Source organism: Falco biarmicus, chromosome Z, assembly GCF_023638135.1.
Source record: "Falco biarmicus isolate bFalBia1 chromosome Z, bFalBia1.pri, whole genome shotgun sequence".
Classification (NCBI taxonomy): Eukaryota; Metazoa; Chordata; class Aves; order Falconiformes; family Falconidae; genus Falco; species Falco biarmicus.
In genome coordinates this window covers 38,993,375-39,570,090 of record NC_079311.1, presented here as the reverse complement: position 1 = coordinate 39,570,090, position 576,716 = coordinate 38,993,375, and the positions used below count along the sequence as shown (strand labels likewise).

Genomic DNA, 576,716 nt, shown 5'->3' with positions numbered 1-576,716 from the left:
GATCTCATCCAAGTGTGTCAGGGAAAATTTAAGTTAATTGTGTCTTCTGCTTTTTCTGTACAGCCATTTTTCTAGATTATATTTTAAACACTGTGGCCATATATTTTCCTTGCATTTCAAAATCATCGTGGAATACATAACAAGGTGCTTTTCTTCTGCTTTATCCTATTGCTTTTTCATCGTTTCCCCTTTTTTCTGTGATAAAGCTTAATAGTCACCCAGTTTTTATACAGTCAGTTAAGTAGGCAGTTAGCGTTAGGGTCAAATGTTTAAGAGCTTCTGTGTGTGTGTGTGCTTGTCATAAAGTATGTTTCCTCAGGAAGCTAGAATATTTATGCATATGTTCACTACCTATGCACAAGTGGGTTATTACTTGTGTAACACATGGCTCCTCACACTGCATGCTTTGTGTTTAATTCTGCACTGCTAGACACACAGGTGCCTCAAAGCTGTACAAAAATTGTGCTGGTGTTCCCATCTGAATATGTTTCCCAGAGATTTGGAGCCACCTGGAATGAAAATGTTACATTTACAAAATCTGGAGAGTCTATTTCTCTAAGCACTTGGCACTTTAGATTCCAGAAAAAAATTAATATGAGATGTAAAATTCTAATGATCTTGTGATCCTGTTGCATAAACGTTATGAGTACAATGAACTCTGTATTAAGAAGCATGGAGTGTTTGTTTGAAATAAATGTAAGAACCTTTTCATGCTGAAATACAATATTTTGCTTTTGTAAAACTTTTACCAATGAATTTTCAGAGCAAAAGAGTCACTTCCTCTGTTTAAAAATCAGCCTTAAAGGTGTCTTCTTAGCTAAAAACACTTAAACTCTCTTTTTTCTCCACAGAGAAAAATTACAAAGAGTAACTTTTGTATTTCCTATGTGATTGTTATTATTTGTTTGTATAAAACTGGGATGAGAGCTGAATTCTAGCAGTTTTTCTTTCTTTAGACTCTGTCTTGGTGGCCAGTTTAGACATCCCTTCTCAGAAAATTGGTGTCTACTTCTCTTATTGCAGAGCTTACAACATGCATAATGTATATGTGTAATAGCGTCATCATCCCATTTAACAAGCTTTAATGAGAAAGGCAGGCTTTATTGTATGAGCCTCAAAGCCATTCTAATATAATGCAGCCAAGACACTGTTGCTTATGCAGTATTACTTTCGACAGCCAAGAAGTAACTTTTAAGTGCTAGGTGGCGCACAACTGTTCAGTCTGCTCAGCTTGTTCACACTTAAGACGTGGCTGTGATGCCAGGAGAAGAAAAATTTACATTTCGTTTTGCTTGGATTATAAACAATAATACAAAATAAATTAAAAATAATACAAAAGTGAATCAAGTTTCACTGTGAAACACCTATACTTAATTCTTATTGGATATTCTCTGTTGTATATACAACAGAAGAGCAATTGTATTCTGGTCCTTTGTGCACAGTGTAAGGATCCTATTTTATGGAGCTCAGCACTTTTCCTTACTGTCTATGAACATATGTTTTCTTCCACAAAAAGATGTGGACATTTTCTCTTTCTCCGCTTGTGCAGAGCACTCTAAGCACAGTGACCTGAATCAGCTGGAATTTATCTGAAAAAGCAGAGAATGATACACTTTTTAGGTATCTAAAATCACACTTTTTAAGTTTCTAAAATCTGTTTTTATAAAAAAAAATCATTCAAGAGTGATTTTGAGGGTGAAATTTTAGTCAGAAGTTTGAAATTTATGACAAAGTCAAGTTATTGGCATGCTTTGTGTCCAGTTCCATCACACTCAATATACCTTGCTTTCTGCCATGTTTACAGTTCTGCCTTGAATTATAAGTCTGTATTGTTCTGATTTAACTTTGAAATTTCTGCTTCTGCCTCAAGGAAAAACTAATCTACTCACATTTAATATTGTTTTTTAATGAACCAAAACTAGCCATTAAATTTATTTTCTGGTTTTATTTTTACAATATTAATTGGTAACTGTTGGTTATAAAAGTTGTGGAGAGATTATTTTGAAAGATCTTGAAAAGTGTAATAATGTTTAAGGTTTTATTGAAATTCAAAATTAAGTTTTGCCAATGGAATTTCCGCATAAATTATTCATAGAAAACCATAATGTATGAATAATTCAAACAGCATCTTTAATTAGATGCTAAAAAAAATTCTGCAGCAGCCTATCATTACTTTAATGACCTAGAAACCAATCCAGTTTGAAAAACAAAGAACTTCTGCTCAAAGTCAAATTAGCAGGCAATTATTAAACTGCTTATTGTAATTGAACTGCTATCAATACTGTTTATATCCACAAACATACAGTGCATTATGATGTATAATGCTTATGAAATGCCAATAAAATGGAGTCCAAACAATGAGATTTTTAATGAAAATACAGTGCCATTTATAAGCTGTTAATAGCAGTGGAAAAAATGGGCCATGAATAATAAGTTTTTGAGGTCTAACATTAAAGGATAACAAAGCACTGTATATTAGAACAGAATAGCCATTGCTTTTTTTCCATTAATAAACACCTTTAAGTTCTTATAAGAGAAAAAAATTCCACTTTCTTTGTGTCTTGGTCCTCACCTTAGTTATTATAATTAGTTTAATATCACTATTAAATGTTTCATAAACAGGTAGGTACAGAAGAGTCCTTGAAAATTCTTCTTTAAAATCACCCTGCTCATGGAACAGTCCGTCAAGCTTGGTAGACACTTGCTGAATCTTTCCTACTCCCTTTAATATTAAGTATTGTATCCTTTTAAGAGGGTATCTCCAAGATGTAATAATTGTACTGCAAAGATCTACCTAACGTCTAGGCTGTTTCCCCTTAACTAAACTAAAACATATTATCTCTTGCTAGTATGGAAAGAAAAATGTTTCCTTCCTCTGTGCTGGGGGTTTTGTTTATTTGTTTGGGGGTTGGGTTTTTTTTTTGTTTGGTTGGTTTTTGTTTTGGAAGGGTTTTTTTTCTTACTTTTTGTTGTTGTTGCTTAATAAAGAGTGCTGTGTTTCAGTATCTTTTTATTTTAAACTGAAATTTTAAAGTTTTTATTTTCTTTACCTGATGTTATTTTTCTTCCTTTTATCAGTTTAAGTCCTGTAGTCATGTGCAAGAAAGGGTAGTTGTCTGCTGAGGCTGCAGTTACCTCATCAGCCTTGTCAAAATGCGAATATCTGAGATGCACCTGGGTTGTTTTCCCATTTTGGCTATTCTGAAGGAACTAATGTTCCTATCTAGTTTCATTTTCTACTTAGTGCATGCTCCAGATATTGTCTGGTTTACCTTTTTTTTTGGGTGGGGGTGGTGGTGGGTTTTTTTTGGTTTTGTTTTAAATAATAGCAGGTAACTCAACTGCACAAAGTAATACACAGATCTTTTCTTATGAATGGTCATACAGTTATGGTCTGTTTGTTGAGGGAACAATCAAATCATGCAATGAAAATGTTTACTTTTTAGTTCTGTATAAATAACTCAATATGAACAAAGTGTGGAAATTCCAGAAAAACCAGTTCTCCAGAGATGAAGTGCTCAAATTCCTTTCACTGGTTGAGAACTATTCTTCAGATAAATGTTATGGTTGTTATTTCAAGATATTGTTGAAAGGATGGATACCAGAAGAAAAACTTACAAAGTTTTATGGAATTTTTTACTGCACACCTCTGGGACCATTTTCAATTTACCACCTGTCACTGAACAGAAGCCTTACACTGTTAACATCAAGGCCTTGAATCTTCTTTCTGCCAGGACAGAGACATTTTAACCTGTGCAGTTTGTTTTATGAAGTGTTCCAGCAGTTCTTTAGAGCATAGTGCAATCGTAAGTAAAAAATTTCATAAAAAATGATGCAGAAGATTTCTCTAATATCTGTCCTCCTCCATAAAGAAGAAATAATTTGGATTACAGGTCACAGTCTGTGCTGTCCTCTAATCACTGGCTGTTGGTTTTTGGGGGGGGTTTATTTTTTGGTTAGTGGTGGGGTTTTTTTTCTTTCTTTATGAGCCTTAGAAAACTATGTACTTTATTTCAAAAGTGAAATTAAATCTAATGATAGTACTACTAATTAAGTAATACTACACTTCATAAAATCAAGGGAAGAAGTCTGAAGAAAGCTTAAAAAAAAGGAATAAAATTGTGCTAGGGACATGGAAGGAGAGACATTATTACTTAATGGTCTAAGCTGTGGTAATGAGTTTCCTAAATAGGGTTTGGTAGGTACAAGCAGACATTTGGCAAAGTGAACTTCAGTTGCAAGGTGTAAAATATACACAGAGCTGCTGTTCAGTTCTCATTTTTAAGATTCCTGTGGCTGCCAGGCTACTGGGAAATAAGTGAAAAAAAGGCAGTGTAGGGTGCAAAGTTGCGAACCCTACTTTTAAAAAGTAGAAGGAAGAAAAGAGAAAGTAAAAATTGGTAATTGAGAAATTTACCAAACCTTTCTTGCTCTGTATGTTCTATCAAAAAGAAATAACCCCTACACACACAACTCTGCAGAAAATCAGTAACTTCTCACAGCCAACTTCTTTTCATAGATGGCTCAGGGAAAACACGAAAACTAACTTTTGTCTTGGTTCTCACTCAAGTGCTTTTTGGGAATCCTGACTTCTTAACTCTCATTGGCAAATAGCTATTTTCATTGGAATCTTTCAGTATGGATTATTACAATAGAGCATCTTTCCCTAACACAGATTTATTTTGTTTCTTCTCTGCTTCAACCACTTAATCAGAGCAAATTTGGTAATAATTTTACATATTAAATACATGTTCTTTCTTTTCCTGCTACCAGCCTTTCTTCAGAAGAAAATGAGAACCAAAAAAACCTTATAAATTATTAAAAGAAAAATAAATACTTATGCTGGTATGAATTTTCAGAAAATGATCAGCATTTAATTTCTTAAATTGAAGCCCCAAAAGATATAACATGGAGTCTGCAGCTCTTTGTCTTTTGATCATATTTATTTTGTGCCTTGCTGAAGTCCAGTTTAACAGTGGTAGGTTTTCCAGGTCTTCTGAAAAGGTTTATTCCAAGCCAAAATCCAGCTCTTTTGTATTTCTAGTATTCAGACTATTCTAGCCTCAGGTGAAAAATATTACAAGGCTCTTCATAAATATTAAGAAAAGTAGCACCCCAACTGTCTAACTAGCCATTTTATAGGAAAAGTCTTTTATTCAAAACAGCTGTTGAAATGTTTTCAGTAAAGGTATCTCTGTAAAGCACATGCACACACAGCACATACATGTATACATACATATATTTCAATAAAATAAAGACAAAAAAATCTTATATTCATGATACTATATAAAAAAAAAAAAGTGGTTTTCTACATATTCATTATATTGTATACAGTCCATCCTCAACTGCCTAAGAGAAATTTAGAAACTGATCCAAGAGGAGGGGTACAAACAGACTTGTCATACTGCTCAAGCTATTCAACATGAGACCGGAGCTAATTCTTTTGATCTAAATTCTACCATGCCAGTCAGTATGTTAAAAAAATATAAATACCCTTAATAACATGCTTTAACTTATTGGTCAGTGTGGAACTGGTCAGGCAGCTGGACCAAATAATCACTGTAGGTCCCTTCCAGCTGAACTATAGAAGGTTTTACTGTTTTCCCATTTGTCAACTTGATCATCAAATATTAATATAAGTTGTAGCTCTAAATACAAGCAAAGTTAAAAAAGTAAGTATTTCCTCATAGGTTCAGAAGGCTTAGAAATTTTATTATATTTATGCAAAGACTGACATCCCAGGGAAAAGTATGGTGTATGTAGTAGTAAGGTGAAAAATGACATATTTTAAACCAGATATTTTATGATGTAAACCAGATGAATTTTTTGAGAATATACAAAAAATCCAGGTTGTGAAGACCATATGAACTGGAGAACTCCTTCTGGCTTAAATGTATCTTTTTTAGTTCCAGGACTATACGCAAATTGGAACTTCAAAAGAAAAGGAAAAAAAAAGGAAAAACATCATCAACTAAAATTATGTGCTGTTTACAATCCCCTTAACTGATTTCTAAATGGTTGATAATTTTCTAGATAGTGCTAACAGTTAAGTAAGATGCTGCATATCTGACAGTTTTAAAACGATTGTTATTTACATAGGTTGAAAAGTAACACTTTTTCTTACAAAGCTGGGTATAAGAATGACCTTGTCCATAAAATTTCTTGCGCCATTGTTTTAAGTTTTATTCATTGCTATGATTCTACTTTACTAATAGCAATATTTTATAATAATGACATGCTGTATTTAATTGCATCAGCTGTAATTTTGGCTTTTACATATTATTTGCATCATGCCCATATGATCCTATTATGCATCTTCTGTATAGTGTTTGGCAAAAATAGATGCAAAGCAATCATAAAGTTGGGATAGTCATTCCATTTTATAAACCCACTGCTAGGACAGAACTAGGAAAAGATCTTGTAACATTTCAGTGGTATCTGCCTAAAACCACCTCATCAGCACAGGAAAGTCTTGCTTTTGTGTAGTGTTCATTTCAGATTAGCTTTGATGTGCTGTGATTTTACTAAAGCCTTAATCTTATGACAGCTTTCACTCCATCCCTTCTCAAAATGGTTACTCTGGCTCATAATGACTGGCAATTTTACACAGACTTTGCAGATGAAAGTAAATATCTCTGCTTTGGAAGTAGCTGAAACAGTCTTTCAAATATTGCCCTGAACTTTTGATGTATACAGTATCATTATTTTCTGTTAGTGTAGTGTAAGAGTTAGTAAAGCTGAAAGAAGACCTAAGGAAAATGCAGAAGCATCTAAAAGGTCAAGGGAAGGAGAAGGTGTGTGGCTAGAAAATCACTGGTAGAGGAGATTGCACATAATAAACCTAGAGCAATAGGATAACTAAAAAAAGATAGTGGATGCTGAGGGAGAAAATTAAGCCTTCATGAACAAGTGTAAAAAGGAGTTGGTTAAATGAACCCAGGTATATCCTTAAGACTTTATTTTTACTGAGATACTGGCAAATGGCTAGCTGTGAGTTTAGGAAGTTTGGTCCTTAAATAGAAAATTAGGTAGGGGTTCACATTATGCTCCTCTCTGGGGACATAACTGAAAATGAGAACCTGTCTATGGATGTAGACTTAACATACTTTATCAGCTCAAATGCTGCTTCTGGCTTGCGTCCCGTTTGTTCTTTGGAATTCAGATCAGTCTGTTTGGACTGGCTGAAGTCACAGAATAATTTACTACTCACACAGTAACATGACCACTTTTAAATAAATTAAGCATTCTTCACTGTGGATCACATTACCCTAGCTAGCTAGACTTGTTGAACAGTATAATTGCTCTCCTGACATTTAAGGTGGTAAGGTTATCCCTTCTCAACTTTTTCTATGCATTCTGTTTCTTGATTTTTTCCTTCTGTGCAGATATCTGTTTCTTTCCTACACAGTCTTCTAGGGCTCCCACTAGTGCTGATGGCACATAACTTGAATTAGCTGTGCAGGGAAGCCACAGTGGGCACTGAGTATGGAAATGCAGGAATAAACCAACCTACAGGATTGCTGCTACCTTGGAGGGTGTAGATGAAATAGGACGGAGAAGTTTGTAGAAACTTGATGGAACGACTGTTTCTGAGTCACTGAGGAATTAAGATATATCACTGATAGGATCAGCAGTAAATTACTGCTAAGATGAAGCAGAAGAAATGTGCCACTGAGTGAACTCATAGAAGTTCAAGGTTAAAAAAAAACACCGACTGATCTTATCTGGTAACTTAGCAAATGTGAAATGGGATGGATGTTTGCATGAAGTACCATTTAAGGGATTGTGTTACAGAGAAACCAGGAATGCTTCCAATAAGGAATAAAATCTGCAGGTTCATGGTAATAGAGTCAGTGCACAGGCAACAGTAACTGAAAGGAACGGTGAGGGAAAAGAAAGTGTACCAAGGCTTAAACTCTTGCCTTCAGGCTGTCAAATGAACTATATAACCTAATGGTATTTTGAGACTTTAAAAATTGCAGAAAACAAAACTGAAAGATGTGATTTTGTTTAAATAGTGAGTAAATACTGGAAAGGTTAGATGACTGGGGGAACTACTGACTTCTGAATTTTGAGCTTGTCAAATTTATTTATTTTCATTATTTCAATCTACATGGAAGTTTTTTCTGGAGAATTGGTGCTGGTGTCTTAGTTCTTTCTTTGTCTCCATGGTGTTTTGTAATGCATAATAAAATCATGATAAAAAAAAACCAAAAAACTTTTCTGAGGTCATCTTAAAAAATCACATACAAGTTATAAAAATGCATAAACCTTTGTAATTATTTGGCAGGCAGCAGTGTTTGATTTCCACCACTTCAACACAACAAAAAAAAATGTGCCGAAAATTTGCTCCACAATAAGCCACTCTGCTAGAAAGCTACAGGAGTATTCATTCTTTTTGTGTTCTCTTCCCCGCAGGGGTGGAATGCAACTAAAGTACAAGATATTCATGAAATTATTTTCTTATGGCAGTTAGTGTGTCTTTCAGCCTCTATAATTTCTATCACTCCTTCAATATGGGCAATGAGTAGAATGTGTAAAGGCATTTGAAATATCTTTATTTACTGTATGTGCTAATTGCAGTCACTTTATGTCATACAGTATATCTTCTGTCATAAATTTAACATTGCTTCCTGGCAGAGAAGTAACTGGGAGGTTATGTTACCATTCTTTTATTCTGATTTTCCCTGCTGCTGCTTCTTCTGTAATCAGAAAGGGTTCAAGCTTATAGAGGAAGAGCAAAATGTGGCACCCATGTGGGTTTTATACTCTCTTGATGAATAAAAGTCATTGGCAGAATGCAGAAGTGTGAAAATTATTTCTGCAGGAAAAAAATAATTGGCTTAATTTTCCCTTTGTTTCTGTTTTGCTCAAAGAAACCGTTTATTAATAAGGTCCCATTTATTACACAATAGGCATCTCACAGTGGACAAATTTCAGGCTGTGATTTACTCTCACTGTTCATTGGAATTTGAATGTTTCATTCTGTCTTCAAATGCACCATGAGACTTTTAACTCTTCCCGCCCCCCCCCAACTCCTCCCCACCCACACCCACCACCACCCCTGATATTGCCCTGTTTCTCTTTATGGAAGCAAATACGCAGAAATCCTTAAATTTCAGACTGTGGCCTTGTGACAGTGAGGACTGGCACTATTTGAATGATTTCAGCCATTTTATGGAAACCACAAATATTCTTTGATGTTTAGCTCTCTAGTTGTGACCAAAATTTCAGACTCTGTGGCCTTGTGACAGTGAGGACCGGCACTGTTTGAATGTTTTCAGCCATTTTATGGAAACCACAAATATTCTTTGATGCTTAGCTCTCTATTCGCTCTCTAGTTCATTGTGATCAAAAGGGTAACTGCCCTGATGATGAATAACAAGTCATGACTGCCTGATAAAATCACAGACATAGGGACCCTGAATGTTAATTTCAGAAAGAAGACTACAGGTGCAAAAGACCATTTTCTTTCTTAAGTACATTTGTAAATTTTCAAAATTATTTATTTTTTACAGGATTTCCAGTTTGAATCAATAATTATTTTTTTTTTTCCTGTAATTTACTTTGGAGTTGAAATCAGCTAAGAAAATATTACACAAAAGCTAACCCTTCTTTTGGCTAGCCCTAGGGATGACCACTGCCATCTTCATCATTTGAGAATTCTGCAACAGGAGTGCACAGGACATCATGGCATGTTAGGACAGTTGTTCCCAAAAAAGGTCCAAAGAACTTGTGGGGTTTTTTTAGGGCCTGTGTACCTTGAAGACACATTTTGTACAACTGTAGTAAGGCTGCCTTGGTAGAATCCCTCTATTTTATCTTGGTTTTACTTTCACTAGTGACCATTCATAATAGAATGTCACAATTATTTTGCCTTGTAAATGGTTTTACATCTTCTTTCCTTCTACCTTCCCACTACAAAAAAGGTTATTAATTTTATAAATGTTTATTTATTAGTGCAAAATAATGATTTTTGGACAGTTGAATCTAAAATGGGATTTTACTGTATCTCAGTAAATAGAAGAGGATTTTCTTCAAAAATGATCTCGCAGAGGCATTTCTTTTGATTAACTTATTCTTCATATAGATAATCTAGACATGAATACCTTACTGTTTCTCTGAGGACATTGCTAACACCTGTTACTGTTTTAAAGCAGCAATAAGTATCAACACATCTAATGTGTGTCTACTGTTATCAATAGTATTGCACTGATATTTCACTTCTAAATAGTTCCAATAACTCAAATGCTCTATTATTCTGACTACTAATGAAGAAATAAACCCATGGAACACAAATAAGAAGAAAGTGCTTATCTCCCTTCAGAGGAAAAATAGTGCTAGATAAAAGGAGCTATGTAAAATGACCTATGTATTGAGAATGGAAAGAAATAAAAAACAAGCAAGCTGATGCTTAAATAAAAATAGGGAAATCATTCGGTAATCATGGCATGTAATATCTGAGATGAACAGCTCCACAAGGCATAACTCAGAGCACAGATGCTATAGCAAGCCTCAAGGATAAAATTTAAATATATTCAGGGTGAACCATGAGGAAGATATGATTTTGTCTTTGCCTATAAGGAATTTTAAAGGGGAAGTTTTCTGTTTTTCCTTGGGATTTTTATGTTGTTTCCTCAAACCATAAACTCTCTGAGAAGCAAGAAGCAGAAAGATGGTTCAAGCAGTGTTTACCCCATCCCAAAACGTCAGATTCTTGGCCCAGCTTGGTATTCTTCCATCTATACAGCAGAACTTAACAGTTTATTTAAAAGTGACTGTTCCTAATCTTTTTATCATCTCCAAGTTTGATCTAATTAAAAATTGATATAATGTCACCTTTATCAGTCTTTAGGTACCCAGAGTTAACGACTCTGAAACAGACACAAACTTCTTTTCTGTCCATAAATTAATTTGAATTTCTAATGCTGAAATGTAATGGTAGTAGTTAATTGTCAGTGTAAACCATATAAATGATAATTATTCTGAAATGCTTCAGCCTAAACAACTAGGAATGGGTAGTTCTTGCTAAACTGATATACAAAATACGTTTTCAATAGAAATAAAAATATCTTGCTGGTCAGATCTGAACAGTAATGTTGCAGCTTTATAAAAGAAAGGAAGGGAGAACAGAACTTACTCTATCTGAATGGGAAATTTGAACTATGTGATTCTTTGATCTAAATTTTTATGTTCCTCACCTGAAAGCCTCTTCTGCCCCCATAAGCTTCCTAAGAAGACAGTAAACATATATTATTATGAATGATGATCACCTATGATAATCTTGATGAAACATATAATATTATGAGTGATGATCACCTTGTATTATTACCACTGAAAAACTCCTGGAAAACTTAAAATACAAACTTTAAGTTACAGTTTGCAGTTATGTACTGTCTCCTAAAGCACAAAGGCAAACAATAATCAGTGAGATAAAATCAGGTACTAAATATGTGCTTATGAGTACATATTAACCCAATGAACAAAGAAGCAGAGAGAAAAAAGAATAGGTGATCATGAAATTTATATTTTATATGTTAAGGGCTATACACTAGGTCACCAAATTAAAAAAAAAAAAAAAGTCCTTGTATTTTCTAAATTTTCGGTCTTAATTACCAGTCTTTGCAATATAATTAAAATCATGGTCCATGGTAGTAATATTTCATGTGATTTATACATTTTGGGTTTATATTTTAATATACCTTACTGTTGGAAGTTTGTGATAATTATGTTAGGTTTGAAAGAGTTGTAACAGGCAACAATTTTTCCTCAGGTTCAAAAGGATTAAGAATTCTCTGTCCTGAAATTTGTTTTGGATGGTTCAACTCGTTTACAAAATTCATGCACAGCGTAGTAAAAGAAAAAATTGTATGTTTGCATAGTTTCCATCTGATTGGGTGCTCCAGGTGTTGTATCTAATAAGACTATAAATTAAAATAACAAATCAAAACATATTGACTGTAAGTATTACATCTTACAACTTCTCTGTCACATCCCTTGAACTGTTCTAAAGCAGTTTGGTTTAGCACTAACTTTTCATAATATCCCACAATAAAGCTGACTGACTGATAAAGAAGAAAAAAAATTAGGTCACATCAAACCAGCATTGGAGTATTAAGTAATAATACAAGTTATATCAGTTTGGGACATTAATTTAATTCTTATTAATTCTAATGAGAAATAATTCCAATTATTCAGAATTCTTCCCTCTCAGAAATTTTGAGGTTTGTATTTTCAAACATGTTGTTATTTGCCTGACTAAATTAACTGTTGACATGCTGCAGATATCATACTCTTGCATTCCTTGTTATTATAAGTGATTATTCACAGGTAAAAATGTGGAAAACATCTGTATATAAAACATACATAGAGCCATATTTTTTTCCTATCCTAAAAAACCCCTTAAGTCAGAAAAATTCTGCCCTAAATGAAGCTCCCATCTTCGGGAATCCTCACCTTTTCAAACACTGATCTAGACATACACCATGCTCCTCTAGTGTATAACTTCCTGTCACAGCAAAGACAGTGATACAGTGAAATCGTATTTTATATTTTTAAGTAGTCTTTTGTCTAATACAGGTTCATCATACCAGCTAAGTGTCTCACAAAACTTTATCAGTGGTGTCTTCTGTGAGAAGATACGGGAAACTTCCTCCATGTCCAACAGAGACAATGCCAGCTGGCTCCAAGATGGACCTGTCACTGGCCAAAGCTGAGCCCATCACTGATATTGGCAATGCCCCTGTAATAACACATTTTAAAAGTGGTAGAAACACATGCTGCACAACAGCAGCTGAAAGAGGAGGGGAAATATGTGAGAGAAGCAACTGTGTGACACCAAGGTCTGTGAAGAAGGAGGGGCAGGAGGTGCTTCAGGTGCTGAAGGAGAGATTCCCCTGCAGCCTGTGGTGAAGACTGTGGTGACACAGGTTGTCTCCCTGCAGCCTGTGGAGGTCCATGGCGGAGCAGATATGCACACTGTTGAGGACTTTGCACCAAAGCAGGTGGATAGGTCCTGAAGGAAGCAGTGACCCCGTGGAGAGCCCATGCTGGAGCAGGTTGTCTGGCAGGACTTGTGACCCCGTGGGGGACCTATGCTGGAGCAGTCCATTCATGAATGTCCGTACCCTATGGAAAGGTGGAGCAGCTTGTCACGAACTGCAGCCTATGGGAAGGACCCACTTTTTTTTTAATTTTTTGAAGGACCATCTCCCATGGGTGGGTCCTCACACTGGAGCAGGGGAAGAGCCTGAGGAGGAAGGAATGACAGAGACAAAGTCTATGGCGTGACTGCAACCCCCATTTACCATCCCCCTACACTGCTTGAGTGGAGGAGGTAGAAAAGTCAAGAGCCAAGTAGAACCTGGGAAGAAGGGAGGAAGCAGGTTTTAGTTTTTTTCTTTGCCCTACTCTTTATTAATTTGCAGTTACTTAATTTAATTTCTCTGTGTCAAGTCAGTTTTGTCTGTGATGGTAATTGGTGAATGATCACCTTGTTCTTTTCTCGACCCATGAGCCTTTCATTATGCTTTCTCCCCACCCTCCAGATGATGAGGGGAAGTGACAGAGCAGTTTGGTGGGTATCTGGCATGCAGCCAATGTCAACCCAAAGGGAAGGTCATTCAGGCTGCAAATTCAAATGCTCAAGGGATAGATAATGTAAACTTTTTAGATTGTCCTGTAGTTATATTTCCTCTCATCCTGTGATGATGTTTGAAGATCAAAATGTACATCAAAGTCCTTTACAGCTATCAGAGACACTACCTCAGCTTCAGTAACAGATGTGTGATTCTGGAAACAAATAATGTCATAGACCAGAAAGAAATTCATAATGGTGCAGTGTACATTGCACTAACATTTAGAAACAGAGGCCTTGATGTAGTATACGTAGATTATAAAATTATTTCTGGGAATCTTGAATTGCTTGCTAATAATAAGTTTTCCTCTGAAAACTACCACAGGAACAGGGCTACAAGTCATTTTAAGGCCTGACAGGACAAGGGTTATTATTTTAATCTTAGATGCCTTTCTTCTGTCATGGAGGAATTTGTCTGCCTGTTGTTTACTATCTGTATAAGGTTCAACAAAGCAAATAAACTCTACTCACAGTAAATGAAGCAAATGTGGATTTTCAAATAAATAGTGGTTTTCTTAATCATAAAATACCATTAACTGTCGTTGCACTGACCCAGAAGGGAAAGAAATTGAAAATTTATGGTCATAAAGTCAATGGGAATTGTAAGGATGTGTCATAGTTTTAACTCCAGCCAGCAACTAAATACCACACAGTTGCTCTCACTCCCCACCTCCCTCAGTAGGATGGAAAGGAGAATGAGAAATAAAAGGTAAAACGTGTGGGTTGATATAAGAACAATTTAACAATTCGAATAAAGTAAAATATAATGCTAATGCTAATGCTAATGTTAATGCTAATGCTAACGCTGATGCTAACACTAATACATACTAATACTAACAGTAATACTAATAAATACTAATACTAATAAATACTAATACTAATACTAATACTGGTAATGGAAAGAGAGAGATGAAAAAGTGGGAAAAAAAAAAATTCGGGGGGGGGGGGGGGGGGGGAGGGCGGAGAGGGGGTAGGGGGAATAGTCCAAAACCCAAGAAAACCCCAAAACAATTGCTTCAGAATACAATTGCTTACCATCCATTGACTGATGCCCAGACAGTCCGCCAGCAGTGCGCCTTCTAACTCCCCACAGTTTATATATTGAGCATGACATCATATGATACAGAATATCCCTTTGACTGGTTTGGGTGACCTGCCCTGACTGTGTTCCCTGCCAATGTCCCATGCTCCTCCAGCCCTCTCGCTGGGGCCTGATAAACTGAAAATTCTTTGACTTAGTATAAACACTATTTAGCAACAACTAAAAATATTAGTGTGTTACCAACATTATTCTCATACTAAATCCAAGACACAGTACTGTACCAATTACTAGGAAGAAATTCACACTTTGTCCCAGTCAAAACCAGGACACAGTGTGAATCTAGAGCTACACTTTATTTTCCTGATAGCAAAGCTTATACTTAATGTTACATAAAACTGCTGCTTCAATATTTAGAAATCTTTCTATGTTGACTAAAAATATATATACGTAGGATTTTTATTACTCTTTTCAATCAGAAATTATGTTTAAAGCTGTCAATTTCCACTGAACTAACCCGGTTCTTCCAAGAAACTTTCAACCAACACAGTGTAGGGGTAAAACCTTTTCACTACAGCTGCAGTACAATTGTTTATACTTGTACACGAATGTAAAGTAGTGCTTAAGAATATTCTTTGATGTGTTACTGCTCTCTGCACACTCACTGCTATGATGCCAGGCATCTGTGGGCAATGGGAATGAGCATATGGATGCAGGCCAGCTCAGATCTGTCACGGCCTTCAGCTCTTTGAGGTGAATTTTGATCTTTGAATACCAAAATGTTGGGCTGTGCACATATACATCTCCCAGCTAGTCTCAGTCGGGCATTGCAGAGCTACTACTTTTCAGCTAACAGAACTGCTTGTGATACAACACTTTCAGGATTGCTGACTTGCACATGGGATTAGTTTATCCAGCAGACATAGGGAGGCTCTCTGTCTCCCTGAACCTAATGGAATAAAAGAGATTTGTGGCTTTTCATACAACTGCTGGTATTCAAGAGAAGAGCATAACTCCCTCCTTGTGGGCTCAGTGCATGGGAGATCACAGAGCAGTTGCAAACCCCTGATCAGCTTGTTTTTACAAAAGGATATTCATGCTGCAGTCAGAACCCTGAAACTATTTCTACTGTTGATTTAGAAAGCTCTTTGGTTTTTTTACATGGTAGAAGTCACCCCATCAGAAATTTCAAGTCACTGGTTCCTTTTGGCTTATAGGAGAGCAAACAAGCATTTTTATCTAAAAGCGAACCACAAGAAGCCTTATCCAGTATGTTCCTCACAAACACCTCAGGGAAGACTTATACGAGCAAGGGTTGCCTTTTCTCTTTCTGCTGTGGAGGTGGGAGGGAAAAAATTATATTTATAAATGTGATGTTATACAATTGAGGAACGTACTTTTTTAAAAAACATAAATAATTGATTATGAAGATGAGCTCAATAGCTCCAGAACAGTCAAGTCTGAAAGCATATAACATATAATACAACATGATAACCTCTGAGTGGTTAACTTAGAGTATAAAGTGAGTTAGTTAGAATATATTGGTTGTTCAGTAGTAATTTTTGTAAGCATTATAATATAATGCAAAGTAAGTTTTAACTCAGAACAGATAAAGTAATAATTTTTATTTTGTCTAAGATGTATCTGTCTCCTGCTCTGAAATAAAAAAAAACAACCAACCAACCAACCAAACAAACAAACAAGTGCTGTTGCAACATAATACAGTTGCCAGTGCTTGCTTCTTTAGTGTGGAGTAGAGAATCTTGGTCTGTCCTGAAAACAGCTTTTTCTTTAGTGACACAACCAAGAATGAAGAAATTTTACAATTAAGCCCATGGAGGAAATAATTCCAACAGCTCCGTAATTGCAGGCAATAAGAAGCTATAAAATAATTTCTATAATTTCTTTAAGGATGTCCTATTTCCCATTTTTCTTTCTTGTTTTTTTCCTGTAAAATTGGACCTAAGGTTTAAAAATACATATACAATCAAGAAAAAAAAAGTTGATGAGACCAGAATGTCTTTTCTCCAAATCTGTCCCTTTCTTTCTTATTATTATACATTCTGCTTTTTGTTACTTCCATAACACATTTTGTGATGGGAGTGTCAGTGAAACATAAGTGTCTGGAAGTGGCATCAATGCACCTTGAAAAGGACAACATGAACCTGAATGCTGTCAATTATTTGTCCAGCCTTTCTTTCCCCTATGATTTTATGACTCATTGGTTTTGGATGCCTCTACAGCTTTAATTAAGTCTCTAAGGGTTTCGATGTTTGAATGGTCTCTCTCATTAAATATTTAACACAACAATGCTTCTCTTTTTTCACTTTGTTTCATTATTTTATTGTCTTAATTAGTTTAACTGGGAGGTTAAAATAAAGCTAAAATAACTACATAGTTACAAAATTTAGATTTCTAGGAATGCTTTTAGTTTTGGAGATATTCTTAGTGGATTTTGAAGGATATCTGTCTCATACCTTAATATTTTTAGTACTTGCTGCCCATGGAGTAGCTACAAAATTACAGAATTATAAGCTAAAGCAGAACAGAGTTTTTAGACAAACATCTTCACATATGTCTTATTAAAACTGATAGGCCTATAAGTTCCATTGAGACAGAGATAAATCAAAAGTAGTGAACATTCAAATGAAAATACAATTTCCAAGCTATTTAACTAATGTAGCTGATAACAAGCAAATTCTTTGCTCATAAGCACTTCATACAGAGGCAGATTACAGTTCAATTATATGAAATATGAAATAGTTGTGGATAGTGCTTCAAATCCAAATTATTTGTCCACATTAAAAGGGGTAGTTTTAATAAGAAAATTGAATCAATGGCTTTGGTAATCTAGTGCACACAGAACTATCTATGGAACAGGAAATGTAATGAGGAACATCTTGCATTCTCAGCCAAGAGAACCAAAGACCAGAATGCAAACTCCTTGTCCCTAAAGACAGTGATTGCTCAGACCCAGTGTCGGATACAACAATGTTAGGAAGCTTGCATAGCCTCTGGCTGTGCTGTATCAATTCTCTGAATATAGTACTTCAATATCTAGAGCTGTCAATCTCACTTATTTTATTCTCAAGCACTAAAATGAAGAGAAAATGCCATTTTCCTAAAGCAGCTGCATACAATATTGTTCTCAATGACATTGTGAAGTAGCTGAAGATATAATAAACCTTTTGTGCTCCTGTCAAGAGTTTCCTTTTGAGGAAAGTGCATTCACACAAGATAGAAAGTCAGAACTGGGGGTGAGGGGGGAACCACAAAGGTAAAACAAGTAAAATATGCAAATCAGAAAGAGATAATTTACTTCAATAACTACAGTTACCTTCAAAAGGAAATACTCTCAGGCTGAAAGCTACAGTTAGGAATTTGTTAAAATTCTTTCTCCTCTTCTATTGAGCTGGTAATTTCAGTGTCAGTTACGGTTTTCCAAAACTCTTCTAACTACTCAAACTGTATCCAGAAGTCAGCAAGAGATACAACTGATTTGTGTGGTGATCCTGAGCAGAAGACTGTTGTACATGGAGAAATTAGGAATCCACAATACCTTTATTCTGAGCACACCCAGGCCAGCGCTGTGCTGCATGGGGCTACACATCTGGGGAGGCCTTCAGGCTGTGGTGTGCTGCACCAGTCCCTTGGCTGCAGAATAATCCCAGCCACTTTACAGTGACAGAGGAGCATGCAGGCAGCTCTCACTTGGTGCCAGTGATAATGCCACTGGTGTGGCTTTGCCTTTAAAAGCACAGCAAAAAGTTCTTGTAAGAACATAATTTCTCTTTAATTCATAGAAATTATGAATAGAGTTGTTCCCTTGTAAAGAAAAGAAAACCTTGTCTTAGCTTAAGTGACTGAAAGAGGAAAATTGCTGCTATGGAAAGGGTCTGCATGCCATGCCATATTTAGGTTGGAGTCTGTCTGATGTTACGCTGCTCAGGGCTCCCAGCATCTAAAGGTATGTAAAATTATCTATGCTATTCTCTTACATTGTCAACAGTAATAAAAAGCATTCTAAATGATAATTGACTTAGTCCAAGTGCCTTTCTTACTGGCATCATTATATATCAGGTACTCCTACTGCAAAATGACTCACTAGATCAAAGAATATACTACTTGTCAATATATATAGTTTTTAATCCTGTGTCCTGTGTTTACAAGTTTTACCAATTAATATCTAAAAATCCACTCAGTTTCAGCTGCCTCTACAGATATCATTTTCATCTTCCAGTGAACATATTTGCCCTACTTATTGTTCTCTTTCTACTGAGGTGTCAGTTAAGGTATGTCATTCTTTCTCCTTTCTTCTGTGAATGTTCAGGGCAGAAAATTACAAGAAACGTACCATGTGGGATTACTTCATAAGTGCATGGAGAATTAAAAGCCTATAAACCTTATTTTTGCTTAGCAACTGGAATTGCATGAACTTTTTGTTCCAACTTCCATCTGGTTCATGAACCTCTTATTGTTAAGGTCAGTCTATGAAAGTCTTCAGCAGAACCTATCAATGGGAGTATGTGTTCTAGGTCAACTAAAGAATTTTTTTCTTCCGTTGGTAACAATGACATTTGATCTTTCATGTATCTGCTATTCCGCTCATCTGTACTGTCTAAACTCTTGAAAAGAGGAGACAATGTCTGTCTTGTGTCTCTAACATACACATTTTCAGTCTTCTGCTGATCTTTCTTCTGCCTAGCAATGATCAATCATCAAGTCTATGCACTTTTTTTCCCAGAATAAAAATCAGTTATTTATTGATTTTATTGTTAAAGTGCACATAACTGTTCGATGCTGGCAGGTTAGGGTTCATGTAGTTTGTGGCTTAGTGCAGGATGTAACAGACACTTATCAAGAGTAAAGAAGGAAATGGACTAATCATAAATTGTTAAGACATAAGGCAGCAACGTACCCAACATTTTGAATATTGCTTGACTTTAGTTGGGTTATGTGTTGTCTTGTGTCTTGCTAGAGATAAGCTCTCCTACATACTTTAAGTCAGAAGTGTATTAACATAATGAAGATTAGTATTAGTATAAAAAGAGATGTGTCACTGGCACATGCTGTTTGAACTGTTTTACTCAAAAAATTTAGTAAAATAAATTTATGATCTCAAACTGGTCATCATAATTCACATTCAAAGAGTAGGGATGCTTTTAGCCTTTCTGGTCTGCACACACTTTCTGAAATTCCTGAACAGATTATTAGAGCAGCTTCTGTGTACTATGACTGCATCCAGATAAGATTTTTAGCTGATGACACATTGATTTTCTGGTTTTGAAATCAGTTTTGTTTTAAAGAATGATTTTTTTTTTAAAAAATGATGTTGCATATGAACCCTTCTAAAGAGGTATAGTCTTCATTCTATACATACTAGTGAAACTGAAACTTCAGATCACTTGTGAGTTTACTTCTTGGAATGATCATGATTATATTTATAAAGGGTTTTTTTGGTGGGTTTTTTTGGGGTGTTTTTTTGTTTGTTTTTTTTTTTTTTGTATCCAGAAAATAATTGGTGTTTGTGGGAAGACTTAATCAAGTATGCTGGAATCAAGTTCTCCACTATACAAAAGACATGCTAACATTATCATACCGTGCTATTATTTGAATGTTAGAACAGGAAATATTCACTTCTTGGAAGAGAACTACACTTGGAAGAGCTTGTTTGGTCTGTTCCAGCTGAAATGAATGTGATAAGATGATCAGGAATAGGGTCTTGCAGCCTGCCAGTGTTCTGCAGATTGAGAATGCAGAACAAGTGTGCTGACACACTGCCAGTGAAGGTCCAGCTGCTGCAGGCTGCGTACAGAAATTGAACAGATACTACCAGTTCACAAGCAGCTACTCTGTTGTGGGTTGAAGGAAGCAGAGTTGCCTTAGAAAGTGGCCAAAACTTCCCCAAAGTTGGCTTTAACTAAGTCTAAAATACTCCTTTGAACTGTTAGCCACAAATAGGCAGCAACTGAGCATCAAAGTGAGTAATAACATAGGCCTGTTTGAAGCGTATTAGGAAAATCACATAATACTTATTTTCATCAATATTTCAAGTGCTGGTGAGGTCTTTTACGTTCATAGGCCAATGAGATTACACAAACACATGCTGAACTTCAGACACTGCCACCACAGCAGAGTCATCATTAACTTCTTATGGAAGTTGCAGTAATTCTGATTGTGGTAGGCTGACTTCACGCAGCAGCTAAGCAGCCATCCTGTGCTCCCCTCTTCTCCCAGAAGGATGGGCAAGAGAATTGGAAAGATAAACATGAAAAAACTCATGTGTTGAGGCAAATACAGTTTAGAAAGTGAAGAAAAAAGAGGAAAATACCCTCAAAAAAAGTGAGTGATGCAAAGGCAATCACTCTCCACATTGCACCAGCAGACTGATGCCCATCCAGTCTGTGTGCCAAAGCTACTTTGGAAAAACTTCCCTCAGTTTTCATTGTTGAGCGTGATATTATGGCATGGAATATGCCTTTGGTCAAGCTGTCCCAGCTCTGCCTCTCACAGCTTTTGCCCACACCTCATCTGCTCACTGGGAGGCAGGGTGAAAAACTGAGAAGGAATCAGTGCTGTAGAAACCCTGTTCAGCAATAGCTGAAATACTGGTGGTTATCAATACTGGTGTAGTCACAAATCCAAGACACAGCACTGTATGGGCTAATATAAAGAAAATTAACTCTGCCCCATCCAGACAGTATACTGATTTAAGTTCTCATTTGTAATGTGCTGCATTTAAACTATTTTTGCACAAGGCCAAGATGTATGTGAGAGAGAGTGTTTTTAAAAAGATTTAAATGTTTTAACAGTCCTGACTAAAAATGGCCGTTGTGTTGCTCTCCTATATTTGGATTTTTATAAGTACTTCTTCAGAAGACACAGAATTAACAGGACACATGTTATAAAGATAACGTTGATATGAAACAGCGATAAATTAGGAGATATAAAAATTTAGGCTTTTATTACTTGTACAGTCCATGTTCCAAATGTGTTCAGAGCAAAATAAATCAATATTTTATTTACAGTGAAATTCTGTTTGTCTCTTTTAAATTCCATTCACATGAATTTTTTTCTCTTTCTGATTCTTTTCTATACACAGGCTATGGACCTTGGTTTTGTTTGTTAGTGAGTTAGGGAATTTCTTAAAAAAGATGGAATATTAATAAATGTGAATAGAAATTTGCTAGATTCATTCACTTACCTATTATGCCTATTTATTAGCATTACTAATAATACTTGGAAAATTATTAAACAAACAGTCTATATTTTCTGGGTCACAATAAAGGACATAAATATTTATATAATTACTCATTTTTCTTATGCTTCCAGTAAAGCCTATAGTTTCAGAAAACTGACAAAGCACCTAGCTATGACAAATTTATCTGAAATTGCAGGTAGTTAAGATTGCTGTTATACAGACGTGTTTGTTTGTCTTCTTAGATACGTCAGCAGCGACCTTTTCAACATTCCTATTGCATGTTTTATCAGAGAACACTGTCTCAACTCCTATGAAAGCTTGCTCATAAGCACAGGTTATGAACTCAAAGCTTTCCACAGCCTGTGAAACTCAAAATCTGAGCGTTATCCAGCACAGTCCAATGCAGCTTTCAGCATGCCAAAGAGAACTGGTGACATTTAGTTTCTCAAGACCCCAAAATCTGGCGGTCTATCATTATGTGAACCTGAAGAACTAAGAATACACAAAATAAATGTTGTGAGGTTGAAGAATGCTCATAAGGACATTTATCATCTTTTGAAGCAAGCTTTTGCTAAAATTTGTAAATCTTTGAGAACAGAAGCTTCTGAGACTTTTAATTTAGGACTTTTTTTTTTTTTTTTCCCAGTCAACACAAGAAATACAAATATTTTTGAAGACTAAAATGAAACCCCTGTATTTTTTTCAACCTTTCTCAATAGATAATAACTGTTTTGTACTCGTATGTATGTAATTCTGCCAATACTGAGCTGCTTCACTGAGCTAATTCATTCTTGCTCCAAAGCAAAGAAGTGTTAGTATTCTTCAGAGAGTGAGTTGGAGGAGGTTTTAGTGTGACTTTTTTTTTTCTTTTCTTTTGATTTGTTTTTGGTTTTTTTTTTCTTTTTTATCTTTTGCTGCTGTCTTCTGTCTTAAGTTTTTTAGATAGTCTTTCCCTGCCCCCCCCCCCCCCAAAAAAAAAAAAGTTCATTTAGAGCTGATCACTTAGTACAAAAACATTTGGAGGAGAGATAAGAACCTGATACAGTTATAGAAAACAGAAAGCCCACAACAATAACGACAAATTCTCATCAACAATGGTTTCTTTTGGTTTTGTTTTTGGTTGGTTGGTTGGGGTTTTTTCAGGCTTTTTCCCTTTTTTCTTTTTTCTTTTTTTTTCCTGACCTGATCAGAATTGCCTGTATTATTATCTGTCTCTTTTTTTCTTAAGTAAGAAATTGGTACCAGTAGGGTTCAAAGAATTAAACTTCAAAATAATAAAAAAAAAAAGCTAGCAGACAAATAAATAAACTCTATGACACATAAAAAAATGCACACAAGGAAATTCCATTCATGTAAGTTAAATCTTTAGCTTATTGTTTCTTTCCACAGTAGATTATGCCTGCTGCTCTGTGACTTGAATGACAACTTTTTGTACTGCTATGGCCCTCCATTTGTAATAGGTTATATTGAATACTTGTTATGTCACTGACAGAGACTTTTCTTTGCATACTTCTCTACTAATGGAGCCCTTTTCAGGGGCTGTGCCTGCAATCACCTTAAACATAGAGTTCCCTATAGCTTGAATGAGCCAGCATGGATAAGAATGGAGGTATTCATTTTAACCCAAGAATGAGAAGTAATTGCAGTTACATAATTCTTGCATTTATTTACTACATCTGCTTTTGGAATTTATGGGACACCAGTTAGCTCAGTTTATTCAGAAGTTGTCATAAGGTCTGAAAGGAAACTCATATTGTGATCTTGGTGAACAATACTGCTCTTATGCTATTTGACTTTGAACCAATAGACTTTACATGTCCCCTTTTCTGCACCATTGCTCATTTACACATTTTAATTTCTATAGGGTCTCTTCAAAATTTATAAAATTAAATAGATGCATATCTCTCATCACCTTATTTCACTCCATTGCCTTCTTATTATCATACTAATCAATTACTTGTTGGGTGTGTAACTGAAGCAAAGCATGATAATAGTTAATCTTCTTTCATATAAGATGTAAATTAGGGCAATAAATTATATTTCACTATATCAGAATCAGTCTTAAAAGACATAGTGAAATGTGTCTTTTTGCCCTTCATGAAGACAGATTTTATCTACTGTTACACACTATAGAGAAAAAGGTATGCAGAGAGAACAGTAGTTCTCTCACCAAATAAATCTGTTCTTGTCATATTTTAAAAATATATATTAAAAAAAGCCCTTTGGTATTGTATGAAGAGTCAGTTTTCCTTATATGTTGCTCCCAGTGCATGCTGGTTTTCTCTCAGGGGAAAAATTATTTTTATGTCTTTTGCTAAGGCATCATCTGTATGCCAATTAGGATCAGTTTCATTACATTAGAAATTTCCCATATATGGGGTACCAGCACTGCAAATACACTCAGATCGTTCATTAGTTCCACAAAGGTCAAGAAATGTCATCCCTGAAGAGTCAGTAAGCAATGACAGGTTTGGTCAAACTCAGAGACGCCACACAGCATTGGATTCTATGTCTTAATAAAGAAAGTGTATGTGCACCTACTAGCAATGTACATTTGTTTGCATTTAATGACAACTCACTGAAAACCTGTCAGCCACCAGGTGAGTCAGCCCATTCTTTCAAAGAACATAGTTCTATGATTAACTGCTAAGAATGTAAAACTTTACTTTCAAAAAATGTAGTGGGTCAAAACATACTGATAAAGCTTCCCTGTCCACTAATTTCTTCAGCAACCTTTTTAAAATTACTTGACGTTTTAACTTGTGTTTTCAGAATGCATTCACAGACTCTTCTCCACCAGTTTTTGACAAAAGACTATGAGTGTAAGGGATTTTACTTTGTGTTACCAAAACTTGTGGTTCATTACTAGTACAACTAAACTGAAAGAATTAAATAGTAATTTAATTGTACTGTAAAGAATGGAAAGATAAGAAAACAGGAAATAATTATACAGGTACTACAATAAATGAAATATTTTATTAAAAGCAATACACTTGCAACATATGTCCACAAAATGAGAGTAAATATCAGATAAAGGTGTACACTAGCTCCCATATGAATTTCTTCTGGGCCCAGTTACAGAAAATCTATTCATTCTCTTGTAGTACATGTGTCTTGCAACCACCTGTCTGGATTTTTGTCTTTCATCTTTTATTATTACACAAAATTTTACAATTTCTTCTGGATCATGAGTGGTACATTTTGAGGTTTTCCAGGTTTGAAATCATGAGTTGGAATATGTACTTCAACCTAGATACTATCAAATGCCTTTCTTACAAATTTGTAATTTTTTAAGAATACAATTTAAAGATTGATAAAATGTGGACTTAACCATAAAAATATCAGGGAAGAATCTTACATTCCAGTATATATCCTCAACAGGTGGTGTTCAGTTTGATCATGAGTTCAAATTTTCAAAAAGATGAGAGCTTTCCAGCCCCATTTCTTCTGCTCAGTTTTGACTCCAACACTGGTCATTAAGATGTATGCAACCTGCATCAATCATAGGGTCAAAGGTAACACTCCCTCTCTATCCCAACACCAAATGTAGCGGCAGATTTGAAACCTTACCTGTTTTATGTATCTTATAGTTATGTCTTCTATCATTAATAATCACTTTGGTAATCAGCTGTGGCCACTGATCAGACTTCTGTGGTAGATTTCTGCCATTCCCAGTGCAACTACTGACAGTTACTGCAGTGGTGGAATGAAAAAAGATACATCTGATTCTTAATGCAGCAAGTTGGCACATGCAAGCCATTTCACTGATATGCCAAATTTATTTTCTTTTCAAATTGCTGAAAACACAGTGCTTTAGCCTGAAAACGTCTCCCAAATATACAGATTGAATACCAGATAAAACTTAATATTCATCCCCAAAAGAGAAATACAATACTTGTTTCTATGAAAACCACTAGCTTTATCTTTTTTAGCAGCTGTTAGCAGTCTAAATATAGGGCTCACTGCTAGATTTTTTTCTCTCTCAAAGCACATACATACATATTTTCAAGATTATATTTATAATTATCTCCCGCTTATGTCTGTTTCCCCAGTGTGTTCTCCTGCTTTTCACTGTAATGCCACCTAAAATTAATTGAGCACTTCTGCTGTCAGTTCCTGCAGAAGTACATGAGAGGATACATTTGGTTGCCTTTGATCTGCCTTTGTTATTCACTGTTTCACATATAGGACAAAACATGAAATTAAAATTAAAATTATGTGATTTAAGTTATTGTACAAGTGTTAAGGAGCTTATGATAACTTTCTACCCAAAACATATTTTTTTGGAAGATATAGACTAAAAGGAAGCCCTAAAAATATTGCTTTTTACTATATAAAGGAAGAAAATGGAAGAAGTAAACTATTATTTTTATTTTAGGTATAGTTGAAATATTAAATCAGATTTTATTTTAAGTCTAGTTGAAATACTAAATCAGGTACTGGTACCTCAAAAATTCATTGCATGTTTTTGTTCCTGTGAAATCTTTGCTATTTCAGGATTCATGTAGAGATTTATTCTCTAACCTTCACCATTCATGAAAAAATAAAAACTTGCACTATAATTTACTTCAGATAGTATCTTTATCAAAGGTGTTCAGTAATAGTGAGACCAAGGTATTAGAAATTTGTTAGAGATTCTGTTCTTTTTCATTGTCCCATAAATAGTTGCAACATGGTACAATAACTCAGAATATTTTATCTTCTTTAAAACTGTCGGTGTATTTTGTTATTTTTTCATCAACAAAAAACATTTTAGTACTTTTGGACAATCTTCATATATTTCTCCCAGCGTGTGCTGGTTTTCTTCCTTGGTTTCCTTATGTTACAACTTAAAATATTTTAATTACTGTTTTGTTTACTAATCTAATCTTCTTCATAAAAGAACAAAAATTGTCTGTACCTGTGAAAGTAGAGAGCTCTTGGGAAAAGTGGTGGTAATGGAGAGGCTCAACATCAGTACTGTGAAATGCCTGTCCTGCTTGTAACTTTCGAAGCAATTTGTGCAAGATGACCAGGAGTGGTCCAATGGGCTGAACAAGCTAGTTCCCACAATGAATCTTAAAAAGGCGAATTCATCCCATAAAGTGCTAATACAGAGCACAAGAAGAATTAAGCCAGCAAATGGAAACACTTCCTTTCTACATGAGATGAACTAGAAATTTTAAAAAGAATGTAAAAGTTCATAAACGAAAGTTTTACTTTCATGACAAAGCCAGAGCATGACTGTAGCCTCATTGGCTATGTCTAGCAGTAAAGGACAATAAAAGGCATTATATTATGTTCTGCTTTCTTTGGTCAAAAACATAGTAGGAACTATAAGAAGATACTGTATCTTTTTGTATACTGTGTTCATTCCTGATGTTGCTTTAAGCTTTACTATGACACTTTTTTGGCAAACCACTCAAGAACCATTTCATTCAAAGACATGTCAGAATATTTTAGAGGGCTGTACTGTACTGTACTGCACTGAGTCATGGTGCTGCTTTAAAGTGGCTGATGTTGTCAGTGTTTACTTCCCTTATGGGCTTTTTGGACATTAATGAATTTCCATGGAAGTACTGACAATTTTCAGGCATAGTTTTGGGCAGGTGATTTTATTCTTATTTAAGCAAGGAAACCTATAAAGACATCTCTAACTTTTCTTTTTAATTATATAATTTGATTCTGGTCTCATCTAAATTCCTGTCTGGTACATGTTCTATAAGTTTCAGATTCATGTAGATAGATAGATAGATAGATAGATAGATAGATAGATAGATAGATAGATAGATAGATGCATACATACATACATAGATACATAGATACATAGATAGATGCATAGATACATAGATAGATACATAGATACATAGATATGTAGGCTTCCTAATGCCCTGCTGGAGCTTCATTACTCACTCTTAATCTACATTTCTTCCCATCAGGAAGCTAGCCTGAGTCCTTCATACAGTGATTGAACTTCACTGAACTGCTATTTATGATCTGGTTAAACATTGTGCACCTTTTTCCTTATCAACGTAATTTCAACAGAGGACAAAACATTCAGGCTGAGACATTGACTAAAGGATTCTTTCCTTCAGTATATTTTGCTCCAGTGGTGAAAAGTGCAACACCCCCCCCCAACCCCCTAACCCCCTCCTCCCCCACCAGAAATTTACTTTCTTCTATTGTAGTTCCAAGAGCAATGGTGAATGAGATTTGTTTTGAAGAACAGCAAATCTTTACAGTGGGAAAAAACCCAATAACTAAACAATGAAATTTTGAAGGATGCAGATAAAACATTAGGAGCACAGAACATCAAAGTATGGCAGAAAAATCATGAAGGAACAAGAATCATAGGAAAGAGAAATTATAAACACACAAAGAAAACAGTAATAATTTCATATTTCCAGAAACTACAAATAAATGGAAAAATGTCAGGCCTGGGTTTCAGATCAGATTCTTGTAGCTTGGACCTATAAGAAAGAAGTGTGTGTTGGATTTATTGGCAGAGTCTTTTATGAACAGATAAGGTACTTTGTCTTCTAGAAAGCCAAATATGTAATTTTTTTCAAATTCTTCTTCAGGCCATGAGAGTAGAATCATCATATTTGGTCCCTTTAAGTGGAAATCATCACACATAAATAAATGGAAAGTTGTTTTGTTTAGAAGTTTTAGTTGGGATGTATGAGAAGCATAACTAGCTTATCAATATATATGTTGACCCATAAAAATGGAACTATTTGCATCTTACATACTTATTTTTCCACATTTTTATATTTGCTTTTGCCTTTTCAGACATTGACTCATTTCTGTTTTATATTCACTGGTGCATTGTCCAGGTATATAAAGAGGAAATAGAGGCTCAACCATTTCCATTCTGAAATTTCTGATAGGCAAACTATCCCAATATCCAGAAATTTTGATCATGTTATTGCTATCTGACCTTCAATTTTGTAACTTAATTAACTTCTGAGGATGAAAGGTATTAAAGAAAATGAAAAGGTGTAGCTGGGATAAAGTAATTAATAGTGGAAGATAAATATAAAACTTTCAGCCAAGGATCCACTGTTAAAATAATACTGGTCAATATTATTATCTTCCCCACCTTTTCCTCTCCCATTCTTCTTTCATTATCTCTTTACTTTCCAACTTCCATAGTTGCTCTTCCTTTTGAACCTATCCATCCTTCAAAGACTATATTATCATTTCCTCTTGTCTTAGCTAATTAGACTACCTGAAATTACTGTTTTGCCTTTCTTACCCAGCCCATGCCAGTCTTGGTACAATTTTATTCTGTCTTCTGTTCTAACAACGTGATGATGACCTTACTTGTACTTGAGTGAGATTTCAGTCCATTTTTTTCCTTGACATTCCACCTTACTTCTTGATTTTTAAACTATTCACTTTGTCTCTTTGTCTACTTCCCTTCATTGTCTTTGATTGTTCCTTCACTTGGTGTCTTTGTCTTTTAAGAGTGGTAAAGGATTTTGCTTTTCTCTGCTTCTTTGTTTTTTTTCTGAATACTTTTTATAACTTTATCAGTGTAGCATTTCCCCTCTCTCTGGAATGAACATTTGTTATTTAGTTTCTTACTTCTTTCTTGCACTCTTTTTCATTCTCTTGATAAGACCCTTGTATTTTTCTTACTTGATTTCTATTAGTTGTCCAAATGAGAGGATGAATGCACAGTGTAGTTTGTGGTATTCTTAAGAAATGTACTATACAACATTATTCTGTGTTGTGTTGCCTGCAACCCCAATTCCTAATTTTTACTAGAATAACACATGAAAAAAGCATATCAAAACTTAAACAGTTAATTACATGGATAATTAGATTGCAGAATATCTTTCAATTATAAGTTTTCCCACATAAAGTTCTAATCTTGATTTCATGTTTAGCCTAATATGTGTTTCAGATAAAGTAAAATGTGAATAAAGCTTGTTCAGTATAAGAGACAGAGTGAGTTCTAGTTGAGAAATTTAACAAGAATTTCACACTATCTGCACAGAAAGAGAAAAGAAGGGTTCCCACAGTCTAAAACTCCCTCAATATGTCCTAGCTGTATCTGTATGAGTATGTCAGGCAAAATGAAACTTGAGTTTAAATTGTTGTTTTGTAGCTTAAAAAACCCTATTTTAAACTGAAAAGATATTACTAATGCTCAATACGTACCTGCACACCAACAGTCCTTAGATCTTGGCTGAATCCAATGACAGATTGGTTAACTGATTATGTGAGATACTGAAAACTGTTTTGATAATTCTCATGGAGTTGGTTACAGGTGGGTTTGAGCTGAGCAGCAGGCAGTTCCCTCTTGCCATTGAATTTTATTTTTTAACTTGCTACATAGGCAAGGTGATATAATGGTCATGCCATAGCCACACTTGATGTTTGGCAAGTGTTGGTGAACTTGCTAACAGGTGACAGGTAGCTATGACTGAAATTTAATTGATTGCATAGACATAGCCTAAGAATTTTTTTCAGTAAATTGCTAAATTACTTTACTGTAAAACAGCCTTTCTTCCTTTTCTCTCTGTAAAGATTGATACCTCAACTTGCCTATCATCCCTGCTTGTCACTCAGATCACTGTAGGCTCTTCTTTTGGACTGACACTTGTTGAATTCTTTGTAAAAGTGATCATCTAACAGAAACTATACCTTTCACAAAATGAATTGTCCTGGTTCAAACTTTCAGCCATGATCAAGGATTCTCATTCTCAGCTGGAAAAATTGAAATGACAGAGCACCAGCTGCCAGCATGCTGTCACATGCTGACACTTCCATATTCTTTTATCTCTGAATATCACTGCTAGGTTAGAAGGTATGGGAGTATCAAGTACTTTCACTGTAAGGCCTGATACCACCTCACATTGTTTTTGTCTCAATTGTAGTAAAGATGCAGTGTCCATTAGCAATTACAGTTTTTCGTGTTATATTACATCATCAAATTGTTACAGGAATTTTGACTTTCCATGTTCTAGTAGAACTTTTCATAAATTTGGTAATATGTCACAGGCTACTAAAATGCAGTGTGGAAAATCAAGACACACTTCTGAAAGTGTTATTGTTTGAAAAGCTATAAAAGTCAATAAAATCTATTTTTGTGACTATCGGATTGGACACAATTAAAAATACTTATCCTTTTATATAGTAGGATAAATTTATTGATGCTATTTTTAATGTGTCACCTGACACAATACTTTTGGGATCAAAAAACTTGTTCATTTGCAAATAGTCATAATGCAGCCTGCTTTCCAAGGAAGTCTTTTTTTCATATTCCACTCAGTTCTCTGAAGGCTGAAGTAAATGGTGGTTTGTTATCACTAAAAAGGTCACAAGTAGCATGGAACTTGTCTGATGTAATAAAAACTGCATTGATTTTCGATAATTTGGAGGTATCACCTTACTCTGCCACATGTCAGAGTTTTCAAAATGGTAAAAGATTTGCTTTTCAACTTTATCTAATCAGTCTTTTATCACAGTCTCTGTTTTAGTCAACAGTTTTTCTTAAGATGATTGTGAAAATATTTAAAGTTCACTATAACTCTTTATGGTATGTGATCTACCTTTTGGTCTGAATTCTGAAATAAAAATATAACGTTAATGTTTACAGGCTGGGAGATGAGTTAGTGCATTATTGGAAATGCATCTTTGGACTACAGAAGATGGAGACATAGTGTTGTACCTTTCCCATATTGCAGAGTGACGAGTGGGCTTGTCCACCACTTCCACTGGAGAGGTATTCTTGTCAAGGAAGGACACTGGAGATGTAAAGGTGTAACAGCAAAAGACATAGCCTTTTAAAAAGGATGACTCCCAAAGAAGAAGCAGATATATGACAAAGGTAATTTCTCTCAGGTGAAACTAAGATTAAGACGAGAACCTAGGAACAACTAGGCTGCACAGAATGGATCTGCCTTGGTTTCTCTAGTCAACAGAACACCTGGCAGGTAAAAATCGGGCCTTTCCACATCAATTTATTCTCCTTGAAATGCATAATCAGTACTCTTCAGAACACAGTGATGCCACAGAAGCATGTAGATTGTGAGCTTTCAGGGTGGGAGGTGAATCACATGTATGGTGCATCCACATGTAGAATGCTATATCCACAGTAGAAGTCATTGGTCCATTGCCCATGTATTGAGCTTGAGAGTGGAAGAGACTCTTTCATACCAAACAAGAATAATCTCAGTTCCAGCAGAAATAAAAGATACAGAACACAATGACTGAAAAGAATTTCTGAGGAGATCCAAAAAGGAAGGAAAATGTAATCCTGAATGACTGTATTGGTGGCAGTAGTGAAATTGTGCTTGCTTTGACTTACAGGTGTAAAAGAATTTTGCCCTATTATTTTTTGTAATTCTGTAGTTATTTCCTTTTAAGTTTTATTCTTTGCTATTAGATAAAGTATTAACATTATGCAGTCAGATTAGGAAGCAGAAAACAAGATGAGACAGATGATAGATGTAGATTGGGGAAGAAAAGAAAAAAAAGGAAGAAACAGCTGAAGTCTTAAGACACATCATTACATAGCTAATGTGTGTGCTTTTTCCTACACATATTTCCTGTATTGGGGCAGGAAAAGAAAAGAAGAAGAAGAAGAAAATGTCCCAGAGACCATATTAGAAGAACACTAAGTTTTCTGGGTAAGGATGCTGGACATCAAGCAAACCTGTGCTTGCTTGTAAGGATGTGGTAGTACAGCACATATTAATCAAGGTAAAACAGTTCCAAGCTTGCACTGAAAGCCACATGCAGCTGTCAGTGCTAAAAATAAGTGATTATTGTTCATCCTAGGAAGAACAAGTTGGCAAAATGCCATAGTGGCTATGTGATTCCCTTGTGACTAATGACTGCAATGAGAGGTTTTGTATCTCTTAGACTCCTAACTGTGCTAAGGTTTGGGTAGACCTTCAGTCTGAGGTTATACTGCTCAAGCTTTATTATTTCGATTTAAATGTTTATTTTTTTTTTTTAACTATATAAATTTAGGCCATTCTAAACCATTTTTCAGACCAAGTAAACAGTATTGCCTTTCTGATATTTTGTAGTAAAAAAAAATAAATATGGAGAGTGTCTTATCTCGGCGGACTCATGCCAATGTCATACACATCATATTTCATATAGGAAGAAATAGTGGGCTGCTTCTTGTACTGAATGAGGGATCTGGGATGCCACAGACAGCAGGAAACATTCAGGGACACAACTTAAAGAGATGTAATTCATCACCTGGAAAACCCTTTGTACTGAACACTTTGCAATACTATCTAGAAATTATGATGTGCAGACAAAAGCAAAATGTAAATCTAGAGGAAAAGATCCCAGTCATATCAGCTGAATGCAGAAGATTATTTATTAACATTTCAGAGGAATAACATATGATGTAGGAAGAGAAATTATATACAAAATTTCTATTTTTAGGCTTGACCCTAATAAGACCACAAAATACTAATATACATTCTTCTGTAGCTTTATTTCCTTTTGCAGCTCTGAAGGACTGATCATAACCCACTCAACCCAGAGAGTATCACAAATATGGACAATAACATACAGAATGAAATTGTAGAATCATTTAATTTCCCTGGGAACAAATGGGAGGTAGTTCTTGAATCCAGTCGTCAGTGGACACACTTAAAAAGAAACTTTGCTGTTGCCACTTTATGTTGAAGATTAGCCTGACATAATGCTTAGGTTTGCCATGTGGTGCATGAGAAGAGAGGTGTACTTTACGTATCTTCTGGAATGCAAAGTAGAAAATGTTGAAAAAAGACCAGTTGAAAATTTGGTACTTTTCAAGATCTGACTGTTGAATGCTAACCCCAAGAAAATGAAAGTGTATTTTATGCCTGGGTTCAGGAAAGGAAAGACTGTGTACACAATAACCTACAGATTTTCACAGTCATTATGGAGCTTATTTTTCATGTGATTTGGGGATGAAGATTGAGCTACAACATTATGGGACCTGGTGACACAAACACTTTCAGAGCTACGAATACGTGATGATCATCCTACCAAACCACAGGGGCCACAGAAGGAGAAAGGGAAAAAGCTGGAGCAAGACTACAACTGGGACAGCAGAAATGTGGGACTGGGCAATGCAGTGAGAAAGCATGGAGGAGTGGACAGGTGCTGTCTGGAGGCATGAGGCACCACACCTCAGGCTCTCTGTAAGTCCAATTTCTTAACCAGTCTTGGCTGAGTTACTTCTGATGGCTCTGGGCTCCTTTTGTTCCTAATGTTGATGTTGTCAGGTTTGTTCAAGACTTGGTCTGTGCACAGGGAGGAAGAGTTCTCCATGCACTGAAAGGCAGGCTCTGGGACCAGTCCAAGCTGCTAGGATAAGGGACCACATCGTAAAATAAGGACCAGGAGGCAAAAAAAGAGTTGAAGACTCCCTTCTACCAATTTTCCAAGGGATGATAAATACTGTTCTCTCTAGTTCTTATCCTTAAATAAACATTAACCAAATACGGTTATTATCTAGTTCAAATCCCTGTTCTGAGAATTCAGAACTATCTTTTCCAGTAACAGAAAGTTTACTTTATGTTTACAGAGGATGCATTTTCATCCCCTGCAGAATCTGGCTAGACTGATGATTTTTCAACAGAACTAATCATCACAAAAGGTTTGAGAACAAAGTACTGCTTTTGTGGGTAGAGACCTTTACAAACTGCAATACCCTATGCGCATCTAGTATTAAATAAATTCCTTTCATGGACCAAATACAAGCTGTATTTGCTGTTATTTGACAAGCTTATTTGACCAGCTGTATGCTATACATCAGTCAATTAAAAAAATTAAAAAAAAAAAAAAAGCAAAAAAAAAAAAAAGTGCCCACTTACATTTAAGGGATTGTAATTTGGATCATTTTCAAAAAATTGGAAGATATCCTCCGTACAATCTACTCACATAATTTTAGGCCAAAGTGTGTTACCTAAACACCTCACTGTGAACTGCACTTTTGCATCAATAGAGGGAAATTCCTGGAAAACTAGGGGGAAGGGGTCAGAATTACAAGATAAATGGAGTGATGAATTGGTCTAAAGATAAAAGAAAAAGAAATCATGATAATTTGCTTGAACCATTTTACCTAGGAAGCTGGTATGCTGCCAGCTGAGACCCACAAGGGCTAGAACACATGGAGATTGTGAAAAACAGCTATGTTATCTCAAAAAAACCCTAGACCACTGTATCCTGTGGGAAGCTGGTCTACCTCTAAATTTAAATGTGCTTCTTTGGTTTTGAAAATGAAAGCTAATACAACCATGCAAACACTGTGTGTGACATGCCAAAGCTTATACATTATTCAGGTTAATTTCTTCTTATTAGGAGAGAGTGATTTTATTCATGACAAAAAAAAAATGCATATTATAACTACACTTCATGTTATTCTATGCTTCCAAGGCAATTAAAAGTTTTGTTTTCCTAAACACTCTTCATATCATTATCCATATGTGGAGAACATTATGGCCATGAATTAATTCTGTCAAAACCAATGATTTAACCCTGTTCCATTGATGGTGGTCCATACTAGACCAAACTTTCATTTGCACTAACAACTGTCATTTACTAAACAAATTCAGATATTCTGTAATTCATCTAGCTACAGGGAGCATCTAAAACTCTTTATGTCACATGACTGTCAGGAGCAGGAGCCCTCTCACTGCTACCCTTGTAGGTATAGCACTTCCAAATGAGTGAACCTGTAAGAGAAAATTGCTAAGAGAAATGCTACAAATCTCTGGTTTAGATCTAATATCATTTTACTTTCAACTGCTGCTAAACGTGCAGTTATGTGTAGATATTATTGTAGACATGTAACTATTATGCGTAGCCATTAGCAAAGCCTGTAACTGGTGCCCCCTAAAGTACTACCCAGAAAATTTAACAGGCTTATTATATTTTATATACATTCAATATCTGAATAAGACTTTAAATAGAGGGAGAGTTTTTCAAGGAAGTTTTGTTTTCCACATGAAAAAGTTGTGAACTGTGAGTTTTTATATCTGGAAATGGGATTGTTTATTATGCTATAAAATGTATGTATCTTTTAATTTCAAGGCCCATTACATTAGACAAGAGAATGCAACTAGCCTTGCAGTGTCTTCAGCTGTAGGCTGTAGAATTCGTTCATTTTTATTTTTTTTTTTAAATCTATAAATCTCAGGATATCACACCAATATGCTTCATAAAGGATCTGAAACAGAACTCTTGAAACACTGAACCTCAATATGGTGCACTGGATTTCTGTTATTCAGATTTCTAATGATGACCAATTAACCTTTTTATACTTACATGAAGTTTATATGAAATTATTCTTTAGTTGAGCTTCTTAGCTCAGCAAATCCTTATGAGTTTTTCCAAACTTCTTGTCGACCTTTATTTATATAATTATTTTTCCACTTTTTTCCTTTTCTTATTCATTAAAACAGAAGGAGATTCTCAGAGATTCTCCTGCAAGACAGATAGAAAAGCATAATGTTGTTACTTATAGCTAGTCAAAGATTAGAAGGGAATGTCTTTGGGAGTGTCTTTGTGTCTTTTATTTTCTTTGTGTGTTTTTGTCAGTACACAATTGAATAGGATGAAACTAACATGCCCTAAAATATATCCAAGTTTTTTTAAAAAATTATGATTAATCGTGATTAATGTTTAGTTGTTAGCTGCGTCAATACTCCTAAGTAAATGTATGGCAAATATATATAATTTCATAAATTTAATTTTACAGTGTCACAATGATGCAATCAAAATAATGACCTAAAGAAATTACTTTGGTTTTCCTTACACTTTTACTTCAGTATCTGAGTTTAAAGTTCTTGAGCCTTTGCAGAAAAAAAAAACCAAACAACAAAAAACCCCCAAACAAAACAACAACGAAAAAAAACCACCCAGAAAACTACCACCAGAAGCAACTGAGTATTTTACCTTTGTATTCTGCTTTAATGGGACACAAAACTGACAACAGGGAGTATGAAAAGTTACCTATAAATCTCTCATCATTCTCTTTTCTAGAAAATAAAGAGAAATAGAGAAAGGAAAAGAAGTAGGGGAGAACTCGGCTCTGGTTTTATCTGTCTCAAGAGTCTCATGTTCAGCTTGGTCTGAAACTTCTCTTACATTCAGAATTTAGAAACTAAAGGACCCAGAGACGTTCTGTATAAAGGAGTGGTAAAGCTCTGATAGCTTTCTTTCTATTACCAATGTCAAATCAAATAACCCACTGAGAGGTGGTAGTCAGCTTCATCAATTCTATTCTTTTTTCAAGCATCTAGTGCATTGATTGTAATTAATTTGCATTATTACAACATAAATAATATTTCAGGGCTGCAACTTTAGGAAGAGAACAGAACAGAGTCTGTGGAAAATCTTTTTAGCTATTGTATTTCAATCATTCTAAGTTGTAACTGACATTTCCTACACCGGCATGAGCACAGATACTTGAATGTATAATATTTATAAAAGTATACAGGAAGTACTTGACTTACAGGTAGAGTTCACAACCTCTCCATGCTAAGTTGACCTTATGTGTTTAACATTAGACTTTCACATCGTATGTTGATAGCATCACACATTTCTATCATTTCTGTCAGTGCTTTTGGTTTTATTCCTGCACAGGAAGAAAGGTATAAAAAAAGCGCCTTATTCTACAACTTCAATAGAAGATAGTGTTGGTATTAGCTATTATGTTGCTATAGGGGGCATTTCCATGTCCATTTTTAGAATTTCCAAGAATAATCACCAAAGAGTGAAGCAACCTGTAGAGAGCTCTGCATGTAAGAAGGCTGCCTAAAGATGAAAATTGTAATGCTACAGTGACTTGATGCCTTGCACAATTTCTGCAACAAGTCTATAGGTTCATAGCTGGGTTATCACTTGAATAATAGACTCATTTTTATGTTTCTTTGGCTTTGTAGATGTCTGCAGATGTGGAAATATCAGCCACATGGAATGTGTGATTTAAAAGGACCAAGAAGTTTGTAGGTATTATTTGTCTAAGGACAGCACTCCTTTTTCTCACAGTTATTACCGAGATAATGGAATCCTCTCACAGTTGCATGAAGTGTTCCTAAGCATATACCCAGGTAACACCATGGTTTCTTTTACATATCATTTTAAGAATGATGACTCTTTGTCACCGTGTTTCAATGTGCAGTTTATATTATCTTATTAGTCCCATCTTCAAACTTTTCTCTAATGGAGTTAGATAACAGCTCTTACTTTAATTAAGATTTCATTAGTCCAGGGTTTTTGAAGATCAAAATGTTGGGTGTCGTGGTTTAACCCTGGCTGGCAACCAAGCACCACTCAGCCACTTGCTCACTCCCCCTCACCCAGAGGGATGGGGAGGAGAATGGGAAAGGAATGTAAAACTTGAGTGTTGAGATAAGAACAATTTAATAATTTCAAAAGAATTAAAAGGAAAGAACAATAATAATAAAAACAATAGCAATAATAATAATAGTAATAATGATAACAGTTATAATGGAAAGGTGGAGAAAAGGATAAAATCCAAAGAAAAAGGGAGAAAGAAAACAAGTGATGCATGGTACAACTGCTCACCACTCACTGATGGATGCCCAGACCGTCCCTGAGGAATGGTCAGGAGGCCCTGGCTAGCTCACAGTTTATATACCAAGCATGACACCCCATGGTATGGAATGCCTGTTTGGCTGGTTCAGAGCAGCTGTCCTGGCTGTGTCCCCTCCCAATGTTCCATGCCCCTCCAGCCCTCTCCACGGCAGGGCCTGAGAAACTGAAAAGCCCTTGACTTAGTATAAACATTACCCAGCCACAACTATAAATGTCCATGTGCCATCAGCATTCCTCTCACACCAAATCCAAACCACAGCACTGCACCAGCTACTGAGAAGAAAGTTAGGTCCATCCCAGCCAAAACCAGGACATTGAGTCTATGTCTACACCTATATTCAGTAGAGTATGTGTAATGATTTAAACTATAACAGAACAAAAAAAAATGTTGGGGGAAGTATTTCTGTGTTAGAAAATATGTGTCAGGTCTAACTTTATCTCCCATAAAAACCTGCTGATAAGATAAAAGGAGAAAAAAACCCCCAACATTCTTGACTGAAGGAAGATGAAACATTAAAGAGGCCATTGGCATATAATTAGAGCATAATTGCAATTATCTAAATGTCACTTAACCTGAAAATTCACATTATGTGAAACAAATTTGTATTTTCCTCATATTTAGCAAAGAATCTGATAGTGCTTCATCTAAAGCCGCACTGAAGTACTAAATGGGCATGTATACCTGCACAAGAAGTGATGAGAAGAGATCAAAGTGGAGGGGGTCTTGGGAAGAAAACAAGAGGGTAGAGGTATGAAGAAGCTTCTAGCATTGTGTATAAACTGAAGTCTCTGTGTGGAGGTTTCAGCATCTAAAACCTGAAGTGCATAAAGATCACTGTAAACACTTTAAAATGTCAATATAGGAGTTCAACAGCTTCCTACTATGTTCACACCAGGCCGGCTAGGAGTGTGTTAGGTTTGTACTTACATAGATCCACTCAGTGGCAAACTTTGCAGCTTCTTAAGAATATTGAGTCTAAACTAGACATTATTTGTGTCTGGGTAGAGTATTGCACAATAAGCATTTAGACAGCTGACTCGGGACCGGCAGCAGTCTTGCAGCAGCATTACAGAATTTAGGTCAGGCCAGTTTTGCTTGAACTTTTTGCAGTCCACTGGTACACATCGGCTCATCTGTGGCCTTGAAATGGGTTCCATCTCTATCCAGCATTTCACTATCTGGCTGAAGCTGTGGCAGATATTCCAGCTGCGGCAGGCTCACAGTGGCATAGCAGTGCCAGTTCAACTATTTACCTTTCATGTCAAACTCTGCAAGGTTACCCCTGCTAGATATCTTAAATTACAATTATTAATTTCAATATTGAAACCAAACAGAACAATGCTGTATAAACTGAAGAAAAAATACCTCTGTAAGCATGTGACAGAATTTTGGCAGACCAAACTTTTCAATAAAACATACCAGTCTTACAGAATTTCTGAAATAGTAAGATTGAGAATGCCTTTCACTTAGTATTTGCTCAGGCCTAAATCTCATTTGCTCCTTCTACATACTATTCTAAAAGCTTGATTCATTAGGGTTATTTCAATGTTCAAATGTTTGATATCAAACTGCACCCAAGCTTTCTTGATTTCTTAGCTGTCACACTATGCAATAATAAAAACATAATTAGCATGTAGAAAACATCATTAAATTGATTACACAGACCCACTATGTTGAAAAGTACTTTGCAACTATAACTACTTGTGATTAACAGTGTTACTGTTAATCTGGGAAGAGCATTTATACCAAAAAGCATAACCAAAAGCCGCATTCTCTTTTGAAGAGCATTAAAGCTGATGAATATATCAACAAAATTAACTACTGAATTTAAAATCCCAGGTAAAATAATAAAGAAAAATGACAAAAGTGTCAAAGGCAGAAGAGGGAGAGAGTTGAAGTGTGAGAAAATGAAACAAGATAGTAATAGGATAGAGAACTGAGTGTAAAAATTACATAAAAATGTTAGACAATGAAAACTATAATTTCCTTGTGTTTTACAGTTTGGGTGACTAACGGTTAAGAGCTATAATCCAGCTGACATAAACATGTTTGGGCTTATCTGAACCTCATTTTTTTATGAAAGTATGTTGACTATATCAAACCCAAATATGTTTTATAACATTTTCAGTATTTCTTAGATTTTTTCCACTATTTTTTCCAACTGTTTCCTTAATAGAAAGACTTCAACATTTATGTCAGAATGTTACTTAATTTTCTTACTACTTAATAAAAGTCTTGTGTTTTGTTTTTGTTCTGAGCTTTGTTTTGGGTCAATTTTTATCTTTGGGTAACAGATCACATCACCACCACTGAAAAAAGGTAGAGGATACTTTTACATGTTCTGCTCCTCCCTGAAGGAACAGTGTGCCTAGTGTCAAGCAATGAAGCAATACATTTCCACCTCTGTTATGAATTCTCCTCTCTATTATTCATAGGAAAAAGAAATGTTTTACAACTTTTATTTCTACATTTGGTAGGTGCTAAAAATGCAGTTCTGTATTTCCTGAACCATTAATAAGTAAGGTTCTTCCCTCAATGATAATGAACTGTGATATCAGAGGGTGATTTATCTTCACTATCAGTAAAAAGATTTAAATGATTTCATCACATACTGTTACTCATGAATCATTTCCCAATTCAATGTGGAAACTACCTCTTAGAAGGCAGATTTCTTTTCTTTAGGTAGCTGAGCTCTGACAGCCACTGAAGGAAACTCACTGAAACACAGCTTTACAGATTATCAATGAATAGCAGTATTTTTCAATAGTTGTACAAATTATTAGGAATATGGTTCTGCACTGCACAGCTGTAGAGTTCAAAGAAATACTGATTGAGAATGCCTCAGCTCTCTCCTTCATTGTGCATCTGCTAAGAACCATAATGAGTAAGATCTAAAACAAACAAACAAACAAAAGTCTCTTTTCAGCTGCTATAAGATATTAAATTCACTGCATCTAAAAAAAAAAAAAAAAGATTTGAATCAGAAACTTCTAGCTTAGACTTTTATATCATTTGTAAATTATATGGTCTTCAGATTCACAAGGTTTACAAGATATTCAGAAACATCTGAATTACTTAGGTCTTCCTAGGAATTTGAAGCATTTGACCATCATTTAAATAATGTAAAGACATTCTAATCTGTAGCATTGCCTTTTTTTTCTCACTTCATGGCTGACAATATGTATTTACATGATTATATGCAAATAACCAGATTTCCTAACTCCCCACAGCAAGTATAACTTCAGGTTTGCTCATTCCAAAACCTTTGTAGAATTCCTTTAAACGTATTCAGTATGTACTTGAGTACAAAGAAAAAAAAAGAAAATTATGAGTGAAAACAAGAAGCATGTTAGCATACTGCTTAATAGCAGGAAAAGCTTAAGGAAGCTTGGTGGAAGATATTTAAAACTTCTTAAATTTTAGCTGATAATGCTCCTTTCTTACTTCTGTAATTACACTGAAGAAATATGATGAAATTTTGGTATAATTTTGTGCTTCTTTTTTAGTCTTACAGCTTTATTGGTAAATGAGGTAAGTGGCCTCACCTAGTAGAGGTTGGTTCAGTTTCACTCTAGTTGGTACAATGATGCCTACTGCATGAGAATCTAGCTCATTATGTTTTTAGAATTGTATTTTCTTTTACAGTTATGTTTTTTGCTTAGACATAGTCTAGGTAATGCTCTGTGGGCTGGTTATAAGCTGTAAAATTGTTATATCAGGTCCACCTGCATTTCTCTAGTAAAGTGAGTAGTCAGGGGTCACAGAGTGCAAATAAAATGTCTGTGCTGGTGGTGTACAGTTCAGTTAAGAATCAATCTGCTGGAGTACAAGGATTGGATAGCTCTGTAAGTGGTTGCAGTGATCTAATGACATAGTGCAGAAGCAGCCTGTTGTGTTACAATCTCAGATATGCTGTCTCCCCTGTCCTCTGCTGGCCCACTGGCAGACACTTTGCAGCATGAGAAGGCAAGCATCTGTGGCTTGCACACTGTGCAGAGAGTTGAGATCCAGGATCACACAGACCATGCCAAACCATTCTTACATGCAAGGTAAGAAGATGGGCTGGAAACACAGCTGTAAACAGAGCCGAGTGAAATAACGCACATCAAGATGAGGGAGATGAGTTTAACGGTTCTGTTAATGGTCTGGAAGAGGGAGGAGGCAGTGAAACTGTTCAATTTGTGAATGATACCAAATTTCAAGAAAGTACTAAGGACAAGAATATATAACAGAAAGATTGTGAAGTTATGGGCTAGCAAAAAAAAAAAAAAGGAAAAAAAGGAGATTTCTTTTAAAAACTGTGAAGTATTGTATAAGAAGACAAAACCCCAAGGAAGTACAGGGCCTCATGGTAAGAAACCTGGAAAAGAATGATATCCGAAGAGATGGGGGGGATGTGGGTAATGGTGAAATGGTTAGATTACTGACTTTATGAGTCTGAAAATTACAAATAAAGTTCTAATATTACTCTCCTAAATAAGCAACTGTAGATTTTTTTCCAGTTTAGACTCATCTGTCTTTCCATTTGTAAATAATCATTCAAATTAAACCCCAGATTTTTAACAGGAACAAAATTTAAGCCTTTCCTCTCTTGCATCTTGCAGGGAAACTATACCTAACCTTTGCTACTCCTCAGGACTTGCTGGAAAGAAAGATATCTGATTTCTTTTCACCATCATCCCCTGCTCCATCAGTTTCCTTTTTTGACATCTTCTTAGCCTGCCTGGATCAGTTCAGAGCATACTGTTTACATTTCATAATGTGAGAAGACTGGAAATTTTATCATCCAGGATGAAGGGGAAGAGAACACTCACAATCATGAAATTACCACAAGTAATTAAAAGAATTAAAAACAAGTGTTTTGAGCTTATGATACTGCAGTTGCCGGCAGTTCAGTAAGCATTACTTTATAAACATAGGAATAAAGTATTACTATTTCAGGTTGCCAAAAAAATGCATCTTACCACAGAGCTGGAACATGAAGCCTTAGATTATATGTGAGAGGAGTATGCAGTATCACTGAGTTGCTCAGGCCTTGCACCAGAAAATCAGAGATTGAAATCTGTTTAAAAAGTTTAACATGAAATATACAACCAAAAATGTGACAAAGCTTTTACTCAGTGACAGTGAAGAAGCACAATATTTTTCACAGGAATTAACGATTTACAGTATTTTATTTTATGTGTGAAATTTAATAGGTGCACATAATACAATAATCCATATTTTTTACCAAAAAAACTATTTACTGCAAAATCTTTTTTCATGCAAAATCTGCAATTTCCTGCATGAAGAATAATTACAGACTGTGATTTAAGAACATATACTATGCTATGATAAATAATCTTTACTTATTCAATGAGAAAATTTAAACAGTAATTTCTTTTAGTTTGCTATTTTATGTATACCTTAATTATATAAAGGAGGAGTTGTGGTGTCATTGAGTATTTTGTTACTGAAACAAATGCATTGCCACTTCTTTTTCTGAGAGAATTACAGTAAGTATCATTAGAAAAAATTGGAGACAGAAGGTAAACTTACATTTTTTACCGCATGGGTTTTCAATAGGCTTCTTCATGAAAGCAGGCTGATTTGTCAAATGGTGGAAATTTCCACTCAGCAGGTGGAAATTTCAGGAACTATCTATATATTCTATAGCCATATATGCAGTATAATTGGATGCTTTTTGAATTACTTTTGGATTATGTGAATCGTTATGCCTTACAAACAATTTATTCTTCAAGGGAGATTTGGCATGAACGAATTTGTACCTCTAATTGAGAGTTTGTATTTCAGCTGGATCATGCTATTAAAGAACCTGCATGACAAATTCAGGTTGTCCTTTTCTACCATCTTTCCTTAAAAAAAAAGAAAATCCATTAACTGGAAAACAAACTAGCAAACAAGCAAAAAACCCCCTTCCTATTCCCCAGAAACAATATTTCTATTTTATTGTGCAAACTGAGGCTTTCTTCTTCACCATATTATTTTTCAGAATTTTAAGAATAGCCTTAATCACCTAAATGCACTGATTTAATTTCTGTATGTACTGAAATGAAAGTACTGAATATCTGTAGTGCAATGATAACTGAGAGATCTCAAATAGTTCTTAAAATATAGCAATAAATTAGATTGCAACTTGCTTGCTTAAAAATCTTAGTAATATGAATTAATGTAATTTACTTTGCCTTTTCAATCTAAATGTTCAACATAGAAACTAGTCTCCCTCAGACTGTGAAAAATATTGTCAGTTGCATGCCCCCCCGTCCCCCCCTAATTTTTCACTGGTCTACAAATTAGAAGTTTTTTTCCCTTATTACCTCTTAATTAGAGTCCTTTTTTTTGTCCTTTCTCATGTCCCTGCAGCTGATGCCCTATAACACATCTGTCAAAGCAGGTGCTCTGCATTAATTTTCAACAAAATTTAAGTTTATTCTAGTGTAACTTCGTAGGTAGGAAATTGCTGTTTATTATTGGCACTTGTTATAAATCTGTTTCATTTCCTACTTAATGCTTTCCTGTGGTATTTATTAGCAAGACATTTAGAAAACTTTTTATAACTTTGGTAGGTTACCAGTTTCATATGCATATGTTAAGATGATAATAGCACCTCAAAAAAAAAAGACCAGTCTTGGCCTTTATATTTTAACGTTCATTAACTGACTTCATGCTGGAGAAAGCAACTCCTACATATCTATTAATTCTTTTTTTATATTCCCACTGGCTTGCATATTGCTGGCAGAATTGTGTAAATAGATTAAATTTATATAACCTTTTGCCATCTAAAAAACCCCTCACATTTGGAATTCCTGGGAGGTAGTTTTATATCTATTTTTTTCACAGTTGATTAGAAATCCATCAGCACTACGCAAGCATTTTGTGCTTGCACATTGTTTGAACCATTAGAACTACTTTGTCAGCAAAATTTCAAGTTAATTTCATTTTGGCCAACATCAATACTGTTCTCTTTGTGCCTATCCATTAATTCAGATATCTTCTTTTACTTTCACCACAATTGCTGAAGCTTAGAAGCTGTTTAGAAGATTAGAAGGCAAGACAGCCTGTGGCAGCACTATTTCCTGAGAAGTCCAAAAGCACTTTAGGTAGTGATCATTTAACAAGGGAAAAAAACCTCATAGTAAACCATCTCTAATTTACCTCTATCTGTTACTCATACACCACAGCTGTAGCTTCCTACCACATAAATGGAACCCAGTTCCAGTCCACAGATTGTCTTATAAGCACTAAGTCCCAGTAGAGTATCCACCGGACTAGTAAATCAGTTGGCAAGAAATGAAGAAAGAGACAAACAAAATAATGCCTCTGATGAGCATTTAGTATGGGAAAACGTAAGGGACTGGAAAGCACAAATATATCAGCAGCACCTTAGATAATATGGAGTATTTTATTATTCAGAAGCAAATGTGTACATTTGCCACACTTTGCCCAAAATCTAATTTTCTTTCTTCTTTGGTTTACCAATTAAAATGAGGAGCAAGGTAAGATTTTTTTTTTTAAGAAATTTACAACAAAAGTAATAAGCATACATGAAGGGGAAGAAAAATTATGTCTGCTTTGGGCCACTTTCGAAAGAGAAGGGAAAAAAGAAAATATCACTGTGGGTGCTTTCTGGAATAACTTAGGATACCTCTTACAGCTTCTAGACTGATTTTACTTATCACTGTCAATAAAAGCAAAATCTTAAAATGGTAGAATGTTATAATATTTATCAATTTATTTTGTGCATATAAACAAATACAAAAAAGCTGTGCCAAAACAATTTTTAAAATATTTATGAGGAGAAAAACTAAGAATCTAAGGCTGAAATTCTGTCAGATTGAACTTGGTGCAATGACTATCATGTATTTTAGTAAGCATACAACATAATGATTCTGTCAGTAATTTTGGCTGTATATACTTTAATATTTTCTTATCAATCTTTGACATGTACAAGCATTCAAACAGACATTGCACATGTTATTTGGGAATGTCACATGGAAGGCAGGTTCTCTTTTCTTTGTTGCTAGGCTTTGTCTTTTCAGGGTTGAAAGAAAAGTATGCCTTTGATCTCTTGGGAAGCAGAAATTTTCTCATATTATGATTTGGATGCAGCAGGAAAATGTAAGATACAAGTTTAAGGACAGAAACAGACCATCCCTATCTGGCTGCATGTCTAATGTGGAGATCATTATTCCTATATGTCATAGACATAACTCCTAAACCTTTATTATTTCTGCTTTCTTCTGAAAATGTCCTGATATTAGAAGAGTAAAATAATCTAAATACCTGTTTTCAGGGATATTTTGTTGATTAAACTTTCTGAGAATCACCTCCTGAAAGCTGGATGATACCCTGAACACTTTCACAAGTGCTAAATATCACAATCTGGGAAAGGCCCTTGCCTCAACTGAAAGGAAGCAAAGAGAAGCAGGAAAACTGTAGGAAACACTTTTAAAAAAACAAACCAAAAAACCCCATGCAAAGACTATTAATGAAACATATGGCTGTTAAAGTCTCTTTCCCTTACCAAATGAACATCTACCATTTTTTTTTTCCTGAGTAATTAATTCTGATTGGCAAACCACATCTGAAATAGAAGAACTAAGAAATTTGTGTGGAAGATGTGAGTTGTTATAGCAATATTTCCACTGTCCCAGATCAAACCTTTATTTTATGTTTGTAGACATACATTTTTCTCCTGCACTGTCAATTCTATGTACTTAGCCTGGTATCTTAAAGTTAAATTGGTTAGCTGAATGATACAGCAATGAGAGACAGTCCTTGTTCAAAATATTTGTAGTCTGCAAATCTGTCTCCAGAAAGAAGAGGAAGTCCATTCTCAAAACTATGGTTTATTGGCAATCCATTAACCTATAATTCCACAGTTGGTTTACTCAGGTAGCTTTTTTAAAAATGTGAGCTCTAAAACAAAGTATTTTTGTTCATACTCCAAATAGTCCTTCAACTTGAGAATAGTGAAATTACAAAGTACAAAGTTAAACTTGGAAAATCTTGCCTTTTGATAGTAGCCTTTGGTTTCTTCAAAGTAGTGAATAAATGTTTAAGGATTAGCAACAATGAAATACTTGCTGATACAGAAACCAAAAAAAAAAAAAAAATTCAAGCAGTTTACTTATGGAGTAACTTAAGATAATGAGGGGTTTGCACTTGATTAATATGAGTCATTATATGTTTTGAGTCAGAAGAGTGTATCAATCGTAACAGAGTGTTAGGCAAACTGAACCATCACAAATAACAGTACTCTTTTTTTTTTCCTTTTCTATTTTAAAATCAATGTTGAAAAGCATTTATATAATTATTTCAGACTTGTTTCCATAGCTTCAATATTTCTCAGATCACACTCTTAAAAAATAGGTTACAGAAGGCAAAGGAAAAGACCCAGTGTCGTCAATCCCTCCCCCCCCCCCCCCCCCCCCCCCCCCCCCGCCCCGCCCCTTAAAAAAACCCAACACCTTGCTTTCAGGACAGTCAGTGAAAGCTTAAGCCAGAATTTTTCAAAGATGGACACAGGAAAAGATTTTAATAGTAGGCCTGGACCAGTACTGGTTAGACTAAGTGCAGGCTTTACAGATGAGTTTGTAGATGTTGTACAGGTGGCTGTGCCTATGCTGGTCATCTTGACACTGTAATCAGTGAAGAGAAATGGGCACTTTGGGGGTTGGGAATATCTCGTTTTGAGTAACTATTTTAGGGCAAGATGAATAATCTTGTAGAAATATCAGTTTCTTTTATCTATAGGGTCTAGACAGCTAACTCACACAAAGTTGTCCATAATATAAGTTAACTGTTCGGTAGTTGGACCATACCATAACTTCACCACAACTGCAGGCAATTACAGTAACAGATATCCACTAAGGTGATGATGTTCTAGTTGATAATGTAACCAATTTTCTCAAAAGCAATAAAGAAATATAATTAAAGCAGTAGAAAAGGAAGACTTATTCACTCTAATTAATAGGAAAAGGAGGGAAATTTGCCATACTGGAAAACAAACAAAAATTTCTTTTCAGAGAGAAAAATGCAGAATGTGGAGAGTGAGACTCCAACACTAAAAAGAAAAAAAAACACAACAAAAAACCAAAAAAACTTAAGCCTTGTCTCATGCCAAATTGAGTGACTATATTATGACTGTGATTATTAGATATTACTAAGGAGTTATTAACAATTTGCAGTTTTGATTTTTTCAAGAAAGTACTTCATAAGTTGCTGCATACATTACAAAAGATGGGGCCTCAAGGAAGTTATTTAAGAAAATAGGTTATTTTAGAATGTTATTGCTTATTGTTTGAACTGGTAAATATCACAATATTTATTATTTCATTATTATATTTATTAATAATATATTTTTCATTTATTGTTTTATAAAATATTGCTTTATTTATCTGGACATATAAAAAGTGGTAGCTGTAAAGCACAACTTGAGGCCAACATTATGAAAGAAAACTTTTTATATTGTATGAAAAATTGCATGGTTACAGCTTTAGGATATGCAGAATAATTCTGTTCCAAGAATTATATTCTTTAGGCAAATTAATGAATCACAGTTTGATTGTAATTTGCTTAGATAAGGCCATTTAAAATTTTAAATATACAATTTATGATTTTTTAAATTTATTTTAAATGTGTAGCTTAAAGAGCTTATTGGGCATTTAATGATAGCCTCTAAAAATATCAGAGTAACAGTAGCTGCTATATATGAGTTTCAAACGTTTAAAAAGGCAATGTTTAACAGCACAGATGCCTACTGGCATCTCTCTTCCAACCTGCTCCCATGTTCAGATAAGACCACTGTTTAGGACAATACCCTTGATTTATTCACATATCTGTGTTTTTCAAACTTTGTTTCATGTAATTTTGGTACATAGTTGAAAAGGAATTTTAACACTGATTTCAGTGGGAGTGGAACTGAAACCTTCTGAAAAACATCTATAAAGACCTTATGAGTACACTTGGATGCTGTTTTGATGTGTTCAGATAGTGACACCGGGCAGTTATAATGCAAATGTTTGCTGATATATCTTATTTCTTGTACTTTTTATAGTTTCACAAGATAAATTAATTTTAGTAAATTAAGAACAGGTTCTTAACTATAAATATATAATGGAATTTTATTTTTACAATAATAATAACACTAAAAATAATAGCTGGAACACTAACACTAATAATAACACTAATAACACTAACAACACTAACAATAACAACGACAATAACAACAACAATAACAATAATAATAATAATGGATAATGAGTCTCAAAAATAATAATCTGATGTTGGATTTTTTACTACATGTGTCATTAGCTCATGTCCAAACCATCTCACCTGTGTTAGAATAGTCCATTATTTTTTTTTAAATATAGCTTGGCAAAATGAACTCCAATCTAACTGTGGGGATCATATATTTAGCCTTTTAACACAACAATCAGGTAAAAACATAGAATCATAGAATGATTTGGGATGGAAGGGACTTTAAAGAGCATCTGGTTCCAAGCCCCTTGCCATGGGCAGGGACATTTTCCACCAGACTACGCTGCTCAAAGCCCCATCCAGCCTGTCCTTGAACAGTTCCAAGGATGGGGCATCCACAGCTTCTCTGGGCAACCTATGCCAGTGTCTCATCACCCTAACAGTGAAGGATTTCTTCCTTATATTTAATCTAAACCTGCTCTCTTTCAGTTTAAAGCCATTACCCCTTGTCCTATCACTGCATGCCCTTCTAAAAATTCCACTCCAGCTTTCTTGCAAGCCCCCTTTAGGTACTGGAAGGCTGCAATAAGATCTCCCCAGAGCCGCCTTTTCGCTAAGCCAAACAACCCCAACTCTTTCAGCCTGTCTTCATAGGAAAGGTTTCTCAGCACTCTGATTGTCTTTATGACCTTCCTCTGGACTTGTTCCATCCAACTGGTCCATGTCTTTCTTATGTTGGAGGTCCCAGAGCTGAACACACTACTCCAGGTAGTGGAGTGCAGGTGAAGACCTGTTGGTCATGCTTTTTTTGATGCACCACAGGATTCAGTTGGCTTTCTGGGCTGCAAGCGCACACTGCCATGTCATGCTGAGCTCTTTGTCCACCAGTACACCAAGTCCTTCTCCTTAGGGGTGGTCTCAATCCATTCTCTTATCAGACTGTCTCTCCAGTTTAGAGACAAGAAGCTGTGCAAGACAGTGTCAAATGCTTTGCACAAGTCAAGGCAGATGATGTCAGTTGCTCTTCCCTGCTCCATCAACACTGTAACCACATCATAGAAGGCCTTCAGACTTGTCACGCATGATTTTCCCTTAATGAAGCCATGCTGGCTGTCACAAACCACTTCCTTATTTTCTATGTGCCTTACCATAATTTCCAGTAGGATTTGCTGTGTGATCTTGTTGGGCAGAGGTTAGACTGACTGGCCTGTAGTTCCCTAGGTCTTCCTTATTTTCCTTTTGAAAAATTCCCCTTTTTGAGTCCATGTGAATTTCACCAGACTGCTATGATTTCTCAAACATGATGGATAATGGCTTAGATGCTTTATCTGCCAGTTCCCTCATGACCTGCAGATGCACCTCATCAGGTCCCATGCACCTGTACACCTTCAGGTTCCTTAGATGGTCTTGAACCTGATCTTCTCCTACAGGGGCAGTCCTTCATTCTCTCAGTCTCTGCCTTTGCCATCTGTGACTGGGGCTGTGTGGCTGGAGAACTTGCAAGTGAAGATTGAGGCAAAAAAGTAATTTTCAGCGTTCTCCATATCCTGGGTAACCAGATCTCTCATTTCCTTCCAGAGAGGGCCCACATTTTCTTTAGTCTTCCTGTTATCACTGATTTACCTGTAGAAGGTTTTCTTGTTGCCTTTGAAATCCCTAGTCAGTTTTAATTCTGTCAGGTCTTTGGCTTTCCTAACCTGATCCTTGGCAGTTTGAACAATTTCTCTGTATTCCTCCCAGGCTACCTACCTGTCCTTGCTTCCACCCTCTGTAGGCTTCCTTTTTGGGTCTGAGTTTGTCCAGGAGCTCCTTATTCATCCATACAGGCCTGCTGGCATTTTTGACTGACTTCCTCTTTTTTAGGATGCATCAATTCTGAGCTTGGAGAGGTGATGCTTGAATATTAACAAATTTTCTTGGGCACCTCTTTTCTTGGTACTCTACCAAGCAGATCCCTGAAGAGGCCAAAGTCAGCTTTCCTGAAGTCCAGGGTGGTGAGCTTGCTGTGTGCCCTCCTCACTGCTCTAAGGATCTTGAACTCCACCATTTCATGGTCACTGCAGCCAAGGCTGCCCTTGAGCTTCACGTTCCCCAGCAGCTCTCCCTTGTTGGTGAAAACAAGGTCCAGCACGGCACCTTTCCTCATTGTCTCCTCTGCCACTTGGAGAAGGAAGTTATCAGCCACACATTCCAAGAACCTCCTGGGTTGCCTATGTCTTGCTATGTTGCCCTCCACCAAATATTGTGGTGGTTGAAGTCCCCCATGATGACTGGAGCTTGTGAACAGGCTTGTCAGGCACCTTCTATCTGCCTATAGAGGGCATCATCCTCTTGGTTACCCTGGTCAGGTGGCCTGTAGCAGACCTTCACTATAGTGTCAGCTGTCCCTGCCTGTGCCCTTCCTTTAGCCCTGGCACACATCAGGTCACAGTTGGCTCCTCATCCACGCCTAGGCTGAGCTCCATGTGCTCCAGCTGGTCATTGACACAGAGGGCAACACCCCCTCCTCTTCTCCCCTGCCTGACCTTCCTGAAGAGCTTGTATCCCTCCTTTTCAAAACTCCTGTCACAAAGGTCATCCCACCAAATACCTGAAGTGTGAATATCACCTCTGTAGCACAATACCAGAAGTGGTAGGCAGACTTTGTATGCTCTGGTACAAAGGAAGTTGTAAAGTTAAAAATACCATATGTTCTGTGCCCAGTGACTTTTGCAGGAAGAGCCGTAAGTGTGGTCTAGTCCTTATGAGGGTTTTTAAATATGTCTGAATTCAGTTCTAGCCAGCCAGCAGAGAAGGAAACATACGGAACAGTAACAAATGATGTTATCATGGGACAGTATGTTCAAAGCTGCAAGCTCAGGAATGGAAAATACAAAACATGCATGCATGTGTTATGTTTACATGACAAGGCTTTGGTGGTGGGAGGGCTACAGAGGTGACTTCTATGAGAAGCTGCTAGAAGCTTCCCCCATGTCAAACAGAGCGAATACCAGATGACTACAAGACAGACCTGCTGCTGGCCAAGGCTGAGCCCATCAGCAATGGTGGCAGTGCCTCTGTAATTACATGTTTAATACAAGAAAAAGCTGCTGCACAACACAGCAAGTGCAGCTGAAGAAAGGAATAAGAATATGTGAGAGCAAGAACTCTGCAGACACCAAGGTCAGTGAAGAAGGAGGGGAAGGAGATGCCTCAAATGCCAGAGCAAAGATTCCCCTGCAGCCCATGGTGAAGACCATTTGAGGCAGGCTGTCCTCCTGCAGCCCATGGAGGTCCATGGTGGAGCAGATACTCACCTGCAGCCAGTGGAGGACCCCATGCTGGAGAAAGTGCATGGACCTCAAGGAGGATGTGACCCCATGGAGAACCCACACCAGAGCAGGCTTCTGGCAGGACCTGTGACTGTGGAGAGGACCTCACACTGGAGCATGTTTGCTGGCAGGACTTGTGATCCTGTCAGGGACCCATGCTGGAGCAGTCGGTTCCTGAAGGACTGCACCCCTTGAAAGGGGCTCATGTTGGAGAAGTTCATGAAGAACTGTAGCCTGTGGGAGGGATTCATGTTGGAGAATTTCATGGAGCAATATCTCCTGTAGGAGGGACCCCATGCTGGAGCAAGACAAGAGTCTGAGGAGGGAGAGGCAAAGACAAAGTCTGATAAACTGACCTCAGCCCTCATTCCTCATCCCCCTGTGCTGCTCAGGAGGAGGAGGCAGAGATATTGGGAGTGAAGTGGAGCCTGGGAAGAAGCGGATTGTGGAGGGAAGTTTTTTTAAAATTTAGGGTTTATTTCTCATTACCCTACTCTGATTTGATTAGTAATAAATTAATTTCCTTGACTCAAGTTTGTTTTGCCTGTGCTGGTAATTTGTGAGTAGTCTGTCCCTGTTCTTGACCCATGAGGATTTTGTTACATTTTTTCTCCCCTGTCCAGCCGAGGAGGGGAAGTGATAGGCTGGATTGGCACTTGGTGTCCAGCCACTGCCAGCCCGTCACAGGACTACAGCCAAACTAACTGCAAAGGCTGTGTGGCTGGTTAGGCTGAAGTAAACGCATTGAGGTATGCATCACGTGCACACAAATCTGACACAGTATCCTCTTTTGCTTATTCTTTATACATGCTTCCTACACAATAATGGTTTTGGAGGGTCTTTTTTTGCTGGTTTTTTTTGTTTTTTTTTTTGTTTGTTTGTTTGGCCTGTTGTTTGTTTGTTTAATAAAGATTAACAAACACCACCACCACCACCCCCCAAACATTAGTCATCCTTACTTCCTGCAATCTCTTTGGTTTATTGTTTTCGTAACAGAACAACTTTAGAACACAGATCTGTACACATCTAAAAAGAGGATTTTACAAAAAAATATTGAGGGCATTAGGGAACTATTAGTTTCACATGTTAACTGTCCTGTTTTTCAGTGTTTCATAAAAAAATATTTTTAGTGTTTCAGGACAGGTTTTTTTGTCAGTATGCTTACTAGGAGCTGAATCTTTGCTCATGACAGTTCAGAAAATTCGTAACATTCATAATAGTTCAACCCCAGCTGGCAGCTAAGCACCAGGCAGATGCTTGCTTGCTTCCCCCCCAGTGGCATGGGGGAGAGGAACAGAAGAGTGGAAATGAGAAAACGCAGGGTCTGAGATAAAGACAGTTTAAAAGGTAAAGCAAAAGCCACGTATGCAAGCAAAGGAAAAAAAGGAATTAATTCATTGCTTTTCATTGGCAGGCAGGTGTTCAGCCATCTCCAGGAAAGCCGGGCTCCATCACGTAACCGTTACTTGGGAAGGCAAATGCCATAATGTTGAGTGTCCTACACCCTTCCTTCTTCCTTCCCCAGTTTATACACTCAGCATAACATCAAATGGTATGGAATATCCCTTTGGCCAGTTTGGGTCACCTGTCCTGGCTGTGTCCCCTCCCAATGTTCTGTGCCCCTCCAGCCATCTTGCTGGCAGGGCCTGAGAAACTGAAAAGTCCTTGACTTAATATAAACTTTATCCAGCCACAATCAAAACCATCCGTGTGCCATTAGCTTTGTTCTCACACCAAATCCAAACCACAGCACTGCACCAGCTACTCAGAAGAACTCTATCCCAGCTGAAACCAGGACAGTTGGAATGATCCAACAGCTCAGGTTTTGTACAGAACTAAGCTGTATTGAATTAAATTTATTTTCCAGTGAAGCTGAAATAGAGTAGTTGCTCCTTTTTATACATTGCAGAGTAAAATCCCAGCTTGAATGACCTTTGTAAATGTATATAATACATTTATTCCGTTAGAGTGAATAGGTGACAGACTACATTTTTTGAAGTTACTCCACAGGAAGAACTCTAAACAATTGTCTCACTATTGTTTCTTATTATTTCCTTCTTTCACGTTTTAGCTTTCCCCTTGTTTCCTTCAGGTTTTTTTTACTAAAAAATATTAAGATTTCTTAACTGAACACACATTTTTCCTTTCATTTCACTGCTAGTTGGTTGAGGCCATCAGTGATATTGAATTTAATATCTGTCCTCATCTGTTTATGCCCACAGCTGCATTCTAAATTTTTTTAGCTTTTAAATGAGAGTAAACTGAAGACTACTTTTAATCAATGTACAGGTACTCATAATACAGCTATTTGTACTTATTTGTGCTTTCATGGCACACTGAGAGGTATTATCGACTGGAGACCCTCATAGGTAGGGAGATGGGCAATGATCATTTTGTGACACGAAGCATAATGGACTTTTCACTAAAAATGAGTTGTAAGCTCTCCTGTACTTAAGCTTCCACATACAGCCAAATCATATGTGATCTCAAAGATTGCTATTAGATTTTCATTCAGAACACATAGGTGATCTCATTAGGTGCAGATCCATGGCTTTCACGGCTTGCAAATTAAACAATAGGGAACTGTCCTTCATATTGTCTAGCCTGTTATGACAAGCTCTATCATACCTTTGATTTACTTTTGTGATACAACTTTATTAGTTCTAGAAAAGTCTGGCATTTGTCCCTTTACTTTTGATATGTAGGTTTCTCACTAGTATAACAATTCTCTTTTCTCTCTCCTGACATCAGGTCCACAAATAGCTCATTGACAATTTGCAGAGATAATCACAGTGGTTCTCAACAATTCTTGCATTCAGAACTTGTTCTCCAAGAAATCTGCATTAAAATAAACACATTTGGAAGCATATGGAAATCTGAAAGCATAATTTCTTACTCAGTAGAGAATAATTGCGGACATGTTAATCAAAAGTCTGTAAGAAATGAAAATGACATAAACCAGGGTTACTGTCAATCCTATATTTATAATTATTGATTGTCTACCATGCTGACACTTGGAACTTAACCCAACAGTGAAGCTTAGTGCAATTAAAACCTCCTTTACTAGCTTGAAATCTTGACTACTTGAAATCTCCCCCTTGTGTTTGCCCTGTTCTGCAAAACCCACATCAGAAATCCATGCTCCCAGATAGGGCTACTTGGTCTTGCTCTAGTAGATCAGCTGAACATCTGATTCATTCTTCACAAAGATAGCCATGGCTTTTCATTCCAGTTCAGCCCTTTTCCACAATGATATTGACAGGTACACTTACAACTTATTCACAATAAGCTTTAGAGTCCTTGGATTGAAATAACTCCAAGATAGAAAGGTACCAGAACAGAGAACTTATTCTTTCAGAAAAGACATGTCATATTCACTCAGGAATTTCCAATTTTCCACCTCGTCTGTTACGTATTTGTTAGTAGTGAGTATTTTGCTAGCCTATGGTTACTGTAGTCTTATCTCACTTTTTTCTTTTTTTTTTTTTTTTGGGGGGGGGGAGTATTTGTATTTTAAAACCCCACAATAAACTGTGAAATATATAGAAAAAACACCTCTCTAGATATTCTTTACTCAAATTTATATTAGTTATGCCAACAAAACTGATGATGCTTTACAGATATTCTAGTGCTTCCCCTTCAGGGGAAAGAAGGGATTTATTTCTCTTTTAAACATTCAAATTCTGGAACTCTCACTTGTAATGTGACAAAACACACAAATGACTTTAGTAGGTTTGGTTTTCCATTGTTCTGTTCTGTTGTGTTTTTAAACTATGTGTTTTACTTGTGTTGCATAGGGGGAAAATAATCACAAGGAAGATGCTGAAAAATCTGTATTGGAATACTGGTTTTATTGGGCAATATGAAAACAGTGTGGAAACTGCAGTATGCAGGGCAGCCCCAGGCCTTGGTCTTACCTCAAAAGCATGATACAAGCTTATTTGCTATGTAAATCTCAGCATGACAAGACATCATTTTATTGATGGTGCCTGTGGATAATGCTTCAGCATGAGAAAACATCTATATGTCTTGATGCTCCTGTGCTTTCCTCACTAGCCATGCTTTGCAGGCTGCTGGAGATGACAAGTTGTACAGAAGTGTCACTTGTTGTAGTGGTATATGGTTAAATATCACTAAGAAAATGTCATCACTTAAAACATAGGTGATGATTTATTTTCCTTTACTAGACAAAGCATTATTTGTTTTTACTAATTGTTGAATGGGGAATGGGTGTGTAGGGTGTGTGTAGGGGGGTACCCATCGGTACACATGGTATAGAAGGTTCACTTGTCCAGTCTGAGTGGGGTCCAATTTTCCTTTTTGCCTGACTTAGGCAATTAACAAAGGATTTTTTTCAGAGAAAACAAGGGCACACCTAAGTTATTTGTCTGAACATGCTTGAGAATGTTGTGTGTCTGTACATAATTTTGCTTATAATTAATAATAATAAAAATGGACAAGACAGGAGGAAAGAGCAAAATAAGATAAACACAATTAAGGACGAGATAAGGCTTTGATAAGCCAAAGAGTACAATATTCAAACAAAAGAAAACCAGTAGAAATTATCACCAGGAAAGAAGTATAAGAAGAGACAATTCAGAATGAAAGAAAGTTTAAAGTTCTTAAATCTTCTTCATATAGACAACAGCTAGGCTTCTTGGGACAGAACATCTAGAAAAATAAGAGGCAGAACTCTATAAATTGAAAAATTGTAAAAGATATGAAGTATATTCTTTCCCTGTGGTACAAATCCTGCTTTTTTTGTCATCTTTTGTTTTGAGAAAATCCTCTGAAGCTCTTGTGTAAAAAGTTCTCAGAAGAGCAGTTCCTTTAATTCGTGACATAAGTTATTGTTCTTTCAGTTTGCTTGTTTGTTTGTTTGTTTTTTTGTTTTGTTTTTTCCCCCATGATGTGCTAGCATTCTTTTTCAGTGCATTTGTTTTAAGAAGTTTGGCCATGCAGTTGTTATGTTCCTCTGCTGCTTGGTATACAGCTGCCCTAAGACAACAGTTGTATACTATTAGAAATAGATACTAAGTAGTCACTCTGCAGCAACAATGGGTTTTAGGTAACTGAAAACAAACTTCTTCCCATTGGAACATAAGAGCCAGTTAAACCTATACTGTAAAGTTGGAAAGTATAAATTCAAGAAGCTGTGGTATTAAACTAATTTTTTCCAGGACAATTTTAATTTTCTACTGAACCTTTTAAACTCTCAGAATATATACCTTTCTCTGGAAGGGTATAATTTGTTTGCCTCTAAATGACTGAGGGATGGTCCCACCACAATAGAAACTGGTAAAAGATATAAATTTTTAAGTATTCATCCTTTACTGCTTCACAGAAGTTCTCACATTATGCATTTTTCTGTTTTTACAATGTCCTCTAAGATATCTCTTTAATATACTTCTTAAGCAAAGAAATAATACTATATATAATCTTAGGAATTCTTTCTTATTTACTTTACATTGCAAACATAGCTACAGGATTTTTTTTGGTGGTCATTTTTTTTCTCTGTTTTTTCTGCAATGGAGTTTAATTTGAAAGGGGCTTTTTTTTTCTTGCTTTTTTTTTATTTTTATTTTTATTGTTTGTTTCTTGCTGTTTTTTAAGGCCCAAAGCAGGGATTTTTTTATACTTTTGAAATGATTGCATTTTAAAAATCTAGTTAGAGATTTTTTTTTTATTGTAAATTTAATTCAATTTTTTGCAAATAATAACTTAGGCAGTCCCCTGATTTAAGTAAGTTAACTAAGCCACGTGCATCACTACTGATGTGCCCACCTCCCACCCTGTCCATATAATAATAAGTTTATTTGTCCACAAAGTATTTTAAATAATTGTAATGCAAGGTGTTGATTAATGAATGCATAAGCCATATGAAAATAAATCTGGAAAATGAGGATAAACTGCACATGGGAATGCTTCATATCTGTGAGGTCTATTATATCTCATGGCACAGACTATGTGAACTAGCTGATATGAGACAAGTACAGTTTGGTGTAAGAGCAAATCTGTCCAAATCAAGAGAACTGGAAAATTTCTTTAAAAGCAAATGCTCCTACACAACTTTAACTCTTGTACTGCTTAACTTTTGACTTGGCTTTATAATCTGAGCACTGTTTTGAATTAATAAAATGTGATAGATAGATAGATGCCTGTGTTTTCGATATCAATGTAATTTCCACGTAATATCCTAGGCTAAGATGACTGGAACTTAAAAAAAAAGAATAAGATTCACCACAGCAGTAAAATAGTAAAATCCCCTGATAAGATGTGTTTAATATCTCTATTTGATCTGAATTCGGGCTTCATCAGGAAATTATTTACTTGACCCATGTAGGTCTAATTTAAACACTCAAACTAAATTCAACTTTTTTAGCTCTTTGTATGTATCTTACTTTTCCTGTTGTCCTTCCCTATCTTTGTTTTCAGGTAAATGTATGTTCCAGGAATAAAGTATTGATATTCTGCATAACTCTAAGACCTGAATGAGTAAAAACTGAAGAAAAAAAAAAAAAAAAAAAAGAGAACAATATTTCATATTCTTTTTTTCCACCATTTATTCATATATCCTTTATATCCTTAAGAATTAGTAAAAGAGATAGAAGATCTTTGTATACTCAAGAGATAGATCTTTGTATACTCAAATCATAACCTCAGCAAAAATTGAATCAAGTTTTTGACTGGACATCTTTTGAAAGTACATAGCTTAAAAGGAGATATTGACTTGAATGGCAGTAGTAGAACCTATATACAATACTAGAGTATCTTGCCTTAATAACCTTTGCATTAACAGCTAAAGAGAAGAGAGAGTCTCCATAATGTAAGACATCTAAGATTCTTCATGGAATACCTCAACACTTCTTTTTTAGGTATAGCAAGAACAATAAATGTATAGAATATGTAAAAAAAAATATGTAAAAAAAATATAAAATAATAAAAAAGAAAGTTACATTTATGTTTACAGATAAAAAGATTATTTTAAAAGTTGGAAGAAAAATATTATTGAGACTTGCTTAACAAATGATTTCATATTGGCTGAACTGCAGTAACTGCAGTAACTGTACAATCTTACTCCACAGTAGGAAAAACGTATTTTACTTTGCTGTAGGTTACTGCTGGGTAAACTTGTATATATAGGTAATTACCAAGAACTAGCTGGGCTTCAGTAATTTGGTACGTAAAAGTGACATGTTCATATGTCAAAACAAGAAGTGTGAGGAAAACATTGGTTTGCTTATTAAACCCAAATGAATTGTCTGTCCTTGTGTGTAGAAATAATGTTCATTAGCCTTTAAAGGATTTTTGTGATTAGAATTCATCTTGGCGTAAAGCACACTTATGACTATGAAATTTTCTGAGGAGTTTTATACCCACTCAGCAGAGTGTTTCACTAGGCTTTTGATTTGAAGCAATTTGTTTAATGACAAATTAGAGGAGGGAAAGTAGTTTACTGTGACTTTTGAATGCATTGCAGCGGATCATAAATGCAGTATTATCAGTACCTTGTAATAAGGCAAATATGTGACTAAATCTAACTGTATGCTTTATCTTTCATACACTGCTTTCTGATTATGTACAAACTAAACTTGAAAAGAAAGGCTCACCTGGAAGTAACAAACCAATTCCAGTGTAAGGAGGTACAGCTTATGTAAATTTCACACAATAATGTACTTTATTATCTTTAATAGTAGTCAAAATAAATATGATAATTAGGCTTGCTACCTGAATGTGGAACCCAGAGGGATCATTAATAGATACAAATATTAATATTATAATCTATTTTTAAGAAGCTGTGTTTTTCTGAATTTACCTTGAACTAAAAAGGGGATGCCTTGGAATTTCTTAACAGTTCTGACCTGTCTGCATATTATACTAACTATATGCTAACTATAAATCAACACTGGTATTTTTTTTTTAGTTGATCTTTGGAGCATGTTACATACAAACATTTTGGCTGGAAAAAAGGAAACTTAATTGACTCAAAATACGGAAAACATCTCATCTGTTATTTTAATTGTCCACAATGGCTTGCCAACTTTCTTACCTATTCTGACTTTGACATGAGCATTAGAATCAGTAAGTACAACATAGAAAACAATATTCACCACACTTTTTATTGATGCACTCAGGTCAGATAAGTAATAGTACATAGATGTTTACAATTCAGAAAGGCCTTTATACATTACATTCCTTGAAAGACATATTCTAAAGAATTCCTGTCCATGTTCTATGGCTTAGAAATAGGGAAAAAGTTATGAAATCCACAACATTATTTTTTACTGAAGACTGTTACTTTAACTGGCTCATATTTATTTTTCCTGGTCCTATCACCTAGTTCTTTCTTCCTTTTAGATTCCTTTGTATAAAACAAAGTGAAAGTCTGCAGTGATATACAGAGAGAGATTAGAGTTATTACTAAAACATGGATTCACAGTCAAATGTTAGGTACTTTGTTTTGCAGAAAAGTGGAATAAATCAGCTCCTTATGACAAACATTTATTCAGTGAATAATTGTTTTTTAAGCACAACATTTTATTTTCCTATGTCCCTATTTTCACCACTGTCCAGATCTGTTGTTTCATGTTACAAGGCTTATTTTCCACAATAAAATATTATGTGCTAGCCTATAGACATATTTTAATAAATTTAAAAATAGATATGCCTCAGTTTCTCATATCAGTCAAAAAAAAAAATGCAAATCCAGCTCACATTTATTTCAGTGTCTTATAAATAGGACTCAATCATATTAGAATAAATTGCTATGGCTATGGAATTTTTAGAGTATTCTAACAGTTTTAGAAGAATATATACATGTGTTATTCAAGAACATAATGAAAACCATAAAACCACCACAGATGTACTATGTGAATAAACAATCAAGAATAAAACTAACAAAATGGGAGGAGAATATCCATTGCCAGAAACCAGCTTGGGTCTTTTGATATTTATACTGCTGTGCATCCTTATATTACATTGCTGTTGGATGATATTGAGACATCAGTAACACCATTTCCCCAGTTCTTTATATTAACAATGTACTTCTATCACCATTACACCTGTGATGATAACAGATTACTATTTTTTTTTAATTCTCTCATTCTAGGAAAGGATCTAAAGTGATTTTAGTGGAATCCAGCAATTTAGACAAAATCTTGTTTTGGATTATATGATAGTTAGATATATTTAAATATTCTATAATTTTTCAGAATAAAAAATGAAATATGATCCAAGAAATTAATTTTATTTCCAGCTGGAATTATTGTAATAAAGCAACTTAATAAACACATAAATAATCTAAAACATGGACTGTTACTAAAAAATATTTTGCCCTAACAATTTTGTTTGCAAAGTATTTATTTAAAATGTACGGATTAATTTGTTCCTGAATTTTGCAAATAGGTAAATATTCTGGAATTTCATTAAACTGATTTCTGGAGTATATTTAAGTTTCAAATAGATACAAATAGATATAATGTCTTGGACTTTCCCTTTCACTTGTAACTGGAAACATAACCCTATTGTCTATAGCAATCTTCAAGGACTGCAGTCTGGGCTAACAAAGCAGTCTGCACACAGACACACTAAAAGCTTCATTTCAGCCAAGTGTTTGTCTTCTGACTATTTAAAAATCATCCTCATTATGATTCCTTGAGCATGTTGACAGATGTCTACTTTGAAATACTTGCTGGATGGCCAATGCAGCAGTGAGATTTTAAATTATGTTGTCATCTGGAGAGAAGCACTAAGCTGCTAAACTAGCTGCAAACAATGGCTGCCTAGTGACCTTTGCATAGAAGTAGTGCTTCTTCCCATAACCATTTTAAGGTCATGGGTTTTATTCCAGCTCCTCAGAAAGGCTGACATTTTGCAAAAGCCAGGAGCAACTCTGTACTGATTTTTGTTACCTTGGAAATATCTCCCTTTGGTATCCATTAGTATGGGTCAAACTAATTCAGACTGTAAAGCCATTAGAACTGATAAAGTTCCAGAGCAAAATGATTTCTAGTGTTGTAGACGGTGAAGTCAAACCAAGAATATTTTCCCCCTCATTTTGTTTTATATAGCTGCTCATGAGAATTCATACCCTGATGCCTTGATAATCAAATTTCCTCAAAAATACGATGGCACACAGAAAACTACAGTTCATTCTCCACTCCCTGCCACTTCGGTGTTCTGCTGTTGTGGTAGTATCATGTTTGAGTTCCAAGAAAGATGATCAGAATCAAAACAGATGTTACAGCAGGACCTTTTTGTAGCCATTCCCCTACTGCTCAGCAGCAATCCTCCCACATCAAACTCTTCCCCACCAGCCGTTTGTGTAAATTCCCTCCAATTTGGGTATCAGCATTTATGGGAACACTGTGGTTTCTTGATATATTCAGATTTGCATCCTGATCCTTTAGAGTATTAAGACTTAACTTTTACTTTTTTATGACACAAATGGGACCTTTTTTTAGAGATCCCAAACACAGCTAAAAAACAGTGAGTTGCGCATGTACTAATCCAAAAGCAAATGTGACTGCAAACAAACATATAGAACTTTTTAAAGTGTGTAGAACTTAAACAGTTTTTATTATTTTTTCACATTTAATAAGTAATGTGGCAACTATTATTGGTGGAAGCTATACAACCCAAGAAACGTAGAGAAAAAAGCCAGTATTTCAATTTCTCAAAATCAAAATCAAGTTACAAACATAAACGCAAATACTGACAAATTACTTATTGACATATACAGATAAACAGAAACATAAACACATACACACTTGTATGCAAAGCTGTATACTTGAAACAAGTCTATGGCGAGCTACATGAGACAATATAACTTAAATCCTTGTTTTTGAAAAAAATTGCCTTTGGTATACATGAAATCCAAAGACAAAGTGTTCCTTTTTCTATTTTTTTCTCTTTTTCTTCCTTTTTTTTTCTTTCCCATTTCTCATCATTCTCCATTTTAGTTATTAGGCCAAATAATATTGTGAAGGGTATATAATTCAGTACAGTTAGAATGATTCTAAAGACTGTGACCCTGAGTTTTGTACTCTCTGAATTTTGTAATCTTATTAATGAATCAAACTGTGGATCATAAAATAAACTTGTACAAGTGTAAGATCATGTAGGGTGCTTTATAGCTCACTTTGTAAAGCTGAATGTGAAATGGGAGACTAATGACTTTGAATATCCTGGGATTAATACATCTAATATTCATAAAGATCTGATAAAAATGAATCTTGAACCCCATGTTACTCCAAGTGAAATGTGACACTGAATGCCAAGAAGATCTAGCCCTCTAGAGTACAACCAATATAATTAAAATTAATATGTTAGGACACCACATATCTTCACTGTTGTTGATACGTGGACTAAGATCACCTTTAAGGTTAATAAAAAAAGTATGAAGAGACTCTTTGGTGTAAAATTTAAAACTCTGTATAATAAATCTCAGCCCAGATTCCTGCTATGCACAAAATCCCTTCAAATCCTTTAATATTTGAACCTGGAGATTTATTTTAGATTTTACTGGTAACCTAGCTCTATTCCCTGTGAAATATAACCTTAAAAAATGGAATTGTGGCTATAAAATACCTTTGTGTTTGTCAGGTAAGCTGCCCAAAACTAACATTTGTTCTTAGTACAAAATATTTTCTGCATTTGATGGTAAATTCTGATGTGTAGGTTTGTGTCTATTAAAATCAAGTCTTCTTGAAAATAGTTATACGATATTAAGTCTTGGGATTGGTGTCTGTACAGTTAGCCTAAATCAAGTTAGCATTCAGACTCCATGGAAATAGAAGAGCTCTTAGTCTCACTTCATAAAATCTCTGCATTACAGAACTCACTTTGAAAGGTGTTTTTTCCTTCCCTATAAATTTATTTATACAATAAAGCTGTTTGACTTTTTGAATTTATGTATGGGGTAGACTCACATTTGATAATAATAAAACACTGTACACATATGTATATGCACATTATAGTGTTAAGTATAAACATGCATGTATGGAGTTGATGGAGACATGTTTAGGTTATGTGGTTTTACTTCTCTGCCAATAATCTACAAAATGTCAAACTGGGCAAAAAGAAGTTTTGTTAACTCTGGAACCATAAACACAAATTCTTATGTCTCTAATCTGTGAGAAGATTTAAGAAAAAATAGATGTTCAGCTCTGATGACCAGTTACAATTTCAGAAACTTAGTATACTTTGCAGTCACTCCCTCAAAAAATATTTATCCTAAAAAGCAATAGTCACAAGACAGGGTACGTTACCCATACACTCACAAAAAGAGAAAGCTGTACATGTGACAAATGAATTGAAAACTTAGTTTAAAATGTAATATCTTTGGGAATCATTGGTTGGCACTTTTAGGAATATTAAATGCTGTACACTGAAAAACAGAAGTAATGAGACTTAATGACTATTTTATGTTCCATCGTAAAACCAGTGGGTTTTAGACACCATTCTGCAAATTTCTTTATGCTAATGGTGGCTTCCTTTATGAAATTTCCTTGTATTTTTGTAGGCCTGACATGCATGAGTGTATGATATGCTTTTGTCATACATAAAAATGTGTTTACTGACCAACCATCATCTGATGTAGAAAATGAGATTCAAAACCTTGTAAAGCAACACAAAAAATACTTCTCATTTTAAACAATTTATCCAGAGTAGAACTTGAAATCTAACATGCATGAATTTTGGTAGAAGAGGAAGAAGATATTACTTCAGAAGCCTATAGCCTCCTCATATGCTTAAATTAAATTAAACCATTAGTATAAAATATTATAATATAGTACAATATAATATAAAATTGAAATATCTGAATGGAATAAGTCTGTTATGAATGGAATACAAGTGGGTTTGTTATGATATTTTTATTAAAAAAAAAAAAAAATTTCAACAAGTCCACATGTCATGAATACTATAAATACATTTGCCAAGATGTAATCTAACTAAAATGAGGATCGGAGTAATAATGACTCTGTCCTTTGTCATTCTACTTTGAATCAAATCAAGTGGTTTCTAAAGGCAATGCTCATTTTTGCTTCTTCCAGCTTAATTTACTTCTGGTAACGACATTTCCTGTTTACTTCAAGGAGGTAGACACATGCTTCATATCTCCTCTTATCACTCTGCACAAGTTCTATTTTGTTTCTAATGGTTTCCAATTTCTTTCTAAAAAGTGTGTTCTTGCTGGAAGTCATTCCTCTTGCTAAATCCTCATTAATTTCCTTCCTTTTAATCCAAAGCCAGTACTGGAAATGTGTAACTTTTCTCTAATACAGATTTATTCCTACAATTATTGCCAGACCTCTTTTGTCAGCTGTTCCCCATTCTTTGTTTTTGTCTTTTTCTCTCTGTCCTCTTCCTGCTCATTTATCGGACCTTTTATAACAATTAAATGTTAAAACTCTGAGGCTCAACTACTCCAATCCTTCAGGTATTCGAGAGAAATTAGACAGCAAGGGAAACCGATTTTACTATTAATCAGTTAAAGGAGCAATCATTATTCAGTTTAAGCTTAGTCTAACATCTGCCTTAGAAGTTAAACTCACAGTACAACACATACTAGTTTTGTGTCTTATTTCCCCTCATTTGTTCTCAAATTCATTGATACTGTTTTGAGAACCAATCTCAAACAACAGTTTCTACTTCCATCAATATTTATGCTTAAAAGAAAAGCTTTACAATTTCTTTACTGCAGACATCAAAAAAGATTTATAGTAACAGTTAAAGTGAAAGATAATAGAAGTGTCCTAAAGTGCTACAGGGTATGGCAGGCAGCTGGTATGTCTTCCTGAGTTCATAAGACCATGAGATAAGTGAATCATCAGGAACAGGAAGATCAATAATAACCCACTGGAAATATTATATGTGGAACTTTAGTCATTCATGGAATTCATATGTATATTTGGCTAAGAATAGGGAGATAGCAAAACTATTAAGGAAAAGAAATAAGATGCAGAAGCCAGCCGGTGTTTGTTGGTTTGTGGGGTTTTTTTTCTTTTCTTTTCTTTTCTTTTCTTTTCTTTTTTTTTTTTTTTTCTTTGTCCCCCTTCTGCTAAAAATGATCTAATTTTCTGGTAAATAGACTTGGAAACAGACTTCAGAAGCACCTGTTCCCCAAAAACCTAGGAAAAACTCCAGAAATCTTAATGCTTGACAGAATAAGGAGGCAGTTTCCCTTTCTCCTGTCTCTTATCTCATTTAAAGCACAATAGTGGGATGTTATTAGAAGATTGACATTAGAGAAAAAATGGGTGATGACTGAAGACTTTTATAGTTACTGCTGTAGAGTATTAAAAAAGAGAGAAGTTTTGACAACCCAAGTTAAAAGTCCATCTGTTTAAACCATTTTATCTTGTCTTCATTCCATTTTGTCCAGCGTGAAGGAAAGAGTAAAATTGGAGGTCCAACGGAGATCTATAAGCAAAGATGAACCTAAACTTAATGCAAAGATTCTTTAAATTGCCTTCCAGGTAGGTGGTATACAGGATAGAACAACAAATGAATAGAGCACTAATTTATCTGAGGTAATCTCAAGCAAATCAGCTGGTTCTGTATGTCGTCCTGTAAACTCAGACATCAGAGGCTCCAGACAACAACTGAAAATGACACACTAGACTTGCAATTATTTTCCAAGGAGTGGGTGTAACGCACAGAGGTACTGTGCACATGTTGCAGAAGTTCAGATGTTTCTGTGTCTCTGGGTATTATAGATGTATGCTGTAGTTCATATTACTTCAGATTTAAGCCAGTTGTTTTGTTCTTGGTGTAGTGAATACACGATACCTGAATGCTTCTCAGTGGGACAGAATTAGTAACATGACAGATTAAAATAATACAAGTACAAAAGCATTCTTGTTCAGTTGTCTTTCTTTTAATTGTATACTGAAACTGAACAACAGAAAATAACCTGTATAGTAGTTCATTTCACTTTATAAATAGCTTTCACTGTTTTTCTTCAGTGTAACAACCTAACATTTGAAAATTTGAAATATCCTGGCTTCTGCCCTACTTATGTTTTACTATCAGTTCTAGAAAGACAATGAAATGCTAGCAGTCACAGACAATTTTTGTGGTACATTATTAAAGAGTCACACATCTTAGAACTCCCCTGCAATGAATTTGTAATTTCAGGAATATTTTCACTTTTCAGTGAGACAGTGCCAACAATTGTTTGGTAGCTTCTTTTGAAATAAAGCCAAACCTAAAAAAAACCAGAAACTTTAAGCTGCTAAGTTTGTGGGGCTTTTTCAAAAATGTCTTTATCATTTTCTTTAGTATGATTGTATATATCCACATCTTTTCCAATTGCCTAGCTTCTTATTAATGACAGATGAAAATGTTTTCAGAAGTTACAGCAAAAAATGTATTTGCAATGTTGTAATAAAAAGGGTAAGTAGTGAAAAGATGTTTTAAAACATTAAACATTTTTGAAGCTTAATTATCAAAATACTTTTTTAGTGTAGGAAATGAAAAATACAGTAAGGAAGAAGATACAAGTAGATTTTAAGAATTGGGAAATTCCTAATATGTTGATTGATGTTTTAGTACTCCAGGAAACAGGGAAAATCTATTTTTAAACATTTTAATCTGTAGCCATATAATGCATTGAAACGCTACCTAAAATGTAGATAGCAAATAATATCTACAAAAAAAAGGTAATAAAGAAATAAATATATATAAATAAATAAATTAGTATTTATTGTAAAAAATGTTAATTAATACATATCTCTGAGTATTTAAGCTGCCTTTACCAGCTGCAAGTTATTTAGCATTTAGAAACCCGTACAGAATGATAGACTATCATGTAGAGATGAATACTTCTGATGAAGTGCCTGCATAGGCATAAGAGCACATAGTAAGGTTTTTGCTTTATATTTCCAAATAAGGATAGGAAAATTAACTTTAGTTTTAGTTTCTTCAACCAAAAGTGCAATGTTTTTCACTCACTTCTGAATAGAATTGTCTTACTTAAGATGGCACACTGTTGCCTGTAAAGTTTGAAAGGTTAAGACCATATGTACTCAGATAAAATGTATTCATCAAAAGCATTAAAGTATTTTCTGGAGAGATTGTTAAAATTATTATCAGCATACAATGCTTAAAGATAACATAGAAAGAAAAACTGGATAAAAATAAAAGTGATAATAAATGCAAAAATATGCAAATTAGCAGATTTTCCTTGTGTGGCTATTTCCAAATGGGATTTTTAAAATTAATTTTTAACTTCTGTTAAACTTCATTTATTTTCCCTGCACTGCTCTATAACAGTATTTCCCCTTGATCTTAATTAATTTTCCATTAGTCTCTTGGCTTCTAGAACTTTATTTTCTCCTTCTATCTTGCAATTTAGGAATATAATATGTATGTCTGAGGTTTTGTAACTAAACAATTCTGCACTTGGTCATCAGTCTTTTATTTCACTGGCTTTTAATTGGCCAGCCCAGTGGCATAGAATAAATGCACAGAATTACTAACTGACAATCCAAAATTTAGTATAGGTGGCAGAACCCCACATTGTGCAACTCTACTTACAAAGAATACATCATTGTTTTTTATGGGTAAATGAAGATTATAACACATGCAGAACAAGTTTTAATTACACATTGATGTTTTCTGGCTGTGTAGAAGTAAATTTTCTTGGAAGCAGGACTTGTTGGAGCTAGTTTTAAACCTTTGCTTTATTCTACTTGATTGTAATTAGTCTTTTCCTTGGAAATGAATACCCATATAGTATCTGTTTACAAAAGATTTAAAAACTCTGTATAGTATTCTTCTCTAATGGAGTTGAGAAAACTCTAATGGAGTTTAGCAAGTTTGACCTCAAAAGCTGTGATTGATTTATGTTGCAGTGAATTAAATCAGTCAGTTATTTTACTTGTGACTACAGTCCCAAAATGATTTTTTAGACTGCAGTTGCTTTATTTATTTTCTCTCCCTTGATTATGCTCAATATCTAAATGCATATAATAAAACCAGCAACTCTCATCTGCCTTAGTTCTAATGACACTTCAGAAAGGGCATCATCAACTAGTATGATGTTGACCTGTCCCAAAAGTTGGTCCCCTTGAAATCATTAGCACATTTTAAACATTCTCAGGCAAGATATTACCCACAGGAGAGTGTTAAAGCTGATTTAATGTTATTTCCTGTGCTGCCCAGAGCTCGCTCCATATACCTTTGTGACACTGGAACTTTGGATTGCAAGCTACATGTTGCAATAGTGCCTCTTAATGTATTTGCTTTCATATTCCACTTTCAATGTCTTTTCTTTTAAAGTGGCAAATGATTTTTATGATGGTTTATAACTCTTAGTTTTCTTTCTTTCATAACCTCAAAAGGACTTAATCCTTAAAGTCTTTCTTTTGGAATCTGTCAGCACTGGATTGATTTGTGTTACAGTTTATTAAAAAAAGAATAAAAATCTAAAAGTCTAAGGCAAAGATGAGTCTTTTTTGCACTTTATTGTCCTCTGAATTATTAATTTGCATCATGCTAAATGAAGGTAGTGGAGAAATTCGGTCCTTTCAAATGTTACATTTGAATATTGGAATAAGAGTCCCTCTGATTTTTGGTGTGTGTGTTGGTTTTGAGTTTTATTTGGTTGTTTGTTTTTTTTTTTTTTTGAGGGCATAAGTTGATTTTCAAAAAGCAACCACCATAACATTTATGAAACCTGAAAAAAACTTTGTAATTTATTAAAACATCATCTTTTTACTTCTGCTTTCAGCTTTGGATTATATTAATTCACATTTTGTCATTTATTTTAGCAACAGAAAGAGAAGGAGGCTTTATGCTGCACAAGGAGATGCTGAAGCAGTGAAGAAAACCTTCTCATTCCTAAGGAAAGAGAGCCAGGGAGAGCTTACTGTTGTGGGAAGGTTGAGAAAACGAAGAGCCAGACTCATCCTGAGGTACACAGAGGCAGAAAGTGAGGCTGGAGCTTGGCAAATTCCAGTTTGATATTAGAAATGTTTCACAGTGATGATACTCAAGCCACCAGAAAGGAATGCCTAGAGAGAGTGGGATTTCCACTCTTTGGAGATAATGAAACACTGGCCAGTTGAAGCCCCAAGCAACATGATACAAACTGGCCATGGTTTGCATAGGTAGGTGGATGGTGAGACCAGAGGTCCCTTCCTACCTAAATTTCTGTATGATTCTAGGAATTATATATATGCTTCATTTCCTGAAATCTGACTACTTGTTTTCAAGAGAGCACCATACAAATCTGACTCTATTCTCTCATAGTTTTAAGTTTAATAAAGTCAAGATGCAGACCTGCTTTCACATGAATAGGTACTTGTAGCTTTTCCTTTGATTTTGAGTACAGTACATGCCAAAGACATTTCCTCAAAGTAGGTGTTATTCTAGGGAATCCAGTTAAATCCCAAGTGAAGGTAAAAATAGAAACTAATTAGCATAAATATTTCTACTCAGCCAACTCCCCCAAATTATATTCTTCCCAAAAGAGCTGTAAACAATAATTAGCTATCTAGAATCTCATCAATTTGTGTGCTTGTGATTATAAAAAAGTTTACTTCTATTTTCACTTTAGATCATAAGTGGATATTTCATTTAGCACTGAATTCCTTTTCCATATAAACAACTGCAAAAGCTCTTCAATATTTACTCACAATTGCTCTACTTTGTGTATATACATATATATATGACTGCAGTTCAAATGCAACTATGTATCAAAAAATTAAAAGTTATAGGTCAGAAATCCCCAGAGATGGGTACTTTTTTAAAGGCATATGCATACTTTGTCATGATTTCCTATTAGGGGAGTACTTAGCTAGTTAAGCTATGATGATGACACAAGATAGTCTCTGGGTTAGAGGTGAGATGCTTAGAGAGAAGTTAATTTAGCACTAGTGAACCTGGTGAGCTTTGAATAAAAGAAAGACTTCATTCCTATTGCTTGCAATGATCTCAGCTTTTGTGGGGAAAACACGCATATGTAAAAATGGGTAAAGTTTTATTATAACATGTTGTATATGTTTTGTTAGTGTATAAATGTTATTGTAGAGGTTATGATGCTGTAGGCTGCATATTCTGTCTAAGCATCTTTAGCCAAGAAATATCCTTTAACAGAAAATCCATTAAAAATACTTTGTTGGGGGGTTACAGCCTTGCTATAAGGAGCCTTCTGCCCCTTTAGTGCTCATGGAATGGCAATGGATGGGGGCTAAAATACAGTGAGTATGAACAGTCTTGAACAAATATCACAGCTTAAAGTCTTTGAAAGCTTCTGTACTATGAGCAGTAGTTTACAAGCATGCACTGGATTAAAGTAGTATTTTTCAAAAATATCTCACCAGAGACTCAAGCTAGGAGGTAGACACAAAATTGCATGTGGTGCATTAATCATGTGCTAGAATAAACCTAGCACATATTTTTAGTCTTGCTTCTGAAAATCCTTCATTCCAAATTCAAATGCACATTTTGTAGCAAAGATCTTTTCCACAGTGTAAACTTCCATTCAGTACTGAAAATCTCCTATGAATTACCTCTCAATCATGGCTTTCTGCAAGAGTCATCACTGTAATCACATTGTCTCTAAGTCAGCTGGTATGCTGGATATCATCTCAAATACACCCAAATGTAGGTTAATCTTCAATGCCAGAGTACCGTAACTTCCTTTTGTCCTTTTTAAATATAACAGACTCCACTGTAGTATTCTGTGCTTTATTTCAGGAGGATGCTTCTTTCAGGTTCCAGTGTAGCAGGTTTTTTCTGCTTTCTCAGCCACTGAGAATTAATTAACTCCAAAGCCAGTCATCTGCTTTTAAACCCATGCAAATCAAGTTTATCCCTGAGAAAAAAAAAAAACAAAAAAAACCCCCAAAAAACCCCAACCAACAAACAACACCAAACAGTTAACTGCCTCTACTCAAAGCATTACCAATTCTCATCAATAATCACATGAAGATATGCACCTTACATTTTCATAACCACTTCCTAGCCCCTAACAAAGTCTGGTTTTGCCCTTATGTTCATGTTCCCTGCTGTGTAATAAATACTGTGTGATTAAAAAAAAAAACACCACCAAAAAATGCCACCAACTTACCTTCTCCCAAGAAAAATCATAACACATGAGGTTTCCAGAATCAAAATAACTTTCATCATACTGAACCTGGAGTCCTTTCCCCTGTACACTTAATGTGTGATTAACAATAATTTCACCAATCACATTAAACAGTTCAGAAAGATATGAATTACAAAATAATGGTGGTTTAGTTACTATCAGGGGAGGAAGTAGTTTGTTTACTGGAGGAAAGATTTTGGTGGGTTTTATTGTTTGGCTTTGGCAACTTTTGTTTTGCAACCAGGACAGCCAGTTGGGTGGCCTATAGTACAGCTGACTTCTCCTACCTTCAAAATCCTATATCTGATGCTGCTTGGATAGGAGAAAGACCACTTATACAAACTACAAGAATGTTGCTCCCAGTCCTTTTGCTCAAGTAGTAACTCCCCTTTCCTTGGAGAGTAAGGTCCAAGCTCAGATATATTAAATTATGCATTTATCCTTTAATCTTAAACCATATCTAGGTCTTTGGTCTGCTTTGCATATTATCATGATTGTACTGATGCTATTTATCACCATCATGCATGAGAGGTCTCCATCCCTAACAATTTTTTTCTCCTGTTACTGGCTGCCTTTTAGTCACCACTTAATTCACAGCTGTGCAGCTCTCCTTTGTTTTCTTTGATGCGTGTAAGTATGTTTCTGGCGTGATGGAGTTAGCATTTAATATTTGATCTCAAAATTCCTTCTGTAACAAATGATCATTTGAAACAGCAGTGAGAAAGACTGTACTACTTTACATGAGGTAAAGTATCACCCCAAGAACTCTCTCACACAGACACTCTTTAAACTCTCTGGTTTAAGCTGAATGTATTTGGAGACAGAGAATTCATCACATTTCTTTCTGGGTCTTCACATACCGCTAGTAGGTCAACAGAGCATGTTATGGAGCTTGGAAAATACGGCATGAAGTTTAATGGCAAAGATGACTTGATAAGATCAATTAATCTCTAATTGTTCAAGTGAAAACAAGCACATGCTTTTGAATGAGCCTCTTGTATGATACCTTTATTACTAGTATACATCCTACTGTCATGGCTTTCAATAAAAATAATGCCTTTCTCCAGCAAAGAAGAGATCTTCAAACACTAGTGTGATAAATCCTGTCACTAGAGTTGCCTACAGCTGTCTTCTGCTTCTGAAGTCTATTTTTGCAAATAATCCTTCCAAAATACTATTTTTCTTTCTTTCCAACTGCTTTATAATACTTTTACAGCTTTTCATGTTTCAATAAACAGTACATTTTAATGAACAGGATTTGAGAGGAAAGAGAAAATAAAATATTTTGAGTTACAGGACCTTAAGCTAAACAAATTTTCCCTGCCTGACCCTCCCCTGGCATCAGTGTAAAAACCAATGATATCTTTGCTTTAAAATATACCTTGGTTTTAGGAAAAGTCTTGAAATGGCATTTATATATCTGTTGTGTTATATGGAACTCACTTTGTTGATATCCTGAGGCTATTTTAGTAAGTATGACATGATAACAATCAGAATCTTCGTTTCACACCATACAAAGCAACAACTTCCTTGCATGTGTATGTATATAATTGCATCTATTCTCAGCTGAAGACACTGAAACACTGTCACAGTTCATAAGAGACTGCCAGGATTATTACTTTTTTTTTTTCTTCTTTTCAATGGGGAAGAGGAATACAGGGAAAAGAAAGGTGCATTGCAGGTTTGCAGGTGAGGTCTACAATGGTATAGAAGCTCTTCAAAAAGAACAATTTATTGGACTTGGTTTTAAGAAGACAAAGGAAGGAGTGAAGTTACAGTAGTAAAACAAACTGAAGAGCAATAACATTAGGAGGGAAGGATAAAAAATTGAAAATAATGTTGCAGGATTTACTGAAAAATACAGGGTAAAAGTCAGTCTCAAGTTAAGGATCTGTGCCAGACAGTAGTCTGAACAGAAGATAGATGTCTTCCCTTTCCATTGATTATCCTGTAAAGTCTGGAAAGGATAACCTCTGGAAGGTTAATCCTCCCAGGCTGAGAGATGAAAGAATAAATTGAAGATGGACTGAGATGAATAAACTGAAGTCTAAGGCAAAGCAACTGCAAGATCATACACGTATTTTAGGACTGCACCTTCTAACATACCTTCAGTAGGGTTTTGGACGTTGCTATCTTTGTATTCTTTCCTGACAGGGAAGATAAGTCTAGGTAAGGATTTGTGTGCATAGTAAGTAAAAGCAGTGCAGAGCAGCAGACGCAGGGGTGGGGGAGGGGGTAGGAATTGTGCTCTCCTCCCTGTCCCTGTAATGAAATATTTAGATAACAGAGGTAAGAAACAGCCTTCAGGGCTGCATGGTGTCTTTTGGTTGCTCTAACTTACCTCATAGCTTTTGGGTTCATATGGAAATTCATGGGTCTTTTAGTCCTATTATATTCTTTCCTTCGCACCCTTTACATTGCAATTATGCCTCCCACAGTAAAGTTTGCAATGCCAAAGAAACATCATGAAAACCGTCCAAAAGTGTCCAGATCTTCAACATAGTTGTCACCTACTGAACTCTGTAAGTAGACGTATTGTATCACTTCAAATTCATTAATGTACCAATATGCACAATGTCTTTAATCATCACTTTCTAAACCATATCACTCGTTATAATCAAGAAAAATATTTAAACTATAAATCTTTTATTAGAAAAGTTTATTTTCCAGCTCCCTTTCATATATAATGCCTACTTAATCACATAAACTGTCTAGATGAAGATATCATTTAGCAATAATTTAATCAATGCATAATGTGTGCCCATTTTTATGTTTACATCTTACAATACACTGGTTTTAATAATCAGTTTTCTCACATTCAAATTTGATTGGCTAGGAGTTATCTAGACATAACTATATACACTCTTTATATAAATTCTATTTCTGGATATTTAATGTCAACTTGAAACTGTTTCAGTAAACAGATTACCTTAAGTGATTCTTTGTTCACAAAAAAGCAAACTTCTGACATTTAGTTGGTTTTGTTCATAATAATAAACTCCCACCACACGCACATACATACACAGAACCAATAGGAAAAAAAAAAAAAAAAACCGCAACAAAAAAAAAACCAAAACCAAACCAAACCAAACCAAATCAAACAAAAAAACCCCAACAAAAAACAAACAAACAAACAAAAAAACCCCCACCCCTAACAGTCTCTGGCTGCCAAAATAGAATTTATGAAGTTAACAAGTTTACATGTCATCTTAGATTTTCAGTTACCAAAGGGAAGAAATACGTGCAAATTGTGTAACAGGAAGTGGATTCTTAAATGCCTTGGTTAGTCAAAAGACCTAGTAATCTGTGTCTCATAAAATGAAAATATCTGTCTCTGTGGGCATTTTCTTTGCCGTGTGGAGGGAGTGGGTGTCAGAATTCAGCATCCATTTTCAACCTGTACTGGGGAGCAATGTGAAAAGCAGAAATAGGATTTTGTTTTTAAAAGTAATTTATGTGTAGTAGCTTCCATTATACCTTTGAAGATATCCCCAAGGATAAAAGGTTATACATGTCCCTGTCAACAGAGATAATATTGCTAAGCTACACAAAAAAAATAAAAAAAAAAATAAAAAATTATATCATTACTTACAGGAAATGGTTATTCACTAACAAAACCAAAATGTTAGTTTTTTTGTGGGGTTTGTGTGGGGTTTTTTAAATTCAGCGTTATAATTGTTCACAAGGTAAATGTATTGTATGGTGTGTTTCTGAGAGTACCACCTCAGATTTCACGGGTCAGTTACTAGTAGAATAGTCAAAACTGCAATTAAGATGTATTGGCAGAATGAAGGTGGAGAACAGAAACGTCATAACTACTTTAGATTCTGTTTTTATTCTTAGGCTCATATACGTATAGTCTGTGGAGTTAAATTATATGCATACTTAAATTAGTGTAAATTGACAACAATTAAAATAAAACTATGTGATTTAGTGCTACACCAGTTAATTTGACATTAAATTAAGTTACAAGTATATTTTTGTAGGACTGTCTTCTAAGAACAGCTATATATGGCTTATAAATGATTAGTGACACAGAAACATAAGAAATAACTATGTTTTCCTTTTATCTTTGTACAATGAAGACAGATGCCAAAACAAAGACTGCAGATACTCAAATGTTATATACAATTACCTGCCTAGATGTCTTCTTTTCTGTCAAATGTATTTGCAATCAGTCAAAAAAGTTCAAAAACATGAATGTATGTATTGAAGACTGATACAAGAATAGGGTAATCACACAAGTCCTGTTTCCTTACAAAACCAAACTGAAATTTGTATCTTGGCTAGTGCTGACTTACATAAAAGTTATGACCTACACAAAATAGTGTGGATTACAGTAATACACAAATAAAGATTAAAAAAATCAGTAAGTTTAAAGTAGAATCCATAAAAAGGCATGAAAAATTAAATACGTAGAAGTGGTCGATGTGTCTAAGAATATTCAGATTATTTACCTTGTATAAAGCACTGTTCTTTATAATATATATGGAAGCCAAAAGTGCACGGAAACAGGGAAACAGCTAAACAAATTATGTGTAATTTATTAATGAATTTCACCTCAGCCTTTTTGCAAGATATTTACAATCATTACAATAATCAAAACCACTAATTATTTCAAGTAATCTGTGAATCTATCTATGCAGATATTTCTGATTGGGGTCAAGAGGTGCTGCTGTGTGAGTACCACTTTTGAAAATTATTTATATTGTTAAGCATGTATTAAGAACTGAGGCTTTTATAGCTTTGGTAACTTTAGAATACTCTGTTTTTAGGAAAAAAATCCCATGATAATCTGAAAAACACTAGGAGAAAAAAGAATGTTCTTTTATAAGAATATCAGTGTTACAGTCTTTGGAGAAACAACCTCTTTGATTTTCTTGTCTTGCAAACTTTTAAACTGCTATTTTGAAAACAACCACTGTCCTTGTGTCATCATCAGATTTCCTTCCTGTCTACTTTACAAAAAATTACATATTTGATAGTTTAGACAAGTAGCATATACTATGTTATATTTCACAAGACCCCATTTATTACTTAATTTTCAATCAGAAAGCTCTAAAAATCTTTCTTAGTCTTGATGGTTCAGTGTGTTATTCCATTTGCATTGATTAAATTGTTCACTATGTACTGAAGACCATGTAGAGAAGGAAGGAGGTAGGTTTAAAAGACATCTGAAAAAGAGTGACTTTACTTTTTGCAAATTGTAAAATATTTGTTCTAAAAGGTAATGCTAAACATTTTTTTCTGTACAATGATTTCAGTTTTAACTTTTCATGCTTTTTGAGTATTAGCTACATGTTATTTGTTTGATTCTTGTCCTGTAAGTTTGGTTTTATGTTTCTGGGTTTGTTACGGTTTTTGTGTGCTGTTGTTTAAAATCCTAGATGCCAGTTGTTAAGTTAAAAGAATAGAAGTAATTTACAGGTATACTGGATCTGAAATAGAGAATTCTAGATAACTAGCTTAAAAAAACCCCAACACCTGAAAAAGAAGGGATTAAATAAGAAATCGGGCAAAATGAAAAGGAAAGGGGACCCCTTGGGATTGCCTTAGGCAATGACTCAGCTCACACTGATTTTGCAAACCCTCTGCCACTGGTCGAAGGGACTGTACCACATACTTGCCCTCTGTGCCTTGGGGTCATTTTTCCACTATGCACCTTCCCTCCCTGCCTCTCCCAAACCCTCTCATCCCACCTTAAAACCAATGGATAAATCTGATTTATTCTTGTTCAGGCAAGGACAGGAGACAGAATTTCTAACTTTATAACTTTCTTATATACATAAGAGATGACAAAATACTCTCAAAGCACTTGGAAGGGCCATGTAGGTCACAACATTCCCATCTGATCCCAAAAGTTTGGCCTCATGAACCCCTTCCTCATGCAGGGTGGCTGTGGGCCTGCTAATGGGCACAGTGGCTGGACTCCAAGGGGATAGGGAACCCAGCCTCACCCATGGGGAAGTGACCACGATCAAGTTTAGAAGCAGGGTCCTACAGCCCAAGAAGTATGTGAGCCCCACAGTGCTGCAGGGGCAGGTGTGTGAGTAACCATGCCCTGAAGCAGGAGAAGAGGAACCTGAACTCTTCCCCATCTCAGCTTACAAGGATATGTGTCAGCACACAAAATTCTTCTTTGCACCTTGCATCATCTAATTTAGAAAGGCTACATTTGTTCAGAAACAGAACATAAAGACAGACCCAAGCACATGGACATAAAGGAGTATCTGGACCACAGCAATGCCTGCGAAAGTCAGATTAATACACCTTCCTAGGTACTGGTCTCACAGCACATTTGAGGCAACTTTTTGCTTGTCATTCCTCCTGGTAGTTTTCCTATTCTACAGGATTGCAAAGTGGCTGAGTTCTGACAGGCACCTCTAGAGAACCCCTAGTCCAGCACCCTACTCAGAGCAGGGTTGGCTAGATCAGGTTGCTCCAGATTGCATCCAGTCCAGTTTTGAGTACATCTCACGATGGAGACAGTACACTCTCCCTGGGCAACCTGGCTAATTTTCAATCACCTTCACAATAAAAGGATCTTCTCCACATTCTTATATAGTTCCCTGAATAATATTTATGTTGTTTGGTTGGTTTTACACTTTGAGGAAGACAGTTTGACCTTAGGAATGTAAAGAAGGAAGCATACAAAACTTATACTCCATTTACCTGGGTATATGATGTTACTAACAAAATTCAAAGCAGATATATGACAGCACAAAGTCAAGACAATCTAAAGCTTGGTTTTGAAAATGGAAGGAAGAGCACTTCCCAGCTTCCAGTGTCCTAGCATGTCTCAGCATCACTGAATGGTAAACAGCTGGGCTACTGCAAGTCATGTGTTCTACAGGAAGGAAATCCAGATGTTCTCCAGCCCTAATGTAAAGAAGGCAAAATCCTAGGACTCCCTGAGAGTACATCACCTGGCAATGTTAGGTAAGTTCTGCAAGTAAACAGAAAGAAGTATTTAGAGAATTATTATTTTACAAGGATCAAAGCACAAGGAACATAATTACCTGAAAAGAGAAAATAACATGAATTTTTTCTTAATCTTTCTCATTATTTATGAAAGTATTTTTTTGTAATCTTGTTCAGGTTCTAAGATTATATGAGTAACCTTGTAGACCTGGTTTATCATCTGCATTGACCTCGAGTAGTTACACCAATATGAAAACAGTATAAGGTCCTGAAAATAGATAAGATATAACCCTTTATTTGGCTTTGTTTACTCTGGACTCGATGTTAAACTTCCTCCCTGAAGCTGAAGTAAATCCAGATAGTATTTTAGGCAGATGCTGAGACTCACACACATAAAACTTACATGGACAGAATATTTTTTCCCCTTTAGCAATGTAAGATCATAGTGCTGTTCTTTCTTTCCTCTGCATAGAGCTGCCTACCAGCAATTATTTTATGGTTCTCCAAGTCACTATCTGAACAAAAGATGAAAGCAGAAGTGTCCTATTGACACACTACTGTAAAAAATTTACTTTAAAAGTTAATGTTCTGCAGACTGGCAACCTTTCTTCCTTTGAGATGTACTACTTTATTACTTGTGATAAGTTATTCTAAGAGTTTTGTTTTGTTTTGTAAATCAAAAGCACTAAAGCAAATTTTAAAAGAAAATTAGCAGCAGGGTGGCAGAACTACTTGCCTTGTTTCAGCTGAATAGTTTTTGCAAGGTTGTATTGGGTTGCTCCTTCCGCTCGTAATATTTTTTTTTAATGATACACAAAAAGTTAAAGAAACTTCTTTTAAAACTTTAACCAGGATCTGAAACCTGTTCATCCACCCCCAGACACATAATTATATGCATACACACACTTTTTGCAGGAACCTGACCTATTACTCCCATACACATGACAGATTGAAAGAAGGCATGCATTTTTGGTTTTGCTTGATTTTCTTAATTGACATCTCCACAATTTTTCTTGTTGTCACAAGCTTAGTCTCCGAAGAAATAGAAACCACATATAATTAAGAACATAATGACTGGTTAAAAAAAACAGAACATCATACACCTCCACCCCCCCACCCCCCAAAAAAAAACCCCAAACAATCAACCAACCAACCAACCAAACAAAATAACCACCAATTCAGAAAACTGTATTTATTTACCTTTCACTTGAGGTGGCTCAGGGAGAAAAGTACAAACTGAGATTATTTTGATCCTTCTCAACTGAGCTGTCCCTCCATTTATTTTTATTACCTTTTCCTCTTGTGTGTTTTCTTTGCATTTGATGTCTTCAAATAACCTCTGAAACATTCACATTCATAACAATTACAGAAGTATCTGGCCTCACTTTCTTTACTGTTTTATTCTTCAGTTATTCAGATAAGTGGGTTTTGCAAATAAGGTAACACTTTGAAAAATAAACTTGCCGCTTCCCTGAGTGTTTGCAAAGACAGGTACATTTTTCATCTGGAAGTGGGTGGTGAGAGTTGAACAATTTAATCTCAAATCAAAACAATAACAACTCAAACAGAATTTATCCATGTATTCAATCTATGGTAAAAATTGTTACAATTAAACCATTAATTTATAACAAAATTAAAAATACATGCAAAATTAAGAATTGTTTTTTGATGTGCTATCTCCTTGAGATTGATCTAAAAACCTTTTCATAACAGTCTTGAATCAAAAATTTATTGAAAGTACAAAGACAAGATGAGATTCTGATTATGCATCATGCTGATTAGAAAATAAAGCTATGCTGCCTGGAAAAAAAAGGTTAACTTCAATACTGTCTTTGTGCAGTCAAACTGGGACAGTACCTGACAGTAAGACTGACCAGCAGCTGGTTAATACACTTGTAAGGAGGACATCCATACTCAATAATAAGCTGAAAAGATTTACAGACACCTATATTATTATACAATAGCAATATGTAGACTAAAAAATGGACGTATGAACTGATCACAGATTGCTGTAAACACTGAACTTTGGATGCATGCTTAGTAAATAGGTAAAGTAAATCTACCAATTAAGACATGCTTGGTAAAAGATAAAAACAACTAGAAAACTAATAATATGTAAAGTGGACTTTCATTTTTTAGGCTTAGGCTCATGCACACTGGAAGCTGTCCTGGTTTCAGCTGGGATGCAGTTAATTTTCTCTGAGTAGCTGGTGCAGTGCTGTGGTTTGGATTTGGTGTGAGAACAAAGCTAATGGCACATGGATTGGTTTTGTTGTTGCTGGGTCATGTCTATACTGAGTCAAGGACTTTTCAGTTTCTCAGGTCCTGCCAGCAAGAGTGCTGGAGGGGCATGGGACATTGCGATGGGACACAACCAGGACAGGTGACTTGAGCTAGCCAAACGGACATACCATATGATGTCATGCTGAGTATATAAGCTGGAGGAAGAAGGAAGATCAGGACATCCAGCATTATGGCATTTGTCTTCCCAAGTTACCATTATGTGTGATGGAGCCCAGCTTCCTTGGGGGTCGCTGAACCCCTGCCTGCCCATGGGAAGTGGTGAAAGAATTCCATGTTTTGCTTTGCTGGCGTGTGTGGCTTTTGCTTTACATATTAAACTATCTTTATATCAGCCCCTGAGGTTTTTTTACTTTTGCTCTTTCAGTTCTCTCACCATCCCACTATGGGGGGAGAAAGCGAATGACTGCATGGCGCTTGGTTGCCAGCTGGGGTTAAACCATGACAGAAGCATGTTTTATTACATGGACACCTCTCACATGACACACTGCCTGACTAAAGAAAAGTGTGGTTAGTCTTTTTTCGTTTATCAAAGCTGACTTATTCCTCTGTCTGAAAAAGGTGGGGTTAGAAATATTTTGATGCAGCCAGCTGGGTTTGTACTGACAACTCTATTCTGAACTGAAATTGTACTTGAGGTTGCTGGGCAGGGAGGGGGACATGACCACCAGCAGCAAAGGCAGCCAACACTCAGAACACTTGTTATCACTGTATCTTACTTTTTATTATACTTATTCATCCAGCTCTCTTAAGACCTGCTTTGTCACTGGGATAGGAACTTATTTAGGGAGAAATAGCCACTTCTTTTTCCTGTAAACCCACTGTCTAAACTTTCTTATAAGACCTTCTGTTTTAAGCGTAACACAGACAAAACAGATTACAAGGTAGCAAAAATATTAATATTGTAAAGCATCACAGCAGTAGTAATTAATTTATTTAAAGGACTAGAGTATATTATCTTGCATTTGTCAGTCCTTTGCCTTATCATGGTTTAAGGCCTTCTCTGTTAAGAGCAAACCTCATGTTTCATGAGGAAATAAATGGCATTCCCTAATGTTTTGACCCAAGTTCTGTGAAAGTTAGAGTAGCCTGGGGATTTCTCTAACCTATGCCTACTGACTATGTTTTCTAAGGAGCGAACTGTTATCTGTAGACAGCTGGAGAAAAATACACATTTGTCTTTATTTTTGATGAACAGGGAACTGCAAATTATTGTGGAATATCATCCACCTACTCCTGTTCTATGGCTCTTTGCCTGCACAAGAGGTAGAAGTTGTTTTTCTTTCTTTTATAAAACATCCACGAACATACACACACATAAATACATACCATAACTATGTAAAAGAAATGGAAGTGTTCTGTAGATTGTCCATTATTCTTTGTACCCTTAATAACACTAACCAATACCAAACTCTAAAACCTGGTGGCTTTATATTAGCACCATATTACAACTGCAAACAGAAGTAGACTCTCTTCAGGCATCTGACACAAAATTCAAGACAGATGAATTATATTTGCAAGAACCATTACATGCAGAACAGCAATTATTAAAATCCTCAGTATTTATACAGTATAGCCAGTCAAATTATCTGACAAGCTGAAAAATTTCTGTCATATTCCTTTACATAAAATCTTCCAGAGTACTGAATTTTTTTTCAGAATATCTTGGCATGAATGAGTAATGGATTACAGTGGGCAAAATCTGATTTCCAATATCAACATGATAAAGTTAGGCTTTTCTTCATCAGTTGTAATAGGACGTTTTCAGTTTCAAAATTTGTTTTCAAAATAATAGAGGTCAATGAACTGATAATGAAAATGTGTAGTATTTAAAAGCTATAGCACTCATTTACATATATATTCAATTACAGGTTCAGAACTGCAGTGGGTTTGAAAATAATAAAAAAAAAACAAACCCAGATTGGTCCTCCAAACTCAATATAATAAACTAAATTCCAAATAATTCATACCAGAATGATTTATTACAATGGTAAGTAGTCTCAACTAAGAGTTACAGCCACTCACACCTCTTCAAATATTTGTATTGTATATTTTTCAGTACATTTATTGGTTTGGGAATATAAGGTTTTACATAAAAATAATTCTGTACTTGAAGATGGACTTGAAGATGACTCAAAGATGTTAGGAGTTGCTTAATAATCAGTCAACAAAAGCAGACCACTCCCTATCTAATAAATACTTGTATAAGTAAAGGAAAGAATCTTTATTAAAAAATAAAAGATGTTAAACCATGAGGTTCTTGGGAAGAGGAAGGATGAATAGAAGTATTAAACAGTGAAGGAGAAATCAGCCTGGATGGATTTCATGAACACACACTAGGTCAAATGAGTTCTAGGAAGGAAGTTTTGCCAGAACAGGGACCTGCCAGGCAGATTCTTTCAGCAGGTGTCCAAAGCTTGTCATGGAAAATTATCCCATTACCAGGCGAAAACAGAAACCTCTTCTGCAAGTTTCTAATTACACTCTTCTTAGTAAATTTAATCCATTTTGTATAATAAAAAAGTCTTTGTAATAAATATGAAGGAATACCTCAGTGGTAAAAAGGACAACTTAAAAAAAACCCACAAAACAATCAATAATAGCAAAATTCTGTTTGTATTCAAATAGTCTTCACTGATAACCTGACATTAACATCAAAGTATTATTTTAAGTCAATAAAAACATTAGTTAACAAAGAATTCTAAAACGTGGTTTTCATCTGAATTTATTCAAATGTCCAACTAAACTAAACTAACAAAAGCACCCTGGACAACAGCTGCTGATAAAAGCCAGCCACAGCCTGAGATTTCTAGCCTTCCAGTTTAATTAAAGAGACAGGTCTAAAGTTATTTTTCACGTGGCTTTTTAAAATTAAAAGAGGACTGCTGAATATTATGCCACCTCATGCAGGCTCCATATCTAGGACTGTACATGCCTGAGGATGTGAGGAACACTTACTGGGAATAAAGTGATTATGTTATATAAATTTAACCCTGAAACAACAAATAATGGCATGGTTCATTGAAGGAAAAGAGAATTTACTTGGTTAAATGGAAATTGTATGGTAAACTACACACTAGCAAATAATATATTTTCTATTTTTCTTTCCACTAGATAACTCACTGTCCTGGTTTCAGCTGGGATAGAGTTAGTTTTCTTCTTAGTATCTAGTACAGTGCTGTTTTGGCTCTGATGTGAGAACAACGTTGTTAGGACATTGATGTTTTTGGTTGTTGCTGAGTAATGTTTATACTAAATCAAGGACTTTTCAGTTTCTCAGGCAGTGAGAGGGCTGGAGGGACATGGGACATTGGGAGGGGACACAGCCAGGACAGGTGACCTGAGCTAGCCAAAGGGACATTCCATACAATATGATGTCATGTTGAGTGTATAAACTGGGGAAAGAAGGAGGATGGGGGGAACATTCAACACTATGGTGTTTGTCTTCCTGAATAACTGCTACGCATGATGGAGCCCGGTTTTCCTGGAGATATTTGAGCACCTGCCTGCCGATGGAAAGTAGTGAATAAATTCCTTGTTTTGCTTTGCTTGCATGCGAGCTTTTGCTTTACCTATCAAATTGTTCTTATCTCAGCCCTTGAGTTTTACATTCCTTCCAGATTTTCCTCCCCATCCCTCTGGGTGGGTGAGTGATCGGCTGCTTGGGGCTTGGTTACCAGCTGGGGTTAAACCACATCTGAAATTAATAGGGCCCCTGAGACTATTAGGGCAGTGTTTCTATCCTTTTATATAGTAGGTTTTCTGACTCTTTAGCTTTGTCAAAAACCAATGGTCAGCTGGGCTGACCACTGTCTTTGATGACAGGGTAACTGTGTTCCTGAGAGCATGTTATAAGGGTGACCATTTGGAGATGACTGCTGCTTCCAAACCTTTCACTCCAGCAACATGAACAGAAAACGTAGCTCTCAGATTTTCAAGATGATTCCCTGACAAAGCACTTTTGCCTCAGCTTTTATTTCTGAATCACAGACAACCATGCCCAGTTCTTCTGCCAGGTGATGATGACTTTTTCCTGTGTTGCTCCTGGGCTCTGAGGTGGCTGTACAGAAAATTTGGTCTTTTCGTAAGATATACGACATGTGTCCTGGCATGTTGGAGCCAACAGCATTTCAGGGTTCTGGAGCTGGCTCACTTTAAACCTTTAAAAGTTAATTTTATTGAATGAATGTATATTTCCATGATCACTAACAGTCTAGAAGGAATGGGTAGATATCACATGCATTCAGCACAATCACTTGATCAGAAGCATTACAAGTTACCAGGAGATCTTACAGTAAATAAACACCAACAAACTAGTACAAACAATCCAGAACAGTAACAAAGGACATACTTATTTTGAAAGCTATGGCTGTCAGTGATTATTTCGTAGGTGGGAAACAAGATAGCAATTTGCATGGGTACCATTAAAGTAAATATTCTCTCTTTAATTCAAATTTTTCTTTCACAAAACATCTGTCATTAGAGAAATAATATTAGTTACTTTACACAGTTGGGGTTCTTAATTTATTCTTACATTTTTCAAAGCATAGTTTGGTATAATATAGTGAGATATTACATGAAAAGAGCCATCTGTCACCCCATCAGTCCATCCAACCCTTGCTCCTTTTACCACACTTTGTTTTTTCAGATACACAATAGATTTCTTCTTTCCACCATAAAAATATATGTAAATATTTACCAAAAATATTTACTGTTTGGTTTTTTTTTGTTTTTTTTTAGTGTGGAAAAAGAATATTTTTATTTATATAATTGGAGAATCTTAGTGCATTGGTATGTAGATATATTACATTATAAAAAACAGGTATGCTGAAATTATTAATTAAGGAAATACCACGTTAAACTTCATGATAACTTTCTTTCTTAGGACTGAAATAGAAAATCATATGCTAATTTTCTTTCCAAGTTACTTCATTATGTTTCATGCAGAAGAGAAAAATTCTCTTTTCAAACCTGCACAGAGGAACTTGATTCCTGTATTATATTCATTTCTCTTCAATGGCACAGATGATCCTGATTCGTGTTATACACATTTCATCAGAAAATTGAAATTCAATACACATTTCCTTCAAACCATGCCCACCCATTGATAGAAACTATATTTTAAAGTTAAAGCATTCACCTGACCCAAAGCTTCATCCTCTCTAAGAAAGACATCACATGTGAAACCACAGAGACTAACTACTTTTCTGGGACTCAGTTCCTTATTAGTAAGAGTATTTCCCAGCTAGAGCTTGGTACAATGGACAAGCTATTACAGTCCTCTGTATTTGTGCATAACATTTTTTTGCACACAAATCTGTGGCCCAGTTATGAAGAGCATGCCAAATACCTAAAATCTCAAAACTTGTTTTACATTGTAAGATCATAGTGATCCTTGAGTCTTAGATGATAAAATCTTTCAAGTGTCTGAATATGTGCTGATGGGTATGCTGGGCAGATCTTCTGCACTAAGAACACATTTGTGCCTTCCTCAGGTCAGCATTCCAGGGGGGGTCACTGCCTGCCTTCAGATGTGCCTTACAGCCTACTTATTCCCACATCCAAGGAAAGAGCAGTCCCAGAAGAAATGAGGTTCACAGATGTGAGTATCAAACAAAGATTTAAGCCCAGATTTTCACTCAGCACTAATATCTGGGGCAACCTAAAGAGTTTTACTTTGTGCGGTGAGCTGGAAGAGTTCCTTCTGGCCAGTGAAAGTCCTCCCCAGCCCTGTTAGCCCCTCCAGCGAGCCCCAGCCTGCTCTCCAGCCACATGTGTTCAGTGCGTGACAAGGTTGGGAAAACATTACCATGACTTTGAACCTAGCCTCTCCACAACCTTGACCTTTATCTTTTTATTTGACTAAATAGAGTTGTCTTTGTTTACTTTGTGTGAAACTGCAAATATGTTGATTTTAAAATACAGAGGTCTGGGGAGGAGGAAGGAGGACTTCTGGGACATGTACCACCACCCTGTGGGACTTAATGCCCTAAGGGATCACAGGGATTGTGACTAAGGGCATTGAAAAAGGATTTGACATTCACATATAAATTGAGAACATAAATCAACGCTTTAGACAGGATAAAAATGTAAATCCTCATACTTCAGATCGTAAGCCGGTCATTGCCACTTCTGTCAGATGAAACTGCCTATGAAAGAAAATCCACCAACAGCGCGGCCAGCAGTCTGCTGTACCTTCCTCTGGAGAATCTGTCACTCTCAGGCTCACACCACTGTGCCAGATGTGGCACTGACCTGATCTAGAGAGGCAATTTCTTTGTTTTGATGTTCCCTCTATTTAGACATAGTAAGGTCTCTGATCCTGTTTGGTAAAATCACTTTCTTGTTACATTCAAGTAAGTGTTCATTACACTGTTACAGTATCACTCTAATGTTGCCTAAATCTGCTTGTACCTAAATTTATAGTTAGGCCCCTAGAGTTGCTCAGCTGATTACACATTCTGTTGAGACACAACCTTTGCTCTCTTTTTTCTGCATGACAGTGTTTCAGTACTACTGACAAGCCAAAAGCTCTGCCTCTTCAGTCCTTGCAGAAATTATGTCAAATCACTTCCAGTTCAGAGCGGGGGGACTGTACTGGCTCCAGAATCCCTGGCAGCAGTCACCTCTACCTCCTGGAATGGATGCACAAGTGTCTCCCAGATGCCTTGTCCTTGGTCTGAGAAGAACACAGGGCTTGGTAAACGTGCAAGCATGGAATCAGATTATTACAGAAATAATAAGGCTTCAGAAATCATAATGAACAAAATTCTCAGCAGCTATAAATTGATATCCATCTAACTACACAGCTTAAAGTAGCTGGGGATTGACTTTCACTCCTCTCTAACCCTTCTGAGTTTAAGTTGTGCATAAACCGGACTGTTGTGACTGTTCTTGAAGGAAGTTCAGTTCTTAGTGTCCAGCCACTAAAGCCTATAACATTTATTATTTTCTGTTTGTATTGCAATAAACTGTCAAAACTTCATTTAGGGATTAGAGTTCTGTTATGCTGTGCATTGGGCATACACGTGCACACAGGCTCACCCAAAATATGTGTGTATATATATACACAGCAAAAATTCTTTAATTATTTAAGAATTTCAAATAGGTACCAAAAAAACATTTGATAAACTGAATACTCATTTGTGACATACTTGCAAAAAAATTCCCTCAACTATTTCTGGAAAAACACATCCAGACAACCAATCAGATGAATACAAACATGTCACTGTCAAATGTTACAGCTGTATGTGGGTTATATAGTCTTATTTTCTATCTAGCTAGCAAAGTAGACCTTGAAAACTACTTCATACAGAATGCCCTCTTCACTGAAAGAGCTCATCAAAAATATCATTTATTCCTGTATTTGCTTCTAGTAGCTGTCACATTTTTGGTACCTGTTAGTAGTCTTAAAGTCCAAGAGCAAATATTTAAACATTCTTTTTTTCTTTTTAAAAGTAGTAGATGAAGATGAAATTGCTCTGCTTCATAATCATATAGGTTAAATATTTATTGGGTAAATATTTAAATATTTCCATCCCAAGAAAAGCAATCTAGGAGCATGCTATTTCAATCAACTAAAGCATTAAACTAATTCACAAATATCCTCATAAGAGATGACACTGGTATTCCAATATTAGGCTAATGAACTGCCAGTGAAACTCTCAACAAAGAGTTGTATTAATCTTTAAGGCTATGAATTTACCTGCTGTTTTTAGCTGTCCCACAAAGAGCAAACCAGCAGTATCAGCAGTTTCTAAAATATTTTTAAGTGAAAAAGGATAAAAGCAAACCTTATCTGGGTTAAACTATTGAAACAATGTAAGGAAATAGTAAAATCTTTGTTTTAAATATAATATAGAATAAACTCCTTGTTAGCAAACAGCATTAAAGTTTCATACAACAATGGTGCTTGGGTACTTGCAAAGTAAAAGTCGTTATAGCTAGGCATTAACGACTTCAAAAAAATCTCGGCAAGGAAGAGTTTTCATGTGAATTGAAACAGGTTGTCTTTAAGATCTGACAGCCATATTGGTATGCAAGTAAGAGGTGGTATTCAGGTACCTAAACACTGTGCGTTAAAGTTATTTGAGAAGTTCTAGTGCAATCAGCCTGGTCTTTAGACAACATTCCAGCGTGTGGGTCTCTCTTGGGCCATATTTTATTATACAGCCCCATGTGTCTGAGGCTTTGCTGGGTTGGCAGCTGAATTCCACCCAGGTCAATGTGGCAAAATCCTCATGGCTAACCATTCTAATTTGTGAGACTTTTTCATATTTTTGTAAATTACTATCATGTACATTTATGGTTTACAGGTCATTAAACAAGGACTAATAAATAAGTAAAAAGCATATGTAGTTACACAAATAAATCTGGTCCATCGTGATCAATCAAGTTGAACAAGGCTGATGTAGTTAGTCTGTATTTTATATCATGTGCAGAGTTCCCTTATACAAAGAGATGTTCAGCTGTTTAGCTGTTCTTCCACTGGGCCTCTTAGAGGGACCTGTTAGCACATTTAAATCAAGAGGTGATTAATCTGTTGCTTAGATGTATCCCAAGAAGATTTGTGGAGGTAATAAAAATGGAGGAAACTGCAATATTACTGGACATGGAAGCTGTTAGCAGAACTAACTATCCAGGGGCCAGAGGAACGTATTCAGACCAGATTCTTAACCACACAGCACAATTACTGTAGCTGTTAGGATGTGGAGAAATCAGCCACTAACAGCACTGTAATTTCTCTTTAAGGAAGAGAAGTTTCTCTGAAAATCCAGTGAACTGCGTGTTAAATATATGTCAGCTTTTCTGTTGAGAAGGCTTTAGTCAATTACACAACAATATTAAGCTGCGGTACAGCCATAAGGCTTTCTAAGACTTAGGCATTGCAGTTTTGTTAAATAGACTTTAAACTATAGAAGGACATAAGCTTATGAAACAAGTTTTCAAAGGGGTAAGTAAGAAGCAATGCTGATGTTCTTAGGTCACCCATTTCAGCTAAAAAAGCTCTAAGGCCATTTGAGAGTCATAAGAGTTATCACTGTGTTAACTGACTATTTATTTGCTGTTCCCATAAAGGAGACTATGCAGCACACTGTCTGCTTAGTGCTAGACAATCTGGGTAAATGGTATAGAGAGCGGGCTTGTCTCCTTGGTCTCCACTGGCCTCAGTTGTGTATATTGACATGTGGGAGGAAAAAGAACCCAACAATAACAACAAAAACAAACAAACAAACAAAAAAAACCCTAGTAACTGAGCCACGAGGTAATTCTGTTTGCCCTTTTATCCTATATATGTGTCCTCAGTATGATTCCTAAGATTGCACTGTATCTGGGGGGCAAGTAACATAAGGCTGTTTTTCTATTTCACATCAAGGATAAAAAGGCACACAACAATAATATTGGTGAAAATTGATATAATCCATTACTGAGCAGTAATGACACAGGACCAGAAATTGTGATAAGTTTATAATATTGTTTGTTTAAAAGATGTCTACAATGGTTTGGTTTTTTTAAGGAAGTTATTAAAACCTGATTTATTTTTTATACTCATTTTCTGCAGAAATATTGTTACCAAAATTCAGATCTCAGTTCTAAAGAATACACATGAGAATTCAAACCTTTCAAGCTACATTTGTTTCCTACTGCCTGCAGAACTCACCAGCACGTCTGCTTAAGCACAGTTTATACAGACACATTTTCAGATGCATAGTGTGTCTTCAGGTTTTTTTTGCTCATTTTTCAGACTTTCTTTTTCTACTATTATACTTGATAGATGAACTTTTGGACATCGTGTCAAATTGGAAAAAAATGCTTGTAGAAGACAAGCTAGTTAGAGGAGGGGTAATTTAGGAATTCTAATTAGTTACCTATGAAAGCCTTTATTACTGATGGCAACAAAACCAGATCTGGCATAAAGTCACTAAGTTTGGGAGACCTGGGTCACAATGCTGCTGATGGAGGGCCATGATCTTGGTGGACCCATCCCTCCCCCCTAATCTTGGCCCTCATTTCTGAATTACAAGAACTGTCGGCAGCAGTAGTACATTGGTCAAGGAGACAACAACCACATACCTGTATTCTCTGAACAGACTGCTGTCCTGGCTCTGGTGGCAGTCCTGATGGTCAGAGCTACTCTATGCCCAACACCATTGGATCCTCTTCTCTTCAGGATCCTCCTTTTCGGTTTGTTACTATCTTAGAATCCTTTACTTATGAGCAGACTGGTAAATCAACAACTAAATGAATGGTTGAAATGTCACTGAAAGGAGATATGTTTTTAAGATTCCAGAGGTATATTTTAAATTTTCTGGGGACACACTATATAACTCAGGTTGAAAAGCAGATGTGAATAGATAAGACCTCTGCATTTGCATTGAAGTAGGCTTGAATGATAAGAAAAAGGCTGTTCTCAAAACTTAGGTCCCCAGAATTAAGACACTTCTGGAAAAAATTGTAAGTAGTATGTTCTCATTATACATGTATTTAGGTCTGTGCTTAAGGCTACGGAACTCCTCAAAAGCTTTACCTCTCCATTATTTTCTGGGTGGTAGATAGTAAAAAAGTCTTGCAAGGTGTTTATTTGTAATTTTAGATAACTACCAAGTAAATCACAAGATTTTTGAATATATATATTTTTAAGGTTTAAGTACAGATGTTACTTTTCAGGCAGTAAAATGGTTTCATATCATTGTATGTAAAGTTCTTAACAAGAAACCGTTCAGCATTTGAATATGATATAGTGCACTACGTTGCACAAGTTACTTGTTTAAAGTCTTGTCAATGTTACAGGTATGGGTGTAGAATATTAGAACTAGAAAGCAGGAGTACATTGATAATAACAAAATCTGCAGGAATGATGAAATATGAACTTAGTAGAAAAATAAATCAGGAGAAACTGTATAACCTTGTAAAGAATATTCCTTTTTTTGTATATCTGTAGGGATAAAGCCTTGCATTATAATTTTAAGGAACATTTAGAATTAGCAGTGCATTTGCACATACTGAGGGTGAAATTTGAATCTAGACAGAGATGAACATTGAATACTCTTTTAAAATTGATTAGATCAACCTAAATCATAACCACTTTTGCAGCCAGGTACCTTAGTCGGACTTAATAATTTTTCATCTATTATAAAGGTAATGTAAGGTTTATCAAATGTTACATTAGTATCCTTTTAAACAACCCAAATGTTTCTGCAAATGTCTAAGAACACAGCCTGTATTTTTCAAGGGAAATCAAATGCTAACTCTTTGCATAAAGGAAATTAAAAGGATTCAAACAGGTTTCCATATTTGGCAGCATTTTGTAGCAGCTACTGAATAATATGACTATGATTTAAGCAAATAGTCTAGTCAATCCCAAGAGACAGGGCCTTAAAGCTTGGATGACATTTGCATACAGGGCTGCAGAAATCCATTTGACTACATATTTTTCTGCAGCATGAAATGTTAACTTTTTCTTTTGATAATGGCAATAGAAATAATTGCTTGGTACTTTAAGCAAAATAGTGTAATATTATCTACTACAATACTGTAATATATTATATTTACAATATACTATATAGCATTATAGCATCATACTATCTACTATATAATTTATAGTAGATAATAAAAAAAAAAACCACTATAAAGACATAGTCTTATGTTGCATACTAAAAACTACTGCCAGGTATCTGAGGAAGATTAGGGAAGAAGGAACAACAAGCTTCAGTAATGCTTACTGCACAATCTATCTTGAATTAGTTTCTGTTGCTGAGAGCTGATTTTGTCCTATGTATCTCTATTTACAAAATGATTGAATTAACTAACCTTGGCCACTGATAGGGTCTTCTTAGTTTGCCCCAGAAAACATCTCATTTCTGGGAATGGAAGAAGAAAAAATTGTCTATGGGAAGGACTGGGTGCCAAGATGCATTCATTCTTATCCTATTAAGTTTTATTTACCCCCTCAGACTCACATTTTATTCTCCATTTTGTTTTTCTATCTCCCTCCTCCCTGAGTGCATCATAAAGATGGTTTTGTAAATGGGCAGCAAATAATAATAATAGAAAAATAATATTCTTTCCAGTTCACATTTAAGTCACTAAATCCTCACTGGCAAGAAGAAAAATTGATTCATCTTTGGCTACTTGTTGTCACTTAATATTTCACAGTATCTCCTCTCCCAAGTTGTATAGAAGTAACAAAATGTTCCCTCTGTAGACAAATGTGGTTTATGTATTTTCAGATTCCCAGCTGCAAAATAAATAGGACTTAAAAATGTATTTTCTAGGGTGACTTTGAAGCCTTTTTTAAAATTAATTCTGGATTTCTTTCTGTTTTTGCACCAAAGACTGAGATGAGCCTGGTAATGTGGCTGGTGTGCAGAGCCAAGTAACATTGCTGCTGGAAAGTGCAATTTGTTTACTACTAAGGTTAGCTGAGAAAGAGATAACCAATATTAGTATGTCTCCTTAAGGTATACAGTATCATAATCTTTTTTTCTTTCTGACCCATTACAGAACAGAGAACAGCAGAGTATTTTTATTTTTTTTTCCCTACTGCCTGAGAGTTTGTAAACTATACACAACACAATGGGAAATACACTAGTGTCTGATTAATTTTCACTAAAATACTTACATACTTGTAGCTTCAACTGTGTATTTGTAATGTGAAATTTGACTCAGCATTAATATATAGTATCCCCACCACTGGTATCCTTTATTAATGACTCCCCCCGTCCCTCCCCCGTCCCTCCCCCCCCCCTCTCCCAGCCTCTAGGTAAATGTACAGTCTAGAAGCATGGACACGTTACTGACTTACAAACACATCTTCTCAGGTGCGTGCATTCTCTACCTGTTCTCTGTCACAGGTTTTATTCTGAAGCCCATTAGCCTTAGTGTGAGTGTAGGGTTGTTTATTTGTAGCATTGCGTAATGAATCCATTCTTGCTTGGCTGGACCAAAATCTCAGTGCTCCTTTCCAAAATTCACATCAGAGATGATGTTTGCACATCCTGCTTTATTTTTTAAATATTATCTTTCAACATAATGAAGGATGAGCTTTCAAAGTCCCCCAGATTTTTCAAACAGAACAAGAGAAAACTAGTAGAAAAGGAAATTTTTAGACATAGCTATATGGCATGTAAGATAAAAAGACAAGCTTCTATTAGGAAGCAGCAGTGTTTGAAATCCTAGCTTTATTTTTAGATTATTTTTTTGTCCCTGCAGGCAGCCCAGTGACCTCTGTTCGTACTTCCAAGATCTGCTCTGGGGCAGTGAACAACACTTCTGATAACAGGAAAAAGGCTCTGACTGCAAGCAAGTGAAGCAGTCAGCTGAACTGCTACCTTGATCATCTCCCTCTTGCCTTGTACCATGACATGCTACTTTGGCTTTTGCTCTTGTATATTTGAAAGCTGGGAAACAGTGCTAAGAAAAACAAGGTTTTGGTGCTGTTTTTTAGGAGAATTCCAGCAGCACATGCTGCACTGCAAATAGAATCTCTATGAGCCATGCTTCCATAGCTGCACCATGTCTGTTTTCTAGCTCTTAGTATAGTAACACAATGCTAAATGAAAGTATTATATTCATATCACTACAACATTTTTGGTTTTATGTTTTTGTACTACAATGACATTTGTTGGTACTACTTCACAAAACAATCCCTTTCCGTTTTTACATACAAGCTTTTTCTAACCTAACCTCACAAAGTGTTTTTCACAGTTTCATTCTGGATAAGAAGCAGTGAATACCTAATGATATTAAGAAACTTGAAATTCCATTAGAACTCACACTGAGTGCTGCAGGGAAAGAATGCATTTTTCAAAATACAGCTATTTTTTTTTTGAGGAGTGAGAGGCAAGGATGGATTTTTTCTTTTCCAGTGATAGAAAGTTAGAAAATCATCATGCCTTCTCTAACCACAAAATGCTTTTAAGTGAGGAAATAGAAAATAGTTTGCCTTTGAGGTAGTGAAAGTGAGGCAAAAGAAAAGCACAGCAGGGGCAAGAAAACACCATAGGATTCTGACTGTTTTGCATAATATATATGCTTACAATAGATTTAAAACATATATGAATGTGGTCCTGAAGAAACTTTGACAATTAAATCCAAAAAAGAGACAGTTTTATATTTTTTGTCATTTGCAAGTTTTTCTTAAAGTTGTGAACTTTTAACCTTCTTTAGATAGACCTAGGAGGCTGTTAAATTTTTATTCCACTCTGTCTCTGATGTTAGTACTGCTGATTCTTACAATCTCTTATACCAACTTTTCCTTAAAAATCCTCAAATCGGTTCTTTGTCTTCGAATTGAATCAGTTCTGACACAGGAACTAAGAAATTTGCTTTCACAATTTCTGGTGGAGCACTGATTATCCTGTGCATGTGTCTGGATGCCCACTAAAAACTGTTTCACCTTTTAAAGCCACAGCTGTAATGTGGGGAAGGGTGATACCCAGCTCCAAGGAGCCGCCACCTGAACACATCTTCCTCTTTCCTACCCATTGTATTAATCACTTGCTACTGCAGGAATCCATTTTCTTCAGCTGAGTACAGGCACTGAGAAAGGTCTCAAATCCCAGAAAAGAGGATTTTCCAGACTTCATCTTCCTACTTAGTGCTATAGTACTTGTGTAACTAAAATTGACTCAGTAATTTGATTCCAAGGAATTCTTTTAGCTGGTGGATGCATACATATCCTGACAACTTCATTTTCATGCATAAAGAAGATTCTAATGTTACAAAAATCTTAGTGTAAAACCTTTCATATGTGTAGTTCTTAGAGGCTGATAATTTTTAATTTTTAGTCAAACAAATGGTGTAACTTACTTTTTTGTAAAAGTATGAGGTTTTCTGTGTTCACATTCTAAAGACCACTTTATGAGTGCAGTTACCTCTTCATTTATACCATGAATGAAGCGTTATATACAGATGTAGAACATTAAACTAAAATAAATGTTTAAGCTAAAGACAAATAATTTAGAAAAGGGGAAGCAACAATTTATTAAGTCTCTTTGCTTATTAGCCAGACCATTAAAGTATTACAAGTTTAGGTATTGAAGTATGTAAAGTGACATTAAAATAAGCAAGTCGAGGCATTAGGTTATATATTTAGTTCTTATGCATTTCCTTTCTTTGTGTCATTATAATTTCTTATTCATTTAGTGATTCATTTAGCAAAGAATTTTGCTTTTTAAACTTTTTAATTTGCTTTTTAAACTATCAATGTCTATTTAATGAAATTTACAAGTTTAAATACACTCAGATAACATCTGTAGGTACTCTAAAGTAAACTTTATACTCCATGAAAATATGCTTCCCATTTTTCTGAAACTGAAGACACTTTTTAAACTCAATTATACTTGGGCTTGCTTGCTGTCAAGTAATTTCACTCAACACTATAAAAAGTTTACATAATTCATATAAAATTAAGAAAAAAAAGCAACGGTTATTTGACACTTCTCATTTAGCAACATGAGAAATAGCAATTTCTCATTACTAGCTTTGTGCATATGATAACCCTCTGAATGTCATCAGTTTATTTTATTTTTGTTGGTTTAGAACTGGATAACATTGTAGAGAACATAAAACAATAGAGAGGTGAAGAAAAGTTTATTAGCTCTGTCAAAAGAAACAAGGACAAGTACTTAAAAGTCTTTTTACCTTTTTTTATATTCTTCCTCATTGCAAGCTCTGTATTTCCTTTAAAACATTCATAGTTTACGGGAACAGAAACTTTACAGTCCATTTGAGGCACAATGTATAGACAGGAAGATGTACAGAGATGACAATAAATGACAGTCTCATGGACTGTAGTCATCTTATTGTAGTCATCAATATATGAACCATAAGCTAAGGTTTGTTTTTTTTTTTTTTTACAAGAGTATTAAAACAATGCCATCTAATATTGATTGAAATCTAGGTTAATGGAAACTTTACCGTTTTTGCCTACAAAAGAGAAATATGGTGATTTTATTATGCTTTCATACTTTTGGAAAGTAACATGGAGGAACATAATTTGTAGTGAAGATTTTGCATTTTTCTTTGGTGAATGAATTATTAATCTGACAGACACATGGGAGTCTTTTTCAAAGTTAAAGATACATTTGTGTAAACTCAGGGACTGAATGTGTAGAAATGCTCTATACAGTTCCCTGCAAAATGGGTTTATACTAGGGCTTAGCAATTCCACATGAGCAAAGAATTCTGAAATCACTAAGAATAGTTACACATTTCTTCAACAGAAATACTTGTCAACTTATTAAATATGTGTTACTTCTATCAGCCTTGCAGTAGTATAAAGAACTCTTCAATTTTCACTGTTCTTCCTGTTATAGTCACCACCCTGCTAGAAAAATATCCATCTTAGTCTGTTTCCACCTTGATTCTCTTGCCCTGAATGTGCAGATGGCCAGAATAACTTTTCAAATAAAAAGGCCAGGTGCTGACTGCTCGAGCACTGGAAACAGAGTTGAGCCTGAGCTGGCTGCTCTGTCTTGCTTTGCTAAGGGTGACAATGATTAAGACTTTAGTTGACCTTCATCAGTGCTCTTCATTGGGATGCACTTCTGAAGGGCATTGCCAGCAAGTCTCAGAATGTGCCCACAGGCAAGGTCAGCTCCCCAGTGCAACAACTGCATGTGAGCTATGTTAGGAAAACTATTATTATAGAATGTAGGAGAGCTAACCCACTCAGAACTGTTGTATTTGAAAATGTAAGCTTTTTACTCAAAAAATAAAATATCCAAACTAGTTTGGTTAACAGATCCCCTTTTATGTAACATGCAAACTCATATATACTTTAGGGATGATTGTTTTAACATTTTTCTTTTAAGCAATCACTTTAAAAAATGTATATGTACATATACATCCATAGAGCAAAACAACGTCTATGGTCTGCATTAAAACTGACATTAATGTGCTAGCAACAACAGTTTTGCCACTGACACCTTTTTGATAGTTTTAATCTCTCATTCAAATAGAAAACCAGACGTAAAAACATTATATTCCAGAAATATTATTCCATTACCTTACAGGGGAATAAATCCTGAATGATAAGGGAAAAACTGGGGTAATTTCTCAGGGTACATATTTGAGTTAGCCCTTGCCTCCTCAAATATTGAATGGCATAGATTTATGAAAGTGGGCAGAAGCTTATAATTATTCTGTATGAAGTTTTCTCATTACTACCCTCAGTTTTCATAAATGGCTTTCAATATTTCTTGGGTCTACACTGTCATCAAATAATCCAATTCACTGACAAGTCACTCCTAACATTCTGACAGAGTGAGAAATAGGGACAAATATACATGGACAGCACACATTAGTTATTATTTTTTTAATATTCTTTCATACTGTTTAAAAAACTTTGGCTAAGGAGCGCCTTTTAGTTTTACAATTCAAAAACCTTCTCCAGTATTTCCACCTGAACCAGATAAAAAATAAAGGTCAGTATTTTTAATTTTTATTTTCACTTTGTATTTGAAAATGCTACATTAAAAGAGATGCAATCTAGTTGAATCTCCTGTCCATGGCATTAGAGAAGATTATGCTTGTTTAAAACAAATTTAAAAGTGTTCTGGGTTAAGGCAAATTGAGGCAGTGGTTACAGAGAAGAAATGGAGTAATGGAATCAGCTTCCAGACCTGTCAGTTTTCCCTGAATTTTCCCAATTCACTTGCTTTGTCTGTGTCTGCCATTTAGTAGATAGGCTGTTCTAGAGAGTATCCATCTCATGCTGTATGTCTGCGTATGTGTGTATTTTCTCATTACTGCAACAGATTTGTTGTCTAACTTGGAATCTCTTGGCACCACTAAGACAAAAATAATAACGTAGACAAACAAACAAACAGTAAAAATCTGGAAAGAAGGATTTATTAAATAAGGAATACAAGATCCAGGGAAATGCACTGTTAAAATTGTTAAGCCATCAGATGTACTAATCTCCTTAATTCTCTACATATATCAGCTGTCCTGCAAACTATTTACATTGTACCAGGTAGTTTTTGCTTCTGTTGTGGCATTTTTTTAGAGAAATGATATGATTGACTGTTTAAAATAAATATTATTTTTAAAAAAATAGCATCTTGAGACTTGTTAAAGTACTGAATATCTATTTCAAAGTCTTTTGTTCTTTGACCTTATGTTAACTGAGTATATCCTAAAGATATGTAGATATTTTACAGCCTATTATTACACATTGTTCTGAATATTTTCAGTCAGTCTTTCTCTTAGATTTTAAGCTACTTTTCCTTTTATTGTGGCCTATATAATTTTATAGTATGTTGAAACAATGTCATAAAACTTGATATATGCAATATATTCATAAGCTAACTCAAGAATTTACAGCAAGAGAAACATTTTTACAAATTATACAAATTATACTGAAAAAAACCCACTACTGTGTGATATGCTTTGGTTTGTCATTGTCACAGCTCTATTTTAATAGCTACTGGTGAGGGAGAGCCTGACATCTAGAATTAACATAAACAAAAAGGCTACTGGCCATTTGACTAACAATGTTCTGTATATCTCATGCAGCCACATAATTTTCAATGCAGAGAAGCTCCCACTTTAAAGAAAATAAAAGTTAGATATTTGATCATTGTAAAAATGAAAAGCAGAACAATTATATTTGCCATTCAGTTTCACACAGATATATGGCAGATTTAGTAGGAGAACAATAGCAAAAATATCTCTGAAACCTAATGATTGCTAAATATCTTTTGACTTGCTGAAATGTTTTCTTTTTTTATAGCCTATTTAGGTATTTATACAGGGTCTGATTACAATAAACTACAATTTGCCATTTTAAGTAAAAAAAAATAATCAGTGCTAGAAAGTGCCTCAAACAGCAATAAGAAGTAGCAGCAAGTACATTTTAAGACTGCTGAAGAAATTTGGCTGATTAATGATGATTGTAATCTTAATGGTGAGATTTTCAAAATGTCAAATCAATTTACATGATCAGTTTACAGATGCAAACTCCATTCATGGGGAGAAATAAGACCATACAACAGTATAAGCCTGGGATCATCTGGCTGGAAAGCAGTCTTGCAGAAAATGACCTGGGGGTCCTGTTGGACACTAAGTTGAACATGAGCCATCATTGTGCCCTTGGTGCAGGGAAGGCAGCGTTATCCTGGCTGCATTAAGCAAAACTTTGCCAGCTGAGGGAGGTGATCCTTTTCCCTTTCCTCAGCACTAGAGAGTCCAGGGAAGAGCCATGAAGAGGACTGTGGGACTGGAGATTTCTCCCATGAGGAAAGACTGAGAGGTGGGACTGTTCAGGCTGGAGAAGAGAAGGCTTGGGACAAGTAACTCATCCATTTATATAAATGCCTAAAGGGAGAATGTAAAGGAGTCTTTTTCCACTGCTGCCCAGTGACAGGACAAGAGGTAACGGCACAAACTGATACATGGGACGCTCTTCCTGAATATCAGGAAACACTTTTACTGTGAGGGTGACTGAGCATTGACAGAGGTTACCAATTTTAGGTGGCCCCACTTGAGCAGGGGTGTTGGATCAGATGGCTTGCGGATGTCCCTTCAAATGTCAGCTATTCTGTGAGCTGAATGTTTAGGAATTTTGTTCAAAATGCTGAACGGGTACCTGCTTTCTGAATCGATGTAAGTGCTTTTGAAAATCTTGCTTACCCTGTCTGAGGGAGGATGGTTTGACTTCTGGAAGCATGTTCCTAAGGCAGTATGAAGTAGTATTTTCCTGCCTCATGTTGTTGTCTCTGGTGTAGAGGCAGGTACTGTCTGACAGTTTTCTCCTGGAGCAAGAACCAACAGTTTTGAGTGAAATGTCTGAGTGGTCAGCAGGGAGGAAAGTAGCGAGTGTGCTGTAAGGCTGCTGACCTAACCCAATGAATAGAGAGCATTACACACAGATTGCTTAAATACCTCCCCAGGCTGGAAATTTGAGGCTGGTAAGAGAACTATAACTTCCCACCAAATGTACTTTACTTGTTATGTCATATGCTCAGGGAAGTCTGCACGACATCATTGCTCTGTCTCTACTTGTCAGTCACAGGGACAGAGCTGTGCTCAGATGGGGTATGTAGTTCCAAACTTTTTCTATTCACCTTAGAAATGCCTTCAAAGAGTCTGCAAAAGGTCACATTGCTGTTTTTCTCTCCACTAACAGGAGGAGAAACCATCAGCTCCTGCTCCTCCTTTGCACCTTCCCGCTCAGCTTCCTGGGCAGAGCGGGTCACTGCCAGCCACAGCGCACTGCCGCCTCGCTACCGGAAGCCTGGCAGGTCACGTGCCTCCTCTCTGTGGCCTGAGCAGAAGCTGCCAGCCTTGACTTTCTTATTTTTTTTTAATTGTGCATGTAGTAAGAAAAAGTCTCCAGGATAGACACATCCAGATATGGCTGCTGTAGGTGGCTTTGCAGCATTATGTTCTGTCAAAAGAGCAGTATGCATGTTTCCTCAGAGTTTCCAGCTGGGACTGGAACTGCAGGGAAGCCTTACATGACTAGTGATGTTTGGTCAGCTAGAATGGATCATGTTGTGCTTGGGAGACCTGTGCACCAAAGACAGGTGATAGGATTTTTCCCCAGAAGCTCAGCCCTGGGACACTGAAATGCATGCAGATTGGCAGGAGACAGTTCAGCAAGAAGGGAACAGGACAGCTGTGCTGCCTGACAGTGCAGGGAAATACTCACAGACCTGACTACTTGCAAGCTATCTGATGGCACAACAGCCACCTAATGCGAAAGGATCCTCTATTGCAGCAACCTCACATGTAATTATAGATTCTACACTAATTAAATGATCATGAGCAGAACACTGGTGCAAAAAATAAGGAAATGTCAGGAACGAAGTAAAAAAGTCTAGTGTGAAGCAGTAAGACATGTTTGCTGCAAACATACCTAGTTTTTAAGGATATTACAGTATACTACAGAACCTTAAGATTAATTTGGTAATAGAGAAATGACTGTTAATCACTAGTAAGTGCCACAATGGGCAAGCAGGTACTGCACAAAGGCAGCATTACTGACATAATATGCATTATCTGACTGATTTTAAAAACATTTGATTTCTCAAATGTATCACTGAACCATTCTAGAGTACTGAATAACAAGTATTTACTAATGGTTTCCTAATTAGATTCTAACTAAGTAGGTTTACTTGTAATTATAAAAAAAGACTGTCAGGGCAACATGACACAAAGATTTCAGGGGACTGTCAATTATTGCTATTATTTTATAAAGAGAAGGTACATACTAGGTAGTTCATGTTGTGCTCCATTTACAGATTGGAATACTTTATTGAGGTAAAAAGACAGCTAGATAACAGTTGGAAACTAAAATTACTCTTAGCTTGTTTTTACAAAAGAAATAATTGAAAGATGTGCTTGATAATATGATCACAAATGAACACTTCATATGAATTGAAAAATAGCTGTACAAGAGTATCATAAAACAAATTTCCAAGCTTTCATAAAAACAGTTTTACCAAGACAGAAAATTCCTGTTTTATATTCCTTTCTTTTTCTATGAATTTTGTCATGTTATTCTTATTATGTGTTCTGAGAATAAACCATAAATCCATAAAATAAATGAACTTTACAAATGTGTAATGTGAAGTAATAATATATGACACATTTTAAAAATCACATTCTATACTTAACTGCTACTTTCTAGAAGGATTTATCTGTAAAACACCTGAAATATAGCTCTTTTATGTTTATGACATGAATTAATGAAAAATTACTTTGAATCAAACATGCACATATTATGAACTTGAACATTAAAGAGATAAAATCATAGCAATACAACACCAATAATTCAAATATGAGTTGCTGATTTACAGATCACAACACTAAACAATCCATTTAAATATTAATTTTACGGGGAGTTTTTGCTCTGTGACAATAAGGCCATGTATGTTTTGTAACTACTAAAGGACTTCCTTAACAATATTAATTTTACGGGGAGTTTTTGCTCTGTGACAATAAGGCCATGTATGTTTTGTAGCAAAACCACAGTAACTACTAAAGGACTTCCTTAACAATTATTACTTACCAAATTATTTTGCAGGTGAAATATTTTAATTTCCATGGCAAAGGGACCATGACTGAGTAGTTATCTTTTCTGAGATGGTGTAAACCTCTGTTTCTAGTGTCACTGAATGTAGTGGGGGAAAAAAGCGTATGCCATATACATAATGTTTACTAGTATTTTTAATACAGAAAAGAGAGAGACTGTACCTTGGGGCTGCAACTACTGAAAAATTTGGAATGTTTTGTTACTAAGAGTGTCTATAATTTTAAAAATTAATTATTAATATCATGTAGCATACTTTTAAAATAATTTGTTCACAAGCAGTATCTGATTAAGCTGTAAGTAACAGCTCCCTCTGTTTACCTGCTGGAGGAAATATCTGCCCAACCCCCCAAAAAGCCCAAACAAAAACCCAAACCATCCAACGAACCAAAAAAACCCAAACAAACCAGAAACAAAAAAAAGAACAACCCAAACCAGTATATGTCTAATTTTGGATTTGCTACTTCATGTAGAACATGCATGTTAATAAATACACAATATTATTTTGCCTAGATAAGGATATATATTTTTTCAATAGATTTAAATGTTTTAGAACACAGTAAAATTTTATCCTGTCATCTAAAAAATACAATACAGTATGCCTAGCAGTTTTTGGTGGTTAGAAGAGTAACTCCAGTTTTAACTAAAAGTAACAGCAAATAGAATTAATGATGCAGCCAAAGCTACTAAGATGGAACAAAGCATTGCATATAAAATATGTACATGTGACGTTCCCTTTGAGATAATCAATTTGCAGAAGACATTTTGAAGGAATGTAGATGTGTTGTTATAGTCTATGTTCTGCATTTATCTATATCACACCTATCTTTTTTACTTCAACCATTACCCACCTAGTTAGACAAAATGTTCTGGACTCTAATTTGCTGATAAAAGAAGACATGCAATCAAATCTGTACTACACCAAAAACTCCAAGGTCTGTTTTTCTCCTCTTTATTCATGTATCACTTTTTCTGTACAAGAACAGGAAAATGCTACTATTTCTGACTGAAAGGAAAAGGACCATCTCCTGAAGTAAATGTATTAATATAAATACAGGTAATTAATGTTACTTACCATAACATTATTTGCTAAACGAAAGATAGAATCTTATTTCTGTTATGGTGCTGTCCATTTATATTATGGCTTCCATCTTCAAAGATCTTCACAAATATTAATAAGGCAAGCCAGTAAAAAACAGTATTTTCTCTCTATTGTAAAAATGGAGCATAAAGGATAAGGGATCTTTTTAAACCCACACACTTAAGGATGGGATAGATATTCTTGGGAACCTCAGGGTTCAATTCACACACTTTTGTTATTGGACAAGTGTAATCAAAGTCAGTTAATTATTTAAATAATTTACAAACATGTGCCCATCAATGAATTTATATTATGCACTGAGGAATTTTTTTACAACCTTTACTTTTGTAATTCAGAAGATTTTTTGATGTCTGCTTTCAGTTAAATTAGTGCTGGCCTTATAAATTGTTTGCAAGGCACTTCTGCATTTTGAAACAAAAAAATCATCATTCAGAGACTCCAAAAAAGATTGCATTGTATTTGAAACAATAATTTCTTGCATATATAAGCTAGAAGACACAAAGAGTATGTTGTATTAAAATGTAAAACATACAAAGGTTTCCAAGACCTATCTGGTAAATGTTGGTTTACTGAATAATATGAGTCTTATTTTAATAGTTCTTTTTATGGTGTTATCACTAGGTTTTTGATGTCAAATGCATATTTGTGAAATCTGTTGTAACTCCTTTTTAATTTTCTTGGACTTCAGAATGATTTTGAGTAGCTATTTCTCTTCTGCAGGCTTACATGTCTCTCGTTGATGCCCACTGCCTCACCTAATTTGAAGGTATGAGTCCTGATGCTTCCTAGAAGCCAGGTGACTGAATCAGAGTACACTTCAACTGGTAAAGGACATGTTAGCTGGTTAGAATTTGATTAATTGATTCGTGGTTTTCCAAGACAGGTATTAGACTGTAGATAAAATATGCTGTTCAATGTAGTAATTGTGTGTGTGTATATCTGTATGTGTATGAAACAGCGCTTCATTTTGTTATCAGTCAAATAATTTCTCAAGTCCTGGATGTAACTAGGGGGTGGAGGGGTGGGAGGGTGTGGGGTGGGGAGAAAGAAAAAATAAAGAAAGAGGAAAAAAAAAGAGGAACCTACTACAGCACTGTTTCTTTGTGAGAGATGCTATAATCTTTCTCTTCCCATCAGCTGTCCGTTTGTTTGCCTGTTATTGTTTTGGTAGAAACTTGAAGCTCTAATTATTTTTATTTTTTTTTCTTAAAAAGAATTCTGTGAAATCTTAAATATTTTGTGAAATGGGTTGGATATTTTCCCAACATAAGGGAGGGTAGTATTTCTGAACTCTGGACTGTTTTTCAGTATTTGACATAATACAAAGAAAATGGTAAAGTCTAAAACATCTGACCTTTGACTACATAGCTCGTTTACATTTATGTTTGTATGTATGTATGCATTTGCTCACACGCTTATGGAGAATTTTACTGTGGATTTACCATGCTATATAATAAGGACTTAGGCATGATCTATTCAGTGTTATTTACATAAAATGTTAGCAACACCAGAATTTCATCATAGATGGAAGTTAGAAATTCATGTGAAATTAAATGAGATTTTATGTCAGTTTTTGAAGCAAAGGCATCAGTCTTTGTGCAATGCAGTTGTGATGTTTGATACCTTTCTGTACAATAGTAAGATCAAAGATAAAAGATTTGGACAACATATCCAGAGGATAGTGCCAGTTCTTGTCAAAAATTACTTTTCAAACTGATCTTCAAGAATGAGGATAAACATGGCTTTTTAGCAAAGCACAGTCTATCAGCACTTCTAGCTTTTTGTTTCTGTTTCTTGTATTAGAAGCTTTAAGCACTTTCTGTACACCCCATTAAGCCCTTCCTTCCCACCACCACCAAAAAGGCCCAAGACAATGTTCTGGGGGAAAAAAAAAAAAAAAAAAAAAAAAAAGTTAATTTCTTTGTTTCTTTTCCTTATTCCTTTAAGCATGTTCTTGTGAGTACTTTTAAAAACCACGGAAATTACTCCAGTATCCTCATACCTGTACCTTTTTATTTAGCTCTGATTTCTGTAGGACTTTTCAGTTTTATTCCCTCTTGATAATGCACAATCTCATTAAATGATCAGACAGACTATGGATTTGTTATACTTTTGGCTGCAGAATTAGGAGCTCAGTGTGATGATCAGACAGACTATGGATTTGTTATACTTTTGGCTGCAGAATTAGGAGCTCAGTGTGATAAAATTATGTAGCATTTCTGCATGCTTACACAAGAGAATGTGCATTGCACCCCAGAGACTAGGGCATGTGCTTTTTCAGCATAAAGTTTTCAGCATTAAGATTTCTGATTTACCAAATATTTTTTCTGTTACAAAGAACATTCTTCCCCTGTGACATCACATGGCTCCTACAGCTATAACTCTGCATTGACTGTAGACTGTTACAATTACTTCTCAAGGTAACTAATTTTATTTCAAAACAATATTTTCCTATCAATCCTCTACTGACCTGCAATAGCTGCATCTTCAGATTTTATCTCATACTGGTCCTGCAGGCTACCTAGCATTTAAATTTAAATTTATGTACTTTTATCTACACAGCTGATTCCTCCTAAATCCTGTCTGTTTTGTCATTCACGTTTTGTCCTTATATGTCACTGCCATGAATAATGGTGCTATAATTTTATTTTGACTGTTAGCACCTTTCATGTTAAGTTGTGCATTTAGCTTATGACATATTCTTCACCTACACAACTTTCCAAAACCTAACTAAATAATATTTATGTGCTAAATGTTGAGTACATAAATAATTATGAGCCCTTTGTAATGAGCACCCACATGGAGTTTTAAAAATGTACCAGCATACATGCTGTTATTTATTTTTTAATGTACTTAAGAAAAAAAAAAATAATATTTGCCATGGAAAATGTGTCAACAAGTAGTAAATTTGCTACATTAGCATTCAGTAATATCTATAAATAACCACACTCACCAATATATTATGTGCACTTCTACATATTTTTACTGTTAAAAAAAATCAGTATATTGTTGTTAGTTTTAAACTTTTTAATACAAATTTTTTTAAAAAATATTTTCCTCACTTTATTTTAAAAAGTGTTTATTAACAGAGAGGTGAAAGGTCACACATTGAAATAGAGAATAAAAAAGGGACAGCACAATGTTAGATGATGTCTCAGTGCACTTCAGTGCCACCATTTTTTGTACTCATAGAAATGCAGCAAGTAATGGAAAATGCTGCTTCACTGACTATGAACCTGTATATTTCAGATTGAGGTGACAAATGTATGATCACTCTTCCTATGGATAAAAATAAGCATTTGTTTTCTTCAGAAAAACGTGATTATCGTATGCTACAAATCTGCAGATAGGTGTGCATTCAACAAAATCCATTTCTCTTTTTGCACTTCACATAATAAGATACTTTTAAAAGGTCTTTGAATGAAATAATATGCCATTCACACCCTCCCCCTCTTTTAATTAATTAATCCATGAAATAGGGGGTTTAGTCAGCTTTTCCCTTCCTGTTGCTTTTAAAAATTCTCATAGGGAAATAACATAATTATTCATGAAAGAAAATAAAGTAAGCGAAGAAACCTTTCTCTTCATCAAGACACACAACAAAAATTAACAAGGAAATAGAAGTAAAAGCAAATGATTGAAAAGTTAGGTTTGCATACTTCCAACTTGTCCTGGTGTGGATATCTTCTGGGTTCGGTTAGGTTAGTATATGGTTAACTCTCATGTGAATAGTCTGTCTTGTTCAATCAACATGTCCATTTTGGTGATCTAATGTATTCTAATCAACAGTGTCATGTAAGTTTTGTCCCACATGGTTCCTACATCCCATACTGATAAAAAGGGAGTCACCTAGGACCCATCACTGCTGACCAATTTGCTGATATGACGCAGAAAGATGGACACTGACATATCTGTCATGAGAAGGGAAAACCTGTAGAGGCACAGAAGATTAAAATTACAGAAAAGTCCATGGAAGGACTCCACCTGAATTCAGTATCGTTTAGGTCAGATCCTTGAAAAGGAAGAGTCATAATTTTCACTTCAAAATAACTAGCTAGACTGAGAAGTTCTAAAGTAGCAAACAACAATTCAAGGTCTTCTTCTCATGACCCATGTGAGGTTTTCATCTCTTTCACTCATCCACCAAACAGGGTATTCTCATACATACCACTTCATGGGAACAGTCCAGTATCATCCCCTCACCTTCTTCTGTCCTTTCTGTAAGTGACCTAGTGCCACGGACCAAACTGTAACAGCAAATATGCCAACATATACGGGACATGGATACCTAGTTCTTGATCCTGCATCCTCAGACTGCTTCATCTACCAGAGATGCATGCAGAATAACGATGAGAATAACAAGAAAGCAATGCATCTTAATCTGAACAATTCTGATGGCAGAGCCTCCAAGTACCAATAAAAGGAAATAATTTGTTCCTAAAAATTAAGTAAAGCTATATAGGAGAAAGCAGAAAAGGAACTGTAGAATTCTAAAAATAGACTGATGGAAAAAAATAAGCTTTAGAAGACAGTAACAGCTAGACATGTATATTTACAACTACTGTTTATGTAAAGAAATTTACATATCAAACATGTTGGCACACCATGTCAGGTTTTTATGTCTTTACAATGTTGTTGAGCATTCATGATAAACATTTTCTAAACCTCACAGTCTAAGGTCTAGCTTTCTTTTTCCTTACTGAAAGAGGAGAAAAGCAATGACTATTATCATTGCTTTCAGTGGGAGCAGATATAAATAAATTCTGAAAGTTGTTTAAATTTTTGAAGTCAAGTCTACAAGGGCACAGAATTCCTGATTCTTTTCTCTGATCCAAGCTCTAGGCACACAGCCTTCTGTCTGGGGAAAAACAAAAAATCCTTTGTGTGGGAGTCAGGTACTTAAATATTGACATTTAGTGCCATTTTCAATTCCGTGGGGTATTCCACCAAATTCCCATATGTCTCTTCCAAAAGATACACACCTTCTGTAGAACTGTGATATTCCCACCAGGCCACATGGGTATTTCAGACACCCTATGGTGTCTAATGTGACCTTATAATCTTCTGTTTAGACAACTTAAACCTACACTTCATATCTGATAATCTGTACAGCATCATAGCCAGCTCTTATTTACTCTCTTAAGATAGTAAGCAACTCTTTAATTTTGAGTGGTATAATCAGACCTTATCTCACAGTGGTATAGTGGGTACTATTAAGGGTGAAGAACAAAAGTATTCAAGTAGCTGCTACTGTACTGGACTCTAAATGCCCTACTTTTACTGTCATAAGAATCACAAATAATTTCTATAATTTAGAACAACTTAATCTTGAGGGCTGGAATGGATCATAGATACAATGTTTTCAGAGAATATGTCTCAGATAGTGCACAGAGCATTACTTCTTGACTGAAGAAGCATTACTAATTTCCAGGCACAATAATCTTGATCATATTTTGGTGTTTTCATTCATGATAATTTAACTACTGTTAATATATATTTCTTGATATTTCCAAGCAGACGTCTTGCCTTTTGTGATCTCAATTTTATTTAAAATGCCTAGAACGTGTATATGTCTCTTGGTGCCATTACTTGACCATAAGTGAAAACCTATTGCAAAGGAGATTTTGCAGCATTTCAACACATTGTACACCCTTCAGTTTTAAGTCCTGCTAGGCTTGCCAAAAGAAGGCATACTAATGACATCAGTTACGCCTCAGGGGAACAAAGTTTGTTTTGGACACCAGACTCCATGGCTCACAAGCAGATGCTGACACCAGCCAACAGCTGTTCAAAAGGCATTTTCAGCTTAAGGAAGTAAGAGGGATCACTATAATGCAACACAGCAGAATTTCATTAGTAACACAAAGTATTAGAATTCACCTTTCACCTTGAACAAAATTCCAGAATCAAATTTTAAAGAAAAGCGTTAGAATAAGTTCATAACAATTTTCCCATTCAAAAATCATAATTAGTGTGTACATTAAACTTCAGTCATAGGTCACATCAGAACAGTCGGAAACTACCAACAATGAAATTGGTTACAATATCTAATTCACTGTTACATAAAATGTATTTACGGTATAATAGCTAAGGAATGCATGTAATTTAAAGAATCCCCCTACAGCAATCAATGAGACTGAACATATGCAGTATAGTAAGTCTCAAATTCATTGCAGTTACTGTAGAGTGCAAGAGCTTTTTCTGTCCATTGGGAGCCCCTGGCTTAGCAAGAAAGCCAGACTGTCACATTATTATATTAAATTAAATCATGAATGTCAATCAGAAGAAGTATTCCTTTTGATTTTCATTGGCTGTGTTTTGCATGCTGAGCTCACTTTTCAGTGCAGATTCAGCACTGTCTTCATTTTCAGATCCTTTTGCCTCATTTTTTGAGTATATGCCTTTTTTTTTATAAATGCGTACGGCTATAACAGTGATGCAAAGTAGGATGAATATCACAACTGCTATCACACCTAGGAGAAGACAAGAGAAAAAAGTCAAGAGAAAGGATAGACAAATAATAACTCACGGGCCAGAACACAGCACAAAGAAATGACTGTATCACACAATGGAGGGGGTTACAGTGAAGCTCAAGAAATAAGAAGCCATAATTGTTTTCAAACCAGAAACAGCACTGTAGTATAAAATTCATGGTGATCTGAAATCTTGCACAATACTGCTAAACAAAAAAATAATAATCCACACAATACTAAAATTTTTGAAACTTTTGAATAGAAGACTACTAGGGACCCTTGGGCACTGCAGATAAGAGGGTGTCTTTTCCTACTTCACTATCAGCTTATACCTCTCTGCCAGGCTGGAAACTCAAGCCACTGCAGATTTGAGGAGGTGTTTTTCACAGTCTTTCCTGCCAGACAATGGGATGGCACAAAGGGGACTACTATGACTTTCTCTTTTCCCCCAAATCCTGAGTATTGGACAAAGTACTCCCTTTTCCCTCAGTCAGTCTTGTTGCTCAGAACCCTTTCTCATGCCACATGTTATCAGAAGGAAGGGGACATGTGTCTTGTCATCAGCTTTCACCTGCCAATCAGCCTCCTATCACTACTCCAGGTTGGGGGAAGGAATCTGGAGAGCAGAGACAGAGCAGAAGAGGGTGAAGGCAAAGGTACCAATCTGGAATTCTGAATCAGGTCCTCTATCAGCTCTGACTGTGTACACTAAAAGGTCCAATCTTTAGACCCTTTGCAGTAAAAATTGTTGCACAGAATTAGTCCCATCCATATCCAATACTCCACACAAATTAGTTCAGCCTGCAGGTGACTGGTTGTGGCTAAATTACACAGTTAATGAGGAGAATATGTAAAAGATAATGTAGAACAGTTCAGCCTAGGGACTACAGTGGAAATTGTCCAATTTATAGCCACCTATTGTCAGGTCAAACGGGACAGAAATTCCCATGTTTATTCTGCCTCATGGAAGAAAATCCTGACTCTGACTGCCTTTGGCACATCTTAATGGGATTAAGAGTATTTAACAATCTACATTAGCTAGGGCTCACATTTCTGTAACTGCATCACTGTAATGAATAGACACTGGTTAAAACACTAAAATCAAGGCTCACTTCATGTCCAGGGTGAAATAACAAAGATTTGACTCCCCTTCCCTTCCCTTCAGGTTTGTGGCACTTGTTCTGAGATCTTCGGTGTGGTTTTCTTTTGCATGGCTATGTGACCCTGGTTTCATAAGTAAACAAGGTCCCTGGCTATACAGATGACAGTGAGCAAGCTTCCTTTTCTAACAGCTTTAACAGCCCCATCTGGTAGGGTAAAATCATCATCAGTATGGCTATCTGCATTATGGTGTTCTAGCTGATCAGTTAGAAAGCAAAGGGGCAGGGGCATAAGCTTTATATAGGACACTGATCGGCTACAATATGTGCCACATACCTAACACATAGGAGACTAAATGGAATAGGCACTTAGTTTTAAAGGAGACTATTTAGGATTTATTGAACTATTACCAGGACAGGCTGCTCCTAGGGCAGCAGATTAGGAACAGTAAGGAAAGAGATAGTTTCCACCCACAGAGATAAGCATGATCTTACAGACTTCCAGTCTCTTCCTCAATCATCCTCTCACGATGGTCTCAGGCTCTCAAGTTAATGAGTCAGAAGTTGGGCAGAAGAGGAATTTGAAGGGAAATGGAACAGAAGGGAAGCAGAAAGTGCTTGTCAGAAAGGCAGAAAGCAAGACTAGGCTGCAGGGAGGAAAAAAACCTCACTAAACAGTCCGGGAAACAGCTGTAATGGAGTGGCTTAGCCGTACTAGATGAAGGAACAATCTGCTGCATAACTTAGCCATTAGTGCAAGAAAAATGAAAATACATAGCCCCTTAGTGCTATCAAGCACTTTTTTTTTTTTTTTTTTAGTTAAGGTGAGCAGCCATCCTTCATGTAGGAATATAAACGTTTTAAATTTTCCTAGAGTGTGGTATCTTCTTCTCTGGAAAAAGCTCTATCATCTGAGTGAATTTTATTCTTATTTGGATTAAATAGAACAGTCCTTCATTTGTTTCACAGGAACTATACTTGCCTCCTGTAAATGCATATCTATAAACTTGTTTTGTCTCAGGTAGCTGAATTGGTACAATTCTCAGTGATAGTCACCTAAGGGTATCTACATCAAACTTCCACTGTGTTGTACAACTTGCTTTGACTTCTAAACAACCATAGTTAAGCAGTAGAAAAAATGTGACTGCATATTCCCAAATGTGTTTAATAATAAAATTGTGAGGTTATTATTATGATACTCATCTTTTGAAACAACAAAGTAATTTCTTTCAAAGTTAGACATATATAAGAACTCTGAAAACTTGTTTTTTAAATTCTGCTCTCACTGAACTCAGTGGTAAAATTCCCAAAGATTGTGTATATGAAAATATACAGACATAAGTATAATTTCACAAGCAAGGAAGCTTCTAGGTTTTATCACCTCTTATTTTAGTATCTTTAGCACTGCCATGCTAAGGACCACTGACCATGCAGTGTGCTGTTGGCAGACACTGACTGTAGCAGGTACCATTATTTAAATGGCAGACACACAGCTGACTGCAGGTTCTTAACTCCACCTTCTGTAGACCTACATTCTTTTATCCTCAGTGAGAAGCCTTGGCAGCTTTATTCTGCTAAATCCCACTATGTCATTTGTCTGCTGAGGCTTTTAAAAACCTTTAGAAAGGAAACCTATTCAGAATTTAAATGATGGATGGGATGACCTTTCCCTCCTCCTGCCCTCTTTCTGTTGAAGTAACTAATGGAAATTGAAACAGTGAATTCACTGCAAAAATATCATCTTCGTGAGTGAAAACAAGTTTCAGTGAAAACAAGTTTCCTTCCCTCACTTCCTCCTAAGAGAAGAAATTCCACCAGAAATTTTCACAGGGGAAGATTGTCAGAAGAGACAATACTGTTCCTTGAAAGAAAAATACTGAACTGACATAGCCATACACTTGCTCCAATACCAGCAACAGAATTTAAATTCTCCTGAAGGTCCCCAGTCCAAGACTCCCCCTATTAAGGCTCACTTACGTACTTTCCATTCCTGCTAAAGAGACAGAACTGTTAGCTTTCCCTACTACAGCAGAGATGGATCTCAGCTTAAGGACAGTCAGTCACAGAGACACAGCAATGGAACCTGCATATCCTAATTATCAGTCCTGTACTTTAAGTGCAAGTTGTCTGTCTTAAGCTTTATACCATATTTGTTCTGATAGGCATAGAAGGTAGAAGGATTGTCAACATATGGACTTCAGAGTCAACTGAACCATACATGGTATTTCTTATATTCCTTTGTTAAAAATAAGTGTATCAAAAAAAGTTTGTGGATGATTATTTGTAGTTCTATTTGAACTGATAAAAATGTCCAAAAGAAATAGTAAGAAAATGGAGGAAAAATGGTATTTCAAACCAAAAGAAATTATTTTTTACTCTTTTTATTTTAACATGCATTTTATTTTTGAACTGTTATTCAATACAAGTTGTAGCCCACCTAAGAGTACGTTGCTTTTCAAATGTAGGAACAGAATGAACCTTGCTCAGTCTGTCAAAGGATTGATTCAAGCAGTGCTAGACCTAATTTTCTCAAAAAAAAAAAAGTGTTGTTTAGATCTAATAGAGAATATTTTGAACTTGACTGTGTAGCAAGATATAATTTTTTGACATAGTCAAGAAGCAAAGATTGCTCTTTCTTAAACATGCTGTTTGCCACAACGTATCGAAGTACATTTTAAATTCATAGACACTAGCATTAGACAGGTTGGAAACTTGTTCTTAATATGTTGTGTTTCTGCAGAATGTTACAGTGTATAGAAGCACTAATGGCATAAATTTACGTATTAAAGCGATATAAGAACTACTGATTGCATTTTAAAAAAAAGTTTGATTTTTGCCTATCACTTGTAATAAAATGAAACCCTTTTACTAGTTTTTTTAAACACACAAAACTAAACTGACTTCACTGAAACACTGACCCACAGTTACTAAAAAAAAAAAAAAAAGGTTCCTGTGAAGTTGTTAATAGTCTCTATTACCTCCAATAATTGCAGAATCACTTCGGATTGCATTAGCTAGTGGTTCTCCCTCATCTATTGGTCCAGAGTGATCTGTGGGGGAAAAGAAAGGAAACTGACAGACAAATAAAAGAAGGGTTTTCAACAAATTCTTACATGGTTACAGCTTATATCTAGTATGGTACAGTGACTATAGTGTGTGTCAGTAAGAATGCAAAAAAGTGGTGTAGATGATACTTCACAGAGATAAAGAGGAAAATGTAAACATTCAGAGGAAGGCTAGAGAAAAGGAAGTAAGTATATATAAAAGGAATTCTTTTTCAAACTACTTCTGAGATGTGAAACAAACAAACAAAAAAAAGACAGACAGTTATGACTCAGGTCACAAGCACTCTATTTAGATTTTGCTTTATAGATCAGAACATGTGATAACCATATGCTACCTGCAAATGAATGGGTGGTTTCACTTGATGTTGAGTCAGCTCCAGTTAAACTACCACAGTTGGATTCAGTGAAGCGTCCCTTTACAATGACAGGGGCTGAGCTGGTGTGGTGCAGTGCAGCCTTCAAAGGAGCAATGTGGTTGAACTGCACTGAAGAGAGACATCCAATAAACCCCTGAGAGTTTGCCTTCATAGTCTCCTCATCTACATCACTGTTTTCTGTTAATCAAAAGGAACAGAACACCATTAATCATAGTGCAAATATACAAAATAAAGTGACAGAAGAATAAATGAATAATTAACCTGTGTTCCTCTGAGTGTATTTGAGTTACAGCAACATATGTAGATCCACTGAATCCCTTTCTTGGCTGTCTTTAATGAAAAGACAGTCAAATACATTCACCCCCCTTTTCTTAAGAGTTGACAGCTCCTGTCTGCTGAGGCAAATGCTTTTAAGTTACTATAGCAAGTTCCAAAGCAAAAAAATTCAAATGTAACTAAAATATTTAAATTAAAATGCAACACTTCTTCATTCTGCAAAAAGATAAGGATGAAGCATACATTCATGAAAAATACATACTTTATTAGATTTCTTCTCATAAATATGCACATTATTGGATCATATTCTTTTCTCAAATACATATATCTACCCCATTCCATCACCATCAAATCTGTCAAAACAAGAACTTTCTGAAGGGCTCAGATCCTGGAAATCTAGCAAGACATTTTCTGTGAAATTCTAAAAAATAAATGTTGCTCCAATTTACTATATATTTTAAACATGATATCATTATCTTTCTCACTAAAGGAATAAGAACAACAATCAACTCTCCCAACCACTCTTATTCTCTTGACCTTTCTTTCTGAATGTATATACCCTGTCAGAGTCCTCTATTTATTAAGTAGGTAATGCTCACTAATGCACTACTTTGGAAATGGAAAACAGTTTATTTACTCTGACAGTTCTAATTTAAATTAAGCAAAAACTCTGGAAGTAATAATTATTCAAAGACAACACTTAAGGGAAGCAAATTTTTAAGTTTTTTGCAAATAAAATGGGAATTTAACCTTGTTCATTTCCATCCTAGAACCCATGAATGAGCTTGTGATCTTCACACTGGCTACCATAACAATTTTAAATACCAGTATACAACTGACTCCTTGATACAATTAGGTATAGTGAAAATCAGGCTAATGTGTTTTGGTACAATGTTGTAAAATAGCACAGCAGTATTTTCCCCAGCTACTCTTTGCTTATTGCAATGATGATGTGTTATTAGATAGATGGATGTCAGCCCAGAGTCTGCTCACCTACATTGATAGATCACATAAAATGTTCAATGTCTCTTTTCTCTCTGTAGCCTACACTGCTTCTGACATTGGCCTCACTGCACCAAAGGATCTGTTAGATCTCCATATCTTAAAAACAGAAGCTATCCTAAGGTGGCAAGAAAGAAATGTCCAAAACACCTTGTAATAAAAAGATGTACCTCTAACTAAGTGGGATTGAAAACCGCAAAAGTGAGGCATCTTCTATTATTTTCTAGTTTCTTATATAATTTCATAAATATTGTATGTGTATAATATGAAAGGAAATCCCATGTTTTAAATCCTTAGAGTTTACTTGACTCATTAATTAGAAAATACTGCTCGGATAAAGTAAAACTTTTAACTAGATCAAGCAATCTTTCTGGTAAAAGTGATAAGGCTTAGGAAAGACAAACCCTCCTCTGCTTTAGTGCTCATCAAAGTTGGGTGACTGAAAATGACACACACACATACAAGTTGTTTATTGGAGACTGCATTTTATAGTAAACTCCAGTCACACATCCTCAAACATCTTTATAGCATTCATTTGCTAAATGCACTCAATTTCTTTTCAGCAAAGGCAAAATTACTCTACCTACATTGCCTTCTTAAAAACAAACAAAACAAAAATCAGAAGCTCAGTAACCCATTTTCTTCTATTCTTCAACGACCTTTCCTTTGTAAAGCAACACCAAAAGTCAGCAGACATGTAGCCCTAACAACATTTTAAGATAAGAACTGTGCAGTCAAAGGACTAGATTTAACCTTTCTGCTTTTGTGATATTGAAGATTTCAAAATTTTTCATGTACCTGTACAATCTTCTTTTGTCTCAGGATTAAACAAGTCCATATGTTGGGTGAACAATTGGCTGATGAGTTGGGCTCAAAAAGTTATAGTAAAAGGGGTGGGAGATCTGAGTTTTAGGGCCAGTACTCTTTATAATGTTTTTATAAATGATCTGAATGCAAAAGTCAAATGCACATTAAGTAAGTTTGCTGATGATACTAAATGAAGAAGAGCTGTGAACTCTCTCAGGGGTAGAGAGACCATACAGAGAAGTCTAAATAGATTAGAGAGCTGGGCAATCACTAACTGTATGAAATTTAACAAGAGCAAGTGCTGGACAGTCCACCTGGGACGGGGTAACCCTAGTTATGTATGTAAACTGGAGGACAAAGGGCTAGAAAGCAACCCTGCAGGAAAAAATCTGAAGGTCTGGGCTGATGACAAGTCAACAGTGTGCCCTGACAGACAAAAAAGACAACCGTGTCCTGGGGTGCAGCAAGAACAGCACAGATAGTTGGCTGACAGAAGTGGTTGTCCCACTTTATGTTGCACTGGTGTGGCCCCACCTCAAGTACTCCGTGCAGTTTTGAACACCTCAATATTAAAAACACATCAAACTATTAGACTATGTCCAGAGGAGGGCAATGAAGATGGTGAGAGGTCTCGAGGGCAAGACTTAGGGGGAGCAGCTGAGGTCATTTGGTTTGTTCAGCTTAAAGAAGGCTGAGAGGTAACTGCACTGCAGGCTACATACACCTTCCTCAAGAGGGGCAGCAGAGGAGACAGTGCTAATCTTTCTCTGGTGACCAGCAATTGGAAACAAGAAAATGGTTGGAAGCTGCAGCAGGGGAGGTTCACACTGGACACTAGGAAAAGGTTCTTCACTAAGAGGGTAGCTGGTCACTGGAACAGGCTTCTCAGGGAAGTGGTTAGCACCAAGCCTGTCAGAGTTCAAGGAGCATCTGAACAGAACTTCTAGTCATATGGTTCAGTGTTAGGTAGTTGGAGGAAGGTGGAGATGATGATCCTCATGGGTCCCTTCCAACTTGAGAAATTCTATGATTCTGTCTTCAGTAGAAAAAATTAATGCACATTTGATTTTCACAGTTAAATTGTCAACTGGATGTACTAACAATGTACTTGGGATGGACTGCCACAAAACCTGACATTTGTGCAAAACCCCATGTCGTTATGAAAATTCTATTACTTTATGTTATTATTAAAATTTTACTATTTTGCTATTTGCATTACAATTGCTTATTACAGTTAAACGTAATTATACAGCTATACATCCACTGATTTCAGCTGAATTTTATATGGTTAGTTGTTTAGGTGTTTTTCCCCTTGTGGTTAATGTGTGACCACATAAATGCTGCTACACTACTTTTTTGCTATTTTTAAATATGCAGAAAGACATTATTTTGCTGAAGTTTACTTATGATTACTTTTGATTCAGATTGAAGTGACCAGGAAGAGATAAATTACTGAAAAATAAGTCAATAAACAATTACTTTTGTGAATTTTGTGATTTTGAAACACTCCAAAATGGTTTAAGCCTCTTTTCCTTAATTTGTTATTTGTTTGAGCAGATTACTGCTGAAAAAATTTCAGTAAAGATAGTAATTTGATTAACAGGAAGTAATAGATAGTACTGTCATTGAGACTTTTTGCTGCTTTTCAACAATACAAATCCAGCAATCTGGAATCATTAATGGATGTTATTTTTGGAACTGTCATTTGTCAGACCGATGAGATTAAGGAGAAAAGTCTTTAAAATAAAACATTAGAAAGCAAATATTTTGCCAACAGAATTATTTCATCAAACTAAAGTATATCCATTAAATCCCTGAATTTTGATTTTTTTCTAAAATACTGGTATTTTGTTCAAGTTTGAAAGACTGGAAACTTTATTTTCCCCCAAATAATTATCCTGAAAGGCTTCTGTCTGGAAAGTAAGCCTTGACAAGTTTGGTTGACTAAATTAAAAATCTGATGAAATAAAAAATAATAAAAGTTTCATATAACTTTTCTGGAGTACAATTATATGTAGTTTAAATTTTGGAGTTGCATAAAAATGAATATTTTACACCCACAGACTTATACTAAAGTATTTTCTAAACCAACTTTAAAAGATTTAATTTTACTATTTTATTACTGTATGAATTCCCAAATACATATAGTGGAAAAAAACTGCATAAAGAGAAATGGACATTTTTAAACCAGCTATTACTTTGCATGTGCTTCTCTGCAGCACTTTTTGGGGATTGGCCAGAAATTATTGTTTTAAAATGCTAACTTTCAGATTAAAACTTTGAAATATCACTGCATTTTTCTGTATCAGTGGAGCACAATGACAGTTTTGCAATTCCATAGTTCCTTTATCAATAAATATATAATAATCAGACCTTTTAAGCAATCTGTACAATTATTATTTATTCTCAAAGATATTCCCATAAAGACAGAATTAAATCATAAAATCTAATAATTTCAGATACAAATAAATCAGTATAATAAAAAGTAATTTCACTACAAATAGAATGGAGTAGTTTGAATATACAGAAATTCCATTTCAAATGTGGGTACAAAATATTTTATTAGTATAATTTAGGCCCTTTTATTAAGTGTCCAGTGAAAATTTGTTTTTATTTGTTACTGAAATAACTAATTTTTACATTTTTGGAAATGTCCATATTCAATGTGATAACTTTGTTTAAGTTAATTGGCTTAAACCCACACATCCTTTTAAGGTGGTGAGACTCTGTGTGTAAATCAGACCTAAGTAAATCTTACTGAAAGCCTACCTTTATCTCAGTTGGCATAGAAAAGTCAACAACTCTCACTGAAGAAAAATGTTGCCCACAGCTCCCCACCCTCACCTGGGGGAAAGCTATGAAGCTTTGCCCTGGGCAAATGTGGCTGTGCTCAGAGGACATAAACTACCTCCTCAGTGTGTTGCTGTAAAAAAAGCAGTTTCTACAGCCTTCTTACAGTGTGGGGTGCTTTGAGGGCATCTTCTCAGAAGGAAAACAAAAACATAAGGAGCCCTTTGGCTTTCATCCTGTGAACTCTGTGGCTGAGTGTGCTGCTTCTTCTTCCCTTCAGAACTTAACCTCCACATATTTCACTGAACCTCAACACGGCCTAGCTTCCTGGCTATTTTGTTACAATGTTGCATAACATAAATTCAGAAGTCTTTAAATTGGACTTCTTAGGTTCTGGGAAGTGAGGAAGAACACTGATTCTTTTTTCTTGGGAATTCAAAAGTAGTTCATCAGCTAAATATCAGATTTGCTTTTAACAAAAACCTGAGCTACATACAACTGCAGATGTGCTCAGACAAGTACTTCTGCAACTGAACATAATTCTTCAAAAAAACATAGTTTTCTGTTCTACTTTAAAATTTGTGGGTTTTTCCTGAACAACGTTTCAAAGTACAAGAAATACATCATTTCATATTTTGTTACTCCTTCTTCTGTTTAGACCTCTTTACTGCAGCATTCAATGCTTTTTTTCCACTGCCTTCACAAAGACTCCTTACATCTCTAGACATGACTTCACAGGAATCAGGACCCAAAGAAGTCACATTTATGAAAGAAACAGCAGCTTTTCAATAGCATCTCTCATTTGAAAGGGAGAGAAGTACAACATATGCTTTCTTCAGGGCAGATTCTGTAAACTGAGCCAAACTGGGCTGAGTGGCCCCAGAGGTCATTTTAACTCTATGCTTCACGCTACTGTGATGATGCAAAGACATCATATAACTGAAGACAGTCCCACCTGTAAACTTTTCTAACAGTGTAGTTTCTTTGGAATAGACAATATTGGTCCTGAATAAGAGACCGCTCTTTGCCTCAAAATGTTCATTTCAATACATCACATCAAATAATTTTTTAAGTAAATTAATGAAAGTTTTGATATGGAATTTCATAATGGAGATAACAAAAAATTTGATTTTGTAATAGTTATCATGGTATTACCCTTGTGTGAAAGTGACTGCAATAGACTATTACAGTTCCAAGCATTATAAATTCCTAATTCAGTTATGTCATGGATTCGTGGGGCTTTGAAATACCTTAAACCATTTTGTTTTAGTACTTTATATTTCAGCTAATATTGCTTTAAAATTATGCCTAAATAATCATTCTCTTTTCCATTCTCTGTGAATATCTACATACCAGTTCTTTTCTGGACTGTGAGTTCTATAAAGAAAATCTACATTTCAAAGTTAATACGCATTTCTGTTTGTGTTAAAGGTCTTTAGTTATTTTTCCAGGAAGAAAATAGATCAGCTATATAGAGACTTTTCCAAACAGTCACAACTAAACAATAATTATAATTTTTTCCTTAATTCTCTAAAGATGATGTTTAAATTTCATTATTTAATACCTTCTAAGATACTTAGCATTTGTTTACCATCGTTATGAAAACAATTACCACTGTATGGATTTTTTTATATATTAAAAATTATCTTCCATTTAGTCTAGATAATACTGTCAGAATAGAAAATCTCAATCATCTGTTCGATGAATAGGAATAAGCTCGATGGTCTTAGCCAAATAGTTACATGCAAGATCTTAATGTCCAAGTGGGGATCAGCAACAAGTGGTATCCCTCAGGGGCCCACACTGGGACCAGTGCTGCTCAATATCTTTATTAATGACATAGACAGTAGGATTCAATGCATACTCAGCAAGTTTGTGGATGACACTAGCTGAGTGGTGCAACTGATTCACTAGAGGGAAGGGATGCCTTCCTCTAAATAAAGAGACCTTGATAGGCTTGAGAGATGACCCTGTGGGAAATTCATGAAGTTCAACAAGGCCAACTGCAAGGTTCTGCACCTGCATCAGGGCAGTCCTTAGCATCAGTACAGATTTGGGGATGACTGGACTGAAAGCAGCCTCGCAGAGAAGGACTTGAGAATATTGGTGGATGAAAAATAGGCTATGAGCTGGCAATGTGTGCTTGCAGACCAGAAATGCAATCATATCCCGGGCTGCACAAAAATAACTGGTTGAGTGGTGATCTGCCCCTCTTCTCCACTTTCATGAGAGCCCACATGGATTATTGCATTCAGCTCTGGGGTTCCCAGCAAAAGACAGACATGAAACTTTTAGAGCAGGTCTAGAAGAGGGCCACAAACAGAGTCAGAGAACTGGAACATCCGTTTTATGAAGAAGGGCTGAGAGAGTTGGGGCTCTCAGCCCCAGAAAAGGCTCTGAGGAGACCTTACTGCAACCTTTCAATATATAAAGGCATTTTATAATAAAGGTGGAGATATATTTTTTACAAGGGTCTGTATGACAGGACAAGGAGAAAAATTTTAAACTGAAAGAGGGTAGATGAGATTAGACATATGGAAAATGTTGGGGTTTTTTATGATGACGGTGGTGAGACATATTAGAACACATAACCTCAAGTTGTAGATGCCCCACCACTGGAAGTCGTCAAGATTAGGTTGTATGAGGCTTTGATCAATCTGATCTAGTGAAAGATGCTCCTGGTGATGGCACAGGGATTGGAACTACATTTTCTTTTAAGGTCCTTCCCAACTCAAACCATTCTGTGATTCTGTGATGTTATACATCAGCCTATTAAAAAAATTACAGTTGAAATATCCCACCCAATTCTCTTTCAATTAATCCCCTTTAATACCTACTTTTGTAAACAATGATAGGTCAGAAATTGACTTAATTATGATTCTCTGTTGTGATATTGAACTGAGGATTTCATGAAGTCCTATTTTCTAGATAAGATTACATATAGGAGAGGGTATATTTGGAACTGATATTTGTGTGTATGTGTGTGTGCATGCATATATATGTGTAGACATAAAATTAAATATTTTTTACTAAAAACAAGACTACTTTTATTACTATAAATTTTATAATAAGATTATTTTTATTATTATAATTAGAATTTCATAAGCATTTTGGTCTGTTTTCACTTTAGTTGAATGTAGATAGAGGTCAGACAAAACCTGGTGAAGACTTACTGCATCCCACCCAGTGGCATGATGGGCTTTTACAAATAATGCTTTGCTTGTCAGTAGGAGATTCTTTGGGAAAACGTAACAGTGTTTTCTACTGTCACAGCCAGGACAGAATTTCTGGGTCTAATACAATGGCAGACACACTGATTCACCAAAGCTCTTATGTTATTCCCAAAGGTACTATACAAAAAGTGGTAGATATATGAATCCTGGAGGGGCATCTCATGTACATAGAAATAAAATTCCTTTAAACTAAATCACATACAACTGAATATGAAGAAAACTCTTCTTTGATCTTCTGGTTTAGGGTAGGTATTATATAAAACATGTAGATAGTCTCCCCTATAAGCCTGGGGGAGCAAGATAAAGTAATATATCATCTATATTAAGTTGAGATGAAAACTCAATTTCTTCTATGTCACTTATCACAATTTTCTGAATTTATTTCTACAAAAAGCCTTTGTTAACACTTCAGCTAACTTAAAGATATTTTTAAAGAATGGGAAACCATCACTCCTTTGCACAGAGTTTACCGACCAAATTTTTAAGCACCAAATATTTAGAGAGGGAGGCAGTTAATTTCCCAGATCTTGTTTTGGATCATGGTTCATAATTTCTGTTAAAAATTGCTTTTATTAAAAATAAACAGAATTGCTTTCAGTAATGGTGATAACCTGTGTGCCATATGAAATTATAAACATTTAATATATATAAACTAAGATACAATTATTTAAATAATCCTATTTATTCTACATTTAGCCCAAGACCACTTGTGAAAAGGTGAAAATAATCACTGTAACTCAAATTGTTGAAAAGGTCATTGCAGCCTTAGTTACTATATATTACAAACTATAACCAACTCTGTTTTCATACTCTTGCAATAGCAAGTGCTATTAGAGGAAGAATGCACAAATGGACCTCTGCTTGATATGGGAATGTAGCAACACAGACTTTAACATCTTTGCTGGTGACATGAAGAGTGCGATTGAGTGCACTCTCAGAAAGGTTGCTGACATCAAGCTGTCGGGTGCAGTTGACATGCTCGAGGGAAGGGATGCTATCCAGAGGGACCTTGACAGGCCTGAGAAGTTGCCCCATGTGAACCTCATGAACTTCAAGGCCAAGTACAGGGTCCTGCACCTGGGTTGGGGCAAAACCAAGCACAAATACAAGCTGGATGGAAAATGGATTGAGAACAATCCTGAGCAGAAGGTCTTGAGAGTTGGTGGATGAGAAGCTTAACATGACCTGGCAATGAGCATTTACAGCCAGAAAACCAACTGTATCCTGGACTGTATCATAAGAAGTGTGAGCAGCAGGTCAAGGGAGGTGATTCTCTCCCTCTGCTCCACTCTGTTGAGACCACACCTGGGGTACGAGTTCAGCTCTGGGTCCCCCAAGAGCTTATGTCCCATAAGAAGGGTATGAAGCTGTTGGATGGAAGGCGTCCAGAGGACGGCCACAAAGATGATAAGAGGGCTGGAGAACCTATCCTGTGAAGTCATGCCGAAAGAGTTGGGGTTATTCAGCTTGGAGAAGAGTAGGCTCTGAGGAGACCTGATATCCACCTTCCAATACCTAAAGGGAGAAAGCTGGAGAGGGACTTCTTACAAGGACATGCAGTGATAGGATAAGGGGTAATGGCTTTAAACTGAAAGAAGGTAGATTTAGAACAGATATAAGAAAGAAATTCTTCACTGTGATGGTGGTGAGTCACTGGAACAGGTTGTCCAGAGAAGCTGTGGATGCCCATCCCTGGAAGTGTTCAAGGCCAGGTTGGATGGGGCTTTGAGCAACATGCAGTGGAACCTGCCCTAGGCAGGAGGGTTGGAATCAGATGTTCTTTAAAATCCCTTCCATCCCAAACCTTTTTATGATTCTATGATGCTATGAAATTACTTTAGAGGAAAAAGAAATAGCCTATAACTTTTCACTAGCACCACAACTTCCTCTATCATATTTTTGCAATGTAATGAATGTGAAAATAAGAAGATCTTAAGAACTTTAGTTCAGGCTATTTTATGTTAACAAAATAAAAAATGGTAATTGTAGCTAGGTACATTCCATTTTGATCATTACTACAGAGAAAGACAAATTATGATGAGTCATCGCTAGACAAAATATTTCGTCATAGCTTAACTTGTTTCTAAAAAAAAGTAACTCAAGCAAAGTTTGTGTTTACATTACCTTATCCCTAACATCAAAAATGTATTCACAGTTTTTCGAGTATGATTAATAGTATTCTGTGTAATAGTAATTTGTGTATGATTTCACAGTGATTTCTTTTTTCTGAGAGTAAAAATAAAAACCCACCAAAAAACAAAGAGTGGTGTTTCATAATGCTTGATTGCAAAATGAAAGAAAGAAGTGTGAAATTATTTTTAATGGAACCCACTCAATTACTTTTCAGGAAGCACTTACCCATGATTAGATTTGTATTTCAACCAGACTGAAGATTCTGCCTTGGTTGTGACTTAGTGTCTTATTAAATCCAAGACAACAAATGCCCTTCAATGAGATTAGGATATTCGTTTTTATGTGATGTGGTGACATTTTGATCGATGTTTTAGCTAGTCCTGTGGAGTACCACTTACCTAAAATTTTGCCAAGTGTGAGAGACTTGATTGCATTGAATTCTGTGCCTGAAGACAGAATAAACTTCATTTTTTCATTTTGGTTAACCTGCAGAATGTTGCGGTGAAGAACAAAGTAGAATAATGGAAAAGATATTAGTTAAATTTTGCAAAAAAACCTCCAGATAAGATCAAGGTTGGAAATAAAAGGAGCTGAGGGAAGAATTTGTTAGTTATAGAATAAAAAGTAATCAAGAAGTAGGTGATCAGCTTCCTCAGATAGATCACTGATTATATCAGTGATACTTCTAAGCATTTCACTTTTTATTTATACTATTGATTTGGCTGATCCCTTCTTTTTCATCTAGAAATGAATGAAAATGGTAAACCTTCGAAAACATGAAAAAGGCTCTTTTCATTTAAAAAGGCACTTAACACTTAGTTCCTAAAGATCAAATATTATACTGTAAATGCTCTGCCCCCCAGCGTATCTCTAGAACTACTCCCCTTCAGGCCTTATAACATAATTAAGCAAACTCAGCTCTAACCTCAAAATACCAGCTAGTAACATCCACGTGTTTTTTTTTTATTTTAATTTAAAAAATTAAACTTCTTTACATGTTAGTATCTACTATTAGCAAATCTTGTATTTTTATTTCATCATTACATTTCCACAAAAAAAAACCCCAAATATTTTCCTTAATAGTTACATTCTTTTGATGTAAAAAGGACTGAAAAAAATTAGACAAATAAGCTTAAATTATTATCTACATGGAAATATATTTCTGTGATAGTTTGATATATAATTTGAAACAAAAAACAAAATGCAAGACCCAAAACAAATCAAAGAAGTCATACATATTTCAGAAACTGTGAAAATTAATCATCAAACAATGAATTGTGTTTTCACATGAGATGATGAGGAGGTATTGACCTTCTGAAATAGACAAAATGAACACCAAAGAGATCATCTAACATAGATTTTCACTGAGCATTGTGAGTCCACTAACTTTTGACCTATTTACTTGAGACACTAACACGGTTTATTTGGGGGCAATTGCCTCATTGTAGCTATTTGCATCATTTTGCTTTGGATCTTCTACCTTTTTATGATAATTTACCTTTTTTTTTTTTTTTTTTTTTTTTTTCCCCCCTAATGGAATTACCTCTACAATGAGCATTTCCTCTTCTCTGTTAATCTTCACGTGTTGCAGTTGTCCATCAGCCATGCTTTTGATATTGATGCTGAATACATCAGGATCTTGATGACTATCTAGCTTGTATCTAATCTGTAAACTTCCTGTAGGGATAAATAGAGCAAAAGGTATGGTATGCTACATACACAATGGACAGTGTAAATCATATACAGTGCCTTTTGCTTCACAGGTGCATTTGAAGAGCAAAACAAATGTTTATTTAAGGAATTAACTCTGAGGAATTGACATAAGTAAGAAATGAAAGAAGGCAACAGGAAAAGTAATAGAAATGTTGGAAATAGGATACAGTGGCAAAGATGGCTATAAACTCATAAACCTGAATGATGAGTTAAAATTTGTGCAGAAATTTTAGTAAGTAAATTTGTAATTCAGTTGAGAAACACTTGGTCTGTTAGCTTACATGAATGCAGTTTACCAAATAAAATTCAGTACCTTACAAGTACTGTTCTTGGATAATATTTACACTGTCTGGACCTGTCAACCTCTGACCAGCTGACAATTCAAGTGGGATGCAGTTAATAACTTCTAGCTCATTTTCTGTTTCTTGTTAACTACCAGCATACTGGTTTTATGCATATAATCACAGAGAGACTCTCTCACAGTGGAACACAGAGGCAGTGTGGTATCCTTGTTAGAGATTCCCTCCCAACTGTAGATGAACTACAACTTTCTACTTGCTTTTGAAAGCAAGATCTAGGCCACTAAAGACTAAAACATGTTCCACCTCACATGACGTGGAGGATACTACAGTTATTCTACATCCAAATTGGTACTTGGGAAAACACAGAACCTTCTTTGAGCACAGAACCACTGTGATCGCAAAGATTCAACATAGTCTGTGCAGTTTTCTTATTAAAAAAAATAAATATCTAGACATAGAAGAAAGAATGAAAAGGAAACATCCAACTAACACTTAATGTTCAGCTTGAACAGAATGTTATATGTATTTTCACAGGTACATAAGTGAATTTTCATAGGTATATAAGTAGCTTATTAAGTTAGTTGAATGAAATGACCTCTGATTAATTTGGAAAATGGATAATGCACTTTCAAAAAGTAGTTTATTTCATTTATAATGTGGATGGCAATCAATATACTGCTTGAGTAGCACACAAATCAGACACATTTTGAGATTAATTTCAAAACTTTTAAAAGTAGGATTCCAAATATTTTACTGCATTCCTAAAGGTTTTCCAGAAATAATTATTTTTGCCAACATGATAAAAATAAAAACAGTCATAAAAGTTGAAATGACAGTTGGAGGAATATTTCTTATGTGTAAAGTATTGCTTGGTGCAGTTCTAAAATAAATATACCATCTAATGCAACAACAGGACAACACTTAGTTTTTGATTCAAATCTGATAAATTCAGCCCAAATCTGAGTTGACAGTTATGACATTCATTAGTATTTCTAAATGGTTTATCTGAACACTTACCATTTCTGGTAAGAATAATGGAGAGGTATTCATTGTAGAAGGAGCTGACATAAAGCAGCAAGCTTGGTGTCCGTGTTGTTCGGAAGGCAAATGTAATTGCTTCCTGGTTCAGTGTCATGTCAGCATAGAAAGAAGAAGCATGAGAACTGGAATTTTTAGCTAAGGTGTAGTATTCTTGAAAATTGTATGTCACAGAACTGCCAGTCCCAAAATAGGCAGAGATCTCTGAAACAAAAAGTAATTCAGTTTTTAAATATCAAACAGGACTAACGCTCTTCTTTCTTCTTTCTGCCACAGAACAAAATAAAATGTATTCTTAACTATTGTGATAGATGTGAAAAAGACATATCAATGGAACTAGTTAGAGAAAAATTAGACCCAAAAGCCCTTTTAGGCATGTGTCTTAAGTATCACTTGCATGAAGAAGTGGTTCTTTTTGTCTCGTTTTAAACAGTTTTCTGCTTTTTCCCTATTAATCTATGTCTTCAAGGCCAACATGTCCTTTTTTGTGTGTATACTACTCCTACAGAGACATGGGTATAGCAGTTTGAATCCCAGCACATTGATTAGACTTGGCCACACCTGAAACATATATGTGGGAAAAGAAACTGGTCAGGTGGGTGAAAGAAAAGGATTATACGAACTGGATTATGTTATTCTTATGGTTGAATCACTCAGAGAGGGCTTCTGTATCTCTGTGATACAGTAATTTCTGCTACAAGTAGAATTGCTTTAAACTGTCCTGTTTTCACACACAAACTCCACACTTCCGAAAAAATTCTAGAAATTTCTGTATTCTGGTCCAGTGTCTTTGACAGACGGTGACTGAATGTTATTACCATAGATGATCTCACACTTTGACTAACAGAAGCCACTCTGCCTGTGAAGACTCCATAAACATGGAGTGTGACCATTAGTCTCTTTTCTTGTTTGCAGGGAAAAGGAAAGTATCATTCCTCACTCAGTGGCATTAGCTCCACAGCAATAGGTATAGAAGGACTTCACAGGAGTACTTTATTCTTGAGGTGGCAGTGGTGGCAGGAAAGATGTGTTCATTAATTCAAAGGAACATGGAGTTACGGCATTTAAGCCACCGATAACTTTGCAGAATTATTTAATATATGGAGGAAACAAGTCATTTTTAGCAGACCAGAATTATATGCAACCAAAAGTTCTAGATAAACTTTTGTTCTTAAAATTCAAACTTGATGAAGTGTGATGGTCTATTGGTATGACACGATCACCAAAGAACTCCTTTTAAATGGCTGAAAACATGGGCTCAGACCTGTTTCTGCTGATCTCATTTTCTTGCAGTAGAAAGAAGTGTAAAGTTCTTCTGTTTCTTTGTTTCCCAAATTTAGTCTTGATTTTGAGATTAAGACTTGAAAGACTGAAATCTAAATGCTTATTCATAAAGTTATAGTTCCTACATTTAATATAATATAAAAGAATCAAAGGAATTACATAACACTGAAAAAAGGATGCTGATCCTCTCAGGTATGTGATTCCTGCTTTAAATAATACATAATGAACATATCCCTGTAAGACAGTGTTTAGCAAAACTTACACTTATTGAACACATTCAGCTGAATGTTTCTTTAAATTAAGTAAAAAATAAATATTTTGCAAGCATTTAGACTTATGTTTAAAGGGATGTAAAGATATTGTCCTGGACTGTATGGTCCTGTTTTCCATAATCAATAAAGCTAAAAGACACGCTTGCCTTTCTTACAGAATGGCCCACCATAGGCAGAGAAAGTGCAGTCACAGGAGAATCCACTGTATTTCTCTCTACATTTTCCACCATTCTGGCACAGGTTACCATAGCTGCTACAATGTCCAGGACATCCTGATTCAACTCCTGGTGTTATCTTTGCTCTCTCTTCAAGGTCAAGGGCCATTCCATTCAACTGTAATGAACGAATGCACCCCAAAAATCCTTTCTGCCTGGATGCTGTCCCACCTGAAATAAATTCATATAAGCTTTTAAAAATTTTAAAGAATTGATATGTAAAAACCTTTTTATGTTTTACAGGCCCTGAACAATCTACCATGAATTTCCAAGATATAAGCCTATACATGTGAAAATATTTAGACATAGCTTTAAAAGTATATCTGATCTCTTTTATTGTGACTAATTACAGGAAACCCTTGAAGTTTTTAACTGAGGAAAAATTTTTTGCACCATAGGATACCAAGCAACTATGCATACTACTTTTAATTCACAAAGCATAACATGAGACGAGACGAGACGAGACGAGACGAGACGAGACGAGACGAGACGAGACGAGACGAGACGAGACGAGAAGAGAAGAGAAGAGAAGAGAAGAGAAGAGAAGAGAAGAGAAGAGAAGAGAAGAGAAGAGAAGAGAAGAGAAGAGAAGAGAAGAGAAGAGAAGAGAAGAGAAGAGAAGAGGAGAGATAAAAAAAAGGGGAAAAAAAGGAAAAAAGGGGGGGAAAAGGGAAAAAACCCAAGAAAAAATGAAGAAAAAATAAGAGAAGAAAAAGGGAAAAAGAAAAAAGTGGACTTAAGAGTGATAAGCTGTACAGTTTTACTCTTTCAGTATCTTACTGACTGATAAACTGATCTGTGTGTCTGTCTGTCTGTCAGTCACATGGCATGGATCATGATACCCTACAGCTGGTGTCTGGCTTAACATATTTTGTCTCATACTGGAATCTGTGCCCATTCTTTAGTAAAAGGAAAACTCATCCCCCTCACTACAGAGGAATACCTATCAGTATATACCTCACTATCAAACATATGTGATAAAGATACAGGGCAATCCTAAGACTAACAACAATTGTTGCTTCATCTGTTTTCACTTGTGTTTATTTTTGGCATCCTTCCTGACAGCTAGCATTTTATTCATCCTGATTGCTTAACAAGGTGTGCAATCTACATATCATCTCTCCTGTCTTTTGCTGCACAACATACTCTGATATTTGTCATCTCTTGTCTTTTAAAAAGTAGAAGTGGAAAATACTCCACAAGATGTAAGATTGCTAACTATAATTATCATGTGTTTCCATTTAACTTTTGGGTAAATATTTCCATGTGATCATGCATTTTGATCCTTTTCTATTTCATAGTTTGTAAAATCATTGGTGTTTCATGGAAAATCTTGACATAGCTGTTGTTATTTAAAGATATAATGGCACAAAACCACCTAACAACATGAAGATTTTATGTTATCTCTGCTAAAATGAGCAGTTTTAGACTTTAGTTCTTCTGAATTCTTTGGAAAACCAGATTTTATACAACTAAAAAGTAAAGAAAGAGGGGGTTAGGCTGAAGGAGTCACAGTCCCAGTAGGGTGGTAACTGACTGATGGGTAACTATGGCAGGTACTAGGTAGGTGAACGAGATGACATTTGAGTAAGGAGAGCCTCTGCTAACATCACTCTTAGGACACTGTATGTTTAATTTTTCTCTAGATCCTTGCACTGGCCTGAGCAGGCACTTCTGAGTCTGTACCAGTGGACTGTTAGTGGAAAGAGTCAAACAGTAAGTCTCATTATTCCCTCCACTGAAGAAAATTGTATTTCATTGAAGAGAAGAAATTATCTTATTATTAGTTGGAGTTATAAAAATTTGTATTATCCAAAACACGGGTTTAACTCAAACACAAAATAACCTAGACACCATATTGATCCACATGGCAGTATTGCAACCGCAGAAACATTACCAAAAAAAAAAATCTTACTGCAGTAACAGCAAACCCTCACAAATTATATTCAGAAAATGCGTAACAGAAATGATTCATAGGAATCACTATCATTTGCCATGTCACACTTTAAAAACACTGTTTTACCTGAACAAAAATAACAAAAATACCATTTTTATTAATTCTGCTCCAAACTATTTCAAAATAATTGTACAAACTCATCAGGGATTTCAAGGTACACAGTATAATAGTGAATGTTATTTCCATTTACTCCCAGGATCTTCAAGAATTTTCAGAAAGGAAAAGAAACCTACAACACCAGAAGCAAAACAACAGACTCACTCTCCTAATACAATTATTCACCTGAACATTATCTGAAGAAAACAAGATAGACAGCTTGCTTCTCAATAGGTCAAAGCAGTTTTTAAATTGTCAGCTCCATACAGAAGATGTATGTATATGAATTTACTAGAATTTATCAATTATTTGACAGAAAAAAAATACTCTATTCAATGGCCGATTACTACATAAATAATTGCTAGAAATTGAAAATGTCAATACAAGTTAGTACAGTATTTATTTTGTAGAAGGCTTAGAATTACAGATCAATAAATTGTCCAAATAATTAGAAAATTGTTTAGACTTGACATTACCATAAACACCTGAGAATTAGACCATTTCTTAGTCTTGCTTCACAGATCAAACCTTGCAAATTCAAACTGTTTCTATAAGAGCAGTTACATAGTAAGTCAAGTCAGAGGACAGCAACATAATTTATTGCAGCGTAGTAAACAGGAATCTCCCAGCCCTTCTGTTTAGTTCTAGTCCATTACTGTGAACATAAACTAATTTAAGACTTTCTCTAGCTCTACAATAGCTAATATCTTGGATGTCTTCTCAGTTATAAAATCCTTCTCCATGCTTTTAATCAAAATATAAAATTTTTCACTGTTTGGTCTAGTCTCCACCTGCTACCTTTGATACCTTTTAAGGCACAGGTCAGAATTACAATCCCAACATACAAGGGTTCCCTGTCCATTTAATTTTTTCCTAAGGATCCACAGTTTCCCTAGCTACAGTTTCAGAACACCATTCCCCTTAAATGCACTCCTTCCCAACACACAGCAAACAAAATATATATTCATATAGTATGATGTGTCTCACAGCCGATCTAGACAAAGTTCTGTTTAAAAGTAGAGCAGGCATTACATGATCTTATACTGTATACCATACATATACACCAGAAACTTTTAAGTTCATAATATGGCGCTATTACAGTAGGAACACTACCATGTACATAACACAAAACTCTACATAGCTATATAATAGCTAAGTAAACATTAATTAGTTTTTTGTTATTCTATTTCTGCTTTTCCAGTGTTTTATCCAAATACATTAATGTCATATTTTCTAAAGTACAAAGGCAGAAACATTCAGGTAAACTTCTTCCTTTGAAGCTTTCACAGTTTAGACAGAACTAACCATAGATCTGAATTTCTCCTGGTTGTGTGAAATCAAAGAATAGTCCCTTGCTCCTGTTTCCAATACTAAGTAAACACAGTCTGATTATTTCATTAAATGTGTTAGCAAAGGGCAGAATAGATCACAGATTCACAGAATTGCAGAATGGTTTAGGCTGGAAGAGACCTTTAAAAATCACCTCTAGCCCAACCCCCCTGCCATGGGCAGGTGCACCTTTCATTAGATCAGGTTACTCAAAGCCCTGTCCATCCTGACCTTCAACACTTCCAGTGTTGGGACACTCACAACTCTTCTGGGCAACCTGAGAAGTTGTGGAAGAAGAGAAACAACAAAATTTCCTTGAAATTACAGCAGTTACACATCTTCCTTCAGCAGATGACATCCTCTCAAAAAATTACACAAATGGTGGTCCTTTACTTGTTCTTCAAACAAACCTCAAAAGAAAATTTTAGTTGAATCTTGTCCAACAGTTAACCATAGGAATAAGGCACTGAATTTGTAATCTCAAAATAGAGCTACATAGCCATGGATTTTTATACAAAGAGTCTCATCTCATCCTACAAACTACTTTCAAAAGATCCAGCTGCCATTATTTTTTGCTTCACCCACCCACCCACACCCACACCCTTTTCTTATTTTCATGATGATAACTAGGAAAAATTATGTTAAATGAGTGGAGTGCTTACCCACAAAAAGCTGGCTGTTGAGCTGCAAGCGAATATGCCCATCAAGTGGAGCACCATGAGACCTTCGAGGAAGCTGATCTACTTGTAAGGATGCCTCTTTGATGTTTCGTTCAGCCTTTACATAGTGCCACTGGTTGTCATTTAAGGAAGTGAGTGATTGCACTCTAACTTCACTAGGTCCATTTCCAACATCAAATGAAAAAATTACTTCAGATGGAGCTATAAAGAGGACAGTAATAAAAGATATTTAAATTATTTCACCATTATTTGGGTCAAAAAATCATTAAGTGGCAAAACAAGTTACTTTAAGGCCTAGACTACTATTTCATGGGATAAGAATAAGACATTGTTTTAGGGGAATTTTACTTCAGGATACCTGTCCTCAAAGTTCATTATTCCTACTCACTGACAGTGAGAACAAAGATTTGTCCACAGCATGGAAATCAAATTGTCTGTGGGCCCCTGGAGAGAACAGTAGTCAGGAAACAGTGAAATGTGCCAGCTTCATTATTTTTCAGTTTGGATAAAAGGCATTTTTGCTTATATGCTAATTGATTACCATTGTTACTGTATTTAATTAATCACCACTATAATAAAATCAAAATCTTCTACTGTCTCTTTGCTTTTGTTATTTTTCACATGATTTCTGCAAATATTAGAGGGAAAATTTTGATGTAGTTTATAAAACTATGTATGCAGTGAATTAAAAATTGAGTAATTCCTAGGCAGCTTTCACTTACATGTCTTTATAGTTTGCTTAGAAAATCATAACTGAATCTTTGTAAGTCAAAAAAATAAGATGAAGAATATGCCAGACATTGAAGATTTGAAATTTATGAATATTCTTTCTGAAACTATTTCTTTCTCATATTCAAGAAAAATTGTGTGTGAAAATAAATAATCCCTAAACAAGGGGTTACAATCATTTTGAATTATTAAGGATTTGTTTAAAGGACTAGAGGCCTGAGAAGATTCCATGAATCTAAAAGAACATTTCCCATTTATGTCACTGGACTTTGAGAGAAAAACAAAGCAATTAGTAGTTGAGGGAAATATATCAGCTTCAAATAACATTTTCAAGGATGAATTTACAAATTAAAAAATATAATTTAATTAAATATTTTTATTTTCTTTTCACTTTCTAAAGATACAATAGACTTTTTATATCATTTAGATCCACTTTGGCCAACCTTTAGACTGAGTAATGCCACATGCTTGCAATCCCTTAAGCGCTAAATCTGGTTGCAATAAAGTATTTTTCTAGAACAGATGAACCTGGGAGACAAAAGTAAAATGAAAAATATACAAAGCATTTTGCTTCCCAAATAAAATAAGGCATAATGTGCAGTCAATTGTTAAACAGAAAACCTTTTGTAATAAATTATTTCTTCTGTTTAAAAGTAATCAGTATTTTATACAGTAATATGAAATAACTAATGTTTAAAACCGGTTCCTCAGTAAAATGAATTTCAGGATAGATTTGTCTTATTTGGACAAAGTTGAGAGCTCAGTTCCCCCTTACTGAGGGGTAAAATAAAAATAAAAAAATAAAAATAAAAAAAACAAACCCCAAAACAACCACACAGTAGGAGAACAAAACCAACAGAAACTCCACGTGATTGGGCAAGAGAATTTCTGCTGAATGTTACCTGCTGTAAGGAGGTGTTTGTAATCCTCTGGACACTGTTGAAGTGAAGCCTGAAAACACAAATTCTGCTTTGAACTCACTGAATGTGCCTATTAAATAACATATCAGAATGACAGATCTGATAAATATTACTACTGTTTAGATTTTAAAGGCAAGAAAAAACCATAATTTTGAAATAACCACTGAAATAGCGAATTATGTTAGTATCACTAAAAAAGTAATACATTCTTGAAAAGAGGGAGCCAGTCCCAGAAGTTCCAGAGATGAAAGTCCTGATAGCAAGGATGACTTTATGGTCATCTTTTGCAAGTGTCTGAAGACTGACTAGAATATGTAAGAAAAAGTGAAAAATATAATCAGTTAACATTCTGTAATATTTGAAATAATTCTGCTAAAACCAACTACAGTGGTTTACAAATTTGGAAGAAATTTGGCATTTATAAGCACAGTGGTCAAACCACCTAAAGAAGGCCATAGTATGTGAAGAGATGCTAACTGAGTTCTAAAATTTGTCCTCTTGTAACAAAGGACTGAGACAAAGAACATTTCCATCATTCCTGGGCACCAGGGGAGGGTATGTTCAGGAGTTACCTTCTGGTGCAAAAAACCTTTGTGGGCCTTACCTACCTTGGTGTTACTCAGAGATTTTCCAAACACTGCAGGGACTCTTGTGGCCCTAGTGCATTCAAACATAGGCAGAGCGCAGCTATAGATTGGCAAAGTGGAGCAGAAAATGTAGTTGATGGTAATCATGGAAAGTGGTCAGTGGCTAAGTGTGGCTAAAATGACTGACAGATAGCACAGTCAGTCATCAAGAACCATTCAGAATATCAAGGCTGAGCGTCACATGCAGAAGCAGAAAGTGATTACCAAGTAATATGCTACAGAATACAAAATGCGAGCACTTTCCATAAAGGAAACAATTTAATTCCACTCATCACTCATCCTGGACAGTAAATTGCAAATTTGGGCAGACAAAGCCCAACAGCAGCTGTATACTGACTTTTCAGAACTATTTTGAAAGCAACTGCAGAAGACTTTCCAAATAAACCATAGTGTTTTCAACCATACTTTAAATTTCTGTTTAACTTGTTGTTTTTAAATAGGAACCATCCTTCAGTAAACACTCAGTATAAAGGAGTTACACAGTCTTTTGGCTAAAGGATGTAACCTGCAAGTTACCTGTAAATACAAGTATTTAATAGAGTGTACCATTCACAGTTGAAGCAGCCTTGCTGTTTTCAGCGTCTACTTCTATAGAAGATTACAGGAACTCAGACAAAAATTCAAAGACCTAAGTATTTTATAATTCTGTCAGGGGGAAAAAAACCACAAACCAGAACAAAACCTACTAGCCAGTATCTTCTTCAAGACAATAAACTTTTCCTGTGTTTGTAAAATGGTTAGGTTGCACATCTCCATTTTTACTATCTTCTTCACACCTTCTATTAAGATTCCTGATCTGACACTTTTTCTTGTCAAACTTAAACTTACAGGTCTAAAGATCATTATGTCATAAATAAAAGAATTAGATATAAAACTTGAGAACAACCAACAAAATGCTAAGAAAAGTCATTGTGTTTACAAGTATGGAATGCCAAATATTAGTGATGTAATGAGTTTTAAATAATTTCTAACACTTCCTCGTCTTAAACACAGACACCTGACATCTTCATTATTGTTATTTTTTATTATGCAAATCAAATATATTGATTTATGTGGAGCTATGAATAGAATATCAAGTGTAGGCTGGTGATTTGCATTTACATTTATTATAAAAGAGTACATGATAATGAGATCTAAATGATCTAAAAGAAATGTTCAAGTTGATAAAATATTTTTGTTTGTTTTCTTTTTTTTTTTTTCTTTTTACGTTTTTGTTGGGGGTTTTTTTGTGTGTGAGAAATATACTTTTGATGGAAATGTATATTGCTCATTTCTGACTGATATTACCTTCAGTGCAAACACACAATTCTGGCTCCACTACAAACAATGCTACCTCTGATGTAAAGAAAAGGATAAGTTTGTCTATCCAATGAATCAAGATGTTTCTGGAAGTCAAGAAACATCTCTGCAATACTGAGATAAACCTTGTTTTTAAAAAGCTGAAAATACAGTCCAATTCAGCCTTTCACTTTCTATCATGCCTGACTAGTCACAAATCATATAAAAACCATAAACATACAGTAGTTTGGATGATTATGAATTAATGGGACAAGTGACACGAGTTTGTCTGAATATTAATATTCTAAAGAAAGAGTTATGGTCTTCTGCCAACTGTCTGAATAAATTTAGTTATCAATCAGAAGTATTCCTTTAACGCTTCCATGATTTAACTGTTTATTTTGAAAATGAAAAATCATTTATCACGCAAGAACATCATCATTGCTTCAGGCATTCTCCACTGAAGTGCTGTCCCCATGTATTTTCTGTATTGGATGACACTAAGGTTATAACTCTACTGTATTTTCACCTGTTCACACAGCTTTAACAGAAGGCAGTTCATGTTCTTGGTAACCATGGTAAAACCTCTGTTGAAAACAGGATATCTTTCAAATACAGCACTACAGTTTGAGATAATGCAAACCAAATTGATTAAGCGTTACACGATATTCTATAATTAAATTGCCTGCAGAAGAGCACAGTAGGTGTTTTCCTGTTTGTTTCAATAATCTAAGACATTAACATTGGCAAAAAAACCCCAAGGAAGCAGAATATTTTACTTTTTAATAAAGATGCATTACTGTTTCTAGAGTAATCGTTTGCATTGTATGATATATATATACACACATACATATATATATTAATTTGTAGTCTTCAGTGGAAAATACTACAATGGATTTGTAAAAACTTGAAGAACAGTCTAATCCCAAGGTACAAAGAGTTCTAAAGAACTCTCAAAGGCACCTGTCAAGTATAAGACGTTTTAATTGATATACCATTTAAAATTAAACCAAAAGTTTTTTGAAACGGTACTTCATCCTGTTAAATTTTCTCTCTTTTAATAAAGACCAGTATAAAACCAAAACAATGAGTCAACTAAGATAAAGCTTCCATTCTACATTAGTCATCTTACTGAATTTAATGAGACATTTAATTTTCTCTTGTTCAACAAAAGCTGTAAAAGTCTAAAGATGTGGGTATGTAAGAGAAAAATAATTATGAGAAAGTGTGACTAAGCCAGGATACTGTGCCACATGAGGTCTGAGTCACACGTTGTGTCTGAGTGAATTTCCCAACAGCCAGATGTAATGCCTGGCCTTCAAATTTGGAGGGAGAGAATATGGTGACAAGGATACAGCGAACAAGACAAGGAGGAACAGCCTAAGCAGCCAGGGGCTGATTGCTGTGCTTTTGGACGAAGAACCCTGTGGGGCAGAAACTATCTTTGAATGGATATTTGTATACTCTCAGCGCCGGGATTTTTTTGGGAATGATAAAGTTCTGATAGCAGTAGTAACAGTCATAAAGCTAGAGAACAGCTCTAAAATATTTCCCCTTTAACCTAATTCTAATTTAGTCCACCTAAAATATAATAATAATAATAATAATAATTAATAATAATAATAATAATAATAGAAATGATAATAGATAAGAAATAATAATAAATAATAATAAATAATAATAATAAATAATAATAACAACAACAACCATCAGTCATGTTACTTACAGTATAACTCTATCCTTATGAAGTCCTGAATTCCCAGGTTTTCTAAAAACACTCCAGAGGAAGCAGTAGTTTTAAAGAAAAATGAGAAATCTGCACTGAGCTCTCCATGGAAGGTGGGGAAATGCAGGTAGGACGTCTCTGTGTTGAAGGATGCTGAATTCCAAAATGTTCCTGGTTGTCAATGAAAGATTAAATGATAGGTATGATGTTATCTAATATTGCCAGTACAAGTTTTATAACCAATTAAACAAAGGAAAGTGCCCAGGTGTAGGAAGGAGTTTCAATATTCAGAATCTAACTTCCACAGAAGCTTCCTGCTCAGTCTATAACACAAAAGTGGGAGTTCTAGAAGAAACAGAAAAATTATTCAGCAAGACTAGTTAAGTTAACCAAAAACCGATTAATGGGACATAAAATGAGCTAAACAGTCAAGTTATCCTGATGTATCTTTTCATGAAGTAAAGAAACACAGCAACTTTGAATGAAATACTATACCTACATTAGCTAGCATAAACTATAACTATGATAGTTAAGTCTATTTCTTACCGAACAAGGAAAATAGTTTTGTTATTGTTGTAGTCCAGTGAAGTTTTACTAGATGTCACAAAGACAGTAAGATGCAGCTCTTGGTAATTATGGTGGAAGGAATTCAAAACAAAACAAAACATTTTATGAAGGTATCTTCTACTTCAGTTGACTGCAGTTTAGGAATTCATCTCCATTCTTAATTACATGATAAATTCAATGTAATTGAGTTTTACTCAAACAAGGTTATGATAACAAACACAGATATTTTGCTGGTTTGATTTTTCTTTAAGCTGGCATTTAATCATGACTTGTTACACTTTGATCCTAATTGTTGAAAGGTTTATGTAAAAATTCTAATAAAACTTCTAATAAGACTATTATCTGCATTTATGGTGTTCAGCTAGAAGTACCTTGTTATTATTGCTGAATTCTTACAGATCTATCTGTATTTCTTCCTTAAGCTATATTGCTTTCTAAATCAAATGAGGCATTCAGTACCTTTCTGTCTAATTGAACATGGCCATTGCACATTCTCTTGATAATGCTGTGATCTGGGTCTAAACACTATGTAAAACTATGATTTTTGCTCCAGGCACTCTCTGTTTTTAGGGAGGGAGTAAAGACAGGAAAAAGAAATTTTTAAAAATTCTCTCTAATCTGCAAAATTAAACTCTGTGGTACAGCACACACAGAGGACTGCTCCACAGCCCAGTGAAATAAAATCCAAGTCTATTCCTCCTGACTTTTTAGCAGAGTTTTAATCATGGTTCACATCCTGCACCTAGAAAAACAACATGGCAGAATATCAATACGTATTCTGACAACTGCTTGCTGTGACACTCACCACTTGGGAGTACTGCCAGCCATCACAATTTAGATCAGCCATCATCACAACTTTTACATGGTAAGGCAGAGCTGTGAACAGTTTGCTCAGGCTGGGAGAGGAAAGCATAGCTTTGCACCTCACTCTCATGCTGCCTGATGGGCTCCTTATAGTTATTATCCTGTGCAAAGTGCTGTCAGCTGAAGGCAGTGGTCTTACATATTGGGTTCGATATTAAGTCCATGTTCCTCAACTCTTTCAGGTCATGGCTCCCACAGAGCAAACTTCACCACAGTTATGACTCAAGTATATAACAGCTATTTAAAAAACAATGGGCTGGCTGGTACTAGTAATTCAAACACAATAGGAAGTTTAATACCAGTAATTTATACAAAATTGGTAAAACATTGCTAGTAATTAGAAAAGAGACAATTGTGGCAATAACAGTCCAGTAAAGTAATGACACAATTAGCTTCAATGAAGCATTTGAATGATCTTTGTAAATCAGAATGGAGTCCTTCGGGGAGTGCAGGGATTCTTCTTCCTCTCTTGATTTCCTGTATTCTCTTATCTAGCTGTACTTTTCCTTAGCTCTGAAAATCGTGTGATTTATGAATCCTGAGCTACTTTATTGATAAAGTGGGTTAAATATAGATCTAGCAGAAGTATACTGCAAAGTATTTTATGCTGTTATAAATCAGAGTGGGAAAATAATTTCCTCACTTTACATTATCTGGCTCATAGTCCACTATTTAGTGTTCTGGAACTGCCAAACACCATGTAGTTAGGAAGTCAATAATATTTAGCATTTCATCTGAGTATTAAGACTGCAGTCTTCCTGTGAGTAAAAAAAGAAGACCATGTTTCTTATAAATAAAAAAGCAGCATATTTATATTGCAAAAAAATACTTTAGGTTTTGGCATATATGAACTAGTCTTGGCAACATGAAATTGTAAATTGAAAAAGGGACAAATGAGAACAAGACAGATACATTAGCCATTCTAATGATGCAAAGATAATAAAAGCGACTGTAGAAACAATTTGCAATTGCAAATTGTAGCACTCTTCAACTTTTTAATCAAAACTGAAATCTATTTTTTATTTGTATCCATTCTTCTTCATATCTCTAAGTGTTTCATCATTCATTCTTTCAGTGTGGAACTCCAGCAGGGGTAGTGAATGCTGAGGCAGAGAAAATAAAGATCTTATGTTGCTGAAAAATATTTATTGTCTAGTCTTCCCTCTCCCCCCAAAAAACCAAATTTCTAATTGACATGACACATAAAATAGTACCCACCTTTCATGGACTGATATAGTTAAGGCACACTGCTGTTAATTTGATGGTGATAGTTGTGTTTTCAAAACAGCTGTGAATATGACATGCAATGTGCCTTCCATCTTTTCTATATGCTCCCTCTTCCAGGAATTTTGTTAAACACTTAAATGGTACTGATAGAGCATCCAGCAGAGAGTGCTCTTGGCTGTAAAAGCCAGTTTCTGGTCTCTGTTATACCGACAGGATCTTTGAATTTCACTGGAATGCCACTGTGATCAGATTATAAAAGCACAGCAGTAGTAATGTAGAAGGTTAATACTGTAGAAAGTGTGCTTATTGTAAATTGTAGAGCCTATTAGCCTGTCTGATCTATACTACTGGGTTATCTGATCTTAGTTAATGATGTTACAAGTAGATGATCAGGATTTTACCTGGTGTCTTCGGTCTGCTCCTCTCTATCTGGCCTCTTAAACTGATCTTTAAGTTATATGATCATCTACTATTTGTATCCTAATGGTTTTGATTGTTGCTTTGTTTTGTTTGGGTTTGGTATTGTTTTATTTGGGGGGTAGGGGTGGGGGTGGTGTCACTTTGCTTTATTCCTGTACAAAACCAAACAGAAAAATCATCACTACCTATTACGTGTTCTAGTTACATACTTATTCCCATATTTGCCCAGTATTTCTGTCACTTTTGCCACATACAAAAATTTCCTTTCATCCAGCACAGCAAAGAGGAGGCCAAAATTACTGAGAAGTGTGCCAATTGCTTCTTCTAAAGCTGTCTTCTGTGTTAGGAAATCTGACCAGCCGGCAATTGTTTGCCTTTGAGAATTTGTGGAATTCAGCTGCCCCCTCTGTATCCCTCCTTCCAGCTCTGCTACATTGCATCTTATAAGATTCATGGATTAAAAGGCCAAAAGGGAAAAATTATCTAGTTTGACCTCTCATATCACAGAATCATAGAAACACAGAATGCTTGGGGTTGGAAGGGACCTCTGAGGATCATTTAGTCCAACCTCCCTGCTAAAGCAGGTTCTCCTAGAGCAGCTTGCTTGCATAGGTTCATGTCCAGGTAGGTTTTTAACATCTCCAGAGAAGGAGATTGCACAACCTCTCTGGGCAGGCTGCTCCAGTGCTCTGTGACCCTCAAAGTAAACAAGTTCTTCCTTATATTTAGGTAGAACTGCCTATGTTGCAGTTTGTGCCCAATGCCCCTTGTCCTGTTGTTGGGCACTGCTGAAAAGAGTCTGGCCCCAGCTTCCTAGCACTTACCCTTAAGACACTTACATGCGCTGATAGGATCCACTCTCAGCCTTTGCCAAGCTAAACAGGTCCAACCCTCTCAGCCTTTCCTCATAAAGGAGATGCTTCAGTCCCCTCATCATCTTCATAGCCCTCTGCTGGACCCTCTCCAGTAGTTCCCCCTCTCTCCTGAACTGGGGAGCCCAGCACTGGACACAGCACTCCAGATGCAGCCTTACCAGGGCAGAGTAAAGGGGAAGGAAAACCTCCCTGCACCTGCTGGCCACGCTCCTCCTAATACATTCCAGGGTCCCGTTAGCCTTCTTGGCCACCAGGGAACACTGCTGGTTCATGGTCCACTTGCTGTCCATCAGAACTCCCAGGTCCTTCTCTGCAGAGCTGCCTTCCAGCAGGTCAGCCCCAGCTTGTGTTAGTGCATGGGGTTGTTCTTCCCTAGGTGCAGGGCCCTACACCTGCCTTTGTTGACTTCATTACATTTCATCATGCACAACTCTCCAGCCTGTGCAGGTCTTACTGAACGGTGGTGCAGCCTCCTGGGGTATCAGCTGCTCCTCCTGGTTTTCTATCATCAAGAAACTTGCTGAGGGTACACTCTGCCCCTCTGTCCAGGTCACTGATGAATAAGTTGAACAAGACTGGACCTAATGCTGACCCCTGGGGAGCACCACTAGCTACAGTCCTACAGCTAAACTCTACACCACTGATTGCGATCCTGTGAGCTCTGCCACCCAGCCAATTCAGAGTCCACTCATCTCACCCACGCTGCCTGAGCTTACCTATGAGGATGATATGGGTGTGTCAAAAGCCTTGCTGAAGTCAAGGTAGACAAGATCCTGTGCTGGTTTCAGCTGGGATAGATTTTGTTTTCTTCTGAGTAGCTGGTGCAGTGCTGTGTTTTGGATTTGGAGTAAAAAAATGCTGACGGCACATGGATGGTTTTAGCTATTGCTGGGTAGTGTTTACAATAAGTCAAGGGTTTTTCAGTTTCTCAGGCCCTGCCAGTGAGAGGGCTGGAGGGGCAAAAGAATCTGGGAGGGAACACAGCCAACTCAGCTGACCTAAACTAGCCAAAAAGATACTCCATACTGTATGACATCATGTTGATTTATAAACTGAAGGAAGAAAAAAGAAGGGGGAGATGCTCATACTGGTGGCATTTGTCTTCCCAAGTAACCTTTACGCATGATGGAGCTCTGCTTTTCTGGAGATGACTGAACACCTGCCTGTCAATGGGAAGTGGTGAATTAATTACTTATTTTGTTTGTTTTGTTTTTGTTTTTGTTTTGTTTTTTGTTTGTTTTGTTTGTTTTTGTTTTATTTTGTTTGTATGTGCAGCTTTTGCTTTACCTATTAAACTGTCTTAGTCTCAGGCTGTAAGTTTTCTCACTTTTGCTTTTCCAGTTCTCTTCCCCACCCTGATGCAGGGGGAGTAAACGAGCGACTGTGTGGGGCTGAGTTGCCAGCCAGGGTTTTTAGTCATAAGGCTACCTGCAATTGTCTGTAGAAGGCCTCACTGACTTCCTGATCAGGCCACACATAGGTCACACACAGGTCCACAACAATGGCACCCATGTTGGTCTGGCCCTCATAAGCTCCTGAGTTGTTCTGCAGCCACCCCTTGGGAGAGCTTAGTGCACCACTTGCTCCCTCACATAAAGAACAACTTCACCACCTTTCCTTGTTGGCCCCTATTTCCTATAAAGTACATAGTCATCCATGACAGCATTCCAGTCATGCCAGCTATCCCACCATGTCTCTGTAATAGCAATGAGGTCATGGACCTGCAACTGCAGACAGATCTCTAATTCTTCCTGCTTATTCCATATGCTGGGTGCGTTTGTGTACGGACATTTCAGAGAGGTGATGGAGCACACAGCTTTCCCAGGAAGGGTGCAAGAAGATCCAACACTGCCAGAAGCACCCTGCGGGTGGTTGGCCTTCCAGTACCCATCTTGGGAAGCAGCTAAGGAACAGGTATCACTGCTTTGGTTGGCCTGGCTTATTCCCCAGTTGGATGCGATGGTGTGAGCATTGCCACTTTAGACCCCTCCTCCTGAGTCCCTCAGTTTAAAGCCTGCCTCACCAAGCTGGCCAGTCTGCTGCCAGACTCCCTTGCCTCTTCTAGGCAGATGGATCCCTTTCCTCCCTAACATGCCGTAGTCAAAGAATGTCCCATTATCATAGAAGCCAAAACCTTCACAATGGCACCAGCCATAAAACCAAACTTGATTTGCATTATATGTCTATTTCTGGTTGGACCCTTTCCTCTTGCTGGAACAAAATAGTAGAAAAAATAACTATCAGAAATTTTCACTTCCACCCCCAGGGCTTTATAGCCTTCCTTGATTCTGCCCAGGTTCTGGCTTGCGGTGTCATTCTTGTGCACATGAAAGTAGCAGCAGATGGGTGCTTAGCTCGCAGAAGGCAGTGTTACCTCACGTGACTTCCTGCCAGGCCAGCAGCTGGGCACCTCAGTACCTCTTAACAGACTATCACCCAGCACAAGCACCTGTCATTTCTTTTTATGGTACCCAGTGTGCTGCTAGTGCAGTTTTTTCTTGCCAGCCTTGCTTGTGTGTGTCTAGAGCTGTTAAAGCTTCATATGTTTCTGGTTGTGACTTAAGGGTGGAGACTTAAGAGGAGTTCTGCTTTTGTGGGTCACTGGGGCCCAAGATTCCTCATTGGCTGTGGTGTCCATTACAGAAGCATGAATTTGAAACCACCTATCTATTTCTATCTCACACCCTCTAATACCATGCAGCTGTTTAACTGTTTCCTGCAGCTTGACCAACTGACACAACAGATCATCAACCTGCACACACCTTAAGGAGGTACTTGCTTTTTCTCCAGGAGAAGGGTTGGGGCATTCATTGCAACCTACCATATGTACTGAAGTCTCCTGCCTTACTGTTTCCCTCTGGCTTGAAGCATCAGACATCACAGGGGCCTTTCTCAGTGGAAACACTGGTTTTAACTCTGAGGCAAGTACCCACCATTATGGCAGAGACCTAGAGTGCTTCCCTGGGTTGTGGATTACAAGCAGAATGTAGGACCCTTGCTGTGAGTCCAACTACACAAACTGACACGACATGGCGTGGCTGACACACCTTCCTGGCAGTACCCCTGCTGGCACTGCTCCCCAGTGCTGTTTAAATGTGCCACATTTGCTCCTGGCCATGCCCAAGCTACATCTCTCTCGCTCGCTAGAGCTGCTGGCTCCATGCGGGGTTCTCAGCTCTTGCGTGGGTTTCCCTGGCTCTGGGAATCCCCCTGTCTGCCTTGATCTAGTGCTCAGCCACAGAACTTTCTGTTGCTGCAGCTGTGAGCCTCACCAAGTGAGGCACGGGCTAAATAAATTATATAAATATTTAGGTATTTTGTATATATACTACATATATAATATTATACATACTATATATAAATATATATAAATATATGCCACAAACTATATAAATTGCCTGAATCAATTCTTGTTTGACAAAGAGTATTTATTCTAGGAACAGTATTTAATCAATTTAATTAAAAATTGTCCATTTTTGGAAAATTCACAAATGTTTTTATTGTCAGCTTTAATATTTAAATATATGCGTGCACACACACTCAGCCCATTGGCCTAGCTTCAAATGCCAGCCACTGGCTTGTTTCCTCATTTTCTCTCATGCTTTCAAGAACATTATTTAAAAATTCTAACCCTATGAAACTCATTTTAAGTTGAACATATCACCTCAGATTTTGCCTGTCAAGCAAGGAGACTGAGCTTAAGATTCTTCTCCTAAAAAATTAATCTCAAGTTCTCTTATGCAATCCTTTAACCGTACATCCTTTTTAGGTAGTGTTAAAATGTAACCACAGACTTGTATTAAATGTCTTGATTATGCAGGAAGTAATAAAGACAGTCAAAATAATGTTGGTTAGTTCAAGGTTACAACAAATATATATCAGTATTGTGAAGCTAAATAAGAGGAAAAAGTGAACACTCACATATTTATGTACCATCAGACATGCCCTAATTTCTCATGCTAGTGCAGGTAGGTGAAGCAGAATTTTTAGCTAAATTTAGAAATTTACCGTGCTGCTTTAATGAGGGTATTGCTTATGATCAGTTAATATATTTGGTCTCTAAAATTATTACATCCCAAACTCACCCTAGATCATTTTGGGAGTTTTTTTATTTCTCTGTATGTTTTTTTGTTTTGTTTAAATGTCAAACTGGAAACACATTCAATGGATTATCTGCTCACATTTACCTGCTTGAACTGTCATTCTGTAATTGAATTTATGTTTCCTTTTTTTTACTATTATTATTATTTTTATTTAAGCAAGTATGTGACACTCCACCAAATATCTTACTATGATACAAGTGTCTGACTTCACCTGTATGGCCTTTACCATTACAGAGGTCCATCGAAAGTTTGGCCAAATTTACTTTATATTAACTCATTCTGAATAAATATATTGCCTTTACATTCCTTTGCACTATCCTTATATTATGTTTTATTCAGTTAAGATCTATATGATCAATTTTACTTTGGGGCCAAGAATTAGTCTGATGCTGACAGATTATAATTATCCATTTATTACACATAAATTTAGCATAGTAAATTTTTTTCAGTGTTCTGGATGTATTTATATGTCCTAATACTATCTGGAATTTCAGACTAATATATCAGAGTATTTCCAGTCAGTTCTTACAAGGAAAACAACAACAACTTTGAATGCTGTGTTTTTTTAAAAGTAACCATACTGTCTGTCTTTATTAGAATTTGATCAACATCTGGTTTTTTCTTGAATAATGGCAAAAAAACCAGAGATATATATTTTTTTTAATGAAAAACATAGTATTTACATCTATTAATGGCCCAAAGGTTTCTTTTGTACTCATGTTTCACAATTTTTCCTGTTACTCTACTCTGTTGATATAGGCTAATTTGAATATTAACTTTCATTATATTCATATATTTTTTTCAATCTGATACCATCAGTACTGACATACAATTTATTAGATGTATTGTACAGCAGAAAAAGGAATATAGAAATTAATCAGTAATATATTTCAATATTGACAGAAACTCATGAGTGGTACTTATATATACAGATCTGAGTGTCACCAGATCCTATGACATAATTTCCTTAAATGATCATATTCCTTTAGAACATCATTACTAATTTCATTGCACGTTGGTGTCTTAGAAATATATAGAGACAACTCTAACATAAATGCTGAGAAACATTATTAATATCTGAATGGAATTTTATACATAAAAATAACTATTCTGCTATTGTTTTTCATATTATTTTCCTTATATTAAGTTACTCTTTTTTTTCTTTGTTCTAAAAAATATGGTTTGGTTTTCTACAAGTAACACACTTCACTGAAGAGACTCAATCCATAAAACCTAACATAAAGAAAACAAGTACAGTAATGCAATGTTAAATGAAAGACTGAAAATAAAAAAAAAAAAGTGCAATGAAGAACAGACAACTTCTGCTGGACTGCATTTGGATTATTATATGTGACTTCTTAGAAGTACCTAATGAAGTAATTCGAACTTGGAAACTATTTCAAGGGAGTGCATGGTTTATGACAATTCAATTAAATTAACTAGTCTATTTTGCTGTAGGCATAAAAAATTATTTTTATCTCCAAGTAGATATCCTACAAGGAATAGATTATTGATGCAATAAGAATTTGTGATTTTCTGGTTTTTAATTGTTTAACAAAGTACTAAGTGTATTACAAATAAAGTAAACCTTCTCCTCCATATTTCTATAAGGTATTCAAGTCAGTTATTGTGAAGAACTTATGTGTGTCAGAAAAAACAAAGAACAAGTTTAACAAAAGGATATCCCCTATGAAGTAGTATTATATAATTTAGTTTTAGAGAATGACATAAGCAGAAATAAGCAATGTCTCCACAGAGTACTCAAATCACACTTGTGAATCCAAGAAATCTATCTTTCCTTCTTTGACAGCACTTTTGAGAAATGGGTATTTGCTACTAGATCTTTTTTGTGTTCTGCACCTATCCAAAGGTGCAGAAGAAAATAAATGTTATTAAAAATGCATGTAATTAGGCCTTCATGGGTGGCTGCAAATTCAGATTAAAAAAAAAAATCTTGATAACATTCTGCTTCCTTCCTGCAGCTTCAAAGTGCTACTTACATGTTATTGATATCTTATGACAGAGTTTAGACTTCATTAGTTTTGTCTAGTGTGATATTTAATGTGTAGAACTCAGATATATAGAAAGTTTTCATTACAAAAAACACTGCTGATACATAAAGACCTTTGCAAAAATATCTAGTAAGACATACACTCAGTTTCAGTATGATGATTAAAATAATAGAATAGAATGTTGATTGTAATGTATATAATTATGTTGTATATGAGCAAATATATTAATATGATTTAATACAATACAAAATATATATACCTATGACATGTCCTATATTAAATATTATTATTCTATAAAATCCAAGTAATAAATTTGTGTGATAATGCTATATTATAGTTATTATATAAAACACATGATACAAAAAATATGGTAAATAATATATAACATATTATATGATACTTCATGTCTATATATGTTATATTGTCATACAACTACTATTTTACTTAACATCTTGCACTTCGTTTTTATGTCAAAATTCTATGATTTTACATTAATTTTTCTTTCAGAAATTCTATATTGCTTTATCAGATTTTAGTCCCTACCTCTTTAAAAGCATGCTGTCTCTTAATTATCTTGGTCTTTATGATATAAACACCTCATAAAAATTGCATTATTACTGCTTTTATTAAACAATTAAAGTGAATGTTCCTTTTCAATGTGTTTGCTGTATTATTACCATTAACTATTATATTCTGAAAGGTCTTTTCATTGAGATTATTTCAGTGCTAAATTGCTTACTTCTGAAGACAAATTCTACAACATGGTCTGATATTACAAAAATTTCCTCTGACATTCAGATGGCTTCTTGTGCTTGTCCTCATGATATTTTAGACTTCTCTATTTCAGCTTGTCTAGAAATACTGTGATCATTTAGCATCAGTGTGAAATTTTGCAGCAATTCAATCACTCAAACTAAGCAAATATCAAATAAAGGCAGGGAGGTCAATGGGTGTCAGAACTGTCTGTATGTTTTAATGATTCACCCAGGGAAGCTAGCTGGCTTCTGTGTTTTAAGATTTGTGATAATTGGGGTCAGGTTATGTAATTAATAGTAGCTGGGAACTTGGTGAGTAGTGAAATTGAAATTCTCCCCACTTGTTAGTACTACACAAGCTGTAAATATTTCTGTTTCATCGTTGTCATTGTCTCTCATTTCATTGTCCCTGGCTATACTGAAAGCTATACTGAAAGCCTTCTGTACCATAGGCTCTATAAGCATAGCCAGTCAATTAAGAAAAGCTGTTACCCGCCTCTGCTCAACACTTGTTAGACCCCATCTACATACTGCCTCCAATTTTAGGCCCTCCAGTACAAACGAAAAAATTGATGAAAAGAAGCATGTATGGGGAGGACACCAGGATGTTCTGGTCTGGAGAAGTTTTCCTGCCCTTCAGGCTGAGGGACCAGGGCTGGTTTAGCCTGGAGGAGGAACAGCTTTGTCAGGGACCTCACAGCATCCCCCAATACCTAAGGCAAAATCATCAAGAAGACAGAGCCAGGCTTTTGCATTGTTGTGTGAATATCAAGGACAATAGGTATAAGTAAACAACAGAATTTCAGACTTGATTGAAGTGAAAAAGAAATCTTCAAAGTCAGCCAAGCAGTGGAGAAGGCTGCCCAGAGAACTAGTGTGGGCGCCACACTTTGGGGGTTCAATCTCCAATTTGACAAAGCCCTGAAAGACCTGGTCTAAGCTCATGCCCGATCCTGCTGTAAGCCAGACACCTCCTTAAGGTCCTCTTCAATCTAAATTATACCATAATCCCATATATGATATGGGATTATGATTTAAACCTCATGTTTTAATGATCCTTTAATAAGTAGCTTAAGTCATCAGCTCACAACCAAATTCCAGACAAGTGAAAAGGAAGCACCCAAAGGTTTGTTGGATGTTGGGTGGTTTCTTTTCATAGCTAATAAATTTTTGTAAGAAAATTTGAACGCACTGCTGTAATACACATCTGCTAACAAATCTTCCAGGCACAATTGCCCTGACAAGTCACAGGAATGGAAGCAGAGATGACATAAAAATAAATACATGCAAATTTATATTTTTTTATCCATGCAGTTTCATGAATGAGCCTAAAAGTACATAAGTACATTTCAGCAATTCTTTTCAAGTACTTCTTTACCGGCATTCATTTCCTCCTTTTCATAAAGGCTGAAGAAATTTGAAAAACAAACACAACATCATATGTTGAAGGAGTAAAAACACATAAGGAATAAAATTAGAAATTTGTAATTATTTGAAACAATCTGAAGTTTACGAAAACTCATAGGGTAGCATTTGATGTAAAGAAATTAAGCATTTTAAATAAATATTTTAATCCCTTACTTAACTTTAGAAAAGTTCCTGCCCATTCAATTCTTCACTTAAGATATTTAGGATGATCTATATCATTGCTTCTCCTGACTTTTGATTAGAAACAGCAGCAGCCATAGAATTTTGTGCGATAGTTTACTATTGAACACAAACCAAATCTAATTTCCTTGCCAATGAAGATGGAAATTAATGAAATCAGAAATGTCATCGCAAATCATCAGTAAGATATCAGTTTTGCTCCAGTTGTCTTATTACTTTTAAATCATTTCTTCACACATTATGTTTTCCTGGTTACTGCATACATATTCAGGATGTATAAACTTTACTCTTTGAATTACTGTATAAATTTCTAAATTTTAAATTCTTATGTGGAGTCGAATTTTTGCTCATATATTTTGTATACACTGGATGAATCTCCCATATTTTAGTTTTCCTAGTTGCACAAATACTCAGAAGAATTAATATGTCTACGATTTGGTGATGGAGGCATGCATATCTAGTGAAGGGTATATCCCCAAGATATGTCAACCTGTTATAAATTCCCCTTCTTGTAATGCTTTATTCATAACTTAATTCAAATTGTATAAAAACATTGGATTTTGTACTCAAAATACCAGTTTGAACACTATACTATTTCTGTCTTCATTATTGTTTTGTATCTCCAAAAACGTATCTTTACAATTTTACCCTGATTTGCATTGGACCATAACACTTCGTCTTTTTCCTTTCTAATTACTAAAAAAACTTGGTGATTTTTTTTTCAAAAGTGTATCTTAGGCTGTTGAGCAAACAGTGTTTAAAATTTATTGCAGTCAAACACCATTGTTGCTTAGCAAAACTCTGCAGTTGCTACTTACTGTCACCACGGCAAAGCAAAGGCCCCAGTTTGTAAGCTGCTTCAGAATTTGGTCTGTCAGTATCTGTGATCACAATTTCAGTTACTGGTAGATGCTCCTTGTAGGAGAGGAATCCAGTATCATTAGTCCTGTAAAGGTAAAATGAAAGCCACAGCTGTCCTAAATATTTCTGATAAACATTTCATTGACACATTGCTAGGGGAAAGGAAATATTTAAATTCTGAAAAAATGTGCTGCATAGCTCTAAGGGCAATACAAGCAGCCATAAATACAAATGTATGCTTTGGTGTTAATATTGTGATCATTTGACAAGAATGAAATAATTTCATGCGAAGTGGGTATTTTTACTGTTGTGCTTGTCTGCAAAGGTATGAGAAAAAACTTTTTGACATAAATGGGTACCAAGCTGGCTGCCTAAGTTAATGTATTTGCTCAAGTCAGTAATTTTATGTTCCTAGGAATATGCAGTATCTATAATGGCCTGTCTCTTCATAAAGGAATATTAAATGGCTTAGTATAATTTTCAAATATGTTTAACATATTTTCTTCAGTTTTTTACCTTGAAAAATGTTAAAAATTAAATAGAAAAATATTAAGTCATGCTGAGTGTGCAGGAAAAAAAAGCATATGCTGCAAATACGTAATTAGCAGAAAAGGAAATATGCAACCTAGCATCAGAGTACACACCCAGTACTTGCAATCTTAGGTGAAATTCCTCATTTGAAATCCTTGTTAATTTAATGTCGGAACTGAATTTCTAAATTTCATAAGCACCAGTTTTGGCCCTAAAATTGTTTCCCCTGAACCCATGGAAATATTCAATCACTCAGGGTCATTCTGGAAAAATCTATCTGTCCATTCAATCCACTTATAGTTGAATTTTCCTTTTAATGGGCAAAGCAAATATCTCAGAGACAATAGTACAATCTCAGAGAGGTGAGGCAATCTGGAACTCACACTGCTCAGAGATTAAACATGAGACACACACCTCAGCAAGCAAGCCATGTTCCTCTGGGAATGTGGTTGGGTTTAGTAATCTCCTCTCTCAGTACACCATGCACTGGGACTGAGACAATGAGAAAAGATTCCATCCTTATGTTGAATTAAATTAGTGATTTTTGCTCGTCTCCTCCCTCCCTTTACTAACATTACCATCTTTCCCTTCTATTCAATTTCTATTTATCTGTTTTGGAGCACAGTGCAAACAAATGTACAATTTTTTTCAGGAAAGTTTTTTTTTTTGTAAGGGAGGAATGCAAAACATTTCTTAAAAACGTTTGAAGTTTTTATGAGGTGAGGTATTGCAGATATTTTAGAACTGAAAAAAAATGCCCAAAACACTTAAATCGTTCACTTCTGTAAAACTATGCTGCAGATAAAGGGAAACTAAGTAGAAACTAGTTCTGCAAAGAGGATTTGCATTTTTGTAGATCTTTAGGAGCAGGGTTTTTTTAAAAAACATGTCTTTTTTATTTTAGATTTTTAGAGACTTAAAGTTTTGGAACAGTCAAACAAGGACTTTAGAGCTAAATCTATGTCCAATCTATAAAATACAATGATGTCACTATCAAAATAGAATATCAATACCATATTTTCAAAACTGCAACACATGTAACTCTTGATTTTCTGTGTTCAGAAAACACTTCAAAGAAGAACAGCTTCCACCTACTTTTTCTGCCCTACGAACATTATTGAGTCAACTGATTCAAACCAGTAGTCTCTTGGGAACCAAATATAACATTAAGCACAACTACCAAAATAAGTGTAAACATAACCTCCATAACATTGCAGTTACAGGGATAAATCTCCACTTAAAATGAAAACTAAAATATCAGAAGTGGACACATACAGAAATACAAAGCAAAAATAATTATATTTTCAATGTAATACACTCATCAACATATGCAATTTACTGAAAGTGGTTATAATGAAGACATGCATGCCATCCTCTACCTACTTTATTTACAAGTACGTTAATGATTAAAAATTAACTTATGTGTGTGAGGATGGATTAAATGAATGACAAAACTAGGCAAGAATGTATTACATATGCGGCAACTCCTCAAAATCCTGTCTCAAAAAGCATTTATCTTTTACCACTTTTGCTGTTAGGCATCAAAAATTGTACAGCCCAATAATAGGGAAACTCCTAGCGTACTATGTATTTGTTTAATCTCTTTATTAGAATGAGCACGGCAGATATCACTCTTTGAGTTTTACTGCAGATGCAAATTCTTTCCCTACAGAAACTTTTGAAGCTTGTGAAGAATTGTTCTTTGAGTAACCCTTTGTTGTATTTTCATTTCTGTATCTGCTGAGTTCCCTGCTCATGATGAGAGAATAAACATTTTCCAACCAAATTAATTAGTTGTTTATTTAAAGGAGGAGTGAATATCTAGCTTGATATAATAACAATGCATTGCTTTATTTTGGACACATGAAGATGTCTCTAAATAATTTCCTTGCATTTTTCTATTTTCAAACACATGTTTCAAAAAAATATATATTAACATGCATACACTAACACACTCATTGAATTGGATTTATGAAAATTAAAAATACTTTTAAAGTTTAAAAGCTTAAAAGTTTCTTCAACAGAAAAGCTTTCATTTGAAAAGTCCCTTTCTGCTTTATGAAGTCCTGTACTGCAGTGGAAGTATTGTTGAGAAAGTTGTATCTGGTCCTTTTAAGTGAAAAGTCAGGTTCAGATTTGACATTGTAACAGGAATTAATCTCTTATATTACTTAATTGAATGGCATCTTTAATAACATCAGAGATAAGCACAAGTGGAAGATGAACATTTTAGAAAGCCTTCCATCCTCTTAGAATAGGATTCTATATGAGTGCTTTGCTTTGCTGATAGCGAGTGTGTCCAATTCTGACGATCTAAGTGGTAGATGACAAAAAAGGGGGTAAAAAGTCTAAATTCTTAAAGTTTTAGTTAAAAAGTATGCTAAAGGTTAACTGACCTTTTTTCAGAAACTTTTATTTTAGCTGTAGTTACTTTTAGTATTCTAAGACTAATAACTGAAGTTCTACTAAAGACCAGAACTAATGTCTTAATATATAACATGCAATACACCACACAAAGATAAAGTGTCTGTATAAAATCAAACCTTCCTCAGAATTCAGAGTGAAAGAATTAGCAATATTGTATACAGTTAGAGTTTTATGAGGAAGTATGTCCTATATCAAAGACATGGGTAACACTGTAGTAATTTAAATTTACAGCGGCCTTGCTGTTCTAAATGTGCTAAAATCTGTATATGCTTTTAATTTACTTTCCAGGAAAAAAAGTATTGTGATTAATCAACAGTAAGACGTCACCATTCATCTCTGTCTGCATCACAGTTGCAGTAATGCTGGGAATCAATGCAGTTCCCCTCTAATCCACAAGCACATTTTTGTGCAGCAGGCAAGGAACCTCCCCAGTAAGTCTGTGTTTCATTGGTTCTTCCAATCCACCAGCTCAGTGGCACCCCATCTAAAAGGTAGATCAGAGAAAATCAGTGCCCAGTTTTGTCTCCTACTTCTCTCATTTTTTCTTGTACAAGCAGATTTCTAAATGGTTAAACAGAGAAAAATCACTCCTCAAATCTAAAAACTTTAAACAACAAGGGGGGTGGGGGGGGTGGGGAGGGAGAGAATTACTACCTTTATTTGTAAGCAATTATTCATTCTAATACTTCATTATCAGGTATTAAATGATTGTCACAGATTTTTGCTAGCATTACTGGAAAATGGAACTCACAGTTCCTAGCTCAGCCAGCCATGATATTAGAATCATTTATCTTAAGCAGCCCATTTATATAACTCATTTTAAAATGGTCCATGAAAAAGAAGATGCCACTGCACTAAAAATGAGGGTAGTTTATATTCCCAAATAAAGATCAATTTCAGATTACAGAACTACCAGCAATAGAATGAGAATAGTTACAGGAAAGCTATGCCGAAACAGTCTCGTCCCACTACCAAGAGTACTTCAGAGTATTACTACCCCTATCTGTGAAAGACATTAAGCAGTTGAATAGTGGTGTTAATCAGAAATGAATAAAGACAGTTGTTAGATCACAGGCAGCAGATTAATAATTTATACACTCAGCGACAGCAGAAATCATGTTGATGTTGCTCCCATAAGCAAGTTGATGTATCTGGTAAGCAGAACTGAGGTTTCCCAGGACTATTACATCTCTGTGTGGTGCATTCAGTCAGCGTTGTTTGTAGCAAAATGATAAAATTGGATGTTTCCTTAATGTTACAGTACTGCAGATTAAGTTTAAAGGTGCTGCCAAGCAGGCACAGCAACAGAAATTATACACAGAACAGAAAATAACTAAAAGATATGAAGCATAAAGAGAAACCATCTCAAATGAGAAGGAAAGATGATAGATTCAATGCATGAAAGTCAAGGCATGAGAAGAAATCAAGTACTGTTAAATTATAGTTTCTTATAGATGCACTTCTTTTTGCTGTTGCTGAAGCTCCAAGTTTTGAGCAGCAGGCCCCCACAAAGAAGCTGGAATTTATCCTAGTCTCAGCTTTACTTAAAACTGCCGCTGCTTATTAAACCTCACTGTTAGATATGACTTCAGTTAGCTGACAATCTCTCAGATTGTAAACATATTGACTGCATTCATTACCACACAACTGTCAACCCAGCAGGCCAAAAGACAGGGCAAGCAGTTTCTGGAAAAGCCAAAGTTGCATAATGGAATCAATGTCCAATATCAATGTTTTTGTTTGCAAGACATCACAGGAGGAAGAAAACCTGGAGACAGTTTATAAATAATTTATCAGACAACACTTTAAAAAGCTTCCAACAACTAAGACAGTAAAAAGCAGAATATTTCTGCTGTTTCAACAACATGTCTGAGCTTTATACTGCAGTCATGAATTAATACTCCCAGTCTTTCACTAGGGACATTGGGTTATGTTTAAAAGTTAGACTCAGGTTTTTATTCATACAGAAGAGTGAGGAGAGACTATTTACTGAAATGCTGCAAGTTCATACTGATTAGCTTAAATTGCTATCACTGTTTTGGTGGAAAATACTACCTAAGTAAAATAAAGCTATTAATTAAAATGACTAGAGATTTCTTCATAATGATCACACAAATGTATTAACAGGTGACTTCTTTGCAAGCACTATCCAGGCTGATTGAGTATAACGTATTCTTAAAATGCAGTCAGTTTAGAATTGCTACATTGACTGCTTGATTCCAAAAAAATTTCATGTGACCATCATCAAATTTTGTACTTGTCAGGCAAAGCTAGTGGAGATCATAGATAGCAGGAGTGGGAGGATTTAAATTTTGCAGGCAATTTGATAACATACTTATTTGCATTTCAAGCTCTGATATTTCATGGTGTCCATAATACATGAAATAGAATAAACTTTCTTCAGTAAAATGTATTTTGAATATTTTTTCAATGTCATATATGTTTCACTTATTAGTTATGTGTGCTTGATTGATTTTTGCTTGTTTGCTTTGTAATTCTGACTGTAAAATCATTTAAAGAAACATAAATAAAAACCAGCAAGCAAATACATAATGGTGATCTTAAACAGGAAAACTTGGTGAAAACTATCTTCAGATGCTGAGTAGATGAAATAACAGCTAAGTCAGCGAGTCCAAAATTTGAAATTAAGTCACTTTTAACTTCTTAAACTTTTCTTAAGTTTTTTAAGCATTTCTATTTAAAAAAGAATTATTATTTAGCTCTCTGAGCTCTTCTAAATAGACAGAGCATCCTATAAAGTTTAAATACAATTCACACTTATAATTGCAATGTTCTTACAAAAATTTCAAATCAAGCTTCTAAAGTTTATGGTACTATGTCACACTGAGACACTAAAAGTTAGAATGCATATCGGCTAGAGATGTCTAGAAATTATATGTTTCACATAAATATAGGTGAGAAATACATTTTCAAAGCACACAAAAACACAGAACTAGATTTTTTGGTAACAGTTTTAAATATTAAATTACTACTCTTCAGAGGGAACAAGTAATATGTTCTGTCTTCAGTCCATATGTTTCAATTGAAAGATATATCTTGGAGAAAAAATGCATGCAAACATGAGAGGATCCCTCACTCCTTTTCCGCCTGATATCCAGGAGATGAAAAAAGATGCATTTTACGCAGTGGCATGACCTTAACATTTTCAAAAGATACTAGAATTCTCCCTTTCCATGATATCAGCATATTCGACTTTTATATTTGTAGAAGGAAGAAGAAGATAAATTGGAGGAAATTTGAAAAACTTCCTTCTATAGTCTCATACACAAAAGCCTAGGGCTTACATTTTGTTGTGTTGAAAGACTAAAAGTATTTCACAATATATTCATAACACACTGACTGTTGTCAGTTTAGATGAGTCCCAGCTGTAATTAGGGCTTGTCTAAGCGTTGCCAGTTGTCCTTAACAGTAGATAGCATGGCGACTTCTAAGACTGTACATACTATATATATACTGCGTGTATGTGTTTAACTTGTGGATATGGTCCTGGGAACTGACTCTAGGTGGCCCTCCTTGAGCAAGGGCACTAGACCAGGTGACCTCTAAACATCCCTTCCAACCTCAGCCACTCATTGATTTGTGATTCTGCAGTTCTAAGGCTGTGCAAATTCATACAGTTTGCTGCTGATGTGATTCAGATGCTGAAAACATCTATTTCAATAGATACTCTAGGTGCATGGATTACTGAGTTTCCTGAAAAGAAGTACAAACACATATAATATTTTGGGGAAAAAAACCCAACAAATAAACCCAACAACCAAAAAACCAAAACCCCACTTCTTGTAGGTGAGACCTAGCCCTTCAAAGCACACGGCAGTCTGTATCTACAAAGGGGCATCTTCTCCCATGAACTTAATCTCTTTTTACTGTTACCATGACAGAATGGGTCAAAAGGATCCATCCTTATTAAGTCATCCACCATGATCACTACCCTTGAACTAAAAAAGGGCAGATCTAAATCCTGGAATATAAAATTCCGAAAATTATTTTAAGGGAGTTATTTAATTAAGAACACTAGAAAAGATAAAACAAAGTTAATACATCTTTTAAACAGTTATAAAAATGTGGCTCTGGCTGCTTTCAAACAGTAAGGGAATCATAAACCATAATTCTCTTTAATAAATGTTTTTATTCATCCCTATATCACAAAACTCAGTGTTTCCTTTTTTAAGTGGCCTCACTGCAGATGCAAAGACTGACCGTCACTTGATCCTAGGTTTCCCTTAGCTTAGAGTGCTCTTTTTCAAAACATACTAAAGGCCACTCTTCAGAAGAATGGCAAGTTGCATTTTGGTACAGTCCATGGTAATGTTTAAGCAAAGAATGATTTCAGAAAATCTGTAGAACTCACAAATAACTGCCCCATGCCTATTTACTCCTAGCATTCAAAACTAAATATTATATGGCTTAGCGCAATTGACTGATTGGACTTTTTTAGCTTTCTAGAGAAAACTACATTTCTGTGCAATCTCATCAAATCACAAAAAAATGTAGAAAGTCCTGCTTGCCTGTGTCTTCCATTCTCTTCTTCTTTGATCTAAATATTTTTTATGCTTTCTAGCTTGATCACTGCTGAAATTGGGGAGTTGGAGAGGTAGGGTTTATTGTTTTTTCAGGGTTTTCACTTAGTCTATGGGACAGTTAATAGCCAAAAGATATGAAATACCTAGAAAGCACATTCTTGAAACCCTTTGCTTGGTGTAGATTTTGAACATCTAACCATAACTTTAGTTTGGAGTCCATACATAAAATGGAGGTTCAGTGGGATATCTTAAGCAGTAGGTTCATTTATGGCCGCAGAGAAGTTTTCAAGCAGATATTCTGCCAAGAGTGAATTCTAGTCAAAGAAGTCCAGTGGTGTTTACGACATAATTAGGAAGAAAGAATACATAGGGAAAGAGTTTAGAGAAAACCAGAGACTTGCACTCAGAGGCCTGCTCTCTGCTTAGTAGGAAAGAATGCCAAGAAATTAAATTGAGCAGTTTCAGAGTTTCTGGTGGACAAGTCAAGCAATTTCATTTAGTTTTTCAAAAGACACAAGACAATGAGATGTTTACTTCCACATTATTTGGACTACTTAGAATGGATTTTCAAAGCAAAGTCTGTTATCAGCAGCTCTGTGTCAGTGAGTTAAGATTTAAGTAGACTACATAACTTAATCTTTCTTTAAGTATGTCAGAGAATTTCCATGATTTTTTTCTCTTAAAACAATTATAATTTGATAATAATCCACATTTTAACTATTGCTTTTTTTAGTGAATACTTATATTGAACAATGGATTTTAATGTTATCAATGCTTTTTGTCAAGAACTCAAAATATGCTCTTTAAGTGTTCAAAAACATTCAGTGATGAACTTCTGCTGATATCTATGCAGTAATTTGTGTTCTTTTAAGGAGATATTTCCTCACTAATTCCTTAATTAAAATTTAAAAATCCCTGGAAGGCAGACCAACAGGAGCTCTGTTAATAATAATCCCTGTTAATTTCAAAGACTTACAAGAGAAATTAACTTTGAAAGCACTTAATTCTTCAAACAAAGATCATTATGAACTGACATTTCTGTTTTTCTGCTTCAAAGATCTATTTAAAGTAGTTCAGGCTCTTTAGCAGCAAAATGCCATAACCTTGATAGCAATAAATACCTTCAGTAGCCAGTAAAATAAAATGCGCTATGTAGCATAATACAATTTCTCTGCTTTACTTACCTGGCTTATCTAACAGCCTTGACTTTTTGCAGTGGTAAGCAAGCTGCTGTTCACAGTGCTCTGCATGGTTAATTGTGGCCTGAAGCTGGTCTAGGCTGGCAGAGTACTTGAAAGACACAGTGTGGGGGTTCTCTCGATTAGCACTTTTGACTCTGGTTAGGTTGGTGTTGTTATGCTGTATAATTGTCCACGTTGTATCTTTCAAAACAGATGTGAAAAGTGATAAAGAATGAGAAGTAGTTGCAAAAATTGGTAATGAAAGGAGAATGCATGATGAAATCAACCAAAGTTTAAGATGACTTCTTTAATCACAAAAAATGCTTTTGTGCATATGAAACAGAGACATAAATCACTGAACAAAAATGAAAACAATTAATCATTGTCTCTATTCATAAGTATATTATCATACCATGACTGTAATGGGTATTCAGCTTGTTATGATTATTGAATAAGGAAACAGTGATGACACCCAAATAATTGTCTCTTGATTAAGATATGGTTTATATGGTAAATTTCTATGAAAGAATAGAAAGAAATAATACTATTTTTACTTTTCCCAGGCTTAAATTATTTATAAAATATCACTAAATCCTATCCTAGTATCTAGCTACATTATATAGATCACTATAATTTGAATTAATCATTTTGTGTGACGAAATGGCCTAAAGCATTTTTTCTATTATACCAAGAAGCAAAAGTAGCTTGCAAATACTGTATTTACTATAAAAATCAGATTGCATGAAACTGAGTTATTCTAGCCATCTAAAATCAAATATTAGTCATTATTTGAAGTAATATTCAAAACCTGTATTTAGGCAAGGATGAAGAATCATAGCTTCTGAAGTTCAATACAAAGTTGCTTCCAGACACATGATGTAATATTAATTTATGCAACACAATAGTATGCCTACTTGAATTGGTACTGTAACATGATGAAGTGCTAGTTCGCAACTGAGAGCTTTTCTCTAAAAGACGTACGGTTCTTAAGTTGACTTTTAGCTCAGATAGTGCTGGGTAAGGCAGCTGCGTACTTCAATGTGATGTGTAGACAGGCCTTGTGATTCATGTAAACTGAGGACATGCAAAATATTGCCAAAATGTTTATTCAAGAAGCAATTCAACTGTGTCTGTAAGATTTTTTTTTCATTAATCACTAGTAAATACTCAATACTCCAAATACTATTTCTAGAAAAATATGTTCCAAAGTTATGTTCTTGTAACAAAAGAGCAGAAAAGACTTGCATATAAATATACATATAACTTAAATGCTTTATTAATAAACAATATATTGCATGTTTATAAAAGGTTTGTGCTACGATGTACGGTCTACTGTGAAACAGACTTTCTCCAGCTTGGAGCTATGTTGCTTACACTAAGCAGCAAAATGGTTCAATAGCTTTCCAGTTATACTGAAACTTCACAAATATTCTTCTTTTAACTTCCTACAGCAATTATGGAAAACATTTTTAGTTGTAAAAAAATTACTACAATGCAAAACTACACAGATCAAGAACTAAACCTGAAGTTACAATACTTATATGAAGGCATTACTTTAAAAAACTACATGAGGCCATAGGCTAAGTACTATGTGTTTACTTTGAGACTAGGAAAATTATTTTCCTGTACACTGAGACACAGGAAGGATGAAAGTGGCTAGCATCATAGCACAGGAATGCATCCGTCTCTGTAGCCTATAGCTTGCATACAAGGAAATGTAACATCAGACTCTCTGCTCGGGGGTAAGAGGTTACTCCTTCCATGTTCTTTGAAATAAAAATTGCCCTGAATATTGGTGGCTGATAAAGGCTTATATGATTCTGCTGTTTTATACTTTTGTCATCCCCTCTCACCTATGAATAGGAAAGTACAAAGCTTACTGTTTCAGCTTCCACTTGCAGAGCTTGTAATAGTCTGACCACCCATGACTAAAATCCACTTCAAGGTAGGGGTGGGCAGGCTCCCAGTTAAAACCAGTCTAGGTTAGTTAAGAGGAGTTTCAATTTCTTGTTAACTGTATTCTTGCATCTTAATGGCCAGTGTAATTTGGATAGATATGGGAAATACTATTTTTTCTAACTTGCAGTATTGATGACAGTATTTCTGGTGTTCTAACCATAGTATTTCTAACTATTTAACAGAGTGGTATTTTATTTTATTAGCTTCCTACAGGCCACACACGGTTGATATTATAAGGTATTTATAAAGAAGAAAGAACTTATGGTCACTTAAAGGACAAGTATTCATTAGAAAACCTGAAAGAAATATCAAGGTTAGGTGTTTATTCAAAAATATTATATTAAAAGCATCTATTTATGCAACTTTTTATCATTGATTACCAGGTTTCAGTCAAATTATAACATTTTATTAAGTACATGCTTACAGTGTCAAAAAGCAGGTGGCTGAAAATACAGCAAATTTACATTTGTTTTTGTACATGCACATACACACAGACACAAGTATATCTAAAGACTATGCTGAACATAAAAATTAAGGCAAACCGGTCAGCTATCATATTCATTGTGACACTCCCAAATATAAAAACAAAAAGAAAAGCATAGTCACTGCATAGTTCGGTCATCTTAACTGGCAGTGTGGACTGTAGGCTTTTCCTTCCAAAACTGACCTCCAAGAACAAAACCAGGGAAAGGCATCTCTCTCCCAGCTGCCTGAAAATAGAGCCCATGAACATCAAAGACAGGGCAATGCTGTAAGAAATGTGGGCGTCTGACTTCCCTGCCTCTGGTGGGAAAAGGGAATACCAGTCATGAGGAAACTGGGAACAAAACAAATACAGAAGATTCATCCTGTCAGGCCCTGCCTTGAGAAGAACTGATCAATGATGTTTGCTTAATGTGGTGAATAAGGAGTGACTGAGGAAAACACTAACAGCTGTTCATGGGTACACAAGGATAAATCAGACACTACACTGTACCCTGGAGTGTTATACACACTTTTAAAAATTGCCATCTTTCTGCCGTGATTCTTTGGTCTCTTTTAGTCTCATAGGATACTAGGATATTTCTTTTTAAGGGTCTGTGCCAATCTGAAGTGTGCCCACCTTGAGCTAGCACAATTCACTGTAGAAGTCAAAGTCAGGAGCTGACAAGGTGAGAGTACTTAAATTGCACAGACTGATTGAAATTATAATTCTATTATTTCACCACATAAAATAAGAATTCTTTAGATTGCTGTGAAAATCAACCAACACCATGGACAGAGAGAGTCCTGTCAGTTTCTCAAGAAACACATGTGACCACAAACTGTTTAGAAACCAACATCAAAAGCTTGTGAAAAGATTTCTAAGTCAAGTTCTCAACATTTAGGACTAGGACATACCTCAACCAAATTCAAATGCAGCTTATTCATGTAGTCTTTTAACAGTTCTAACTGTGTAAAAATATGTTTTTGTCACATAAAACAATAAAGTGTTTCCATCATTTTGACAGAAAAGCAATTCAAATAAAGAGAAGGTAAGTAAAAAAAAAAAAAAAGGAAACAGCCACACATAAAACAATAATGAATTTCAAAATTACATTTAAACATAAGCTTCATTGAAAGGACATATACAAACAGGCATACATAAATATCAACTGGTTTGTTAAAAAGCAGACTGACAACAGACTTTCATGTCTAAAACTTATGGTGATATAAATGGTCAGATACAAAGAAGTGGGTGCAGAAGAGGAGGCAAGGTGCCTGAAGGTGAAGCTGCGAGGGTTCCACTGGTTGCATTTGCATTCTCCAAAAGAAGTACTTGCACTTAGAAAAATGAAGTTTAATGTCTATATTCCTCATAACAAAGACCAGTTGTAAATTGCAATTTTTCAGAAAGCTATAGGGAAAAATTGCGAATTTTCTCATAAAACATTAACTTATCTCTCATTTCTTTAAATATTCTCAAGAGGTTGTAACTTCAATGAAAACAAAGTTGCTCCCCAAAAAATAACTGGTATGACATTGTCTCCATAAGGAACACATGTCTGATTTATGAAAAACACAACAGGAATGCAGTGTTAGCTTCACAGCCTGAATCCTGTTATTATTTTAATTTCTCTGCCTAATTTCTCTGCCAGTATTCTGAGCTAAGGAGTCACCTTCATTTTGTTGTGCATGTATACATTAAGCTTAAGAGCTACAGAAGCTTCTTACATGATAATTCATGTTGCAATATAATGAGCATGCATACAGACCCAGCTGTAAGTAAAGGAAGTTTATCACCTCACCTGTCATATTACAGTATACAAGAAATGGTCCCAAGGGGCCACTTCCATCTGAATCAATATTGTAAAAGCCTGAAGTGTTCCCTCTGTGCTTATAGGCTTCACATGATTGCTCATAGATGGCTGTAAAAGAACACATTCCATCAGAAATGTAATGGCATAATTTACATTTTATTCAGAGAATTAAAAAAAATAGTGCATGAAGCCTGTAAATGGGGAACAGAAGTTGTGTGTGTTCAATGATAAGGAATATAGAAGAAATCACATAACCAAAACTATACTTTCATTTGAATTTACAAAGTGTACTGGGTTTTATTTATCAGGGAGATTCCAAGGGGCATTTTCAAACATTTTCTTCTGTATTTCAGGCTGGAAAATTCATGGAGGAAGCTGTGAAATGTGGGTGAGTAAGTGGTTGTGAAATTTGCCAAGTGATGTGAATACAAAGGGTATTACTTAAACCCTGGTAATCAGAGTTTGAGAAAACAAACACTACCTCCCTCAACCTGATCAGATTTTTGTTGTTGTTTTTATTCATGTAAGAGAAAGTAGGCACTGTTTCTAGGTGTTCTGATTGTCTCCTGGCATTTTTTGTCTCTTATATTTCTTATTTTTTTCCCCTTTTTAAATAGAAAGGCAAATGGCTTGTCAGAGACTCCAGTAAAAGAACTAAACAAGCAAACTCAAAATGCAGATTCTTACTCCCATTTCATGTATACTTTATATCGTTCAAGGCCTGAAGAAAAGTCTGTGATGACTTTATGATCAAAAACATGAGAAAAAGGACTTATGAGTCTACCTCTGTACTTAGACAGGAAACACTGATGATAATGTCACAGCTAGACCGCATTAACCTAACTTCTCATTTAACCACTCTATTGCTATTGAGCAGCCATACTGTTCTGGTCTTTCTTTTCAAAAGTAAAATGTGTGCTCTATCAGCTATTATCAAAACTTGAAAACACTCTGCCAAAAGAGCTGTTAGATTTAAAAAAAAAAAAAAAAAAAAAAGTTATGAGTGCTATACAAATAAAACATAACTCCACAATAACTATTAACAGTCTAGAAGATTTTGATCTATAAAAATTCAGTTTATTGGATTTTTTTTTAAAAAAAGCTATAAAGTACTAGTACAGTAATCCAAAAGAGGTGCTGTTTTTAAGAAAGAAGGTAAGTTTTGCAAGAGTGTGATCTTTGCATTTTTTGCCTAATGGTTACTGCCATTATGTGGCAACAACTATCAAAAAGATTCACTTAGATTGTTTACTCTATGAAATAGTCAGAAAGCACAGTTTTTGTAATTTTCAAATGGAATTTTATGTTTCCTTACAGTAAATAATCTTAGTTAAATTTAAACATGACAAAAGAGATTCAATCACTCATTAATAGTTCTATGAACATGGTAGCTTGTATACTAATATTTTCAGATCAGTAACTTATTTCTAAGTTTATAATGAATAACATTTTTTTGAGAATTCAAGGGATTTTTATTTTTTTTAAATTATACAGGTGTGATAATATGGCCAAAAATTATCCTAGGTTCTTGATTTGAATTCAGTATTAAAATAACTAAAATCCACTACTAGGCGTCTTTTATTTGATAGCCATAGATACTACATTTTATTAATCATAAACATCTTGGAAGGCTTTTGTATGTATTTTTTACAACTACTAAGAATTCAATCACTCATCATATTATTACATTTCTTACAGTGTCCCAATCACTAGGAAACCACAACTTTCACCTCTCCTCATAGACATAATCAGTTGATTCAACACACACTTTTTCAAATTATAATGAATGAAATCACCATCTTTACTTTGGGCTTTTCATAGATCTATATTATACAGTGTGGTATTCAAAAGCATCTGTACTATTGGCATCCTTTCTTTGTTACACAAATGTTCTTAAAATTGTTATTTATGCCACTGTGTTCTTTACAATTAAGGCATTACTGGAGAGGTCATCACTGTTTTTGACTCTGTACAACTGAGATTTAATAGACAGTCTTCTAAAATCAGTGATTTCTTAAGAAATTCCAGGTGTGTAGACATACATCCTTTTTAGAAAATCTGCCAACAAGGACTGTACAGATTTTATAAGAATAATTTATAAAGACAGAATTATTTATCTGACCATTAGGGCAGTCTTTGTAATTTTCTTAAATTATCTGTGAAGTTTCATAATGAAGCCCAGAGTAATGATTTTTTCTGCTTCCCAGAACATGCTTAAAGCAGTATAAATGTGGAGCATCTCCTGTGAAATTAGTTACCTTAGTTTCAACTTTTTTTTTTTTTTTTTAATTTCTCCTTGTCTACTTCTGATTCAGCAAACCACATCAACATGTGTTTAGGGCTTAGGATGTGATTACCTTTGAACATGAGTAGAGCCTCATTGTCTCATAAATAAATAAATTAATATTTTTTGTGATGAATAAAAATGAATTAAATACATTTCTAAAATATTTGCTGATCCAGAAAGTGGAAGTATATGGATGGACCAGGATGTTACTGACCATCTTGTGTAAATTATGAAAAATGTGTGTGCTGGTTTTGGCTGGGATAATTTCTTCTCATAGTAGCTCGTATGCGATTATGTTTTGGATTTGTGCTGGAAAGTGTTGATAATGCAGAGATGTCTTGGATATTGCTGAGCAAAAATTGTCTAAACAAAGTCAAGGCCTTTTCTGCTTCTTACCCTGCCCCACCTGCGAATAGGTTGGGAGTGTACAAGAAGTTAGAGGGGACGCAACTGGGACAGCTGACCACAACTGACCAAAGGGATATCCCATATCGTATGACATCATACTCGGCATATAAAGCTGAGGGAAGAAGAAAGGAAGGGGGGATGTTTGTAGTAGTGGCGTTTGTCCTCCCAAGTAAGGGTTACATATGACAGAGCCCTGCTTTCCTAGACATGGCTGATCAGACTAGTCAATGAACTCCTTGTTTTGCTTTGCTTGCATGCATGGCTTTAGCTTTACCTATTGAACTGTTTCTGTCTCAGACCACAAGTTTTCTTACTTTTACACATCTGATTCTTTTTCCCATGCCACTGGGAAGAAGTGCGTGAGTGGCTGTGGGTACTTAGCTGGCAGCTGAGGTTAAACCATGACTATGTGAAACAGCCACAGGTAAACATGAGAACTTTCAATAGGTTTTTGCTGTTATGTATTTTAAATTCCCAAGGCCTTTCTTTGAACCAACTTATGAATATTTACATGACTGAAAAATCTTCTAATATGAATTATCAGTACAAATGTATGGTTTTGTGGTGAAAAAATTCAATCAGAAATAAAAACATAGCCAGGAAACATCTCAGACTTACGATAATGGCAAGTTGCTCCCTTGTAACCAGTATTGACACAGTTGCAGTAGAAGTTGTTCCAGGATTGTGAGCACTCACCACCATGTTCACAGTAATTAGGCAAACACCTAAAATGAAAAAGAAAGCACATTTTCACTCTTTTTTTCCATTCATTTACGTCAGTTATACTTACCAAGAGAAGCAAAATCATGGGAGAGAAATATAAAAGCATCAAAGAAGTCTTCAATCTCTCTTGGGAGATGTCAATATAATTACTAGAAAATTAAGATAATTTCCCTCCATCTTCCCCACTATTCCTATTGCATATAATAAATATATTAATTATGCAAGAAGCCTGTGAGAACAGAAATAAAGTTTAAGAATGATAAATGTTACTTTAACTATCTGCAATTCACTATAGATTGATAAACTGATGGAAGATTTAAGTGCTGATAATTGACTGGCAAGTTTTGCAACCAATAGGATGTCTTCAATAAGATGTGTCACAACAAAGCAGCATCACAACACATTTCTTTGTGTCCTTCTAAAGCCAATAGATTTTTTTTTAAAAAAAGAATCACATAACAAATAAAACTAACTATAGTACTTGAGAACTAATTCATTTTCTAAAAGCATGGTTACTTCCTGTCCTAGAAAGAGTAAAATGTTCAGTGTGCCAGTTCCATCACAGGAGACAACTACCAGTAGTCAGTTTTCATTCTGGTGATATAAGCAGAAACCTGAAGAATTTTGATAGCCGCCTTCTGAATTTACAATTGCTGACTACAAAGAAAATTTGGTTGTAACTGCTTAATGGTTAAGACTGCAGCCCTATACCTGAGTATAAAAGATTGCAAGAGATGTAGAAAAGAAAAATTAACTTTTTTTATAAACAGAGCTGAAAATATACTGAAATTGAGTAGCACAGTTTAACCAATTACTTACTAGCTTTTCACCTTAGAAATTAGTTAACATTCTACTTGCAGTGAGTGTATGTGATACAGCTCAGAAGGTACAAAAAGGTTTTATTGTTGATATTAACCACAGAAGAAAGAAAACAGACCCATAAATATTCACAGTACCTTAAAATACCTTTTAATTAATTCAAGAAATCTTAGGAGGGTATTAAATTACAATTGTAGTAGGTCCAGTACTTCACAGATCTACCCTATAAATAATGCAGGGCCTTTGTATATTCACTCCTACTGACTCTGAGGTAATTTTGTCTTCCTTTCATATTAATAAACAAGGATAAGCAGAGGTTTACAGATAAAGGCAGAAAAAAAAAATAAAAGCAATAAAACGTAGTTAAAGTGCTTAAAGTTATATAGGTCACTTGTTTTAAAGGAAATAATTGACATTTTTGCTAGTAAAAGAGTGATCTTGTATTGATTATATCACTCTCAGTATGTATTTATAAGGTAAGTCTAGATGATATATGTCTCAATGAGCTCTGGTCTGGAACATAAAAATGAACTTTAGGAACAGGGTTTACAATTACTTTGATATTAAATATATTGAAGGAATTTATAAATAAGCATAGTAATTCTTAGGATAAATGTTTAATTTTGCTTTCTATGGGTATGACTTTTCATCAGTTATTATAAATATACATCTCCTCTCACATAACTGCTGTTCAGGACTATCAGTGCATCCTCTGACAGTTTCTCTGCTTGCATGTATTTAAATCATAGTTTTTCTTGTCTTATTCCTTTTTGATAAAGACATTATTATGCCAAAATTGTAAGTGATTTACATGGTTTCCACTCGTATTGACTCCCTGTCTGTATTAATTAATCTTCCTAATAGTGTTCACAAGATGAAAAGTTAGATGAAGTTGATAATGCTTGAATCAACTTTAATAGAAGTGAAAACAATTTAGACAATAATTTAAATCTTTTAACATTAGATTTTACATCTTTCTTCTGTTTCAGAACGTATAATAAAAATTAATCCCTAGCTACATCAAAGTGACACAATAATTACACTATATGCTCTGACCCTACCCAAAGCAATATTTAGAATAGTGTTTCCTCTGAACTAATCTTCTTACAAAAATATTTGTATTTCTAATACTTTTGGATTCATCACCATGTTTGCTTAAACCAGAAAAAAACCAGCTGATTAAACATTTACTGTATAGTACTTGGTAATACGTTTTTAAGTGTATGACATTTGAAAATATATATGATTTAAAACTAAGGCAGCAGGCTAATAATAATCATAAGCTAACACTCAAAGAAGAACACAGATCCAGAACATGAATATACTTTTGATAAAGAAGGAAAAGAAAGAGTCTGGAAAAGAGTCATATGACTGGAAAGAGTCATAATAATTTAAACATAAGAGGAGGAATTGGAAATTTTATTGAAGTAAGAAAATTTAAAATAAGAAAATGGTAGGGAATTTTTTAATTTAAAAAGAACAGGTTAATAAATTATATCCTAATGAATAGATGAATGATAAACCAACCATCTGTCAATAAGGATTGTAAAACTGATAAATATATATGTGAAATTTCTGTGTGTGTATATATATATATATATATATATGTATATGAGATAAAGAATGGACTCAATAGAATTATTTTCAGTTCATTTACTATTGCATATCAATTCTGATCACTATGTAAAACAGTAATTCTTATTTTTATTCATTCATTTTAAACATGTAAAACTATTACAATTAATGGTCTATTTTTTCTACTACAAAAATATCATTAACCCCAGAATTTGGGTCATGCATTACTGTTTGGAATTGCAGATGCAAAGATTCCCATAAAGACTCCGAGACAAACAAATGGTTTGTTTGCCCTCTGCTGTAAAGGTGTGTCCAGCTTCAGCTGGGACAGAGTTAATTTTCTTCTCAGTAGCTGGTGCATTGCTGTGCTTTATATTTGGTGTGAGAACAACGCTGACGGCACATGGATGGTTTTGGTTGTTGCTGGGTGATGTTTATACTAAATCAAGGACTTTTCAGTTTCTCAGGCCCTGCCAGTGAGAGCGCTGGAGTGGCATGGGACATTGGGAGGGGGCACAGCCAGGACAGGTCATCCAATCTAGCTGAGGAGGTATTCCATAACATGGGGTGTCATGCTTCATATATAAACTTGGGGGAGGGTGAGGTGGGTGGGGTGGTTTGTCCAAGGCCTGCTGATCATTTCTGAGGGACAGGATGGGCATCAGTCAGTAGGTGCTGAGCAATTGTATTGTGCATCACTTCTTTTCTCCCTTCCCTTTGGATTTCATTTCTCTCCCCCTCTCCCTCCTTTTCGTTATAACTGTTATTGTTATTATTATTATTGTTCTTTATTTTTTATTTTATTTCAATTTTTATATTGTTCTTGTCTCAACCCTTGAGCTTTACATTCCTTTCCAATTTTTCTTCCCATCTTTCTGGGTGAGGTGGGAGTGAGCGAGTGGCTGTGTGGCACTTAATTACTGGCTGGGGTTAAATCACAACACGGTGATATCTGCCATCAGGAACACAGTGTCAAAAATGCTGATTACTTTAGCTTAAAGCAATCAAAGAGAAATAGAAATCATTATAGCAAAAAAAAAAATTTTCACAAATGTTACAGTGCACAAGATAAACAAGCTACTATTAGAAACTGTTTAATACGTGTAAGCAATTTCAGTGTTGGCAAAGAAGAATGTACCCTATCTTTTGGGATTTAGGGTGAGATGCAGAATTAGTTTAATAAAGAGAATCATGAATTTTGTTCCATATGATAAGCTGCAGATATCAAATGGTATGAGACTGTGTAAGGAAACTGGAAAGAAACAGTCCCTGGAGCCACTAGCATAAGACCAGGAATGCTTTTTAAAAGCAGTCAGTTTTGAAATAAAAGATAATGAGTGTACTAAAATTGATGAAAATAGGTGGATTAAATTTCTATTTTGATAAGTTAGGAAGACATATGCAAAGCATGCTGAAAGCTAAAAACTAAACCTAGCAAAGCTAGTGCAAGAAAGTTGCAGTTCTCAAGATATAAGAAGATATGTATTAAAATGAAGAAATTTTAGAGAAAAAAGAAAACCACCCAATCAAAAAACTTCCATAAAGACTTTTTTTCTTTCTTTGATATCATTTATCATGGTAAATAACACATAATTTTGATGAACTATGAGAGTAACATTAACTAAAAAAAATTAATACGGTGTCAGAAAGTAATAAAAACACTTTGAAAAAATACTATGGCTGGGGAGCTAAGTAGCTTACACAAGTCTATACTGAAAAAAACAAACAAACAAAACAACAGATGGTAGTGGTATTAACCTAAAATAAGGATGGTAACTATCTTCATATGCTATAAAAAATCATCAAGATAAAAATATGAGGAAAGGCTATACATAAACCTAACTCCTTTGATGCGGTGCTTAAAGGCAAAAGAAAACAAAAACCAACCAAACAAACAAACAAAAAGGTAGGGTGCAGTTCTGAATAAACTGACCTTGCAATGAATAAAAGACAAATTTTATGACATCTGGAATACTGCAAATAATACTGGATTTCTATATTCTGAGATTCACAGAGTGACTTTGTACATATTTATACACAGAAATTTATTTTTTAAAACCCACATGTACACACTTACATACTATACCCATTGAAAAGCTGAAAGGAACTGGAATCACTACATGTAAAAATGTACTATCATGCTTTAAAAATTTAGGTAAAACATCTCTGTGTTCATGGAGGAAGAGATGGTTCCTAAATCACAGCTCTGAAATATGCATTTTGAGAGGTACCCAGTTAGACCGTACATTGAAAAATCCATGGAAAATCAGAGACACAAAATGGCATTATATTTTGAACAAATTTGGTGATGTTTTCCACTCATAATCTTGCTTAGATGTCCTTTAATGTGTTTTACTAAAGTGATATGCAGAGTATTTTGTATATTTTGATCTGATTCTGTTCTTGATTCTACCTCCTTACTACAATAAAAAAAGCAAGCATTGTAACAGAAATGGAATAAGTTCCATTCCAGAGTTTAAAAACCAGCAGTGATACAGTGCTTTAGAAGCTGGAAGGAAGTTTTATGAGGTCTATTCAGAGAGCAGATGAAGGGGACAGTGAAAGAAGTTTGGAAAGTGAGAAAATGAGTCAAAAGCAGTAGGGTGTGAGAAAGCTAAAGAGAAACTGACACGCATGCTGCATTCCAAATACAAGTCCCTGACAAGTTATGAGCTAAAGTTTTGACTGAGTCCAAACCCTGTTTTGTCACACTTTTATCACACTTAATGCCTACTGCAAAGTCAGGATTAATTCAGTAAGGGATAGATTAGCACAAAGAATAATATATATGCAACCCTGTATGTTCTTAAGACATGATAGATGTAGAAAGATTAGCGAGAATATACATTGCAACCTGATTGAAAGGATCATGTTGTAAGCAGATTTAGCCTCCTTTTGGAGGTTTCTTTCTGTAACCTTTTATGAACAATTAAGTAAAGATCTAGTATTATTTTTGTCTTTGATCTACAAGACGCTGTGACTTTCTTCAAAATAATAACCTGGATAGAAGTATACTGTGTTATCTCTGTGAATGGAAGGCAGGTCACTGAAATATGTCAGTGTGACTGAACCTGACATTGGCTATGGTCTTGAAGCAGATTTCTGCTTACAATGTTTTCTCCAAAGAGAGCAATTTTTTAATGTCTTATAATTCAAAGGCCAGACTTTTTTAGATCAAAAGGCAACTGTTGAGGACTAGAAATTTAGGGGGTGGGGGAAAAGTGTTTCCAAGCAAAATTTTACCCTGCCTGTTGTGTCATTTCGGTACAGTTTTCAGCTTAGTCCAAGGCAATCATTTCTGGATTTAATCAGAATTTGCACAGATGCCTGTGACTTCATTCTCCAGAGTCTACAGCAGAAACCTTTTTCTTCCATTTACCATTTGTGTGTCCCTCCCTTTCTTCTCAGCAGCCTCTGTCATTCTACAACACTCCTTTTGGCTCATCCTCTGCCTTCTCAATGAATTCCAACAACATCTGTCCATCAAACATTTTGATCTCTCAGGAAAGGTATATAGTCTTTCCTCCCTGCAGAGGGAGCCACTCCAACTAGTCAGTCTCAGATAAATGCTAATTCTATCTATTGCAAGTTATGATATTAGTTGTGACCACAGCCTGGGAATGATTGCTTACTCCCTGTGCTGAGTACTATCTACTGTGTTTCTGGATTGATAGAATACAAGAAGCAGTAACAACTTATAAAGGATGTAGCATTTCAAAGGGTGAATGGGACTACAAGTCACAGGAGGTGGATTTTATATATAGTTTTATTTGAAAAAAAAATAAAATATTTAAAAGTGGTCAGAAATGTCAAATAATTTTAACCAAAATTACTTGGATTTTATTTGCAGTGCATGGAAATCTAATTGTTGTGCTGTGTATACTGTGTTTATTCTGGAGTTTTGAGTTGTCACAAAAGAAGAAGCATGTCATTTGCTAAGTGTTCTGTTCTTTGTCATCAAGTCAGTATTGGAAACAAAACATTCAAATGAGCAAATAAATGAGTAAATATTATTTTCTTACCTGTCTATTATGCCACATAAATCTATCTGAAGGTCACTGAAATTGCCAAAAAGATTTTGCTGAACTGAGATCATATCCACTGCTTTGTTACCAATAGAAATGAGTCGCATGCATCCTTGAAAGCCACCAAATGAGGTATTACATTCAGAAATATTTCCACTGCTAGGGCAGCCTGAAAGAAGCATAAAACCTGGAGCTGAAAAAAATATTGAAAAATTTATATATTCCAAAATTAGACTGAACTTTCAAAATCTCCAGGTGTTGTAAACTTTGTGGGTAGAAGAATTTAGCCAGAAGCTCTTCTCATTAGGAGCGGTGGAGCAACTGTAAAGAAATAATTATGTGCAGTCTTAATGTATTTAAAGCATATGCAGAAGCATCACTAAAAATTTGGGTAAAGGATAACCCAAGCAGCCGTTCCAAAGCAATGAGTGGAAACAAGATGTGAACAGATTGACTGACTGACTTTAGTCACAAAATGTTAGGTTACAATGCAATGTGCACATGATTTGGACAAGTTTTAAGTCACAACTGAAGTCCAATTAATCAAAAGTTAGTTTCTAAGAAGTGATTTTAATTTATCAAGCTCTCCAGAAGATTCTGGAAAGTACTGAAGACAATTTCTTAATGGAGGTCATTAATGATTCAACTAGGGGAGATTCTCTGTTGGACCTGCTATCTGTAGACAAGGAAGAGATCGTTGAAAATGTGAAGGTCAAGGGCAGCAAACACAAGACTGTGAATTTTGTGATCCACAGAGAAGAGAACAAGGAAAAAATGGGATTACAATCATAGACTCCAGAAAAGTCAGTGTTGGTCTTTTCAGGGCCTGTTTTGAGGATCCTGTTGGAAACTGCCTTGGAGAGCAAAAGAGTTGGATATTTTTTCAACAAAAATCTCTTTGGAGCATAAGAAAAGTCCAGAGCAATACCAAAATAGTTAAGAAAGTGTGTCAGAAGGCCTGAAAACTTAAACATAGAGTTCCTGAGTGAGTGCAAACACAAAAAGAAAGTGCACAAATGGTGGAAATGGACATGCAATTTGGAGGGCAATACAAAGATATTACTTGTATATCTAAGAATGCAATTAGGAAATCCAGACTTCAGGTGGAGTTAAAACTGTCAAGGAAGGCGAAATACAACAAAAAGGTTTCTATAGGTACAGCAGCAGCAAAAGAAAAGCTAAGGAGATTATGGGTGCACTACTCCATGGGGCAGGGGATTTAGTGGCAAGGGTCTTGGGAAGAACTGATTTGTGCAAGGCGTTTTTTCTTGTCTTCACTGGTAAAACTAATTGTTAGGTTTCCCACGTCCTAGCAGACTATGAAGAAGGTAAGCAGTACCCACAATAAAGGAAGAAAGAGTCCAAGGGGCACCTGAGGGTGCTGCAAGAGATGGCCAGTGTCATTGCAACAATTGCCATTGTCATTGTGAAGCCATTATCATTCTAATAATCAATTAAAATTGTCAATTTGATGAGTTTCTTGATGACTTAATAGGGAGGATGTTATACCCATCTTCAAGAAAGGCAAGAAAGAGGGCACAGGAAACTAGAGGCCAGTCAGTCTTACCGCAGTCCCTGGCAAGTTCATGGAGCAAATCCTCTTAGAAGCCATTTCTAAACATATGAAGGACAAGAAGGTAACTGGGTAACTTTAGCTTCAGGGCTAAAACATGCCTGACCAAGCTCTTTGTTTTCTTTGCTGAGGTGATGGACACTGTGGACAAAGGGAGAGCAGTGATTATTCATACCTTGGCTTTAACAAAGCCCCTCACAGTTTTTTATAGCCTCCTTGTCACCAGATTGATGAGATATGGGTGGGATAAGTGGACAATTGATGATGAAAAGTGCAGCTGATGGTTAGTGAACAGAGGGTTCTTCAGAGATCAATACTAAGAGCTATGTGTTTAATGCTTTCATTAATGACCCGTGCGATGGGACAGTGTGCTTTCAGCAAGCCTGTGACTAATACCAAACTAGGGGCGGGGATCAAATATCCGAGGGCAGGGCTGCAACTCAGGGGGACCTGGGAAGCTGGAGAAATAAGCTGACAGAAATACCATGAAGTCAGTAAGTTCAAGGTCTTTGATCTGAGAGGGAGCAAGTCTACACAACTATCCAATCTGGAGGATAGCTGCCTGGATTCATAGCGAAAGGCTATGGTGGCCAACAGGTGGACATGAGCCAGGAATGTGAACTTGCAGTACAGAAGACCAGTGACATTCTGGGCTGCATTATCAAGAGCACAGCCAGTAGATCTGGGGAAGTGGTCCTTCCTTCTGTGTGGCACTTGTGAGACCACACTCGGAGTGCTGAAGTTCTGGACTCCCCAGTACCGGAGAGACATCAATATCTTGGAGTGAGTCCAGTGGAGGCCGCCAGGATGGTCAGGGAGCTGAATGCACAAGGTCTATGAGAAAGGGCTGAGAGCTCGGTCTGTTCAGTCTTGAGAAGGTAAAGCTAGCTGATAAAATGATACAGAGAAGGTGAAGAAGTGGACGGTGGTGGTACAAGAGGCAAAGGACAAAATTTAAAAAAAATGGCAAATTTGGATCAGGAATTAGCAACAAGTGTTTTCACCATGAGAGTGATGAATAGGAGGATAGTTTGCCCAGAAGAGTTTATGAAAATTCCATCCTTGGAGCTGTTCAAGATTTGAGTGGTCACAGCCCTATACATCGTGATCCAATCAGAATTGTTTAGAACAGAGGGCTGGACTAGACAATGTCTGGGTGTCCTACCCAACCTATGAATAATGTTCTGTAAGTGTCTAATATTGTATTTTGTCTATTTTGTTACTGATTCTGAAATGTCTTGTTCACTGCTAATTATTAAAATGTTAATAAATCAATAAATTTCTTTGATTCTGATTTGATTTGTCATGTCTATTGAGCATTTTTTCCCACCAGCAGCTGAACATTGCATGACAAAATATGTTTGGTTTTGTTTTTTGTTTTTTTTTCTTTGGCTTTCTTCCAAAGGATAATATTGCTCTGGAATGGCACACAAGGGCCATTCTTTGATTTTAGTCAAGCAATTTGCATTCTGGTTCACAGCATTCAAAGATCTTCCGGTTCATTATATTAGGAAGTAATGACTTGTAAGACACTGCTCTATTCCACAGGGCTAATGGGTACTTTCTGAAGTCCTGTAAAGACAGTGCAGAGGTTTACTATACAGAAAAGCAAAATAACAGTGTAAACTAGTAAATTGATTCAACTGAATATATAACAACATAAATAGTTGGTTTTTTTTGAGAAATATACAATAGAAAGTGAAATTAAATAAGTGAATAAATTCTCAGTGTGTTCAATTCTTGTGAGGAACCAAACTGTTCAAAACTATTGCTACCTTTCTAAAGAAAATGTTTATTATCTAACTGGTATATTGCTTTAAGAACAACAAATCCATGGACTTGCAAAAGTTTAAATAGAAGCACACGTATACATGTAATACAACAGCACCACACACAGTAACACAAACCAATTAGAAGTCTAACTACATTCCTCACAGCATTCTACAATAAAATGTTAAAATGAATTCTGTCATTTCTGGTGAAAAATCTGACACTCATTTGAGAATGAGATTCTTCCAATGGTGTTCATTAAAAAAAACACCTAACAACTAAAAAAAATCCCAAACACCAGCACCAAAGAAGGCAGAAAAAGTTTGTATTTTTTACACTCAGCTATTTCACAAAACTGTGTCTCAGTTTTTTTTTCTTGATGTCTGTCTTTTAAAAGTTGTCTTCTAGTTCTGTTATGGAAAAAACATTGGCAATATTAGTGACATTGGGTTTCCTTATAACTGCAGTCTGGATATTAAAGATAGGAAGAAAATTTTTAATAATGAAATGTACCCTATGTTCTTATTGCAATATTAAATAATCTTTTTTTTGCCCTTATAGTTGCAATGGGTTATTATTCCAGGAACTGAGATAGGGAGTTTATCTTTTATGATAGCATGACTAGAAATTGTGCTGACATAACGCTTAAGTATTTTCAAGTTTATTACACATTTTCTCAGCTAAGCATACAGATATCTTGCATAATTTGTATTCATTAAAAGAAGGAAACTAACTACCACGTTCTCAGGCTACCTCTTCTGGAAGGCTAATATTTATGTTTTAACAAGCAGCATATAGAAATACGGTAAATATTCATATAAACTTATAAAGAAAGTTGAAACACATTGTTTGCATTTTGACAGTGGTATATAATATAAAATGTTAATACACAATAGGCTAAACTGAGAAACCTTCTATTAGTTTTCCCCAGGTTTGTACAAAATGCACAAACTGCTGATTTCAGCTATGAAGCTGAAATCAGAGAAGCTGAAGGGTGGATATGCAGTTAGTAATTTCAGCGTTCTTGGAATTATTTGCCCCCTCCACATCCCAAAAAAGAAATAGAAATATCCTTGTACAGTTAAACTGAATATGTTGCCTTTTGCAACTGTCCACATCCCTTGTGATCTGTTCACCTGTGCCACCAACCCTGCAATGCTGTGAATCACCTGATCAGAGATGTGGGAACCTGAAGCAACATGGAAGGAAACAGAAAGCCGGGAGGGGGGGCGGAAAGTTTTCTGGCTATTCAGGGCCAATATTCTGTATCTTTCTCTGGTCATCAGCCAGGTCAAGGGATATGTTTAGTAAAGGAGGCTGGATGCCAGGTGTGAAAAGTCATGTGGATGTTCATGTAGCAGTTCCTATATTTACAGTCTGCTTGTGAGCATAAAACTTATTTACAGCCTATTGCTTTGAGGGATCTATGGACAAAGATTTGGTTTATACTCATTTAGAATTTTGTATGTATTTTTCAACCTTCTCAGAAATCTGAGAATTATTAATAAATAGTTCAGTCATTAATATCTGAGTTACTGAGAGATGAAGCATTAGGCTAGTGTTGAATAATGCTTTCACATACTGTTTAACATTACTGTTATGTAGTTCATTCCCAACTGATTTAGACATAACAACTTGTTCAACTCTATCAGTAATAATATATGTGATTAATGACAAAATCACTTGGTGACAGATAATTGTCACTATTCCTAGGGAAATGAAGATATCTAAATGCAGGTTTTAGGCACAAGTTATATTCTCCAAAATGAAAAGAAAAGAAAAAAGAAAAGAAAAGAAAAGAAAAGAAAAGAAAAGAAAAGAAAAGAAAAGAAAAGAAAAGAAAAGAAAAGAAAAGAAAAGAAAAGAAAAGAAAAGAAAAGAAAAGAAAAGAAAAGAAAAGAAAAGAAAAGAAAAGAAAAGAAAAGAAAAGAAAAGAAAAGAAAAGAAAAGAAAAGAAAAGAAAAGAAAAGAAAAGAAAAGAAAAGAAAAGAAAAGAAGAGTGTATATCATGTAAAGAGGATATTCACACAAGTAAGTAAGCGTTCACTAAAGGTGAAAACTTGAAGTCATCCCATTGGAAGATTCTTAGATTTAGCAACACAGTAAGTGTGCAATAAGAGGGATCTTTGTGTGTCTGTCTGATTGTCAGCCAGACTATATTCAGTTATCAGAGCATGATACCAGAAAATGATGTTCTATAAAGTGACCAAGGAATCTGCGTGGTAATTTATTTTACCCAACATTATAAAATTTTAAGGAAACAGAAACTCAAAAATATCACAGCAGCCCCTGACAACCAGATCCTTTGAGAGATATCCAAGCTAGACAAAGAAGACTTGAGGCAAGTCAAATAATTCTCATTATTTGATTAGCTATATCAGGAAAAATAGAAGTTTAACTTTGGGATATTACCAGAATAAATAAACAACATATTTCACCTCCAAAGTAGAAAACATCTCCTGAATAAATCTGCAGAGGTATGGAGGCCTGAGTAGATGAGGTCACATTGTTGTCCACTGTTATACTGATATGATTCCTTTTGACAGAGAAGGATAGAGAATGCCACTGGCCGTTATTTAATCCAGCACCTGGAAGAAAAATAAAAAGCAAAATTAAGTATAACATCTAGTATTTCTTATATTACATGAATATTATAGACTTGAAAGGAGTAGAAACTGGTAGAGCAATCATAGCCCACATAAAAACTCAAAATTATAATGAAAGGGGGAAAAAATGAATAAAGAACACAAATGTCTTTTGTGAAGACAGAACCTTTGTCCATTCCCTTGCTTCACACCTGATAATGAAAAAATAAAGGTACTTCAGTGAATAAGCCTTACTGTTTTAATACTCCTAATTATCAGTAATACATCTATTTAATGTAATGACTATGAAAAGTATCCTCCCAATCTAAGGAACTTATCATTAAGATATCATTCTGATGGCTGATAGAGTATTTTACACATAATACACGTTTTGACTACACTGTTAAAACTGATTTCTTCATCTTTCAAAATCAAAGGTAGTCATTATATTAAAACCCAGTAAAACAGCAAAATCCTGTAGATGCTGAAATCTTCAGCAATCGTTATGTCAATGTCACAAGATTATTTTTCTTCAGTTGATCCTTTCATTGGAAATGTATGGGAAAATCTTCTGAGAGTTTAGTCTGCAACACCGATTTATATTACCTCTGGCTGTGTAGGTATAGGGTACCACAGAACAATAAACCTAAAGCTCTGATTCTGGAAAGCATTTACGCATATATACTTAAATATATTTTATATAGGACAGTGTGTAAGAGTATTATTATCTTTAAAAAGTGCTTTAAGTCAATCATGTTCTTGAGTGTTCTTCAGTACAGTTACCTCTTATGGTGAAGAACAAAGAATACAGCCTTTAAATTTTGCAGTCTTTTCTTGACTGTAGAGTGTGTCTTGAAATTTCATGTATTTATATACTTCTCTGTGAAATGTGTTGTATATTCTAGAAAAATAGTCTACCAGTTAACTGATTAGTTCAAGCAGAAATAAAATAAATAAAAATAGAAAGATGAGAAGGTTCAAATAGCTAAAATACCTTATAACCATGATACATACATTGTTAACTATCAGTCTAAACACAAGATCAACACACCATTAAGAGAAAAATCTTAGAATCACATTATAAATTCAGATAAATTTGCATCTAAAAATATCTTTAATATATTTAATACAATATTAGTCTTATATACCTTTTCTGTTACTTGTTTCCTTACTTCAAAACCCATATTTATTAGGGACTACATAACAAGAAACTTCAAACATTTTCCTTTATCCCTAGCCTCAGTAGGGTTATATAAAGGCTATGGCTAACAAATCTTTTAATCATTGACACTTTAAGGACCATTTCACCTTTCTAATACAACAGTAGAAAGCACAGGGTTGCAGTCACAGGTTTTCTGATACCGTTCTGGCCGTTACCTATTTTGGTTGCAGTTTTCTGTGAGAAGTGTTATTTAAGTTTGTGAGCAGGAATAGTAGAGTAAATAATCAGCGTTAAAGGTATCACCAGTTTTCTAGGTTAAAAGGTGGGGATTTTTTACCTCTGTAAAACTCCGTGATATTTACAGAGATGGAATTTTTTACTAAAATGAAAATTGGAAACCTTACTCCACAAAATATAAAAAAGTATTAATGGTATTACATCTAGCTACCAAAAGGTCACCTGTAAAGGGCTAATCTTTTAGTAACAAGGATTTAAATATCCCTATAGGCAATGTGAAGGGAGTGACTAGTGTCTCCCAATATTTTCAAGTATCCAGCTGCTGAAGTCCCTTTGTACCCGTAGCACTTAATATAATTACAGCAGTGTAGTGTATATTCAGGCCAGTGTATTTTATATTAAGGCTGGCATACTATTGAGCTGAGGATCAAGAAAATGTCTTAAAGCCTAACCATTTTGCCTCTAGTCATATTTTGCCTAGATAATATCATGTGTAAGAGACATTTAAAAAATGGAGCAGATATAGCATTAGAAAAATATTATTGCTGCCCTGCAATGTAACGGTCATAGATGAGTCACACTGTATAATGAAGTTTCTAGACTTAATGAGTACTATTATATATATCTACTATTACTTTTAGTACTATTTTACAGCAAGAACCCATAAAACATATCAAAAGCCTTTACTAACTTCAAGCAAAAATCAACAATCACAAACAGATAAAGCATGCTTAAGTCTTTTATACCACTGTGAACCTCAGTGAACTATACTCTTTATGAGCAAATTAATAGTATACTAAAACAAAGAGTATGAATAATGTTTTTTTAAAGCACAGTAAATTAACTCTGAGAAACATTTTTTTTCCCAGTTCCCAGTAATATAATTAGGTTTTTTTCTATAAATTATTGTACAATTATCCTTTAGTAGAGAAACTAAATTCTAAAATATATAGAGTCTATAATGACGCTTGTCACACTATGTTTTTAAGCTTAAAGATTGCAGAAAATAATATTTTTAAAAAGAAATTATTTCCCTACTCACTTATTTCCTTCTTTCTAGCCTCCATTCCCCGATAACAAAAGCTCCAGCTTATTTACCCTCATCTCTAAGATTAAGCAAAGAGTTTCTCTATTTGAAGAGGTACTTCAAGCAATGTTTTCCTCAATCACATCTCTGCAATATCAGAGAATCGTAACATAGTTTGGGCTGGAAGGGACCTTTAAAGAGCATCTACCCCAATCTCCCTCCAATTTGCAGGGACTACTTTTACTAAGTCAGGTTGTTCAATGCTCCGTACAACCTGACATTGAACACTTCCAGGGGTGGGACATCTAAATCTAACCTCTTCCACTTTAAAAATATTACCCTTTGTCCTGTCACTAAAGGCCCTGGGGGAAAAAAAAAAATATATCTCCATCTTTGTTTGTATTTTGTGTCCTTGTAAGTATTGAAAGGCCACAATAGGGTCTCCCTAAAACCTTCTCTTCTCCAGGCTGGACAACCCCAACTCTGTCAGCTCTTCTTATAGGAGAGGTGTTCTAGCCCTCTGACCATTTTCATGGCCTTCCTCTGGACACACTTTGGCAGGTCCATGCCTTTGTTGTGTTGGGACCCCAAAACTGAATGCAGTAATCCAGGTGGAATCTTATGAGAGTGAAGTAGAGGAGCAGAATCAACTTCCTTGACCTGCTGGCCACACTTCTTGTTAAGTAGGCCAGGATACAGTTGGCTTTTGGGGCTGAAAGCACACGTTGTCAGCTCATATCCAATTTTTCATCCACGAATATCCTCAAGTCCTTCTCTGCAGGGCTGTTTTCAGTCCAGTCATCCCCCAGTCTGTACTGATATGGGGGATTGCTCTGACTCAGATGCAGGACCTTGCTCTCAGCCTTGTTGAATTTTATGAGGCTTACATACGCCCACTCCTCGAGCCTGCCAAGGTCCTTCTGGATGAAACCTCTTCCCTGCAGTGAATCAATTGTACCACTCACCTTAGTGTCATCAGCAAACTTGCTGAAGATGTACTCAATCCCACCATCTATGTCATTACTGAATTTATATTAAATCTAACAATAAACTCTGTGATTTCATTTCTATTGTTGTGTAAACAATTACTTTCAATTCCTAGTTTTGAACCCTGCTTAAGTAACTTGTTTTGGTGAGAAAACCATATTCCAAGTATTGCAATACTTGACTGTCAAGGTAGTTAAGAGAAGGCCCTAACATAAAGCAGGAGATCGAAAGAATGACTGAAGTAGAATTTTTTTTTGATTACTGGAAAATTGATTATATTAATTTTAATTTTTTTGTTTGTTTAGTGTAGTTCATCATACTGACCTACTAAATGATTTTGGGATTAATATTTTATCTCCTCTTCATTCAGGCTGTCATGATAGAGATATTGGATGATGTTCATCTAGCTCATGTTAGGGCTTCCCAAAAGTCTCTCATTAAGTCTGGGAACTAAGGAATGCCTTTGTGGGAGCAAAGACATTACTGAGGAAACAGCACAATGTAGCCCTCAAATTGAGAACCCTGATTAAGTTCATATTTGCTTGTGTGAAGCCATGGAGTGGTATGACATGTGAAGGCCAATGGTTTGCTAACATTTCCATTCCATCTGAAATCTATATTGTCTGATTCTCTACTCGGAGTTTTAAAAATGCCAGAAATAATTGAGGAAAAAATAGCAATTAAAATTTTAATGCATAATAAGGTAGCTATTACAAAAGATATCCATTTGTTCTCATTACTAGTACCTCCATCATTTTAACATCTAGCACTAAAAAGAAATGTCTGTGGGAGGTCTTGCAGAACAATGACATCCAACCTTAGGAACATATATATAGAAAGACAATGTATATAGCTTATTAGGATATCCATGAGAAACAAACAAAAAACAAACAAACAAACAAACAAAGAAGTTTAGAAAAAGTAATTTATCAATTAGTCTGAATTATAAGCACCAAATTCAATGATTCTTAACATCACTTACTTAAAACCTGCATAGAAACACAGGGTCATATAAAGAAACTGAGTAATAAGATGTCAAACATGTTGTAATTCAATTTGGTCTCATCATTCAACACAAATTAACTTTGTGTTAATTTCTTTTTTTATCTACATATATTCGCTGTGGATATTTGATGACCAGCTTGCAAAAGAGGCTACAGAGGAAAGATATTAAGCAACCATTCTGTAAAAGAAGGATAAGACTTATTATGACTTAAACACTCTTGCATTAACATGCCATTCTCCTTGGGTTTATATGGTTGAAGAAATTTTTAAAAAACACATGATAACGAATTTAAGAACTGTGGGCAAAAAAACATGTTCTGATATAATCATCGGGGGTAGAGGGGTGGAGGGTGCAGGGGGTGGTTGGGGGAGTGGGAAGAGAGAGAGTCAGTTCATAAGTCCTTGCCTGTGGGAGAACAAACCTGTCCAGCCAGCCGTAATTTAATTACTTGTCTCCAAATGCAGACTTGAATTGCTTTAGTGAGTGTAACAATAAACATTTTAAAAACTTAAGAAAAAGTTACCCATATGGTTTTATTAGATAACTTCTTTCTCAGAAGAGAAAAAAGATTGTTTTGCAGCAGTCTGTCATCACAGAGACAAACACAATCCTTTCTGTTAAATTCTGTATAGAACAAACATAAAATAGCATAAGAACATTAAATTGTTTCAGCAATGTCAAGATTTATTTTGCAGTGTTTCAACTAATATGTATTGTATTGCAACTTTGAAACTGAATGCTTTTTACTATGTGCAAGTCTACAGCTGTTAAAAGTGCCACCACCTTCAGCTGATCTTTTAAAATGATGCTACGTGGCAAGAGTTTCTTCAACATACATCACCTAATTGAACTCAATTGAAATAACTCCTAAAACACCAAATTCATCACTGTTAACTACATACTACTGACATTCTTACTAAGGAATTGACATTTTCAAATGGTGAGCCTAGGGAAACCTCTTGTCATTAAAATCGTACTCTGTGCATCACTTATTTTAGATTATAACAAATACCAGGGCTGATCCTATTATCACCCACAGAAACAGGATCAAAGTATTTATGTAAATTTTACGTATCTGTGGTCATTACTGGCTTACAGTCCTTTCCTGAATTAAAATAATCAGCTGTTGAAAATCTTACTTTTAATCATTATACAACTATAGAAACATAATAAGCTTCAGAGGTATGTTGAACTTTTTTTTCCACCATCCTGTCAAAGGAACTTTCGTTTTGTATCAGGAATTGAAATAAGGAGTCTACCTAAAAGAAACGGGGACACAGAACTAAGATTAAGGAGGCCTCGTCTTCAAAACCTGTGGTTGTTTCTTTGCTCTGTTTGGCTCTGCTTTGCTCTCTTTGCCTTATGCTGCCAAGCACATGACTTGTGAACATTTTAGGTAATTATTTTTTCTTTGTGTTTCTACTGGTTATAATTCTTTTGTGAATTTTCCTTCCTCTTTTAAATAACTTCCTTAAATCTGTGGGGTCCAATAGAGATTTGGAGGGTTTAATATTTATTATAATTATTTTATTTTGGTTTTTTTTTTTATTTTTATTTCAGTAACCATATATTTTATTTACTGTATTTGTTATTGCTCGAGACAAAGTAACACTAAACAGCATCATTAACCTCCTTATATTCTGGCTTGAAAACTCCCCTGAAAGATGCCTTTGGTTTGGTTCCTAATACTCCAATGAACATACTTTATACAAAGTTAAATTCTTCATACATTCAAATCCTTAACTTGTTTTTTAAGTACCAATGCAAATTGCAGCTGTTCGACTTGTTATTCACCTGTTAATTCAGTTTACACGTTACACTACTGGAACTAACATGATTTTTTTTACACTGAAAATGTTCTTGCTTTATGAATATGAAGTCTATGATTGTATGCATATCTAGGATCAACTGATGTTTTGGATATCATTATTGTGTTTTCTGCAGCCAAATTATCTGTTGCTCCTACGACATATTCCTCCAACTAGTGGTCTCTGGTCATCTTCTTTGTCCGTGTAGAAACTGCTCCAATCCCAGACTCATTTCCTCATCTTCATATATTCTTTGGAACCCCATTTAGCCACCTACTCCCTCTAGTCCTGTTTTTCCTTTCTGAGACCTTGTTCTGGAACATCCATTTATTCTTCTACAAGAAAGGGGCAAAATTAAATTTGTTTACATACCTGAGGCAGCTGTGATGCATAGTGTAAGAGCACAGAGTTGAACTGGTGAAGTGCTGCTGGGTGAAGGTACTGTTATTATCACATATTTATGTTATTGATTTTCACCATTTTTAAAAAAGTCATGGAAGATGGAGATATTGTCAGTTCTGTTCTGCACTCACATTTCATGAAAGAAGGAGATTCCTGGCTAGGCCAGCAGTCTTGTCATTCTTACATCAAGTGCTAACAACACTCTGAAAAACGGAGGAGCCTCTTTGTGAAAGAGGGAGTCCCCTTGCTCCAAAACTGAGGGAAAATAGTAGCTGGGAGCTGCTTCTTATAATCTGAACTGGATAATCTGTAACATTACTGCATCTTGCTGTATTTGCCTCATCCTCTTGTTCTTATATATTTGTTTACCAACAAATCTCAGAAGTCTCAGAAGACTGCAGGTTTTGCTTTCAGGAAAATTCAGCTCTACCCTAAAGGTTCCCTAGAAGTGCACTCTACCAAAAGTAGATGGTCTAGTCTCAATTTAGTGTTGAACTACAAAAGTCACCCTTTAGCTCTCAGTTATTCAGTCTCCTCAACTTATCCATTTCTTTTTGTTCCTACTCTATCTATCTATCTATGTATTGATTTATTTACTTTTTTAATCTAGACGCAAGCTTGCCCCAGCTTTCTGGAACATAACCTGGTATTGGGCATCCACTGTCCAAATTTAATGGACAGCTCTGTAACTGAGACCTCTAGAACACAACAAACATAAAATTTACAGTATTGTATATACTTATAGGAAAATTAGTTACTTGATAACTTAGGAAGGCACTGACAAACGGTGAAAAACATCTTAATGGCTTAGCTTGACACAGCAAGAAATTAACTTGTTCACACCTCACAACTGAAAAAGTTGCTTAGATGTCTCAAATATCCCAGATTATACACATGAGCTTCACATACTCTATGTATGTATAGCTAAGGACTCAACTTTGCAGCCTGTATTACTACAAGTAATTTCTACTCAATCATGGGGAAAAGAGTGTAGATACATGTTTCTGAGAAAAGGAAGTATTTTGAAACATTTGGGATTAAAATTCACACAAGTAAAGCATATTAGTCATAAAACTAAGTCAAGAATGTAGGTATTAAAATAAATTACTTGACTTTAACTTATTTTTATATGCATAGGAATTTTGGAATTGTTTTCTTCATTTCTGTTTACCTGCAACGATGTCACTCAGTGTTTTTCCTCGTTTATGAAGGCTGATTTTAACTTTCCCATCACTTAGATATAAAAAGAAACCACCTGAAGCCTCGTGTAGTTTAGTAGATAACAGAAGTCCCTCCTTGTTCCAGGTGCGAAACTGGAAACTGACAAATACTTCATCTTGCTCTGGTGTGCCTGGCAGTGCCAAGTAACTATTGGAGCTCAGAAACGTAACAGGAACCACCTGTGGCTCTAAACATGAGAAGGACATGTTGCCCTACAGAGACATGAAACAAGTATGGCATTAGGAACATTTAGGGAAAAAGAGTCGTGAGAATGTCTGTATGGAAACTGCAGAGTTTCAAAACATTATGCATAGAGCTTAATAATTGTTACTTGGATGTGTTAATCTAAAAATCAGGTATGAATAGGTAAGAACATCACCAGTTTGAGAAATTTTTGCTTAGTTCTTTTAACAGAATATCTTCCTGAGCAAAGAGTGGCAAAGACCTTTGAGTGGATGAGGTAAGGTCCTAAATTTTATGGGTGATTTAATTGTGCTTTGGGAGTTAGACAGACCTGCTTTTTTGGTTTAGCTACAGGAAGCATTAGGGACTTGACAAATTTCTGAATGTCAGATAAAATGCCACTGAATGCAAACACATCTAAATGGTTGTATGCAGAGAAAAAATGATCTTGGCTAACGATTGTTTAAGGCAGTGTTAAATCTGAGAAAAAAAAACCAAAACATTTTTCCAGACCAAGCAGCAGTCTTATGCAACTGCAAATGTGCACTGACGCCAGTATTTATTTTCACAAATAATCAGAGAAAACTCCACATATGAACTCTTGCTACTTATAAACATGAAACACATAATTCATAAATCAGAAGGAAACATATTTTCAAGCAGCCCCATATGGACCAGATAATGAATTGTATTTAGGTAACTAGCCTCTATTTTGTGCTTGACTACTTCTGAAATAGCTGGTTCTTAGATACCTGAATAAAATTGCAGATGAGTTGATTGACAAACTCTTAGCTTAACCAGCATCTGTAGTGATACTGAATGATATAGATAAGAAGACTGGAATGAGAATAATTCATTTTTTGCATCTGGTGTCAGAGTCAGTTAATATTTTATGAGTCTTGATAAAGATACAATATGCACTTTGATCTAATGACTTTCTGGCACCACCTGAACTATAACTAATTTGTTCTGTACAGATGATTACTAAAAGAATAATGTGTTTAGAATTTAAAGTACATTTACCTTCTGTCCAACACAAAGAGCTTTTAAACTTTTGAACACACATAAAATTTTGACCTTATAGTTAAAAGCTAAAAAATCAATTCAAGAAAAATACTCACTAGCCCCATGGCATGACATTAAAATGTGTCTGTTTTCATTTTTTTTCGAGGAAAATATATAAATAAATAAAAGCTCTGTCTTACGAACTCAGCTGTAGAGAAATGAATAGTGAACTGAACTGACCCTTAAGGAGAAGGCAGTCATCAGATTAATAAAAGTTAAATGGTAAAAGCTTAACACCTACAGACTCACCCTGCATGTTATCTGGACAGCTGCATGAAACTATATCAGACCAGCAAAGTGGTTATTTAGCAAGGATTCTATAGTAACGTAGATACTTACTCGCACATACACACGATAAAACATCTACAAAATGTTTTTGAAAGTAGCACAACAGTTTAAATCATTTGAGGTGAGGTGAAGACTATGACATTTCCTGTGACAATAACTTCATAGTTCCCCTTTCACTAGTCCACACAGAGCCCCCTACAACTGCCCTCTCCTTAACATCCACCAGCATAATGGACAGGAGATTTTATGGAGGCATCAATTTAGTTAATTCTCAGATATTTCAGATGAGCTTCGCATAAGAAGAGATGCCGGTCTTTTTTTTTTTTTTTTTTTTTTTTTTTTATTTTTTTCTGAGGGGTGAGGAGAGGCAGAGAATCAAATTTGATTGTTCATATTCTGAACTGAAATCCAAATTAAAAGATTCGGAGTTGAAAGTATGTAATTTTTTTTTCATTTATTTTGACTTGATTTTTTCCATCATATCTCTGCATTTCCTGCTGCTAAGGAAATAAATACTGTAAACAGAGATAGATTTTGTACTATTGGGATAAATACAAAGGACTTAATATAGTTTACAGAAAACTTTCTGTTTGTTTATTGTTGGAAACTTTTGTCTAAATGGTAGGGATCTGGCTAATACAGCCGGTGGTCATGTAACAACAAATGCATTAAACTCACCAGCCTGAACTACAGATTTTCAGACAAAAAGCAGTATAAACAATATAAATTGACAAACAGAATATATCTATAAAAATTATAATGATCTCGAGAAAACAGAGTGGATCAGTGTCCTCAGCAGTAGAAGGATTTTAAAATGTACTGATGGTGCTCTCTTACTAGTCAGGTACAGAAGTCAAAGCCAGAGCTTCGATGTTTTCAGATACATCTTTTTGTTACTCTCTGGCTTTTGTACATGCATAGCAGTGGGATATCACACAACAGTGAGGTATCACACACATCTAAATAAAGAGCTGTAGAATAAAATGCATTCTGCATTGTCTGCTGGATGAGTCTGTACAACAGCAAATATAAAATACCCCAGTTAGGTGATTCTTTGATTTTTCTTTCATTAAAGAATACAGATTTTACTAGAACTGTGTGTTAACAGGTTGCATAAGAAAGTGGCTGTATCCTTTTTCTTTCCTCTATTTTTTTTTTTTTTTTTTTTTTTTTTCCTTAACAATGAATCTCTTACCACAACGTAGATCTGAGATTTATGCCTCCTGGCCAGGTCAATAATATTCACTCCATTATAATAAATATTTTCAAAACACCCATGAAAGTTTCTGCGCGACGATGTCCCTGGTTTTACAGGCACTGGGATCCCTCCAAAGCTGAGCTTAGAAAGAGAAGAGAAATCAATGACACCATTAAGTAGTTTTCCAAGGAAAGAAGCTACTAATAGCATAAAAGCAGAAGTCAAAGACTGGCCAGTAATGGATCTGCTAATTCTTGCCTATTTCCTTTTATCACACTGATGTATTAAAAGAACACACTAACAAAAATTAGGCTATATCAAGTCATATGTATTCATTAAAATATCCCAAAATGTTGACCTTTTTTTTTTTTTTTTTTTTTTTTTCTGCTGAGGATGCCTTTTAACAGTTGCTTAGCATCGAGTTTTGTCAGTTTTCAGGAACCATTACAGCTGCAAAACCAAGGAGAAGGATACCCAGGACATGCAAACCATGCTGGGTGGCACAAAAAGGAAGAGAATTTGCTAACAAAATTTTTAGGAAACTTGAGTCCGATTTCTCCACTGTGTACAAGTCAAAACTACTGTAGTAGAGAACAAGAATGCAACAGATTAAATTATTCTAGGGCAGATTTAAAACAAATGGAAGGAGATACATTTTCCCTCTCAAAATTCTTAGGCTGTGCAGTTCCTTGATAATGATGCTGTAGGTTTACTTGGGTTCAGAAATAAATGGGAAGATTTAACAAAAATAAAACTCCAGTGAGAGCTGTTAAATTCAGTAATATCACCCTGTCTTAATAAGTGTCTGAGGCATAAACTTTTAGAAAGCAGTAGATTATTTTAGAAAAAACATTGCTACAGTGGTGATCTAATTTATACTTTGGGCTATGTTTCCACTCTTGTGCACCATCAGAAACAGGATGCCAGTTTAAGTGAACTTTGTAACTCATCCATTTCAAAGCTATTCTGGTTACATTGTACAAAGGTTCCGTTTATTTAACTTTTAGTTTTGAAAATTTGCTTTCTATTTCAAAACAGTTTATTAAAAAAACCCCAAAATTAAATATGTCATGTTTCACTAGTTATTAAATTGCAGCATTTTTCTAGTCAGAAGTGCAGCCCTGAATACACCATTTCATAATTTTTTTGAAGTTTTAGGGGTTTTTTTTCTAGCCTTTGCTTTCCTTTCTACCTTGTATTTGTAACACATACTTCAAACTATGGTATGTGGAAAAGACGAAAAATAAATCTGCAATACTGGTTGATTCAGTAAAATAAATCTATTTGCCAATCACTTAAAACTGACATTGATTGTTCCCCATCCCCCCCAACCCCCCCCTTTTTTTTTTCTTTTTATTTTTTTCTTTGTAAAGAGGTTCTCCAAACCTTGGTATTGTAGTTAAGATTCAAATTTTAAGCACACTCATGGCTTTAATTTTATGAATTATATTTTTGAAATGGGATAATGTAGACACGGAACAGCATGAAATCTTACTCTAAACTGATTATAAACTGAAATGAGTAGAATAAAGTAATTTGAATCTGCAGGTTCCAGACACTCTGCTCTATCACTCATTGTCTCATCCAACAAACAGGACAGGGCAAAGATAAAGCAGCCAGTTGTCACATTACATTTGTGAAATAGTGGAATTTTTAACCATAGGTGGGAAACTGTCACAGCAAATTACATCTACTCCTTTCCAGGAAGGTACCATTTGTGTAAGCAAGATTTTTTCACAGTACCTTTACCAGATTTAACAGGAATTTAAGTCTTAATCTAAACATTTCTAAAATGGGTTTATGCTGTTTTTTTGTAATTTTCGCCAAGCCATAACATAGTAACTTTGGGCTGGGGGTCATTTATTATGCTTAAATACTGTTTACCACATTTGCAGCACTACTGAAACAAAGATATTAACATAATGAATTCTGAGATTAAAAAGATAGTATTTTAAAAAATTTGAGTTCCAAGTCTAGTGGAGCATTAGTCATCAAATATCATCTCTTTTTCTTTGATTCATTCCTTTAGGAGACAGAAAATCCCTAAAGTCTCAAGAATTACAGACTTCTATAAATTCTGTCTCCTTTCCTTGTTTCACTACATTTACATAACAGAGTTAATAAATGTAATAAAAGAAAGGTAATTTTCACACCTCATAATCAACGTCCAAATAATTGAACTGTCCTTTTGCATGAAAATGATGAGTGTGTTTATCCACTGTAAAGTTTACTTGATTGTTAAAGTGCTCAATGAGAACAGAATGCCAGTGTTGATCATCCAAAAGGCTGCCCAGCATAATATTAATTTGGGCATTAGAAGGATGAGTTTTAGTATCACCTTGAAAGAAGAAAAATAAAAACTATTAATTCCATTTAAAAATATAATTATTCAAGTATATACTGCTAGTGTATCATACTCTATGCATTTAATTCCACTTAACGAACTACAAGGATTAGTCAAAAAATACCTAATAACTATATTAGACTTTATGACACTGTAACTGTTACCTAAATTAATGAGTAGGGACAGCTTCCCTTTAATTAATTCCAGGGTGATGTGGTCTCCATTTTGTCCTTGTCTGTGGAGGAGAATTCCATCACTTTGCATTGTCTTAAACTTCAGAGAAATCACATCTTTCAGTGCACTAATGAGTTTTTGATTAAATGTGTAAATTAGACAACTTTTCCCATCAAAGCCAATCACCTCGGAACCTAGAAGTAAAGAAATGAAAGATAATGTATAATGCTAAGTCTGAAAGAAACAGTTGCATGTTACTTCAATATGATAGGAAGTCCCACCACTAACACCCCTAGATTTACCTGTGCTTAGTAAAATGTTGCTTATTTCTGCTATTCCTGTTCTATCCCAAACATTGAGACTGCTCTGTTTTAATGGTGATGTTTTCACTAGAAAATAAAGCCAAGTGAACAGAAGAGGTCTTCCTTCTGCTCCAACCTAGTACTAATGTTACATGCTAAAGGGTCTTGCTTGCCTTGGAGCCATGAAGTATTTTGACAGTTTCTGTTCTTAACTGTATTCTTAGGGTGAAAAATCTCTATGAATTTATCTGCAGTTGGTTCCAATACGTAAAGTAAAGAGAATAAAAATCATGTCTACTACATTTAACTGATTTTCAGGACCTTCATGCAGGCTATAGATTTAAGCCACTATTAAAATCAATCTGGATGTCTGTACAGTAGTTCAAATATCATGGCATACGATTCTAGGAAAGAAATAAAAATATTCTAAAATTAAAACCTGTCAGCTGTAAGTAGGGGCTGGTTCTCTTCATCAGCTGTTGGGGTTTTTTTGTTGTCATCATAAGCAAATTACAATTTTAATTAAGCTGAATTAGTTGTAGTACTGGAATACTAAACCTTGTATCCTCAGTTTTCCAGTATGGGCATCACAGAATCACACAGTGTTTGAGGTTGCTATGCATCTCTGCAGACCATCCTGTCCAGCTTCCCCACTCAGACCTGGGTCAGCTCCAGTAGGTTTCTTAGGGCCATGTCCAATCAGGGTTTGAGTATTTTCAGGAATAGAAACTAATCCTTTCTGGGCAACCCATGCCAGTGTTCAACCATCCTCACAGTAAAACTGAATTTCAGTTTATGCCCATTGCCTCTTGTCTTGTCATTGGCCACCACTGAAAAGATCCTGGCTCAGTCTCCATTTCACTCTCTGAATTGGGTCTGGCTGAGCCCCATAGCAGCCCTCATAGTGTCGTGCTTGTATTGGTAGCTAGAAAGGTGGTCATAACACACCAGTGTTTTGCCTGCTGTTCAGCAGCGCTTGCACAACATCAAAAATGTCTCTCCAACCTTCCCCTCTGCTCACCAGTGGGCTGGGGGTTTGCAAGATCTTGGGAGAGGACATAGCCAAGACAGCTGACAGAAACTGACGAAAGAGATATTCCATACCATATGATGTCTGCTCAGATATAAAAGCTGAGAGGAGGAAGGAAGATATTCATCTTCCAAAGCAACTGCGACACATACTGAAGCCCTGCTTCCTAGGAAGTGGCCAAACGTGGCCTGCTGATGGGAAGTAAAGAAGAACATCTTTTGTTTTCATTTGCTTCCACACATGTGACTTTTGCTATTGCTTCATTACACTGCCTTTATCTTGATCGTCAATTTTTTTTTTCATCTTATTTTCTACCCAACACCCCCCCCCCCCCCCCCCCCCCCCCACACACACACACACACTCCTACCCCAGGGTTCTGCTGAGGAGGGAAGTGATAAAGCAGCTTGGTGGACACCCAGAATTCAGCCAAGGTCAACCCACCATACTGTCCCATCCTACCATTAATATACATGGGTAAGATCCTCCCCAGCCTTCTACTATCCAGTCTGAGCTCTCTCAGCCTCTGCTTATATGGCAGATGGTCCAGTCTCTTAATCATACTTGTGTCCTTTTGCTGGATTCACTCCTGCATATCAATGTCTTTCCTGTAGTAGGTTTCCCAGAAGCGGACTGAGCAATTCAGAGATGTTTCATTAAAATGGCTGATTAGAAGTGAAGGATAAACTTCCTCAATCTGCTAGCAACACTCTTCCTAAAACAGCCCAGGATGCTGTTGGCCTTCTGGGTTGCAAGGCTTTGTTGCCAGTTCATGGTCAACCGGTCAACTTGCTGTCCACCAGAACCATCATATCTTTTTCTTGAAAGACATAGTCAGTCCCCCATGTGTATTGGTAAACCCTTACTGAGATTATCCCTTCACAAGTGCAAGACCTTGCACTTTCCTTTGTTGAATATCATAAGATTCCTGTCAGCCCATTTCTCCAGCTTATCTGTGTCCCTCTGAAGGGCATCAAAACCTGCTGGTGCATCAATCAGTCCTCCTAATCTTTATTGGCTTCAAAGTTTCTGAACATACACTCTGCCTTACCATCCAGGTCATTATTGAAGATTAAACATTATCAAAACCAGTATCAACCCTGGGATGTACAAGTGAATAGACTCAGCTTGACCTTTTGCCACAGATCACAATTCCTTCAGCCAGGCAGTTCAATCTCTTTTCACTCCACCTCATTTTTCACATCACTTTTCTATGAGTACATTATGGGAGACAACATCAAAACTCTTGATAAACTCAAGATAACCAACATGAAACACTCCCTTTTGACCCACCAAGCCAGTTATATCACTGTAGAAGGCTATTAGTTTGGTCGGGCATGATTTCCCCTTCATAAATGCACGCTATTTTCAATAGTCTCCTTATCCTTCACATGTTTGAAACAGTTTCTAGGATTATTTGTCCCTTCACATTCCCAGGGATTGAAATAAGGCTGACCAGTTTGTAGTTCTCCAGGTATTCCTTGCATTTGCTGGATATAGGAGTGACAGTTTGTCTCTTCTAGTCTTTAAGAACCTCTCCCAGTTGCCACTGCCTTTCAAAGATAAACAAATGTGGCCTCAGAATGACTGTGGCCAGGCACCTCAGCACTGTCAGGTGCATCCCAATAAGTCTGTGGACTTACATATGTCCAACTTGTTAAAATGTTACATAGCATGACCCTCCTCCACTGAATGTCTCCTTGCCCTAGCCTTTCCTGTGGGATTCAGAGAGCTGATATTCCTGAAAGCAAGCCCTACCAGTAAAGACCAAGATGAAAAGAGCATTGAGTACTTTGGCCTTATCCATACCTTTTGCCTCAGGTCTCCTGTCCCACTCAGCAGTGAGGCCTTACTTTTCCTAGTCTTCCTTTTGCTTCTGATACACCTGTGGAAGCCCTTCTTGTTGTCTTCCATAACCTTTATCAGTTTTAAATCCAGGTGCTTTAGTTTTCCTAACTACATCCTTGCATTCTCTGTGAATGTTTTTATGTTCCTCCTCAGTTATCTGATGTTTCTTCCACCTCTTGTAAGCTTTCTTTTTACTCCTGAGCTCAGTTAGGAACTCTATGCTCATCCATTAAGACCTCCTGCTTCTTTTGCTTGATTCCTGGCTTCTTGGGATGGACCTTTCTTGAGTTTGGAGGAAATGATCCTTGAAAATCAACCAGCTCTCCTGAAGACCTGTCGTCTTCAGGATCATCTGCCATGTTACTCTTCCAATCAAGTCCCTGAGCATGAAAAAAGCTTTCTATCCTGAAGGCCAGGGCTGTGATTTTGTTGTTTGCCTTGTTCCCTTCTCAGAATCTTGAACAACACAGTCTTATGCTTGCTGCAGCCAAGGCTACCCCAGCTTTCATGTCACCATGAGTTATTCCTTGTCTGTAAGCATAAGGGCCAGTAGAATGTGTGATCTTATCAGCTCTTTGATCACTTATGTTAAGAAGTTGTCATCAAAGTATTCCAGAGAAGTCCTATATTGCTTATGCCCTGCTACATTGTCCTGCCAGCAGATATGAGGGTAATTAAAGTCTGCAGTAATGACCAAAGCCTGTCAACCTAAAGCTTCTTCCAGCTGTCTGAAGAAGACCTTATCCATTTCTCCAATATCAGACAGTCTGTAGCAGAGTTCCACCATAGTCCCACCACCTTTTGTCTGTACTCTAAGCCTAATCCATGAACTCTGAGCTGTCTCATCATCTGTCCCCAGGCAAAGCTCCATGCACACCTGCTGCTTGTTCACGTGTTAAGTGCCTTTCCTCCTAGTGCTTTCTAAACAACCTGTATGAATCTGTGACACTCCTGCAGTTGTGTGAGCTCTTCCACCACGTCTCTATGGTTGTGATGAGATTGTGGCCTTTCACATGCATGAAGACCTCCATTTCTTCTCTGTGTTCCCCATGTTGTGTGCATTAGGATGCAAGAACTTCAGAAAGGCATCCACTTGTGTTGATTTCTCAGAAGTGTGAGAACTTCCCCCATCATGTTACCCTCCCAGCAGCACTTTCTTATATGTGTGTTTGCACTTTAAATGGTCAAGTTCTTGCACTTTAGCCATGGTTTGTTTTTTCCAAGGTCTCTCTTGTTCACACTGCCCTGAAGCCTTTGTTTCTGAAGACCAGTCCACCACTTCCTCACTAGATTTTGGGCCATCATCTCCCTCTTCCATCATTCCTGGTTTAGAGTTGTCCTCAGGCTGGTGAGCTTGTGGGAAAAAATGTTTTTGCCCTATATGGTCAGATGGATTCTGTCTCTTCCTAGCAACTCTTGATCTTCAAAGAATGTCCAAAGGTTGTTAAATCTGAATAATTGTTGCTGATACCAGTTTTGCCACTAGTCATTGATCCAAAGGACCCACCCAGTCCTCCTCAAGTACTTCTCTTTTGTCAGTAGGAACAAGGAAAATGCCACTTGAGACACTTTGTACTTGCCCCTAGAGCCATGCAGTCATGCTTGACACACACCAAATCTTCCCTGGCAGTACTATATTGGTGCCCACATGGAAGAGCAGCAGAGGGAGGATAGTCTGAAGGCTGGATAAGCCTCAACAGTCTCTCCACAATGTCCTGGATCCAATATCCCTAGCAAGCAGCAAACCTCCGCAGAAAGTATGTCAGACAGGCAGATAGGCCAGCTTCCAGCAACCACAATGGAGAATCGGGGACACACCTGAAGGGACATCTTCATAGAATGGAACCATACAATAGTTTGGATCGGAAGGGACTTTTTAAATATCATCTAGTTCTACCCATCCTGCAGTGCACATGTGCAGGGGCATTTTTCAGTGGATCAAGCTGCTGAAAGCCCCATCCAGACCTTGAACACTTCCAATGAGGGGGAATCCACAACTTCTCAAGGCAATTTGTTCCAGCGTTTCACCACCCTCATCACTAAAACAAATAAATTCTCCCTTATGTCCTTCTTCAGATTTAAAGCAATTACTGTTGTCACCACAGGCCCTGGGAAAAAGTTTCTCCATCTTTATTATAAGCTCTGTTTAAGTCCTGAAAGGCCACAATAAGCTGTCCCTAAAGCCATCTCTTCTCCAGGTTGAACAACCCTAGCTCTCTCAGTCCTTCTTAATAGGAGAGGTGTTCCATCTCTCTGGTCACTCTGGTGGCCCTCTTCTGGACTGTCTCCAACAGCTCTATGTCTTTCTTGTGTTTGGAACCCCAGAACTGGATGCATACTCCAGGTGGAGTCTCATGAGAGTGGAGTAAAGGGAGATAATAATTTACCTTGACTTGATTGATTCTGTACTGTAATAGACCAAATAATAAAATCTTAAGTTTTAGAGGTGAAGAAGAATAAAACTGTGTTTTCATTATTACACTATGAATATATGCTTTCTGACTTGCCCACTTATATTCATACTTCTCATGACTGTGCTAAAAGGTAGGTACAGTACTACAGCTCCATGACAGTGCTCCAGTGAAATCTACTTTCTATTTATGACAGTGTTTTACCCAATTTATTTAAAGGTTACATACTTTCACTTTACTTGTGGAAAAAGAAAGGCAGGGCAGGGAAGGGCAGGGAAGGGCAAGGCAGGGCAGGGCAGGGCAGGGCAGGGCAGGGGAGGGGAGGGAAGGGCAGGGAAGGGAAGGGAAGGGAAGGGAAGGGAACAAGGGAAATGACCAACTGATTTTATCCAAATATTATATAAAAAAATATATCTGTCAGAATGGGTTGAGATTAATAAAAAACATACAGAAAGGAGTTGATAGCACTATAAAAAGCTAATAGAGTATTTGCACCTCATAAGTAAAGGAGAAAAAAGTTAATTGCCCTTGAAAGATACATTTGTGAAATAAATTAAGATATAAAGGACACTTAATAAAATAGGAAGCTATTTTTCAACTGACTGGTTGACTTCTTTCAAGCCAATGGAAACCCATTATCTATTTACTAACTTTATATAATTTCACTAAAAGTCTTTCTCCACATTGTCAGCATGGAAGTGAACTTTGTTTAAATTAACTATAGTACTTAAATCAGCCATTTACATTCCATTTTCAAATACTTCTGTTAAGCAAATGCATCTATGATTTTAAATACAACTTCTTGGTTTTCCTCACATCTTGGTGATGTACTTCTTATGAAAAACTCCTTTACCCAATTTATAAGGAATAAATTACATTCTCCCTAAAAATGAATCCTAGGCTGACTGTTTTTCTTCACTATGCCTCTGAATGTGTGTGACCAGTAAAAGCATTAATCAATGTTAAATTTAAATTATTTAATTTAAATAATGAATGAGAACTATAATAGCTTCAATAAAAACTTCAATAATAGAACGCATACATTGTTTTTTACCTATTAAACCAGTTCACTAGATGTATTCTTAGTAGGAACTGATAATAGCCTTTTTTTTTTTTTTTTTTTAAATTGGCAATATACTCTTGCTATTAGTTATTGAAACATAAGCAACATTTAGCACTGCTTTCCAAAGTCACTTTCACTGTTCTTTAGCACTATCTTCTAAGAAGTGAAATCTACTTTGTCCAAATTTGGAAAATAAACAAAATTAAACCTTCCACCACCACCATGCATGAAGGAAGATTATGAAAGGGCTGCAGATGTTAATCAGAATTCTTATAATCTTTCTAACACATTTTGTCTTCACTATCTATGCATTACTACTAGAAGTAAATTTAAAGTGTTGTGAGATAAAGCTTGTGTCTCCTACAGGGTTATCAGGATAGAAAGAATAAGTCCAAATACTTAGGGTGTCATGACATTTCCCTTTCGTATTTACCATCTATTCTCAGCGGCTAATAGTCCCTGGATTTGAACATCATTCTCCGTGGGTTTTCTCTACTCTACTGTTATAAATAAGGAAAATAAAAAACGTTTATTTGCTTTGTAAACACTCATCTTCTGCTTTCACAATTTACAATGGGTCTTTCTCAAATTAGTAAAATCTATATGCTTATTATACTGTGTAAATACCTTTGGAAGTGATGATGACATGCTTCTCAGAAACTGGAAATTCTGGAAACCTCCTTACATAGCATAGGATCAAGAGTTTTTGTGATCCTGCACAAAACTTAGTTGCAATATTTTTGTTTGAAAAAGGTTTTGGGTTTTGTTGATATTTTAAAGATTTAAATTACTGCTAATTGCTCTATAAGGGAAAAAATCAAAACAATGTAAAAGTTTGGCGCTTTTTTTGTTGTTGTTTTGTTTTAGATATCCTTAATCCTGACCAATTGTATTCAAATGAGAAATGTACTCTCTGGCCCTTTCCAGTCTTGGGGAAAGCAAACCTGAAAAGGTTCTGAGGGTTCAGACAAGACAGGTAAATCAATACTTAAGCATTGCTTTAAACAAAGCCTCTGGCGGGGGTGGGGTGGGGGAGCAGGGGGACACACAACACATGACCAACCTAAAAACAAACAAAAAACCCCCATAAAAATAAAAAATAACATGTTAAAATTGTTTGTAATCGATCACATTTAAATTTTTCTCTTTTATAATCACTTTCACATCAAAACCTTGAAAGCACATTATCCCCCTATGAGGATGATAGGAAATCCTTTCTTGGACTGAAATAACTGTGCCATCTATTTTATGCATTCCAGCCAGGAAGGGAAAACTTAAAAAAATCTCAACACAATTAACAGTGTTAAGAGGACTTTGGAAGCATGTTTGCATACCACGGTATCTGCAGTGCTTGTTGTTGGGCACTGCATCTAAAGTTTTAATGCACAGAATGCGTTTAGTTCCCAGTTATCTTTCTCCTACAAATTATTACATTTGCCATTTTCACATTTAAATCCATCCTTCTGTCTGTCTTTTTTTTCTGTTTTCTATTTTTAGTCTACTGGTTTCCAGAAGATGGAAGGAGAAAGAGAACATTATAATGAAGGGGAAAACAGTAAGCCAAAGGAGACTTCTAATTTCCTTCTTTTAGTGCCGGGGCATAGCTTAACCTGAACTCTGTTTTATGTGGCTTAATTATCACAATCTGACATTTCAGGAAAAAGACAGGAAAATGTCTGTAGAGATTAATCAGTTTATTTTTCACACACTAAACAGTAAGAACTGTCAGGCAGAGGCTGAGAGAGAGTTTTGGGTGCAGTGTTCTTGGCAGCACAGAGTGTTTGTTGTGAAGTCATTGCACAATGAGATTTCATCAGTAATCTAAACCTGAAGCCAGGTAGATCACCTGAAGGTAGAAAACATCTTTCTTTCTTTCTTACATGTAAAAGGCTGTAGGAGAGGAGTAAGAAAACTGAGGAACATAGCAGAGGTAGCAGAGTGAAGAAGAACTAAACACAAAGAATTCAGGGAAACTCTTTCAATGTTTCATATAGCTGTAACCGACTACCTGTATTTAGCCTTTCAATTCCATTAAGTGCTAACAGGCAAAAATGGCAGGACTTGTTCTGGGTGCATGCTTTACAAGGTTATAAGATGTGACAGTCCTTGGCTCAAAAACTTTGTAGTAAAAAAGAAGGATTAAAAAAACCAAACAAACAAACAAACAAAAAAACAAAAAACAAAAAAACCAACCAAAAAAACAAACACCAAAAAACCCCAAACAAACAAAAGGAAACAAAACTCATAATAACCTGGTTTATCCTATGGACATTACCCAACCTCATTGAGACTGTAATTAAAGGGGAAAGGTTAGTTCTGAGGATACTAGGCTAAGTTATTCAGAGTGGGCATTTAGTTGGAAGTCAATGGTCCAGCAACTTGGAAACAGTGTCAACAGTAGTCCTGTCCTGTAAATACTACTTAACTAAGATAGCAATGACTTCTTTTGGATGCAACAGACATGTATTTTTCAGTATCACTTTATGAAATACTAAGATCAACTTTATATTGTTGCTGTTTTATTTATGTAATTTGCAACAGATGAGGCTGAAGGAAGAAATTACTACATTTACACTTGAATACGGACCACATATTCAGCTGTAAATGGAAAGAGAGTTGCTCACTCTTACAATATAAGACCCACTGAGATCTCTCTGAGGGGAAGAATGAGAAACTGGAAATCTGGAAACTATGAACCAAAGTTAAAGTAAACATCATTGATATTTCTGGGGTTTTGTTGGTTGGGTTTTTTGGGTTTGTTTTTTTTTTGTTGTTGTTTTGTTTTTTAAATTTAATTTTCTGGTCCCGCCTGGAAAAGTGCATAGCAATTCAGAAAGAGCCAGGCATAATTACTGTAACAATAACTACATGCCCTGCATGTGCCTGATAAATGGAGGGAAAGACTGGAGCAAAGGAATTCAACTTTTAAATTATTAAATACATTTTAGAACTATAAGACTGTAATCGCCTGGTTTGTCTTCCACAGCAACCACTGAATTAAATTAATACACATGGTAGTTCTAGATGTTCAAAGTAAATAAAAAGATGACAAGAAGTCTGACATTCATTTGGAATTAAAGCATTTATACATAGAAAAAATAAGCATTTCAAGAACTGATAACACCATTAATACAGAAAAAATCTTAACCATTTTACAAAAAGTTCCCATCTTTTTAACACTATCACATTCTTCATGTGCTGCATTACAGTGGATAGTAGATGAAGTAAATATTCCATTTAAATTTAGCTTAATCTTAGAAGATAGTTTTAATTGATTTAGTTCCATAAGCCACCTATAGGATTGATCCTGTACCAAATAAGTAAAATACAGAAAAATACATGTTCTTCCTCAAAAGTAGTTACCGACCACACACAAAATATTTTTACTGTGTAACCACTTATTCTGTATGTTTTATTACTTCAGTCATATGCACACTGTCCTCTATAAGTCCTTTAGTTTGTATATTTTCCATTGGCAACATGACAATAGAGATATCCAGAAGACAGCCATAATATCTCTTGTGAGGTGTGATACAGAAAATTACAGTAGTAAATATAGATATTTAAAATCTAGATTTTAGGCATGTTCAAAAGAAAGCTATTCAATTTGAGAATGTTTGGGAACAAGACTTTGAGCAAGGATTTAAACATTGTCAAATGCAAGGACTGCGAAGAAGTAAACCTGATGATTGACATTCAGTGTAGCTTAGAGACAGGAAAGAATGTACTCTCATCAAGTATCATAGTGGTAGGGTTTCAAATGGGACACTCCAGTGAGCTTTCAGCTGGGGATGATAAAGTCGTCTGTTCATCCTCCATTTTTAGTAGTCCTGGTACTTAAAACAGTGGAGGGTATGGTGAATCATAGTCATATTTCTCAATTATAACAGTATCATTAGACTGTTCTACGAAGACTGTTCCCAGTCTCCAGGCACATGACACTGAGGAATTCCATGTGTTCTTAGGTTCTCGCACCCTTCTCCTGGCATGAGCTGTCTGTTGTCTGGGATGGGGCAGTTTACCTAATTTCTGAGGTGACATAATCTCCTGCAGCCAGGCTGAAATTTTCGGTATCTTTAGTTAATGGTCTTTTACTCATTTTACAAAGCCAAGTTTAAGGCAGAGAGTCTAAAGATGTGTTTTACTGATGTTTAGTTTGAACTCAGATACTAATGAATGGAAACAGAAATGAAGTGATCAGCAATGTAAAGCATGACTTAAGAATAGAAGTTGAAAAAAAAAAAAAAATCCTACAAAAAAACCCAGATGAAAGCACTTAAAATAAGCAATTAAAGAATTTGCTTAAAGTCTGTTTCCTTCATGGAGAGAGGATGTGGAGAATAAAAAGTAGTAAACAAAGTGCTAAAAGGAATATATTTTTGAAAAGTTCAAGGGTGAAGTATAGTAACAAGAAGACAACATGAAGATTTACATTGTCCAGCAGATCAATACAACCATAACACTTTTGCATTTGTCTTCCAAATGCATGTATCTATTATTAATGTTCTATTAATGATACAAAAAGATTCTAAAAGTACCCCTTAAATATATAACAGCTTTGAAGTATCCTTCAATTGTTTATTTGAAGGTCTATCTACTTGTATTTTTGGCTTAGGACCAAGACCATATATATTCAATATTGTAAACATTTCCACATCTTTCCCTTCAGGCAGAAAGTATACCATGATAATATGCAGTTTTTAAGACTGTAAAATAAAAAAAAAATGCATTAAATCTGTTACTGGATTATGTCTTCACCATTTATTCCAACACAGAAAGAAATGGAAAATAAACATCAAATATTGTTATATGTTGCAGAAATAGTGAAGTTTGCACATATACTTATTGAATTTGTGTTATCCAAGCTTAAATTTAAGCTTAGAAATCTACTTTCCAGTGTAATCTAGGTAGCAAAAGAAAATGATGAATAGTCATTGCATTTATCTGATTCAGCAAAAATACTTACTGTATGTGCATCCATATACTTCAATGCGCATTCCAATTCTGCCATTAGGATTCCAGTCCAAAGGCACAAAACGGAGGAGTCTTGCTTTAATGGAATGCTGAAGCTTATAGTATACGACACTGTCTGCATTTGTGTTTCCAGAAAAGGCCTAAAAGAAAATGAACACAGCCACATCGGTATTGAATACAGAAATATATGGAAGCATTGCCGAACTTTTCATTTTATATGCTCCTCTAGCAAAAAGTCAAGCACAGGAATAAAATGTGTTAGTGGGTTCCGTAGGAGCAACTGTTGAATCAATCTTGGTTATTCTTCTGGATCAAGTGTTAAGTCATTTATGCATTTAGCTCAGATACCACACTCACTGATAACTCTCACACCTTCTAAAATTTGTTAGATTTCAAACCCAAACATTCCCTTCACAAAATTTGCAGAATATCCTGGCATTTCAGTGTATTGTACCATCTAATGTGTTTTTGTAAGACAACAGAATGAGCTCTATGATTTCCTCTTACTGAAAGGTTAAAATTTTATTGCAGACCTGTGTTTTAGATGTGTAATACGCTGAATCCAAAAAGTTCTTATACTGACAGACCACAGTATTGAAAGACTTTAGTTTCCAATGAAATAATCCAAAGTATTATGAAAGGTTTTTAATTCAGTGTTCTGAATTAAAAGTGATGAAAAAAACACATCTAATTTTCACCATTTAGGGGTGGACACATCTAGTGAATAGGCTCATTACAGATAACCTATTAAGCTAGAAATAAGCAACAAGAGTTACTGGCTCTGAATATCCACACCACCTTCAGCTTCGTGCTTTATAATTTCATTGTTACAGTGGGTGAAGGTGGAAACACGTTAAATAGACACTGAAGAAGAGCTACTATTTGCAAGGTGAGGCCTTTCCAGACCTCTTGTCCCTTTCAAATCCTTATTTGCAGTCTGTAGCAAATACAGCTGCCAATTAAAGTGCCAATGATTTTGTTGATAGAACCAGAGCTCAGGCTGCAGAAGTTTAAGTACTGTGAGCAAATGAAGTGTTCAATTAAGATTTAATTTTTTTCCAAAATAATTTTTGGAGGGCAGCCGCCTTATGAAAATGTTATGTTGTTAAGTTTTCAGTACAGAATGCATATTACTTGATAGTTTACTGCAGGGTATACTTAAGCCATGTGTTCTTCATTTAAAATTAGGGATTTTTTTACTTCAGTAACAATGTAAAAGTAATTCAGACTACTCTTTAAACTGTTCAGAAGGCTCAGTTTAGAAATAAATATTTTTAGCTGTTATTAACTAAGACATCATTGATACTCTTAGAGATACTATATTATACTGCTTTTTAATAACATGAATGCATACCATCTTTCTCAAAGTATATAGTTTTTGAAATACAGAAATGCTATGTTTCAGTTCAGCCTTAACCAGTAGTAGTCAAAACCAGTACAGGCACTTGGGAGCATAGAAGTCTAAGCAGAGAGCTCTTCATGGCCTATTTTCCTCCACGAAGGAAAAGTGCCCTCAAACTTGTTTTAACCCTCCTACTCAGTTTCTAACCCTGTAGTTTCTTTACCTTAAGCTATTTTAACCTATTTGATGCTTTGAAGACATAATTATTTAGTTCATTATGTCATTAGAAATCAGACATGTGCACCTGACTGTATTAGTAAAATTAAGTTCTGTGTATAGAAGGGCAACACCAAGCTCAGAATGATTGTGAAGGTAAGCTTACAACGAGATAAGGTAAAAAGGAAGTTCTTTGTTTCCCTCTCCATCCTTTATCTCGAAAGCTAATATATTTTTAGACAGGGATAACACCAGTACCATGGTCAAAACTTCCTCCTCCAGCGACAAAAAGTCCCATAGATAAAGCTGTGTGAGACAGTAAGACATGGACTGTGTATAGGAGGCCATACATTAGACCATCTAGAACAGATTAAGCTTATTTATGAATGTAACTTTTACTGTATAATCTACTATATATACACTGGAAAACATACTATAGGACTAAAAAATATCCACAATGTTTTTACATGTATTGTGTACCCATTTTAAGAAATATTATTTTTATTACAAATATTGCTTCATATTAAATAAGTATACTTAGATGCAAATTCTCATTTAATGTTTAATGAAAGGAACTGGAACAGGACTCCAACCTGGATGTTTTTGTAGGAAGAGGAAGTTTAGCAGTTAGGAACTAATGTACCACAAGGAAGGTCTGAGTTTCATGCATGTATTTTATCAATTGTACTATCAAAATCAGCAAAAGAAGTTGGCAAAATCAGTGTGAAATAACTAAGAGCTGTTCATATAGAATAGTTGCTGTTGTTGCATGATGATGGTTGCACTTTGGAAATACTCTCAAGCCAAACCACCTGTACAAGTCTTTGCTTATGACGCATGCCAAAACTACAGTTAGTATTAGTGTCAGGGGTTGTCACGAAGGGAATAGAAATCTCAGAAGGCTACTGGCAGTTTATTCATCTTAGAGCATCAAACTACTCTCATAATGCTGCATAATTAACCTATAAGGTCTTCTGAGAACTAAGGGAGTTTAAAATACACTATATTCTTCCGTAATTTCTAAGCTATATCCAAATTCATATAGCAGTTTAACTATTCACTTCTCAGTAACAAAAGAAATGTCTATTCAAGTTAACCTAGCACACAGTATAATTAACATCAATATAAATGAAATATTCACTGCACAAGAATCCAAATATTAAGACTCTTGCTTCTCACCCTATTACCATGTGGGAAGTTATTGATAGTCTTTTGAAGCTGGTCCTGAAAGTCAGCAGGTGTGAACTCTTCGGTTAAAGTGAAAAAATGAGTGTGAAATTCCTTCATTCTGGCCAGAAAACCCTGTACCAGACAACTGTCTCCTTTACTTAATCTTCATCTTAGAATTATCACTAGGAGAAAATGGTTGCATAGAAAAAAATGAACAAAGATTGTTAGGGCTTTACTGGTTATAATCAATGATTTATGCAAAAACTGACACATCTGTTGGTTATAAAATATTATCAGTGGCACCTTAGTGAGGAGCTCTGTGAGGTAAATTACTCACTGCATTTTTCAGCAGGTCTTGTCTCTGAATTGTTTGAAGATTCAGTTGACATATGCTAAAGTAATCTTAAAATGACAAAACCACACAGTGGTTCATAAATTTACAAATTCATAGATTGGACTGATCATAACCTCTTTTGTAAAGAATGATTGAGTCTGTTAATGACAACATGATTAATATAGATGAGATAGGGAAAAATATTTTTTTTTAAAAAAGGCTAGAAACCCATCATATATTCTTGTTCCAGTCAATGTCCACCGCTTGTAACATCTGCTGTTTCCACAGGAGCATGCTCCATCTGGGAAGTTCTGGCATATTTACATCATTTTCATATTGTGCATGTCATTTGACCAAAACTATGGTCAAAAGAAAAATATTTGACCAGCTATGGTGATAGTACGATTTCCAAGCAAAACAGTGGAAGGATCTTAAAATCACTGCCATGCTGCAACCATGACTAATTAGTGTCAAATATATTGATGTCATGTAAAGATACTATATTTGCCCTTTCATTCAGTGATTCCCTCAGTCATCTTAGTTACAATGGAATTTGGCCTTTTTTGCTTTTTTGCTTTTTTGGTTTTGTTTGTTAGTTATTATTATTATTATTATTATTATTATTATTATTATTATTATTATTATTATTATTATTATTATTATTATTATTATTATTATTATTATTATTATTATTATTATTATTATTTAGATATTTCTAATGTGCTTGCCTAAAAGATTCCAAATGTTTGTGGCGTTCTGATTTCATCATTTAATATTATAAACTGAGCAGTGTGATTCACAAAGCAAAATTCCATTTAAACACAATGTAATATGAAAAACAAAAAAATAAAAATAATTTTGAAAAATACTCTGAAAGAAGAGACTTCAAAGACTAGTTCATCTATAATTATATTTTTCACTTAGACTTTTTGCAGTCCATTAAGTATAATTTAAGGAATACCATTCAACATTATATTTTAGATATCTCTTAATTCATTGTGTTGTAACATTTGCCATTAAAGTACAATTTATTTTACCTTTAGATCAGGAGTTCAGAATCGGAATATTACAAATTTTAGCACTAAAAATACTATTGGTTTTTTTTCTTATGTAAAGTTATTTCAATTACCAAAAGGAATACAAATCTGTCATTTATTTACTAGCTATGTCTGAGTGTTATTAAAATTACAGATGGCAAAAATGCACTATTGAATGCTCTTCAGAATGTTTCAAAAAACTATTTATTTTTCAACTGCCTTACTAATAGTTTAATACATGATGAGCTAGAAACGTAGAAAGGGAGTTTAGTTAATTAAAGATTACATTATACATACTTTTCTTAAATAGCTTCCCTTCACAAGAAGTTACTAAACTGCGTCTCTACTCATTATAGAACACCTCAAAGTGAAATTTCTTATGTACTATGATGGAAAGCAGGAAGACAGTGGATATCTTTTGAAGAAACAGGACCCTATCTACTATATATAGCTAGTTAGTTCAATTACTCAGTATCCAAAAGAATTCTCTGGAAACACTCCAGCACAAGGTATCAGTTCCCACCTATAGTATCTCTTACTGTTTATGGCAGCACATTAGGCAGAATCCTTTAGTGCATAAACTGGTTGGTTGTCCAGTATGACTGTGACCTAATACTCTTCGCTGTCTACTGATATTTCTTCTTAAATTTAAAACTCAGGCTCCTTATGCTCGTGTTTATCTTTCCTAGCTCATAGCCATGTTCTGTTACATGATGACGTCATTTACCTATTCATGCTTCTGAATTTCTTTTTTTGTAATAATGTCAAATCGTAGCATGATAGATGCATTCTGGATGTTTTTCAGCTTTTAAACACCAAAAAATTCCTAAAATTCAAGAAGAGACAACAGGCAGTGGAAGATATAAGAAATATATCATACAATTGAAATGGTCAGCAAGAAGATTGGCATGACCAGTGGAATTCCTCTGTAATACATCAACTACACTTAATTGATCTAGAAATTTGTAAAGATAGTTTGTTCTTTTTGCAGTTTCTTCTTTTTAAGAATGTTTGAAATGAATTTTTCCCCAAAGAGTTGTAAACTACATCTATCTTGCATCTAAAAGTGCTAAAGGACAGCTAAACATCAAAGCCAAATTATGCCAAATTATTTAAACTTCAAACAAAGTAATGGAATCAGCAATCCATGACATAAATTCAACCAATAAATGGATTGTATTTTGTGCCATATTATTTTTCATTCTCCTTCTGCACTGTTTGCTGACAACATCTTCCTTAAAAGTCACTTGGGTACTGAGATATATATAAGTAGTAAATCTGTGTTTCACTTTAATACTAACTAAAAAGCAGATACATGGTCTTGAAACAACCTGAACTAAAAGTTTTTGCAAATACATTTTAGAGAACAGAAAGAAGTGAGAAAACTACGAAAATTAATCAGACCTCTATGAATGTCAAAACACTTGAAAAAAGTTGTCTTTATCACCAGTTCTCAGGAAAATATAGAAAAAAGCAGGTTAAATGTTCAGCACACTGTGAAATAGCTAGTCAGACTTCTATGTAAAACTGTACCTCTCACCTCCTAGGCTTAAATCACAGCAATTTCCTCTTTGGCAGTGGTAGTGTGAAATCAGATTGAGTGTTGTCCCTGTAATTTTTATTAAAAGGTGAATACCATAATCTTTAATATAAGTAAAAGGTGAAATTCAGAAACTATTTTTTCTCAGGAGAAAACATCTTAGTAGACTCTCTGTGCTATGTCTCCTGTCAACAATCTAATTTCTGTGCTTTGTAAACCAAATCTATTAATGTTAATTATAAGGAACCCATTAATATTGATATAATATTATCCAAATAATTTTGAAAATGCATATTGCACTGTAGTAAAATGACCCAGCAATCAGATGGACAGGTTGCATACTGCTGTTAGTGCCATTCTTCTTATAGAAAATTTCTCATCTCTGACTTTTTGACAGACTTTTTTTACTTCATCACTTTTCCTGACAGTGATGCATCAAGCCTCAAGGCAGAACTGAATGCCTAAACAGAATATATGAAAGAATAAATATGGGTTTGTTAGACAGTTTTCTATTACTTTGGCTATAAAAGTTGCTAGTTACTTTAACCAGATGCAAAAGAAACACTTCTCTATTTTGCACAAGGGTACTGAAAGCATAGACTCCACTGGTGACTTTAATTCTATTGTGTTCAAAAACTGGCTGAACAGTTGGGCCCAGAGCATGGTGACCAGTGGCACAAAATATATGTGGAGATCTCTAATGAGCACTGTACACCATAGGTCAATACTGCATCCAGTCCTGTTTAACATCTTCTTTAATGATCTGGATGATGGGGTAGAGTGCACTCTCCAAGTTTCCTGATGACATAAAATCTTGGAGGAATGCCTAACACACCAGAGTGTTGGTCTGCCATCCTCAACAGGCTGGAGAAAAGGATGAACAGGAACCTCATGATTTTCATCACAGGGAATCACAGAAGCATTTAGGTTGGAAAAGACCTTTCAGATCATTGAGTCTAACTGTTAACCTAACACTTCCAAATCCACCATTAAACCATGTCCCTAAGCACTGCATCTATATGTTTTTTAAACACCTCTAGGTATGGTGATACCACCACCTCCCTGGGCAGCCTGTTTCAATGCCTGACCACCCCTTAAGTGAAGAATTTTTTTCCTAAATTCCAATTTAAATCTCTCATGGAGTTACATGAGGCCATTTCCTATTGTCCTATTGCTCACCTGGGAAAGGAGACCTACTCTCACCTGCCTACAACCTATTTTCAGTTAGCTGTAGGGAGTGATAAGATCCCCCTGAGTCTCCTCTTCTCCAGACTAAACAACCCCAGTTCACTCAGCTGCTCCTCATAAGATTTGTGCTCCAGAGACTTCACCAGCTTCATTGCCCTTCTCTGGACATGCTCCAGCACCAGTACATCCCTCTTGAAGAGAGAGGCCCAAAACTGAACATAGTGTTTGAGATGCAGCCTCACCATTGCCAAGTACAGAGGGACAACCACTTCCCTAGTCCTGCTGGCCACACCATTTTCTCATACAAGTCAGGCTGCTGTTGGGATCCTGGGACACCTGGGCACACTGGTGGCTCATATTCAGCCAACTGTTGACCAACACCCCCAGGTCCTTTTCTGTCAGGCAGTTTTCCAGCCACACTTCCCCAGGCCTGTAGTGTTGCATGGGGTTGTTGTGACCCAAGTGCAGGACCTGGCACTGAGCCTTGTTGAACCTCCTACAAGTGGCCTCAGCCCATTGATCCAGCCTGTCCAGATCCCTTCTGCAGAACCTTCCTGCCCTCAAGCAGACCAACATCCCCATCCAGCTTGGTGTTGTTGGCAAACTTATTGAGGATGCACGTGATCCCCTCATCCAGATCACTGACAAAGATGTTAAACAGGACTTTCCCTGGTACTGAACTCTGGGGAACACCACTTGTGACCGGCCGCCAGCTGGATTTAACTTCATTCACCACCACACTTTGAGTTTGGCCATCCAGCCAGTTTTTTGCTCAATGAAGAGTACACCAGTCCAAGCCATAGGCAGCCAGTTTCTCCAGGAGAATACTGTGGGAGATGCTGTCAAAGGCTTTACTAAGGTCCAGGCAGACAACACCCTCAGCCTTCCCTCATCCATTAAGTCACTTTGTCACAGAAGGAGAACATGTTAATCAAGCAGGACCTGCCTTTCAGCAACCCATGCTGACTAGGCCTGATCACCTGGTTGTCCTGCACTTACCAAGTTGTGGCACTTAAGATGATCTGCTCCATAACCTTCCCTGGCACTGAGGTCAGATTGATGGGCCTGTAGTTCTCCGGATCCTCCTTCTGGCCCTTCTTGTAGATGGACATCACATTTGCTAACTTCCAGTCAACTGGGACTCCCTGGTTTGCCAGGACTGCTCATAAATGACTGCAAGTTGCTTGTTAAACACTTCCTTCAGCTCCCTCAGTACCTTTGGGTGTATCCCATTGGCTCCATGAACTTGTACTTGTCAAAGCGTAAAGTCACCAAATTAAACATGAGCCAGCGATGTGTCATTACTGCAAAGAAATCTAATGGTATCTTGAGCTGAATTAGACAAAGTATTGCCAGTAGGTGGTGCAAGGTGGTCATTCCCATTTATTCAACACTGGTGAGGCCACAGCTGGACTGCTGTGTTCAGTTGTAGCCCTCTGAGTACAAAAGAGAAAGGGACATACTGGAAAGAGTCCAGGAAAGGGTCACAAAGATGATGGACTGGAGCATCACCCATAGGATGAAAGGTTGAGAGAGCTGTTGAGCATAGAAAAGAGGACGATCAAGGGGGATACTATCAACATAGATAAATATTTGAAAGAAGGACATAAAGAAGATGGAGCTAGGGTCTTTCTAGTAATGTCCTATGACAGGACAAGAGGCCTTGGGCACAAACTCAAACACAGAAGTTCTGTCTGAACATAAGGAAAACCTTTTAATGTAAAGAAATAATTTTGTTCCAAAGACCTTGAACAGATTGCTTTAACAGATTGTGGAGTCTCCATTCTTGAAGATCTTCAAAAGCCCTCTGGACATGTTCCTGGGCAACTGGCTGTAGGTGACCCTGCTTAATCAGTGGTGTTAGAACAGATGGCATCCAAAGGTCCTTTTCAACCTCAATTATTTTGTGATTCTGTAATATTTAGTTTCACATTATAAAATAGAGGTTTTGTGTGGACATTTTTTGAGCCAGGTAGTGGGAGGCAAAAAAACAGATTTCATAACAGACATCAGACTGAAATTCCAGTGGAATTTTTGTAAGGCTCAGACCTCCAGGACCACCCCACCTCTTTTGTACCGTTGGGACTAACAGTGTTAACATCTCCAATGCAATGCAAGGGAGCATGCCAAGAATTTGACACACAGACCACCCCTCAGAGATTTACATTCCTTTTGATACTCTTTGAATATAAAGTTGATGTTTGATCACATGAAATATTCCCTTTTTATTCCTGTCTTCTCCATTCTGATTCATTTCCCTAAATATTTGGTTTTCTTCTGTAAAAATGCTGGGCTCATCTTTCCTCTTCAGACTTCTTGGTTTGATCCTGATCTTAAAGCTAAATAATTTGGATTTTCTGGTATGTGCTGTTGGTGATGGCGGTACAGTTTTGCACCACTTATATCATCTTCACCAATTTTTCTCCCTGAGAAGCAGTAAGACATGAATCACAACTGTTTGGGAAACCATATGTCGTAAGCACTCACTAAATCCCATGCTGTTCTTAAAGTTTTCCATCAGTGTCAGAGACAGGATACTGGGGTAAAAAAAATATTCATTCAACCTATCTCTTTCCGGTATTTCCTGACATTGGGTGACTGTGTTATTCATTGGGTTATTATGTCATGCTTCTTTCTCTCTTTTTTTCTTTTCACTATTTGATCAGAATGCCTCTACATAAAAGAACAGCTCCAGAAATAGGAGGCGGAGGATGAGACTGCAATTACCAGGGAATCTGGGAAGAGTACAGGAATGTTGTCAGAACATACCATAATACAACAAAGAAAGCTGAAATCCACTTGGAATTCAATCTGGCCAGGGATGTCAAGGACAACAAGAAGGTCTTCTTCAAGTACATCAGCAGGAAAAGCATGACTAGGGAAAATGTGGGCCCACTGCTGAATGAGGTGGGTGCCCTAGTGACGAAGGACACAGAGACAGCAGCGTTACTGAATGTCTTCTTGCGTCCAGTCTCTACTGTCAAGGCTGGTCCTCAGGTTTCCCAGACCCTGGAGGCAAGAGATAAAGTCTGAAGAAAGGAGGACTTTCCCTTGATTGAGGAAGATCGCGTTAGAGATCACTTAAACAAACAAACATGACACCCACAAATCCATGGGCCCTGATGGGATGCACCCCTGAGTGCTGAGAAAGCTGGCAGACGTTATTGCCAAGCCACTCTCCATCACCTCTGAAAGGTCATGGAGGACAGGAGAGGTGCCTGAGGACTGAAGGAAAGCCAGCGTCCCTCCAGCCTTCAAAAAGGGCAAGAAGCAGGACCCAGGAAAGTACAAACTGGTGAGCCTCACCCCCATCCCTGGAAAGGTGATGGAACAGCTCATCCTGGAAATCATCTCAAAGCATGGGGAGGAAAAGAAGGTGATTCGGGAGTAATCAGCGTGGATTCACCAAGGGGAAAGCATGCCTGACCAACCTGATAGGCTTCTATGATGGAATAACTGGCTGGGTAGACAAGGGGAGAGTGGTGGATGTTGTCGACTTTGACGTCAGCAAGGCTTGTGACCCTGTCTCCCATAACATCCTCCTAGGTAAGCTCAGGCAGTGTGGGTTAGATGAGTGGGCAGTGAGGTGGATTCAGAACTGGCTGGATGGCAGAGATCAGAGGGCTGTGACCAGTGGTGTAGAGTTTAGCTGTAGGACTGTAGCTAGTGGTACTCCCCAGGGATCAGCACTGGGTCCAGTCTTGCTCAGCTTATTCATCAGTGACCTGGATAGAGGGCAGAGCGTACCCTCAGCAAGTTTCCTGATGATACAAAACTGGGAGGAGCGGCTGATACCCCGAAGGCTGCAACACCATTCAACAAGACCTGCATAGGCTGGAGAGTTGGGCATGAAGGAACCTAATGAAGTTCAACAAAGGCAGGTGTAGCGCCCTGCACCTGGGGAGGAATAACCCCATGCACCAGTACAGGCTGGAAGGCAGCTCTGTGGAGAAGGACCAGTTTGTTCTGGAAGACAGCAAGTTGCCCATGAGCCAGCAGTGTGCCCTTGTGTGCAAGAAGGCCAATGGGAATCATGGAATGCATTAGGAGGACCGTGGCCAGCAGGTTGAGGGAGGTGATCCCCCTGCCCGCCCTTCTACTCTTCCCTGGTGAGGCTGTATCTGGAGTGCTGTGTCTGGTTCTGGGCTCCCCAGTTCAAGAGAGAGAGGGAACTACTGAAGACGGGCCAGCGGAGGGCTATGAAGATGATGAGGGGACTGGAGTATCTCTCTTATGAGAGAAGACTGGGAGAGCTGGGTCTGTGTTGCCTGGAGAAGACTAAGAGGGGATCTTATCTACAGAAAATCTTAAAGTCTACAGATATCTTCAGGACAAATGTGTAGAGGGTGGGGCCAGGCTCTTTTCATTAGTGCTCAGTGACAGGACAAAGGGCAACAGTCATAAACTGTAATACAGGAAGTTCTGTGTGACCGTGATGAAAAGCTTGTATACTTTGAGGGTGGCAGAGCACTGGAACAGGCTGCCCAGAGAGGCAGTGGAGTCTCCTTCTTGGAGACATTCAAAAGCCACCTAGAAGTGATCCTGTACAGCCTGCTCTAGGAGAATCTGCTTTAGCAGGGAGGTTGGACTGGATGATCTCCAGAGCACCCTTCCAACCCCAACCAGTCTGTGATGTTGTGACTTATGAAAGGTAACAGCTGACATTTGTGAATGGAGCCAGTACTAGAGGTTCTTTCTGTCTTCTGTTGTGTTGTATGGTTTTGGTTTGTTTTTTCTTTTCAAGAGACAAAATTTGAAACAGTTTGCTTTCATATTCATACAGAAAAAGAAGATTTTAGTATTTAAAAATAAGCTAGTAACAGAAGTTTATGGGGTTTTTGCCTTCTTTTTTTCTCCTCAGCAGTAGCAGTTGGATACCTTATTTCATTAAAAACATTTCATGTGTTTGTAGATATGGTATGAGTCTCAGGCCCTTGAATGCCTATTGCTAGTCAGCAGATGTCTATCATCAGCTAGCCATGTCCCTCTGGAAATAAGGTCAATAAAAATAATGTCTTCTTTCTTTCTTGTTTTCATGTTCAACAGATCTGAAATGAAAAATTACTTCATTGCCTAGGTGTCATGGCGTAGGAACTAATGTATGCATTAAAAATTTCTGACTGTAAACCACCAGAGACAACTGCTTCTTGAAATTCTTCCATTTACCTTACTTCTTATTATCCATATATAGCAATAAATTGTATGTGAAGTAACTTGTCGCCATTGGAGGGAGCCCTTGTATTAACACAACTGGGCACTACACAGGCTTGTTAATCCTCCCTTTAAAAATTATTATAACTCGTCTTTATTAATTCCCAATATGTAATTATGAAGCTACTATGCTTTATTTATTAATACCTAAGCACATGTACCTCACAGATTTTACATGAAAATTGAAAATGTGAACGTTTTTCATAATAGTATTACTGGAATTCTAAACAATCTTTATTCTTAATGACTTTCAAATATTAGCTAATTCTTTATCTGAAATGAATATTTTTTTTTTTTAATTTGGAACGGTAATCCATGAATTTGCATTCTGACATTCTAAAGAGAATTGTGATTATCTCCAAGAGTAACAACCAGAGTAGATTTTAATGGAAATATAATGACAATTTATTTTCACTTTTTTTTTTTTTAATAGATTCTTTTGAAACAATCTGTAAAATATGAATGTATTGAATTTTTAATCTGGACTACAGTATAATTGTCATTCTACTTTCAAAGCAGTTTGAACACTACTGTGCTGGGTGAAAAAATGTTTTTATTAATGGTATTTAATGTTGGATGTCAAATCATATATGTTTACACACTTAGATATAAAAAGCTTCATAGAAGTTATTAAATGTTTTCAAAAAGCACTAAACTATTTAACCTGCTTATTCCACATATTTACCTGTAAATATATACCACATATATTTACCTGTAAATATATACCACATATATTACATTAAAAGTAATGGGGAATGGTATATTTGTCATTATATTAAATTTATGTAGAAATCGGGATTACACTTCTACAGCACATAGCATAGCACAGACGGGGCAGGGAGGGAAAGAAAGAAAAAAACCCGCAGGAAACTTATAACTACAATAGCTATGATGCAACAGCAGTGCATGTATTGAAATGTCAAAATAGTACATGGGAATCCTGTTTGCTCAAAGCAATATAAAAAACCTGTCAAATATTACACTATAACATTCATTTGCATACAATTTCACACTTTGCTCTGAAATGAAATTAAATGACCAGAAAGAAAAGAAGGAAACCTTATTAACTATGCAACATAGAAATGGCAGAGCAAATACTTTCTAGCTGTTATATCCTGAGGGTCATAGACAATAAAAGAGTTCAATAAAAAGGCTTCCTACTGAATTTACTTCTGTGGCTTTTCATATAAAAAGTCTCACCACTTCTAACTGTAAAGAAATGCCTACATGTGAACTCTTCCATAAATCATAATTATGAACTCACATCAGCATATAACACGCTAAGTTAACATGATGTTCATCATAGAATCATGGAATGGTTTGGGTTGGAAGGGACCTTAAAGATCATCTAGTTCCAACCTTCCTGCCATGGTTAGGGACACCTTCCACCAAACCAGGTTGCTCAAAGCCCCATCCAACCTGGTCTTAAAGACTTCAAGGGATGGGACATCTGTAAGTCCTCTATGCAACTTTCCAGCGCTTCAACACCCTCACGGTAAAGTTTCTTCCTAATAGCTAATTTAAATCTACCTTCTTTCAGTTTAAAACTATCACTCCTTGTCCTATCACTGCATACCTCTATAAAAAGTCCCTCTCCAGTTTCTTGTAGGCCCCATTGAGGTATTGAAAGGCCACTAGAAGGTCTCCCTGGAGCCTTCTCTTCTCCAGGCTGAGCAACCCCAACTGCCTCAGCCTGTCTTCACAGGAGAGGTTTCTTATGTTGCTACAACATCTAAACTAGTCAAATATTTCTCTCTCCCACCCCCAAAAAAGAAAATCAGTGGCAAATTATAACTTTTCTTTTTACATACTGCTCGCCATTCTGGTTATTAGAAAACCTTCCAAAAGCAAGCAACTTCCATGTTGTTTGCTTTACTCTTTTAAAAGGTAGAATAAAATTAAACCCAGAGAAACTCACTGAAGAGATTAAGTATTTCAGATAGGTTAATTCCATATTAAATTTTAACAGAAATGTTCAACAAATGTGTATTAAGGTTTCATTCAGAAGTAGTTATCAGTGACCAGGAAAAGTTAACACCATGTGTAATATATATATTCTTAAGAATATTTGTATTACAAAAACAGAGGTTCAGTTTTCAAGAAATGTCAGCATTCATGGTAGCTACACTGAAAATAGATGGGACAGCAAGATAATCCCTCTAAAACAAGTTTCTTGATGACATGTTTTAACTGTCCCTCGTCTAGTTAATCAAATTTCTAGCTGACGGATTTTATTCTGTGATTACACACCTGCACTGAAAAAGATTAAGACTACTTAATGGACTTTTATAGAAACCAAAGGTAAAGTGAAATCAGAGCTATACCTAACTAACGCAGGTACTGAAACAATTATTCAGATAAAAATAAAGGTTAAAATATATCACTTGCATTGTGTAACAAAATACAATGGAGTAGATGAACACCATCATATTCTCCTCCATTTAATTTCAATATGTAATATTTTTCAACAGATTTTCTGTTGTCAACGGGTTTGCTAGGTCTATGCAAGGCTTTCATTTTCACCAAGTTGTCTTTCTTCTGTGTTGTAGGCAGTAAGGCTACATCACTTTGGGGTGAAAAACATGGTTAGATCTATTTATGAAGCATTTAGTGTTCAGTTGAAAAAACTGGGTCCTGAAGTCAATTGGTTATGCAAGAATTTCAGTTGTCTATATGTATTCCTTAGTCAAAATAAAATAGATTTCTAGTTTTCATACTTCCAAAGAAAAAATCAAAGCATGCATCTCAAGGTACCTTCATTATCTTCATAGCTTGAGTTAGAAGCTGTGAAATCGAAAACACTATTATTTCCTTCTTAGAGGATTAAAACCAAACAAACAAAAACCGAAAAATCAATTTAGGTTAGGTATCAGCAGACTATGGTAACTTCCTTCTGATTAAGAAAGGATTATCGTGTTAAGGAAAACTTCTCATAATCTATGATTTACTTTCTGTCATGTTTTGTCTTTTTATTTGATCTAATAAAGTGAGTTGGTTTTATTTTTTATATTTTGCATTCACAACAAACAGGTGGAAGCATTTCAGTAAGGTTCATATTTCATCATTGATTTGATTGATAACTTTGACATGTATGTTGTAGCCTCTTAGGACTCTTGAATACAACATAAAACACCTGAACTGGGCAACAAGTGTTCTTGGTAGTGTTCAACTTAGTAAACATGGTGCTTAAAAACACCTTGCAATGTAAGCACAAAACACAGGGCCATCATGGAACAAAGTCATATTCCACTTACAAATGCAGAACTTAGCTATTAATGAGGATACAAAATAAAAATAAAATTCTGTAATCAAAATCAGACCCAAAGCACTGAGCTGTTAGCACTACTAAGAGATCTTCTATCAGCATTGAAGGTGGTAACAGCATGAGATGGTTTTGTAGTGATTCTGTTTGTAACCTGGATGGAAATGCAGAGCAGCAGAAAAGAGATGTAGAATTTTGCATTAAAAAATGCTAGAAAAAAAATTTTAAAGAAAACGTTGACATCTATGGAATAAAATGGTATAAACTTTAGCAAAAAAGTCACTTGGCCTCCCAGGAGTAATTTTGTTGTAGTCTGTTTTAACAGAATAGATTCAAAGAATACTGCTCATTTATTCCAGAGGAGTAGGGGGGAGAGAAGAAAAGAAAGCAAGAAAGGAAAAAAAAAAAAAAAAAAAAAAAAGAAAGAAAGAAGGAAGGAAAGATTTCTCTAATTTTGGGAAAAGGTCTGAAAGTAGTTGGAAAAGTATGCTAGTTTTGGCTGGGATAATTTTCTTCATGGTAGCTGGTATGGGTCTATGTTTTGGATTTGTGCTAAAAATAGTATTGATAATATAGAGACTTTTAATAACTGCTGAGCAGTGCTTACACAGAGTCAGGGCCTTTTTGGCTCTTCGCACTGCCCCACCAGAAAGCAGGCAGCAAACAAGAAATTTGGAGCAGACACAGCCGGGATAGCTGACCCCAGCTGAGCAAAGGGATATCCCACATCATGTCACATCATGCCCAGCATATAAAAGCTGGGGGGAAGAAGTAGGAAGGGAAGTCATTTGGAGTGATGGCATTTATCTTGTGTGTACAGGTTTTGCTGTACTTATTAAATTGCCTTTATCTCAGCCCATTAGTTTTCTCACTTGTACCCTTCTGATTCCCACTCCCACCCACCCCATTCCATTGTCAGGAAAGTGAGCAATTGGCTGTGTGGTGCTTAGTTGCCAGCTGGGGTCAAACCATGACAAAGAGACATTCTCAATCCAGGCTTTAGTGAAGACTGGAAGGTTTCATACTATCAGTTGCAATTATATTTCTTTATAGACTTATCACTAGTATCTTAATATCTTCATCCTACATGATACACATAGGATAAAACACAGAATGAAGCACAAACACAAGTATTGGCTAATATTAAACAGAAAATGAGGGTAATTTGTATCTATTGCTCTTTTTAAAAAAGAAGCAAAGAAAACCCACAATATGAGACACCAAACTATGTTTAATGGCTAACGCACTTAGAGGCATACTGTATACTACTGCTCTAGCAGGCATCTGATGCCTCAGAAATGTTACGAAGAGATCTCATAACTAGGATATCTGCAAAACCTGCATTGTTAAAATAGTAGATCACTTAGGAGCATTTACTAGAGTATGTTCTTGTGCCCAGAGAATGTGTCCTAAAAGCCATAGCAGGATTTTTTGACTAGTGAATGGAATAATACCAAGTTTCTACTTATTTGTCACACAGAAATTTTGTGTCTGACATAGAATCCAGTAGTAGGATACCCTAAGCAGCAAAATAATGGTAGTTCAGACTTTCCTGTACTGTGTATTTAAATATAAATAAATTCCTAAAAAATACAAGTGACTAGCAAATATGGCATGCAGTGAAAGCGATCAAGAACACATGATGGACAGGGAACAGAAAGGATACAATTGCAAACATCAGCACATGATACAAATTGTGGAAGGGAAAGGAGAAATAGCTGAGATTTTTGTGCCCATCAGCTATGAAAAGGACAGATAGAGAGTGAATTTGCTGCCCACACCGTGGGGGCAAAGGGACAATAAAGAAGAAGGTCTCTGCAGAAACATCATTAAATTAGATTTTCAAACAGAGATAGGGAAAGAGTATTTTAATCTCTGTGGCTACTGTTCAGAGCTGTCCACCCTGTGGCACATGGGCAGATCAAACATATTGGGTCAGGTATGCCTTCTCTTGTTCGACTATGACAGAGTTTCTTTGCAGATATAGATTTGAATAACTCCATTGCTCACAGGGAAAAATGTGTCATATGGTTTGTGGTCTGAAGACATATCAGTGATGAGCACCAGCTTTTTTCATAACAAGCTATTTGATGGAAAATAGAAGGAATTTAACGTACCAGTACAGTATTGACAATAATTCTGTTATATTACTTTCTGTAGAAAAGCTAAACCAGATGACTAATCCCATTTTGTCTAAAGAACATTTCACTTTGTCTTCTGTTTGCTAAGTGAAAAAAAAATCAGGAGCATCAGCATCAGGAGCTGATAATGTGTTGACTTCAATTGTCCCAACTGCTGTATCCCAAATTCAAAAATACAGAATGTAGTCATGTCAAATGACATACCACTAAGTTCAACTTAGATTGGCGTTGATCTGTCTCAAAGGTAGATATTTCAGTATTTGCTTTATAACCCGTAGAATTACTACAAATATTACCCAAATCTATCTCCATGCTAATGGTGTTACAGCAAGTGAGAAATGCATCACAAGAAGCCCAGAATAAGAATACCAAGTATATAAACATCTCATTGTTACAATAGGATAGATGTACCACTTAATTTGAGATTTCAAAGGTCTGTCATGGGTTTTCAACTCTAATAATTAGGAATAAGACCTTACATGGAGTAAATGGTGATAAATTCAATTTAGTGCACATGACATGAGTAACTATAGCTCTGCTTCTTCAGTGAAGATGACTAAATACTTGGAAATAGTGCTGACAATTTGTCATACTAATCTTTTTAGATTATGTAATCATAACAAGTATTTGTTTACACCTCTATATGTACATCTATTAGTAAGGTTTAAAGTAAACACAAGACCAGTGAGACGATGTTTGTAACGGCTGAGAGCTTGTGATAGACTGTAAAGTTCACAGTACAAGATATTTACTCCTGGACATTCAGCCATTTTCTTTCATTGATTAACTACTGGGTAAAGTATCATTGAAGATGCATGATCAATATAAAGTATAGTTCCTTATATTAAAAATTGTCTTCCTTATATGAAAGAACCAACAAATTCTCATTTCACTTGCTCTAAACGATGACCCTAGAGGGAGGCTGTCATGCCAGCAACATGTTTGTGAGGCAAAATCAAAGCCACACAGCTCTACTGAACAACAAGTGCTGCTAGCTTTTATTAGCATAATTTACAGAATATTTAATTTCTTTTATATCTAACATTTATGACAAAGCTTGAAATATAAAAGGCAGTGAGAACTATTTGTGCATTGCAAAACTGGAAATTGTGATCAGATGGCTATAGGTACATGGGTGGTCACATTCCTCCAGCTAAATTGTTCTTTGCTGAAGTGTAGTCTTGATATTGATTTTTATTTAATTAGTTAAGATATTCTAAACAGACTATGTGGGTATAGATTTTCTAAGAGAAACAGGACCATTCCACTGTGCACTGAAAGTGCTTCTAAACCCATTCTCTAAACTAAAACTCAGGATGGATAGCATCTCATGGCTTTCTGTAGGGTAGGAAAAAAAAGCAATAATTAAATACTGAAAAAAACCTTACTACTTTTCCTTTCTTCTTTTTTTTTTTTATTTAATGTAGAAATTGCTTTTGGAACTTGGAACTCTTCTACAAGAATCTTGACAATAAGACAGTTCTCTTCTGGCTATATATATTTGTGACATAAGATAACTAATTTCAAACTAATTTTAATAGCAATTTTAGGTCATTGTTAGATGCTTAGAAAGCTGAAGTAGTCTGTAGGAAAATGTGTGACACATTAATTTTTACTGCCTTAGACGTTTTGTGATCTTTCAACCTAATGAATCTTGGTTACATTGTAACACCTGATGCTGTAGATTGGGTATAAATAAAGCTGTCTCAAGTGGATAATTCCAGTTTGTCAGTCATTCTAGCTACTCCATGCATCTGGAAAAACCTATGTGCAAGGCAGAAGGGAACTGAGAATTAGTGTCATATACATAAGAAAACAATGCATCTAAACAGTTAAACTGATTCTGAAATGGTTTTAAAATGCCATCAAACTGAGATGTAACTCTCTGAGAAGTTGAAGGAATTCAGATATAAATATAAATCTGTATTCTAGTAGCAGGATCCTCCTTAACATACATACATGCATACATATATGTATGTGTGTGCATATATGTATAATCTCCAGTAGGAGTTCTTTAAAACAAACAAAAAAAAAAAGGATTAAAAGAAAAAAAACAAATAAAACCTCATCAAATTATCGTGTGATTCATGTAACAAGTACCAAAATGTATCTAAAAATTATTCCTCATCTGAATGAAGGAAACAAAGTTGCAGAGATACGTGTTAGTAGATGTATTCTTAACCCACTTTATAAATACTGGTTCCAATGGACAAAAGTAATTCTACTGAGGACTGTTTTCCATTTACAATTGACACTAAGCACATACAGTTTAATTCACAATTCACTGTTAAGGACAGCAGGTAATTAAGTTTATTTGGTACATTTATTTTACCTGAGCAAAAAGAAATTAGGAGAGCATTACTGCCATGTGACCATGGGGATGCTCCAGTGATACCAGTTTTAAAAATCATTTATCATTGCTGTGGAGGACAGCTTATTCCTTGCCTTTGATCAGTGAATTTCAGTATGTTTGTGCTACAGTAGAAACTCCTTTCTATTTCCTAAGAACCCCCAAATCTGGAAACAAGTAAATCAAGGCAAAGATCAAGCAAGAAGTTTCCTGACCACAATTCGGCAACACACGTAGGAAAGATTGAGTACTAGGAGTGCAAAGGTTAAAAACAAACTTATAGATAGTAATACAATATAATTATTGAAGAATTAAAATGTAATTCACCAGTGTGTTGTACAAATAATAGGGGTGGAAGAACAGTCTGGGAAAGGAAAGAGCTGAAAACTTCATCATTTCATTCAGTCAATCTGTTTGACAGTGAGTGATCCACTCAGAGCAGTTGGAAGGGCCTGCAGAAGTCAACTCAATCATTCCAAAACCTACGTTTCCAACTTTTGATATCTAATTTATTTTAAAAATTGCTGAGTTCCTACTCTATGACAACTACATTATGGTTTGGTTTTGGTTTGTATTTCATTATTATTATTATTATTATTATTATTATTATTATTATTATTATTATTATTATTATTATTATTATTATTATTATTAACTTAAGACAGTCAAGTTTTGGATTAAACCAATACTGATTTCATTCTGTAATACAGTCTGATCTCCATAACAGGTACCCTTTCTTTGAAATAAGGAATTGTTTGCGCTTGAAAACCTTTGTCATCATTGAATAAATCAAGGATCAAGCTAGCTATAAAAGTAGAGTGCTTCTGCTTGGCAAATTACCATTTCGGCAATCAGAAGTGATGTCAAAATAAGTACAGGTAAAGGACACGACAATTTAATAGGGTATGAAATGTATATATTTTTAGATATGTCAAAATATGGAAATAATTCTTCAGCTATAAACTACATTGCAAATTATTTTCATATAACACAGAGTGATAGAAGATTTCTAATACTTTTAATCTGAAAATGTCATTCATGTTATATTTAAAATATTAATAAATGTAATACTTTGTAATTTCATTTTTTTATAGCAGAAAGTAAGAAACATTATATATACTTACAAACAATATTTTCATTTTTTTATAGCAGAAAGTAAGAAACCTTATATATACTTACAAACAATATCACAGAGCTTAGTAAATGTCTTTAAAATTTATTCTTCATAAACGCTCGGGATAAATACATATTAAAAAATAATTTCCAAGAAGCACAAAATACCACAATAGATGGGTAGGACTTCATCAGAAACACAACTTTAGTAGGTATTAAGCCAATTCCTCATGTAATTCTTAAAATAAGTTACCATTCTTATAACGCTGTTATTTTAAGCTACATATAACAGCTTAAAATATGGATTTTATTAAGACGTGTCTATTTCTGTATTTATTTATTCTAAAATATTATTAACTGAAACTCAGAACTGAAAAAAATAATAAAAACTTACTCAGTTTGTTATTATGTCTGTGTGAAGTTTTATCTATCATTAGGTCTGTGTGAACTCTTATCCTAAGGGGGATCTTAACAAAGCAATAATCCGTAGGAATTCACCAGATTTTTTCAGACCTCCATCACATCTAAAGAGCCTTATGTGATCATGCTGACTGCCAGTCTGGCTGATTTTTTCTCATTAGATGTTAAAGAAAGAGATTTAAATTAGCATCTGTCATAAAAGGAAAGCCATTCTAGAATTTGGAAGTCTACATACTAATCAGCTTTTAGCATTTACAGGACTGTGAACCAGGCCTATTACTCATCGTGTGGAAGAGGTAGAAGATACTGAAAGGAAATGGAGGAGAAAGTGGTTCTTACGCAGGTGATAAAAAAAATCCTAGGATGATAATTAGGAGCTGGGATAACTGAAATTCATAAATGAACTTGAAGCACAGAAATATAAGGACTTAATTATTCTCCAGTTTATTTGTTATTTACAGACAAAGATTATGAAAGTTGCTTTTTGAACATGGACCATCTGTTAGATTATGTGCTATATCATTTATGTTATTAGAATGATTGGATATTTTGGCAATAATAAATAATAGAAAATAACTTTTATTTCAGACTAAATTTACATATTTGTGTGTGCAATAAAAGAGAAAGGAATAAGAAAATCTAATAGAAGGAATTCAACATGATCTCCACTCATATGCCTTGCTTTTCCTCCTTTAACCTTGATAGCCAGTGCCCCAAAATAATTACTCCTCACCATCATATTGGATGGACAAATCAGGTCTTTCTAAATGATAACTTGCTGCTAAGGTGTGAGGTGGTTCTAATACCTCTTAGCTGCTAAAGATCTGAAGAGGAAATTCTGCAGAAGTCTGTCCCCATCTGCATATATCTGTGTTTGTATGTGTGTGTAATACAACAGAGGCTTAAGAGAAGAGTATCATAAAAAATGGCAATAGTGTAGTTTATAATCAAAATAGTTTAAACAAGTGAAAGTATATAGGTTTTAGCCATTGGAAATTAGAGAAGATATCCATTGCCCTGTAAAGGATCTTGTAACTGGCTGTGGTATGTAGTGCCCCTTCACCACTCAGTCCAGATTGCTGAATGCTTGGCTCTAAGTTTGGGGATACCCCATGAAATCCCCACCTAGACCCACTGTGCAGAATGTTAAAAATATCTTTAAACACTAATTACAAAAATCCATAAAATCTTACTAAATGTTGCAAAAATCTTCCATGAAGTTTGTAGCTAGCTCCCTTGCACAACACAAGTAAGCTGCTGTTGCTTTATGGGTTTACTACTTGTTGCTTTAGAGACATGAAAATAAAATAGGTATTAGCAAGGTTCTGATGTTTTAGCAAGGTTTCTTCTAGGGACAGGCTCCCCTCTAGCCCCAGACAAAAACTGCTCCTAACTTCTATGATATGCTTTTATTCCAGGTTTTTTCTCGTACCGAGACCTCCTATAAAGTCTTCTGGCAGCTTATATTTTTAGTAAATCACTTTCTAGACCTTACTGGATTAAGGATTATAATTTATAAATTGCATCTCTCTTTGAATTCTACTCTGCTAAGGACCATTTCATGGGTTTACAGCAAAATTTTTATCATATTCACAAAGGAGTAAATTACCTTATCCAGCCTGTTCTGAGGTTTCTGACAGAGGCTATTGATCACAATAGAAATAGAACCATTAGCTTTTGTCCCAATCATAATCATTTAGCCAAACCTACAAGCAGTATTATAAATTGAAAAATTAACTTAATTCTAGAGATTTCTGTAGTTTCCTCCAGCTATGGCCCAAGACACTGAAATCCAGCTCCAGCTCACCACAGCTAAATTAACAAAAAACTCATGAGAACCGTGCAAGCAGGAAAACAAATTTCAAAGCACTGAGTTTCTCATGGAGAGATCCTGGCTCGTTACCCCAGGTCAAATGGATATATCTTCAGCTTGAATGGTAATCAGTGTCTCAGCATGGTAGAACACTGCAGGTAAAACAACCAACTGCATTTTTGCAGACAACTTCAGGGTGCTTGTTTGCACATTTCTCTGCAGCCCTTACAATACGTCCACTCTTGCTCCCACAGAGATTTGCTCTACACCACTATGTGAGCTTTGTTTCCATGCTGTTCATCTTCAGCCTGGTAAGTCTGTTGGAGCATATGGTCTACAAGTTAGAGAGATATCCAGACATAATTTTGCCCTGCACAAGTAAATTGTACTTCAAATATGATCCCAAAACCTTACTATGGAAAATACAGGAGAGTCTGGGCAAAAATGCAGGTTGTTATGAATGGAATTGCAAACCATATCACCAAAAATCTATCAGAACTGATGTATTCCCTCAGAAAGTTCTGAAATAGGTCTGTATTAGACATCTTTGCCATGTCAAAATTTACCTCCTGTAGATGATCAAAATGAAGACTGAAAATTTATTATAGGTACCGTAGTGGCAGAAAGCAGGACAACTGGAAGATTTATTTGAAGGTAGGTACATTGATTCTAGAGTGTAAAAAAAGAAAAAAACATTAAAAATACCTACTTGTTAAATCCTGAATGTTTATATTCTTACACATCTAAGTGATCATTGTTGTTCAGCTATAACATCATTCCAGAATTCCAGTGATTTCACCTAAACTGACTGCTTTTTTAATGAAGTAAAGATCTGACCTTGCATGAAGAAAAGGCTAAGACATTTAAAAATCATTCTCTCGAGGACAGTATTTTCGGTTAAAATACTGAAGTCTAATACAGAAATTAGAAAAAAATGAAAAAGGAAAACATTTTAATTGAAAGAATAAAATATGTGAAAATGTGCCATAACAAAGCAATAATGCAAGTTATAACAATTGCAGCGTGCTTTATCCAGACTGAGAATAACATGCAAGATTAATCAACTGTTCAAGCCCTCCTTAAATAAAATCTGTTTGTGAGGAAATCAGCTATGGATACCTAATACAATTAAGAACTTAGCTGTTTTTTATTGTTTCTGCTGTGCAAAGTAGAACTTGGCAGTCTTAATTATTTCTCATCTTCATATTTTCAGAAAGTTAGTTTGTGCTTTCTGAGGTTTGGTTTTTATTTTCCATTTTTCCTTTTGATCTCCTCTATTCTTTTTTTGTTTTTTAATGTGTTTATAATTGTAATTTTAAAAGTCTATTTCTTAACTGCATACTCTTCCATTACTTTTTGAAAGGGAGAAAAAAAGGTATATACTATGAACAAACTAAAACACCTTAATTTGTGATTGCCAAACAAGTAATATATAGTAAATGCATGGTTTTGGCTTTTAATTTTTTTTTTTTAAGAAATTATTTCAAATAAGCTACCTTTGGAGAGCTTTTTAAAAATATGGATGTGAAAGAATGGAAAATAAAGTAGTCATAGATGCAAATGTTCATTTCATATTCTTCCTTGTAATATTAAATATATTAAAATATCAGAGTTAGCTCAATCTTCACTAAAAAGTTATATGAATAGTTTTTCTTTTGCAGTGGTCAAATTATATCAATTTCTCTACATCAAAACTCTTTGTATATGAATTTGAGGTTAATCGACTTGATTGAACCATCCTTAGCAAAAATTTAAATACATTAGTGGACTCAGCCTCCTATCATTAAGAAAGTTATGTTAATCCAAAATACAGCTCTGCTGTGCATTATTGAGATTATTCTACCTTCAACAATAAAAAAACACAAAACCAACACATATTTGTTATTATTATTGCTTTGCAATGTATTTATTATGTACACTACATGTACATATACTTTTATGTATGTTGTGTACTTTTTTTTTCATTATTGCCTTGAAATTATCATTCACTTGAGAACAGACAGATTTTATAGTCTTTCAGAAGCTACCACAATGAAACCTGATTTTTCCTGTGGAATTCATGAAATATCTTTAAAGCTTTCAGGTTCTGTCTACATCACCAGGGGCAATATGGTTCATGTTCTTAAGGCTCACCAATCAAATTGAAGGGGTCACGGTTGTTCAAAAGATTATTAGATTGTGCACTAGAATAATTCTGACAGTGGATTTATTTATTTGGCTTTTGTTTGTTTGCTTGTTTGTTTAAAATGTAGGGTTTTGTTATAAGGAAGATAATAACCGCTCTGTATATCTGGGTTTAACAAAAATACATCTACTCTTTTTTCTAAAGACTATGATCTGGCTTTACCAAACACAAGTTGCTACAGGGTCTTTACTGTTTCCAAACAATTTCTTTTCCATGTTAGATATTTTCCATGTGAGATTTTTCATCTTGAATAATATTTGCTTTCTGAGTATGACTTTGTGGAATGCAAATGTAATTTCAAATCCACACAATACCTATTAACCAAACGGTAATGCAGACTTCATATGAACAACTAAATCTGTCTTCAAACAAATTATAATAGCATTATGATAAATATTGTCTAAACAGACAAGAGCCACAGAAAATACCAGTGTGATTATCCATTATTCAAACATCCACAACTCAGTACTAAGAACGTGACAACTCAGTACTAAGAAGGTGTTTACCATATGTTACAAACCCTTGGTACAATTAATTGAAAGAAAGAACAAGTTAAATTTTCTGTATTTAGGAATACAATCAAGCATAGAATGTTTATTTTATTATAGCCAGAATCCCTAATTAGTTGAACTAGCAAAGTTTGGTGGTTTTTTTTCATTCATGGAAAAAAAAAAAAAAAAAGTCCTTTTATATAAAATATTTTTATTTTAGTGACCATTATCTTCATCACTTTAACAATACTTCTATAATGATCAGGCTCAGTTCTTTCCTGAATGCATTATATACAAAGAACAGTCAGGCATGCTTCATTGTAAGATGCGTCCCTCTTTTAGTTTTCAAAGGGCAAGTTTAAGCAGCCTACTTGGAACAAATATCCTCCAAGGGATGAGTTTTGCTGTCGCATGTGCAGGATGCATGATTCCCACTCTGCTGTACTGGTACAGGCAATGAAGGACTGACCTCCTTTCTCTACATGTTCTTACAGATTTCTGTTGCATCCATGTTCAACATTCTCTTTTCCAGTCCAAAATGTCCCAGTCTATTTAGTCATTTCTTTCATTACAACTGTCCCCATTTTAATCTTTTCAGTCATTGTTCTTTGAATCTTTTCCAGTTCTATCATTTTTGAAATGCATGATCAGGTCTGTACTGAAGACATGGACAAAACATGTATTTACACAGTGAGGTAATGAGGTTTTCTGTCTCATTCTTTACTCATTTCTAAATAATTCTAATAGTTCATTTGCATTTTTGTTCCTGAGGATTGACCTGATATTTGTAAATGGTTCATAATCTTAAGCTCTTGTCCTGTAGTAGCCCAGTAGTCCACGAACTGTCATTTACAATGGAACAATGGAGGTTTTTTTGTGGAGGGGTAGTTTTGGAGGTGGTTTTTTTTGCCATGTACATTATGTTTGTAATGAAATTACTATAATTTTTTTCTATTTCATTACAGTATTTTTATATATATATAAGATTACAAATGCTCTAGACTAAAATCTAGGACACAACTCAATCTAGGAGTGATTTTAGTTTTAATTTATTTAATGTTCATGGTAAAAACAAACAACAAAAAAACAAACAACAAAAAAACAAACGGGAAGAAATTACTATACTTTTTCTGACATGTCAGAGAAAATTTTAAATAGCAAGATCACATACAAGACACCATGGAAAAATTTAGACTGTCTAGTGTTGCTAGGTAGGGCTTGGCGGCCGGAAGATGTCGTGCTGTACGGAAATATAGGGCCCCCCTCCGGATAGCCAATAGCTTTTAGCTTATGACGTAAGCAGACGGAAGTGATGTTGTAAACCCAGGCTATATAAGGCCGTGCCGCTTATCGATAAATGCCATTTGCCATCCACCACATTGCTGACTGTGAGCTGATGGACCGCGCGGCCTGGGGTTGGCCGCCGTGCCGTTCCTGAACCAGGTCACCGCGCGCCTGTGAAGGCAACAGTCTGGAAAGTGAATAGAACAATTTTTTTAAATATTTCATATGTTTCCAGTTATGCATATGGTACTGCAGTGCATTTTTGCTACCTGTGATAAAAAGCTGCCTTCAGTCAAGTTTTAGTTTGGTATGCTTGGTTCACACAAGGATGTGATCTTTCTCTCACACAAAAAGTTGTATTATTGTTTGGTCCAATTATTTTTTTTTTAATAATAATACTTTTCATCCTCAAAATTTCACATACGCTTTCAAAGTCAGTATTTTGAGCTGAAGGTTTTGTGTCTGGTGAGAGAAAGAAAATGGTGAACATATAAGAATACTTGTAAAGTTTCATCACTTTCATTGGTAGAGTCTTTTTAAATATGGGTGTAATCTAAAGAAAAATACAATTTTTACTAATTTATATGACATTTGAAGAAGAACTTGCAACATTGTGAATGTAGATAAGAATTTGGAATTCTATGGAATTTAGAATTTGAGGAATTGGAATTCTATGAGAGTTCAATATTTTGTGCAATGTCACAATCATTCTACTTCTATTAAAACTAAACATTAGCATATTTTTCTTAGTTTTCAAATCATGCCATTCTTTTTCCTTTTCCTTTTTGCAAAATGGCAGAGGGAGGGGTGCAAAAGAAAAAGAAGAGAAAGTCAATTGGTAAAATAAATTTCAGAACCATTCAAAAGAATAACATTTCAATGGATCATAAAGTAATACAGGTTGGGAAGGGCATTCAGTCCAAATTCTTGCTTAAAGCAAGGTCAGCTGCTAGGTCAGACAAGGTTACTCAGAGCTTTCTCAGAGTATTGGCTTTATATTTGGTTAGAATTTTAAGTATATGAGGACTTTTAAATCTATCTGAACGAGCTAAGCCATTGTCCTGGTTTTGGCTGGGATAGAGTTAATTTCTTCTCAGTAGCTGGTGCAGTGCTGTGGTTTGGATTTGGTGTGAGAACAATGCTGATGGCACACGGATTTTTTAGCTGTTGCTGGGTGATGTTTATACTAAATCAAGGACTTTTCGGTTTCTCAGGTCAGGGCTGGAGAGGCACGGGACACTGGAAGGGAGCACAGCCAGGACAGCTGACCCAAACTGGCCAAAGAGGTATTCCATACCATGGGGTGTCATGCTTGGTATATAAACTGGGGGTGGGTGAGGGCGGGGATTGGCCAGGGCCTGCCGATCATTGCTCAGGGACAGGCAGAAGTTGCTGAGCAATTGTATTGTGCATCACTTGTCTTCTTTTCTCCTTTCCCTTTGGATTTCATTCCTCTCCCCCTCTCTCCCCTTTTCAGTATAGCTGTTATAGTTGTATTTTTATTGTTCTTTCATTTTTATTTTATTTCAATTATTAAATTGGTTTTATCTCAACCCTTGAGTTTTACATTCCTTTCCAATTTTCTTCCCCATGTCTCTGGGTGAGGAGGGAGTGAGCAAGCGCTGTGTGGCACTTAACCACCAACCAGGGTTAAACCATGATAGCCATTTCTATCCAGATGCTTTGAGTATCTCTATGGAATATCTTGAAAAATGTTTCTAATTTTTACTAAGGAACCACTATAGAGACTGAATTACTTTTCAAAGGTATCTGTTTTGCTGTGCCTGCTTAACATCTGTCATATATTAACTGTCACAGATTTCCAGGAAAGATCTCTTTTTTTTTTCTCTTTTCTCTCTTGTACAGCAAGTTAGATGAGAAATGAGACAAGCAGAGCACATCATTAGATACTCTTTCAGTTTATTTCAGCTTATTAAGCGTTTGTTTCTTCCACAATGCAAAATATATCATCTTTTGATGAAGTCACTTACATGAGGCACTAGCTTTGGTGATAACACTCCAAGATAGCAAATGAAGTAAATCAGAGGTTAAAAGAGTAATTTTATTTCATATTACAGAAAATCTGTTTGAAGACAGATGAAGTATAGATATCATATGATCTGAATAATCATATGCAGGTTTCGGGGTGGTGGATTTGTTTGTTTGTTTGTTTGTTTGTTTGTTTGTTTGTTTGTTTTTTTAAAGGTATTATCATGTTGGCTATTTATCTGTTACAAGCTAATCAGCCCTGGCAGTACTCTGAGGAACCCATTCTGTTTGTCAGCTTCCTGGAAATAAAAATGAGGGCTTTATCCTGTTTTATTTGGAATTTATGACCTACAATTCCCAAATGCCATTTAAAATCAGGAAAAAAAATGGAGATAATTTAATTATATTTATTTAATATCTACTAATATATGAATAATTTATAACATTTATAGATTGTACTATCTTTTTTATTTTAGGATCTAAAATATATTTACACAATGATAATTAAATTATGTACAACTTATATTACTTACCAATTTTTGCCTAGATGTTTAGGTTTGTTTTACTACCTTAACATTGACATTTCAGTTGCTCAGATTCTGAAATCACACTGAGTCACTGTACGCCCACAAAATAAAAATGACAGAACCAGCTCACATAACTTTCAACAGTGTATCTTGTAAGCCTCTTCCAGCTTCACTGCATCCAAATTGTTTTGTGTCTTTGTCGAATGGGGACAGATTTGGCATTATTTCAGTTATCCACAAAACAGCATGAAAAAGATAGAACTACTGTTAATGAAAGAAAAGATGTTTTCACTTCTTGAGCATATCTAAAAGTTGATAGATCTTATATATAAACATATAGACCTTCACCTATAGCCTACTACTACCTGAAGTGCCTGAGTTGACCAAATCACAGAAGAATTTTGACGTTAATCAAATCACAATGCATCATAATGAAATACAACTTAAGGAGATTCTTTAACTACACTTATTTTTGACTGGATTCATCAGACTGGTGAACTAGTGCAGTGCTTAATATCAAATCAACAAGTGGAAGCTGAAAATGATCACCTTCTTGATGGAAGAGAAAAGATTGAGGATAATGCATATGCTTTTTGTTACTATGGAGTCAAGATTTTAAACATCAACACTGAAACAAGAATCATTATCCCCCTTTTGCAATTTATCAAAATCTGTAGTGGCAGAGCTAAAGACTCACAGAATGCAATAGGTACCATCCAACACTATTAGCTATTTTGCTTAATTATTTGGGTGTACTTTGGGGAACTGAGAGACTATAAATCAGCATATCACAATAACAATGTCAGGTTACATTTTTAAATTATGTAGATGAACTGGGAACTTAACCAAGCTGAAAAAAATGAATGGAAACTTTACATCTAGATACTGACAAAGCTTTTCAAGATATTCATTTTTTGTATCAATCACTTAACATAAGTCTATATTAAGACTAGTGTCATATATATATATATGTATAATATAATATAATTATAATATACATTATATAAAACATTGTATTATATGGAGTATAATGTATATTAATATTTATATATCTATAATGCTATGTTACTTATAGCACCTTCAGTGATTGTTTTTGCCAATCATCAAAACCTCATTCCAGAACTTCACTATCTCGTAATTTCATATCACAACTTTTCAATAGACTTTGTTTAAAAATATATTGAAATCACTCCATTTTCTCATTGATCTATCCATTCTGGTTTAATTTCTGAGATTCATTAATTAAGGCAATGGAAATTAACTGCAATGAAATTATTTCAAGCATTCTTTTAACTTATTTTTTTCAATAGCTATTTTAAGAATTTCAGGTAAATCTAGCAGTATTTCTTTCTCCAAAGTAAATGTTTAATGTATGATTTTATTTTTCAGAATCCCTGAAAACCCTTTTTGCCATTATAATAGATTAAGGAAATTTATTAATATTAAAATTAAAATTGTTATATTTATTTTATGAATATCCAGTTTCTGAGTAAGATTTTCTTCCATCCCTTTTGCTATATGGTTAGATGCTTCCATCCCTTCTAGGCCTAGAAAAGATCAGTTAAATCACATTTAATAATAATCAAGCAATTTCACTGCCATCAAACAGAAGATTGACTTTTTATTTTTCCTTTTGTTGTTGTTTTCATTAGTTGGTTTATTTTGATTGGTTTGGTTTGGTTTGGTTTTTTTCTGTTGGTTGGATTCAAATGGCATACAGAGTCAAACAGATTGTTAAGGCATACCAAACCTCAGCATGCTCAAAAATATCTTAGAGCCAAATTTATAGAATTTTACTTCATAAACTCAGCACATGGTTAATTTACTTATTTTGTACCTTGGTGTAACATTTTCATTTCTCAGGCTCAGGGACCAATCCATCAGTGGAGAATCAGGAGAATAAATACTGTTTTTTCACCAGGTGTTGCTGCAGCTCTAAGGAAGGTCTTTGGGGTAAGTTCAGATGCAATACTATGTGACCAAAATAAAAATATGAGTATACTGTGTTCTTTTGGGAAACTTTTGAGGAGGCATTATGTCAAAATATTTTGACATAATGAAATACAAACAGGTTGTACAAGTAATCTGAAGAGTATTAATCCCTTTATATATTGCTGGATTTTCCAGTACTTGTGGTATTTTTCAGGGAGAGGTGGAGGCAAGATACTTATGTAGAAGAGGCAGATAAGAAGAGAGAGACACCTGAACTGCAAACATGATGATACCACAGGAAAGGTAGAAATAGGAAATTTTAAGATGATATTTTAAGCTTTTTAAATCCAAGAAGTAAAAAATTACAATAATTAGTAGGCGAAATCGTTAATAGCTAGTTCTACTATTAAAATATATTCTTAAAACCATGAAAATATTCAAGAGGTTTTTTTATTGAAGACACAGGCTTAAATTATACTTTTAACCACTGAGTTAGTGTTAACAATTCCATTTCCTACATTTATTTATTTAATTACAGTATAAGGGGTTTCACACAATGGTAGCTACAGTTCTAGCATATCTCACGTGTTCTAGTTGTCCTCAGCCTTCACCATGGAAAGATGACTAGACGACTGATATTAAAAAACTTTCAGTCAGAAATGAATATATTATGCAATGAAATTCAGGAAGAACTAGTGGATCTATAAAAAATATTAGAAAAGGCAACTCTAATGAAAAATATAATTTACTTACAAAGATATAATTTATCTTTTAAAAACAGTAATTTCAGGAATCATGAAAAAGAGATCTAATGCTGACAAGGAAGTGACTGTAACTTTTTTATACTAGGGTGGCTTTTAAATGTCTAAGTACATGTGGATTTCATTTTTCTTATGACAAAACTACTTCCCCACCCCCACCCCACCCCTGGCAGAAACAAAAGGTTTGTGAGTCCATGTGTTTATAATACTATAGTCCAAAATGATCAATAAACGGCAACAGTGAAAACCCTAATGCACCTACTGTGACTAGATCTTCTGATAACGGATAAACAAACTTTTCAGGAGAACTACATTTCTTAAAGTGGATTAAAGCAACCTGAATTATAAATTCAAGCATAATTGAACACACAAAACCTTTAGTCTGCACACTACGCAGCACTAGTGCCTTATATGTAACTCTTTCAATTATATGTATCAAATGCACTATAGGATGAGCATATATCACACCATTATTTCAAAATATTGTTGAGCATATTGTCAGGATCCAGGTAGAAAGGAAGATTCTGAGCATTCCTTCCAAAAATGATGTAATTCTGATTTATTTCCTTGTATGAAGTAAAACTTTCTGTTACCAAGATCAGAGAGACAAATTTCTCTCAAAAGCAGAGTTAAGCTAAGATCTCAGTACAGATCTACTGTGAAGGATGAAGAAAACTGGTCAGTAATGAATGATGAAGCATAAATTTAAGGTATATGATCAGTACTCTTAATAACGAGGAAATAGTCTTGCAATATTAAAGCCCTTAACATACAAAATTAATCTGCAACAATGCAAAATACAAAAAAAAAAACAACAAACCCTAAGTAAAATATTGGTATTAGTCTACCTTTATTCAAATATATAAATAGATAAATAAAAGACCTATTTAAAATTAGGGAAACTATTCCTACTGACTCTTTAATTAAAAGAGTTAATTCTCTGTACTTCATCTAAGATATATTTGCACTATTCCGGAACAGTCTTTCAGTTATTCACAACTGAAAATTGTTCTAAAGGACTGCAGTACTAAATCCTATTAATAAATCAAAGGTACAATATTAAGATAAATCCAGGAATGTAGATAGTAATTGCATCTTATTAATTACTATTCTGTATTTACAACTCTATATTTCATAGACACTTCTGTTGGAAAGGAAAAATCAGGATAGTGAGGAAATAGTGAATGAGATTTTGCATTAAAGACACAAGCTCATACATAGACTAGAAACCTGATTTCAGTGCCTTTTGAGTCAGGGACAATCCTTTTCTACTGGATGTACACTGCTCCTGATGAATCAGTTTTCTCATAATGGGTGTGCCACTGGAAAAGGAACTATATTGAAGTACTTATAAATGCCTTAGTTCTTCATAAAAGGCAATTGAAGAAAAATTTTACCATCTAGCAGTGAAAAGGAAAGTTTCTATTTCTGATTATGAGATAAGGCTTTGCACGGGTGTGACATGTTCTAATACTGAAGTGTGCAAACCCTGAAACAGCAGTTCAGATGGGTTACTTGCTTTGTCCTGTGAAGTTTTGCATCCAAGAATCATCCTGATACTGCTTCTTAATCCCGGCAACACTTCTTGGAAATAAATCTGTGACTGTGTATGAGTCCAGAATGCTTCAATGATTAATTATGTTTTGGATACTAGGTACAAAGGCCTGAACATCAGTGTAACTATATACATGTAGAAAAAAAGCTCTCTTTTAGGAAGTATGGCTGTTTTTCCACCATCACTGAAAAAACCTACAAAAATGAGGATGCAACTTTACAGTCTCTGGTAAAGTATCTCCAATTACATGGAATGAGCTCTAGTTAGGGACAGAAGAAAGCTGTACCTGCTTCTAGAATTTGTGCCTCAGAGAATGGAGATACCATTTTTCCAAATGGAAGTAATTTTTCTATTTTTTCTGGAAACTAAAAAGCACACTTCTAGGTAGCAAGGTTACTTCTTCTTCTTCTTCTTCTTTATTATTATTATTGTTGTTGTTGTTGTTGTTACTATTGTTATTATTGTTATTTCATCAGAAATGAACAGATAGGTTTAGTTGAAAATCTTCCACTCCAGCCTCAGAATGAGGCAGTTGTCTAGCACATAAAATTTTAGATGGTATAACTCAAGTATGGCAGATGTAACCTTAGCACAGATATTTTCTAATGGAACCTTATTTACAGCTTGCACTAGAAACATGATTTCTGTTTTATCTGTGCTTTTTTTTTAAACAAAACAAAACAAAACAAACAAACAAACAAAAAAAACCAAAACACCAAAGTATAAGTATTTTTTCCTTAGGATACACATTATACTGCACCGTATCACCTAAGAAAATAAACAAGAGGTTTCCAGTAGAATCCTAGAGACAAACTGATACTATGATATAAGGTGCAAACAAAATCAAAGGCAGGCCACAGAGAGAAAACACGATATAAAATACAGTGCAGAACAGTTTCTATCTTGACTGCAGCTGAAGAATAGCTGTTGTTTCACAGTATATCACTTTTATTGTAGAACTCTCTGAGCTTCTAGCACATCTCTGAGGAATATCTTGAGCAAGTACTCAAGTAAATCAACAAAAATGAACTATAACTCGATAAAAGTGCCATTTACAGATTTACAATTATTTTCATAACATTTAAGTCATTGCCCTCATTGCGATTGTAGCTGTCAGGAGCCCAATTAATCCATATATTGAAAACATCACTCTAGTACACCTGACCCAGGATAGAGATATTAAACCTGTGTATGAATTGAGATACTCAAGAGAGCAAGAAATGGAAAAAGCAGCTTTTCATTCCTAGGTGACCAGTTTAAATTCATTCCAACTCAGCAGTGACTGAATATCACTATCTAAAGACTGCCTGATGATCTATGTGAAAGATTTTGTTGATCTTATTCCAGTTCCTAGCAGAAAGATCCAGCATTCTCTATACCACAAAACATTTTGGCAATATTCCTTGTGTTCTGATCCTCACCAGCTTTCATATCAGATTGGATACTGCAATACAATATCTTCTGATGCAAGGGATTCTTCTAGATTAGGAATGCTGAACTCTGCTAGTGACAGTAAATTCTCTACTTGGTCTGTGCTCTGTTGAAATAAAGTTAGTAAAAAATTACTTGTTCCTTTGCTGAATGCAGAGTATATTGCAAACATGTGCTCTTACACTACTTTTAAGATCTTGGTGATAACACTCTTAAAGTTATTAATCTTCAAAGAAAAAGGTACACTTGAAAATCTAGAGTACGACACAGAAGATTACAGTGGATTTATATACCTGTTTTCATCTGCCATAGATTCAATGGGAATAGTGTAATACTAATTTTTTCCAGGTTTGTTTTCTTTGCTTTATGTAAATATGAAATACACAGGTAAGAAACACTTTCTTAAATATGTTACTTATTTTGGAAAAAAATAATTAACAGTATTTCTTTTTTCCTTTTGAGTTAGTGAAGTTCAGTTAACTAGAACCTACAAATTTTACGCAAAAAGAATCACACTTAGAATCCTAGAGTCATAGATTTATAGAATCATGTAGGTTGGAAAAGACCTTTAAGATCATGAAATCCAACTGTTAGCCCAAGACTGGCAAGTCCACCACTGAACCATGTCTCTAAGCACTGCATCTACACGCTTTTTAAACACTTCCAGAGATGGCAATTCCACCACCTCCCTGGGCAGTCTGTTCTAATGCTTGACTACCCTTTCAATGAAGAAATTGTTCCTAATACCCAATCTAAACCTCCCCTGTTGCAGCTTAAGGCTGTTTCATCTTATCACTTGTTATCATAGAGAAGACACCTATCTCCTCCCACCTACAACCTCCTTTCAGGTAGCTGTAGAGTAATAAGGTCCCCTCTGATCCTCCTCTCCAGGCTAAAAACCCCAGTTCCCTCAGCTTCTCCTCATAAAACTTGTTCTGCAGACCCTTCACCATATTCATTGCCCTAAATTTAACCTACCTTAAGATAATTCTTTGCCATTTTAAAAATAAAATTTAGATAAACTGTAGAAACCTTGAAATAAAATATCTGGGGGTTTTGTTTTTTTGTTTTGTTTTGTTTGGTTTGGTTTGTTTTGTTTGGTTTTTTAATCTAAACATCAGTAAGTTAATCAACTCAGATAAGAACTTTGCTATTGTTCCATCCAACACAAGCAGCTTTCCCAGGTTAAAAGTATGTTCTGCTTTACTATGTAATTGAAAAATGCTCCTTCTCTATTCAGTGTAATTACAGTCTTCAGAAGACTATCACAGACACCTCATTAACACCTTACTATTGTTTATGGAAGTTGCATTCTAAGAACCGCTTCCATTACACTTTTGGATTCCATTTTTACTCATTTTGTTTAGAATATTTGTATATTTCATTTTCCCTGTCAGTATACGTCAGGCATACATTATTAAGCATATTATCAAGAGAAAAATCTTTTAGTGAATATCAAGAGAAAGAACTCTATAGCTAACATCAAGAAGATCTTTGATATTATGACCCTGTGGAAGGGACTTTGGCTATATTATGATCAGCTTAAGTTTAATTTAAATTTCCCTCATGTCATAACACCTGAACTAAATACCTTTATCGTCCCAAAGATGTGAAATTTCTTCATTCTGTTTTTTAATTGTTTTTCTCCTAAGTGATTTTCAGGATGTGGTAAAGCTGATCTTGGTTTATAAAACTGCAGAACTAGAAATATATTACACCCCACAGTATCAGTTATCCAGTACTGTTATAAAAAGTAATAAATACAGCTTAAATGCTAACCTGATCAAAAGAAATTTAAGTGGCTCATAAAGACCTTGAACTGTAGAATGTTGTTTATAGCAAAACCTTCCATATGCCTTTCTAATATATAATACCTTTTTCCTTCCATGAAAGTCTTTTGAGAATTAAAATGATTTGAATTTTGCTGGAGTTCCTTTTTAAATAGCACTCCGTAGGATGGTGTATTTATGCAGTAATTTGGAACTCTTGATATTTTATTATCAGAAATTAAGTCAAACAATTTACATCACCTTCCAAGAGCATAACAGTAATATAACAGTAATTTCTTCCCTCCCACTCTTGAATTCTACATTATGAGGCATTAAATCTACTAAGACAGTGCACTGATTTGTAGAAAGTGTTCAGAAGAGGAGGATTATATCTTCAAGTACATGAATGTAACTGGGATGGAAACCTTTTCTAATGGGAGACTTCTATTTTTCTCTCTTAATGGGACAAAACACCTTTCAATTTCACCGTCAAATCTAAAATACTACTACATGAAAAAGAAACAGTTGCTTTTAATGAAATCACATAACACTATAAACACAATTTCTGAATGCTCATGGACTGAATCTGTTTTAAAAAGACAGGAGATTTCAAGAAGTGACCTTAAAAGATGTACACATGCACCTGAGAATCAGAGGTCATACTGGGACAAATCAGGGCTGACCGTGGTTATTTCAAACTCTAATAAACTTAAATGGTGTTGAAACCATGGTAATGCCCACAATAAACACCTAGTTTCATTTCAACAGACCAGCCTCACTGTCCAGTTTTTTGCTTAGTGACATTTTTCACAAAAATTAAAAAAAAAAAAAAAATGTGTGCGGGTAATTCAGAAGGCTACTAAATTATTCCCAGCATGACAGCAATTTCTGTGCATGAATGACTACCCAGAAATCCATGATATCCAACAGCCAAGCAGCTGAGCCCATTGGAGTGACAGGCAAAACAGAACTAGGTGCTGGCTGCTGCAGTCCTACCTGTCCTGCTCCAAAACCACTGACCTGATTTTTCTAGTTTTACTATATGGGTATCAAGAACACAATGGAAATGAATAGCTACTGATTCAAAGTCATAACTGACAAAATATTGAAACCGATGGTTACCTCAGGAATTATTATTTTTTTAATGTAGCTCAGTGAAAATACTTTAATTTCTTTCAAGATTCCAAATATGTTTTAACTGTATATATCTACTAATAAAATCATTGCTGATGGTACATTCCTTTCAAGAATGTTGAAAAGAAACAATGCCATTAAATGTGAATATTTCATAGGAATTGAATTTAAATGCTTAAATGCTGAAAATCTTTCTAGGCATGAAACCTGTGTATTTCTAAGAAATGTAACAGCTGGAAATACATTGTAGCTGTTCTAAGGACCAGATAATGTGTTTTTTAACTATGTAACAGTTACAAAATGTCTTTCTGTTGTTAAGTCTGAATAGGCTAAATTTCTTTGTAGGGGAGTGTTATGTCAAGAAAAAAATCCTTTCCATTACTATTTCTTTGTTGATTGAATAAAATTATCTTTTGTGAACTGGATTTTTTTCAAATATTGTACATATTTACATTAATACTATTTTTATTATATTTATACAATAAGAGAAATATTTATTTATATAAATAAAAATATATAATTGATAAAATTTACTGACTTTGAATGTATTTGAGATCAATAGATTCAATGTATTTATCTAGCCTGACATGCATTCTGGTGTCAGTACTACTCTTATGGAGAAATAGTTTCATATCAAAGAAGTTTAAAGCCCTTCCTAGAAATTTGTCATTTGCTTTCTTGGTGATCTACAGTGCAAGTAAAAGAACAAACAAATAATCTGGGAGTAAATCAAATTCTCAACCTGCTGCAAGCATGGCATATACTTTGTTAGACAAAATAAATGTGTATGCATTTAACATATAAAAGACATTGTACACACACATACACAAAACCTTTCTGGATGCTAATGAAATTATAGCTTTGTTTAATTGTTTCAAAAGTCTAATTTCTGGAGTCAGTCATGCCTATTATGTTATTCTGTTCAAGATTTGGTATCTTCAACTGCATAGGACTAATAGATTAAATCTACTAAAGAAGATAGCAGAGAAATCCATGGGTTTTCTATGACTTGATTGAATGCACATGGCCCACAGTTCTCAAAACACATGCAAACAAAGAATCCTTACTAAGACAAATAGGGGGTTTTTCCCCCTTTTGTCTCTGTTCAAATGACAGGAAAAAAATAAACAGGTGAAAATGGTTTTTCAAGTTTCAATTTTTATTTTTACTAGGGTTATACATCACAAAAATTGTTCTTCCTTTTTTTAACTCCTCCAACACTGATGAAATGCCACTACACTGATTATTTACATTATATATTAACTGGTGCACTATACTAATTTTCATCTACTTAAAAGGATATTGACACCAACAGAATGAGTACATTCTAACTGCAATGGGAGAGCATTTTAAAGGCAATTAAATGATGTACAATAAATGGTTCCACACCATAAAAATACATCCATAAAGCCAAAATTTTTAATTGTATTGTATCTTGCAATGTTTATAAATGACACATATGCTGACATATAGCAGTAGAATATGTGTTGATATAACGCTATATACAATGTTATATAATAATGGCAACAGGCCATTAGTGCAAGAATTTAAAAAAAAAACAAAAAAACCAACAACACCACATTTTTAAAACATAAATAACAGTTCATCAGAGATACTTCATGTCAAATTAGAGCCTAAAGGAAGCTTTGCAGTAACAAACCCAAAAATTTCAGAAGACTTCAAGGAAAAAAGAAATCTTGATAAATCCTGCACAAAACAGGCCCTGTAAATAAGTCCACCCTGCACAAAGAACTTATAGCTGTAGGATATTCAAGCTGCCTTTAGTGAACAAGAGAATAGGCAAAGCTAGATTCTATCCCACTGCACGGATAGACAAGCTCTGCAGTTTGAAATAACATATAGCTACAAAATCAATGATGTGGGTTTCTTTAAGTAGACTATTTCACATTACCAAGTACAGGTTCCATGCCTCTTACTGTATTTTCTCTTTAGCTCAAACTAGGATTTCTTCCATAGTTGTGATCAAGTTAAAGGAATTATTGTTAAACAGAAAAGACTAGCCATCTATTGAATATCTTCAAAAGATAACGTTACAGGTATCTCAGGGGTGGCTTAATGTTCTATGGTATTCTAGACTAATGTATTACTTTCCCAACTGAGAAAATAATTTCTACATGAAGCCATAAAGCCCCTGTGACTCTTTTAATTGTACCCTAGTTAATGACACCAAAAGTGAATTATTTTATCATATGACCAGCATTTTGTGAGTGCACTCACAATTTCTATTTTCATTACAGTTCCATCTAACTAATTTCTGAAAGTTTTGAGTTCTGCTCAGGGTATAACATTGTACATTTGGCCATTTCATCAAATCCAGTATCAATCATTTCATGCCACATCTCCATGGCCAGTCTGGAGTTTCAAATACACAAATATTTCAAAAATGGCAGGTGAAAGGGAGGAAGGAAAGGTGGTCATTTCATTTGTTTGTGTTTTGTGAGTGTGTATGAGAAATGAAGAGGTACCATATCACTAAGTTATTCATAATGGTTGCAATTTACACAAAGCTGAACAAATACTTTCCATACTTCGAACCAGGACTGCACAAAGGAAAGTTTGGCATGACATCTTGACCTTGTGAATGCTGATGAAAATGTTTTCACTGGTTTAAATGGTAGAATACTTGCTTAACAGACAACAGCTTGAAAGAGCTGCATACTTTCAGCCAGTTGCCCTAGTGCAAATCTGATGAAGGAATTCCATGAGTAAAAGAAGTTCCAGGTGATTTAATCTAGATGGCATAGTCAGGAAGAAGTAGATTCTGATAATAAGTTACTTTAATATTGGTCTATGAAATCACATGGAATCTAGCAAGACCAGTGAATTTAAAGAATAGAAAGGTTATGGATAATGTAATAAGCACAGAATAGTCTAAATCAATTTCTAATGTATCTATTCATTTTTAATTTTCCTAATATGTAAATCCATTACTATCTCCCACATGTAGTACTACTGAAACCAGGAGGAAAGACCGTGGAAGAAGAGTATGGTTCTAAGTTTGACAGCATTTTTTTCTGTCAAACTGATGTTGATGTCCAGGGCTGAATGGAGCATTAAGCTATGCTTGTGTTTCAAAACAGCTCTGTAAACAAATATGACATAACTGACATTAGGTCGAATACTGGGAGAAAGTGAAAGAATGTTTTGCGTTTTTTCAGGTTTGCATTTAATTGCTCAAGGGACCTTATCTGAAGAGGCTAAGGATTAGCTTGGGCATGACTAATGCCTCTGCTTTACTCAGCAGTAAATCCAAAACTCTTGACAGACAGAACCAATTGGCGCTCAGGAACTGTCTAAACAAGAGACAATATCTCTGGTTCATCTGACCTCATAGGAAGCTCTGGCTGCTTGTTCTATTATTTACTGTGAAATCAAAAACATATTTGGGAAACAAATTTAAGCCTGACCCTGACTTAATTAATAAAACATAGACTAGATTCTGCTGTTGTGAGGGGTCTTTTGATGCTGATTTCACTTGGATTAGATTAAGGTAATGTAAATAAATATAGTTTTTCTACAGACACTTGTAACTCATTGGAATTTCCCACAAGCTGTATTGTATATTATTCCACACTTTTATTATCTGTTTGATACAATACCTCTTGATTGTCTAGTTTTGGGTTATCCAAGTTACAGTGTTGTCAATGCTGGGTCACCTAGGCTGGCTTTAGTATAGCTAGCTCAAGTCTGGAATCTTAAGAACCACAATGTACAATATCTAATACCACTGTGACCTTTTCTTTTTCCTTACATTCTCAAGCCTAGTTTACATACATTTTATAGCCTAGTTTACATAAATTTAATCTTGCCTGTATCTTTGCTTTAACTATGATACTCTGGATCACCAGTTGATCTTAGAATGATTCAGTGTAGTTTTTATTCATTTATACACATGTAATTAACAAATATTAGTTTTGTTCTAAACATCTACCACAGCTCTATTACAATGGACATTCAGTAAATTCTAACACTTTAAGATTGTACTAATTTTTGACTCCATTTATTTATATTGCACTGTTTCTCTATTCGCTTTTTACTGCATCGATGTATCAAGCAAAGTAAATTCTAACACTTTAAGATTGTACTAATTTTTGACTCCATTTATTTATATTGCACTGTTTCTCTATTCGCTTTTTACTGCATCGATGTATCAAGCAATTTTCAGTTTATGTGTTTAATATGCAATTTTAAGTAGCTAAAATTCAAACTTTAAGTTAGCATTTTTTTTCACTTTTACCACTCTTGAAATTTTTTTTTTTTTTTTTTTTTTGGCAGAAACAATGCAGTATATGTTCTATATGTTCATCTATGAATAGAACTCCCCTTTCATGATTAAACTAACAAATGTAGTAATTAATAAAATTTTGATGTGATTTTCACCAAAGTTGGTAAGACAACTCTGTAATCCCATATCCTAACTCTGTTGATTTAATTTCTGTCTATGGAGGTAGAAATCCCTTCTGGTGAGCAAAAAGAAAGAAAAGTTACATAAAAATTATGTAAGTCTGGAAGTGATAATTCCACTTATCATTAAATATGGAATTTTATCCAGATTGGTTACATTATTAGAAAAAGAGGGTGTTACAGTATGTAATCTTTTCAGAAGCAACAAGGTAAAATGATTATATTCTATCACAAGATTTTGCTCTTGGAGAAGAGTATAATTTTCTGAAGATATCCACTGCTATAACCTGCTGATGTTAGAACAATAAAAAATTTTGACCAAGTCAATGTTTTTGAAACTCTGCTAATGAATGCATATGAGCAATGACAGGACCTGGAAGTAAGCAGTCTTTCCAAGGCAAGGACTGAATCTTTCCCAGCACAATGGGACACTGGTCCAGGTGAGAGGCTATAATTTATTTTGTAAAACAGGAAATAGTTATCAATGTATGTCTCCTCCTGCAAATCAGGAATATTGCTATCAGAAGCAGTTATTAATCAGTCAGTGGCATGAGAGAAGAAATCCTTTCCATCTAACTCAATACATGGGGCTAACTACCATGGTTAATGCAGCACTGGATTCAATTATTTTTAACGCAATGACAGTAAGCCACCCCTCCCTTAGACCATAAAAACCATGAGAGGCCACACAGTCTGGCTCTGAATAGCACTTACAATACACAACTTTTCTGCTTGTTTCTGGTAAGGAACGACAGAAAATTTAAAAATAAAACTGTTTCACAGTGAATCTTATCCATAACAATACCTGCTCAAGAGATGTGCCATACTATCCTTCCTGTGGGTTACTTTAGTCCCAGCCACACCCAGTTTCTATTTTCTGTTTGCCAGTGAGTTCCTTCTTTAAGTAATTACCTGTTCAGTTCAAAAACACTTTGTTGTTGTGTTTGGGGTTTTTTGGTTTTGGGGTTTTTTTCTTTTTTTTTTTTTTTTTTTCTAAGATTAGGACTGTAACTCCACCATTATTTGATCTTCCTAAATGTAAATGGACAATCAACTACAAAGACAAGTATTGGAGTAAAATGGGTTATTTATGTGACTGGTGACAAGCACAGCATTGGATGATAATTCTTGTAGGTGGTGTGTCACAACTTCTTTTTTGTAGTGTATTTTTTACCTGCTCTAAAGTGTTACTATTGTCTATGTAAAAGAAAGCAAAATAGAATAAGAAAGATGTAACAAAATATACCCAGATTAAAAATTGCCTCTATATTTAAGATCAGAAGGATCTCAATACATTAATGTTCATTGAAGGAAGTGCTTGTAGCCTTGTATTTCAAGCCTTCCCTGTCAAGACTGTCAAAAAGTACAACACAAATATACAAATTAAAGAAGGGTAACAAATTTTCATCAGCTTCCTGAGAACACAGCTACTTCAGTCTGCATTGACAGATTTTTCTAAATCACCAGGAGAATCAGAGAGAGAGAAGAAGAAAGGGAGGGAGGCAGGGGGAAGGAGAGGGAGAAAGAATTTAATTCCTTGACAAATCCAGGCTTGAGGAATAGTTCAGAAAATGAGCTTTTACTTCAGAAATGTGAACATTGCTGTATCCTTCTTATCAGTTTATATATCTACATTTTCACTAGGATTTCAGTCTTAACCTGGCCAAGTGTCTTAAAAGTTAGTAGCTACCCATCATGTGTGCACATAAATGGCAGACAATGACATCTTCCAATTACTAAATGAATTTTGAGAAAAAGGTATAATAAGAGTTGTATTTTTCATCCTCCTGAGGGAACATATTGCACCTGCAATGGAAAAAAATGTTGATGTAACATGTAATGAAAGAGAAATAGAAAAAGAGGAGGTTCTTAATATTGTATTAATGGCTATAACAGCCACATATCTTCCTGCCCACTTGTGTTCTGTGAATGAATGGTATCACTCAAGTGTGTTGCATAAGTAAATGACTCTTTATGACCTTCTATTTTGACCTCAGGGCCTGTGTGCAATCCCTGTATGTGCCTTAATGATTTGAAGACACCTAACACAGAAATGAGCTGGTCTTGGTTCCAAGCAGCACATTTGCTCTTTGAGACACAGACTGTCAGAAGGATTTGTCTTGGTAAAATAAATAAGTCCAGAAAAAAACCCACAAGCAGAAAGAAAGGAAAAAAAAAAATCTCTAAAATACAAATAAAGAACAAATATTTTAAACTATCTCTAAAATAAAAGGTAAAAATATTTCTGTTGATATCTATAAATAAAGTATTTTGAGCCACATTCGTATGCTGTTATTTTTATGTCTGTGTTCTGTATTTTCATACTAAATTAAGTTCTAGTTTTATAAAGAAAATCAAGGAAACATAGCTCCATTACGATATGCGCCATGGCCAATCTACTTGTACAACAGTAAAAATCATGGTTTACGCAGTGTAAAAATCCTCTTTTTGAGACATCTGTTCAATACTTGAGTGTGCTGGTTTTATACAGTGTAAGTTATTTATCACAACATATCAAGGTATTCAACATGTTTGTTGTCATTAAAAGGAAAACATTACTTCTGCAATATTTTTTTTCCTTTTAGTAACAGTGGTATGATTTTTATTTCCATGTTACATTTTTAAAATGTAATGAATACCTATTTTCTCTAGTAGTGATTTCTGGGTATTGGTTATTATAGCATTGAGTATGTTATCTGTTGCATCAGTAACATAATAAAGGGGAACAAGCACCACAATACATTTAAAGCACATTTACATATAGATTAAAAACAATTTAGCCTTTCAAAGTGTGTATAACACATATTTATTCCCAGCTAAATGCTTTCACATAGCAAAAAATTAGCAAGACTATAAAGCTAAACTGAACAAGTGACCTATGTGGTGTTTCGGGGAACTTTTCATTATAAACTGTTTCTGAAAGCCATTTGGTTCCTGACCTAAATAAATTCATTATTTCACTACTTTTGCAAACAATAAAATATAGCAGCTTCTGAAAACTGGAATTAAAAGTTCCATATTTGCTATCTTTAGCTTTTTCTTCTTGCCAAGTTATACTCATGCTTGTCATCAGCCTGTACAGGCAGATTAGATTTTTTCCCTAAATTCCTCCATACAATAAATAACTTAAAATTTCTGTAATATAAACTACACAGAATAAGACTTTCAATACATCCTCTGTTGGAATAAGACTTTCAATACATCCTCTGTTGAAGCAATCTGAATCGTTTTGTAGAGAGCAGAATAAAATAATGTCATGCAATGCTGTTCTAACTCCAGAAAGGAGAAATAATTACAGTTTGGTAAGATCAGTTATCTGCAAAGGCCTACATTACTTTATTTTCTTCAAACTTTCTCTTTTGTTCATAATGATTTCAGGGAGAAATACAGACACAAAAACTTCTGTTGCTATAGAACATTCTTGGATTAGCACATGGTCAAACAAAAATTACCTAGGTACTAGGCTAGTGTGGCTGAAACACTTATTGATATAGCAGTTTAACTGTACTATTATTGACACAGTTTATAGTCCCAGCTTGAAAACACTTTGGCAATCATTCACATTCTGCTGAATATTGATTTTGTATGAACAATATTATTAACATCAAGACCTCCTGAGTCAGAAAGACACATCACAAAAAAACATGTCATATAATTTTCACCACAATATTTCTTATCAAACAATCTGTAATATATTTAAATATTTCTTTGAAAGAGAAAGGCCTTCCTCACAGCTAACACTGTTGTAAAAAAGAAGGGAAACTATCCTCAAAGGAAGGTATGCAGGTGATCACTGCATGCAAAGTTATCTCAAGAAATTAAATCACACCCAACAGATGAACCTGCAAAAACTGCAAAAAAATGCAATCATAGATCTGAATAAGATAATAAAAAAAAACATAATTGAAATAGAAAGACTAGAAGAATAGGTCATAAATTGCTGGAAATACAGTGATTACAACCCCCCAGAAACTAGAAAGAAGAATATTTAATAAATAATTTCCTGCATTAAGAAAGAATAGATTAACAAATGTCCAAATAAAATGCTTAAGTGTACAGGCTAGATAGAAATAAGCACAGTTGAAGGTTTTATTACTGTGGTGAAGTTCTAACTGTCTACCCAATTGTACCCTCATGTAGAGAAATACAAAGTTGTCCCTGTGATTACTGATGGTCTTGAATGTCTTATGGAACTGTGGGGTGTAAGTAGCCCCACGTACTAATAAACCTAGCTAAACTCCTAATGTGAAGTATGTATCATAGGCCAAAATATTTTTCTGCTGCTATAAAAATAAGTAAAAGAAGCTTTATCAGTGCTTAACTCCCAAAGTTATCTGATAAAATGAGAAAGATAATATTGAATTGGACAGGCCTTACATTAAACTTTACCTACAAGGAGAAAAAAAAAACCAAAAAACAAAAAACAAACCATAAAAATAAAATAAAATAAAATAAAATAAAATAAAATAAAATAAAATAAAATAAAATAAAATAAAATAAAATAAAATAAAATAAAATAAAATAAAATAAAATAAAATAAAATAAAATAAAATAAAGAAAGGAAAGGAAAGGAAAAAGGGAAGGGAAGGAAGGGAAGGGAAGGGAAGGGAAGGGAAGGGAAGGGAAGGGAAGGGAAGGGAAGGGAAGGGAAGGGAAGGGAAGGGAAGGGAAGGGAAGGGAAAAAGAAATAGAGTAAGAGAAGAAAAAAGTTGTCATAAAAAGCATTGCTGTATTTTTTTAGGATTGCTGTAAAATCAATGTAAAGCTAATAGAAATGAAAGGTATACATGGAGATGTTAGCTGAAAACTTATTGTTAGAGCCTAATCAAAACTCATTAAACTGTTCTTTTTCCTGATTTTTATTAAAAAAAATATAGGTTTGATTTTTTATTAATTTGTTCTGAGCCAACTTTGAGGGTTTTTTTTTTTCCTCCCCTCACCATTTCATCTTAGTCATCTCCTTTTAGTTTGTACACTTTGACACATTTATAGTGAAAAATCTCTTCTCAGCTTTTCTTGCTAGATTAAAATCAAAATATTTTTGCCTTCTTTCAGATTATAGGTTCTCCATTTATTGGATGATATTCATAGCTCTCCTCATTCCAATTTGCACTCTTCTGTTATGTAACTAGGACAGCATGAAACATATGGAGTGGAGTTTTATTCATGGCTCCCATCCAAGCACTTCTCTTTCCATTCAAAAATTCTGCCTCATACACATATAAGTTCTATTACCTTTTTCAGAACCATATTAGTAGCTCACAGGCATCTTCCAGGCAAGAACTGCAAGCCTTGAGGTTCTTCCAGATAAAAAGCTCTCTGCTGCTGCTGATGGGTGCTTCATTCTTATTGCCCAAATATTCAATATTACCCAGTTTTGCTTATAAGCTACTGTTTTTTCTGTTTTGACAACAAAATTAAAAACCATCAAATTTAATAAATGCATAAATAATTTTTTCCCCAACGTCAATTACAAACATACTAAATAAATACTATATCAAGACCAATACACAAAGCAGAGTTGGTCTAACCTGTACCTTCCTCATTTTCTCCCACAAGTCAGAGAAAAAATTCTTTAGTTTGTTTCTTGAATTAATTTGAATTAACTCAGATCTTCTCCAGCTGACTAATGAGTTGTTAAATGATAAGAAATGTAAAAAAGAAGTAATTTTTATTTATCATCACTTTGTTAGGTAGAGCTGCAATTTATTCTGCAGGATAGAACAAAAATATACATAATGAAAAAAATCAGTTTTGATGACAGGATACATAAATACCATACGCTTAACCTGTATGTGATGAATAATTTGAAAATGAGACCGTGGATCGGCAGTCAAACTCCTGTTCGTTTTATCTGACTATCATTTTCATCTGATGAAAAATACCATACTTGCATTTCCATTAATAGGAATTCCATAAAAAATAAGTCCATTCTTAGCATTTATCTGAACAAAGAAATATTAGTCTTGATAATAATGTTTTCAAGAAAAAATATAGTCTGAAAGAAGTGTACTACTACCAACTACTCTCAAAAGATATGAGAAAGAAATGACCTCCAATAACTAAGGATTTCAAGGATTTCTTTGATTCTTGTGCATGAGCAAGAAATACAGCACTGTATCACATGGAGTCCTTTTTGAGCATTGATTAACTCATCCTCAGGTAAAACTTGTATTTCCTGAAGTAAGCCTCCTAAAATCTGGGACCAGTGTATAAGATGTCTACATTGTAATGATCTAATGAGGTCAGGAAAATGGTATATCAGTGTTACTGAGTACAATGTGACTCTGTCCAGTAGGGTAGGAAGAAATATGGACATGGACAGGAGGCAGATTTCTTAATGGATTAATGGATCCAGAGAAGAGGAATGGATGGAAGCAAGGAGCAGATTTTACTATTCTGTCAGTGGGGAATCACAAACCATAAAAAATATATATCAGCCTATGGACAGAGCTTTGTAACAATGTTTTGTCACAGGCATTCAAATCTCATATTTCTCTGGAACAGCCACATTAGGCCAATGAGCCAGTGAACAACCCTGACCAAGTATTTTCCATTGTGCCTTATAATAGAAGAATAACATTGGATTTTGATCAGTAATTGGTACAGCAAGAAATGCAACTGTCAAATTTTTTTTTCCTGCCACTGAAAGTAAATTTCCTGACTTAAACGATACCTCTGACCTATCCATTCTACTACCTTGATGGTGTTCTTCATTGAATCACTTGTTACCACTCGCCACATCAGGGCAACTCTAAAAAGTGGCCCTGGAGGGTATCACTAGCAGCTATGCCTATTTTACTGCATGCTATGGTTTGTTGAAAGAGAGACAGTGAAGGAATAGCTATGATCCTTCTCTGTGTCCCAGGAGTTCAATGTGCTCTGACTGCTTAAACCAGATCTGTCAACTGCCTACAGATTTTCTGTGCAGAGATTTGTAGCAAAGGATTTAGCTTTATATATGGACTTGCATCAGTCTATTAGTGCACTTGTGGTTGTTTTTTTTCACAACACACTAAGTGCTAAATTAACTATAGGTGCAATTATACAATGAAAAAAATGTAAATAAACAGAACCAGAGAAGAATTACTATTCTTTTTATTCATAATGCACTTAAAAAGGCAAGGAAAAATGCAATCTCATGACTGATACTGTGAAGATTCAAAAACTAGAAGATGTATAAGGAACAGGTGAAAACATCTACATAGATGGGAAAAAACAAAACTCAAGTTTGTAATAAAAATCAAGATAATACTGTTATTCATGGAAATACTGGAAGTCATTCATAGTCTCAAAACAAAAAAAGCATTATTTTTTTAAGTTAAGGGAAGAAAAAGTTCAAACCCACATATAGAAAGGAATTACGAAATAACACACACAAATAGAAAACCGATTATTTTGGTGAAACACCCCTAAGAAACAAAGAAAAACTGTCAGTTCAGTGGTTTGAGCCCACTAGGTTTAAGGTTTTTGGAGTTCCAGAAAAAGAATCATAATTTTAATTTATTCTTAGTTTGTGGGAGCCTTCTTACTCATGATGAATGTTTAAAAAAATAATAATAATTTTCATAGGACCATAATTCCAAAAACTTTTAAGGGTTCTTACACTTTTATATCACTTAGCTCTTTTCTTCATGCCACTTATAGTATGATTTCACTGAGATATTCTTATATTCAAGGGTTTGAATAATTATTTTCTTTTTATATTTATTTTGAAATTTATGTTAAGTTCTCTATAAGAAACAGAAATTAACTACAGTTGTTTCTTTATTTCAGTTAAAAAAATTATAGTGGTATAATAATAATAAAAAAGCAAAAAGTCTTACAGCTAAATGTCAGGAATCATACAATATGAAGAATTTTGATTTCCTACTGTATTTGAAGATTTATGCATGACAAAATGGCTATATATCTTAACCTTGGATAAATAAGACAAAATTGAGCACCTCATCTTCAGCAGAGATGACAAAACAATACACTTGTGTGTTATTTATTTGCTGTTATTCACCACAGCTCACTATTCTGTCTCTCATAAAGGGTCAATAAATCTGATTACTCAAATGACATGAATGTAAAACATTCTCAAAATGTAAAAAAACAAAACAAAACAAAACATAATTTTACGTTTTTTGATTTTTCTACTTCAGAAATACATGTTTCTGGTAAAGTTTGATATTTCCCAAGAAGATGAAAATTAAAATGTAAACCTTCTTAAGTGTACATTTATTTGCCAGAAATTTTAGTCTTGCTTCTGCATAGAAGCTGATAAGCAAGTTAGTTCTTTCGCTTTGACACTGTTTTGAGCAAGCTTTTCAAATCAACATATTTTTTTTAAATAATGTTAAAGAAATATTCCTAATAGTAAGATGGAAAAATTGTTACTCTGAGTGAACTGAAAGCAAATTGCTGAACAAATGTCAAACTGTGATAATCTTTCTAGTAATTTTTAAGATGTATTAAATATCTGTCTTACTGTTAATATGCTTATATCACAGCTACATACCATCAGTTTTATGTGGTGATCATTGGTCTTAAAAAAAATGCCCATGTGAACTTCCCAATGATTTCTCCAAAGGTACTTAAGGTTTTTCCCATTTTAATCATCATCCACAAAAAGATAGGACTGACCCATATAAAGACCCAAGATAAAGGAATAAAACTACTTAAGTTTTTACAGAAGACAGAGCATTTACACCACAAAAGATCAGTACAGAATCCTCTATGTGTTTGCATGTTTTTGATAACATACTAGGGATTTTCATTATTTCTTTTTGATAGCTGAAGATTTGAGACCAGTGTAGAGGGTTCATAAAAGACTCTATTCAACACTGTTGAAGATCGTATGCTAACTCCACTTAGAGGTTAAATCAGTAGCAAACAAACTATTTTTTTGGCTGAACACTTGAATTGTTCAGCCAAATTGAATTGAAGACAGATGATAGATAAGTTTTTCTTATGCCAAACTCATCTTCTAACACATATGTCTATCCCTTGTTCCTTCTCACCATTAAAAGGCATTGTCCACGAGATACTTCCATCAAGACAAAGACCAGACTAATGAAGACTGGACAGATTTCCATACTATTATCACCTGGCCAGAAACTATTGTTTTCCAGTAATCTGTTTCAAAGAACTGTAGTTTCAGATACCAAAGTAGAACATAAAATTCCTTCCACATTAAGTCTAGCATCATAAAGTTGCTGACTTTACAAAGCCAAAGCCAGATATGGTAACTTAGCTCAAGATCAGCTTTTAATAACAAGAAAATGTTGTTGCCAGTACGTTCTTTATGGTAATACTTTAATAGTAGTAAGTTTCAGTTTTCAAAATAGCTTTTTTTTTGTTTCAAAAGGCAAAATCTTGGAAGTGATAAAAAAATCCCTATTAATATTGATCTGAATTAGTATGGCTTTTTAGAATTAGTTTTGGAAAAGTATATAATTATGTTGTTCACCACAAAGTGTATGACAGGAGGTACAGTTTGTAATAATATGACCAGTTGTTCTCTGGGTACCCAGCCCCCTGCTCTGGAAGACAGGGACCGGGAGCAGAATGAAGCTCCCCTAATTCAAGAGGAAATGGTTATTGGCCTGCTACACCACTTAGAGACATATAAGTCTATGGGGCCAGATGGGATACACCCAAAGGTACTGAGGGAGCTGAAGGAAGTGTTTAACAAGCAACTTGCAGTCATTTATGAGCAGTCCTGGCAAACCAGGGAGTCCCAGTTGACTGGAAGTTAGCAAATGTGATGTCCATCTACAAGAAGGGCCAGAAGGAGGATCCGGAGAACTACAGGCCCATCAATCTGACCTCAGTGCCAGGGAAGGTTATGGAGCAGATCATCTTAAGTGCCACAACTTGGTAAGTGCAGGACAACCAGGTGATCAGGCCTAGTCAGCATGGGTTGCTGAAAGGCAGGTCCTGCTTGATTAACATGTTCTCCTTCTGTGACAAAGTGACTTAATGGATGAGGGAAGGCTGAGGGTGTTGTCTGCCTGGACCTTAGTAAAGCCTTTGACAGCATCTCCCACAGTATTCTCCTGGAGAAACTGGCTGCCTATGGCTTGGACTGGTGTACTCTTCATTGAGCAAAAAACTGGCTGGATGGCCAAACTCAAAGTGTGGTGGTGAATGAAGTTAAATCCAGCTGGCGGCCGGTCACAAGTGGTGTTCCCCAGAGTTCAGTACCAGGGAAAGTCCTGTTTAACATCTTTGTCAGTGATCTGGATGAGGGGATCACGTGCATCCTCAATAAGTTTGCCAACAACACCAAGCTGGATGGGGATGTTGGTCTGCTTGAGGGCAGGAAGGTTCTGCAGAAGGGATCTGGACAGGCTGGATCAATGGGCTGAGGCCACTTGTAGGAGGTTCAACAAGGCTCAGTGCCAGGTCCTGCACTTGGGTCACAACAACCCCATGCAACACTACAGGCCTGGGGAAGTGTGGCTGGAAAACTGCCTGACAGAAAAGGACCTGGGGGTGTTGGTCAACAGTTGGCTGAATATGAGCCACCAGTGTGCCCAGGTGTCCCAGGATCCCAACAGCAGCCTGACTTGTATGAGAAAATGGTGCGGCCAGCAGGACTAGGGAAGTGGTTGTCCCTCTGTACTTGGCAATGGTGAGGCTGCATCTCAAACACTATGTTCAGTTTTGGGCCTCTCTCTTCAAGAGGGATGTACTGGTGCTGGAGCATGTCCAGAGAAGGGCAATGAAGCTGGTGAAGTCTCTGGAGCACAAATCTTATGAGGAGCAGCTGAGTGAACCGGGGTTGTTTAGTCTGGAGAAGAGGAGACTCAGGGGGATCTTATCACACTCTATATCTATGTGAAAATAGGTTGTAGCAAGGTGGGTGTTGGTCTCTTTCCCCAAGTAACAAGTAATAGGATGAGAGGAAATAGCCTCAAGTAGCTCTATGAGAGGTTTCAATTGTATATTAGGAAAAAATTATTCACTGAAAGTTTTGTCAAGCACTGGAACAGGCTGCCCAGGGAAGTAGTTGAGTCATCATCCCTGGAGGTACTTAAAAGATATGTAGACGTGCCACTTGGGGACATGGTTTAGTGGTGGATTTGGCAGTGCTGGGCTCATGGTTGGACTCAGTAATATTAAAGGTCTTTTTCAACTTAAATGCTTCTGTGATTCCATGATTCTATAAATGTTGCAAAGGATTTGAGGATAAGTTTTTGAACTGGTTACGCAGGAACACTTATTTCCTAAGTACCTAAGACTAAGGTGTTGTTCTTGTCTGGCAGTCAGACCCCACATACAGTTGTATTCATTTCCAGCCTTACTCTTTTCTTAACGTAAAACATCATTTGAACAGTCACAGGTGGCCCAAAAGAGAATTCTCAAACAACTATTTACTATTAAAGTCTAATAATATTACAGTCAGTGTCAGAACAGAGATAAGAGATGTACAAAGATCTCTTGTTTCACAGAGAATCAGCTTTTGTCCAGCAAATGTTCTCATTATTTTTTATCAGGTTAGCAACAGATAATTTGTTACAAACACATAAAAGTATACTTGATTGCCTATAGCACTTCATAGATACCTTCAGGAATTTTTGTATTTTCTGGGAAATGTTAATACTCTGCCCCAGATCCTAGACTCCCACATTCAGGCACTTCACAAAGAAGTTTAATTTAAGGTCTTGTCATGGAAGAAACAAACAGGGGGACACATGCATAGCTAAAGAAAGTGATTCACACCCTGGTACAATTAGGTGTTTATTTCTTTTCACTAAAAGCAAATCTCAGGTAACGGAGTTGCTAATTTGGGTTCTTTGCCACTCTACTTCCAATGTACAATAAAATCATGGGGAGACTGAGTTTATGATAGCAATTGTTTGAGTCTGGTAAACATGAAGAATAAAACTGCTCTCCTGGGCCTGATATGCTTTCTTTCAACTGCCACGATTCACCCTGTGTCCCAGAACGTGATGGGGATTGATGGAGAGCCATGAAGAGGAACCAGAATGCTTATAAATTTCAACAATATAAAGATGAAATTTAAAGATTTGCAGTTGACATCACCACAAATTCCTTTTTCTACAACCCTTACTGCCCAGAGTAGAACCTTGCATCTGTTCACATTCAGAAGAAAAATTTTGTAACTCCATAACCTAAAAAGCAGGGAATTATTTGCAGGGAGGGGGTCAAGGGCTGGGGTGTGTGGGGTGTGTGGGGCTGAAGGAAGATGCTTTAATAACTGATATTTAACAGCAAAAATAAATAAATAAAGTATATTGGCCAGTTCCCTTGCTCATTCTCTGGTACACTAAAATAACAACTTTCAATAAAAGGGTGTAAGAAGAGAAAACATCATAAGGCTAATCACAAGTTCATGTGTTAAATCAAGCTACACACTTTTACAGATTAATCTAAACTTTGATTTTTTCCCCACATATATTCAACTCTTAATTTCTTACAAAAAACAACAGTGAATTAAGATGTGAAAAAAAAAGAATTTAAAGAGGAGACATTTTCAAGTGGAAGACTACAGATTTTCTCATAGTCAGCTTTATGATGGGTTTAGCCCTGTCAAAATTACCCTCAACCTTAAAAATGCAAAACCAGAGTAAGTCATGTGTATCTACTGATAATTAACCACACTGTGGGAAAAATAAATTGGAATCAAGGTGTAACTTCTGCAACCTCAAGAGTCTATCCACAATTAAATTTTAATCTGCTACATGAAAAAGCATGAAAAATGCCTCCTTTAAGTCTCAGTCTTTTCCCTACATCAAGTACAGTCTGCCTTTGGGTCTCTCACTTTAAAATCCAATTGATTTCAGAGCCTTACCTGTGTGTAACATTGGCAGGGGTAGAGGGAAACATATTCCTCTTTAAAGTCACCACTTTAATATTTTACACTTTATCAGCCCACAAAATCTTGACAAAAAATTGGACTGGATAAATTACCTTGAGAAGACACTACTGTATAGGCTGGTAGTAGCTGCGACTACACTTTCAGTAACATTCTTTTATTGTAACCCTGTACAGTAGAAGAATAAAGGAAATTTAACTAAATGGCTTCTGCATGCTTTCGGGGAGTCACCCAAGGAAAAAAGATAACTCTTTTTTTTTTTTTTCTTTTTTTCTTTTTTTCTTTTTTTTTTTTTTCACAAATAAGCAAACAGTTTAAAACACAGAAAGTTTTTACCTTCTCTCACTTCTCAGAATAAGCTTCCATATTTTTTCCTAGGAACTGCAGAAGAAACCTGATCATAACTCCCATTATATTTCTTGAGCATGGGAAATGACAATGCCTTTGTATGTACTTACACATTACTCCTTCCTAATTTTTAATTATTTTTTTTATCTCCAAATACATTAGCCACAAGCACTAAGACCAAATACGTATTAAAACATAATCAGCAATATCTGAGGCTATATTCAATGTTAATACTTTTTTCGGCAAATCTGATCAATTTTGCTTTCCACAGACTTCAAAGTTTCAAAGTTTTTTATTGCTGCAGACTAGAAGATATGCTCAAATGTTTTTTACTGGAGTTGCATAGTACATTTGCAAGATACAGTGGTCTGAAAGAACATATGTTTGAATACATTGAACTGATTAGTAAAAGTAACTGATACAGCTGTTAGAACTTGCAATTCCGAGACTAATATATCTACTTGTTTGCAGCAAAACAATCAGTTAAATCAGGAATTTCATGCACAAAAGCTATCAAATATTTTTCTGATATTTCTCTATTTTCCAAAGACTACAAATTGGAAAATAATTCATTCTACTTGCATTCAGTGAAGTTGTGTTAATTCACACACTTTCATCTGTAATGATGTCACTGAACTTCTAGCTGACTTCTAGCTGACTTCTAGCTGATCTGCAAAGCATTAGATTTTAATATTTATTATTACAATACTCCTGGACATGCACGAGATTATTTTTTTTTCACATTAATAATTTTGTAAACTTGCTATGAGAGCTTTCCAATATTGAAGAAAAAATTCTTTTTTTTGGTTTTACACAAAGTTTTCTCATCTAGAATTTCTTTTTTTTCTTTTGGGACTCAGACAATTGGCTAGAATTGCATAGTGCTTAAAAAAATCTGTGCAAGAATAATCAAGTAACTACTTTGAGTATCTCCTAATATGGAGGAAAGATTTTTCCCTCAGTGGAATAACTCTGTCTTCATCTGATAACCTTTAAAGCAGGCTCTTTGTTTTCAAAATACTTGTCTGAAAGTTGTTTTGAACACTGACAGTTGTTTGTTTTTTTCTGATTTCTCAGTAACTGGAAGCATTTGACAGTGCACAAGGCTTCTGTTTTTTCTAATATGACGTGAGTAGTTAAACTGGACAGACTTTGGTTTGTTTGTTTGTTTTTTCAAAGGGCCATATGCCAAAGGGGAGGAGGAAGCAGGAAGAGACTGTTTTGTTCATACTAGATATTTTCTTTTTGCAGATGGCATCCAGCTAGGGAACTAATGTGGCCTCTTCAGAATCAGACATCTCAGACTACAGTTTTTCTGGAACGTGTCTGAGCCATTAAGCCACATACAAACCAGCCTAAACTGAAGGCCAAGCAGATTGCATGATACTTTCTGTGTTAACAAATCACAAAACACAGCCTCAGTCCTCCCTTAAGTACAACAGTAAACAACATATGGAATATATATAAATGCAGTTATCTCCTTTTCTCAGAATCATGATTTTCTTTAAAAGAATTTGACAGCAGTGAATATAACCATAAGTAATACTTTCAACAAGACATGAAATCTAAAATGTAGTCTGTTAATACATCGTTAGTAAAAGGTAGTCAGTATCACCAGGGCTCTGTTTCACAATGTGATATGCCTATTTTACAAGGACTTTAGAAGTTTTCACCCTCAGTAGCCAAATAATTTTTCTTTCTTTTCAGCTCTTTAACTGGGTATCATGACACCTTCAGTATGTGTAAAACAGTATAACTACCTAGTTATATACTAGCATAAAGAACATTGATTTTTTACTGACTCAATGCTTTAACAGTTTCTGGGACATTTGCTGTGAATCCTGGCAGAAGTATTTCAGAAGTCTGCATTAGGAGTTGGTTTACAGTTATATGGTGTTGTACAGGGACTAGAGTGTGTCTACAGCCCATGCAGAAGGCCAAAGCTTTCTTAAAATAGGCTAGCAGGGGAATCACTGAATTAATGTAAGTACTACAAAGAAGAAAGACATACTTCTAATGTTTGCCTCCCTAGCCTTGTGCTCAAGTGCAGAGCAACTTTACAACATATACTTCGTGCTTGAAATTTCTGTTTAGTGGTGAGTTACCATGTATTTCTCACCACATTACAGAACTTCTTTCATAAATATGACACACTTCAATCTGGTCTGTAGAACCAGACAAACACGAGAAATATTTTATCCAAGCCACTAATAAAGTGGCTTGGATAAAATATCTTTAATTGAAGTCTTTAGCAGTGGAATGCTATTTTCCTATCCATAGCTTTGGTTAGAAACCTCTATCAGAGATCTTCTTGATCTCTGAAAATCTTTACATATGTATGCATTTCTATGACAAGAACAGAAAAACATACAGAAGTCAGAGTTTGGCTGTATGCAATTTACTTTAACCAGCTTTTGAGGATTTTAATTTTTTCAGGCAGTCTTTATGAAACGTCATGGTACAACTTGAGCATTCTTAAAATTAACTGTACAAAAATAGAAAAGAAAAGATATTAAAGGGAAAAATGTGTGCATCTAAAATAGCTGAACAGTTTTATATGCTCACTGAACAAACATTTTCTTTGGTTTGCTGAACTTAAAATATTCTAAAATGGCTTTGGTTTTGTTCTTTAGGAAGGTATAGCTTCTCTGCATTTCATCCAGAAAGCTCCTTTGAACTCAAATAATTTAAAGGATCTTCTCTAAACTGAAGCAAAGTTGATTGTTATCATTATTCCAGAAAGTTTTCCAACACAGTTGTCTAAAGATGGATACACATGGTAGAGACTGATAAATCAGTATATTAATTCTTCCATCTTTCTGGAAATTAGCATATTAGAGACAGAAATTATGTTTGTGACATAAAACCATTTGAAAGCCAACAGTTTAGCCCTTTGAATCAATTGCTGTAAGTCACAGTCCTTTTGTCTAGCGATAAGTATATTTTTCAGGCTTTCCAATTAGGGGAGATTTTTCCCAGTTTGGGGTGATAGATTTTATATCATGTTTTATTTGTTTTGTTAAGAAACTTGACTGACTGATCACAGTATCTCTATAACACTACACTCTAGTGTTTATATCGAAAATGAGAGAAAAAGAGATGGAAACATTCAGCAGTGTAAGATAAAAAATCCTGGATCTAACTGTAGATGTACTAAAGACTTTTGGCTTCCAGTGAGTGCAAGATGCAGCACACCTATGAAAATCTATTTTAAGTCATCCCTTGACAGTTCAGGGATAAAATAGATAAAAAATAGATAATCTTTTTTTTTTTTTTTTTTTTTTGGGGGGGGGGGAGGGGGGAAGGAGGCACAAATGCAACAATCTTAAGAAAAATATTCAATCATGTAACTCAAGCTTCAGCTCATCAACTATCAAGTTTTACTATCTCATCATTGACACTATGTGATTTTTTTACTAGCTAGAAGGATCATTTACTCAACATGGAATGTTCCTCTTGTATTTCATCTTTGAAAATAAATTTCCTATTTTATTTGCTATATGGCATTATGTGCCACATTTAGTGTATTCAGATTTCCTAAAGTAAATAGTTCAAGCATCCTATATATATATTTATATACATAGTATTACTCAGTGTTGACTACATTTCTTTCAGATTCATGTTACAAAGTATTAGTCTTTTAATATTTTTTTCAAATTCCTGTCTTTTGTCTAGAAAAATCTTAATGCAAAGGTTGCCTACAATACCTTCTCACATTTACATTCCACCTTTTTCTAATGGAAAAGGTAAAAACAACTAGTATTTTCTTTTGGTCTTTTAATTGTATTGAATCAGTAACAACTGAAGACTAATCTTTGCTATTGCACACACGTACTAATGGAGCAGAACTCTGGGATGGGTTGGCACTAGTTGGGTGCCAATGCCCACCCAAGCTTCACTCCCACCACTCCCCTGCTTCAACTGACAGGGGAGAGAGAATATAGCAAAAGGCTCATGAGTCAACACAAGGGCAGGGAGAGACCGCTCAGCAATTACCATTACAGACAAAATAGACTCAACTTGGGGAAATTAGTTTAATATATTACTGATCAAATCAGAGTAGGGTTATGAGAAATAAAACTATATCTTAAACCACCTTCCCCCCACCCCTCCCTTCTTCTCAGGCTCAACTTCACTCCCCATTTCTCTACCTTCTTCCCTCCAGTGGTGCAGGTGGACAGGGAATGAGAGTTATGCTCAGTTCATCACATGTCTCTGTGGCTCTTTCCTCCTCAGGGGGAGGACTCTTCACACTCTTCCCCTGCTCCACCGTGGAGTCCCTCCTCTTGGAGATAGTCCTCCATGAATATATTCAATGTGAGTCCTCCTTACAGGCTATAGTTCTTTATAAGCTGCTCCAGTGTGGGTCCTTTCCACAGGTTACAGTCCTCCAGCAACAGACTGCTCCAGTGTGGGGCCCCCAGACATTCACAAACCCTGCCAGAAAACCTGCTCCAGAATGGATACCACTCTCTCAGTGGATTTACAGATCCCATCAGGACCCTGTTCTAGCTTGGGCTTCCCATGGGTTTACAGCTTCCTTTGGGTGCATTCACGTGCTCCAGCATGGGCTCTTCCATGGGCTTCAGGTAGATATCTGCTCTACCATTAACCTCCATGGGCTGCAGAGGGACAGCCTGCCTCACTGTGGTCTTCACCACAGGCTGCAGGGGAATCTCTGCTCTGGTGCCCAGAGCACCTCCTCCCTGTGCTTCTTCAGTGACCTTGGTGTCTGCAACAACCAAGTCAATGACAAATATCTTTGGTTTTCTTCTTCTAGTACATGATAGTATTTTTAAATTATTGAATTTACTCTGGCATTCATAAAGCCTAACTTCATTTTCAGTGATGAAGCATCATCTGTAGAACATATATTAAGTGTTCCTCTCTGAGGTAATGAGAAGTGATGTACCCATAGTCATTAATGCGTCAAAGCAAAAATAAAAAAGTATGGCTTCTCAGTTCTGTTTTCCTTAGATCTGTGATTATGCATCAATACTATGGTGCTTCTCATAAAAAGCAAAACAGAAAACACAAATTTTTCAGTTTTTTCCTTTCCTGATTTTTTGTTTGTTTGCTGTTCTGATGTTTTCAACTGAACTGTAAAATCTTTTTTGTGCAAAATTTTAGAAGGATATGCAAACAAGGTTTCAAGAACACAGGAGGACTGATGTAAAAGTAATAAAAATTTCCCCATGCATATAATCTTTGCATTTAGGAAAAGGGAAATAGTCAACAGTATAGCACCCTGTCATGGATTTTTCCCTCAGCTTCCCTGAAACTCTTCTTTAGTCATAAGTCTTCCCTGCTCACAGTCAGCACATGACACTTTAAGTTTCCATCTATTGTTATGTATGTTGTCATCCCATATCTTCTCTTGTTGGTGCTTTGTTCTTTTCAGAGCTTCTCACTACTGTTCATGTCACCATACATGTTTCTTCCTAGCCATTCCTCCTTAAGTAACTCTTCCTATTCTTGCTTTTAGTCTAACTCCTCTTTTATTGCCCTTGTCAGTCTTTTCTCCTCGGTTACCTGATCTGTTGTCTTCAGTACTGTAAACCCTAATTTAATCACAGGGATTTTTCTCCTACCTTTTTTATTTTAACTTTCAGGTTCCTGTGCAGACTTTCCACATCCTCTTGTTCAAGTGTCTCTAAAATGTGCGTTTTGTCCTTGCAGCCTTTTCCTTCTTGTATGCTTTGTCCTTTGCTCAAATCCTATATGAACTCCACCACTGCTTTCTACTGCTTTTGCAGTCCTAAGATCTTCCCTGTGAAGTCATATTAAAAAATAGATCCCAATATAACCATTCAAAGACATTGTATGTCTTCAACATGCCAGCATCTTTATTTTGAAACACTTCTGTTGTCAACATTCAGGAAAAAAAAAACAAAAACAAAACCAAAAAAACCCCACCAAAACTTCAAAATTTCACAGATAAATGCTCCTAATTATATCCTTTTTGTGTTCTGATTTCTCTATACTTTTCTTACTTATGTTTTAAGACTTTATTGCTCTCCCCCCTCTTTTAACTGTTAATCAGAAGGGACCAAAAGTCTTTGCAAAATGCATTGTTTACTCATACAGCACAGTACCTCATAGACTTTGCAAAAATAAGTTTAAAACCAAACCATGAAATCCGTAAATATGAGTTACCTAAAAGGTAAACAATTCTAGCTCTTTTTTGCAAGAAAAAAGACCTTGTTGTTTTCCCATCAAGGTCTCTGCTTTTTCCAAGGACAAGCCCATCTTGTACTATTCTATTTCATATTCTTTAAAAATGGATGTGTTCTGGGAAACAGAAATTCCAAAAGTATATAACAAGCTGAAACCAGTAAGCATTACTGGTTAATAAAATGTGGATATCGATGTGTTTCCATTCCTGAATGGAAAGGTCAGCAGGTATAAAAATATAGTGAGTATAGATCTAACATTTCAGTGAATAATTTTATGTGGCCAAAGTTTATCACCTCAAATAGAACAATATGGGTAAATCAATCTGGGTTTCTTAAGAGGTCAGAAGTGGAGTGATAAGGAAAAAAAACCAAACAACAACATTTCAGTACTTTAACAAATGTATTCAACTCATTAACCTCTTCTCAGTATGCTTCACATACTTCAGGTATTTTTTTTTTAAAATTAAGTACATAGAATTAGAAACTGTTTTACTCTTTTTACATTTACATTATTTTACTTATTTTATTTTACTAGATGCTACATTTGCCATGGGATTCAGTTACATGATTATATTTTGGAAATTGATTAATGATAAATTATTAAAAAAGATTCATATGAAATGAATATACATTAACAGTTTTCTGATTACATTGTTATGCCTCTGAAAAAGTCTTCAACTTCCTTCCCACATTAGCTAAAGTATTAATAACATTTCCAATGTTTATGTAAATAATATGAAACCCAATGCAAAACACTTTATGTTTATTATAATTTCTCTTTTTAAGAATACTTGAATTGTAAAATTGAGGAATGCTACTGCAAAAATACTTACTAAGTCTCTGATATTTAACAAGGAAAGATCCATCACAGCACCGTAATCTTTCTTTAACTTTTATGTCAGTAATACGAGTCCAAGTAAATTTACTTTTGTTTAGACAAAGATTTTTAAAAAGGAATTTAATAGATTTTTTTGTGCATCATATTTCAGTTTAAAATAGCATCTTTCACTTAAAATATGTATAGCAAACATCAGTGAAAGACATCAATGTCCAAACTGAAGACATCAGACAATCAGTATGTTATGTACTACATTACACCACAGTGAAGGAATAGAGTATGCACTGACAACTGAAACAGCTTTATCATTTTTTCTTCTGTCTACACAGGGAGTTCCAGGACTTCAGTTATGGTCTCATCTGAATAATCAGACAATGAACAATAGGACAAAGAATGAATTATTCCAGATCATCCACAAAAGTGGAATCTCTCCTCTCCAGTAACAGTTAAGTTTTTTTCCTTTCTCTTTGAGTTCTATTTCTTAATGCACCTCCCTCTATCCCATATCTAAAAAAAATCTAAAAAAATATCCAATAAGATATCTAATAAAATGTCTTCCTTAAAGCAGATGTAAACCTTTACTCCTTTAGTATTGTCCATATATTCCTTTTTACGGTGTTGCTCCCATCTCATGATTACAAGTAGTTAAAGAATTTATTGCTTAACAATACACATTTGCACAATATTTAATTATATTGGCACTAAAAAAGTGAAGTATTTGACCTTAGCGTATAAACCATGAATAGAAAACAGATCTTTTCATTAACACTTACATACCACTTACAGTAGAACACAGCTCAGCTGACCAAACTTCTCATATTTCAGTTTTTGCTGTATCACATAACTATTGTGATTCCTTAGTAAGATGCAAAAAACAGACTTAAGGGAAGGTGGCAATGATTTTCTCAAAATGTTTTTTTTTAATAGAATTGACTAGAAATTCCTGACAATAAAATGGGTAGTTCATTTTATTGAACAAAGATTCATCGGTCATGAGGCTTAAAGATATTTGTTTCTAGAAATGTATCATTGTGTAACAAAGGTAAAATAACAGTTTACAAACGTGAAAGAAAAATCCCATGCTGACTCCACTTCATACATATGACTAGACACTAAAACCCAGTTTTTCTTATTAAAAATAAATATACAATCCCTTAACTAAGAACTTAGCATGAACATCTAGAACTAGCTGAATTAAATGCAGAATATTATGCAGTTAAGTTTCTATCACTTTTCCTAATTTTTTTCTGTCAGTAACTCTAATAAATAATAACAAATATCGAGACAGGAGCAAAAATCTGCACAGACAGCTAGTTAGAAAAGATGATTTTTGCAAACGCAATGGACTCCCATAAGGAATTCTCTGACGTCTTCCTACAGACTAAGCTGTCAGAAAGGTAAATGCAATAGTAAGACTCACAAATATATAGCATCTATGACCTGTACTCTGAACAAAATAAAACATTACATAACAGATAAAATTAAAGCTTAGCAGTTTTTTATGGAAAATTCTGGGAGTGACTGAAGTCTACACAAAAGTCTATATGGTCAATTCCTTTTTTTTTTTTTTTTTTTTTTGAATAGAAGATGTCAAATAGAATTTCAATGTTCATAGGAATTATAAAATAATTGTGACCTTCATGCAAGAAAACCTGCTGGAAAATATTGGAGGTACATTAACAAATATAGGAAAGAAATAGTTTGATAAAAAAGATACATATGGTTAAAATAAGTTAAATGCTGTAGGTTAGAATATTTCGTGGAACTTTTCTGATACTTTGACTTAGTTCTGGAGTTCAAAAACCATGCTATTCCTGCTGATTTCTATATAGCTAAGTATATACTGAAACAGGAGAAAAGGCACCTTGAGGCACATTAAGGAAGTTCTTGTCAGTGATATTTTTATTAGGGCTAGTGACCTTCAAAAAAATTAGGCAATTTAAGAAGTGGGAAAGAAAAGATGTTCACGGAATTTTCAAAGTGAAATTGTCTCATTGAAATCTTTACTAGATAAAAGATGAGCAGTGCTGCTGTAATTGCTGAATCACTTATTTAAAACACACTTAAATATTCTTTTCATAATATAAATCTAACAAGTTTAATACAAGGGATGAAATATGCAATAAAGTTCATTTTAGACTTACTTACCTATGACCTTTAAAACAGGTGGTAGCAAATGTCACTGTCTGGCAATAGAAAATGTAGATTTAAATGGGTTAAACACTAGCCTATCACAGAAAAACTAATTATTCAGCATGGAAATACATGCTGCTAAAGAGTTAAATACATGTCCAATGGAGGACTACTATGCATTTCAACTTACAAAAGGGTTCTGAAATATGGCAACAAGAAACTAAAAGTATTGATATATAGATTATTAATCTTGTTCTTACATTATTCATTTAGCCAAAAATGTATTAAACACAAGCTTGTAAAATTTTAGTAAACTCCATGGTCTTACCAAATCACAATACCCCTAAACTATGAAGATACGATGATCACATGGGATCTTAGCCAAATAAGAAATATGCATATTAGAGATTTTATCAAGATACTGGTCAGGTCATTAACAATAGAAGATCATATTAATAAAATAAGACATTCATATTAAGTGGTATCACAGAACAGTCAAGTTTGGAAGGCATCTCTGGACATAATCTAGCTCAACCCTGTATTATAGCAGGTTCACCTAGAGCAGTTTGAACAGAATCACATCCAGACAGGTTTTGAGTGTCTCCAGAGAAGAAGACTCCACAGCCTCTCTGGGCAGCCCGTGCCAGTGCTCTGTCAGCCTCAAAGTAAACCAGATATTCCTCATATTTAGGTGGCACTGCTCCTATTGGAATTTGTGTCCATTGCCTCTTGTCCTGTCACTGAGCACTAATGAAAAGAGCCTGGCCCCATCCTCTTGGCACCCACCCTGAAGTATTTTGTAGACATTCATAAGATCCCCACTGAATCTCTTCTTCAGGCTAAACAGCTGTCTCAGCCTTCTCTCATAAAGGAGATGCTCCATTCCAACCATCATGGTAGTAGTCTGCTACTGGCCTGTCTCCAGTAGTTCCCTCTCTCTCTTGAACTGGGGAGCCCAGAACCAGACACAGCACTCCAGATACAGCCTCACCAGGGAAGAGTAGAAGGGCGGGCAGGGGGATCACCTCCCTCAACCTGCTGGCCACGGTCCTCCTAATGCATTCCATGATTCCCATTGGCCTTCTTGCACACAAGGGCACACTGCTGGCTCATGGGCAACTTGCTGTCTTCCAGAACAAACTGGTCCTTCTCCACAGAGCTGCCTTCCAGCCTGTACTGGTGCATGGGGTTATTCCTCCCCAGGTGCAGGGCGCTACACCTGCCTTTGTTGAACTTCATTAGGTTCCTTCATGCCCAACTCTCCAGCCTATGCAGGTCTTGTTGAATGGTGTTGCAGCCTTCGGGGTATCAGCCGCTCCTCCCAGTTTTGTATCATCAGGAAACTTGCTGAGGGTACGCTCTGCCCTCTATCCAGGTCACTGATGAATAAGCTGAGCAAGACTGGACCCAGTGCTGATCCCTGGGGAGTACCACTAGCTACAGTCCTACAGCTAAACTCTACACCACTGGTCACAGCCCTCTGATCTCTGCCATCCAGCCAGTTCTGAATCCACCTCACTGCCCACTCATCTAACCCACACTGCCTGAGCTTACCTAGGAGGATGTTATGGGAGACAGGGTCACAAGCCTTGCTGACGTCAAAGTCGACAACATCCACCACTCTCCCCTTGTCTACCCAGCCAGTTATTCCATCATAGAAGCCTATCAGGTTGGTCAGGCATGCTTTCCCCTTGGTGAATCCACGCTGATTACTCCCGAATCACCTTCTTTTCCTCCCCATGCTTTGAGATGATTTCCAGGATGAGCTGTTCCATCACCTTTCCAGGGATGGGGGTGAGGCTCACCAGTTTGTACTTTCCTGGGTCCTGCTTCTTGCCCTTTTTGAAGGCTGGAGGGACGCTGGCTTTCCTTCAGTCCTCAGGCACCTCTCCTGTCCTCCATGACCTTTCAGAGGTGATGGAGAGTGGCTTGGCAATAACGTCTGCCAGCTTTCTCAGCACTCAGGGGTGCATCCCATCAGGGCCCATGGATTTGTGGGTGTCATGTTTGTTTGTTTAAGTGATCTCTAACGCGATCTTCCTCAATCAAGGGAAAGTCCTCCTTTCTTCAGACTTTATCTCTTGCCTCCAGGGTCTGGGAAACCTGAGGACCAGCCTTGACAGTAGAGACTGGACGCAAGAAGACATTCAGTAACGCTGCTGTCTCTGTGTCCTTCGTCACTAGGGCACCCACCTCATTCAGCAGTGGGCCCACATTTTCCCTAGTCATGCTTTTCCTGCTGATGTACTTGAAGAAGACCTTCTTGCTGTCCTTGACATCCCTGGCCAGATTGAATTCCAAATGAACCTTAGCCTTGCTCATCACATCCCCCCTGCTATGACAACACTCCTATATTCCTCCCAAGTGATCTGTCACTTTTTCCTCGTTCTATAAAGTTCTGTCTTCTCTTTGAGTTTTGCCAGAGGCTCCTTGCTCATCCATGCAGGCCTCCTGCACCTTTTGTTTGATTTCATACTCATAGTAATGCATCTAACATGAGTTTGGAGGAAACGATCCTTGAATGCTAGCCAGCTCTCTTGGGTCCCACTAACTTCTAGAATCGTAACCCATAGGATTCCTCCAGTACGTCCTTGAAGGGGCCAAAGATAGCTCTTCTCAGGTCCAGGGTTGCAATCCTACTTATTGCCCTGCTTCCTCCACGCAGGATCCTGAACTCCACCATCTCATGGTCACTGCAGCCATGGCTACCCCCAACTTGCACATTCCCAACCAGTCTTCCTTTGTAAATACAAGGTCCAGGAACACGCCTCGCCTCATTGGCTCCTCCATCACCTTGTGTCAAAAAGTTGTCATCACTGTTCTGCAGGAACCTCCTGGACTGCATGAATCTGGCTGTGTTGTCTTTCCAGCAAATATCAGGGTGGCTGAAGTCCCCCATGAGAACCAGGGCCTGTGGTCACGATGCTACCTCCAGTTGTCTGTAGAAGGTCTCATCAACATGCTCTTCCTGATCAGGTGGCCTGTAGTAAACACCCACAACAGTGTGATCCATATTAACTTGCCCTCAATCTGTACCCATAAGCTCTTGACTTGTTCTCCATCAACCCCTAGGGAGAGCTTGATGCATTCAAGTTGCTTTCTCACATGAAGAGCAACTCCACCACCTCTCCTTGCTGGCCTGTCTTTCCTAAAAGGTACACAGCCATCCATGACAGCATTCCAGTTACGTGATCTATCCCACCATGTCTCTGTAATTGCAATGAGATCATGGCTCTGTGACCACACAGATCTCTGATTCTTCCTGTTTATTCCCCATGCTGTGTGCGTTGGTGTATGGGTGCTTCAGGTAATAGAGCACACAGGTTTCCCAGGAAGGGTACAAGATCCGCCATTGCCACATGCACCCTTGAGGTGGTTGGCCTTCTGGTACTCATCTTGGGAGGCAGCTAAGGAACATATAATGCTGCTCTGGTTGGCCTGGTTTATTCCGCAGCTGGATGTGATGGTGTGAGCATTGCAGCTGTGGACCCCTCCTCCTGAGTCCCTCAGTTTAAAGCCTGCCTCACCAAGCTGGTCAGCCTGCTGCCAAAGACTCACTTGCCTCTTCTAGGCAGATGAATCCCATCCCTCCCTAACAGACCACAGTCAAATAATGTCCTGTTGTCGTAGATTATGATAATTTGGATCATTATGATCAGGTTACTGCAAAAAAACCCAAAAGAAATTTCATATGTACTGTCACAAAAAATGGTTTTTCCTTGTATAATCAACTTTATAAGCTCTGTCTCTGATACAGATTCACCCTACATTTACTCTATATTTGCCAATTAATTAATGTCCTCTAAGAACAGATTTTAATTTTTTTTCCCAAAAAAGTCTCTGTATTCTAACAGTGTTTAGAAGTTGATGCCTAGTCATTGTCTGCAACCTTAACTACATAAGCCAATGACAAGATAGAAGCTACCCAGGTTTCCAGTGAATGATTAGGCACAGGTTCACAGTGCAGAGTGTTATTGCAAACCAAACAGCCCATGCAGGGTCATGCAGTAGGGTAGTAATAGCCTATTCCATGTTAAGATCACACAGCACAGGAAATAACAGAGACTTCTGCTGTGCTTGTGGAACACAATGGCTACAGAAGCATAACAGCAAATTTTATTTCTTCAGTAGCCTGCTACATCAACCAGACAAAAAGCAAATATACATTTACAACCTCAAAGGGGAAAAAACCCAAACAAACAAAAAAAACCCCCACCAACCCAAGAAAAAAACCAGAATTACAAAACACTAGTGATGCATAGCAATTCCTATTCAAACCAAAACCTGTTATCCAATCATGTAAGAGAAGAAGAATTTTAATCATAGTATTAGTTTTATAGAAATACAGAACCAGAAAAAGATCAGAAAGAGATGAATATTACATTGAAACTGCTGAAATACTACAGATAAAAATCAGATTCCTAAAAGTGAAAAAAGGAATTTGGGCATCTAAGTGTACTTTGGAGGTCCCAGATTCAAGCAAGTTGGCAACACTTAGATCTCCAAATTCCTATTTCTACTTTTAGGAATCTGTAATTTCAATGTTTTAAAAGATTCCTAAAGGAATTTTAAGTCTCTAAAAGGGAATTGTTAAGATGATACAAATATGACTATGCTTTAAAGATAACGTACTATTACAATGGCATAACCAGAACAATACCAGGGTTAAGACAGTACAGTCTAAGTATAACCTTGAGATTTTCTCTGAAGTTCAATGACGAAAGTTTTTATAAAAATTTATGGCTTTCTCTTTGGTTAACTTTAAATAAAGTGATTATACTAGGCATAAAAAGAAATCTATGAATAACAGAGGTCCTTCCAAAGGAGGTATGAAGTCCACTCTGAAAGTATGTTTGCTGCATCTAGGAGAGTGGCTGGCGTAGAAAGAAGCTGAATGTGGGGTCTCCTACTACTTACTGACAAACTTGAGCAAACTAAAAAAATACCATTCTGTTTATGAAGATCAACTGTTTTCTCCAAAGACAGCTTAATTTTCTCAAGTCATCTGCAATGTTCACAATCTGTCTGCTGCAGAAAATAGGGACAATATTTTCTTATCTATAGCACAATTTTTCCCATCCATCATAAGTTATTTTTAGAGTGGTATATATGTTCAAGAACAAGGTTCTCATATTAGTATGAGAATAATATAATCAGTAAAACATCACTCTAGAACAGCCAACACCTAAGAGGCAAAGAACTAAAACTAGTTAATTCTAGTTGTAATACTTTCTACAGTATTTTACATAAAGTGGATATTATATTATTATTGACTTTAGGATAACAAGTAAGTAGAAAAAACATAATTCAACATCTATCACAGTGAATCGTTTTCATGGGAAAAAAGTGTGCCACCACCACCACATTTAATTAGACCTAATCAGAGGTATAAAGAAAATAATCTTAATGAAAAACTACTATTGATATTTACAAAACAAACTCAAGATCATAACATTTCCTTTTCCAGGATTTATGCATATTAGAAGTGCAAAGTCAAGCTCAGGTTTATATACCACACACTCACTAACTAAATATGCAGACAAAGGCAGAAACAATGAACTGGCTACTTGTTTCTCTTATATTACCCAAGCAGAGCAAGGTGTGGTTGCTTTTCTATTGCTTTCTCTTAAGATGACCATGATGCAGCAGGCAACACTCAGAAAAACAGTTCTGGCCAAGACCAGTCCCAGAATTCAATTCTAGTGCTAAATTGATGGTTTACATGGGCAGTAGTCTTTAAAATAATTATAATTAAAAAGCATCATCTTAACACATTAAAATTTGGTTCCCAAAGCTCTTGTTCATCTAGGCAATTTAATGACCACACTACTAATACATGCATTAAAACTAACTTGTGAATGTCTAATTATACTAAAACATTTACTTCTAAATGTTGCTGGAATTGTGTATTTTCAGGGTATCTTGGTGTCCTTAGTTAATATGCTTTCTTTAACTGTGTGCATGCAACTTTTTTTCTTACACATATGGACTGCCAAAACATATGCTGTGACAAGATATATCTTACTTTTTAGGCATTAATAATTTCTTCAACGTTTACCCACACAATTTGTCTAGATTTTATTTAGAACACTGCATTATTTGGTGATGTTTCAATTTTTATATCCCTCCCTTCCTTTAACTTACATTAAATATTCTGAGATAGGTTAACCTTGATGCTTGTACGCCTCTCTTCACCTATTATAAGTTATTTTTACAAAACATTAATCAATGTGACTGCTAAATTAGCCTTATTAGATTGCCATTTCCATGTCTAAAAATAGCAGTGCAGTCAGAGTGCATTTTAAACAGAAGTGATACAGAAATCCAAAAGTTTAAAATTTAAGTTCAGAACTCTTATTTTACAAGAACTCTTAATATTTTACATAAACATTATAATGTACTCATCAGAAATGAAAGCTTATGCATGCAGCCAGTTTAACAGAAGTTTCTGCACAAAAGACTCATGCATTTATAATTCCTTTCAAGCTTCCTGGTACCTCAGATTTTCTTCATACAGCATTTTTAGCTTTTTCATTCAAGCTCCTTTTACCCCAAGCTACAGTATTCTCCTCTGCTTTTTTTCTACTTCTTCCTGTACCCTCCAGCATGTTTCTCCACTGAACTGAGAGGACTGAGTGCATCCTCAATAAGTTTGCTGACACCACCAAGCTGGATGGGGATGTTGGTCTGCTTGAGGGCAGGAAGGTTCTGCAGAAGGGATCTGGACAGGCTGGATCAATGGGCTGAGGCCACTTGTAGGAGGTTCAACAAGGCTCAGTGCCAGGTCCTGCACTTGGGTCACAACAACCCCATGCAACACTACAGGCCTGGGGAAGTGTGGCTGGAAAACTGCCTGACAGAAAAGGACCTGGGGGTGTTGGTCAACAGTTGGCTGAATATGAGCCACCAGTGTGCCCAGGTGTCCCAGGATCCCAACAGCAGCCTGACTTGTATGAGAAAATGGTGCAGCCAGCAGGACTAGGGAAGTGGTTGTGCCTGTGTGGTCACCACTGGTGAGGCTGCACCTCAAATACTGTGTTCAGTTTTGGAGCCTTCACTACAAGAAAAACAATGAGGTGCTGGAGCATGTCCAGAGAAGGGCAATGAAGCTGGTGAAGTCTCTGGAGCACAAATCTTATGAGGAGCAGCTGAGCGAACCAGGGTTGTTTAGTCTGGAGAAGAGGACACTCAGGGGGATCTTATCACACTCTATATCTATGTGAAAATAGGTTGTAGCAAGGTGGGTGTTGGTCTCTTTCCCCAAGTAACAAGTAATAGGATGAGAGGAAATAGCCTCAAGTAGCTCTATGAGAGGTTTCAATTGTATATTAGGAAAAAATTATTCACTGAAAGTTTTGTCAAGCACTGGAACAGGCTGCCCAGGGAAGTAGTTGAGTCATCATCCCTGGAGGTACTTAAAAGATATGTAGACGTGCCACTTGGGGACATGGTTTAGTGGTGGATTTGGCAGTGCTGGGTTCATGGTTGGACTCAGTGATATTAAAGGTCTTTTTCAACTTAAATGCTTCTGTGACTCTATGCACTGTTTCTCTTTTTGAATTCGAACTTCAGACTTGTAAGTTTGCCAACAGTGGGCAAAAAATTGTTTGAGTAATATTATCTGATATCAGTCTACCCATATTTCCTTCAATTATAGATATTTATTTTTATGCGAATTCTACTTATTGGAGTCTGTATCAGTTGATTTTCTATAGTGGGATATATGTCTATGTTTGTGGGTGTATGCCACTACATACACCTGTTCCTGTGGCAAAGAAGACAAAGAAGACAGGTGTCATTTTATAATATTTTCCAGGTAACCAAAGCGCTCTGAAAATGTTATTTTATGTACTGTTTCTGGCAATTACAAAAGGAAAGAAGCTGCTGTGGAACCAAAGAGGAAGGGCAAGAAATCAAGTGTTACTAGAAATATCCAGATGATTAAGAGTGCCGAGATTCTTGGATTTAATATCCCCTAGAACTGTGCAGACATTAAAACTGATCACTCATAATCTTTTATAAATTAAATTATTTTAACCATTTTCATATCTCATTTGTTTTCCCTACCCACAATTTTCTAGTTCATGTAGTACAGTAAATATATTCACACAGTGTCATAAAATTAGTACAGAATTTTTCTGGAAAAGTAATTTCAGATTCATTATTCTGAACATTTACTCATGAAACCCTGATCTTAACTCTTAATGTTATTTAATCAGGGAACGTAAACATGTCATTGTGATCTGTGTACAATATTGAACACAGTCCAGGATATGTTCCTGAAAACTATAGCAAGCTGAATAAAAATCACAAACTATTTTTAAAAACAGTATTCTACAATCAACCTGAAAATAGCAAAACCATTTCTGCATATCACACTCTAACAGACAATTCTCAGACAGATTATATAAACATTAATTGAATAAATTATTAGTTAAGAATTATTCACCTGTCTGTATCCTCCTTCTCACATCAACTGGAAGAACAGACTAAGTAAACATTTCAGATGTTTGAATTCATTCAATATCCAACCCTTTTTCACTGAACCTCATCTTTCTTGTACTAGATGGGATTTTAGATTCTTGTTTGGACACATCTTAGCTGGGTTCAATGGAAGATAATAATGCTCACTTCCAGTGCTTATCTTTTACTCAGAAACATGCCACCCCCACAACACACACAAGAAAAAAGACCATTATGTTATTTTAAGCTGTGAAATAAGCCAATTCTGCTACACAGACTAAAAAATTATTTCTTTAGCGTAATTGTATTCTGTTAAAGAAAACCATTGCAATAGAAAGATGCATGATGGATTTGGTTTGCATGTCAAGGTTTTTGGTAATGGTGGGGCTACAAAGGTGGCTTCCATGAGAAGCTCTAGAAGCTTCCCTCATGTCTGATTGAGCCAATGCCAGCCAGCTCCAGAATAGACTTGCTACTGGCCAAGGTCAGGCCCGCCAGCAATGGTGGTGGCACCTCTGCCATAACATTTAAGACAGGGAAAAAGCTACTATGCAACACAACTGCAGCCAAAGAGAAGAGTGACATATGTGAGAGCAGCATCTCTGCAGACGCCAAGGTCAGTGAAGTAGAAGGGGGAGGAGGTGCTCTGGGTACTGAAGCAGATATTCCCCTGCAGCCTGTGGTGAAGATCATGGTGAGGCAGGCTGTCCCCCTGCAGCCCATGAAGGTTAATGGTGGAGCAGATACCCACCTGCAACCCATGGAGGAGGCCACAGCAGAGCAGGGAAATACTGTGCTTCCATGCAAAGCTCACACTGCAGCAGGTTTCTGGCAGGACTTGTGACCCCATGGGGGACCCACCCTGGAACAGTGCTGAAGGACCCCATGCCATGGAAAGGATCCACAGTGGAAAAGTTTGTGAAGAACTGTAGCCTGTGGGAAGGGCTGATGCTGGAGAAGTCTGTGTAAGACTGTGTCCCATGGGAGGGACCTCATGCTGGAGCAAGGGAACAGTGTGAGGAGAAAGGAGAAGCAAAGCCGAAGTGTGATGAACTGACTGCAATGCGCATTCTCCATCCCCCTGTGCCACTCAGGGGGAGGAGGCAGAGATATCGGGACTGAAGTTGAGCCTGAGAAGAAGGAAGAGGTTGAGGGAAGGCATTTCAAGATTCAGTTTTCATTTTTCAAAACGATATTGTAATTTGATTGGTAATAAATCAAACCAATTTCCCCCAATTGAGTCTGGTTTGCCTATGATGGTAGTTGCTGACTTGCCCTAAACTTGACCCACAAGGTTTTCATTGTATTTTTTCTCCCCTGTCCAGCTGAGGAAGCAGAGTGATAGTGTCTGGTGGGCACATGACATCCAGCCAGGGTCAACCTACCACATACCATATGGACATGCACCATTATATATACTATCTAAAGGGTTCTTGGAAAAAGTATTTGGCTTTCAAAATTATTTATATGTATATATATATATGTATATATGTGTGTGTGTGTGTGTGTGTGTATATATGTGTGTGTGTGTGTGTGTGTGTGTGTGTATGTATGTATGTATATAAAATTATATATATATATATATGTCAAACTCTTTGTGCCTGGTTCACAATGATGGTGAAATAAGGGAAAAAACCTACAAATACAAACACCTGCAAAAGCCTATGTAATATCATTCCACATACTCCACAAAATAAGTACATGGACATTTACCTTAGTAACATGCAACATTTACCTTAGTAACACACAAACTTTTAAAGGTGAAAGTCTTTAAATTATTATCTTAAATTAGTATGACAGATTATTTGTTTATGTGCCATTAAATTTTGAAGTGCCATCTTTCACTTTCAGATCTTGACAATCTTTAATGTAATTCAATATCATCAGAAAATTTACTTCTAAACTGCACAGATTTTGATTATCACCATTTTTCACTAACCTCTTCTTGATTCCCATCCTTCTAGCCAGTGGTACTTGGTTTTCTCTATTACATTTGTACATCTAATGATGACAGTGATTCCATGACTGATCCTATTGTTATTTTAACAAATCTTCCTGAAACAAAATATTTCAAAGACAAGACATTTTGATGCCAATGATACATTTTACAATTTTGGGAAACACATTGAGTTTCTTTGTGGTTTTTTTTTCTTTGTTTGTTTTGTTGTTTTTTTTTTTTTTAATTATTATTTGAAACAAACAGTCTGCATAGGTTGCAGATGACATTTAATCTATATGATAAAGTAAAACACAATTTGCTTGTCTTTTATGGTATTATGCTTTACAAGGAAGAAATTAAAAATTAAAAGCCACAATTTCATTTATTTTTTTTAACCACTTTAAACATACTGGTACATTTTGGAGTTTTTACACATAAATCATGCAATCTGACGAACTCTGTAATGATTTTCTTTTTGAGGATGTTACAGAAAGGCAGAGGTCAGTTGCAGCTAAGTTGTTATATGTCCTTGAGTTACATAGCAGTCGTGTGGCTAAAACTGTTCTGTTGGGGGCTTCTTGGCTGAAAATGCAAGACAAGAAAGTGACGAACAAGCTATGACAAATACAGGCACATCAGAACCAACTGTGTTGAAGTCATCACCATCTGCCCTACTTCATAGATAAAGAGATTTTTTATTTTGTGACCATAGCAACAGAAAAAGTGACACAGCAGCCTGCATTCTGAAGTCACGTTGGAATCTGTATCTAAGGAAAATGTACTGATGAAGTACCCATTTAAGCTATCTTCACCTTGGGCTGCAGAAGGAATCAATAGAAAATTGTTTTGGTTCAAAGAAATAATCAGCAGAAACCTATCAAAGTAACATATAGGTTCAGCCTTTTGCTTTTACAGTGAAGCAGAGTATGAGAAGGAACCCTTTTTTCTCTAAGGAGAAGAATCACAGTTTCTAGCAAACACCTAAGTCCCTGAGACTGAAGAAAAACCACAAGAAAACAGTGAAGCAACTCCACTGTCTTGAATTGTGTAATATGACTATCACAGAATACTTGTGATTCAGTATTCCTTAAGCTGGAATTTACCATAATGGTGGGTCATTTTGCAGCATAGAAGTTTCCAATAAACTCTGACACCCCAAATCCTTTCAAGAGGAAGTTGGGAATACATGTAGCAATGCATGTACAACAGATCAGTCAACATTAATATAATTTTATTACATACCATCAGAACAGTAACTGTTAGAGTATGTAGACTCACAAGGCTGAGAAAATTATGATAAAACAAACTTCCAGCTTTAACTTCAGCTAAGGTAAATAAAATGGAAGATAGTTCTTAGAACTTAAATATACACAGAAAGACACAGAGACATAAACATACCTTTACATTGCAAAGATTTGCCTTTTAAAATTGTTGTTACCAAAACGGTCAGAATTTTCCCAAATTTTAGCTAACATTCTATAAATATTAGTTTAATTCCTCTGCTTTAATATACATTTTAGAAGAAAGTTTCAAAACAAATAAAACTGAAAATTTGATCTTACTTGTGGAATAGATAAATAATTCTTCTCTCAAAAAAACAACCCAACCCAACCCACAAGAAAAGAACCACCACCAAAACAATAAAACCAAAGGCTGAATTTCTGTGTATTTCTTTAGCTATATCAGGGAAAGAAAAGGTCAACTCTGAATCAAAGAGAAATTGTATTTCTTTTCTGTTTCAAAACTGCTGTTAATGAATGGCATTGTGATGCATTTTCCCATGAGCTGTGTGACTCATGCTTTCACTGAAACTAGCAGCCATGGGAAACTTGTCATTAAAACTGTAAATTGCTCTTTCTCCTTCCCCTCTTAGCTCCTCCCTTTGAAAATGATAGACAACACCATCTCTGTTACATTACTGTCATTTTAAAATAAGCATTTAATTAGTAATGTTAAGGACAAAGTATGCAACATAAAACCATTTATGATGCAAAACTATGAGATTAGTTAAAACAAGAAACTACACTAGTTAAAAGGTTTAATATAAATAGCCCACACATATAAACTATCAATTACCATATGGAATTCTTCATAGATAAAATACAGGTGAAAATATCTAGAATACCAATTTATAGGAAGAAGTAATAACAGTAGCACTATTAAAGGTAGCATTTGAAGAAACAGAACTTTTCTTAGCACTTCTTGAACCAAAGCTTCACATACATTTTTTATTATGTTTTACTGTATAACTCCTGAAGTTTGAATGGAAACAAACAAAAGGAATTGTCCTTTCCAGAGCAAAAGTCTAATAATATGCAAAGAGATCTGAAACCACTGTTCATTTTACAGGTGAAAAGAATGAACTATGCAAAAGATTGGGTTTTGGAGGCTGGGCTTTATTGCATCTAAAATTATAATCTAAGGAATGGAAAAAAACCCCAACAGAAACAGACTGAAGAACATACACATAAAGATGCACAACATTCCTTGTTCAAACACATTTACATTTATGGTAATATTTGAAAAAAAATATAATGTATTTGAATTAATCTCATTCCTAGATTACACTAATTCTTCCCAGAGGGAAAGATTTCTGTCCAAAACTATGTATTTCACCATTAATAACAACTATTTCACTTGAGAATTATATCTTGACCAGAACTGTACCAAAGGTTTAAAATATATTGATACTAGGAAGTGCTACCTGAAAACTTAACACAAGTATAAAGTACAGTGCAGAAAATAACTGGAGGTAACTTTAAAAAAGACAATGATATGTCATTGAGGATAGAAATAAAAATGACTGTGAAAATAGGTTTGTGGTGGGGGTTTTTTTGGTTGGTTGTTTTTTTTAAAACTACTGAAAAGCTTATACTTAATTATACTTGACAACACTTAATGTACAATGAGAGCAGTCCAAGTAACTGTAATGGAGTTAGTCTTTAAAAAGTATCTTTAGTAATTAAAGAATTTTAAACAATAAATAAAATCTACATAAAAGGTAAGCTCCTTAAAAGTGTAAGATAGAAATAAGGCATACGTTTACATCATGAGTAAACCCACTGAGAAGACTGAGATCAAGGTATATATTACATAGTTAAAGACTACAGTCACCTTATTTTTTTCCAAACCAACTCCTAATATGCAGCAAAGTGAAAAAAAATATCACATTTAGGAGGCACAAGAGGGGAGAGAGGAACTTTAGAATATCTACATCCAAATTCAGCACCAATAGGCAATTTATAGATGGCAGAGGGGTAAAATACTTGTACTTTAATAATTTCAACCTAAGACATCTCAGTCAGAGGAACCAGCCTTAGAAAAGACTACCCTTTCCACAGACTATAAAGAGAGTTTTTATGAGTAGATCACTTGCAGATGCCTAGGTAGGTCTATTTACACCTCAGTTATATACATTTCACAGTGAATGAAAAAAACTGTCATCAGCAGAGCTTCAGAACCTTTATATAAGCCATAAGATGACAAAGACAATTCAAAACTAACTTCTGAAAAATAAAATAGAAAGCAGGGAGCTGTGAAATTGTACAGAAGTGAAGTATTTTTTCTAATTAAGCTTAGAAAGAGTGTTCACAAAGTGCGAATCATTACATACAGTGAAGAATTCTGAAATACTTATAGCAATGAAGGGCCCTGAAGTATGGGCATCTGGCGACATTCTAATGCACAGTAGTAGTGGAAAAAAAAGAAAAAAAAAAAAAAAGGAAAAAGGTTACCTCTGATAAGCAATCTTGTAATAAGGCAATGACTTATTACAAAGATGAGAGAAATAACACAGTAGGTATAAAATGTGTGACGTTCACGCCTGAAATGAACTTGGGCATTTAATTTAAGAAGACTTAACATAAACAGATAAGTCAGAGAAAATCTATAAAATAAATAGTGATTTAAGAGTTTCATTCCAAGACTATGTCTATGCATTAGTTTAGAAAAGAGAAAATATATTCCCCTAGAAGCAGAACTCCTAAATAAAGATACATAAAAAGATCAATAGACTATCCCTGAATCTGTTGGTTTACATCCTTGAATTATGCATCAATGCCTGCAAGCCATACGTCCAATCTGCATTGCAATCATTAAAATAATATTTTTTCTATTAAGTTTGAGTTAATGGAATTGAAGCCTCACTTTTCCCCTCCTACAGATCTAACAACCTCCTTGCTCCAGTGTCTGCATAAGCATTTAACATATTTTTGGAACTTATGTTTGATATTTTACTGGTGGCAATATTCAAGAAATAACTATCTACATCACAGTTTGCAATACCAACACAGGATTTCAAAAGAGCCTTCACTGAAGAGATCAAACAGCTCAACCTCTCAGATTTGTTTTATCAGTCTGTCTGAAGACAGGGAAAGACAATATTGTAGCAGCTTATGCTCATTTAACATTTGGAAGATTGTTTTTCTTTTCCCTCTCCCCGCAGCCATATGGATTAGAATCTCATTTATTTCTCTTTGTTATGAAAACAATCTGAAGCGGAAGTATGTCGCAAATTCAAAAAAAGGATAATCATGCAACAAGTAAGCGACTGCATAATCTCATTATACCGTAGACGGGGTCTGACAATAATAGTAACAAGAGCATTTTGAATTAAAAGTCAACAAAATTAAAATGCCTGAAGTGAAATACATTTTAACATAATGTTTAACTGCAGCAAGAAACAGCTGAAGCCTAAAGCTTAGTAAAATTTAAAAATTAACCAGCTCATTGTATGGACAGAAGGACAGAAGTAACTTGATGGGATAAAATTGTAGACCACAAGTACCAGCATTCTTCCTCTAGTCCAAGCGGCTAATCATTGAGGATCAGGAAAAGATGCAACCCTGGTCTAGAACTATCTAGTTAAATTTTCTGATAGATTTTGGACATCAACAGGTATTGCATATCCTTCATTCAATAAAATTCATGTAAATAGAAGGTGAGAAGCATTTCAAGGCTGATTATTATTATTATTAGCTACAAAACTAACAGGAGATAAATGGGTTGGCACATCAGAAACTAGACTGTGAATTAGATGACCAAAAGTTAAATATCACGTAAATATTTATTGGGTTTTAAATAAACTGGAATTTGTTTTGTTATGATTTTGATTTCTTTGTGTTTCTTCATGTTATTTTTACAATCAGACTAAATGTTCCAGAAAAAAATAAAGTAGGTTCAAGTTTTTCAGGGTTTGTTGGTTGTTTTTGGTGGGGGTTTTTTGGTCCCCTTTAATTAAAAGCACAAGTTTTACCCACAGGGATCAATACTGTGGGAAAACAACTTTGCATACATAGCAAAACAGAAGAGTTTTTGCAGTACATTTATAGTCCTGAGAACACCTTTGTGAGATCTAATGGAGTAATGCTAAGGTTAGGTTTTTGATTTTTGTTTGATTTTTGCAGCATTTTACCTTGTCAAAATGTAAATTAGTTTGAATATTTAATAATCTAAACATTTTCAGTGTAGCTCTTTATATTCCAGTGCTTTGTTCATATATGCAATAACATAAAAAAAATATAACAAAAGTATTTTAAGACCTGCAGAAAATTAATTCCCATTATTGAAAGAACATACCCAAATGCTTTCTTCTTGACGATACTGCTTCCAGTTTCGTCCACTGTCACTAAACATCAGAAGGTAGCTTGTTACCCAGTCGGAGCTCCCATAACCACCTTGAGTAGCAACCGCAGTAATCTCAGTTCTTTCACCAAGATCAATCTGAAGCCATTGATATTTATTGGACACAAGTGGAGACCAGCCACCAGCACCTTAAAAAGAATGAAAAATATTGATATGCACTTCTCAAAGAAACAAGGTAACACAAAACTTGTCTAAAGAAAAATTAATTTATTAATTTGAGCAACCTGACCTAGTGAAAGAAGTCCTTGTCCAAGGCAGGGGTTTGAAACTACATGGTCTTTAAAGGTTCTATCCAACCTAAACCAATCTGTGATTCTATGGTTCTATGATTCTAATTCAAGATACAGGGCACCAAAACTATCTTCATATTATTTAGCAAACATTATAAAAATTGAAACAGATTACGTGATATATGTAACCAAATATAACTATTAAAGTAATTGTGAATTTATTCACTCCATTTTTTCTAACTTTTGTAACGAATTTTAGAGAGCGATTCCTATGCAATTAGACTCAAGTGAAAAATTCAGAATTTTGTTTATTTGTTTTATACGTCTCAGTTTGATGTTATATGGAGTAGAAGATCTTCTGAGGTCCCATCTAACCTGAATGATTCTGTATGATTCTGTTCTGTGAGGCCTGGATATACAGATTTGTATATGAAGCAATAAAGCACAGCTAGATGATAAGTTTCACGTGCCTCTTAAAATGACCAGCCAATTTGTAGGCAAAACAGTAAGAGATTATGAGTTATATGCACATAGTTTCAACCAGGAGACAGACCAGCTGACACAAATAAAGTTTAAATCAAAACACACATTCTATATATAACTCCTACAGTATTGTAACTAATCAGAAAGGCATGTCAAAATGAAGAAAAACTTTGTATCAATTTGCCTTTCTTAGTTTGCCTTTATTTACTCAGATCAGGCTACTACCTGATCTGTAAAGTTGTATGGAAAAGCCCACGAGTAGGTCGCAAACAATCTCAAAGTAAAAAATGTTTTAATGAAAATAATTTGTAAACTATGCAAGTTTTCAGGTTAGCATCTGGTGGGTTTTAGTAGAGAATCAGGTGACAAATTATGTAACATCCATTTTGTAAGCACAGATTTGGATCTAATCCAGACAAATTCACACAACATAAAAGACACCTTGGAAAGTTCTTAAAGCATACAGACACAGAACAAGAAGAACAGATATATCTAGTGCCCACAACAATCAATAAACACTGTATTATGTGGAAACAGACAACTTCAATCCAACGTTATGCTTGCATAGACTTCCAGATGCATAACATTTCATAAATAAAACATCATGTATGTTTTAACTCTGTTCAGGGTGATGAGTTAAGTTTTTAACATTAGCTCCTTTAGGAAAAAAAGGAAAATAATAATAATAAAAATATTTGTTATATAGGAATTTAAAAACTGACATTTAAAAGAAATTGTGGGAAATCATATGGCTGTTCATAAGGCAGAAAAAGTGACATTCATTCTGCAGAACAAGGTAAGTAGAAAGAGCTGAGAGAAGTACATAACGCTCAAAGTATGCAAGGATTCTGTTTCCACACATATATAAGCTAATTAAAATGCAGCAGATTTAACTCTATGGGTGTAGTTAAAGACTATCGATTTCAGAACTTCATGTAAACACTTTGAGATATTTTGCCTTAACTCCTACTGAGTTTCTTCATTTCTTCATAGAAGGAGAGACCTAGGATAAATCTATAGTATTTTCTACATGTAAATTTTCTGTGGTTTCTTTATGGATCTGTTTATCATGGTAACTGCAGCTGAGTGAGGATTTGAATTTTCATTTAATCATAAGTAGCGATTTATTTAGCAAACTAATTTATAAACAGCTACAGTTAGTCTCAGCAGTAATTTAAAGGCAACCATTGTATCCAGCCTATGCCCTTCCCCAATAAATTTAAAATATTAAAAAACAACAACAAACATGATAAGAAAGCAATTCTGAAGGAATATTAATATTGCAAAAAACCCTGATGTTTGCACATGTAATGGGGAAAAATTAGCAGCTTCTGGAAAGCTTCCTTCAAAATCTCAACTCTAATAAACATGAGTTCTGGCACAGAGTATGTTCTTCCTTAAGTGAACACTTAACTGACTACATCTAACAGAGGAAATACAGATGTGTCTCTGAAAATGATGATGGAGAACAAGAATCAAATAAAACATCATTTCCCTAAGATAAGTACTCAGTGAAAATAAGTACAGTGTAAAAGTGGTATTCTGTACTTCAAGGCAAATATGGTTATGTGGACTTTGTCATGGTAGTCAGTTTTCATTGAGAATGTGGGTAGGTGGGTTGTGATTAGTAATTTAAATGGAATTTTCTACCTATCATATTTTACTTCCTAAATATACAGGTTAATTTAAATGATATAAAAACTGATTTAGAAAAGTCTGTTGGCAGCTGTTATTGCCTGAATTGACCAAGTGATTATTTACTACATAAGAACAGAAAACAACTCACATACCACTGAAAACAGACTGACTTCCAAATATAGCTATGGGCAAGGTCATTCATACTCCCTTATGTTTTCATAATGAGAAGGGTATCATTAGGTGAAAAAGTGTCTATTTCTTTAAAATGGACTAAGGTGTGACTTTTGTTCCATGTTTATTTTCAATTTTATGTACTGTAATAGTCCATTACTCTTAAAGTATGTATTGTACCAGTACTCCAAAGTGTTGGTTAGAAATTCTTCATACTCAACAACAACGTAAACCAATAAAGAAATTTTAAAATAGTTAAACAGTTTGGTAATGTCACCAAAAAAAAAAAAAAAAAAAAAAAAAAAAAGGGGGGGGCGGGGGGAGAAAAAAAAAAGATAAAATAGATTTCAGATTTACTTCATTTTACACTTATAACAAACTGAACTATTTATTTATATTGTGAGTTGTTATTTTTTTAATTTGATCCTCCAACCCCCCACCCCCAACTCAAAATAAAGAATTAACCAACCACAGCAAACAGCTCTGGATAAAATACTAAAAATATTTCTTTAGTCTTCAGTCAGACCACATCAGTCTCCTCTCCAGACTGGTTGTTGGTGTCCCACATAGCAGCTCTTCTTTTCTCTGTCTCTTCCATAATCTTGTTTTGATTGATCTTTTCAAAACAGCATCAATGCCCTGAGTGGAATGAAAAGATATAATAGCCCAGCCCAGTATTCCATGGGGCCTCCCCTTGTGCCCTGCCTACAGGCTTGGGACCACACTTGAGTTCACTTAAGCCCATACTGCTCCCTGACATAAACCTTTGATGTTTTTCACCTAGTTTCTGAAGTGAAAGAGCTTCATTACATAACTCCTCACCTGCATATAATATTACACTTCACGTCAGTAACATATTCATAATAATATATTTGTTACTACAAGCAGAGCCTACCACAAGTTTGTTCTCTGAGATGGTGCCACTGAGGTCTTCGTGTTTTCTCAAGCAACACTCTCAGAGAAATGTGGCCCATTCAGCCTCTCCCCTGAAAGCAGGCACATGCATAACAAGCACATTTAAAGGTTAAATGCAAGTTCTAAAAAATATTAATGCAAGGTAAAGATGACATTGAATTTAAGACAATCTCTAAACTGTTTGGAAAAATCCCTCACCTTCCTTTCAGGTGAATTCAGTTCCTCATGAAAATCCCTTCTTTCCTGCTGAGAACTTTCTCCCTCCAAATTCCCATGTAGCATCCTTCATTTGCACAACACATCTTCACACTGCCTCTGCTATGTCCCATGTCCTCCCACCTATGTTGGTAGCCCTTATTCAGTGCCAACAGATGTTAAAGAGAATACAGCATACAAGCCAACAGGAAGGGTTTCTCCCTGCAAGGAAGGTAACAGCACAGTGTTTGGGGCAGGGTTTCTGGATCTCTTGATCTAACAGGATATCATGATGCTTATTCCAAACCACTGGCCCTGATAGCCATGACCATGCCACCTTGTGTTATGGAAATCAACAAATACCCCCCCACACACACACAGTTCAGCATTCCCACAACTCTCTGTGGATGATGTAGATCTTGCACTAAAATGAGAGGCTAAACTGCCTGTTGGGGCTGAGGTTATGCTGCAATGAGGCTGGGCTGAAGTACCTAAAGGTTAATTCCTTCAGAGCCAGTAAACCAGACAGGAAATTAGTGTGAAAACTATGAAAACTATACAAAATGGAAAATCAGGTTTATACAGAAAAAATCCAGTAAATTTATTTGGCCCATAATTATTGTTAAATGTGAACATATGGCTCATGATTTCCTCCTAAGCAAGTCATACAACTTCCTAGTACTGATAATTAAAAATTAAAGTTGATTATGATACTTCCATGAAAAGCCTCAGTTTTCCATTAAAACAACTACATGATAATTTGTTTTCCAAAAAAACCAACTTTAATTTTCCATCAAATAAAACAAATACTTTTTGTGTTGTTTTGTTTATTTTTCAGGTCTGCCAAAAGAGTTGCAAATACTGGTCAAATCAGTCACTTTATGAAAAAATCTACAGCTCCCTTCAATTCAATCTCCATTCCGAATATTTACCAGGAAAATCATCCTTCAACACCTTCCCAATTTAACGAAGTTAAAATTAAATCACTGATAAATCTCACATGCTTGCAATTGCTTTCTATGAAGACTCTACTAACGCCTCACATATTCTTCCTTAAAGCAGGAGAGGTCAAACAGGATTCCACTTTAAATTACTTCTTCAGGGAGAGCGATACTAAAATTCTGTGTGGTTTCAGTAGCTGCACTTCAGCTGCTTTGTTGCAGCCTCCACAGTCTTGTCTTTATGTTCATACTGTTTCACCTTTTAGAGGCTGCGCAGAGGAGTGTGGCAGCATCAGGTAAGTAAGAAAACTTTGTGAACAACCAGCCCAAGAGGTTAAACAAGGCACTTAGCACCCACAAGGTGAGCAATACACATCCACAGCATATATCATATCCGTGGCACACACAACACAAGACCAGACAACATAACTTTCACTACCAAATCCTCAGTTAATGCACTAACGCTTCTAGACACAGCATCATCCTGCAGTGCCATGTTATCCAAAGCCTTCTCAGAATACTGTGTCACTGTGTTAAGTTTGGTGTCAATTTTGTACTTTTCAGTTGAAAGGGAGGGTTGTATTCTAGTCAACAGATGTAGTCAGAAAGACATAATTTTTGAAGTCCCTCTGCAAAAAACTTTTCCACTTGGTGACTGCAAAGCTTTGTTCAGAATGAAGTGATAGAGCAAGTTATAAAGATGTAAAGAAAAAATGCCTGAAAGGCTGTCTCTGTTATGGCAGCACTACATTCTGCCAGATGAGGGAGGTACTTCTGCCTTTAGTACCACATTTTCAGTTTTTGCAAGGCAAGCCACCAGGTAGTCTTCTCCCCCTCACCGTACTGCACTATATCCCATGGAAACAAGAGAAAGAGGTACAGATACACAGGCTTCTAGTGCCAGTGATAGCTGGTGTGAGGGATTGCAACAAGATGTAGTCCCAGAAACTCTCTTGTCAACCCTCTGCTAACCAATGCCACATTGGACCCATATAGAATAGCCACAGGCAGAAGCAGCAAGATGTCTCCAATGGCCTGTGTTAAGCCACAGCCAGGCCTGGACCACCATTTAGGAGCTGCAAAGTTTCCCACAGTACTGCACCACTCTGGTTCACATGACGTTTTCATCTGTTAAAGGCTCTTCAGGAGCAATCCTGTCTGACTGTCCAGCAGCCAGCTGTCCTCCCAGCATCTGACTGCTACCTGCAGCATTGTGTAGGAGAACATTTACCCAGCCCTGCAGAAAACACTATTAGAGCATGTTAGCTCCTCATCTAGCACTTTATTGTCTTTTTCACAGTGTCCTACACTTGCAGCAAGATTAATGTGTGTACTGAACTGTAGTGGTTGGCAGAATCTTTTTTATTGTAGCATATGTCTGAGCATGGTGATGCATAGAAGTCTGGGGCATAACAGATGTCAAAGGATCTTGTTGAAAGCCAGGAAGGCTTGTCAGATGTTCATGCTGTGTGGTGTGGATGTTTCTGGGAAATATGGGGAGCTCCTCAAGAGTCTCTGTGGGGATGTAAGTACTGTGTATGTTAATCAAGACTGTGCCAAATTGTATTAACGTACAGGGCTAAGCTAAGATTTACAGGAAGAACATTGCCGTCCCTAAACTTTCTGAATTATTAACTGTGCAGTGTTCATGTTACTTTTTCAACCATTATTTTGGCCAGTGTTGTTCATGTAAAGCATACATTTTCTTCCATTACCTTCTTACTGCATTTTCATCAGCCACTGATGATACATCTTTGCTTGTGAACTAACAGCAAATCAGAAAACTCATTTTTACAAGGGAGACAACCTATGTCTAGAGATACTTTTTTTTGAACTTTTTCTCAGGAGATGTTTAAGCCTTTTTATTTTCCACTGTCTCTTGCCAATATTGAAATTAGTTGCATGCAATATGCCAAAAATCTGCATTCAGGCTGCAAAAGCTTGCAAGTTTCATGATTGATTAATGTTAAAAAAACCCAAGCATTACAGAGTTCCTTCATATGAAAACATGCTGACTTGATAATACACACATAGATAATAAATAAAATCTTTTGATTGTATTTAACATTATTTATTCCTTTTTAAATTGTTTTAATATAACTGTTTTAGAAAAAAGTACACATACAATGTAATTCTCTTTAAAGTACATAATTTACTGAACATAGCTAGCAACCACATAATTTTTCTGAAGTATTAACTCTTTTTTGTAACTCATGCATCTGTTTTTTAACCCTGTTTTAGTGGCAATTTGCCAGCTTTAACTTGATGACTGACAAGTTAATGGAATATCTGTGGTTACTGGAGACTAGTTTCATCCAGCCTATCAGCGATCAAACCAAAGTTTAATGCTTCTGTCCATCACTTGTATATACTAAATGATAGACTCCTTCAGTTATGCAATATTAAAAAAAATAAACTGAGTATGAAATGATGGGAAAATTTCCAAAGCCCTTGATATTTTCAATGCATTGAAGTAGATTGATTTGTGCAAGATCCAAAATCTAAGCAATCATGCATCTTTCATATATTACTGAACCATATTTTTCCTTGTGAACACTTATTATTCTTGTTTTCTATATCTGCAATGTTATAACATTAATTTTCAAGTCAGTTAAGTGACAGTGTATTAGGGTTTCCTCCCACCTCCCCTCCAAATGTCATGGTTTAACCCCAACTAGCAACTAAGTACCATGCAGCTGCTCACTCACTCCCCCATCACTCCTGGCAGAATGGGGAGAAAAGCTGGAAAAAAGGTAAAACTCATGAGCTGAGATAAAAACAATTGAATAATTGAAAGAAAATATATTAACAACAACGACAACAACAAGAATTGTAATGAAAAGGAGAGAAAGTGAGGAATAAAACTCAAGACAGCGGGGGAGCAGGAAGTGATGCACAATCAAATTGCTCACTACCTGCTCACCAACGTACAGCCAGTCCCCAGGCAGGATCAGCAGGTCCTGGCCTACTTCCCCCAGTATACATATATGTTCAGCATCAAGTTCTATGGTATGGAATATCTCTTTGGCTAGTTCAAGTCAGCTGTCCTGGCTTTGCTCCCTCCTGACTTCTTCTGGACCAGCTCACTGGCAGAGCATGGGAAACCTGAAAAGTCTTTGATTTAGAGTAACCACTACCTGGCAACAACTAAAACAGTGTGTTATTAATATTATTCTCATGCTAAATATGAAACACAGCACTGTACAAGCTACTAAGAATAACATTAACTCTATCCCAGCCAAAACCAGGACACCAAGTAATGTACAGTGCTTTTCTGCAGAAGTTATACAAGGAGGTGTTATTTATTAAGGCAATAAACTTACTGTTTAGTTAAAAACGTAGTCACTTCAGTTGCTAAACCAGAAACTAAATTATAGTGAGGTAAACTGTTCTGGATTTAGACACCAAATTTACAGCAGAAGACTTTCTTTCCTTCATATTGCCTACATTTCTAGATTTTCATTCTTATGCACTTCACATACAGTTTAATGGCATGAGATTGTTTTCCCTGATTCTGGAGGCTAATATCCACTGCCTTTCCCCATGAACACCCATATAAATACATCACAACACTAATGAGTATTATTTCCTCATCCTGTCTGCCAGGATATGAGTTTGAAAGGACATGCGTTTTCACAATTCCTTAGCTTCAGAAGGCTGGTGACACAATTATCATTAAAACATCGAAAATACAGAAATTAACAAATAACTGCAGAAGAACAAAACTAGAAATGACTGAAGAAAAGACCCCAAACCTCAATTCCATGACAGAAAATACCTGAGTATTCTTACAGTAGATTTGGAGAGTTATATCAGGTTTAAAATGTAACCTTGCTGGCTGACAATTTATTAGTGTATGCTTAAGCTTTCTAAATTGGCTCTCTGTAGCTATCAGGCCACAAAACTCCTTTACTTCATTTTAAAAACTCTGAACTACATAGAATAGAAACTGATGTAGATATTCCTCTGTTGTGTGAACAACACCCTCCTGCTTGTTAATCCTGTCGATGACTACCATTGCCTACGCTGTCATGTAAACCACAACACAGTTCACACTCATATATGCATTCTCACCAGCTTGTGCACATGAAGTTCCTTATATCTTTTAGCTTGCATCACCACTTATACCACTTCTAAACTCAGTCTATTTTTTGCATATTTCATCATAACAGCTACAAGCAAAGCATATAAGTAAAAAAACCAGATGTAAAATAACACACATTGTAAAGGATGCTTTCCTTTGATTAACCAAAGTGTGTATTTCCCATATGGATCATTTAACAGAAGCTGATTTTAATTTGAAGTCAATAAAGTTGCACCAGGGATAAATTTGGCTGCACATATTACAAAGCAGATTTTCTACATGCAAGTAATTGACAATGGAGGCTTCCTAGGCTTAGAAGTCCAATGAAGTTGTTTACTGCATCCAAAAAAACTAAAATACAAAAATATTACATTATTTCCTTTCTTAAGATGAAAAGCAAGGCATCCCATCCCTTTTACAGAAACAGAGAATTACAAAACTGTAGGCTAACACTTAAGCAAACAATGCAAGGGTTTTGTTCTCCAAAAGTTTATGAACTGATGACAAGGATGTGGTGTGGGGGGATATATCTAATGAACAGTGTTGATGGATTGCTACCCAGTGAGCGACCTTCTGGCCAAGAAACTGGCCAAGAGACTTAGAAAAGTCTCTTGAGTAACAGAACTTGGGAAAAGAATGAATGTTGGGATTAAACCTTTGCTTATAGGTTTTAGTGCTCCAGTGTTTGATTAACACAATCCAAGAAATAGAACTCATGCAAATAGAAACCCCCATTTATATACTAGAAAACTGCAAGAAAAGTAATTATCAGGAAGAACCTAAATAGTCAAAGATGCCAAACACTATGGATCACAACTTGGCTGTTTTTTTTTCAGAAAGGCTACGCGAAAAACTATCACAGTAATGCTGTTGAGTCGCATCTCAGTGATAAAAAACATGAACATAAGCATCGAAATTTGAAACCATGGAAAAACTGTGGCAGGTAAAATTCAAAATAGGATGAGGGACCTTGAGCTATGAATAAGTAATACTGGACACAGAATCATCTTTGAACACAGACAGAAGGAGAAAGAGAAGTACTGCTAGATCAGAAGCCAGCTTTGCAGTCAGTGCTCCATATATAACATTTCTGCATAACATTTTTCAACCAAAAGTGTGATAGCTGCTTCATCTTTTGCCTTTGATCTAAGCAAAATTCTTTTGCTTCCCATGAGATTATTTTCAGGACTAAAAAGTCTTTCTCATACTAACACATTACTTATATTTAAAACTATGAGACAAAACAGCCAATCCTAACACCTAAAAGGCAAAAGGGCATTCAATGTAGGAAAGCTCAGCTCTTCAAACAGCATCATTATTTCCTGAAGAAAGGCCCATGTCTAACCAGTCCCAGACAGAAACACCCTGGTGCTTTTGTCTCTGCAGCCTCCTCTCCTTATTTTAAACTGGTGAGTTTGGCAGGTATAATGTGTTCAGGTAAACTGTAAAAAAAAAAAATAAATCTCTTTATTCAGAGATTAGTAGAACAGTAGGCTTTGAATAGTTGTAGAGTCTAAGACTTCTAGTAAGCAATTATCTTCTGCATGAAAGAGACATATTACTTATTTGGAGGGACACTAAAAGCAGTTGTGACCAGATGCTTTAACAGTATATAAAAAGACTCCATGGCTGTCCTTCAGAACAGTATCATCTTCAGCATCCTTGCACAATGGAATTCCATAGAAAACCACTCAACATTTTCATCAGTTCCTATCGATTTATTAATGTTTAAATAACACAAGTTGAATTTATGAAGCCAAATACTAGTTGAAACTGTCCCAAGCATTAAGAAGAACTAGTAAAACTGAGAAATACTCCCAAGTTTATGCATAGTTCCTTATCTGTTTTCTCGTCTTGTCTTCGTATCTTACAAACTGACAGAGATAGGTTAAGCTCAATAAAACTACCAACCTCTCAATAACAGAAACACAAAATTAAATCTTGGATAGATTTCAAGCAATCACAACAAGATTTACTATTCAAAGAAGTCTTCTGAATGGTGCCCTCTCCTCTTTCAGGAAAACATTACTTATCTCCCTGTATTACAAGAAAATCAGATTTTGGGGGGCTATATGTACTGTGAAGGTCTGGAGTACCACCCAGTCTTTCATGAAGTGTAAGCCAGTATTTTCTGAATTGTTAGAGGAGCTCTTGGTCAGGTATTAGAAAATACTGTGAAAGAACAACTGAGAAATGCATTTATGAAGGCCTGGTAATTAGGAAATCCTTAATTTTAATTAATTTTTTTGTTCTTTTAATAAAGAAGCAGAACAGCTCAGTCACAAAAATATTTCATGAGATGCACTGTTAGCATAAGGACTGAAAAGTTCCATATTAATGGCATTCTGAATGCAACTCTGAAACCTAAAATAGGTTACCTTTGCTGTCAAGAAATGGATGAAGAAGCCTTGCTTCTTAAAATTTGAAGAATAAGGGGATTTATCTGAGTAATTTCCAGGAATAATTATAGAAATAACAGCTATTTGTTAACTTACCTATGTAATGAAGCTGTATTTTCCCAGGAGTATTTCTTAGGAGACATGCAGAGCTTTCTCAATGGAAATTCAGACTGCTTATAAATATCATGGATTTTTTTGAGCTAAGCAGAACATGAAAAAAGGTATATGAATGTTTCAGCCAGATAGACCCTCTTCTAAGCTAGGTGGGTAGAGCAACTACTTCAGTGGCCTCAAAGGCAAAACAAGCTGAATTTTGTAAAAGGGTCTTACTTTAAGTTACTCTGAACCTGAATGTCAGCAAAGAGAACAGGTATGATCTTAGAAGAGAAGGAGTAATTGCCTTTATTTTTTCAGCTGTCAGAATATTGAATATGTAAGGATCTTAAATTTCAAAATTTTGACAGGTATTATAAAATGAATGTTAGGCTTTAATAGTAATTTGTGACAAGTAGCAGTTACTACATCAAGGTAAGTTTCAAAGGCATTTTGGATCTGATTCAGTGTGACAAAAAGGCAGTAGGAAATGGCATTAATGATGATAAAGTTTGTTCTAGCTTTATGGAGCTATTTAGAAGAGTGTAGCTAACTTTATTTCGCCCCCTTTCTTCTGTGTAACAGTAATTTAAGTGAGTGAGCAAATCCCATTTTACATTCCATCTTCAGAAGGCTTTGGAGACATTTCTCTTCAATCAATCACTATGTAAATATATCCAGGGAGATATTTTATAACAATGCCCGCCATAGCTTATCAAAAGGAGAACTTAATTGGCAGTGGTTCAAAGACTTATCAAAGCCAGTTTTTCAGTGGTGTTTTTTTTTCCAGATTTTTCATTACCATCATACCAAAAAGTGCTATAAACCAATGGTCTTCACTAGGCAAAATGTGTCCGAAGTTTGAGTCAAACACTTTTATATGAATACTAGTACTTTTTACTCTTTAAAACTAGACTAGATTTTCATTTAAATAGGTAAGACTTTTGTTTATATTATAATGAAACTGTAATTGTGTCAGATATACTCTGAGACTGAGCCACTCCTGCTATTGTGTTAAAAAGGGATACTTTTTTTTTTCCCACAGCAGAAATCAAGTGCTAGAAAAATGTCCTTTCAACAAATTTCTGCTAGGGAAACAGTTCTGACACTCAGGAAAAAGTATTTTGGAAGACTGCAAGTTCATTGCAAGATTTACATCACTCTTGACTATTACCATCAACTTTTATTTGATGATCATCAGCAAACTATCTCCCTTATAAGGAACTTCACAAAACTTTAAAGGGGTACACCTTTTTGGCCTATATTCTGACAATAATCTGAGGCTGAAAGTAACCCAGGACTTAATTTGGGAGATTTTTTCATTCTTTGGAAAATGCACTCTTGCAGTAGTGTTGTTCTCTTTTCCTTCTCTAGTCTCTGGGTATATCTCGGTTTAGGATGTTGTATTAGAAGATCCTTCTGTGTGACTGCATGTGAGGTTTGAATCATTACTTTTCATCGTTAATCTTCTCTATTTTTTTCTTCATTGGCAAAGCAGGGATTGTTTAAATCTCAACATTGTAAATTTTGTTTGAGAGGTAATTTTGGTTTTAGGCAGATGATGTATAGAAATCTTCATGGGGAAAAATAGTTAAAAGATCTCATTGTTCATAAGTAGATGATACATAGAAAATTCCATGGGGTAAACAATAAATAAATAAATAAATAGATAGATAGATAGATAAAATAAATAAATAAATAGATAAATAAACAAAAAGACCTCATTGCCCCCATCTTTCATTACACCACTGAGTTTAAGCAGAAGTCACACTTAGAATTCTGTACTAAAGTAATTTCTCATTGTATATACAACGTCCTGCTAAAAAATATCAACAAAATAGAATAGAAATGGAACATGTTATTTACTGAATCAGTATTCATTATAACATAACAAAAGAATAGCATAACTAACTCAAATAACCTGTTCAATACTATTTGGTAAATTTATACAACTTCTTTCAGGCAGGTTAATAGATTTTTACATGCTCTTTACATAGCAGCTACTTTCAGTGAACCACCCATATGTGTTTTCCTTGTCCAGTGGTCTTACCCAGCTTGTTACTCTGCTGTCCTACAATTTACAGCTAGCACTGATACTTAGCCATAGCTTTCATGGCCAAAAACATTTTCGTATTGATATTGACAAAGGTGTTTTTACATTTGAGCTTCTGCAATTCATCCACTTGTAAAATTTTTAATCTTTTTCTTTCTTTCTGATTGTTTTCCTTTCACTCCCCCAGATGTGAAGCAACTAGTTCAAACCAAACTGTCAAACCAATCAAATCTGTCTCTTTTCACTGACTACTGCTGACATCAGGCATGTGTGCCATCCTGAAATTTTATTGAGTATGGTCACAGAATTAAAACAGAAGGAAAGCAAGATTAAAACATTTTGTATTGAACAGTTGGCCTCAGTATATGTGACACCAGGACACTGAATACTTTACGTATATGCCACTGTGACTCCTCTGATTTTTTATGAGATAATTAAATTAAATTTCCTACCTTAGGTCTTCAGTGATATGAACTACTCTGAAATACACAGATATGTATACTCAGTTTGTGTTTCTCTGATCCAGACATTCATTTATGATGTGTTCCTGTCTCCCTAAACATAAATCCACCACTGGCATTTTAATAGGAAATACTGGCATTTAATAAAAACAAATTGGCACGGGTATGGACTAAAAATTTTTTTAATTCCACTGCAAAAAAAAAAAAAAAAAAAGGATAATACTTCTGATACTCTTGTATTTTCCTTGAGGATTTTCACACAGCTTTGGAGAGTGTTAACCAGCAGTATCAGTGAACTGTAAGAAGAATGGCAACAAATTTAAAAATAATATTAAACTAAATCTTAACTCCCCCTGATATCTTTCACCTAGTTCTGACATAAAGCTAGATAGATCATCTCCAGTTGTACTTAGTAGGAGTGATATGTTTGTATATTCTGCTAGAGAATGAGCAAGGCAATATCTTGAAGCAGAAGAACATGTTTGTGTCTGCCATTTTTATGACTACTTTAATCTCAATCCTCAATGATTCACTTTCTGATGGTGGTACTTCTGGAAATTCTATTTCAACCCTGGAAATGCTGATTCACTGACTTTGGCACCTGCTTTAGCACATACAACATGTTGCATTTAGTACAGCAAAGCAAACAGATAAAATATTGGCACCTGCAGTTTCCAAGCAAAAATACTCTAAATGTAAATATTTAAAGAGAAAAGTTCCATTTTATTTCTGTTGTTGAGGGCATAAATCACTGCAGCTAGCAGCATGGGAACACCAGCCAACTCCATCTGGCTATTGGCCTGCACGCAGATCTGACATACACAAAGAGAACATGATTTTATAAGAGAACAAGTTCAGTGTCACCCTTTTGGGTGCTCAAAGTCTATTTGTGCTTATGTGTGCAAGAACATGAATATCTGTGTAAGTTACTCTTTCTTAAGTGTTACAATATGCATGTACATGTGCAGTTCCATTTGTGTACATGTACATTTGTGAACTACTTGACCTGATAAATGCATAAAAGCATGAGATTAAACCACTAAGTGCAATGTCCCCTACTTAAATTGCCTTAATTTGATGTTCGTTACGACTTCCAACATTCTGTTCACTTATGAAATTGTATGTCATTTATATTAGACTTTTTTATTGAGAGACACACTTATTTAGAAAATGTGCACATTAATAATTAAAATATGTCAGTCTACTGACATTTTCTGGTAATTCCAAGGTTATATAGCAATACTTTCATATATATCTATAGGCACAATATGACAGATCCTGAGCTGGAAAGTTAGTATAACTCTCCCTAAGTTACTATATTTAGTTTTTTATCACCTTTTCCATATTGCCCTGAATATTAAAATGTTGGCATCACAATTTAGTATGGAGCTTTAAGAAAGCTATGATTTCACCACTCCACTAGCCTATTCCATGTTTCAATATCCCTATTCCGACAAGAATTAAAAATAAGCTACACTATTTCCCTTCAAACCCAAAGGAATTTCTCTTTTTGTATCTCTGTGTAATATCTGTGTTTTTCAGAATTCATGGATTCTGATGTCAATACTTCCCCACAGAATTTGGAAATATGCTTTCATGAGTAAGAAAGGGTTTTAGCACTTTAAATTGGAGAACGATAAACAATCTTCACTACTGAACTAGTTTTGGTGGCATAAGACTGAAAGTATAACTCTGATGGCTAGAAAAACATCATAGGGAAAATGCAATTGAGCTATACTAATGGAATTTCATGATCAGCAGATATCATCACATCTGGTTTGATTATCAGAAATAGAAGATAACATCTTTGTTGGTTAAAATGTTTAAATTATAGGTAGTAGAGCTATAAGTATTATAAGATTAAGAATCTTATTATTGTTTCATGCAACTCTGGAGGACAGAATTTATTAATTGAAGTACCTGAAGATAAAGAAAAAGGTCAGTTCAATTCACTCAAATTTTGCCCTTGGAACGAAGCTTCATTTTTCAGCAATCTGGATATTTTAGGTTGGGTTTTTTTTTCCCCAGAGTATTATAATGACATTAGTCCTCATTTGTGATATTCAAAAATATCATTACAATGTTTATGACACTAAATCAACCAACCTCAACAGCCAAATGAGAAATTCAGGGACTCTGTATTTGCATCAGTTTTAAGACAACTGGTGTGTAACAAATGCACAGCCAAGCTGTATTAGTTATAAAGCTATGTTTAACTTGAAAGCCTTTCTCACACTGAAAATTGTGCATTTATGCATATTTAGATCCCATCTTTTCAGAGCATCACAGCTTCTTACTTTTAATGACAGACATTATAGAGAGCAGAACTACTGGAATCAGGCTATATAATATATGTAAAAAAAAATAAATCATAGTAGATTTTGTGTGGAAAAATTTCCATAGATTTCAGAAAATTGTTAAGTCTTGATGAATTGAACAGTGCAGTTTCTGCAGGTTACTATGATTCCAACTTCGTTTGTTCTTCAGAATTGTAATATTATTTAAAATATTGCAGAGAATTTTTTGAAGGACCAGTGTCAAAATGACACCAACCCAGCACCATCTAATTAGGCTTACAGTCTGTTCTTGCTTATAAGAATTTATTTTGTAAACTGACACTTCTTTAGTATAAATCTGATGAATTAGATGTTAATCTGATATCAACAATTAACTCAACAATTAACCACTAAATAATTGTAGTTCTAGGAATCAACCCACTTTATTTGTAAATTATTTTCAAACTCATGTAACACACAGGTAAATAAAATGTTAATTTCTAAAATAAAAAACTATTTTTAGGACAAAATAAAAGGTAAGAAGGTAGATATAAACATAAATAGGATGTGACCAGACAATATTTGCGCTTCATTTACAGCTATATTTACTCAATTGCTAATTTCCAACTGCAAACTAATATCTGACAGTGGTATTGTTGTAGTTCTGCTATCTATGTGCAAACATTCATATGGCAGTTTAACTAACTCCATATTCTGAAAAATTATCCTATATGACAGGGTATCCCGGATTCACTAGATGTATACTGAATAAGAAATAAGACTGATTTATTATTTCTAAGAGGTTTCATGACTGTCTTGTTATCTCAAGTGTGTTGTAGAGCAGTAGGCTGTTTTGAGTTGAAGTTTTGACTCTATATTTTAAAGATTTTTTGAAGTACATTATTATGTTAGAAATCATATATATATCTATACACATAATATATACACATCATATATATATGCAGAGAAGCTGACAGTATCCATCAGAAAAGCATATATATATATATATATATATATATATATATATATATACACACACACATAGGTACACATCCCTTAAAAGTCCCTCAATTTTTTGCAGCATATTACTGATTTGATTTATTAATGTTCATTGATTAGGAAATACACATTACCAACTGGATTGCAAATGGATTTATGAACTCAAGAACTCATTTCTACTTACTACCAGGTAGTTTGAAAAGATTTACTCAAGGATTGAGGCTAAATTGGTTAAAAGCTGTACAAAGAATAAACACTCAATCTCTGCTTCTGAGAGAGGTGAATTTAGAGTGTGAAACTTCTGAGACTTGATGTAGATAACACATTTGCCCACATGATAACATCATATTTTTGGTTTTGCAGAGTATGTCCTTACAAGGAAATTTTGTAGACTTAAACAGGTGAATTAATATATAGTACAATAAAGATCTTTTCACAATAAAAAATAATATTTAGAGAATATTGATCTTTGATATTAAACGGATAGCTAATAGTGGAACTGCTAAATAATTATTAAAGGAAAATAGTTCATTAATTATTATTTAACATTAGCATCTTTTTTTAAGCTGCCAATTGTAAAAAGAGACATCTTTTATTGTGCAACCAATCATTTCTTTTACTGAGCTATAACAAAATTACAAGCTAAACAACAGGAAGATCTTTTCCAATTGCTGTGATTTAAAATTTTCCCAGAACATTAGTTTTATAACCATGCACTAATAATGAAGTTGTCTGAGTGTGGAAACTGTCAAATAATGGAGTTTGTTTGAGAGGTTATATTCTGCCTACCAAGGCTAACTCATAGTTTCATACCCTAAAATCCACCAAAATAGAAGCCAAAGCTTCACCAAAACATATGACAGACTACACTAAGTAAAAAGGAATGCAGATATAGTACATAAAATTTGGATAGGGAAATCAGCAGATTCTTAACTACTGATAACCGAATTTAACTGAAGTTCTCAGCAAAAACATCATCTCCAACAGAAATAATACCTGTTCTCCTAGTCAGACCAGAACACGATAGCAATGCAGCATATCTTACATTTAAAAAGTTACATTTTTTACAAGATTGTTGTTGGAAAGCAGTGTGTTAAGCTCTTCCAGTTTTGTCATCAGACACATACTGTCCCACACCTCTCATCTCCCACCTAATGCAGGCAGTCACAAAATAACAGAAGTGTTAAACACAACATTGTCTGAGTTCTTCCAGGTGTAAAGTATTTATGCATTTTACATATTTAAGCATGGTGGAGGGGTTTCCCTTCGGAAGGGTAATTAAAACTTTTGGAGACCTATTAACATATAACTACTTCACAAATAAAATAACCAAGAGTGTTCTATTGTCCAACACTGTACAAAGAATATTCATGGCATGACAGCCTTATCATGGGATGAATACTTTTGTAAACTACACTAATATAGAATTACTTTATGTCATTATACAATGGCTAAACCAGTTATATATCATTATATTACTAAAAAATTATTATCTTCACTTAAGTGTTAGAGTATTGATAACTTTAGAGGTCCAAGTATAGTCTCTAGAAAAAACACAAATCTTATGATCACTCTTTTTTTTCCTTATTTGGTATCTGACACCCTACTCTATGAGCCAACACAAAAATGAGAGCTAAAAAAAATCCCACTTTCAATGCCTATTGCTTAAGTAATTTAGCACTAATAAGTACATTTTCTTTTACCAAATAGTATGGTACAGAAATGGGCTTGGAGTGGGCTACCAATCAATCACAACGTGCACTCAGCTGATCATATTAATGGAGCCTTTTACAGCCAGATGTCACCTCTGAACATTGATTGCCCAACCATAGCCTGCCAAGAACTGACATGTTCCTCCTCCCTTATTAAGTTAAATGAAAAGGAAAAGATATACATCTGGTTTTCAAACCCACTCATCTGTAAAAAATGCGGGAAGAATCACATTCTAGTCTATCTTGGTACTATGGTTTATTATTAAGGTGATCCATTGCTTCCAATTACAATTTTCTGTTTCCAAGTATCTAAAATCACTTTCAGGCTTAATTTTCTGTCTCTTTGTATTCCCTTTATTTACCTGACAATTGCCCTTAACGATTATAGGATTTAGATCAGGATTTTGCTAGTTATTAAATGATGAATATGTATCAAGAATATGCTTGTCTTTTTTTTTTTTTTTTTCTTATCAACTACCACATTTGGTTGGCATAAACCTTGCAAACAAATAATTAAGATTTGTTACAAGGCAACTGTAAAAGGTCTGCTTGTGCCACTCCACTGAAGTACTGCTGCTGTTGAGATTTATGGGCTAACACCAGGTAACAGAAGTGAAATAAGGGATTTTTTTTTCAGCTTATTTCCATCTGCTTTATTTAGGTGATGGGAAGGCAGAAGATTCAGTATAGAAATACAAGAATGTGATCAAAGATGAGAAGTATAGACTGGGACAAAGAAGTCCACTGTGACTTGAACTGGATTTCAGTTAAAGAGGTTTAATACAATTGTGTCAGATTCACCATAAATACTTCATAAATGCTTGGTATGAAGACTATATAAAGCCTTTAAGTGAGTTGAAAATAGGGGATGGTAATAAATGACTTTCAGAGAGAATAAATTCTGATCTTAGAGTATGTTCTTTAATTGTTGAGTCATATTTTTTTCATAAATATTGATGTTGTGAGGCAAAAATGGTCAAGCATGTTGCACGAATGGAGGACAAACAGATATTGTCAGTAGGTAACTTTTATGATGTGGATTAAGATATTAAGATACTATCTGCTTTTGATTCAATTAGAAGTCAAAGGCTCACCAGTGATCAAAACCTGAATCAGTGGCAGGTAATATTCAATTTATTTAGGGATTTTGGTGGTGAGGATTTTTATATATATATATATATATATATATATATAACTATTTTTAAGGTAGGATATTCTGCACCTTTAGGGTCAGGGTCAGTTCTGTATGTGACAGTCAGCCAGGTGCAGTGACTTCAGGTCTGGTTTGAATGTATGGTTTGAATATCCGGTATTTCAACTGTGACACTGAGTCCAGTCAGTCTGGAACCTGGATTAAAGGCCAGCAGGACATTTGTAACCATGTAAGACAAAACTGCCCCAGCAAGTAGAAAGCTACAAAAGTAATTGTGCCTTATTCTCTTCTGATCTTGGAAATTGTGTAAATGTTAGAGAAATTAGTGGGAAAGGCACATGAAAAGAATTAAGTGCTACTGCAGATGGAATATAGCCAGGAACTGCACTGGGAAATCTTGTCTTCTGTGAAGCACAATTTTGGCATTTAGAAAATTCTTCTTGCCTGTCACTGTGTATGCCTTCCCAGGAGGAAGCTCCAGCTGCTTCAGATCCTGGCACTAGGTCAATCAGTCCAGCAGTATTCACAGTGACACTCCTGGTATTACAATTTTATGTGCCAGAAATCCCAGTTCACTCCTAACTTTGCCAAATTCTTCCTTGTTTCTTTTCAATTCCCAGTCCCAGAAAATTATGAATACTTGAGGGAGAGCTGCTTAACAGTGGCTCAAAAAGTCTCATTCTAGGTAAAAACACTGTCTTTGAGACTAAAGTGAAACACATGGAACAGTCAAGTAGATTAATCTGAAAATAAGCTTCTAGGAATCCTGGGAAAGGTGGATACAGACAAATTTTCTGGATTTCTGGCAGGAATAATATCTCACATGATCTTAAGAAATGAGAGCAGCAGCATGGTGCTTTTTGTGCTTTCTTATTTGAGCATGAAGAATCCTACGCATGTGTATCGTCCCTTATCTCTACTTGTAATAGTCTGATAGCATTACGCTGTTCCCACGTACACACACTAGAAAACTTAAAGGCACTAATTATGATCACATAATTAATTTTATGTGACAAATACTCAATAGCAGCAAAAATAAGAGATTGTTTATTGCAGTTCCAAATAGAAGGCGAGGTGGATTTTTTGTTAGTTTTCTTTTGCTTTTTTTTTTATCAGGAAATAATAAGCTGAAATTAATAAACTGAGATTACTCTACCTTTTTTTTTTTTTAATACTTATATCTCTAGCACTTCCATCTTGTAAAAAATTAAATGATGAAATATTTTCTATATTTCTACAGGCTAGAAAAATAATCAAGCCTTCTCAGTTCTCCAAAAGGCAAAACAATCCCTGGAGGAAACACAGTCAACAATGTAATGAGTTGTGAAATCTGTGATTTTAATGGGTCGTTTAATTTTTGCCTGAGCTGCTCTTTCATGACTACTCTTCTAAGCTTACCAATTTCAAGGTCAACTTTTTACTAAATGCAGACAGCTGGCCTTCTGCAGTGAATTAGTAGTTAGTCCTGTGAGTATATACAAAAAATACTTATTAGGGACTGTATTTTCCCTACATAATATATTTTATAACTATTACTGATATGACCATTACAGGAGGTAGAAAAGTCAACTTAGAAAAGTAGTCTGGGATAGTCAAACACATAATTTTTTATTTATGAAAAGCACCTTATACCTAAACATAGCTACAGCGCCAAAGGTGGGTGCAGAAAGCAGAATATTACTGAAAAAAAGCTATTGAATTATTACTTTAAAATACAAGAAGCTTGATTCATTATTAAAAAATCAATAGCAAACACAGAATCTGTTTCCATTTATTCTATTTTAGATTATGTATGAGGCACATGTAGTAAATGTTCAAGGTACTCTTACTAATCTTTCCACTGAATATTTGCATCTTTGCAAAACAGAAATGTACATGGTTATGGTTGTGTTAAACTTTGTAAACCTAAGTCAGAGTACGTATTCCATTCAAGATAGTCTACCCATAATAGCTGTACTTTGAAAACTGCAAAGCCATCAGTTTTTAAAGAAATGGAAGATTTTTTTTTTTTTTGTCCACATCAGTTTCATTCAGGAGCAATTAATTTATAAAGAGGAAGAGTTGTGTCTTTTGCCAATAATGGTCACTTCAAAATGCAATACTCTTTTTAGCAATGTAAAGTGTCCCACATTTTGTTAGCAAAAAATCAAAAGGATATTCTGCAGTTATCAAGGTGGTTGTTTTTTTTGAGAGGAGACACTGAAGACCCAGAGAAATAAAACAATATCTTAACAAAGAACTAAACAAAACAACACTGTAACACTGTCCAGAATTATTATGATTAATGAAGATAAAATATCTATTTAAACTCTCATGGCTCATTAATTACAGCATCTTTATAAGATGTCTTCAATATTTTGGATATAAAATACTGTAAAGATACATTGAAAGACATGCAATGGTCCACTAAATATCTTATGAAAAGTCTTCTATGAAAAAACTGCTGGAAAAAAATGAGAAAAATACAATTATTTCCAACAAATATATTTTCCCATTATTTCTCATTGCTAATCAGTCCTGATTTTGGTTTGACTTAAGATACTTTTACAGTTTTTAAGCACCTGGATTTGGGATGAATCCATACTTAACGACAGTCAATTTTTTTCCCTTTTTTTTGGTTTTGTGCTTAAGTAAAACTCAATTATTTTAGAAAATCTCTTAAACTGCAAACATCCTATTTCAGAAGAATGGACATAAAATAACCTCAAACAAAGGGTTCTGCTTGCCAGATATGAATCTATTTATCCCTGTAAAGAGCAACAAAAGCAGGGATCCCACTTCAGCCCTTCTTTTTATATTTAGACATGAAGAAGCTTAATCACATTTAGAATGTTAGAAGTTGAAATATCAAGAGCTGTCTGAAAACAGATTTATTAGTGATCTCCTGCCAGTCTGTTTTTGAAAATTTACACTTTAGAATCAACAGACCCTTTTGATTCCCCATCAGAAAGACATACATCTTTCTATAGCTCAAGGATTTAGTATCAAAGGCAGACTTTGGTTGCTTTATTTCTAAAAATAATGAGCATAACTTTTACTCATCACTTACAGAACAACATAAATAAAATATAACACTAAAAAGATTTGGTTGAAGGTTATTTTACACACTTGTTTAGATATATTTATTAAATTATTACAATTATTCTTTAACATTCCCTTTTAAAAATTCAGAATTTTCAATAGAATTTCACACTATTACTGAAATCAAACAATTATCATCAGAAATTATGCTGAAGTCTCTATACATATCAAGGGGTCTGGATTGTGCCTGTGTTAAAATTCCCACCCTTTTGCCTTTCTTCTTGCTGCTGGCAACACTGAAGATCTTAGTTGTGGATATTTTTGAATCAATGTCTGATTAATGACACTAATTATGCACTTGAAATTCTATCTGCATTTCAAAATTGTATTAGCTGTACTTGTATTATACTGCTTGCACTTGCAGGGTGTTCAGTACTGATGTCACATTTTAGAAGTTTTACAATAAGAGACCATTTCAATTTATCAACCAAAAATAAATATTGATAAAGTGGGTAAAGATACTTCTCTAATACCCAGCATTCTTGGCCCTTATTGAGTACAAGACATTATTTCAGTCTTCAGAGTCCTTTTTTTGAAGATTAAATCTTGCAGCAAAATGACCTGTCTGGCAAGGATGCAAATGGTTTTAAGACTTTCTTATCTTTCCTGGAGAATTAGTTAGTATGAGTTTCTCATGACCTTTTATTTTAATTATTGTTCACAAAATACTTGGGTAATGGATTCAAATTCTAGTTTGTATTTCAAACTTTAAAAATTCTTGGGGTTTCCATTGAATTTTTAGGTTCATTATGTTATTCTAAGAATGATTAACTAGGTTGGAACACAATGGATAACCTCTCCTGAGACGGCTTTGTTAATATAGGTAACAATTTCATAATTTGGAATTTCATATTGGATTTTTATTTTGGATTTTAATTTACAACTAATTCCTCAAACAGTATTATTTAGGGTTACATTTCTCTGTGGTTATCTTCTGTCCCAAAACTATTTCAAATTGTCCTTTTTTGCAATGTTTTTGTAATATTTATTTCCATAACATGTAGAATTACTATTTATCTCAAAATGTTTGGGTTTTTTTCCTGTTCCATTTAGCAATGATCTCTTCATGTTGTCATGCAAATGGTATAGAGGATAATCTATGAGTTAGAATCCACTCATGCCTCAGGCAGACATTAACCTTAGTGTGCAATGACACACAGATATCTCTGATAATCAGCACAAGTTACAAACAACAAGAATAATTCTATTCAAGTTAATTCTGTGCTGAAGGGTTAGACTACATCAACCAGAAGATATGACAATTTGACTATACCCCCTGAACCTCAGAGTATTTGCAAAAGTTGAGTTTTGCAGTGGATATCTAATTGTTCTTGCAATGCTCAAGTTAGACACTAAAATCACCCCCAAACCATCCCTTACATAAAAGGCTGAACTGAGACCTGTGCATAAATGTAAACAGTGCACCTTTTATTTGCTTTCTAGACACAGTCATGATAAACCTAATGTACAGCTGTATTTCAGTTGTAAAAAGCAGAGTGAAAAATAGTTTAATATGTACAATGAATGACTGTATAAAATGAATAAAGACTTTTTGAAATGTATTGGTAGGAAAGAAAGGCCTTTCTACCACCCCAAGGAAAAAAAAAAAGAAAAAGAAAAAAAGAAACACCAAAAAAAACCAAAATCCCAAACAACAACAACCACAAAACAAAAACCTTACCCTGAAACAACAAAACAACAAAACATTATAATGTGAGTTATTCTTAAAAGTAAAAAAACCCTCAAACAGTAGTGTTGGTAAGCTAGAGAAATCCACATACTATACAAAGGAAGAGGGCTTTTTTACCCTGAGGTACTGAAGACTGAACAGCTTAATTTGGTGATAAGCTTTTAGTTTCATATAATGTAGTTCATGATCTACAATTTACAAGATAGGAAGAAAAGGTCAAGTTTATATTTGTTACTAACTGATAGCAGGTACCAATATGACGCTAGGAAGAGACTGCAACAGGAAGCATATTAAATAAATTATTTAAATTCTAGAATCTTCATGACTGCAATTTAAGTCCCAAATATTTAAAATTTAAGCAGGATTGTAAAAACTATAGAATTATGTAAAGCAGCTCACATACTATGATATTTATGGAAATTTTTTATTCCTTTTTCTCCTTTGTTTGAAAGGTGAGAAAAAAATAAACAAAACACTCAGGTGAAGGCTTTGTGGAGTATCCACATGTTCCTAAATTATTTAACTCTAGAAAATAACTAATGGAAATATTTTTGATCCTGCAAATGACATAAGTGTTAACTTTAAGATGTATTGCAATATATTGATTTCTAAATGATATTAATATATAATAATGCATAATACTGAACTTTGTATTACTAAACTTATAACAGAATTCTTATTTTTGTTAAATAATGGCAGAGAAAAATGAAGTAGCAGGCAGAAAAGCCTCCAAAAAAACCTACTTCTATAAAGGAATTAAAAAAGATATTAAAAAAAAGTTCTACTGATTCCATTCAAATCAATTCTACTTAACTCTACCTCACTATCTGCCATCATGCCAATTTAACTGGGTTAAAAAACCCCTTAAAGTACATTATCACTTCTGTTGGTACATCAATAATTCTTCTGATAGAGCTACTTGACCTTTTTCTGCTGATTTTAGTCATTGGGAGGAGTTATTGGAACAACTCCAGTGCAAGTGAAGAAATTCATAAAGTCCACACAGCCATCTTGCAAGCTTAGCTGGACCATAGCAGTTCTGTGTGACATTTATACCAGGAGCAATGAGTGGAATTAATTCCATCATGGACAAGGACATTAGTGTGCTGTTACACACCGCTCTGTACAACTGAAACCTTTGTTATACCCTCTTTCCATTCCCTACATCCAAATAGTATATTATAACCTGTCTGGTTATGAATGAAGCTTCTGGACAGCAGCAAAACTGATTGAGGAACCATAGACAGATTTCATTGTTCACCAGTAATCTGAACGAAATATAGTAGCAAATATAATGTAATGGTTTTATTTTTCATTAGTTTCCATGTTCTAATTTTTCTGCCTAACACTTTACATACAACAGCCTGTAACTGAAAATTACTTACCTAGAATATAAATTATTTCTGTTTTGGAAGAAAACCAAAAGGATATATGACTGTGAGACAGCTACTGTTGTTCTTCAGCTTGCCTGGAAACCAATGAAATTTAATCAAAACTGATAAGTAGCAGGATTTCACTGTAAATCTCACTTCAAAAACTCTTCTCAGTATTTGTCTCCTGAGCAGGACCAGATTGTGACAGAAAGTTTAAAAAGTAAATAAAAATATAAGTATGTATTTTGCATATATAAAGCCATTATCTTATATCTGTGTATTTAAACTACTATTACGTATAACATGACTTGTACAGCAAAAAGATGAGATAAAGTCAAAGTTACTTTCACCTGTTAGTCCTACTTTAGATAGGTTTCAATTTAACATGAAGAGTCTTTTCCTTTCTAGAGACATATGTTTCAAGAGTCTTTAATTTACTTTCAGCTCCTACATACTATTTTCTGAAGTGGCTTAGGATAGGATTTTCTGCATAGCATATTAGAATGGTTTGGGTTGGAAAGGACCCTAAAGATCATCTAGTTCCAACTCTCCTGCTCTGGGCAGGGACACCTTCCACTAGACCAGGCTGCTCAAAACCCCCTGCAGCCTGGCCGTGAGCACTTCCAGGGATGGGGCAATCACAGCTTCTGGGGGCAACCTGCTCCAGTGCCTCACCATCCCCACAGTGAACAATTTCTTCCTAATATCTAATCAAAGTCTATGCTTTTTCAGTTTAAAAGCATTACCCCTTCTCCTATCACTACAGGCCTTACTAAAATGTTTGTCCCTACCTTTATTATAAGCCCCCTTTAATTTTGAAACACCACTATAAGATCTAGTCAAAGCCTTCTTCTCTCCAGGTTGAATAACCCCATCTTTGAGATGTCTAAAGATGTAGATTATAATGTAATATGATAAATGTACCTTAACATTATAAAGATTCTGATAGTATTTAGTTGAATTACCAGCCTATGTGAGACTGACAGAAATAGTGATTAAGATATTCATGAGAATGCTACCATTTTGTAGGACTTTGAGATTAATTTAGCATAGGAATTCTGAGCTTTCAAACCAGCCAAGCTGATATGGCAATACTGTCCCAGTGCAATAGAAGTATGAATAGGATCATAATATAGAAAAGCACATTTTGTATGACAGCAAATTGAGCACTAATGGGGTAAGGAAAAATGGTTTAAAGGAGATGGCAAGAGGCAGATCCTTTGTCAAATTAAAGTCTCTAAACTGAAGTCTCTAAACTTTCTGTGGGGGTGTGTTAGGAAGAATGTTCTATATTTTTATATTACCTTCGGTTAGAATTGAAAAATTTAAGAATTATTAAAAAAAATGGGATTGAAGACACTCAAATTTGGTTTGCACTACAGCTGAAGTTAGATCAGATTACATCATATGGAAAATTTTCTATCCTTTTTTAATTTAGGAAATTGTCCAAATTCTCTGATCTTGGGCCATCAAGAAATAGTTGAATGCTTCTGCATGCTTTTGATTTGTCAGGGCAGGGGTTGGGGTGGGGAGAAAAATCCAGCTCCCCTACTCCCTTGAACATTCCAGGAAGAATTTGAGGTAAACCAGATGCATCAACACTTATGATCTATCTTTTCACCCTGCAAAATATTAAAGGGGGTACGTACTTAAATTATTTGTTACTGCAAAGCAAGCTTGGGAGTTATTTTATTATAACTCTCTAAAAGATATTACATTAATTATTTTTTTAATACAATTTGGTCTTTATGATTTCAAAAATACATTATTTAAAACTATCAAGATACAAAATACCAATATAGATAAATCAGGATTTCTAACTTTTATTATATTGAGTTTAAAAAAAGTCATAGTATACATGATTGTAACAAATTAGTTTTCTGAAGTAAATTTTTATTTGATCTTGCTCTCAGCCAGTTCAAGTTTGCTTAGAAGAGTATTTGAGTATTGCAGTTCGATGCAACTCTTTGCAAAACTTATTCTCACTTTTTTCTATTCCTATAGCTATATTCCAGTCCCAAACAATTTTAACAACAAAATACCTTATTACCATTTCCCCTTGCTTTTTCTGTAAATTTCACCATAGTTTGAGTTTACTATTCCACAGATGTTCTCCCACATGAAATTGCTCTGGTTGAAATATTTTTATGTTTTCTTATGCTTGAATGAATTTTCACAATAAATCTGGAATTCACTTTCTGGAAATTACTGTATGAATATTCCTGTCCCCTCATAAACGTTCATGAAGGCACAATGCTTTGTATATACTTAAAATATTTGTAGATTTTTTTATCCCAGATACTTTCTCTATTTAGGAGTAATTTTCTTTCTCTCTCTTTCTCTCTTTCTCCCTTTCTTTTCTTTACTTTCTTTTCTTTTTCTTTCTTTTCTTCCTTTCCTTTCTCTCTCCCACACACCCTTTTGCAATTTCAGAATTGCAAAACACACACACACACGTTACACACATGTACATGTGTGTACTACATCTGTTTATTCCCCATAAGGGAGCAAGAAAGAAAGTGATTCAAAGGTGCAGTTCTGGAACTATATATATTTGTTATATATATATATATATATATATATATATAACATATAGTAGAACACACACAGATACACAAAAGCCCAGAACAAAGGGAAACAAACCCACCATAAATTCACCTTTGGACATTAACGACATACTACTGTTTCAAATCTGGCCTTCATTGAAGCTAGTGTGAACGTAATAATTTATTAAAACTTGTACTATGTACTACATAAAACTTGTATTATGTAGAATTCAATATACAACTTTCATATGTACACATACATCTTAAGGTGTTCAAAACAGGTGTTAAAAACATTTCCTATAGAAAAAGTGAAGCTGTAGAATGGCATTAAAAATACTTTCATAATTAATATACTGACTGATGAAAATATTTGCACTGAACTAATTATTGCAGTAGTTAAAAAAAAAAATCCATTAATTCTCCCTCAAAAACTGAATGGTAAAGGAATATCATTGACAGTACAGTGGTACACAGCATCTTGTCTTTTATGTGTGCCTGTAGCCATTGCTTATTTTAATTAGTTTTAAAGGAAAAGATGTCGATTATCACTTTTGCCTTTTTCCTGACATATCTATTGAAGTCAGGTAAATCATAAAAATCTAGGCCATGTTATCTGTATCAACTTAGATTTGCTGTTGATTTATAAAAACACAATGATTACCATCAGACTGAATCTTTTTCATTCTAGCTTAATTTTCTTATTGCTTGTAATAAAGCAAAATATCAGCTTTAATGAATTTTATTTGCATACTAATGAAATGGAGAGAGTAAGCTCTTTCTAATTATCTTTTTCTGACTAACAAACCTAGCTGCTATTAAAATTTTTAATTTGTCTGCTTTTTTCTTTTAATTGTTAGCATTAGATTATTCAGGTTAACCTGTTCCTTAGGAAAAAAGAAAAAAACTGCTGAAAATAGATCTTTCTTCTTGTGTGAAAGATATTAGTTTTTCTTTAACTGTTTCCTTGATGTTTTCTTTAACTACTGATAGGTAGAAGTCATTTATCCATTTTGACCTATTTAGTATGAATTCTCAAAAGTGATTAACTATAGGAATTTAGAAAAAAAATATGGGGTTTACAGTACCATATTGAATAAACTATCCTTTAAATGCTCTTTGCATGGAAATTAGTGCAATAAGGTGTATTTAATATTCAGTGAAATTGTAGGGTAAGGATTAATGGAAAAGGCAAAGAACCTCTGTATGCGTACCAGACAAAAACCAGGTCTTGGTAGCTATTAACTCATTCGAGTTTCCAGGCTGCATCTGAAAATCTGGCAATGTGAGCTGACAGCGTAATTAAAATACATGGGTTTCTTCCTACTTCAGGGAGACAGAAAGCTGTAAGCCAGATTTATTGGCTACTTAAAAACTTCTATATTCAATTTTCTTCTGTCATATTCTAATCAAGCAATTGTGTGTGAATATGGGGCAAGGCAATCACAGCCAAATCCCTGTCCTGCTCATTTAGCTGCCAAAATATCAAGGCTTTTCTGCAGGTATGTGTACCCTTGTAGAGCAGTTGTCTTCTGAATTTTTTACTTGTAAAGTTGCAAAGGATCATTAATTCAAAAATCCTTCATTCCTGGGTATAATGGGTGTACGGGGTTCAGTCTTATTAATAAATCTTTTCCAGTGGGATTGGAAAGGTGAATGAGAGGACTTTGTGTGTTGATGCTGATGAATGAATGATCCCACTGCAGACAAAACCTGAAGATCCTGACCTCAACAATGGCATAACCTCCTCCCTGTCTGGCTGAGGGTGTATCCACAGGTCAGGGCTAGTAGACAATATGTCAAGAAACCTTTTCTATTTACACATGGAGCAAATCATCTGAAGGGCCAAACTTAATCTAACTACTCATCATGAAAATTATTGGCTAACAGTGGACGGTGACACATCCTTGATGACCCAGGTTAGATATTGTTACTCATGGTTCCTATCACCAGTCCAAGTAGGCATGGTCTGCATGCTGGCCTTTTTTCTCTTCTTTTGGGATGCCTTGTTTTTACCTATAAAGAAGACTGTGCTGCCTATCTATTTTATGCAAAAAGAAAAATACTAAAAAAAGACCCTTTTTTGGACTAAATACCTACTTTTAAGACATGCACATACTCAAATGCTTCTGTCCTCACATGGCTTTTTCAAGCCTTTTGCAGATATGAGAGCATAACCAGGATGTTCCTTCTTCTCTTGTTTGGTTTTTTTTAGGTTTTTTTTTCATTTTTCCTTTTGTTTCTCTTAGCCTCACGTGGAAAGACACATTTTAAAAAAAGGACCTCCCTTAGACTTTTTGTATCAGCTATTTACAGTGGTGGAACTGGCACAGAAAAAACAACCTAATTTTTCAACAAGCCTTTCAGAATCCAGAATTTTACAACACAAGTCTGTGGTAAACTGTATAGCTATATGGACATTAAGAACTCCTTTCTTCTGTATACATGTACAAAAGCTTCATTCCTTCTTTTTGCTAGAGAACATGCTAATGGTAGATTTCTAATTCAGCTCAAACTCCCAGATTAATTTGAGAGTCACAATTTTGTAGGATACAGTTCCTATTTGAGAAGTATAACCTCTTCTTTCTTCTAAATACTCTATAACTCACCCTGTTGAAGTGTTTATTTCAATAGGTAAATTGATTACCATATCTCTGCATAATTGCTTTGCCATGTTATTCACTATTTCACCAGTTGTCAACTACTTCCGCATTTCATATAAATTATATTTGTTTACTTGTATATAATCAACAGAAGTATTGAACAGAGTTGCCCTCACTGTTTCCTCTGAACTTCTGTGGAAACACTGTTATATAGTCATGATGAACACTTTTGGAGATCAACCAGCTAGTTCTTAATCCATTTTATTTGGGTTGCATTGCTATCATGCTTTTATTTAAAATTAAAAAGTCATAAAACATTAGGCCAAAAGTCAAATTCCATATGTATTAAATGCCTGCATTTATGTTTACTAACATCAATTAATTAAACCAGGGGTTTATGAGATCTATATTTCCATTTAAAAATTTGACTGTTATTAGTGTTTGGGTTTTTACTCAATTCTTGTTACCTGACTCTTCCATCTGCTTTTCCACTATAGCAAGCAGAGCTGATGTAACTGCTTTAGCTGTTCATTCATTAGCTGTGCTTGAGTACTGAGTATTTGCAAAGCTTCCTGAAACCAATGCACTAATAATAATAAAAATTTTGAAGAACAATTAACAAGTTATTCCTAGATGTTATCATTTTCCTTAGCTGCTAATGGACTGAAAAGAACTTTTTCGTTGTCATGTAGTTCAACCACATTATCCCATTCCTTCACAGAAAGCTGAAACGTAATTGCAGTTACCTGTTTTACTAATCTTTCTCTGTTGTCATCATTTTTGTTACTGCTTAATTTAAACTACATAATGTACTTTCTTTGAAACTACAGCATTGTCTCCTCCACCTCTTCAACTTTTCCTATCAATTTTCTACATTTAGTAACAACAAATCTGTATGATTGAATAACTATTTCCCCCTTCAATGCAACTTCCCTCATTCCTGATAAACTTCCCACTAATTTCTAGCTTTTCTTTGCCAGTGGAAACGGTGTGGGTTTATATGCATATTTGTTTTATTTCTTTACTGATGACTGACAACAATTTGACTCCTAAGTAATCTGTGCAAAACCACTGTACTTTTTCTTGTATAAATTGTGTTCAATTGTCCCTAATTTTGCATTATAAGAATGAAGTATATTATTGGACTAGGACCATAATCTACTTGTCTAAATGGAATGTTAGAAGTTCATAATCACTCCCAGACACTAACCTTGGCTGGATAAATGATCTGGTTTTATTCAAAGTAGAGAATTATCCATATTAAAGGCAAAACTTATTTACATTTTTCAGACAATTTATTTTGAAACGGTAATGATGTGTTCATTGCTTCCATGAGATTGCTGACAACACAGCAATCCAAGTCATACTCTCCTAATAACAGATCTTTTTTTCCAGTCTATCTATATAGGTTAACAACCATTTCCTGTGTGACTAAATCCATTTGCTTATAACCACATACATATAAAGACTTGATTTATTCCATACAAATAAAACTGCCATGTACATACACCTACAAAACTAGTCAGGTTTTCCCCTGAAAACTCACAGGAAAGAGTTAAATACAGGTTCAGTATAGAAAAGGTATTCCTTGTTCTGTAGTAAGTACCAAGTCTCTACTCTTACTGAAAAAAAGAAAACGTAAATTAAGACTAATTCATTTAAGATTAATTTATTAAAGACTGAAGAAAATTTTCAGCTCACTTCTTCTACACAATTACATAGAATTATGTCTGAATGAACCAAAAGGTACCTAACCAAATGTTCCGGTCATAAGTTATTTAACCAACAAAATATTTGAACACAGCAAATGAATAAGGCATTCAAAACTGTACCCTATTAAGTAAATCAATCATAAGGTACATGGAATGGGAAGACAAGAGAGCTAGGAATCTTCTAATTAGGCAACCTGTTGCTTTGTATCTACATGAGGTGGTGAAATACTAGACATAAAGCTATAAGCATTTTTAATATATGCACAAACTCCAGGGCAATGTGAAGGAAATTATATATCTAGAAAAAATGCATCAAAACATGGTACAAACAACTTCAGAGCATGTGATAAAAGATAATTTTTAAAAGTTTTTAATTCTACATTTTTGGGGAGACCAATATACTGTTTGATGAGAGCTCACATGTTAAGATTTTAAGAGCACATATTACTTCAAATTAAGTTAACAATATATAATTTTCTTTAACATCACAACTTCATTCAAAACAGAAGTTTGTGCTTATCAAATTGGTACACTGGAACAATGAAATAGATTGGTATATCCCTTTTTTTGCTATAGATTTCCTATGAGTACATAGCAAGTGTTTCACTAAATCATGGAGTTTCAGGAATGGAAATGTTCTTGATAGTGCAAAATGTTCTTAAGATTTCATTTACGTACTTACCAATTATATATATTGTTTTAAAAATATAATAAATAAATAAATAAATGAGGAGAACTGGATGTATTTGAATGGCTCTAAATAACCAGCATGGTTCTTATTGTCTGCATTAATGCTGAATTATTAAGACTAGATTGTAACCTGAGAGACAATAATTGTGAGGTTTTCCAGAACTGCACCTTTGAATCACTTTCTTTCTTGCTTCCTTATGGGGAATAAACAGAAGTCAGTGTCTATAGAGTTTCTTCTCCCGTAAGCCCATATAGCAGCTCCAGCCACTGTGCTTACTTTGTCAGACAGCTTTCCAATAGGTGGGAAGCTGAGCTTCGTAACTTGCTTGAACTTAGACTACCCGGTGGATCACAATTTATTTACAAACACCAAAGATGATTTGAAATAGCAACATATGCTCTTGAGTATCTAAATTGATTTAATTTCAACCCACATTCACCTGTTTTTAAAGCCATAGTTTTAAAGCAGAATATTATTTTTAGCTATGTTATCAAGTGAGATTCTGTTTATTAATAAGACCATATTCCTCTGTTTTTTTAAAAAAACAAACCCTTCCTAAAGATATTTATTCCCCATAGCATTAGGGCTGTGATATTATGACCAAGAATTTTGGTGATATGCTAGGGAAAAAGAAGAAAAATTGCCATTAATATGTTCTTGACAGGAATGACTGAGTTTCTTAGATACTTACCTAATGAGGCTGATGACAGAGATTTCAAAGTATTTCAAAGTTAATTTCTAGTTTTTTAATATTCAGTGTACTTAAATATATTGTTAACATGACTTTTGAACATAATTACTTATTATAAATAGGTCACAAACAAAGCACAAAGTCTAATGTGACATGTCTTGACAGTTTAAATCCATTTTCTGACGTTTTACATAAGCTAATAGATAGTGTGAAAAAGCTTCATGCAGAAAATATGACTGTTTTCATTAAGAGCAGAAAACATGTTTAAAGTAATTAAAAGAAATTAATCATTTCTTATTCCTAGATTATCCTTGACACAAATTATAAGGATTTTAGTTACCACTAAACTTTAGCTAAAATGGCTAATCTCTAGATCTTCTGACATACCCATGTTCAAATGTTTTAGCTACATGTCAGAAAAGACAAAAATAACAATGCTATCAAAGTTGAATTACATTTAGCAAAAGAAAGTGTCCCATAAGTGACCAAAAATACTGAAAAAGTATGTCTAATTACTATATCAAAGAAAGTGAGACAACTAGAAATGATACAGAGCTCTCCACATACTTATGTAGAGGTATAACATAAATAATATCTTAACCAGCAAGTTTACTTCACTTTAGTAAAAATGTGGACCATATGCCAGTTATGTAGTTTGTTACAGTGTCAGTGAATTAGCATAATAAGATACTAGGCTCAGTGAGGAAATAAAACTACAATAATCAAGATTTTAAATTGTCAGAAAAAAAAGATTAAACAGTTTCTCAAAAATATTTCCTGAATATCTGGTTATGTCTTTCCAAAAGGAATCTGCGTTTACCAATGCCATTCATATATTTCTGCTTCTATTTGTCCTCTAAGAGAAACGATCTTATTTATGTTATTATTGCCTTGTTAGGAAAAAAAAAAAAATGTTGTAGGAGTGGCAAAAATATATGTCCAAAGATGTTTACATTTTATTTTAGAAAATTACATGAAGATTTTGGGATCAGTCATGATGAAAAGTTTACATTAAAATTAGTAAAATGTTCACAAGTGTCTGAATGTATAATTTTACCACTAAAAGCTTAGTGTACTTGGCCAAATGAATTCTTTGAGACTGTTTTAACTTCCCGTTCTCCTTAAAACAAGAAAAGTAACTCTAACCAGTCCCAATATCACAGAATATGTTCACTATGTATCATTTTAATAATGTGCACAGGTTCAAAAAATCCTTTAAAAAAGTCTTGTAAAGGCATATCATCAATCAACTGATAAATTGCACTCACCCTCTCTTCGATTAAGCCTTGCAAATCCAGGGCTGTGACTGCTAGACAGCTCTGATGAACTACTGAATGATGACTGAGGCAAAGTAGACACCAACGGATCATCACAATTATCTGCCAGTGAAAAATATCATATTCAGATTAATACAATGATCACCACTTACTGTAACTGCATCCAAAGAGAACACTAGAAAAATACCTGAATCAACCCTGTACCTGAAAGCAGCATATCTCTTAATAATTCCTCTTGTTCTGTTGTATGTAAAAGCATCAGTACCAAGGCAGCCCACCATTTCTCTTTTTTTTTTTTTTTTTTTTTTTTTGGGGGGGGTGTTGTTTGTTGGTTAGTTATTTTTTTTTTGATCCAATATTTCATGATACCACTAGGGTATGATTTATTATGTTCTTCAACTGGATGTACTTGCCCTCTTCTAACCTAACTTTTGAGATCAGTCATACTGATTAAAGGTTCACAGCTTGCCCATATTATTTACGTGAATAGCAACGCATGCCTTCTAGTCCTGGTTGTAGCATTAAGCTATAACCTCAGCATGTACTCTTTATTTTCTTTAGACCTGATGCCAGCACAGCTCTGTGCAATCACATTTAATGTGCAATCACATTAAATATATTTATTAAAAAACAAAAAACAAAAACAAAAAAACAAACAACAAAAAAAAACCCACCACCAAAAAGACTCCAACCAAATGAAATAAAATATAACATAATATCATCCCTTTTAAGCACTGTAAGAATGACAAAAATGGAAAATCTTTTGCTTTGCCAAGGGTATACATGTTTGATAAAGACACAGCACAAAATCATTATCACTCAGATATTAGTATGCAAGTCCTAACATCATACAGACTTAAACCTGAGTGCTTCAAAGAGAGACTTAACTGCAGTTCACAATCAATGGTGCATAAGCAAGCAAATGCTAATCAATACTTTGGGTGTTAAATGCCTCTCCACCTCAATTACTATACACGGCATGTGTTCATTCTCCATTTAAATTTGAAAATTATAAATTGAGAATCAATATCTGTTCTGGATTTAGCTGAAAGAAGACTGACTTTAAAACACTAGAAGTGTGAGCAAGTCTTTCCCTAGCTATACTGTGCTGGCATCTGTCGCTCTAGAAAATAAGAGGAAATTACATAAATTATTAGTGTTTACGAAATGGTTCTTTTTAGGAGAAACACATCCTCTGGGTGGAACTGATAAGGAGAAGTCACAGGTGAGTCCTCCTTTTAACACTTCTGTTTGTCTACCACATTTCCACTGTCAAAACCATAAATATTAATAATTACAAAATCTTCTCCTGACTTGGTGATAATTAAGGGCTTCCGCTGAATAATTATGGACATTTCTATTGAGCAGCAAGACTTTTATATCAATGTCTCAACAGGGTTTTTTGTTCACCTTCAAAAATTATTTTTTTAAAAATGTTGGTTCATTTGGTTCTTTAAACAAAACCCTTCCTAAAGAGAAGGCCTGATACTGATGATGATTGCTACAGTTAGAAGTGCTCTCAAATCCCATAAATAATACCCAGTCACTAAAAAAACCAAACCAAAACAACAACAAAAAAACCCAAACAAAATTAATTGGTCTTGATAAACTCATATATATCATGCTTCTACCAAATTCGGAGTACCTCACTCCCGTGAAAGGAACAAATAAAATTATTTACTTTCATAAGTTTATTACCTGATCTAGCCTTCTATAATACAAACTGCAACATTTTATAACTACTCGTTACTGTCTAACCACAAGCTCGTTTTTCACTTCATTATCCACAGTTTAGATGGTGAAAGAGGCTGTGCTACTTGGGAAAAATTGTCCAACTGCTAAGCATAGAAGCAGAAAAAATGAAAGGAAACAAGATTTAATCTTATGAGCAAATGCATTGCACTAGTAAGTCTTAGAAAAGGATCTCATTAGTGAAAGGTTTCTTTACAGCACAGAAAATAAAAAAAGACTTATTAGTCATAAACTACACGAGAAAGAAAAGAGTAGCATGCTGCTGTGTTTCACGCAGAGAGCTACTTACACTTTTGACGCAAGAGAGTGCTTCAAATACCACTGATCCTTTCTCTACTGTCAAAGCCTACATTGTAAGCTTAGATAGCAAGATGAAAATCAAGAGGAAAGAATCAAAAGGCATTTTACCCCATTTCTATGTACATGACTTAGAATCATATAATCATAGAATCACAGAATGGTTTGAGTTGGAAGAGACCTTTAAATGTCATCTAGTCCAACCCCTTTCAACTAAACCAGGTTCTCAAAGCTCCGTCCAGCCTGACCTTGGAATGTTTCCAGGGATGGGGCACCTACCACCTCTCTTGGCAACTTGTTCTTGTGTTTCAACACCCTCATCATAAAAGCTTTCTTCCTTATATGTTGTCTGAATCTACCCCCTTTTAGTATAAACCATTACCCCTTGTCCTACCAAAACAGGCCCTACTAAAAAGTCTGTCCCCGCCTTTCTTTATATGCCTCCTTTAGGAACTGAAAGGCCACATAAAGTCTCCCCGAAGCCTTCTCTTTTCCAGGCTGAACAACCCCAACTCTCTCAGGCTTTCCTCACAGAAGAAGTGTTCCAACCCTCTGATCATTTTTATGGCCCTTCTCTGCACCCACACCAATAGGTTCATGTTTTTTACTGTACTGAGAACTCCAAAGGTAGACACAGTAGAACGTTTCACCACCTTCATATGCCTCATATTTTCAACTTTTCTTTTCTGGTGAAGGGTGCATGTTTTATGAAATGAATCACCAGGACTAAGACTATGGGATTATTATTTACAGACACTAGTATATAAACGACAGCAAATACATTATTTTTAAAACATCTCTGGTTCTGTCTGTCTTCATAACTTTTTAATTCAGAAGGGAAAAAAAAAAACATTTCCACTGGATAGATAAGACAGCTGCCTTTGTATTATTTGCTTCTGCTGACTACACTTTTCACTGTTTTTTCTCCTAATCTGCAACTTGGAAACGAATCAGTGGTACTGCATTATTCTTCCTAGATGGTCTAATACACATATTTCTGTGACACTCATCTATTGTTTTGTGACATTCTCAGAAGAACTCAGAGCACTTACATAGTATTTATCCTATAATAATTTGTTTCAATCTTAATTTATAATGGAAAGATACATAAACAGTTGAATATACACAAGATGTAAAAAATTCAAGAGTGCAAGACATATTTTTGCTTTTACACAATAGTGATTAAAAAGAAATTAGCAATGTATCACAAATAGATATACTCTGAATAATTATACATTCTTTTACAATAGCAGCTATGCTTTATTTCAGGAAAATAACTTCATATCAACTTATTTTTTATTGCTTAGCACACGTTGCTTAAAACTTATTCTTGTTGCACCTTACAGTGTGCAATGTAACTCATAATTTAGCGAGAATCCCAGAATTAGATCCAAAATACTTTGCAGAAATTGACAGGAACCAATTGGTCAATATTGATTTGTTTCTCAAATTTAATAAAAGCAAATAAAAACATAATCTGTTGAGTATGACAATTCTATATGATTTCATATACAGTAGAAGACATGCCACACAAAGAAACACAGTTTGAACTCAGTGTTTTCCAACATGCTACTGGTTAGCTCTTCATGTCTCTTGGACACCCTGTGTACAACAGAACTACCTCACTGCTGAAGGCAGTCTAGAGTTTTCCTCCAGGTTAAATGAATATCTAAGCAGTCTATTCTAATATGAATTTTAAACCAAAGAATTTTAGTTAAAAGCTATGTATCATACAACTTTTTAATGATATTTTTGTGATAAATCTTCTTTTTAAACAATAGCTAATTGTGTCAAAAATGTAAACAAAACCACAGGTTTCTGCAATATGCACAAAAATTTGGTATCAAATAAGGCTTTGAGAAGGAAAAAATATGTATTGAATTGTCTGATACTAATGTAGAGAATAAAATCAAGCTCAGGCCTATGGAGAAGAGTGAAGAATAATTGTGAAATACTAGGGTTGGTTAATGCCGTATACTGACATGAGTTGTAACAGTTGCTGTTTAAAAAAAAGGTCTGAAATTATTAATATTCAAAAGGACAGGAAGTCATTACTGTGGGAATAAGAAGTGAAAAACTGAAGTGCAACTGGTAAAAAAAAAAAAAGGCAAGAATGTGCAAATGGGGGAAAGATATATAAGCAAAAATATATTACCTGTTTCATCACCAAATGAAGAAAGATTCAAGCTATGTAAGGCATACCTTTCCATATATAAAGAGCTCCAGTGCAGATTTAATCAAATCTATAAAGCAACTGAGGCATTTTATAGGAATAAAACTTCAAGTGTTGCATGTACAAAGTATACCTATTCAGCTTCAAATACTATCTTACTATGTAAATTCAGAGTAAACCAAGAAATTATTTATAGAGTGATACTATAATTTACATAGTTTATGCCATATGATCTACAAAAGATGGAGTTCAAATAGGATATCATGTTGTAAAGCAGTTATCAAAGTTATGCTTATAATACAATGGTTCATCAAATAAATTTTGTACCTTTGACCAAAGCAGCAGCTTGCTAAAATAAAAATAAAAATAGCAATAAAAACAGTAGAATACTGGGACAATCTGGGATTTATTTCTTCATGATGCGTAAGTGTATATTTTCACACCACAACGTCATTTACAGGCACAAACCTTCTTTCCTCTTTTGCAGCATCAAGAATATACGGCACTGGTCTTATTTTGAATATAGCAGTCAGGCTGCTCTTTTTCATCTAAGTTTTCAGCTTGCTTTGTAATATAGACTCACAGATTTTCACGCATTCCAATTTGAGTGCAAATTTGCATAAGAAAATGTCAGAGTCCAGTGCTCAGTTACTACAAGTTGACATGCAATATTCTGATGATAATTATCTAAGTGTATTACATCCAGACTTTATTCAAAATATATCCTAATTTGAACTAAAAGATCCCAACAGAAAAGCATACACAAAATGACATATTTCAATTTCACAGAATCATAGAGTCGCAGAATGGTCAGGTTTGGAAAGGAACTCTGGAGATCATCTAATTGAACCTCCTGCTAAACCTGGTTCATTTAGAGCAGGCTGCACAAAACTGCATCCAGATGGGTTTTGAATGTCTCCAGAGAAGGAGTCTCCACAACCTCTCCGGGCAGCCTGTGCCAGTGCTCGGCCACCCTCAAAGTTGAGAATTTTTTCCTCATATTAAATGGAACCGCCTGTGTTGCAGTTTGTGCCTGTTGCCTGTTATACTCTTGCTGGACACTACTAGAAAGAGTCTGGCCCCATCTTGTTAGCACTCACCCTGAAGGTATTTCTATGCATTAACAAGATCCCCTCTCAGTCTTCTCCAGGTTAAACAGGCCTAGATTTCTCAGTCTTTCCTTATAAGAGAGATGCTCCAATACCCTCATTATCTTTGTAGCTCTCCACTGGCCCCTCTCCAGTAGTTCCCTGTGTCTCCTGAACTGGAGACCCCAGCACTGGACACAGCATGCGGCCTCAACAGGTCAGAGCAGAGGGGCAGGATCACCTCTCTCAACCCACTGGCCACGCTTCTCCCAATGCACTCCAGGATCCCATTGTCCCTCTTGCCCACAGGATCACACTGCTGGCTCATGGGCAACTTGCTGTCCTCCAGAACTCCCAGGTCCTTCTCCGCAGAGCTGTGCTCCAGCAGGTAAATCCATAGCCTGTACCGGTGCATGTGGTGATTCCTTCCCAGGTGCAGGACCCTACACTTGCCTTTGTTGAACTTGATTTAGTTCCTCTCAATTAATTTCTCTAATTTAACTTGTTAATGAAATTAATTTCAGCTATTATATTGTTGTATACACTTTTTTCCTTAAAATTTAGTTTACTCAAAACTTCCTCAAAAAACAAGAACTGCCAATTCCTTAATAAACTATTAAACTTCTAGTAAAGCAGGACAAAGGTAGCAAAGAGGGAAGAAAGTTTATAATGACTGACTTCCCTAAAATACTATTAAGTTTTTCAACTTTATCAAGAACTCAGAGGAAATATCGAGTGCCTAATGAGCAGAGTAACACCCTTTTTAATGTTAACACCCCCCACCCCCTCCCCCCCAAAAAACCCAAACACCAAAAAAAAAGATGTTCCAGTAGGCTACATGAAAACAATAAAAAAAAAACAAATCAAAGAAAGATTAACAATCTTTCCTTAGTCATGGAAAACTGAATGTCTAATCATCAGACAAACTAGCTAAGGAGAACTGGAAATGCAGCATTAGTGGAACAGGATGGAAGAAATAATAATTCTGTGAGTCTCTAAGAAATTTATTAATGTTCATCTTTCCCATGCATGCGAGCTGCAATGCTTAGGAAGCATCAACTTTGCTGCCATTAATTCACTCAGATTTGAATAAATGAACATCTATGATCAAAAACTTGATGAAGAGGAGGGAGGGTCTTAAAAATAGTGTGTATCATATTGTATCAAGCAGACCAGTACTTCTTAAAACCTAAGAAAAGATGACACAAAAACTACTCTGCAATAGCTGTGTATTAAATCTATGATTCAGTCATGTAGACTGCAAAGTATTCCTTTTCCTATTATTTTGAAGACCCAATATCCTGAAGCCCATATACTGTTTATAAAAGATTTTTTTTTAATTTTCCCTATGAGTGACCACGTATCTCATTTTACTTAGCTGAACCTTTAAATATGTTAATTTTGGTAATTTAGTCTTCAGTCCATGTGCAGGCTTGTAATTAGTTTCAAAAGATTCATTGACTTTAATGAGATTCATGTGACATAGATAAAAAGAGATGTGCCTCTGCTTCTTTTGCTGAGAGGTACTGACCATTATGCTGATCACGATCACAGTGAACTCTTCATCAATGAGGATAAAAATAATAAGAAGGAGTCAAGTTGACAGATTTACAGACAATTAGATCAGGTTAGTTTCAGGCCTTCAATCTGCACAACTTGTCACTTAATATGAAACCAGCCTGTGGTTGTTGCTGCTGCCATATGGTTCTTTTGCATTTCTTTCCTGACCCATAATAAGCTATTCTTGTTGAGAGAACCCAGGCACTTCATCTGGGTCCACCGCTGCCCTTTTGTAGGTAAGAACTGAGAAAAGACCTAACTAGAAAAGTTACAGTTTCATGCATGCCTCTACAAACTCCTTGAAGTGGTTCTTAGCAGCTAGTGTTTTCCTTTTCTACTCTTCAGTACATTTTGTGGAATGTTTTTAGGCAGTTCCACATATTCCATCTGAACTGCATATAAGGCAGAGAAGCTCACAGTGGTTTCCTTTACTAAGGTTTGCTAGGCATTTTCAGCTACGTATTACTTGGAAAAATGTTGACCCACCATTTGACGTTTCATTGGTGATTGGCTATCATGGTTTAACCCCATCTGGCCACTAAGAACCATACAGAAGCTCAATCACTGCCCCCCTTCCTCGTGGGATGGGGAGGCAACCAGGAGGGAAAAACTTGTGGGTTGAGATAACACTTGACTAATTGAAATAAAACTAAATATTATAATAATAACAACAACAAGTATTGTAATGACAAGATAAGGGAGGGAAAGAGGAATAAAATCCAAAAGGAGAAAAAAAAACAGGTGATGCACAGTACAGCTGCTCGCCACCCGCTGACTGATGCCCAGCCAGTCCCTGAGCCAGCATTCACAAGGCCCTGGCCAGCTCCCCCCAGTTCATATACTCAGCATGACATCACATGGTATGGAATATCCCTTTGGCTAGTTGGGGTCACCTGTCCTGGCTGTGTCCCCTCCCAATGTCCCCTGCCCCTCCAGCCCTCTCGCTGGCAGGGCCCAAGAAACTGAAAAGTTCTTGATTTAGTATAAACATCACGGAGCAACAACAAAAACCTTCAGTGTCCTATCAACATTGTTCTCATACTAATTCCAAGACACAGCCTTGTACCAGCCTCTGAAAAGAGAATTAACTCTATGGCAGCCAAAAGCAAGACATTGGCCCAGACTGATTTTTTTATTAGAGGTATTATTACTTTTTTTATTATTATTCTAAACATGACTTTTAATTAATAGATTTCAGCTATTGCTTGGAGGAGGGTGGAGGGAGAAGCAGGGGTGTTGATTGCCCAAGATAAGAGAATAAATATCTTCAGGCTTTTGTAACAGTTTATTTGTGATTGTGAAGTATGATTTATCAAGGAGATAACCTTCACTGCAGAGCTGATTCTTTTCGTGAATTTGAAACAAAATCTTCCAGGTTTTGGATAAAATTGTTAACCTTTATAGACTAACCGTTCACTCAAATTCAGCACAGGATTCTGACACTTAGCAATTAATTGTTCCTGATATACTATTCACATCAGGCATGTGATGTTTACCTTAACAAAAAACATGTAATGTTACATTTCCTTCCTTTCAAGGAGTCATTCACATTTCAAAACTGCACTTATTTCATGCCAAGGAGGGATCAAGAACTGGAATTGAGTACAAAAAGCCAAATTTCATCTGTGCTTACTGACCACCTAGTTGGTGTCCAGATGTCTGAAAGTCTTTTTGTAACTGTATATAGAGAACTTAAAAATCAGACTAGAATGAAGAAAATAAAGGCTGCAGTTACATAGATCAAAATTTAATGATAAAAGACTGGAAGTGTAATGAAATTCTGTTTCCAAACACAGATATTTGCAAAGATTCATGCCTTGCAATAAACTTTCAAGAGCTAGCATGGTTCTTACAGCCATGAATTATGCTTTCCTTTTAGGTTTTTATTTATTTGTTTTTAATTTTTATTTATATTTGATTTCTTGAACCATTTTTTTTCATAGTTTAGGAAAAAGAAGCATGAAAATCGTGGGGTAATCTTATTAGTTTTAATAAAGTGAAATTAAGAACTTGCTTGTTCTTAGCACCCAGAAATCAACTCAAGAGTCAACAGCTTTTAATTGATGTTAAAGACATGCTGATAATAACTGAGTTAGCTTACTCTCGATTCTTTTGGTCTTTTCTAGAAATCTTCAGTCTATGATCCAATTCTAGTGAAATTCTGTCACTATAACTTCACTTCTAATTCCTAGTGCCCTGAGACCAAAGAAGTCTGTATTTTTAAGTTCCATGACTATTGAATCAACTCTGTATTTTTTTATAGATTCCAATTACATTTTGTGTCTGTGAATCAGTGCTGAAAGTGTATATGATTCAATAAAATATTTGAGTAGGATAAATTAGAACTGAGAGGTGATTGGACAAATGGGTTATTTTCTGTTAGGCTTTTGTTACTCACTTTAAAGACATACAGCAAAATCTATTAATTAAGCAAATACACTATACAAATAATCAAAATAAACAAATACACTAATCTAAACATCAACTTGTCTAAGGTGTGATCAAGAAAGTAGGATGGCATACCTTCTACTAGATAGGCAAATATCTTGTCTGTTTTAACTTAAAAGCATAATTTTTACCAAATAAGAGTTAAAACTGGCAAGATTAAATAGATCACATTCTTAAACATCAACAGAATCTGAAACCTGTGAGATCTTACGGGCCCTTGCCTAGTTGTATATACTCAAACTAATACTGTTTATTTAATATTACTATTAAAAGAACTTTCATTAAATTGTTTATTGCCATTGAGTTTTGATGCTGGCAACATAAAAAATACAGCAACATCAAAAAGATGGCAACAGAATACAGGCTGAAAAAATTGTTAATATTAAAAGGTGCTAATATATTGTATTAATAAGTATGGGTTTGTTCTGTGAAAAGCAGTGAGACTAATGCAATTTTTAATGTATGTTGAAAGTATCTCAAGCATGTGTGGCAGTAAAACAGCAAGATTTTTAGAGAGATCAAAACAGAATTTGTATTAATAAGGTAACAAAAATAAGTTACTTACAGTTTAGAATTAAAATACTTCATACTGATCAAGAATAGATAGGTTTTATTATCAGCATTCATATTTTCCTGTGTAGGTGTGCCATATCTGAAAGCTAATTTTCTAACAGCATGAAATATCCTTTCACGTGAAATACATCTTACACTTTCTCATTGGATTATTTAATTTTCTATGTCTTTGGGCTGTCTCATAATGTTTTTAAAATTTGGAATATTTAATTTATTTTTTTTTTCAGCTGGCATAACACAGAGTTTAGTAAAATTTTTCTTGAGAGAGATAAAAGCATCTTTATTAAAAGTCAGAGTATTTCAAATACCTTATTATCAGAAAAATGTAGGAGATGTTTTTCTTTCTCCTAAACTGACAGATGCAGACAGGATTCACACAGAAAGGGAAAGGGATTGTTTGTTTGTTCTAATAATAGGCTTAACTTTGATTTTATTGAATTGAACTTTGCTCAAACACAGACATTTTCCATTGGATTGCATTTCACTCAAGAAAAAAAAATTCTCATATTTGAAGTTAGAAAAGAACACTTCCTTTTTATTCAAAGCAAAATCTATACCAAACTCTTTCAGAAAGAATTAAAGAATATAATTCAGTGCCTAAATAAAAAAAAAAAAAAAAAAAAAAAAAAGTTAAAAATCAGTTCAGGACTCAGGCAATGAAATTAAAAGAAGGAGAGTCATATTCAATTAAACCCCATCAACTGTCACTGAGATAGCCATCCTTACAATCACATTACACAAAACAAACAATCCACAAATAAAAACTTCTTCATGTTTGGAAAGATACTACCCACTCTTAACAATTAAATAAATAGAGAAACTCAGGAATGGTTTAAACAAACAAAGAAAAAAGTATTCACAATTATTCTTTTTATTCAACTAAGGCTTTCTCAAATCAAAGGAAGTCACATTTGTAAGATTAATTTTAGAACCAGAACTTTATTAACTGTTTTTCCTGGATGATAATCGCTTTATGCAGTCACTCCAAGGAGACCTTTATAAATGGGTAGCATTTGTCTGAGTTTGCAAGGTTGCACCCACAGACAGAATGCTGCTACACTGAATTCCCTTGACTTCATTTTCTGCTCCAGACCGACAGCTATGTTCTGCCACTGATTCCCAGCCAAATTTTTAGTACAACAAACATGATATTCTATGTAATTCTATTTTTAGTGATAATATTATATATTTAGTAACACTAAATAAAGAAGCCATTCACTGGCAATGTGTTATTAATTATCTTCCTTATCTACAGATCTGGCTATATGTGAAGAGATAACATACTTACAGGAACAAAACTCTACTCGCTATTAAACAGGGTGGGAGGAAGGAGAAGGAATGGTGTTTAGGGGAAAATGATTATAGGTAAGAATGTCAAAGATGTGAAGGTCTCAAGATTTTACTACTTTCATCAATATTTACTTTTGTATTATTATCACTGTATTGGCATAGTGAAGTACTTCCTTGCAAGAGAAGTGTAAGAGTTCGTGAGTAACTCCTTGTACACAAGGCCCAGAGATACAGTTCTTGATTAGGAGACTAATGCAGCATTCTGCATCACACTGGATTTGAGACAATAGTTGTTAGGCACTGCATCTCAGCTAAAGTAAGATAACTTTTAAAGCATCTCCAACAATATCACTTACAGTTGTGTCATGAGACTTAAACATCTCTGGTTATATTTTCAACTACAAAGCAATTGCCTTCCATTACCAAAGCTGACGCTTCAAAGGAAGGAACAATAACATCAAAACCCTTCTAGCAGGTATCACAGAGATACAATTTAGGAGCAATTCATTTGGATGAAAGATAAAATCTAAGAGGGAAGCTCCAAAGTGAAGCAATACTAGGCATGTTACTAGTGACTTATGTTGATGCTTTGGCCAAAGACAGAAGAACTAGTTAGGTTAGTGCTATAGCCCCTGACGATCACCATCAAAGGCGCAGTGCTAACTCTGCTCTGCTTGAAACCATCTGGCACAAGCAGTCAATCTCAAGAGGTCTGAGAATGCTGAGGGCAGTACAGAATAGAATCTTTGCTATGGCTTTGTATGAAAAGAGGAAACAAGAAAGTGTATGCATTTAATTTCAGGATTAAAAGGATCAATATCAAATTGACTCCACTGACAGACTTTTTTTAAAAAAGTCCCAGAAACAGAATAGAAAGCAAATAATTCATACACACACACAGAGAGTCTAACTGTATTTTACAATGCTGTAATTTCACCTTTTTCTTCATAATTTTATAAATTTAAATATCCTTACTGCTAGAAGATAGTATCTTTTTTTCAGAGATGAGATTTAAAAGAGAAGATCTTAAGTCTAGGTTCAGTTGTAAGCCTTTGGATCTTGTTATCTTGTCTCCATGTGAAGGAAAAATCTTCTGTCTTCACTATCAGTTACATTATTCCAAACACAGGTTTATAGAGATGGTGATCAAGTCACCTCTCCAGTTCTTTAGTAAGACAATTTCCTTTAGTCTGAATCTGTGAGCTTTGTTTTCCAGCCCCTACATCACTTTGCAGGTTTCCTCTGAACAGTCAGCATCTGTATATCGTTCTAGAAGGGAAGCTACTAGCACAGAAATCAGTAGCAGAGGTCAGCGCTTGTGTGCTGAAAGCAAACTGATTCCCAGCTTCTCTCTTTATTTCCTTTGTTCAATTACTTTCATGTACTGTATTTGTCAGACCTTTGCACATGGCATTACACAGGTCTCATTTTGAAGAAGTTATCCATAATGACCTCTGAAACATTTCTTATGTCAGTATGTCTTGGGATACTTTCCCATTTAATGGACGTAACCTGATTTTGTTGACCCTAAATGTACACCCATACTGCCCAATCTACATTTATACCAAAAATAAACATGGTGGGTTGTATTGTGAATATATAAAAGGACAATGCAAATCATCCTCTGATGACTATCTACCTCTCTTTTTTATTAATTATTATTTACATAATCTGTAATTATTATGTGATTTTTATCCTAACATATGTCATTGACAAAACAGTACTGAGCGAAGTACTTGTCTCTGAGGCATGGTTCTAACTAAAGCTCGATCTATTGATGTCACCCTATTTACAGCCACCTATCTGGAGATTGGCATTGAGCCAGTTTTTAATGTAATTTAATTCTACTACATTAATGACCTAGAATTAAATTCTATTAATCACAGTATTATGCAGAAATACATCACATGATGAAGAGTTATGCAAGTATGTAATATTAGAATTAATAATTAGAATAATATATAATATTTACCACAGCTTTCTAATTAATGTCATTTACATCTTCAGATTATTAGTGAAAGTTTTAAACTAAATTAATCTGAATACAAAAAACAACTCTGATGTCCTGTGCTAGGGTCAAACCCATTTACTATTACTCTAGTTTGTCTTTATACATCATGTCCAAATTCTGATGAAGATATGTTTCTGCCATAAAAGCTGTCACTATCACTTCATTAAAGTCTAAATATTAGACCTTTTCACTGAAAAGTTTGTTAATTTCTTTATAATTTATGAATTCCAACAATGAATAAATTGATATTACGAACTTTATTTAAAGTCTATGGATAGGCAAGTCTATGGATAGGAATGGAACAGAACCAGGTTCTTTTTTTAAGTATTGGGATCTGCTGAGATTTGATATTGATAGTAGATAATGTAACAGACTGTCAGTTTCACTGTCATGCATAATGCAATCTGACATCATTAAAGAGATATAATAAAAAATAAAATAAAATAAAATAAAATAAAATAAATTTAGGAAGATCAAGTAGAAAACCCTGTTACATATAGAAATAGATAGATCTTTGTATTTCAAAGGAATATCTGTGCACAGTTACCAATTTTCTGTAAATGAAAAGTGCTCTGAGCATGGGAAATTTTAAATAGAGACAATAGATCCATATTTCTTTGGTATTTACCAATAATAAATGATATATGTGTAAAACTAAAATTACAAAAAATATATAAATTTATGTACAAGTACAGCAGAAATCTTATACGCTCTTTAAAAACCTTAAGGATTTGAGGTTTGCATACCTCATTGCATATCACTGTGTGCTACAGTGCCTTCTCAATTATTATGTTTTACTGGAACATACTTCTCTCATTTTGGTGTCATTTTCCCACCTGCCCCTTCAGCTGGAGTGAAGTGCACATGCTTTTGCCTTTTGAATGTTTTGGAATAAGTATTTTGGAAGCAGCATACCTGTTAGAGTGTTCCAAACTATACGCATAGATATGCCTTGTTCCTATCCAGGTACTTTAAATCAAATTAAATTCAATTTCAATTAATGCAGAAGGGAAAAAATAGTTTGTAAAATTTATTCCTATGAAGAAGTGAGAACCCATACAGTCAGACAACTGAAACTAATCACAAAGATTTCTCTTTGTCTCTCAACTACCTTGCTGTTCAGTCCTTATAAAGCATAGTTACTGTTTCAGACTGTGTACATAATTTCAATGCTTGTCTGTTTGGAACTGTTTTCACAGAAAACACCGGCTGAAAAGAGCTCCTCTGTCAATGAATGGGCTGTGATGCCCCTCCTTGAGTGCTTTCATAGCTCTTACAGGCAAATTAATCTTCACAGTCTCCTAGGGATCCAGAAAAACTGAAGTTTTCTTCCCACACTGCCTTGTATTCCCTTCTTGATCTGACCAGTCTTCAAAACTAAAATAATCCTTGTCCTACTTCCTTGAATATCCAGATGCCTCTTTGCTAGGCTGGCCGCCATCTCTACTTTCCTAGCTAGTAAACAGCTCCTCACTCCCAAGAGATAAAACCTGATCCAACCTCTTAGTAATACACTGCAGTGTCCTACCACAAATGTGTTTTGCACTGGATGGGTGATTACGTATTTATCAATTCACTAGGGAACATAAAAGCACCTAACTGTAATTACCCACATACTCTGTTTGGGGTATGAGTGGATTTGAGGTGACCTATGTGATGCTACTATAAAATGCTCACAGGCTTTGACTATCCAGCAAATACAGATTATTAGGTGTTCTCTTGGTAAGTTTAAGTGCGTGCACCCCATTTGAGTCAGTGATGTCTTTTCCATGTTTCCAAAATAAAATATTCTACAACAATATGTCTAACAATAAAATACTATTAGTGGATTCCACTAATGAAAAGATCCACAGTGCAGGCTTTACAGGAACAATAGCCATTTCAGCTGTGCATGGATCCAGCATGGATAAACCTGCTTTCACACATACATTTATTTATGTATCATTTAATTCCCTAAAAACAGATTAAGTAGTGTATAGCAGCTTACATAGGAATATATTTCTCTAGGAGTTATTCAGGAGAACTTTCTCTTAAATTAAAATACATTTTTATCACATGCATCAACAGTTACTCCCTAAAATAAAACAAATCAAGTGTGAAGCCAGATAGGCATTGAAAAAATCCAAGAAGAGTAAAGAGTAGAAGGCATAGGAAAATTACCAGCTGGCAAATTCCCACGCCTGGTTCAGAGCACAACTGTGTCCCAGGAAGAAAGCCAAAAGAAGGTGTGTTCCCTTTCATAACCCACTAGGTTTATAAATTCACTCAAACCATCCCAGTGCTAAGCAATGAAAGTTTCACAACATCATATATTTTGGGGGATATTTCTCTGAAAATCCCTCCAAATAATTTTCCCTGTTAAAATGAAATTTGGCACAGCTTTAACTGAATAACCAGATACTACTGCTGCTGCTGCTGCTATTACTACTACTACTATTACTACCACTCATAATGATAATCTGAATGAAACATGAAGACAAAATTATTTGTAAGACATTTGGATAAATCTTCATACGGCAATCATAACTCCAAAATCTCTTATGAAACTGGTGACATTTTTTCTCAAAATAAAACATAGCAGAGGGAACTACCCCACACAGGGAAGAAAACAGTGGACTGTAGCCTATTTCAGGTTATGATATCTAAGCATTACAACTTTATAAATAATAATTTACTGACAATAAGGACTTCTGGTTTTTGGCACAAGTTCAGCTGAAGCTACCCATGTGTCTGGCACCATATTCAAACTGTAGCCTAAGAACAGTGGCATCATGCTTTGCTAGGCCAGTCTAGCCCAGAAAAAGAACTTTAACTGCTGCTTTACAATAAGTATGTCTTTCCGTCGTTCTAACACAGTAAATGGCATTGAATAAGTTCCCCAATATATGTCCAAAGCATAGAATTAATCCTTGCACCAGTGCATACAGATTTAAATGGTGAAGCATCTCAGAGTATTATGTTAAAAAATTGTTCTATGGTGTGTAGGGATACATTGAATTAAGTAGTTAATTTATGAGGATAATGTATAAGACACAGAGTGGAAGGGGGAAATTTTTTTCAAGTCAATTGTAGAAAGTAGGGAAATACTTTCTTCTTCCTTTTATTTTATTTTTTTCTAATAACCACTTTTAATACTAAATTGTAAAGCAAATCTTTCCAAGATTTTTTTGAAAGCTTATTCCCAACCAACCTTATTAATGTGACTTAAAGCGTCTGAACTAATGGAATGTTTTCTTTGAAAGAACAAATCTATAATGTACAAAATGCGGTTTTTTTCTTGTTTTAACTATGTTGTTAGGTTACGTAGTGAATGAATAGCACAGAAGTGTCATGTTTAACAAAATTAGATTTCAGGATTTTGTTTTGAAAATATTTTATTCATCCTTTTTTTGACATGACCTGAAGAAAGCATACCCTAGATACCAAAATTCTTTGTCTCAGGAAGGGATGAGCACAGGATTCTGAATACAATAAAGCTTTATTTTTCAAATTCAAAGAGAAGCCACACAATGGCACACAGGGAAGAAACGCTGTGGATCATAGCCCATTTAAAATTATGGTGTCTTTGCATTATGACTTCAACAGTGATTTGGGTATGAATTGCCATTACAATAAGGACTTCCATATTTTTTTTTGCATAAGTTCAGTGGAAGCTGACTGTGTGCACAGCACAGCTGTGCACAGCTGAATGTGCACAGCATTCAAACTGTAGACTAAGAAGTGCAGTACCATTATGCTGTTCCTGGTTAGTCTGTTCACCATTAAATTTAGGAAAATTGAAATGAAAGCAGTAATATTCTATGTGATCATATTCTGAGCTTTTTACCTGATTTAAACTGAAAAGCTACATCTCAGCCACAAATTTTCCTTAATTATGTTATTTACTGCCTTTTCTTGGTCACAATATGGCAGTGGCAGGTTTATATTCTCTGAAACCTATGATCTTCAGCTAAGTTGTTTCTCACCCAATCTCATTACAATAGTAAAATAACCAGAAACTGCTGCCTCAGATAGTAAAGTTACATCCATGTGGATTAAAAAAAGAGGAATAATCCAATAGCACGGCTAATTTTTGTTATTTTACTATGCCTGTAATGACCTCTGCAGTCATAAATCATGTAAGTTTCCCTTTAACATTCATACCAGGAATGCAAGGCCAGAACTGACATAATTTAGGACCCTGTATAACAACTCAAAGTCACGAAGATCCCCCTAAGCAGGATGAATGTTTAGGTCATCAAATCACCAGCTTCCTGACTGCTTTAAATTATGAAAGCAAGAGCAGTTATCTGCTTTAAAGCATTACAGTGTTACCTGTTTTCCCTCAGTAGAGGTGGCAGGTGGGAGAAAAAAGTAAAAGTCATGACTGCATTTATTTTTGTTACAAGTGAATCAGATCTTTGTTTCAATCATTACTTGGCCTTCTGCAGCCATATCTCTAAATATATTTTCCATATGAAAGGTCCTGCAGTCACTTAATGTACTGCTAGTTTATTCCCAACATGAACATATTGATTATTTTTCTTAAAAGCATTCAACATCACAAGTAAAATAAAGCACTAGGAAAGTTCTTTCATTTCAGAAAATTAAGGTGAGATCTTCTAGTGCTCAGTTAACAATCATTCACAGGTAATTACGTTAACGTACAAGACTAAAGAGTGTTGGATACATTAAGTACAACTATATGGGGAAAGACTGATTTTACTGATTGGTTAGTAATTCTTCCTTAAGATTACACTTCAAAACTGTGTGATCAATAGAGTACTTTCAAAATATATGAGCACTTTCATTTAAATATCAAAACACAATATATGCTGATAATATCCTTCAGAAAAATGTAGCATTAGTTCTTTAAATAATTATATCTGTTTCTTAGCTGCATTGTAAGCTTGGTTCATCTTGGTGTATTTGCATAAATATGAGACATATCACTGTAGCTTATGATTTACACATAATGCAGTTACCACATGGTAAGTGTATCCACTTACCGTGTAGTAACTGCATTGTGTGTAAATATATTTTATATATATATATATATATAGAGAGAGAGAGAGAGAGAGAGAGAGAAATATAGATAGATATTAATATAGAATACCTTTAGAAAATCAAGTCATAAAGGAGATACTCAGCCAGTTACAAACTGCATTTTCACTTCTAGCTACTGATTTTTGGTAGGAATTCTTCTGAAAATTCTTATGGGGTGGGGGGTTTAAATATGTTTCTATTGAACACTGTAAATAGTAGTAGTAAGTAGTAAGTAGTGAACACTGTAAATAATTTCCCCTTCCCAGAAAGTGTAAAGCAAATTCTTTTATTACAAACACCTTGTATGGTTACTCAAAAGGAAGAAAACCACACTTGATTTTCAGGAAGTTTACAGTTTTCAGACACTAAACAAATTTGATGCTGACACATGGCTTGTCATATTTAGATTTCCTATGTTGTGTTACACTTTAGAATAGATTTGAGGCCTCTTTTAAATTTCTTAGTATGGAAAAAGGTTACATCTCAAAGGAAAATGGGGTCCTGGCACTTCAACGAGGTTGTACAGAATGTAAGATATCAAACATTTGAATAAAGATGGATTATAAACCTTCATGTGAAACTACCCCTACCTGAAGCACTACCATAAGAATAAGTAACAACATTTGCTGGAAAACAAACAAACAAAATCTAAGGGTGGTAGTGGTAAGAAAAAATGAAAGCCAATTTTTACAGTCTTTAAAATTAACTGCAAGCAATTATTTCTTATATGAATTAATTAGTTCCACCAGTAAAGTAGTCTGGAAAAGAAATAATTCTATAATTAATGTCAACAACAACAACAACAAAAAATCTGTTAATACAGCATGTAGGAAAACTTTCATTTCAGATCTATTTTGCATTAAAATGTGGGTAAAGCTGAGTTAAACATGAAGTCATAAGGTAAAACTTTAAGTCCAGTAGGTGGTGCAAAAATACTAGAAGAGTATGTGCTTGTCAAATAAAGTAGTATCTGTCACCAAAGCAGTAATCTGTGACCAACCTGATGTCTTCAGAAAATGCAGAGTACAGTCAACCGATGCTGAAAAATCTATTCAAGTTATCTCCTTCTAAGTTTCTGCCTCAGTCCTTTATTCGTCATACCTCTTGTTTTTCAAAAACATGAAAATTAAGATGTCACTTTAAAATATTTTCTGCAGTTAGTTTTTAAATATGTACTAACCTGGAATAATGACTGTCTGGAAATAAACAGATTTGATTCTAATTCTTTGTAGTTACTTCTATTGTACAATAAATCCAAGATGTATGATTTCTGTATATGTATTCAACATGGGAATCAAATTTTTGTTTCAGATCAGTGTGACCATGCATAGTTTCTTTTTAATTTTAGAAAATCTGTGTTCAATTCAAAATATCTGAAAGTAATTTTATTTCTACACCAGGCTGAGACAGCAGAAAAAAAGGCAGAGTATACTGGCATCAGACAAGAATTACACCCTAAGTTTCCTTTCTTTTCACTTTATTCTTTATTTCAAAGGGTAGGGGTAAATGAAAGAGAATAGCCAAGTTTTCCACTCTCATGAGCAGGACAACAACCCTACAAGCCTCTTAATGGAAACAAATTTAGGTAAGAATTGCCTTTACAATAAGGACTTCCATTTTTTTTTGCAGAAGTTTAGTGGAAGCTGGCTGTGTGCCTGGCACAGCATTCAAGCTGTAGCCTAAGAAATGTGTTGGCACTATGCCACAAATATGGAAACGGCATTATGCCACATATGGAAACAAATGCACTGAGAAGGAGTTTTCAGAACAGCTTGGAATTTGGTAAACTATGATCAAAATAATAAAATCTACGAAAATATGCATGAATGACAGTAGAAATTCCAAACTGTCATCCATCACAGAAAAGAAGGAAAAAAACTTTGATTAAGCCATATTTTCCTCTAGAGCATTAGTATTGTTACAGCCATCAATCCAAAAGCATCAGAAAGGTTTAAATACTTTTTATAATTTACATTGTTTTATCTTCCTTTAGATATACACAGGTTAAATCTACTCTTGATTCAATGTATTATAACTTTGAATATACTAAATCAATAGAAGATTAATAGCCAAATATTTAAGTCGCTTTTGGAAGCAAAATGTGTTTTTATTTAGTTGGGGATGTAATTGCTATATTATACAAGCCTGTTTATTTCTTTTGTAGAAACCAATTCTTATATTTGTATTATAATTAAATAGGATTTGTAAATGTCATAAATAGGTAGCATTTAATTGTTAAAAATTAATAGGAATTTTTATTCTTATTAATTTTCCCCTAAGATTTACAGAAAGATTACTCTATTCAACCATAAACAATTTAATGCCATCAGTTATTCACTGGAGATTTGTTTTCAACTGATATTATAAGCTACTTTTCAAGTGTTTAATTCTGTAGAAAGGCTGTTTAAAATTTGATTTGGAAATAAGAGATGCTATAAACATACTTTGCAGGAGTTTGTGGTAAGTTAGCAAGTATTCCCAAAAACAATAATACTGTTAACTATTTCTAGTTTTATAAAGACTAAAAATAGTAGTATATCATTCATTCATCATTTATATTGTTTCCTGGTAAATTAAAATGTGTCTTTATAAGGCATTAAAGGGTGTCAGCATATAGGAAGTGAATGGAGCATAAAATTGTTCTACCTTTTTCCTAAGGAACTTGTTCCATTAATTAAGGACTCTGGGGAGAAGACACAGATGTTTTGTTTAGTTTTTTTAACTGGAAAATTTGACTTGAATTCAAATCATGCCATCACTCCTAAAATTCATAGTATTCTTGGAAGCGCACTATTCTGGATAAAGTTTAGCTTCAGATAATTGATATTGCAGAAGTCCATATGACCACCTTATAAAGGCATGATCTGCACTGTAAAATGGAAGGTAGAGCAGTTTACAAATGCTACACTTACAATAATAAATGAAATGTGCCTGTGATATACTCAGTGCAGAGGCCATTCAGCAACAAAAATCTTCATATTACGCAACTCTCCCAGCAACCTAAATAGGTTAACCATAGCCAAACTTCTGGTACATGCTAATTCACCTAGTACACCTGGGAATGAGTGCTGAAGAAGAGACCACAAACTTGCGTATGACCATACTGACTATTTCTAACAATGCAGGTAATGAAGTCCCACTGCTGAAACACTCCCCAGCTGGCATGTAAGTATAGACATAACATGTACTTTTTAGTTCAGTACCTGGACTCCTGCTTGAACTTTAATTAGCTCACATGCAGGTAGCACAAATATTTCTGTTATTTCATTATTTTGTCCTGTATCAGGTTAGAAACCTCATATTTCTGATTTTTGGAAGGCTATCTTTCAGGGACAGAAAGAACCTCTACTTGACATTATACTTGTTTTGTACTTAATTGTTTAATGTACATGAAATTTTGAAATGCTATGTAAATATATATGTATTTATTAATTACACATTGCAAATACTTGTAAATATCTTAATCATGTATATATTATATTTTATATATGTATATATAATATTTTTTTAAATATATATATATGTATGTGTGTGTATATATATATATTCGGCAAGTTTGCCACCAAGCTGTGTGGTGTGGCCAGCGCGGAGGGAAGTGGTACTATCCAGAGGGACCTTGACAGCCTTAAGAGATGGGCCCGTGAAAACCTAATAAAGTTCAATGAGGACAAGTGCAAGGTCCTGCACCTGGGTTGGGGCAATCCCAACTGCAGATATAGCCTGGGGGGAGAATGGATTGAGAACAGCCCTGAGGAGAAGGACCTGTGGCTGCTGGTGGACAAGAAGCTCAACATGACCCAGCAATGTCTGCTTGCAGCTCAGAAAGCCAGCCATATCCTGAGCTGCATCAAAAGAAGCACGACTAGCAGATTGAGGGAGGAGATCCTCCACTCCCATGAGATCCCACCTGGAGTACTGAGTTCAGTTCTGGGTCCCCAGCATGAGAAGGACATAGACCTGTTGGAACAAGACCAGAGGATAGCCAAGAAGATGATCAGAGGACTGGACAACCTCTCCTGTGAAGACAGACTGAGAAAGCTGGAGTTGTTCAGACTGGAGAAGGCTCCAGGGAGACCTTATAGCCACCTTCAAGTACCTAAAGTGCACCTACAAGCAAGCTGGAGAGGGATTTTTTACAAGGATATGCAGGGATAGGACAAGGGTGAATGGGTTTAAACTGAAAGACAGTAGATTGAAATTAGATACTGGGAAGAAATTCTTTACTATGAGAATGGTAAGGCACTGAACATGTTGCTCAGAGTTGTGGATGCCCCATCCCTAGAAGTGTTCAAGGCCAGGCTGGATGGGGCTTTGAGCCGCCTGGCCTAGTGGAAGGTGTCCCTGCCCATGGCAGAGGGGTTGGAACTACTTGACCTTTAAGGTCCCTTCTTACTCAAACCATTCTATCTATGATTCTATGAATCTATATTTATGTAACTCATATTTCTTAACTACTTTGTTGATAAACCTGCTGACTGCAAAATTTGTCATGGAACTTGTGGAGATAAGGTACTATGAACTCTTGTGTCTTGCACATGACTCCAGGCCCTGGAGGAATACAGGAATAACTACAAAACTAGGGAGTTAGAGTACCTTGGAAAAAATGTGACTTTACAAGTATTTATTGCCATTCATATCTAAGACTATTACAGAAAGCAAAGGAATTTAGTAATAATGTATCTAAATATTAACAATTAAAATTAAAAAATCATGCTTCTGTAAAGCAATTGAGATTTAAAAATATTTTCAATAGAAACAATGAAATATTCTTGGCATGTTAGTATTTTATGTGTTATTTAATAAATATTGTATTAAATAAAAATGGCAAAACATGATCATAACATCTGGTAATTCATGTGTGACAAGGATTTATCCAAATCCTGTTTGACTGAACTTGACTGAACTGTATTGTTCTACACATGTCAAGAGACATTTATTAGATTAACAAAATGAATGAAGAAAAAAAAAGGGAATATTTCTGTCTCTGTAAAATTAATCCTTTTTTCACCCTGACTGTGGGTGAAAGGTATCTATGAAATGAAAAGATCCATAATTCCCCACCTTTGTGAAACAGTAATCTAGAATATTTAATTTCTAGACAGTTAAAAAAAAAAAATCTTCTGGAAGCAGTAGTTTAAAAATTCACTTTTTTTTTGGGGGGGGAAGGGGGTTGTTGTTGTTGTTCAGATTTTCTTATGAGTCCTTTTCTGTGATGCTCAGTTACAAAGAAGAACAAAGTGCATTACAGAACATATACTTTAGCCAAAAATACAAGGCTTTAATGTAGCTAAGAGCACCAAGAGACATTGCAAGAGCCTAGAATGATAGAAATTATCTTTAAATTATATGACTGAAATATTTCTGTCCAGCAGTAAACAGGAATTTGATTCAAGTTGAATTGATGTAAAACTAATATTTAATTTAAACAATAGCAATGTATTTTTTCAATAAAATACAACTCAAGTTTTAGAAAAGTAAAAAATGAAATTTCCAATGAGATCCAAAAGTGATTTATCTAAAAAAAAATCATATTTATCTCACTGTCATTGTTTTCTCCTTAAAGATTATAAATAAACTTCTATGACCAAAGTACAGAAATGCAGAACAAAAAGAGGAAGAAAAAAGTCTCCCTATAAATCAGTTTTAAAATTTGATCCTTGAAGAGATAGTGATTGTCTTCTCTTCTGTGAAGTAAATATATTATGAATGAAGGAAACTACCTGAACTGGCATGGCTGCCTACATTGTATTTATAATTTATGTCAGGTGATCATTCTAAATATTATTTTTCTTATATTTATTTGGTTTATTTTGGGGCAGATGTGTGTTTGTTTTTTTCCGTCAGATTCAGTATGTATTTTCATAGGAAATGGAATTGAAGCAGACCTGGGAAACTACATCTGAGTTGTTAGGACAATTGTAAATTTCATCCACACCTGTCACCTGGGTTGGGAGGGTTGTTTTTCAATACCAACCCATCAGCCTCTGAAGTCAGCCTGCTAAAATTGTTCTTTTTCATGCTGACTTATGCTCTGCGCGCTTCTACTTAGCTTAATTAGAATTAAAATTTTATGTATATTTATATTAAATATATCAGTCAGAACATGTTTGCCCTGTTGTCTTCAGAGGGTGGAAAGAAAGGGGAAGAAAACCTGGGGGTGTAGGGGTGTGGGTGTGGGGGTGCACGAGGGTGAGGTGATGAGGAGCCCTGTCCTTAATATTGTTTCAATTGTAAACCTGGTGTTCTCAGATGGTGGTAGTACACAACCACATTCAAAATGCTAGAAAGTGTCTTTCCTCATTGTACAGTATTTGTAAGATTCTCCTTCGAACAAGCTCCTAACATTTACAAGAAAAACAAACAGCAAATAGAAGAAAAATCACAGACATATTTTTTATCTACTTTGAAGCAGAACTAACCAGCAAGATTTCTGCCCATCTTCTTGTTCAGTTTGCTTTTCTTAACATTTGCTCTGGATAAATGTATTCCAAAATACCAGAGGCAGGATGCTGCTTTTCTGCACTCAGATTTGCACCAGAAGCTTATCCTTTCCATGTTGTTCTGGTGCAACACATATAACGAAACTGAAAGGAATTTATATATATCCAACTTAGTTCACAATACACTTTAGTGTGCCATCTGAGTGTGTCAAATTGTCAAGATACTTACCTTCAAAACAATTCTGAGACATACCAGATGGCGTAAATGAAGCAAAGAAAAGACTTAATGGCTGTCTCCCGAGCATTACACAACTGGGCAGTTATTTTCTCCCAATTCATCCAAGAATTTAAAAGAAGAAAGGAGAACATGAAGAAAAAAATAAACAGCTTAACTCGGTTACCTAAAAAATAAGACATAACAGCTATGTAAATATATATATAAATATATATGTGCATAGTGTATATGATTAATTTTGTATCCCCTTCATTCTGTGGCCCACCTTTCATTCTGTTTCCTAATTTCAATGAAACATAAAGAACAGTAGAGGTTCTAAGGTTAACAAAGTTCCTAAAAACTTTGAAAACATAAAGGAAAGGATTTTATTAGTATACTGGCTGCAGGCAAGGCGGCCAGATGGACTATCATAAGACACCAGAGAATCCACACAATCAACAGCAAATAATCACAAAACCTGGCAAATGTTTGCAATGGAGCTCAAAATGTCTTGCATCAGTCTATATACATTCAGTCTGACACCGCAAGATGTAAATCCACAGAAAGGTGGCTTGTGGCACTTTCTACTTTTCCCTCCTCAGACAGAAACAAAATGAATTAATTCACACAGCATATTTCACATGTAGTGAACTGGAAGTTCAGTTCCAACAACTGTTTCTTATTCCAGCTCCATTCATTAGTGTCAAACATGTATATGTAGCATGTATACATGTTACAGGCAGGACCAAACCCCAGTATGATTTATATCTGCATGCATACATTCTCAGTCTTTGAAGGGTTAAAGAATTCAGTCAGCTGCTCCCAACCTCTTCCACTTACAGAAAAACTTATTTATAGGAGTTCAATCCTTTTAATATGATCATGTCAGATCTTACTGTCAGGGTTTTTTTGCTATTAATTCTCCTCATCAATTCTATTTTTTAATGAGAGAGAAAAATCAAATTTAAGAGTAGAAAGAAAATAGATTTTTTTCTCCACTGTAGTTGAGAATAGCATATGCACATGCACACACACACACACACATAAAATCAGTGTCTGTGGTGACTGAATGAATATACTGATGGTGTCTTAAATATTAATGGGAAAAAACAAGGTTGGAGAAAGCTATATCAAGATTGAGAGCTTTCAAAAAAGCTGAGGTTTGGACTGCCTATAAATAAATTTTATATTTTTCATTTCACAGAGTCCTAGAGAACCTTGGCCTGCAGCAGGAGAGTTCGTGGTGAGTCTGCCAGGAAATAAAACAAAAACCAAAAGCAACCCTTGGAAAAAAAAAACACGGGAAGCAGACATACACATTGGAGGTGGATAACTAACCTTTAATTCCTCAGTATTTTTAAAATACAGCCAATACTTAGTGCACTCTACTGAAACTGTCTAGAGCAGGTAAAAATTATTTTTAGGAGTTTTGGCATTTTAAGGTAAAAGCAAAAATACTATGTTTTCTCCTCACAGAAGTCTCAAAAACATGCAGTCTGAAAGCAGGTAAAAGCCCAAGTCAATTACACAGAATCATTAAGTTTACTTTCTTTCTTCCTTTATCTTTTTTTTCAGGGTTGGGAAGGCATTGGGTTACTGTGGAATGTTAATATCTTCCTTTGTGTAAACGAACAACCAATACCCTAAATCAAGCAAAGAAACTGCCACACTGCCTATATGATCAAAAGACTACAAGATAAATAGCAACGAAACAGCATCTCAGGATAGTTACCTTACGAGATTGAATGTCACATAATACAAACATTTCAACATAATCCACTGGCAATTCTTTTTTAGTCTAATTCAATGAGGTACTATTACACTGCTCATATTGTTGTTTAATGTAATAGTTAGCTAAAAGTTATTTAAATTTACATAATAAAAGTGCCCTAAAATTGGGAATAAGCCAAAGTAATTTCCATAAAACAATCATTACATTTAACTGCTTGTATTTATTCAAAATGATAGCCCATTACTGTTATAATGCAGCACAATTTAATCATTTTCTTTTAAGTTTATACATATCAAGAGAGGTTCAAAACTGGATGACTGCAGACAAACAGAGTATTTCCCCGTTTCATATAAAGAAATTTCTATATACTACTGTTGTAATTATTTACAATTATTAACGTATGTGCTACGCTGAGATAAACACAGTTACAGAAAATACACGGTGAGATTCCATGTAATATTTTATAAAGACTTAATTGGCTGAGTGGCATAGATCAATAACTTTTAAAACAAACTCAAGTATATTCCAAAATACCTCTACTCAGGAACTTAGAAGGGAGAGATATTTTTAATTATTACAAAAAATAAAAAAGTATGTAAACAATACAGTATAGAACTAAAACATTTTTATTGGGCACAATTTATTTAGGAAATTAGACAGGAATCACTCCTGTGTTACCTTTGTTTTTATATGGTGGGGGTCTTCATTTTTACTAGGCATTTTTATTAAATTTAAACCATCTATTGATTTGCAGCAGTTCAGGTACATTGATTGATTTAACCAGGTTTAGAAAACAGGTAAAAGAAAAACAGTGCAAAATTAAAGTGAATTTTCCCCTCATAATATAATAAAAAGCAAATATAAAATTAAGTATATGCAAAGTTATGCAAAGTATTTTTAGAGGCAATAATCCCAGAAATGTTTCTAAGGTTCATATTGCTTAGGGATTTACCAGCTATTGCCACTCATATTTTATAGTGTAATTTAAGAATGAATTCTGAGTACAAGTTTATCTTTTAATATCCACAATTCTGCGAATCAGTATGTTTAACAAGTATAGTCTGCCTGTATTTATTGATGAGACATTCTACTTCTTGTAACACATATCTCATTTCTTCTTGAAGCATGAAATAATTTTATATGAAATGTGAAATGGTTTTGCTACTAAGTTATATAACAATCTCTGTCTCTCAATATATTTTGTGTGACCAAAGGGACAAAGGCAGGAAGGATAATGTGAAAAAATTAAAACCCAAACCAAAACACACACACACACAAATAACCCCAAAACCAGCAGTGGATTATAATACTCCAGCTCTGTTCAGACTGAAATCTGTATCCTTGTAATCGGAAAAGTTGACACAAGATACCATTGATCCAAAAGCAAACAGAGTAAACTAATATATTGGGGGGAATCGGCAGTGAATAGCTGGACAATACTGTGTATAGTATAAATACAGAATGGAGGAGGCAAGGAAGGTAGGAGGCATGCAAAGCAGGCAGTAAAAATCTGTAAATCTGACTTCAATAATATGTGCGACATTAGAATAATTTTGAAGGAAAGAATATTTAAGAAAATGGAGACAAATGGGAAACTAGATCAAATGGAACAAAGGTTATCTAATATAGATCACGTCAAAGTAATCTATGGTTTTCTATAACAAACAATTTTTAGATTGAAAAGCAGTGGCTGATTTTATCTATTGCGGCATAGGAAACTGCTAGTCATTCATGAGTAGATGAGAAAAGAAGCTACATACTGCATAAGAACAGGAAAATAGTAATGGGTGATAATGAGAAGGGAAGAATCAAACTTCAGGCAAATTAACAGGCTGGGAATCATGACATTCCTTAATTTCATTAAGAGAGTGAAACAAAAATAGAGATTTGTTTATTAATTCAGTTCACTGTAAAACTCAGTGTCATTGATACAGAGCACAATCAACATATCATAAGAAACAGATGATGTCAGAGTAAGAAATACAATGGGATCCGGCACCAGAAAGTACAAGGTCATGTATTTGACAGGAAATAACAAGTTTTTCACCTCAAGTCACAAGCTCATTAGATAGACACGACTGAAGTGTATTAGTCAGTCATAGGATGACATAAAATTACCTACTAGTATGAACAATTGCGAAAAAGCAAGTGGATGCTTAAAATTTATCACAATCAATTGCTGTCTCAACATGAAGGATTAGAAATCCACACCCCAGCCTCAAAGATATGGATATAAACAATTTACTATAGGCCAGTGGTACTGGGTAGAATCTCATCCACAGCCCTCAATCATTTGGACTGTCAAAGAGAAACTAGAAAACAAATCACGATTTTTTACACTCTGGATTAGGAGATTTACAGAAAGGAAAATGTTCCTTTTTCAGGGGACATGTTCACATTTTATATTACACATTCACAAGGAAAAAATAAAGTAATGGGACATAAAATTCAGCATCACTGATTGCTTGTTCTCAGATGAATGATAAAATTCCATTGAATTAATAACACACTACAAAAATATAAAATATACTGACTAAGTATCCTGGTTTCAGCTGGGACAGAGTCAATTCTCTTCTCAGTAGCTGGAGCAGTGCTGTGCTTTGGGTTTGGTGTAAGAGCAATGTTAATAACATACGGATGTTTTCAGTTGTTGTTAGGCAGTGTCTATACTACATCAAGGACTTTTTGGTTTCTTGGGCACTGCCATCAAGAGGGCTGGGAAACTGGGACTGGACACAGACATGACAGGTGACCCAAACTGGCCAAAGGGACATTCCATACCATATGATGTCATGCTGAGTACGTAAACTGGGGGAAGAAGAAGGAAGCAGGTGGTAAGTTCATATTTATGGCATTTGTCTTCCCAAGTAACCATTACATGTGATGGAGTCCAGCTTTCCTGGGGATGGCTGAGCACCTGCCTGCCCATGGGAAGTGATGAATTAATTCCTTGCTTTGCTTTGCTTGCATGAGCAACTTTTGCTTTACCTATTAAAGAAGTGTCTTTATCTCAGCCCTCGAGTTTTCTCACTTTTGCTCATCCAGTTCTCTCCCTTATCCCAGTGGGGGGGAGTGATCAGGCGGCTGTGTGGCACTTGGTTATTGGCTGGGGTTAAACCACAACATGAAGTCAAGCCTCATCGTATAAAACAGAAAGTCTAGCATTTTAAAAAGGGAACTTTTAAGGAAAAATCAACAGTTTACATATAATGGGTGTTGAAATTTTGCAAGTGCATTGTAATTGTAGTACATTGAGGGACATTGCATGGACATACAGATAATCAGCCTGACGAGTTCCTGCTTTAGATTGTTAACACTATCATAATTATGTGAGTATAACATCAATAAAGCTAATCAGACTGCATATCTAAAAAATGAAAACCACAGGTACTGCACAAGGATTACCGTTTCCACTCATTCCTGGAGTACAACATTGCAAAATTATGATGAGATCTATTAAAGAGAAGTAGGAAAATAAGAAAGGAAAAATGTATTTTTTACTCTCCCTTGTGTTGTAATAGAGCTGAAATATTGTATGAAAGTAATATTCCAAAAGAATTTTCATAAATACCACATTTTTAAATTGTTGTAAAAGAAGTAATAAGGCCTTTGAGGCATAATTTAATTTTCAATTTACTTGTGAAATAAATCTTGCAGTCCAATAACTCATTTAAAAAAAAAATGATTGGAATTTGAGGGAAATTTGACTTCATATTTATCAGGCCAACCCACAAAGCTCTTACTTTGTCAGCTAAATTATCACATCTCTTATCAGTACGTCATTTTTTTAGGAGAATGATAATTTTATATAAGCTTCCACTGTTTTATTTACTCAAGCTATAAATAAAAAGATCATTTTATGCTGAAGATGATAACATCTTAATCTCTTGACAAACACTGAAACCTCAAAGGTACAGCAAATAGCAGAAGTATGGGCTCCTTTTTCTGAAAAGTATGCATTGTCTGACCTAATTAATTCATTTTCCTTTTGACCCTAGCTTCTCAAATCTTTCTTCATCCTTTTTCAGTGGGAGCAGCCTTTGCTTGCATATAGAGAGGAAATCCCTTGATGGACACTTCTGCTTAGCACAGCCTTCTCACATTTCTATACAAGTTGTATATATCACTGCAAATGCAAAAAGGTTGTGCTTTGCTTTATATTGTATCTTGCTGGCCTGCTTAAATAAATGTGTTTCACCTCTAAAGAAAACAAATAGAAAAATAACCTAGTATAGCATGGTGTCTAGAAAAACACTGCATTTCATTATTGCTTAATGGATTTATCCAATATTAAAATAAAGCTCATCTTGTCATTCCGATGAATGCCTCTGCTCTAATCAGTAATGTATTATCTATCAATTTTCTCTTCATGACGGTGCCTATCTTTAATGTCAGAACATGCATTTCTTGCTATTAGATCAATAATTTGAACTGGCAGCAGGGTGCAGGTGAGTGGTGAAGGAAGCAGCTATGGTTTGAGGGGTTTGATTAAATATAGCACTATCAAAGACATTAAGTGTCAAGACAAGGTTTTGAAATCAGTGGACTCTTGAAGTTGCACCACATGGTCAAAAAACCAATTGTACAGTTTTACTTGCTGTTGTGGTACATGCAGAAAAAGAATGTAATCTACCTAACCCTATTTCACAAGAAACTCTCTGCTGGGGCAGGCATTGCAAATGCAAAGAGGAAAGGAACTGTTTGTACATGTAGCAACATCTACCACACGCACTTGCATAATCAGGAATGTCCAGTTCATTTCTCTAAAACATAAAGGCAGACCTGAGATGAGGTCTATAGAGTTACCATGTGGTTTTGAAAGCTCATAGTCAATGTGAAAAGCTTTAAGACAAGAAGCAGTCCAAAGTTTATAACTTTATGGTATGTTTCTTTTATAATTATGCCAGAATATAATTAAACCAGAAGGAACAGACAGAATGTTGATATTCTACTTAAAAGCAGAAAAAATACATGTGTTGGGAACCACATACACCAATACACATAAAAACACTTCAACATTTGGCTGTTGGCACAGCTTTGCTAGCTTCTGTAGCTTACCACTTACAGAAGGCATGCAGTAGTAGCATACCCTATAACCTGCCTTGCTCACAAAATTCCACAGAGACCAATCAGGAATGTTCTCCATCTGGATTCCTGCTGGACCCTGTAAATGGAATCCACCAATCTAGCAAGGAGAACATCAGTTGCCACTAGAAACCTTAATAAAAATCAGCTATTTCTTAACAGTCATGATTGTTTATCTGTTCTTTTGACACAAACCAGTGTTTTCACTAAAAAAAAAAAAAAAAAAAAAAAGGCTCTGTTCAATGGTGTGACAGAAAAGAACAAAGAAATGGTCAAAACTACTACCAATGAGGGAAAAGTGGCTTTAAAAAGAACCTTTCTGTCATTTGGAAATGTGTCAGTCTCTGATGTGAGCTGAACACACAGTAGCTGTGAATAAGGCATTTAAAAATCTCCCAGAAAAAAAAAAATGTGCAGGTTGTTCTGCATTTGTATTTTTTCTCCAAATGTATACCAAAATTAACGCTGAAACATACTCAAAACAGCAACAGCAGATCTTTTCTTTATCATCCTTAGGCAGGTTCTGCATTGATATCTGCAATTAAACTACTTGTGACCTGTATTAAATTCACATATGCAATTACACATGAACATAAATAGAAAAAATATGCAAAAACTGATTACAAAAGAGAGGTCAAATAGAGCTCTGCAGTGTGAATCACATTAAAAAGATGCAAACATATGCTAAATATTTTTATTAAAATAAATTTAACAAACATTATTTATTAAAAAAAATTACAGAACCCCCACCTGTATGCAGTAATATTTTTACATCTAGATTTGCAAATACATAGTTACAAGTGCAGTCTTGCCTGCCTAAAGAATTCATTGATATAATGCATAAAATAATATGAAGTTTAACTTGTGAGAATTAAATGATAGAGTACCCCCCACCCCCAATTTTGAGCAATAAGGACAGAAGTCACCTGACACTACAATCAATTAAAAAATCAAAAATGAAGCTCAAAAATAAAAAACAGCTAAGGTGCGCAAGAAATCTGAGATTCAAAACAAGGGGAAAATCAGGCAATGTATTTAAAAGACCTTGCTGTTTTATAGGTGCTGATGTCAGCTAGGTCCCTGGTGATGTCCTTCTTTGACAGCCAGGACTGGGAACCCAGAATGGGACTCATGTTTAAAAACCTTGAGAGCTGCATGCAGATTGTTCATGCCTTCACTAAGATAACTCATTTAATGTTGTTTTGTTTTTTTCTATTCCACAATTAAAAAGATTAGATTTAAAAGAATCTTCAAAAGCTTTCATTTTATACAATTATTTGAATTTGTATTCAATTTGAATACTGGAGTTTCACAGAAATGTACATAATACCAAAAGAAAGCATAAAAAGCTGTACAAGGTACCAACACTGTACCTGCAAACAGTGTTGACATGCACAACCTTCGTGAGTAAAGCCATTTGCTAGCACAAAAGGTGAAGTGTTACAGATGGGCTACAGCAGTACACATTTTAAGTGACTGTTAGGCTTTTCACTTTTTAATGAGTTGATGCTTCAAATATTCAAGAACATGCAAAACTTTCAAGATGGAAGGATGCATCTCCATCTACTTTTATCACTACAACACCTCCATGTTTCTCAGAAAGAAGCAGGGAAGAGCAGAGTAGCCAAAGCTGGTCTTGGCAGCCAAACCACATGTCAGAAACTGAGATAATTCCAACTCTTGGAGAATTTGCCAAGGAAAGAAATGAGGTCACAATAAAAAGAAACAATCTGGCATCTGTATTTCTGATGCCTGCAAAAGGGAAGGGAGGGAGTTTACAAAATACTGTGTCACTATCAGAGCACTGAATCTGCAAACCTTTGTTTTGATTAATCACATAACATTATTTCATGCTACTGGAAACTTTACCCTTGGAAAAAAAAACTAAAATAGAGTCAATCAAGAAACAAACCAATCCAAACAAATAAAACCAAAATAAACTACCAATGCTGAAAATGTTGCTTCTGTGAACAGTTTCTGTACATTCAGAAACTGTAAAGTGTTTCTAAGTAAATTAATGAATTTTCAAGTCATTTGAAAATTTTGACAAGGCATCATTCTTTACTTTAAATTTTCTTTAGAGAACATAGTAGACTAAGCCATGGGCATCTGTGTTTTGCGAATGTCCATGCTCTGGACCTTCAACAGGAATATTATATATCAGCAGTCTGCTGGCAATTTCATTTTAACATGTAAGCCACAAAAGGAGATTTCTCAAGTACTTCTCAATTAAAAAATAAAAGAAGTATGAAAAAAGCTACACAACTACAAAAGTAATGAAGGGTAAATTCAAACTGTAGGTACTCAGCAGTGGTAAATTTGTGACTGAGAAGTGATCTGGCATGGAAAGCAAGAAGGTCCAACTGCAGAAGGAGTTAAACAGGCTGGGAGCAAGAATGCCAGAGACAGAATTCCTCCATGTTGTCTTGTAGCCATCCTGGAATACCAGCAAGCCCCCAGGGGCCACCTTTGGGAAGCAGAGCTGGGCCAAGGGATGGACCTAAGGATGAACTGATGTGCATCATGAAACCACTCACAGGACTGGTGCTGGGGCAAGTGTATTAAGACATCTGCTCATAAGGCACCTTTGCAGGCTCCTTTTAGAACCACCTATTGCAATAGGATTCATTAATTACTTTTTTTATTTTTACATATTTAAGCACAAATATGTATTAAATTCACCTTGAAGGGTACAATAAAAATTCCCCAACAGTAGTTTAACCAGTAGAAGACCACCACTTATTATTTTAAAGAATGTTTGCTTTTCTTCTGAGTCTTACGTTTAGGCTTTGAAAATAAAATTTCTGTTCAGTCTGAAGAAATAATAAAATTCCTCCTTCATAATGAAGTCCACATTCTAATACAGATAGTACTGTATGATCTGGCATATGAATTCTTCTCTCAGTGATGACAAAGATTAATTACATGAAAAATGACAATTAGTTATTTGATTAAAATAAATCTAGGTGGATGATGGTACTATCTTTCAAATACTTTTAGGCAGACATTAAAGGATACTATAAAATTGATCACTATTTATATTTGAAGTGGGTAACACACTGAGTGCTTGCCACCCACTATCATTTACCACCCATTTACCTTGTCATGTTTCAAGAGAGATTGCAGTTTAAGAAAAATTCAGTATTTTACGGTGTTCTATTCTGAAAAAGGATTTTGCACTAAATAGTACCTGATTTTCTGACTGAAACTGTCCATTACTGTAAGTGTGGTTTTAACACGGTTTTAGCAGTGGGGTTCCAAAGTCAGAGGAACTCCTTCGCCACCACTTTCTCCTACACATATCTCTCTGCTGATAAGTAGGAAGGTCAGGATCACAGGAACATTTCAAAATCCTCACAGTCTGGATGTTCTAGGTTTAAGATTATTTTGTGTTGTATTTATCCAATTTGAATGACCAAGAAAAGAAGACATATCCAACTTGAAATGTTGTTTTCTAAATGTACTTTATTTTCTAAATGTGCATCAATAAAAGCCATAAAATTAATATAAATAATTAAGTATATATGGAATCAGTAAATCATAATGCCTTTGCCACTATCAAACAATACAGGTGTGAAAGATTAATATATTTTTTAAAAGCTGTTGATAAGTTAATAAAGCATTCAACAAGCTATGGACAAAAATAACTATAAATAAGTATGAAACCAAACTTGTAAATATGAAAGTCATATTCAGCAGTTCCTAAATAAAACATTGTGATCCATGATACTATCAGTTTGATGATACTAGTTCACTGGTAGATTTTTGAATCATGCCTTTAAATCTATAATGTTCATGTATACACAACCATACACTGAAAGTTGACATAATTTGATTCCTCTCAACATACATTTTCAGCACCCATGGCTGTATCTTAGAAACATATCCACTGAGACACTAAATATATATATATATATTGGAAACATCAAAAGAGAAACTACCTGCTTCTCTACCTCCATCATGCATACACACTTTACTAGAGGTGAGAGAGATCAGAGAATTCTCTCTTAGAATTTCTCAATCTGTCCTTAACTAGAATATCTACAGAGAATACATTAACACCCTTCCAAAGAAACAAAATTTTGTCAAATTTCTGTGTAGTCACTGAAAAGACAGATGAAGAAGAAAGTAATCTTCATCACGGTAGATGTATTATTCCTTCCCCTCCAGAAACTTGACACCAGATTGCGGAAAAAAGCTTACTTTCTGCAGTATCCTAAAGGTAATTGAGAACAAGTTCAGCATAACTCTAAATCCATCCCTCACCCATTGCTCAAAATGTGGGTCACTCTTACTGGATATCTACTATTTCTGGGCTACAGCAAGATAGCAAGCAGATGTAGACAATTTGCGAAGGGTTCAAAATTAAAAACCCTTCATTGCAGATGTCACAGAAATATGCATATTGGTACCTGTACATTAGTCATCTTTTTCCCCAGTCTTCATCTCTTAAATTCTTTGTTTTCTTGTCCAAGGAGAATGAATTAGGACACAGTAAAGCAAAGTTATACAACATGAGAGTGATCTATGAGATAATCACAGTTCACAAAAGTCAAAACAAGTTTACAGTTGAACACAGATGGATCTTTTTGAGTACTCAGGTAGGAAAGAGAAAAAGAAATCATCTTGCCCCAAAGCACATTAATAATAGACAAGTAGATGGAAAAAAATGATCTTCTGTAAAATAAACTTCTACATTTCCTAATATATCTTAAAGGCTTCTTCAGAATAGTGCTACAGTTACCAGTAACCTGTCACATGTGCATAGGACATCTGAGAGTTTTACACTTACTGTTATATGTAATAGAAGTTTTACCCAGACAAAAAAAGTACATTGATCACCTCTTACAGAAACAGTGCGACTATCAAAACTGAACAAAAGTTTGGCAGCTCATTTGTCTATTATTGAATTCTTTCTGTATTACATTTTACTTAATTACTTACTGAAGGCAGAATAACATTTTTACAGCACTGATTCATGAGTAAAACCCTGTCATACTCGTCCTCTTGTGCCAGGCTCATCACTGTCATCCAGATCTTCCCAAAGTACATTAAAAAATGACACCAAACACCAGTCTGTTTCTCTTATATTACAGTGAAATAATCTAGTGACATACATTTACATTTATGGATATGTTATATGTAAGAGTAAACAAGCTACAATAATTTACATATAAGTTTTCTGATTATCACTCCTTTCTCCAAGAGACCTGTTCTCAGCCTGTATTACTAGAGGACATCTCTACTCTGTAGAAAAACAACTATGAGACAGACTTTGCTTGAGGACATAAATGTAGTCACTGCAGGGTACAGTGGAACTCCAGAGCACGCTGGCACGTGCAATTGAAAAACAGTCCTACAAATTACACATTTAGGCTCATAAAACTAAGGGTTACTGCAATGCACCTTGTCAGTTGGAGGGCAGAACGGAGCAACCCCCAGTGTACTACACTGCATTCAAATACTCCTGAAAGTACTAAGTTTTGAGGGGCTATTTTACACTTGAAAATTAAAATCCATCATCTTGAAGGTTTAAAAAAATATGTTACAACTGGCTCAGAGAAACAGAGCAGCAGTTTTTCACTGCAGGCATATGAATTCCCTAACCACAGGAACTAGCTAAAATTCTAAATGTCTTTTTCTTCACATATTTATTTTTTGTCAAGTGGGACAAATGAGTAATTCTTGTTTGTTACACAGTTCTGTATCTGAGTCCTCCAAACAAGGCAAAAAGAAAAGTCTGGTACATAGAAAGGAAATAAAGAGACTAGTTATATTCAATCTATGCAGCATACCACTGTTAAATGAATATTCAGTTCATTCTTTCTAAAGCTTTTATTCAACATTTATTTAGGCAAAGCTCCCATTGATTTCCCTAGGAGCTTTAATTAAATAAGGACATTGAGACACACTGTCATTTTTCATTGATTAAAAAAAAAAATCTTAATTACTAAAGATTGCATTTTTTTCTTAAATAGTATTCTTAAATCTCATCATGATTACAAAACTATTGCAAACTAGACCACTGCATAGTAGGAAGGTATCATGTCATTCATCAGGAAAAGAGGTTACAGGGAGAGCCACAGTTTGCTGGCTCGGAGCACAAAAGGGCCTCCTATCCCATGTAACAGTCCATCTATAACCATCATTAGAGGCTAGAGAATAGAAAGGCTTTAAAGTAAAACTACCAAGACACTTTTATCTCTTTTGTTACTGTTTTATGAAAAGAAATGCTGTAGCATTCTGCTGATTTTGTTAATTAGACTGTCTCTTTTCACTCTATGTTTTCTTTAGAAGCAAAAAAAAAATAAATAATGTTTTGATAGGACTGGGGTTAAGATGGAGCTTTAATCATGGTTTGTTGAAGGGGTAGGAAGATCAGACTGTCTCAGCTGGGTAGAGGGGGCAATTCCAGCTTATTTAAATTAATGAGATTTTTTCCCTTTGCCAGAATATTGCATATGGTTAAAATATCTGTGTATTTAATCCTTTCAGGTCTCGCTCGCAGGACATTTCCAGATCCTCACTTAGCCCCTAAATTTTATCTAGGATTATAATAGTGGCAACCTTAACACTTGGGAAGTCAAGGAGAACCCATTTGCCCAAACACAGACAAGGGAGACGTTACGAACTTCAATGTCAAACATGAATGCATTGGATATAGCTGGTAATTAATGTACAAGGCAGTTAGTACAGCTTGCTATATGTTTCTCTAACATTCATTTTGGGTACGAAATTTTGATCAAACTGGACCCCACATCATGTATTTTTGTTGTCTACAAAGCCTACAGATGACCTAGCCATCTAGACTCAGAGTCATAATCAGTAATTAGACAAATGATACTTCTACACTGCAAATCACCTCATACTAGGTAATTAAATTTGCATGAGATTTCTTCCTTCCATCTTCTGCATGATTTCTACCTGTAAATTTTTTTCTTTCATATGACTAAAAAGGGACTTAGCTAGCTAAGAAACAAACATCCAAGTTCCAGATTTAATTTTAAACACTTATATCCCAACTTTCCTGTCTCTGCAGAATCCATCAATTCATCATATATCTCAAAAGTAATGCATATTTGCTAATAAATGAAGTAGTGGAAATTCAGAAAGTCTCTATTCTTCAGCTCCTATATAGCTATTTCTAATTTAAAATATCTTCCAGAAGTATTTTCTTAATGAAGCACAGCAGTGATCATATGACCTTTACTGTAAATTGTAGTCCTGAAGAGATAAACTTTCCAATCTTTCCTGAAAACTTTCACATAATTACAGAATATTCACGTTGAACACATCCAGTCTAACATAACAGAGAATACTGTACAATGCTGCAGGTGAACTAAGCAAAGTGATCCAGGCTCCCTGTACGCAACCCAGCCTGTCTACAGCATCACTTCTAAAGTGTGTGTCACCTTCTGAAGGTCTTACTCTTCCTGTCTTGTTCAAAACCTCTGCTCTATATATTTTCTAATAATAATCTATTGTTTGCTGTCCTAGTGAGGTTTTTTACTAGGTTATATGGCATCTGAGTAATAATATTGTGTTAACCACATTTAGAGTTCTTTTTTGTTGTTTATAATTTTCTTTAAAGTTGTGTTTTCACAATAACTCTGAACAGGTCAACTAGACACAGCTGGGGATTTTTGGTGGCATTTTAAATACAATCATGAAAAAATCTTTGTAAAATCATATTTTTAAGACAAGTTTTGAAAACCACTTTCTGTTTAGGTTTAAAAGTGTACAGATAAACACCTGAGAAACAGCAAGTTCTCTTCAGATATCAGCTATATAAAGAACGACGTTAAATAATAAGAATAAATTAGAACATTCCAACATGCTGTTTCTAATCCATGTTTCCTTCAAGACCACATATGTAGATATGTTAAGTACTAAAAGATTGTTACAGAAACAAACAGGCAAGGAACAAGTAATAACTTATTCTTGAGCACAACCAAATACCAAGATTTATTTGATAAAAAAGTAATTAGACCCGCTACCCAGCTGGGTAGATTTCCTAACCATAATTTTTCTCTATCCTTTGAGATTTAAAACCCTGAAGGTAGTTTTCTTCAGTAGTCTATTAAGTGAGTATTGTATTTAAATAATAATTCTGTAGTTGCTATTTTTAATCTACTTAAAATGTCAGAAGTTTTCAGGAATTCAATCACTTTTCAAATTACTGCAATGAAAATACTCATTAAGTGGAATATAAACAGTGCCATTTTTTCCTTCTACACTATGTAGCACACTATGTATTTCTTACTAAAAAAAATCACGTAGCAATTGTATTAAACACTGAAAACTGTCTTCTGAAAAGTGAAACAGATGAAATAGTTTGGACATTAACTCCCCTCTGCGTTTCACAGGTTTAAATCAAGGTTACTGCCACAGGTTTAAGCTTACGGAAGGAGACCTATAGAGTAATCCTTTGAGAAACATTAGTCTGTAATGCCATACTTGTACCTATATAAAATACAAATACACAACAGATAAGTAAACATGATTAAATGTGTAAGTATAAAAAACTGGAGAGACAAAATTTCAGTTAACTGCCATTAGTTAAACAGTAGTGGGTTTTTTTTACAACTTTTTTTACAAAGGAGGAACAAATTGTCATTGTGACAGCATACTCTTATCTCACATACATTTTGTCATTTTCAAGTTTAAAAGGCACAGCTTTTGTCATAATGGCATTTATATAACACATATTTGTACACTGAGACACACATAACTCTTTCAGTTTTAATCCAGAAGCTATGCACAGATGCTGACTGCCGAAATTACAAGTTGTAGATTACAAAAAAGTGTTTTATATTCGAGAACTACTAGATCAACCTACCAAAACATTTAACCCTAGTAATATTTAACAGTGCAAAACCTCAAGCAATTGTATAGAAATGTAAAACCAATGTTATCACTATCATTTTGGGTTTCCTTCCCTTTTCATAAAAAAAACCCTGAAAACTGAGAGGGAAGAGCAAATTTTAACTTTTCGCTTCAGAAAACTCTTAAATAAACTTAATTTGCAAATCTGGAGTTACTGACAAACATGACTAATTTTAGTATTTGGTATTTCTTTATTATTCTTAAACAAATTGTCTGGTGTGTTCTAGGAAGGAAAGCCCTTTGAATCAGTGATGGATCTCACTGCCCCCACCTCTGTTATCACCTTATTAACTGAAAGTAACTAACAACAAATAAACAAATAAAAGTACTGAGAAACAGTTCTAACTTTCCCACAAAACAGAGCCCTAATCCTATGTGATATTGCACTCCAGACTCTCAAACTCACAATTAGCATCAAAGCACAGGGATTTTAGGGGAAAAGAAAATAAAAATTTGAGTGATGTAATGCTTCTTGAACAAACAAGTGTTCTTTGATTTGCTTGTTCAGGGTGGGGAGGCAGCAGGGGTGGGGGAGGGATGGGGGACATCTACTTTTTTTCCACCTAAACTTGTTAGATGCTATCAAATTGTGACTGTTGAAATTCTTACAGAAAATGAATCAGTAGGCAGAATACTCGCAAATATATCATATGAGACATATCAATACATGACAAAATACTTGTTCTTTTCTACTGCAGTACAGAAGCATTCAAAAAAAATACTAAACTTCAGCACTGTACCTCATGTACAGTGATAGAAGTATACATGACTTTGAGAGACACAAGTATTTGGAAACAACACCTTAATTAAAATGTTGTCATTCTTGTGCATGAACATAGATGTATACTTGCATCTAATTATTCTGTAAGAAAGAAGAATTTTGATGACTGCAAAATTATCAAAATGCGAAAAAGTTAGCAATTACTCTGGAACTCCTGGCTGGTACTTAACTAAAATACAGTATACCCTAAAATATAATGCAAATATTATTACTAGAGCTAACAACATGCTTTACATATAATGTACTGCATTTTCTTTTTATGGTTAAATCTATCCCACTTCAAGAATGTCATTAATTGTCTGTCACTATCCATCAATCATGACAAAATTTGCTCCATCCATCCTGCTGACTGATCCCAAGGACAAATATGTTCATGGGAATTTAAAAGTCTATAGCAATGGGATGCAAATTATTGATGATACTTAGCATAACCAACACAAGGCCCTTCTGTGAAATCTCAACCTTGAAAGTCTGAAACAAATTTTGATAGATTTTTCCATTGGTATTGGACTAGATTTGAAGATGGAAAATATGCTAGAGATGTCTGTAATGTTTTATTAGTATAAATAATTGCCCAGAGATGGCCTGATCTCTGATGGGATCTCCATTGTTATTGCAGAGGAGAGAGAGATAATAATAAACAGAATATAAATATTAATGAGGTTGAAAGAAAATTAAGAAAGTTTCTAGTTTCTTCTCCCATACAGTTTACATCAACCACAAACTAATAGTAAAAGTATTCCATTTTAACTTAAATTTTTTGTGATCAACAACATGTGTGCATATTTTTTATGATTCCATAAAGTTGTTAGATAGCCTATGGAACTGTTTAGTACCAATGACAAACAACAGAATAAAATTATTTTCTAAATTAAGATACAATATTTTTTCTTGTAGCAAGTAATCTCTTCCCTGGGAAAACTATTTGTACAATGACTTACATTTGATAATAGTCAAGGTCTGTGATCAGTCACTTCTCTATTTGAAAACTTCAGCATCACTAACAGTCACACTCTGTCACCTTTAGAGTGGGTTTTCTAGCGTAACATTAGCAAGAAATCACTTATATTTAAAAATAGTAACAGCAATAATAATAATAATAATAAATGTTTCTGCATTTATAGAAACTATGATCATTTCAGTACAAATAAGAAAATCTGAATCAACAAAACCATCTGTAAAACTGGCAAGTTTTAATAAAAAGAGGTAGGTATAAAAATGTGATAATTTACATGGAAAGTCTCTAATTTGTTCTCTATATTTCCATTCACTGTCAAGTTTAACCTTAATAATTTTTAGCCACAATTCAGTTGTGCGTAGGGGGTTTAATTATGTTTTCTGCAATTCTTCAGTTTTTGAGAGTTAAAAAAAAAAAAAAAAAAAAAAAAGCTACTGCACCTATTAGAGTACCAATTTCTGGCAGGTTCTCAAGGCCTGATTTAGTAACTTGCTGATTTACAGCTGTAGAGACAGTTCCCAATAAAATAAAAATGTTTCCTAGCTCCAGTGAAAAAAACTTAGAAGTACTTGCTTTAATCCCTCATTTAAAACTCACACTTGACCTTATACAGTTACTTACTCATGGCTGTGCACTTTAAACTTCTTTCAGCTGATTTGGAAGTGCAATTATTTGGGAGGAAGAAAGCACAGGAAAGCATGAAGCAGCACTAGTACAGGACTTTTACAAGATTTGAGTTTCCAGCAGCAATTATTTCCTCTCTTGATTGGAAGTGTCAGTGTTATTTTTCAGGGGAAAAAAACCTACGCAACCAACCAATACAAAATCCTAAAATAAAACCACAGAAATATATATTCATATTCTAGATAATAGGGTCTGTCACCTTCAGATAACCTAAGAACTTCAAAATCATTTTAGTCAGAAAAAGCAATACTGTGATTTCTTTAAGACAGAAATAGTCCTGACCACAACAATTTTTGATCCAAGAATTTTTCTATATACGAATAACTTAGTAACATTGACATTGGCACTTCAAGGTGACATGTAAAGGTCTTTGGTCTTTTCTTAATAGCAGCTGGTCTGAAGAAAGACAAAGTAAAATTTAGGTATTCAGGATCTGATATTAGAGAAAGAACCATGAAATTAAAAGATGAAAACCAGATTAATTGAGAAGAAATTAATTCTTTTTTAAAAAAATCCTGTTTTCTTTGATGATTGGTAGCCTACTGGAAAATCTAGCCACCAATGTTCATGCAGGAAAACTAAACTTTACCTGGTTTTGTAAATATTTCAATACATTTATGACAACAGTAGAATAACTTACTGAAAAGGATTTCAATTCCTGGTCAACTTCTTAAGAAAAAAGGAATAAGGTAAGAGCAAGCGAGCAAATAACAGCTGCTGCATGGATCTCCTGTAATCAGTAATTATGAAAAACCTTTTCTCCTGAAGTGATCTTATGCAACCTAACCAGATTCAGACCTTGATAGTAGAGATGAAAACTGTAACTTCTAAAACAAACTAATTCTACCACAGAATTTTTTACTTCCAAAATAATATACATATATATATATATATGGATGGATTTTAATATTTTTCCAGATTAGATATTGAAAAGCAAATATATGCATTAGAGTGGCCAAGTTCCCTTCAGACATTAGCACACACTCCTCCTTAATTTAAATAATTTAATTTACTTTTCCCACAAACAGTTTCCTTGCATGTAGCACGGGAAGAGTTCTTACTTTTTCAGTTCAGATAATTGTTTTGGCATAGGATTTAGGACTTACTAATAAATAAAAATACTATACATTTATAAATACTAGCATATATGTGAAAAATCTATTCATTCAAGTCACTTATTTGATACTGTAATTGAGTCTGGCTTGTTTTTCAGAAGTATTTGAGAACACCAGTAGTAAATGTCTTACATACCTGATTTGTTTTTTCCTTCATAATTTTGTATTTGGAAGCTTGAGCCTTTTACTCAAACCTTACTTCCTAAATTGTAAGAGTGACCTCTAGTGCTTTCCTGCTTTGGTGTGTGATACAAGCCTTTTTTGCAGTGGTTTTAATATGCCTCCCTGTAAGCAACTGATTTAGTTTTGTGCATAGTGCCAAATGCTATTAATGTGCAATTCAATTATCATGGTCTTGTGAAAATGGATGTATTCATAAACTGTACAATGCAGAATGATGAAGAGAATTAAAGCTGTGGCTGGATTGCAGCAGGGTGTTTAATAAGAGGAACTTAGTATTCATGTTTAGGGCTACACTATGCACTTGAGTATCAAATGAGATATCATTACTGAATGACAGCACAAGATCATTCTGGTGCTGTAATGTGAATGTCTGGCTCATGGGAGCATGTTTAGTTTACAAACCATCCATATGCAAAACCCTAGGCTACAGACCTACAGAGCACTTCAAACTTAACTTCTCTGCCATTGCTTAAATGTTTCCAGGGAGCTGTCCCCTGCCACTGGGCTGTAAGGTTATTCCTGAACATTCCTCCTTGCTTTGGTGTGCACTTTCTTCCCATAGAGGCATTGCTCCTGCCCACCCCATTCCTGTGATGCACAACCAGTGCCTTAACAGGAAGAGGAGAAAATATGCTCAGTTCAGGTTACAATCATCTGGCATTTAGGCTACTGTTCTACCACATGTACGCAAAATGAATCCTTCAGTTTGCTGAAGCCAAATCAAATGGATCAAGAATAGGTCAGAACAATTTCAGAATAATAAAACCCCTGAAAATCAGCTTCCTGGACAGGTGTTTTGGGATTTTTTTTGGTTTGTCGTTGGGGTTTTTTTGTGGTTTTTTTTTGTTTGGTTGGTTTTTTTGAGGGGTAGTGTGTTTTTTTTTTTTTCTTTTTCTTTTCTTTTTCATTTAAAGGTATTTAATCTAATTGAACACTGAAGACAGAGATTTTCAGGTATATATCAGATTTGCCTCCCTAGAGAGCAGATTTTCTTTAAAACTGTTATCAACATCTTTATTTTGCAATACCACCCTACTGGCTAACTATGAATTACTCATTTTTTTGAAAACTTTCTGCTGGAACAGATGGCATTCTCTTCTGTAGTCATGCATGAACAATACTCCTTAAGCAATCAATGCAGAGACTATAAAGTCTTGCTACCCACATTTTTCCTTGTTATATTGGTACTGCTCTTGAACTGCACAGTATTGTCCATTAGAGTTATTTAAGTGCCAGCTTAATTCAGGAGATTCAGATACCAGCTTTCAAAATTATAAATTGCTAAAAACCAAGCTGAAGCAGTACACAATAGAAATCTGCCAGTAATTTCCAAGAAAGGCACAAATCACTGGAAAATGATGCACTTAAACAGACAACAAAAATGAAAATGGGACTGTACATCCTTTAACAAAATGCTGCTTTTGCATACTCTTAGACTGTAAGCTTTATAAACAATATTCTGTACCTAGATTTATGACAAGAATCTGTAGAAGGATTTTGGAACATTTTCAGCCTAGCAACTTGCTGTCACGATTTCCAAGCACTAAGCATTTGTCTCAAAAATATTACTTATTCTAAATGCAAATAAAATATCCCAGAAGTTTTCAGAACACTCTGGATTGAGTTTTAAATCGTATGCAATACTTACATTTATTTCCTGCCACAGCCGTGTGCCAGTTAGGAACAGACAGGAGAAACAGCAGCTTCAGGAAGGTTTCAGTGACAGAATCCATGTTCACATTCAGTGAGACACCCGAAAGAACCGGAGTATTAGGAAACAGCTTCTCTGTACTTCAGCCCTGCTCCTGCCTCCTCTCCTCACTGTCTGTCTCTGCCTCTTCTCGCAGCGCTTCTCAGGGGCCAGGCACCTCAGCCAAGCGCACTCCGCATCTCCTCACACACACACACCCGCCTCCAAAGTCGCTTCTCCCTCTAACAGCCTCAATCCCTGAAGAGCAGCGGCGAGAATCGCTCCTCCAGTTTCACAGAACCAGTCAGGGCTGAACTGCCAGGCTCGCCGGCACAGCTCGGTGACTGAAGGCGCACGCCGGCAGCGCGTCCTGGACACCCCTTGTGGTGACAGGTAGGAAATGTGGGGCTCCTGAACGCCAGACAATAAGGCACAGCAGCCAGCACATGAGCACAGACACAGAGCCGCTTGCTGGATGCTCGCCTTGGCCAGTTCTTTGTCATTATCGGTTTGGGGGTTTTTTTGTTTTGTTTTTTTGGGGGTTTTGGGTTTTTTTTTTTGTAGGGGGGAGGGGGGAACAGGGAGCATCAGCTATGCATGCTGCCATTCTATGCATTTTTTCAGCATGGTACATTTTACACTTTCGGCTGCAGAGGCATTACAAGTTCTGCATTTTTGAACGAAGGCATTTTGCCTGTGGTAGAGAACCTAAGCTTGCAAGTGAAAGGAGCGGTCTGCCTTAACTTATGAAGTGAGCATATAGGACAGAATGATTGGCAGCCCCTCAGAAACATGCACCGTGAATATCCCGGTTCAGGTTTACTGCTAATAATACTGACATCAAAGAATTACATTCCCAGCTCCTGTGAGTAAACACTTATAAACATATGAGTGTGCCAATCTTCCCCAAAAATCTTGGGAATTTTGCCAAGATTGCCAACAAATACCCACAAAGAGCACATCTTGCTTTCTCTACTTTTGCAAAAAGGAAGCTGTCTTTAAACTGTCCTAATGTTTGTACTCACTTTATGTTGAAAAAAAAAGCTTCACTTGGGAAAGAACTTCAGAATAATTTTACGTCATTATATTTAAACTGTAGCCTAAAATGTTTTTGCAAAACAGGCTAAATCACAATAAATTTTGTATGTTAAAATACAAATGTTACAGTCCTCAAGTATGAGGAATAACCTGCTTATTGGTAAACTCCTGACATCGAGGGCAAAGTCTGCATTAAAGGACCACATCCATGGCTCCATCACTGCTGCTTCTGGAGGGCTACCACTGTAGAGACTGTCTTCATACATATTTGGCAGAAATTGCTATGGGAAGGCACTACACAAGGACGTTCTGAGTTACCATGAGGTGCATAAACAGACTTACAGATTACAAATTCATGCCAGTGGCCCAGACTTTGTCTTCCTACATCTTGTGGACTGTTTAGGAGCTCAGATATACCAACAGGTTTTTCCATCCAAAAGGATTCTGGTGTCTGTGGGTCAGACACTAGACAGCATACTGCTGAGTTTCTTTCTTGTGTGTTGCTGAGACTGTGGATTTTAATGCAAATTGCCATGTAGGACTGTTTGGTTTCAGGAACAACTGTGGGACAGAGATGTAATGTGAATTAAGTTCCATAAGCTTCTGAACTTTAGTTGCTTATTTAAATCAATTTCCTTAGCCCTTGAAGGATGCTTTGATTCAGCTAGAGAACGAAGAGTAAGATGTGTTCTGGTTTCATGCTACCTCAGTCAGACTAATTTAGGTTTTACAAAAATGTATTCAAGGCTCAGCCAAAACATAAAAAATAGAAAATACTAAACAATAAAAAATATTTTGAAAGACACAATGCAGCTTTTGGTTACATCCTTTCTAAAATAGAAAATCAGCAGGATTAACATTAAAAAGGCCTATTTCTAAATGACCATGCTGGGCAGAAAGATTCAGGGGAAGTTTACATAATCTATTGTGAATCCTGTCTTCTCTCCTTCATATTGACTTTTATTTGCATGAAAAATGCATAGAGGAATTGTATTAAAGATGATGTGGATCATAACCTGCCTTCTAGCTCTCCTAAATCTTCCTTAAAATTCTAAACTCTATTTCCAGAGTTTAGTACAACTATAGAGTAACTTGTCCATTAGCTGGATTTCTTTGTCATATAGTTCCTTGAGTTAATATTGACCTTCTGGCTAAATTAATACAAGCATAAAAATACTCCTTGTGCAGCATCCTACCTCAAAAGAATACCTGATGAGATGGCCCTAGACTCTGCAGCTAGGCAAAATTTCATGTTTAGAAACAGGACAAATATCACATACAATCTTGACAAGGACTTTCTGTGGAGTGGTGTTCTTTAGTGTTAGCTCTAAGAACCCCAGGGCTTTGAATTAGGAAGAATTATTATTCTGGTAATGTAATGTAAATTCAGTGAAAAAGCCAGTGCCATTGTGGTAAACATTTGTCTTATAAAATAGCTTACAGTCACCAAAAAGGAACTTCTGATAGAGAAAGGTGATAGGATTTTTATTTATTTATTTGTTTATTTCTGAATTGCAAGCAAATATACAGATGGGTATAACATACTTTTCTAATTCTGGAAAAGCCCATCTTGTTCTTATATCAAAATAATATCCTGAAATATGTACATATGTTTGTGTGTGGACAGGCAGAATCACACAAATCTATACAACACTATGTATCTGGAATGTCAAGATGGTCATCAGCTTCATCCAGGGACGAGTCTATGGCATCTAGAAATTACAAAAAATAGCATAGTGTGACTCACCCAGAATATTGCAACCTCCTCTCTGCTTTTGCATCATAACATAACTCCAACCTGTATCCATGAAATGTTTCTGCTCACATAATCTTATCTCTCTATTCCAGCATGTCATTTCCCATTTCTCTTCCATACAATGTCCAGGTTCATCATTGAGTTCTGAGCTCCTCTTTGTGGAACTCGGACAAGTCTTTCCAATTCCTGTTTGGCTGTGCAGCCTTTTTTCAAGCCTCTTTTCCTATTGTTCTCTTTTATTTCTCTCACTCCTTCAGTGCTTTGTTTTTGTTCTCGTATCTAGTTTTCAAAATTTACGCTGCATGCCAAAAATCTTATCCATTTTATTTCTCTTTGAAATGTGACATTTTGTCCATTGGATTTGATAGAGGATATTTCCCAGTGGATCTACATATATTTATTATTTAGAAAGTCTACAAGTTCCCCAGAACAACTGCTATGTCTTGTTATAGATTCATCCTCAGAGCTGAAAAATCTGCAAAATGTGGTTGTGCAAAAGTTGAATCATTTGATTTACAAATGAAGGACTTTGTAAGGAAGTCCATTTTCTTAGCAGACTCAAACTAATAGGAAAAATAATTCCTCTTTACAATTATTCTTACTGTGACTTTTTGTCTGTAAAGAGGATGCACTTTTAAAATCATGCTAACCATATTCCTGGTACTACTGTGATCTGCTTATTAATTGTAAGACAATTTAAAAAGATGATAAAGACATAGGGTAGTTATAAGCTATAGGCCAGAGAACAAACTTTCCTCTGCCTTTGGCAGAAAGCTTTACAGGAGAACAATCATTTTCATTTTCAGTGTATCATAGTTATTCACTACACATTATTTAATGACAATGAATGTAATAAATGAATATTTGCTTGTGAAGCACAAGAACAAAAGTAAATGAAGTCAACAACATCCATACTGACAGGCTGAAAATATCTGCTTTAATATTCCTTGGGAAATTCCTTGTTCCCCATGAAGTCCTCAGAAACCATCAACCAAAGTGGAAATTAGCTATTCACTTATTACCTGTACCATCTCACCTTTCTCTAATCAAGCTCTATCAAGCCAACATTTTCTATACCCAACCAGCTGTGCCACTTTATCTTTATTTTAGGAGACTAGAAGGAAAGAGATACAAATTTTAAACGTTTCTGTTCTGTTTATCGTATCCTATTTATTTCTGTTTTCTTCATCCCCTCATCTGCTTTACGGCCCTGGTTAACCCTCCTTCTAGTGCCACCTGCTGCAGTTTTATTGGTATTACAGGTTTCTCTTTACAGCGTTTAGTCATAATGCAGCTGGAGAACATATCTTTTTAATGCAAACTGAACTCTTACAAGATCATGTAATATGTGCTTCCCAACACTATTAGCAACCCTGCAGACAGACGCTGCTGTAGTTGTCTGCAGAGGCTGCAGGGAGCAGAAATGCACAAAGACAAATATAAACCAATTTAAAATATAAACAACATTATGCCAGGTACACTAATGATGAGATTTGGAATATTTCTTAGCTTTTTGAAGACAAAATAAAATTCCTATCCACCTATTACTACTATACTTTCTTAAAAATCATATATTTCATAATATGCATGGCATACAGTAAAAAATGCTTGTCAGAAATAAAGACAGCATAGCTACTAGGCTCAACATTTTTTTTTTCTTTCCCCCCAGCAGGGGCAGAAGAGTACAGTTTGTCTTCTGATTGCAAAACTGCAAGCTTCCATTCAGGCTGTATTTGTTAAAAAAAAAATAATTAGAAATAAAAAAAAAGCTATCTGTGTAAGGCACATTTTACAATTTTTTTCAGCAAAATATGACTTCATCAGGGATTTGAAACCTATTTCTTTTTCAGGTGAGACACAGAACCCAGAACAGAGCAGACGTGTCTTCAAGCACCTGTAGGAGAAGAATTGGCTTCCTTAACACTGTCGTAAATATAGATGGATTGAAGGATGGAATAAGATGTGTGGCTACACAGACAGTTTGTCTGCTGCTGTTATCATTTCTCACCTGGAACGATGTAGTGAAAATCCTGGAGGTATGTTTTTTGAGGTTTTGTGAAAATACTTCCTTTTAGCACCTATGCATCTTCTTATTTCACAGTCAAGAGTTTTATTCTTTCCAAAATAAACACTCTGTGTATTGTGATTCCCAACACAGGAAGTGACAGTTTCAATATAGGGCACTGGAGACTGAATTTATGCAACATTTAATAAACATTTTTAACAAGTCTCATATATGAAGGTGGTAATTTGTAAAAGGATAACATAAAAAGTAATAAAAGGAGGCAAGAAAACAGGCTTGCAGGACTTGGTACTGAGCTACTTCGGTGGCTTTGCTCCCAAGTGGAGCATGTCTTGAAGGACAAAATAATTAAAGACATGGAGACTGAAAGAGGACAGTGAAGTCATAAAGCATAACATGGATTTACCGAAGGCAGATCATAGTGCACTAAGCTGACAGCTCTCTTTGATACCTGATTCCTTCCTAAAGAAAAGAAATACAGATTCTTGACATTGGATGCATGAACTATGACATATAGTTATGATGTTTCTTTGATAATGTAAATAAGACAAAGTATAACCAAGGGTAAATGCAATGAATAAGAGGGAAAGATGATAATGGATGGAGCAAAAAGGTATCAAAATACAGCTAAAATATAAGCCTTGTTTAATATATTCACTTATCGCTACAATACAAAGAACAGGCTTGTGGGTCTGGTGGTTTGGGAGATGTTTAGAAAAAATATAATCACTTTAGGAAAGGTCTACAGTATCATACACAAGCACAGGATGACCTTTCTGAAGTACAAAGGTTAAACAACATGCAGGAGTAAAACACACAGAATGTGCATTATCTTAGGCTGATAATGATGACATCAGCTGTTAGTCCTTTAGTTGGAAGCACATGACAATAGAGAGGTCCTAGCTGATTCAGCCAACTGTGAGCTGAATATAAGCTTCCAGTGTGACTGAGCTACAAAAAAAAGGACAATTGTTACATCCACCAGGGAAGTATTTGTAGTACATTACAGTAGGAAGAAAGGTTTCTGAGCTGGAAATGGAGTGAGAGCCAATGGGCCTCAAAGAAATGAAGAAAGGATGCAGAGAATCCCTGCCTTGTATTTGTACTATTGTACTAGGTTCAGAAACATAGATTTGAAAATCTTCAGGGTTGTTAAAGAGCTTAGAATCCAAGATACATGCCCCAGATTGTGGCTTCAAACACAAGATGTTCTGGAAAACTTCAAATAATGGGATAACTCCCACTCCATTTTCCAAAGGAGACAAATGTTGGAGGAGGTTCCAGGCTGTGACTCCCATTTCATATGGATATGGCCATCTGGCCCAGAGTTGATCTGTGAAGGCTTCAACAGGAATAGCTTATTAAGATTATACCTTTTATTTAGCGCTCTGTGCAGGCTAACTTGGGTCATTGCCCACTGAGTTTGGGGCTGGTGCAATTCTCATTCATAGCTAGCTTTCTTTGAGCGTCAGAGAGGGAACTTAGCTACCTGATTGAAATGGGAATATTTCAGGCACCTGAAAGTCAGATGTGGAGTTGCTTGCTCTCATCATGCCCAAGGATATGCCAATACAGACTGATGCAAATAAGACTACAAAGCATACAGCCCGAAGCTATCTTGTGTCTGTCTACTCAATGTATGATAAATGTAGCTCAGGTCTCTCTGTACCTGTTTAAGATGATATTACCTGGTTTTCTTTGGATCTCAAGCCTAGATTTCATTGCCAAGAAAGCAAAGTCATGGCAATATGGTTCCATAATGAGCTTGGGTTTTATTTCTCTATGCAAAAGACAACCCTCCTTGAAGCAGAAATATTACGAAGGTAAACATGAATAAGTTGTTTATGCAGAATTGGTTTAGACCATATAAAAAACCTACAGAACTATTAGACTTTAGTTATATGTAATTGTTTCATGTTCAAAATCTGTCAATTTAGTGGAAAGCAGACAAGGGTTCAGTTGTTATAGAACAGAAGATGTAACTTGCACAAGTCTGATTTCCTCGACGTTAGGAAAAAAAGGCATGTAATATGGCTTCTCTATCTTAATTAGTGTGAAATTGTTCACTTGCCAACAGAATTTGTGACTGCATTAGGATACAAATCTGGTCCTTTGTTGAAGCAATGTGGAACAGAGAGATAATACAAAAGAACAAAAGCAGCAAACAGACTTGAGCAAGTTTAACAAGGTCAAAAATATGGGACTCAGCTTTTTAAAAATGGAAATATTTCTAAAGTGAATGGGCAGGTCTCACCTGCATTGTCAATGCTTAAAGTAAGCTGCAAATAACCAGTTTCATTTATTTGGATTACATTTTACAGACCAGGGTCAGACTCGACATACTGTAGATTAGCTATTGCTGACATTGTCCAATGCATTAAGACATACACACAGTTCTCTGAAGGGAAATTATTTTGTTCCAGGGTTGTTTTTGTTGTAGGGGGTTTTGGTTTGGTTTTGGTTGTTGGGGTTTTAGTTTTTTGGGGTTTTTTCCCCCCTTTAGGTATCATTTGGCAGGCATCAGAAAAAGGAAAATCACTTTACTCTTTTTGTTCTTAGTTACCTCTTTATTTTGTTATATCCCTATGGGAATTACATGCAAATTATCCAGCCTCAATGTGTAGATGTGTTTAGTATTATAAACATCACATGATACTATAAGCAATGGTTAATACACCAGTGCCTAGCTGGTAAATATGATCATGATCTCTTCAAGGACCAGAATTCCTTGGTAAGTGTGCATGCAGGTAGGTAGTTTTCCTTAATTTCATTATGAAACAGAGACATTTGGGATACAAGCAGTGACAGAAAGACTAGCAATCACTTGAGTACTTCTCCCCATCCATATTAGGAAACAATCAAGCTCTTGCAAAGGCTGTTTCAGTGTGAATGTAAAATGAGCAATTTTCTTGTATGATTCTCTTTTATATAAAACCAAAAAGAATGTATTCTTCTTGTGCTTTTTTTATTATTACAAACATGACTGGACAAATTCACTCACGTATTTACACTGCCCTTTTTACTGAATACTGCATCAAGAAGCCAGACCAGCTTTTGTCTGAGAATGAGCTATCCATGGGAATTACATATTTGTTTGTGTTTGATCTCTAGGGAAATCTCATGAGATGATACAGCATCTCAAAGTCCTGGGATGACAAACAAGATGCTAATGAATCAGAAGTGCCTAGCAGCTTTTCCCAGCTATTATTCTGTCCTTTTTCCATTTACTGCCAGCAAGATTCTTCCCACAAGATTAGCAAAACAACAAAAAAGTAGTAACCAGTTAGTTTAATGCATAGTATAATACAGTATTTGCCTTGTTTGCTCCAGTGCTCAAGACTTAGCCTCTGTACACTCATCTTTTCATCCTGAAGGAAGTACTTGTCTTTATATACAAAAAGCTCATGCTATGGTGCCACTGCAGTTTGCTTAATGTAGCATTAAGTTCTGAGTCCAAACATTGGTGTTCTTTGAAGCAAGAAGTCATACACAACCAGGAAAGCATCAGCAGAGCATTCACTAGGCTTTCCACATTGCTAGGGGGAGGGATGTCGGGATGTCTCAAAGGAGTACTGCAGAGGCTAGGCATCTGTATTTTTGCATTAGGAATCAAGATTTCCTTCAGATCCTCACACTTGATGCAATTACAGGGAAGATTATATTCTTTAGGCCTTCCATTCTGTCATTTATCCCTCCTGAAACAGTAGATAATGCTCTGGATTTTCCATGAATCAAGGTTTAATATTGATCATTCTCAGTGCTTTTCCCATAGAAGAGAATGATTTGTCTGTAATATAACCTTGATTGAGCTGTGCATGCCCCTGCTGATATCAGCAATGCTGCTAGTGTAGTCAGAAACTAAGCAGGGTCAAGAAACATGCAGATTTTATGGAGATGTGGAAGAACATAAGCAAATTATAGACACTGACAAGTACAGACATTAATTTTGTGATGCTGGAAAGGACTGTAAGGGAATCCTACAATCAGTCAAAGCAATCAGGCTGAGTTTTAGTCTTATTTATCATTTTGGAGGCACACAATGGATAAGGCTGGACATAGATTCCTGAGATTAAAAAAATAAACAAACCATAAACAAATCCCAAACCAAAAACAACCTCCCATACACACACAAAATACAGGAAAAGACAGGAGCAATTTTAGGTTTACTCCTAGCTTTACACCACTAGAGAGGTCCCGAAGAATATATCTGTTGCTGCCTTCTGCAGAAACTCTCCAGCTTTAATTAAAGCAAACTCAAAGAGGTGTTATACTTTCCTTAATACCTAGTCCTCTTTTTTATAGTGGGAGTGCACAGGGATCACAACACAGTGAAAACCATCTATAGTGGTGATAAGCATATTCTTCACCTCGAAAATTCTCACCTTTCTCCTGTAAGCCTTTAACAAACTTTACATGCACAACTAGCATTATACAAGTCACTGTTTGTCCAAGATGTGGTTTGTCCAATATGTGATATAAAGAGATTACAAGAGGATAGTGGTTTGTTTGGTTTTTTTACTTTTATAAAGTCCTTAGTAAAAAAAAAAAAAAAAATATTTACAGGAGACTGAACAAAAGCACAGCCAGTGTTCTATACTAATGGATCTCCTTATTCATTTGTATGTTATACACGACTAGGCATTAATCTCAAATATGTCACGTTCAATATGTTTTATAGTTGTTCTCTTGCTTTTTCATGCTTTAGTAATAGGGAAGATACAAATTAAGCGTTCATCTGGCTTTCCTGTGTTGTGAAATGCAACTTCATCATGCTCTTTCTGAATGCAAATGATAGTAAGCTTTTTATTTCTTATATAACCTATATGGGAAATAGGGATAATTAAAATCTGGAACTTCATCTTGAGACATAGTAATGAGCTGTCACTCTTTTGTAACTCCATATGAATAATGCTTACTCTTTTTCTTAAAATCTTTACATAGAAAAGAAGTAGTTAAGAACTAATGAAACCTTTATATGGAAGTGGTTTCAAAATTTGCCAAGAAGCATATTCATGTAATATTGTAATAACATAATGTATACATTTATACATACATACAACATAAAATATTGTAATAACATAATGTATTAATTCTTACCTCACATGATTTAAATATCAGAAGTTCAGAATATTTGCATACAAGAAAACAAATACAAGATAGTTTTTCTTGTATTTGTGAACAGGACTATACTTCCAGTGTTCTAGTCTCACTCACACAGCTACCAATGGGAGTTTTATTTAACCAGAAAACTGAGCCTTTGAAAGAAGAGTAATATTAGAATACAAGTGTCTATGATTAAATTTGTTACCACATATAATATTTGAATAATTATTAGTCTTGTGATATCAAGGAATTGATAGATTCTTGGTATTTTGACTAGTTAAAAATAACTAACTTCACTTGGATATTGGCTTAGAATGTGATTTCCCAGCCTTTGGAAGTTAGTTATCTTGAAAATTTCAGTCATATTTAATAAGAGAGGATGTATAAGGCTATCATTTTGGCATTAGTCCAATACAGGCTATTGAGTACACTTTGCTAGCAGAGCTTTCCTGAATAAGTTTGAGCCATTTAGGGTAACATCAAAAGGAAGCAATCAAAGACTTGTGAGTTAGGTGTTGCATCCCAAATTGCAAAGCTTCAAAATTCAGCCACTCACTAGTCCTGAAATCAGCTTTACTCTCAAAAATGTCTCTGTCTTCCAGTGTTGAGCAACCAATTGGCATTCTTACACCTGGCTGAGTTCCAGAATCAACGCATTCACCCTGCTGCATCTTTTGCAGGGCAGTCACAGTCAGTGTTTAATGCCCATGTAAAGGACTTAATGATCCACTAAACATATTAGTGGCAAAAACATCCTTTGCAAACTGCAGCTGCTGTGACATTCTATCTTTCCCTTTTTAAATAGCCTGAAGGTCGGAGCACTTGCCCCAAGAATAGAAAACACCAAGCAGCCTCGATATAAATTGAAGCCACATCTCTCTACTTCTTAAAGGGTTGATTTTGAATGGTAGAAGGCAGTCTTTCCAATCTTCTGAAGCTATTCCATTGTCAAAAAGTAGTTTAAGATTCCCTGGCCAGTAAGAAATGAGAATAAGTGCACAAGCATGATATTTATGGCTCAGGAGTTGGGGGAATGTATCTGAACAACCCTAGGCTGGGTAGTGACTGCTCTGCACAGAGCACAGAAACTGCTCCCAAGGCAAGGCACCAAGTCAGGTACTCAGTAACAGACTCTAGTTTGTTACTACATCATGTTACCTACTTTTTAGGCACAAGGAAAATCCTGTAACTGGACCTTACGCCTGTCGTACTTCCCTCCCCTTTTAAAAAACACAGGTAACTATATCTTCTCATGGCTCAAACCTGTATAAAAAGAAAACATTGTTAATTGTGAAGTACATGGATGATGCAATAATGAACCCGTTCAAATGCCAAAGATAAATATAGTAATATACTTTCTAGTCAAAACATTTCTTACATTTTTGAAATAAAATATAATGGGTTTGTTTATACATGTTAAGCACAATTATATTATAAAAAATTAAAGAAGCTGTTAATATCATTGACTAACCTGAAATATGTATAGATAAGAAGTTGCCTCATATTTATGGGACATAGTACCCATGATAAAAATTCATCTCTCTTGAAGAAATCTCTTTGAAAGCTTAAACTTCAAAAAGCCCCGAGCTATATTTTATGTTCTTTTAAAGCTGTTCACTTTTCTCTTCCCTCATTTACAGGTACTTTCTATTTGTTTGATACAATAACCATAAGAGACATTGCTCCTTATTCTTTATTATTTTTATAGTTTTCTACTGTGTGCAAGGATTACCTTCAAGGAAGTCAAGCTCAGGAAATACTATAATAATAGATACAATAGAACTATCATAGAGAAAAGCAATACAAGAACCAGAAAATACACAGCAAAACTCTGCAAAGAAGACTCCATATAAGCCTGCAAAATATAATCATTTCCTCATTTATTTTTTTTAAAAAATGAATTCATATATTTACTACATATATGATCTAATTCTGTTTTTTTCTTTTTTAGTCTGCAATATTTATAAAAGCACAAATTTTGAAGATACTATAGGAAACCCCACCTGCTTTCACATGTAAACCCACACTCAATAAATCCACTTGCAGAAGCAGTTCTGATCCAGACTTTAGATTATATCACTGGAAAGTCTTACAACGGTTTCATGGGGATTTTTTGCCTAGACCTCAACTGCGTCATTTACCCTAACAAGTGTGCAGTTAAAATGACAAATTATGCTCACATTTTAATAATCAAACAATTGATAAGAACAATCTGTTCAAGCACTGTTCAAATAAAAATTTAAGTATAGAAAAGTTTATGTAAGATTTTAGGCAAAATAATTACAAAAAATTGTTTTTGAAAATTAAAGGAAGTAAGGTAATGAAAACATGAATTTTTCAGCAAGTGGTACTCTTGGCCTCTCATTCTAATCTAACTCCCATTCTAGAATATTTTCAAGTCATTTAAACACAACAGCTTTGAACTACCTAGTGTAGGTGAGCTTTCAGGGCTGGTAGTTCAGATTCACAGGTGCCTCTCATTCTTTAAATACAGACTGGCTGACAACACAGATTATTGTATTCTACTCTAGAAACAGAGTACAGACTTCTGGGGGAAGGAAGGCTGATGAATAAGTGAGATTGAAACCCAGTCTGGATAGAATACAGTTGAATCACAGAATCATAGAATATCAGGTTGGGAGGGACTTCAAGGATCATCTGGTCCAACCTTTCTTGGGAAAAATACAGTCCAGACAACATGTCTCAGCACCGCATCCAGATGAATCTTAAAAGTGCCCAGTGTTAGGAAATCTACCACTTGCCTGGGGACATCATTGCGGTAGCTGATTGTTCTCATTATGAAACATTTCCATCTCATGTCCAACTGGAATCTCCCCAGGAGTAACTTGCACCCATCACCCCTCATCTTTTCCATGTGACTTCTTGTATAAAGGGAGTCCCCATCTTCTTTGCAACCACCTTTTAGACACTGGAACACAGTGGTAAGGTTTCCCCTAAGCCTTCTTTTCTCAAGGCTGAACAAACCCAGTTCTTTCAGCCTTTCCTCATATGGCAGACTTCCCAGTCCACAGACCTGCCAGTCCAGAGCTGCTCTCTACCCAGCCAGATCCCATCCTGTGCTGCATTCCTGTATTATGTTTGCCCAGGTAAAAGACTAGGAAAACACTTCTTCTGGTTGAACTTCATAAGGTTGTTGGCCCACTCTTCCAGCCTATCCAGGTCTTCCTGCAGGGTGGGTCTCCCTTGTGAAGTATCCATTTCCCCACTCAGTTTAGTTCCATCAGCAAACTTCATCAGGGTACACTTGATCCCATCCAGATCACCTACAAAGATATTAAACAATATCGGGTGCAATGTTGATCCCTGGGGGACCCCACTTGCAACAGACTGCCAGTTTGAAAAAGCGGTATTTACTTCTATTGAAAGATTACTGAGTGGTAGGACAGGCTTGTTTTAAGAAGAACCTTTCCTCTATTACACGGTCTATTCAACTTACTTTACCGGCATTTTTTACACATGTGATCTGTATGGGATACAAATTGTCTCTTATTATCTTGAAATAAAACACACAGGGCACTATTACATAGGATATGAATTAACAAGAGGAGCAAAAAAGAAACTAATGTAAAATGTTAGAAATTAAATAGAAACCAAATTGATGTGCATAGCTTGATGCTTAATGTAACTGAAGCATCTTTTTCTAGAAACTACCATTAACAAAATCTCAGAAGAATCACGGTATAAATGTGCACAAACCAGAAATGTCTGGAAAGAATATATAGCACATTTTCCCTCTCTTTCTTAAATTTAAATGTAACGGGATAACTTATTTCATTTGAGAATTGTACAATTTGGAAACCCAGGTTTTGTATTATTTCTTTTTAAAAAAATGCCTTTCATCTTCAGTTTCTACCATCCACAGACAACCACAGCCAAAGATGCTTCAATTCTTTCAGCTCACTCTCTAGACCCTGTAAGAAATGTGAATTGTCTAGAAGCTGCAATAAAGCTGATCTATGACACCAGTCATCGCAGTCACAGGGTCAACAAGTGATGTGCAATGCCTGCAGAAAGCTAGCAAGGTCAGATATGGTTAGATGGAAAGCCTGTTCTCCAACACAGTCTGGATATAATGAGTGATGGAGAAAGGAAAGGGGACTATAAGTTGAGAAGGTTAAAGACCAAGTAAAAGGCATACAGGGGAAAGAGATCTGGAATGAGCAGAAGCTGCAGTGGATTGTGTAGAAGGGATTTAAAGTAAACAGGAAAACTCTGGTTTTCAGTAGGAAACCATTAGGTTGGGAACAAGTTTCCCATGTGTCAGTAGTCTTCTGTGAGAAGTCTATGAAGTTCATCTCTGCACTTGTTTCATCAGTACTCTACACAGAAGATAACCTGCTAAAGCCAACAAGTGCTGCACTTACTTGTGCAACACTGTCTACAATGGGTATGAAGACAGCCCCAGATCTGAGATTTCAGCAGTTCATTCAGTGATTATTTTTCAGTATTAACAATGTTATCCTAACAGCTGTTACTAAGATGCCTTGTGAATATAACTGTGAAGGTGTGAGAATGTCCAAAGAACCATTTCAGGAAAAAAAAAATAATCTTTGGTTTGATTTCTAAATCCAGAGCAGTTATTTTGCTACTCAAGCAAAAATCCACTTACAAGGGCAGCACAATGCATAAATTGTGATTAACCCTTCCACACATGAGCGATGTTATTGTGCCAGAAATAATTTTCTTTAAAAGAAAAAATACAGTTTTCCCATTTTAACGCTTGTGAAATGACTAACACCCTCACTGAAGACCTCTATCTACACCTCCTTATTAATATAAAAAATGTATTTTTTTTCATAAGAACATGCTTTCTGTGTGACATTTGTATTAATTTTTGTCTGAGTTGGTGTAACTTATGGTAATTTTATCCTAGTGACTTTATCCCTCAGTACTCATTGAAGGGTAGAAAAAATAAGTAAAACAGAGTTTTGGGGAGATGAAAATTTATTGAACAAAAGTTTAATCAAGCATTCAGAATTTTATTAAATATTGGTTCCAGAAATAAGCGATTGTTTGCATGGCTTCTTGTGTTTTCTGAATCATTCTCTCATCACCAATTCAAATGTGCACGGACCTCTGTAGAAATACATTCATAGGCTGAAGGTAAAGCTCAGTAAATTATTCCCAACAAATAACATACTCAACAAGTGTAAACATTTTTCTTACATATTAGAGAAATCATGAATATATATTTATAAGGCAATTGTCACTCACACCAAATGCTGCAAGATGAAGATCCTGTGCAAGAGCCAGCTACCATTGGCAGAGCCCACTCCATTCTGTATGCTTTTCATGACCTCTACTCCAGCCTGGGCATGATCTCCTCTGTCTTCTGAATTTGACCTGTGGGTATTCAGAAAATAGATGCCATAAAGGTAGTATATCTGTTTTTAAATGGTTCCGCAATAATGGGAGAATAGCTAGCCAGAGTTCTGTGTTTAATTATTTGCTTAGCTTGTGGAAATGTTTCTGACATATTTTCTGTCTTCTGAAAGAGTGTTGCTTCCAACTTCACGAAAGAGAGTATTTAATGTGAAATTCAGGCTCTACAACAGGCATCAGATCTCTTGCTTGTAGAAGTCCTAAGCAGTAGATAGGTTTGTCTGAGCTTATTATCTTTTTGACACTGTGAATCCTTTATTTTTGCTGGAGTCATCCAGCTTCCAGTGAAGGAGTGCACAGTGATTGTTCCTTGCTTTTGAGATAACATTACAGTAAAGACATAATCATGCGCAGTTAGAAAGAGAAAACTGGAACCCTGTCAGGTGAAGAATGACAGAGGACCACAGTTTTCAATGCTCTAGAGTAAAAGTCATGTAAAAGATTGGTGGTTGTGGCCTCATACCACATTAGAAGAAATAACAGAGATGGGATTTATTTTTTTTTTTTTAATCCTCATTTCTTCTCTGGAATGGAAAAAAAAAAAGAAGGCATGTTAGGATCTGGATAGGTTCAGTACATGCATTGTCATCCTTGAACATTCCTATTTGTGCCCCTACCACTCATAAACACAGGGTTTCACATTTACAAAAGCAAGCAAGCAAGCAAACAAAAACAACCTTCATGTCAAGCATTTCTTAGATAACAGTTTGTCATTTTTAGGTAGTTCCATGTCCACAATGAAGAGGTGAAAAATCAGAATGGATCTGGGTGGCCCTTTAGAAAATAAGTGCTTAAAATTAGACACTACTTTGTGGACACCTATATCATTAATTGACCTAGTTTCCAAGTCTTGTGAAAATAATTCTAAGACTTGGCACTGAAATTGGAATTTTCAGAAAAAAAATCAGCAATGACTTGACATCATTCTGTTTAACAGCAAGAATACGGTTCTGATCTAATATTAGTAGATATTAAATTCTACTATATAGCATGATTTAACACTAAAAAAAAGACTGCATGCTAAGCTTCTAATGCTTTTTACATTTCTTTTACCAGTGACACTGTGGCTAGTATACACATATTTAATCATGATGGAAATGACCTCATGTTGTTTGACATAAAAAATCAGGTTCTGGTATTTATACTAGAAAATATAAAAGACGACTGTGAAAGCAACTTGTTTTGCTTTTAATTGCAAACATGTATTAGTGAAAGTGGCACCCTACAGGACAGCCAAGTGGTATGTAAATATATCCATTTGACTGTTACAGAAATGAGACTTTTTACTTGGAGGAAGGAAAGAAGAAATTGGTTCCCTGACCTTAAATAACTTAACTTCCTGTTATAAGGGTGTGTACCACATACATTGATTTTCTTTGCTTATACCTTCAAGCAGCTTTAGGTACTTTACATTATCTAGAGCCTAGTCCTTGAGTCACAGCCTTTGCCTTCATTTCCCATACAACTTTGCAGGACAGAATGATACTCAGCTGAATAGGTGTCTATTGGGAAAAAAATTCAGAGGTACAGTCTCCACTCCCACAAGTATTTTTTTACAATTGAAGTAGTAAGGGGCATTGCTTAAAGTCCGTTCACTTACATTCTCAGTTTTCTTGGATTAGCAGTCAAAACTGACATTTGGTTTCTTTACAGGAGGTGTTCTTTTGATACACTATTCCTTAGTGATAATAGGAAGAGCAGCAGAAGAGTGAGTAAAAAATACATTAACCAGTCATTTTGATTAATGTTCTAAAGCAATCAAAACCTGTAGGGGAGCAGAGCCATAGTTTGCTTGGTTTTCTTTTCTACTTTTGTAGTCTATTGTAGGTTACTAGGCTGTGGCTCTGACACTGGTAAACAGTCAGCAGCACACAAGGAAAAAAAAAAAAAAGAGAGAAAAAAAACTAAAAAAGTTTAGCAACAGAATGCATATGGAGGGGAAAAAAACCTCCAAACTAAAAGAAAAAAAAAACAAAACAAAAAACCCTCAACATGTGTAAGGCAGCAATGTTAGCCTTGTTCTGATCACAAATAATGGGATGACTTATCAGGACAGAAATCTCCTAAACCTGTTCACTTACCTAAATGCAGATATTCCAGTCTAGAATATCCCTATTCCTTTGTCCCTTATCCATGATCTCTGCCTTTTGCCTTTATTGTTGTTTAACTTCTTGCTTCACCACCAGCTTGTTCTCTGTGTCTTTCACCTCCACATCCTCTGTCTTGTACCTGCTGGATTTGGTCATGAATTTACCCTTCTAGGAGAAAGATTCTGCTCTGGCTGAGAATTATGTGCAACACAGGAAACAATATAAAGCCAACCAACCAACAGTGTTGAAGTCAAACTAAACTAGACATCTAAGGTGATTTTCAGAAAAGGAAAATCCTGCTGAGGTAAATCTTAAAGAGATGTCTCAGACCTAAACATTAATCACCATGAAACTAATGAAGGTCCTTTAAAGGATAATTACAAAACCTTTTGAATACTTAAAGCACTGTTAAGAACCTGAGAAGCATTTAAGGGACGTAGTGGAATCATAACTAGATAAAGTACATGGACAGGAAAAAAAAAAGCCCCATAAAGATGGCAATGCATTAAAGACACAATCTAATAACACATCATTTTTTCCACACAATATGTATCAAAATAAAAATTTACAGATTTAAAAGATTATTGACAAAGTTTGGCCATGAAGGAAATGCCACCTAAACCAATTACCTCAAACATATGGTCTGTGGAACTAGGATGCAAATTTGTGTCTTGTGCATATTCATTTCAGAAAATGATTACATCTTCTTCACAGACCCATGTAAAACTGTTCTACATATTCGGTAGAGTGAATGAAGATGCTTTTGGTCCTTACTCTGTCCTGTTGTACATGCCTAAGAGAGGTCCCAGGGTACTAGGAATCTCCAATTTGTTTGTCAGAATAGTAGCACAAATCAAGTAAACATGGCTTTCCTTTAAAAAATACACAAAAAAAGGATCTTATTGTAGCTCCTTATGTGTCATCTGCACACCTGTATAAAACTAGCCACAGTCAGTCCAAGACCTATAGGTTTAATATTTTATATTTATTTACATTCTATATATAATATAATGTAATGTAATGTAATGTAATATAATGCAATTTAATGTAATGTAATGTAATGTAATGTAATGTAATATAGTATAGTATAATTTATTATAATATGATATGATATGATATATAATGTAGTGTAATATAGTGTAATATATTTTATATAATGCATTTTATAATATATATAATGCAATGTATAATATATAGTGTATAATATATATTTAGTTATGTTATAATGCTTATATAGTCTACTCAGACATAATAATTTGAAATTTGTGATGTAAAATATCTGTGCAGCATCTGCAAACCTATTTACTGCTTTCCTGCTAAAAATCAGAAGAGAAATAGAGATGTGTTACAGATTTAAATTTCATAGTTTAAGTTCACATTCCAAATATCTGGTAATTTTTTTATTTTATTTGGTAGAATTTCACCCTTGTAAAAAAGAAAAGATAAATTCAGCCAGCTAAATCTGATCTCTGATCACATGATGATCTCCTCATTCATATTTGTGAACCTAGGAGTTTCTAGAGTCTACTGTATTATTTCATGAAGCTACACACTCTGAAATCAGTAATATTTAGGTTCTGACGATTGGTGTTGGAGTAGATATTGATATTACATGATATATAATGTCATGATATGTTTGGTTTTGTAATAAGCAAAATATCTAGAGGGACCTCATTTTCGCCTTGATTTGTTCAGTAGCAATTAACTGTAGCAGGAGTCTAACAGAAAATTGTCAAGTATCTTGTCAATTGGAAAAACAAAATGTACTTTCTAGAAAAAGTATTCTTCATTATATTACTTTTAAACCCCACATGTTAATCTATTTTTCCTAATCTGAATGCTCTAAAACTTAAATTTTAAACCATAATAACATTAAAATGTGCTTTATTAATTTTGAAGGCAAATGCATTTCTATTCTGTTTCATGTCTATTGTTAATATCATGGAACACGGTAAATAACATTCCAAAAATTCAAGTAGCATGGCAGAACTTGTTTTTGAAATGAGGAAATAAACTTCTGAATATATAGATAATAGCTTGTATGGACACAGATTTACAACTAACCCCAAAACATTTTATACTGTATACAACTAAATAAATAAGTAAAGCAAATTAAAGATTTTCTCAATTTGATAATAACTGCATGTTCACTGTGCAAAACTAAGACAGGTTTCCTTAAGTATAAAAGTTTCTTTGAACTATCCTCAAGACAGAGATAGAGATTATGTAGGTATTATAATAAAGACCAAAGCAACAATAACCCCTAGAGGCTGCAGGCACAGAACCAACCTTGGCTGCATTAGTAGCTAGAGAGTCACAGACTACGCACAGCACACTTGTGCCAGAAGCCTAGATGCAGTACAGCCTCACAACAGCAAAAGCACAAAGATGTCATTATATTCCTCTCTTCTCAGCTGTGGTTAGGGACTTCTTCTACAGTGCTCAATATGCAAAGCTGAAGTGCAAACCAATTCTGAAACACCAATGGCTGTATTTATTCTGAACATATGCACGCCAAAAAATGTTTTATAGTCACACACACAAATAAATAGTTGAAAGATTCACAGCATTTCTGGAAGGTTTGTAGGAATACAAACAAAAACATCTCCTGCCAGGGTTAGCATGTGCATAAGTATGTAGAGACTGCTGATACATGTGGAATAAAAGTTATAGCTGGGTATGAGATGAACAGCAGCGTTGACATGATTGCCTTGCACTAGTGACTGTTAAAAAGCACACAGCGGAACTGCAACTAACCTAACCAAGAAACAAGTCGGTGATGAATGAACTTTAAGACATGTATGTATGGTAGGAGGATCTTAGGTAGAGATTTTGATTATTTTTGCAAGATTGGTTTTCTAGATCTGATCTTGACCACAAAGGAAGAATTTTGTTTTATTTTTGTTAGAGGTTTTGGTGATTGCAGTATGAATTAGCGTCACAGAAAAACTGTGGAGAAAAGTAAGAATGTTCAGGTTTCTAAAAGTGCTTCATAACATCTTTTAGTTATGTCCTATGTAGCCCATGAAAATAGAGGCATGTTCATCTCCTGTAAGGATTAAACTCATTACTAAAAATAAACAACTCAGTTTTCAAGCTTCAGTTTCACATCATGCTAAATCTTGGTTTATCTGCAGTACAAAGATTCATACCACAATATTTAAGAGCAAATGCTCTAGGAAACAGCAAGTAAAAGGCACTACTTGTACCCAGAATTCTGAGAACAGATGTCTAGAAAGAAAGTCACACCCTTAAATATTTGAACATTGCATTACAACTGGGACATTTTTTGAGGAGAAGTATTTGTCACATACAAAAATTCAGCATGGGTTTTTACTCACATAACTCCCTGTCAAGGTGAATATAGCTGATGTGTATTTCACCTTAATGACTGTGTGTAGCTTCTATTAAGTTTAACTGCCTAATGGATTTTTCAAGAACCAGGCCCTGGAGTCAGGTTTCAAAGTTTCCATGAATTTCCCTAGTCAATTTAAGATAAAATAAAAAAAATAATATATTTACCTAGCTTAGAGAAAAGTTAAATGCTAGATGCTACAAGAAAAGATGAAAAAATATGTCCTTTTATACTGTTCCCTGTTTTACCAGACCATACTTTAATTTAAAATTAATTCACAGTCTGCAGACATAAGTAGTGTTCATTTAAATGGGAACAATTAGACAAATGGAGCTTTAAGCTACAGATGTGCTAAACTATCCACTGGTAATTTCATCTAAAGATGCATCAGGGTGGAAGTCTAAGAGTTCTGCACGTCATTTATTGAGTTAGTTAGATTTGTTTGCAGAAGATCTGCCCGGTTTCAGCTGGGATACAGTTAGTTTTCTTCTCAGTAGCTGGTGCGGTGCTGTGGTTTGGATTTGGTGTGAGAACAATGCTGATGGCACATAGATGGTTTTTGGTTGTTGCTGGGTGATGTTTACACTAAGTCAAGGACTTCTCAGTTTCTCAGGCCCTGCCAGCAAGAGGGCTGGAGGAGCACGGGAAACTGGGAGGGGACACAGCCAGGACAGGTGACCTGAATCAACCAAAGAAGTATTCCATACCATATGACATCATGCTGAGTACATAAACTGGGGGAAGAAGGAAGGTGGGAACATTTGGCATTATGGTGTTTGTCTTCCTGAGTAACCATTGTTTGTGACAGAGCCCGGCTTTCCTAGGGATGGCCGAACACCTGCCTGCCCGTGGGAAGTGGTGAATGAATTCCTTGTTCTGCTTTGCTTGTGTGCACAGCTTTTGCTTTACCTGTTAAAGGGTCCTTATCTCAACCCACGAGTTTTCTCACTTTTGCTCTTCCAGTCCTCTCCTCATTCCCAGTGTAGGGGAAGTGAGCAAGCAGGTGAGTGGGGCTTTGTTGCCAGATGGGTTTAAACCATAATAAGATCATAACAAGGTAAATTGCCAGAGCTGTGCAAACAACTCACAATTCTGTTACTATGCTTTGTGAATGTAAATTCCCATTCTGGTTATGTCATAAACTGTAAATATGTCCTCTATCATCTTCATGTTTATTTCAAACCTCTACCCTTTGTATGCAATTACAAAGTTCCTGAGAAAGCAGATATAAAATATGAAGATGTGTAGATATTTACAGCCCTGCATTTGCCAACTTTGAGAATAAACTTAAAAAAAAATGTAAATTAGTAATTATATTATTATATAATATATTATATAATAATAATATTATATAATAATAATAATAATAAAGAAAGTCTTACATTTTTGGGCATTTTTCATCCTGCAAGTTTTAGAAGCACTTTGAAATTTAGCAAGTTACCTACCCCCAGGAACCCAGCATATATTGCAAACTGCTTTATACAGAGCTTCCAGAGTGGCTATGGTTACCCCAAGCCCACTCCCAAACCTGCAGCATATCTCTCATCCTTAAAACTGATCATCTCTCTGACCCATCATAACCGGTCTATGTATCTTGCCATCACAGCTTAATCTGGCTTTGCATTTGGATCTTGGAAGCTAGTTCACTGAAAAGTTTCCTTTACATCTGACCTCTGTGATTCCACAGAACATGAGTGCTGCAGCAACTCTACACACCTCTCTGCCTTTGAGCACAGTTAGGCTATAACACTGTTGATTTTTTCAGGGGTTCCCAGACATTTAAGCCTATGACAAACCATGACATGCTTTACTGTCTTTAAATCAATGAAAAGCACACATATACATCTCATATCAATGGAATACAGATATAGATAAAAGAATAATTCAAATATTAATTTAAACACAAACAATTTCTTGAGTTTACTAAAAATCATTGGTTCATAGAGATACGAAAACATGGTTAATGTGCTTACACAAGGTCAAAATTTGGTTTAAAATTATTTTCACTTCTGATAGAGTGAGTGATATAAAATATTTGGATTTTGATCATTAGTGCTAATACAAGAAGTGCTACTAAAATATCTAATTCATAAGGCTTAAAAAAATTAATTCAAATTTTAATGATGGCAAACTATAAAAAAACCCACACAAAAGTAAAATTGGTAGTGAAAAAAGGATGGCATGTACTGATTATGTTAAACTATTATCTGTTGTGCTATGAAGGTTTAATCCAAGTTTATTTAGGCTACCCTGCAGGTCTTCACATTCCAACCATGGCTTATGTGGCCATCCCAAAGTCTGGTGAACTTTGGCCAACAAAATCTTAATGTCAATCTACATTATTCAGTGCGCCATCTTTTGATTTATTTGTATCTTTTCTTCAAACCCAACTTTTGTATAAAAGATCCAGATTGGTAACTTGTGGTAAACTCTTCAAAAGGAAAAGCTTAAAAGCAAAGAGATACATCTTTTCGTAGATGTTCCTTTCCTAAATGAATTGTCTGTCAATTTGGCATGTCCACATAGATATTTAGCTATTGCCTCAAACTTGAAAAAGTTAAAATTGAGTTCTTAATCTTTTTTCTTCAAGCTCATTGAAAATGTGTCTCTTTTCCTCCTGACCCTCCTTTTTGTTGTTGTTGTTGTGCTATGGACTATCCCATCATTTGTCTGTCACCTGTTGCTAACATCTGAATACAATATTGAACATAGATCTTTCTCTAGATCCTCATCCCCTAATGGTCTAATACCTTTCTACAGAAGAATATCATATGCAGTGCATCTCTTCTTTTATCTAACTGCATAAATAAAAAATATGCTTATTAATTTCTCACATTTGCATTTCTAAGACACCTTTTTTACTGGCCTTGGTAAATCTGTCTTGTCATGCCATGCAAAATTCATCTTAAAGGACATTGATTTAATTATGGCTCCCTCCTCATGGATTTGTTCATTCTTACCCAAATACTTGATGTCATTCCTGCATTGAAAAGGCAATGCACTTACCATTTCTATTAAAAACATATCTATTTGCTAAAAATATTAATAGTATAAACGTGGGTTTTAGCAAAAGTATTATCTGAACACACACCACCTCAAACACAGATGAATCCAGCAACTCAATTCACATAGACTAAGAGCAACCAGATTTTTAGTCACTGTTGTTAACACTTATCCCAGCAACCTAGAGTTGAAAAATTACAGAATTTATTACCAGCCTGTTGATAAATAGGCCAACCAGAATAGGGTATTTTTAGTGTTTTAAAGCACACTCATCGAGTTCCAACAAAATTATCAGGGTTTATTTTAATTCGACTTTGAAAATATAGTGCTGTCTCCTGCTCAAACCATATTTGAAACACAATCACAGCAAATGTGAACACCCAAATGCTGTACCTTCAGCACAGCAAACACCCTGGACAATAACTTCATAAAAAATATGGCATTTTTTACACTGTGACATGCAAGCCATAAGCCCTTTTAAGTCTGCCTCTTTCTTCCTGACAACACTCAGGACAACTTGCAAGCTTTTTTTTAATTCACAAATGGGCTAGTAGCTAATCAGTTCTGAAGTTGATTGGTTTTCACAGATAACATCCTGCCAGATTGTATATTAAAAGTGGTATGATTTTAATTTACATGCTGCTGCTAAACTGTAAATTTTCTCATACTGCCTGGTCCCAATATACAATCCCGTAAACCCCATTTGGAAATTGAAAGGGATGGAGTGGATCTTCAAATGTCTAGATCCATTTCACAACTGGCATTCCCCATGAAAACCATGACAGCCTTGAGGCTTCAGAAATAAGTTTAAAAATTTAGCTGAGTACAGCATTTTGTTTTCTATCAAACTGCATACAAACTTCTTACAGTTAATTATGTACCTGAACTGTCCACAAACAGAGCACAAACCCTGACCTTTTCCTTTCTTACACACTTGCCTGCTTAGCAGTCAAAGACATCAAATAAAAATGTGTGTGTGTTGTGTGTTTTGTTTTTTTTCAAACTCTCACTCTTTTCTAGCTGTAGTCCTGTAGTTATCAGCTGTATAGGTGACATGTGAATGTGTGAGTGCACAGTATGTTATGTGCATGCTCTCACCCCGGGGACAGAATAAGATCCCTTTTTCACATTTCATACATTTTCAATGAAGGTGGATTTTTTCTGTAACTTTTAATGATATATGTCTCCAAGTATAAGAAAATATTTGCTCTTGCTTTGTGCAAGATGAAATAGATATTTGCAAATTATGTATATGCAAAAGATGTATTAAAATTTTCACAGCTCTTCAACATCTCATGTTTCTTTTATTAAAAAAACAAACAAACAAACAACAAAAACACCACCCCCAAAAGTTTATAACTAAGATGATCTTTAAAATATAATTAGCTCAAAGAAATAATTTATTTCACTGAAGTTACAACATTAAAAAACAGAAAATTCATTAATTTCCAAGAAGCACTGTGTTGGAATTAATAAGGGTATTGTGGGTGTGGGTTGGTTTTTTTTTAATAATTAAACATTCAACGATTGTTTAATAAGCAGATTTAATTTCACTACAAGGCTCTTGATTAATTTAGAGTGTCCTCGCAGTCTTCTGGAATAAATAGTATTTAATTAAAAAGGAACAATTAGACAAATGGTGTGCTAAAAGAAGTGCCAAACTATCAGACGGTAATATGAGTATTTTTCTCCAAATGTGGAGGTACATGTACAATGACCCACAAGATGTTTTTGCTTTCATGTAAAATTCTGTGTACAGAAGTTATCCATTTACTACTACACTGAAATATGCTGCATGTTGTCTGGAGATGCAAATTCTTCTCCACATGGAAACGGCACATTTTGCCACATCTGAAATATCAAAATAATATTTAACTGGGCATGATGTTGTATAAAGGTCAAATCTTCATCCAAACTACCTATACCCTTAAATCGGACCAGGATATTTAGCTTTAAAACACAGAATAATTTTCCTGTTAAATTGAAGTATTTATTGGATTTTTCGTATAGATTTAATTTTACAGATAAAGGTATGGAGGCATACAAAATCATTCAGGGTAAAATTACATCAACAATGTACTGTCTAGGGAGATCAGAGTACAAGTCTACAAAACATTTTTCCTCAGCCATAAATGCAACACAACTTACACCATTTTAAAGGCCTGAATAAAACAGCTGTAGAATTCAGGCAGCTAGGGGAGGGGAGAGTGAAACCTACCCAAACAGCAGCAACTGTTAGGGATTTCCTTATATTCTACAGCAATACCTAAACTTCCCATTTTACAAAGGGCTTGTATACAGGTGCGCCTGATGGTGCACTTGCCAGGAGCAATGTTATGCTTGCCCCAGGGAACCCTGGTGCTGAAAGCCGAAACAGAGGCTGGTCAATTGCTTTGGTCAGCGTATCACACTGCTTCAGTGGCTGCCAGCAGACTGCAGGGACAGACCCGGGGGCAACAAGGGACAGAGGTGAAGGCAGCACCCACCCATTCCTTTCTTATGCTTTCTAATAACAGCACAACAGACTTCAGTAAATTGTAATTTAATGTGTATATTTAGATTCTTGTTTTCCTGTCAACAGAACTCTTAGACACTGAATATAGCATTCCTTCCGCCCTGTGCCATAGTACCTCCTCCAATTATTAAATGTCCCTGCTCTATCAGGCTTACAAGAAACCCAGAGCAAAACTGTTGGTTCAAGTTAAACCACAATAGTTGTCTGTTATCACACACATGGAGGCAAACTACAAGCAAAAATCTCCACATCACAAATGATGGATTTATTTTCAAAGATAAAATTCACAAATTCTAACTTCTATGGGAAAATGCACCAACCAACATCCTCAATCATTGCTGTTCCAGACCTATCTGGATCGTTAGAAATAGATATAACTAATGACTGTTAACAAAGTTTTAAGACAAAGGGAAATAAAGTTACCAGGTAAATTTGATCCACAGCATTAATTCACTAGGAATGTTAGTTCAAGGAATTGAAAGGCTACAGCAGTCTTTAGGTAAGTGTTGCCAGTCAAAGAGGGAGTAGAAAGCAAATGGAAGACTGCAAGCTAGGTAAGATTTTATTGCTATCTGTGCTAACAAAAAATAGTTCTGCCTACATGATGCTATTCATATAGTCTAAGCCAACCGAGAAGGCAGACAAATTTTACAAATGTATTGACTTCTCATGCCTAGCCTACAGAAATAAAGGGAGAGAAGGTGCGCAGAATAACTGAGTAGCAATCTGTCAAAGATTAGAAAAAATAGGTCAAATGAGAACAGGAAAGGACACCATTCTTCTACCCGACAAGAGACTGAAATTTCAGTGTAGAAATATTTTAAGGTAATTCAAGAAAAAAGAAAGTGTGAATAAACAGAGAGCACCTGGAATGTGGGAGAATCAACCTGAAATCCTTACTCCAGTGTACATGGTTCCCACAGGAGGCATTTAAGCCCATGTTTCAGCTGAAAAATTTCTTGTATACTCTAGGTACAGTGTGTAATACAGGATGGTATCAGGACCCATTTGATGGAAAACAAAGGTTCTTTTTGAGATCTCTCACATAAAGCAAAAGCATGCTTTCTTCCAGTTCCTTACAGTTCTATCACAAAAGTCTTCTTACGCTGAACTTTGAGTCCTTGGAGCTGACAGAAATACCATTACAGTTTCTACATAAAAGCAAAAGCTAAGAAGGAAGTATCTTGCATCTGGAAAGCACAAGTTTCTGTATTTCTAAGTGATTCAGGAACCCTAACAAACTTGTATTAATCATTAATAAACACATATTTCTTTCTGAATGATTTCAGGAGAGTAGATGAAAGGAATGCTTGAAGGCTATTTTGCTAAAGTCACAATGGTATTTGAAAATTTATAACAAAAACTGGAGAAAAAATAGATTTGATTTTTGTCATATCAGTCAGGGAAATTACCTAAATACAACAATGTATATGGGAAATGAATCTGTCAGATGAACTTTTTTTTTTTTAAAGCAATATTGGAAAAATAGTTTGGATGTGGTTAATACAGGATGAAGGATGAACAAATTTATATTGTGCCTTTTAATGATTTTATCATGAGTTAAGCGTAAGAATAGTTATGAATAGAGAAATTACCAGCACCTTGAATCTTGGAAATCATAATAGTAATGACGGAATTAACAAGCCCTAGTATTCCAATTTTTATTCTAATTTTTGCCATGGTTTACTTGATTAACTGTCTATCTTCCTTTCATGAATCAAGAAGAAGGAAATTATGCTGTTGTGCCTGCTATGAAGAACTGTGTTCCTGTTAAACTAAAGCTCTGTATTCTCTAAATCAGTAGTTATTTTCACTTATTCTCAAAATTATTTTTTGTATATTCTTATTTTATTCATATCTCATGATGATTTAGGTCTTGACTGAAACTGAGTCGAAGATATAGGAACATGAAGAGGGTGCGGTTTCCCATTTGCTAATGGACAATCAGCAGGCTAGATTATAAGGGTTTGACATCTTAAACTGTTATAGATTACAGGAAGAGTCCCATGTCTATGTGCACTCATTTTACCACTAATGTAAAAGCAAAGGAGAATAAACAACTGAACCAGTCCTAAGCTACATCTATACGCAGAGCTTAAGAGCAGAAGGCAGAAGCCTGGACACTGCAAAGGCTCATGTAAATGTTTGCCTTCCTGCATACTCCCTGCTGTGCACAGTGTGATCTGAAAAATCTTGAGGTTTTACTGCAAATCATGTGACACTAAGAAGGTTTCTTTTAGAAACCCAGATGTTGGGAACACTTTACTACCCAAGTACATATTAAATTTACTTTCCACCCAGGCAGATCTAAGACTTATTGTTCCAATAGAACTAGGTGGAAAAAAGCACAACTGGTTTGATTTGAAACTCTGTGATTTTTACATAAATCCTATGACTTAAGTCATCTGCTGTTTCATCAGAAAACTGAGGTAAAAAAAACCTGAATTAAGATGTTTTCTTTATAACTCTGCCTTTATGGCAGAACTTTCATTACAAGAGAAATAACAGTGAGACTATAGTGAAGAAAAAGTCAGTACAGAGCATTAAGCACTTATTCAACTGTTCTATTTAACTATGTTACAGAAAAAAAAATTACTAATTTTGTGTTGGTGAACAATTAAGTACTTGTAGCCATAAATAGTTTACTTAAGAAAATGCATTTAATTGAAGTTTAAATAGTAATTTTTCTTTATTGGGCACTGGGAAAACAACATTTTGGTTGTTCCCGAACCATATATGAATTAAAGAGAAATTTGATCACATTTTTGTCTGCAGTTTTTTTTACTACATTAAGAAAATTTTACTTCCTGGTCTGTTTTATGCAATAGTCCTGTGGCTAATGCACTTCTTCAACAGGTGGCTTGTTTCTTTCCTTCTCTGTAAGTGCTCTACCTCTCATTTCCTCTTGCCAAAAGACTACTCCAGCTGTCAGGCTACCTGGTATTCTCAGGTAACATTTAGTCAATTGTTCTTGTAAAGAAAATTAGTACAGACTACTTAAAAAAGAATAAACCCCAATAATTATGATGGTTTCTTTGCCTGATAGGAGGAATAACATGTGAGGGATTGCCAATACTTATTGTGATCATAATTTTCAGTTTGACAACTGCCCTGGAAAATCTGTTATTCACCTAGACCTACTTTTAGGCCATGAAACACAAACCAGTCAATTTGTCACTTAATGTTGCTATTACTTCTGCTCTACTAATTTTTAAGACATTCTTTCCTATAGATAAAAGATTGAATGGCTCTCTGGAAACTGAAAATCTTTACCAAGCTTTATGGATCCTAAGTGACAGTCAGTAATATATCTCATGATGGAATGGCCAACCAGGGCAAAGAACACTGAAAAGATCAAAGTTCTACCAGCTTAATTCATAAACTATATCAGTACTATTAGTATTCCATGATAACTCATTCTCCTGACAATTAAATCAGAAGAACAAAAAGGAAGAAATTAATCGTGTTTTATACTAAAAGTTGTAATGAGCCTTGGAGATTGTAAAATGATTAATTCCCATTCAATATAAAATTAACCCATTTTCAGTGTTTACAGGTTAACTAGAATATGGTCTCCTACAGCACGGAAGTCATTGAACATTTGATCCAGCATGTAATTCTTACCACACTACCAAAAAATCCAGACAAATGAGAAGAATATTCTGTCTTTTCTTGATGTTGCCTGCTGGAGTCTTTGAAACTAATGCATTGCATGTAGATGTAACAACTTAGTATGGCCTTACACTTAAAAAACCACAAACTAATAGATTCAAAGTAAGCGGATTCAACAATTTGACATGTATTTATTTCTTCAGTTTCAAGATTATTCCATAGCAGAAGTAGAATACCAGTGTCATTCATTCTGAAAGAACAGGAGGCAAAGACACCTCCTCCACTTTTTGATTAATTAACTTATATTGAAAAATTTTCAAATCTTGGTTTTAAATATCAAAATGTTGACATTGATCACCTTGAACATGTTTGATAGATGCATTTTTCTTTTAGCTTGTCTATCTTAATTATATTAGCCTTCATAAACTTAGAATCATAAATGTGTACCATTAGCAAATTCCTAATTTTAATACAGTATGGGTGTCAGATGAATACTTAGTTTAGAATATTCATAATGCTGTAAAAAGAGGATCTTGCTAATGAAATACAAGCTGTGATTAATAAAAATGTCATTTTTTTTATCACAGTTGCAGACTTAAACACCTTCCTTCCCTTTTTCAACATGCTTTGATGGTAAGAATTGAGAGAATTAAAATATCAGTGTTAGGGTTGCTTAAAGTCCTATACAAATACATCTTTTTTCACAAAGATTTTTACTTTACATAAAAATACAACCTGATAATCCCACCACAAATGTCCATCTTTTGCTCAGATCACTTTCATAGTCAAAATATAATTCACTGAAAGGAGACACCTTATTTCCTTAAAGTCACTTTTAAACTAATCACAGTTCAAAACAGGTAAGAAGCCATATGTGAAACGGCTTCTGCTTCACCTTCTGATGTTTGGGAGAACAAAATATAATTCACTGAAAGGAGACACCTTATTTCCTTAAAGTCACTTTTAAACTAATCACAGTTCAAAACAGGTAAGAAGCCGTATGTGAAACGGCTTCTGCTTCACCTTCTGATGTTTGGGAGAATCAGTGTTAGACCTGTAACGTCCACCAAGACCTACCCTGCCAAAAAAGACCCAATATATCTTCTTTCACAGATTCTTCTTTCCTGAAGGGTGGTGAGCAGGCTCACACAAACTATTAATCAGCTTCTGAATTGTCTCAGAACCATGTGCAGTAGTTACACTACAAAGAAACATGATGCATATAAAAATTCACTTCATGGAATTCAGCTGTCTTAGGAGCTCCCTCACACAAGGACCTTAGACATCAATAGAAATACCTTTTATTACTTATTGCTGCTAATACTTGTAATACTAGATGTAATCAGTTGAGAGTGGTGAGGGTTAAAGTAAAATCTATGACACCAAATCTGCCTGACCACAAAATACATGCCTTCACATTTAAATTCGAGTTTTCAATGCCACGGGTAGCAAAGATGTTCATGCATGAAGTGATTTTACTCAGTCAATCATTATTATGAAATATAATCTCTCAGAGTATTATGTTTTTTTTTCAAATACTGCTACAAAATAATCTATCAGATCATCATTCAATTTTATTCCCCGCCTCCCCACCCCAGCCATTTATTTGCATGATTTTAGATAGGGAAGGTTATAAAAGTAAAAGAAAGCCATTGGCTACAAATGAACAGAAGGAAGCTTAACACAGGGTTTTTATGAATGCACAGAAGTCTACCTCAAGATCCATGGATTCAGAGGAATTCAGATCTTGGAGATAAGTTGTATGCAATTTGAAATGACATTCTGTGTTATGTCATATAGTCCATGGGTACTTATGAGTATGAATGCCTGTGAATTTGAAATAGCCTACAGGTATTACTTGAACCAGGAGAATCAGTTTTTACAAATTTAACACTAAATTAAAAGACTCAGATGCTGCACTGGTTTTGCTAGTACCAGAACACCCCCACACTTGCTTGTTCACACCCATGTTTCCAGGCATCTCAAATAGAATATGAGGCTGGTTTGAACGGAAACTGTAAGGTCAGGTTAACATTGTGCTCAAATATGCATGTTAATCCTATTTATTTAAGAGTTATATGTCTAGTTCCACACTTAAGATGGCAATGTCAGCCACAGAATTATCAGCATTTGGATATCTGTCAAAATGAATGTTAGACGCAGTGGTAATATAGCAGAGGTGGATAAGCATACCTTGTTTCCCAAAGGAACCTCCAACCCGAGAGACATCTTAACTTGCCCTTACTTTTTTTGACATTAAGGAAACACTCAAAGAAACTGGCAGTGTAGTATGCACTAAAGCAGATCTTAAAAGTTACCTTCTTAAATTGCCTGTGGGCTTGAGAAAAAACAAGTAATTCCATTTCTAGATTTTTAATATAGAAATGAATGTGAGCATTGCTACTCAGGTATGTCATAGTTGTTTTGTATCAGTACAGGTATGGCACTTTTTATGTGTTTATTTATTTTCTTTTGTTCATTTAGCATACAGAAGTATTGCCATTTATTTTACTCCGAATTTAGAGAACGTGGATTTGACTTCATTCTGCTAAAGACATAACATACTTCTTTACTACAAATTCTATGAAAAAGATGGCAAAACCTTTTCATAAACTTATTATTTGACGTTCAGTAAATAGCCTTGACTTTTGATTATTTATCTGCTTTTGAAGTTGATTGTACAGCAAGTACATTAGACCAAGTGATAATTTTTAATTTTATGTGTCTTTCAATACCTAGAAAATTGATATTTTAAGGGGTAACTTCACAAAGAAGTCTAACCTATTACTCACATATTGCTTGCTTAGTAATACCATTCCTATTCCCATCCTCAGATACTCATCAGTCTTCCCTGGTTCCTTTGGAAAACCAGTCTAATTCATGCATTTATGTGCTGGGTTTCTATATTTCGTCCTTATTTTCAGTTAGTCCTTTCTTAATTCAATCTTAAAAGCAACCAACCCTTTATACAAGAAAGTCTCAATGGAGACAACAGCCATACAGCATGACAGCATCAGGTATATGAAACTGCATTTATATAATTCAGAAAGGATAAGCCAGTTGAAATAAATGCAAACCTGTAAACAAATGTATTAACTGTGAATTAGGATATATACTGTATAAACCCATTCTTACTAGAGCTATAACAACTAAAATTACGGTACAAAAATAATATTCAAGCACTCAAATGTTGCTGCTGAAGTTTCTAAAAAATTCAGATAACATATTCTGTCATCAGTTACATTGTTCATGCACAAGTGTAAAACCAAATTTTGAAAGTTACAGTATCTATAACAAAAGAAGAGTTTCAGACTGGATATAATGAGATATTTTTTAGGAAAAGCAGCTTGATAGAGGCTGTGTAGGCTCCATACATGAAGGTTTTCAAGCCCAACTGAATGAAACCCTGATCAAGGTGGTATGAGATCATGCCTGATCCTTTTCTAAACAGTAAGTAGTAATACAGATTTCCCAAGGTCCTTCTCAGTCTAAATTGCCCTAAAATTATATTCTTACTTCAGGGCAAAACTAGATGAATTTTTTTAAAAAAAATTACTCTCTTTAAAATCTTGAAGATGTTCAAAATTCAGTATCTGCAGATAGTGAATCCATTGTTTAGTGGACAAGGTAACAAGATAGGTTCTGAATTTTTTACCTTTTTTCTTGTAAATCTACTTCATTACTTAATTTTATTTTTTTTATTATAATTGTCCATTAACCATTTAATTACTGATGTCCCATTAACTTTGTAATAGAACAAATGCACAAAAAATTAAATAGACCCAAAAAGTTACAGGGATGGCTTTCTGCTTTTTTTTATTTTATTTTTAATTTCCATTTCATAGCATACCTTTAAAAATGGCTAGAATTATTAAATGGCCTTTAATATTTTTAATAGTTATTTAATATACAATCCTTCTGTACCAAAAGGAAGTACAAAATGCAGTACCAACTATTTTAGTCACCAGTCATCCTACCCTAAATTGTTACTAGCAAGTTCCAGCGTTCTTTAGAAAGAGTCTAAAACGTATGACTGTAAACCAAGACTGAGATAAATTATTTAAATGCAGGGTTCTGTCTTGCTGTTTTAATTCAGTGGTTTAAATCCCTGTCTCTACATAAACACATACGGGCTACAAGACAAGATAGTGATATTAGAAGTGACATCCTCCACTAAAATTTGAAAATACAGTCACTTTCTGTGATTACAGTGTAAAACACAAGGGCAAGGTTAACTAGCAGGTTAATTGGTACATGCAGTTTAATGAGAAAAACTGCAAAATTAGTGCAAGAAAGGTAACATTAATCTTCAATAAGTTTGTATCTCAATGGGACTTCAAAAACAATAACAAAAATACAGTACATTTCATTTCATGACTATATTCCTACATTTAATTTTCTTCTGCTAAACTACACTTTCCACATTTACAGTGGAAAAATACAGTTAGATATTTCAGGAAAAGGTAGTGAATTATACTGTTTACATAAAAAAACACAGGCTAGTAATTTGGTTCAGAAGAGTCAGATTTTTTCAACAATTATTCAAACCAAGCCCAAGCTAGAGTTACACAATAATGGCTTATGCAACTGCAAAGCACATTAATTTTCTAAGGATAAATCTAATTTCATACAATTTATTTCTTTCCACTTGCCAACTATGACAACTGATACATATCTTGTTCCAGATTTCTTGCCTAGTACTGATTATGAAAAGGCATTTCTTCCTTACAGACTACAGCATTATCAGCTCTCAAGCTAATCTATAAAGTGGAAAAAGAGTTTATTGTGCCATGGATGTGCTGTGGAATGTGCAGTAGAAGAGAAACAGGTCAATTTACAGGTGTCCTCAGGATACATTTTGAGGACTGGTGTCTTAAGGAAACAGTGGAAGTCATCCAGTTGCCTGAAAACACTTTTACCAAATATTTAGTTTAGGCTAAAATTTGTGAAAAGTATACAAAACAAAACATGACAAATTCACATGGATGACATGAAGCATTATGCATTGGCACAGAAGAAAATAAACTAAAATAGAAGAATCATTCTACTTCATTTCCTCTTACCCTTCTAAGCAGCAGACAGACTTTAAACCTGATATGGTGGAAGTCGTTTGGATTCAGTTCTCCATTCTCCCCCCGAATATTTAGTGTTTGTTAAGCCAAGTTTAGACCTTCCCTTCTCCAAATCCATGCTTGGCACCAAAGCTTGAAGATCTTCAAACAGAGCCCAAATAATTGTCACAGATTTCATCCAAAGGCAAGATGAGTGTCATCTATTCCAGTTTACATCTGAGCTAATTTTTTAAACTTCCTTTATGGTCAATAAAGGGAAAGAGCTGCTGAAATGCTGAAATTAATCTCATCCTAATATAGGTTACATGAATCACTCTGCAGAAGTGCTTGTTTCCCAATAGTAACTGTAAAGAGAAAGATTAGTAGCTCAAAATTGTATGCTGCATTATAGATATCTAAAGGTATATGAGAAATTTCTCTATCAGCTTAATTAAAACCATTACTCCTTCTGAAGTATACATAATGTTACTTGTCATCGACTAAATGTTCAGATCCCTTACACAACCCTTGTCTTGTGTATAAACACATAACTTGCCGTTCATGAAATCGCATAACTAGGATTTATTCATACAGCTTATAACCAATTCTCATTGAGCCAAAACATAATTGTAACCACTGCCTCTGAGACAGTGACTTTGGGATTTCCCATGGAACTTTCCATTAAACTCAGTATTATTAGAGAATGTGTGATGACAGAAAAACAGGACTCGAACAAGGGAAAATAATATAGTTCTGTAATTGCTGAGGTTTTTAAAATTATACTATATAACACCCTCTTAAGCTAATTAAGGAAATCCTTACAAGATTGCAAATTTTGTGTGGAAATTGTAATCAGAAAATATTTATGAATCATTTATTATAAAAGTGAAAACCTCTGAGGAGAAACATTCCATATGGTGTGTCTGGGTCTATTAGGATGCAAAAGAAAATAGGTGCCTGACATTTTTGTAGGCACTATACTGAAGGAATCTGTCAGTTCAATGGAAAGCATGGTTTGAGTTCACAAGAACCACAACAACAGAGCACTGAACACAATTCCATTTTCCTGTGGAAAAAGCCTACCATTCAATAGGTTCAAGTGTGAGGTGTAGGCAGGAAGAAAAATCAGCTGCAGAAATAAAGGGTCAGAATGATTGTGTAGACAGAGCACGTTTGCAGAAAAAGGTCCAGAAAACAGAACAAACCAGAGGAGATCACAAGGAGAGCATGAATTAACAGTGTCTTGCTGATCTAAATAGCAAATGGACAAGGCAATACAAATAGAAAAGTAGATCAGAAAATGCATGAGTAAAAACTTTGCTCAGTATCCTCTCAAGACCCTTTGTGAAATTTTTCATTTAGATACTTCAAAGAGATATATAATAGCTAATATATGATAGCTGGAGTCAGCAGAGGAGAACACAAATAACAATCAGCAACCTATCAGGAAAGACTGAGGAAATTAGGGTTGTTGAATCAAGAAAAACCTTTATTTATCATCTAGAGTCTTACAAAGTAGAAGGAGGCAATTTCTTTCCCATTTTTTTTGTGTCTTGGGAATTATTCAAAGTAACAGGCTTACTTCATAACAGGCCAGATTCATGTTTGACATTAAGGAACTTTTCTAATGTTAACAACAACTGTTAGGAATGGCAAATATGTTGCAGTGTTCAACTGCAGTTTGATGACAAGAGATACTACACTTCTGTTCAGCTACCCTAACTGTTGTCTGTACTAGAACATGCAATCACAGAAGTGATGGTGATGTAATTACATGAACTTTATAGCACTGTGCATTTTCCCCATATACAATATATAAATCTTTTGGTTTATGCATTTGTCTGACACAGAACAATTCTGATAGATCACTATCAAAAAATAGTTTCAATCCTCAAAATAGTTATGCTGAAAATACTGACACAAATTTAAATACAGAGGGCTGAATACTCTGCTGTGATGGTAATTAGTAACAAAGTCAGGAGGAGTTTCAGTAGTGATGCCAGCTGTCTATCTACTCTATTATTTACAGTGGCTGAACACAGAGTTTAAAACACAGTATATTGCAGGGACTTAATTTCTGTATTTTGCATTAAATTTACTAGTAAAGTTCATTAGTAGAGGTTATGTAGATATTACAAAATAGAAAGAGCTTGCTTCACTTTTAGAAGAATTTACATGTTCGTTGAACAATAACAAAGTGTTTAACATGGTATAAATAAGGTGCATATGTGCCTGAACAGTCAGCTATATTGGACAAGAAAAAAATCTGAGTATAATCAGACTGTAAATTTGAGTTAACTTCTTTAAGAATAAACAGAATCAATACAAGTGCACAAAACAGTCAAACTGGAAAAATATTTATCTTCATAACCACTGGATGACTCAGCTGTTTCTCACACTTGCATCCCATTCAGTGAAGGAAGCAGTGAATCTTTTAACTTGAAAGCTTAAAGAGCTGCCTAACAGAATAAACTCTTGAATATTTAAATTAAGAAGGATATCCAATGACCTGCAAAGTTGTTCTGAGACCTTCTCCTGACAAAATAGCTGCACTGAAAATAACAAATATGTAAAATACCTGAGACTAACATTCAGGGACATTGCTGTCCACTATGAAAATAAATTTTTGAATATACAAGAAAAAATCACAAAGAATTTAGGAGAAACTCAGGGAATGTAGCTGTTACAGGAGATATTAAGACACCTAGACCCTTTCCAGTATACACCGTAGGCATGTAAGTTATGTCACCATTATTTGGTGCAATGTATTTCTTTCCAAGTCCCCTGACTTCCACTGTACAGACCTGAGAAATATTTGTCCTACGTTACAGACCTGTTACCTTTGTAGAGAAGGTTGTACCTCACCATCTTCTGTGGTGTCTGTGGACCAAGACAAGGAGCAACTCTTTGGAACTTGAAAAGTGGAACAGTATTATTTAAGCTCTGCGCTCAGTGAAGCAGGATGAGTATTTTGCATAAAACAACTTTGGGGTGAGGGGGTCACGGAGAAATTACTGTCTGGTTTTGCTTTGTTGTTCTTTGCTGGTTGGTTTGTTTCTTATCTAATGTAAAAAGCATTTTTTTGTTGAAAAAAATATCACAGAAGTGATGTAACTTACTTAGTCTAGCTGGTGCTGCTTCCACCTGTTATAATTTTGTAATAGTTAAGAAACTGCAAAATTTAAGCTGGCAGTAATCAGTTTTAAGTCTTTATCTTTACTACACACATTAACTTTGTGTCAGACTGACTCCTTTTAGGTGAAAACAGAAGACTACATGGCAAAATGTTTATTTAGATTGCCTTTTCCAAGCTACTGCTTTACATTTGTCAAATGGTCAACCTTGCTTATCCTCAAGACTCACTTTTGTAAGAGGTCACATTTTCTAATTGGAACAAATGTTATCTTCTGAACAAAAGACTTCCTTTAAGGAGGAGGAAGGAAGAAAAGTTGGCAGTGTAAGAGAAGGTAATAAGATATTTCCTTCTTCAGCTTCTGTCATGGTTTAACATCATTATCATTGTCATCATCATCAATCATCATCATCATCATAATTGCAAGGCCCCGGTCAGCTTCCCCCTGCTTACACACTCAGCATGACATCATACGGTATGGAATATCCCTTTGGCTAGTTCAGGTCAGCTGTCCCAGCTGTGTCCCCTCCCAATTTCCTGTGCCCCTCCAGCCCTCTCACTGGCAGGGCCTGAGAAACTGAGAAGTCATTGACTTAGTATAGGTAAGTAAACCAGCAACAAGTAAAAGCATCCGTGTGCCATCAGTATTATTCTCATACGAAATCCAAACCACAGCACTGCACCAGCTACTGAGAAGAAAACTAACTCTATCCCAGCCAAAACCAGGGCAGCTTCTTACTAGGCATGGATAACAATGAGATTTCCATTAAGGCACATATCATGTTAGATTTACATCATTTTTCCAGGACAAAAGCCTTTTTCATCCTGGTTAAACTCAATCCATTGCCTATTTTCAATGTTACAAGAAATATTCTATCTATTTAACAAGGCTGAATGCAGAATGACTCTGCAGAGACAATCTACATAGTTTTATTTCTCACAAGGTCTACTGTACCAAACTCATAGGCAGGTTCCTACCTCTTCTGCATTCACCTTCCACTAAATTCAGTTCTAAGAACTTATTTTAAATCCAGTTTATTCTAACATATTTCACTTGTGACAGCTAAAAACCACAATTCTCAGGTTTTTTGTAAAAAATATTTTCTTCAAAATGCTAGCAGAAATCCATTCTCTTCATTGCTTGCTTAGGGGAGCATTATCTTATCTTCCACACCGCTGAATCCCCACTGTTTGAAGTAATCCATACATATGTGGTAGTTTCAGAAATGGCACTTCAGTGCTAGAAAAACACCGATTCACTGGCATGAAAATTACATCTACAAAAATATCACGTTCTCAAAGGCATTAACTAATGTTCTTTGTTTGCCTCCTGCTACTTTACACAGTCTACACAAAGGATACTGTACAGCAAGAAGCAGCATAAATGCAACTGTGAGGTTATCAAGCAGGACTGCAAAAAAAATAATTAAAAAAAAAAAGAATGTGGTTAATTTAAAAAAGGAAAACAATAAATCAATCAAAGCAAAGTAACAACAAAAAGCCAATTCATGATTCTGAATGGAATCATTCTTCTGTTAATGCACCACTTACCAAGCCACCAATTAAGATTGTGTATTTTTTAATGCATGCTGCATAATTTAACAATGGTTTCAACTTTCCCAGTCAAAACCATATGGCAGAAGGTGGACTCAAAGAGAAGTATAATAATTTTCAGCTAACTAAGAACTCCGATGCACATATTTTGTCATGTTTAAAGTGATTTATTAAATCTTGTGTTAAAACAGTATTTTAAAATACTGTGATTTAGAAGAGCCACCTATTTCTATGCATTTGTACTGTCAGCTGATACAAATGAAAAAAATGCAACGTATCTTAGCCAAGAAAACACTCTTGAAGCATTAGCAAAAACTTGCTGGGGAAAAAAAGGTCAGCCTGAGAAAATATATCTGATTTTGCAAATATTTTCTATAATTTCTGTAAAAATTAACAGTACTTGCATATAATCTCATTTCCTTTTTTGAAGAGAAGTCTAGGCTGCTTCTGAAATAAATGGAAAATCATCTTGTTGTCCACTTTGTCACCAAAGTCAGGTCTTTATTTCAGGACTTCTTCATTGTAGAGGAAGCTGATGTTGCATGCAAATAAATTTATTTTCATCTAGTCCTGGTTCAGAAATGGCAGTCACCATTCTTACAATCTGTTTTCTGTTAATAATTTTTCCCTTTTCATGTGTCATTGTTCTCCAGTTTGGTCATTGTCAGGCTGTGTGTGGTGCCTCATTCTCGAATCTTTGCAGTTTCACATTCTGTGAAATCTATTGCTCAGCCTACCTATCTGCATGACATATGAACTCTGCTAATGGCTGGAGTTGGATTTTTATTTATGCCAAATAACAGTTTACAGAACTCTAAACTTATGATTGACATGGATACCAAATTTCCCAAAGTATAAGCCACTACTCAGAATAGAAATAGGCAAATTTTATTTTTCCTGATTAGGGTTTTAAGTTAAGTAGCTTACCCAGTGTTCATCATATTTTGTAAACATGATGAAAATGGCACGTTATGGCAATGATTTCCCATAACATTAAACTAAACTATTATCTAAAATCTCAAGTGTTCCTCCTTTTCTGTCTGCAAAGCATGCATACTAAACTGTTTGACATTTGTTCCCACAATACAAAACAATTGTTCTTTAATAATAGGAAGTACATGTACAGGTATTAGTCAGGCACTTTACTTCTTTAGCAAAGGGGTAAGAAAAATATCTCATACTATCCAAGCTTTGTTCTATAATATAATCCAGAATTTACAGTAACAATGCATTTCTAATACTACACTGCAGCACGTTAGAAATCCATTGTCCATAACACCATGGTATGTTTTCATGCTATACTTACATATTTTATTAATCAATCTCATTCAAGAACCACTTCAACCAAATCTTATATTTCTACATTTTATCACATTCTTTTATTTATATCAAATTGGGATGGCAGAAGGGGCAGCTAGAATTGTTTGTTTGTGGTACAAAGACTGAAATCACTCTGAAGTAAAATATGCCTTCTATTCTTGGTTTTGATATTGTTACTGAAAGAGGCAGAAAATCCGGGAGGGAAGATGTATTTCCACATTTATTCATTTCTTCACATTTCTTTGGAGCCCCTTTTAGAACCTTTTTTTAAATTTTCAGTTAAACTGTTTATAACAGCTCTACCCATTTGTTGTCATGTCAAAACTGACTACTGTCTTACACAGATCTCTCATAGATTTTCTTCAGTTGCTGCTGTCTACACCCTTATATATATGATGTCAACAATTTCTGACCTTTATTTTGTCAGTTAGTGCTAAACTCAGTCCAAACACTGGAAAAAGCCTAACTGGATGAACCAGAATACAAACTCTGTCTCAGTTTCTGTTAGACTAAGAGATCTCCTTATAAATGGGGACAACCAACAAGAACACCCTCATAGTCAAACTCTTTATAGGCAAGATTTAATTATTATTTGCAATTCTGATGCTTTGGACAATGAATATTAATTATTCTTGGTCTGGTAGGTGTTCCTTTGCAGTAATATGCCACTTCTTTAACAAATAACTATGGCCTTATTCTCAATAGTGTTAGAAGTTTTGAAGCCCTACAGAAAGCATTGCATACAGGACACTTCCACACTTCGCCAAGTGCAGAATCATATCTCTGAAATTAAGATTATCAGTTCCAGTTAACTATTTACTGAACTCAATTTAGGTAGTTAGGAAAAGAGTCAATATATCAGACAGTAGTAGTATTTACTGTAAGCCACACTCTCCTACCAGTAAGTCACTGGAAATTAGTTTCTGGAGCAGCACTATAATGTGTGATTGTGTTGAACACCATTTAAGCAGGCAGCTTCCTTTCTGTCTCTTAAATTAAAAATCTGACTGCTTTTAATGTGTGGAGAATGATGCTGGACAGAGATCATAAAGTTGTAGCTAACCACAGAGAAAAGAAAAAGCTACAAATTTAGCATTGAGTAGATAAAAAATTATAAATTAGGAGGTATTTTAATTACAAGTCTTAGTTTGAAGCCAAAAGGAAAAAAAATCTGGAGAAAAACAAAAGAAAACAAAACAAAAAACAATGAAAAGCCAATTAGTTTATATATAATCACTTCTGTTGAAAATTTGCTGTCTTTACAAGACAGATTTAATAGCTAGACCTTCATCTACATTACCAGCTTTCAGGACCTACTTCCTGAAAATATTGTATTTTTCACCATATATGTGTATTTATTTAGCTGTTGAATGGAAAGAAAACACAGTGTTGATTAGTATCAGTTTCATAGGGGAAAAGATAATTTACAATTTGTAAACATATTTAAGATATAACAAAATGATTACTTGTATGTTCTAAAACTGTTTATTTGTTTTCTGAAGCCTTTGCTTACCCCATACCTCATTGCCTAAGGGAGGAAAAAAAAAAATAATCCAAACATCTTACTCGTTTGTGCATATAAGACAACAGCAGGATTTGCATGTCTGAATGTTTTATTACTTATGAGGTTAAGAAAAAGCTTAAAGTGTCCAAGAAAGTAATAGAATAACCTTCCATTAACCTCACACAGTTTTGAAATACTCAAGCTTAACTATATAAAATGGAAGCTATGGCTCTTTGCCTGAGAAAGTGAAAATGCTCACCTCCCCCTGTCTAGAAAGAACAATTTATATATTTGAAAGATAGAACACAGTTCAGCTATTTTCCCCACCTTTCACTGCTGGTTGTTATGCATTTCCTGCTTCTCCTCAAAAGCCATTAAAAATTAGGATTCACATAAACATCATAGGTAGCACAAAAGTCATTCCCTTAGCAACAGAAGCAATGTGAGTACTCTTCATAGTCAAGATTCAGTTATTATTTGAGATTCAGATGTTCTGGATAATGCATTTTAATTAATAACTAGTCTGGCAGATGTTCCTCTGCAGTAATGTGTCACTTTAACAAATAATTATGGCTAGATTCACACCAGCATTAAAAGCTTTGAAATGCTATGGAAAGCATTGCATACAGGACACTTCCACTCTGACAAGTGCAGATTATAAACGTTTAATAAGGTCTTTTCAGGCCACTTGGTGAAAACAACCTCAGTAAGAAACTTCTTTTACTTTGTTTTGTTTTATATGATAGAAGGAAAAATGTCCAGGGGTGAAAAAGAGAAAGAGAACAATTTTCTGGGCATTCCCACACCATATATGTCTTTAAGTTGATAGCTTTCCTGTAGGGATGACTGGGATACAGCAGGCAGAAAAGCCAACTACTTAGTTTGAAATAAATCAAAGCAATATTGAATATGAATATTGATTTTATGTCTTCTTTTATCTTGGAAAAGAAGAAGTATGCTTTCTTACTCAAATGCATAGTGATAGAACTACTGCAGATTTCTTGCATCTGGTTTAGGGTGGTTATTGTAGTATTTCTCACAAGTATGTGCCTGTCTGCATTTAGTTTCAACAGGCTCACAAGTTCCCAGCCATACTAATTGAATCACAGGTTGCTTTCCCTGCTAGTAGCGTTACCATTCATCCTCTTCAAAGGAGCCACTCATATTCAGGAGAGGCAGCAGTCAGTGCACTGCATAGAGATTGCAGTGATCTCCGTGCAACACAGGAATTTTACTCTAACTTTCTGCTTACGTGGATATCCAGAGATTATACATTTTTATTCTTCTAGTTTTCATTTGCTATTCATACTCACTATACATTTTATACCCGTATTTAGAAGAGTAGGAATTTCTTTTATGTGTTTAATTTTCCCTCTAGGCTACTGATTTGTTTTTCATTACAGGAGACTTGCTTATGCAACTTATCTCAGCTGCAACTCCTTCCTATCTTTCCTCCAAAGACTGCAGTTTATCGCCTCTGAAAAGCATCTTAGCATCTATTTTGCAACAGGACATGCTGGCTTGTTATGATCCCAGTAAGAAAGTCATTCAGACTGTAATTTATCAATTTAAATACGGTTTATGAAAGATAACACTACACAGAAAGAGAGGATAGTATAAGTAATCTTGCGTTTCTCAAATGCTGGAAACTGGAGTTGCACAACAACAAATGCGCCTCTGATCAGGACACAGCACATGGTGCAGCTGCTGTCTGTGGTGAAGTACCCCATTTTGATCATTCACTAAAAAGAAAAAAACCTAAACTTTTTCCATCATTTCCCCTAACAAACACCAAGGATTTTTACACAGAGCTTCTGGCTGAACTTTTAGATAAAGACAAGGCCACACAGGTGGCATAATTGCTGGTACCAAGTGAGAGCTACCTGCAGGCACATCTGTTGCTACCAGCTGGCTGAGCTTTCCTTGCAGCCAAGAGATCTGTGCAGCACAACACACTCTGAAAGCCATGTTGGACATGCAGCACAGCACAATACAGACCCACGCCTCCACAGGTTAGCTGTTGTGTGGGTCATCAGCTCCTCTGTGTACAGTGGTCTTCTGCTCAGGGTCACCATGGCATATTGCTGCTTTGTTTGTTGGTTCTAACCTTGTGTCTCGTAAAAAGGGCAGGCTCGGTTTGGTCATTAAGCTTTGAAGATGGACATTTTTTCTTAGAAAACTACAATTTATTGAAAATAGAAGTTGTCATGGATTTTTTAGGTCTAGGATCAAAATGCCTGTGGAAGCAGAGGCATCATTAGTCCTAAGAGAAATAGATGACTGTAAATCAGGCAGGAAGAGTTAAATTTCTGGACAGATTGAAAGAAGAATTTATGAAAATATTACCTTATAAACTTGTGTAGCTACAATTTTTTTTCTACATTCACACTGATAACTCTGCTGCATAAAAAAAAAACACAAAAAAGAGAAAAATAGCACATAGTATACTTTGGTATTTTTGCTAGTTTGGGCCAAAATTGCAGATTCAAAGACACTGCAGAAGTGAAACTCTTTTTCATATCTCTATTATTACAATGAAGTCAATAGTCAAACTCTAGGTGAGCTCCTACGTTATTTACTTTTTCCAAATAGATGAACAAAACTGTATTCCATACTAATCTTTCTATATCACACATAACTATCTAATCTATTACTCAGTGTCATGAAGAACAAGGCAGGGAAATTTTTTCCTAAGTTATCAACTGAAGCAGATGCGTCCAGTGAGACTGCAAAGTCTCCAAAATTAGGTAATACCAAATGTAATTGCTTTGAAATATTAACATCTTCAACTTCTCTATTAGACAATTCTAATTGACAATGCAAAGACTGTTACGCCATCTCTTCAGAGACGTATTGCCAAGGCTCTCAGCTCTGGTGCATGTGCACATGTTCCACAGCAGTCAGGAATGACAGCTTATATGGCATGGGGATCACTGCTTACAGTGTGGGGTTTCTGTGCCAGGGAAACACCAGGGGAGTGCAGAGACCCACCAGGAGACAGCAGCTCACAGCAGAGGGGTTGACAAGACATGGACAGAGCCAGGAACAACAGCAGTCACCCCCATTCCCACAAAAGGCAGCCCTGGGGAATGCAAGTGACCAGGAACATTGCAACCAGAGGGGGCAAACAGGGTAAGTTGTGGCAGTTGGGAAGGGGGGCACCTCTTTGAAGAAGGGACATTTCACTGGCCAAGGGGAAACACTTGAAGTGTACATAACACAGCAATCAGTAACCATCTGCACAGGTCAAGGGCACTCATACTACCTGACCTTCAAAACAGAACAGTGGGCACTTGTCTAAGAGCCAAGGCTGCAGCTCCAGCTGGGGGGTCCACACTGTCTAACCCAGTGATGGCTGATGCCTCCACCCAGATGAAGCTGCTGAAAGGAGAGGCCACAGTGCAGACCTGAGACTCACAGGACATGCCCAGACCTTTCTCCTGGGGCAGGGACAGGCAGCAGACCCATCTGCAAAAGGCATGCCTGAGTGAAGGACTTTCTGCAGCAGGTGGCTGAGCTTCAGGAGGCAGTGAGAAGGCTACGTAACATCAGGGATGCTGAGAAGGAGTTAAACAGCTGGTTCCAAGCACAGTCTGCCGTGGACCCACAGTCCAAGGCCAAACAGCCAAAAACTCTCCCACCAGCACATGCAGAAGGGAGGGGACCAATAATGAAAAAGAATGGAAGATCATAACATCAAGGATCTGCAGGAGGAAGAGACTTCCCCCAAAGCCTGATGTGCCCTTGCAGAACTGCTTTACCACTCTGCAGACTGAAGTGGGAAGACCCATCACACCAGGTGCGATGCTGGAGCTGTGTAAGGCAGCCTAATATGCTTCCCATATAACAACCAACACAACTAAGAAAAGGTGATGGGTGATAGTAGTAGCTACCTTTCAAAGGTACAGAGGCACTCATTTGCTGACCGGACACACTCAGGAGAGAGGTGTGATACTTACCAGGGGATCATATCAGGGATGTCACTGAGAGACTACCAAGCCTCATACAGTCCACTACTATCTGTTGCTGTTGTTTCACAGTTGCCAGAGAAGGGAACCTGAATCCATCCCACATCTTCCAGTTTGATGCGATGCCAACAAGAGATGTACAGAGCCTGGAAAGGGATCACAGGTTGGCCAGGAGAATTTCAGTGACTCCAAGTCAGCTTCATTGGGGCCCAACTTAATGCACATAGCATGGGGGAATAAACAAGAGGAGTTAGAGACATGCACACATCTGCAGTGCTATGATCTTACTAGCATTACAGAGACATGGTGGGATGGCTTCTGTGACTGGAGTGCTGCAAAGGAAGGAGATATAGGCTCTTTAGGAAGGTCAGGCAGTGGGGGAGAGGAGGGGCTGTTGCCCTCCGTGACCAGCTGGAGTGTGTGGAGCTCTGTCTGGGCGTGGAAAAAGAGCCAAGTGAGAGCTTATGGGTCAGCGTCAAAGGGCAGGCAGGGACAGGTGACATTGTAGTGGGAGTCTGTTGTAGGCTGCCTGACCAGGAAGACCAAGAGGACGAGGCCCTCTACAGACAGATGGGAGCAGCCTCACCTTCACAATCCCTGGTTCTTATGGGGGACTTCAGCCACTCCAGTTGTTGGAGGGACAACACATCAGAGCATAAGCAATCCAGGAGGTTCCTGGAATGTGTTGATTACTTCCTTCTCCAAGTGATGGAGGAGTCAATGAGAAGAGGTGGTATGCTGGACCTTGTTTTCACCAGCAAGGAGGGGCTGTAGGGCAGCTTTGACTGCAGTGAGTTCAAGATCCTTAAGTCACCAAAGAGGGCACACAGCAAGCTCACCACCCTGGACTTCAGGAGAACAGACTTTGGCCTCTTCAGGGATCTGCTTGGTAGAGTACCCTGGGATAAAGACCTGGAGGGAAGAGGGGCTCAGGAAAGCTCGTTCATATTCAAGGATCACTTCCTCCAAGCTCAGGAACAATGCATCCCAACAAAGAGGAAGTCAGGCAAAAATGCCAGGAGGCCTGCATGACTGAACAAGGAGCTCCTGGACAAACTGAAACACAAAAAGGAAGCCTACAGAAGGCAAAAGCAAGGACAGGTAGCCTGAGAGGAATACAGATAAATTGTCCAAGCAGCCAGAGATCAGGTTAGGAAAGGTAAAGCCCCGATAGAATTAAATCTGCCTAAATATGTCAAAGGCAACAAGAAAACCTTTATTGGTATGTTGGTGATAAAAAGAAGACTATGGAAAATGTAGACACTTTCTGGAAGGAAATGTGAGACCTCATTACCTAGGAAACAGAGAAGGCTCAGAGCAACTGTTTGCATAAGCCTTCATTGGCAAGTGCTCCAGCCACAGCACTCATGTCATGCAGGAGCGGGCTGGAAACTAGGACCATGCGTGGCAACCAGTTAGCTGAGGGGAATGTGCTCGAGCTTGTATAGACACAACAATTAACAGGATGAGTCATGCTGAGAGAGCATAGGGGAGTGGGGGACGGATGGCGCCAAGGATGGCGCCAAAGAAAGGTAACACCTTGCTGTTAATTGATGGTAGTTAACCACCAATCGGGGATTGCCTAGTATGCAATGCTTAGCTCAAAAGAACCAATCTGTTCAAAATGCATGACTTCTGAAAGCATATATACCCGTGTTTCTATACAATAAATGGACATTTGCTTGCATCAAGCTGTGTCCCGTCTCTCCATCACAGCAACATCACAGAAGACAAAGGCAGGGACTAAGAGGATAAACAGCCCATGCCCACTGTAGCAGATGATCAGGTTAAAGACCAACTAAGGAATGTGGATGTAAATAATCTCATGGGATCTGATGAGATGCACCTGTGGGTCATGAGGCAGCTAGCGGATTAAGTGGCTAATCCATTTTCCATCATATTTGAGAAGTTGTGGCAGTCTGGTGAAGTTCCTACAGACTGGAAAAGGGGAACCATAAACCCCCATTTTTAAAAAGGAAAAAAAAGGAAGACCTGGGGAACTATAGGCCAGCCTAACTTCAGTACCTGGCAAGATCATGGAGCAGATCTTCCTGGAAACTATGTGAAGGCACACAGACAATAAGGAGGTGACTGGTGACAGCCAGCATGGCTTCAATTAGGAGCAGATCACCCCTGACAAGTTTGGTGGCCTTCCACAACAGGGTTACAGCATCGGTGGATAAGGGAAGAGCAACTCATGTCACATACCTGGACTTCCGCAAGGTGTTGGATGCTGTCCTGGACGACATCCTTGTCTCTAAACTGGGGAGACGTGGGCTTTGGTGGATGGAGCACTTGGTGGATAAGGAATTGGCTCAGCGGTTGCACTCAGAGTTGTGGTCAACAGCTTGATGTTTAAGTGGAGACCAGTGACAAGAGGTATTCCTCAGGGGTCAGTGTTGGGACCAGTGCTGTTTAATATCCTTGTAGGCAACATAGATGCTGGGGTTGAGAGCACCCTCAGAAAGTTTGTTGATGACACCAAGCTGTGTGGTGCGGTCAACACGCTGGAGGAAAGGGGTGCTGTCTGCTGGGACCTTGACAGGCTTGAGAGGTGGACAAAACCTCATGAAGTTCAACAAGACCAGGTGCAAGGTCCTGCACATGGGTCGGGGCAATCTCAAGCACAAATACAGGCTGGGAAGAGAACGGATAGGGAGCAGCCCTGAGGTGAAGTGCTTGGGGGTGTTGGTTTGAGGAGAAACGCAGCGTGGCCTGACAATGTGCACTTGCAGCCCTGAAAGACAACCATATCCTGGGCTGCATCACAAAAAGCGTGACCATCAGGTTGACTGAGGTGGTGCTGTCCCTCTACTCTGGTCTGGTGAGACCCCATGTGGAGTACTCTGTCCAGCTGTGAGGCTCCCAACATAGGAAGGACATGACCTGTTGGAATGAGCCCAGAGGGGGGCCACAAAGATGATCAGAAGGCTGCAGCACCTCTCCTATGAAGACAGGCTGAGCAGTTGGGGTTGGTCAGCCTGGAGAAGGCTCTGGAGAAACCTTACAGCAGCCTTCCAGTAGACCTAAAGTGGGCCTACAAGAAAGCTGGAGAGGGACTTTTCACAAGGGCATGCAGCGATAGGACGAGGGGGAACGGCTTTAAACTGAGAGAGAGCAGATTGAAATTAGACAACGGGAAGAAATTCTTTACTACAAGAATTGTAGGTAAAGCACTGAACATGTTGCACAGAGAAATTGTGAATGTCTCGTCATTGGAAGCATTCAGGGACAGGCTGGACAGGGCTTTGAGCAACCTGGTCTGGTGGAAGGTGTCCCTGACTGTGGCAGGAGGATTGGAACTAGGTTATCTTTGAGGTGTCTTCTTACCCAAACCATCTTATTATTCTATGATTCTACACAATACAAATTTAATTTTCAACTATCTGGAAGACATAGGGTGTTGCTGTCAGGAGAAAAGTTGTTGTGTAAACTCATGAGATTGCACAAATTATTTATTCTTTTTCTCTTCACAAAAAGGCAACCAACTTCAACAGTCAACATAAGCAACTATGTAAACACAGTAAACAATATAGTTTAAAAGTAATTATATTTAGTATTCACACAGGACCATACAAAATATTATCTGTTGTATTACTGAATGGGAATATTAGAGAGAAGTTAACATGAATAGTTTGAAAATGCTGAATAAGATAATGAGAGATGGGGTTATTGCTCAGGATTTACATGTTCTCTAAAGTGTTTATCTTGCATAGAGACAGGATTTTGAACTCAAGAAATGTGATACCCTACCCTGTACAGATATTTACAGTTCTAACTTTTCTTGTACCCTGTGACTTACTTTACATAATGTCAGGTACAGTGAAAGAGAAAATTATTTTTTCTTTTGTTTCTAGCTGCCACTCAGCTTAATTTTGCAATTATATAAATGCAACAACACCACTACATATTTGAGGGATGCAAAATTATGTGGGGGTGAATTGATGGAAGGGTTTACTTCTGAACAATTAATGAATCTCAAAATATATTATAAAAAAGAAAAGAAAGTGAGGAAAATTCATTGACTTATGGGGTGAGTTCATCTTCATTGTGACTGATGAAAAACTAGCAGACAGTGACTAAGTCTGTTTTTTACTGAGATGATTCATAATTCCTTTTATCATTTGCATAGAAATAAGTGGTGATTAGGATCTTGTTCAAGTTCCATGTTAGGAAATTAACAGCTTTGCCAATTATACTTTTACAAATTTCTTAGTTTTCTATAAGCACTCTCATGAGCTCACAACAGATTACTTTCAGTGAAAGAGTCCTTACCGATGGCATGTCAGTTTGGAGGTGTTAGTAATGCCTCCTATTTAATCATGTATCAATGTTTTCTGCTAAAGAATCATACTGTAGCAGTGTGAGGATATTCTCTTTCATATTACTAAGTTAAAATCACCCTCTAAATATTCCCTTCTGATCAATATGTATAAATAAATAGTTCAGTTCCCTCTCCATACAAAGTCCCTTCTACTGAAAAATGGCTAGGTAAGCTATACATCATGATCAATGCAAAGTGAATTTTCTAATAAATATAGACTACTAAATAAAAATATGAGAACTACTGAGTACCACACTGAAAACACTTTAGTCTGTCAAAACATCAAATACCAGTTGAATTCAATGCACAGAATTGTTGGCAACAGCAGGCTTTAGTAGCTGTTCCTGACAGACTTCATCACACTCAGTTTGGGGAATATTTGACATATTCAATACAAAAATTAAAATAAAATAAAAAAAGTCCCAAGACCATTGTCTGGTAATGAAAGGAAATGAGTAGCATATATCATAAAAGATAACAGAATGTAACAGAAAAAATTACCATTCCTGAAAGGACCAAGACTTATGAATTATTGTACACACTCACTAAAAAAATATTTGTAGCGGGCTGACTCTGACTGGCTGCCAGATCCCCATCCAGCTGCTTTCTCACTCCCCTTCCTCAACAGGACAGTCAGACAAAAATAAGATGGAAAAGCTCATGGGTTAGTATAAAGACAGAGAGATTACTTATCCATTAGTGTCAGAGGCAAAACAAACTCACCTTGGGCAAAATTAATTCAATTTATTGCCAATTTAAATATAGTTTGATGGTGAGAAAAAAGACAACTGCTTTAGCATATATCCTTTCACAGACTACAGTCTTTCAGGAACAGGCTGCTCCAGCGGGGGCTCTTCAGAGGCTACAGTTTCTGCCAGAACACCTGCTCCACAAGGGCTCCTTTCACAAGCCACAGCTCCTGCCAGGACCCTGCTCCTGTGTGGGTTTCCCATGGGCTGCAGCTTCCTTCACGGCACGTCCACCTGCTGCAGCATGGGGCCTGCCACAGGCTGAAGTGTGGGTATCTGATCTGGGATGGTCTTCACAGGCTGCAGGGATTACCTGTTTCACTGAGGTCCTCTCCACAGTCTGCAGAAGGACACCTGCTTCACCTTGGTCTTCATGTGGCTTCAGGGGAATCTGTGTTCTGGGGCCTGGAGCATCTCCTACCCCTCCTTCTCTGATATTGGTGTCTGCAAAGTTGTTTACCTCACATTTTTTCTCACTCCTCTGTCTCACAACTCATCCACAATGTTTTTTATCCTTTCTTAAATATGTTTTCTCAGAGGCACTATCAGGTTTGCAGCTGGGCTCAGCTATGTCTTGTGATGGCTTCTGTCCTGAGCCAGCTGAAATTGGGTCTGTCCAGCATGAGACAGCCCCACCTCATCTCACAGAGGCCACTCCTGCAGCTCCCTGTAACCCCTGCTACCAAAAATTTGCCATTTAAAGTCAATATTATTTTATTAACAGAAAACTGTTTTTTTAACTTTTAATTTTTTAGTGACGATTACTTGCTTACTTGCTTTTAAACTTACCAAAAAGGTTTGTGGCCAAAACGACATATTCATCAACTTTAGCAGTAAACACTTATTTATTTTCTTTTCTGTGATGAAAATATTTCATTCATTTTCAGACCTTAGTTTAAGACTGATATTTCTCATCTATAACCTAATAGTTCTAATTAACTATTAGGGTTCTGAGGTAACTGTTTCATCCTACATCTTTTAACATTGTGTAGCAGCAGGCCAATCAGTCAGAAGGGGGAAACCACACAGAAGATGCCTAATAGATACAATTTAAATGCATCTAACCTTTTGATTCTCCTCCCTGTTTGTCTCTATTCAAATTTCTATAAATCTCATTGTATTCTTCTATATTTCAATACCGAAACCCAAATTTTTTACATGATTTATTTTCTTATTGGTGTGCATACATAAGCAAAAGGAACTAACCAGGGCTAGAAGACACGTATAACAAAAACATAACCAGACTCAGATATCCTTCCATTGCAGTAGAACAAATACTTATTTTCAAGCCAGAATGACAGGATGGTTGAGGTTGGAAGGGACCTCTGGAGGTCATCTGGTTTAACATGCCTACTGAAACAGGCTCACATACAGCACATTGACCAGAAACATGTGCAGATAGCTTCTGAAGGTCTCCAAGGATGGGGACCCCACAACCACTCTAGGCATCTTGTCCCATTGATCAGTTACTTTCATGGTAAAAATGTTTTTCCTGATGTTCAGGAGGAACATCTAGTGTTTCAGTTTATGCAGACTACCTCTCAACCTATCACTAGGCACCACTGAAGAAAGTCTGGCTCTGTCTTCTTTACAGCTTTCCTTCAGGCATTTGTACACATGGATGACATCCCTCCTCAGACCTCTCCTTGAGGCTGCATTGTCCCAGCCCTCAGTCTTTCCTTCATGGGTTATGCATAAGTCTCTCAATAATCTTAGTGGCCTTTGTCTGAACTCTTTTACTAGTTACTTTAGTAGCTCCTTCTCTTTCTTGTACTGCGGAGCCCAGAGATAGACACAATACTCCAGAGATCTTCTTCTTGATCTGCTGGCAACAGGCCTCCTAATGCAGCCCAGCATATCATTAGCCTTCTTTATGGCAAGGGACATCAACTTGGCCAACTTGGTATCTACCAGGGCCTCCAAGTAATTTTCTGCAAAGCTGCTTTCCAGCCAGGAAGCCTCATGTATACTGGTGTATTGTTAATCTTCCCCAGGCGCAAGACTTTGTACTTTTCTGTGCTGAATTCCAGGAGGTTCCTGTCACCTCATTTTGCTGACTCCTCAAGGTCCCTCTGGATGGTATCACAACCCTCTGATGCATCAGCCACTCTTCCTAGTTTTGTATTATCAGAAAACTTGCTGAAGGTAAATTGTGCCTTAGCATCCAGATCATTAATGAAGATATTGAACAGAACTGGAACAACTATTGACCCCTGGGTTACATCACTGGTTACTGGCCTACAGTTGTACTTCATGTCACTGATCACCACCCTCTAGGCCCATCCATTCAGCCAGTTTTCTTTCCACCTCACTCTCTACTTACCCAGCTCATACTTCAACAAGTTGTCTATGAAGGCCAGAGACTAATGTTCTGCTTTCAAAAGCCTACTATGCTGTTTTGGCTTTAGCCCATCGGTGGTTTTGAACATTGAGACAGAGACAATTAACTGGCATTGACTTGGCCCTGTGTTCTTATTGATGAAGTGTGTGCTATGTATAGCAACATCCACACTATAAATGGTTCAGCAGTTTCTATTTTCTGTAATCATTCTTGTAATTTTTTTTGACTGCTGTAGTACACCAGTCAGCAGCCAGAAATTGAATCATGACACACAGTGATGCCAACTGTGAGCAATCTATTGCTGTACATGCTTTTCAATAAACCAGATGTGTTCATAGTTTTTTCTAGAAGTGAAAACAGACACTAGAATTAACTTTACTAGTTTAAACAAAGACAAGAAAATAGGCCAGTATTGTTCACTCATTTTTATAACAAATGGAAAAAAATAAATCCTGATATTACTTCTGCTACTGAATGAAATCCTCAGATAAAGTTCTAATGCTTCATTAAATAACAATATAATAATGAAAAGTTCTCTCTTTGCCTTTTTCCCCTACTTTCCCTATTTAAAGTGAATCAACTTGCCTAATACACTAAAATCATTCTAACCTCATCCTTTTCTTCACCAAGTGTTTTTCTGTAGTCTACATACAGATTTTGAAAAATAAACCAATTATCTTAAAACCTGCTTCTGCTCTTCTCATCTCCTCAGGGACTGCATTTTCTGTCTTGCACATAATGAAAGGGGAAAGAACTGCTGTCATGAAAGACATTGGCTAAGGAGCAGACCTGCATCTCCCATTTCTATAGGCAAGAGGGTGCTACTGTCTCTGCAAGTGACAAATTACAAATTCAATTGCAGAAGGTAAGTGTACCAGGACCTGAAGTATAAAAAAATAAAGTAGAAATAACTGGAGAAAATGTATCTTTAAAACAAGCAGTGTACAGTAGATAGCTTAAGCTCTCCTTCTGCCTTTTACAGGTACCTTAACTCCTTTAGGATCCCTTTACACTTTTCTTAGATTATGTACTAAGGATGTTATTTTTGGTAGTGGTGTATTTGCTGTCAGTCAGTCTTAGACACACAGAATCAGACCAAATATCTGCAAATTTTTAGAGATTTGTCAAAGTAGTAAATGTCTTCTCACTTTTCTGGACTCTTGCTTTAGCTTAGTTAAAGAGATTTCCCTTTCTTCCCTCTATCACTTCTTTGCTCCTACTCACATATCCGTAGAAGCTTTGCAATTACTTTAACAACATTCTATTATTGGAAGAAAAGGACAGAGAAAAGGAGGGTTAATTTTATCTGTAAATCTTAGTCTTGCTATCCTGTGAAAGAAGAGGAAAGGGGGGTTACGCTTCTCCCTATCTCCTCACGACAGTGATCAAAGCTCTTAAAACTGAAGTGATCATTATAGTAAAACTTAAGCTCCCTGCCTCTATGTGTACACTGAAGAATCCCATAAAATAGTAGCCAACAATACTTTAAACAAGATATATTTCTAACAGAAGCTTGCTTTAATCAAGCAACCTGTCGTCAACTGGAGTTTTTAAAGATACTCAGTGGAAAGGTATGTAGAAGGAAAGAGCATCAGCTGCCTTAACGTTCTTTGTCCAAGGACCTTTTAAAGCAAAATAGAATAATAATTAAGGGAGGAAGCCATAAGCAAGAAGACACAGAGATACAAATCTGACAAACAAATAATAAGGGAAGCAGTCATACTCATTGATAAGGGTACAGGAACATGGGAAGGTTCAATTCAGTAGGTTACCCGACTGAGAACTTTATCAAAAAGGATGGCAAGCAAAAGGAAGAAGCCGTAAAAAAAAAATATACAGAGACTCAAAGCTGACAGGCAAGCATAATGGAGAAAAAAACAAACAAACCTGGTCAGTCACACTAACTGATGGGCTGTGAAGGAACTGCAGGAAAAAAAGGGCTTTGTAGCTGACAGAGGATGCAGACCAGAGGGTTCAGGATGTTGGGACGCTAGTGGAAAAGTGAAAACTCATAAAGAACTGGGGACAAGAAGAGGACTGGGGACGAACAAAAGGGAGACAGGCAGAAATGGGTATAAAAGAGACTAGTCAAATGTAAAGTGAGTCAGTCAGTATGCTTTTTTCTATGGTGCTTTGACCGTGAATGCATGCCAGATGCCCACCAAGCTGCTCTATCACTCCCCTTCTCAAGAAGGGTGTGGTGTCAGGAATAAGATTAAAAAGCCCTTTTATGTCAACATAAAGGCAGTTTAACAAAGCAATAGCAAAGGTCACAGGCAGAAGCAAAACGGGGGGGAAAAAGTTATTCTCTACTTCCCATCAGCAGGTGATGGTCAACCACTTCCCGGGAAGCAGGGCTTCAGTATGCATAGTGGCTGCTCTGGAAGACAAACATCATAAATAACAAATGCCCCTCCCCCACCCCCATCCCCCCACCCCACCCCCCATGCTTACCCTGCCCTTTCTTTTGGCTTTTATTGCTGAGCAGATTTCATATGGCATGGAATATCCCTCTGATCAGTTTGTGTCAGCTGTCCTGGCTATGTCCCTTCCCAAGATCTTTCCTGCCCCCAGCCTACTGGTGAGGAGTGAAGGTTGGACAGACAACCCTGATGCTGTGCAAGCACTGCTCAGTAGTAGTCAAAACACTCATGAGTTATGAATCTTCTACCTACCAATACAAAGCACATCGCTATGAGAACTGCTGTGGGGAAATGTAACTCCATCTCAGCCAGATCAAATACATTTTCTTACTGAGACTTGCACTTGGTTGCTGCAGCCCATCTTATCTTCATATCAAATCCCGTTTTCACTATCTCTGCATAATCTCACCCTATCCTATGTCTGTGAGTGCTGCAAGGACTAAGTGACAGCTGCCTGGGAGACTGATGTGAGTGAGGTGTGTGAGGAGCTCAGCAGTAGCAATTGGATCAGGACCACAGGTCATAGCCCATGTGCCTGTTGCAGACTGCTGGAAGGTGATGAGTGTCTGTACCATCCCTAGACTGTGTACATGTCAGTTGTCTGTGGATGTCATTTGCTTGTGAACCATAAGAAGAACAGCCCTTAACACTACGTCTGTTCTGAAATATTCCATTTGTTTTCCAGAGGAGGTCAAAACCTCAGTATTTTGCTATTAAAGGGATTGTTCATATTAATAAAATCTTCTTCCAGATAAGCGTGAATTATTGAGTGCTATGTTGCTTGGCTTCATATTTATAATTCTCTGAGCATGTCTGTCTTTGTATTAAGAACACCATTTGATTGTATTTGAGGTGAGGGTAGTTACTTTAAAAATTTGGTTTACTGATACATAAATTAAAAATCAAAAGAAATGTCAGGTACATTGAGTGAGGACAGACACCACCTGTTTGATTATACTTCACCTTTATGAACTAAAAGTCAAGACAAATATAATTATCAGCATGAATGAATGTTGTGAGTTTTCATTGTATTAGAGACTATTATTACATGCTGCTGCCAAACCAAACTGGTCTGTTTGCCAATCAAAATAAGTTATAGTATATATTCAACATATTTGAGAAGTTGTGGCAGTCTGGTGAAGTTCCTACAGACTGGAAAAGGGGAACCATAAACCTCCATTTTTAAAAAGGAAAAAAAAGGAAGACCTGGGGAACTATAGGCCAGCCTAACTTCAGTACCTGGCAAGATCATGGAGCAGATCTTCCTGGAAACTATGTGAAGGCACACAGACAATAAGGAGGTGACTGGTGACAGCCAGCATGGCTTCAATTAGGAGCAGATCACCCCTGACAAGTTTGGTGGCCTTCCACAACAGGGTTACAGCATCGGTGGATAAGGGAAGAGCAACTCATGTCACATACCTGGACTTCCGCAAGGTGTTGGATGCTGTCCTGGACGACATCCTTGTCTCTAAACTGGGGAGACGTGGGCTTTGGTGGATGGAGCACTTGGTGGATAAGGAATTGGCTCAGCGGTTGCACTCAGAGTTGTGGTCAACAGCTTGATGTTTAAGTGGAGACCAGTGACAAGAGGTATTCCTCAGGGGTCAGTGTTGGGACCAGTGCTGTTTAATATCCTTGTAGGCAACATAGATGCTGGGGTTGAGAGCACCCTCAGAAAGTTTGTTGATGACACCAAGCTGTGTGGTGCGGTCAACACGCTGGAGGAAAGGGGTGCTGTCTGCTGGGACCTTGACAGGCTTGAGAGGTGGACAAAACCTCATGAAGTTCAACAAGACCAGGTGCAAGGTCCTGCACATGGGTCGGGGCAATCTCAAGCACAAATACAGGCTGGGAAGAGAACGGATAGGGAGCAGCCCTGAGGTGAAGTGCTTGGGGGTGTTGGTTTGAGGAGAAACGCAGCGTGGCCTGACAATGTGCACTTGCAGCCCTGAAAGACAACCATATCCTGGGCTGCATCACAAAAAGCGTGACCATCAGGTTGACTGAGGTGGTGCTGTCCCTCTACTCTGGTCTGGTGAGACCCCATGTGGAGTACTCTGTCCAGCTGTGAGGCTCCCAACATAGGAAGGACATGACCTGTTGGAATGAGCCCAGAGGGGGGCCACAAAGATGATCAGAAGGCTGCAGCACCTCTCCTATGAAGACAGGCTGAGCAGTTGGGGTTGGTCAGCCTGGAGAAGGCTCTGGAGAAACCTTACAGCAGCCTTCCAGTAGACCTAAAGTGGGCCTACAAGAAAGCTGGAGAGGGACTTTTCACAAGGGCATGCAGCGATAGGACGAGGGGGAACGGCTTTAAACTGAGAGAGAGCAGATTGAAATTAGACAACGGGAAGAAATTCTTTACTACAAGAATTGTAGGTAAAGCACTGAACATGTTGCACAGAGAAATTGTGAATGTCTCGTCATTGGAAGCATTCAAGGACAGGCTGGACAGGGCTTTGAGCAACCTGGTCTGGTGGAAGGTGTCCCTGACTGTGGCATTCTATGTTTTTATGAATCATTATTAGTACTTACACTGCTTTTCTTTAGGGGAGCAAAAATTTTGATTTTCAGATATAAGGATTTTTTGTTTGAGTTTTGGCTGATGCCCTTAATTTTTTTTGTTGTTGTTGTTGTTTATTGGCTCTTTTTTTGTTTTATGGATTCAAACTGGTCCCTAGCTTTCCCACCAACACTGTTAAATTTTAGTATGGGAATTTGCTACATAGTATCAAATGTATTTATGTATGAGGATGAAAATGTTTATATTGTGGTACATTTTATAGAAGTAGATTGAATCAGTAATTGAATTGGTTTGTGAAACCAATCTCTTTTGCCTGTGTCCACTTGGACTGTGTCCATTTATACACATATATATATATATATCCCTTCATACAGATGGTAAAAATGTATATATTTAAAAATCAGCAGTATGTCTATATATAGTAGTATATGCACTTCATATAACTACTGTGAATATTCACGAATTATAAAGAATGACTAAAATGATACACAGAGTTTCAAGGTAAACCCAGTATTTAGTGAAGATCTTATTTTAAGAGTGACAGAGGGAATTTGTTTCTGTCCATTTCATGTTGTCAAATTTGCCTGTAAATGGGAAGAAATGATACTAATTTATTTTCTGTACTGCTGATAGCAACACAGCACATACATGCTTACTTACACAAATAAATACCATTCTGTATAAAAATATGAAACTCATCTAAATACGTTTCAAACTAGGTAAAAATAAAGTCTCGTCAAATGACACAACTTATCTATTCATTTAGTATTATTTAACATTTTTTAAGAGCTTGCATAGAAGAGGATATATTTTTCTGCTCCTTTGAACTGTTAAACAGTATTCACTGACTGGAGCCAGAATGCAAATGTTTTGTTTATGTTTTCATATAAGCCTTTTTTAATAGAGCATTTCATATTTTATGACCCCTTTAGGTTTACAGCTTTATGCTGAGTCATGGAGTCTTTGTTGTTATTTATGTTCATCTGGCAATTAAATTTCCTGTTTGCAATGATTAAAAAGTAAACTCTTAAAAAACACTAGAAATCTGTATAGGCAGTTCCAGCTGCTATTCTGTACACTTTTCCCAATAGTATCTTAATTAAATGTGTTCATTTCCACCCAGGTCTGAATATGGATTTTTAAAATGATAGTCACCAAAAAAAAAATTTTTGAAGATAAATTAAATCCATCTTTGTAGATTTATAATGAGAAAATCCACATGTATCTTAGAAAGCATATATAAAAAAATAAAACATATATATAAATATATATATATACAAAGTATAAAGCAAAGTGGAAGAGCATATTTCATACCTCTCTTATGTGACATGTACATGGTAAAAATCCAGGGATTTTTATGCTTACTCTAATTAACAACAATAATATATAATAGCTGAAATTATTTTAGTTATATGACAAAGTCAATTCAGTGAATTGTAGGCTAAAAAGTTGCTAACATTTTTATTGATATAATATCCTTGCCTCTGCATTTTTACCACACTGATAAGAGAGGAAACAAATGTTACTTTCAAGTTTGAAGATGCCCTGACACCAAACTAGTATTCTACTCTGACAGAAAACTTCTGCTCTATTACACTCATTTTCATTCCAAATGAAACAAAAGTGTACTAATAAGTTATATTTGCACTCAGCCAAAATTTAGTCTTTCTTTGAAATTGAAATTGTGGTTTGAGATGGCATCTAACAAAATTCCTTTGTGACACAGAAAAAAAGAAAAAAAATCAGATTTAGGAGGAATTGGTAGGCTCAAAATGCTCAGCTGCTCCTGAGAAAATGAGGCTCAGTTTACTTCAGAGTCACTTGAGATAACCTGAATTGCTATCCTATGCAAAAGAAAGCAGAGCATATGTTATCCAAAATCTTTTATCCTGAGCATACTTTCATGTCAGCTAACTGGAAGCAACTTCATATATATCTGTGCTGTCATTGGACATGGAACATCAACTCTGGAGATTCTGAACGAGCTCTGCCACCACATAACCATGGTAGGAAGAAGTCAAGTGTTAGTCCTTTGCTATTGAAGCCAAAGACTGTCAGTGCCCAAGCAAGACAGCTCTAATCCATCCCAATTACATTGTGTGTGAGCTGCTGTCACACCTTTCAATTGCACTAATAAAATTAACCTCAGCCTCTTAGTGCCCCAGTTACAGATATAGTAAATTTTCTGGATAGGTGCATACCGTAGTAAAGAGCAACTGACTACAGCATAACTTTTTACTGCAGAAGCAACATGTATCACTCGTTCCTGGAGGAACAGAGGTCAATCATTGACTTTTCCAGTCTAGTAAAAATAGTATATAATCTTGGTATATAGACAATAGCTTCATGAAAGCATGAAAAGTGTGTTATCACTTACAAAATCAATCTGAGACATCTTTTGTGCCAGTTTCAAGACCTCATCCAACTTTCAAAACACACAGTAACCACAAATTCACTCATTTTACATGCAAGACATTCAACAAGATGTAGAAGTGCTGTGGATTAGGATTTCTGGTTGTATGATAATAATGGCCAATTCTTTAGCAGTAATTTCGCAGATACTATGTATAGCATAACATCAATTCCCGTCTAATACATGCTTTGTACACACTGATCTAAATGTGCATGGCTGTGTTTCAGCAATAATTCACAAGTATAGTTGACTCTGTAATAATCCTAATATACAAATAAACTTCAAATTTGGAAGTGTTTTATTGTTTTTTAATAAAACTATTGATATGTTTTTCAATTATTTCAAAGGTCAATCAAAAAGAAAACAACTTTATTTATACATAAAAATTAATGTTTCAGTTGTTAGACGAATCAAAGAACTAGTCTTTTACACGTGCTTACATTTCAATAAAACAGATTTCAAAACCCCAAAATTTGTTAAAAAATATGGCACATATTTCACAAATGAAACTTTGAAAGTAACATCCAAAATTAACTTGGAATTTTACAGTGACTAATTTTATACTTCCTCCGAGGAAAGAAGTTCAATCACTTTTAAAATGTATTTCACTGTACAATTTGGTCATGTGATTTAGGCACCTAATCCCCTTATTACTTGGAAACAGATTGGTGTTTTCATCCCAGTGTTTTTGTAAAGTACTTTTGCAGTTTCTGTATTCCTAGAAAAAAAAAAAAAAAAAAAAAAAGAAAACAAAAAAAAACCAAAAAAAAAAAAAAGAAAATGTTTTAAGGAAACGAATGCATGACATATCACAGGGGAAGCATTTCCTTCCAGCTGCAGTCAGTAGTCATCAAGCTGATTAATGATCACAACTCCCAGATGTTTGCAGACATCACTGAGGGCATCACAGATGCTGAAAGGCAAACAAGGTACATCTATGTGCACCATTAATTACAAGTAATTACAAATGGCATGAATGCCATCTTGTTTGTATAGCTCAGATCTTGAAAGAAACATTTAGGACAAAGGCAATTTAGAATGTAAGGATGGTCATGAGCACAGAAAGAGGCTGCATGGACAGGAACTTAGGATGCTAGACTGAACTTTAAGAAAATGGACCTATCTAGCCACTGTCTTTTTGAGTCCTACCAGGTTTAAGGCTGCTTTCACCACCTCAGCACTACAGTGAACCCTTAGCTGGAGAATGACAAGGATATGTTCACATCTGTGCTAAAGGGAAAATGCTAAAAGAAAAAGAAAACCCAGATGAAACTTCTCAGAAGTATGATAATTTATGGAGACAATAAGGAAAATTTTTCAAAGAGCTAGATTTCAAGAATGGCTTTGAACTAGGAAGCAGAACAACCGTTGTGAGTACAAGTGCTTAGTATGAGACAGGTAAAGGCAAATGAGGGAAGAACTTCCTCAGTGAATGGTGAGTCTTCAGCAACACACTCAAAGATTTCTGGACTACAAATACATCACATCCAGTGAAAAACAAAAACCAGAGACGTAATTGTACACCGATGCAGCCTTTTCCTCTAATGGAGAAGGGGGTCTACCAGATGGTGCTGATGGCTGAAGAAGGGGACATTATAATATCCCAACCCATGGTTTGTCACGATGCCTGGTTGGATTGGCTTAGCAATTAAGTGAACTGCATTGAACTGTGTTTTTTATACCAAAGGCATGTACACCAAAGACTGTTTTAGTGGTTGTGTTTTGTTTCCAGCACAAAACTCCACAGCTCTCCTATCTGCTAGGAGTGGAAGGGAGTCTGGTAACAATTTGTTCTACCCGGGAAGATACTGGACTGATACTTAGGTATCAGTACATACCAAATATTATTATAGCCAAGATTTCCAAGTTGTTAATCAGATTAGTTCCTCTGCGTTATGATACTACTTATGTCAACATTTCTGAGAAAGGTGAAATTCATATTTAAAATACATTTATAACAGGCTTCTTTTTCTGTTTTTGTTTTTAATCTTCACATGATACCCTTGGAACCTCATCCTCCTTTTCCTGATATCTTCACAAAGCAGATGACCTGTATCACTGTGTTCACTCATTTGTCAACTCTTTATTTTTTATTACTGAGGTTATTAGCCTGTAATTTCTGTTCACTTGTATATTCCCTGCACCTATAATCTTTGTTACATTATAGGAAATAATAATCTGCACTTCATCTCGATAATTAATTTTTCCCAGCAGTGCTGTTTGCTGAAAGTGAAGTATTGGTCCTTGTTTTTGAAAATTATATACTACATTGTTACTTTAAAAGTTATGATCCTTTTCCCTGTATGAGTTAATGACAATCGTCCATTGATAAATTGTTTTATCCAGGTGTTTCTTTAGTCTTCAAAAATATGTACTGACCACCCCTGCAACATTTTTCAGTTTCAAATGCCATTTTGCATATCTTTTTTATAGATTGTCTGAACTCTAGTTTGCCTCCAGGATTTTTTCAGCACTGACCTGCTACACCAGCTCCCTGCACTGTTGTTCTTGGGGCTCTCATTTCCATTTATCTTTGCCAACCTTATCGCTGTCAATGCTTGTTTTGCGTGTTAGTCAGACCAGACGGTGTACCATCTTGAAGGATCCACCTTGTATGTCACCTAGCTAATTAGGGAGGCTCAATTTCTAAGGCAACAGCTTGCAGTGTCTGAGGGATCTTCTGTTACAGACACCACCACAAATCATTATTAAGAGTGACATTAATTAATTGGCCTTTTCCCAGGATTTACTCTATTTTGGAAAATATATCATGGCATTTTATTTATACTAGCTCCCCTTCCTCTCCAGTCTATAATCACCTCTGTTGAGAAATTCTAAACTTTTATTATTCATACTGAAGACAAATAATTTTGTTGCCTGATTCTGAATTGTCAATCAACACGTTGTTGTAGGCTTGTGGCCCTTTAGTTGATTGGCTGACTGGCTCCTTCCCTGAATGCACTCATCGCTGTTCACAACATAGCTGGAAGGCTTTGGGATTTCCCCAGTGGTGCATTTGCTCATTTTATGTTTGAACTGTTTCTTTCTTGGAAGGGAGACAAAGAACTTTTAACATAGACAATTTTCCTTCCTCCTTTACAATAGGACCAATAATGAACACCAGCCTAATCACTAAATCTTCTTCAGTACCCTTCTTTTTAAGTATTTGTTTTCAAAACTGCTCCTGCAATCACTGTTTGCTTCTTAATATTAAAGGTGCCATGAAAAGAATGAAATATGTAACTCCTACTTAAGAACATTAGAAGAGAAACCTTACAAGATTTAATGCAAGTGTCTGCACAGAGGAAGCACACATCTTCCCACCCACACACTCGTACACAAAAAAAAAAAAAAAAAAAAAAAGAAAAAGAAAAAAAAAAGTTTTGGGTGGGTAGGGGGGAACAAAACATACGAAAACCCACGCCAAACACAAACAAACAAACCCCAAACAACAGAAAAGACTTATTGAAAAATACACATGTATCTAAATTTGAGGGGAAGTATAATCATGAAGTGTCTTGTTTTGCAATGGCCAAACCTGAATTGTTAACTCTATTACATACATTTAGAGTTAACTTTATATTTAGTCTGTTCAGAGGAAATGATTGCATCTTGCTGGTTAATCGTCAAAGTAACCTTTGGGAAACCACGTCTTGTATAATTTTCTGGCTTCAAGATTACTATGAGACACAAGAATACAGTATTTCAGTAAGAAGCAGAACAATATTATGGGATACCTTAGCATTCATAGGCATCTATAATCTGAGTTCTGTTGCTGGAGTATCATTTGTGGTGTGGTTTTCTTCCCCCTCATTATTGAGATTGTAGCTACCTTGTTTGCAGCCATGGTAACTGCACATGCAAGTATCAGGACATAATTGCAGACATTTTCTGTGAGTGGATTGTACATTTCATTACCAACTGACTAGCCCATGATGCCACTCTATATTAGTTTAGAAAAACTTAAGTGTTAGGAAAAATTAAAAAAAAATGTTTCCAAGATGTAAAAAAAATGTAATTTAATTGCATTTATATTATACAGGACATTTATATTATGTGAAAATTAAAAAAAATATAGTGAAACCAGCAACATTTACTCAAATCCATATTGTTTGTATGATGGATTTTATTGTATGTCAGCCACAAAACTTTCTGAAATTAGTTTCTGTATGTTAAATTCTCAAAAAAACATTTTGCTTAGATATTTTTTGGCATTTTCAATTCACAGTTACAATTGTAAAAAGCTTTATTTTTCCTCTTATTTTATCCACTAGCATAAAACAAGTATTCTAAAAAAGTAGTTGTCATTGCCCTCCCCCCCCCAAACTTTTCATCAGAATTATTTGTAACTTTGGCAATTCCATTATAATTATTAAGAACAACAACTAAATAATAATAAACATTGGTAATTTTGTTGCTATGATTATCTTTTCTGCACCAATAATAAACACCTGTAATAAAAGTGCTGATAAAGCATTTCAGTGCAGGGTATTAACAGAAAAAATCAGTGATGATCTTTTGATTTGAATCACTTAAACTTTGGGATGGGGAGCACAAATTTTAACCTGAATGTGAGGCTTTCAGTTTTCTGAAGGCCTGTTGCATGTATATGTTCAATATACAATTAAATCTGATCAACAGGAAACTTTTGAGTACAAAGATGAACCTAATTTTCTCTGATGATCTTCCATTAAAATGCATGGAGATGCCTCCTGTGAGTTGATATATGTAACAGAGAATCCCCTCAGTGTCTATAGCACTTTATCACAGATATAAGTGCAGTTACTTTTTCAAGGGGCAAAAAGAAGGATTATTTTTTAATTATTTTTTTTCCCCACACACAGCCAGGTTTCCAAAAGCTAAGAAGGAAGATTCTTTTCTGTTTCCCTAGAGAGCTGCTCAAGCACCAGGCTATAGGCTGCTCTGGCTGAAAATGTCAATCCTTCTCTTCTTGAAATGTACCACTATGCAGAAAACACTGTGAAAAAGTAAAAAGAGCAAGACTGCTCTAGCAGGAGATGGAAGCTTTGGTAGCAAGTCCTGGGTATACTTTAGTCATCATCTGTAATGATAAGTTTTTGCCACAATGCTGTTCTATTGCTCCTAATCTTTTACTCCTAATTTGTTTACTGTGTACTTACATACAAATTAAAAAACAGACTACTACAAAACCTAGCAGATCATAGTGAAATTCATTTAAGGCTTAAAGATCATAGATATCTACATTTCATAGTGCTGGATAAAAAAGAAATTTTTTCCAAGCATTGAATTATCAATGCATAAATATAGATGAACGTTAGAGCATATTAAGAATCTGGTAGATGATAAAACCAACTAATTAAATAAGCTATAGTAAAAACATAAAGGTCTGCTTTAATATACTAAAATCTGAGGTGCATAATGAAATGAAATATAAGAAGAAAATCCTTGTGGAAAGCTTTAGAATAATAATCTATTAACTACTGATTAGCAAAATGAAGAAATATGTGCATCTACATAATTAGTAAATCATACAGGAATGTTATTGTGTTTATGAAAGGTTTACTTTGGTCGAAGTGCTATAGAAGGTGGAAAAGAACTTTGAAATATTTTACCTGTTTTCCATATATCCTAGACTTTCAGTTTGACTGTAATGCTAACTGTTAGTAAGGAATATTTGATACAAAAATTCCAAATCATTATCAAGTTGGGGTTTTTTCTTTAACTATTTTAGTTCACACTTGTTTCTCCACCTGATAACACCCTAATTGACTTTTCTTCTAACAACTTTTAACTTTATGACTGATACAATAATTTGAGGAGGTAACATGATGTGTTTTGACTAATTACTTATGAGAATGATCTGAAATTATGATGTGGAGAAAAAGGTTTTATAAGCCTCTGACCATTATGACTTCTCTCAGTCATCCTTAAAACTGTTCACAGTATAGCCACTTAGACACTTGTAATTATTTTTGGGTTTTTTTCTGAAATGTAAGTACTATACTAGCCATTCAAAGTGTGGTGATCTGCCTGAAATCCTGTGGCGAAGAATTTTATTTTCAGATATTTAAAATTAAAAGTATGAAAAAATCTAATATAAATATGTGTACTTTCAACTTTTTAAAATTAAAATTTCTGTCGTTACATTATTTTTATTTTGAAATAAAAGTAATTGTAATCCTAATTATAGTATGATGATTTTTTTAAAAAAAAAAACAAAACTATCTCATTTCTTTGAAAAAAAGTATCAGTTATTGGCAGGTGAAGACTGGTGAAGTTTTACATAGTCTCAAAAATCTTTTGTGGTAAAAAAAGAAAACTGTGGTGTTCCCAGCGTTTACTGGATTATTTTTCAGTCTCCCATTACTTTAACATGTACATAGTTGATGTTTGTTCTGGGTTTTCTTACTGCTTCTAGAAGCAGTACAGAATCTATGATACCATTACCAGTCTCTGATTTCATACTGCACTATGCAAATATACCGTAGCACAAGCAAACTTGATATTCAACACAGCAGTGGCTCTGCAGAATCTTTTTTTTTTTCCTAGATCTTCAGAAAGATAAGAAATCTGACAAGGAAAATTGCTTCTTTGTAAAATATTCACAATAATAAGGAAAGAATAAAAATTGATCTTAATTCCATTTGGAAAGTTTCAAAAGTAATTGGAAAATATAGAGAAAGTTGTCTACCCTGTCCCTACATTCCTATTTAAAAAACAGAAGCTCAAGCTTAGCAAAGATATGCTTTGAAAGATGTGATTTTAAATTATTCACTAACCCACTCACACTTTTCTTTACTTAATGCATCTAAATCCCTAGTTCCTACACTTTCAGAGCACAAAGAACCAGAGATTCCAATACAGTCCAAGTGCTGATTATTGAATAACCCAATTTATACAACTTATAAGAAAATTTATATGACTGATTTATAATAATCCCGTTTATACAACCATTATACCAATTTGTACAAGCTTCTAGCCTTTGCCATATGAAAAAAAAAAATGTTTTCTAATATACATATATAAATGCTTCTGCTTGTACAAATGGGTAGGAGGTATGTTTATTATAATTAAAAAAGGCATATTTTAGATTTATTTTACATGAAGAACATTGTTAACATCCCCTATAAAAATTTATAAATAAGGAGAAATTATGAAGGAGTGTTATATTCAAATACAAAGTAGCTAAAAATAAAACATTAGTAATGACTTCTGATTTCCTGAAAGCAAATGTGCTTGTAAATTGGCTTGCTAGATCCTTGTGATACACATGTATTCATTCATCTGTAGGCTTTATGCTGAAAGACGTACATGTGAGTATGTTAAATGCAACAAAAAAGAAATCACAAATTAACACATGCAATAATTGTCCATAGTTAATAGTACGTTGGAGGTGTACGAATGCTTCTTTTAGAAAAAAATCAAAACCTTCTACCTAAAAGGTTGTGATGCTGAAAGGTAATCCTAAGTTTTCATATACCTGAAACTTAAGTGCATGGTTTCTGAAGACACTGTTCGGAATTGAAACCATCATAAAGGCTATTTTTCTACAGTTACTCCTTTCCTTTAATAATTACCTCTTTAGACAATTACTGCAACTGTTTCTTACTTTGCCTACATTGTTCTTATAGCTGCAGGGCTTTCTAGCCCTTAACTATCTTATGCTAATATTATTGAAATGCCATTGGACCACAAACACTGATGAACAGTACCAACGACAAGGCTTGTTTTTTATTTTTGTTAAAGGCTAACTTCTGCACAGGACTGCCTCTTTATTCCTAACCATAAAAAGATTTCAGTACAATGCTTTAGGCTTCCATCTCTTTCTTGCTATCACAGTTATTGTGTGGATGCCTCAGAGGATGTTATTCCATGTTCTGAAAATAGAGTAAAACTAGAAGAGAGAGGGGTTGTAGGCTTTTTTTCCTCCTCTTCTAAAAAGTTCACATTAGTATTTATTTGGATCATATTTGTATTTCATGACTGGTTTTGAACTTTGATGGAGTTTCCCAACATAATTTATTCTTGGATAACCCAAAGTAAAGCTCTGCTTTCAACAGAAGTTTGAAGGAATACAGTGTTAGTCATGTTATCTGCTATGTTGCTAACTATTCAATGTATAGTTGTGATAGTGAAACCAGATGACCTCCAAAAGTACTTTCCAAGCTAGGATTTTCTATGATTCTATGGAAAAGAGCAAGAGTTCAAATCTCTGATTGGCTAAGTTACAGGACAAATGAAATAAGTTGTTAATGCATATTAGTTAATGCAAAAATACCCACTGAACAGAGAAACTGATTGGAAAAATTTAACAAAAAATGTTCACATATATATATGTATGTATGTATAGGTGTGTGTGTATGTATGAAAATATTTAAAAGTAAGTTATGTATATACTACCAAATATAAGTTGTCAGAAAACAGAAATATTATTCTTTTTCACTGGTAACCAGATACTTTTAAATTTGAAACAATTGGAAGGAAAATTTAACTCTTCCTTTTTCAAATAAACTTTTTTTTTTCTGATAGAAGTTTGTAGATAGATGTGTCCTTCTTCACATGTTCCTCACAATGTCTTTGGGTTTTTTTCAAGTTTATCAATGGACAGTTAACGATTGGGTTAAAAAATAGAAGCAAAAGCAGTATAATACATACAACATGGCAACAAAGGTTAGAGAAAATAGAATGTGTACTGGATTTAAGAATGTAAGGGGAAATTGGAGGGGAATAATAAAAGATAGGGTAAAAACCGGATAGAGAGCAAAGTGAAAAATGCAGTATGAGGATGAGCAATTAGCCAGATGCTAAGACTATTTGATGCCTTAAAATTAATCTTTACAGGTTTTTTCAGTGTAACATAATGGCTGTCAGGAGAAACAATACAGAAAAAATGATACAAAAAGAGTTTCAAGAAAGCACTAACGTAACTGAAGACAACACTGATAAATGAAAATAAGAACAGATGCAATTTGCAGTTCAAAAGTGACCATCAGTCTAATCATCTAGTAGTATCTCCTCTCTACTCCACACATACGCTCACACTTAAACACAATTAGCCAAATGCTCATTTATAAACATTTCACCTGTGAAAGAAACTTCTTTAACAATTAGACTGCAGAAAGCAGTCAAGTGTTTCATATATACTCAGTACTGAAAGCTTACAAAATTCTTGGTTGTGGGAACTGCTAAAAACTTCATTGTTTTTTGCAGATATACAGCCAATATGCCAAATGGACTGGAGCACTCTAACCATAGTATACTGTTTATAATTACTGCAGATTACCTGTCGCATAGTAAAGTGTTATGTCAAAACAAGTATTCACATTGTAACTAGATTGTAACTTAAGATAAGGAAAAAAACCTGTCGCTGTTTACTTTTGTATTGCATTTAATATATCTCTTGGCATAACTGTGATTTGCAGTAGTTTAGGAATAGCACAAATGAAAGATTGTTAACCATATCCTGAGAAGACAGCCGTCTCCAAGCTTAAATTTAAAGTATCTTGAGGATGGTTTACTGCTGACAGATAAATGGTGCGTCCATACTCTCAGGTCCAGCCAAGACCAGACTGCAGCAGACGTAGGCAAACAGTCAAGATGGCTTTAAAACAGCTTTGGAACTCTTATGTCTATAAATGTTTCTCTGGACAATAACATGGTTTATAGCTACTCAAGGCTGCACTGTATTTCTTGCATGCTTGTCTACACAAATTATGGTGCTATAACACAGAATGTGAATTAAAGTCACTAAATATGTAGTCAAGTAACCTATGTGTAGTCTCTATTTTTAATTCAATTTATGGACATGAATTAATCTACAAAAGTAAAGAATGACACTTCACAATAACAGAGACCATAATTTGGTATTGCACCAATATTGCTTTAATGGTTTAGTATTGGTGTGATTATACTGTCAAAATTAAAAATATAAAAAGTCCTATGTAGACCAAGACCAGCTCTAACTAAAGCACTGTATTCCCTTTCTTCACCTGGACAAAAAGCTTATGTGTCGTTTCTACTCTTACAGGAATGCTCAGACAGCTGATTTTAAAAACAGTTACAAGGTTGAAAAATAGCTGAGTGGCCATATTCATATCAAGATTTTAAGTCTAAAAAGAGCCTTTTTATGTCCAAACAAAATTTATATGAACTACCTTTCATACACATCTTTTTTAGTTAAACTCTAATTACTTTGGTATTTCAAAGTTATATCCCTGACCTAAAATTAATCCATTGTTTATATTCATTAAGCTTATTGAAGGCCCAGGAGGCTTCATGATCTGTATCTGTTCTCTCAGACTAAAAAGAACCATTGAATTATTTGCATATGCAGAATTCTTACTAACATCTTACCTGTTACATAGTTTATTATGACTGAACAGCTATGATACTGCAATACATAATAAAGTTTGATTTATGCCATTGGAGCAACCTTCTTTCTCTTGAACTAATGTGTTCTTAATAAGATATTTCTGTAAAAAGTCTTTTTCTAGGGAATGATGCATCCTCTTCTTTTGTACCAACATGTCTGGTAAACAAGGAAAGTGGAAGAAAGAAACAAACAACCAACAAAACAAAAACCCAGACAAACACAGGAAAAAGCAATACATCAGCTTTAAAACAGGAGCACTGCTAGAGAGCTTACGCTCTCTAGCTGTTGTCCATGCAAAGCAGCTTAACTACATTTTCTGTTCTTTTAACCATAAACCTAGAAAGTTTCCCGTGCACTGAATAAAGGGGGAGCCAACAACTGTACCAAAAAACTCAGACAACAACCCAGAATAGTCAAAAATGAAGGCAAACCACAAAATTCAGGTAACTGCAAAAGCCTGGATGACTGAGTCTTTTTCCTTAGTTGGAAGAGGAAAGCTCAGTTTAAGCAATAGAGAAATGGCATTCATGGCTCAAAAGAGCACAGACTTACATAAAAGAAAGGAAGATTGAAGGAACTAATGTGTGTCATTTACTCTCATGTTTAAGACAATTAGAATACAAGTTTCCATAGTGAGGAGGTAGTCCATAAAAGTATCAATGTGACTGGAGAAATGTCTACGGTAAAATCTTGGGAAACTATAGCTTCTACTACACTGATTCATTTTTTACTCTTGCAAATTTCAGAGATGATGTCATGTCCAGATGAATGAAGTATACATAAAATTGACACTTTCCAAAAACATGAACTGAATTATCCTTATCTCTCAAAAATAAGAACTTTATACTGTTGTGCAAATATGTCTGTGCAAATATCAATTGAATATACTTATTCAGAATATTTTTCACATTGGTTACATTTGGAAAGCTTTATGGTTAAATATTAACAAGACCTTTCAAAACCAATGTGATCAATATGCTAACCTTTGTGATTTGAAAACATTGGCTTAAAGGATAATGTCTCAAGTTCTGTGTGGATATGCTTGGGAGGGTAAGACCTCTTGATTTCTTAATACTGAAGTGTAATCAAATAAATCTCTTCAAATGTTAATAATAACAAAAGAAACAAGACAAGTAAAGTGTTAATACCTTCTGTTAAATGCTAAAAGAAAAATATAACTACATCCATATTCATAATTATAGTTATTGCAGAAACATTCTCCAGTCCCTGAATCCTGGCTTCTTCCAGGAATGTGTAGTTTATATATTTAATAAATACAATATGTAAAAATATCAAAGCAGTCTAGAAAAAAATAATAGAGAAGCAAGAAGGAAACCATCTTACCCTGGAATCCCTGCACAAATTTTTACAGAAGGAAGTTTTTGAAGTTTGAAATATAAAGTAACAGGATAATTTGAGTACAATTATTGCGATTACAAGAAGATAATATTTATGTGGTTATTAACAACAGAAATGTTGCTAAGGACAATACCTTATTATATCACTTTCAAAACACCATATCATTATCAAGACTTAAGAGACAACATATTTCGCACAGTGATGAGCATTCCTTTGTAAAGAAAACTTCATACAGCATGTTTCCAAGGTAGTCACAGATGCTACACAAAATTGTATAGTGTGCCAAGGGAAAAGAAGAAGATGAAATCTCAAATGAGGAGTCTGATTCTGCAGTCTTGGGAAATGAAAACCGTGGCCCCAAGGGTTAGATCCCCTGCTGATGACTTAGCCTCCAAGACCTTACTTCTCCACTGAGCTTCAAGCAGTCCTTGAGGTGCTTATTAGGAGGAGCACAAACTGACAACAGTAGCAGAGAAGACACAGAAACAGTGCCTCCAGAAGTACTAGACAAAGCATTTAGTTTAAAGAACTGAGGAACTGGCTAGTCAATTCGACTTTTTAAGGAATGAATCTCTAGCATTTCTTTAGTTATAAGGCTATTTCAAAACCTGGTCTGCCAATATGCTTTAAAAAATGTTTCTAACACAACCTCATTGCATAGAAAATTGTACATCAGAAAAGTGAACTTTCAATCTTACTCTGATAAAAGGGTAGCCAAACACACCTATACCCTACTGCCCTACTGTCTTGCTGTAAATCAGATTTAGCTGTATCACATGATCAAATTCTGGAAAATGACTGCATGTATGTAGTAGTAATATCTACTTCTACATGTAGAAAGCTCAAGTCTAGATAAATGTCTCTAGTGATGGACTACTGTACTCACTGCAGTTTTTATAAGATCCCCTTGCCCATCTCTAAAACAGGATCAGTAAAAGGAGATAAAAGACTCCTCTAATTGTGCACAAGCACACCTATGCCCACTGTATATGTGTATGTAGTTACAAAGGAAGGGATAATCTAGCAACCTCACATCAGACATCTTATCTAGAATTCAGTAGTGCTGGAATAAGGTCTTTAATCTCAATTTACATAGAAGCATCAATTTCACTCCACCTGAAAAGGAAGAAAGAAGAAAGGAAAGAGAGAAGAAAATGGCATGTCCTACATAGCAGAGGAGTTTCTAAACCCTTTGTTATCTACTTTGGTGTATACCTCATTTTGTGTGAGGAAATTTGTGAGTTCTTCTGTTCTTCAATGCTAAATGGCAAGACAAGATTTATACATTCATTTTGAACGCATAAATCTCATGACACCAAGGTAATATTAGTCCAGTACTATATAAATATCTCAAAGACAGCCATGACTATCTTTGATGAATCAGACTTTGTCTTTGATTAATCAAGGTTTTAATTCATCCTTGATTCAAAACTTTTAGTTTGGAATTAACATTATGCACAGATTCTAAAGTCACATTATCCTGTATTTATAAAGGAATATGTAAACATGTCTTGTAGTTCCATTTTAGTAAAAACCCTGATTATGTATCTGTACAATAAAAACAGACAAAAGAAAAAAGTTGAAGTGACCTTACGTGTAGAAAGACTGGAAAATAAAAATTAAGGGCATTATACATTCATTTTGAAAGGAATACTTGGAACCCCCAGTAAGCAGATGTGGAAGCATCTGAGTTTTTGTATTACTATTCAACTCAAAGGACAATTTGGTAAAAGACTAAATACAGGACTCTAAACAAACATTCAGATAAATTCTTTAAATTGAAACAAAATTCAGCCTTAAAGAGAGTACTTCATAAAATTGGAAATTAAAAAAAAAAAATAGACTAAGCTGTTTAGACAAGAAGGAAGCTCTGAAGGAATGCAAAGCACTTTTTGCTTAAGTTGCAATAAAGCCCAATAAATTACAACCTAATGTAAAGTATTTGGTTTGACACTTTGAAAAAATTGTGAATGATATTTCTTTAAGATCTAAGACATTAGATAAAATTATAACAGTACAATATAATTTTTATTACACTACTGAAGACAAACTAAAAAAATACATGTACATTTCTTTAATCTTACCCAAACTATTCTGGAAGTATGAATGAAACTTAGGCTGTAATCTGTTTTTCTTTTATTGTAATAAAAGGCTGTAGTAGAAAGTGGGACTTATTTACTTATTTATTTATTAAATGCACATGGTCTTGAAATCCCTGGTAATTAAAACACTGTTAAAAGAAGTGTTCTACAAAATATATCACCCATGTAAAAACAACACTAGTGGTTAAGCTCAAGTGATGATTTCCGTCTATTTTTGAAACTTAAAGTTTAATTTATTTATTTTTTATGATGAAACAAGGTTTGTAGGAAATTCTTATGGTCAAGATGTTGGTCAAAGACAAGGAATAGACTTAGCCTGAAAAATTACAACTTGGTGTTAAGGAGTACTCAAGTTATAGGTCATGTTCCAGAGAGACATAGGTTGTGGATATTCCATATCGCAGAAAAAGCTCATAAGAACTAAACTTTTTTTATCGTCGGTCTTCTCTGGAGGAGACTATTTCAAGGAAAATAAATCCCTCAGTCATGTGATTGCAGAAGAGAAATTTTCAAAGCTTCCAAGTTTACATGAAAAACTAGAACCCTTATTTTCCAGCCAGCCTTATTATGAAAAAAAGTAATGAAAAAAAAGGAATAGATCTGAAACATTCTGACAACTCTATATGTAATATTCTAGCATTCGACTGTACTGTGATAAGACAGTCAACAAAGAGCTCTGCTGTTATTCTTTATCTATAACTTGAGGTTTAGCACTTATCTATGTTCTGTAAAGCTTCATGTCAGCAGATATTTCAAAGTGTTATATTACCATTTTATGCTTTGAAAAAAAGACTTTCTAAGAAGTAGCCTACAGTTTTGAATGTTGAGAAAAAACTTCAAAAAATGGGAATTAAAAAGCAACCTGATATATAGAAGTTTAGTACCTCTGGTATTGCAGAGCAATGAAGTAAAATTTCCTAGGGATGGAGTATAAACTGTGCCTGAGTATATGATGAAATCAGCTTTGAATTTAGCAGACTCAGCTACATTTCAGAAGAAGGATGATATAAGGTGAGAAGATTTCTTTTGTAGACCCCAGTTGATCTTTACTTTGCAAACTGACTGCCTTGAACAGGTTCTTGAGAGGTCTCAAAGCTGTACAAATAAAGTAAGTTCTTAAATTTTCAAAGCAGCAGAATTTAATTGAAGGAAAGTCTTGAAACCCATGATATAAAGGAGTACAGCAAGAAAGAACCTATTCATGACTGACCTAAGTGGCAGAACAAAAGCTTATGCAAACTCAGTTCTGTTATTTTTGAAACCAGCACCCCACTAGTGTGCATAAACCTTAAGGAGAATGCTGAGAGAAAACCACCTAGTGCTCAAAGACCCTTTTCATAGTCCTTACAACCAGGACAACAAAGCAATGCACAGAACACTTACTCTTTCATGTTTTTCAAAGAGCTGTTTTTTCAAAGAAACAATCTGTGTTTCTCATATCTCCCACTGAAACAAACAATAAGAACAGCTGACAATCTCAATAAATAATATTTAATCACTGTAAGTACATTGGCAACTTCAAAAAAAGCCTGAGAAAATACATGGCATAATCACATCTGGAAGGGAATTTAGGAGGTACAGAAGACATGTTGTGCTACCTGTCACCAGCCAATATTTAACTACATTTTCAGAAGTCAGCATTTGCACCGAAGCAAATACAAGCAATTTCCTAGAATAGGCAAAAGACCTCTTTTCTTTGATAATCTCTTTGTAGACTGTATAGCAAATTATCTGTGCATCATCTTTTGATACCATTGATTAGAACAAAAGGTGCATAAACTTCATAAATCCTCTTGGAGCTTTTAGAGAGATGTAAAATTTAACTTAGATGTAAAGGTAGTTGCTTGTCTGTAGACATGTACAGCATCCTAACCTATGCTCTCAGTTTAAAGGAAAAATCTCACTGTTATAAACTATGCTAGAACTACAAACTGAATGATTCCATTTAAAAATTAAAGTAAAAATATAATAGCAGTTACTAAATAAATCAAGTAACAAGTCACTGAATTAAACCCACTAAACCATTCAGTTGTCAAGAGGACAATGCCTCCTAAGGTTGATATAATCAATGCTAGTTCTTTCACACCAACATTCTGGAATCTCAAAACACAGTATCTCACTTAATTCTAAACTTCTATTAAGGGATTTTCTTTAAAGGAAGTCAGCTAAACCTTGTGAAAAGTTTGGCATAAAAAACCAAACAAACAAACAAACAAAAAAACCAAAACAAACTTACTATTAGACTTCAAAGTAAAGCTTTTTTCCAAGGTTTCTGGGAGTAAAACAATACCTTACAATTACATCCTCCTTTCTGATCCAGTCCTAAGAACACAAACCACAAGGGGAGTCTGCAGCTTTTTTACTCTGTTAACTCATTTTTTCTGACAAAACCAGATACTCCAGTTGAAGGTGTACACCTTAATATATATGCTGTAAATTTTACATCAAACTGGACACTCAGCTTTAAGGTTTTGAGGACTCAAAATATAAAATATTTTTAAGGTCTGAACTCTTCAGCTTGAGCAAGCATTGGACCCATATGTCAGAGTACTGCAGCCAAAATGACTAGGTGGCAATATGGCTGCCAGCTTATAGAATGGCAATGTTTGACCGGCCTCCAGTTGATACAAGGTCTGCTCTGGATCACAGCTGTTGTATGTGTCAAAGGCTGAGAGTCCAATGTCACTTAAAATCTTAGAGAGTTACCCATAAATTTCACTAGTGTTTCATCTTTTATGAAGAATCTGAAGATCCTTGGTGGTCATATTCTTTTCACCTTATGGTGAGTTTTCTTAGTAAATGTTCACATTTCTTTCTTTGATCTTTCCCTAAAACTTCCTTTGTCAGCTTAGTGGTGTGGTGTGGTGTGGTTTGGTGTGGTGTGGTGTGGTTTAGTGTGGTGTGGTGTGGTTTGGTTTGGTTTGGTTTGGTTTGGTTTGGTTTGGGCTTTTTTATATGAGACGTGAGTTACATATTCCTCTTCATTTGTCCTAAAGTTTTACAAAGACATGTCATATATCTAAGAACTTCTTTCTGTTTCTAGCACATTATATGCATTTCACTGCAATGGAGAAACGCACACACACTGTATTTTATCAATATGCAGAACTGTATGTGGAGTCACAACAGATTTTCCAAATAACTAATCTCCACAATGATCAATGTACTTCAATATAGTCAAGGTGTTCTCAGATAAAGTGTTTCTGATTTTCCAAAGAAACCATCAAGTTATTGATATGTAAGAGTATCTGATAAAGAATACACAATAATAAATATGCACAGATGCATAGATGACAGTGCAGAAAGGCATCTTGTGGGCTTCAGGGGACACTGTAGTATCATCTCTTCTCTCAGATGTAATTACCTTCCAGTCCTTAGTGCTCCTTCCTTGTGGACCTCATGGCAATTCTGATGAGTATTCTATCTTGAAGGAAACTTTCCAATTGATGTGGGTGGCTGTTATCAGTCACAACTACATTTTGAAACTCAGAAGTTTGAGTAGAAGAATGGGCAAAATACACTCAAGTAACAACAACATGACTACTTACAATATAAGTGGCTTAGCTTTCTAGTCTAATAATTGAGTCTGATATTTTTTTAATAGTAGTCTAAAGGAAAACAGAACTTACATAGCTTCTTCTCTTTGTTACGTATATGACACACTAATTTTATGTCAAGAACTTATTTTTCCTTTTTTCCTATTGACTCTGTTTTTGCATGAAATTTATGTTACAGTTATTAGGTGCAATACAACAAGAGACATTGCAACCCGCCAAAAGCCTATCTATCACATGCTGTGAATGTGTAGTATCATTCCACTGCTGCAATCAAACATCACTAGGAAATATTTATGTGTCTGATCCTGTTGTACTCAGTTGTGTCAGTTATGGATTCTTGTATAAAAGGAATCTACTGTCTCAGTTGCTCCTGAGAAATCATCAGCATTTAGAACAGAAAATTCTTGATTACCTTCTTCCTAGGTTTTCCATGGGATACTCTTTAAAAGCTTGACTATAATTCCATTGAAGTTAATGGAAGAGAGTTCTGAACTTAAAGGTAGCAGGCTGAATCCTAAGACAAATCTCCTTTATGGCTGTAAGACCTATTTCTTTCTATAACCAGGAAAAAACATTCTGTAAAATGTGAACATTGAACCACTTTCAAAAAAAAAAATAATACTGGAACAGTTGTAAAACTTCTGACTAGTTTGCAAGTCATCATTCTGTCAGTGAGTAGTAGGCAGTCATCAGATTGTGGAAAAGACCTCTGCTTTCTTTTGCATTAACCTTACATAATTCTTGTGTTTGTTGTGCTGCTTCTTATTGAATCAAAACATACAGACTCCTTATCATCCTCAGTTGTCAGATCATGCACCATGTGTGTTAATAATAAGCGTGCCAAATCACAGATGCTGAAGCTACTGTCAGCTTATGCCTCAGTTCTTCTCTGGTTTTGATATGTGAAATGTACCCCTGCATTTAATTCACATTACTCCAGCTGAAATGAAAACCCAGTAAATACCTACAGGTTGTGGTGGTGCATTTCTTCCCCTTCTCTTGGCTGTTCTACAACCCTGGGAGCAGATAACTGGGCCTCAGCACCTTGAGTAATGAGTTGGGCAGTCAAGCACCCCTTGACCATATCAGTAACTCTCACTTGGCAAAGACAGAGAACGGCACTGCCTGTGCTGGAACTCCTGTTGGCCGGTTGAAGCAGGGGAACAATGGAGACAATCAATTATTCCTTGACAACCCTGGAATGCTCAAGCCCAGGTCACAGCCTGAGTGGTAACCCAAGTGGAATGACATGGCTCTTGGAATTGTGAAAAATTACCAACTCAGGTTGCCATCAGGATGGAAATTTACTGATGACTAAAGCCAATCAACTCACAGCCTTATTAGCAGTGGTCCTAAAGTGAGACCATTTTGAGCTCTCCTGGCATAGCAACAGAATATGACCGGTGTGTCCCCCTGCCTCAGTCAATAATAGGGAGACCATCACAGAAAGCTGACAGCAGGGCCTGGGCTGATACCCTTGCTCCTCAAGGCTCAAGCCTTCACCCCCTGAGGAATGCAAAGGCATTAGACGTGAATATGTCACTGAACTTGAGGAGAACTTTTAATAGGTATACCTTTGTTGTAATATACATTGCAAGCTTGAAGTAGATACGTTAGTTATGTACTTGTTAAGCTTTAAAACAAATTTTATTTGCTTTGCTGCTAAAATCTTATGGATAGCCTTAAAATGTGAATAAACTTTCTCTCTTCACCACCACCCCACCACCCCCAGCCCCCACCTCTCCCTCACCCCCCTCCTCTACAGCTGGTCCATTGTCCAAGACTGAGCCTAGGAACAGATCTAGACATACCTAAACTGTGTGAGAGTTTAGAAAGCAAGGGGGTCCACCCTAAGCCTCATGGCTCAACAGAAGGATGTCTTACACCTTTGAACTTTGTAAGTTATTTCCAACTACATTTTGACTTGATTTTAACTTGATTTATCTCTGTGACTTTACTCCGTGTAGTAAGTAATAGAGTGAACCTTGCTCAAATCTTGTGCAGTCACATTTCCACAAATTCATATTAAAACTACTTCACTATAACCCTTTGGTTGTAATTCTTTAAGCAACCTGACCTACACCACTACTTTCTCAACACAGGTTTCCTTGTTCTTTAAGCTCTCTTTCACTATGTCACATGACATATATTTACATATATATGTATATATACACACATAAATAAAGTCAACAGTATGTATGTAAAATAAAAATAAGCACAAAAATCCTTTGATTGCTGCTATGCTAGATTGCTGTACTCCTAACTACATCTATCTCACTAATACAAGTATTGTCCTATACTCAGGCAGTACAATGCTATTATAAAACATAATAAATTGTGTGTTTGATTTAAAACAGGTATGATCTAAAGCATCAGTTTTGTGACAACAGAACCATGAAAGGGAGTTATAAAAACAGGAATATCCCCAAAGGGGTGGTCTTTTAAAGAGAAACTTAAGGAAGTTTGGCTGAAACTGTTACTATTGGGAGGTATAGTGCTCTGTAATTGCTATGTAAGCTTCTGAATCAGATAGAGGTTTTGCTTCCTGACTGTTGCACAATAGCAGAGATTGGTAAACATGTTGGTTTTTTTTTCCTCACCTAGTCACTGAATTGAAATATTCTGCAACCACAAGGTTACAGGTCCTCCGTTACTGCAAAGTTATGCTGACAAAAGAATTAATACCATTGTATTAGCAAAGGATCTGGGTCATATTGACTCACCAAATGAATAACACTTGTAATATACTTTTACATAAGCATTATTTGAACAATATCAGATTCTCATGATAGCTTTTGTCACACAAAGTCTGAGAAAAACAGACCCTCTGGTAGCACAGTGGAGCCACATACATTTTGATGAGTTTCTAACTACCCTGTAAACAAAACATATATGTGGAGTCAAGAAGTTGTGTTGTTACTAGTTGAATAAATCTTTAATCTTGTTCCTGATATCTACATAATTTTACTTTTTGATTAAAAACAACAACAACAACAAAAACCGGAATAAAATGTTTATGTTTCACATCATAGCCAAAAGTGGTAATACACATGGTTTCATGCTGTGGTTCCATGCTTTCATGCTGTACAGGAGACATTCTTTCTGCTATGTGAGGTTGCTCAAATACTGGTGGCTAAGATATTAGGACTAACTATGTCTGACATGGACAGACCTGATACAGGTTGAACAACCTCTGGAAAGAATCATGCATATCCATGTTTAGACTTCTCTGTCAAGAATTGATCTTCTGACTGTATATTTAATGAATTAGATGTTTTAATATAGTATACATAATACTAAGGAAGTAATACTATAATTAAAATAGCAAAGTGGTTATCTCAAAATAAATATTGACAAATAGATACATTTGTAATTGTCTGTATTTTTTAAACAAATATTATCCTCTGTCTCATTTTAACAAGTTTCATTTTTATGAAGAGCACAGTTTTATTTTCCTGTGCTTTTTATTGTTGCAACGAAACACCTGCACTTTGGGGCATTTATGTTAGTGATTTTTTTTGGTTCCTACTATTAAGTGTTCTAGACTACTAATCTTCTTGGTGTCACTTCATCTATAGTCTGGCAAAATCTAAAATATAAACACTGTAACAGCAACACATCATTAGATACAAAAAATAGCAACAATTTTTAATAATAATAATAATAGAAGTAATAGTAATAATAAATAATAATGATGATGATAATAATAATAGCAATTTGGCAGTTGGAAAATTAAATCTATTACTTATTTTCATGTTTAATGATGATAAAATAAAATTAGAATGTTTCTTTCTGGGGTGGCTGGATCTAGTCTATGCTTAACCCAGCACATACAAGTGCAGGTAAAGATCATCCCCTTCTACAGGTCACTTCAGAACTTTCACAGTTTTAACAAGGACTTAGTCCTTCAGAAGAATTTGCAGAGAACGAGTCACCCACAGATATGTCCATGATGTATTCTCAAAAAATGACACTGCAAATTTATTTTAATTTCTTTACAAAAAGACTATCAAGTGCCATCATGACTTCAAGACAAATAGGAGGCAGGCACTCATCACAAAATTTCTTGAAGTAAAGCTGGATGTCAGACACCCAAATTATTTTTTTTCTAGAGTTGTTAGTTTCCAGCATGTCTGCTCTCAGTTGTAAGCCATTCATAAGTTTAAATGGTGGTCAGTTATATACTGGTACAACATACAGAGTTTACTAAACATAAAGGTTTCTTTTTCATCATTACGAATTACCTCACTGAGAAGAAGCTTTTATCTTCTACAGTTACTGAGAAGTGAGTGACAAACAAAAGATGGCAGCTGACCCGATCGTTCATATATCCATCTCCTGTTACACAATACAGCCAAAAAGATGTCAAAGTTCTGTTAAATAAACCAAATATCAGTAATCTCTGGGCACATCCTACCCATTCTCCTTCTTCTCCAAGCTATAGGATATTGATAAGGTAGCTATAGCCCCAGAAATTTTACATCATCTAAAAGACTATAAAAGACTACAAAATACTAATGAAGGGGGGGGGGGGGGGGGGGGGGGGGGAGGGGAATAATAATCATTAAAAAAATGATGGTTTGAGTACATAAGATGAAGAGGGAAGCCCCTGTAATTCTTTTACTGTGTCCTCTATGAACTGTGTCCATGTTATCAACCAGGTGTGTTTGAAATTAAGGAATTTCAAGAAGTGTGTCATAAAAGAATCAATTATAAAATGGAAGAACATTTGTATGCAGCAAAGAGTGATTTCATTCAAGGTTCATAACTCAGAGTTCATAGCTTCATAACTCTGTTACAAAAAGGGATTAAGGGCAAGAAAGCACTAAGGGATGATATACAAATCCTCCCATTATGCCTACATAACTCTGCAGTCTGTGTCACAGCTGCTGAGAAGAAGTATGTGTAGAAGCGTGTTTAGCCACCAGTACACAGTAATTGATTACAAAATGCTGCATCTCATCAAACATGAGGATTGTAGTGTGGCCAGACTAACAAGATGGGACCATGAGGAAAACATCACTCTGTCCATCAGGCAACTCACTTCAAAGAACTTAATGAAGTAAAAATTGAATTGCAACATATGCTTTCAATTAGTGGAATATTCTATCAAATTCCTTAGGAATATTCTATCAAATCCCTTGTGCTTAAGTGAGGACTCAGCTTACAGATTCATAATTCCCAGAAAAGGTTAACAGCCAAAGTTCAGCAGAAATATATAGGCAAAATGTCTATTTAAACCATCATAATCTGTGAGTATGAAATTCTAAGTCGCGGTTACCAACTAGCATATCAATCAAAACCTGTTTTGACAATTCACTTAGAAGAGTAAACATGTTATATTTTATTCCTGAAAGCCATCTCTAAAGAGTGGGCAAGGGAGGAACAGGCACATGGACAATAAAATAACAGTGAAAGGCAGCTGACAGCATTCCACACCAGTAAATGAGAGAAGGCAAAGCTATTTATTTTCAAATGCATGTGTAAAAACTGAAATTTCATCAGAAAGGAAAACAAACTCTTCCTGCTCCCCACCCCCCACCCCCCAGCCTATTGCAGTGTCTTAGTGCAAAGAAAACCACAAAGAAATTCGTTGCAAACACTTCACACACCCCTGTGGAAGGGAGAATTCCGATGCAGTCTTTTTTAGCAGTGGTACTATCTAACCATCATTGATACTTCACACACAAGCTTCATATAGCTGCTCACTTGTGAGATATCTATATCTAGAAATATCTAGATTTAGAGATAGCTTGTAAAGGTTCAGGAACATTCCTTCTGACCTGGCTCATGTTGAAAAAAGCTACTGTCAATCCTATGATCTTTGCCAAAAGAGTTTATTGCTTTATTCAAAAACATCTTTTTTTTTCTCCTCACTTTCTCTGTCAAAAAACATAATTAATTAATACTCTGTGGTGGCTATCATGATGCTATTATCTTCATGGTTAACCTACAAAATCAATACTAATATAACAATAAAGACTCAGAAACCAGAGGCAGTCACTTTCCCAAAACAGAAGCTGCATTTGGAGTGAAAATTTGGCGTATTATTTATTTTTCTGGTGATTTAATCCATGAAAAATACTGTCTGACAAAAAGATCAGCTTTATGGTTCCATTGTTTCAAAACTAGAGGATAACATGGACCAAAGGGCCTAACCCTGACTATTCTCACTTGCATTCCTCCTCAGGCATAAAGGAAATGTTAATGAAATACATCATGTGGTAAGACAGTTAGAAACATTTCTGGTTCTACAGTGGTGTACATTGTAAATCGTACATGATTTAGAAATTCTTTGACATAATAGGTTTGCTGGTTAGGGGCTTAAATATTGGCAGACCTGCAGAAGAGCTGGTGAAGCAATCTGGAACTGTTCAGAAAGTGAACATCAGATCTACAAAACAAAAGGAGTTAATATTTCATTGGTTACTACTATGTGGCAACACAGAGAGGTTTTATGTCAGATTTGACCTAGAAAAAAGATATTTAGTATTGGGGAAAAAAAAAAAAAAAGTATCTCAAGACAGCCACTTTATTCATCATGTAAATAAATGCTTCTGCAGTTTTGTATTTTTGTCATATTTTAGGAGGTCACCTAAGATTTTTTCTATTTTCAAAATTTATAAAATACTTTTCAACTTTGAAGCATTATTATTCTTCCCAACAACATGATTTAAAAGTATTATTTCTATGTAGATCTATTCAGATTCAACATGACAAAATTTTACCTTTGTACTTTTTATCATGCTTGTGCAAATCTAGAATTTACATTTCTTCACCCAATATGAATATAATTATATGAAATAATATTGTTTTCTGTGATTCAACACTTAATATTTTTAAAACCCCACTAATTACTGAAAGGGTCTTCAGACATGTTGCAAACTTGCATTTTTTTGAATCTCTAATGCATTCCTTTTTTATTTCTCATTTCACTTCAGTGTCGGTACTCTTCCAAAAAGCTGAAAGCGACAATCATCAGTCAATGTTTCCGCTACAGTGCCTCTACACCTTGTCCACATACCTAGTCAACAGCCAACCTACTGTTATTGTTGCAATATGTACCAGTGGCATTATTAGCGAAACTTACAGAGCTTGCTAAACTGAAAGAAATACTGCCCATTTGAATGCAAGTTCTTAATACAGGGTATCATTCTATCTTCTGTAAACTCTTTATTGCTGTATACAATATATTTAGAAGCACTGCAAATTTCCAGATTTTACATTCAAATATATAGAGACCTACCTAGAAAATTTAGTATTTTTGCATTAGAAAGCTTGCCAAGATGTTGCAATAACGCTTCAAAAATAAATTATACATACAAACAGCCCTCCTGTGATATATTCTTTTAAATTATGAAGTAAATTATTACAACAAATAAAAGTAAAAATCCTATCACAAAACTCAAATTTCAAAATATGGGAAGCTGTAAATATTAGTGCTTGATGTTTCATTTCTTTCTTAAACTACTGAAAATCATGACCTTACAAGATTTTTCTAATTCAACTACCTCTAGTATTTTTAATGCAATTCTTTACTTCTAGACAATTATGATGCTATGAAAAGATAAAGAGGTTTTCATTGAATAAAGTATTAACTACTAAGCTTCAACAAATAAGTTTTCAGTAACAGCCATGTTCTGAATTTTCAACTACTGATATCAAAAATGAATAATATTGTAATGAACTGGCTTGGTAGGGATAATGGTGCCCTTGGTAAATTTTACACTATAGTTTTACACAAAGTTTCCTTATTAATTATTAAACATATCTACCCAACAGAGACAAAATAAATAAATAAATGGATAATATATAGACAGATAAACACAACACTTTGTAGTAACAAAAGTATGTCAGATGTTCAAAAAAGCATTCTAGACATGATAGAACATCAGATGCACATTTTAAATACCAGAGTTGGGGTTTTTTTCCCAATGCTCAGTCATAGTTGTTATCCCGCTTGCCATTGTCTCAATCATGTCTTTTCCATGCTTAGATTTGTAACTTGCAAACACATCTGTGAAGTCTGTTAATTCACACACATGTACACATTTATCAGGAATAGACAAAACTTCTGAGATTATGTCAATGAACTGTTTTCCACTGACTGTTCAAATACTTTCTAGCATCATCTGTCTGGTCACGATTTGTTCGATCCTACCTAAAGCATTTATTTTTCAAAAATTTTGTGTTTTATGTTTTGTAGGAGTTCAATAAAAAAACAAATAGCACTATTTCATGAAAACTAGATGAGGTCCATTATATACCTTCTGGCACAGATGATAAAAAAAAGGCATTTGTAGACCTTGGTTATTGAACGTTTAGGGACATACAGGTGTATTCTTAAAGATTTGGCAAAGGGCCTCCTACCTTTTGAAGTATGATTGCCTTAACTCATTTTATGCTCCCCAGTTTCTTTTGGCTGGACTGGGATTTGAATGGCCTGCTATCAATTTTCTGCATGCACAACCAAAGAAGGACTTACATTAAGGTTTTTAAATCTTCACTGGTTCCATGTTCCAATTTTCTAAACTGCAGGGAAAAAAATATTTCACTGAAGGCAAAACAATGTCTTCAGTCATAATGACAGATTTCTACACATTACCAGGAAAGCCTAGACATTGCTGGAAATTATGTGGTTCTTCATGAAAGAATTTGAGAAGTTCTATTTCTTCAGAGGCGTCTTAAGGTTAGCTTGAAGAAGCAGGGTTTACAAAAAGTATCAAGAGTGCTGTCATGTAATTATTTTTACAAAGTTTGCTTTTTTTTTCTGTTCATCAGCAGTGATTTTGATGGAGCTTTATTTGTTATGCAACATAAACACTTTTGCCACTGGTAGATTTTATGATCTCTAGCTATGTTCCTGAGATGAATGTGTGTGTTGGATCATTTGTCACGTCCCTCAGTTCCTGATAAATAACTGACATCAGCCTGAGGACTTTCTGCCCCTTTAATGCAGAGCTTATATTCCTCAAGTTCTACACTGTTTTGTTAACATCAGTGCAATGTCTGACCATTTGGTCTATGGACCAGACTCTCTCCATCAGTGATTATAACAGATTACCTATGGAGATCTTCTGAAAGATGCATATTCTAACAATCTACTGAAAGTTACCTTGTTTGGTTTTTCTGCACGGGCCTACCCAGTGTTGACAAGTCACCTTTAAATACAGGCTTGTGTATATGACAACATTTTTCTAACAGACAACTCTCTATTTTAAGCAAGAGCATTCTAAACAGGTTCTAATGTATTTTGCAAATACAGTCACAATAATCCATGAGGAACAACCATGCTAGAAAATTCCTCTGGAAACATTTGTGCATTTGCTTCCCTACATTGTTTCTGAAATAATTCTGCTGAAAAAAACATGTTGTAGGAATATCTAGTCATCTTTATGTGTTGCAAGTAATACTTCAACAGCTGTTTGGAGTTTTCAGGTCTTTTGCGTCTGTGCAAGTAAACTTAAAGTCATGGAGATGTGCTGTTCTTTAAATATCTCATAAAAAGAATACAGTGTTATCAGTCAAAATAACTGACTTTAGACTTTGGTTTGAGATCAAATCTCCTGGAATATGAGTGCCTTTATTTGCTTACTTACTCAATTTTTTCCTAGGGCATTCAAAAATCAAGTCTAAACCAAGCTTTCTTTACATTACAGTGCCGACAATCAATTAGATTAAAAAAAAAAAAAAAAGCATAATTTGTGGCTTGTAAGTTGGTAAGTAACATGAACTGTTCAGCTTATCATATGAAAAATCAAGCAAATCATAGCTAAGACTCAATTCAGATACAGAAATGGGTCCCCTTCCCTATGGACCAACCTTTAACCTGAGCATAAAACGTACCTCAGCCATACCAGTGCAAGTACTCCAAGCAACCATCAGATTTCCTTGTAGTGGTAGTTTACTTTAAATATGGATCATCTGTGAACATTTGTTCCACTACAGTTCACAGATGCCATCATATAAATTTCTAAAACTATTTCTCCTTCAATAGAAAATACATTGAAAATTGTGTATGAAGAATAAAAAAGAAACACCTCCAGAAACATCTCTCTAATCATCAACAACAGGATTACAACAAAAATTTATATTGAGTCATCCAATTTTAATTTTGTTACTGGTTTTTTAAAGACACTCCCTTTTCTGTGGAGAAAATGTTTTCAACTGAGAAAAAATCATAAAACTGTGCAAATGCTCTGATCCAATTGTCCAACGCAGATACTAGATATCATTTGCTTTATGGATTAACACTGAATTTTCTATAGTGTGTTTTTTTTCTGGGCTGCGCCCCTTGCTCACCACAATACATAATTGAAAAAAATATTTGTTTAGACCTTGCCACAAAGACTACAGACAACTACAAAAATTCTATGTTTTAGAAACATACAATTTTTTTAATAATTTCAAATCCAAAAAAGATAGGGAAAAAGGCAATATTCCAGGAAATAATTCTGTCAGCAGAATAAGAAGATAGATCTTCGAGCAAGTGTTTTTCAGCAGAAATGCATATTTTAGAACACTGCATACACTGAATTATTTTTTCTATCAAAAGGACTCTGTCATGTTTCTTAATCTGATAGACTCAAAAAAGTTACAGCTAAAAATTGATCTTAATTCTCTCTACTGTATGGATTGGCTAGCTAAGAATCCTGCTGGCAGCATGTACATAAACATATATATGTTTGTATCATATATAGCAAAATCCCAGAATGATATGTAAAATAAAATGCAAAAAGAGAAGAAATAAAAGGAAATTTCAGCATACCAGTTCTGGCAAGTGGGAAGCCTGAACATTAAGTTTCCATTTTATTTTTTTTTTTAATTTTATGCTGCTGTTAAAAATGAGGATCAGATTGTATATGAGACTTGCTGTCCTAGAAGATATGAGATCTCCACCCAATTTCGTAAATTTTCTGCAAAACAAGGCAGAGCTGAATGACCATCAATGGAGATACAGTCTCATTCACAGTACACTCATACTCTCACACACATACCGCTAGCACTACATAATCCTGATATTTTTCGGTTCCAATATTGTGCTCTGTGCTAATTTTCTTCTTAGTAGTCAGTACAGTGCTGTGTTGTGGCTATGATATGAGAACAATGTTGAGAGAACACTGATGTTTTTAGTTGTTGCTGGGTAATGTTTATACTAAATCAAGAATTTTTCAGTTCCTTGGGCCCTGCCAGCCAGAGGGCTGGAGGGGCATAGGATATTGGGAGGGGACACAGCCAGGACAGGTGACCCAAACTAGCCAAAGGGACTTTCCATACCATATGATGTCATGCTGAGTATATAAACTGGGGGAAGAAGAAGGAACTTCTCAAATTCTTTCATGAAGAACCACATAATTTCCAGCAATGTCTGGGCTTTCCTGGTAATGTGTAGAAATCTGTCATTATGACTGAAGACATTGTTTTGCCTTCAGTGAAATATTTTTTTCCCTGCAGTTTAGAAAATTGGAACATGGAACCAGTGAAGATTTAAAAACCTTAATGTAAGACCTTCTTTGGTTGTGCATGCAGAAAATTGATAGCAGGCCATTCATTACCATTTTTCTTAGATAACTCTACTGAAAGGCCTATCCATTTCAATTTTTTTGTAGTGGTTTCTTTGGTTTTTTTACAAGATCAGGCATCATCCTATGAAATAACAGGTAGTGGCAGAATCAAAGATCTCTATTCTTAATACCAAGTTCTGGTCAGTGATGAAGTTTTACCAGTTTGTACTTAGGTCATGACCAGGGGCTTCTCTCAGACCTCAGAAATCTTCCATATCTCCAATCAATAGGCTTTTCATGGTCTCAACACCAAAGCAAAAAGTGCTGCATACTCAAGCAGCTTTAACACAAATCATTGCAGAAAGAAATATAAAGTTAAAATAAAAATAATTCTCAAAAATATTCACCACACACCTATAGATGAACACTTATCAGGGGCAAGTTTTTTCCACTACCTGTCTTAAAGTCACTGTCCTCATTTGCAAAATCTTGTGGCTGTCTTCTGCTGAGTGAGGGAGGTTATTTTTCTCACACCAAAGCTTCCCCTTTGACAGAAACAGGAAAGTATATACTGTAACAGATGAAGCCCCAAAAGCACAAGAGACAAAACACACTATAAGATTTTTTTCTGTAAGAAACAGGAATGACCACAATAAAACAACATTTTTTGACTCAATAGCAACTGTTTCCCGTACAGTCTTCCCTTGAAAAAAGCTGTATTAAACCAAAAAAAAAAAAAAAAAAAAGCATATTCACAATAGTCATGAAATTTAGCAAGAACAAATGCCAAGTTCAGCACCCAGGATGGAGTAGCACTGCACACGGGTATGAACTGGGAGAGGAGTGCTGGAGCGCAGCCCTGCAGGGAGGGATCTGGGGGTGCTGGCTGACACAGGCTCAGTGTGGGTCAGCAGCGTGCCCTGGCCGGCAGGAGGGCAAACCGCGTCCGGGGGGGGCATCAAACACAGCATGACCAGCCGGTCAGAAGCGGGGATTGTCCCGCTGTACTTGGCCTTGGTGCGATCTCACCTCAAGCACAGTGTGCAGTTCTGGGCCAAACACTTTAAGATGTTAGGGTATTTCAATGAATCTAACAAAGCTGGTGGATCCAGTGACAGGGCAGGTGGGAACAGTTCAAAGCTACATCAGAACTGAATTGGTCAGGCAGTTAACTATTTGATTGTTGTAGGTCTCTTCCAGCTGAACTCTTCTCTTCTATTCCCTTCCCTTGGATTCATCAAATAACAATATGGATTAAAATAACTTTATACTTTAATTCTATAAATTTCAAGGTGATAAATAAACACAATTATTTCATCTGATATCTCCTTTCTTTCAAATTCCTTTATTGAGTTTTGAATTCCAAAATACGGCTTCTGTGGAGGTTATTGGAGAAAAAATATTACACAGAACAAATTGAGGGTCTTTTCTGTCATTATTCATGCTAGTGTTTGTGTCCTTTTTAGAGACTGAAAAAGGAACAAAAGAAGGAATTGATTATGTTATTACCAATTCAGATCCGTTAGAGCTATGTTAGAAATTTTGGGGTTTATATGAGTTACTTCAACAAATTTAATACAAAAGTGCAGTCAGGTAACACCCTTTCCTAATTTTATGCTGTAAACATCACTATGATCATTGATGATTTAATGGAAGAACTAATAGCTATCGTCCAAATTTTATTTGGCCATGTAAAAACAAAAGGAGGAAATTTTATGTATTTGTGCAAGCTGTATTTTGCATTTAATTTTGTAGTTTTTATTTTAAATTTTTTGCCATTATAACCTTTGTAATGGATTTATAAAAAATGCTTTGAGTTTGCTTTGCTATATTTTTAAACTCCTGAACAGGTTTTTTTCAGTTTGGTTTTTTTTTTGTTTTTTTTTGTTTTTTTTTTAAATCACATTTTCAAGAAAGACTTTTCATAACAATTAAGGATAACCTTTCTATTATGGTTGGTTTGTGGGTTTGTGTTTTTGGTGTGGTTTGTTTGTTTGTTTAATCTGTTCTTTTTTACTGCTTCTTTTTCTCAAACTAGAATTAAGTCCACATCTATTCATAGGAGTTACTGTAGTATTATGCTAAAAATACAGGCTAGTCGCAGCGCTGTAGAGATTCTTTCAAGACTTTGTAAATTAAATTTCATATTATCTGTACTCCAAGATTTCTAGTCCTATATTTTCACACTTGTTTTTAGGTTTAGCTTAATATTGAGAATTAATGGACACTCAATCAAATGAACAACACCAATTGTTACCTGACTTTCGTAATGGCAAAATATACAGTACCAACAGAAGAATGGAAAAGGATTTCTGTGTCTTTAGTATGCCTCTTAGACAAATCGCTGTAGTTTTATAGGTAGTGTGTCTCACTGTGGGGCAGAAGATTCAAAGGTGTCATGGTTCAACGCCAGCTGGCAACCAAGCACCACCCAGTTGCTTGCTCACTCCCCCACACCCAGAGGGATGGGGAGGAGGATCGGGAAGAAGTGTAAAACGCAAGGGTTGAGATAAGAATAGTTTAATAAGTAAAGCAAAAGCCACACATGCAAGCAAAGCAAAGCAAGGAATTCATTCTCCACTTCCCACAGGCAGGCAGGTGTTCAGCCATCCCCAGGAAAGCCGGGCTCCATCACGAGTAACGGTTACTTGGAAAGACAGATGCCATAATGCCAAATGTCCCCCCCTTCCTTCTTCTTCCCCCAGTTTATATACTCAGCATGACATCATATGGTATGGAAAGTCCCTTTGGCTAGTTTGGGTCACCTGTCCTGGCTGTGTCCCCTCCCAATATCCTATGCCCCTCCAGCCCTCTGGCTGGCAGGGCCCAAGGAACTGAAAAATTCTTGATTTAGTATAAACATTACCCAGCAACAACTAAAAACATCAGTGTTCTCTCAACATTGTTCTCATATCATAGCCACAACACAGCACTGTACTGACTACTAAGAAGAAAATTAACTGTGTCCCAGCTGAAACCAGGGCAAAAGGTCAAATCACAAGCTTAAATAGGCGTAAGATTACCTGGACAGAGAATGTTTGAGCCTTCCTATCACTTTATCCATGAGAATGCCATGCTGTAAGGAAACCTGTTGCACTGTTGAAACGTTCAGATGTCATAGTCACTCATATTCTAATGTCAGGGGATGTGAAATAGAGGAAGGATAATCGTTGTGAATGTCTTGCATGACTAATCTCAAGTGTTATGGCTTTGAGACTATAGAAGAAATTCAAACATGCAGGAACACTGGCTTATCTGTGTCATCCTGAGTTTCTGGTTTCATTACTGACAGCAGCAACAGAACTGCTTATACAGTCATCCACTTCAATGAATCAGAGTTACTCAAATCAGGTATAGGCATTGTGAAAATTATGTGGTCTCCAAAGGATCTCCTGACATCCAAATTACAGTTTCTTTCTGTTCATTGATTTCTATCAGAAAGGTAGACAGCATTCTTTTAGAGATTTGCATAACAACATGAGTAAATCTCCAGTACAGAGAAAAAATAGGTATTTTAGAACTACTTATACATGAAAACCACTTTCCAATGTTTAAAGCAATAAGTATTCTGACTAAACAGACAGGTAATAAGGAAAATAAGAAATAATACATTTATTGATTTGAATAACTAGTGTAAATCAGAGCTTCTGCAACACTTACTTATTTTTTCATACTTAAAATACGACTTCATAAAAACTACAGAACTACTTACTTTGTTATACCAAAAATTTGAAGGAGTAGAAGCAGCATGAGCATAACACATTACCAAACCCAAGAACTCCCAGATCTAAACGTGCATTTGCTAAACATCTGGTGGAAGTGCCTAATTATACAATAAATTATTTTAGCATCTTGGGGGGGGGGGGGGGTGGGAGGATGGGAAAACAAAACAAACCCTCTTATCTACAGTACAGAAAGGCAGAATGCTATATTAAGCAATTTGATTATCTAAAATATCCCTGTTTAGAGACTACAAAAATATTAGTGTAAAATTCACGAATTATTCCAGACACAACATGATTTTTCAAATTTCTTTCATAATCTTAGAGGAGAAAATATTAAGAAAACAAGAATAGTTTATGTGTTAGTGATCATATTATTTGAAATACTGCAATAGCACCAATGTTCATATGAAAATGCTAAAAATGTTAATAAATGACTGAAGGCTAGTGTCGAACTATTCAGTATGCATTAGGTGTTTAGTAGGTGTTGCCACATTTGCAGATTTTTACTGTTGTATCCAAATATTGTAACTAAGGCTTAACGCGGAACATGGTACATTAATTGTTTTTTAAATATACTAATATTTCTCCTTTGAACACTGAGATTCTCTCAGAGAAAACAATATTATCTGCTGGACAAAATGTCATGGATATAGAATGATCCTTTTCACTGAAGGAGGTGAGAGAGAAAGACATAAGAAGCACTACAGAAAGAAAAGACTATAGCATGACAAGGGCTAAATATCTGCATACACACACTGAGACAGATTTATATGAAAACAGCTCTGGAGACTGGTGCTGCTACAGAGAGATTCTGAGCCACAGAGATGAAACATATTACCCAGCTGCATTCACATCCCAGGAAGAATGACTACTTTTACACTTCTGCCAACAAGTGCTTAGATGTTGCAGAGAAAAGGTAAAAATATACCAATGGCTTTGAGACAAGACCTGTCTAATCCTAGAAGACGAAGGTGGATAACATCAGAAAACAGGAGGGGAAAAAAAAAAAAAAGTGGGGGTGGGAGTGGGGAGAGAGACATTCCATTCTTGTTGATGTCCAAAATGGTGCAATTTTCCAATGTCAAATGTAATGCAAATTATTGCTATAATCAAGACTTTTAAACCCGTTACTTAATATAACTCTGTTTTCTGCTTTCATGAGTGATACAAGATATTTGATTATAATATTTTTGATTTGTGAATTTTATGTTAGTGATTAACGATTACAAAATTCTGCAACCCATTTAGAAATGAAGTTACATTATTTAGCCAAGTGACCTATTACTGAATTAAATTCCATTACTGAAATGAACAGATATACACAACTGTAATATTTTATTGCTGATTCTAAGATTATTTTCTTCCCATCCAGAACAAAGTTAAGGAAATAACATGACTAGGTTTTAGTTGACAATGAGTAACTTAACACTTCACTAATTCTGGTTCCTTTTAAGTATTTTTAAAATTATTAAATATTCATTGTTAAGTTGTTTTATTGTAAAAGAACTTGGAACTTGTATGTCCTTGCCACACCTTGTATTCAGATTTATATGCACCTGAAACATGTCAGTAGTATGTGCAATTCTTTGGATAATGGATAATTAAATAATAGCAACTTTGTTTTCTTCCTTAGCCTGCCTTGGCTTTGTTTTAACCTAGAATAATTTTACACACTACTTTTCATTGAACAGGCCTCAGTGACCTAAAGTCTCTCAAGGCAGAGGTTGCCCTAGCTTTCCATGCATTCATTAAATATTTCAGCAAAAGAAACTTTTAAGAGAGTGTAACTGCTGTTGTTTCTTCACAGTTTGGTTTATTGTGCGTTTTGTTTTGTTGGTTTTTTTAATGTAAGGAGTATGTGTAAAAAAAAAAAATTAAATCCTTATGTAAGAAATAAAGAACTTATCCAATAATACTATTTAAGCATCCTACCAGGAAAAGAAAAGCCCCGATGTTTTTATCATTGGTTTTGAGGAACAGGTTTTCCTCCAATAAGAAACTACATTCATTCAAACAGCTATAGAATATTTGGATCTAGTATTTTCAGTTAAAGATTAGAAACATTCTAAAACATAATGTTTATCTTTTTTATTTTTACTATCTGGAAGTTCAAGGAGTAATGCATGCAACCAAACCCAGTTACAAACAGGCAGCACAAGGGAATACAATTCTATGGGTCAGTCACAGATTTCTAGGTATCCAATCATGTGTACAGCTGTATGTCTACTGCCATAATAAAGAGGAGTGCACAATCACTAAGAGTAAATACAGTTTGTATAAACTATAAAACCAATGCAGATACTTTAAATAAAATTTATCTAAACCATTACAAATAACTTTTAAAAAATTCTTTATGATTGGAACACAAATAATCTTTCCCTACCACATTCACATGTTGCATATTGTTGTACAGAAATATGTGAGAGGGAGGAGGTAAAGGAAAAGGGGAGATATCCTAAAGCTTATAAATGTAGTTTCATGTAAAAAAACCCAGGATACAGAGAGACCATGACTTCCTTCTGAGTCAATGAGTTTCACGACAGGCCAGAATGAAGACTGAATCCTTCTCAGGAGGGCTAAAATTAGAGCTAAGTGGTAGCTGGCAAATACAGCACATGAATATTCACTTGGGTTTAAATTAATCAGAGCTGTTTGCTCTCAAAGTGGTTTCATCATTACAGAAAAGCTGAGAAAATCTTAATGTTGAAACAAATCAATATGAGAAGATGACTATTCGGTTAGGTTAATGTAGTACTTTGCATTAGGTCTTCAGGAATTGCAATGGAAAAGCAAGCAGAGATTTGTTTTCTTGGTTTCTTGCACTTCTACGTTGCTTTAATAAAATCAAGGAAAAATAAATGGGATGGATAGGATGTGTCAGGCTGTAATTCTTTCTTTTTGCCTGTTGATATCCAGACCTGGAAGAACAATAGCCAAGTATCCTCAGTTTCCTGTCAGACCTAGAAAGCTGCTGTAGCTGTAGCCAAATTACAACACCCACCTTAAAATACAATTTTTATCACTGTCTAAAAACCTGTCACAGATAATCAGGGACATTTTCCTTTCAAAGTCACGCAGAATTTTGGCCGGTTTTCCTATTAAAAAACCCCCACAACCACAGCTGATTTTTTCTTATGTATGCCATATATATAAAACATTGAAAACCATGGTAAGGTAGTTCACGTTTTTAAATTTGTAAGTTATATGGTAGTTTTAAAAAGTAGGTGAAGCATTTTTCCATGCTTTTTTGTTCTTAATGTAAAATGTTTCTTCTAAATCCTCTTTTATAGTCAAATGTTTGTCAACAGTATAATGCAGTATAAAATAACTATTTTATGGTAGTTTTCATAAGAAGTTTTTCTTGTTTAATTACATTCCACTAAAATATTTTTTCAATTAGTTATAAGCTAACTCAACTGATATTTGAAACTTTAATTACTAATAAATAATTTATGCATTTAAAATAATATTAATATAATCTAGAGAACAAATCTTTAGCTTCATTAAGGTCTTACAGAGAAGCTTTTCCAAAAATATTTTACAAAGTAAAATCAAATTATTGGCCTAAAGATGCATCTATAAAGGCAGAACATTTCTAGAAAGGTTTAACCAAAAATCATCAAACAATGCATCATTAGTTCTTAATAATTAGTTATGTAATTTGAAGCCTGTCCAGTGCTTGCATTCCTCCCTTAAAATTCACTTAATTCTCAGAAAACTGTCAAAGCATTAATCTTACATATTTATTTTTACTACCATGCAATTAACTTTATACGCACAAAATGCAGAGCAGGTACTGTTAATAAGTACAAGACTGTGAGTCTGTAACAACCTCTCACATTTAGAAGAACTTTTCTTCTTATGAAAGACCCCAATCACTTCTACATTCTCTGTTCAGACCATAAAAATAAAACAAAACCAACATTCTTGAAAGATGAGTTGGTGTGTACAGGTTGGATTTGCAGAAGAGGTCAACTCATCAGTACTATTGACATATTTTGGAAAGATAATATAGCCTATTCTTATAGCATCTCTGCCAGATAGGAACTAGATTGATATTGGGTAGAGAAGGCCAAAATTCACAACAGCAAACAGCTCCACAGTATAGAAAAGAACAAATATAAGGACTTTGAGCTGAGCAGTGTTCAGGCTATAGTACAGCAGGTAAACATATTTTAATGTAACCATACCTTTGAAAACAAAGCTTTATACTTATTTAAATTTTCAGCATGTGGATAATTCTACCATTGCCCAGAAATATAAAAGATGAAAGGTGGGAAAACATTTCCCTTTAAATAAACCTGGTACTGAGAATTCTTCTAATTTAACGGAAAATTTTCTAACTGGCCAAAATTCAAAATATACACACCCTCGTTTCTTGTCACCTGCAGTGCAGAGTATTTTGGATTTATGTCATCTTTGTTAGAGGAATCTATGCAACAGTTTTCATTAGATAGAGTTTTGATAATATCATTACAGAACGTGACACTGGATTGATAGTCTGGAACACTTAATTTAATATTACTGCAAAAGTAGTATTAATCGAAATACTAAGAGAAACCTCCCTCTAACTCTAAAATTCTACTTGTTCAACTCATCTCCACCAAAGCAAAGCAGATTCAGCAAGGTATGAGGAGGTACTAATAAAGTGATAAAATATAGTAAATTTATAAAAATTTGCTATGATACCGCACTGAATCAGCAACTGTTAAAAACATGCATTTACTACATGTCACAAATACAATATATTTCAAGGAAAATAGGAGTTTGTGTCTAAATATTAATAAACCGGTGTCCTATGTGGATCCATACATTATCAAATAAGAAAACCATTTTAAGAAACGATGAAATGCGTTCAATCCCTGCAGGATTCTGCATGACTACTGAGAAGCATATTCACAGAAGAGCAATAGCAAAGACTTAAGATCCATAAATTATGAATTAGCAAGGATGAGGATATTAAAGGTGAAAAAAGCTCCTGTAAAACATATTTGATCAGAAAGAAAGGCCAAACACACTGGCTGCAGGCCTTCTTTCCCTCCCTCCACATTTGCAGTTCACAGGATTACTTGGAAGTGTGTTAGAAGATATACTGTATCCTGCTTCTTACACATTTATACAGTGTGCAAATATACTTTTTATTTCCAATTTATCTAAGATCTCAAGAGTGAATCTGGCAGTCGTTCTTTGGCCAAACTTACACACATTGATAACATTACAGGCAAGATGAAACAAAACATATGGACCATTGCTTGTGTAGTACCCTGTTTGCAGTGCATTCTTCAGTTTTCACCTTCCAACAAATGGGATGCACAGAAGGATCAGGGATCTGATGTACATAACATTATGTAAGGGGGAAATAATGCAAAACTAGCACTTTGAAGAGACCTTGAGTTTTATGTTCAGCAGCTTCCAGCCTTTATTTACAATGCAAAAAATACCTCATCAAAACTTAATCTCTATACTCAGCATTTTATCCATTCCCTTGTTCCCAAGGTTGTTCTGTACCAAATATCTGCTTCTCATCTTCCAGCTGAATATTTATCTCATTGCCTCTCTGTCCCCATCCTAGTTTCCTGCCACACTTCATTCATAGCTGTACAAATACCTTCCCCTGCTTCACTAATCCTTATCACTTTCTCCATGCTCTTTCATACTGATGTCTGTCCTTCTAGATGGGAACCAAATTATAGATGGTTGCTTCATACCTAGAAAGGCATAATTCCATAACTTTGTCAACCCAGTATGAGACATTTGTTTTTGGTAGTGCCTATGCATACATATCTAAGATGTCTTGATTTAGATTGTAAATCTTTTGTAGAAAAGTCTGGTATTGTTTTGTAAACTGTTGTCTGTTCCTGCTGTGCTGCACAAATGAAAAAAAAAATATTGCAAAAGCTGTATGCTATGGAGATAAAGCTTGATATGTTGATTATTTTGTGACCTCATATTTTCATCGGGTCAGTGTATTTTTTTTTATATTTTTTTTCTCCTCACCCTTTCTTATAAGGTTTCACTGTTTTGCTACTATAGAGGTACCTGCCAGACAAAAAGCATAATAGTGATACTCAGTGTATTCAATAAGAAAGATTCTTCACAACTGCACCTCTTCACACAGCAGCTGACCAAAACGTTTCAGAAATTGCCCCCCTAGTACTTTTCAAAAATAAGATTAATACATCAGCTATTCCAAAACAGTATTATAAAGAGAACATTTTTGCTTTGGTGTTATTTTATTTTAAAGGTAGTAATTTCCTGTAATATATTTGATGTGAGATATTTGGTTTAAAATAATTGATTTTCTGACAGCTTTTCAAATGATCAGGTCAGGATAAGGCATTGCATTTATTTGCCGTAGACCTAATACTATGGTTCTTTCTGCGATGTTTTAGTAAAATCATTAAAAAAATTAATTGATCATACAAGGAGAGCAACTTTTTTATTTTTTTCCTTTTTTTATGTGACACTGAGCTTACAAAAACTATTTACTTCTTTGTTTAGTACTATATATGTATTATTAAAATTAAAAAAAGAAAAAAAAAAATCAAGACAGAATAGTTTGGGTTGGGAAGGACTATCAAATATCATCCAGTCCAGGCATCCTGCCGTGGGCAGGGACATCTTCCACTGGATTAGGTTGCTCAAAGCTCCATCCAGCCTGACCTTCAACACTTCCAATGATGGGGCATCCACAACTTCCCTGGGCAACCTGTTCCCGTGCCTCACCACTCTCATTATAAAAAAATGTCTTCCTTATGCCCAATTTAAATCTAAATCCCTTGTCCTGTCACTACAGACCCCTGTAAAATGTTTTTCTCCACCTTTCTTGTAAGCCCTTTTCACACATTGAAAGGCTGCAAAAATGTCTTCTCTGAGCCTACTTTTCTTCCGGATGAACAGCCCAACTCTCTCAGACTTTCTTCATAGGAGATGTGTCCCAGCCTTCTGATCATTTTTCGGGCCCTCCTCTGACCCACTCAAACAGGTCCATGTCTTTCTTGTACTGGGGAACCCAGATCTGAATGCAGGACGCCAGGTGGGATCTCATGAAAGAAGAGTAGAAGGGCAGATTAACCCTTGACCTGCTGGCTACACTTCTTTTTGATGCAGTCCAGGATATGGTTGGCTTTCTGGGCTGCAAGTGCATATAGCCTGCTCATGTCTAACTTTTCACCCACCAGTACTCCCAAGTCCTTCTCTACAGGGCTGCTCTCAATCAATTCATCAACAAGTCTGTATTGATAACTTGCTAATATAAGTTTTATAATTCCCCAAATTGGCTTATTATGATATGTTATTTGATGGAGGTGGTAGTCAAGTCTTTCTTTTTCAAACCTAGACCATTGTTGACTTTAGAAGCAACAGAAAAAGCTGTCTCCCAGAACATTTTTTCACACAGACTAACTAGGGTGTGCAGTAGTTTACCCAGCTGGGCACTGCCACCAGGGAAAAATGCAAACTGTATAATGCAGAAATATTTGTAAATCAATGCTAACAATCCCTAATAATAAATAAATAAGTCCACAAGCAGCAATAAATACAATTTGTCATTTCTGTGATATCCTGTGGCACATAAAAAATGATCTTATATGAAAATGCTGAACAATACTTCCACAGAACTCTACACAGTACTTAAATATACCTGACTTAATTTTCAGTTCACCAATAGAATAGAAAAAAAAATTATCTTTCAAACTGGAATAAAACTGTCTGCCATCATTGAGGGTAAACTGTGCTATTTACATTATTAGCTAAAGTGACAGAAAGATTTTAGTCATTTTCCTGTTACTTTAAGTATAACATAGTTCAGATGCACACCCTTAAGAAAGGTCACATTGATAAACTGTCCAAATAATTCAACAAACTAAGAAAACTGGCAGTTACACCATTGTTTAATTAGTAGCATATTGCCTCGTGTGTAAGACTAAATGTAAATTGAAATAAATTTAAGAACATGTTCATATCCACCATACTTATCTAGTCCCATCACTAGATGAATGTTAGACACATAACCAACAAACAAAATAATTTAAATCAACTAATAACTGTAGCTGCTGTCATGGATGTGAAAGCTTGAAAATCAGTTCTGATATCTATCAGTGACCTAAATTTTCTTTGCTATGAAGCACTTATCTGTGTAGCTCAGAATCTCACTGGTTTCACTATATTCACACAATATTTATTTACTCATATTTAATTATTTTTTCCTAATATTAAAGTAATATGTTAGCACAGTTCCTTAATTGTATGAGTTCCTAATGAAATTTTGATTCCCTAGAGCAAGGTATGTATATTTGCTACTAGCCTTTTTTTTACTCAATTCAAATCAAAATATGCATTTACTATATATCACACAGCGATTCCCCTATAACAGAATCATGTGGAAAAATGTTTTTAAGACACGGTTTTCCAACATATCTTTGATTTAACCTACTTCGTGATTATGTGTCTTTTGGTTAGTCAAACTTAACTGAACACACAGCTATTCCCCTATACCATAAAGTCAACTCTTTCTTTCCAAGTGATTTCAGATTCCTGAAGTCCACAATGGCTATACATGTAAGTAATTTTCTCCTTCACTAAGTTTAAAGAGTCACAGATCTGTCCAATGACAGACACTGCCATTGATAGCAAGTATTATTAACAATACTGTTCCTACTGTTGAAGAAACATCAGGCACTTTTTGGAGTATGGTATTTTTGCTAACTAACTTTTTTGCACTAACCTCAACAGTGCCAGGTTTTCACTCATTTTTATCAGATTAATTTTTCTCAGCAGGTTTGTGCTACCATACTTACTACTTACTCTTTCATTCCTTTCCCTAAGGAAAGAGAAAAGCAAAATTCTTCTGTACCACAGGAGTATTAAGTGACCCATGCTGCCAGTAATCATGCCTGCAGGTGAGATCCCCTGAAGCAAACTATCCTCTTATCAGAAACCAACCAATAGATGTGCTGCTAACTGAATGTGGTCCCACACCTGCTTCTTTATTCTGCCTGAAGAGTCCCACCTCAGCTAGGTGCTCAGAGATGTAAAGTACAGCCTAACCATCTGCTCCATCCTGGACCTTACAGTGACATGGGCTAAAGAAGAATCAGGCAGTAATAGAGCTATGCTTGATACTATCCAGTTTCGTTACATAGAAAAATATTTCAAAATAAAACAGACAGCTACCACAGCAATTTCATTATCAGATAAAATGCATAAGGTATTTTATAACTGCCGTGCTGTCCACCTATTTCCTTTCTTTTGAACTGTTATAGTCGAATAGTTGATAACAATGTGATCTTGAATAATGCAATCCATATCTTATAGGATATTCCTGCAGAAATCAACAACATTTCAGAAAAACTTACATAAAAATAAGAAAATAGGGTTAAAAGATTGAGTAGAATCATACACTAGAGTGATAGGAAGCTGTACTACACAACCTAAGAGAAAATTATTTAAAATTACATAGTTGTCATACTTGATTTGAATTTTATTATAAGGAGTTGTCCCATTTGATCTCTCTCCCCAACAAAGATACCTTAATTCTTACTGGATAAACATGGCACTTTAAGGGTTCTATTCAAGCCAAAATGGTGGTTACCACAAACATTTAGTAACATTTATCAGGAAAACATTGTCTCACTCTTTCCCCCTCCATTTTATATTCTGATTTTTTTCTATAAATTTTATAGTATCTATTCAGAGTAACATCTAAAATTCTCATTGATTGTATCTTTTAACAGACACAGCTCAAAAATATGTCAGTTATCCTGTTGCAGTGGGTTTTGCAAATATTTTTAAAATAATTTATACTTCTACAGCTTTTAATCATCTCACAGATTCCCATTTTGTCAGCTGTATTATTCTCCTTCCCAATTAAAATTAGATTAATATTTTGTATCTATTCTTAGGAAAAAAAAAATAAAACCCTAACACCACACCATCTTGCTTCAATGAGCTAGGTTTCGTTAAGGAATACCATCCATTCTGGCTGCTGTAATGATGTATTTTTGTTAAGGAAGACCAACCAGATTAAGGAACATTGCATGTGTTTTGATCTACTGTGCATGTATATTAAGAACATGTATTATCTGCTTCTGTAAACTCCTGTTAGAAAAAAAGAAAAATTCCTCCTAGAAATACTATTATTCTGAAATAAATTTTTCCTGCGGAAGTTAGTTACTGATCTTCCTTCAGACCCCACAGAAAGTATTTTTGCCTACTGTGAACATGAATTGTTAGTAACTCACTCTCTTTCTCCAGTCCTTAATTTTTTTAATTCCTTTTACATATGTGCTTTATGAGGGTTTCAAATACATAGCCTTTGGAATCTATGTTATTAAGCACACTGGGGAACCAGTTTCTATAAACTAACACATCTAAATCTGTCGAATTACTTTGTCTACTGACATTTTTCTGTGGCTTAGAAGCAGGCAACTACTTAAATAAACATACTAAACCTAGAACCAAAACACCCTGCATGCAGATAGAGCCTTTTTTTCTGAGTATAAGATCACAGGATGTCAAGTTTTTTACCGTTGCTAACAACAGACCAAAACAGAGATAAACCTTCACAAAATTTCTGTAACCTAGGTCAATTTAAAATTCAATTTGAAGTCATAAAAATTAGGAAACTTTTTTTTTTTTAAAAAAAAAAGGCTAACTAGGAGAATTAATCTTTTAGCCATGTCCTGAAGACTACTTAAGGATATCCTACAAGAAACATAGATCATTGGATGGCCCTTGACAAAAAACAACTTGAGAAAAGACAAATCCAGTATGGTTAAACAGCAAAGTAAAGAAGACTGTTAGAAAACAGAGGGCAAGCTTCAAAACTCTGGTTGCAAATTAAATGAATACAGTAGGGAGAATCAAACTGTGACATTTTAAATATAAAAACACAATAAGGTTGTCCAAGCATTTGTGATGTAGCTAGGAAAATGAGTCAAAACTAGTAAGAACTTTTCCTCCAAATTCTTCAGGAGAAAGAAACTCACCAGGCTGTCTATAGGGTCAACTCCTGTTCCAACCGTAAGATGAACATTTAGAGAAGATAAAGTTACTGTGGAAACAGTAAAGGTAAAATCTGTTCATTGAAGAAGAAATCTGGAAGATTCTTATGCTGGCAACCTCCCACACAGGAACTCAGGGGATCTGTTTGAACATAAGGCAACTGCAGAAGTAATTATCTAAAAAACAGATAAAAATGACTACAATGATACCATGATCAGACAGCATTTATGAAATGATTTGAAAAAAATCAAGGATGAAATACAGACTCTGACTGCTCACTTATTTCTTGATACTCAAGAACAAGAAGATAGTATACAACTATTGTGGGGGTTTTGGTTGTGGGGGTTTTTGGGGTTTTTTTTGTTGTTGTTTGTTTGTTTTTTTAGAGGTTTGTAAAGAGGTGTAATCATCAGCCCATAAGCCTGACATCTGTTTGAGGCAAACTAGGAGAAACAGCAGTAAGGAAAAGAGTCAAAGCATACAAGATTAATGTGAAGGGACGTAACCCATGTACTCAGCAAATAAATAGAAACTGTATCTGCACATACTTAAAGCTTTCTGTAAAAATGTTTTGATGGAAACAAGCATGTTCAGAGGCTTGGAATACCTAATATACAAGGAATAACTAAGCAAGCTAAAACTCTTCAGTCTGGAAAACACTGAATCTCTGCTCTGTTATTCTAGAGAAAAAAATATATAGAGAAATCATAACTGTGAGGATTACTTGTTCACTATCTCCTTAAACACAGAAATTAAAGGAAAACAATTTGTTTAGAACAAAGAAAAGGGTGTGCTTCCTCAGGGTGCTGCATCTGTAGTACACCTGTGGTACTGGTTCCTAATGGAGAAGTGCAAGAAAGACTGAGAAGTAGCTGGAAGAATCACCCCCTTGGAAGGTTACTAAATACACAATCATCAGCTGCCTCAAGAGGTGCTCTGAAGTGATACTGGCAAAATACAGGAGAAAAGTAATATATGCCTGCTTTCAGACTGTTTACAGATACTGTTGGCATTAATGGATCTTTGGTCTGACCCTGTACAGCTATTCTGACACGATACCTGAGAAATCACAATACACTGTAGAGAGTAAAAATCATTAGAACAAACCCAAAGGACTGGGTTAGGCTTAAAATAATTTGGAAAACAATTTAAAACTTAATATAAGAAAAAGCTTAAATATTTTTAATGCCCTAGATATTAAATATTAAAGAAAGACAGATATAAACCATAGTTTAGATCCTCTAACTCACTTCCCATTATCTGACCATTCCAGAATAACTCTGGATCTCTCTGAATCAGCAAAAGCCCATGACTTGCTAAACACAGCCATAACCAGTTATTATGCTCAATAAGCCAAGCCCAGGATTTAATACTGGTTTAATCCATAAGGTGAGTGTCAAGGGAAGAGACTGTTCTCCCTGTCCCTGAGAGACTAGTTAATGGACTCTTCCCTTCATTTACCATAATAATTAGCAATGGACTCAGCATCTTATCTTTTAGCTCACTAGCAGCAATCTATCAATCAGAATGTTTTGCTAAATCTAAGCTAAACCTAACATTGCAGGGTGTTAGACTGTCTTTTCTTCTTACAGTGTTACAATGGGCATCAGGCAATCAGCTGTCAATCTCCACCATTAAACTGTGTTTTCTGTTGTCTTAGCTCTGCAACTCTATCTTCTAGAGTTTCCAAAAATCATTAAAAACTCTTTCCCGTGTTTCAGCTGAAGCACCAACAACTCTTAAAGACTAAAAGAAGCACTATCTTTCGCACTAGTGGTTTAGATCAACAACTGAATCTTACAGTATTTCTTCTCCAGCAGCTAGGTAATTGCAAGCACATCAGTAAAACTGTGTATCATTTTTTCTCAGAAGAAAATTAACCAAGATGTCTCTTACTGTGTCCTAGGTTTTCCTCATTCTACTTCTTTTAGACACAAGATTTCTCCACACAGCTCACATCCTGAACTTGTCACCTGATGTGATAGGTATATTTGGGTGCACAAACTTGACCTAACTACCCACATCCAAAACAGACTTATTTTATTCCACATCTGAATTCTGTTCAGTTCCATGATTAGGTTTTTCTCCACCTAAGACGTGTTCATAAGGATTGACCAGGAAGTGTTTAAAATATAAGCCCCGCCCCACTCCAAGACTGTCCTAGCTTTTATTGCCTCTCCAACCAGAGGGGCTGCAGAAGGCCTACAGAAGAACTCTGTATGAAAAAAAAAAAAAAACAACCAAACTTGAGATCTCAGAGTTTCCTGGAATTAAAGCCAGTGATAACCAAAACACAAGTTTAAAAACGTCTCAATATTGGATAGATGGCACTTGGAATTTGCAGCAATTCCCCTATAACAGAATCATGTGGAAAAAAGCCAACCCAAAACGTGAACAAATACTTAATAAACAGAAGGCATTTTCTGTTTGGAAGCTAACACAACAATCAGCAACTTTTAATTAGACCTTCCTGTCCCTCCTTAATATGACTTTATTTCTGCTACCAGACTGTAGTATGGTTACTCATTTAGTAAACCTTGATGATGTGGCAGATCTGCATTTTTAAAAAGAAAGAACAAAATGGGGAGGAGAGGGAAGAACTAATTAATTTGTAAGAGTTTAGTAAGTTCTAATCTTATTTAGGAACAACTTCAACAACCATCTAAAACAATATAAAGACTTGATGAATTCAGTAGTAGCAGAATAAAACCTTTTAAATATAAATCGTGACACTAATTATGGATCTTCTCTGGCACCTCCATGCAAAATAATACTTCTGCAAAGTATTTTTGTCAAGAAAACACTATCTCCTTTTGATATACAATGGCAAGCAACATTTAACATAGTTACTTCCAATTCTCATTAAATAATTACGTAATTTATTGTACAAGTAATTAAACTATTGCAATTTAATAAATGGAAGATGCAAAACATATCTAATTTATATTTGCAACTGCACTAGCTTTTCATTGCCATTGTAGCTAGCTAAATTTTACTACAAACTTCAATGGGTTTTGTCATTTAAGTAGACTTCATTCACAACTGTCAAGTGTCTCAAATATTATTTACAATGACCACTCAGAAGACTATTTTGTAGAACCTTATGTATAACAACCATTCTAAATTGACCCAAAAATTAGTCTGAAAGTTATGTATAAATTTATACAGAATTCCAATACTCATTGTTACATTTAAGCAGTTTTCAGACATAAATTATTTGTGTTACATCTCCATGTTTGGCATAATTTATGGTTTTAAATGCAGGTATTCTGCAGCATTTTGTTTGTCTAGGATAATGTATTTTTCAGTGTGTCTGGGGTGGTCTTCAACTGCAGTATGATTCATAGGATATTAACCTTAAAGGTGGCAGTGTGAAACAGTTTTAGCTTACCTGCTTTTATTTCTGTGATCAGTATGACTATCCCTAATCAATTTTAAGATAATACACTATTTCATATAGTGTTGGGTAGTCCAATTGCAAGATTAATTTAGCAGGTTCTTGTAACATTTGACTCATTAGATTTCAGATTCAATGTAAATTTTTCTTTGCTCTATCATGGATGGAATTAGCTAATTACTCATCTTGAATGAGGACATATTCAATCTTTAGTTCCTTTATTGACTTCTCTTTCCCTAATGAAAGCTGACATCAATTCAACTTATTTAATAAATGTACAAAGTTTATAAGCATTCTAGACAATGCAATTTAAAACTTAACCAAATTACTTTCTGGCAATATCAGAATTGCTGCACTGGTTAAACCAGTAGTCTATTTGTTTATTGACATGTCATCTGCAGTGTTGTACTGGGTCTGGCTGAGCCCTCTAGCAGCCCTCATAGTGTTGCTTTTGTATTGGTAGCTAGAAAGGTGCTGATAACACACCAGTGTTTTGGCTACTGCCGGGCAGTGCTGGCACAGCATCAAGGCTCTCTCCAGCCTTAACCCCTGCTGCCCCCCAGCAGGCTGGAGATGGGCAAGATCTTGGAAGGAGACGTAGCCAGGACAGCTGACCCAAAGTGGCCAAAGGGACATTCCATACCATATGACATCTGCTCAGATATAAAAGCCAAGACAAAGGAGGAGGAAAAGAGGCATTTGTTAATGTGATGTTTCTCTTCTAGAGCAACTGCTATGCATACTGAAGCCCTGCTTTCCAGGAAGTGATCAAATATTGCCTGCTGATGAGAAGTAGAGAATAGTATCTTGTTTTCCTTTGTTTCCATGTACACAACTTTTGCTGTTGCTTTCATTAAACTGCCTATATCTTGACCCAGGAAGTTGGGGTTTTTTTCATCTTATTTTCTTCCTCAGTGTTCTGCTGAGGATAGGAATGATAGACTGGCTTGGTGGGCACTCAGCGTCCAGCCAAGGTCAACCCACCACAAGTGTACATGATCAGATCTATTAGGAATAAATATAAGAACCCTCTCTGTATTCAGTTTTTGTTCCTAGAACAAAAGATCATCTACATAAATCAGTCATTTTCCTCATCACCAAACTTAGACAATCTTTGTGCTAGTCTCAGATTTAGAAATTTCATATTTACTTCAAATAACTTGATGAAAAAAGAACACAGAAACAATCTCAGAAAAAAACATGTAAAATAAAACTCCTATATGATTACTTTTTGAGAGCTGTGGTAGAAATAGAGGAAAAAATATAAACTCTATCTTTAAGTCATAAAAGAGACAAATAAATAATAATAATAAAAATCAAACAACACCCTTGTTTTCTACTAAACTGGTTTGTGAGAAATTTTGTAGTTTTATATTATAAATACGCATTAAATCATAAGATTTAAGTTTCTTTTTTCTCTCTTCCAGCTTATGATTTTACAGCTATATACAGCAAGTAAATCAGTATAGGTTAACATATCTAAATATACTACACAATAAAATTTTAGATTGAATTATATTTTTAGGTCAAATTGGAAAAATATATGGATGGATATAAATAGACAGGTATTGATTGCTAGTTGTGTACACTGTAAAAAGTGTACACCTGTACACTGTAAAAAGTGTACACCTACTATTTTAAGTCCTTATATCTGTATGCCATGAGTATCTTTTAGTCAAGACTGTTCATTTATTTTCAATATAAATTAAATTGTTTCAAGGTGTTCCATTTCTTTTCCAACTTCACCGTAATATTCTGCAATACGGAATCCTCAGATTTCCCTCTTATTGTAATCATAGCGATGACATATTTGAACACAGCACTGACTGATTTAAATCTATACACTGGTTTCTATAGTCATTGATTCAATATTGCTAACATGAACTTGTGAAATAGAAATTAAATAAAAAAGTAATTTGTATATAAATCTTTTACAAGGGACAAAGAGTGCCCATAGGTCTCAGGTTTTGGTGGAAAAGCTGTACTATTTTAAGCTCTAAGAGATGTTTTCTTTTGTTTCTTTAACTCAGTTTCACCTGTGGAAATGATACTATGACATGTTAATATGTACTATTTTACTACCACCTGATTATCCAGATTCCCATTTACCTGAATGATTTTAATATACATCAAATACACAATAATATATTCATCACAATTTAACAATTATTATTTAGTATTGTATGATTTTATAATGTCAAACTTAATTACTGAGATTCAGCTTCTAAAAAGTCTAGTGATTCAACAATTTTTAGCTTAATCAAGGCCAAGATTAAAATCTTGTAATTCTGAAAGCAATTGAATGGGTGGACAAATATGTAAATGCAGGAAGGGAAAAGAGACAGTTTAGATTTTGCATCTTGTGAATTATCACAGCAGACTCCCAAATTTTCAGACTTAGCAAAATTGGACAGCTAAAGAGGACAACCTAACAGAGAAACTGTTTATGAACAAGTGATCAGAGCACACTGCTGTGAAACAGAGAAAAGCTCAGATAAAGCCTTGTAGAAATACTTAAAAAAAAAAAAATGCATCTAATTAAAAAATGCTTTTTTGTGAATCTGAGAATGCAAATAATTAAAAGCATAGGTAGCAAGCAATTACTACCTTTGCTACACAGCCTAAATTTATGATCTCATTAGTGGCAGCTATAGCATTACCCTGCTGCTAATGCAGAGAAAATGTCTGGGATTGTAGATTCTTAAGTGTTCGTGCTCCTCTAGAGTGTGATGTAGGTGACTGGAAAATGGCAAATTATGAACAAAACCAAAGAATCCTTTAGAAACAGCCAAGGCTATAATGATCACTTTCCATCCCATTTCCATTACTCACAGAAAATATTGACCTTCAAGAACAATAGAAGTGATTGTATCATGATGCTTTCATGTTATTCCTTGAAATGCCAGAGGTGAAGTAACTGCTTGAGAAACAGAAATTAAATGCAAAGTTATTTTTTAAAGCAATGGAAACATGATTACAACTTAGATCTCCAGATCTGCATTATGGAAATATTCAAATCCATGATGGTGAATTCTGCAAACTTTGGATGTACTTCATACGTACTATATATTTAAACACAACTAACACTTAAGAGTTACTTTAATACATAGCTCAATTCCATAGTTATTCTTGATTTCTCAGACATATTGCTCATGTTTCCTACCCTTTTCTTTTTTTCCCCCACTGCAATGCACCTTTGTCTAGAAATGACATTTTAAGATACAAAAGTGGTAAAAGTATAAAATAAAATGAAGACTATTTTAGAAAGAGTTAAAGACCAAAAACAGATCTGGGGGAATCTTTAAAACTAAATCAGAGCATTTTTAGCTCATTACTTAAAATTGCAAACGTAAAAATAATCTTATGCTGTTTAAAATTTCTGAATGCTGCAATATTTAAGATTATCACACTATAACAATTATAATAAGAACTCTGAAAAGCAAAAAGGATAAGGCTTGTAAATTAATAATTTCCTCTGTACTGATGTTTAAATATTATCTTAAAGCATTTCTTTTTGGTTCTTCTTTTTAGGACTAATAAAAGGTAAAATCCTGTCCTCTTTGTTGTCCATGTCTGTTTTACCTGTCATTCTTACACCATCAGGACTTCTGCAGTTCCATTTAAGAGTTTCTCTGATTAACTGTGATGTTTCTTAATTCAGTGACCAAAATGAAATTGAGGAGAGTGCTTTTTCCCCATTGTTCTGTATGTGAACTAGTTCTACTGCATTGTTATAGTTGAAATATGAACATTTATATAGTATTTCTTCTGGTCTAGCAAAAGACTAAGCAGTGAACTTCAGCTGCTAATGTCTTGAGTATTTCTCTGTTCTTCCAACACAACCTCCCACCTCCACCACTGATTTCCACCCACTGATTCTAACTTGTTGTAAATCAGCACGGTTTGAAAAATAAGAGAAAGATGAAATAGCAAATTTTTTATCTATCCAAAATGTAAAAATCACCCACGACTGATGCTAGACTGACGAACTGAATAGGAGCAGCCCCATATGCTGTTCAAGCCTAGCTACTTTTGATTTTAAGTCAACATCCTATACAGTCCTCTGTGTGATTTGAGAGCAGACAAACTCACTTGGTTCTGTGTATAATGCATCTGTTCCATAATGCAACATGCACTTTCTTTGATTCGTTTAGCATAAAATACAAAGTTTTAAAACCTACTTGGAGGCATTATGACAAAATGAGAGAAGGTGCATTGGGCTAAGTGTCAAGGCATTGGGTGGTGGGGTGGGAGGGCTGCAGGGGTGGCCTCTGTGAGGAAAGGCTGGGGCTGCTTTGTGCTGGACATGGATGATTCCAGTCAGCTCCAGTGGACCCAATGCAGGGCACAGCTAAGCCTGTCAGTCAAGCTGGTGTGTCTGTGTGAAAGCATCTTTAAGAAAAGGCAAACCACTGCACAGCAGTATGAGGTTAAAGAGAAAAATATGTGTGAGAAACAACTGTGCAGACACCAAAGCCAGAGGAGGAGGGTGAGAAGGTGCTCAAGGCACTGGAGAAGGTATGCACACTGCAGCCTGCGGAGGACCCCATGCTGGACCAGAAGAATAATCCCTAAGGAACTGCTGCCTGTAGAGAGCTCCCACTGGAGCAGGGGAAAAGTGTGAGGAGGAAGATGCTGCAGAGACAAAGTATTATGAACTCACCAGAACCCCCATTCCCCATCACCCTGTGCTGCTTGGAGGAGGCGAGGTTGAGAAGATGGGGGTGAGGGGAAGGGGTTTTAGTTTTTATCTTCGTTCCTCACCACTCCACTCCATTTTAGTTTATAATAAATTAAATTAATGTTCCCCAGGCTGAGTTTGTTTTCCCAGTGACAGTAACTGCTAAGTGATCTTCTTGTCTTTATCTTGACCTGTCAACTATTTTATCTTATTTCCTGCCCCTGCCCTAATGAGGAAGGGGAGAAAGAGAGCAGCTGGGTCTGGGAGCCAGCACACTTCAACCCACCACAGAAGGCCTCTAGGAGAAAAAAAAATTCCAGTTATCCTTGGGGTTAAGGTAAACTAGAATTCTGCTAAATTAGATCATAAAATATATAGTTACCTTTTAATATATTTGGTATAGGTATACTATAGTGCCATGATTTAACCCCAGCTGGCGACTAAGTATCACACACCTGCTCACTCACTCCCCTCCAGTGGGATGGAGAACAGAACTGAAAAGGTAAAAGTGGAAAAACTCATGAGTTGAGATAAAGAGAATTTAATAGCTAAAGCAAAAAACGCACACAAGGAAAGCAAACCAAGAAATTAATTCACTACTTCCCCTGGGCAGACAGGTGTTCAGCCATCTCTAGGAAATCAGGGTGCATCATACGTGACTGTTACTTAGGAAGACAAATAGCCATCACTCAATGTCCCGCACTTCATCCTTACTCCTCCAGCTTATATACTGAGCATGATGATCTGCAGTACGGAATATCCCTTTGACCAGTTTGGGTGAGCTATCTTGGCTGTGTCCCCTCCCAGTTTCTTGTGTCCTCCAGCCTTTTTACTGGAAGGGCCTCAGAAGCTAAAAAGTCCTTGATTTAATATAAATACTACTCAGCAAGAAATAAACCATCATCCTGGTATCAATATTATTCTCATATTAAATCCAAAATGCAGCATTGTACCAGCTACTGAGAAGAAAAGTAACTCTACCCCAGCTGCAACCAAGACATATAGCTAAATAATATTGGTTTGCACACAATATTTCATCCCACCTTTTTTTTTATTGTCATTTTAAATAGGAAAAATCTCACCCAAATTGTTATTAGCATTTACTAACTTGGCATTATTCACCAGAAATCAGCACCTGCATTTCAATGTCATTAATATGTAGTTGTAGTTTTCAACAGTATGCTTTCTTGTATCAGGTACAAAAAAAAAGGAAGAAATGTCCACTCACTCTTTCACAACATTGTAGTTGGTTTGAGTATTTGATGATTTGGTAATTTATTCTGTTAGATCGTAGTGAAGATAAACAAAATTAGATGCTTTCAGAGGGAATGAGGAAAAAAAATCTGTTTTACACAGCTACCCAGCATAACTGAATGAAATCTTTGCAATATTGCTTTTCTGCATTTTGGAACGGAAATGATCCCAGAAAACACAACCTCCAGAGCACATAGAAAAGTCTTACAATTTCCCTCAAAAATCATACTGTGAAGTAAATTAATATTTACTGTACTTCGGAACAACTACTTCCACAAAAGTAATGCATTAACAGCTATCTTCTATTAAGCAGAAAAAAGCATAGTGAAGTTCAGGTGAGTAAACTTTAACTGCCGTTATCATCTGTTTTTTAATTCATAATAAAATTTTAGAAGGATATCTAACATTTCCTTTTATTACTAATTTTTCATATATCCTGACAGTGTGACTAGTAAGTGTTGAATTTTGTTCTAGACAAAACTTTCAGTAAATGCAGCTGTATTTGCTAGCAAAGAGTGCACATGCCCAAGTTCTCCACAAAACTGAATGTACAAGGACAAGCCATTACGTATTTTTCAATATGCCTCACAGTTCAACTGTGCCAATTCAGATAAATTGATTTCAGGCATAAAAGCATACAAAGATTTTTATTTAGGACTTCTATCTCCTGTAGAAGACCAACTGGAGAAAGCAATCTAACACCAAGGAAAGCTCAGAAGGGTGGGAACAACATCAGGAGATGAAATTCATTAAGGGAATAGGGGTGGAGATCCCCTGAGCCTGTCCAAGGAAGGTCTCAAAAACTCAATGCATTGGTAGGCACAACTACATAAGAAACTAGCATTAGCCACATTAATAGTCAAAGCAATGCTTTGATTAACATTAGCTAGCTTAGCAGTCATACTGAAGCACTATAAATCCCTGATATTGCCATGGGAAAGAAGCAGAAACAATCTTTCGGTGACATCAAACCTGTAAGTTCTTAGGGTCACATTTCTCAACATATAGTCATTAATAAACCTTTAATCATCGACAGTATACACAATGCCTACATTTTTCATAAATTAATTGCTTTGTTGGACTACCGTAATACTTCTGTTGTTAAGTCACAAGAAGATGTAAAAATATGTGGTTAGACTGGTAGTAGAGAAAAGTAAGGTGTTGAAAAGGAAAGCAAAACCTATAGTGTCCTTTTCTAAAATGGACTAAAAATTGTTTAAGCTTTGTTTTAGAAAGACTGAAAAAGCATAGGTTTTTTTAAGCATTTTGATCTTCATGAAAAGAGCTCACATCAGTATTGTGGGTTCAGATATTTTTGGAAAAGAAACAGTTGTGTCCTTTTCTGCAGATGTCCAAATAGCATTTTTCATTATAAAAATCTACCCATGGTTCCTTTTAGACTAGTTCAAATATAAAAATATTCCTCCCAGGTGTTTAGAAATTACTTGTATTAACATCAGGAAGTCAGTTCCAGTCTTTAGTAAAACTAGTATAAAATTTCTGCTGTATAAATTTAAGAACAATTTATATCTTCAAAGATATGACACATTTCTAAAACTCTGCATTTGCACTTATATTTGACTTGGAAAAATATTTTATTGATTTGGTTTGGTTTGGTTTCACTTCAGACTTAATGCTTTTCAACAAAGAATAATATTACAACAAAACTATATTTGAGTTATGATTATTCCCTCTGAAAACCGCTACAATATAGATGGCTTTTGTCTTTTATCAGATCTTGTATTTCTCACTGATGGCAAATGTTTCCATCTTTCTTTGAACTAGTACAGACATGAGTAATAAAATATTGTTTTCTATTCAGGACTGATTTCAGATTATGTCCTTAATGTCCAAGTCATAAAGTTAAATAGGCTACTGGCTTATTTTCTATCCCTATTGTCATAAATTAATTAACACGACTAATTTAATCCAGCACTTCAGCTCCTTTAAAAACGTAGAGTACAAAATATTTATGATTTAAACATTAATTTTAAGTAATACAAACAGACAGAAAACCACAATCTACCAGGACGTAATAATGATATGATAAGACACATTAAATTTAAAGATTAGGAAAAACTTGGTGTTTTTCATCAGACAAAGCTGCCCAAATTTTCAAACTTACCTTGAAAAGCAGAAATTTGGAATCGTGTTCTCTTGACCACTTGTGGAAGCATGCAACATAACTTTTCCTCTCCCATGCACAGTACTATTGCTCTTTCAGATCAACTTGGCTACTGCTGGTAGCAAGGCCATGGATGGGAAGATCATCACCTGAAGCTCTTCTCTCTCTAGGTATTAGGAGACTTAACACCCATAGCTCATGGTCACTAGAGAACCACAAACTCTGACCAGAACTCAAACCTATGGTGTACCTAGCAAAGTAATGTCTGTCCAGCACCGACCATGTCCTGATCATGTTTGTTTGGCACAGTTTCTTTAGAGTGAGCTCAGAGAAAAAAATCAGTGCTGTTTCCAGAAAGTCAATGTGAGCAAGTATTACTCTGCTGACTGTGACAAGTGAAACTTCCTTCTTTTATATTTTCAGCCCAAGAGAAGGCTAGAAAACATAATTTAGGGTAAGTGTTTTACCATTTACTCCTCTTTTGCCTTTTATTTTTCTAACTGGCCAGATGGGGGATGCTGCTTCTTCAGTTCTTTCCACCTAATATTGAGTAACACCCTATATTTAATTCATCCTATTTTCTCTAGTCTTCCACGCATAGATTAGCCTTACCCGTGTCACAGCTTTTATTAATTAAAAAAATGCACCCAATAGCTACTTCTGGGGAGGTATCAGATCACATTTGGACTCTTACCAATATCAGTGAAGCACAAGATCAACTAAACAACAGTTGACAAAGAGATATCAGAGTTTTGCTCTAACTCAATTTTCACTATCATCCAGACTTGACAGGATGAAGAGGAAAGTTAAGCCTGTTAATGGAGGGGTTTTTTGGATCTAAGAGAAAGCACAGAATCTTTGCACATTAAAAATATCTTGCAAAAATCACTGGTTATCATTAGTTTCACAGCCTTTACAGTAAATTGCAGTAGTTTGCATGGCCACTGTTACTTCCTCTGAAAATCAGTTTTGCAAGAATTTGCAAAACTATAAAATCTGTTACTTTAAAGTATAGGATCAAATTCTTCAGAGTTTTAGGCACACAAGCTATTACTGATCAAATAAATATTCAATAGTGTTATGCTAACTGCTTAGGAAACTAACAGCTATAGTTTTGCATTAGTTGCAAATTATTTTGTTCAGCGGGATGAAGGAAGATGTAAATCCAGGCAGAGCTGACAACTGGGAGTTCTGACAAAAGAACCTAGTATATATGACATTGTAGTGGGTGTCTGCTATAGACTACCTGGTCAGGAAGGAAAGATGGATGATGCCTTCTACAGACAGCCTGAAGTAGCGTTGTGTTTGCAGGGCCTGGTTCTGTTGGGGAAATTCAACAACTGCTGGAATAACAATACAGCAGGGCACAAGCAATTAAGAATGTTCCTAAAGACCATCGATAGCTGGTTCCACACAAAAGTGACAGAGTAGACAAAATGGAGAGGTGCTTCAACAGATCCCATATTGACCAACAAGAAGGGGCTTGCTGGCAACGTTAAGGTCAAAGGCAGTCTTGGGCTGAAGTGACCATGACATGGTGGAGTTCAGGATCCTGAGAGAAGGGAGAAAGGCAAAAAGCAAAATCACAACTTTGGACTTTTAAGTAATATGCTTGAAAGAGTCCCATGGGATAAAACCCTAGAGAAAAGAGGGGCCAAAGACAATTGGTTGATACTCAGAGTCTCCTCCCTTAAGATCAACAGTAGGCCATCCCAGTGAGTAGGAAATTGGGCAGAAATGTCAGAAGGCCTGCATGAATGACCAAGGATCTCCTCAGAAGACTGAAAAATAAAATAAAAGTTTACAGGAAGTTGAAGCAAGGACAGGTTACCTGGGAGAAATATAAGGAGGGCAAGGAGAGCCCACAGAAGGCCCTAACCTCCCCTCTCTCACAGACTTCTGGGACTTGGCTTCTCCACCCCTAGTGCCAGACAAGCTCCAGAACTTTGCATGTCTCTCTGGGCAGGATACAGCATCAAGCACCAAGGAAGCCATGGGGGAGAGCAGCTCTGCTGCGAGGGACAGCAGCATGAGCCAGCTGCCCCAGGCAGGGTTGTTGGGAGCAGCAGCAGACTGTGTGCCCCATCTGACTGGCAGATGTAGAGAAATGAAGCTGGGTTAATTAATATTGATAACATAGAGCTGTGGGCTGGCTTCAGGGGCAGTGGGTTGGCTGATGTAGATAAGGTGCAGCTGTGGCTGGTTCTGTTAAGTGGTTGGGCAGCCAATGAAGAGAGAGCAGCCGAGGAAGAGAGAGGAGCAAGAAGCAGCAGAGAGAAGAGAGAATGTGTGTGCACACGCACAAACATGCTTGTGCATGTGCCTTGGATGAGGAGAGACCAGGAGAAGGCAGCAGAGGGACTGGCATGAAGAGTATGTTGGTATGTGGTGGTAAAAGACCTTGTTGTAGCTGGCTAGTTTGGAGAGTGCTGCGACAGGCAGACATTGAAAAGGCAGCCTGCCTGGCTTTCTGCATACACTGCATCTGCTTTGCCTGCATCCGGTGGTGGGCCAGGGGGAAAGATGCCTGTCCAGGCTGCAGGCAGCCTTTGGAGCAGCTGTTGCACACAGTGCAAGGGAATGAGGACTACAAGCAGTATGTGTTGGGGTTGCCTACCTGCCTGTGTGATAGGTTGGCCATGTGGAGGGCCCACAGTTTGTCCCCACAGCACTGCTACAGCCTGCACAGGTGGCACACAACCAACCACCCCTTGGCTGCCAGAAGCAGGCCTGCAAAGACCGACTCCATGCACAAAGGTAGAGCACAGTTCCAGGGCCCTGCAACACCACCATCCCCCAACACGCTCTTACACCAAACGCTTCTTGGGAACCAGCACTGCTGAGCTTATCTTGGGAGCCAACACCACCAAGTGCAGGAACTGCCTGGATGGCCATGCTGCTGCTCCAGACCCATACAACAGCATGGTGTAGCGGTGGCCCCTCAGCATCTGTCTCTGTAACCTCCAATAAATGCCTCAATGCTTTACAGGGCGTTTGTGTTTCATAACCAAAGAGCTGAGACTGGAGGAATTTTTCCAGTGTGCTTAGTTGTAAATGTTGCAATAAATGTATCCATGACATTGCCAAGCTTTACAAGATCTGCATTGTGTAGTTTAACTACTAGTAGGTAAGGTAAGAACTGGTCCAAAACCAGGGCATGAGCCAAGACTGTTGAAACAGGGCCAGGAGAAGGTCACTGAAAGGACAGGAAGGAGAGAGGAACATAGTGAAGAAGAGAAATAAAGGATGAAGATGTCCCAAACAACCACCAGAAGACCCCCAACTCATTAGACCACATGTGTGGCAAGAGCACAGATATAAGTATTTCTTGGTATTGTAATGAGTATGCTAATAGTTACTCAGAAATAATGCTAATATGTATAGATTGACCATAGGAAGGCAAACAGAGAACAAAGTCGGTATGCGCACTGGGCAGAACTTAACCCCTGTGCATCCAGTGCCAAAATAAAGAATGCGTGCTTTCTAAAACTCAGAAATTATTAATAAAGAGTTTTGTCTCTGATTTTTCCCTAACAGCAGCCAACACCAGGGGATGCTTTCCAACACTCTCAGCATTGCAGGAAAGCCAAAAGGGGAGAATTGCTTGCGGGGTATGGTGATTTCATTTTACTTAAGTGCTACAAGAGGCAGTGTGTCACTTGTGCTTTCCCATCTTCCCACTCCCAAGAACCAGGGAAGGGTTGCCCAAGAATTTTTACCTGAGTCCCATGGGAATCTGTTTTTAAGGGCTCATGGGCCAATGAGGGCTGGTCAGTTTCGAAGAACCACTCACGTCTGTAGTTTTCTGGGTCTTCCCAGGAACACAGCATAGGAATGGTTCAAAGCTGCATCAGGGGAGGTTCAGACTTGGCATTGGAAACATTTTTTTACCAAGAGGGAGGTCAAACAGCAGAACAAGCTTCCTGGAGAGGTGGTTGATGCCCATTCCTGTCAGTGCCTTTAAAAGAGGCATTTGAACATTGCCCTTCATAATGTGCTTACTTTTCATCAGCCCTGGAGTGGTTAGGCAGTTCAACTAGATGATCATTGTAGGTTCCTTCCAACTGGAACTATTCTGAATATATGTTTGTGAAAGTCGCTGAACCAAAGGAAACCAGAAAGTGGTTTTCTGACATTGCAGTTTCTGGAAGTTGTTGCATATTTGGAAGCCTTTGCTACATTACCCTCTGGCAATGCTTTTGCTTCTGGGGACTTCAGAGGGCATCTTTTCATGGGCTTGTGACAGTTGTGCTCTGGCTTGTGTCCACTCAGGTCTTGAAAACCTCCAGGCTCAGGCATCCCACAACCTCTCTGGGCAGTGCACTCTGGTGCTTCATGATCCTCACAGGCTTTTTGGTTTTTCTTCCTTACCCCCAGCCTGAACCTCTCAAGTTTCAGGAGACACCACTGTCTCCCACCCTCCCACCAGGCACTGTTGAGAAGAGCCTGCCTCCATCCCCTTGATGCTTTTCCCATGGACACCAGGCTGTGCTTCAAGGTGCCCTGAAGACTTCTCTGCTCCATGATGAACCAGCCCCGCAGACCCTCCTTGCCTCCCCTGAACCCCTTTGGTTTGTCAACCTCTTTCCTGTCTGGGAACTCAAAGAAGATATAGTGCCTGGATGAGGCCTGATGGGTACTGAGCATAGAGGATCACACTTGCACCCTCTGGCTAGAGGAGAAAGATAGGAGAAAACCCTCAAGAGCAAGCCAAGTGCTGCCTTTGACCACACAAGGGAGGAAGCAGGGGAGCCCAGAGGGCTGGCCATCAGTGGTAGAGTGTGGGGAGGGCCCACGGGACTTTGTATTGCAGTCTCCAAAAAAGGTACAAAGTGTTACTGAATGAATACTCTTGCCATATGGGCCTGGGGACTGCCACCGCCAGAGTGACCTGATGGAGCTCTGGGCAGACATGGCCAAGGCCTGAGTGACTGGTATGGACCACCAATGCCAAGCAGAAGACAAGAGATGGAGAGATGGATTGGGAAATAGCATTGTGGTAACCCCAGATGTTTTTTCTGGGGCCACAGCACTGATGGGCAAGGATGGCATGTTGTGATGTTCCCAAGCAGTGGACTGTGACCAGGCATCCCTCTACCTGCTGATATTCAGGTGCTGAGTCTCACCAGCCAGCTCACGTACAGACTCCAGCTGAGCAGTTCATGAGGTTTGGAGTGTTGAGTGAGGCCTTGGTGCTGATATCGTGCTCGGATATTTGTTCCCTGCATCTCCCTGTGCCTGACCCAGAGCCACTGAAGGATTTCCCCTGGCCATGCCAGGTTCAGGCAGCCGGGGCACTCAGGAGGGGCGCTCGCAGAAGCAGAGGTGAGCTGGCAGGGGACACCTCACTCTGAGGGACCTGGACATTTCTTCCAACACCAGGCTAGCCAACAACTGTGGCCTCTTTTCCTATTCTATCACAACACCCACTACTGCAGCATGGGTGAAAGAGAGTGCCTCAACATCCCCAGCTCCCCCAGCCCATTGCAGCACTTGGAGAGCATGGCCATGGAGCTGGACAACAGCTCTCCTGTCTGCCCAGACAGCTGGAAGGAGGCCAGTCTTGTCATGCCATGCCTCCACTGGTTCTGCTAACCATGCATCCTGTGGTGGGCTGAGAGCAAGCCCAATTTCCCCAGCTGCAAGTGAAAGATCCTTTCACTGTTGCACTTGATGTGAGTGGATGATGACTACACAGAACATGTCATCACACCATCCATGACATCATTTTCCACCAGGCAGGAGAAGCTCTTGAATACCCAGCCACCCATGACCTCAATCACACTGAAGCACCTCAACCATGGCCTGTGGAAGGGGCACCCAGGGCTCCTGTGGGTGGCCTCCAACCTGAGGAATGTGTCATTTTCTGGGACCACTCAACCCTCCTTGACACCCTGTTGCACTGCCTCCAACAGAGATTGAGGCAGACCTTTGGGAACAGGTTGTTGGAGGTAGCCATGGTGGAGGACACCATCATGGCCATCCTGACCAACCATGGGAAGGATGACGAGCTGCTGGTCCAGATGCTGGGGGTCTTCTTCCAAAACCACATGATGACATTGGTGTAACAGCTTATCCGTATCACCATGTGACAGTACGGCCGGGAGGCCTGTTGTCCCCTGGGCCATTAAGAGGGTCTCCCAGCTCCAACTCAGCACCCTCCAGCAGCTCTGTGAGATCCATCATGGATATGCTCCCTGGCACCTCCTCTGCTGCTGGTGGTAGTGGTCCTAGAAACCACCCCTCTACTCCAGTTGCCACCAGAACAAGAAAAGCCCCAGAAGGAGCAAGGGAAGTCTGTACCCAGGCCCTCCCCTTCCAGCCAAAGCAGTTAACACTGCCCTAGGGGGCTGCAGTGACCCCTGAAAAGCAGGACGACAAGCCCTGAGGCCACTGCAGAAAGCAAGAGGCCGGCACTGCACCAATAATCTTGGAGGGTACCACAGGGGATGGTCAAACCAGGACTGGGCCATCAGCTGGGTGGCATGTGTCAACCCTCACAGCTCCTGGCCTCCCAATCCAAATATTAAGCATGAAATATGAAAATAAAATAAAATAAAATAAAATAAAATAAAATAAAATAAAATAAAATAAAATAAAATAAAATATAAAAAAATAAAATAAATGCATGAAAACTGCAGAAAAAGTCTCAGCATTACTAACAGTGTAGGTGGCATTGCTATCCTCACCCTTTTTCATTTTTTGCTGGAAGGCACAGGATATTGATGCTGACAGGTTCTTGTACAGCTGCCAGATACTATTTCTTTGTTCCCCCCAAAGAGCAAGTGCTGCTCAGCTCCAGGCCTGCATCTCTGCAGCTAGTCCGGGGGCAGGTGTTTCCAGGTGGTATGTCTCCAGGGCCAGCATGTGCCCCATCGCTCATCACTCCAGGACTCTCCTCCTGCTCACCGCAGCCTCTGCCCCCATGTCCCAGGACTCTGCTCCCCTACCAGCCCGCACTTCTGGCTGCAGCCTCACTGTGGCAACACCTAAATCCCTTGTCCTCTGTGAAGTCATGAATTGGGCTGCCATCTGCATCAGCCTGATGCAAGACCATCTCTGCACCATCCTGAGTACCATCACATGGCATGTGCAGGATAACCAGGGGATCAGGCCCAGCCAGCATGGATTTATGAAAGGTAGGTCCTGCCTGATGAAAATGATCTCCTCCTATGACAAGATGAACTGCTTAGTGCATGAGGGAAGGCTGTGGATGTTGTCTACCTGGACCTTAGCAATGCCTGACACCATCTCCCACAGCATTCTCCTGGAGACACTGGCTGCCCATGGCTTGGACAGGTAATCTCTATGCTGGGTTAAAAGCTGGCTGGATGGCTGAGCCCAAGGAGTGGTAGTAAATTGAGCTACATCCAGCTAGCAACTGGTCACAAGTGGTGTTCCCCAGGGTTCAGTACCAGGGCAGTTCTGTTTAATATCTTTGTCGGCGATCTGGATGAGGGGATCGAGTGCAACCTCAGTAGGTTTGTAGATGACATCAAGTTGGGTGGGAATGTTGACCTGCTTGAGGGCAGGAAGGCTCTGCAGAGGGATCTGGACAGGCTGGACTGATGGGCCAAGGCCAATTGTATGACATTCAATAAGGCTCAGTGCCAGGTCCTGTATCTGGGTCACAACAACCCCATGCAATGCTGCAGGCCTGGGGAAGAGTGGCTGGAAAGCTGCCTGGTAGAAAAGGACCTGGGGGTTCTGGCTGACGGCTGGCTGAAAATGAGCCAGCAGTGTGCCCAGGTGGCCAAGAAGGCCAAAAGTATCCTGGCTTGTATCCAAAATAGTGTGGCCAGCAGGACTGGGGAAATTATTATGACATTCTACTAGGTACCGGTGAGGCCACACCTTGAACACTGTGTTATGTTTTGGGTGTCTCACTAAGGTAGATGGGATGTAAAGGTGCTGGAGCATGTCCAGAGAAGGGGAACAAAGCTGGTGAAGGGCCTGGAACACAAGTTTTATAAGGAGCAGCTGAGGGAACTGAGGTGACTTATTCTGGAGAACAGGACACTCAGGGGGGATCTTATCGCTTTACAACTACATGAAAGGGGGTTGTAGACAAAAGGGGACAGGTCTCTTCTCTCAGATAACAAGTGATAGGATGAGAAGAAATGGCCTTAAGTTGCACCAGGGGAGGTTTAGATTGGACATTAGGGAAAAATTTCTCCACAGAAATGGTGGCCAAGCACTGGAACAGGTGGAATCACCATCTCTGGAGGTATTATAAAAACACATAGGTGTGGTGCTTAGCAACATGGTTTAGTGGTGGACTTGGCATTCCTGGGTTAATGATCAGACTTGATGATCTCAGAGGTCTTTTCCTAAATGATTCTATAATTCTAACCTAAGGTTGTACAGGTTGTACCCTGCCTCTTTACATGCTCTAGAAGTGAAACTAAGTGTTGAATTTTTGCGTGTGCAATGGAACTCATAGGTGCTTGTCTCAGATCTCAGAATGCTGTTAGGAGTTTAAGGCTGAACTCTCTTGAATTTGACATTTGTTTCCTTCCAACAGGTAATATCCTTTTGAGTCACTGTGGCAGGCATTAATTTTTCACTAATGCATACCAAGAAGATGAAAACGTACCTGATGACTTCTACATCATAAAATTACATATTCAACACATTGTGTGCATACTAAGAATGGAAGACTTGTTCAAAACATTAGAAACATACTAAGATTAAGAAACAGTTTGTTTGCTATTGTATGAATCCTGTGGCATTTGTTGTGCCCAGATACTTTCTAATCTAATAACATGACTAGTTTCTCCTCTATTGTATGAATCACAACTACAACGATTCCCAATGAGAGCACTATAGATAAAATTTCAAGAGCTGCCATGCTTCACTGTTCCAGAAAAGTCAGTAATTACTCGGTTCAGTTTTCCCATAAAAAGAAGTGAGGTTATGTTTTCAAAAATCTGTTATTGGACATTAACTAATGGTTAGAACTTATAACCTTTCATAGAAACACTGGTGGTTATAATACCATGTCAGGTGTAGTTATATTTTATCATTCCTGATTTACAAAATTGAGATTATTTACCCATTTTACCCAGCAATGGAAAAAAGTCTTGCTATTAACTCTGTGTAAGAACATTCAGTAAATTCCATAATTTGCCTTGAAATTGCCCAATAACATGCTTTATTTTGCCAAATAAAGTCCTATTGTACACAGCACCATCTGGGTTTTTGTTTGTTGTAGTGCTTTTTCTTGTTTAAATTATTTTATATTAATACAAATTGTACCATAAATAGAGCTGATCTATTATAGCAGTTATGTAGAGAAATTGGTGTTGAGAGCTGAGGTTACTTTTCTGTACATTATACTGTAATATGCCTAGTGATGTCATCTATATAGCTGACTAATCTGTAATTCTGGGCAATTGCTGTATCCTACATTTGGTAATAGAAATAAAGATGAATAGTAGAAACGATTTATAATATATTTGATTATGATTCCCCATAAAAGCACTGCTTTATAGTGCAGTGCAGTGACCTGCAGTATAAGTTTCATACAGGTTCTAGCACTTTTACCAAAAGCAAATTGTAATAGAAGCTTTGTTAAATGTAGAGATAATTCAGGTGTGTGCATTTAAACACTTGCCTTAACTTTCATGAGATCTGATGGTTTACTTGTAGTTTATCATTCTATCATGTAGAAAGACAATAAATTAGTTCTTTCTAAAGAGTATGACCTTGCAGAATCAAAAACTATATTGCCTGTTTGGGATGCTGTTGTTAATATCCCAGAGTAGCAGACTTCTCTATTTACATATTAAATGTATGAAAAGTTCCCAGTAAAGTAAGATTCATGTTAACCTGGTTTCCCAATGTCTCTAGAGCTCAGTCTATCTTTCAATATTGCACATTACAGTTAGTACAGTCCTGCATTAATATTTTAAAATAATCAAAAAGAATTCAGAACACATACAGTACTGAATATAAAGTAGTTCTCAAACGCAGGTATAGCTGATATACATCAGTAAAAAGACTTACTTGTACCCCAAGAAACTGTCCATAAAAATATTCTCACAAAGAACATTGAAAGTGTTGAAAAATATCTACATATGAACTGAGGTGCTTGAATATAACGAGGACATGAATTCACTGGTTTACTGCATAGTTACCAAGAGATAAAGCAGCAGCATTAACATGTTATTAAATAAATACAGTTATTTCTAATGGAGACATTGTGTTGTCACTGATAAATAATGCATATTATATCATGGTGATAAAGCAACTAACTTATGCCACCAGCATCCTCATATTACTGCTATTATAATCTGGGTTAGCAAGTATCTTCCTGTTAACTGCTGAATATTCAGAAGGGCATCTTTAACAGCTTTAATTAAAATGTTTTAAATGCCTACTAAAATGCCTAATGAGAATTACTATTGTGACAAGAGCAGCGAAGCTTGCTTTCTATGGTCCTGTAGATTTTCTTCATGAACACTTTTCTCCAGGAAGTATGGAATTGATCTACTTGCTAGGAGGAGAAATGGTTAATAGGATCTCAAAAGTAATTAACAACACTAGATCACTATTTTTAGATTCCTTCACAGTAGATTGCTGGCAAGCAAAATTCAATTAGAATCAAAGCATATGGTTGCTAATATGCAGGTTGTGGTGTGTTTTGCCTTTTTTTTGGTTTTTGTGGTTTTTTTTTTTAATAAGGTTTTTGGCAATCTGAAACCATAATGAAGGCAAATTGGAAGGAATTTTGGAATTCTCTAATCTTGACACCTTAGATTGTGCCACATGCTCTATTAAACACCAAGATATTGAAGGACCAAAAGTATTGGTAAGATTCCCAATTGACATGTATAACCCACAGAGAATTATGGACGCTGGACTCACATGACTGCAAGTTTGCAGAATACTGTTTCGTTTCACAGTATTTCCGTAAGAAATAAATAGTGAACGAATAGTAATTCTTTGAAGACTTTGAGTTTCAGATGCAAATAAAAAAAAAAAAAAGTTTTAAACTCATCACTTGAATAATTGAAAGTTTGGCTCAGCCTCAATAACTATCAACACCACTTCCTGTTATCCCTGTCCATGCATTTGTTGATATTAGTACTGTGCAAGCAATGCAGGTGTACTCTAAGTTCAGTATCTATGTTTCACTAAAAGCTGATCTCTTTGTTTCAGCAACTTCTTTCTTATTCAAGGTTAGAAAGATATGCATCTTTAATAAAATGGAATATGATATTTGATGGATTCCATGCACAGAAAATACAAATAGTGAAGGCTATATGATGCTAGTTTTATTTCAGCTTTGCATACTGGTATACAAGCAATCTAGAATTCGGTAAGTAATAAAAAAGAAAGGCAACTTTTCCCCTTTCTCAATAAGTATATTACCTCTGTGTCCTTGTCATCAGTAATAAAATGAAGTTGGAAAACAGAACTAGCAGTGGGTAAAACTGTAGCTCAAATGAAGTCTGAGTCACCTTGGTATCATATTAATATTTTTGAAAAGGATGTTTAAAGTAGTTAAAAATGTAAACAGCATCCGAAGATGCCACCTAAAGGATATAACCGAGAAAATTACTTTCAGTGTCTTGTAAACAACCATTTCCTTTCAATTTAAGGCAGGTTACTCTTGCCTCACATCAGCTAAAGTATTCTGGAATATACCAGGAGTGTGACTGACTCACAGCTACACAGTTCAGCCTTTTTCCATATTTGCAGACTGCATCTGCAAATTACTCTTTCCAGATAGTTGCTTACAGAAGCATTTAAACAGGCCATGAACTTTCATGAGTACAGAATAGCAGATGAGTTAGCACTACAAAGAAGAGAGATCCTGCTTCATATTACTCATGCTGAGCTATAAATGCTATAGCTGATTAACCTCTAAAAGTCTGATGGACTCTATGGTCACTCTACCTTCTTAGGTTTGTTTTGTTATGGTTTGTTTTGTTGGGGTTTTTTTGTCCTTGCCTTATAGGCTTGAAACCAAATTGTTGCTTTGAGAACTGGACCTTAGAGACCATCACTGTGATAAAAAATGGGAAAGACAACTGGGACACAAGCAGAGGATGAGCAGTGGATCTCACAGCAATTTTGCAAGAAGCTTTGCTTACTCTTCTTTCTTCTGTGCCATTGTACTCTAGCTTACAGGGCTCTGATTTATTACCAGTTTATGTAACCAACAACAGCTTCTGACATGTCTCTCTCAGTAGCTGGCATTCCTGATAATATTGAAGAACTGCAACAACACCAGCAAATACTGCCTTCAAAATTATGCTTGTGTCTTGCCAAAGTTCACAGAAGGAAGAAGAGGTTAGAAACATCCATGGATTTCCTTTAAATCAGGCATGGAACACTACTTCAGCAAAATACTCTGTGTGTATTTAACTACCATCCACAGATCTTCAAGAGCTGTGATTTTTTAAAAGTGTGTTATTGGTGTCCAAAGTGATATAAATGACCATAAAACCATAAGGCCTTTTGAACTTTTCAAATTAGAAATTCTAGGAACTGTGGAGTGCTTGTATACTGTATTTTTCTAAAAGTTTTAGAACTAATTGTATAAAACTGGTACTTGGGATTACACTTCTGGGACTCACTTCTTGCAATCTGGCATTTCAAGTGTTTACCCAATGCTATTATTGTATACCAGAAGCCTTCAAGATTACCAACAGTGCCCTGGAGGTTACTTGATTTTTCAGGCCTTTGTGATATGTCTGGCTGGTATTCAAATGGAAATGCACTCTGTTGCTTCAGGTCCTTGTTTTCAAAATCATCAAGTCCTTGAATGATAAGAGCCCTTCTGTAATCCAGTTCATATAAATTACACATAATCCTAGGTTAAGTCAAATGGCACATAACAAGCATTTATCTGTAATATCTAAACAATACAGCAGAGTTCAAAATATTTATAAAAGCCTTAAGCAAAGAAAGAGAACAGCCCCCGCAGCTTAACTGAAGTTATAATAGAAGTGCCTTCTCCCCTCCTGAAAACATGTCAATCGTGGTTTCTGCTTCATTGTAAGCATCTTTGCTTTGTGAAAATTGGAACTAATCTCTACAGATCTTTGAGACAGTTTACACTGCTAATCATTCATTAAAAAAATTCCACCCCCTACCTCCCCTCCTTTTAGGAAGAAAACATTCTTCCTCTTTTTAATTAAATAGTTTATCTGTCTATCTTGGTTTCAGCTGGGATAGAGTTAGGTTTTTTCTTAGTAGCTGGTACAGTGCTGTGTTTTGGATTTAGTATGAGTATAATGTTAATAACACAATGATGTTTTTTTAGTTGTTGCTGAGTAGTACTTGCTCTAATTCAAGGAATTTTTAATTATCCTATAGTTTGCCATAGATACTAATACATCTGTTATATTAGAAGTCCTCACCTGCATTTAACCCCTTAAAAAGTAACTTTTTTTTTTTTTTTTTTTTTTCCGGGAAGTGCAAAATTATCTCTCTTCCCTTTCATAACTACTTAGCATTCTTTGATAAAATTTCTTTTTCACAAGATCTTATACTCAATATCCCTTTGTAGATCCCTTTGTAGATTAGAATGATATATGATGCAAGCATTTAAAAAGGCTAAATAAATAGTTTCCTGCTGTCTAACTAATGTAGTAAACTGAGGGGTGGGGGATGGGGGTGGAGAAGCAAAACCCAAAACAGATATTACATTTAGTTCAGAAACTGACTCTTTTCCACTTCTTTTCCACTCATTACCAAAAGACAACAAAAACAACGTATTCATGAGTTAAAACCTTGTGGGTATTTGTGTCTCTCACCTAGAACATTTTTCTAATGTTAGCCTTACCAGTAAATGGAAGTCAAATAGATATGTATGGTTACACTTAAAATTTAAAGTCAACACAAATGATTTTGAGCTCTCTGGCACCAAGGATTTTCAAAAAGTAATAATAAAGAATGCTTACATTCTTAAGTTATCATGTAAATGCTGCTGTAAAGTGGAAGCATAGGCTGTCTATGAAAATAGCATTTAAAAAAGCATCCCAAGAATAAACAGAAATATTAACTAGCTACCATCTTTAATTGGAAACAATGCACTTAAACCAAATGTTCAAATCTTGCCTGAAATGTACACTTTCTGATTGACTTCAAAACAATTACTGTTCATGCCTGAAACTTCTGACCGTAGCCTGTGAGCCCCCAATGCTTAGTCAGATCCTCCTGTTTCTATGAATGGGGGAAGTGCAACACTTGTAAAAGCCAGTTCTTGTGAAATGCCTAGGCTGTCTTTTCCCCCCTTTCTGTGAAATAAACAGTTTTGAATAATATGAAATGGGAACAAAATAACCACTCAGACTGTCTTCAGCTTCTGGGAACAATAATTGTTTTGGGGAATGATGAAGCAGAACTTCAGGACAATGTTCGACAGTCCACGTATCAATCCCCCAGCCCTGTCAAGCTTGTCCTCAACATTAATGCGCTGATCCTGCAGAAATACAACCTGGTGCAAATTTATTGGACAGCAATGGAAAATCAGAGCTAACTGCCCAACTGAACAGATACTGAACACCCAGTGATGATTCAAAAATGAAGGGAAAGTTGATGCTTAATTTCTTGTGTGTTTGTTCTGAAAATTCCATTTGTTTATAGATATACATGTACAATTAAATTATGTTACCTGAACTTAAACCTATACATGTATTTGTAGCTTCTTTATAGGTTTTATGCCCTCAATTTTCTACACACAAAGTATATTTTTATATAACAATTTGTATATAACAATTGTGTTTAAGAATATAAAAGCTGGTGAAAACCTGGGTGTTCCTAGAAGAAACCCAGGGAACCATCAGAGTTATTTTGATTCAATCAATCATTAGGAAAGTCAGCAATCACTCAGCCATACTGTGTACATTTTGACAGCACTAGAAGGTGATACAGAGCTTGTTTCTCCTTTCATTTGCAATAGCATAACTTATGAAAGGGTGGAAATTGTTCCACTGTGCAGTATCCTAAGTAAAAGTGACAGTTAGGCTCTACCTGTGCACATACCTAACCTGCAAACAGCATGACCACCTTTATTAGAGTTATATGATCTGTGAAAGAAGTAGCGTCATCCTAAGCAAATATTCTGAAAGGACATTTGCTTCCAAAATGCTGATTTTCCAATGTCATTGTCTTGTTTCACTACCAAAAGTTTTGACGCACACAGTCAAACTTATTGTTCCTACTTTTAAGAGGCAACAAGGGGAGTAAAATCCAAGTAAAGGTCACACCAAGAGAACACTTTCTTTATAGAGTAAGAAGAGAAATGTGATGATTTCTGGATGAAGAAGCAAGACAGCTGTGACAAATTCCAGTAATGGTTTATAATAAATTCCTCAGAAACAGGATCAGAGAAGCCTAATGTCAACAGATACTTTGCTTCATAGCAATAATTAAGTAAAAAACACACTCACAAAATGGACTGCTACCTTGTAACAAGCTTGGAATGTTTTATAGGACATGCTTCAAATCTCATATTAACAGGCTTTCACTTATTTAATGCAGATAGGGTTTTTATTGCCATTTATGCATGAGACACCTTACTGCTATTTGTTCTGTATGCTTCTGTTTCCCCTTGGCTCAGACGAGCCTCACTTACATCAAATTGAAGTTTGTATCCTGCATTTGTTCTAGAGTGGGTGAGAAAGGTCTTTCCTCTATAAGAGGTCTCACGTAAGTTTTTTACTTTCCTCTTTGTAAAATTGCATAATAGTGCAACCCACTAATAAGCAGGACAAACTAATTCAGCACACACTTTAATGTATGCCATTTCATTTAATTTCTATCATTCAATTCATGTCAGCCAAAGAGCTATTCTGTCTTTAATTTTTTTTTTACAAAGAACTCCCATAGTCATTACAATCACCATGTTACCCAGCGGACACTTTCTTGTGTTTGCTTGAGGAGGCATGTTTAAAATTGAAATGGCTCTGCAATATTCCTCATCAAATGATAAAAGCAAATGAATAAAAGATAGAGGATGAGCATTCATTATATGAACGCTTAGACAAGACAGCATTTTTCCAAATTCCTGAAGCTTTCAGAGTGAAAGCACTCAAAGACGGTGTTTATGCCTTATTTGCTCTACAGGTAGTCTAGTGTCATTTTGGGATGTGTTAATATAGGCAACTGATAGGAGCAAAGTATGTTATTACACCTTACTCATAATTAATAGCAGTTTAAGTATATTTTTCAAACTATACTCCAGACCCATATAAAACTAAGATCAAATGTAACTGAAAGCCAAATATTATCACGGTTCCTCAGTGAAAGGATTCATCTAAAGCAAAGCAGACTATAATTAGAGAGACTGACAAGCAGCTGTTTCTGGAGAAAAAGTTCCAGGGTGATGATTTTTAAACAACAATTTTCTGGTTGTCCTAACTGGAAAGTTTTTTCCCCATCAGCAAAGTTCACATTAGCAGATTAAATAATGCCAAAGTGTGGGCCTGGGAACTGATGCTCAAGTACTACCCATACTGATTGCCAACATGGTTCGTAGTACAGTTTTATTTTGCTTACACCTAATGGCACCCAGTGCACCAAAACATGAGGATTAACCCAGACAAGGAAATAAACCGCAGCAGGCAGCACAGATCATGCCATACCTATCTGGCATGCCCCAAAGGTTCTATTGTCCAGGCTGACTGAAATGCCTAAAATGTCATAGTTAAGGAGTTCATTACCCTTGTAAGAGTCAAGGGTAAGACACCCAAGGATTGAGGATCTTGTGGATTCTTGTATAGAACTGGGCAAAAGTTAAGGAGGTTTGGCATAGGCCAAGGGTCTTTCACTATTAATATCAAGTAGGAAGAAGCCTGGAGGGAGGGATGGTGGCTGTTAACATTCTACCACAGTGCTGGTATTAGCTACATGGAGGTACACAACCTGACCCACTGCTCTAGTGCTGCTCAGCAGTGCTGTCTACATTATGAAGACTATATTGAGAGGGGAAGACATTAAGTGCTTGATGGACTCTTTCTACTTAAGACTGCCTAGCTAACAATTCTGTGTATTCATCATACACCATGAGAGGCACTGCCACCTGAGATAACTGTTCAGGAGATCCCAAGTAAAGGACAGTTGAGCATGGGAGTGGATCAGGCCTGAAGTCAGCTGAAATCTGGTAAGTGAAAACTGTTTTGTTCCTGAAAATAAAAGGATGAAGGGAGTGACATGTACATGTCATGGTGGACTTGATCTCAAAGGTCTTTTCCAGCCTAAATGTTTCTATGATTCTATGTCTTGGGGTCAGAGTCTTGGTGACCAGGAACAGAAGGTGGCACAAATCTGTCACTGCAATAGGAAGATATTCCACAGCAGCTGCAGGAGATAGACCAGTGTCTGTCAAAAATTACATCTGCATAGCAACCTGCTATATGCCACAGAGCAGGGTGCCATAGCCTGTGCCTGGATGCTGACAGTGGATTACAGGCATGCATGGCATGGTGGAGACTCCTGGGCTTTGTTCAGCGTACTAGGGTGAGATGGCAATCACTCAGGTTCTCAGGTAGCCCAGGTTCAGAGTGTGGCAGAGATAACAGAGAAATGTGGATGAAGGGAAGTTTCTTTCACAAGCTTCCAGCAGGGAACCTTTTGTTCTCCAGAGTGACTCTGGAAAACATAATGCCATCCTAGATCATGAAGAAGTGAAGATGTAGGAAATGACCATGTGATAAGTCATAGCTGTAGTAGGCAACCAGCTCCTGTTATGATACAGAAATACAGGCATATACACCAGAGGTAGAGAATTGCATGGGACTTGTTTTGAACAAGGATGTATGACTGCTAGTTTAGATCAGATATATTAATATATCACTTGACCATGGGGCCAGAGCACAGTCCAAGTTGTTTAGTTTATAGACATATGCAATAAGCACGTTTGCTTTTATACGGTACAAACACAGGAATAACATTCTTCCTGTTCACATGGCAAGATTTCTTCCATAGTGGCAAACTATAGATGTAGAAATGATGACAAATGAGTTATTTAGTTAATATGACATAACTAGAAGTGTAATTAGTCCTAGTCTTATGCTGCAAGAGCTACTTCCAAAACACAAAACCATCAATAAAATGGAGAAATACAGCAATTTCATGAAAACACAGTTCTTTGAAGTTGCACAGCACACGTGGTCACCAGATTCTCCCCAGCCTTTAAGCCCCATATTTCCTCAACAGAAATTATCCATGTATTGTAAAAAAGAAAGTTCAAAACAAAGTCTAACTATAAATTACTTTAAAAAAAATTAAAAAGTGCATGGACAATTCAGGTGACAGGACTGCATTTCATACTTTCAATCATGTAGGAATTTGTATGTCCTGGAATTTTTTTCTCATAAAACCAACAGGCTTTATATTTCCCCTCATATACACAAATATACACAAAAGCAAAGGCCAACTAATAAACAGGAAAAAAACCAACAGTCAATCCTACCCCAAAACCCAAAAAAACTGTAAAAGATTGCTACTTATGGAAGTTGGAATTTGAAGACATCCAACTCAGACAAGGAGAAAAGCAAAGCCAACCATGGGAGAGGAAGGCAGAGAACAGAATAAACCTAAAAGACTTATTTCTCTCACTTATAGCTTCAAACTTCAGTAAAAAAATTATCAGTTAGTACTGCTTTGTCCTTTAAACTGTTATGAAAATATTCAGGAAAAAGCAAAATTTTCCATACGTCCTGGAAAAATAAGGTTTCAGCAAGCAGGTGCTCTTATCTACTTATTTTTCCTGGATCGGTATTTTCCTATTTCCCTTCTATAGTCAGTTTTCAGTCAACATGGTAAGCTGACTGAGAACAAATGCCACAAATATTTCAAATATGAATTCTTAGCATTTTCTATACCTGATTCACACATGTGAAGTTTTTGTTAACGATCAGTACATTCATACTCATGTGTCATGAAAGAAGATAACTGCACACAGCAGTCTGTCACTGTGCTTTTCACTTCTACATTCACATTCATGAGCACAGCAGACCTCTCCCACTTTATATTTCCCTCTTTTTGTTGTTGTTGTTGGTGGTGTTTTTTTTTCCAGCAGAATAGTTTGGAACTCAATCAACAAGAACTTTTGCAGGTGATGAAAATTTCTCCAGGTGTCCTGGATCCTTTCTGGGGAAGAAACAGGAAGACTTTAGATTCAACAAACCCTGTCCCTGAAACCACAATTTGCTTAACTTTCCGCTGCCTGCACACACCTGGTTTACTAGATTGACAGGTGGTTGCTGTCTCTTTTCTTTCTCTCTCAATAGCTAACAGGACAGTTTAGCTATCTTTTGGTAATTAAAGGCCCCACAGAGTTACACTAATACTCAGTAGATTACCATGAATAAATAGACTAAACAATACCTATCTGAACCGTTCATCCTAAACGCATATGTCACATTACACAACTGACAAAAGCAATTGCTGCTGGGAAAGTAGAGTTCAGACCAGCTCATACAGGAGGCATATGCTTAGAAATGTTAAAATCTTAGCTGATCAGTACTTCTTTTAAGAACTGCAATGCAGGTAGAGCCTGTCTGTAAAAACTGCAAATGCATTGAGCCATGAGCTGACTGAGGGAGCACAGAAAATCTGATTTAAATAGTGATTACCTGTTCCACATTTTTTCTGTAGAAATGTATGCGTTTTTCTGCCCTAATTTTCCATCATAGAATGGGTCACTTTTCTTAATGGAAAGATATGATCTGCTTGAGAACTGACTCAAATGACTTCTGCCCTAAAATAAGAAAAAAAAAACGTAAGAAAACCTAGGACCACTAGGAGTATGCTTACAACAACTTCTTCTTCAGGAAAGTTTTGTCTGTGTATTTAATTTAAGCTTTGTACTCACCCTGCCTACCCTAAGTTTGTTTAAATTGATATTTTGATTAACTTCTTTGCATGTTATCAGAGTACTGTGGCTGATTGTTACAAATACAAGCATACACACATACCTTTAATAAACTCACAGAGGTGTCTGATGGATCTGGCCTACCACAATCTGGCAGATTTTTATAACTGACTAAATAAATTAATATTTTTGTTAATGTTCAGATTGAGCTATCTTTTTATTAAAGATAATTTAGCATGTTTTCCAGTGTCCAATTTCCTTGTTAAATTTTAATTCTCAAAATTCAGCATTTCCACTTTCACAACTGGATATCAAAACTTAGCTCACAATAGCAAGCATAAGTATTTCTGATTTTGGGTCTAATATTTATAAAGCAGGAGAACCACCTAAGTTGTGTAAGTTACAAAAAGCTGTGTAAAACAAGTATGGTAAAGCTATTGAAGATAAACTTTCCCTTATAACGAATAAAAGGGAAAAACACTTGCTTTATTCTTAGGCACTTTAAAATATATGAAGGAAAATATAATCCTCCATTTGAGCAATGCAAACCAAACAGATTAGGAATAATACAATGAACTTTGCATTTTACTTCATTTTGCAGCTTAATTATATATTACACATGCATTTAAACCTAAGTATTTCACAGTCCTTCAGGTGAAGGAAAAAGGATTTTTATTTATAAACTGTATAGTCAGCTGCATTTTGATCTATAAAAGGCTATAATAAGGACTTAAGATTTCTGAGAACTTCAATATGTATAAAGATGTCCTTCAGTATGAAAAAAAATATTAAATGCAGCTGTAACTACAAAAAGCTATAGAAAACAAAAGCAGAAAAGCAATTTTATTAGGTATATATCGCAGTATCTAATGTCCAAAAAAAAAAAAAAAAAAAGCTAATACAAAATGTAGATTATAAACCTGAGAGATAATACTCTAAAGAATATGCTAAAAAAATCTGTAAAAATAAAATCTATGAGCAAAAGTCTATTCCATGGAAAATTTAAATATTTTTTTTATGTCTTTTTAAAGTAGACAATGTAGAATCACTTGCAAAAATGAAAATTGCATTTTGAGCCTCTTTTTCCATCACTGCTTTGCAAAGCTTAGCTTTACATAACTTTCTGGTATCCTATCAACAGTGTACAACATTTCTTCTTTCCTATTTGCAGGACATGTTCATATAACCATGCCTATATAGGGCAAAAATTGTGTGAATAGCTTTCCATTCCCTACACCAAGAAAATTGTTCCAAGTATAAAAGAAATTTGCATATTTGGCGACTGGTATTCCTGCATAGCTGCCAACAGATATTTACAATCAGTCTGAGATATTCCTCTATCCTTATAGAATATAACAATGTTCAGAAAAGAATACAGTAATGTAAGACTAAAAACCAGCATCTTAATACCCAATTCAGAGTTTTCTTCTGGTAGAAGACATGAAATAAATAATTTAAAAAAAAATCTTCACAGGTAGTGGGGTTTAAAAAAAAATCTTCACAGGTTTTGTTTACATTAAAAAATATACATTCACGTTTTGTTAGGGAGGATTGCTATAAAAAGGTCTTGTAAATTCTAAACTATGAAAATCATACCAAGTTTCTACAGATTTATGGGTGGGCCCATACTACCACGCAGGGATTGTAAAGCACACAGATAAAACTTTTAGTTCAGAAATTCTTCAAGTTACAAATCACTGAAGAAGAATTCATTAAGAAAGTACTACTACTTTCTTTCTCTCTTTCTAGTTCTCTAGATATCTGAGCTGATACCTGCTACTGGACATTGCTAGAAAGAGCTAATTATGGACTTTTGGTCAAAGCCAGCAAAATCATTCTTGTATTCTGTGATTCACACACACTGATCAACCAAACTGGACAGTAGCTCTGTTAGTTCATTAAGATTTATCTCACTTTTCTTTAACCTTAAAGGCACTGAATCATAGAAATCTTAAAGAGACTTCTGGGGATCATCTAGCCCAACCTGAAGCAGGGCTATTCCCAATATTAGGTCAGGTCACCTGTGGTTTTTCCTGGCTAAATCTTGGCAGTTTTGAGGTATGGAGTTTAAACAACCTCTCTGGTGACCCATGCCAGTCCTAGACAGAGCCCATGGTGAAGAATTGCTTTCTAACAACTAGGCTGGCTCTCCCAGGCTACAAGCTGTGAAACTGCCCTGTATATCACCTGCCCTGTGGAGAAGAGTTTTGTTTCCTCAGCCCTGTAACCCTTCTTCAGATAAGCAAAGGCTATCATTAAAATGCTTCCCTTGGTCTCCTCTTCATTTGAGTAAACAAGTCAAGTTCCCTCATCCTCCTTTTCTGTCCTTTTGGTCAGTGGTCTCCAAACTAGGGTGTGCTACACAATCCATATGGGTGTAGGAAGAAAGTATTTTTTGGTATCTTTATTAAATAAAATAAAATAATATTTTAAACATAACATATGTATCACCTTTGTTTTTTCCTTTTTACAGTACAATTGTTGTGTATGTTTTATAATCTACAGAATTCATTACTACAGTAGTATATATCTACATATAATTTATAAATAATAAATATACATACATATATAGGGGGTGCATGCTCAAAACTTTTTAATGATTGGGGTGAAGAATCAAAAAAGTTTGGAGGCTGATACTTTATGTGCTCAGCCATCCTGGTTGCTCTACTGTTTTTAATGTCAGACTTAAACTGGAGCATCCTAAATTTGGCATAGTATTCTTGCTGCAGCTTTGCAAAGACTAAGTAAAATGGAAGAACTTTCCTCGAGCTTCTCGTCATGCTCATCGTGATGTAGCCCGCTATCTGGTTTTCTTTGTTTGTAGAGAGCATCGGCTGGCACATATTCAGTACTGAAATGCCCAGATCCAGCTTAGCAGGGCTAAGTAGTCAGTAGCCAGGTTCTACTGATATGTGGAGTTACTACTTCTTAAACTAACCCATCTCTGTATTCCATGTCATAAGAGTTCTGTTTGGTCCCACAGGGACCAAGGTCTCTTTGGATTGGAACTTTATTGGTCAGCAGGTACACCACACTGATAATATAATTTATTATTTACACATTTTGCCGAGGGAGCATATACGCAAACTTCCAGTAGCTACATATGAATTCAGTAGCCTTGCCACCATTTAGGTAAAACAAATACCATTTCCAACTGCCCCTCAGCAGACTTCTATCTCATATACAGTCAGATCTTTTGTTACTATTATTAAAATCTTCCGTGAGACATGAACATGCAGGAATATTACTCTGTAACTAAAATTTGAAGGTTTTAAAACTGCCACCTGTAGCAGTAGTCTCAGTCCTTCATTCAATCTTAATTCAATCAACTACAATTTATTAAGAATTCTAAACAAAGCCTTTTTAATAGCACCCTGCTTACTTCTTCCTTCTCCATCTTGTTCTCTGTTGGGCTCAGCTCCTGAACTGTCACTAAGATAACTTCATTCCTTTAATTGCGATTTCCACACGGATTGTAGAAGCTATCTTAGCAAGCTTATCAGTCACCAATTACTTGAAAAATTTTGTCACTGCTAAGCATTTAGGAATATATTTACTTTACATCATGCTATCTAAACATACACAGAAACATAGACCATCCTAAGGTTGTCTTCCTTCAATGAACTTTTGTTGAAGCTTTCCTTGAATGCATGAACTGAACTGGTAATATGTACCATATTGATATGAGAATGAGGGCAGTCTCCCACAATACCACTTGTGTCTTGTACTTAATACATATTTACTAGTCACATTTAATCCACAGGAACTGGCAAGAACCTCTTCAGTGATGTTTTTTAGATGTGTTCTGATTGAAAATCATTAAAATATATCACAACATGATATACAGGAACAGTTCAGCTGTTGCATCTTTACAGAAACTACATTAGCAGAAAAGAAATGTTAAATATTAAAAAAACCCAAACCACTATAAAAAAAAATCTTTGTGAAGGTCCGCCTTAGTTCACATCAGTGGGACTATATATGACTAATTTATTATCCAGTACAAGAAACTGTTGCATAAAAGAGATCACTGATGATAAATTCAAACATACTTGAATATAACAAGAATATTATAGGTGCAGCATTTTTTCCCTGTAAACACTTGATGTAAACTTAACATATCTTTTGTCCCACTCACCATTTTGAAGGAACGCGCTATGAAGTAGTGGACAGAAAAATCTCCTGTTACTCTTCAAGAAACTGGGCAACAAGCAAAACTTGGTTGAGAATCCTGATGTGTCTTGCAAGTCAAACAATTTGACCTAACACATATTTCAATCTCTGATGAGAGAGATGGTGAGCAGAATTTTTTAAAGAATACACTAAATGTGTGTACTCAACTCATACTGCCCTTGAATTCCACCTTTCACTAATCCTGGTCAAAACAGCAAAACATATAAATGTTTTAAAAGCAAGGGAAGAATGTGCTCGCATATTATGAGGCATACTGACTGAGAACTCAGAGAATCTGTCTTCTAAGGCACTGTGTTCATATTTTGATTTTTCTTTTTTCCCCTAGGTAATCAGTATTTATACTTATTTAATTTAAAATTCCACTCTTAAAAATTCCAAATGGAATAGGATGTCTGTTATTGGTACATTTCAAGTGATTTTTCGAGGCAAGGCTCTTGGAAACTGTTGCTAAACTGAGTAATAAGATCATTTTCATGGGAAGTTTTACAGAGACTCAGCAAGTCTTCCTTTAGAAAAAAATCCATATTGCACGGTATCTTTTATACTTCGTTACATTTCTTTTTGTCAAGCTATTTTATACTGATAAGGTACAGTATATTGAATCCATATAACATATAAGAAAGAGCTTGTCTTTTTAAAGTTTTAGAGGAAACCTGTTTCTGTCCTCATTTAAGACACTTATTGATAGAATAGTACCATATTACGTTTTTACTTTGATTATGCCTGACTTCCAACCTGTAAAATACTGTGAGTTTTGCATTCAACCATTGTGTTCTATCTTGTGTGTGGTAAAACATAATAAGATTGCTGAAAATCTCAAAATGTTTAAAAAAAAACAAACTTTGGAAGTAGGTAGCCAGGTTATATGTGATGGGAGAAACTGTCAGTGTTGCCAAACCAGAATTCTTCAGACAAGATTCTACCACAACAACAAAGACAGTTTTGGTCACAAAGGTCTTCTATTTATGTAAAAAATTAGTATTTCTGCTGAAATAGGAAAAATATATTGCCTATTCAGTACCATCACAGGAATGGATAGAGCTTATTTATTACCATGCAAAATCAAAGTCTTAGGACTGTTTAAAGGGAGGAAAATCTTGAAGGCAAATATTTTAGGCACAGTAATTTTTTCTTGCCCATGTATCATTACCAGGTATCTTCTCATCAGAAGTGCTAAAAGAACATATTGAACTATTAGGAGAGAGGCTGCTGCTGTCTATTTAGAATAATAAATTATCCAACTTTTTTTTTTTTTTTTTTTAAAAAAAAAAAGAAGATGCAACTTAAAGCTATTTGATTGTTGCAACCACACAATCATTCTGGTAGAAAAAAAACACCATCCAGCATCCAGATGCTATCCATACTCCCTTCCTACTTTGTAATAAGGGTCAAAGATAATAAAAAGATGAAAGGCGGGATCCTATGCAACTCCCTGTAAGAAGTTTTTTCTAACGTGACTATTTTAAGGAAAGAAAGTATAATCCAATTTACTTCTTATCAGATATTGAAACAGAAAATCAATCATAAAGCAAAGACTGCATGTTTTTTTAATTTCAAAATAATGTTGAAACAAGCCAGTGATTTAAATTCTGCACTTAAATGGCTTTTTTCTCCCCCTTGCTGTTTCATTGTCTGCACTGTCATGGCCTGTTTGGAGCTCTCAGATTTACAGGACAACGTACTCTGTCAAATTTTACTTTTTGAGCTCATTATGAAAGAAAATAAACATGACAAAAAAGAGCTCAATCCCCTTCAGGCAGACTAATCTAACATGTGAATTCACTAATTCATCATTTAATTCATGACGTTTCTAACTCACAAATTCTTTATTTCATAACTCTTATAGTTTGCAACTTCTAACTAACTTCATAACCTGGCTGAGGGTGAGAGTGTTCATCCTTCCTCCTCCATTAGGGTGCAGGTATCCCCTGTATTACACAGAGGACTGTGAAAGCCTCAGCAATCCTGTTGAAACTGCTTAAAAATCTTGTTGTGTGAACTAACTCTTACAGCTTGGAAGTTGTGTCTATACTGTTTCCGTAAGTCAGTGGTTTCTAAAGAAACTGCCAGACAACCAATATGCAGAGATGATGGTTACAGGAGGCAGCAAGATCCGGGTGATAGTGGCTGCATAATGACCTTTAGCCCTTCCTGGCCATCATGACCTGCCTATGTGTGGCTCTTGTGTGGACCTAAGGGTGCCACTCCCAGCATACATCAATACTTAGCATGGGCTATGTGATCACCAAAACCTGCTCAGGTGTTGAGTGAACCAGTTACTTATCACATGACCAAGCAATTGCATGAGACCAACAGCATAAGAAAGAGATTGTTAATACTGTAAATCAAAACCAAACATGTTCCCCATAAACCCAAACTCTAAACCGTAAAGTGTACCAGTCAATAGACCATAACTGCAACCATTTTATGCTTTACTATTAATCATAGTATCACAATAATTTTTTATATTCTTTTAATACCTAAATTAATTTTATTACATTATTTTATAAACTTAGACCATTTAATGCACAATATGATATTTTGTTAAAGCTTATCATTTTTGCCAGAACTACCTTAGATACAATTTGCATATTGATGAAATTTTCTAAAAGCAACAATATGTCTTAGATGTCTACAAATGCACCTTGCTTAATACATGCATGCTTTACAAAGGAAAAAATGTAGTTTGAAAACATATATTGAATATATATTATATGTGGGGATCAAAAAACACCCTAATTTCCTTGCCTTCACACTGGTAACACCAGCATGTCCTAGCATGCTCTCCTCTGTCTCATTTTTCTGAGGTTTCTTCCAAAGGAAATCATTACAGGTGGCAAAAGGGGGAGAAGTAAATGTATTAATTTTGTCACTCTGTGAAGTTGGTATGTGCCAGAGCACCCAATAGAACATTGTTACCAGATTTGCCAGGTCTAGGTGAAATAGTGTCATGGGGTGAAACCTACCTGAAAGCACAGTTCAGACAAAATGAGGCCTGAACTGTATCGGCCCAGCTTTGATTGATTAGTTGATTCTGGTATGCACTGGAAAAGCAAGAAAGCAGTAAGTGCCATGGGGGAGGACTACCTGAAATCACTACAATTAGCCTTCTATAATTGTTTAGCTATGATAAAAGATTAAAAAAAAAAAAACACAAACAAAAAAAAAAAAGCCAAAAAACAAAACACAGGTGAACCCTTGTAATATACTCAGGCTAGGAAATCAGAGAGGGACAATACCACAGGTAATAACCATTAATTAGCTTTAGATATGAACAAAACCAAAGAGATTAACATGGGGCTTTACAGCTAGCAGGGCCAGTGGTGGTGTATGCCAACAGCCAACAGCCTAAATTAAAAAGTGATAAATGGTGATGAACAATTGTCCCTTAGCATAACAACATTCACAGCTGTCCAACAGCCATTCAGTGCTGTGCAGAAGGCTGAGACTGGAGAAGAGTCCCTAAACAGGGAAACAAGACACAAGCCAGGACCTGGATGTGTTGACTGGTTCAGTCCCCCATTTCCCCAAGCCTGTGGTGCCAGTTATAATGGGACTGGAGGAGCAGGGACCTTGGTCTCTGCCATCATGTCTTTAAAGTGAGTGCCCACAGGAATGTGACAGAACAGAGGTCATTATCTACCTTCTCCACGAATCCCATTTAGAAAACACCCCTACATTTTATGTCACAGAGCAGGATGGTTCTGTTCTTGCAGCTTACCCACCCTAAAAACCCCAGTGGAAAACTGGAAAAAGTTTGTTACCCCAACAGAACATTGGAAAGAGTCAAAATGAGACACTCACACTTCATTTCAGCTACAGCAAATACTGCTGTGAAGTATTTCAAATTAGTGTTTCAAAGGCTGGTCAGAAAACTGTTAAACCCACATCAAAAGAGGTAAGCACAGTGTGGCTTAATTCCTGATCCTGAGCTTCCCATTACGCACATCTCAGTTTAGGAGTCAGAACAAGCAATCCTGCTCTAGATACGAGTACCGAAGAGAAAAAATTTCTCTACACCCACCCGCCTTGTTTCACAGTAGCTTTCTGGTTTTGAGAACTGACAAGGATGTCAGTTCTGCCTGGACAGATTTGCTTTTCCCAAAACAGTATCTTAAACAGTAGGCTGAATTAGACAGTTCTAGCCACTGGGCAGTCACAACAACAAGACTCACAGGTTCAGATAGAAAATGAACAGTGCCACAATCCTCTGTGTTAAGGAGCTTGCCTTTGATGAAGAATTCCCAACAGCTTCTGAACTTCATTTTAGTAATGTTAATAGAACATTACTAAAGAATGACGTAAAGTGTCAAAAGACAATCTGTTCAAGGTTAAAATCAGGAGATATTTCTGTACCTGGTAAACTCATGTATTAAGATTATATTAGCTGTATAAGCATTAAACCTGGAGTTGTTTTCCTAGTAATCTGCATAAACATCACACTTCTTGGGGTCTGAAATCAAGAGGTCAGCCGTGAGAATGATGTCATAGGGTTGGCTCCATTTTTAGAGATCTGAATGACTCTAGCTTCAGAAAGCTACTCTCAGCTGTATGTTAATATTACTAAGCCAGGGTGACATTTTATCAGCCAAATCTAAACACATACTTTAGTCACAGCTCTGCTAAGTAAAGTACAAATTATTTGTAAATAATATCTACATAAACCGTATTTGGAAAAGGATCAGTAAGTGTCTGTACTAATTTGTTATTGGAATTAAATTATTTTTTCTTGAAAAAAGACACCTAGGTTTAATTCATTATTCACAACATAACTGTAACATAATCCTGACAGCTTATTAACATACATAAAGGCAACATTCTTGCTGGTAAAGACCATGAATATACGTACATACAGAATGCACAAGAGTCAACAACAAAACAAAAAAAAAAAAAAAAAAAGGTTTTGAGCTAACAAGCTTTAACCAAACAACTGCCATGTTATTAGTCACTACAGAACCAGCATAGTAATGCCTTCAAACCGTTTAGTCTCTTTCATTTCTCTCTTCCCCCACACATGTATATTGCTAAGGTAGACTTCAAATCATTTGCTCTGATTTGAGTGTCAACACTGAATGACTCCGATCCCTAACATGGAATTTTGTAGCACATGGTCTGTGGTGCATCATCATGGTTTTAGAGATGAGGTTATTGTCTCCAGGAACAGATAACAGATATTGAGTTTTTATTTCCTTGGTTTGGAATTGATTATGAAAAGCTTGTATTTACATAAAATACATATTAATAAATCTACATTTATGCATAAAATTAAAGTAATAAGCTTGGCAAATACCAAGCGACAAAATAAATGACTTCAAATAATATAAATGATACAAAAAATTAATTAATCACATTATTTTTTGTAAAAAATTGGACAAATTCAGAAATTATTTCTGATTATGGTATTTGTAGGTAAGTTTTCATTAGGACACTTAATCTCCTGCTGTCTTAGTAGGAAAGTACACTTGCTTGTTAGCTAATTTTTTGAAATTGAAAAAAAAGTACTGTGAAAGTATTATGAGAAAAATATGAAAATTTCATTTATGTTAGATAGCAATAACAAAGTTAATGAATAAACTACTAATTTAGAGTTTTCAAATTACATTGATGATGATAATGGTGTGTGAACTGTGCTAAATCTCTTCACTGTATGATAAGAATGGGCAACAATTCAGTTGAAATATAGATGCATCTACACAAATTCTGGTACTATCTAAAATTTTGTAATTGTGATGCAAAATATTACTACACATGAACAAATGCATTACACCTCATGAGAGAAATATATTCTCTGTGAGGTAGTGGTAATCTAGGAAGAATACAAACCAGCTTTTTGTCTGCATTGATTTTATTCATCAGTTAGCAGCACAATCACTTACAGAGTGATTGTGAAACATTTCCTGCATAATTTAACAAATCTGTTACTGAGTTTATGCTGGTTTTAGAAAGCTATTTTAGAAAACTACGACTAGAGGATGACAAAGTTCAAGCTTTCTTTCATAACTTTTTTATCAATTGCATTTTTTTTTCTATTTCACTACATGCAGAGGATCTTTATTGTGAGGGAGGTCTGCAGTCCTTTGTGCTGCGGTTTTATTACACACTCCCCAGGAGATCTCTTTGAAGAGATGTAAGAATTAGGCTATTTCTCAGTCTCTCTCAATCTGTAATGTTGCTGCTTCCCTAAATAAATACACAGAACATTAATGGTCAGTACACTACTTATCAAATCAATCTCTAGTTACTGACATCACTGCACCGAGTGTCTATGACAGTAAGCCATTCTGTCTACCTAAACGATAACACCTGTATCAGCTGGAGATACTTTAACAATTTTGATTACTCTTCCTGGACTACGAGATTGACTACTTGAAAGTCTGAAGTAAACCTGAAGTTTTCCCTAGTCATTCTTTTTGAGTTTAGGAGACAGGACTTTAAATGGTTTGTTTATTTATTTATTTCTTCTTTTGGGTCACTGAAAAAAGGAAGAAAAACCCATAACTTCTCCTGCATATTGTAACTTGTTGTTATCTGGGAAGAAAACTATGATTTCTTTGCTGTTATGGGGCTTGCATGTTAACTCCTGATTCCTTACAGCATCTGTTCTCATCTTCAATTTGTCACTTGAGCACTGACTTAAAAGGTGATTTGGGTGGTATTAAGTTCCTACTAAAGTTACGCACATGACCAAGATGTTTGTGAAATAATAATATCCATCTGAAAATTTAGTATTCAAGAGCATAAAGGGAACTCAAAAGCTTTTTTATTAAAATTGAAGCCTCTAAGAAACAATTCCTGATAGATGCAGATAGAAGGGAAGGGCTCTAGGGTTTCACTGAAGGCTGGTTTGCTTTGGTTTTATATGCAATTATGGGCCAACTCTTAATTGCAAATCTATTGAAAGCACTGAATATATATGAAAAAAATCTTATGTTTTGTAGGAGCTGGTCTCTATGCTACACTAAAGCAATTGTTCAGAGGAATTGAGATAGCTTATGAACAGAATGACAAGGGAGATTATCATAAACATTAGCAACACAGTGATCAGCTGGTGCTTTATTTTGTGGAATATTTGCCAGATTCACTGACAATACAGCACTGGGAAGGACTGCGTAGAATCAGTGTTAAATCTCTATTGTATTGCTTTGGTTTCATGCTACAGTAACCTCACTGACATTTGAAAAATTATGTCAGTGTAAAACTAGAGTCACAGAGCAATGTGTCAAGTTCTAACTGGTATTCCAGTATATTTTATATATTTTTTCTAAAATATCTACAGCAAAAACAAAGGAAGTATCTCTTCCTAGAGAAAAGAGAAGGATTTGTTGCTAACATGTTTCATATCAATCAGCTGAAGTGATGTTGTAAGCCACCCTTAGAGGACAATCTGTAATACATAATCCATCAGTATGTACAAACAAATATAAACACATACATGCATATATTTTTAAGTTCCTTTCCTCCTCCTACATTGTCCCAAACTCTTGCTTTGTGTCTGTATGTAAAAACAAGAACAATCTGCAGAAAAAGCAAATAAAATTTAGATTACTGCTAATTTATTCATACCTTGTCAGCAGATCCAGGACACTGCAAAAAGTTCCTTCACTGTAGTGGTTGCGAGGCAAAGAAGGAAGACAAGGAGGTACACTTAACTTCAAGCAAAAGATGCTACAGAAGCAACCCAGAAGGTCAGAAAAGACTCATACTTTTTCCTTTCAATACAGAGTTTACCTACATGGACATCAACTGTATTACTGGACATGCCATTACCTATAGCACTGCTAAGAAAACAACCAGGAAAAAATGTGGGAATTATTTCATATTCGACAATTTGATTTTACTCATATTTTTTATCTATTTCATTTGAAACTGGTCCATCTTAAAGCAACAAATAGAGAAAATCTAAACTCAGTTTTGATTGTATGATCAAATGGAACTATAAAACACAGCATGCCATCCTTTCATTTATTTTAATTCGAGATGAAGAAAGTCTGCACAGAATATTTAATAATTCAATGTTCACTAACTACTCTCCAGCTACTGAAAATTGGCTATTAATTCATTAACTGTACTTGTATTACTTTAAGTAATCCTATTGCTAGCTTCTAATTTTTACCAGATTCTGGCCAAATGATTAAAAATTTCAACAATCTATGCTTCTATGCTCTAAAAAATTGCCCTAAACTTTTCTTTTTCTTTTTTTTTTTAAAGAAACGTAATGTGGTTTCATTAAAATGTTACACATTTAGAAGGCTGGAGATGAGAGAGCCAAGCAAGCTAGAATTCAGCTTTTCCTGCTATTGTAATAGCATCTCTTTGAGTGTTTTGTCACCATTATAAGTTATTATTGTTTTATATCCTTTCAGATTAGCTTTTAGTCTTTTGAAAGTAAAAAAGGAATATATCTTCTCACTTTGCAAAGACAATTTTACTTGATTAAGCTTGGCTTTATTTGAACAAAAGATGGTTCACAGAGCAAAGAGTCTGTTATTGTTGTATGAGCTACTTTGTTTTACTTAGTCAATAGAATTGAAGTGCTAATTTTTGAAGAAAATTTTTTTATATACACTTATGATACATTTAAGAAGAGATTCCCTAGTGACAGTTAACTCATAAGTGCTAATGTGTACACTGAAAGGCCTCTTTGGGGTTTGTGTGTTTGCTGGAATTTTGCCTAGCTTAATGGTCAATTTTCAGAATAGTTCTTTGTGAACTGCTTCACATTTTCAATATTTTATTAAATCAATAGGCTAAAATGATCCAATGCCACAATGAGGTTTCCCTTTCGCTCCTCGTCTCTGCCCACTCCTCCCTGCTTTTGCATCTTCTGTACTGTTCACAACACGGCCTTTCTGGTGTCCCTTTTAGATATTAAGGGCTGAGAATAAGCTTAATTTAACTTCAGATCGGTGTAGTTATGTGCATATACAAGTATGCAAGCCTTGAGAGACAAAAGGACAAATAAAGTTTATATGGTGTGACACAGTCCTCTTAGAAGAAGAAATAAAACTTTTTAGCTATTAGTACAAGTTCTGAGATCACTTGATAAAAGAAGCTGAAGAAAAGTGGAAGACTATACCAGAAGTTGTGTAATTATTATTATAGCCAATAATGATACAATATATACAATTATTTATTTATTGTCCTGTTGCTGTGTTTGTAGAAGACATGAAGGCACAAAGGCATGTATGAATTTAGGCTTATGTAACACAATTTTGTGTTATTAGAATTAAATGTATTGATAAATGAAGATACTTCAAGATATTGCTATAAATTGCTAACAAATTTAATTCAGACCTTTAATAGTCCATGCACCTTCTCCAGGCCCAATGGTCTTTCATGCTTCTCATAAGCTGGCTTTCAGTAACTGTAAATCATGTGCCTTTTAACCTGTTGGATTTGCAGTACTAAACTGTATATAACATATCTGAAAAAACTTGATTTTTAAAAAAATGTTACAAATAATATAGGTAATTGCTTGACACAAATTGGGCTAAGTCATGCAAACAGGAAATAAAATAGCAGGCATTTGTAATGGGACATAGTGGGAGCAAAAAATGAGCCAGTGCTTGATCAAATAACAAATAAGATGTGTCTATTTGTCTTAAGAGAGAATAATTTTTTATTCATGAAAATGGAACAAAAGCAGAACTCCAGTCCTAGCTCTGAATTTAATTTCATGTAAATATTCTTCCCACCTGGCAGACTCCCTGAGACTTAATTTAAGAGTTACCAGGTATTATCAGTGTTAGGCTATTTTTTTGTTTACTATTCATATAATAAAAATTTATAGCAATTACATACATCCATGTATTCATTTATTATGTTTTATTGAATTTGAAAATAATTTTATTAACTGTATTATAGTTAATTGCAAGTGAATTAATATGTCAAACAACGTTTTGAAAACCTCTTTTTTGTGTATTAGAACCCTTGAACTCAATTGTTTTTCAGATTTTGCCTGGGGTCTGCAGAGTCCAGCCAAGAAATTTTAGTTCAAGTCAAAAAAAGAAAAATCTCAAATTCAAAGAGAAACCACTTTAGATTAAAATGAAAGCCATATTTTTGCCTTTGAACTTCAATAATTTCTTTAGATAGAGGAAGAGGAAATGCATATTTTCATGCTAGAATACAACTGTAATTTACAAAGTCCAGGAGGTGGAAAGAGGCAGTTTTGTTTGCATTCATACATAAAACAGCTCAATAGTTAGGAAAGTCTTTGTTCCAACTTAAAGAGGAGCATGAAATCAAGATCTTCAGACAGGAAATTCCGCAAGAATGTGATATCAAGGCCAGAGGAACATTTTGTCAGAGTGAAGCTGCTTTTTAGTTGTCCCGCACACAGATCTATCCTACCATTTAGAAGGCAAGCGGGCATACTATCTCATGGACACTCAGCCAGTAACCGAAGCCACATCAGAGAAATGCAACACATACGCCTCCCCAACTCCAAGTCTGAGAGTGGAGCCTATAGTTAGCCTTCAAATGCATGTACATTTGAGAAGTAGCAGAAATTAGACTATTCATTATTTCTAAGTTCTTCTCTTTTTGTTGACTAAACCATGTATCACAACTAACACAAATTCCAAAGCTATTTTTTCTTGTCTGCAGAGCTTCATTTTTAAGCTTTTAAGATGAATGTTTTACAAAATCTCTCAGAATCACATGCTCTCTGACATGAACCACCTGCAGACTCAGAGACAGGAAATATAGTCAGCAAATATCACAACATAAGTATCATGTGTAGATATGAAGGCCAAGACAGATGTTATTAAAATAATCAGCAGCACAAAGAGGGATAGATTTTCCTTTATTCTTTCCAATATGAGTAATAGGGAGTTCCATATGAAAGGAGGAGGCAGTTTAGGACAAAGCAGTGCAGAAACAGTGTAATATCTCAAAATGTGTAGTAAAGTTAAGGTACTCTTTGCAGTAGGAAGATGCAGATGCTAAAATTTTGCAACAGTGCATAGGGAGACAAGGCAATCTGATAAAAAATGGAAGCCAATAGGATCTATGTAAGCAACAAGAGCGGTGGACATTGTAAGAGTACTAAGAAAAATTATGTAAGTCCATCTTGTTTCCCTATGCTGTTAGGCATTACTTTTGTCTGCTGTCAGAAACAGGTTAGATGTACTGCTACAATGATGCATTATGTTCACCACTATATTTTTAAGAAGTTACTGAACCCAGAGCATCACCACCTGGGAGAATTCTCAGCTATCTAAATACTAAACCTAATGGTCCACTGTGGATTAAGCTATCTCTGAAAAATTGTATACTTCTCCCCCTCCAAAGTTCCTTTCATTTTAGAGATGTTTTAATACAACAGATTAATCAGTCCATAAACTTCAATTTGCTTAGCTTCATCATCCACAAAACAATCACAGAAAATAACATAAGTGAGGGAAAACACCTTTCCTACTAATCATCAGCATTGAGAAGGCACACACTTCCAGCTTCTGGACAGCATTTGTCTTCTTCAGATTCATTGTTCCCAGCAGCTGGATCATATCTAGAGATATTTTTAAGATCCTTATCAATGACCTGAAGAATGCAATGAGTAATTCTGAATAAAGTTTGCAGAGAACACCAAGTGTCCTCCCTCAGGCTGAGGTCATTCTCAACCCAAATTATCCTGTGGTCTGATGGATCTTCCTTCCTTCCTTCAGTGCCATTGGTCCTAACAGGTGAATCAAATCAAAAGAAGCAATATCAGAACTCCACATTGCAGCCAAATCTTTAAAATTTTCAAACTTCTGTGTCATGTGGTGTCTACATCTATGCAAACAGCATCTGACTCCACATACTGTATTTTACTATTTTAATAATGATTAATTAAACCAAACCCAAAATTTAAAATAAATGTATATTTGATATATTAATAATGTAAAGCACTAATTTTATGCTAGTCAGAAATCTCAACTGTAAAAATAATATGAAATTTTTCAAATTAGTTCAGTATTAAAATTCTGTAAACATATATGTATACTTCTATATTGCAGACTACAGATGTTTCTTGGACGCTAGTGTTGAGAATGTGTATGGGCTACACTTTAAACATAAGCTTGTGCAATTAAAGTCACTAACATATTTCTTTTCACAGTAGGTAGTCATATATTTCCTTCCTAGACCTGCATGTTGTTTTCTTGTCTTTCAGTCTGCTAACATGAATACTAAAAAGATAGGACATGTTTTTCATTACACTGTGAAGCGTATTGATACCGACTTTTAGTAAATATCATATTCTCAATTCACATGTCTCATGCAAAGATAACTCACAATTCTAAGTCTTTGGAAATAAAAGTGCTCTGGCACTGCTGTCTTTCAATTGACAGTCAAATGGGGTTTACTAGTCTCTTGAGATCTAATTAGACTTGCAGTGGTTTACATGCCATTCCTAAGGGGATGGGAGCTACACAGCATCTTCTGTTTATGCTAGTGGTGTCACTGCTCTTCTATTTCGGAAACGGTTTTGGCATAAACAGGATTACCATCCCTCTATAAAAGAAATTGTCATTACTTTTATGTAGTTTATATGAGCTGATGCAACTATGTTTTCTAATGCACAGTACACTGATGTTTTGCTACAGCTGTGTATATAAAAAAGACACCAGAGAAAAGTACACAGAAGGAAAATATATCAGTTTTAAAAATATATCTGGATACTAAAAAAAAAAAAAAAGGCTGTCTATCACTAAGGAATTATGTTGAAAGTTGTAAAGATTTTTTAAGAGACAGATTTCTTTTGAGTTTGTTTTTTTTTCTTCTTTTTATGTTGGGAGTTTTAAATGTATTAAGTATAACTACTGGTCATATTACTTGGATTTCTCCCAAGCACAAAACATGAGAAAATGGCAAAATAACACTTACTTTTCAACTCAAAGGCATATTGTGCTCAGCTTTGTGATGTACAACCAGAATAATCCAAAATGAAGAATCAAAAAATGACATGTCATCAACCAAGAAATAGGGGAGGGAAAGTAATGCATGGGCTTTGTAGTGAGAAAAATCAATTTAATAATAAGAACAGATGAGTTATCTCCAGCAAGATATTTCATAATAGAGTATTTGCTATCTGAAAAAGGGCACAGAGGTGGTCTTTCTTTCCTCTCTTTTTCAGTTATTATTTTACTTACATGACAGGTATGAGTACTTTGAGTGCTACATAACTACAACACAGGGGCAAAGAGCAAAAACCTACTGTAGAGACATTTGTAGGCAGCATCAGCGCATAATTAAGGCATTGCTTAGTATCAATATCAAGACTTCTCCTGTATTGACACAATTCTGTTGTTAGTTAAGGAAGAGTGAAAAGCTGTAAGTATCCTCCCCCCCACCCCACCTCCCTTTTTTTTTTTTTTTAGAACACTGTGGTATTGGCATTATATTTTTCAGTGCATGAAGGACATTTCATTGTACACAAAGCAGCTTTGCAAATCCCTTAATAAATTCTATGGAGGCCTTGTTTAGCATACCTCTAGATGTGTTTCATAAGAAACAGCTGAGCCCTAGTAGATAGAGACTGATATACTTTTATGGACTTTATACAACATGTAGTTTGAAGGCTACAGAAGTATCTTCAAAAAGGAGCAAAAGCACATTGCTTACATCAGGTAGTAGTTTGGTTTAACAAGTAAGTGATCTCTTGTTTCTGATGTCACCACTGACAGCCTCCTCAAATCAAAGTACAATATTCAGAGTCATAAGAAGGAGAATGAGCAATTCAAAACTAAGATTATTCTATACTAGTATGACTAATCACAGACTTCAACCATCATATAGCTTTTGCAAATATCTTTTTGACTCTAAGCAGAAAATTCTGTCACCTTGGAATCTACAGACACACTAATAAAAATGTACATGATTATACGATGAGCAACAGTGGAAGTCCAGATTGACAAGGAGGGAATACCTAAACAGCAGAAACTCACTAGACTGGAAACCTGAGACAACATATTTCTCTAGCAGATGCACAATGCCAGACATTTTAAAAGGTTTCTGTGAAACTCTGCAAGCTCAATCACACAATGAACATACTTTATAGGACTATAATTGAACATCTTAAAAATTTTAGAACAAGACTCCAATTTCATTCTTTTTTGGTTTGTTTTTTTTTTTTTTTCAGAAGTCTCAACAGAAGAAAGGGAGGGGAAATCACAGAATTATTTTCCCTGAGGCATACATCAGGCCTTTTATGATAAAAAGAGCGAGAAAAGTAGAGAGGTGGATTTTAAACCATAAGAACACAACTGACCATGGGGCAGAGAACATTTAATTTTAAAAAAGTTCCTTTGTATATCCCTACAGCAAAATAAAATATTATGGTTTTTTTCCCCTAAAATAGCAGAGGGTGGTTTTTTTGTTTGTTATTTTGTTTGGCTATTTTTTAATGACCACTGATTGATTAACAACATATGCACCATGAATTCTAATATTTAGCACACTGGTATAGACCACATATTGTCTAGATATCAGTCTCCATTTCATATCTGCTCTAATCAGAAATGCCAAGTTTAACAGTAGAATTCAGATAGCGTTTTGTAATTGTGGTGTACCAATCTGTAAAAAAATACTACTTCCCTTCCTAAGGTTGTCTTTCATGTCTTTTAAAACCATGAACAAGGACTATGCTGAAACTTACTAAGTCTTGAAGTACCTTGATAAGTGGTTTTGTTTTTATTTATAGCCTAAGTTAACATAAAAACATTAAAAGTATATTAACACAATATCAAGAAAAAAGCTAACTTTTAGAGATTTGTCATTTCTGTTCGGATATGTCAAGAGCTGCAGACATCTTAAGGATACGAAGACAAACAAGACTTTTTTGTATTTATTGAGCACAATTTCAAATTCCAAAACAATATTCAGACTACCTGACCAATTGAGCAATTCAGAACATGGATTTAGCTACTAGCTAATGAATTAAGAAGGCAGTATTTTCAGTTTCTTTGTCATAAATCTCAATAAAAACTTTTTTAAAATAATTGATGTATCTCAACCAAATATACCAGCTTTAATGAAAGGAAAACTTTTGTGAAAGGCCTTTTTCTCAACAAGTTGACTGAAGTTGTGGCTACCTACTTCTACCCAAAGAAATGCTTCTGTAAAATCCTCATTTGAGCAAAATTACAATGGAACATTTTCTTAAGCTACCTATTTCTTCCCTTTTTGCTGAATAAAAACCCCCTCTAATTGGAGGCAAGTGTAAATTTTGACAGGATTATTAACATTGAGGATTCATAGCCTGAGCCATGTGAGAAATTCTCTAAAAACAGAAAGGAAGAATAGCAGTTCAGGAAGCCAAAGTCATTAAAAAGCTCAGAAATAGCAAAGATGGCAAACCAGGTAGCACACAATAATTAGACATTTATGATTTAAAACACAGGAGTGCTAGATCATGACACCATTTCTGCACATTTTCCACCCTATGTGCAATTATGCTATCATGGTTGCTTAAACCATTACGCCTGGTGCAGCGATGGACTTGACATGAAAGCTGCTGACCTTTCCCTAAAAGCATGTAAACATACCCTTCTCCTCCTGACTGCTCACCCACCACATCTCTTATGCTTAAAACTGAAAGCTGTCTTTACTGTGGACACCAAGCCCAATACTGTGTCATTACAAAACTACCAGACAACTAACAACCACATACTGCTTGGTCTTAACAGGCAATGTAGCTGTAGATACTTAAACTGTATGATAGAAACAATACATATATAAGCCAAATTGTTAGCCTCTGAAATTCTCTGGTTAGGATTCTTCTTATCATGTAAAAAACAATTTCACTTTACTTAGAAATGTCACTGCGAGCAACAGAAGGTGTTTGCCAGAAACATCTTTGACTGCAGTCCTCAAGGTCTGTCCCAGGAATGGTACAAGGAAAGTAAGCTTAGACACAACATATTTCAGGCAACGCCGGAATTGGTCTTTGTCATTTTATGATGTGTTTTGCACCACTGCTGCCAAAACTTATTTCATACAAGGCATATATATATATTTTGTGGTGCTGGATAAATCATTGTGAGAAAAATCTTTTTCCATAACATGTAAGTGAAAATAACAATATTAAGATAAACACATTGTAGGTCAGTAGGTGCAGTGACACTTTGTCAGGCTTGATTCAGCTCCTGTGTTGACTAATAAGTACCTGCCTACAGTTATTCCATCTGAACACAAGAATTCTTGTTGCTGCTAATGCTTCCCTTGCTCTAAAACACTTCAAGCAGGGAAATATTTGTTGTCTGTATGGCAACTAATCCAATAATTTTATGATTCCTAGAAAAGGTCACAGAAATAATTTTCCTTCTATCTTCCTTTCTCTCATTCCTCCTCTCTCTCTTTTCTCCCTAACAAATAACTGGGGAGACTATTGCCAAAAATTCTGAAATGGGATAGTAGACTTATTTTTATGTGCAGCTACAGGGATTTTTGTTGCAGGCTACTGAAGAGAAAACCAGCAAAAAATACTCACTTAAAAAGTTTTCCTGTATGACACAACACTATGGCAAAATTCTCCACTAATTAATAAAATGAAATAAAAGTGTAGTATTTGGTTCTGTTTTTATATTCTGGACCAGTACATTTTTCTCATAGAGAAGAACTACTACTGCTGCTATCAAAGGCATACTACAGTTCATTTCAGTAAAAATAGAGCTGGAATTGTTATATAGTCATTAAAAAAGCACGGAAGTTCCTGAAGAAGGAACGACCAATTTAAACTGTCAGGTGGAACTGGAATTCTGGTACCCTAATGCACGTTATGTCTACAATAGCAAGTAAAAGCCTTTGCGATTAACTGCAGTGCAGTGAAGGTGCTCCCTGACCAATGTATTACCTTTCCAAGTCCATCAGCTTTGAGAACAATATAAGATATGGTGACTTAAGTGAGAACAATAGTGAGATTTTCTTGAAAGTGCACTCCTGATCCCAGCTGAAACACTAATGAAAGCGAATCATTTTAAATAGCCTGCAATTCTAACAGCAGTCTTCCGATTTTAGAAAGCTAAATTCTTGACATGAAAAAATACTCAATCATTACTGTGTAGGAAGTATAGAGCTTTGTCCATTTCAAGTAATTAAATGGAATTAACTTTGTTGGAATTAGCTCATTATATTAAAAAGGCAGTATCTATTTAATCATTTACACGTATTTTAGTACTATCAAAATAAAATGAGACCAAATGATACATTGGATGTGTTGTGCTGGAATTTGATGTAGCACATATCTGTTGTCAGCTTGAAAGCAGAGTTCATACTACGCCATACACTTAAGATGAAAGGAATGAAATCCCATTAAGAAAAAGGAAGAAATGACAGAAAAGTTCTTAAAACCTTAACTTCAGTTATGCTCATCTGCAATGCCACCACAGAAACTACTTTATAGTTATACCAAGCTACAGAGGAGGGAAAAACATCATCTGTCACCAAGCTGCACTTTAATAAAATGATGAAATTCAGGAATTCCCCAATGTTCTGGGACAATGACCACAGTCCCACAAACCACAGAGGAATTATGGTAGCCCATGCACTTTTTTTTTTTATTCCTACAGGTACTGTATCTGACTCCATGCACAAGTAAGGTCACATTCTCACTCTGAATACAATTGTGTGAGCCTGATCTTCACTGACTGTAGCAATGTCAGCAAATTCAATATCAGCAAAATCAAGAATATGAAATACCAAAACTTGTTTACTCTATAATACAAAAATCTATTTAAATTTCCAACTGAAGCTCACAGATATAGTATTATTAATGAATCTTCTAATTTTCTGTAACTCTTCTTACTTGCACCTTCACAGTTATAAACATGATATCAAAATAAAATCTTTTAATTAACCCCCAAATAATGTAAAAATTGGTATGATTTTAAAGCTTCTTAAAAACTTGTCTGCTAAATAAATGTTAGTTTTTCTAATTGTTTTGTATGAGTAACGCAGCTGACAACTGCAAATTTCTTCAGGACCTTATAGACACTTTATATTAATCACTTGCTCATTTGGTTTGTTTAATAAAGATGTAAACCAGCTGATGGAAGAAATAAGAGTTCTCCCCAAAAAATCTTGATTGCAATTGGTCAATGAGAATTTTTTCAGTTGAATTCTAAGTAGTAAGATTTAATTACACAAATGACTGTCAAACATCCTGCTACAGAGGTTGAAAGTAAGACTGTTTTTTGTTGAACTACTATATGGTAAAAGGAAGTGACATGTCCAAGGAATGATTAAAAATAACACTAACCAGATTGAAACTTGATATAATTAAAGGCAATGCACTAAAGTCTTTTGCCTTCCAAAAAGTTATTGCAAAGCATTGTGTTGAGTGCATTTTCTTACATACCATCCCCTAATCCAAGAGGTTTATAGCTAAGAACAAGTCTTGAAAAGTACCGGCAAAGTTACACATAAACTAGCTGAAGGCTCATCTTCATAGATGTTTAGATAACTCAAAAAAAAAAAAAAATTATGCAGGCTAATCATTGAAATGGTTAAAATAGAACAACATAACAAAAAATGCATCTCACATATTTGTACACACAGTCAACGTTTAAAAATTTTTGTTCCTTTCCAATGGGGAGAGAAGGAAAGAAAAATGTGTGCTTACAGTAGGTGGACTGTCCTTGGGAATTTATTTAAATTGGATATTGTTAAGTAAGCCATAGGTTATCCAAAAGCTAGGCCATCTTTTCAGAGTTTTGCACTTGAATAACTCCATTAATTTCAGTGGAACCGTATTACATTAAAGGGTAGTGACTGAAAAGCCCAGCTGATTGACTTCAGCAGAGGTCACATAGTTAAACCATCATGCATTACTTTTTACATGTGGTGTTGTGTTAACAAACACAAAAAGCAGACACTATTGCACAGAAATTAAGGCAAGCTTTTGCATTTCTGATATCTGATGTAAATTATGTATGATACAAGATATGTACATGGTTTAGGAAAATTCATGTAATGCACTGCCACAATAAATACTATTTCAAACAGAAACAGATTCTTCTTAAGCTCTGTTAATAACAAGCGGGTCTTCTCATCAATTTTTTTTCAATTTATTGAACAGGTGAACGTATTAACAGAACAAACTTCAGCGTAATTTAAAGTAAAGATATTTAATCATCATCATTGTATATAAAGTAGTATTTCTTGCTACAAAAATTGAGGCTGAGGACAACTGCACCAGTCAGAACATGAAACAACATGTGTCTTGCTATTTCGTAAACATAGTCACTGTTTGTCAAAACTGGACTGGTTATGTATTTCAGGTTTAACCTCACATAGAAGTAAATTTCTACACCAACTAACTTTTGTTGCAAGAGTCCAAAAGTAAAACCAGGATTGCTTAGTAGCAACCTTGGTTCCCTGCACCTTGCAAATATTAAACTTGTTGTCTATATTATAACTGAAAAATCAACACTTCAGAGTTAATAGCTCATTAAATAACTCCCTGCTGATTTTTAAAATGCTGAGCAACAATGACCTACCTTCTTCTAAAAGTATATCTGTACAAGAGTAACTTCAGTGTTATGACTTGGATCCCAACAATATCTACTATTTAATATTATACAAAATTATATATGTCTTGAAATTGTTCTACAGCCACTAGACATGAATCAATCTGAATAATCTCAAATATGTTGTAGTATAAAACAACAAACAGGATAGCATGCTAATCGTTATTTGGACAATGAAATTTCAAAGATATATCAGAAGAAATATGCAAAGCAGTTAGGGATATCAAGTAAATATGGTATTTACCATCTGCAATGCCTTAAGTTTAATTTTTTTTTTATAAAATATATATATATATATACATATACATACACAGTACAAAGCTATTCAAAAATCCTCTTTAACTATGGTAATATTTCATCTTGTGAAAGAATGCTAAGTTCTTGGGTAACAGTCAGGGAGCTAGAACTGTGCAACACTTGATTTTCCCTTTGGAATTCAGCTGTTCAGCTTCTTCAGCCAAGGGCACGAAATGATGCACACTCAAACTCTATTGACAATACCTAAGGTTCTCTAACTTGCCATGCATGAAAAACAATAGCAACTTCAGTCAACACTTGGTGTCTTTCCCTTTCCAGTCAGAAAGAAAACAAGGCCTTAACGTTTCCTCTTACAAGACCTATTTCTCAAAACTTGGCTTAGAAAAAGCTGCCAGCCCACCCATGGAATTTCCATGCATACAATAACTCAATACTCAAACTAAATGAAGATCAGCCTCTCTGACTCAGTAATATTCTTGCCTACTTAAATGCCTCCCTATTTCCTATGCTGCAGGAGGTGGATCTCATTCATCTGCTGCTCTGGAAACTTCCTTTTAATTTAAGCACAGAACAAATCCAATTATCCCTCCAGACTTTCAGTCTTTCTTTTCAGCTTTGATTTCTAATACCATCCATTTACAAACCTTCTCATTCTACCATTCTAGTCTGTTAAGTTAATAAATAAATAAATAAAGAATCATAGTACGCTTTTTAAAAGGGTTCATTGGGTCCATAATTTCATAACTTTAATTATGCATTACTTTATTAAAGTTAGTAGTGATTTATAAGTCTAACATACAAAAAAACCCCAAGAATTAAAGATAAAAATCAAGTATTGATTGGAAGCAGATTTAAAATGAATTATCTGCACCAGAAGAAGTAAACGTCAGAGCAGATGTATGTGTTCATAAAAAGGAATACAAATTTGCTCAAGATTTTTTTCTTAGCTATTTTTAATAGAAATTTTGTATTTCCTCCATTCTGAAAACATGGGGAAAACTTTTTACTAGCCTTTACTGTAGTTCATTATATTATGTTTATTGTTAGCTTGCTTTCTTTTTTCTTTTCAATAAAATCACTATATAAGTAACCCCAATTTTGTGTTTTCTTTTCAGGCATATTTTACAGACAATATTCTCACAATTTTTCCTGTAAATGCATTCTCAAAATAGATTACATAGATGATGGCAGGGATAATACATGTTCAAGGAATCAGATTCTAAAAAGTCTTATTGATTACATAAACTTTACTATCTGAAGTAGCCCACTTAAGTATGGCAGTGAGCAAAGGCATGAACTTAATTATGCAGTAATTAGACTATGATAATAATGTATTGTAGGCCTTAAATGATTTTCTTACAGTAAATTTAATGGTTATGCAGCGATATTTTATTAGATAGATATGCAGACAAATGTAAAAGTTTTCTAAACTTATACCTAATAACATGTCTACTAATACAGGCAAATTGCTCAGTGAAGTAACAGCTACATTAAAAGGAGTCCTGATTTGAAATAGAGACTTATGCATTTTTTATTATTATGCTGTTCAATTACTGTGCCTTACTGAAGAGAAATGCATCAACATATTTATTTAATAAATGGAATAAGCCTTCCACTTAACCTGATAGCAATTATTTGAGAAATTTATATGCTTCTGTCACAAGATACCAGTTCAAGAAAATTAATAGACCATCTACTTCTAGCTGGCTTGTGTATAACTGTTAGGAACCAGTACTGCTTCAGCGAGCAGGCAGCAGTGCATTGATTGCCTTTGACAGGTGTGGCTTGTGGATGAAATGGGAAAATTAACTGAAAGATTCAATGAGGAACTTGGCATATTATGCAATGTGTTTTGTCTTTTGTATTTTTCTTTCAGCTTTTTTAAAAACTATAGAAATGCATTGTATCTTCTAGCATATTACTAATTCAATTTTTTCATTAAGCAAGAAATATCTTTCCTCACCTCTCTGAATTTTGTCATAATGTTATTTTTTGTTATATGCTACATTTTCTTCTACTTTTCTACTATGTACTTGTATTATAAACATCATAAATATTACTCTTTATAACCATGTTCCACTTCTTGTTGATATTTTTTTAATGGTGTCAAATATATAAAGCAGGAATTTTATTTACATTTCTTCAATGTAGTACTTTCTATACATAAACATCAATTGGAAATTTTATTTTGGTGAAACGCAAGAGTGGAATTACAGAGGCATAGCCTCCAGAGTAGATATATGCTTTCCAGTAGTAGGAATAGATAAAACAGATTGCTGTTTTTCAAAGGAACCCTTCTCACTGGTCCCTAAAATCGTATGCTGGAAGGTTCTAATGCTTTTACAAAAAACACCCAAGAAAAGTTACACAATTTTGACTGACCTTGTCCTTTTTTGACACTGTTTGTAATTTGATGGTGGTTGTCATCAAGGAATTTAACTATCCTTGACTAAACTGATGGTCAAGAACCTATGTGTCAGTATATCAGTTGAGCATTCTAATTACATCTCATAAATAAATCACTCTGTGGAGCAAGTGCCTTCTATTTACTGTCCAGTCACATGGTATGGTGTTAACTATATAAGGATCTTTTCATTTCTGTATTGCTGAAGTTATACAGGCAAGGAAGTGATGTATTATTATCTTCATATTATTTTCATATTTGCTTTTAAGACTTACATATGTAGAGGAACACATTTTGTATTAACTGATCTATAACTGCCTCAGATAACATAATTAATCTCTGACAATCTCAGAGCACTCAGTGAAATTAACACTTCACAAAAACTTTCTTGTATAGGAAAAATATGCTTACTTGTTCTTTCTATAACTGAAAGTGGGAAAAAAAATAATATTCATGTACCATGATTGGCTAGGGACACAGGACAAGCTGTGTAGCTGGAAATAATGTGTTTTACTAGAATAATTTGGTACAGTTGGAATAAATTGGATTTATATTTTTTTCTCACAGCCCTTCTTCAGATCTGAAATAGAATCTGCAAACTTTAGTTCAATGAAAGTTAAGGTCAAGAGTGTAGGAGTTAAGTTAGAGACAGAACAAATAAGTGTCTGTTGGCAGTTCATGGAACGAACTGTGGAAAAAAGACAGCAAAAAAAAGACAGTGTTGGTGGTCACCTTACAGGCAACAGACAGAAACTCATAGTTCAGGACATTTGGAATTAAACAGTGTGTGTGGAGAAAAGGTGAGGGAGAATGTGATATAATGATTTTTATATCATTATATATATATAATTTATATGTGATAAAAACAAATATGAAGAGACTATACTGTGTTATAAAAGATCATTAATGCGCTTTGATAACAAAAATGTTACTGAATACATAGATTAAACTCTTGTGAAATAAGTAACATAGTGTCTGATAAATAAAAGCGATCTGAAGAGTGAACTTGAACCCTGTGTTAAACCAGTCAGTTTCTTTGCTTGCTCTCAAGCTCTGGTCTATTCTTTCTTTCCACACGTAGCCACAGCTTGGGATTTCACTCACCTCAGGGACCCCTTTCAAAGGAAAGGTGGGTGAAATTGCACTATCATGATTGTGTCTGTTGAACATAGCCTCAAAACACTATTGCATCAGGGTTTATATACCATGTCTCCATATGTCCTCATGTGACAATGCACAACATAGTACGCATACTTTCAGCTTCATGCCATCAAAAAAAAATTGCACTCAACTGAACTGCAGCATAGACCTTGACCAGTTCAACATTGCCTTACTGCCCTGTTTCTAGCAATTGAATTCTGCTATACCTTAAAGAGCCACAAAGTTTTAAGTCTGACATCAGTAAAACAACAGCTCAGCTATTGGGGTGATCACATAAGCACAAATGCACATGCCTTTCCTATTCACTACAAAACATACCTCAGACACCATGTAGGTAAGGATCTAGTCCCAGAATGTCTGTCTTCTAAACCTGAGACTATTTATCACTGCAATTCAGCAAATGCTTTTAATTTATCATGTTTTGGCATTCAATTAGTCTTGGAAAGAGGGTGATGTAATATAGGTTCCATACCTATTTTAGATTTTACTAAATATTTCAAGAAGAAAACCACATTTTTGTATTTATGCATGTTCATTGTCATAATGTGTCATGAACTCTAAAGATATTGCATATTTTTATGAGGCCCATAAAACCACACAGTTTAGGAATAAGAGCATTAAAAATATTTAGTATATTTGCTTTCTAATAATATTGCATACATTTTGATATGTATTTTATGTTAAGAGACAGATAGACCCATATCTATTAAAAAGTCCCACATCATTGAAAATTAATAAATGATATACATTATCTGCTTAGTTTTGAATTGCAAGCTTACTGTACTGTGTTCAACAGTCACTTTTTTCCCTCTTTGTTCAGCTGTATCAGAGATCTTCTCAAAAATTGTTTCTTTGAAGATATCAGCATATGTAGTTACTATACATTTTAAAAGCAAAGGTTTTCTTGTAGTAACAGAAATTAAAACAAATACAGAGAAAATTAGCTTTGTGTCAGGCAGGCAGGCTTACAATTGTATTATGAAGCCACAAGAATATTCCAGAATGAGAAAACAGGCTAGGTCACAGGACTACTGCCAACTATAAGTAGCACTAACAGAAGAAATAGAAGATTTAGATCTTAAAATGGTACTGAATTATTATGTATTGTAATTCTACCTACTGTTAAAATGAAAACCAGCATTAGTTTATAGAATAGACAGAGTGAATCTGTAGTACTCAGAATGCCTTTCTTCCTCTGTGTAACTTTCCAAAGCAGTGTCACTTTCCTTCATAAAGAAAGGGTTGAGATTTTAAGTTCCCATAGAGGAGTTTTGTTGCTTAATGAATAAAAGAGGAAGGAAGTATAAGACAAATGGAAAAATCTGAATCATATGTCATATAGAAAGTTGTACAGTAATTTTTAAAAATATTTACTGTAGAAAATGTTTTGGGGGTTTTTTTTGGCACTCCTCACAGGTAAAGAGTTAAAATGCCACAAAAGAGGCAAATATTTTGCATGTTAGTAATATAAAGCTGTTACATACGTATCATAAAACAAGTGAAAATGTGCTAGCATTTGTAAGTGTGCAGAGGTATCAAATATCATCATTATATCTCTATATATACAATATAGGTGCTGAATAAGACTGTTGATTAAAATATAAAGAGAATTTCAATAAAGAGATTAAAACATTGGGTCTTCAAAGAAACAAAGACATTAAGTCAGTAATTAGAGCTATTAGGCATAAATTGGTTGAACCTTCCAAACCACAGAACAGAAATTCTGTTTGACAGACTCAGTTGGATGCCCAGGAAGATAGCATGAAACACTAGGAAACTTTTCTGAGGAGGTTTAAAAATAAGTCAACAATCGGCTAATGCATTCTTTAACAATATTAGGCTCTCTTAAATTTCTATCATCAGAGAATTCATGAGCTAGAAGAACAACACTAGAATAGAGCCTCAGAGAGGTCTTTGTTTTCTGAATATTAACAAGTAAACTGGCGGAAAAGAAATGAATCAACAGATTGAAATAGTTCACAGTGAGACTTCCACAACCACACTCTTTGAGGGTCAACAGCTTTACTCTAAACTACATTTAGTTTCACCATGTTCCCACCCTACCTGTGTTACAGAGCTATTCAAGCATCACTCACTGGTTCAGGTCTTTACCTCTGCATTTTAGGGTGGAGATCATTTAGTAAGCATTGGATTTGCAGTTTCCATTTAATTTCCTAAAAAAAAAAAAAAAGGAATTTATTTCAGAAGCACCAAAATCACTTTGTGAGCAATGGTCAGTGAGGGAAGTAATAATGGAAATCATACTACTACTCCAGACTAAAAAAAGGAATAAAGGCTTAAAGGCTCACGTAGTGCAAGTGCTTCATTTTTATTTGTCAATTAAGAGAAAAACTTAATTGAGGGAATAGATTAAAACAAAGCCAAGGTACATATGTTGTTATCTCAAATATTGCTTTAAGACACTGCTCAAAGGTGCAGATGAAGCAAAGCCAGCTGCCTAGAGATAGACATATATAGTGTGACTAGTAATTGTAGGGGATGGTCTCTAACCCTCAGACTAAGACTATAGAAAAAATGCTGTAGTTGCTCTAAAGATAAGGGCAAGATTCTTACCATGTAAAGGGATGGGTCAGAAACTAAGAACAGACAAATTGGCCTGAAAGCTACATTGATGACAACAGTACATTGTTCAGTAGTGCTGGATGGAAGCTTATGAGTTCCCCATTGGAGTTTCACATGGCACACTACCATAAGATAATAGATAGCTTCAAAGAAAAATAGAAATTCACTCGAGAGACTGCACTTGTATTACAAACAACAAGAGAGCACTGCTTGGGAAGCTTTGATAAATGGTACTTAAGCCCTACGTGTGAAGTCAGCTGTTTATTACAAGGATGAATGAATAGTGTGTATGAAAAAAAGAAAAGGAAAGACAGGTTTGGTCTTTCAAGCCTGGGCCAAGAAGTTCAGAGCTCCTAAGTTATCACACATCTCAAAAATACTCTTTTTCAGAGCACCATATGAGTATAAATCCTCACTGATTACCCTTCATTCCTTACATGTGATCTTGTTCATGCTTTTCCTATATTTTTAATCAGTCCCCTATCCTTTTCACCTCATCTTCATCACACATGCTCTAATTCTTTTCCAGGCCTGATCCCACCTGCTTTCTTTCTGCAGCTTGCCATAATCGCCTCCAGGACATACTTTTTTCTGTGTCATCAAGCTGGTCTTAACAGTTAACCTATTTATCAGTAAACACTTTTTTACATCAATCTGACTAATGCTCAAGGAAAAACTTACATATCTTTTGGTTAACAAAACTGTAGTTAGACAAATACTTTTCCTTTATTAAAATGAAAATGATACCTCCTGACATGCATAGTGCAGATATTGTACACCTACACTGAGGTAACATGTTCTGTGGAAGCAATACATTTACGCTCTGCGTGCTGACAGTTAAAGTCATCACTGCAATTATGAAATCTACCCCTTAAATATGCTACAGAAGGTGAGGAGAGAAGAAGGATACAATGAATTTAAGCTAAAACTTCTAGAAAAAAATTAAAGCATCAAGTTTGAAAAAAAAATTATTTAGCTCTTTAGAGAAAATAAAAATGCTATTCATAACACATTTTAAAAATTAAAAAAAAAAAGAGCTGAAATTAAATTTTCCACATAAATCTTTCCACTGCAGGGGATAATTTTTTAAAAAGGAAATAAGGAATATCTGTGGCACTACAGAACAATTGGTAGAACCTCTGTGCCCAGCAAGATCATGGAGCAGATCCTCTTGGAAACTATGCAAAGGCACGTAGAAAATAAGGAGATGACTTGGGACAGCAACATGACTTCACTAAGGGCAAATCATGCCTGACAGATTTGGTGGCCTTCTACAACAGGGTTACAGTGTTGGTGGATAAGGGAAGAGCAACTCATGTCATCTGCCTGGACTTGTGCAAAGCACTTGATGCTGTTCATATGACATCCTTGTTTCTAAATTGAAGAGACATGGATATGAAGGATGAACCACTCCGTGGGTAAGGAATTGACTAGAGCGTTGCACTCAAAGTTCTGGTCAATGGCCCAATGTCCAAATGGAGACCAGTGACAAGATGATCAGAGGGCTGGAGCACCTCTCCTATGAAGAAAGGGTAAGAGAGCTGTGGTTGTTCAGGCTGGAGAAGAGAAGGCTCCAGGGAGACCTTATAGTGGCCTGCCAGCAACTAAAGGGAGCCTACAAGAAAGCTGAAGAGGGACTTTTCACAAAGGCATGTAGTGATAGGACAAGGAGTGGTGGTTTTAAACTGAAAGAGGGTAGATTTTAGATTAGCTATTAGGAAGAAATTCTTTACTGTGAAGGTGGTGGTGAGGCACTGGAACAGAGTGCGCAGAGAAATTGTGGATGCTCCATTCCTGGAAGAGTTCAAAGCCAGGTTGGATGGGGTTTTGAGCAACATGGTTTAGTGGAAGGTGTCCCTGCCCATGGCAGGGGAGTTGGAACAAGATGATCTTTAAGGTCCCTTCCAACCCAAACCTTTCTATGATTCTATGATTCCATACTAAGTGACTAGAGAAATGAGACTCAATAGCACTTAGGTTTCATATGCCTACAGCAACATTTTAAATACAGTTTTGTTCCTTAATTCACTTAAATAAGTTTGAAATCTTTTACTACATTTCTATACTGAGATAAAACGTTCTTTTAATGAAGTTCGTTTTCAATGAAATCTATTCTCCTTAGGTTATATTCTACTAAGAATAAATAAATGAGAGAATGGTAAGAAGAAGATATTTTGAAACAGACTTCAAAATATGGTGTGTAGGTCAAAAACTGTTACTCTGCGTTTTCTGTATACTTTCAGAATTACAACAGTCAAAAGTGTTAAAAATAACCTTTACCTGAAAAGACATCATGTTTCCAGGAATTTTCTTAGTGTGAGGTGATATATTTATTTGATCCATGCCTTATTTTTGAACACACTACTGACTTCAGGCTGTAATTATGAGAACTACATTAATGTCATTCTATCTCCAACTGAATCAGAAAACTCTCAAGTAGAGCTATGGTGGCTATTAAATTATCATTTTTTCCAGTTTGGCACAGTTCTATTTGTAATCAATTATCTTTTTTATTGACTCAGGATTCAATGCACATTAGTACTTCTGGGCTTTGTCTTACTTTTCAACCCCATGTGAAAGACAGCTGAGAGAATTAGTGAAGCAAGACTCTCAGTTTTTAATCTAGGAGGGGTTTTTGTTTTATAAACAGATTTCCTTTTATATTCATATTTAATAATATTCTTTCATAACCTCTTTAATTTCCTGTTCATTTTCATGCAATATGCCATTATAATGTATTTAGTTTTGTTAAAGTAGTTTAAAGTGAGCTTATGAAGAACTTAGCAGACACCTGCATATCTGTTTGCATAGCAAAATTTCCACATTGAAATAAAGATCTTCCAGGGTTCAGTGGCCATTTATAAGTTCTCATTAAAGTAACTTGAAATTGTACTATTTCTTGCAAAGAAGTTATGGTATTCCACAGGTGTAACTATTACTTTCTTGACCATGTAAAAATTGAATATTGTTGAATATTAGTACAGAAATTTTGCATATGCATATGACAGACTTATAAACATACTAAAAAGTCAAAAGATGAATTCAGCTCCTGCTGATTTAAGCGTATAAATGTGTTTAAGTTTGGATGGTTGGCATGTTTTGAGGGTGCGTGGAAGCTAATCTGAAAAATTCTGAGATAAATATCTTTTTTTAAGTAATCCTTTTGAAAAGTAAATAAATAATGTAATTCTCTTAACATTCTAAAATGTGTGTCACAAGGATCTCACCATTATCATGAACTATCTTCCTTTGTAGATATATCTGGATAGATCTTTGCCAATAGAATTTAAAAGTCTGTTCTGTTGTCAGATAACTTTCAGACATAACAGCTGAAACATTGCATTTCTTGGCTAACAACTATGAAATTCTTCCTTCCTGCTTTCTTCAACTGAGATCCCATTATTAACTTGCAAATCATATAAGCTTCTTAGAACTTCCTTTTAAAGACCATATGAAGAGGAATTTCTTGCAAATACCTGTCTGAACCTCAGTTGTCTAGAGAATAAAAGGATCCATATGAGGTTGGATAACTACAATATACTTACATTAAATGAAGTATGTTTAAGGGGCTAAGGAAAGCCCTCCTTACAAAGTGGAAAATTCATCTTCCATGGTTCACTATTTAAGAAAACACAGTGAACAAAACAATGATCAAGAAAGAAGAGGAGATATCCATTTACAAAACACCACTAGTGGAGACTTCAAACCATGAACAAGATTGTGTCTTCATGCACACATGATGTTGAGAAGGGACTATGTTGCAGGGTAATAGTCTCGGAAGTCCTGTTGCTTCTGGAGTGATGAATTGATGTCTTTGCCATTCTCACACAGTGCTGTTTTAGTTTGCACAGCTATGGAAACACACTGAACAAACTAAATTGCAGAATATAGAGGGAAAGGATTCATTTCTTTCTAGGATATTGAAGTGTGAATTTGATATAACAAGGAGCATGAAATTTGCACTCAGTCCTGTACATAACAGTATCTACTGACAACCCCTTTTCAGGGCATAACAGGTGAGGAAACTGAAGATGTGAGTTACCTAGAAAAAGTTACTGGCTAAAAAAATTAAATTAATATATATTCTGAATTAATTAGCAAGCCACAGAGTAACTGACATTTTGTATATCAGGGTATGCTCAAAGAGTAGACAGAAAGAAGCCAGCTTATCTCTTTCCTATCAATGAATCTAAAAGGAAGCACATTAATGTCAGTATATTTAACTCATTGTGGTTTTAAACATTATCTTTCACTTACGTATGTCTGGCAAACTAGTTGCAATAAGTACTTTCCATAGGAAGTAGGTTTATTGTCTATAACCACTAGGCAGTATGACTAATATATATACAACAGGAAGTTAAAGAGGAAAGAGGCTTTTCTATGACTGTGAGGCCAAATGACACAGCATGGTTCACATCCATGTACCTAAACTCCCCTACCTAGCAAACAAGGGTGGCAGCATTAAGATTGCCTGTCTTGCACGGCTCATGACCCATGCCAATCCCAGAAACACACCTGGGCATTGTCTGGGAAAGTGACACCTATCCTGGGCTAAAGCAATGACAAAAAACATGTAGCAAATTCACAGTATAAGTAAACATGGGCCAGAACTCATGCCTCTACCCTCACCCAGTTTGGTTTCTTGATTTAGTGGCTGATTCAGGTTAATTATATAGCGTAAGCCAAGAGGAAACAGGTAGTGTATACATTTATGGTGCCTCTTAAACGTTTCCTGGTCTGAGCTCCCATTTAAAATTCTAGTGAAGAATCAAAAAGTCTACTTTATACCTAGAAAGCCCTGCAATGTCCCTGCTGTAAATAATCTACCTATGTATCATTTTGTCTTGTGTGGCTAGGCCAGCTAACACATCCAAAATAAACATTTAAAACATTGGTTATGTCTGAATGCATGACAGCAGTAATGTAACTGTGATGGATAACCAACTGGAAAGCTAATGAATGTATATTAGAGAAGAAAGTTCCCTACCAATAATATAATAAACTAAGAAAAATCTGGTTTTCCTCAAACCTAGAGCAGGCAACAACCACAGCCTCAGGCTGATTTAAAGTCTGGAGCACTTTAGGAGTAAATTTTCAAGTGTTTGTTTCACATCTTAGTTTCACCACAGGCATTAGCAGCTGTTGATCAGCTTGTACTCCTAAGACATTAGCTACAAGAAATAAAATGGTAAAGAATACTCTTCCTGAAGGTGTTTAGATGTGTTTCTGCTTGTGTCATGTTCACTACATGCATTCTCCCCAACCTATTTGCTCAGAGGAAAGAATCTATATACTGTATCAGCCTAAATATGTGTAGATGGGATCCTTTAGAGTACAGAGCTACTAGTTAAAAATGAGCATCTCATCACAAAGGTGGAAATCACTAACATCTCTGTCACAGAACAGATTCTTTATCTCTACCACAGTTTGACATTAAAAGCATTTATAAGTGTGCTAAACAGCTTAAAATATATAAAATGTGCAGGGGATATGTAGTATTTGTCTTCCCCCCCCCCCCCCTCCCAGTTTACATGAGTAAACCGAGCTACAGAACTTCTTCCATCCAAGGTCACTGGACTGTAGACTAAAAGTAAGAGAAGATATGGGCTTTCAAAGAAAACAACACATGCTGCACATAATTCTATTTTCTAAAAAGGACCAAAAAAAGAAAAAAGGTGCCAGTGTAAAATCAAGCATTTAAAAAAAAAATATATTAAAGAGAAAACTGACAAGAAAGCTAGTTTGAGACTCAGCACCTGTGAGATATTAGTACAGTTGCAGATCATTAAAAATGTAGTTCTGAGTCACTTGCATTTGTTCTTTTCTACACAAAAGTTCCCCTGAAAATGCTTCTGTGGAATTAAAGTTATTGTTGAAAATGTTCCCTTATCCTAACAAAGCAAGCAAGAAGACCATATAGTTAGTCTGTAACTATATCAACTATCAGAAAATTTCCTCATTTTGTTAATCAGCAAACCCAGAATTTTCTTCTAAAATGTGGGGGAAAGAACCCTATTTTTTATGTGCCAATGAAAAATATTCACAAGATGGGGAAAATACCTTTTTAAAACATGCTCTTGATGACAAATTACTGACATGTTTGTCTTACTTTCTATTCATCATTATCAGTTTCACTCATATTACCTTATATAAAAAGCAGTCACAGTTTTTTTTAAAAAATGCTTAGGTAACTGAAGTGAAATATATTTCAAATTAATTTTGCCCTATAAAGAATTTGCTTGGTAAAAAGTAGGTATTCATAGCGGGCTTTAAACCTCTGCCGTAATGAGCACAAAGATCTACTGAAGACATAATTCAAATGATTTGATGTCTGTCTGCTCACTAACACTACTTGCCACTATTTCCTTTTGTTAGAGTAACTATGGAAAGCTTAAGTCTCTCCACACACAAAGAAGAGCCCTGTTCCAGCCATTTAATACTTAATGTAGGCTAGTTTTTTGGTTGTTCCCTTGTTAGATGTTCTGTAATTTAGGATGTTGGTAAACTAATTCAACCTGTCTGAAGTGTAAATGGGAAAAGAATTCATCTAAGCCACATGGCTTGAACAAACCTCTCATAAATATTTTCTAGTCCAATCATTTACTAGGAAAGGGACTCTCTATGCAGACAGGAAAGAGGATATTAGTCTTCCGAAAGTCAAAATAAGTTGCTGTCTGGTTGGCTGGTCAGGTGTTTGCTTTGATTTCGGTTCATCAGCTTTCCAGTTTTTTTCTTTGTACACAGCGATCAGGGACTACAGAATCTGAAAGATCTTTCTATAAATTGTCCAAAATGGACTGAAGTGAACTTCTATTCTGTGTAATGTTTTTTACATTATGATACAAGCCAATTTAGGATGAGCAATTATACCATATAATGTGTCCAGAGAAGCTATGAAATTTATACTCCTGTGCTCTGAAGTTTTTCAGGTTAACATCCACTAGGTCTAGGTTAGGCAAGCATAGCTAAAATTGTGTCAGAGCTGTGCCTTGTAGTGTTAAAAAAAAAGCAGAACATCAGAATTTCTTTCACTATGTAAAGACTATTATCTGGAAAGATATTGTGGATAAGAGGTAAGATACAAGTCCAGGGTTAATAATGGGTACACTTACCAATGTATTAATTAACTCCAAGGCAAAGTATAACAGAAAAGTCTGGCTTCATAGTTCACTGAGTCTAATGAACAGCCAAACTTTTGCTGGAGTTTTCACTTCTAATACAGCTTAATTTTTCTGAAAGTTTAAATTAAGTAATGGCTCAAGAACTGTAAGGCAGCTACAGTAGGAAGTATTTAGCTAGTATTTGTTAAGACTGGTGTAGTTTTCCAGTAAGAAAGAACATAAAACTGTCAATACATAAAAGGTAACAGATTAATCAGAAGAGTGTTATTTAGAAATAGCTAACACTCAATATTTTAAAATAGAAAATTAAATGTCAGGAATAAATACATTTTAAGGATATTTTCATATGAAACAGTTCTACAGAATCAAGTTGAAAATGTTAGATGTTATGGAAATAACAAAATATTACTGTATATTAATTACTCAAATTATTTACAAGGAAAAAGCTAGATATGCATAAACCTGTTTTAGTCTTTCAGAGAGTATCATGGGGTAGTAGGGATTAAAGAGATAAAATACACACATAAAACTGTGGATTTAAGTTTCATTGGAGGATGCAAATATTGCATTCTGTTTAATAGACAGTCTTAACTTTTATGAACTCAGTGCAATGCACAGTTGGTAAACTATAGTACTGGAAAGTAGCTTGAGTGATATTCTATAAAATATGAAAGTAGTGCACATACCGCTGCAGGAAGTGCAGCCTTTCAGGATGGGTCTTGGAGAGATACCATGTTACAGTGAGTCACATTGGATTAGCACAGCAGCTCAGAGGCCTAAAGTGTATTCAAACAAGGTTACTTCTGCATAACAATTTTGTCTTTAAACTGGAGAGTCAAGCATTTGAAGGATGGACCACTCCATGGATAAGGCAGAGAATGGATTGAGAGCAGCCCTAAGGAAAAGGACTTGGGGATGTTAGTGCATGAAAAGCTCAACATGACCTGGCAATGTGTGTTTGCAACCCAGAAAGCCAGCCATATCCTGGGCTGCATCAAAAGAAGTCTGACCAGCAGGTCGACAGAGGTGATGCTGCCTCTGTAATTCGCTCTCATGAGACCCCACCTGGAGTACTGCATCCAGCTATGAGACCCCAACATAAGAAAGACATGGTCCTGTTGGAACAAGCCAGAGGGGGGCCACAAAGATGATCAGAGGGCTGGAGCACCTCTCCTATGAAGAAAGGGTAAGAGAGCTGTGGTTGTTCAGGCTGGAGAAGAGAAGGCTCCAGGGAGACCTTATAGTGGCCTGCCAGCAACTAAAGGGAGCCTACAAGAAAGCTGAAGAGGGACTTTTCACAAAGGCATGTAGTGATAGGACAAGGAGTGGTGGTTTTAAACTGAAAGAGGGTAGATTTTAGATTAGCTATTAGGAAGAAATTCTTTACTGTGAAGGTGGTGGTGAGGCACTGGAACAGAGTGCGCAGAGAAATTGTGGATGCTCCATTCCTGGAAGAGTTCAAAGCCAGGTTGGATGGGGTTTTGAGCAACATGGTTTAGTGGAAGGTGTCCCTGCCCATGGCAGGGGAGTTGGAACAAGATGATCTTTAAGGTCCCTTCCAATCCAAACTATTCCATGATTCTATGTTTCTATGAAGATCTTGATTAACTGGGAGAAAACAAGGCATGAGGAAAAAGTAATCTAAAGGTATTTTAAACTGGATATGTGAATGCTTGAATTTTGACTGTTTTACAGCTGAATCTGCAAAAGGTGTTTACAGGCCGTAAGGACTTGAAAACAAAAATAATGTCTTTTCATAACAGCACATAGAGAAGACAGAGCCAGACACTTCTCAGGGGTATCCTATGGCAAAGGAAGAGGCAATGGGAACAAAGTAAAGCACAAACAAATCCAATTAATAATATAAATAATAACAGAAAAGACCATGTTACTGTGAGGTGGCACAGGTTTTCCAGAGAGGTTGTGTGCCACCATCCTTGGAATTATTTAAATCCAACTGAACATGGCCATGAGCACCCTGCTGTAGCTGACCCTGAATTAAGGAGGGAACCTGGACTAAATGATCTCTAAAGATTCCTCCCAACTTTCCCCATTCTGTCATTCTGTGTTATGTGTGTTCTTTAGGCATCAAGAATATATAGAAATAACCTTTACTCTGAGCATGTTGGCAAAGGCTGACTAGAGAAATCTCTGTGATTTTTTTTCATATGTAGGATAAAGAATGACAAGTATATCACAAGGCTATTCAAATACATTGGGAAAAATCTTGGTATGTCAAAGACAACTTTTCGTCAAACTACCTGAGAATACAGCACTGTAAAATGCTACATTATATTGAACTGGAAGCTAGCAACACTGGCAACTATGTTCCACTGTTTAAGAAGTGTGAGAAATGCAAATAAGCTTTTTTTTTTTATCTGCGGGCACAGATTTTCAGAATTACAATCACTGGTGTGCTGAAGGATATTTGTAAGAAAGAATAGGAATCATCATATTGGTCATGTATGTCCTATATGACCTATTCTGTCTCATAGCATGATTTCATATGCCAAATATTAAATGCAATCACCTGGAAAGGCTGCTTATAGCCTATCAATAACAGTAATTTATCCCTACATATTTTCATTGTCCTAATAATCAAAATGACATGGATAAGTGGTTTTACGTACTGTACATTAACATTTTGATGTCATCTGTTATGCACTGCTGCTGATTTGCAAGCCTCTATCAGATGATGTACGCAACTCCCAAAGATGCCATGTAATTATGGGTAAGCATGTGCTCAGGTGTGCAAATGGTTTTGTGCAGCACCGTGTAGAGACCCCCGAGGAAGTCCTGTAAGAGGTGGAAGGCCTATATTGTATATTACCGGTCACATGATAACCCCATACATGAGAAACAGGAATAACTGTGTCTGTACAGAGCTGTGCAGCTTCTGGTTCTAAACCCTGTTTTTTGGGAACTGTAGCTTGGGTATCTCTGCCCAGCCTGCAGACAACATAAGAGGAACAAAATTATGTGATCAGCTGGCCCTACCTGAGGCACAAGAGGTGGAGAAAGAGTTACTGAGAAGGTCTGTCAGGTTAGCAGAAATGGCTTTGATAGTTGTTTGGACAACATCTAGCCTTTTCACTGATGAATAAGAAGTGTTTAAGAGCAAAAGTAGAAGAAAGCCACATTCAGCTAAATACCAAAATTGCCATTCCTGTTTGGGAGGGTTCCCAGCTATTCCTTTTCTAGGCAGGAGGTTTTGAGGGAGAAGAGTAGTCCAGGAATCATTACCAGAAGCAATGTGGACAAGATCCTGAGAGTCTTGATTCTGTCCCCCTTGAGTTTTAAACAGCCACTCAACAATATCCTGTCTTATATACAATATTTGAATGGGCTATTTAAGTTATCTTTAATTTTCTGTAAATTTAAATATGAACTTATTAAAATAAAATTATTTATAATGCATAACATTATATTTTTATCTTAATACACATTATATGCTAAGCTACTAATTATATCATTGATTATTGAATGAATAATTTGAATATAATTATATTTACACTATTATATTGAAATTATTTTGATTATCTGTATAAATGTATCTGAAAAAATTACTAGTGAAAGGGAGAACTATAAGAAGAGATTTACCAAATACAACGAAAGAAGTGTCAGCTTCACACTACTGAAAAGAAAAATGAACTATAGAGGAGAGCTGAATTTCTGAAAGAAACAGTGCTTGTCAGATCTTTGAAAGACAGCTGTGGAAAAGGAAAAGAAGCAGAAATATGGAGGACTGTATTTTACTCCCAGATATCAGGGAGGAGTATACAGCCAAAATGTAGAGAATTGTTTAGAAATTTAGTTCTCCCCTTCCCCTCTATCTACTTTAGCCTGGTTTGCTGTCTGAAAGAAAGATCTAGCCTATAAAAAAGTACATTTATTGGATCCCACTACCTGTTAGTTTGAATAGAAAACTCCTGATTTTTTTTTTTGTAATAATAACTAATACTTTAAAAAATTAAATCTTTCCATGGCAACTCCCCTCCAAATCTTGGGCTCACTTGCTGCAGGTCTGTAATAAACCCCCATCCTGATTCTGCTGCATTGACTGAGAGTTTCACCCTATTGCAAAAAACTTCATAGTAGATTCATATGAACCTCACCATACTGAAATGCAGTTTTATTGTTTTAGAGAAAGATTTGTCTCTAATTCTTTTCCTCTAAGGAATTGAGATTTCTATTAAAAAAAAATCTTTATTAAACATTCAATATCCAACTGGAAGATTCACTCACTATTTTTTATAATTTCAGACTATCCTTTATTGCTTTTGCCCTTTCTCCTCTGACCTGTATTTATTCAATTCTTTATTTTTGTAAATAAGTAAAAATCTACCACAAAATAGCTGTGCATTAGCTGAATTAAAAGAAAAAGAGAGGAAATCCAGAGCAAAAGCCTCCAATTTGGGCCAGAAATGCAAGTAATTTTATTTATTAGTGTCATTTCTTTGTCACTCTTAGCTTGAAGAAGATGTTCGCTTTAGATGGGAGGCCAGTAAAATAAAACAAATTAACCTTTTATAAAAAAAGGTCTTCAATACTCCTCCCATCTACAGATATGACAAGGTAACTAACAACTACAAATCTCAATTTTCTGTCTAGTCTTTGAAGCATTTTCTGTTGCTGAAACTGCAACAGAAGTAAAAATGGTATCACTGCCTTTTACTATGCTAGCTCTAAACAAAAATATCCAGTTTGGGGTTTTTTTTCTGAAGAACTGGTTGTATTAGCAAAATGAACTGGTTGTATTAGCAAAATGAGACTTTGTTATGTCTACAAAACTGTGACACTGTATTATATTATTTTTTTAAAAAAAGTAGGCCTTTTAATGCATATTGTGTCGAGTACCTGGATCACAACACATGGCTGCCTAAGGCACCTGCCTGGGTTCCAAACTGCGATAGCTTAGGTATCTGCACCCAAAGCAGATTTATCTGCAGATAATCAGATGCTCACTGCATATCTGTTAGTAAAAGAAAATTAGGTCATCTATTATTAGCAGTATATACACCTAACTGTTTTGATAATGAAAAATAACAAAGTTGATAAGTAATATTAAAATAATCTTTGGGTATTTGACTATCAAGGCATAATTCACTGACTAATTCAGTATGCATATATACAGTTATGTATTAAGGTCTCCAGAGGATTTTAGCTCTGCCAGAATAATTGAATGCCAAGCATCTGCCAACAATCAAGTCTCTTAGAAAGCCTCTTAACTAGCCCAGCAATAGAAGAAGGTAAGATAACACTGTAATATTAAGTCTAATCTCAGAGGAAGGAAAAGGAATAGAAAGGCAACAACCAATTTTGTTTTGATTAATTTTTTTTTCAATTTACATAAAATATAAAGGTTATAATTCTGTTTTCATTTATACTTGGTGTCAGGCTTCATAAATACTCTAAAACAGGACAGATGTCATTCATTAATTACTAAGTGCAAACCAAAGCAATTCTGTCATAGAACTACTTTACCTAACAAAGACATATACATATAAATTATGTGAATCTTATACAGCCCTTGATGATAACCTTTGCATTTTGATTTTCTTTACATATGATTAAAGAGTGGCAAAAGAGTCCCAGATGTTGTTTTGTTAGTAGCTTTTTTGTAAAGATTTGTATTTGCAAACTGCATTTCTATTTGAGGTAATTAAAAAAAAACACCTGAGAAAAATAATTAAAACACATTTCAGAAAAAAGATGTAAGAATTAAGGAGACTAATACTTTTACTTAAAGTTCCCTTTTGAAAGGTATTTCTCATGAGAAATGAAAAGTATTTATCATTGTATTTTTTCAGTGCAGAGTGTGCTCTCCTTTTTTACCTTTAATTGAATCCATCTTAGCCTAAAAATTTTAATCGCTAAAATACAGATATTGTTTTCTTAGTATCAAGTGCAAATATGTACATCCTAAATGTGATCTCTCAAGAGAAAACAAAATCGGCCCCCAAGCTTACCAGCAAGGGGCAGATCTCATAAAACCATGGAATGACAGCACTTTAAATGGAGGTTCTTTGGCTCCGCCTACTGTAACTGGTCAAATAAGCACCTTGTAGAATGAAGTTTTCTAGTCTCTTAGCATTACCTATGAAAACAATCCACAGTGATTTCCACTGCTTAGGTACTTCCTTCACTTAAAACAGGACTGGCTAAATATGATGACAATAAGCATTAATTAGAGAGGTCTGACACATAATACTTTTAAGTTGTGGTTTTAATAAAAGGAGAACTGGTTGTATGGGATTAAGATATTTATTGTGATCTGTTCAAGCAGAAATTAATTTCCCTTTAAGTGAAAAAGGGATTAAAACTTTCTCCCAGCACGCTTCCCCAGTACAGAGGCCACTTAGCATCATACTTTTGTCTTTTTCCATCTGTTGCTACACAGCCCTTTCATAAAATGTAACCTTGATTTCAGGAAAGCAACCAACCTATTATTCATTAAAATACCTCAAAATTAAACTATTAGAATAGCATACCAGTACTGTAGAAGCAACCCAGTGATAGAACTTACCTCTAAAGTCAATCATGGATTAAACGGAGGGAAAAACGCAGTGCCCAAAACATGCATCCAATCTCTCAAATAAGGTTCAAAGTCCTGTTCCTGGTGAGTTATAAAGCATATGCTGTACTTTGAATCCTACCAAAGTAGTCTCCTATCAGTAAAGTTTTCACTAAAAATCAAAGTTTTCCCCATCTTTGTTAATAACCCTAAGGAAGGTGATACACTTAAAACACAACAACCACTTGTGAAAACTCAACAGAATTTGGCATTTCATGTGATTGCTTTACAGGAAGAAGATACCTCCTTTGTTAGCTCGGGCAAAAACTGAGAAGCTTCACAGTATAACAAAACACTGTTTTGAATTTCAGTGTGTCAAAATTGAAACACAAGGTTTTACAAGATGGTATATCTGTACCCTATTCATTGCCTAGGTATGGATGTTTCTAATCAGAAAAATTCTGGGAAAAAAAGGCAGCTACATGCAATCAGTAACATGAGTCCTTGAAGTATAATTTTCTCTGATAAATTTCTTGCTTTCATTATAAGGAGTGAAATAATCCATGTTTGTGGACACCATGCTGCACCAAGCCTCTACAGCTTTACTTGTGCCTGGTCTCTCAGAGAACAGAGAACTGGAAAAGTTCTGTCAGCAAGGGTGAAATTGCTGACAGAGCCAACTGCTGAGAAAAAACAGCTGAGGTTGCTGTCATAGCTATCAGAATGTATTTTCCTTTACATAACCACACACAATAATACTTTCTGAAAAACCATACTCAGCATGGTCAGAAACCTCTGCTGGGGTTCACATCTCACTGGAGAAGCAATCAGTGGAAGGACATGTTACATCTGGTGCGTACACTTTACACATTGGCATTAGAAACAGCCACAGCTCAGTGGTGGCATCAAGTATCACTATATTCAAGAAAGAACAGCATCAGTCACCTTTCAGTGATCTGATCCAAAAGACTAAGACAGCAGCACAAAGTAGTTCCATGATGGCAAGGAAGGAATAGATAGTAATTAAAATTCTGTCCTGTTAAGAAAGCAGCATCTATTTGAGGGAGACAACCTAAAATTCACCTTCATGTCTTTGCTGACATAGTGATACAGAAATTAACATTGAACAAATAAGGAAAATCCTGATTCCTCGTTTAAATATAAAAAGAAAAGATATTACTTGGCAGCCCTAAAAGTACAGAAAATCAGAATGCTTTCTTTTTCCTGCTTATTTGAAGATTAGAGGCTTCACATATTCAGTAGTACTGCAGGGTATGAAAAGTTATGTTATCTTAATGCAAAGCTTCAACTTCATCCTGTGAATATGAACCTTTGTGAAGCTAAGAATGGAATTAAACCAGAGATATCAGTGAAAAATACTTTGCTGTTTAGATATATGGGCCATAGATTCAATTCACTGAATTATCTTGCACAAAACATTAGTTACAACTACAAAGCATTTACAGTCCAGAAATCCTAAAAAGAAGTCAGCATCATGGCTCTATAGTTGAAAAAGAAATCTGGAAAGTTATAGTGTTGATGGCCTTACGCACTGAAAATTACCACAGCAGTGAAAAACTCATGCAGCATTGTCAAATCTGGAATCTAGAATAGAGGACTTCCTCTATTCTCCCAATCTTTTCTTTTTTTTTCCCAAACCATGAAAGTCATTGTGACCCTTACTACAACAGCAACACTTTAAGAAAACTGAAAAGAGCCAGACCCAGACAACAAAGCTGGGCTGTTAACTAGCCTCTAAAACATCTAATATCTTCCCAGAAGATGGCCCATGCAGTGGAAACGTAAAAGGCAGAACATGGAATGCAATATGTAGGGTTCATTTAATTAGGCCATCTGTGTTTGACAACAGTAATACAAGTATGATATAAAAGAAACTAAGTAAATTCATGGTCTGTTTTATGTCACCATTATGAAAAAGTATTTTAAGTATTTATGTATTGACTTATATCACTTCCACTTTATATGCATTAACACTGGATAATCCTGTTTTTCTTATACTCTTCATTAGTCAACATGAGATTTTATTTTAATTGGTTTTGGATTTGTCCAGATGTAAGCATTGAAAGCTATTTCATATAAATTATTTTTGTATTGTCCCAAACTGTCTTCCATCATTCATAGTAAAGGAAATGTATTTTTTTAGGAAAGCACTTGAAGGGGAAAAAATAAAAATAATAATAAAAAAAGCTTTTAAATGCTCTTCCCTCTCTTTCTTTCTCAGGTCTGAAACAGACAGGCCAGAATAAACAGTTTTGTAGAAGACGGTAACATTTAAATAACCAAATAGTTTGTTGAGACAGCAGTTTCCTTCTGCTTTCTACTGAATTTAATTCATCAAATTTCATACTCAGGCAAAGGTCGGTTTCAAGCCTTCCTACCAATTAATCTAAGGGATAGAAGGGTCTGTAAAACTGTTGACAAAAACTGCCCTAGTCAACAGTGAATCTAGAGCTAATACTTTGGAGAACATCAAGAACAAGTCCCAGAGATGTTTAACCAGTTACACCAAATTGATGGTTCTAAGAATTCAGAGAGCTGATATCCTAGGCCCATAGGCTGGAGCAGCATATAGGTAATCATGGGCTTCATTCTGGTGCATTCTGTCCTCCCTGTTTCTGCACACCTCACAAAGGAAGAATATAAATATACCTTGCCTGGCCATTTCTAGGCACTATTTTCATGCTGTCCTGTTGGAAGTTCCCTCCAGAACCACTAACTGTCTGTAGCTGCATTTTCAGGATCTTGGTGCACAGAGTAAATCACATGAGTGTCACCCTATGCACTCCATTGCTTAACAGGTAAGTTAATATTCAGCACAGAGCTGGCTTGAGCCTTCCTGATACTCCATTGTCTTCCAGTCTGGTTTGTTCCAGTCTTTGCATGATGAAGCAGACAGCTAAAATAGGTCTTGGTTAAATGCCCCAACCACTTTCACTGAATTCTGCTCTGGTTGATTTATTTTACTTGAGAAGTGAAACTTGAAATGGAAGTATTCATACAGTCCATACCATACCACTGCCTATATATCTGTAATACATTTACAGTTCAGAAGAGTTGGCTGGAATCCAGATATTGTATTTGAGGGGAAAATAAAGAATATATATTGTAAAGTGTTTCAGTTTTGATCTGGAAGAAAAACATATGATGTTGATGTTTGCTACAAAGGATAATCTGAGAATGTTTCCCAGCAGATATTTGATTTTGTATTTTAAAAATAAACATTCTAAATTTAAATGTGCTTTCAAAGATATTGGTATGCTTTACATTTATTCTGGAAAGCACACCAGTATCTTTGAAAGCACATTCAAATTCAGAATGCTGTGCTTTACATTTATTCTATTCTAAATTTAATAAGGAAAATTACTTTTAAGAATTAACTAGAACATTTTTCCCTGGCCATCTACTGTTTGCATTTTTAGAAAAGCACTTTAAGCAAGAAAACATAATGATTAATTTATGTATCGGTTGTTTAGTCAGTAATAAACTTTAGCTAAATATACACAGAATAGAAATATTTATCTGGCTACACTACCATACAGAATGAAATATTGAGAAGAATATTATTGCTATTAACTTGACATGTGTTGTATTCTTTCATATTCTTTCACTTTTTTTTTTTAATTTTAACAACACCAATATTTAAAACTAGATTTCAAATATTTCCAAAATGAGAAACTTTGAAATGAAAATGAAATTATTTTAACAATATTTTACCATCTCTTATAATCAATATTTTTAAAATATTTTAGACAAAAAAATAATTTCTGAGTGAATTAAACGAGAACTTTCCAAATAGCCCTCCCCTATTCTAACTTGTCAGTAAAATCCCTGTATCTTTCCACAGGGTTGCAGAACAAAATGATGGAAAAGACCTGTTGTCTTATTTGTACAATGACAATAGCAAACTGTTCATTACTAATTTCCAGCTTTATCAAAAAGGCTGGAAATTTCTGTATTCCCATCCCCAGCATTTAGACCCTCCCGCTTGCTGAAATTTTACTTTTTGAGTTCTTTTTTTTGTTTCCTTTGACTTTCTCTTCAACTTGTTTCTTAACACCATTTCTTATATTTCTGCTTTCTACTTTTACTGTAGCCTTATCCATGCAGTATTAATATCTTTTGTAGTTATTTATCCTCCTGAAGACCTCTGCTTTTATTCCTGGCTATCTCACCTGCTTGGTCTCTAATTGGTAAACATACACTGCATATAAAATTCTAATTCACAAATGAATATACAATGTAAATCTGACAGGCCATCTCATTTAAGAAAATATCGCCTAGAAAGGTTATACAAAAAAAAAAGCTTGATGACATAACTGGAACAAGAATTACTTCTACTGTGCCAAATACAGTTGCTTAAGGTTGTAAAATATTAAGGGCTACAAAATTCCAGCATCCAGGCATGTGCAATGGATTGTGAGGCGGCAGGAATTGGCACTTTTCAGCCTTCTGAGGACATGAAGAGCCCCAGAGTTAGCAATATGCAGCATACATATTTAGATCTGCTAAATACGATACAGTATACTGAAATGGCTGTTGGTTCAAATGATTCATCTCTCTTAAAGTACCTTCCCTTGAGTCTTGCTTTTCAGTGCTGTCAAATACTGCCTTTTGAGAGACCATTGTTGCATACCATATGAAACACGCTATCTGGACCTTGCAATGTGTTGTTTATAAAACCTGAGAGTGAACAGATAGCAATGATTTTGTAGTGAAATACACTCTTTGGCAATATAAAGAACTCTTTCAAATCAGCTTCTGAATTTACTTCTAAAACTGCTTCTATGATTTACAACACACTCAGTAGAACATACTATGTTGTAACTTAGAAAATTCATTGAGCAGCTATTCTGCTATATTAAAGGGTCTCCAGTCCATATCATCAAGGCACAGAAACTTCCTTGGACTATGGCAGAAGTATCTGTTGAGACGCTCATTCGTTTTGTTGTGTTACCTTGTCAGTCCTACACACCACCTTTTTTCCCATTTATGCCAAGAAGGACAGATAATTCAAGAAGAGTTTCTCCTTGGAGAAAGGAATTCATAGTTAGATATTTGTAGCTCATTCGGCCCACACAAACCAAATTATAAATCTAGCTTCCACTTTCTGCAGTTGCTTTCTGTAGTATATTCTTTCATTTAGAAATGGAATTAATTGATTTTGGAGTTAAAAATATGCCTCCTTTCTTCATGGCATGTGATGGCTGTTTAAATGACAGAAATAATTTCAGTATTCCTTCTTTCCTGCAGAAAAGGTGGAAACTATGCAAAATAAAATAAATATTTAATTTAGAAATATAAATTACCCCTTTCAGTTCGATAAAATCCATAGTTAAACACGTTAATGATTCTAGCAGATACAATCCGGTCTTTTATATTTCTGTCTCTTTCTTCCCCTTAACAAAAGGAAAAAACAGCATCTAAATTGCAAGGAAGACAGCAAAGGTCCTTGTCCTTAGTTGAGAAGTAAATATTCAGGGAATCACACAGAAAACAAAATGCCAGCAAATAACTTTGTTTTCTAGTATTGCCTTTTTCTCTCACTTAAATATCACTGTATTCAATATACATAGACTCATAGTAAATTAGTTTTAAAGCCAGAGATATTTATTTTTTTTAACTTAGAGTAGCAAGTAACATTCCTCATTCATACACCAGGATAAAACAAAATAACCAGCTGTGCACTATACAGTATTCTTGCCTTACTTTTACACAATCCCTAAACCCCTTTTCTATTCTCAACATCAGTAAGCAGTGTGTTATTTTTGTAACATTGTATGCTTCAACCAAATAAAAAAAGAACACATATGCAGAATAATTGGTTTCCATCCCAATTCATTCTTACAAATTACTAAACAAGATACCCATCAATTTATTTTTGAAATGTTTTTCAAATCAAATTAATGTTGAGATACATTTAAATATATAATGAAATATTCTTCCAGAAAATATCATTAAAGTCACGTGACACTTTTTCATGGGCTTAAAATGGCACTGTTAAGCAATAAAGGAGAACTTAGGATTGGAAGTTTAGTATCACAAAAGGTAGTGTAACAATTTTTTTTAAAGATTGCTGGCAAAAAAGGAAGAGGGAAAGGATCTGGAAATATCTCTGTGAATTTGCTGGTCACTTCGGAACAAGTTTTATGTAAAATATATATAATTCTGTTTGAAGCACAAAGCACATTTCAATAAAAACAAGTTTTTAGATCTTTACAGATCTAAGCTATACAAGTTTGTAACAATGTTCATACAGGTTACACTTATAAAGAGTTCACTATAAATAGGCTTCAGTGTTTGGTTTACTGGATGATGCAAAAATAATCACTTAGGTTATTTTGCCTAAAAGCTTTGCATCTACATCTTGTCAAGGCATAATAGTATACAGCAAAAGATACACAAACATGTTTTCAACTGTAAAAGATGACTCCACTCATGTACTTTCACTCCTTGAATCAAAAATTTTATCATTTATGTATATATTTACATATTTTTATGTCATTTATGCTTTATATATATGTATATATTCCCCTTATCCTAGTTTCTTCAGTTCCTCTCAACTGCAATTAAATCTGTCTTAACCTAAATTTTCTTTTCAAAAATTATAAATTACTATATTGAAAAAATCCAAGCACAAAGCAAAAGCTAGCAGTGAAGGTTGCATAAAGAAATAAAGACAGGATTAAATTAATCTGTAGAGGTCATTATATATCTCACTATCTCTAAATAGTGCTTATGTTCATCATCAGTTCACCTATCATAATGGTTTAGTGTGCTAATCCACACTTTTTCCACTAAATTTGTTTTTAACCTTTATTATGTTGCCAGGCATCCCAATAAACTATTGGTTTCTATTATACTAGAATGACTTATTTCAGTCACTCAGCTCTGCAACTCACGACAACACAATTCCACACAGGGTACCAAATGTTCTGACTCATTTGTCAATTTAAATTGTGCTGACATTTTCAAAGTTCTTAAATTGGTTGATTTGGCCTTTTACCTCTGTATTGCAAAACATTAATTGAACTTTTATTTTTTGAAACTAAATCAATTTTCAGATAGACCTCTCTTAGTTTCTTGTTTCTAGCTCTGTACTAAGCCAAGTAGCTTAAGACAGTGCCTTTAGTCCAAGCACTAGATTTACGTTCCTATGTACACAGGAAGCAGAAAGATGGCACTTGTTTTACTTAAAATACCCAGGTCACATCAAGGCTCCTTTTCTTAGGGCAGGATGAACCTCACTCTTCACTTTCAGTGCAGGTAATAAAAAATGTCATTTATCTTCGACTAGATGCCTTACTTCTAACTGTGCACCAGAACCTATTTTTTAGTATGACTTAAAATTAACTGTCTGGGCAAGCAATACCATGTAACAATGGAATGTGAAGAAGTTAATTAAAAAAACAACAGGAAGGAGGTCAATGAAGGGGATTAAACCTTAGCAGGTGGCAAAGAAACCCTGGAGGTTCTAAGCAAACTCTTAAAAGCGACGGTAAAAACCAAAATTTTAAAAAAATCTAACAGTTGCAATCAAGAAAAGAAATGTTATTAAAAGAAATCTTAACAAAACCTTAAGTTGTGGATAGAAGAGGAAATTACATGAGGATCATATAATTAAGGCAGCCAAATTGCAAAAAATGCAAACTTTTTTGGCTTGCTGAATTGCAAAGGTCATTAAAGTTAATAAAGTTAATAATGCTGTTTAAACATATTATCAGCAGGAATGCTGATACTGTTCTAGAAGGCTGATAGATAACTATGATTTGGAAAGACTGATTAAATATAAAAGCATGGCAGTACAAAAGAAAGGATCTCTTGAATCTGTTTTTCCTTTCAAGGTTTGAAAAGTAATTTTTTTTCTTTATGGAGGACGCATTAGATTTTTAGTTTCAGAGTTTAAGTAGAAGCTGAGATAAGTAGGCAAAAAGAGTGAAGACAAACAGAAATAACACAGAATGACCAGGTGAGCTTCTTTCAAAAATTCCAGAATAAATAATGGCCTCTGCTGTAGACAACTTCTTGCTCAAAATTGTCTCAGCATCAATAGAAAAGAAGATGGTGATATTGTGATAGTTTCTAAAAAGTTTCTGAGGAGAGCTGAAGAACTGCAGATATTAATCGTTCATCTGTTGTGGCCATAGCAGAAGGAATTACTTAAAATTACAAAATTAGTGAACTCAGAGGCAAAACACAGTACAGGAGAATTAACAAAGCTCTTTGAAAAATAAACATACTTCAAGAATGCTCCTGGAATATGGGGAAGAAATTTACAAGTACGTGGGGAAAAATTACCAAACTGATATTTTAATCTGAAATAGAAACTACATTGTCAGAGGCTAAGAGATAACTAGCTAGTACAATAAAACAGGAAACAAAGGTCAGGCCACTTTCAAATAGAACAAAGTCATTTGAGAACTGTTCTGAAGTCCTGGCTCAGCATTTCCATAAATGTTCTTGAAAATATTCTAAACAGTGACAGAGTAGAGATTGCTGATTGTATTAAGCTATTCAGAGAAATAAAGATGAAAGATAATTATAAAGAAATGCAGAGAACTTTTTGAGACTTAGTGACTGGGAGGGGAAATGGGAGAAGGAATTCAAAATAGATAAATGTCAAGTGGTGAAGTTGGAATAAATCCTAAACTTCTTCATACACATACTGATGGATATTCTCATGCTCACGAAAAAAATGTTGATTGAGTTATAATAGACGGATCTATGAAACTGTTGGCCAAATGTTCTGTGATGGTCAAGCAAGTGAAATACCTATATGAAATTGTTAGAAAATCTGTATAAAGCAAGATAGAAACAACACTATGCCTTTGTGTTAATTAACAAAAAATATGAATTTTGAATATGTGTGCAGTTTTGCTAGCACTTCCTTGTCCCTACCTGCAAAGAGAACAGACCTAGCAGAGGCAAATCAGATGCTCTAAAATTTGTTATGAGAAACCCTAATCTAGCTGAATATTTGAAATTACTGGTTTGTAATGTAGAGAATATATTGTTATATTGAGGTGATAGTTTACTAAAATCCTGTTCAACTTTTGAAAAGGTGGAGGGTATCAAGGACTTTATGCTACAGTACAGGGCAAATGTTTCATACAGCAAATCCTAGCAATTTATAAAAATTGACTTAAACAAATAAAAAATGTAGGTAAATTACATTCTACAATAGTCTGCAGGACTTGAAATAACCTATAAATTTTTCAACCCAAATCAGATGCAGCTATTTTTTTATTCAGCTCGAAGAAAAAACACATCCTCAGAGAGGTTGTGTTAATCAGTTAAAAATCACACATTTCACAAAAATCTCTAAAGTGCTACAAACAGGGGTGCACTTGTAGCTTAGTACTGTTTGCTAGCTTTTTCTGCTAAGGCCCTAATTCTTCAATATTTTTGTTTATTTATTTATTAAGAAAAACAGCTGTTGGCTGTTAACTAATATAAGTTACTGAATTTTTGTACTTCTACAGTCTCCATAAATATATCATATAATATAGATGATCTATAAAGTATACATTATTTATAATAAACAAAAAATGTATGGCTTATGATATGTATCTACAAATAGTTCTCAGGAAATGATTTTATATGTATACGTGTATCTACAAATAGTTCTTAGGAAATGATTTTATATGTATACGTGTTACAGTGTATGTATGTATGTATATATATATATATCAGTTGCGAGAGCCTTGAAAAATACACCAACCAAATTTTTAAATGACGATTTTGTTGTGATGAGTAGAAACGCATTTTTTTTTTCACTTTTAAATAATCTTATAACTACTTATGCTGTCAGTTATTTATCATACTTTAATACAACGATGTGTCTCAAAGTATCTTGACTAAGATTTTCAGGTCATGTCAAAAAAGGTGGCAACTTAATTTTAAATCTATACAGAAAAATTACCAGTCAAATGCTCTGCCTGGATCACAATGGGGAAAGCTTAATACTTGTTTACATCCCTCCAAAACCACCAAGGCTGACACAAAATCTGAATTGGAGGAACCCCTAGTCCTACAGTATCCTATCAGCCCTTATGAGCTGATGCAATGCCTGGGAAGCTGCTGTCTGACAGAAGCTGAGAACATTTCTACAATACTTCCTTTAGACCTGCCCCTCTGCAATCCAAAATCTTGACCTTCTAGCAGATTTCTCACACTTTCTGATTCAGCCACTAAATGGGAAAAGTCTATTCCCAAATGCTACAAACTAAAGGGAATAGATTGAGCATGTCCTATGAAAACACACATATAAATGTTTTCACTCTTTCTCCTTAAGATTAACTTTTTTTAGTCTTTGCACACATAAGAAAATAATTTTAAAACTATCAACTGAATATCCATTCAGAAAAAGTGTTTCATATGTTACTTAAATACATGCCAACTGAATGACTTAAAAGATTATTTCAAAAGGTAACAGCTAGTCATATTATTAAACATTTAGACTAGATAGATTGATAACAAAAAATAGATGGGTGTTTTAGTTTTACATCCGTTCATGATTTGGTGGATGCAAAAAACTACTCACAAAAAATTATAACTATTATGATATAATGATGAATATATTTTCCCTGTAGAAATCTAATAGTTAAATTAGTATCAAAGTTACTGTAATTTTTTTCTGCAAGTCACATTGGAACTATGCTTCACCACTAACTCAGTGAATCAATGACTAAAAATCCCTTCAAATTCTTCTGTGTGCTTCTTACATTTTAGATCCATATTTTCCATTTATAGAAAAATTATTCTAACAGACATTTACAGAAATGTTACTGGCAAATAAACATAAATACAAATACTGAACTAGAAAGTGCATGCTCTGTCTGTCAGAATAACACTCTAATTAGCAAATTAGCACCCACTCTGTACTTAGTGTAGAAAATGAGCTATTTAACAGACAAACAGGAAGGCACTTTGTATACAAAGATCTAGAACTTAGAGTTTAAGTTGAATTTATCCCACGGAAGACAGTAGATCTTTGTTTTGGGGAATAACACTCATTCTTTCTCACCAAGTAAATATTTGTTTTAACACAGTTATAACTGAGTCAGAAGCAAAGGTAGAATGGTTATAAAATGTAGGTATAAGGCTTTAATGTGTTTTATAAAGATTCCATTTTTTGGAATAATACAAGAAGATATTGACTCTTGCTTGTCATTAAAATAACAAACTTTTTTAAATTTAGGTTTCTTAAAACTACTGAAAAAGTAAATCAACTTGAAAAAGCATTAAAAGTATGAATCTTTTTTTTTTTCCTTTCACTTTTTTCCCCCCAGTATTTTTCCTACTTTCCCTCAAAATGGGCGTGCTTATTTTCTGGATATGTTTGAGAGCTCTTTCACTCAGTTGTCCCTGTGATGAACAAGGCATGATGAGGTAGAAAAACAGATATACATTAAAAATAATTGTTGCGTGCATTCTGGTTTTATTCTCATAAGGTGACAGTTCAATGCATACCGATTTGGTACATACACTGGATATTTTTGGGGAGATTTCTGTCTATGCACTTTATTTGAAAACCTGACAAGAGCTGCAGGCTGATCTCAAAGGCAAAAATAGAAAGCTTGCAACCAACAAGATGACATTCTATATAAGCTTTTAGTGAATAAATTATTCACAGGAAACTGAATCTCAAAAGTTACTGGGTTTTAAGCAACATAAAACCTGTGTTTTATTAATTGTTAATGACAAATAGTCCTTCTCTCTTTTTCACAAACTGTTTCCCACAGAGAGACGTCCTTAGACTGCACAACGCTGCATCTGCTCTGTAATGTATACAGACAGAAACACAGAGAAGGGACTTGACAGCAAACGGGAACCAGACTGTATGCATCCTCACACAAAAGACAAATGAACTTCTTTTTGAAGAGTTTCAAACTTGCACTTGTGTGAACAATATTAATTTAGTTTGGATAATTATATGCAACAACTCTTTATCCATTCAGTGCCTCTATGAAAGAGGCAGGTTTGATTCTATTTCCCAGTGAGTGATTGTCTGTGGTGATGAAGCACCGTTAGTATGTCTGAACAGTTACTTTAGCAGAGAATTAAAAACTGGAATCAGTAAATGTGAAAATGGTTCTTTCTTTCACAGAAAAGTGTTTTTAAAATCATTTGAATCCTATAGAAAATCCTGAAGAAGACTGTATTCCTTGGGACTGATGATGTTGAATAGTTGTTTTGTGAGCTCAGAAAGACTTCATAAATTAGCACAGCAACTGATCTGGAGAAGCTTGCTAAAGGCAGTGACTGGCTATCAGGCCATAAGATATGAGCATGACCATGTTCATAATATGCTTCCAAACTCAGAAACAAATACTATTCAGACAATAATTTCTGGGCCATTCTTCCTAGAGCTGCAGAAGGCTACATATCCTGTTGGCTAGCTTTATATATAACTATAGCTGGATAAGGATATAGGTGAAAGAATATTTAAAACAGAGATAGCCTGAACATCTTCCACAGATTAGGAGGAGAGAAGACATGGAGGGAGACAGGGAAAGCAGCAGAGCTGGACACACTTTCTGTTCAGTTATACATATGTTCTTTTATTTTTCTATAAGCATGTCCTGTCTCCCCCTAATCTTACAGAAACTCTCAGTCAGAAGGTTTGTATCTGTTGCTGACTTATTTTATTCAGCTTGCAGTCCTTTGTCATACTCTTCATAACTTGTTCTGCACAGCACACCATAATGGCTCCTTCTCTGTACTTATACATACTAATATGGTACCTATCCTTGTTGAAGTACGATTCTTTCCCTCTGATCACTTCTCCAATTTGTCAAAACATTTTAAACTCTAATGTTGTCCTCAGTCTTGCATCCTCTTCCACATTAGCAGCTTTTGCAAATTAGTTAGACATGTCTCTGTTTCATGTTCTACTTCATTAACATAAACTCATGATTATTTCTGGATTTCTGAGCCATCCAGTTTGCGCTCATCTTAACAGTTCTTTCATTTAGACCCAGTGTTTATTAGCTTGCTTAAAAGAATGCCATCTCAGAAGAATGTAAACTTCTACCACTTTTCCTCTTTCTGTATGCCTACTTTCTACAAGTACCTCCAAGGATGCTGCCTCGGAAGGAAATTAAACTGGTTTGACAGATTTTGTTCATGATGTATCCATGCTAGCTTGTTGCTACTCATCCCTTTGTTATCTTCTAAAACCATATAAACAGTTTGTTTATTTGTTTAATAATACACTGGCTGGCCCTTTCCTAGCTTCAGTGATGAAAGAGATAAAGCATGGAATAGAAGCAGACTTTAGACGTTTACATTTAAATTCGTATGTTGAAAAGTTACCTTGCACATTGGGAAAAAAATCACAGATCACCCCAAACATGACGCAACATCCAAAAACCAATCATCACAAAGTGTACATATAAAAGCAATCTTCAACTACAGAGGCCAATGTTCTTTTACTTTGCAATCAGTGGAATGACAAAACAATTTTGAAAAAAAAACATAATCTAATTTATCCATTGAGAGTCACTGTCCAGAATAGCTTTTTTTCCTTCATCAACAAGTGAGGAAAATTATGCAGTTTTAGCTTCTGAAAGCTGAAGTACACTTGACTGTACTTAGACCTTTTGCCTCAGTGAAGCAGTATGCATTTCAGGTAACTGGAAATTAAAACCATAAAAATGCCTGCTGTCCCTCATTATTTCCTATTCCTTCCTCAGTTACAGAGATGATCAGTGGACACTAGGTCTTAGACCTGTTTTGTTTCACTATTCCCTCATGACATTGAAATTCCTACATAATAAAATTATTTAGACATCTATGAAGTGGGACCACACTGCCTAAGCACACAATTCTAAACCTTTATGAGCCTTTTGGCACATTGTTTCCTAGTAAGTTTTGAAATAGATAAGATTATGATTTGAGATCATGCTGATATAAATCTAAGATTTTTTCCAACTTTTCTTCTCTAAAGCTTGGACTTGTCTCAGCTAACAATGCTCTAGACAACAGTTATGCTAAAGGAGGGCTTACTTCAGTGTGTTATGCCTCACTGTCTTCTAAGTCCTTGCTCACCTTTAATGCATTCATTTAGAAATCATAAAAAGTAACTTAGACTAGATTCATTTTTAAAAAGCTGGAGACAACACATCAAATCTCATCAAATACAAATCTGCTTCAATCTGGATGTAGCCACAGTTCTCAGGAGGCTGCTAAATTTAAAAAAAAAAAAAAAAAAAAATCACCTCAGTGTATGGGCAACATCATGCTTGAAATACTCAGGAATCTCAAGAAACAGCCAAATAAAAAATGTTCTTAGTACAGTGACTAAAAAATTACTGCTCTCCAGGTGCAGTTTTAACATACAACTATTTAAAATCAAGGAAAGAGAAAGACTGTTGACTGTAAGTGCATTGCAACTGAATTAGAAAGTAAATTTCAGTTCCTTCTGTTCATAAATCAATATTTTTTAAAAACTTAATTATAAAGGACACTTAATAAAAGAAAGACTAGCAAATATGAATTTTATAATGAACAGTGACAAAGTAGCAGCAAAAATAGTCAAACATCAATACAATAAAGTTCAGGAAATAAAGAAGACATGAATGTCACAGACATAGCAAGTATATCTGACATAAGGAAAGGATCTGGTAAGACCTCAGGCTCATCCATTCTGCCTCCATCCTGATTCTACAAGGCATGAAGTATTGCATTAAGATTTTATTCACTGTAAGAACAAAAAAATTGAGCTCACAGGAGAATAGATCAAGTTTAATTCTGAGGCACTCTTCTTAACAAGCTTTAACTGCTATAGGGTTGGTAGAAATGATATGTTATTTCTCATTAAAATTTGTCTTGCATTATTTATTGACTATAGAAAAAATGTTACTCCTAAACAGTGAAAGCTATAAAAGCTCAGGCATGCTCTTCAGAATGGTTAAAGAAAAAGTACATTCCCCTATTCCAGTCTCCAGAATGGGCTTTAACTTCTGCTCATTGATCTAGTGATATTTGGGATTGTCATCATTGTTTTATTAAGCTGATAAAACCTAAACCTACACCAAAAAAATAAACCATGAAACTAAGCTGGTTTTAGATTTGAATAATATATGGAAGAGTTATACATACTGTTTTTCATCTTGCAGAACATGTTATATGTAAGGTCTTCACAAAGTGTACCTTTTCCTCTTAAAGTAGATTCTTATGAAATTGCCAAAGACTAAGTTCAGAAATTTGCTGGGGGTTTTTTGGGTACTGGCTTATTATTACAAAAAATAAACAATCACAAACTATGAAAAATACAATTGGAACTTTTTAAAGATAAGAGTGGACAGGGAGAAAGTCAGAAAAACTTGGAGGGCAAATTTTATTCTCATCCTAAAATTTTCTGTGAATAAGCAAATAGAAATAAATTTTCTGAAAATATGATAGCAGTTAATGAATAGTAATGTAAAATATTGTACTTTTCTCATCTGATATTTGATACGAACAATTTGGCAGAGGCTGGTAGGTACCACAAACTGTAAAGCAAATTAAAACATTGGAGGAATAGTTCTCCCAGTAGCACAAAGAACTGGGAAAAAATATCCATGTTAAAACACTTTGTTTGGTCTCTGTAAAACCTTTATGCTTACTCTAGTTATTTTTCTGAACTTAGAATATAACAAAAATAAAGAAGAGAAAAAAAAAAAAAAAAAAGGAAAAGAAAAGCACAGCCTAAATACATTTCTAATCCTTTTAGTGCTGACAGTGTCAAAGCAAAATTGACACTTTTACATTTTCTCCTAAACACAGACAGATTGGGTGGAGTGTGGGTTTTGTTTGGTTTGGTTTGGTTGTTGTTGTTTTGGTTTTTTGTTGTTTTTTTTTTAACAAAAAGCATGATAAATTCTGTATGCATTCCAAAACAGCTTTAGCTGACAAAACTCTGATTTTTCTTTTCTATGGAAAAAAAAATACGACAGAAGAAAAAGAAAACACTTGATCTTGACTTGTGGTTGAGATTTCTGATACCGCTTATTTAAACAGTTTTGCTTTTTCTGTCTGTATAACAATGCTTGATATGTGCATTAGCTAGCTGTATAGATATGTAAATTTTATATATATATATATATTTTAAAAAGTCTAATGTATTACAATGTGAGCATCTGTTGCAGTTCACTGTATCAGATTGCTAATGTCCTCCCATTTATGAGAAGTGATTAACAAGTAACAAGCAAGCACACCAACAAAGCACTTCAAGAATATCAAGGATCAATGACAAAATTATGTCAAAGCTATAATTCAGAGTATTATCTCTATCCCAATATTTGGAAACTAATTAAGGAGCAAGATTTATACTTTCCAGTTAAACCCAGATGGAAATAAAAATAGTAAAATCTTAAAGAAAGACCAGGAAAAATATTACATTTAATGGATTCTATTGGTACATCTTCAGTTAAGAGCAAAACTTGAGACAAGTAGGCTGAACTGGATTTGCCAAAATTTGCAAACACTAGAAAGATTAGGCAAAGAGGAAATATGCACACAGGTATCTTTTTTCTTTTGTTGCTTGTTTGTTTCATCTGTTATGAACCCTTGGGGTGAATAAATAATAAATTTGTTTGAAGAAGTTATGTTTGAAACTGCTTTAATCAGTCTCTGACACACGCTCCCATAGGAAAAAATCTCTCTCAGGTTCATAGAGTAAACAGAAGATTAGAGCCCTAATATTCAGTCTGAGGGCTAATATCATGTGGTTTCTCCTTAATGAGAAGTTACCAAAAACATATCTGTAGCAAAAGTTAATGTAAGGAGTACCTAAAAGTGAAGCAGTCAGAAATAGGGAAAAAAAAAAGATGAAATAACTACAATGAGCTGAAAAATCCATTGTTCTGTAGGCAGCTACATTTACTGATGAAATAAACCAATACTCTGCACAGCACATAAGAATGATAAACTAGACAGGAAGTTAATTCATTGGAGATCTAAGTAATGCTGAAGAACAACTTTTGGGACAGTAGATCGTTTGCTGATCACCTAGTTACAAAAATAATACCTCATCAGAGAGCACTGTAAGATTTTTTTTAAAAAAAAAAAACTATTAAGGAGGAACAAAACAATTTTGGGTTCAGGAATAGATAAATGATCATGTATTAAATAGGTTCAAAACATATATATATATCTTTATTTTATATATTAAGAAAAAAAAAAAAAAAAAGGATTGTCCAAATGGCTGAATTTGTGCTGGACTGGGAGAATGCATTCATAAAAAGGATCCCTTTCATCTTCCCTTGTTTTTACAGATTAAGGTAAAAATTCTTCATTATCAGATGCTGGTCAAAGAAATTACTTTTTGTCTCATCTGCAGACTAAGATAGCTCACAAGATTTTTCTTTGGGTTACCAATGACTGTATACACGTGGCTTTTAGAATAGAGTAGAATACAATTGTCTGGGTTTCAGCTGGGACAGAGTTAATTTTCTTCTCAATAGCTGGTGCAGTGCTGTGCTTTATATTTGATGTGAGAACAACGCTGATGGCACACAGATGCTTTTATTTGTTGCTGGGTAATGTTAATACTAAGTCAGTTTTCAGTTTGTCAGGCCCTGACATGGAGAGGGCTGGAGGGCACAGGACATTGGGAGGGGACACAGCCAAGACAGGTGACTGAAACTAGCCAAAGGGATATTCCATACCATATGACATCATGCTGAGTATATAAACTGGGGGAAGAAGAAGGAAGATGTTTGTTTTGCCAAACCACTGTTATGCGTGATGGAGCCCAACTCTCCTGGGGATGGCTGAGCACCTGTCTGCCCATGGGAAGTAGTGAATAAATTCCTTGTTTTGCTTTGCTTGCATGTGTGGATTTTGTTTTACCTATTAAATAGTTCATATCTCAAACTCTGAGTTTTACATTCGTTTCTGATTCTTCTTCCCATCCCTCTGGATGAGCGGGAGTGAAAAAGTGGCTGCGTGGGGTTTGTTTGCTGGCCGGGGTTAAACCACAATGACAATACAATACAGTATAGTACAGTACAGTATTTCAGTTGGCAGGGACCTGCAACAATCATCTAGTCCAACTTCCTGACCACTTCAGGCATATTATGAAGGGCACTGTCCTTAAAAACTGCCTCTTAATCACTGACAGAGATGGGGCATTGACCACCACTCTAGGAAGCCTGTTCTAGTGTTTGACCACCCTCTTGGTATGAAAATGCTTCCCAAGATCCAGTCTAAACCTCTCTTGGAACATCTTTGAGCCATTCCCACAAGTCTATCACTGGATCCCAAACAGAAGAGATCAGCACCACCCTCTCCATGTCTTCTGAGGAAGCTGTGGAGAGCAATAAGTTTGCCCCTCAACCTCTTTTTCTCCAAATTAGAACACTTGAGTCCTCAACCACTCATCATAAGATATTCTTTCCATCCCTCCCACCAACTTTGTTGACATCCTCTGGATGCACTCAAGTATCTTAACATCCCTCTTAAATTATGGGGCCCAGAACTGCACACAGTACTCAAGGTGGGGTTGCACCAATGTTGAATACAGTGGGGTAACAACCTTTGTTGACCAGCCAGTTAGAAGCATCAAATGGTAGCTTGAAGAAAAATTACCATTCTCACAGAGATGGGTAAAGCCTATGTCACGTTTTCAGTTTACTTAAGTTCAACACAAGTACAAACTGGAATGGGATATGGCACAGCAATTTCTGCTGTCCACTCCAATAATCTGTCCTTTCCTTCAGGACACGAGTGGAAAAAAATTAGATAAGTGCTGTAAATAATAGAACAAAGTATCTCATAAATTTTTTAAACCATGAGCCACTGCATTTGAATTATCTAACTTTTCAAGCGTAGAAAACACAGGACCTGTAAAAAAAATTACACAGTATGTCAAAAATCATTGATGTCTGATTTCCATAGAACAAATAATGACAAAAATGAGTATGCATTTTTCAGAACCACTCACAAGACACTGAGGAAAATAATTAGAAATTAAATACAAGGCCATTTTAATAATACAGATAAACAGGAACGAGGAAGAAATGTGCATCACAGAATACTATCCTCTCTGTAAGAACCTGGAAAAGCCCTCCACTATCAAAGATCTGTTGAGGACTGTGGCGGGTTGACCTTGGCTGGGTGTCAGGTGCCCACCAAGCTGCTCTATCACTCTCCCTCCTCAACTGGACAGGGGAGAGAAATAAAACAAAAGACTGAAGAGGTGAAATAAAGACAGGGAGGTCACTCAGCAATTACTGTCACTGGCAAAACAGACTCAGGTTGGGGAAATTAATTTATTTATTACCAATCAAATCACAGTAAGATAATGAGAAATAAGAACAAATCCTAAAACAGCTTTGCCCCACCCCTCCCTTCATTCCAGGCTCAACTTCACTCCCAACTTTTCTACCTCCTCCTTCCAAATGACACAGAGGGGTGGGGAATGGGAACATTCTGTTGCTTTTTCCTCCTCACAGTCTTCCCCTGCTCGAACACATGTCGGTCCCACCCATAGAAGACAGTCCTTCACAAACTTTTCCAGTGTGGGTCCATCCCATAGGCTGCAGTTCTTCATGAACTGCTCCACTGTGGATCCTTTCCGCAGGGTGCAGCCCTTCAAGAACAGACTGCTCCATCATGGGTCCCTTGCAGGGCCACAGATTCTGTCAGAAAACTTGTTGCAGCATGGGCTCTTTTCTACAGGTCCTGCCAGGAGCCTGCTCCAGTGCAAGCTTAACACAGGGTTACAGCCTCCTTCAGGGCATGTCCACCTGTTCTGGTGTTGCGTCCTTCATGGCCTGAGGACTGGGTATCTGCTCCACTGTGGGCTCCATGGGCCACATGGAGACAACTGCATCACCATGGTCTTCACCACAGGCTGCAGGGGAATCTCTCCTCTGGAACCTGAAATATCTCCTCCCACTCCTTCTTCACTGACACTGGTGTCTGCATGGTTGTTTCTCTCACATATTAGCACCCCTCTCTCCAAGCTGCTCTTGCACAGTGGTTTTGTTACCCTTTCTTAAACTATGTTATCAGAGAGGCACTACCACTATTGCTGATAGGCTTAGCTTTGGCCAGCAGTGAGTGCATCTTGGACCTGTCTGGAACTGGCTCTGTTGGACATGGAGGAGTCTTCTGGCATCTTCTTACAGAAGCCACCCCTGTAGTCCCCCCTGCCTCACTACCAAAACTTTGCCATGGAAACCCAATACAAGGACTACCAACAGGATGCTTGGTAGAAGTTTAGTTCCTGAAAACAGGAGAAGAGTATAAGACAAGAGTGTGTTACCCTTTCTCAGAAAATCTCCATAAGATTTGTGGTTTAGCTAAGTCTAATATTTTTTAGAAGTATTAAGTCGTATAAATGGCAAATTCACTTTTTCAATATCAAGGATTTTCCTACACAGATGAGAACACCTTTATAGAAAGTGTTTTGCCCAATGAAAATAAGATTCATTCACCTTCTCACTTTTCTTGAGTCCCTTCAAAGTGTCTCAGAGAAGTTCCAACCGCTACAAACTCTGGTTTGAAAAAAGATTATGCACAGAATAAACATCATTCCAGTTGTCTTTATCTCAAGAAGCAATCTCCATGGTGACATAAACCAGATTTTGAACAAATTGCTATCTTAACAAAGTCTGTCAAATGCACTTATTTACCCTTTCTCCTGTGTTTTTAATTATAACAATTGATTTTACATTTCTTCATAAAATAAGAAAAGACTGAAATCACACACTGTGGAACTGAGGACATTTAGGGCTAAAACTGCGTTTGGGGTGGAAAAGTCAAGAAAGCCATGTAGCTTCTTCAGAAAGAAAGCAGATAAATGATTGAAGAAGAAGAACTACTACAGTTTCCAAATCAAAGCAAAAATGAAGTGAGTAGCTAGATTATTTCAGTTTTACAATTCATGAAACATTACGATCCTGAAACCATCAGCAGAACTTAGTTTGAGGCACTTTCAATCACAACCCCTTCAGGCAAAAAAATCTGCTGCCTTTCAGAACTAGTCTTTTGCACCTCTTTTACCTGAAAGCTAAATCTCCAGAGTGCAGTTGTTACCTGAGGTTGATACAGAAAGCTGCAACAGCCAAGCTACCAGAGCAGGGCAGATTCAAAAGACTAAGTTATTTGTGTTGTAAAAATTCCATATCAAGAATTTAGAGAATTGGTGCTTATTTTTTTTGCATTTAACAAGACATGGTTACAGCTATACAGCTTATTGTCTCCCCCAGTTAAATCAGGAACGCATCTACAGTTCTGGAATACAAACGAATTTATTTGGGGAAAGGTGCAATTCTGAAATAAGCTTCTTATTTAGGGTAGTAAAAAAGCCTTCTGCTTCAGTAATTATTCTTAATTAAATTCAAAGTGGACTTCACTGTCAATAAAGTTGAATACACATAAATACTCAGCTAGACAAAGGCTTTTAAATATGATTTATTTGTATAAAACATATATTTGAATAAGACCTGTCTCCAGGCAATCCATTCCAACACTTTACTATCCTTTCTGTGATTTTTAACATACATCAAGTTTGAATCTCTCCTGTTTCAATTTATGACCATATGCTCTCATCCTCCCATTCTGTATCTCAGCAAGAAGCCAAGCTTCCACTTTGCAGTAACCTCATCATAGGTACAAGAAGACAGCTGTTAGGTGCCTATAAGCTTTCCCCTCTGTGGGATAAACAAGTCCAGCTGCCATAGCTTCTCTTCAGAGGGCACATACTACAACATTAGACAACCCTTGTTGGCCTCCACTGGATTTGCTCCAATTTATCAACATCTTTCTTGTATGTGGCGTGGGAGTGGAGGAGCTATGCATGGTATTCCACATAAAGACTAGTAAGTGTTGAGTAAAGAAAACTAATCATGTCCCTCAGCTCCCTCAGGTCCTTTTCAGCAACATTAGGTCCTTTCCAGCAGAGCCACTTCCTAGCCAGCCAGTCCACAGCCTGTGCCGTTGCATAGGATTAGTCTGTCCCACACACAAAACTTTGCATTTGCTTTTGCTGAATTTCATGAGGTTCTTGTTGACCTGAACCCTTCAGTTCATCCCTCAGAGGCAGCCATGCTTTTTAGCAAATCTGTTGAATCTCTCATTTTGGTGTTATTTGGAGACTTGAAAAGGGTTTATTCTACCTCCTCCTCCAGGTCAGTCATAAACATATCAATAAAGATAGGAGTACCAGACAGACCCCTGAGGATCTCCACTTGTAAACAGCTTCCAGCTACAGCACAATGACTTAACAGCTACCCTTGGAGCCTTGTAACTCACCAAGTTTTTCACTTATCTAGCAGATTATTCCACTGAGGATGATGTCCCTTCTTGAATACAAAGATGTTGTGAGAAATTATGTGGAAGGCCTTCCTATAGTCAATATAAATTGCATCCAGTGTTCTCCACTCATCTAATAACTTAATGACAGAAGTTAATTAGGTTGTCCAGACATGTTCCATACCCAGTACATATAGACTTCCTATTTCATGTATGTAACTGAGGTGCAAGCCACATCAAAATGGTATCAGCTCGCATACTCAGCACCCCACTCCCCAAAATGTGTATCATCTGGTCCTATCAACTTGAGTTTTCTCAAGAGATCCCAAGACTCAACTTTTTTGACTACTAATATTTTCTCTTCTCCTTCTGTCTTGTGCTGAGGTCTGAGAGGTCTCTTAGCTTATATACCCTGTAATTTATTTATTCCTAAAGAAAAGGTTTCTGTTTCTTAATTTTTCATGAAATACATTACTAACAAGGAAATTTATTTTGTTTTGCTTTGTTAATTTGAGTTATTTTTAATCAACCTGTAATATCACAGGAGAAATTATTGACATTGTTGAACAGATTATACTCTGGACTATGAAACAGACCATATTTTCATGTTCACAGTAATACTGAACAGGTAGAGCCACCTGTTCAAATAAAACATACTGTTTAAACAGCTCTTGATCTGCAACAAAATATCTTTAGAAAAATAAACATGCATGATTTCTTTACAAATGGTTGTAATGTTTTCAGTTTGAAACTCTAATGAGAGCCAATGTTTGTAAGCTGCTTCTGTTCAGCCTGGAAGAAAACCTAAATTTACTGTTTGTAAGAAACTTCAAGAACCTAACTGTCTATTCCTTTTCCCCCACTATTTTTTTTTACCTTATGATATGAAGCTTCTCAGGTCTTACACCTATGGAAGCTGCACAAGTAGTCCATAGATTACTTTTCTCTCCCTGCCCTTTCCTTCAGTGAGCAACATCTGGCAGATCAGAATCTGTGCTTCACAAACCTGGTTCCACAGAGGACTCAGAGGCCAAATTAAACTCAGCTTGATATTTGGATCTTTAAAAAAGATTCCTCACCTTTTCATTTTAATAAAAACTAAGCTGCTATAAGTTAAGAGGAAATGTTCTTTCACATATTAAGAGATCAAAATGTATAAAGCAGAAACCAAAAGTTGCCTGCACAGAGGAGGGACATCAGAAAAGCCATAAGAGGAATCCTGTGGGTTGTTCTATTCATCTTACTCCCAAATGATTTCAAAAAGGCATTATAGAGTAATGTGATAATTCAAAGCTACCTATCAGAGTAAAAGCTGAAACTAACTGCAATGAACTGGAAAACAATCTTGCCATATCTAAAAACTAGTCAAGAAAACATTATATGAAATTTAATGTAGATACAAAGTGATGCACAAGTTCAATCCTCACTTTAGATACAGTGATGAATGTAAGACATTGCTACATCTTAGAGTTATTCTAGACAGTTTATGAGCACTGAACTTGATATGCAGTAGCATAACAGCAACAATAATTAGAAATTTTTAACAAAATAATAAAGATCAGAAAATATATGCAGCTAAATTTCTATGTACTACTGTATAAAGTTTCAGTTAAGCAACTCTTGAATACTGTGCACAGTTCAGAAACATAGTACGCAGGCAATCTGTACAGCAATTCATTCCCCCAGCATGTTCTTGACATCAGGAGTTTTCATATGGTCTAAAAATAATTGAACAAATTTGTAGAATAAAAATGTACCATGGGCTATGAACACAGAGGTTATAACTAGTAAAAAACATTTTCAGCCTTGCATCTAGTAGGTTGTAATGATTTGCATCGGGACAACAAAATTCATTTCCTCCTCAAAGGGGAATGCCTGCTGGAAACAGTCACTAGCTTGTGGTGTTACCCAAAACCATTCCCAGATGAGTTCTGGGAGATTGCTCGTCAACACAAATCAAATAATACTTATTAACATCTATTCTGTATAAACATTAAAATAAGTGCTCAGACTTAAATCTGGCCACATCCAGTTGACTAGTATAAAAAAGAAGGTAGGCATTTCTTACAGGCCTGTGACACAGATGGGATATTCAGCTAAATAAATCATTGTTCTAGCACAGTTTGGTTTTTCATTTCACTTAAAAATCAGCAGGGATGCTGAAGAGAAGAATCTGATTAGGGTTCTATTAATGCCATGCCTCAGAGAAGATTACAAGCCTGGAGCTTAGCTAACCATACCCTGGGCTGCATCAAAAGAAGCATTGCCAGCCAATCAAGGGAGGTGATTCTGCCCCTCTACTCCGCTCTGGTGAGACCCCATCTGGAGCACTGCATCCAGCTCTGGAGTCCTTAGCACAGGAAAGACATGGATCTGTTGGAAAAGGTCCAGAGGAAAGCCACAAAAATGATCAGAGGGATGGAACACCTCTCCTATGAGGAAAAGCTGACATAGTTGGGGTTGTTCAGGCTGGAAAAGAGCAGTGTCCGAGGAGACCTTATTGCAGCCTTTTAATACTTAGAGGGGTCTTAGGAGAAAGATGAGGACAAACTTCTTAGTAAGGTCTGTTGCAGTGGGGCAAGGAGTAATGGTTTTAAGCTAAAAGGGTGTAGATTCACACTAGATATAAGGAAGATTTTTTTTTTTTATTTTTTTTTTTTTTTTTTTTAATTAGGGAAGGTGGTGAAATACAGGAACAGGTTGCCCAGAGAGGTAGTAGATGCCTCATCCCTGGCAACATTCAAGGTCAGGCTGGAAAAAGCTCTGAGCAACCTGATCTAGGTGAAGATGTCCCTGCTCATTGCAAGTGGGTTTGGACTAGGTAACCTTTTGAAAGGTCCCTTCCAATCCATACTATTCTATGATTCTGTGATTCTATAAGTCCTTCTCATTTAGGAATACCTTGTTCTGCTGCACTTCTATATGGATTTTAGGTCATGCAAACAGACCATCAGTGTTTTCTTAGAACCTACATCACTGTAAAAGGAGATATCATCTCCACAGAGAGGCACGTATGATAAGGACAACATGTGATCCTGGAACCAGTAGCACTCTTTCAAAGAGATATTTCTCCTAGAATTAGGTTTCTCAGTGGGAGGGTAAACTGTCCACATTGATCTGTGGATATTCTTTTTTCTAATTTTACTTTAGTTGCATACTTATTCATGATATAAAATCTCCCTTTAAAGGCAGAGGAAGCTATGGACTGAATGACATTTAAACTAATACTATGTAAGTCAGCTCTGCACCACAGATCAGTTCTACATTTTTTTTTCTGAGACTGTACTTAACCATGTAAAAGATACAGGAATACCTCTCAGAAAATCTGGAAACATTGTGGTTTATCTTATTTCCTCCTTCCTTTTTCCTTCCTCAGGAGCACAAACTAACATTGTGGCTTGCTATTGACACAAAATGGCCTACCTTTTCTTTCAGATTCTCTCACATAACACTATTGGAGTCATTACAGATTAAAGAGCAGACGGTTTTACAAAGTTATCATGCCATAAGTGAAAATTCTTACACTGCTTTATTCACGAGTGCTCAAGACCAGAAATTTAAAGTAAGTAAGTAAGTAAGTAAGTAAGTAAGTAAGTAAATAAATAAATAAATAAATAAATAAATTAAATAAATAAGAGAAGCAAGAAGAAGGGATTGTTCTTGCAAAACAGGAAGATGGATCAAAGGTAAGACTTCCTTATCACTACTGCTTATGATCAAAACATGATAAATATTTTAAAATTATTTTTAAGAGTCCAAATTATAAGAGATTGAATGTGCTGCTTTTGTGAGTAATTTATTTGAGAGGTGTCTGTCTGCTTATCAAAAACACTTTTTTTTGGTAAGCTCAGTGCTAAGAAAGAAACATTTTCAGATAAAGTCTTTTCTGTACTAGTTCTTGAGACTTCTATAGTCATAGTAGGAAGAACAGATTATTGATAAGAAAGTATTACCTAGAAAAAAAAATTGCAAGGTTTGTGTTACGTTATGCTTTGACACAAGATTCGGAAGTATATCTACAGGTGACAATTATGTTTAAAAAGGGATTAAATGTTACAGAAAAGTTGCCCTAAAGCCCATCCCTGATGACCATCTTTACTGCTCTGCAGCTGCAGTAGCAAAACTGAATTAAGTCTTACATGCATGAACTAGGGACAGGTTGTAAAGTATTTTCCTGATTAATAAGTTTTTTACATGTCACTATATTAAAATTGTGTTATTCCAGAAGAACAAAAAGTAAAAATCTACAAAATATATATTAAAAAAATTTTAAATGTAGTATTTTATATTAACTGGTTTTCAGTATTACTTCTGCTTTACAATTGCTTCAAATACAATACTTAAATTTTTGAAAATATGAAAAGAAATGTGAACAATTATATTTTCCCAGCTCTTTAAGAATACCTTTTGATTTACAATCTTAACATAATTTCACCAACAGTTTCAATATTAATGAAGCAACACTTTTCTCATTTGAAAACAAAACCAAAAAACAATTGGCAGTTTTTACTTTGTGTCCTAAAGGGACACTCAGAGCATAAAGGAATGTATTAAAAATACATTGTTTCAGAATGTTTAACAAAATACATTCTTATTT

At 35.6% G+C, this 576,716-nt stretch overlaps 1 protein-coding gene across 1 annotated transcript; it reads right to left on the bottom strand.

Annotated features, from left to right (window-relative positions):
• Positions 1-108,519: 108,519 nt before the first annotated feature.
• On the bottom strand, positions 108,520-370,099 carry CNTNAP4 (contactin associated protein family member 4). The gene is made up of 24 exons (XM_056325765.1): positions 369,965-370,099; positions 324,013-324,123; positions 288,492-288,685; positions 207,561-207,708; positions 195,933-196,136; positions 195,578-195,762; positions 193,422-193,565; positions 190,641-190,902; positions 182,694-182,843; positions 176,910-177,081; positions 170,389-170,495; positions 167,064-167,183; positions 162,841-163,038; positions 157,440-157,596; positions 154,112-154,239; positions 140,863-141,033; positions 135,545-135,763; positions 131,432-131,671; positions 129,709-129,933; positions 128,220-128,353; positions 127,075-127,162; positions 116,394-116,612; positions 115,972-116,043; positions 108,520-111,893 (listed from the first exon to the last, which is right to left on the bottom strand). The coding sequence occupies exons 1-24, from the start codon at positions 370,047-370,049 to the stop codon at positions 111,700-111,702; spliced, it is 3,927 nt and encodes a 1,308-aa protein (XP_056181740.1). The 5' UTR covers positions 370,050-370,099; the 3' UTR covers positions 108,520-111,699.
• Between the last annotated feature and the right edge of the window lie 206,617 nt (positions 370,100-576,716).

What these genes read in the sequence shown, in the direction of transcription:
- CNTNAP4 (XM_056325765.1), bottom strand. Translation starts at nt 370,049, where the DNA reads ATGGATTCTGTCACTGAAACCTTCCTGAAGCTGCTGTTTCTCCTGTCT. An exon ending in GTCCCTACTCATTAATTTAG is followed by an intron (nt 195,763 to 195,932) that starts GTAACAGTTACA and finishes TCTTCTTTCAAG; the next exon opens with GTGATACTAAAACTCATCCT. An exon ending in TGATTCTGCAATTATTGGAG is followed by an intron (nt 111,894 to 115,971) that starts GTAATAGAGACT and finishes GTCTTCTCCTAG; the next exon opens with GTGTGATAGCAGTTGTGATA.